General features: G+C 38.5%; 2 protein-coding genes and 1 long non-coding RNA gene across 6 annotated transcripts; 2 read left to right on the top strand and 1 right to left on the bottom strand.

Annotated features, from left to right (window-relative positions):
- Window positions 1-102,556: 102,556 nt before the first annotated feature.
- On the bottom strand, window positions 102,557-438,525 carry LOC133758344 (uncharacterized). 2 transcript variants are annotated; one of them, XR_009865790.1, is made up of 6 exons: window positions 438,408-438,525; window positions 437,530-437,581; window positions 436,257-436,393; window positions 398,007-398,067; window positions 136,061-136,124; window positions 102,557-102,691 (listed from the first exon to the last, which is right to left on the bottom strand). It is a non-coding gene; the product is annotated as an uncharacterized LOC133758344 (long non-coding RNA). The 2 variants fall into 2 exon arrangements; XR_009865791.1 differs by having other exon boundaries at window positions 436,257-436,390.
- Window positions 131,175-133,222, top strand: LOC133757651 (E3 ubiquitin-protein ligase Mdm2-like). Its single transcript, XM_062188288.1, has one exon. It carries the CDS (start codon window positions 131,442-131,444, stop codon window positions 132,912-132,914), a length of 1,473 nt encoding a protein of 490 aa, XP_062044272.1. The 5' UTR covers window positions 131,175-131,441; the 3' UTR covers window positions 132,915-133,222.
- A 41,693-nt stretch (window positions 438,526-480,218) lies between the features above and the next one.
- Window positions 480,219-509,915, top strand: RIPK2 (receptor interacting serine/threonine kinase 2). Of its 3 annotated transcripts, none has more exons than XM_062188286.1 (11): window positions 480,219-480,649; window positions 486,025-486,178; window positions 488,420-488,575; window positions 494,956-495,113; window positions 497,144-497,193; window positions 500,948-501,109; window positions 504,453-504,538; window positions 505,708-505,791; window positions 506,851-506,944; window positions 508,386-508,544; window positions 509,438-509,915. In XM_062188286.1, the coding sequence occupies exons 1-11, from the start codon at window positions 480,477-480,479 to the stop codon at window positions 509,773-509,775; spliced, it is 1,614 nt and encodes a 537-aa protein (XP_062044270.1). In that variant the 5' UTR covers window positions 480,219-480,476; the 3' UTR covers window positions 509,776-509,915. The 3 variants fall into 3 exon arrangements, with proteins under 3 accessions (XP_062044270.1, XP_062044269.1, XP_062044271.1); XM_062188285.1 differs by having other exon boundaries at window positions 480,221-480,649; window positions 505,702-505,791; XM_062188287.1 differs by lacking the exon at window positions 480,219-480,649 and adding an exon at window positions 486,943-487,019 and having other exon boundaries at window positions 486,087-486,178; window positions 505,702-505,791.
- Window positions 509,916-576,716: the final 66,801 nt, after the last annotated feature.

Raw genomic sequence — 576,716 nt, 5'->3', positions numbered from 1 at the left:
ATTCTCTTTATATACAGAAGATCAATTTAGTATATATTAAGTAAAGATTTCAACAGTTTGCACCCACACAGAAACACAAAGTGTAAAATACTGTTTGAGTACTAGTTACAGCATTAATTCGCATTGTAAAACAGATTAAGGACAGAGATCCCACATGAGGAGTAAGTACACAGTGACACCTGTTGTTGACTTAATAAATTGACATTCTTGTTTATGGCATCAATAATCACCCTAGGCTCTTGTCATGAGTTGTCAAGGCTATGGAAGCATTTTGAGTTTTACAACTTTGATCTTATTTAGACAAGGTCATAGTCAAAGTGGAAGTTCTCTCCTCCCCTCAGAGAAAAGTAGCTACTTCTTTGATGGCCCATTCTTTCCACTGGGATCTCACAAGCAGATATCTTTCATTTAGTTTTTTGTTGTTGTTGTTGTTGTTTTGTTTGTTTGTTTTGTTTTTGTTTTTTTGCCAGAGTGTCTTGGCTTTCCATGCCTAAAATGCTCTCATGGGCTCTTCAGCCAGATCCGAATGCCTTAAGGGCTGATTCTGAGGCCAGAGGGTTGTTTAGGACATGTGCCATTCTATGAGTCTGCTGTGTCTCCCACATCCCATGTTGGATCGTTCTCTCCCTTGTTTATTCTATCAGTTAGTATTAGCAGACACTAGTCTTGTTTGTGTGATCCCTTTGACTCTTAGACCTATCAGTGTGATCAATTGTGAACTGAAATTGATCACTTGGACTAGTGAGATGGCATTGGTACATACCACCTTGATAAGATTGAGTTGGAATCCCATGGCAGGTTTCTAACTCTACCATTTGGGGTAAGTCCGATTGAGCATGTCCGAAATTGTACCTCTCCTTGCTCTCTTATTCCCACTCTAATATTTAACAGAGCTCACTTTTCAGTTAAAATTTAAACACCTAAGAATAATTGTGTGTTAATTACAGAGTTCAACCAATAGTATTAAGTAGGACAAAAAAAATACTAAAAGGGATAAAGTATTAAGTTGTTCATCAGCAGTCAGGACAAGGGCTAATCAAGTCATTGTTTCTCATAGTGCCCATTTCACTTCATCAGGTTTCCTTTTTGGTGCTAGGTTAGTTGTCACAAATCAGGGAGAACCTATGATATTGTCCCTTTGGGACTGGCTTATATCACTCAGCATGATGGTTTCCAGATTCCTCCATTTTGTTGCAAATGACTGGATTTCATTTCGTTTACTGCTGTAATAGTATTCTATAGAGTACATATCCCATAATTTCTTTATCCAGTCTACTGTTGATGGGCATTTGGTTTGATTCCACGTCTTAGCTATTGTGAATTGAGCTGCAATAAGCATTACGGTGCAGACAGATTTTTGTTTGCCAATTTAATTTCCTTTGGGTAAATTCCAAGGAGTGGGATGGCTGGGTTGTATGGTAGGGTTATATTCAGGTTTCTGAGGAATCTCCAGACTGACTCCCATAGTGGCTTAACCAGTTTGGATTCCACCTACAGTTGGTTAGTGTCCCTTTTTCCCCACATCCTCCCCAGCATCTATTGTTGGTGAATTTCTGTATGTGAGCCATTCTAACCGGGGTGAAGTGAAACCTCATTGTGGTTTTGATTTGCATTTCCCTGATGGTGAGTGATCCTGAACATTTTTTCATGTGTCTGTTGGCCGTTTGGATTTCCTCTTTTGAAAAATATCTATTGAGGTCCTTGGTCCGTCTCTTAAGTGGGTTGTTTGTTTTGTTGTTGTGGATTTTCCTGATTTCTTTGTAGATTCTGGTTATTAATCCTTTATCGGTTGTACAATCTGCAAATATTTTTTCACATTCTGTTTGTTGCCTCTTCACTTTCCTGACTGTTTCTTTTGCAGTACAGAAACTTCTCAATTTGATGCAATCCTAATAGTTAATTTTGGCTTTGACTGACTCTGCTTCCAGGGTCTTTTCCAAGAAGTATTTGCCGGTGCATATATCTTGCAGGGTTTTTCCAATGTTCTCTAATAATTTAATGGTGTCGGGTTGTAGATTTAAGTCTTTAATCCATATTCAGTGGATTTTTGTGTAAGGTGTAAGGTAGGGGTCTTGCTTCATGCTTCTGCATGTGGAAATCCAGTTTTCCCAGCACCATTTATTGAATAGACTGTCCTTACTCCAGGGATTGATTTTAGATCCTTGATCAAATATAAGTTGACTGTAGATGTTTAGATTGATTTCTGTTGTTTCTTAAATGTTCCATTGATCTATCCATGTGTTTCTGTACCAGTAGCATGCTGTTTTGATTACAACTGCTCTGTAGTATGTCCTGAAATCTGGTATTGTGATGCCTCTGGCTTTGTTTTTGTTGTACAAGATTGCTTTAGCTATTCGAGGTCTCCTGTGTCTCCATATGAACTTCAGCATCATTTTTTTCCAGATCTGAGAAGAATGTCTTTTGTATTTTGATTGGTATCACATTGAATCTATAAATTGCTTTTGGGAGAATGGACTTTTTTTTTATTATTATTATTTTTATTTTTGACAGGCAGAGTGGACAGTGAGAGAGAGAGAGAGACAGAGAGAAAGGTCTTCCTTTGCCGTTGGTTCACCCTCTAATGGCCGCCGCGGTAGCGCGCTGCGGCCGGCACACTGCGCTGTTCCGATGGCAGGAGCCAGGTGCTTATCCTGGTCTCCCATGGGGTGCAGAGCCCAAACACTTGGGCCATCCTCCACTGCACTCCCTGGCCACAGCAGAGAGCTGGCCTGGAAGAGGGGCAACCGGGACAGGATTGGTGCCCCGACCGGGACTAGAACCCGGTGTGCCGGCGCCGCAAGGCGGAGGATTAGCCTGTTGAGCCACGGCGCCGGCCGGGAGAATGGACATTTTAATGATATTGATTCTTCCAATCCATGAGCATGGAAGATTTTTCCATTTTTTGGGATCCTCTTCTTGTAATTCTCACCGTAGAGATCTTTAACATCCTTGGTTAAGTTTATTCCAAGGTTTTTGATTGTTTCTGTAGCTATTGTGAATGGGATTGATCTTAGCAGTTTTTTCTCAGCCATGGCATTGCCTGTGTATACAAGGCTTGTTGTTTTTTGTGCATTGATTTTATATCCTGCTACTTTGCCAAACTCTTCTATGAGTTCCAATAGTCTCTTAGTAGAGTTCTTTGGACCCCCTAAATAATCATATCATCTGCAAAGAGGGATAATTTGACTTCTTCCTTCCCAGTTTGTATCTATTTAATTTCTCTTTCTTGCCTAATAGCTCTGGCTAAAACTTCCAGAACTATATTGAATAGCAGTGGTGTGAGTGGGCATCCCTGTCTGGTACCAGATCTCAGCGGAAATGCTTCCAACTTTTCCCCATTCATTAGGATGCTGGCCGTGGGTTTTTTATAAATTGCTTTGATTGTATTGAGGAATGTTCCTTCCATACGCAGTTTGCTTAGAGTTTTGATCATGAAAGTGTGTTGAATTTTATCAAATGCTTTCTCTTCATCATTGAGATAATCATATGGCTTTTCTTCTGCAGTTTGTTTATGTGGTGTATCACATTGATTGATTTGCGAACATTGAACCATCCCTGCATACTAGGGATAAATCCCACTTGGTCTAGGTGGATGATCTTTCTGATGTGTTGTTGCATTCTATGACCAGAATTTTATTGAGAATTATTTTTGCAGCTATGTTCATCAGGGATATTGGTCTGTAATTTTACTTGAATGCTGCATCTTTTTCCTGCTTAGGGATTAAGGTGATGCTGGCTTCATAGAAAGAATTTGGGAGGATTCCCTCTCTTTCAATTGTTCTGAATAGTTTGAGAAGAATTGGAGTTAGTTCTTCTTTAAATGTCTGGTAGAATTCAGCATTGAATCCATCTGGTCTTGGGCTTTTCTTTGTTGGGAGAGCCTTTATTACTGTTTCAATTTCTGTCTCAGTTATGGATGTGTTTCGGTTTTCTATGTCTTCCTGGTTCAATTTAGGTAGGTTTTATGGGTCCAGGAATCTATCCATTTCTGATAGATTTCCCTGTTTGCTGGCATAGAAGTCCTTGTAGTAATTTCTGATGATTCTTTTTATTTCTGTTGTATCTGTTGTTATGTTTCTTTTTTCATCTCTGATTTTATTGATTTGGGTCTTTTCTTTTTTATTTAGTTAGTTGGGTCAATGGCATGCCAATATTGTTTATTTAAAAAAAAAAGCTCTTCATTTGGCTGAATTTTTGTAATTTTTTTTTTATTCAATCCTGTTGCTTTTTTCTCTGATTTTAATCATTTCTCTTCTACTAGATTTGGGTCTGGTTTTCTGCAGTTTCTTAGATCCTTGAGATGCATTGAAAGCTCATTTTTTGGTGCCTTTCCAATTTCTTGATGTAGGCACCTATTGCTATAAACTTCCCTCTTAACACTGCTTTTGCTGTATCCCATAAGTTTTGATATGTTATGTTGTTATCCTCATTTGCTTGCAGAAAGTTTTTGATTTCTCTTTTGATTTCATCTATAACACACTGTTCATTCAGGAGCATCTTGTTCAGTCTCCATGTGTTTGCATATGCTCTAGGGATTCCTGAGTTGCTAATTTCCAGCTTCATTCCATTGTGGTCTGAGAAGCTGCGTGGTATGTTTCTAATTCTTTTGAATTTGTTGAGACTTGCTTTGTGGCCTAGTATGTGGTGAATCCTAGAGTAGGTTCCATGAACTGCTGAGAAGAATGTAAATTTTTTAAATACAGGATTGAAAGTTCTGTAGATATCTGTTAGAACCATTTGTGCTATAGTGTCGATTAAATCTGCCATTTCCTTGTTGATCTTCTTTCCAGTTGATCTATTTCTGTGAGTGGAGTATTGAAGTCCCCCAGTACTATTGTATTGGAGTCTAAGTCTCCCTTTAAGTCCCTTAACATATCTTTTAAATAAACTGGTGCCCTGTAATTAGGTGCATATACATTTATAATAGTTACATCTTCCTGTTGAATTGATCCCTTTTTCATTATATAGCACCCTTCTTTGTCTCTCTTAACAGTTTTTGTGTTAAAGTTTATTTTGTCTGATATTAATATTGCTATTCCAGCTTTTTTTTGGTTTCTGTTGGCATGGAATATCTTTTTCCAGCCTTTCACTTTCAGTCTGCATTTATCTTTGTTGGAAAGATGTGTTTCTTATAAGCAGCTAATAGATGGGTTTTGTTCCTTAATCCATTCAGACAGTCTGTATTTTTTAACTGGACAGTTGAGGCCATTAACATTCAATGTGACTATTGATAAGTAGTAACTTTGCCCTGCCATGTTCCCAAAGATATTTTCTAATATATACTTGAACTTCCTGTGATCTTTTACTGTGAGGTTTTCATCCTTTACCTTCTTTCATATTGATGACCATGTTTCTGTGTTTCTGTGTGTAACACATCTTTAAGCCTCTTTGGCAGGACTGGACGAGTGGCGACAAATTCTTTCAATTTCTGTTTGCTATGAAAGGTCTTTATTTCACCTTCATTCACAAATGAGAGCTTTGCAGGATATAATATTCTGGGCTGGCAGTTTTTCTCTCTTAGTACCTGGGCTATATCTTGCCATTCCCTCCTAGCCTGTAGGGTTTCTGAAGAGAAGTCTGCTGTGAGTCTAGTTGGAAATCCTCTGAGAGTAATCTGATGTTTATCTCTTGCACATTTTAGGATCTTTATGTTTCACTGTGGTGAGTTTAATTACAACGTGTTGTGGTGAGGATCTCTTTTGGTCATGTTTATTAGGGGTTTTATGAGCTTCCTGTACTAGGAGATTACATAAACTTTAAAAGACTCTACACTGACCATGAAACATATTGAAGCACAACCTACAGACTGGGAGACAATATCTTCAAACAATATATACAGTTGATAAGGGTTTAATAGCCAAACAATAATATGGAAATCAAACAACTCAACAACAAGTAAACAAAAGTCTGGATTTTAAAAACAGGCATATTACCTGCATATGCAGGTCATATGACTTGAGGACTCAACATGACCCTCACAAAGGCAGATTTCTTTTTCCATTTCTGTAAGTATAACATACCTTAAAGTCATAACCTTAAATAAAGTGTTCAAACTAAAGTGCTCATGTGGATATTAATGCATATAAAAGTCAGTATTTTATTGACATTTTTCAAATTCTCTCCATAGTTCAAGACAAAGAAAATGGAAGAGACAGCTTATTTTAATGTGAACTTCATTTTACCTTCATTGAGTCTTTAAATATATATCCAGAGAGTTTAATAAGGTATTTAATGCTGAGGAGAATGTTCTTAACCTTACATCTATTTCAACAAACCATCATACCCCCAAAGTCTTTCATTCTACATTAACTTTGTAGACAACTATAGTATCTTATTATAAACTTGCAGCAATTCCTTTTAGGAAATTTCAGGTAAGAGTGACTCCATTCCTAGTAAAAATAAAGTTTGTTTTGACAATTTCTAAACATGTCGTGTATTCTATAAGCTATTTATTTGATCATGTAAACTCTTGCTCTCTGTGAAAAAATTTTCCCAAAGGTGTGTTAGAGTTCTTTCACATACAAACCACAACCAAGCCCCAGTGTACCCAGAAACATCCTTGCAAGGGTCTGGAGATTTTGTCAGTCCTTTCTCTGTAAGAAATCTGACCCTGATGGAATCTCAGGGGGATAGCAAATTATTTCCTACAATGTACACCAATCATTTCCCATGGTAACAGAAATGGCCTTCTTTCAGTGTCAACTCCTTGGCAAACTATTTAGAAGTGCAGGTTATAGTGTCTCTTTCTCAGGGGGCACGAAATATCTTGGATAGCAAATCCTTGTAATTAGCAAGGATTTTTGTCCAAAGATTGAACATCAACACAATTTGTGTCTAACATCATAGCAAACAATGGCTTCAATTTCCTTGTCTGTTAAAGAAAAATAGCAACACTTCTCACAGTTCCCATGAGAATTTCCTTAGGTCATACTTGCATGCACAACAACAAAGCACAGCTGAAATTTCTAGGCAGCAGAAAGACATACCCCTGGGCAACTTGATAGGCATCTCTCCATCAGCCCCACCACACCTGCCTCTTCAACTTGTCCTTCAAACAAATGATAAGTTTTATTTGCTTTCAGTCAAAACTCAGATTGTTAAAGATGTGAATGAAAACATTATTTTCCATTTCTCTTTTTACAAATATCTTGTGATTTATAAAGAATGATTTATTGGGGCCGGCACCATGGCTCACTTGGTTAATCCTCTGCCTGCAGCGCCAGCATCCCATATGGGTGCCGGCAGTGGAGGACAGCCCAAGTGCTTGGGTGCCTGAACCTGCATGGGAGACCAGGAAAAAGTACCTGGATCCTGGCTTTGGATCGGCATAGCTCCAGCCATTGTAGCCATTTGAGGGGTGAACCAACCAACGGAAGGAAGACCTTTCTCTCTCTCTCCCTCACTGTCTAACTCTATCTGTCAAATAAATAAAAATAAAGGAATGATTTGTTATACATCTAAGCTTCTCTTAGAATACTTGCAAGTTCAAGATCCTTGATCAATCTGACATTATAGTATTCCTGTACTGTCATTGTTCAATATCCTGAATTATATGGTAAATTAACTTGTTCTCTTGCAAATACGAAACCTCCAAAAATCATAGATCCAAAAATGTTCTTGGTTATCTCCTTCCCCTTCACCACAACCACTACCAACAACAACAGCAACATAAAAAATCAAAAATATTATCTACATCAATGACTCAAAGCTATAACCTAAATATAATCTTGGATTCTCATTTTCCTCATATCCTAATCCCAACTAGCATTAGCTCTGCAGTTTTATTTCCAAACATGTTTTGAATCACTCTACTTCTCTCCATTTTCAGTGAGATCTGGGACATAGAGTTTTAACCCATCTCTACTGCCTTCTCTGGATAAATATGAAAGATTCTGTTGGTCTTGTGCTTACATCAGTGTTTCCATATATTGTTCATACACACATGAACAGGCATCATTCCCATAACTGATACAATAGATTTATTGATTTATCATGATACGGTCATAAAATATAAGTAAAATGTTTTATTCTTACGAATTTGGAGAGTACAATAAACAATGAAGTGTTTAAAGAAATGGACCTTTATTTAATTTACATAAAACCATTGAATGGGATGCTGGCATCTCTATTTTCTCCTTCATCGCATCTACAATCTATTCTCTACATAGCAACACAAAGTAATCTTATTTTTTAAAGATTATTTATTTGAAAGTCAGAGTTACACAGAGAGAGGAGAGGCAGAGAGAGAGAGGTCTTCCATCCGAAGGTTCACTCCCCAATTGGCCGCAACAGCCAGAGCTGTGCCAATCCAAAACCAGGAGCCAGGAGCTTCCTCTGGGTCGCCCACGTGGGTGCAGGGGCCCGAGGACTTGGGCTATCTTCTACTGATTTCCCAGGCCATAGCAGAGAACTGGATGGGTAGTGGAGCAGCCAGGTCTCAAACTGGCACCCATATTGGATGCCGGTGCTTCAGGGCAGGGCATTAACCTGCTGTGCCATAGTGCCGGCCCCCAAAGTAATCTTTTTAAAATAGATATGAGTTTTCATCAATGTTTTGTTCTGATTCTTCTATAATTTTGCTGTGTCCGCTATGAGACCCTCCCCAAAACAACTCACAAAAGGCAGGCTGGATGCAACAGCAAGAGGACTTTATTACCTGCTAGCTGGGGCTCTTACCAACACATAAAACATAGCGCAGTGCTGAGGCAAGAAGCCCCGTCCCTCCCCTCCTAGCATTTTTATGCACTCAAGTAAACAAGTACATTCATCACTACACACGTAGGCGAGTTCTTTATTCCTTATATGGTAATTACCTAAATTTATGCATTTTATTGGTGCATTTGAGCAACCTAGGGGCTAGGTGTCACATAGGAAGGTGCAAGAATCTAAATTCTAGGAACAGTTTCACTCCAGTACCCTTAGGCCTGTCTTCTGGCTTAAAATAAGGCTTGTCATGGAGGAACGGAGGTTCTCACGACAGGTCCTAGAAGCTCCTAAGACCAATTTAGCTTGACTTTAATATATTGCCCCATGTTTCAAATCATTTAATCTTAACATACTACATACTATTAAGTCTTAACTCCAAATGTACTTAATCTAAACTAATTTAGGGTTTGAATTAATTACTTATAACTGAACCCCACAGTTTCTTATTATGTTCTGAATAAATTCCTAATTCTCTACCATTGTTTCTCAGTCCTTACAGAACCAGATCTTGTACTATTTGTATAAGGTCAGTTCAAATACTCACTGTCTTCTACAAGTATTATTCACAGTACAACAAGACTGGCCTGTCTTCTTGTTCTAGTATATGAAACATTGCCTTTTCACAGTTTATGCACTTGCTATTGCATCTACTTAGACAATTATTTCTCTTAACGTGGCTCTCTTTCATTTTTTTTTTCCTTAGTGCAAATATTATCTCTTCAGAGACGATCTGAGGTATTAACTTATTTAGAAGACTGTTCCTTTCCTATCCAAACTAGTTTATTATAATTATCATCCTCCCTGTTGACTTCATATAAATTTTTAAAAAGATTTATTTATTTATTTGAAAGACAGAGTTACAGAGAGAGAGAGAGAGAGAGAGAGAGAGGTCTCCCATCCACTATTTCACTCCCCAGATGGCCACAATGGCTGGAGCTGTGCCATTCCGAAGCCAGGAGCCAGAAGCTTCCTCCTGGTCTCCCACACGGGTTCAGGGGCCCAAGTCCTTGGGCCATCTTCTACTGCTTTTCCAGGCCATAGCAGAGCTGGATCAGGAGTAGAGCAGCCAGGACTTGAACTGGTGCCCATATGAGATACTAGCACTGCAGGCAACAGCTTTAACCACTATGCCCCTGACTTCATATAACTTAAGTTATAAATATTTTGTGTATTCAGTTGTCCTCTCTTAATCCTTGGCCTAACTGCAACCTGTGTGATCAAAAAAGTGACTAACTCTGAGTGGAGATTTGTATGTCATTTGTGTATAAAAACAAGTAATTCATCAGGCATTCACAAGACATGGGAAAACAAAATGTGATTTATGATGTTGTATTTTGCCTTCGAAAATATTAAGTTCTTGAGAACTGTTATCAATAATAAAGTGATGTAAAATACATTTAATGAACTGCTGGACTGTAAGAGGTGGTAACATTTAAATAGCTCTTCCCCCCCATTCCCCGCAGTTTTAAACACATTACATTCTGAGTGTCCAACTTAAGTGCTTCCTTTCCCCTGCTATCTTTCCTAGCACAATTAATCACTTCTGTATTCTCATGTGGCATGGATTCAATTCTGCCTCACTGTTAAGGCTATTTGTTAACATCTGGATCTCTCCTGCTATATTGTAGAGTACTTCGGAGTCAGAAACATGCCATGCTTTCTGTCTCTCATGGTATCTAACATATGATTTGTACCGAAATGGTGCTCACACAATTTTTATGAAGTGAATGAATAAAGGCAAGGAAGACTGAATAATTAAGCAAATAAAAAATAGAAAAAAAATCAATACAAGGGGTAAAGCAATATTACTTGATTGTTATGGGTTATATTCCTGAAACATACTGTGATTGGCATATTCAAGATGGACAAATTTGCTAAGATAGAGAAATAATATAAGACATTATAATTAAAAACCTTAAAACTAGTCAACTATGCAAGAGCTTTGAATGATTCTTCTTTAACACATTTTTAAAGATTTATTTATTTAGTTGAATGTCAGAGTTACAGAGAGAGAGGAGAGGCAGAGAGAAAGAGAGAGAGGTCTTCCACCTGCTGGTTCACTCCTCAGTTGGCTGCAATGACCGGAGCCTGTGCCAATCTGAAGCCGGGAGCCAGGAGCTTTCCAAACCCGTCTTCCCACACGGGTGCAGGGGTCCAAGAACTTGGGCCATCTTCTACTGCTTTCCCAGGCCATAGCTGAGAGCTGGATAGGAAGTGGAGCAGCCAGGTCTCGAACCAGTGCCCATATGGGATGCCCAGTGCTTTAGGCTAGGGCGTTAACATGCTGCACCACAGTGCCAGCTCCTAACTCATTTTTAGATACAAATATATAACAATTTTTAACATTTTGCCATATTTATCTCATATGCAGACTTTAAAAACATGAATATTAATATCACAAAATGTGGGAATCACAACAATAATCAGAAAGTGGGGAAAAAAAGGTATATTGTAATGCAATGCATAAAGCAATATTAATGATTATATACCAAATAATATGACATCCACATAATCTTTTTCTATATTGTTAACTTTCACAAATAAGAGAAAAATGTGATATTTGTCTTTCTGAGTTCAGTTTACTTTATTTGGCATAATGGTGTCTAGTTGCACCATTTTGTTGCAGATGTCAGGATTTTTTTTTCAATTTTTATTAAAAGTTTACTTAAGGTATACAAATTCCATGTATCTCATATATACAAATTCAGGAACATAGTGATATTTTACAGCCTACCCTCCTGCCTGCCCACACTCCCACCCTTCTTGCTCCTCCCTCTTTATTGTAATTCTTACTTTTACAAAGAGCCATTTTCAGTTAACTTTATACACATAAGATTAACTCTATACTAGGTAAGAAGTTCAAGAAATAGCATGAAGAAAAAATAAATCATCGTTCCTCAACAGTAAAGACAAGGGCTTTTATTTTTTTATGGCTAATGTTTCATATATATACACAACAATTTCTTTATTCATGCATCAGGTCATGGGCATCAAAGTTGACTCCATATTTTTGCTAATGTGAATTGGGCTGCTATAAACATGGGAGTACAGGTATCTCTTTCATATGCTGATTTAATTTGTCTTTGGATATATTTCCAGAAGTGGGATAGTTGGTTCATACGGTAGGTCCATTCTTAATTTTTAAGGAATTTCCATATTGTTTTCCATAATGGTGGTGTTAATTTGTATTCCCATCAAGAGTAAATTTGGAAACTCTTTCTCCATAAACCTCACCAATATTTGCTGTTTTTGATTTTTGGATAATACTTATGCTAACTGGAGTGAGATGATACCTACTGTGTTTTTTACTTGCATTTGCCTAATGTCTAGTGATCTTGAGCAATTTTTCATGTGTTTGTTGGCCATTTGCATTTCTTCCTATGAAAAATGCTCAAATTCTTTGCTCATTTCTTAACTCAATTGTTTGTTTTTGCTGTTAAGGAGTTTCTTGAACTCCTTATTTATGCTGGATATTAACTCTTTATCATATACATAGTTTGCAATTTTTTCCCATTCTGACCTTTGTCTCTTCATCTTATTTGTTTCCCTTGCTGTGCAAAAACTCCTGAGCTTGATATAATCCCACTTACCTACTTTTGCTTTTTTTGCTTGTGCTTTTGTGATATTACTGAAAAAAGCCTTTGCATAGGCCATGTCTCACAGTACCCCACCATGCTTTCCAATATTAGTTTGACAATTTCAGGTCTTAAGTTTAGCTACTTGATCTATTTTGAGTTGATTTTTATATGGAGTGTAAAGTACGGGTTTTGTTTAAAACTTCTGCATTTGGAAATCCACTTTTCCCAATACCATTTGTTAATGAGACTGTCCTTTCTCCAGGGGATGGTTTTAGCATTGTTGTCAAGATTAGTTTTAGATGCATGGACTTATTTCTGAGGTTTCCATTATATTCCATTGGTCTGCATGTCTATTTTTATGCATATTTCAAGACAGAATATAAAGCAGCCAGAATAAAGACAAGGTGGTATTGCTGTAACAATGGGCAATTTGATCAGTGGTCCAGTATTGGCACAATTACACCCTCACACACACACACACACACACACATATGAATAGCTGATTGGTGACAAAGGCGAATTAGTAGAGAAAGTATAAGCTCTTTGAGTAGTTTTAGCAGCATTGGATTTCCATCCATAGCAACAAATATGTAATGAAATAAGTAAATAACTCATACTTCACACCTTCATGCAAAAATTCACTAGATGTGAATAATAATCTTCAATTTCAAATAATGAAACTTCTGGAAGAAAAGTTTTGTGACCTTGAATTAGTCAAAAATGTTATTAGATATGAGAACAAAAAGCACAATCTATAAAAAATTATAAATTGGATTTCATCAAGACTAAAAACTTTGCCAGTCATCCTGATATGATCTTTACAGTCTGTATTAATGTAGGGAAATATCACAATGTATCTTATAAATATGTATAATTGGTGTCACTTTACAAATAAGAAAAATCAAAGACTTTCGTTCTCTAAAAGAGAAAGGGAAGAAAAGCCACATGTCTGACAGAAAAACCATATCCAGAACCCTCAAAAAACAATAAAGAGACAACTCTATTTTTAAAATAGGAGGAAGATTTGAACAGTTACTTCATCAAAAAAGAGAAGTGAATAGCAATGAAGTCTATGATGTGATTCTAGGGGCAGGCATTATGGTGTAGCAGGTTAAGCCACCACTTGCACTGCCATCATCCAATATGAGAGTAACCAACCGTTCTGATTTCCAATGCAGATTTCCGTTAATGTGCCTAGGAAGGCAGCAAATGATGACCTATGTATTTGAGTCCCTGCCACCCACATGGAATCTCAGGCTTGTGCTTCAGCCTCGCCCAGACCTAACCATTGCATGCATTTGGGGAGTAAATCAGTGAATAGAAGATCTCTCTCTCTCTCTCTCTCTCTCTTTCTCTCTCTCTCCCCCTCTGTCTCCCTTTCTGGGTGTGTTTGCATCCCCTTCTTTCTGTCACTCTGCCTTTCAAATAAATAAATTTGAATAAAAGAGAAAGGAATGAAGATGATGTTTTATTAAAAATTTTCAATGTCACTATTAGAAATATGCAAATTAAATCATAATAAGATTCTACTAAAGGGCCATTAAAATGGTTAAAATTGAAATAATAATGATAGAATAAAACTGATGTTATCAAATACCAATTAGAACCTGTAGCAGTGGAAATCTTGTATGTGGCTAGCAGGGATGCAAAATAGAGAAGCAATCTCACTTCTGGGTACATATCCAAGATAAATGAATGTAGGTCATAGACAAACGTGTGCATTATTTTTTAAAGCAGCTTTATCATAATTACCAAAAATTGGAAGGAACTTGTGTTCTTTCACAAATACATGAATAAACAAACTGCAGTACATCCATTTGAGGGACTTCTCAGTAATAATGAGAAAAAATTAGTGAAGTGCATAACACAATATTAACTGCATTGAGCTAAATGAAAGAAGCAAATAATCAAAAAGCTTAGTACTATATGATTCCACGTAGATGACATTGAGGAAAGGCAAAACCTTAGACACAGAAAAAGGATCAGAGGCTGCTAGGGGTTGTGAAGCAGCAAGAGGGGCTGTCTATAAAGGGGAACAAGGGCAGCACTTGTGAGGAATGGAATTGGTCTCAATTCAACTGTGGAGGAAGACATAAGACACAAAGAGTTTTCTCAAAATCCATAGAAAATTCTGTATTTAAAGGCTTCTTTCCTTTCCTTTGAAGGACTCTTCCAAGTGCCCATCCCTGAACAAAATGATTTTTGACAGAAAAAGTTACACTGATGAGTGAATAATCCCTTAAGCAAAAGTGTACACCCACATACAGAAGCCCACAAATCCATCCTCATTATTCATAACTTCCATTTGTGAAACTGCCTACTATCTAAAATGTGTCTGAGACTGCAGAATCATCACTTGAGAGATTTTTATGGGGACTTGTGGACACACAGCTGTGTGAGGGACAGAGTGTGTGACAGACATTCACCTTTCCAGCTGAGGCAAAACAAAGCAACCTTGACTTTCTTGTTTCAGCTCTCATGCTAGAAACAATGTCCTCCTTGCTGAATATTTCATGTCATCTTCTTCACATGTCTAATTGGTGATTTCTGTGTTTAAAATAATAAAAGAGGAAGGAAGAGGTATGGTGGGAATGAGGGTAGGGTGGGCAGTATCGCCATACTCCTAAATCTGTATATATGAAATACATGAAATTTGTTCACCTTATATAAACAAAAAAATGAAAAAAACAAAAAAATTAAAATAACAACAAAAAGTCCCCCCACCACCATGCATGGCACTTACATGTCCCTAAAGACAAGAAGGTCATGGAGTGGCTTTTGAAGAAAATATGTCTGCTAAATGAGCTTTGTTAAACCTGGAGTTGTCATGCTGTTGGCCATAAGTTCAATGTTAATGAACCAACAATATATATTGAATAGCATGCATTTTCAAAGAGACATGCATGAAACAAAGTTATGGTAATGGTTTGGATGCAGTTTAAGTGTGTCCCCTAAAGGTTATGCATTGGGAGCTTGGGTCCCAATGTGGTGGTGTGACCTTTAAAAAGTAAGGCCTTATGGGAAGCTGCAAGGTTGGCTCCTCCTCCATTCCTGGCTTCCTCTCTCCCCATGTGAGACATTTCTGTTATTGTGGTGTCAATCACCATGAGGTGATGCAGTCAACAGGATCTTGTCTAAAGACAGCTCTATGCCATTTGGTCTTTTGCCTCTAAAACTGTTCACTAAATAAACCTCTTTTCTTAATGGATACTCAGCCTCAGTATTTCATTACAGTAACAAAAAATGGACTAACATAGTTACATATGGATCAATGAACAAAATAATGTTGTGACCAGAGACTCAAAGAATTGCTCCAAAGAGAACTCTTCATATTCACTAATTCTGCATTCATGATGACTTTGTAAAACAGTTATTGTGACAAGTGAGAATCAAGTGTATTAGATAGCTATAAAAAGATAAACATAAATATAAAAATATTACATACACAATTATATATTTAAAATTATATCCTATCTAATTTAAAATATTAAAATATATAAGAAATAACTTCAAAACTACCACTTAGATTTAGTATTTTTACAATTTTGGTTAAGTTAATTTTTCCACATGTCTTTTCTGTAGCTTATTAAGAGCACTGATAAGTGTGGCACCATAAGCTCCTTTTCTCGATCTGCCTCAATTTTCAAGTTATTCAGTGAGAAGTCACCCTTGAATGGGTTACCTTTAATCCCGTTAATGACACATGACTGCAAAGGACATTTTGTTCAGCATATTTTATCAGAGCCCTAAATCTAATCTCCCATTCTCTCAGGCAACAGAAACACTGAACTAAAACAGAAGACACATGGTTCCTTCTTTCCAGTTTCTGCTTTTAACTTTTAGTTCAAATAAATAAACTTTTCCAGTCATTTATTAAGCTCATGATTACTATCATTTACTTCATAATCATGAAAGAGTTATTTCTCTTTCTTAAATGTAGAGAACTTTTCCTTATAAATGAAAACTCCAGAACTTAACTATGCTGTGGAGGCATTACTTGAAATAGTCACACTGCTCTTACAAATTGATGTTGCACTTAGCAACAGTAAACACAGTCTCCTTTACTTAAAGGAACAAACACATTTGTGCTAAATTTTTTTTAAAAAATTTAAGTCTAATGAGCTTTTCAAAGAGATAATTAACATGTTCCCAAAAATTCAATTACAATTAAATTGGAACAACATTTGAGGAGGCGGCAAAGAAGAAATGCAAATGTCAAAGTGAGATGGTACATTTATAAACTATATTCGTTTTATCTTTCTTTCTATTCTGGAATATTTATTGCATTTTCATCCTTTGCAATCCTTGTGTATATACTAATATATTCCATTTAGTTCTGCTGTTCTAACTTTATTTTTTATAAGAATACTTGTTAGGATGGGCCCAAAGCCAAACTGGAAATTTTTTTTTTCCTTCCCCTTTATAATAAACCTAGAGGTATTACCTACACCACTCTTACAGAATCTCTTCTCACGGCTAAGAGAATACATAATGTTTATTTAGGCTTCAAGGAACAAAACCAAGCTATACACACCCTTATTTTCTCTGTATTTTAACGATACTATCTTTATGTACTTTACCCGAAAGGCATTTATTACACTTTTAAATTTAATTGTAATTTCCCTAAAGCTTAGTGATTGAGAACATTGAGACTCCCAGAAATATTGGGTAGAACTGAGAAAGAAAGCACTGAAAAGAGATAAGGGATTTCTGTGGAAACAGCATTACATTGCTGTATATTTCTTGCTTATAAATTGGAAAAGATTGATGAAATTCCATAGAGATAGAATTGTTTCTGGCTAAGGGCTTTATACAAGGGATTTGCACTTTTTTTTTTTTTTACTTTTTATTGCAAATAATGGAGTACATACCCAGTGAAGAATGAACATATGGGACTGAAACACTTTTATGTGTATGTTTGGGTGGTACTGGGAATCATTCAGAATATGAACATGAATGTGAACTGGTGAGGATTGTAAAATATTAAACCCACTGCAAAAAGCAACAAAAAAAGAGCTCTGGGTTATTTAACATGCATTAGAGGAAATGGCAGAGAAGATCTGGCCCAGGCCTTAGACTGTAAGGAAATGATCCTTTGTCCAATTTTAGATTTCCAGTTAGGAAGTGTTAAGGCATATCATTTCAAAGGAAGTTGAGTTACTCTATGGAAGTCTCCTCACAGCTACATTATTATTGATATTGATATAGAAATCAAACTGCTCCGAATAAAGATTTTTTATACAGTTGATTCAATAGATATCTGTTGAAGGACTATTGACAATGACCCTGCAAAAACACTAGCAAGAAGCAATGAGGAATCAATGTCCCCTGCCCACATCAAGTAGCTCACTGTTTACATAGGGAATGATATATCAAAAATAATTAGCATTTGGTAACCATTTGGCACAGTAGTTAAAATATGGCTTGGGACACCTGTATCCTTTTGGAAAATGCCTGGTTGGAGTCCAAGCTGAGCTTCCAATTCCAGTTTCCTGCCAATGCACATCATAGGAGGCATCAGTGGTGGGTTAATCTGCTTGAGTCCCTGCCACCCACATGGGAGATCTGCATTGAGTTCCAAACTACTGGCTTTGATCTGGCCAGCATTGGCTCTCGTGATCATCTGGGCAGTGAATCAGCAGGTAGGATATCTCTGTCTGTTTCTCCTTTTTCAAATAAAATAAAAATAGCCAATAGATAAATAATAGCAAAATTTATGACATTATTAAATGGCTTCAAATTAATACACATACGTATTGTGGCTCCAATTAAATTCCAGAACTCTAATAAATGTGGCCTATTTAAGTTCACCAATATGCTTTGTTCTTATCAGCAATAATCTTTCTATGAAAACTCTAAGGGTCTATGTCATTAGAATGTGCTTTTAACTCAAAATTACCTATTATGATGTTTTGCATTTTCCCAAAAACTGTCCAATGTATGATCCCAAACTATACTGTAAATTAGATTCAGTGGCAAGAGGCAGCATTTATCTTTTTTTTTAAAAGATTTATTTATTTATTTGAAAGTCAGATTTACACATAGAGAGGAGAGGCAGAGAGAGAGAGAGAGAAGCCTTCCATGCAATGGTTCGCTCCCCAATTGGCTGCAATGGCCGAAGCTGTGCCAATCTGAGGCCAGGAGCCAGGAGCTTCTTCCAGGTCTCCCACATGTGTACAGAGTCCCAAGGACTTAAGCCATCTTCTACTGCTTTCCCAAGCCATAGCAGGGAGCTGGATTGGAAGTGGAGCAGCCGGGTCTCAAACCAGCGCCCATATGGGATGTCGGCGCTTCAGGACAGGGTGTTAACCCACCGCGACACAGTGCTAGCCCCTAGCATTTATCTTAAAAGGAATTAAAGATTTACTTCTAAACTCATTCATTTATTCCTGTTTGGTGTTGATATAATCACCTAATTTGGGGAGTTTTGGTCTCCTGATCTGTACAATACAAAAATAACACTTCTTATGATAATTAAAAAAATTAAAAATTGGGGCAGGCATTTTAGTGTAGCAGGTTAAAGCCTCTGCTTGGAATGCCTGCATCCCACAGCACAGCACCTAGGATTGAGTTCTGCCTCAACTTCTGATCCAGCTTCCTACTAATATGTACCCTGGAAAAGGCAGCAGATGGCTCAAGTGTTTGGGTTCCTGCCATGTACATGGGAGACCCAGATGGAGTTCCTGGATTCTGGCTTCATCTTGGCCCAGTACTGGCTGTGACAGGCATTTGGGGAGTGAACCAGAGGAAGGAAGATCTCTCTCTCTCTCTCTGCCTTTTAAATAATTAAAAGATAAAACAAGATAGACATTATATTGTAATTTTATTCTTAAAATGTAAAAAAAATGATGAGACCTTTTATTTTATTTTATTCTTAAAATGAAAAAAGGTGACACAGCGGGTTAAGCTGCCACCTGTGACAAAGGCATCTCATAGGAGTGCTGGTTCAAATCCCAGCTATTCTATTTCTTATCCAGCTCTCTGCTAATGGACCTGGAAAAGCAGTGGCAAATGGCCCAAGTGCTTGGGCCTCTAAAACCCACAGGGAGTTTCAGGCTTTTGACTTCAACCTGGATCTACCCTAGGTGTTTGGACCATTTGGGGAATGAACCAGCAGATAGAAGGTAAATATTCTCTCTCTATGGCTCTCACTCTCGCTCTTGTTCTTGCTCTCACTCTCTCTCTGTGTATCTGTAACTTTCACTTTCATATAAACAAATATTATTTTAAAAAAGGTAAATAGCAAATATTTTTAATGAAAACATGTAAAAATCTCATTTCTATATTTTCTTAGCATGAAGGATTTACTTGTTTTAATATTTTAGCTAAAAAAACTAGATAAATTTGTATGAAAAAGATGCATTGAAATTTCACATTAAATATACTCAAATAAAATTTAAGACTATATTTAGAACAGAGAGACAAAGACAGTATGTAACAGAAATACCTTTTACATTATCATGCTCAATTGCTCATCTTTATCAGAGATACTTTAGTTACTATCATTGATGTAGGCAGGCATACAGGTTAAAACTGATTAGGTTTGTGAGCTGGAAGACCACGCCTTCGCCATGCCTCATGACCTCATGCCCAAACCTGGCTACAACTGAGCACTCATTGGCCAATCAGGTTAATTAACCACTCCCCTTTGAAAGTGGATTAAAAGCCTGGGACATGGTGTGCCCGCCCTTTCTTTTCCTTGGCCTTTTGCCAGTAATGGGCTGGCTGTGGCCCTGTGCCTCCAGGGCACAAGGCCTTCAGGCCACCTGCCCCATGCTTCCTGGCTTACATGCTCCTCCATGTGGCTGGTTCCTGGTACTCGGTATGAACCCAGGCTTAACCTTTCTCCTTTAGATAGGGCCTTCACACTCCTATGCATATTTTGCATTGAATAAAATCTTAAAATGTACCATGCTGCCTCGTTCATTTAGGCCCATATTCAGAATTCTTCTCTAAATATTAGGCAAGAATCCACACGGGCTTATTAATATTGGGAATTTATTAACAAGCATACAGTGATATGGTATGGCATCCCAAGTTCTGGTTTCATGTGGCACTCCAGATGGGACTTTTGAGGAACTTTAGGGGAGCCAAATTCCACTATCGTATTTTAGGGGGCAAATCACAATTTCATCATGAGACCACTATAATTTATCCTGTGCCTTCTCCATCTCAAATATCTTTCAAAATAAAATGGTAATTCAATTCTGTCTTTCAAGGAAATGTGGTTTTATTTTCATGCCAAACTGTCAAAGCTTATTAATAATCTACAAAGTGAATGCTGAGCCACAAAGCATTTCACAGAAAGCAGCAACTCAGATGCAGAGGAAATAAACTGCCACCTGCAAAAACCACAACTTTTAATGGCACTTCTTTAAAAATGAAAAGGCACTAAATTCCCTGCTCAATAATCCTATTAGGGGCACCACTTTGAAAATTTATAGCAAAATAATGACTTTAAATAACTGCTTTTTGTCATGAAGCACTTCTGACCTGAAACCGTATTTTTCCAGTTTTTATCTAGTATGATTTTTAAGGGCCAATCCCAACTCCTAGTAATAAAATCCTGACAAATTCTTAATCAAAACTCAGCTACTCACACTTACAACTGTGAGGAATTTTAATAAACTGCAACTTCTGATTCTCTTTCTCACAGCCTTTGCAAACACGTGTTAGAGCAGAAAAACAGTAAATAATACATACCAATTACCCTCTAAGATTAGTGCAGGAATTAAGGAAACTAAATCTGTCAATTGCCCCTTAAGAAATTTTCTGCAATAAATTGGACTGCATAATTTATACAAAGTAAATATCAATTCTTAATTCTTTATTCATTCTATTGACTACAGATCAAGTTGTGTTTTACCAGGGATGCTTTTCAGTGCCTGGCCAGAAAATGTGATAGGGCAGTAAATTCTAGAAAGATTTGTGTTTGTTCAAACAACTAAATACTGCGACAAGGAGAGACATCATGCACTCATGGGGCTGGTCTCTCCAGGTACAAGCTCAAAAGAGAAGATCAACAGCTGAAGGAAAATCAGAATGTGTGGGGCATGTGCACAACAGCAAACCTGATTGTACTGTTCTTTTGTCCTTCTTAACTCCACTAAAAGATACAGAAACTAAATTGACACAGGTCATGTCATGACTCAACTTGGCACAACTTTTAAATTGACTTTCCCATCCTGGATTTAGAAGAATGAAAAGCAACATGTAAAATCAGAAACACCTGACATGTTTTAATACAGCCTGCCTATTCTTCCACTGAGTTTTCTGTACTGCTGCCCTTATCCCTTTCTCTCGTGTGACTTTCATACTCAAAACCCAGCAGAGTCTGGTTAACAGATAAAGTCCAAATTCTTGATACTAAGGATCTGCACAAGTACTCTTCTACTCTCTGATCTAGTATTAACTCATGCTTCACATGAAGGTTCAGACACACTAAAGTGCTCACTTTCCCAAATTCATCTTTCCCCTACCTCTGAATATTTTTCACACATTGTGTATTCTGTCTAGGAAGTTTCCTCATCAATCTCCATCTACACTCAGAAAGGCTCTGTCCAGTTCCATTTCCTCCCCAGAAAACTCCCTAAATCCCTATCTCTGCCATGGTTGATTTATCCACTCCACTTCCATCCACAGGACACGTGATTCCTTCTATTCTGAAATGCATTCCATCTTAATCTTCATTATGGTTAATTATATTTCCTACTACCCAAATAATATAAATGACCTGAGAGCAAAAATTAAATGTGCATACTTCTATTCTCCACAGTATTAGAAAAGTGCTGTCTTCCCAATCCTCTGCACTCATTAAATTTTGTTCAAAGTTATCTCTCCTAAAAAATATAACTAACTGGCAATTAAATGGCAGAAAATAAAGACTGTACATGTATGATGAATTTTTGAACACAGACAAAAATATACCCTGTTACCGAAACCAACCACGATTTCCAGAAAATTATTAGCTCTTTCCTCCTTGGTTTCTTAGGAGACTGAACCAGACAGCTTTTCTATGTGATACATTTGTTAAACAGGGTGTCTGACGCAGTCTGTCTGACATTGATAAACTACTTGAAATTTTGCATTAAAAAAGAGGGAAAAATAGCAGCAAGCCTTACTATTGCTTTTAAAAATGTTGCTCAGTATCGATTGTGTGAGGATATTTTTTATAGTGGCTAAGGGGATAAATGTGTGTGCCTTATACGAAATGCATGGAGAGACAGATAGCAGCAGAGAGGAGAAAGAAGATAGATGGAGATTTTATAGAGTCACCTCTGACAGAATGACTTACTTTTACTTCCTTCAAGCATAAGCAATAACCTTTCATTTTTCATTGACTAGAAAATACGTCAACAGAGATTTTCCTTTACTGAGATTTTCTTTTACTTATCCTCTTTCTTTTGTGAATCTTTGCATCACTTATAAGGATTAAGATAATTCAGTTTCATCTTTCTCAATACAAACTATCAGTGTCAACATTCAAAATATAGGAATTCAAGGTAGATTTCTATAGATTTGCTCTTCTAAGTATTGTACTAATAAGAAATAATACAAAGCATAAAAATTAATTTGAAAAATGTATAGCAACATCATTGAGTGTTTTATCATTAAGTTACATAACAAAATAACATTGGACTTGACTCACTAAGTTTTTAAGAGCCATAGAAATTAAGTAATTAAAAAAATAACTGCCCCAAATCACTGTATTTGTTGTGTTTGATATTATAAAGAAATACTTAAAATAAGCTGGTTATGAAGGAAAGTGGTTTATTTAATTCATAGTTTTGCACTGAGAGTCCAAGATAGGGTAACGTTATTGGTTTGGCTTCTGATGAACACTGTTTGGCAATATTGGAGCACATGCAGAAGGATGGCACAGCACGCAAGGAAGCAGCCAGATCACCTGGGCTCTCCTCAGGCTTGGGTAACTAACCTTCTCACGGGAACCACTTTTCCACAATGCCCTCAGTGACCTTAGGACCTCCCACCAATGCCACCCTCTCAACAGCATAATTATATTAAGTCTCCACCTTCTTAGTATCATTTACTTATGACTTTGGGATTTCAGTATGCATGAGTTTGAAAGCTAAATAATAGTTGAACTATAGCAGCCAGATTTTATTTGTATTTTACTTGTAGCAGGGAGCATTGGCTCCTACATTTTCAAATGTTTCTTTTTCAAAATGACCAAATTTTAAAATTTACTTTGTTAAATATTATAAATCAGAAAACATGAAAATAGTCAATGGTTTTATCTTTGGTCACTCCAATAAGTTTTCCAAAAACTGTCATCTCATGGCATATCTGCATTAAGTTACTCTATAGATTAGTTTTACACTGCTAAAGACTACCTTTCATAATCTCTTATTAATTATGATATATGGATATTTATTTCATTTAATTATCACAACCATAATCAACTCCATGTATGTCTTCCCCCAAAATAAATACAAGGGATCTTCAAAAAGTTCACAAAAAATGTCTTGTGAAAAAAATATGCATAGATTTTTAAATTTTTGTAGCAGAAAAAGCATTGTAGCTCAGGGTGTTAAACTCCTGCTTGGCATACCTGCATAACATGTTAAAGGGACTGCTTGTGTCCCATCTCCATCTCCAATCCACCGATCTGCTAATGTAAGTGGGGAATAGTAGACAAGGGTCCAAGTACCAGGATTCCTGTCACCTGTGTGGGAGACCCAGATGGAGTTCCCAGCTCCCAGCTTCAGCCTGGCCCATCCCCAGCTATTGTGGGCACTAGGGGAATGAATCAGCAGATGGAAGATGCCTGTCTGTCTCTGTCTCCCTCTCTCTTTATCTCATGTCCTCTCTCTGTGTCACTTTGCCTTTCATTAAAGAAATAAACAAAATATTTTTTAAAGTATCAAAATAAAATTATCTTTTAAATCTACTTTTTGTGAATTATTTAAAGGCTCCTATAAAACTCTTGTATTTACTCACTAAAAAAATGCATTCTTTCTCTTTTATTAGCATGGGAGGCCAGCAGGGAGGATGGGGTAACTGTTTATGGTGATATAATTGTCTAATGCCTCCAACAGTCACTAGAACCAGATCCACCCTTCTCTATCTCAGACTTTGTCACCTTAATTTTCCAATTGCCAAAGCTAATAAAATTCATGTTATGTTTTATAATCAAAATAAATCTCGTATACTGCCTGTATGTTGATTATAGCTGAAAGTCAATAAACAGTGTTTAAGTTATTATGAATATGTGAAAATTGCTAATTACTAAGTAATTTAATGGTGGTACTTTTTTTAAAATGTAGGATGGCATCAAGGCCAAAAGGATTACCCTTCAAGTTCAAATCATGACTTGGATAAGATACATAACTTACTTATATAGGCTTCAGGATGTCTTTTTTGGGAGAATTAACATGCTTCCTACTTGTTCTGTTTTGTTCTTGAAATGTGTACTATTCTTTCACCAACCCACCCCCATCAAATGGTTAACTTTTAAGGATTTATTTGTTTATTTATTTGAAAGAGGGACAGGAGAGAGGGGGAGAGGGAGACAGTAAGATCTTCTATGTGCTGGTTCATTTCCCAAGTGAAAAGAACTGGAAGGACTGGGCCAGGTCAAAATCAAGAGCCAGGTACAGCCTCTGGGTCTCCCATACAGGTGGCAGGAACCTTGGTACTTGGGCCTTCATCTGCTGCCTCCTGGTACGTTAGTAGGAAGCTGGATTGGAAGCGGAGGGAGGACTCAATCACAGCCACTCTTACATGGGATGTGGTTGTCCCACGAGGCAGCTTAACCTACTGTGCCATCACATCTGCCCCACAAAATGTGTATCATTCTTGCAGATATTAGTCTTGTAGCCCACTGAACCATTCTAATCTGTACCAAATTTTATAGAGACTTTCTACATAGTTGTTACATTATTTTTCTTCTGATGTCTGAATTAATTCCACCATTTCTTATATTCTCTATCTTCTTTTTTTCACAACTGTATGCCCACTCCAGTTCAGAAACTCACTCTTCTGGGGCAGGTCCTACATCATATCTTCCAATAAAATGGCTTTGCTTTGGAACTTGTGCATGCCAACATCCCATTCTCTGGCTGTAGTTCCCTTCCTTCCAGTTTCCTATGTATCTTCTTACCCCTTGTCTTTTCTTTACTTTAATTACAACCCCCAGTGTTCCCAGGCTTGCTTCACTTTCTTGCTTATCCACTACTTCATGTGTCCTATCCCTAGGCTGTTAATCTGCTATCCTTTTATTTATTTTTTAAATTTTCACTCCAGCCTCCTCCACTGAGTCACATTTCTACGGTTACTGAGCACTGTTGCAGACCACGACACTGGTCACACTGTTGCTACCACAAAGGAATGTTCTCCAACTTGAGGGAACCCTCAGTGTTGGATAATTCAAGTATGCCTGGACACATACTTTCCCCCTTAGTGGTGACAACTGCCCATTTGCCATGATGTTTATCAATCGGTAAATTGGTAATGTTTACCAATTGCTGCCCACTTCACAGCGAGAAGAAAAGACATAGAGAATCTATGCCCTCAGCTGACATTTAAAATACCATGATCTACTTTCTTTCATCTTTGACAATGCCAAGCAGATGAAATGCTGGCTTTTACCTTCAGAGTAAGCACAATCTTTGATCAGGTTATGGATCTGCACTAATATAATTAAAATTAGTCTATAAATAAAGCCTAAAAAGCAGAAATTATGCTGGCCACATTTTCTTACAACAAAACAAATAAAATTAAGCTAACATGTGAATATGTGTTTACACTTTGTTGATTTCAGGCTCTACTATATGCAGATCTCACACACGCATGAGGATACTCTAAAATGTTTTTGAAAAAAGGAATTAAAATATGACCTCATTTTGGTGACAAAAGTTGAACACCACGTATAGTTTTTATATAATATGCATTTTCAATTAACTTTCTAAAGACTCTGTGTGTGTGTGTGTGTGTGTGAAGAGAGAGAGAAAGAAAAAGAAAATTATTTAACTTTTACAGAGATCTTTTGGGTTAAGAACTATAAAGCTCAGCAAGTTTAGGTTTGCAAAACTCACAAACTATAGGCTCAGGATACAATCCTGGACAGTATGGCTTGAATTTTCCTGTACCTATTGATCAGGAAGTAATTAATTTTACCCAAGGAAATCACATTTACTACCACATTAAAAAAAATTCTTATCTATGTCTATTGCTGATCAAAGGGAATATGAAGAAAAAATTTCAACAAGCACTGAAAATAGCACCAAGATTTAACAATGCTGCTCTTTTAGAAGCAAATGTATAGATTTTGGTAGTCTATTATTTTTAAAGGAAAAACTTGTTTTTTCAATGTTCTGGACAACTCAGAATCTAAACCATTCTGTTAGTATGATCACAGAAAGTGTTTTAGAAAGGTTTATATTCTCTAGATCCTCTTTTGAAGCTTAGAATTGTGCTTCAAGGAAAGCCCATAATACACCTTGCTATTTGGCTTAGAGAACTGCTGATATCTCTTATCAGCAAAGATATTTATTCCTAAAAATGTTATTTTGCCACTTGGAAAATGTAGACAACTGAGGAACTTTCTCAGTGAAAAAATTATCACCTTTTTAATTAAAAAGTATAACCACTTAAATGCATGGACATTCTAAGAATGCATTTTAGTTAGATTGTTTAGCTTAGAAACTAAAGAGTACAGTTAAATTTTAGTTTCAATAAAGAACAAAGAATTGCTACTATAGTATGTCCCATGTAGTATCTGGAACATAATTTCAGTTAATATTTCAATTGTAATTTATTCAACATGTACATGGATATCGCCTTTACTCTTTTACTAGTTTTTCCTCAAAAATATCCTGAAACTTAGTTATTACTGTGTAATTATGTTGAAATTCAATTATTGCTAGGAATCATTAGAAATGCTGCCATATAATTCAGTCAGTGAATACAGAACTAAATTATCAGTCCAAAGCTATTTTACATTTCTCTCTCCCTCTCTCAAAATAATGCACTAAAATTTAAATACTGCTCAGTTCCAAACTGGATAAAAAGATTTAATACTTTATCCCTTTAAGTATTTTTTGTCCTACTTAATACTATTGGTTGAACTCTGTAATTAACACACAATTATTCTTTTTTTTATTAAACTTTTATTTAATGAATATAAATTTCCAGTGTACAGCTTATGGATGACAATGGCTTCCCCCTCCCAAAACTTCCCTCCCACCCACAACCCTCCCCTTTCCCGCTCCCTCTACCCTTCCAATCACATCATGATTCATTTTCAATTCTCTTTATATACAAAAGATCAGTTTAGTATATATTAGGTAACGATTTCAACAGTTTGCCCCCATATAGCAACACAAAGTGAAAAAAAAAATACTGTTGGAGTACTAGTTATAGCATTAAATAAGAGTGTACAGCACATTAAAGGCAGAGATCCTACATAATATTTTTTTAAAAATTAATTAATTTTCTATGCCATTTCCAATTTAACACCAGGTTTTTTTTTTTTTTCATTTCCAATTTTCTTTATATACAGAAGATCGATTCAGTATATAATTAGTAAAGATCTCATCCATCCTTGGACCAGACGCGGCCCAAGGGCCTCCTGTCACCCGTGGCCTCTGCTTTGCATCCCCTGGAGGCACAGGGACTGGTCTGTGGTCCCCGCTTCCCCTCCCTCCCTGAACACCTTGACTCTGTTCCCAAGCAGCTGGAGTTCCAGAGACACGGTTCCGACCCTGGATTTGCAGGGAGTTAAGGCACCAAATCCCAATACACCGTGAGAGGAATGAGTGAAGGCAGACAGCTTCCGAAATGGGCCTGTGAAAACCTTTCTTCTAGAGTAGCTGCGAACTGCTGGCCGGGTGACGCGGGAGGGCACGGATGAAAAGCTTCAGGACTTTCCCAGCTTCCCCGGGGCTCTCTTAAGCAGCAAGCCTGGCAGAGGGTGGTCACCTCTCAGCTCAGCACCATCTGCTTGTTGGCCCAGCACTAGGCCTGGGTTAGTCAGACCACTGGGAGAGCCCAGGACCCGACTGGAGGTGTAGGTGACCTCTGGGGCAGACATGTTGGAACAGAGCTACAGCCCTTGGTCCTTCTGCCTCTGGTTTTCTGATGACATGGGTCCCTAGAGGGCCGTGGACAGTCACTTAGCTAATAAAGCCTGCACATATCAATTATTCTTAGGTGTTTAAATTTAACTGAAAAGTGATCCCTGTTAAGTATGAATGGGAATAAGAGAGGGAGGAGAGGTACAATTTGGGACATGTTCAATCAGACTTACCCCAAATGGTGGAGCTAGAAATGTGCCAGGGGATTCCAATACAATCCCAGCAAGGTGGCATGTACCAATGCCATCTCACTAGTCCAAGTGATCAATTTCAGTTCACAAATGATCATACTGATAGGTCTAAGAGTCAAAGGGATCACACAAACAAGACTAGTGTCTGCTAATACTAACAGATAGAATCAAAAAGGGAGAGAAAGATCCAACATGGGAAGCAGGGTACACAGCAGACTCATAGAATGGCAGATGTCCTAAACAGCACTCTGGTCTCAGAATCAGCCCTTAAGGCATTCGGATGAGGCCGAAGAGCCCATGAGAGCATTTTAGGCATGGAAAGCCAAGACATTCTGACAAAAAAAAAAAAAAAAAAAAAAAAAAAAAACAACAAACACCACCACCACCAACAACAACAAAAAAAAACCCACAAAACTAAATGAGTGGAAAGAACAGGGCCATCAAAGAAGGAGGTACCTTTCTCTGAAGGGAGGAGAGAACTTCCACTTTGACTATGACCTTGTCTAAATAAGATTGAAGTGGTAAACTCAAAATGCTTCCATAGCCTTGGCAACTCATGACTAGAGCCTAGGGTGATTAGTGACACCATAAACAAGAGTGTTAAATTATTAAGTCAACAACAGAAGTCACTGTGTACTTACTCCTCATGTACGATCTCTGTCCTTAACGTGTTGTTCAATGTGAATTAATGCTATAACTAGTACTCAAACAGTATTTTACACTTTTTGTTTCTGTGTGGGTGCAAACTGATTAAATCTTTACTTAATATAAACTAAATTGATCTTCTATATATAAAGAGAATTGAAAATGAATCTTGATGTGAATGGAATGGGAGAGGGAGCGGGAGATGGGAGGGGTGCGGGTGGGAGGGATGTTATGGTGGGGGGGAAGCTATTGTAATCCATAAACTGTACTTTGGAAATTTATATTTACTAAATAAAAGTTTTTAAAAAAAGATTTAAAATAAGGAAAAATTATCAAGGTTAGCATTGTACTGTAGCAAGATACGCCATTACCTAGAATGCAAGCATCCTATATCAGAGTACCAGGTTTGCGTCCTAGCTGCTTCACTTCCAATTCAGCTCACTACTAATGTGCCTGGGAAGGCAACAGAAGAAGGCACAAGTACCTGGACTATTGCCACTTATGTGGGAGACCTGGATGGAGTTTCTGGCTCCTGGCTTTGGTCTGCCCCAGAGCCTACCATCACAGTTATTTGGGGAGTAGATGGAAGATCTCTTGATTCTCCCTCACTTTAAAATAAATTAAATAAATCTTTAAAATAAGAAAAAGAAAATTATCTTAATTTTAAAGGATGTTTCTGTTTCAGTTTTGGAGCCATGTATATATCCACTGTGCAAAAGTATCAGGCACTTCATATAATTATAATTACATAAATGCTTATTACATATAATAGGGCCATACAGGAAACTTAAAATTTGCTTACCCGAACTTATAAACATTGAAAACTTATGAAAAATACTTTTTATAATAATTATTCATTTTATAGCTTCCCGTGAATTGATTAAAAACTTATAGGTTAGTGTTTTCTAATTACCTAATGCTGAAATTTTTTCTGTTACAGATTTTTTTTTTCTGTTATAGATTTAAATTGCCATAGCTTGGGTCTGTGCTTGACTTGTTTGTATAACTTCTATTTATGTTCTTGAACTGATGAAGCCTGCAACGTTCAACATACACATACACTGTTTTAATGTCAGCCAATATGACCACCAAACTCCATTTCAGAAAGTGGCACCCCCAATCATCCAGTTATTCCAACGCAGAATCATGGTTGCAACTTTGATTCCTCTCTGTTCCTCACCTCTCACATCATCCTAAGTCCTATCAACTCTAGTTTTTAAGTGTGTCAGAATCTGTTCCTTTTCTCCATCCCCATTAGCAAATTCCATATTGAGTCCCCATCCTCTGGAACATGGGTTGTTCTGAAAGCATATTTGTTTCTATTCATCGCCTCCTGCTTCCAATCAATCCTTTTTGTTCAGTGCTGTTGCTCAGTAATCTTTTAAAAATGCAATTCTAATTATGACTTTCCCTTACATAGAAAGCTTTTATAGTTTCTTATTCTCCTTATGATAAAAATCCAAATCTTTAACCTGGCTCTCTGTGATTTAAGCTGGGCCTTTCTTGTCAGTCTTGGGGAAGACTTACTGGCCACATAGACAAGGATAAATCCTATTATTTTTTTATTGTCTCAGTAATTTATTTCTCTCCCTTTTGACCACATCAAACTAATAACTAATAATTTTGTCATAATGTAGGCAATTATTTGCCTTTTTTTAAAAGTCTATATTCTCTACCAAATTGTAAGCTGTTCATACTTAGTCTTTATGAGTATTTCTTCACCTCCACTCTGTACAGCAATGCACATACATAGAAGTATTTACAATATAATAAAAGATAAAATGTACCAATATTTGTGAATCCCTCAAAATTAGCTATTAAAGTGAATATTTGTTCCCACCCAATGTATTTGCACTGCACTCTTCTAGCAAGGAAAGAACTGTATTAAATAGATTTTTTTAATGTTTAAGTAGATTTTATATCCTTTCTAGGAAAATTCATTTGAATATTCACACTTTCTTCTCCTGCCAACATGTTTCAAAGTCACACACCAAGAAAATGCTGAGAACAGCTGGCTAGCATATTTCTTGATTTTTTTTTACTTATATAGGAAATAAGAAAAGTCATAAAGATCAGGCCAGTTTATCATTTTCTCAAAGAAAAGAGCCTGAGTAACGCTTTGAGTTGAGTTTGTTTGAAAGAAACTAGCACACAACAAATTCTAGGACATCTCCTAAGGTTAATGCTAGATGCTTCTGGGAGGCCTCAGTTAATTTCCCAGTGTTCATGACCAAGTCAAAACAGAGGCTGTTGAAAAGGTTTTTCAGTTGGTGGACCCTGAGAATCACTTCAAAAAAATGGAATTTGTGGACAATGGAAGAAGAAGCACTATGCTATGTTCAAATGCCAACACTCCCAGTTTCCCTGGTGTTACTGCTAATCAGGGCAATTTAAAAGAGGAGCAGAAATAAGGCACCATTTAAGTAGATCACTCAAGCTTACAGCAGAGTCTAATCACTAGGTCTAATTAAAGAAAAGGAAACCACAAAAGAAATTATTTCAAGTACATTAAGATTGATACAATAAGATATTAACAGATAAACAAGTGATTGCCACCTTAATGCCACTATTTGGAGAGGTGTAAACAAATGAAACACCAAAAAATGCAGGACAGTGATTTCTGACATATTAGGTTGTCTGGCAAAAATATATATTAACTGAAATAACAATAAATCAGCTGAAACTACTAATAGTATGATAATATTTGTATTCATTTTCAAGGGTGCTACAGACAAGATGCATGAGACAAAAGGAATTTTTCCTGAAGGCTATAAATCCAAGATCAAGGTACTGGCACGGTTGGTTTACTATGAGGGTCTCTCCTCTTCTTTTCTTTTGTTCAACTTTTTCTTTTAAAGTTTTATTCCTTTGTTTGGAAGGCAGATCAACATAGGGGAGGGGTTTGGAGGCTGTAACAGAGAGAGAGAGAAAGAGAGAAAAAGAAAGAGCACTTCTATCCACTGGTTTACTCCCTCAAGTGGCCACAATGGCCAGTGCTGGGCCAGCATAAAACCCAGAACCAAGAATGGATCAGAAATGGAGAATCGAGGACTTGAACTGGGACTTGGATATGGGATGCCAGCACTGAAGCACAGTGGGTTAATCCTTGCATGCAAGAGAAGCCCGTGAGGGTCTCTCCTCAAGCTTCAAGATGGACTTTGTGCACACAGAGTCATCTTTCTGTGCCTCTGTTCTAATCTCTTCCTATAGAGCCACCAGTCATAATGGATTAGGGTTCACTTATATGACCCCATTTTACCTTAATTACAACAGCTCTCCTCCTTTCCTACAATTTCATGTTCTGAGTTTCAGTGATCTGTACTTAACCATTGAACAATTGTCCAAAAATATTAAATGGAAGATTCCAGAAATCAACAATTCATAAATTTTAGCTTGCACACTACTCTGAACTGTGTGATGAAGTCTAACACCCTTCCGCTCTGTTCCACTTTCCACTTGGTTCCATTCAGTGTGAATCATCCTTTAGTTCAGCATGGCCATGCTGTACTTGCTACCAACTCATTAGTCACTCAGCTATCCTTATCAGATTAGCTTAACAATATCACAGTACTTTAGTTCAAGTGATCCTTATGTATTACCCTGACACTATACAGCAAAGTGATTTACCTCACTTCATAGTATCATGTAGGGATTTTATCATCTCTCATCACAAGAAGGGTGTGTGCAGAACTATATTTTGAGAGAGAAAGATGAAATTCACATAGTTATAATCATTCTATTTTATTTTCAGCTATTATTGTTCATTTCTTACATTGCCTAACTAATAAATTAGACCTTATCATACGTTTGTAGTATTGGAATAAACATTATCCATAGCATTTGATAATATCTGCAGGTTCAGGAATCCACTGAGCTCTTGGAACATATCCTAAGCATAACAGGAGACAGGATCTATTTTCATTTATTTGAAAGGCAGAGAGACAAACAGACCAAGAATGCCTATCGATTTACTCTCCAAATGCCCACAACAACCAGGGCTGGGTCAGCCCAAAGGCAGGATCTAGGAATACAATCTAGGTCTCCCACACGGGTGGGAATGACCCAACTACTTGACATATTACTTGCTGACTCAGACAGCTCACATTAGCAGGAAGCTAGAGTCAGGAGCTGGAGGTAGGTATTGAACCCATCCCCTTTATGTGGGATGGAGGTACATCAACCATTTGCCAAGCACCCTCCCCTACCATACCTTTTGAAAGACCTTATATTCAAATACATTCACATTGTGAGCTATAGCTTGTGAATTTTGGAGACATAATTCAGCCTGTAACAGCTTGTCTCTTGCAAAAAGATCTTTTATTTTTTCTTCTGCTTATTGAGACATAAATCAGATACTATGAAATTCATTCTTTTAAAGTGTATAATTATATTTCTTTGGATTCTTGAAGAAAGAAGTCTACATATATTTACTTCCAGGAGGGAATTTGTATTTTCTACTTTTTTTTCATTTTTATTCAACCATTAAGAACTTTCTTTAATATTTCCCTGTAGATATCATTATTGATGCTTTAGTATGGTAGCAGGTTGGTAAAAAAACAGATGGCCTGACAATAATTTGTGCTCTGAAAGCCTCAAGAATTAGATGTTGCCCTCATATAGCTTCAAAGAGCTTCCATAGCTAGAAACTGGCCTTGCTTTTCAATGAACCCCAATATTCTCCCAGGCTAAGCCCCAGAGGTAGAAAGCTGGAGCCTAAGCACTAAATTTTAATGAGCCAGTCATGCAACAGCTGGGAAAATTAGCTCCTCCGAGGCCAAGACGATTTCTACTTCATAGCGCAAAGTCACTGAAGAGTACGTAAAACTTTGCCTTCAATTCTTTAAGAGAATATACAGAATTTAGCAGAGAAGGGAATAGGCGCTCAGACTCATAGGGTTTCTTCTTAAATATAGACTGATAGGGATACAACAGTCTTCAGAAAGTAATTTGAAGCATTCAACCCGGACTTGGAGACGTTGAGGTGTCATACAGTTTTAGTGGTTGAATAGAATTTTTACACTTCTAATCAGATTGTGAAATGATGAATTCTTCTGTTTTTACCTTTCTTTTCTTATCTGTTTAAGCCAATGATTGTGTAAATCTTCAAATTAAAATATATTTGAGCTGATTTTCCAACTCAACCATAATTGTTTAAATGACTGCAGGGCATGGCCAAGAAACAGTCCGTTCCACCATTCACCTCCAATAATAGGAAGATCACACACAGAAACATCTTCTCCAGATGTAATTACACTGAGGCATGCACTGCATTGGCTGAAAATGGAACGTGACACAAACGCCCCCAAGCAATATTCTCATAATGGCTGATCATAAGAGTTGGTCATTATATTGCCAGTTAGAACATCTCCTTTGTTAATACCAAGTTGTATTTGTGAAATACAACTTTCTCCCTGTGTAAGTAATGTGAAGGCTTCTTATTCACCTGAAAAACACACCTTGCTTTCTCTGTAATAGGAACAGTAATGTGGGGCCAGTATTGTGACGAGGTGAGTAAAGCTGCTGCCTATGATGCCAACATCCCATATGGGCACCAGTTCCATGTCCCGGCTGCTCCACTTCAGAGTCAGCTCTCTGCTGGTGGCCTGGGAGGGACAGTGGAGGATGACTTGAGTGCTTGGGCCTCTGCTACCCATGTGGGAAACTTCGAAGAATCTCTTGGATCCCGGATTGAACTGGCCTGGTCCTGGCCACTGTGGCCATCCAAGGATGAAAGATCTTTTTCTGTCTCCCCCTCTCTCTATAGCTCTGACTTTCAAACAAATTAATAAAAAAGAAGCAATGTTTACTTTCTACAACAGAAAATCAGATAAACTATGACAGACATGCAAACATACATACATATATAAATCACATACACATACTCATATGTATATAACATATACATGTGCACTATTAATGTTATAAAAGTTACCTAATTTATAAAATGAAAGATAAATTTTATGCTTACTTTTTATCTGATGAACCAAATTAGTTCTATACTTATTAAAAATCTGCAGAATAAATGTTCTACCAAGGGAGGTGCTATTACTAGAAAATTAGTAAGCTACTTCATAATATTAGTATCATAAAATATATACTTGCAATGAAATAAAATTGTCTTTTTCTTAGTCTTGGAAAAAGTCATTACATAGCAGCATGCCAATTAATATTTTTTTGGTGTTTTTCTGCAGGCTGTTGGTGCCCCTGTGAGAGCCAAGAAGTGCACTTAAATCAGTGCTGTTTTCCTTGATGGCTGCATTGATCCAAAAGCCCACTGAAGTCAATAAGATTTTGTCTTTTACAGAAATGTTGCACTTAGATTATCTCCACAGGAAAGGATAGAAAAGAAAAAAATTCTTGGTACAAATAGCTCTGTTACTTTCAAACCACCCAGCCTGATTTATTTTTATACATATTAGAAGGTTCACTAATCTTTAAAGTGGATTTTTGCGCATTTTGAGTAATACTTATAGTAGTGGTATAATTCATCAAAGAAGACATTGAAATTTGAGTTTCTTCTTTCTTGAAATACTAATTTTGGGGTTTTCATATCAAGCAGTCTCCTTTAAATTATCAGTACAATAGTTCTCCAGTGCCTCTGGCCAGGAAATCACAAAGATCCTGAAGGGAACCTTCCTTGATTGCTAAGGCAGAGTTGATTACTCTAGAGCCTTTCCTATATTTGCAGGGCAACAGCAAATGCTGCTAGGTGTGGGACATCAGTCAGAGCAGCAAGCTCATCACTACTGCAGGCTGACAGAGCCACAGAAAAGAGCAAATGTCTTTCCCCACTGTCCCCACTGTCTGGGGTTTTAGTCTTTGAAGTATCCTCCTGAAGGTCTATCATCTAACATGCATGCACACACAAATGCTAAGAACCCCACCCATTAAGATGTTGCTCAACCGGACATCTGCTCTGTGAGTTAGACACACCCCATTCTTTGCTGTCTTTAGAATTCTTTAGGCCTCTTCTTTAGGATTTGGAGTTGCCATGAGGATCAAATATAGTGAGACTTTGGAAGTGTCCTGCTCACAAGGGCTCTCAGAAACAACAGTTTCTTCACTTACATTGCTATTTTGTCTTTGCATAGTTTTCAGATGTGAACAAACAAAAACACAACAGCTCCAATAACTATTGTCACAGCAATATTTGTTTTCCAGAAAGTTATTAGAGTAGGGTAATTAGATATTTAGTAAAAATGACAGGTTTGTCTGGGGTCGACACTGTGGCATAGTGGGTAAAACTGCCACCTGCAGTGCCTGCAAACCAAATGGGTTGCTGCACTTCCAATCCAGCTCTCTGCTATGGCCTGGGAAGGCAGTAGAGGATGGCCCAAGTCCTTGGGCCCCTGCACCCATGTGGGAGCCCAGAAGAAGCTCTTGAACTCCGATCAGCTCAGCTCGGGCCGTTAAGGCCATTTGGAGAGTGAACCAGAAAATGGAAGACCTCTCTCTTTTTCTTGCTTTGCTTCTCAGTAACTCTGTCTTTCAAATAAATAAATAAATCTTTTTTAAAATATGGCAGGCATGTCTTAAGCTCATTTAGAGAAATGCAACAGAAGAGTCAAAAGAGAATAAAATGTAGAAGATATATAGAATAGGGTTTGGACCAATATTCTCAATGTGTGTGATGAACCACATCAAAAGAGAAAAAAAAATTTACATCACGTTTTTTTATCATTATTTAAAATTTTATTTATCTGTTTGAAAGAGTTACAGAGAGAGAGAGGGGAGAGACAGAGTGAGAGGGATTTTCCATCTACTGGTTCAATTCCCAGATGGCTAAAATAACCAAGTCTGGGCTACACTCAAGCCAGGAACTAGGAGCTTCTTCCAGGTCTCCCATCTGGGTGGCAGGGGCCCAAGCACATGGGCCATCTTCTGCTGTTTTTCCCAAACCATTAGCAGGGAGCTGGACTGGAAGTAGAGCCTCCAGGACACAACCGTACTGGATGCAGTGTTGCAGGCTGCAACTTTATATACTGTGCAAACAACTCTGGCCCCCATCATTATTTTAAAATCTAAAACAATATCACTATTATTGTTCACATGATTATTTGAATATGGAAACTACAAAGAATTTGTGGAAAACGGAATTAAATGACATGTTTATTTCAGTACAAATTTTTTTTTGAAATTGAGGTAAAAACAAGACTTCAAATAAAAGGCTCATAAAAATTGTATTTTATGGAAAAAAATGCATGGATGTTTTGCACCAAAGTAAGCTTTTGAAATTTCTTCATATATTTAATTTCCCTGAGCTTTGGGTAGAGAAGTGATCTTTTTTTTCTTTCTATATTTTTTACTATTTTTTCATTTTCTTTTTTTAGTGACCCATTATTGCTATACACAGTACAGGAGAACCACAAGTACATTATGAAGATTCCCAGAGGTGATGTGAATACAATAAAGCAGACAGATATCAAACCTAGTTTCTTAATGAGAACATACAACGCTGTGTCCTACATTGTGCCTTGGTTCTAATTTCTAATTATTTTCCTTTGTTTCTAAAGTCTGTTTTGAAAAATAAATTTGATTCAATTGTGTTTGAATGAGGGAAGGGACCCAAAGTGACTTGTTCAATTATCCAGGGATTACCATCCTAGTGCTCAAAGATGAAAATTGACTGAGGCTATCAGGACAAAGCTTAAAACTTCAAAAACAAAAACAAAAACAAAAAGCCCTGAAACTTCCTTTTCAGATGCTGTGGAACAACCATTAAGTTGTGAATGTGAATGACACCATCTCCATGCTGAGCAACCGTCCCACATCCTGAGCTCCTCCTAACAGCAGTGTGGGAGGACCCTTGTACCATTCTAACATGCCTTATTTTCATTAGAACAAATACTTATGGCCATTTAGTACATGGTAAAGAGGCTTTGAAAAAATTATAGAATTAAGCTTGTTTTGCAACTTGGTACATCCTGGTTTGTATGCACAGGAGTATTTGAAACTGGCTTTCTATATAGTTTTAAAGTAAAGTTATACAAGAGAAAGAAGAAAGTGTTTTTGGAATGCTTCACCAGGTTTAATATATCTAGTTTAAAAAAATCCTGAAGACCTAAGACGATAATGGGCCAACTTTTTCTGTAAATTTACGGCCAGAGAGAGAATATTTTAGGCTTTGCAGGCCAGCTGATCTCTGTTACAACAACGACACTTTTCCATCATAGTATGAAAGCTGCCATAGGCAATATATAAACAGATGACTAGGTTGTGTTTCATTAAAAACGTATTGAATTTTACATGATTTAAATGATTTCACACAATTCCTGTTTTGATCTTTTTTGACCACTTAAAAATGTGAAAACATTATTGGGCCCAGCACTATGGTATAGTAGGCTAAACCTCCACCTGTGGTGCCGGCATCCTGTATGGGTGCAAGTTTGTGTCCCGGCTGCTTCTCTTCCTATCCAGCTCCTTGCTAAATGGCCTAGGAAAGCAGTAGAAGATGGGCTGAGTGCTTGAGCCCCTGCACCCTCATGGAAGACCCTAAAGAAGATCCTAGCTCCTAGCTCCTGGCTTCAGATTGGCCCAGCTTTGGCCACTGTAGACATTGTGAAGGAGCGGATGGAAAACCTTTGGCTCTGTCTCTCCTTCTCTGTAACTTTTCCTCTCAAGTAAATAAATAAAATCTTTTTAAAAATGTGAAAATGATGCTTGGCTCACAGGTGAATGAAAACAGCAGGCAGGCTGGATTTGGCCCACTGTTTGCAACGTGATCTAAGAGATAAATCACTGGCCCAATCAGAGCCAGAACTAGCCGGTTATCTCTTCATTCCAATTCAACAGTCCTCCCTATTCTGTCCGATAGCTCCTTACCAACAATTTCTAATATGAGAGATGCAAACAGTGCTTTGAGAACGAAACCAAGAGAAAATAGAGAGAAAGGCTGTTAAGACACTTAATCAGTAAGAACAAATGGTGCGTATCCAAGCAGCAGCTTACTTCTGATTGGGTAGTCTCGTAATCACAATAGCTGAGTGAAACTGTGTGGTTTTAATCTTTTATTTTTTTTATCTGCACTTATGTGGGGAGTACACAGGGATAAGTCCTGCTCCAGTACCATGGATTTCAGCATTAACGGCAATATTGAGTGAGAAAGAGTAAAAGTGCAAACCACAGAAATTCAGTAACCAGGGACATTACTGATTATCTGAATTTTTGTTCCACTAAAAATTGACTTATCCTGCCATCCATCCCTGGAGTCTTCCCTATACTTCAAGCAGTTCAAACTCAGATTTCCTCCATTTTTTTAAAATAATGTTCACTGATTTAAAGTATTTATTTTCATTTATTTGAAAGGAAGAGTAACAGAGAGCTGGGGTAGTGGAGGCCACAGGGAGTCAGTGATCTTCTAACCACTGGTTTACTCCCTAGATGCAACCAACAGCCAGGCTGGGCCAGGCCAAAGCCAGGAGCCAGGAACTCCATTTGGGTCTCCCACATGGGTGACAGGGACCCAAGTTCCTGAGCCATCCCCAGCTGCCCCCTGTGTGCATTAGCAGGAGGTTGGATTGGAGGAGGAGGTGGAACTCAATCCCAGGCATTCTATTATGGGATGCAGGCATCCCAAGAGGTAGTTTAACTCATTGCGCCATAACATGCTTACTCCATACTGAACGTCATTTTCACCATGAGTCTCTCTCTGTCACCTACAAAATCAACAGAAATAGCAATAAATAAATAATATCCTTGAAAAATTATAACAAGCTTAGTATTAACTCAGATGTTTTATATGCATTAGGTCATTTAATCCTCAAAATATTCCTATGCAGTAAGTACTATTATTACCCCCAAATTTACATATGAGGGCATCAATATGTCTATAGCTTTTAGTATCTAAAAATTAAATAGTTTTGTTGTACTAGAAATGATCCCCACCTTGTGTTCCTATAAACTAGTGGAATCAACCAGATAAGAGAATACATGAGCAGTTAAAGAGAACAGAATATGTGGTTTATCTTTGATACAACAGTTTCAAAAATAGCTAAACTGAAATGTTTTAGAACAATACAAAAGCACATCAATTGTGGGATTTGCTTCAAATTCTGAATACGAATCTAAATTCTAAATTCTATTCGTAAGGAATCCTGAAGCAGATGATAGTCCATTGACAATGGCTTAGAAATTACTCCCAATGGGTCTCATATGTTTATCCATGGGAAAGGTGAGTATGTAAAATGTAAAGGCAAGGGGATGAGACAAGAGTTTATAGATGAGACAAGTGAGAGAGAGTTACATAGAATGGCTTCCAGATTTCTGATGTAGATAGATTGTAATAGAAAATTTAATAATTCTTTTTTTTTATTATTATTTTTTGACAGGTAGAGTGGACAGTGAGAGAGAGAGACAGAGAGAAAGGTCTTCCTTTTCAATTGGTTCACCCCACAATGGCCACTGCAACCGGCGTGCTGCGGCCGGTGCACTGCGCTGATCTGAAGCCAGGAGCCAGGTGCTTCTCCTGGTCTCCCATGGGGTGCAGGGCCCAAGCACTTGGGCCATCCTCCACTGCACTCCCAGGCCACAGCAGAGAGCTGGCCTGGAAGAGGGACAACCAGGACAGAATCCAGTGCCCCGACCGGGACTAGAACCCGGTGTGCCGGCGCCGCAAGGCGGAGGATTAGCCTAGTGAGCCACGGCGCCGTCCAGAAAATTTAATAATTCTAAATTTGCAAAAGTTGTCAAATAATTGCAGGACTAAAAATTCAATTAGACTTTTCCAATTAGAAAGTCACCAGTAACCTTGACGTACACTACTGTAATATATAGAACAGTTGAGCCACAATCTAAAAGTCATAGGACTGAATATTGAATGGGACTGAAAATAGTGAAAGACAATACTCCCAAAAAGGAATTTTAAGAATCACTTGGAATACCCTCTGCAACAGGACAGGGAATCTTTCCTCAAAGTGGACATTGCTTTGAAAAGCAAACAAGGTCCCTGAAGTATGTTTTTTTAAAAGATGTATTTATTTAATTATTTGAAAGGCAAAAAGAGAGCCAGAGGGACGGAAAGACAGAGAGAGACACATATTCTATTCACTGATTCACTCCTTAGATGCACACAATAGACAGGGACCAGACCAAACCAGCAGCCAGTAACTCCACCCAGGCCTCTCACAAGGGTGGAAGGAATCCCAGTACTTGAGCCATCACTTGCTGCCTTTCCAAACACACTAGCAAGAAGCTGGATCTAAAGCAGAACAGCTGGGACTGGAGCCAGTACTCTGATATGGGATATGGAAGTCCCAAGCTCTCAGCAGGTCAACCAAGTGCACAACAAGGCCCGCTTCATGACATATTTATAAAAATAAATGCTTTGAGGGCACATCAAGATAACTCCTCTTCAATCCTGATGCCTCAATTCAGATACTGGCTTCTCCAGGAAGACTTTGCTAAGGTCCACCCTTGCAAAACTGACTGGGAGTCTCTTCACCAGGCTGCCACTGCAATCTCTGACTTGGAACAGTGACATCACATACAGTGACATCAAAAACACTGAAATATCTTATTTTCTTTTTTGTATGCTTCCTGAAGATAATATTAATTGCTTTATAGGTTGTTATGAGAACACTCATAACATAGGGAACACCTCATAAATGTAAGATTCTGTTACCATTATTGTCATCATGATTACTGGATGAGTCTAAATTCCAAGAGTAGGAAAGAGGCTTTATCTACATTACTGAGAATAAGTATGAGCTTTCAATAAATATTTATTGAATTAATGCTTACTTAGATGGATAAGCATGATTTCTAAGTATCAGTTGATTAATAAATGTAAATAAATATTTATGTTGATTCTTTTTTATTCAAAAGGAAAGCTAGTAGCCACATTCAAAACAATATTTCTCACAAGAATCATAAAAATTCCTCAGAGCCCAAAAAATCTACTTAAAAACTAGGTAAAAGTAAAAATAATCATCAAAACAATTACATTTATCTAATGCTGAAAAAGCTTCATTCACAAAGTAGCATTTCCAGGACACATCAAATAAAAAGGGTAGATGATTTTATAAATGTTATAAAAATCCCTAAAACTGGCTGGAGTATTTGCTATAAAACCCCCAAAACTGGGTCTGCTACCCCATGCACTCGAAACCAATTACAGACACCAAGGTGGTGGTAACAAGGGGCCAGGCAGCTAAGGTTCAGTTCTCAGACTTCTGAGGGATTAAAGGCGATGAATCTTACAGTTCAAAGTTGGAGACGAGCAGTGTGTGACCAGCTCACGTGTGGGCCTCTGATTGGTCTACAGTGCTTCTGAACTTCCTTTGGTCAATGATAGGGGCCAGTGTGTGTCCCTCTGAGATGGCAAAGGTGGGCTCTGGTCTATCTGGATCTAAGGGAAGATTGGGTATTGCACCTCCTGGACTATAAGGTGCTGCAAAGCTCTCATCATGCAGGCTAGCACTGTGATGTTACCTAAAGGAGCAAATTGAGTCTTTGTGATTCAAGGTCTTGTCTCTTAGTTTATCTTTGCGGCACTCTCTTAATTTAAAGAAAGATTCTACAGAGGAACTGCAAGCTAAGGAAGAGATAATAGGGTGTGATAAATTATATCAAAGAGATTAGAGGTAGGGGAACGCAACTTCCTGCATATCCTTTGACATAAATTTCCAGAGAAAAATTTGGCAATATTTATCAAAAGTTTTAAATATTCAGGTTTTCCTTTCCAAGAAATATCCTGAAATAATATTCAAACTATAAACTAATGCTTGGATTTAAATGGGGCCAGCCCCATAGCGCAATAGGTTAATCCTTCGCCTGCAGTGCCAGCATCCCATATGGGTGCTGGTTCTAGTCCCGGCTGTTTCTCTTCCCATCCAGCTCTCTGCTGTGGCCTGGAAAAGCAATAGAAGATGGACCAAGTCCTTGGGCCCCTGCACCCGCATGGGAGACAGGAAGAAGCTCCTGGCTTCTGGCTCCTGGCTCCAGGCTCCTGGCTTTGGATCAGCACGGCTCCAGCTGCTGCGGCAATTTGGGGAGTGAACCAACAGGCGGAAGACCTTTCTCTCTGTATCTCCTTCTCATTGTAACTCTACCTCTCAAATAATTAATAAAATATTAAAACTATGAACTAATGTTTGGATTTAAAGATACTTATTAATAGCATGGTTTGTAATATTTGAAAACAGTAACAATCTAAATGCCTACAATAAGGTATAATCTAAATAAATTATTCTACATTTTTATATTAAAGCACTGGGCAGCTATTAAAATTGATATGAATTTTTTCCTTTATACCATGTTTATTAAAATGAATGATGTTCATGATATACTATAGACAGTATAATACCATTTTTGTTTTATGGAATAGAAAAAAGCTAAAAGAAGAAGAGAGGGTGAATTAGCAGAATGATAGTCTACAAGCACAAAAGCTAATATTCTTGAGTATTCATTCCCTCCTATCTATATGCTATAAATCATCTGATCCTGTCCCTTTTACTATTTAAATGCCATTTAAGCTTACAGTTATCTTTATCACTACTGTTATAACCTGCATTTGGAAACATCATTTTTCATGATTTTGTGGAAAAGCTACATAACTGATGTCCTTGCCCCAATATTACCCTTCTTGGCGTCCATACTCCACAAAGAATTTAGAGAGAGAAATGTCTTTTCATTTAAATGCCAGTCTGAAAATGGCATGGTTTTCAGGGCAAAGCCTAAAGTTCTTAGCATCACATGTTGGACCATTAAAAGTATGCCCCATTTGCCTCCCTGATCATGCATTCACAGGATGTTTGAATTGGAAGTGGAGCTGGGAATCAAATCCATGAATTCCGATATAGGATGCAGGCACACCAAGTAGCATCTTAACCTCTGTGCTATACATCTGCCATCTTTGCCCTTCCAAAAACAAACATCTCACCATATAGTTATAATTCATCTTTTATAAAGGCAACACCATTACTGTTCAAAATAAAAATCTAATTTTTTAATTTAATACCAAATCTAATATTAACATAGGCAATCACTTTAGTAATACATTATAGCACCTCATTCAGTAATGGAAAAGGGACAGTGGAAGGTTGAAATTTCAAGGTCTCCATCAGCTTTTCCTAAAGCTTAAAAGAGCCAGAGGAACCAAGCAAATAACTCCTTGATTAACTAAACATTTGTGAGGCTTTTGGCAAGCAAGGGAGGCCTTATGTGAGAAGATGATTGAAAGCTAAATAGTATGTCAAATTCTATTTGTGTTAAAACAATAAAGGGGCCGGCACCACGACTCACTAGGTTAACCCTCCGCCTGTGGCACCAGCACCCCAGGTTCTAGTCCTGGTCGGGGCACTGGATTCTGTCCTGGTTGTCCCTCTTCCAGGCCAGCTCTCTGCTGTGGCCCGGGAGTGCAGTGGAGGATGGCCCAAGTGCTTGGGCCCTGCACCCCATGGGAGACCAGGAGAAGCACCTGGCTCCTGGCTTCGGATCAGCACTGTGCGCCGGCTGCGGCGGCCATTGGAGGGTGAACCAACGGCAAAAGGAAGACCTTTCTCTCTGTCTCTCTCTCTCACTGTGCATTCTGCCTGTCAAAAAAAAAAAAAAAAAAAAAAAAAAAAAGGTGGACAGAAAGTAGAGAAGAAAGGGAAATCATGAGAAAAATTCAGATAAACACTTTTGTAGAAGGTCAGGACTGGAGGAACTTATCCAGTGGGAAATTAGCATGGTAGGGTGGCCAAGTAGATAAAGGACATTAGTATCCCTCCAGAGAATGCCTTAGGTGCACACATCACATTCCCATCTTCTGCAAACATTGCTTGCTATCAACTCACAGCTGCACCCTTGTGGAAATCACCTATGTAGAGAATCATTCTAGTCTAGATAAGCCGGAGAGGTTGCATCCTTTGCCCAAGAGAGCCTGCAGCCAATCACTAACTAGTACAATGTACAAAATGATTGCCCATTTCTCTTTATCAAAGATAATATTGCGTAGCTATTTTTGTTCCAGAGTTCACGGTAGGATCAGTTGGATTCACATTTTTGCCTACCTTTCCCTCTTGTCCCATCTTTCCTTCTCCATAGGTTCATTGGAGCCACTCAGTAAAGCATTGCCCAAGTCAGTGTCTCAGGCTCTATTCCTAAGGAACCTAACTCAGGATAGAAACCTAGAAATTCTCAAGACCAAGAATGTGTCACATTAAGCTTTAAGGCATTTTTATTGTGGAGATGATAACTCTAGTCTTGGCCTCATCTCTGAAGATTTAGCTGCACACACATTTCCATCAAAACAAGCTTCTTGAAAGTATTCAGAGAAAATCAAAGACAAATGACTGACCTTCACTGGGAGTTGACACAAAGCAGAAGAAGGAAAGTAGCTGAGATAGATAATTCACTGGAGTTCAGGATTCAGAACCAATGAAAAGCACTGGAGCATGAGTCTCCAGGGATTTGTGGAAATAATAGGAATGATAAGATTTCTCACAGAAAATGGGACCTGTAGCAGATGAGGTTGATGCTACTCCATACCCCTCAGTGTACCCGCAAGTGGTTTCCAGAATGCAGACAGAATCCCAGCACATTGACAGCTCTCACCTGAGAGCCTTATCCAATACTGCAAAAGAGAACTGCAATAGCACATATGAAGCCCAAAAGTGCAAGGAGATACAATTCTAGGAACAGAACTCAACCAGTTAGGGGTAAGGGTCATGGAAAAATTCAGTGGCATCGCTAGCATGATGGATTCTCAAAGGATCATCAGCAGAACTGAGTCTGATGTGCACACAGTCATTTATTCGTTCAGTGCCCTTAATGGCTTTTCTCCCAGTTGATTCTCATTTTCCCCATTCTCTCACTCTTGGTTCCTTGAATTCACTCCCAAGGAAATTACTTGCACCTAGATCTTATATTAGGGAATCAAATTGTATGTAGCAATTATGCAATTTTATTTAAATATGCATTTCTTCAAAGGTTTAATACAAATGTTACCTCTCTAGTAAGATTTCTTGGGCCCAGTGCCACCCCAACCTATGCTTTAAAATTCCATGCATTACTTTCTTATATTAGAAAAATATGTGTGTGTGTGTTTGTGTGTGTGTGTGGTTTCTCATGGAATATGAGTGTTTTGAAGTTAGAAATCAGTGTTTTCTACCTCTTAACATCCCCATTGCCAAGTAATGATGTTAGTTCTAATTTCTGCTATTAGTAACAGTATTAAGACAAAAAAGAGGGGAATAGTGAGTCTGAGGACTTCTGTATCGAATAACTAAACAATCAGGATGGCACCAAAAATCATTTTCTCCACCTCTATTTCTCTGGATCTGCTTCCTTGACATTGGCTCTGCTTGCCATGTGATTGCAAAATGACTGCAGCAGCAATGGTGCTAAACCTCCACAGTTCATACCCAATCGGAAAAACAAAGAGCTTTTCACCTTTCACTGAACACAGAAGAAGTATCGCTGCATCTCAATAACTCTCAGGAGAATCACATGACCACCCTGAAACAACCATTGCTGCCCAGGGAATGCAAGGTGGCCTGTGGGTTGAGTGCTGGGTCATTTGCCTCATTGTTGATCTAGAGAGAGAGTTCCATCAAAAACAAAAGGCTGGAAAAGGAATAATATTTCCTAAAGTAATATCAGAATTATTAACAGAAGTGAAGGAACTCTATGCTAGAAAGCAGCTAATAGATGTTTCATTGCAATGAATAATTGATGAGCGGTAATATATTTAATTCTATAGAATTTCACTGTAATTTTTGTAAATAAGTATCATGTTTGTATTTAGATTTGTATTACTTTAACCAAAATATGTATAAACAAGTCTAATAAAAGGATCATTTTCATCTGGAAATTTCTCTCATCTTGATTGATTGGGACTTCTTTGTTTCCTTGCTCAGGCTCAGCGCCTTTGTCTGCTTGAATGGATAAAGGCATTTGTTTTAATAAAAACTTGCTTAATACTTGGAACTATGGCAACATATTTACATTTATTTCTAGGACAAGACTAAGTACAACCTCCAGGGAATAGGTTTGCCCCATTAACTAGAGCACTCATTGACTACAAAATGGAGAGAGTTGATGTTCTGAGGATGAATGCTAATAGGTCTTGAAAGAACTGGGCAGAGTTCAATGTTTATACAAATACAAAACACAATAATATAAAAATGTGTCCAGGGAAATCCAAGACTTCCTCTGTGGTATGTATTTCACCAGGCTACAATTAGAGCATTAATGAAATTAGCATTGTATTTAAAGTGGAAAATAAAACTCTCACTTCATTTACAGTCTTACATAATTTTCCAAATTAAATGAAAAATTATCATTGAATTTATTAGTACAAAACTATCTTCCAACCTCATACAGAGAAAATGACAATAAAAAACTAGGGGGCTTACACAAAGATTCCCTCCAAAATAAAAAATAAAAATTCCTTTAAATAGAAAAATATTCAGTATCTGTTAAGCAATATATATTTTTCAGAAGTATACCCATTATATATACATATATTTATGTATATTAAAATATCCAAGAGAGGGGAATGAAGAAGACTTAGTTTGCTTCATGAGTTTTACTCATGTCTCCTTTTTCTTCACCCTATACGTGCTGGTGAGCCCTCCCACACATTCCTGGAGTGCAAAGCTGGGTCTGGCACTTTTTGATTCCATATGCTTCTGTGCATATGCAAGGTGGCATCCACAAGGATGGGGCTTTATCATCTCCAGCATAAATTAGGAGTGTGAATTGCCAATATGACTGGGCAATGAGCCAACTGTCTTGAGAAAATTAAGAAAAGGAAGAAAAGGAGGTATTATTTTTTTCTCTCTCTCAACCTAGAAAAGGAAGACACAAGTTCAAACTAAATGAAATAACAGCATTTCAAATTCAAAGTACTAAAGTATTGGTAGTTTTGTAGGGGGAGGAAAAGCAGAGCCCCTTGGATTAAATGATAGCAAATTCTGAGGGTCATAACAATGAAATTATCTATGCCTTGTCCTGGCATTGCCAATTTTTAAATCCAAGTATATTGATCATTAAGCAGAATAGAGTGCATGCAGTAAAAGGAAGAATCTTCAAAGTACAGTATTGCTATGTCCAGAGAGAGAGAAAGAGACAGAGACAGATAGAGAGAGACAGACAGAGAGAGAGAGAGAGAGAGAGAGAGAGAGAGAGTCCTGTCTGCTGGTTCATCCACCAAATCCCTGCAACAGCCAGAACCAAAAGAGGCTGAAGCCAGGAGCCCAGAACTCCATCTGGGTCTCCCATGTGTGTGGCAGGGGACTAAGCACTTCAGCTAGCATCTGCTGTCTCACAGGATGCATTTGCAGGAAGCTGGATCAGAAGCAGAGTAGCCAATATTCCAACAGGCATTCCAATAGGATATGCACGTGTCCCAAGGGAGTGCTTAACCTGCATACCCCTGCTGAGCAAGCCTTTTGACATAATCTGTCTCCATCTTGTCATATTCCTAGGCCTTTGATATTTTTTTAATTTTTTTATTTGACAGGTAGAGTTATAGACAGAGAGAGAGAGAGAGAGAGATCTTCCCTCTGTTGGTACATTCCCCAAATGGCTGCCACAGCTGGTCCTGCACCAATTCGAAGCCAGGAGCCAGGTGCTTCCTCCTGGTCTCCCATGTGAGTGCAGGCATCCAAGCATTTGGGCCATCCTCCACTGTCCTCCCGGGTCACAGCAGAGAGCTGGACTGGAAGAGGAACAACCGGGACTAGAACCCGGCGCTCATACGGGATACTGGTGCCATAGGCAAAGGATTAACTGAGTGATCCACGGTGCCAGCCCTGATATTGCCTTCTACAGTATGCCAAAATTTAGAACCATTTGGCAACCAATTAGAACACATTTAAGACAGAACCTTTGCTTAGTGTACCAATTTTGATAAATTTAATGTAATCCAACTTATAGTCTCCAACCCTGACCAACATCCTTTCAAGCCATTTCCATATTGTTAATATCAATATAAATTATGTAAATTTAATTATTTTGCTCTATGCTAAACCTCTATTCTGGTCATGACTGTTATCTGATCCCTGAAAGCATACCAGAACCTGGGTCTTAACTTGGAGATAAAAGTGGTAATAGAGTATATGTGGAGGTAGACCAACACTATTGTAAGTCAGGTTTTCATACCAGGAAAATCACATTTTAAAAATTTATTTATTTATTTATTTATTTGAAAGACAGGGTTACAAAGAGCCAGAGACAGAGAAAGAGAATCTTCTGTCTGCTGGTCACTGTCCAAATGGCCACAACAGCTGGGGCTGGGCTTATCTGAAACCAGGAGCCAGTAGCTTCCTCTGGGTCTCCCATGTGGGTGCAGAGGCCCAAGCACCTGGTCCATTTTCCACTGCTTTCCCAGACCATAGCAGAGAGCTGGATCACAAGTGGAGCAGCTGGTTCTTGAACCATATGGGGTGCCAGAACTGCAGGCAGCAGCTTTACTAGCTATGCCACAGTGCCAGCCCTGAAAATTACTTTCTAGGTAAGTGGAGACTAAATTCTACAAACCTGGGAATGGTCGCTTCTACTGGCAAATGAGTTCCAATAAAATGTAAAGGTTCTAAGTTCCTTTGCATCATCTGATTTAGCCCATATTTCTCCACCCCAATTTTCATGGCCTTACTCTTCCCAATCAATGTCTTAATTCTAATATAAGCAAACATTATGCTTAAATTGAATTTATTCACACTACAGATTAGATTTTAGATTTAGTTTAAAGAAATTTTGTATGAAACACAGTAGTCACAGAAGATTTTCAATCTATTATCCACACCTTCATCTGGAATTTAAAACCCTGAGGTTATTTTCTTTCTCCATATATTCCGATGCAACTGACCAATAATAACATTATATTCATATTCATTAAAGTGTTCTATAGCAGCAACTACTAGGTGACCCAAAGCCTTGCTTTCTATAGGCATTTGGTTATCAGTAAACCACAGATATAAATTTAAGAAGCTATTTTGCTACTATATTCCATGACTTACCAGTGTCTCCTCTATAACTGGCAGCAAGGATATCAATGCCTTTAAATTTAATCAAATCAGGCCGGTGCCACAGCTCACTTGGCTAATCCTCCACTTGTGGCGCCCGCACCCCGGGTTCTAGTCCAGGTTGGGGCGCCGGATTCTGTCCCAGTTGCTACTCTTCCAGTCCGGCTCTCTGCTGTGGCCCGGGAAGACAGTGGAGGATGGCCCAAGTGCTTGGGCCCTGCACCTGCTTGGGAGACCAGGAGGAAGCACCTGGCTCCTGGCTTCAGATTGGTGCAGCACACCGGCCGTAGTGTCCATTTGGGGGGTGAACCAATGGAAGGAAGACCTTTCTCTCTGTCTCTCTCTCTCTCACTGTCTAACTCTGCCTGTCAAAAAATTTTTTTAATCAAATCAAAGAACCAATTATAGATTAATATATAGTTTTCCATTCTTCTAGAATAAATTCTGGTATTAATAAATATATGCAATCAGGATTCAATCATCGAAACAGAACTTGTAGCGTAATAAGTGATTTATTATTGGATTAAGTCCTTAAACCATTCTTGCAGAGGTTGGAAAATAAAAAACAGAACTGGAGAACACAGGAAAAGTGCACTTTGAAGAACTGGAGAGAATGGAAAAACTGGAATTTTCCATGGAATTCAGAAAACCAGATATATATCCCACTTCCATAATAGGAGCAAAAAGAAAAAGTGGGTGAGTTAGAATACAGAAGACTCTTCATTCCACATTTATTCACTAGAGACAGCATCTGGGAAGATCTGGACATAAGAGAATGAGGACACTTCTGTGGTTGTCCATCACTATTAGTGACCATGGAGACTGTCATCTCATGAAGGCTCCTATTTAACTTCTACCTTCCAAATCTCACAACATTCTATCTTCTGACAAAATCTAGCTGAAACATATGGTAAAGGGGGTTGTGGGAAACACAGTTCAGCTTAGCCAAGTTGACATAAAAATACTACAGCCTATTTTCCACATTTGAATCCTATTATATTTAAATGTGCCATTGTTATTAAATCATAGGCCTGCTGGGTTTTAAATCATGTGCCAACTCTGAACAAGAATGGTATGGATTATAATTTTGTTTTGGTTGCTAGCCACTGATGTTTGCCAAGAAAGAAAAAAGCTTAATCAAATAATATTTGGGGTAAGCTCACAGATTAGATGAGAATGTTACAGAAGATGACTAGAAATAAAAGAGACACCCAAAAGTCAGTAGGTCACATTCCACTGCATCATCAGGGTTTCTGTTCTGGAATAAGTGAAATTTCATTGTTTTATTTTGTTTTGTTTCGATTGTCCAGCCTGAACATTTTGCTCGTCATTCTAATTGGAAATAAGGCTTTCCTCTAACCAAGCTTAGGTCACGTGCTTACTTGTTGGTCCTACTGAGACAGGTCTGGCAGAAGGAGCCCATTACACTCAGTAGGTCACCGTTCCTCCCTCATAGTGAGAGGATGACTTACCTTGTTTTCCAGTTCTATCCAGTTTGCTCCCAGTAATGGCAAGGTAATTCCATATAAGGAAATTAGAGTGGTATCAAGTAGAAGAAATGGATATAAATCAATCAAAACCTTGTAATGAATATTGTGTAAATAAGATTTTGAGGCTCTATACCAGGCCCAATTAAAAACTACCATTTCATCTATTAACATTGCCCATCATGCATGCAGAAAAGTATATGGTAGCAAGCTTACTGAACATTTTTGCCAAACTGTGATTTTGACCAGTCCCTTTAATTTTTTTTGATAGGCATAGTTAGAGAGAGAGAGAGAGAGAGAGAGAGAGAGAGAGAGAGAAAGGTCTTCCTTCCGTTGGTTTACCCCCCAAATGGCCACTACAGCCAGGGTGCTGTGCCAATATGAAGCTAGGAGCCAGGTGCTTCCTCCTGGTCTCCCACATGTGGGTGCAGGGCCCAAGCACTTGGGCCATCCTCCATTGCCTTCCCAAGCCACAACAGAGAGCCGGACTGGAAGAGTAGCAACCGGGACAGAATCCGGCACCCCGACCGGGACTAGAACCTGGGGTACTGGCGCCGCAGGCAGAGGATTAGCCTAGAGAGCTACGGTGCCAGCCTGAGTCCTTTTAATTCCACTGTGTAGATCAGTTGAGAGACAGTTATGGCTGATAGAAAAGACAAAATTTTTTCCTCTACCTGACTTAGAAAACCTGATTCCAGAATCAGGTTTACATTCATTGTTTTCATCTCAAATGTTCATTCTATGAGTGAGATAAGAGCCTACTGTGGAGAAACCAATCTTTAAGGATCAGACAGAACTAGATTTGAAGCCTGTAGTTAAATAGTAACATTGTGTAACCTTTTCTGACCATCAGTTTCCTCATTTGTCTAGCTCATGGAGTTAGTGAGAGAAAAAAAAAATTACAATATTCTAATCTCAGAGCCAACTTGATGCTTAATGCAGAGGGAACATTTTGTATGACTATGTTTTTTTTTTTTTTTTTTTTTAAGATACAGTTTTTATTCATTTGAAAGGCAGAGGTAGAGAGATATGTTCCACCCACTGTTCACTCTCCAAATGGACACAATGATCAGGACTAGGCTTGGCCAAAGCCAGGAGCCCAGAGCTTCTTCTGGTCTCCCACATGGGTGCAGGTGCCCAAGCACTCGGGCCATTCTCTACTACTTTCCCACGCACAATAGCGAGGAGTTGGATAGGATGCTGATGTCACAGGTGGAGGCTTAACCTGCCATACCCCAATGCCGGACCCAGTACTATTATTCTAACTTTGTTTCTATAGTTCCCTTTTCCTAATGGTTTTCCTCTGTTCCTTTTACCTAATCAAGCCTTGTACCTTAAAGAAATAGTTCCAACATTATCCTCTTCTTCAAATCACTCCAAAACATAAAATTTTCAAGGAAATATACAATTTCTTGTATTTATCAGTCACTTGAGTAATTATTTATTTTTAAATTTAATACTATTTATTTTATGGGTTATGTCATTTCTATGTTAGGATACTACTACCCTTATGAATATCAAAAACTTGCACAACATTCAACATTTGAGTGACAACAACTATTATTTTTCAGAAATTAGTGAAACAATATTTTATAAGATGTTATTAGTGTCTCCAAAATAGTCACAGCCTCCTGGGGAAAATAATCATAATATGCTGAATAATATTTTATTATAGAAATAGTATTCTCAGGAAGTTAAGAGAACAAACAGTATACTTGATACAGATTATGTCAACACTGTTGGGAGAAAAAGTTCTTTAAGAAATACTAAACTAGAACAGAACTGTGAACAAGGTATTAGATTTAGTAGGGAAAATAGTTGAAATCAAGAAATATTGAAAACTGTACAAAAAGAAAAATAAAAAGAATGAATGCTATTGAAAAAACTGTAAATACGGGACAGCTCTGTAGTGTAGCCATAGCCTAGCAGGAAAACCTTGCGATGCTAGAACCCTATATGGGATGTTGGTTCAAGTTTTGGCTGCTCCACTTTTGATCCAACTCCCTGCTAATGTGCCTGGGAAAGTAGCAGAAGATGGCCTAAGTGCTTGGGCCCCTGCAGTCATGTGGGAGACCTGGAAGAATCTCCTGGCTACTCACTTCAGCCTAGCGCATCCCAAGCCATTGTGGTTATTTGGGGAGTGAACCAGCAGATGGAAGATCTCTGTCTTTCTATAAATCCCTTTCTCTTTGTCTCTCTGCAACTCTGCCTTTCAAATAAATAAATAAATCTTAAAAAAAAAAGAAAGAAAAAGTCGTAAATAATTCACTATCACAGAAGGATAGCAATAAAGGAAAGTAGAAGGAAATGAGTTTGGAAAAACTAAACAAGTCATCATGACAAAAGGCCTTATAGAATTTATCCTAAACAAAATAGAGAAGCATTGAAGGAATTCAGACAGTAAGAGTTGTAACAAATACAAGAATAATAAGAAAAAAAACATAATAGCAGCAACCAAATATTAATACTTATATACAAGTCACTCTACCAAACAGATCATTCATTTAATCATCAAAACAAAGCTCTGATTATAATCCCAATTTACTGATGAGGAAATTGAAGCTTAGAAAGGCTAAACAAGAGGCTGGCACTACGGTATAGCAGGTAAAGCTGCCACATGCTATGCCAGCATCCCATATGAGCTCCTATTGGAGCCCCAGCTGCTCCACTGCCAATCCAGCTCCCTGCTAATGTGCCTGGGGAAGCAGCTGAGGATGGCCCAAGAACTTGGACCACAGTACCTACGTGGGAGACTCAGAAGAAGTTCCTAGCTCCTGGCTCCAGATAAGTCCAGCTCTGGCCACTGCAGCCATTTAGGAAGTGAACCAGCAGATGGAAGAGCTCTCTCTCTCTCTCTCTCTCTCTCTCTCTCTCTCTCTTTGTAACTCTGCCCTTAGAATAAAAAAGTAAATCTTAAAAAAAAAAAAAAAGAAAAAAGGCTAAAACAAGTACTGCAATTACTTCGAATATACATCTGCTTTATTTAAGAGCCTAGAACCATACTTCAATACTCAGATTTATATTTTCAAAACATCATGTGGGCAGCAATGTGGAGAACTGATTAAAGGGGACCGAGCCTAGAGGTAAAGTCTCCATTTAGAAGACAATTGCACATATGAATTTATTTCATTTTTTATTTATGTAAGATGAACAAATTATGTATTTCACTTATACAGATTTAAGAGCATAGTGATACTTCCCACCCTACTTCTCTTCTACCCACACCTTCAACCTCCCACCTCCTCCCTTTCATATTCTTTCTTGTATTTTTTACAATAACATACTTTCAATTTGTTTCATAATCATAACATTAACCCTCCACTAAGTAAAGAATTCAACAAATAGGAAAAAAAAAAAAAAAAAAAAAAAACACTGTTCCTCAACAGTAGAGACAAGGGCTGTAAAAACTAATTCTCAAAATGTCAATTTTGCTTATATACATTACATTATTTTGTATTCCATAAGTTACCACAGATCAAGGAAAACATATGGTATTAGTCTTCTTGGGAATGGCTTATTTCACTAAGTATAATGTTTTCCAGTTGTATCAATTTTGTTGCTAAGGACAGGATTTCATTCTTTTTTACAGTAGATGAAGTTTTAAAAGGTTGAGAACTCACACCCAGGAGTCGAGAAAGACTTGGATCTAAGAAGTATGAAGGAGATTCAATTGGTAAGAGTTGGTAACTGGCTGGATGTGGGTTAGGAAAGGACAAGTCAAAAGTAATACAAAGTAACTGGGTTGATACTGGTGGCATCAATATACAATTTTTGGAATGGGGTAAGTGGAGACGAGGAAATGATGATAGTGGAATTTTGAGATTGTGACACTGCAACAAATTTAATGGAACTCGGTATTTAGAAAGAGAAGTGGCAAGTCACATAATGCAGGTTGAAGATAAAATCTATCATGCTATGAAATAAATAACTTGGCCTGGGAAAATCTATAGAATAAATCCACCAGTAAGAAGAGAATGCAAAGTTGGGAAAATCAATGCTTGAATTTATTTTGGGTACTGGATGTGGGTTTAACAAAAATCTGAGAAGGAATTCCTATAGATTTATGAATATGGCCATAATCATTTTAAAGTGAAGGGGAAGCATTGTAACTAAAATCTAGAGTTGTAAATGATGACAAAAGCACAGAAAATAACTATTTAGTTCCATTTGGAAGAATTATGGATGATTTTTATATTATCATTTCTGTTACTATAATTTTTTTAAAGAATATATTTTTAGGGCCAGACATTTGTAATAATAGTTAGAGACATCACGTGAGATGCCCATATTTCATGTTGGAATACCTGGGTTGAAGTCCCAGGTCCATTTTTGATTCTAGCCTCCTGCTAATGCACACCCAGTGTGGAAGCAGATGATAACTCAAGATCCTGGCTCTCCTCCATTCACATGGGGTACCTGGATTGAGTTTCAGGGCCCTGGCTTTGACTTAACCCCGCACAGGTCGTTGCATTTGGGGAGTGAACCAGCAAATGGAAGATCTCTGTCTGTTTATCAATTTTCTCTGTGTGTCTCTCTCTCTTTCTCTCTCACTCCCACTTTCTGTGTTTTCTTGCCTTTCAAATAAATACAAATAAATAAAATAACTTATATTTAAATCACAGATCAGAGGTAAACATTTTCTATAACATTTAGCAACAAGGTAATCACTGATGTTTATACAAGAGCAGGTTCAATGCAGTGCATTAAAGAGACAGACTACAGGATTCGTGAAGAAAGTGAAAAGAGAAAAGGCATTTTCCTTTTCTTTTTCATATTGAATAACTAGAAAAGAGATGAGGATGTTTAGGAAGAGTGGGTTTTGTATTCAAGATGGAGAAATATGTGGCACTTCAAAAAAGTTTGTGGAAATGGAATTTTTAAAAGTGTATTTTGGTGCAAAAACTTTAGATGTCAATGCACAGGTTTTTTTTTTTTTTTTCTTGTAATATGTATTTCCCTATGAATTGCTTGAAGATCCCTTGTATGCATGGATTTCAAGTTTTTCTGCCCAAAAATAATTCTTTCTTTCTTTCTTTCTTCTCTCTCTCTCTCTTTTTTTTTTTTTTTTTTTTTTTTTTTTTTTTTGGACAGGCAGAGTGGATAGTGAGAGAGAGAGAGACAGAGAGAAAGGTCTTCCTTTTTGTCGTTGGTTTACCCTCCAATGGCCGCTGCGGCCGGCGCATCTCGCTGATCCGAAGCCAGGAGCCAGGTGCTTCTCCTGGTCTCCCATGGGGTGCAGGGCCCAAGCACTTGGGCCATCCTCCACTGCCTTCCCGGGCCATAGCAGAGAGCTGGCCTGGAAGAGGGGCAACAGGAATAGAATCTGGCTCCCCGACTGGGACTAGAACCCGGTGTGCCGGCACCGCAAGGTGGAGGATTAGCCTGTTAAGCCAAGGCGCCGGCCCATTTATACAAACTTTTTAAAGTACCCTCCTACTTGAATATATTATGATTTAAGGTATGATGTTCAAAGGCATAATGAGGGCAACTTCATCTCAGTTTCCAACAGACCTGTCTTCCCATGTATCAGTTCTATTCCCAACCGTATAAAAGCTACTTTTTATCTGTCCATTGAGTGTTTTAATATCAGTAACTATTTTTCACTTTTAAAAGTTCTATTTAGGGGTAGGTATTGTGGCACAGTGGGTTAAGCTTCTGCTTGACATGCCTACAAACCATATGGGAGAGCCTGGATTCAAATTTTACCTCTGTTTCCAATACAGCTTCCTGGCCAATGTGCATCCTGGGAAGCAGAAGATGACAGGTCAAGTACTAGGGTCTCTGCCATCCATGTGGGAGACCTAGCTGGAGTTCCTGGGTCCTGGCTTCAGCCTGACTCAACCCTAAAATTGTGGGTAACTGGAGTATGAATCAGTGGATGCAAGAATCTCTTCCTCTCTCTGTCCACCTTTCTTCTCTATCAATCTACCATTCAAATAAACAAGGAAAATTTTAAAAATAGCAAGTAAGTAAACATAGATAATCTCCCCTGCAAAAAAATTATAATACTAATAAAATCAAGGCCTCCATTTATAAAAAACCAAGTCAGTCCAACTTTTTGCCAGTCAAGGAAGAGCAACATCACTCAAGAAGTGTATTTCAATGAATCTTCTATGGCTAGAAGAAAGACAGGATGTAGGGGTAGAAGGGAAGCTTATTCCACATTAGGAGGACTTCAAAGAAGAAAGTAAACTTTGGATTTTGTCATGCTCTATCATATTTTACAAAAATGTGTGCTTGAGAAAAATTCCTAGCAAGCTTGATTCATGCAGGGACATATTCCTATGATTTAGATATGAAGGGGCAGAAGACAGAGTAGAAAGAGGAGATAACTAAGGAGCTACTTCCCAACCAGATACTTTTTTAATGGGTTGGAAAGTAACTTGAGAATTTTTCCACCTGATATCCCAAATGTTTTCTACAAAATAAGACATTAGAACTTACATTGGAAGTAAGGGAAGTACACTCCAAGAGAACATCCAATGACGTTAGGGTGACCAACACATCCCAGCTTCCCTGGAATTTGCTCAGCTTTTGTTCTGAAAATCCATGTCCTACAATCCCCCTCAGTCTTGAGCAAACTAGGTCATTGGTCAGCCTAGAAGACAGTGTGGTTAATTACAGTTCATGAGGAAAATGAAGAAATAAATAAGAAGAACAAATAAGGCTGCAGACTAGGGATATGTAAAGGACTCCAAATTATGTGGTCTTGTGGTTTAACAATTTTCTTTGTTCAGGTATGTTTTAATATATCCAAAATAGTTGGCTGGAAAGGAAAATACTTCTAAGCTAAGAATGGCAATCACTAAACATCTCTATTGTTTTTAATATTTGTCCTTCTTAGAAAAGGAGATAGAATAAGCTGGGGTAGTCAGAAGGAAAGAAAATAGATTTAGAACTTCTGGTGTTTAGTGGCCAACAGATGTAGGGAAAAATCCTCAGTATCATTAATCATTAGAAAAATGCAGATTAAAATCACACAATTAAAACCACAAAGTAAAACATCTTATCTGTTAGAAACACCTTTATCAAAAGGATTTTTTAAAAGTGTTATTAAGGATGAAGAGAAAAAAGTTTCTTTGCATATTTTTCATGGGAATGTAAATTAGCAGAGCCATTGTGAAAGCAGTATGGATGGTTCTCAAAATGCTAAAACAGAACTATATGATCTGGGTATATATCCAAAAGAACTGAAATCAAATCAAAGAGACATCTATACTCCCATGTTATTGTACAATAGGTAAGCCATGGAATCAACATGTGCCCAGAAACCGATAAAAATAAAAGACAATGCGGAAATATATGGAAATACTATTCAGTCTTTAAAAAAATAAGGAAATCCTGCCATATACAACTATATTGATGAATCTAGAGGATATTGTGCTAATCTACGCACAGAAGACAAAGGCCATATGATCTCATTTACATGTGGAATCTACAAAAGTTAAATTCATAGAAGCACACAGAATGGTGTCATGGGATTGAAGAATTGGAAGGGAAGGAATAGGAAATTGTTGATCAAATGCTACTAAGGAGGAATAACCAATAATGATGCATTGTTTATTTGAAAATAGCTAAAAGAGTACATTTCAAATGTCTCACCATAGAATTATAGGTAAACAAGGTAACAGATATGTTACCTAGATTTTTAAAATCACTTCGCATTGTATAAAGATATCAAAACATCACATTGGAACCCACAAATGTTTTAAATTATTGACAGTCAAAATAATATTACTAACAAAATGTCCTTGTAGTCAACCTTTTCTGAAGGGAAAAGCTCACATGGTGCTCTCTGATGCCATGCATTTCCTAGAACGTAAATTTAAAGGTAAATCATTTATTTTTTATGCAGTGAGAAGCTACAACACAAGGATAGTTTTGAAGACTCAAATACTATCATGTGACAAACAGCAGAGTAGATAGGGGAAGAAAAATGCTTTTTCCTTTGATTTTAATTCAGGAGCTGAGAGCAGAGAGACATATTAGCAGAGAGGTATATATTTCAAGATACAAATTTGTCTGAGTAGAAACTGCTTGAGGTCATTGGGCATAGTTTTGACATCAGATGTGTCAGATTATTTATGCTGCTCGTTAAAGTTATAGGTGCCCAGGTATACTCCTAACTTCCCACAGAATCTCTGGAGGTTAGTCCTAAAAATCAATACTTACAAGCTTCCCAGAGCAGTTCTGATGCACTATCAACTTCAGTATCCAGAAATCTAGGGCAAGGCCTGAAACCACATACAACATTTGGAGGCTGCAGTAGAGCTCTAAGAAAACTTCTGTCTCTAGAGTAAGCCTACTCCCAAATGAAAAATAAGTCAGAGTCATCCTGGATCCTAAATGGAAATAGCTTTCTTTCTTTCTAATTCTTCTTTCACAATAGGTTTTCATTTTCTCATATATAACTGATCAACACTATTTTTAGTTTTGCTCTTTTGGTGGCAAGAAACAGAGACACATTCAATCTGCTTCAAGATGGGAGTTTATTTTAGGAACCTATGTGGACCAGACCTGGAACTAGATAACACTAAAGAACTAAATCAAAAGCAGCTCTGGGAAGCAACCACACAAGATGGCTCTCTCGAGGCACCCCTGCTTCCCTCTATAGGAGAGACGGCTAGAAATGGAGGAGTGCATGCTAGGAAGCATGGCCCCTAGAAACAGGCTGGAAACAGCCAATTTTCATTTGCAAGGGAAATGAGTGGTGGAGTACAGAAGACATAGTACAAATATCTATGGTGTCTTATGTTGTTTTCTTTTTTTATGTAGAGAACTGAATATATTTTCTCTCCTATATCTTCATAAATATTTGAAGACTGAATCTATTTATTTTTTTCCCTGGACATTCTTCAGACTTACTTCACTCCGTATGCATCCTTCCTGCTAGTACAGTGAGAGATGTTTCTATAAGGACTTAATATTTTCCCATTCAACAGACTATAGTTAAGCAATTCAAATTTACCTGGCTATGTGAAGCATACACTCAGGAAGATTGTAAAGCACTGGAATGCAGTTTCCTCTACCATTTTCCCTAAACACATACCTACCAGGCTTGGGAGAGCTATGAACACACAAGACATGCTGAAAGAATATTAGAAAACACAAAGGAGGCCCGTGGAGATGAGTGACCCACTGGTTAACAGTGAAGGGTGAATATAAACCAGATCCTCTGTGTCTCTAACACCCTTCTATTCCAGGTTACTGATAGAACTGAAAACTGATTTTGGGTTAAACCCCAACCTTTGAGGGTTCTGATTAAATCATAAAATACCTGTAGATTAGAGGATAAACAGATTTTGATAAGTGTTATTTGATTCAAACATTCTGATATATATCTAAAAATAAATAATTTTGTGAGTTTTGACATACTGAATAACTTAAAAATTATAAACCCAACATTTAAAATTATTTGTTGACTAACATATAAATTTACTGACATATTCTTTAAACAGTTCCTTTTTTAAATATAGCTTGATTACATTTGTTGCACTTGTGTCTTTTCTTTTTAATATTCTCAGAAAATCAAATCAGACTAAAGTCACTCGTTCCACAAATGATCATTCTGGGGCCTGAGTGAGAGATGACAGTGATGAATTTGGTCTTGTGCACACAAAGTAGTCACTGCTGTGTCAGGGAAGCAAGCACACAGATAACCATCCTATAATGTGAAAGGCAAGGCTGGATACCCACTTGTATTATGCAAGCAGACAGAGGGGACAAATGCACCCACTTACAAAGGCCAGAAAAAACTTCAAGAAGTATTTGTTGTGATGTTGAATTACACGATTCCTTCATGCTCAGTCCACAAGCTACCTTAACAGGTACGGCCATTAGCAAATCCTGGTAAATATGTCTTGACTCCATAAGCTTCTATCACAAGTGCAGGCATTCTAGCAGAAGCCACCAGCATTTCTCATCTAGGCTATTCTAAGAGCCTCCTTCCAACTTTCCCCACTACTGTTCTTTACTTTTGTACATTTATGATATTCAGAGTAATAAATCCAATCATGTTGCATCCTTCTTTATTAATTTTTTCATGCCTTCCCATCACATTTGAAATAGTGGCCAAACATCTTGATGCAGCCAAAACATTCTGGCCGGTCGGGAGACCTGTCTGCCTCCAGCCCGACATCCTTCCTCTTGCCTCCCTCGCTAACCTCCAAATCCCATTAACTTTCTTTTTGTTTCTCAAACACAGTTCTGTACCCCTTCATGGTTTTCCCACTTGTTATCTTCTTTGACTGGAACATTCTTCTTCCTCTGCATCTTTTTTTCTTGGCTGGCTCCTCGCATGTCTGTGGTGAAATATCTCCAGAGATTTCTGATGATCTGAATTAGGTCTACTGTGTAGCTTATTTTCCATCTCCATTCCTTGTTTATATCCTTGCAGCACATGTTATAGGTCAAAATAGATTGTTGATAGCTTATTTATTGTTTACTGCCTGTTTCTTCCATTGGTTATAACTTGCTACACATAGGATCAGACTGTGCTTGTTTATTGTGTTCATAACCCCTAGTAGGCTACAGTCTCTCTCTCTTTTTTTTTTTTTTTTTTTTTTTTTTTTTTTTGATTTTTGACAGGCAGAGTGGACAGTGAGAGAGAGACAGAGGGAAAGGTCTTCCTTTTTGCCGTTGGTTCACCCTCCAATGGCCACCACGGTAGGTGCGCTGCGGCCGGCGCACCGCGCTGATCCGATGGCAGGAGCCAGGTGCTTCTCCTGGTCTCCCATGGGGTGCAGGGCCCAAGCACTTGGGCCATCCTCCACTGCACTCCCTGGCCACAGCAGAGAGCTGGCCTGGAAGCGGGGCAACCGGGACAGGATCGGTGCCCCGACCGGGACTAGAACCCGGTGTGCCAGCGCCGCAAGGCAGAGGATTAGCCTAGAGAGCCGCGGCGCCGGCCTAGTCTCTCTCTTTTTTAAAAGATTTATTTATTTAAAAGTCAGAGTTACACAGAGAGAGGAGAAGCAGAGTGAGAAAGAGAGAACCATCCGATGGCTCACTCCCCAATTGACCGCAACAGCCCAAGCTGCACTGATTCCAAGCCAGGAGCCAGGAACCTCCCCCGGGTCTCCCACACGGGTGCAGGGGCCCAAGGGCCTGGGCCATTCTCCACTGCTCTCCCAGGCCATTGCAGAGAGCTGGATCAGAAGTGGAGCAGCTGCTTCTCGAACGGGCGCCCATATGGGATGCCAGCACTTCAGGCCAGGGCGTTAACCCACTGCACAAGAGCGCCAACCCCTAGACTATAGTCTCAAAACTAAGTAGCCATTAAGTGTTTGTTTCATGAGTGAATTAATATGGGCACTTTGTGATTTTGCTAACCAAAACCACTCACTGTTTTTTAACGGATTTTAGTCATAGCCCTACATCTCAAAATGCCCCATACCCAGTCACTAACCCTGTGATGGCTGAGGCCATCACACAAGTCCTCCCATGTCATGAATGCTCCTCTAATTTCTCCAAGATTTATTGTTCCTTCCTACGAAGATGCACAAGGATTTTTGCTTCTCTGAAGCCTAACAAAGGAATTATGTTTTTGTTTATTTGTCTTATCTCCTTCACTAGAACATAAATTCCTTAAGCCAGGAGTCATGCCAAGCTACCATGTATCTACAAAAGGAACAGCTTATGTTCATTGAGAGTGACAATTATAAAGCTGATGAGTGAATCTGTTAATATTAATAATATATTTTTGAACTAGTTAAAAAGAGATGATTTTGGTTGTATAATTTAAGGATGGAAACTAGATAAGACTCTGGAAGCTTTTATTGCATGTTTTAAATGAATTCTGTCTCACTTCTTACTATTTTGTATTCATTCTTAATGTGGTTATCATTATCACATTATGTCCTTTCTCAGTAAAGCTGTCAAAGCCCAGCTGGGCTAGTCAGCAAGATGCTGGTGTTTCTGTGACACCTGTCAACAAGGACACTCAGTGTACCTGCCATAACAAAACCAAGTATAATATGGGGAAAATACTACATCAAGAATAATGTGAAACAGCTACTATTAAGAGAAGTCCCTATATTTGGGAACAGCCTATGATAGATAATATTTTTGAATTATCTGACCACTTCCACATGATTTTCTTATCATATAAACACTAAACTCAAATTTCAATAAATGGAGATCCTAAGAGATACTAGTTTAGCTTTAGCAGAAACCTCAAAAAAGGACTTTAATTAAAGGGACCTGTAGCCATATGCTGTGTACACGTGTTTTCAATAAAGGTCACCTACCACATACTTTACATCTTAAAATCCAATTTATATAACTGAGGTTTCATGAAACAAAATTTCTAGCCACAGTTATTTAGAGCACAATGAAAGCTGTTAAATGTCTTCAACATGACATGACCTTTACATTATCCTGTAGTACTACCCCAAAAAGGCAATTTATTTCATAGCCTATTGAATACAGGAGCCATTTTCAGTTACATCTAGTTTAAGTGGTAAAATTGCAGAAAATTACATACAGCATGCTAGCTTTCTTAAAAAAAACAACACCTAAGCACTTTCAAATTTTGTAAAATTACTGTTCTTTAGAAATAAGTGGTTTCCTAAATTATCATAAACTATCAAGTTTTACAACCATTTGTGATGAATTCATGATTGATACATATTAATGGGGGCCACTAAATTTAACATAAATGTTAAAGGGTATCATATTCAACCTAAAAAAAAAAAAAAAACTCATACAGTGACAACACTCTATGGAGTGTATGGGTGTATGGGGAAAGAGAATTACCTTTCATGAAACCATCATTAAATAAAGCCTGGAGGAAGGCCTCACCCATTGCCTGACCATTCTTAGTTTCTTATAAGTCTTTTATCTCTAGCCTCTAATGTTATTAGCTATAGTGTGCTACACAGTTTTCTTCATAATTCTTTAGAACTCTGCATTGTGAATTTGATAGATGCCCCATATTCTAATGCTGTTTAAAAATCCCATTAATCCCTTACAATTTTCTGCTGTAACATGAACTTTGATCTTGCTCATCCATCAGCACTTGACATTCTAGACTGTAGTTCAGTATTTCTAGTTCATCATCTTGCAGTGTTTAAGAATCACAACCTCCTTGATGATTTAAATTTCTTTTTCTATGGATTCTCTGGATCTTTTAGTGTGTTCATTACTGTTCTTTTTAACTGTCGAACCCAGTTGATCCCCACAATTTGGAATTAAGATTGTTAAAAAAATCCAAAAACTTTACAACAGTTGCAGAAATCAATGGAAAATTGCATTAGATCTTGGAAATTATAAATTAAAAGTAACCTCAGGTTCATTTTGGAAGTATGCATGCTGCCAATATCTACCTGGTAGTGTAGTCCCATCTGAGAGGGTCAAAACACGTGTCCACCTATAAACATCTCTGTTAATTGCCAAATATTGTATCTGAAATTTCCAAAGTTAAAACTACTCTGAAATGCAAACACTTTTCCTTTTTCAGAGAGAAATTTTAATACGTTTTGATATGATGATAATATATCTTTCAATCTGTAAAGATTGGTGTGCCAGACATGTTAAAATTTTTATGAGATATATGTGTCTAGAAATGTGTCTTAATGGGAATGCCTCCAATTTTTCCCCATTCAGTAGGATGCTGGCTGTGGGTTTCTTATAAATTGCTTTGATTATGGGACGACACCATGGCTCACTTGGATAATTCTCCTCCTGCAGTGCCACCATCCCATATGGGCACCAGGTTCTAGTCCTGGTTGCTCCTCTTCCAGTCCAGCTCTCTGTTGTGGCCTGGGAGGGCAATGAAAGATGGCCCAAGTGCTTGGGCCCCTGCACCTGCATGGGAGATCAGGAAGAAGCACCTGGCTCCTGGCTTTGGATTGGCACATCGATAGCTGTAGCAGCCATCGGGGGGGTGAACCAATGGAAGAAAGCTTTCTCTCTGTCTCTCTGTCTATAATTCTGTCAAATAAATTAAAAAATTGCTTTAATTATATTGAGGAATGCTCCTTTTATACCCAATGTCTTAAGGTTTTCATCATAAAAGGGTGTTGAATTTTGTCAAATTTTTTCTCTGCATCTATTGACATAATCATATTTTTTGATCTTCATTTGTTAATATTGTTTATCACATTTATTGATTTTTGGATGTTGAACCATATTTGCATAGCAGGTATAAATCACGCTTGGTCCAAGTGAACGATCTTTCTAATGTGTTGTTGGATTCAATTAGCTAGAACTTTGTCGAGGTATTTTACATCTATGTTCATTGGGAATATTGGTCTCTTTTTCTGTCATATCGTTTTTTGGCCTAGGAATTAAGAGGATGCAGGCTTCCTAGGAGGAGTTTAGGAGGATTCCCATTTGTTCAATTGTTTTGAATAGCTTGAGAGGAATTGGAATTAGTTCTTCTTTATATGTCTGGTAGAATTCAGCAATGAAACTATTGGGAACTGGGCTTTTCTTTGTTGGAACGGTCTTTTTTTTTTTTTTTTAGGGGAAAGGGTTTATTGGGCAAAACCCAACAGACCGCTGGGAAGGGGCGAAGAGGGAAAAGGAGAGTAAGAGAGAAAGAGGAGAGAGGAGTAGAGACAGGGGAGTGAGAGAGGAGAAGAAGAGGCAGGAGAGAAGAGAGAAGCCAAGAGAGACGAGAGGAGAGGAGAGGAGAGCAGACAAGAGGAGCCAAGAGAGCAAGAGAGAAAAGCCAATAGAGCCACATGTTCAGGAACAGGTCCTTTTAAAACTTTGCCGGAGGGCAGGCAGGGAAGCAGGAGCAGCGAATGCCATTAGGATGGGGGTGGAGCTTGACATGGGTGGTTGGGTCATGTGGCCACCTGGCTTTCAGCAATGGCAGCAGGAGCCAGTGTATAGGATGTAAATCAGGTGTAGATCACGCCATAGATAAAACTGCACCAGTTTCCTAACTTTCCCCCTTTTTGTTTTTTATAAAGCAGGATTTGTATGGGATTACATTAGTCCTAAAAGTCCAGGAGGGGTAGAGGGATGATGATTTGTCTTTAGAGATACTTCCTGCAGACATGGGCAATGAGGTACTCTTCGCTGGCATGGGGCAATGTCACAAGGTGCTGTCCCCTCTAGCACCATTTGATTGACAGTCGGGTTGCTGAAGGCCTTGGTTTGTTCCATTATCACCTGCTGTAAACACTTTAATAGAAAAGGTAGTATAAAAGAATAGCAACCAATGATCCTAAGAGTGGCATTAACCAAGTAATGAGAGGATTTCATAGAGGAGAGGAAATCGGGGGCGGGGGGGGGGGCTCTCTGGACCATTGTGAGTTCAGTTTGATGGATGTGGCTTAAAGCTGATCCCTGCCAAGACTGGGAGAAAAGGCCACTTAACTTTTGCAGGTAGCAGGGTTTGTCTGTAGAGAAAGTCTGAACAATCATACAACATTAAGTGGGGGAGAGGACCATCAGTACACACAGGTTGGGAGTAGAGCCATTGGTGGTAGAGTAGAGGCTATGATTACAAAGGAATGAGGCCAAAGTGGGCTAGATACAAAGACAGAATCATTGTTAGAGGACCTAAGAAAGGTGCTGTCTAAGCCACAGATAAGTTCTCAGATTAAGAGGCAAGTAGAAACTGACAAAAGGGGCTTGATAATAATCTGATGGGCTTTAGGGTCTTGTAAATTATGAGGCTCAGACTTATCTATCTCTTCATATAGCCTACATCCTAAGGGAGTTGTGAACCTCCTTGGGGGAGGCACCCTATTGACTTTCATCACCTTGCTGGCCTGGGAGGAGAGCTGGCCAGGTAAAGGCAGGTGGCATCTCTAACAAGAAATTTACGGTTCTGCCTGTAATGTTACTGACCCTATTTGGCCATCTCCTCTCAGCAGTGGTGGTCACCTTGGAAGCTGGGCCAAGTGAAGGGCTTTTCAGCTTAGAGCCAGCAAGGTCTGTGGCTCTGACCTGGGTGTCCTTCGACTGCAGGGCAGTTCCATTTCCAGTGATCCAACTCTTGGCAGAGCTGCCAGGGCTCTTCACAAGCTGACTTCTGCTGAAGCCCAGGCTTATCACATTGAAAGCCACTGCAGTGGACTGGCCTGTTGGGTCTCCTTGAGGGCAGATCACTGTACAGATCAGCCATTAATAGGCCTGCCACCCATTGCTTCTGATGCCTAGCTTTCTTTTCCTCCTGGTTTTTGTTAAAGCAGACCAGAGGATACAAGTCAAGGGGGTGCTCAAGTTCCAATTCTAATCTTTGGTGGTCTAAACTAAAAGTCTATAGTCACAGGCATGTTCTGGTAGTGGTTTTTCTGAGGTAGACATGCCCATGAGGAAAGCTCTGTCCTTACTTTAAAACTTTCTCTCCCTTTCATCTGAAAGGGAGGTTTCCCTGTTTACTGTGCTGATGGCAAAGTAGATCTAGCTGTGAAATTATAATTTAAGCTTTTATTTTGGCAATGCTATTACAGAAAATGTTAGCTATCCCTTTTATAAGATATAAAGATCAAATGTTGCATCTTGGAGATTCCTTCATAATAGAAGTAGTTTCCTACCTTGAAGAGAATAGAGAAATGAAAGAACAAGTCGGGCTTAGAATAGAGAAGTGAAAACTTAGCAAGATTCAACCATTAGATAACAACTTAAGAGAACATTTACCAGAAGGTCAAATGCCTTCTATAAACTTTAAGTATACATGTATTTGGAAACATCTCTTAAATATCTAACATGATGTAGCTTGTTTGACCAGCAAATTCAAACACAAGCATATAAAATGTTTTTAGTTTCTTTCTACCAGCAAATTTAAAACATCTGATACAGAGATTCAGGTCACATGAATCAAAATGTATCTTTGTTTTTTTTATATATACAGAAGATGAGTTTAGTATATATTAAGTAAAGATTTCAACAATTTGCCCCCATATAGCAACACAAAATGAAAAAAATACTGTTGGAGTACTAGTTATAGCATTAAATAACAGTGTACAGCCCATTAAAGACAGAGATCCTACATAATATTTTTTTAAAAATTAATTAATTTTCTATGCCATTTCCAATTTAACACCAGGTTTTTTTTTTCATTTCCAATTATCTATATATACAGAAGATCGATTCAGTATATAATTAGTAAAGATTTCATCAGTTTGCACCCACACAGAAACACAAAGTGTAAAAATACTGTTTCAGTACTAGTTATAGCATCACTGCACATTAGACAACACATTAAGGACAGATCCCACATGAGATGTAAGTACACAGTGACTCCTGTTGCTGACTTAACAATTTGACACTCTTGTTTATGGCGTCAGTAATCTCCCTAGGCTCTAGTCATGAGTTGCCAAGGCTATGGAAGCCTTTAGAGTTCGCTGACTTTGATCTTATTCCGATAGGGTCATAGTCAAAGTGGAAGTTCTCTCTTCCCTTCAGAGAAAGGTACCACCTTCTTTGAATAATTTTAGCAGTTTAAATTGATAAGCAATCTTTTATCTATAAGCCAATTAAAATAAAACTAAATAAATTTTCCCATGTAGACATACAATATGTATACATATATAACATGATAGAACAATATAGCAGTTTCAATAATAGCTTTTTAAAAATCTAACTCCTTTTTGTAAATTACCAATTGATTCGAATTACTTTCTGTTCTTAGTAACCTTAGTTAACCATACTTTCTGTCAGTTGGTACTTGTAATACATTATTGGATTCATCTGTTTACAGAGTCATCCCACAATATTGAATACAATAGATGTGGCTGGAAAAAGTCCATCAGAACCTATAGGAAGACAGCTAAACACAGAATCAACGATGTTTTAGTTTTACGAGAAGCAAATCTGATATATAAAATTGTGGATGACAAAAGACTTTAAGTTCCCATGTTTAAAATTACAAACTTATTATAAACTCAACAAGAGGCACTTTCTTCACATAGCATTTTTTAATGCATCTGTAGGATTTTACAAACATTTAACTCTTTTAGGCCTCTGGGGATTTCATTAAGATAACCATCATGTCTAGTAACAGAAGATCATTAGACTTTTTAATTCTCAGACATCTTTATCAATACCATTTTATATTATAGAAACTTAAAATTTAGCACCACTTCACATCTTGACAGTACTTCTAATATTGTCCAAATTGCCTCATTAGTTGGTGTCTCTACAAGATGAAAGACATATATGTCCTTCAATTTTTTTCAGTTGGGCCCAAACTGGAAAAACCAAAGTTCAAAATTTACTGGAAATTTCACAGTCTAAATTCTTTGAAACTTTGATTTTTGATTTTTTGAATGCCTGACAAGGATGCTAAGAAGGTTCAAAATCCAAAATATCTGGTTGAAATAAGGTTCCTTAACATCATGACATAATATAGACCAAATCTGATGATTGTTACAAGGTGATTATTCAAATGCTTAAAAATAGCACATATTTAAATGACTCATAGCTCTTAATAAAAACTCAGCTGTTTTCAAACAATTAGAATTTAACAGACACGTCAAGAGAACAGAAGAGATTACTTTAACACATTAGTTTAACAGAGGATTTGATTAGTTGGAATGGTCTTTATTACTGATTCAATCTCTGTCTTGGTATTTGTCTGTTTAGGTGTTCTGTGTCTTCATGACTAATTTTAGGTAGGTTGTCTGTGTCCAGGAAGCTATCCATTTCTTCTAGGTTCCCTGATCTTTTGCCATACAGTTCTTTGTAGCAATTCCTGATGATTCTTTTTATTTCTATGATATCTGTTTTCATATTTTCTTTTTTATATCTGATTTTGTTGAGTTGGATCTTCTCCCTCTTTTTGGGGGGAGGGGGGGCAAAGGTGGGTCAATTTTGCTTATTTTTTAAAGAAACTGCTCTTCATTTTGCTGATCTTTTGTATTTTTTATTTCAATTTTGTTTATTTCTTCCTTAATTTTAAATCCTCCTACTATTTTGGGGTTTAGTTTTTTGTTGTTTTTCTAGGTCTTTGAGATGCAATAAAAGCTAATTTATTTGGTGACTTTCAAGTTTCTGGATGTAGGCACTAATTGCTATAAAGTTCCCTCTTAACACTGCATTTGCTATATCCCCTAAGTTTTGATATAAGGTACTGCCATCTTCACTCACTTCCAGAGGTTTTTTTTTTTTTAATTTCTCTTTTGATTTATTTTATGACTCACGGTTCATTTAGTAGTATGTTTTCATGTTCTTAAGATTCTTGAGTTGTTGGTTTCAAGCTTCAATCCATTATGATCAGAGAAGATGCATGGTATGATTTTGATTTTTTTGAATTTGCTGAGACTTGCTTTATGGCCTAGTATATGGTTAATCCTAGAGAAAGTTCCGTGCAAGGCCACTGTGGGGTGAAAAGTTCTGCAGATATCATTTAGGTCCATTTTGGTCCATGGTGTCAGATAGCTATGCTGTTTCTTTGTTGATTTTCTATCTGGTTGATTAAAGTGGGGTGTCCCCTGTTGATATTGTTTTAGATTCTATGTCTCCCTTTAGAATCATTAACACTTCTTTTAAATAGCCAGGTACCCTGGAATTGGGTGCATATACATTTATTATATTCACATATTCTGTTGTATTGAGCCCTTAATCATTACATAGTGTCCTTCTGTGACTTATTTTAATAGTTTTTGTGTTAAAGTTTATTTTGTCTGATATTTGTATGGCTACACCTGCCCTTTTTTCCCATTACCATGGAATATCTTTTTCCATTCTTTCACTTTCAGTCTACATGTATCTTTGTTGATGAGGTATGTTTCTTGTAGGCAGCAAATAGATGGGTCTTGTTTTTTAACCCATTCAGACACTCTGTATCTTTTAACTGGAGAGTTGAGGCCAATTACATTCAAGGTAACTATTGATAAGTAAGTAGTTGGCCCTGCCATTTTTTTTTTTTTTTACAGGCAGAGTTAGACAGTGAGAGAGAGAGAGAGAGAGAGAAAGGTCTTCCTTTTTCTGTTGGTTCACCCCCCAAGTGGCCACTACGGCCAGTGCATTGCTGCCGGCGCTGCGCCAATCTGAAGCCAGGAGCCAGGTGCCTCCTCCTGGTCTCCCATGGGGGTGCAGGGCCCAAGGACCTGGGCCATCCTCCACTGCACTCCCAGGCCACAGCGGAGAGCTGGACTGGAAGAGGAGCAACCAGGACACAATCCAGCACCCCAACCGGGACTAGAACCCGGGGTGCCGGTGCCACAGGCGGAGGATTAGCTTAGTGAGCCACGGCGCTGGCCTACCATGCCATTTTTCTATGAATATTTCTATCAATTAATTTGGAGTTCTTTTGTACTTTTATTGGAGAACTTTCTGTCTCCTCATTATTTCAATATGATGGCTTTCTTTCTGTGTTTCTGTGTGTAGCCCATCATTTAGCACCTTTTATAAGACTGGACACACGAGTGACAAATTCATTCAATTTATATTTGTTACGGAATGTTTTTATTTAACTTTCATTCATAAATGAGAGCTTTGAAGGGTATAGTATTCTGGGTTAACAGTTGTTTTCCTCAATATTTGCACTATAACTTGCCATTGTCTTCTAGCTTGTAGGGTTTCTGATGAGAAGTCAACTGTAAATCTAATTAGAGATCCTCTGAAAGCAATCTGGCATTTCTCTTGTGCACATTTGGGAATCTTTTCTTTATGCTTTACTTTGAAAAATTTGACTACAATGTGTTGTGGTGAAGATCTATTCTGCCCATATCTGTTAAGAGTTCTATGTGCTTCCTAAACTTGGACATTCCTTTCTTTTTCCATATTAGGAAGGTTTTCTGTAATTATTTCACTAAGTAAGCCTTCTACTCCCTTCTCTCTTCCCACACCTTCAGGCACTCCTAATACCCATGTTGGGTTGTTTGCTAGTACCCCATATATCTCCAACACTGTTTTTAAGTTTTCTAATTCCTTCTTCTTGTTTTTGGTCTGACTGTAAGAATTCCAGAGATCTGTCTTCTAGCTCAGATATTCTTTCTTCTGCCTCACCAACTCTCTTGATAAGGCTTTCCACTGCATTTTTTAATTTGATCTATTGAATTATTCATTTCTAGTATTTCTTTTTGATTTTTTTAAAGTCTCAATTTCATGAGAATAATTTTCATTCATATTTTATATAGCTTTCTTTAGTTTGTGGATTTCCTTCTGATTACTTTGGAGTAATCCTATGCTAAATTTTTTGAATTCCATTTCCAGCATTTCCTGAATCTCCTCATCTGCAGATTCTAATATTGAAATGTTGCATTCCTTTGGATGTGGAGTTATAGTGTCTTCCTTATTCTTGTTTCTTAAATTTTTGCATTTATTTCTAGGCATTTTTAGATTTTTTTCCCTCTAATGGCTTTTATCTTTGAGCTATGCCTCTGCGGCTTAGTGAAGTGTCTACACTTTCAAATACCAAGAGGTGTGTGGTGAGTGTGGCCAGGGAGTTCTGGTCGGTGCTCCAGGATGGTGTGAGTATCCAGGGTAATACCCAGGTTTGGCGTGGTAACCGTGCTCTGGTTAACTGGATGGAGAGGAATGATCACCTCTGTTGGTGTAACCACTGTTTCTCCTCCAGGCTGAGGAGTGTCCAGGTGTTAGCCCCCAGTGTGTTCAACACTCATCTGCACTGCCATATGAACCGCACATATGATCTGGGCAGTCTTACCTATGAGTATGGTTCTCTGCTATGAGCTGCTCTAGGCAACCAAGGAACTCTGAGAGTGTGCAGCAGCCCTTGGTGGCTGCCCAGAACCCAGATATACCCTGCCTCCTCTCGTGCAGTCACAGTGTTTTCTTAGTCTCAGCTCTCAGGGCTTTCAGAGTCAAGGAGTGCCAGTTGGGCCAGTCTGCCCTGCTAGTCTATTCTGTCCACAAGGAGACTGATGTGTTCCCAGAGTCACTGTCTGTGTGTGTTCCAGCCCGCTGGAGCAAGTCTTGTCTTCCCAATCAGATTCTATGTCAGTGAGGAAAGCGGGTTTTTCTTTCTGGTACAATGTCTGGATTACACATCTGCAGCCACTAGCCATAGCCCCGCTCGCTTCACAATCGTGAGAGAATCCACAGGCAGCACTTCCCTTCCATAGGGATGGCTCCCATTCCCCTCACATTTCCGAGTGGGTGCAGCTGGTGCAGCGAAGACTGTCCCTGTCATTTGCTCTTGAACTGCTTCGGTTGACCCTGCCGACTGGGTTGAGGGTGACCCCAATAATTGCTGGATGTGCACACACAAGCTGGAGCAGCTGCTACCTGCCTGTGTCCAAAAATGGTGCCAGCACCCCACCACTGGCTGCAGGTCACTATTGTTGCAGGGAGAAGGGGAGAGAGACATACCATTTTTTTTCCCTACTCTGGGTGAGCAGTCGCCCTGCTGTCCTGAGGGATTTGGGCCAGAATCAAAAAGGTGCAGTTCACTAAGCTCTCTCTCACACTGTATCAACGTCAGTGTGGGCTCATGCAGTCCAATCTTCTGTGGTTTGCTAGGGCCGGCACTTTCTTCCTCAGATTCAAGCTGCTGAGTCTTTTGTTGTCTCGTTGCATCTTGCTGATTGTCTGTACCTTCCACATGGGTCTGGGCTGTTTCTACTGCTTGCATAGGTTCTCCCACTGCAGTTTTCCTGGCAGTTTTACCCTAAGAGTGCACTTTCTCTACCTTTTTAAATTAATTTCACCCAGCCTAAATCGGACTGCCCTGTAGCTATTCAGCCATCTTGGAACCTGGCAAATATTCTTAAAATGTTGTCCTAAATGCTACAGCAATCCTACTGGTAGAAATATAAATTGGCACAACCTTTTTGGGAAATACTTAGGTAATTTGTAGCAAAGTCCAAAGTAATAAACCCTTGGAGTAGAGTCTATTTTCAGAAGTCTCTCTTTGGGAAATAACCAAAGAAGAAAAAAAAATTGTTACCAGTGCTATCTGCAGCTAGAAAAAATTTTTAAAAATTGATATAGTTACACAGCAATGTCAGAATGATTAAATTATGGTTGGAGTTGAGGCCATCAGGTGTATGTGAGATGCACAATTAAGGAAACATATTAAAAGGAATTCTTGTAGATTTTCACTTTAAAGTGAGTGGAAAAAAACAAATAAATGAGATGTCATTCGTAAATAGTAAAAAGCTAGGAACTCACATCCTATTTTTAGTCTTTTGACTTAATCTGCAGGTGCATGATTTGAACCCGTATGTATGAAGTGACTGGATGGCAGTGACAAAGAACTGGGCATAGATTACCAATGAAGCTGAAGGCCTTCCCCAGATCGGAGTGAACCATTGGATGGAAGACCTCTCTCTCTCTTCCTCTTATTTTCTGTGAGTAACTCTGACTTTCAAATAAACACACAAAAAAGAAATCACTTATGCAGAAAATATAGAAGTAAATATTAAACCTTACATGAGATTTTTCTCAGTGTGATAGAATTATGCTTGACTTTTGAGTCTTCATCTATATATTTCTGCATTTTCCACAAAATTACATACTCCTTAAGTATCTGGAGATGCAATAACACATTTTTAAAACAAAACTGCAAAGCTGGACTTTTTAGGCCTTACTAATGATCAAAAGTGCTTCTAAGCTTCAGTGTACAAATTTTCTCCAAAGACTCTAAGTCATCAGAAGCACAATTATTCAAATTACTGAATTGTATAATATCTTATAGTTTTATATATTGGATATATGGATTATGAAAGACAGTTTCTCTCTTAGGTAATGAAATCTCAAGAGTGTTAACTGGCGTAGATTGACTATTAAGTGTTGTATCTGTAATAGTTCAGTTTTACGATCCTGTTTTGCAGATAAGGCAACTGAATGCAGATGAGAAAATTGAAAGAGGCTAAATAACACATGATTTCAACAAATATTAAATATCACATAGCTATCAAGCTATGTGATATCAGAACTCAGGTGGTTAGAATTCAGAGCATGTAATTATAACCATTAAACTATCCCCCATTTCTGACAGCATCAAGCCCCTTGACACTTCTAATTTATTAGTACTTAATTTTTAGTGCACCCATTAGTTGTACTGAGCAGTGATTTATTTTCAACCTACTTATTTCCTCATGATAAAATTCATCAGAACAACAGATTACCTGTTCCCTGAGACAGGCTTTTAGCCTACACCACTTTCATTAAAAGTTTACAATCAGATAGTGTGGATGCCACAGCTGGGGGTTGCAGGGAGTGAGACCAGAAAGGGAATGTTTCTATTATTATTAGCTAGTTTAGGAACTAATTTCAGATGATTGCAGAAGTTAGTTCTTTCTTTGAGTTTGCAGACAAATAATGGTGATTGGCTTCTGCATGACACGCTGCACTGAGGCAAGACAGAAGACTGCCTTCCCATTATCAGTCTGGGCAAGAGTCTAGAACTAAGGGAGTAGCTGAAAACACCATAGTTCTTGTGTTGCTTCAATGTCATGGTCTGTTTAAAAATTGTGAATTCAAAAACTGCTTAACTTTGTCTTCTAAACAGACCAAAATAGATAAATAGCTTTCCTATAACCAAGGATCTGCCATTTTATAGCTTTATAAAAATTCAGTTGTCAACAAATTCCCCATCAAAAGCTGTCCTCAACAATCCTATTGCACTTCTAAATAAATCAGAAGAGCATTCTACTTCAAATGAAAAGCAGATTGAATATGAAATGAATTCCTTCTTTTATGACAATTTTCCCTGGAGCTGTGTTTATCAATACCACCGAGATACTGCAAACTTTTGTTGTAAGATCAAAAAACACAAGAGTTGATTCAGTGACCATATAAAGCTTTGTACTCCTTTGTTTGAACTTAAAGGAGAGAAGGTTGTGATATTTAAAAAGTAAAATAAAGGAAATAGGACAACTGGCAAGTTAATTATTTAAAGCAAAAGATAATAAGGTCATTTTCACAGGCCTTTCAAAACAAAATCAAAAAGAAGAGGAAGAGGAAGAAAATGAGGGAGTGGCAAAGTGAGGAAGGGGAGGAGAACCAAATAAAATTCAAACTGTATTAGATATATTTTGAAGAAAATAAGACCATAAATAATGGAAAAAAAGTCACATTATCTTATAATTTTGAGGAAGTGAAGGCTGTTCTAAATAATAGTACCAACCCAGAAACTATAAAAAAATGGTAGTTTTTACTAAAAACAAAAAGCTTGTATCAACAGAGTCAAAATACAAAGCACAAACTAGGGAAAATATTTTCAACCAGTGTGAGGTACATGACGTGATGTGCAATTTTTTAAGACTACTTCACAGTAGAATTGGGAAAAGTGGGGTGCAGGAAGCAGGCTTTCACATTTAATAAATAGAACTTTACCACAAGCATGTATTTTTGTTTGAATTCAGAAGGAAGAAGAGATGTGAAAAGGTAAAAATGCATAGAAAAAGAAATTTAAAAAATACCATGTTTTCCATACTTATCAAGATTGTCATAGTCCAATATCCTCAGCCATCTACTCACTTAAAAGGCCACAATGATTTCCAGGTGAAATCACATCTGAATTCAATCGTCAGGCACCACATTTAGTACTATTGCTATTCAGAAGTTATGATACGAATGTTACATTTTAGAATTTTACATTCAGAACTAAACCTTTACACTTCTCCTACTAGTCAAAGCAAATCTTTGTCATAGGATACATTGGCATAAACTATTACTGTTAGGATTTATACAGAAATTCTTTCATTGTTTAAATTATAGTTTTCCCGTGACAATGTGTCCTTTCTATCACTTGGCAAGAAATTAGTCTTAGATCACACTTCTGCACTTCTGAGAAAAAAGAGTTGGATGATGTAGGGGACCAAACCCGAGGAACCGCAGCGCTAAGATGGCGCTGATTTCCTGCTTCCGGGTTCTTCTTCCCCGGCAAAGTTTCCCGCGCTACCCCTGAGCTGTCCTATCCTGACACAGCCTTGTAATCATATGATTCGTGACGTGTACTGCGTATATATGCCCCGACCACCGGATGTGCGAGTAGTTCCTGCCCGCCAGAGATCGAGGTCTGATCTCCCGCGCCCTGAGTAATAAAGAGCTCTTCTACGAGACGCCCGGTGTCGGTTTCTTGCTGGACGAGAGCGGCGCCGAGCAGCTGGTGGCCCGTACGGGGAAACGAAAGAGCTTGACTCTCGGCGTGGAAGGTAAGCGAGGTAAGTCTTACCGGCGTGGCCCCGTGAGCGAGGTAGGTCTCACGGGTAAGGGGTGGACGCACCCTATTTTCGAGGAAGTGTTTTCCCTCTTTGTTGAGGAAGTGTTTTCCCTCTTTTATTCATGATGGGCAATGCCCCGAGCCAGTCAAATTTGATTGCCCCGTTAAAGGCGCTACTGCGCAACAAGGGAATTAAAGTCTCTCGATCCACGATTGCTGAATTCCTCGGGAGCATTGACTTCTTTGCTCCGTGGTTCGCTCATACAGGCCAGATCACTCTTAGCTGTTGGGAGAAACTTGGACAGGACCTCCGGCGCACGGCCGAGGACCCTAAAGAACCTGATCTCAATCCCATGGTAATTCCCCTGTGGGACTTGGTTCGAGCATGCCTTCGGGAGGAGGGGTCGACTCGGACGAGCGACCCGGCGCTCGCAGCCGCTCGTGATACCTTTGAGGAAGTCCGTTCTCAGAAGTCCGAGAGCGCTCAGGACCTGATGGAGTTTAAGGAAATTGGGTGTCAGACTTCCCTGGCGGCCCCGGACTCTGAGTCCGGCGCCTCCTCCTCTGACGCGGAGGGGGAGGGCGACAGCCCGCATAAATCACCCCCCCCTTTATATTCGCGGTTGCGTCGAAGGTTGAGAGCCGCTGATGCCGCCCCCGCGGCTCCCCCTGGTGGCTACCCACTTGATTATCAGTCTGAAATCATAGCGCCCCCAGGCGGCAGCACTTTTGATGTTAGGCAGCCAACCCAAGCTCCACCCGCACCGCCGTGGCCGCCTGCCGCCCCGCTTGTCGCTACTGCCCCACCCGTAACAGGGAGGCAATTTCATCGGCAAGCCTGGAAACAACTAAAAGCTGACGCCCCCGGCTCAGCCCATGCTTACCCGGTCTTGGGCCTGGGCACCCGAGAGGTCAGATACGCACCGTTGGACATGGCGGTCCTAAAAAGCCTCAAGCAGGCAGTTTCTGACTACGGTGCCACCGCCCCATTTACTATCTCCCTGCTTGAGTCAGTCGGTCAAGAGGTCTTAACACCCAGTGACTGGACTCAGTTGGCTCGCGCCTGCTTAAGTCCCGGCACATTTCTTCTATGGCAGTCTATGAATGCCGAGTGTTGCCACGATCAGGCGGACGAAAACGCTGAGGACGGCAACCCCGCGTGGAACGCCGACATGCTATTAGGGCGAGGACCCCATCAGGCCGATCAAACACAATACCCAAGACAAGTGTACAGACAAATCTCCGAGTGCGCCCGACGGGCGTGGAGACAGGCGGCCACTTCGGGTGGATCCTCTAGCCACCTTACCAAGATTGTCCAAGGCCTGACCGAACCGTTTGCTGACTTTGTAGCTCGGATACTCGAGGCCGCGTCACGGATATTTCCGTCGGACGCAGACGTAAAACCATTGATCAAACAAATCATATATGAGCAGGCTAATAGTGAGTGTAAAGGCATCCTCCGGCAACATAGAAACAAATCTGTGGATTCTTGGCTGAAGTATTGTAGGGACGCCGGCGGCCCGCTTACTAACGCAGGCCTTGCCGCCATGTTGGCCACCTATAACTCCACACAAAAACAGGGAGGAGGTCAGAGCCAGGGGCGCCCGCGGCCCACGATCTCTTCTGGCCTTTGCTTCCAGTGCCACCAACCTGGTCACAGAAAGCGTGACTGCCCTGCGTTTGCATCTGGGCATTCCCCAGCGCACTCCACAAGTGCAGAGCTCTGCCGCAGGTGCCGCAAGGGCCCTCACAAAGCGGAAGACTGCCGTTCCGCCTTTGATGCCGATGGCAATCCCCTCACCGGTAACAGACAGGGGACAAAAAACGGCCAGAGGGGGCTCCCCGCTCCGGCGAGGGGCCCCCAGGTGAACGCCTACACCTCAGTGCCCCCCCCTCCGCTGTTGCCATACCCTCAACCCCCTCAGGCCGCGCCACCAGTGGCTCCGCAGGCCTGGACCTCTGTGCCGCCTCCCCACTCCTCCTAACACCGGAGATGGGAGTTCAGCTGGTAGAAAGTGATTACTCAGGCCCCTTGCCACCGAATTCGGTTGGGCTTTTGCTAGGCCGATCTTCTGTTGCCCTTCGGGGCCTGACGGTAATTCCCGGTGTGATAGACTCTGATTTTACCGGTAAGATAAAAATCATGGTACAAACATTTCAAGGAACCGTTTTAATTAATACTGGAGATTGCATAGCTCAACTTTTGTTGTTACCCAGTCTTCACTCCCTATTCCCTGCAAGAGGCCCCGCCCGCGGCACGAGTGGTTTCGGGTTCTCCGGAACCAATTTCACTGGCCTGCACATGCTTTTGAACGAACGCCCCATGCTTACCCTGTGGATTAATGGTAAAAGTGTTAAAGGTCTCTTAGATACGGGGGCCGATAAGTCAATTATAGCTGAAAAGGACTGGCCCAAAACATGGCCCACTGACGTCGCTGAACAGACCCTACAGGGGCTTGGCTTCGCCAGCTTTCCAAAGAAAAGCGCGGCCCTTCTACCCTGGCAGGACGACGAGGGTCACTCAGGACATTTTGCCCCTTTCGTTTTGCCCCTTCCGGTTTCACTTTGGGGACGGGACGTGTTAACGGAAATGGACGTTGCCCTAACCACCACTTCCCCCGCGGTGCGTTCCATGCTTCAAAAGATGGGGTATGTCCCGGGAAGAGGCCTCGGCATTCAGTTACAGGGCACGCCCTCTCCTGTCCAGCCCGAACATAAACACAATAGAAATGGTTTGGGTTTTTCTTAGGGGCCACTGCGCTGCCTCCTGCATCTATAAAGCCCCTATCAATATCCTGGTTGGTAGACACACCAGTTTGGATTCCGCAGTGGCCCCTGTCACAGGAAAAATTGGAGGCAGTCAAAAAGCTCGTTCACGAGCAGGCTCAGGCGGGACATCTGATCCCATCTACCTCCCCATGGAACACGCCTATTTTCGCAATTCGAAAAAGAACAGGAAAATGGAGACTTTTACACGATCTTAGAGCAGTCAATGCGCAAATGCAGCCCATGGGCCCGGTGCAGAGAGGCCTTCCGCTACTTTCTGCACTCCCAAAAAATTGGCCCGTGATTGTCATCGACCTCAAGGACTGCTTTTTTTCCATTCCTTTATGTAAAGAGGACACTCCCCGTTTTGCCTTTACTGTCCCTACTACTAACCAACAGGAACCAGATAAACGCTGGGAATGGGTGGTCCTACCTCAAGGAATGACAAACAGTCCTACCATGTGCCAAATCTATGTTGCTCGTGTGCTTGACCCAATTAGAGACCTGTTTCCTGACTGCAAGTGTCTCCATTACATGGACGACCTGTTATGCGCTGCTCCTACAAAGGACAGGCTTCGGGCCCTGTACGGCGGGTTGCAACGAGCGCTGCAAGACTCAGGATTGTCTATCTCCCCTGAAAAGGTGCAGGTGTCCTCCGTGGTCACATACCTTGGAACCACGGTCACACCCACCCACACCAAACCTGTAAAGTTGCATATTAAATATCCGAATGTTTCCACGCTCAACGATTTACAAAAACTTCTGGGGGATATCAATTGGATTAGGCCTTTCCTTCGCATCCCCAACGCCACCCTGCAGCCTCTTTTTGACGTCCTAAAGGGGGATCCTAGTCTCACTTCTCCACGAGAACTTACTTCTGAAGCAAAACAAGCATTGCTGGCCGTTAATGAAGCGCTCAGCGAGGCCGCACTTAAGCGGTGGGACCCGTCTGGAGACCTCACCCTGTGGGTCCTCTCCACGCCCAAACAGCCCACGGGCGTTCTCTGGCAAGACGGCCCCCTTCTTTGGATCCACCCCTCGGTGTCACCCACTAGATCCCTCACCCATTATCCCTCCATGGTGGCGGACGTTGCGCTTATGGCAAACCAGAAGGCTATCCAGCATTTTGGTCGCGAGCCATCTACTATTGTTGTGCCATATTCTGCAGAGCAGGTGCGTGTTCTCACTGCTTGCACTGATTCTTGGTCAATCCTGGCCTGCTCAGTTTCCGCTACAATTACCAACAGAACCCCTCGCGACCCTCTGTTAACCTTCATACAGTCTCACCCCGTAATTTTCCCCAAAATTACATCCTCCAAACCGCTCCCCGAAGCCGTAGTGGTGTACACCGACGGTTCCAATACCGGAGTCGGTGCTTATGTTGCTACCGGAAGCAAGCCGAAAGCCTTTCAGTTTGCGACTGACTCTCCCCAAATAACTGAGCTCCTCATAGTTAATCAGGTACTTTTAGATTTCCCGGAGCCTGTAAACATTGTTTCCGATTCCCACTATGTGGTGAATGCGGTTTCCATATTAGAAACCGTGGGCAGTGTTAGTACATCATCCCCTGTGAGTAATGTTTTCCTCACCCTCCAGCAAGCCATTTGGAATCGGCCCGCTGCCTTTCACATTACCCACATAAGGGCCCATTCTTCCCTGCCGGGGCCTATGGCATTGGGCAATTCCATGGCAGATCTGGCCACACGCCCGGTGTGGATATTCCACTTAGCCTCCCCTGAACAACAAGCCACCTACTTTCATTCGGAATTTCATGTCAATGCCAAAACACTTGCCGCCAAATTTAACCTCCCCCGTGCAATCGCTCGTGATATTGTTCGTCGTTGCGCAGCTTGTCCTACCTTAACCGCTGTCCCATCTTTAGGAGTTAACCCCCGAGGACTCCTGCCAGGACATGTGTGGCAAATGGACGTCACTCATATTCCAGAGTTTGGAAAGATAAAATATGTCCACGTGTCTGTCGACACGTGCTCCCAAATTATTTATGCCTCTCTGGAGACCGGCGAGCGTGTCTCCCATGTCATCGGCCATTGTCTTGCGGCTTGGGCGGCATGGGGCAAACCCAAAATTATAAAGACCGACAACGGACCTGCCTATACTTCCACTTCATTCCAACAATTTTGCTCACGCATGCAAGTCCAACATAAGACCGGAATCCCCTACAACCCCCAAGGTCAGGGTATTATCGAAAGAGCGCACAGAACGCTCAAGGCTTTCCTTTCTAAGCAGAAGGAGGGAATTGCAGCGGGCAAGACACCCCGCATGCGCCTCTCCCTCGCATTATTTACCTTAAATTTTTTAAATTTGACGGATCAGTCTATGCCCCCCGCTGAAAGACACATGATAAAGGAACCCCCTGCACGAGGATTTGTCCGCTGGAAAGATATCCTTACGGGATTATGGCACGGCCCGGACCCAGTACTATGCTGGAACCGAGGCGCAGTTTGTGTTTTCCCACAGGAGACGGGAAGAGAACCCCTTTGGGTCCCGGAGCGATTGGTGAGGAAAGCGGATCCACCGACAGAAGAACCAACACCCTCGCCACAAGACCGACCACCGGAGGAGCCACCCTCGTCATCAACGGGTGATACCTCCCCCGAGGCTAATAAACCTCAACCCACCTCCTGAGGATGTTGGGCCGTAAACCGGCCGTCGCCCTTCTCTTTCTGGGTCTTATCCTCCTCCCTAGCTCTCATGCAGGCTTAGATGCCCCTGCCCACCGACAACAGGCCTACTTGCAGTACCGCAATAATCCCTGTAGCTGCCCAGTCTCTGCAGACAGCCTACGAGGCATACACCCCTTGAGCTCGACTGACTGTGGGGACAAAACCGTTTATAAGGTATCCTGGGGTTGCGTGGCCATTCCCAAGCCTCGCCCCCATCCCTCGAGTGGTCCCCCACCGCCATGCCCATGCTCCTCCTCCTTTCTCGCGTCCGTACGTAGTTCTTGTTACAAGTCATTCTCTACATGCACCTATCAAAACCGCACTTATTTTACTGCGTCGCTGTTGCCTTCACCGGCATTGCGGCCTGTCTTTCTCGATTCGGGACCTTTTGTTCAGGCCCCTTGCCCCGCCCACTCCAGCCCTTCTGTCGTCTGTTGGGGAGTGGGGGCACCCATATATGTCTCTGATGGTGGAGGTCCTCAGGACCAAGCTCGCCAGAATGACCTATGACCGTGCCCCCACCGAAGACTAGCCCGCCCCTCCTGACGCATTGTACTCCCGCCTTCCTCGTATTGTTTGGTCCCCAGTCTTCTCCCCAATTGGGCATAACCCCGTCCTCCGACCGGGAGTAAAAGACCGAGGCATGCGAGATCAAGGATACCGCAGCGAGCGTTCACCCGGAGGTTCCGGGGGCCTCGGGAGAGTATATGCATGTGCATACGGGGGTGGTCCCAACCCGTCCCAGAAAAAGGGAAACTAAGGGCAAAAGTGAGGCCAAGGGTTGCGGCCGAACCTTTGGTGTATCACAATATGCCCACCGGCACACTGGGCATGCACCTCTGCTCTCTGTCCGGTCGCTGATATCCCGGCCGCCACGGCCGTCGGAGGCTGATTTGCGGAAAATAAAAAGGAGGGAGATGTAGGGGACCAAACCCGAGGAACCGCAGCGCTAAGATGGCGCTGATTTCCTGCTTCCGGGTTCTTCTTCCCCGGCAAAGTTTCCCGCGCTACCCCTGAGCTGTCCTATCCTGACACAGCCTTGTAATCATATGATTCGTGACGTGTACTGCGTATATATGCCCCGACCACCGGATGTGCGAGTAGTTCCTGCCCGCCAGAGATCGAGGTCTGATCTCCCGCGCCCTGAGTAATAAAGAGCTCTTCTACGAGACGCCCGGTGTCGGTTTCTTGCTGGACGAGAGCGGCGCCGAGCAGGATTCCAAACATCAGGATAAATATTGAATGAGCAACAGATACTTGAAAATATTAAATTTAATGAAGACTGGGGCTGGCACTGTGGTATGGCGGGTAAGGCTGCTGCCTGCAGTGCCGGCATCCCATATGGGTGCCAGTTCAAGTCCTGGCTGCTCCACTTCCAATCCAGCTCTCTGCTGTGGCCTGGTAAAGCACTAGAGGATGGCCCAAGTCCTTGGGCCCCTGCACCCACATGGGAGATCTGGAAGAAACTCCTGGCTCCTGGCTTTGGATTGACTCAGCTCTGGCTGTTGCGACCAGTTGGGGGAGTGAACCAGAGGATGGAAGTCCTCTCTCTCTCTTTCTGTCTCAGCCTTTCAAAATAAATAAATAAATCTATAAATCTTTAAAAATATTTAATAAAGACCTATGGTATTTGTAATCCAAGATCATAGCCTAAATTTTGTAAACAGATTATACCCATTACAAAGCCTATTTCATGAGGAAGTATAAAGAAACAAGCTATGGTAATTAAAGTCAATCTTCTTTTTTTAAGCTTTTCTCTTCTTGTCTAACTACTTTTCCTTATAATTACACAGAATTTCCCACTCTTATTTAAAATACACATTCATCATGTTTTACAAATAAGAGTAATACATGGCTTTATAAATGATTTTTCTAGTTTGTCAATCTACCTAAGCTCTTACAAAAAGAAATAAAACCAACTCACATTCTGATGCATATATAACATAGTTACTTAAAATATAACTATATATATTTTAGACAAATGATAATCTGTATTCTATGGAGTCATGTTTATTTCCTCTTGGTTTTCATATGTATGTATGAATAGTTTGATTAGTTTAATTTTCAGCTTTTCTGAGGGGCATATCTTGAACAAAGTAGAAGTAAGATTGCTTACAAAGACTGATTTAGCTATGCACATGAGCCAATCATAAAGGGTTGATTTTATAAAACTGCTGCTGCATCGTCAAACTAAAGTGGTTTTAAGATCTTAAAATGTATCCTAATGACAAATATATAGTTTCTATATTTCTTTTCTGGAAGGAAAGAAAAAATTATTTTTTGACAGCTTCTCCTAACATTTATTTAGAAACTTCTGAACTCAGTCTACCCCTCAAAACTAGGCTTCCTTATTCCATACATGACCATATTTTCTAAGTAAATTTTCATCCACTGAGAAACTTAGCTATATCATTCCCACTAATTTCCAAAACTCCACTAAAACTCATTCTTCCAAACAAAAAAAATTCAGATTAAAGCTGAAATAGACCATTCTTGATATAGCAACTGATAAATGTAAGATTGTGGTTGGAATGATTTTTTTCCCTTTGCTAGAAAGTGTCTAACATTGTAACAAGCATTTTCTTTGAACTCTTGCCCAGAATTGGGTTGCTTAAAAAAATGATGTTGAAGCACCACTGACTGAATATTTTTTGCCTGGAGACCATACAACAAGTTCAGATTCTTTTTTTTCCTACAATAACTTCTTTGCTTAGAACAGTATGTGTCAACCATGTTACTAACAAAAGTGTTGACGCGAGAGCAAAGCCATCACATGATAGTAACCATCTGACACTGGTGAAAGGCATCACTCCAATTGCATGTTGGAACTGACTGATTGAACATGTCAAAGTGTTGTGTCACTAAAAGAAACAAGGCTGGTATAAAATTGTGAAATTACCTAGAAAATTTTTAATGCCAATTGGGGCAATAAACTGCGAATGATATTACAAATTTTTCTCCATAGATATAACATTTGCATTCCTACCAGAAAAATTCATTTGCATTATTATTTGCTGGACAAAAATTAATTGCATTATTGTATTATTAGTAAGTTAACCACCCTTACAGAAGTGTAAAATACCACAGTGCCGCCGGCGCCACAGCTCAATAGGCTAATCCTCCCCCTTGCAGCACCGGCACACTGGGTTCTAGTCCTGGTGGGGGCGCCAGTTCTGTCCCGGTTGCCCCTCTTCCAGGCCAGCTCTCTGCTGTGGCCGGGGAGTGCAGTGGAGGATGACCCAAGTGCTTGGGCCCTGCACCCGCATGGGAGACCAGGAGAAGCACCTGGCTCCTTCCTTTGGATCAGAGAGATGCACTGGCCTCAGCGCGCTGGCCATGGCGGCCATTGGAGGGTGAACCAATGGCAAAAGGAAGACCTTTCTCTCTGTCTCTCTCTCTCTCTCACTGTCCACTCTGCCTGTCAAAAAATAAAATAAAATAAAATACCACAGTGCCTCAATGAACAGCTAATAGTAGGTATACAAATGTGCATAATTCTGAAGAATTAAATAATCCTCAGGTGGACCCATTAGATCACACTCCAATAAAATATGGAAAAGATATTGATTATCTTGTGCCTATTTTCAAATTTTGGATATGTTTTCCCTTAGCAATCCCACTAATGATTACAAGATGATCTTTGAACATAAGTGTTGATGTATAATAACCCCTCATTGGGTTTTGGCTTGTCTTATTGACATAGGTATTCCAAAACGTATTAGCATGCATAAGCCCCCCTGAAGAACACTCAGTAAATCTAGAGTTATAGTGATGAACTACATGGAGGATTTAAAAAGAATCTAGACTCCACCATTCCAGTTGTGCTATCTACCCTTCTACCTACCTACTTGTCTCTTCTCATACAAGTCTAAACAACAAAACTCAAGAAATTCTTATCCAACAACTTTGCCTGTGTATCATCTGTGAATGTGAGTACCTTTTCTTTTCAAGGTCCACCTCTCAGCTAGTTTCTGGCCTGCCAAGAAGTGACTTTCCTAACTACCTGTAAGAGGGAGGCTCTTCAAGGCACACAGTTTTATCAGACAAGTCTCTTGGAAGGGCTTTAAGAACACAGGTTCCAAGGTGAAGTACAACTTTTTCTACAGTAGATAGGCTTAGATGTCATTAAAGAGATTGCTCTCAAATGTGACACTTCAGATATGGTTTCAAGAGCAAAAAAAATTTGCTCATTTATGTCATCATAAAAGGAAAGAATGATTCTTACTGAATAAATGCAAGATAACTATATTGTCACTAAAAGTAAAGGATTCAGGAAAAGTATTTCTTTCAAAATTCTGAGGGATCAGTAAGAAAAAGAAACCATGTAGAGAACATTTCATAACAAAAAGATAGCCCACTGACTTGAAGATTAGAGTCAGATCCAGAAGAAAAGGTTGTATACACATGTCCATTTTGGAAATATAAAATTAAATGCACCAGCAAAACCTTTCCAAAACAAAAACAAATAATCACAATTAAATCACTATTTTTTTTTAGCCCTATGTAATTACGTTTTTTCTTACTGGATCTTGGGTATGAAATATGCTCTATGATTTTTCATTGTCCTGCATGATAAAAGGGTTCTAACAGTCGTTTTCATATAAATTTGGCAACATATCTATATCATAGAAATAGAATATATGTATATATATATATATATTTATATATAATTGTGTGTGTGTGTAGTTTATTTCTGTGGGTATCAGTAGTAAAGAGAAACTTTTCCATGAGTCCCTAAGACTAACTCTTTCTTGGAAACCAAATTTCTAGATTGGAGTTTAATTTAGAATCTTCAGAAGAAAGATACTACCTATTGATATAATGCTTAAAGGTTATGTTTTTATTGTAACTAACAATATCAGAATTGTTGTCAAATGCTCATCAGGGTATTATGTGTGTGAATTTTGTGTATGTGTATGTGTGTACATCATTTTCAGTGTTCATAAAATGTTCATGTAAATAGAACATATTTAGGGCCATAAAACAAGTACCAATAAAAAGATTGATAATATTTTTGGGTAACTGCAGTACTATTTAAAAAATGAAATAAAAAATAAAACCCAAAATATTTGAAAATTATACCCTATAACTGTAAGTAACTCATTGATAGATAAATGGTCATAAAGGAAATCAAAATATTTTTAGGGATGGCCATTTCATGTAGCAGCTAAGACATCACTTAGGACACCCATATCTCAGTTTGGGCAACCTGAGATCCTCTCCTCTCTGCTCCCAATTCTAGTTTCCTGCCAATACAGACCCTGGGATGGAGCAGGTAATGACTTATGTACTTGGATGTCTGCAATGTATATACACACACACACACATACATATATATATATACATATATATATGTATGTGTATATATATATACACATATATATATACATACACACTCATATATGTTATTGTGTTAAATATATATTGTATACCAAATATTTATATATTCAATATATATGGCTTAATACATATTTTAAATTGACTTTTTGACAAAAAATACCAAGAAAATTCAATGACAGAGTACAAGAATCTTTTAAAGCAAAGAAGTTATTAATTTTGCTAAAGTTTATTAAAGAATACTTGTATTAAGGTTTGTGCTTTTGTTTTTGTTTTCTACCTAAAAAAAAAAAAAGAAAAAGAAAAATCTTTGCTTACCTAAGGTAATAAAAACTTTCTGCTACATTTTCTTCTAAAAATTTGTAGTTTCACATAAAAATGTACAGTTTATGAGGAATTTTGAGTAAATTTTTATGTGTGGTATGAGATAGAGGTCAAAGTAAGATGTCTTTTTTTTTCTTGTTTTCCATATGAGTATTGGATTGTTGTAGTACTATATGTTTAAAATACTTGTGTGAATGACATAAGATGCTCAACAGCATTAGTCATCAGAAAATTGCAAATTAGAACTACAAGATACCAGCATGTATTTTAAAAGAGATTTGTTTATTTATTTTCAAAGTCAGAATTACAGAGAGATGGAGAGACAGAGAGATCTTCCACCCATTGGTTCACTTCCTATATGGCTGTGATGATCAGGGTTAGCCAAGAAAAAGTCAGGAGGCAGGAACTCCATCCAGGTCACCCACGTGGGTGGCAGGGCTCAAGAAAATGGGCCATCTTCTGTTGATTTTCCCAGATCATCGGCAGGGAGCTGGATTGGAAATGGAGCAGCCTGGATTTTCCTGGATCTTTCCTTTAAGTCATTTTTTTTTTTTTTTTTTTGCCACACTGTTTGGGCTTTCCATGCCTGAATTACTCTCATGGACTTTTTAGCCAGATCTGAATGCCTTAAGGGCTGATTCTGAGGCCAGAGTGCTGCCAAACATATAAATCTAAATATAAAGACATCCAGGGTAAATAATGTCAAAATAAAAGAATAACCAACCTGAAAAAAAATCTATGCAATAAATTCATTTACAGGACTTAGATAATAAAGAAGAAAAAAATTGAAAACAAGAGGTTCTTATGCTTAAAAGAAATGAAATTTAATTTGAGAGAGCTTGGGAAGGGGGAATAATGGGTGGGAGGGCAGGCATAGTAAGAATAATTACTACTACATACATAATGTTGTATTTATAAGACACAAATTAAAAATAAATAAATAAACATAAAAAAGAAAAAAAAGTAGTTTATCTCATATAAGTAGAGAGTAGAAGGGAAGTTACCAGAAATAAGCTGATAGAATAGAGGATGGAGAAAGGTTGATTAACAATATACCAAGTTATAACTAGACAAGACAAAGCTATGGTGTTATATTGCACAGTAATTTTAGACAATGAAAATATACTGCATGTTTTTCTTAAAAGCGCTCAGAGAAAATATTTTAAATGTTCTCATCAAAGAAGTGATAAAGCTTGAGGAAATAGATATGTTTACCTTAATTGGACATTACACAGTACATACATGTACCAAAATTTCATATGATACCTTGTCAACATGTACAAATGAGTGAAACTGACATCTCATGATTTGATTATTGTTTATAGCCCTGTCTATATTCCTGTGGAACAGTGGTCTTTCAACTTTTTACTTGTCGCACACTATATTTAGTGGACTATTAAGCCTGTAATTATAAAATAAATTGAAAGTATGTTATAAAAACTAAAAAGAGGAAGAAGGATGATAAGATGGAGAGGGAAGAATCATTATGTTGTTAGAATTGTATCTTGTAAATACATGAAATTTGTTCTCTTTATATTAATAAAACACATAAATTTTCTTAAAATAAATGTCATATTTGTAAAGCAGACCAATGTAACTTCTAGAAATAGAAAACAGTCATTTTAAACAAAACTTAGTAAGTAGATTAAATTGTAGATTAAACATCTCTGAAGAGTAAAAGAGTATGGAAATTATTTAGAATGCACTAGAGAAAGATAATGATCTAGAGAATATGATAGCATTATTAAAATGAGGCGAAATAGTCATCCAAAAGTTCCCAAAGGAACAAATACAGAGAATAGAATTATGGTACATTGATTACATTAATGGTCACATTTTTTTTTAAATTCCCTGGGCCTACATATGACTTTGCTGCTTCTCCCTTGAAGACAACGAATATATTTTCCTGCACCTTAATTTTGAGTTAAACTGTGTGGTCTGATTTCATCAATAGATTATTATCAGATATGATACAAGCAAAGACTTGAAACATGCTTATACTTTCTAGCTCAAGAGCTCTTTGGACGCCAGGAGAATACAAAGCTTGGTGTACTGTAAGAGGAGAAATGTAGGGCAAAGAGTCAAGTCACCAGTTAATGCCAACTGAGGTCATCTAGATCAGTTGAAACATTGCTGATCCCTACACATGTGAATAACCCTAACCAAGATAAGCCAAGACACCTACACAGCTGCTGCCCACAAATGCACATGTAGCCCAGCTGAAATCAATTCAATCAAACTCAGCCCAAAACAGATGAACCCAACAGCTCATGATCCAAATAAATGTTTATTGCTATATGCCAAGCAGGTTTTATCATTGTTCATCAGATTACGCTATTGTGGAAATTAAGAATTGACATAAAAAGATAAACAAATTTCTTTTTTTTAAGATTTATTTATTTATTTGAAAGGCAGAAATATGAGAGAGAAGGAAAGGGAGAGAGAGACAGAGAGAGAGAGAGGGAGAGAGAGAAAGAAAGAGAATGAATCTTCCATCCATTGGTTTACTCCCCAAATGGCCACAATGGCTGGAGCTGGGCCAGGCAGAAGCCAGGATCCAGGAGTTTCTTCTGGATTTCCCACATGGGTGCACGGGCCCAGGCACTTGGACCATCTTCCACTGCTTTCCCAGGCTGCAAGCAGAGAGCTGGATCCAAAGTGGAACAGCAGGACAAGAATCAGCGCCTATATGGGATGCCAGCACTGCGGGTGCAGGCTTAACCTATTTCACCGCAGCACTGGCTCCAGATAAAATTTTCAAAGAATGGTAAAAATTTTTCAGAATAACATGTGAAGAATGTGGTATAATGGTGAATTCAAGAACTGTGAGAAGTTCAGGAGTACATATTATATGTACCATGCCTAAAGATATTTCAAGATATCTTTGTTAAAAAATTGAAGAAAGATTATATTACTACTATTCAAGACAATACTAAAAGTTGCACAGTTTTCTGAATTAAGAGAATAACACTACAAAATCAAATTATTCTAGGGTTTAATATTTCAAAAGATCTTCTGCCTTTTAACCATGTACTGGTTTCCTAGTGCTGCTACACAAAATGTCATCCACTGGCTGCCTTCATGCAACAGCCAAGTACGTTTCATCATTCTAGAGGCTGGAAGTCAGAAATCAAGTTACGAGCAAAGCCATGAACCCTCTGAAATCTGTAGGAGAGAATCCTTCCTCGCCTCTTCTCTGATTCTAGAGGGTTAGCAGAAATATTTGGCTTGAAACCACAGCACATTAGTGTCTGCCTCCATCACCCATCTCCAGTCATGGGTCTTCTCTTCTTACAAGGACAACAGTTATATTGGATTAGGGCCCACTCTAATTGAATATGATGTCCTAACTTGACAAGCCTCAATTTTCAGACAAGGTCTCATTCACATATACCTGGGGTTAGACTTCAACATAACACTGTAGGGAACACAACTCAACCCCTATGAAACTACTTTTCTAAAACGTGAAACAAACCTTACTCATCATAGTCCTTACCTTAAATATGCTACTTATATGTGCACAATTTTTTTAATGTTCTAAGTGTAAAATTTATGTACTTGAGATTAAAATGAGTATTTTGTTACTACTTTCTGTTTCTAAAATAAAAATTAATTATCATTATTCCAATCAATCAACAAATATGAAACCATACTGTCCTTAACAAAATATGTAAACTATTGAAAATACATAGGGTTTAGTACTTCTAGTACTAAAAATTTTAACTGAAAATCAATTTTTGTTTTTACTACCATCTAACCAGTTTGTGTTCATATTATATCTGACTATCATGTAAACAATTTAATAGAATGTCTAACAGAACTACTGGCAAGTAGTCAGCCTATGTATTACCTTTCCTTTTGAGACATTTAAAAAATTTAAGAAACAAAGAAGTCTTTTTATTGTTACAGAGACAGAGTTTTAAGTTAAATTATGGTTGAGGTGATTCATCTCTTTTTGATCTTGATCTGTCATATAAACTTTTATGGATATGTATATTCTGAATACCTGGTATTTTAAGTTTAAGTGAGAGAGAAAGAAAAAAAAAGTTCAAAGTTCACATTGTCACTAAACAGTCAGATATGTATAGTTATTCTGGAATAAAACTGTTAAAATTTAGAAACATGAATGCATGTTAGAACGCAATAACTTCAGAGTTCCTACATTGTCAAGATAGATGCTTGCTATGACAATGCCAATAGATATTCATTTGACAGGCAACGATATCAACTACTCTAAAGATACTTCCTCAAATCTACCATAATGCCAAAGCTCTATTGCAATGTAATACTATTAAAATGTAAAGGCTTGAGGAAAATAAACCTAAGCATTTTTCCAAAGTCAATTTCCATTAGACAGCTATTCCAGAAACACATTATATAATCTCACTAAAAGCTCTCTGCTCTTGAGAGAAAAAAAAAATGTACATGAACAACACGGATTTTAAAAAGATTGGTAGACCTTGCTGCCACTCAAGAGATTTTTTCTAGCTAAAGATTATTAACTGAATTAAATATTTTAACTAGAAGACATTGGCACTTCTTTAAAATTAGTATACTATCATCAATACTTTATTCAACTAATTTTCTCTGAATGAATAACAAGCAACTAGCAGTTTTAAATGAGCTGATCTTTATGTACCATGTGATCAGATTACTCATTAAATTATTACAGCTTTTCAAATAGGAAACAATAAAATGAACAACAAGCTTAATGTTTGTGGGTCAAACCAGGCCAAAGAATGTTTATTGCTAATAATTTCCTGAAGCACCAAAGAGTATTGCTGAATTTACCACTCTTAAGAGCTACTCAGCACTCTGTTTTGAGAAGCATTGGTTTCCTATTAGGTAGCATCAGATAAGAGTTTACATTATGTTAAGTAGTTTTGTGGCTGCCAATTTTCTGAAAATTCTATGTAGTTCTCTTTCACTTGAATCCTTGTTCATATAAATCACAGAGGGAACAAACTAGGCTTGAGGATGATAAAGAAATGGAAGGTATCAGTTTGAAACACAGAAATGTTTCCATGCTGGATTCATGATTTATTTTAATGTGGTTTATCTAAAGTTGAGGACCCCGTCTTCTGGTTAATGAATATTTACTGAACCTTTTTGATGAGCTAGTTACTATGCTATTTGCTTAGATATACTATCCAGTAAAACTATTCACACTCACCACTGCTAGTAAACTTGTGGTCAAGTGGCAGCATCTACCAAATAGTTTCAGAAAAGGTAAGATGGGAACTCTGGAAACTGCTGAGAAAGAGAGGACCATCAGACTCAGAGCATGCGTAATAATAGGATCTGGCTTTATCAGAGAAGATAAGGAACATTTCCCTCAGGAAGTGACAGAGATTTAAAGAACATTAACCAGGCAGACACTGAAGGAAGAGTTTCTAGGTAGACAGAGTAGTTCACAAGGACAGGTGTTAACGGATGAGACAAAACTAGAAGCATCCTCCTGGGAATGCTTTAGAGATAGGTCAGATGCAGAGTGATTAGCCAGTCAACAAGAACAGAGGAGGCAAAGCCAGAGGCATCACAATACCAGATTTCAGGACATACTATAGGGCAGTTATAATCAACACAGATTGGTACTGGCACAAAAACAGATGGACAGACCACTGGAACAGAATAGAAGCTCCAGAAATCAATCCAGACATCTACAACCAACTTATGTTTGACAAAGGAGCTAAATTCAATCCCTGGAGCAAGGACAGTCTCTTTGATAAATGGTGCTGGGTAAACTGGATCTCTGCATGCAAGCTCCATATCTTACACCTTACACAAAAATCCACTCAACATGGATCAAAGACTTAAATCCATGACCCAATACCATCAAATTATAAAAGAACATTGGATAAACCCTAAAATACATTGGCATAGTCAGACATCTTAGAAATGATCCCAGAAGCAAAGGCAATCAAAGTCAAAGCTGACAAATGGGATTATATCAAACCAAGAAGCTCTCCCCTGAAAAAGAAACATTCAGCAAAGTGAAGAGGCAACTGACAGAATGGGAGAAATTATTTGCAAACTATGCAAGCTATAAAGGATTAATACCCAGAATCTATAAAGAGCTGAAGAAACTGAACAACAAACAATCCAGTTAAGAAATGGGCAAAGGACTTAAACAGGCATTTTTCAAGAGAGGAAACTCAAATGGTCAACAGACACTTGAAACAATCCTCAGGATCACTAGCCATCAAGGAAATGCAAATCAAAACTACAAGGAGGTTTTACCTTACCCCAGTTAGAATGGCTCTCATAGAGAATCAACGAACAACACATATTGATGAAAATGTAGGAGAAAAGATAGCCTAATCTGCTGTTGTTGGGATTGTAAACTGGTACAGCCACTGTGGAAGGCAGTATGGTGGTATCTCAGAAAGCTGAATATAGACCTACCACGTGACCCAGCCATCCCACTCCTGGGAATTTATCCAAGGGAAATGAAAACACCATATGAAAGAGTTACCTGTACACTCATGTTTATTGCAGCTCAATTCACAATAGCTAAGATATGGAATCAACCCAGATGTCCATCAACTGAAGACTTGATAAAGAAATTATGATATATACATACCATGGAATACTACACAGCAGTAAAAACAAATGAAATCCTGCCCTCACCAACAAAATCGATGAAATATATATAGCGAAATAAGCCAGTCCCCAAAAGACAAATAGCATACATTCTCCCTGATCCATGGTAACTAACAGAGTACCTAAAAGGTAATTAATAAAAGTAAAATTGAATGTCCTTGTCTCGACTGTTGAGGATCAGATTTTTTTTTCATACTATTTGTTTTACTCTTTACTTATTGCAAGGTCAATCTTATGTGTATAAAGTTAAATGCAAATAGATGTTAGTAAAAAAAGAGAACGGGAATAGGAGAGGAGTGAGGAAGAAGGATGAAAATGTGGGTGGGAGGGAGGGCAGGATGGGAAGAATCACTATGTTCCTAAATTTATATATATGAAATGCATGGAGTTTGTATACCTTAAATAAAAGTTTTCTAGGTAATAGATAAATAAATAAATCTTTATAAAAATGGGAAAAAAAGAAACGAAGAATCCAATTTCATAGGTGACTCACATACCAGGCCAGGATCTTCCTTCTACTTGTACTAATTTCTTTATCAATACACTAGAGGCATTCTAAAGCACTTGATAGAGAGGATATAAAAAATAACTATAGATTGCTCTAACAATGTAAAACATCGAGAAATATGTAAAGTCACAGGCCTATGCAAATAACACTAAAGCATATATTTAGAGTTACAAAATGATTTAAATAAATGGAAATACCAATCTGATTTTAGGCTGTGGAAATTTGTCAAGATACTTTCAAATGTAGAAAACCTTTGCATTACTGAACTCTGTACAGCCGTAATAGTGGCACAGGAAAAATCCACTAGTGACATGGGAACATGAATAAATTGAGCAGTGGAACACATAAAAAGTTCAGAAATAGACCCTAGTGTTTATATTAAAAAGTATACAAATTTACATATATGCTTTAAAATTCCAGGTATATTAAACATTTAAATTCATTTAATCAACTATTGAATCACTTACTATTTAATGAGAGACTACTGTGACTTTTCTAGAATCTGGGGATATAATAACAAAGAAGCTATATTGGGTCTCTTCTTCATGGAGCTTAAATCTATTGTGGGAGACAGACAACAATTGCAGAAAAAGAAGAAATATATGATACAATGTCACATATGGGGTTATTGCAACAGGGGAAGCCTTGGGAAGAGCATGTCAACCAGAGGAAAGTCAAGTACAAAGATCTGAGGAGGGAGAGCACTGCACATTTGCAGACCAACAGTAGGACAGTGACTGACGTGAACCTGGAGCAAGCCTTGGGCAGGAGTTGAAGAAGCAAGCAGGGGCTTCATCATGAAGGCCTCATAAGGGTTTGTATTTTATGCTAAATGAAAGAGGGGTATCTGAGAAGGATTTGAGATGTGATATGTATGACTAGTGCTTCCTGGAGATAGTTCTCATTGTTCTGTGAAGGACAGATTTTAGATATAAAAGTAGAAACAACTGGGGGGCTAGAGAAGCATTGTGGCAGTGGAGCCAAGAAATGTTTCCCAAATGAAAGAGTGATCAACTCTGTTGAAGCTTCTGATAGCTGATAGGGAAGAAAGTCTAGTGGAAGGGAATAAAAGAACAAAGATGAATGTAAAGTAATTAAACAGCAAATATTTTAGATAAAATATAAGAAAATATATTCAAAAGCTATAATGGTTAAGATTAACATATTTGAGAACACAAAACTAAAAGATAAAATCTTTTCAGAAACAAGTACTACATAAATAATCCAAACCAAAACAAATTATGAAAATATTTGCAATAAATACTAATAGTTATAATATAAAAAGAACTCTACAAAGTCAATAAAAGACATTTAAAAATAAGTAAATAATAAGTTGGAAATTTACGCATAAGAGAATTCAGACATTCACTAAACATACAAAAGCATTCTCAATCTTACTACTGGTAAAAGTGCAATGAAAAAAAAAAATGTGATTTGGATTCAAAATTGGAAATACCTTGAAGAATAAGCCAGTATTATCTAATAACATTTAAAATAGACTTATCTTTTGTGACAGCTATTCCGAACTAGGAACATAGCTCATAATAAAAACATACACAACACACATACACACACACACACATGCACACATGAACTCATACAACTCAATGAAGTTTGTTGTGACATTATATGATTTTTTAAAAGTTAAATATGAACACCAATTCAGTAGGAAATAATTGAATAAACTATAGCAAACCTTAAAAAATGTTTAAATCTATACCAATTGACTTGGAAGAATTTCTACAATATGTTAAGTGGGAAAAGCAAAGCACAAAGAAGTTTATACAATCTGTTCTATACATAGTACATAGACGGACAATATCATAATGCTTATCTCTGTATAATGAGACTTCTGGTGATTTTTATTTTTCTTAATATTTAGGAGTAAAAAGTATTGAGATACATATCAAGGATATGTTGTAAAATGTGAATGATATTAATGAGGGATTTTACTTTATTTATTCAGTCATATATATATATCTATATATATAGATAGATAGATCAAATGAGTACTGAGTGTCAAATAGAACCATTGCCAGCTACATGTATTTTTAATCCTCAATTTTTTAGAATTTATTTTAGAGACAGAGAGACAGAAAAGACACAGAGAGACAGAGATTTCCCACCTACTGGTTCACTCCCCAAATGTTGCCAGTGGCAGGAGTAGGCTGGAATGAAGTCAGGAATTCAATCTAGGTTTCCATTACGGGTTGTAGAAACCCAGAGAGCCATCACCTGCTGCTTCTGGAGATCTACAGTGGCAGGAACCTGGATTCAGCAGTGGGAACTGCATAGCACACTCAAATATTCCAATACAGGACACAAAGTTCTTCACCAGCATTTTTACCGCTAGGTGAAATGCCTGCTCCCTAATCTTTTATAAGTCACAATGTTATCTTACATCTGTTATTTAATTGCATTCTCAAAATAGATAGCTGACAAGTAGAAATGTATTTTTATTCTCATTTAATACATAAAGAAGAGAAGGATTGAATGATGCATGTGTGGATGCCCTAGATCATTTAATTTCGAGTACTTTCACATTAATTTTACAGGCCAGTTGAAATTATAAGCCTGGGCTATAAAATAAAGCAAAGGCGGGACCGGCACTGTGGCTAAGAGGTTAAAGCCACTGCTTACAGGGTCAGCATCTCATATGGGCAATGGTTTGAGAACCAGCTGCTCCACTTCTGATCCAGTTCTCTGCCATGGCCCGGGAAAGCAGTGGAAGATGGCCCAAGTCCTTGGGCCCTTGCACCCACGTGGGAGACCTCGAAGAAGCTCTTGGCTCCTGGCTTTGGATCTGTGCAGCTCTAGCCACTGCATCCATCTGGAGAGTGAACCAGCGGATAAAAGACTCTCTCTCTCTCTCTCTCTCTCTCTCTCCCTCCCTCCCTCTCTCTCTCTCTCCCTCTCTCTCTCTCTCTCTCTCTCTCCCTCTCCCTCTCTCTCTCTCTCTCTCTCTCTGTGTGTGTGTGTGTCTTTTTCTACCTCTGCCTCTCTGTAACTCTTGCCTTTCAAATAAATAAATATTTAAAAATAAATTAATGAATTAAATAAAGCAAAGACTAGTCATCTAGTCATTTCACATCTTACCCAATATCTTCAGTCTTTGATTGAGTAGATGACAACCTAAACAATTCTTCTAGTTGATGACTGATCACTGGAAAAAGAGTGCAGGTGCACTACTCACTTTATAAATTGTTTTGGTTAAAAATCATAGTCTGTATTAGGATGGACCTCCAGCCTTCATATCACTGCATGAAGGTACTTCTCCAGAATAGCATTTTGGACAAATCCTCACCCTTTAGCCAGTTGCCACTGGGGGAAGAAGAAAGGCTTACCTAGATGATCTTGCAGACCAGCCACTTCTGAGTCCTCCCTTGGCAGTAGTCACTTATGGAAAAGGTACTCTTAGATCTCTTTTCTTATTCTTGCAAAAGCTCCTGCTCCTATGATGTCTATCTAATTCAGTAGTGAAGTATTGATAAACCTCCCAAAATTAAATCAGGACACCTAACTTAACAGTCACATTTTCATACATCCTGCCCATCTTTTTTTTAAAAAAAAGGTACAACTGATTAGTCTCCTAAAAATTCTATATCTAATTATTTGAGTCAAGAACTTTGCTAATGATATAAAAGCACTTGCATGTGCAAAACAAAACAAAGCAACATCTGTGAAAACTGATCGATGTAACTAGGGTGCATGACTTTTATCTATGAGTTTTAGAAGGTACATTCATAAATTTTTTAGACTTAGTTGTTTTCAGCATAGCATATCACATTCCACAGCTGTTTTATACAAATTGCTTTTTTAATTTACTTATTTGACAGGTAGAGTTATAGACAGTGAGAGAGAGAGAGACAGAGAGAAAGGTCTCCCTTTTCCGTTGGTTCATCCCCAAATGGCCGCTATGGCCGGTGTGCTGTGACCCGCACTGCACCAATCTGAAGCCAGGAGCCAGGTGCTTCCTTTTGGTCTCCCATGCGGGTGCAGGGCCCAAGCACTTGGGCCATCCTCCACTGTCTTCCTGGGCCACAGCAGAGAGCTGGGCTGAAAGAGGAGCAACCGGGACAGAACCCAGTACGCCAACCAGGACTAGAACCCGGAATACCGGCACCGCAGGAGAAGGATTAGCCAAGTGAGCCATGGCACCGGCTCCACAAATTGCTTTTATCAACTTAAGCCTTTGATTTTGTGAGCATGAACAATGCAAGAATTTGATTTTGTTTGGTCATCTTTGCCCAAAGGTAAGTGCCTACTTTAAATGGGCAGAGCTTACTAAAATAAAGCCTTAAAAAATACAGAGTACAAATCTCAATATGAAGGCTCAGCTGAGGCAAAAAGTTTGCATATAGAGAAGGAATTGTTAGGGCTGTCATTTGGGAACAATGGATTAAGCCTCTGCTTGTGATACTGGCATCCCATAAAGGAGTGCCAGTTCAAGTCTCGGCTGCTCCGCTTTTAATCCAACTTCTTGACAATGTGCTTGGAAAACAGCAGAGGATGACTCAAATGCTTGGGTCCCTGAAATCTTCCTGAGACACATGGATGGAGTTCCTGGTTCCTGGTTTTGGTCTGGCCCAACCCCAGTAATTACAACCATTCGTGGAGTGAACCAGCAGATGAAAGTTTCTCTCTCTCTCTCTCTTTTACGTGTGTGTGTGTGTGTGTGTCACTCTGCATGTCAATTATATAAATAAATGTTTCAAAAAAAAAGGAAAAGGAATTTTTCCAGTAGACAAGACTGTTAGGCATTAAGGCACAAGAACATTTTGCTGTTTTCCTCTTTTCTGCTAAATCTGAAAATCAGAAGAAACTATTATATTAGTGAAATAAGCCAGTCCCCAAAAGACAGATATAATATATTTCCCTGACCACATATAACTAATAGAATACCTGAAATGTAATGTATTGGAATAAAATAGACATTCTGAGAGTAGATGATTCTTTATAGCCCTCTTCTGTAGTGCAGGCTCATGGAGGGCTTCTAAATACTTTGGGCAACTCCTAAAGGTCCAGCTATCATCTTTTCCCTACATTATCTTGTCAGCAACCTTCTAATCATCCTTTGCATGCCCTGACCAACAGCTAAGTCCTTCACTTCTGCCCAATTGTACATAGATATGCTCAGATAAATTCTCCTTGACACAAAGTTGATGATGACTGACTCCCTTGGAAGCTTTGCTCCACTGGAAAATTATCCATGTGAAATCTAGTCTTATGACAGAGGAGTCTTTATTACAACAGTAGCCTAATTTTTTAGCTCACATAAAAATATTGAGTAGCACATCCAAGGATAACAGTTGGGTTTTTTCTACTGTTGGCTGCTTATAGAACACATTCAAGGATAAGTAATTTTCAGCTGATAGGCAATAACAGAGTTAGGTGACATAAAGGACTAACCTACTTTTTTTCATGTGTCTTCCTCTTTTTCATGTATTGGAATCATGTGCTATGAGTTTATTAAGAGACAACTCCAAATACACTATGATAAAACACATGATGGGTTTCTATTGTGCCAACCAGCTTATGAGCATCTCTTAGATCCATGATATGCATAGAGGCATGGCAGTTTCACGACCAAGGATCCAGTTCCAAGTTGCTACTAGCTTCCAAGATCGTAACAGAAGTTGCTTTTTATGTAGAGAGGTATTTCTCTTCTGCATTAAGATATGGCTTTGTTCCATAATGTGTTAATGAGCCCTCTTAACATCTGACTCACCCTCAAAACTATCCACATTCAAAGTTAAAAAAAAAAGTTACTTGCTAATTGGGTTGGAGAAATAGTCCTCAAAAATATGAAGAATCCAACAAATAAATGCACAATTTTTTGGGAGTAGGAAGTATAAAGTGAAATAGTCTCCTTTTCCTTTGGGAACTCTCCTAACATTTCACCAGCTCTTGGCCCCTAAGATTTTCACTTGTTTGATTCAATTTGAAACATTTAGAAAATATAACCCACCCTATGGCACTATGCATCTTACAAGGTATCCAGGAGAGGAACATTAGGAGAGAAACAAGAATTTTTACAATTTGGCAGCTTATTTCAAGTTATAAATACTTTATGTACTAGTAAGTGTGCATTCTGAATACCACAGCCTACATGGAGTTCGCAGTTGACCAATCTGAGGAAGGCATTCTGTTTTTTACATTTTCTAGAATTTTTAGTAAAAGGCATACAACTTAATTAACTGCAAAATGAACATGATTATTACGTTTTCTAATATTCTAGATGTTGCCTAAGTAAGTGAGTCCCTTTCTACTTGAACATCAATGCAATACACCAAGAGAGGAAAGTCTCATTAAGCCACACCAAACACCAGCAAAAGGTTGCTTGTTGCCATCTAACAGGCACTTGATCCATTTCCAGAATTGCAATCTAAGGGTGTGCTCCTTGGGTTAACTTCTATCACAAACTTAATTTGAGTTTCCCCAAAAGTAAGCATTCAAGGGACTAGAGTACAGATGGTTTATTTGGAAAGGCTCTCAGGAAGCACAGTGAAGGTATGAGTAAAGAAAAGAGAGAAGGGAGAAAACCTGATCAAGATTCATTTTTGAGTGAATTGTTAACATGCACAACTGGGTTTTTATTATACTGGGGAATGTCTGAATATTTATTTAGAATTTACCTTGGAATCTTCCCTTTTTTTGATTGGAAGCTGGAGTATTTATCTGCTAGTTCCTTTCTCATATTGTTGAAATTTGCCTCTGTGCATTAAATTTCTCATTTCCAGGCTTCTCTGTGCATGTAATACTAAATTCTTGCAGCACTGAAAAAAAGCACAGAGACAAAGACCATTAAAGTCAGTACATGTGTGTGAAAATGCAATATGTATCAACAGCAATCTTTTGGACTGAAAACTTCCACATTATATAGTTTTATAATAAAGAAATCAAGCCTGACAACATATTCCTGTCCTGTAGTTATGCCCACAACTATACTGGCTTCAGTAGCAACCTGTATGGAACACTGCTGTCAATTTTTTCCTTAGGATTGACAGGTGTTTTCTTTTGGTCCTAAACTTCTGTATACCTCACTCAAGACACTCCCTCATCTGGATAGACACTATTTTTCCAGTATCCTTATAAATAATAGTTATCTATTCCTTGTTTATAACATCATGACCAACTATTTATAATTTTTCTAGTATACTCAGAATCAGGGGTCTTTCATCTCTGTGAGTGAGATCCCAGTGGAAAGAATGGGGCCATCAAAGAAGGAAGTAACTTTCTCTGAAGGGAGGAGAGAACTTCCACTTTGACTATGACCCTGTCTGAATAAGATCGAAGTCAGCGAACTCAAAAGGCTTCCATAGCCTTGGCAACTCATGACTAGAGCCTAGGGAGATTACTGACACCATAAACAAGAGTGTCAAATTGTTAAGTCAACAATAGGAGTCACTGTGTACTTACTCCTCATGTGGGATCTCTTTCCTTAATGTGTTGTCCAATGTGAATTAATGCTATAACTAGTACTCAAACAGTATTTTACACTTTATGTTCTGTGTGGGTGCAAACTGATGAAACCTTTACTTAATATATACTAAATCGATCTTCTGTATATAAAGATAATTGAAAATGAATCTTGATGTGAATGGAATGGGAGCAGGAGATGGGAGGGGTGCGAATGGGAGGGAAGTTATGGGGGGGAAAGCCATTGTAATCCATAAACTGTACTTTGGAAATTTCTATTTACCAAATAAAAGTTAAAAAAAAAAAAGAATCAGGGGTCTTTCATAGTTGTCCCTAAGTCTGGAATGTTATTAAAATTTGTATTTCATCATAGAGTCTTCCCTTTCTGTTCCTATCAGAATTAATCATTCAGTATATTCCTGTTATGACACAACTAAATTAGCATCCCTCTGTGAAGTACATGTGATAATATAGCCAGTTTTTTTAAAACAAAATAATCTTTTTGTTTTATAGTATATGTTATGTTTGCCTCCTCTTTCCCATTGAACTTTAAGTCCATTTTTCTATTAGTATATGTTGACTGTAAGAAGCCATCAATAGATCCTATGCATATTTGTATTGAATGAATGAAAGATAAATCATATTTTCAATGACAAAATGATTAAGAGCTGTTACCTGTTGTCAATTTACCCTGCTGTAGATCTTTCTGGGGTTTTGCTTGTATAATCATGTAGAGGGCAGTAGAGTGATAGTGACAGAAAAGAAAATGGCAGTAGACACAGGAGCTACGGTTAGTTCAGGAGTGCTACTTTAGACTCAATGTCAGGGGCAGCCAGTGAAAGGGCTTAAACCTTCCTATTTTCAACTCAGTAGCCATGTACTTTTCATTGTGCAGGAAAATCTTACTTCCAGTACTTATAGAGAATGGTTTTGATTACTGAAAACCATATGTAATAACCAAATAGGAAAAATATTTATTCATTAAAAATGTCAGAAAGAAACATGAGAGATAATGAAAACCAAGTTGGGAACCAGAAGAATATAGTGCAAGTTGAAACTACAAATAGAAAGTAAAAGGAGAGTTTTCAACTTTCTCTTAAATATTTGGAAAAACTTAACAGAGAATCAGAGATCTTTATATTATATTTGATGTCAGCATGGCATTGCAAAATACATTAACTGTTGATTAAAAATTTGAATTTCATCAAAATTCAGCCCATACTTTTTTTAGAGATTTTATCAGAAGCAATTATACATGAAAGTATCCAAAATGAAGGAAATGCTCAAAATAATACAAATATGCATACGATTCTTCTTTTAAAGATAGAAAAATATTTAATCTACTTAATAAAATCTTATTGGCAAAAGATAATCACTTAATAACAAAATATTACCTTTTCATTACTATATAGGTACAGCTAGTTTAGCAAATACCTAGTTTGTCCATTCCAAATTCACACATTTAATATGGGTAAGGTCATGACAGCCTGTATTCATATCACAATTACAGCTTGTTACATGTAGTATCTAGCTGCTTCAGGGAACTAAAAGAACCTACTTATATTATCCAAAATGCCAAATCCGAAAAGACTCAAAGAGAAAGTACTGTATTTCAAAATCCAAATCTGTCAAACTTATTGCAATAATATCATCAAGATCATAAGAAACGAGCTGTAAGATACACATTCTAACTTATGTATAAATATTGTCTTAATTCTTGAATGGTCTCTCACCTGTGAAATTCAACTGGAACCACAGAAACTAGTTCATGAACATCTTCCAAAAGCCCCTTAAAGAAGGTCATTTATTCATTTCTAAGAATCCTAGCAAATATTTTGACAAAAAGGAGAGGATACAAAGAGGTATTTCCAATTATAGAAAATTAAGGTTGGACTCTGACATGTTAGTATGCTATAACAAAGGATAAAATTTTATCTCAAATAACTTGTTTTAAATAATCATATATCCTCTTCCAGGCCAGCTCTCTGCTATGGCCTGCGAGTGCAGTGGAGGATGGCCCAAGTGCTTGGGCCCTGCACCCACATGGGAGACCAGGAGAAGCACCTGGCTCCTGGCTTCAGATCAGTGAGATACGCCGGCCGAAGCGGCCATTGGAGGGTGAACCAACGGCATAAGAAAGACCTTTCTCTCTGTGTCTCTCACTGTCCACTCTGCCTGTCAAAAAATTTTTTAAAAAATCATATATCAATTTTCTTCTCTCAAATGAAAAATATAAAACGTTTGGTCTTATTCAAATGATCATTCTTGTTCTTTAATACTAAACTATATACTGATAGCTAAATATAATCATTACAATTGGGTTCTATGCAGAAAATGAATTAGGTGTTATTCATTCAAATATGACAAAACTATTCTGTATGTAAATTCTGATGACTCCACATATCCACAGGTAAATCTGCCACATTTTACATTAAGAAGCAGGCATATACAGAATGATTTTTCTGTGGGTCCTGAGACATGGAGCCATTATTCAAAATCAGTTAGTTCTGTAATGAACTACCAGTCCCTGGCTCTTTCCACTGATTAAAGTGATTTCTGGGAAGAAATAAATAGGAAGCTATTTTCAACCAATCTCTTCAACAAATTTTGAGTTATCTCTAATCAAATAATTATTTATTCTAATTACCTATGAGAGTTGGACTACAATACTAAGATTGAAGTAGCAACATATTGCTCTGTTTGCTTCTCTTCTCCATTGTAAGGGCTCCCATACCTACATGCATTCTCTTGCCCTTCATCACCATAGATATCCTCTCATAGCTCTTTCCAATGGCTCTTACTCTCATTCAGGACATTTACTGTCCATAAGTTCCCATTTTTACCAGCTAAAAATGTTTCTGTGGTGTATTTCGTACAAAACTCTAAAACGAAGCTACTAAAACCCAGGTAAGGAAACTTGAAATGGTGCAATTTTTTATAGTCTGTGAGCATATCTTGGATGTAGTGTTATATCCTACACTTCTCGCTCATAAAAATAATTAGAATACAGTTTTTAAGAAAAGTTAATAAGTTTCCAAAATAAAATTGTTAAAATTTTGATTTGCCATATACTAATTCATAATGCTTCTGCATTAAATAAATTCATTCATATAAGATACTTAGAATTTGAAAATGGTGAATACTATGTAAATATTAGTTATTAACTATGACATTTGTAAACACGTAAAAAGCCCTTCAAGGTTCTGTGGTTTGTTTTAATTTTTATTCTTTTATCTGGGGTGATAATAGTGATTCATTCATTCATTAATTTTGTAAATACTCAAGGCAAAACAGAAGACTCTAATGTAAAATCTGAGTATCTCCCTTCATCTTTATTGTTTTTAAGAAAAAATTGAATTCACAGGTTAATTGGAAAGTATTGACATATTATAGAATGTAGAATCCTGTTTGCTGGGGATAAGAAATAATTTTCACTGGAACCAGCACTGGGAAGCAGCAGCTTAAGCTCCATTATCTATACAATTATCCCATATCATAGTGCTAGTTCAAGTCCTAGTTGATCTTCCATCCCAGCTTCCTGCTAATGCTGCCTGGGAAGGTAGAGGAAAATGCCAAAGTAATAGGTTATTATTAATGTTATTAATAAGTTAATAAATTAATAAATAGAGTTCAATATTGAAAGCCACAGAAATAACAGCCACTAAAATAATGAATATAGGCTGCAAATTAACTTATAGAGGGAAAATTCTCCCTAACACATCCCTGTAAAATTGAAGCCACTGAGTAAAAGCTAGAAAACAAAGAAGCCATTAAAGACAGGAAAAGTAACATGAAATGATATGAACAAATATAGATCAAACATATATATCATATCAATAAATAGAAAAACAGAAAGCTGACTGCTTATTAGACAAAGAGATCATAAGATTGAATTTAAATGAAACCAACTATGTGCTTTATGCAGAGCTACAACTGAATACAGTGCCTCCAAAGTCTTCAGCAATGTTGATTATAAGCATGAGGTGATAAATTCAGTGCAAAATGATAATACAATGGTGAAGAAAAAGGTATTGTACACAGCCATTGGATTTGTAGTTTAACTGAAATTTTTTTCTGTGGTTTGGAGGTGGTAAAGTAGAGCAGAGTAAACAATGGTGAGTTGAAAAAAAGTCAAGCAAAGTAACACACCAGTCAAACAAAGATAAACTAAGACAAGGTTGAATTCAGACAAAACATATTCAGGAAGGTAAACAGGGGTTACAAGTAAGCTCTATCATGAATCTTGTTTTGTAGCATAGGACAACATCCATAAAGCTAAAGAATTTTGAAAGAAATTCAAAAATATGACACATGAAGTAGACAAAAATACTTATGCAAAAATCATTCAATTAGGGAGGGGAATAAGGTAACTCTAATAAACATACTACAGTTTATGCTCTGAATCCAAAAAGTAAAGCATCATGGAAACAAAATTTGAAAAATGTGATCATGTATTAAACCTCAAGATAAAGTCAATAAATTCTAATAGTAAAACTAGTATAGACTACAATTGAATAGAAATATAAATAAGCATAAAAATAAGAACCTAAAATTCCAAACATCATGGAAAATAAGAAACACAAATAAATTAAAAATGTCTATGTTCAACAAATTTTGGATGAGCCAAGATTTAGAAATATCTAAAAAAAATGATAATGAAAACACTAGATAGCCCAGTTAAAGGTACAAAACAAAATCTTTGCTCAAAGTTAAAAATTTTTAACACACATACTACTAATAGAAAACAGAAATAATTCAATTACTAGTCACCTCAGAAAATTAGAAAAATAACACATATCAAAAGAAAAGTGAAAGGAAGGATTAAAATAGCTAAAGCAAAAAATAAATTAGAAAATAAAATAGTGAAAATATCTGCATTCTAAAAAGATAAATGAAGCAACAATAAACCAAGCAATCACAAACTATCCTATTCAGAAAAAATAAACCAATATACAGAACTACAATAAGAATTTCTTACTAACCTCTTAAAGCAATGAAACTAAAAGAATTATGAGAAAATAATTAGCCTAATCTTATATTAAGTTGATAAACTGAAGATAAATAATTTTATGGAAATTATAAAGTATGAAAAATATTTAAACTACCAAAAGTATCCTTATTTGCATATACAATTCTATATATTCATAAAAGAGTTCTGTAGCATTTATTTACAAACCCTAGGAAAACTCAAAAATAAAATGGGATACAAAAATCAAGAGTTTTCCTTTTTATATACAATCTCCTAGAAAATATAAATGAAGAATATATACTTTTTAACACTAAACATGGTTAAATAAATGAAAATTAATTTAATAAGAGCTGTATATGAGGCCAGTGTTGTATAGTAGGTAATCTGCCACCTGCTATGCCAGCATCCCATGGGCACTGGTTCATGTCCCAGTTGCTCTACTTCTGATCTAACTCCCTGCTAAGGATCTGTGAAAAGCAGCAGAAGATGGTCCAAGTGCTTGGCCCCCTGCTACCCATGTGGGAGACCTGGAAGAAGCTCCTGGCTCCTGCCTTTGGCCTGGCCCAGCCCTAGCTGTTGCTGTCATCTGAGGAGTGAACCAGCTGGAAGATGTGTCTTTCTGTCTCTCCTTCTCTCTAATTCTGATTCTCAAAAAAAAAAAAAAAAAAAAAAAAACCAAAGAAATGCACTGATCCTTTACCAAAAATATTATTTATAATTTCACTGAATGGCAAGACTGAATTTATACAAGGAAATTTTTATAATTTATTGACTTATATATATTGACAGAGAGAAAGGGAAATAGATCCAATCTCCCACATGGGCGGCATGGTCCAAGCACTTGGGTGCCATCCTCTGCTGCTTTCCTAGGTACATTAACAGGGAGCTGGATGCCAAGTAGATTAGTTAAGACTTGAACCTGGGCTCATATGGGATACTGGCTTTGCAGTTGGCAGCTTAACCTGTTATGCCACAATGCTGGTCCCACTTTTCTCACTTTTCTTATCTGAATGTTTTTTCACTTAATAATCTTGTATGTATCTGTTTAGGGATTTAGAAATTTTCTCAATTTTAGGTTATGGAGATGTTAACTAAAATACCCCCCCCCTTCTTTTAAGATTAACTCGTTTACTTGAAAGGCAGAGTTACAGAGAGTGAGAGAGATGAAGAGACAGAGAGAGAGAGTAGTTTTCCATCTGCTGGTTTTCTATTCAGTTGGCTACAACAGCCAGGGCTGAGTTAAGCCGAACTCAGGAGCCAGGGGCTTCATCCCACATAGGTGCAGGGGCCCAGGGACTTGGTATATCCTCTGCTGCTTTCCCAGGTGCATTAGCAGGGAGCTGGATTGGAAGTGGAGTAGCCAGGGCAGGAACCAGTGCTCATAAGGAATGCTGGTGCCACAGGTGTTGGTTTTAACTGCTAAGCCACAGCACTGGCACCTAAAATCCTTTTCTGAAGCTCAGAATCAACCAGAGTTTCAGAGGCCATTCAGAATAAAGAAATAGCAAAGGTTTAATGGGAAAGAGAGAAGACCAAGGTAACTAGATCAAGGCATCTTTAGAAGATAAATGGAAAATATATCAGAATGGATTGGAAGAAAAATTAAATTCAAAACAATTCAATTTTATCCTGTTAGCATGGAGATCCAATATAGAACTTTAAAAATTATATAGTAGAAATATAATTGAATAATTAACTTAGTGTTTAAAGAAAATCTTTCCAATTAGTATAAAGTAGCATGCAGTTTGGAAATAGGTATTTTCTTCTGTTTGAAACCATACCCTTACACAATGCCTTAAAGAGAGATGCTGGAAGCCACCAGATCCCAGAATCCCAGTGGGATGGGACTCATGTACAAAATGTCCCTAATGTAGAAACAAGATCCATTTTTTCATCTGCCTCCCTTAGCATAAGATGTCTTTGACCATTTTGTAGGATTATCCACTTAATAAAAGGAATTCACTGAATTGAGGGAGTGGTACAACTGGCCTAGAAGCTTGTAATGACCCAACTCAATAAATCATTTGCTTCTCCAATAGAAAAACATCTTAATGACCAGTATTATCCAGAGGGATTTTGTTTAATGGAATTCCAGATCTAGGTCAGGACATAATTACAAACTGCATGTAAACCCCCAGGCCAATTGAAGTCCACCTGGCCATCTTTAACATTCCCTGAAGAATGTGATATCACTGACTAATCAAAGGAAGGCAAACAGGCATCACTGACTGACCAAGTATTTGGATACCAGCTGAACATGCATCTCTCAGTACCAAGTTTAATCCATAAGAACCTCTATCCCTAATCCCTCGAGGAGCCCAGGTATTAAGCAATGGCTGTCCAGCTCCATACTCTGCACTTCGCCAATAAATATCTCCTTTCTTCTACCACCCCAATGTCCATGATTGACTTTCTGTTCATTGTGTGAGCAGACTCAGGTTTGGAGGCTATATAGCAATAACTCCAAGTAGTTTTTGGATTTTGATCTGCAACATCAGCATCCATAACTTTGCTTAAGTTGTCCTTGTTCTGTTCATTGCAAATAGCCTATTACTAAAAATTAAGTCACTAAATTGAGGGATTGGTGCAACTATCATAGAACTCATGAAGGCACTTGTTTCTCCAAATAATTGGCATCTTGATGGTCCTCATTGTCTCAAAGGGGTTCTTTTCCAGGGAAATTCCAGGCCCAGGGGAAAAATAACCACCTCTGGCAGGTAGTTCCTAGATTGATTGAAGTCCACTTTTCCATCATAAAAAAATATATTACCAATCAACCACAGAGGGCCACAAGAACCTCAGACCAACCAGGAAGTTCGGCATAAGCTGTATATGCACTGCCCTACCCCAACTTCAGTTCATGGAAACATTCATCCCTAACCCCTAGTGAAGCTCAAGAAACATCATCATTATGGCTCCTTGCTCTGAGCATTGTAATACAGGCCTCCTTTCTTCCACCATCCTAATGTCAGTGATTGCGTTTCTGTGTGTTAGGTGAGAAGACCCAGTTTGGGGGCTCTATAACATCTCCAATTTGGTGGTTGTTTTATACATGTCACCAAAATAAACGTTCTTGGGCCAGTAGCCTACAAATATGAGCACGCTTCACGGTTTATCCCATTGTGCTGCACAAATTTATTATCTACACAGATCATTAAGTAAAAATAATTGAGAAACATGGATTTGCATGTATGTTAGAGAAGGAAATGACTGAAGATAATAGATATAGTCAATATATAAATACTTATTGAATGATGATGCAGGGATAAACTAAGGCACAGACTTTGAATTAGAAGAAAAGAGATATAATTCAGGCGATTCATCAAAGTTAGAATCAATTTAATTTGGTAATCAATTTAATAAGAGAGAAAGTAGACAATTTCTTAGCTATGGTATTAATTACATGATAATGCCCAATAGCATTATCAGGAAAAAATCAGTATGCTAACCAGAATCACTAACTTTACACTGACAAATGCAAACAAATCATCCTGTAGACCTGGTGCCATTAAGACTTTGAATGGATAACAAACTCATAAAAATGGGTGCAAAGATTTGTCACAGTCTGTATTCCCTATGTTAAAAATGTCTTGATACATAGCTATTCCTAAAAGCAATGACCAGATAGCCTATTCAAATGCAAGTTGCCAATCTAAGACAAATGAAGTGGCAATGCAATTTGAAAGCAATTTATTAGCAATGCAAATGTCAAACTACCTCTGATTCTCCCAAAAGCAGGATAAACAAAATAAATGAGCCATTAGGAAGTACAGGTGAGACACTCAGGCTTCAAGAACCCTGCTTTGATTACTTTGAAAGGCTGAGAAAGGCAGCATAACAAGTTACCACTTGAACAGAGTGTGTTTATTCAGCTTGATGCAAGTCAGAGGAAATAGCCCTAATAGTTTTGAATTGCTGTAAAAGGTTGTAGGCACTTGTCAGATAAATGCATGTAGGCCATAACAGCAGTCTAAAGAACCATTTCCTTAATTAAGCAATTCAAGTATAAATTGAGTGATGGAGAAGAAATGTAACCTGCATATACACCACAGCATGTGCCCAAAATGACCTTTGCTCACTTTTCCACCCTAAGATTTCCTCCTCAGATTTTGTACTAGTTCAAAGATTTCTGCCTCAAGGAAAATGTCTCCCAAATCATTCCATCACAACTTCTGCCAGATAATGACTTTCAGCAACTTATACATAAATCTGTTGGGACACTGCATTGTCTTATAATTATTGATTTACTTCCAGTTTTCTGTGATGTCTTTGTAGGCAAAGATTATACACTATTTGTATCTCCAAACGTCACTGACATTCAAATAAAAGATTCTAACCATGAATATTCACAACCAAAATACAGAACAGAAAAGAGACAATCCCAAATTGTTTGAAATATGTTTAGTTCTTATCAGGTCTATGTTGATTCCTATAAATCTAAAGATATCATGCTAAGTATACTAAGGGGATTTTTGGCTTCCAAGATGGCTGAATAGGAAAAAGATGTTCTGATTCTGAACAGGGGGAGACAGAGGGGAAAAACAGAGGAAGTGCTTTTCCTCTCTTATTCCAAGGGGAGAATTTCCAGTTGCAGCAAAGTTTCAAGTTGAAATTCTACAGAAAGAAGAGGAACACCATAGAGCAGGGTGGAAATATCAGATCTGCAGTAGCAAACAGGGACACCAAACTCAAATCCCACAGCTAGGGACTGGAGGAGACACCAGGTTCTGAAAACAAGGTAAAGGTGACTTTCACAGCCTAAACCATGATGATTCTGCATGAGAACCCTGCAGACCACACTGACTTTGAGTCCAGCCTGGAGCCCTAGTGGAGGACAAGGTGACCAATTGGTCCAGTGAAAGAAAAGCACATTTCTTCCTCCCTATCCCCCAACAAGGGTGTCCAGCAACCAGTGGAGAGAAGGTGTCATCTTGACACCAGTAGAGGCTATAACAGCTCTTTTGCGTTTGACCAGGAAGTTTTACCAGAAGGAAAAATCCACATTTCTCACTGACTTTGAGTCTGGCAAAAAGGGTTGACAGGGGGCTGGGCATTCACTTAGGATTACAAGGCGCTCCATTCTCTCAACATATCACAGGGGTTAGCTGGGTTTCTAAGCTATTACTGTGTCTGGCATCAGAGTTCCCTAACTGACTAGGGTGGGTCATCACCAAGGGTTCTGTGCTCACACTGAAGACTGTACAGATCCTTTGTGTGGTTCATGAACCAACATGGATGAGTTGTATCCACTGTGGTCTAACCTGGCCATTGATTACATTCGAAGAAAGGAGGTGAGGTTGTGATTATGCCAATAGGCATGAACATACTTTATCCTTGCTGACAATATAGGAGATCTATCATATCTAAATTGAGTGTCACACACCCCTCACTTGAGCACTGAAAAGAGCTCCCTGGCCCCATCTAGCACGTGCTTCTAGATATTCCTGAAGGAGCAGACACAGATGCATAGTTTAAAGATAAAACACATCAGTATAGAAAACTAGCAAGTGTTTCCACCAGTGCCTAAAAATAAACAAGTAATTACAAGAAATAAGAACAAGAAAAACAATGTGACTCCCCTAAAGGAACACAACAACACTATTATAATGTAAAGATGAAGAAATTGATGAAATGCCTGAAAAGGAATTCAAAGTATGATCACAGGATTACTAACAAGCAATGAAAAGCAAATTCATGAGTTAAAGAAGTCTATACATGACATGAATGAAAAATTTCCCTGTGTTATAGAGAGCCTGAAGAAAAATTAAACTGAAATATTAGAAATGAAAAATTATATATGTAAAATAAAAATACAGTAGAAAGCTTTAACAGCAGACTTGGTGAGGCAGAAGAAAGAATATCAGATAGAAGATAAATCTTTGGAATATCTCAGTCAAATAAAACAAAAAGAAAAAGAGAAGGAAGAGGAAGAAAAAAAAAGAAATTTTAAAAAATTTAAAAAGTGTTCAAAATATATGGGATACTATAAAAAGATCCAACATACAATTCTTGGGAGTTCCTGAAGGTGTGGAGAGAGAATATGGATTAAGTGAAATAATAACAGAAAACTTCCATAATTTGGAGAAACAAAAGGACATGCAAATACAAGAAGCACATAGAACTCCCGATAGAGATGATCAGGAAGTATATTCACCATTAAATTGTACTCAAACTTTCAACAGTAAAGCATAATGAAAACGATCTAAAGTGGACACAAGAGAAATACCTCACAACCACTCCAGTTAGATTGACAACTGATTTCTCATCAGAAACACTATAGAGAATGAAAAACCATAGTCCAAGTCTTTTTTATTTATTTATTTATTTGACAGGTAGAGTTATAGACAGTGAGAGAGAGAGAGACAGAGAGAAAGGTCTTCCTTCCATTGGTTCACTCCCCATATGGCAGCTATGGCCGGTGCTGTGCTGATCCAAAGCCAGGAGCCAGGTGATTCTTCCTGGTCTCCCATGCGGATTCAGGGGCCCAAGCACTTGGGCCATCCTCCACTGCCTTCCCAGGTCACAGCAGAGAGCTGGAATGGAAGAAAAGCAACTGGGACTAGAACCAGTGCCCATATGAGATGCTGGCGCCAAAGGTGAAGGATTAACCAAGTGCCACAGCACCAGCCCCATATGGTACAAGTCTTAAAAGAAAAATTTACTTATAGTGTCCATTTCACTTCAACAGGTTTCCCCTTTGGTGCTCAGTTAGTTGTCACCAATCAGGGAAAACAAATGATATTTGTTTCTTTGGGACTGGCTTATTTCACTCAGCATGATGTTTTCCAGATTCCTCCATCTAGTTGCAAATGACCGGGTTTCATTGTTTTTGACTGCTGTATGGTATTCTATAGAGTACATGTCCCATAATTTCTTTATCCAGTCTACTGTTGATGGACATTTGGGTTGGTTCCAGGTCTTAGCTATTGTGAATTGAGCTACAATAAACATTAATGTGCAGATGGCTTTTTTGTTTGCCAAATTAATTTCCTTTGGGTAAATTCCAAGGAGTGGGATGGCTGGGTTGTATGGTAGGGTTATGTTCAGGTTTCTGAGGAATCTCCAGACTGACTTCCATAGTGGTTTAACCAGTTTGCATTCCCACCAACAGTGGGTTAGTGTCCCTTTTTCCCCACATCCTCTCCAGCATCTATAGTTGGTAGATTTCTGAATGTGAGCCATTCTAACTGGGGTGAGGTGAAACCTCATAGTTGTTTTGATTTGCATTTCCCTGATTGCTAGTGATCTTGAACATTTTTTCATGTGTCTGTTGGCCATTTGAATTTCCTCTTTTGAAAAATGTCTATTGAGGTCCTTGGCCCATCTCATAAGTGGGTTGTTTGTTTTGTTGTGGAGTTTCTTGATTTCTTTGTAGATTCTGGTTATCAACCCTTTATCTGTAGCATAGTTTGCAAATTGTCCTGACTGTTGATGTACAATGTAATACTTTATCCTTTTTAGTATTTTTTTGTTGTTGTTTTGGTACTAGTGGTTGAACTCTGTAATTAACACACAATTATTCTTAGGTGTTTAAATTTTAACTGAAAAGTGATCCCTGTTAAATATAACAGTGGGAAAAAGAGAGGGAGGAGATGTACAATTTGGGACATGCTCAATTGGACTTGCCCCAAATTGTGGAGTTAGAAACGTGCCAGGGGATTCCAAAACAATCCCATCAAGGTGGCATGTACCAATGCCATATCACTAGTCCTAGTGATCAATTTCAGTTCAAAGTTGATCACTCTGATAGGTCTAAGAGTCAAAGGGATCACACAAACAAGACTAGTGTCTGCTAATACTAACTGATAGAATCATAAAGGGAAAAAATGATCCAACATGGGAAGCGGGATACATAGCAGACTCATAGAATGGCAGATGTCCTAAATAGCACTCTGGCCTCAGAATCAGCCCTTAAGGCATTCGGATCTGGCTGAACAGCCCATGAGAGTATTGTAGGCATGGAAAGCCAAGACACTCTGGGGAAAAAAAAAAAAAAAAGACCTAAATGAAAGATCTCTGCGTGTGAGATCCCAGTGGAAAGAATGAGTCCATCAAAGAAGGAGGTACTTTTCTCCGAAGGGAGGAGAGAACTTCCACTTTGACTATGACCCTAGTGGAATAAGATCAAAGTCAGCGAACTCTAAAGGCTTCCATAGCCTTTGCAACTCATGACTAGAGCCTAGGGAGATTACTGACACCATAAACAAGAGTGTCAAATTGTTAAGTCAACAACCGGAGTCACTGTGTACTTATGTCTCATGTGGGATCTGTCCTTAATGTGTTGCCCAATGTGAAGTGATGCTATAACTAGTACTAAAACAGTATTTTACACTTTGTGTTTCTGTGTGGGTGCAAACTGATGAAATCTTTACTTAGAATATACTGAATTGATCTTCTGTATATAAAGATAATTGAAAATGAAAAAAAAAAACTTGGTGTTAAATTGGAAATTGCATACAAAAGTAATCAATTTTTTAAAAATATCATGTAGGATCTCTGTCTTTAAGGTGCTTTACACTGTTATTTAATGCTATAACTAGTACTCCAACAGTATTTTTTTCACTTTGTGTTGCTATATGGGGCAAACTGTTGAAATCTTTACCTAATATATACTAAACTAATCTTCTGTATATAAAGAGAATTGAAAATGAATCTTGATGTGAATGGAAGGGGAGAGGGAGCGGGAAAGGGGAGGGTTGCGGGTGGGAGGGAAGTTATGGGGGGGGAGCCATTGTAATCCATAAGCTGTATTTTGGAAATTTATATTCATTAAATAAAAGTTAAAAAAAACTTCAGCATCTTAAACTATCAAAATTTAATGACAAAAATAAATTTTATAAATTCTCCGCTTCAAAAAAAAAAAAAAGAAAAATTTTCAATCGAGAATACTGTACCTTGCAAAGGTCTCATCAATGAATTAACATGAAATATAGAACTTCCATATAAAAACAGAAATTGAATTTGTCACCACTCAATCAGCCTTACAAAGAATGCTTAAGAATGTGCTACACAGAGAAACACAGAAAGATAGTCATAACTATGAAAGAATGTGAAAGCAGAAAATATCCTCCTAAAACTATAAATGAAATACAAAGCAAACAATAAGAATATTTACAGAAAAATGGCTGGGTTAAGTCATTACTTATCAATAGCAACCATGATTGCAAATATCTACATTCTCCATTTAAAAGACACAGACTGCCTGAATGCAGTAAAAAAAAAAAAAAAAAAAAAAAAGTTAAGACCCATCTATTCACCACTTAAAAGAAACACACCTCAACAACAAAGATATATACAGACTGACAGTGAAAGGATGGAAAAAGATGTTCCATGCTAAAGGAAAGAAAAAAAAAAAAAGGAGTTGTTGTAGCCACCCTAATATGAGACAAAATAGATTTTAACACAAAAACTATCAAAAGAGATGAAAAATAGACATTATGTAATTAGGGGATCAATTCAACAGGGAGATTTGGTAATAATAAATATATGGAAACCCAAGGTCGTGGTGCCTGTCTATTTAACACAAACGTAAATTGATCTAAAGGGAGACATAAACTCTAATACAATATTAATGAGGGGACATCAACACCCCCATTTTCCTTAATGGACACATCAACTAGACAGAAAACTAACAAAAAAAAAAAAAAAAAAAAAAACAGAGCTAATCTACCCTATGAACGAAATGGATCTAAATGATATTTACAGAAAATTTCATCCCACAGTTTAGGAATACACATTCTGTTCATCAATGCATGGAACTTAATCGAGGACAGACCATATGACAGGCCATAAAGCAAGTCTCAGAAAATTCAAAAAATTTGAAATCATATGTGTTAGGTCTGGAATAGCTTGGGGTTCTGGTCTTTCATACCCTGAGAAAGGAGATGGAAAAAGGAGACAGTGACTGACCTCAACAGAGACAAGTTGTTTTATTGGAAGCAAAGAGGTTGGCAACACTCTTGTTCTTGTGAAGAGACTGTACTTGGCACATCTGGGACTAAGGTTTTTATCCAGGTTAGGAGGGGGGAATTTGCCACTAAGAGGGGGTGAGAAGGCAGCTGGCCAAAGAATACGGGGCTCTGAAGTTTCGGGAAATTTCCCTCTGATCTGTTTCATAGATGCCCTGTGCATCTTATCTGTTTTTCCACTTGCATTGCAAGGAGTTGAGAAGGGTCTGTTTAGGCACCAAGGATCTTGACAAAAGGGAGGATGTGGAATGAGAAGGGGGAAGGAAGAAGAAAGGGAGGAGGGGAAAGGTGCCACAAGTCCTTTAATATGCACATCTTTTCTTACCACATGGAATGAAGCTAGAAATTAACAACTTAAAAATTTCCAGAACATATGCAAACACATGGAGACTGAACAACCTTCTCCTGAGTAAACAGCGGGTCATAGAAGAAATCAAAAGGGAAATAAAAAAATTCCTAGAAATGAATGAAGATGACAATATAAAACATTAAGACTTATGGGACATGCAAAAGCAATGTTAAGAGGGAAGTTTATAGCAATTAGTGCCTACATTAAAAAATTGGAAAGGCATCAATAAATGAACAATCAATGCACCTCAAGAACCTACAAAAACAACAACAGACCAAAGCCAAAATGAGAGGTAGGGAGATAATTAATTAGAGAATATATAAACAAAACCGAAGCCAAAATATTACAAAATGTCAGTGAAATGAATAGCTGGATTTTTGAAAAATAAATAAAATTGATACAACATTGGCCAAACTAAATTAAAAAAAGGGAGAAGACCCAAATCAATAAAATCAGAAATGAAAAGGAGATGTAACAATGGATAACACAGAAATAAAAAAAGAATAACCAAGGAATTACTACAAACAGATATATACCACAAATTGGAAAACTGAGTAGAAATGGATAGGTTACTGGACAAATGCAATCTATTAAAAATTGCCATGAAGTCATTGACAACCTAAAAAGACCAATAACCAAGACAGAGATTGAATCAGTAATAAAGACCCTCCCAACAAAGAAAATCCCAGAACTGAAATGATTGACAGCTGTAATAAAATCCCTCCCAACAAAGAAAAGCCCAGAACTGGATTGATTGACAGCTGAACTCTACCAGACTTTTAAAGAACTAATTTCAATTCTTCTCAAACTACTCTGAACAAGTAGAAGGGAAGGAATCCTCCAAAATTCATTCTATTAGGCCAGCATCACCTTAATTACAAAACCAGAAAAAATGCAATAAAGAAAGAAAACCATAGATCAATATCACTGATGAATATAGATGCAAAAATCTCCAACAAAATATTACTGTCAATTCCAATAACACTACAGAAAGATCAGTCACCCAGCCCAAGTGGGATTTATCCCTGGTATACAGGGAATGGTTCAATATATGCAAATAAGTAAATGTGATATATCATCTTAACAAATTGCATAAAAATATGATTATCTCAGTATATATAGAGAAAGATTTTGATAAAATACAACATCCTTTCTTGATAAAAATCCTAAGCAATTGGGTGTAGAGGAACATTCCTCAACACAATCAAGACAATATAGATAAATCTACATCCAGTATCATGTTGAATGAAGGAAAACTTGGAAGCATTTCCACTAAGATCCAGAACCAAACAATAATGCCCGCTTTCACCAATGCTATTCAATATTGTCCTGGAAGTCTTAGCCAGAGTATTTGGCAAGAAAAAGAAATTAAAGGGATACAAATTGGAAAGGAAGAAGTCAAGCTATCCTTATTTGTAGATGACATGATTCTATACATAGGGGAACAAAAATACTACACTAAGAGCAATAAGAGACTGTTGGAAATAATAAGAGAGTTGGTAAAGTTGCAGGATATAAAATTAACAGATAAAAATTGATAGCTTTTGTATGCACAGACAATGCCATAGCTGAAAAAAGACTTCAAGGATTAGTCCCATTCACATAGCTACAAAATATTTAAATACCTCGGAATAAATTTAACTAAGAAGTTTAAAGATCTCTACAAAGAAAATTACAAAATATTAAAGAAATAAATAGGAGAAAACACAAAAAAAAATGGAAAACTTATTCCTTTTTCTGGATTGGAAGAATATCATCAAAATGTCCATACTACTGAAAGCAATTTACAGATTCAACATGATCCCAATCAATATCACTGATGAACACAAATGCAAAAATCTCCAACAAAATGACATTCTTCTCAGATCTAGAAAAAAAAATGATGCTAAAATTCATATGGAAACACAAGAGACCCTGATTAGCTAATGCAATTTAAACAACAAAAACAAAGCTAGAGACATCACAAAAACTAGATTTCCAGACATACTAAAGAGAAGCTATAATCAATACAGCTTAGTACTGCCACAGACATATATATATCTATCAGTGGAACAGAATAGAATCATCAGAAATCAATCCACACATCTACAACCAACTTATCTTGGACAAAGGCACTAAAATCAATTTTGAAGAAAGGATGGTCTCTTCAACAAATGGTGCTGGGAAATTGGATCTCTGTATGCAGAAATATGAGAAAAGACTCCTATATTACACCTTACACAAAAACCAAATGGATCAATGATATAAATCTATGACATGACACCATCAAATTACTAAAGGAGAACATTTGGAAACTCTGCAATACATTGGCAAAAAGACTTATAGGCAAATACTTATAGGAAAAGACCCCAGAAACACAGGCAATCCAAGCCAAAATTGTCAAATTGGTTTACACCAATCTAAGAAGCTTCTGCACTCCAAAGGAAACAATGAACAAAGTGAAGAGGTAACTGAAAGAATAAAAGAGAATGTTTGCAATTTATGAAACTGATAAAGGATTAATAGCCAGAATCTATAAGGAATTCATGAAATTCAACAACAAAACAAAGAATCCAGTTATTAAATGGACAAAGGACTTGAACATTTTTCTTTTTGTTGTTGTTAGAAAGCTTTTATTTAATAAATATAAATTTCATGGGTACAGCTTGTGGAATATAGCAGTTCTTCCCCCAATACCCGCCAGCCCACCCCAACTCCCATCCCACCTCCTACTCCCTCTCCCATCCTATTCTTCATGGTTTCATTTTTAATTATCTATATATACAGAAGACCAAAGATGAAATTCAAATGCCTGACAGAAGGAAAAACGCTCAAGATCATTGAGCAATCAGGGAAATGCAAATCAAAACCACAATGAGCTTTCATCTCAACCCAGTTAGAATTTCTCTCATACAGAAATCAACAAACAACAAATGTTGTCTAGAACATGGGGGAAAAGGTACCCTAATACACTGGTGGTGAAAATGTACACTAGTACAGCCATTGTGAAAGACAGTACAGAGATACTTCAGAAATCTGAAAATAGATCTACCATATGACCTAGCCATGTCTCTCTTTGGAATTTACCGAAACAAAATGAAATCAATATATGAGAGTGTTCTGTGCCCCTGTTTATTGCAACTCAATTCACAATAGCCAAAATATGAAATCAACCCAGAAGCCCATAAACCAATGACTGCGTAAAGAAAATGTGTAAATATATACTTTGGAATATTATTAAGCAATAAACAAGAATGAAATCCTGTCTATTGCAACAAAATGTATGCAGCTGGAAACCATTTTACTTAGTGAAATCAGCCAGTCCCAAGAGAACAAATACTATATATATCCCTGATCTTGCATAATTTATAGAGTACAAAACTGCAATGTATAATTCTTTGCATTGCAATAGGCATAAAATTATTCCTGTGCATAAACTCTTGAGAGGAAATGGCTTAAAGCCTAAGTGAATTTAATTATCTAAAAACCACACGGGAAATATTTAGTTATTACATTGTTTTTTGTTTTATTTCATTTGAAGAAATTATCAATGACTAATTGCCAAAAATACTGTTTAAAAATGTATAAAAGGGAAAATTTCCAAAAGGAATAGATTATGACTCTTGTAGAGATACAAAATGAGCACTATTAAATATTTTATTGAATTATTAGTCTGCGAATCAGACACATGTTATAGTTGATTTGAACGTGAAGGGAGACAAACCCAAATTTATAAAAAATAAACCATTTTAGTAAAGAAATGTTGAAATTAACTTACAAAAAAATTCAAAACTGAATTTTTTCCATGGAAGGAAAGAGAAAAAAATCAACTGAATCTCCACACACATAATACATTTGCATGTCTAAGAACAATGATTATTTTGCATTGCTCTCAGTTACCTACAATTTGCAGAGCTGTAAAACAGCTTAAAGCTTATGAAGGCTAGACTTAAACAATGTGGAAAGGTGTTGAAATTGAATGTTTGTATGCCTCCAAAATATGCGTGTTGAAGCCTTAATCACAATGTGATTGTATTTGGATGAAGTCATAAGGGTGGAGCCCTCAGGAATGGGATTAATGCCCTTATGAATGTGACCACAGAGAGCTATCTTTCCACCTCATGAGAACACAAGGAAAAGTAAGACATCTACAACTTGGAAAAGAGCCTCAATAGAACCCAACCCTGATCTTGATCTTCTAGGCTATAGAATTATAAAAAATAAATTCCTGTCATTCATTAGCAGATCAAGCTGGCAAAAACAATATACTCAAATTAATACAGTTTTCTACTGGAGGCAGATAATTTTTTATGTTTATTCCAAATTTTTATACAATTATATGTGCCCTATTAAGAGAGAAATATGAGCTCTCACATTCTTTGATGAAAGAATAAAACTATGATCAAAAATTGATTCCCTAATTTGTAAAAAAAAATAAATTTCTAACCTCCTCACAGCACATTTAGTTTTATCATTAGCCCTTCTTTAGTAATATGAAAATAACAAAAGCCAACATTTGTTGAAAGGTTTCTCTATGCCAAGTAGTATAATGATGGCTTTACCTACAAAGTTCTTTAATTATCATGCCAATCTGATAAAACAACATTTTACTATTCTCATTTTATATATTTAGAAACTGAACACTGGAAAAGCCTGTAAACCACAGCTGGCAAGTGGCAGCAGTTGTAAGCAGAAAGCTCTATATTTGTAAAATATAATACTGTAGCCAACAGTCACAGGTGTCTATTGAGAATGTAATGTGGCTAGTCTGAACTGAGATGTTCTGCGGATGTAATTACATGATGGACTTTTTTTCAAGACTTAGAAAAACAGGGGCCTGTGCTGTGGAGTAGCAAGTAAAGCCTCTGCCTGAAGTGCCAGCATACCAAATGTGTACCAGTTTATGTCTTGGCTGCTCCACTTCTGATCCAGCTCTCTGCTATGGCCTGGGTAGGCAGTGTAAGATGGTCCAAGAGCTTGGGCCTCTGTATTTGCATGGGAGACCTGGAAGAAGCTCCTGGCTCCTGGCTTCGGCAGTCATTTGGGAAGTGAGCCAGTGGATGAAGACACCTCTCTCTCTCTGCCTCTGTAATTCTGCCTTTCAAATAAATAAATCAATCTTTAAAAAAAGACTGAGCATAACAATAACAACAAAGAAACCCACTCATGAAATAACATTTTGGGTAATTTGGTTACATAAAATATGGATTCTCAAGATGGCTAAATAGAGGTTTCCAGTGTTTGTATCCCCTTCCAACGAGAATCAGAATAACAATAATTGTATCATGAGATGAGTACTTGAGAGGGAACACTGAAAATCAGCAAAGGAGATACAGAAACTTGATAAGACACAGAAACTGAGATAGTAGCATAAAGAGAGGAACAAAGTACACCAAAAACTGAAACTCTGTCCCCATGGCTAGGGGGACTCCCCTTAGAAAGTGGGGAAAGTGTAACCAGGAGAATCCCAGTAGATCCCACCTCCAGTGATTATAGTTACTGGAATCTTAGCTGCACAACAGATGTACAGCCATCACATGCTTGAAACCCAGCAAGGGGAGATAACTGAGGTATGCACAGTAGATTTGCTTTAGAGAAGTAACACACATTTTCTTCCCTAACATCCAGAACCCAAGATGAGCCAATACGATACCATCTTGAGAAAGGAGTCGTTGGCATCCGTATTGCCATGGGGAATGGAAGGCCCTGCACATCCCCAAACCTGGGTCCCCAGAGACTTCGTAGCAGTAGTAGTAAGGATTGTAACCTCACAAATCTTACTAGAAGCAACAGCAACAGTGACCCCATCATCCTGCACTATGCAGGAAAGGACGATCAGCACAATTGGGCACGTCCTGTCTTAGGAACCCTAGAAGCGAGAGTGCTTGTCTCACAGGTTGATGGCATCACTGTACACTCCTTACTTCCTCCCAGGATAGCATATACAGCCACAGAAAACCATGCACCCTCCCCTGACTTCAGGCCTGCACTGCCATCTGCTCTTTCTCTGATTTTGTGGGCACCAGCAACCACACACATTTGTCACAGAATAGAACCCAGCTCCACCGTGCCCTCTTCCCTAGCCTACCCTAGTTTTCGTGGATATGGGCAGTCATGCACACCTACGTGGGACTTGAGCTGCCTCTACCATGGTCACTTCCAAAACCTACCCTGGCTATGGTGGACACAGGAAACTATGCACACTCACTTGGATTTGGGCCCAGCCAACTCCACCAGGACTGAGGGGAGCCCCTGGATGTGCCTGCTACTGCTAACATCAATTATGGTGGAAGAAAATGTAGGGAAACCACCCTCTGGCAGTTCCAAATGAAGCTAACGATAAAGTAGTCTACCAAACTGACACCTAGAGGCATAATTTTAGGGAAAAAGATCTAATCTGCAGAAGCCACCCTTTAAGATAATAGAGACAGTGGATCTGCTAGATATATTAGAATACAAGAAAGATGAAAAATCAAGGCCATATTGTGCTCCAAAAGGAAGTAATACAATTTAGCATCAGATTCCAAAGAGAAGATGATTGATGAATGCTTGTTAATGACTTTAAAACAATGATTATAAGGACACTCAAAGAGATGTATGAGCATTCAGATAGATTTTTAAAAGGGACTAGGAAATCAATGCATTATGTCATTGAAAATTATAATAAACTGAGGTCTTGAAAAGGAACCGAACAGAAATCTTAGAAATAAAGGTGTCAATAAGTCAAATACAAAATAAAAGCAGGGGCCGGTGCCATGGCTCACTTGGTTAATCCTCCGCCTGCGGTGCCAGCATCCCCTATGGGCGCCGGGTTCTAGTCCCGGTTGCTCCTCTTCCAGTCCAGCTCTCTGCTGAGGCCTGGGAGGGAAGTGGAGGATGGCCCAAGTGTTTGGCCCCTGCACCCCATGGGAGACCAGGAAGAAGCACCTGGCTCCTGGCTTCGGAATAGCGCAGCGCCGGCCATAGCGGCCATTTGGGGGGTGAACCAACGGAAGGAAGACCTTTCTCTCTGTCTCTCCCTCTCACTGTCTGTAGCTCTACCTCTCAAATAAATAAATAAAATCTTTTTTTAAAAAAAGCAAAAGTCTCAACAACAGAATAAATTAAGCAAAGGAAAGATTTCTGAAATTGAGGACTGGTCTTTTGGAATACACCAGTCAGACTAACAGTCTCTGAGACCTTTTGGAAATCATGAAACAAACAAATATTAGAATTTTAGAAACATATGAGGGAAATGGGAAGAGTAAATTTTTTGAAAACAGCTGAGGCCAGTGCCGCGGCTCAACAGGCTAATCCTCCACCTGCGGCGCCAGCACCCTGGGTTCTAGTTCCAGTCAGGGTGCCGGATTCTGTCCCAGTTGCTCCTCTTCCAGGCCAGTTCCCTGCTGTGGCCCAGGAAGGCAATGGAGGATGGTCCAAGTGCCTGGGCCCTGTACCTGACCAAGAGAAACACCTGGCTCCTGGCTACGGATCAGCATGGTGCACCGGCCGCAGCACGCCAGCCGCAGTGGCCATTGGAGGGTGAACCAATGGAAAGGAAGACCTTTTTCTCTCTCTCTCTCTCACACTGTCCACTCTACCTGTTTAAAAAAAAAAAGAAAAGGAAAAGGAAACAGCTGAAACTTCCTAAATTGGGAAAAATATGTGGACATTCAACTACAGAAGGCTCAGAGGACCTCAAATATACATGACTAAAAAACAACCTCATCATTATATATTATATTCAAACTCACAAAAGCAAGAAACAGGAATTTAAAATTTACTAGAGGAAAATGTGAAGTCATTCTTTTTTTAAAGTTTATTTTGTTGGGGGCTGGTGCTGTGGTGTAGCAGGTTAAAGCTCTAGCCTGAAGTACTGGCATCCCATATGGGCACCAGTTCTAGTTCCAGCTGCTCTTTTTCTGATCCAACTCTCTGCTATGGCCTGGGAAAGCAGTAGAAGATGGCCAGTCCATGGGCCTCTGCACACACGTGGGAGACCCGGAAGAAGCTCCTGGCTCCTGATTTCAGATTGGCCCAGCTCCAGGACTTGCGGTCATCTGGGGAGTGAACCAGCGCATAGAAGACCTCTCTCTCTGTCTTTACCTCTCTCTGTAACTCTGTCTTTCAAATAAGTAAAATAAATCTTTTAAAAAAAGTATTTTGTTGTGAAAATTTTTAAATTTATACATAGTTTTTTTTTCTTTTTTCCCCTAAAAATTTTTAGATTTCATATTTTAAATTTAACATTGTAATTAAAGGCTTATTATCTGCAATAAGATCAAAAATTAAAAAGTGAAATGAGCATAAGACAACAGGAAAGTATGCAAGGGCTACACACATAATCAAAAGAAAATATGTTCAACTTCACTCATATCAAGTAAATTTCAAAATAGTCACAAAATCATTAAAACTATAGTAGTATATTTAAAACAAGATTTGAGAAAATACTGTATTTGCAGCAATATTGATATACTCAGGCATCTTTTTCTAGGTACCTATATTAGGCCAACAGCAGATTTTTCAAAAGAAACTTTACATACCAAGAGGGATTGGAACGAAGGAAAAAAAATGAAAGAAAAAATTTTGCCAACTAAGAATATTTTACATAAAGAAACTATTTTTATAAACAAAGGAGAAATAAAGACTTTCCAAGACAAACAAAAACTGAAGTAATTCACCACCAGATCAGCTTTCCGAAGGTGCTTGAGGGGGTGATACTTAGAATAAGAAAGAATGCCATCATAAAAACATGTGAAAGAAAAAATAAGTAGAACAGGAACAAAAGATAATGCAAATAAACAGAAGAAAAAAATTTAATGGTAAGACTAAGTTATTACTTCTTTATAATAACTTTGAATGTAAATAGACTAAATTCTGCAGGGTGTTTTCAAGATTTATTTATTTCAAAGTCAGAGAGAGAGAGAGAGAAGGAGAAACACACACACAGAGAATGAGATCTTCCATCTGCTGGTTCACTCCCCCAGATGACCACAATAGCTAGAGATGGTCCAGGTTGAAGCCAGGAGCTATTAGCTTCATCCTGGTCTCCCACGTGCATGGCAGAGGTCCAAGTACATGGGACATCTTCTGCTGCTTTCCAAGGCACATGAGCAGGGAGCTGGATGAGAAATGGAGGAGCCAGGACTTGAACAGGTACTCATATGGGATGCCAGTGCCCCAGGAAGTGGATTAACCTGCTGTGCCACAACCAGTGCCCATATGGGATGCCAGCATTGCAGGCAGAGGCTTCACCTGCTACATCACAATATCAGCCCTAAATTCTGCAGTTAAAAATACAGCCTGGGGGCTGGCACTGTGGCACAGTAGGTTAGTCCTCTGCTTGTGGCACCTGCATCCCATATGGGCGCCGGTTCTAGTTCTGATTACTCCTCTTCCAATCTAGCTCTCTGCTAAAGCCTGGAAAAGCAGTAGAAGATGGCCCAAGTATTTAGGTCCCTGCACCCATGCAGGAAACCCAGAAGAACCTCCTGACTCCTGGCTGCATATCCGCTCAGTTCTGACTGTTACAGCCATTTTGGGAGTGAACCATCAGATAGAAGACATTTCTCTCTGCCTCTCCCTCTCACTGTAACTCTACCCTTCATATAAATCCATCCATCCATCCATCCATCCATCCATCCATACATACATACAGCCTGGCCAAATGCAAACAAACAAAAAGACCCAATGACGCTGCCTGTAAGAAATTCACTTCATGAATAAAGAACATTTAGACTGAAAGTGAAAAGACTGAAAAAGGTAGTCCATGTAAACAAAAAATAGAAGTGAACAGGATTAGCTAAACCAGTATCAGACAAAATAGACTTTAAGGAGAAAAAAAAAAAAAAAGCAGAGGCAGTGGCTGTGGCACAGTGGGTTAAACCATTGCTTATAGTACCAACATCCTAAATGGGCACCACTTTGAGTCCCAGCTGCTCAACTTCCAATCCAGCTCCCTGTCAATGCACCTGGGATGGCAGTGGAGGATGGCCCAAGTCTTTAGGCTCCCATATCCTCATGGGAGAACCAAATAGAGTTACAGGCTCCAGCCTGGGCTGTTGCAACCACTTGGGAAGTGGACCAGAAGCTGGAAGACATTTTTGTCTCTCTCTCTCTCTCTCTCTCTCTCTCTCTCTCTCTCTCTCGTTCTCTCTGCCCCTGCCCTGTAACTCTGCCTTTAAAATAAATAAATAAATCTTAAAAATATCATTCACTGGGGCTGGTGCTGTGGCACAGTGGGTTAAAACCTGGCTGGCAGCGCTGGCATCCCATACGGGCACCAGTTCATTCCCAGCTGCTTCTATTCCAATCCAGATCCCTGCTTGTGGCCTGAGAAAGCAATGGAAGATGGCCAAGTGCTTGGGACCCTGAACCCACGTGGGAGAACCTGAGGAAGCTCCTGGCTCCTGGCTTCAGATTTCAGATCAGATCACCCTCAGCCGTTGTGGCCATTTGGGGAGTGAATAGTGGATGGAAAACCCTTCTCTGTGTGTCTCCCTCTCTTTATAACTCTGCCTCTTAAATAAATAATAAAATATTTAAGAAAACATTCATTATAATCAGTGGTACTTAAAGTATAAAGTAAGAATGGTTCAACATATACAAATTAGTAATATAATCAATCACATCAACAGAATGAAGAATAAAAATCATTTGATAATCTTAATAGAAAGAGAAAAATATTAAACTTAGCATCCATTCATAAAAAACAAATTAGGTATATAGGAAACATACTTTAACATAATAATGGCTACAAATGACAAGCTTACAGTCCATGTGATATTGAATGGAAAAAAGCTGAAAATATTTCTTCTAAGATTGGAACCTGACATAGATGTCCACCATTACTACTCTTATTCAAAATAGGACTGGAATTTTTAGATAGACCCATTAGGCAAGAGAAAGAAATTAAAGGTATACAAATAGGAAAGTAGTAAGTCAAATTATCTGTGTTTGTAGATTAAATGATTTTATGTATATATATATATATATATATATATAACTAAAGGATCCATCACAAGACTTAGAACTCATAATTCAGAAAAGTGTTAGTATACATAATAAACCTGCAAAATTCAGTAACATGTTTATACACCAATAATGAACTCCATGAGAAACAAATTATAATAGAAATTCCTTCTGCAATAGCTAAAAAAGAGAACACCTTATAATAAATCTAATTGAAAACATGAAAGACATCTATAATTAAAATCATAAATACTAATTAAAAAACTACAGAAATATCTTTCGTGTTTGTGGATTGAAAAATTAATAATAAAATGTTTATGGGGACCAGTGCTATGACATAGTGGGTAAAGCTGCTGTTCGCAGTGCAGGCATCCCATATGGGTGCCTGTTCAAGACCTGGCTGTTCCACTTCTGATCCAGCTCCAGCTCTCTGCTATGGCCTGGGAAAGCAGTAGAAGATGGCCCAAGTCTTTGGGCCTCTGCACCCATGCGGGAGACCCAGAAGAAAGCTCCTGGCTCCTAGCTTCTGATACGCGCAGTACTGGCCCTTGCGGCTAACTGGGGAGTGATGAAAGACCTCTCTCTCTGCCTCTTCTTCTCTCTCTGTGTAACTCCAACTTTCAAATAAATAAAGAAATCTTTAAAAAAAAGTTTATGCTATACCAATAAGTTTTACAGATTCAATAGATGCCTCATCATACTACCAACAACATTCTACACAAAACTAGAAAAATAATACGAAAATTCATATAGAAGCACAAAAGATGAAATAGCCATAGAAATACTGAAGAAAACAAGCAAAGCTGAAGGCATCACATACCAGATTTCAAGACATATTACAGAGCCGCCATAACCAAACAACACGGTCCTGTCAGAAAAGCAGACACAAAGACCAAAGGAACAGAGTAGAGATTTCCAGAAATGAATCCACACAGCTGCTTGTTAATAAAAGTGCCAAAATATTTCTGATCATGGACAGTCTATTCCATAGATTAACTGGGAAGACTGGATATCTACATATGGAAGACTTATATTAAACCCTTACACCTCACCTCTCACCCTATACAATTCACTCAAAATGAAACCGATGTTTAAATTTAACCCTGGAAACTAAATCAACTAGAAGAAAACACAAGGGAAACACTGAATGATGTTGGTGTAGGCAATAATTTTGGGGGGCTAGACTTCAATGGGTAATATGAACAAAACCACAGAAACAGGATTATATGTGAAGTTTCTGCATAGCTAAGGAAATAATCAACAGAGTGAAGATACAACTGTCAGAATGGGAGAAAATATTGGTAAACTATTCATCTGACAAAGGAGTAATATCCAGAACATATGAGACTGTCAAAAATTTCAGCAACAACAAAAAAAATGGGCACAGGATATGAATAGACATTTCTCAAGGAAGAAAGACAAGTTACAAATAAATTCATAAAAACACACTCAATACCATTAACCATGAGGGAAATGCAAACCAAAACAAAAATGAGGAATCATCTTACTCCAGTCAGAATGGATATTAATAAAATGACAAAAATAGGCTCCCCTCAGGCGGTAGGGGGCGCGCGCCGCGGCACCTCGGTGGGCCTGGCTCCTTTTGGGGCCTTCGCGGCCCTACCCCTGTGTGACTGCGAGGAAGATGAAGAAAGTAGCCGAGCCTGAGGGGCGGCTGTGACTCCCTGGCCGAGGTCCTTGCCGCTTTCGCCGCCGGGAGCGTCCCTCCTCTTGGGGTTCCGTGCGTCGGAGCGCCCCAGTGGCCTGGCCCCGCCGGTGGAATGGTCGCCGAGGCCCACGGCGGCGGGCGTCCGCGCGCCCCGTAAACGGACGGGGGGAGGCTCGAGGGACCTCCGCCCCCACGCCAGGCGAGAAAGCCCCCGGCACGGCAAATGTGCAATACCAACATGTCTGTGTCTACTGACGGTGCTGTAAGCACCTCACAGATTCCAGCTTCGGAACAAGAGACCCTGGTTAGACCAAAGCCATTGCTTTTGAAGTTGTTAAAGTCTGTTGGTGCACAAAAAGACACTTACACCATGAAAGAGGTTATATTTTATTTTGGCCAGTACATTATGACTAAACGATTGTATGATGAGAAGCAACAACATATTGTGTATTGTTCAAATGATCTTCTTGGAGATTTGTTTGGAGTGCCAAGCTTCTCTGTGAAAGAGCACAGGAAAATATATACAATGATCTACAGAAACTTGGTAGTAGTCAATCAGCAGGAACCATCAGATTCAAGTACATCTGTGAGTGAGAACAGGTGTCACCTTGAAGGTGGGAATGATCAAAAGGACCCTGATCAGGAGCTGCAGGAAGAGAAACCTTCGTCTTCAAGCTTGGTTTCTAGACCATCTACCTCATCCAGAAGGAGAGCAATTAGTGAGACAGAAGAAAATTCAGATGAATTATCTGAACGCCAAAGAAAGCGCCACAAATCAGATAGTATTTCCCTGTCCTTTGATGAAAGCCTGGCTCTGTGTGTAATAAGGGAGATATGTTGTGAAAGAAGCAGTGGCAGTGAATCGACAGAGACGCCATCAAACCTGGATCTTGATGATGGTGTAAGTGAACATTCAGGTGACTGGCTGGATCAGGATTCAGTTTCTGATCAGTTTAGTGTAGAATTTGAAGTTGAATCTCTAGATTCAGAAGATTATAGCCTTAGTGAAGAAGGACAAGAACTCTCAGATGAAGATGATGAGGTATATCGAGTTACTGTGTATCAGGCAGGAGAGAGTGATACAGATTCATTTGAAGAAGATCCTGAAATTTCCTTAGCTGACTATTGGAAGTGTACTTCATGCAATGAAATGAATCCTCCCCTTCCACCACATTGCAACAGATGTTGGGCCCTCCGTGAGAATTGGCTTCCTGAAGATAAGGGGAAAGACAAAGGGGGAATCCCTGAGAAAGCCAAACTAGAAAACTCGACACACTCGGAAGAAGGCTTTGATGTTCCTGATTGTAAAAAAACTGCAGCAGATGATTCCCAAGAAGCCTGTGTTGAGGAAAATGATGATAAAAGTACACAAGCCTCTCAATCACAAGAAAGTGAGGACTTCTCTCAGCCATCAACTTCTAATAGCATTATTTATAGCAGTCAAGAAGATGTCAAAGAGTTTGAGAGAGAAGAAACACAAGACAAAGAAGAAAGTACGGAATCTAATATTCCCCTTAATGCCATTGAACCTTGTGTGATCTGCCAGGGTCGACCTAAAAATGGTTGCATTGTTCATGGCAAAACAGGACACCTAATGTCATGTTTCACATGTGCCAAAAAACTAAAGAAAAGGAATAAGCCCTGCCCAGTATGTAGACAACCAATTCAAATGATTGTGCTAACTTATTTCAACTAATTTACCTGTCCATAGAAATGGAATTATATATTTCTAACTATAAAGTCCTAAAAATTTAGACAACATGGATCTATTTTTATTTACATATATCAAAGTGAGGCATTGTCCTAGTCCACCTAGATTGCCCTTTTACAGTGTAATTTAACTTTGGGAGGGGCAAAGTGAATATTTACTTTTCAAAGGAAAATTTCACTTGGGTTGTAATATGATTTGTGTTGGATAAATGACTATAGCTCATCCTTTACCCTTACTCTTGACTTTAAATAGTTGCCGCCCCACTTTCTTCTAAATGTAAATGATATGTATTGGATTTAAAAAAATACATATAAATAGGACATTGAAATGTAAATTTAGTATCTTGTGTAAGGGGAGAAAATATTTGTGAAAGAGTTAATATTTAAATTTTGGATACTGTTAAATTGTCTGAGCCTTAGTTTTTCTACTCTCAGAGCTTAAAATACTTTTTTCAGATAAAGAAGTTGGTAGCTATATTTGGTGCTCTGTAAATGAAAACTGTACTGATTCTTTAAGTCTTTTCAGTGTGAACATATGGTAAGGAGTAGTTGTGGTATGATGTTAGTTGAGAAAATAGCCATCATTTACCCACACGCAAAACCTTTCCAAGCCTCCCTAGTAAACTCGGATTGTTCTGGGTAGGCAGGTATACTAGGCCTTTTCCACACTCTCGGAATTTAGTGGACTCTCTTGTTTCCTCTAAGTTGGAAAGAATTCTGAGACACTTTGATCTTCTTGGGCTGGGTTACATGGTTCCTGGTAGTTACCTAGGTTTCAGACCAGTTTTAGAAACTAATGAATTCAGAAATTTGGTAAACAGAACTATTCATTTTAAAACTAGCTGGGAAGATTGCAACTTACAAGTTATGCAGAATTTATTCATTCTGTTCCTTCTAAGAATGACAGGGTCAGAACACGGGATTAGGAAATTCTCTCAAACTGTAGATTAATTTATTATGGTTAAGTATGAGTCTTCACCAAATACTGAAAATAACTATTGACTTAAGGTAGTTGACAGTTGTGCAGATTCAGATGAGGGCTATAAAACCAACTGAACTAACTAAATTTTAGAACTGAGGGATAATTTATGTAGCTGATTACTAACAGAACATTGTTGGTATAAGCTTTATAAGCAAAGGTCACATCAATCATGATTACATGTGCATATCTAGGTAGGAAGCGATTGACTGGCAGTACTTTATCTTTGGTCCTCAAATACCACAAAGCTTTATTAATTTGTGATTTGTAATTTTTCAGCTAGAGCTATATACATTCATTCTGAAAGTTGGTAGTACATATGAGATGATAGATGGTGTATGCAACAGTTGCTGTTCACATAACATTCAGCTCTGCACATGGAGTCGTTCTGCGTGCTTCTGGATTACCAATGTAGTCTTGATTGTCTAAATTTTTAAGTTTCATGCACATACATTATTTATTGATTTAAAAATAAATGGCTTATTAAATGTTAAAAAAAATAAATAAATAAAAATAAATAAATCCTGGTGAGCATGTAGAAAAAAGCAAATTCTTATCTACTGTTGATAGGAATGAAAATTAGAATTGTATGGGTGAAAACTGGAGGAAATGAAGGCAGTTTATAAAAGACATACCAGCACTCCCATGTTCATTGTTACACAGTTCACAAAACCCAAGGCATGGAACTGGGTGTCCATCAATGAATGCATGGGTAAAGAAAATATACACATAATGGAATATTATTCAGCCACAGAAAAGAAATTCCCAGCAAAATGAATGGTACACTGGTCATTAAAGGGAATAAGCCAGATACACAATGCCAAATACTGCAAAAATATTTCAACCTTTATAGATTGAAGTTAAAAACATAACACTTGCTCTAAACTTAGAATAGTAACTATGAGAGGCTAAGAAGACAGAGGGAAGAGTAAATGGAGTGAGGCTGGATAGTGAGCACCAAAACACAGACAGCAATAATAGGTTCCAGTGTCCCACAGCAGGTGAGGGTGACTTGTAGTTCACAATAATGTATTATATATAAAGAACTGGAAGAAAGGAGCTAGTCATCTCCAAACATGAGGAAAAGAGAAGGAAACAGGAAAGTACTTGCTTAGTTTTTACTGGTTTACACTGGTGTGTATGTGCTGTAACCCATAAAAAAATGGACAAGTATTACATGTTAATCAAAATTTTAAAAATATTTTAAGTACATAATATTAGCTCCAATTTGTGCCTAGCTCCACTTTTTTTTTCATTTATTAAACTTTTATTTAATGAATATAAATTTCCAAAGTACAGCTTATGGGTTACAATGGCTTCCCCCCTCCCATAACTTCCCTCCCGCCCGCAACCCTCCCCTCTCCCCTTCCATTCACATCAAGATTCATTTTCAATTCTCTTTATATACAGAAGATCAGTTTAGTATATATTAGGTAAAGATTTCAACAGTTTGCCCCATATAGCAACACAAAGTGAAAAAAACTACCATTGGAGTACTAGTTATAGCATTAAATAACAGTGTACAGCACATTAAAGACAGAGATCCTACATAATATTTTTTTAAATTAATTAATTTTCTATGCCATTTCCAATTTAACACCAGGTTTTTTTTTTCATTTCCAATTATCTTTATATACAGAAGATCGATTCAGTATATAATTAGTAAAGACCTCATCAGTTTGTACCCACACAGAAACACAAAGTGTAAAAATACTGTTTCAGTACTAGTTATAGCATCACTTCACATTAGACAACACATTAAGGACAGATCCCACATGGGGTGTAAGTACACAGTGACTCCTGTTGCTGACTTAACAATTTGACACTCCTGCTCATGGTGTCAGTAATCTCCCTAGGCCTAGCTCCACTTTTAAATGTGACTGCTAGAAAATTTAAAATCACCTATGTGGTTCACATTATATTTTTATTTGATTCTAACAAAAAATCATGGGTATCCTCTTTAAGAAAATTAATGACATTATTATAATATTTCCTGTCATTACCATTATGGTGAATGCATTTACTTAGCAGAGAAATTTTGTAGAAACTAAACAGTATTTTAACAGTGTCACCTTAACCAAAGGACAATTTCAGACTACGTCACCCTTAAATGGCAGTACTGTTTGTAATGCCCGAGACAGCAGTTTCTGTACCTGAGATAAGAAAGCCTGGCTTCCAGTCCAGTGCCACACTGCCTTTAGTGAGTACTTCTATGAGCTGTAAAAGAAAGACAATTAACTGTGATATTCCTTCCAGCTGAAAAAGTTTATTCAGTCTCCAATTATACATCTCCACTTGTTATTCTCTTCAATATGACTTGGAACAATTATCTTCAAAGTTGAAGGTGTTTCAGAATTACCTGCAGGGTCACTTAGCCACAAATTGCTGGACTCCACCTTCAGAGTTTTGGATTCAGTAGGTCTGGGCAAGGTGAGAATTTGCATTTCCAGTAGGTCATGATGGATGGTGATGCTGCTGCTCTGGGGCCCACACTGGGAGGACCCCTGAGTACAGCATTATCCCAGAGCCTCTCATCCAGTGAGGAAACACAGGGGATGTTAATTTCAGGGCAGAGTGGAATTAACCTCTCTTCAAGAAATGAATTGAAAATTGGGGATTTTTCAAACTATCTTCTAATAAGAACGATTTTAAGTTGTACATTCTCATCTCAAAATTAATAATAACATTAATTTTCCTTGCTGGCATTTAGCCTTTCTTTTAAACAATTATGTGCTCTCAAGGGAAATCTCAGATCATATTCTAGATTTTTTTTTATACTGACTTGGTTTCTCAGTGCAAAACTATATCATTCTTTAAAATATAAATGGTAGGCAAAGTCCTTACCTATAATCTTACATGCCACATCTTTTTCTATTGATGATCTGATGTCAATTTTTTTTTATTTTTAAAGGAAGTTCAATTATAAAAAGTGCATTTCTCTTTCATTTGCCATTTAAAACTTTTATGTATTTGTATGTTAAGAAGTCTGCTTTGTGTTTTAGAAGAGTAAAATTCACTTGTTCTAATTAAATTTATAAAATTTGACAGCTTCACCTGTTCTAATGTTTCAAAAAATTATATTGTTTTGTATTTAGATATTTTTAGGACCTAACATACAATTTCATGATCCTGTGAAAATGCCATCTGACTGTACAAATGGGTAATAGAACAGTGGGAATGTGGGTTACCTGTCCAGACAATGTTGACAGAAGTATCCTACAGAGGATGGGAAATATAATTTTTTAAAATAAATGATAAAGGTTTCTAGTGAGATGGGAGAAATATGGATTTTTCTGTTGTCTTTTAATACGCTCACCTAAATTAGTGAAAGTGCTATAGCCAAATAATCATGGACCCTGTTCCTGAATTTCTTTTTTTTTTTATTAGTTTTCTAAAAAAAACAAACAAAACAAAAAAACACTTCAAATTAGGTGTTAAAGAGCTTTGTACTATGGCCGGCGCCATGGCTCAACAGGCTAATCCTCCGCCTTGCGGCGCTGGCACACCGGGTTCCAGTCCCGGTTGGGGCTCCGGATTCTATCCAAGTTGCCCCCCTTCCAGGCTAGCTCTCTGCTATGACCCGGGAGTGCAGTGGAGGATGGCCCAAGTCCTTGGGCCTTGCACCTGCATGGGAGACCAGGAGAAGCACCTGGCTCCTGGCTTCGGATCAGTGTGATGAGCCGGCCGCAGCGGCCATTGGAGGGTGAACCAATGGCAAAAAGGAAGACGTTTCTCTCTGTCTCTCTCTCACTATCCACTCTGCCTGTCCCCCCCCCCCCAAAAAAAAAAAGCTTTGTACTTTGATATTTATTTACCCTTAAGGATTCCAATCAAGCCTAACTTTTGTGAAAAATAAAATTGGTACATAATCTTCTTTTTTGTTTTTACAGATTAGAAAAAATATAAAGTGATCATAAGCATTCTTAAAATCACTGATTTGGAAACGTCAGGAAAACAACAAAAATTCATCAGTTACCCACATGGTATGATGTGGCCAGAAAAACCAATAATGAGTGGTTGTGTTCATCTTCTTTATCTGATGTTTGTTTTATGGGGATGTAATCTATGTTTCTGGCATGATTAATACTAAAGTCATTTAAAAATTCCTATTTTTAAGCTTCAGGGCTTTCATGATTATTGTCCCTTATCCTCATCATTAATAATGGCCATCTGCAGTTTCTTCTTTTCATAAGTGAGTGATTTTACTTCATCATCAGTATGTTCTGGGAATAGCACTATTAATGTTATGTGCAGATAGAAAGCGCCTCAGGTAATTATGGAACCTATCTAAAATTTCAAAATTAAAATATTTCCCCAAGCTTTATAATATTCAAAAGCTCACTATCATTTTTTAAAAATTAATTTATTTTTATAATATTCATTTTTTCATGAATTTTTATTTGAGACATGGGGAGGAAATATATAGCCAGAGAAAGACAGAGATATAGACATAGACATGCTAGAGAAAGATTTTATATAGATGGGTAGAAAGAGAGAGAGACTTGCATTCACTGATTCACTCCCCCAAATGTCCACAACAAGCAGGGCCAAGCCAGAAGACAGAAGCACAAAATCCAAATCTCCCTAGTCGGTGGCCAATGTGCAATTTCGTATCCATAACAGCTGTCTCCCAAAGTCTGCATTAGCAGAAGCTGGAGTTGGGAATCCAAGCTGAGAGTCAAACCCAGGTCTACTCAGTGTGTGCCACAGCATCTTAGCTGTTAGGTCAAATGTGCAGTCGCTTATCACCATTTGTGAGTTAAAAATGCCCAATAAAGTATTTTTACCAGTAATGATTTTTTGAATCTGAAATACATAAAATCAGTTAAAAAAAAAAAAAGCCCTCCCTTTATCCTAACTCTGCTATTCTAATTAGCATCTCAGTGAAAGATAAACTTTATTACTTTTAAATGATGTATGGTTTTCCTGTTAAATTTAAAGAACACATAGAAGTAAGGAGAAAAATGAACCATCTTTTGCCGAACAAAAGTATCTAGTGTCACGACTGTTGTCTACACATTTTGCCTAAGTCCGCATAGTCCTCTAAATGCCAATCACCGTATCTTAATAGTCTGACTTCACTAAAGACTAAATTTGTGTTATATGGAAACAAATATTGATTTTAATTCTGTATCTCATTTTCTCAGGTCTCTTTATTTGTAAAATCAGACATAACAATTAGGGCATATGTTCATTAAAATTAATTATGTTAATTAATTAATGTTAATTAAAATTCCCAATTACTAATAGAAGTCACCCAAATCTTTCTGAACTGCGCTTTGAGAAATAACCTACCGAGAACTTTAAAGTCAAGTCTGATCTGTCCAGCTGTTCTCTCATCAATCAAAGAAGGTTATAATGTCACTCTCTATTGTCCCAAAGATAGCCACATTGAACTGGGCATCTGTGTTTACTATTTTTAAATTATTATTGCTATGAATGTCATCATTATTCTTCTTAAGAAAGACATGTACCTTTATCATAATGACAGGCTAGTTACCATTTGAAGTTAGGCCCTGCAGACTTAAGGGAGAATTCAAAAATAATTTAGAATGGTGCATCCACATCTATAGCAGGCTTTTAAAATTGGTACTGTGTATCTCTATGTTTTATAGATAAAACTATATCTCTGATTATGATTAGAATTTCAGCCCTTTCATTACTCATTTTTAGATGTTCCTCCCTATCATGATTATTTTCTATGATTGATTCTGATTTAATAGATCTGGGATAGGACCCAGGAATTTATAGCTTTTGAAAACACATCAGGTGATTCCACTGTGTAATCAATTTGTGAACCCTTTAATCACACAGGTGGGGAGATTAAAGACCAGAAGATGAAGTGACTTATCCTGTTAAGGTGCCTGAAATTTCACCATGGCAATTTACTTCCTCAAAACTTCAAGACTTCTCAATCTTCAACACTTAAATGGATATTTTCAAGAGAGACCATGTCAGCTAAAGGACAGTAAGATCAGAAGCTGCAACTCAGTTGATGTAACTAGCCAGAGTTGAGATCACGTAGTATGCCATAAATATATAGAATTTTTTGTGTTAAATGAAAAAAAAAAGATTCCCAGGGGAACAAAGAATAATAATGAGGTTAAACTTATTGTCACTTTTATTATTATTTTGAATGTGGCATTGTCCTAGGAGATAGGTAAAGCATGGATTTTTATCATATTGTAAGAGTATACAGTTAACAGTATAACTGACTTCCCTGCAATATGGTGTTCTATAATTGTCTAATTTCCAATTTTATCCCAGAATGATCCTGTAGTGAGAAATCAATATATAAATGAAGTAAAATTCAAAAAAACATCTTAAAGAATGAAACCAGTACTTTAGACATAAATGCTATTAAGGTCACTAGTGCCTATTTATTTTGGATGACTGTAAAAAAAAAAGTGAGTAATTCTGTTTTCCCATTATACATTATAAGTCAATATTTTGCAGGTCCTTTCTCACAGCCTTGCATTCTAGATTTACAAAAATGAAATATGAAACTGCTATATCTTATGAATTGCCATATTGCAATAATCATCCTTTGTTATATTTCAATCTTGTTTAAATATGATAAAAGTAGCAGAACCAATTTTATAAGTAATGAAAAATATTGCTGTTTAAAAACTTAATTTACAAATTAGTTTTATTATTGTTATGTTTATAGAGATATTTTAGTTTAAAAATCAGAATGACAGAGACAGACAGATCTTCCACAAATGTCTACAACAGCTGGGGTAAGGCAAGGCGGAAGCTGGGAGCCAGAAACTCCATCAGGATCTACCAGTTGGATAGCAGGTCTTCAACTACTTGAGTCATCATCTGCTGCTCCCCAAGTACATTAGCAGGGAGGCAGGTTCAGAAACAGAGTAGCCAGGACTCAAACAGATACTACAATATGGAATGTAGGGATCCAAAATGGCAGCGTAGCATGCTAGACCACAACACCTGCCCCACCCAATAATCTGATTCTATTATACTTAAAATATTTACTTACTTACTTACTTTCTTAAAGGCAGAGTGACAGAGAAAGAGGGGGCACAGGATTCAAGTAATTTTTAGACATCCCTTAATTCTGCTTTCTCCTGTTTGATTTATAATTGAAGGACAATTTTTTTTCAACTTGATTTAGGTATAATTAACAAACAAAAACTGCATATATTCAAAGCATACAGCTTGATGGTTTGTATATATGGTGAAACGATTACTAAGATCAAATTAATTAAGACATCCATTATCACACACAGAATCATGTGGTGAGGCCACTTAAGATCTACTCTCCTAGCAAATTTCAGCTAATAATAAAATATTATTTACTATAATCACCTTGCTGTACATTAGATCCATTAACTTACTCATAACTGAACGTTTGCAGTCTTTCACTAATATCTCACCATTTCTCCCACTCACAATTCCTGGGAACCACTGTTCTACTCTCAGATTATATAAACTCAACTTTTTTTTATTCCACATACAAGTGTGATTATTCAGTATTGGCCCATTTCTATATTTGGCTTATTTCACTTATCATAATGTCCTCCAAGTACATCCACATTGTCACAACTGGCAAGATTTCCTTTATTATGACTGAATAATACTCCATTGTCTACATATTCCCTTGAACACATATGCATCCATGGACAGAGGAATGTATAGCCATTCCTTCGTCAGTGGGACACTTAGGTTGTTTTTATATCCTGTGAATTATGCTTTAGTGAACATGGGTAGATATGTATATAACGTCAAGATATTGATTCATTTTCAGGAAACTGAGCTGCACAAAGTCTCTTAGGAATCTAAATATAACTTCTGTCTCAACACTCTATAATCCTTTATGACACAGATTATTATTTTATTCATTTTAGAAATTGGGGCTCAGACATCTGATGAAAGTTATTAACCCTCACCTCAGAAAAAAACACACACCCATATACTCCTCCACTACTCAGAATGTGTTCAGCAGTTTACAGATTGCTAAGTAGAGCAATACCTGTGTCTGGTGGCTAAAGCCAGTCCATCCACTAGATCACATAAGTCACACCAAGAGAAAGCTGTAAAGGAAGCTGGGAAATGTGGTCACTATACCTGGGATGCCAGGTGCTCAGTTAAAACTTGAGAGGAAAGCAGTGATCTCTGCTAAACGAGGAAAACCAAGGGCAGGAATTGTGGTGCAGTTGGTTGTCACTGCTTGAGACACTCTCATCCCATGTTGGAGTGCGTGGTTCAAGTCCCAGCTATCTTGCTACTTTACACTTCTGATCCAGCTACCTGCCAATGTCTCCTGGAGGCAGGGTGATTTGGTCCCAGCATTTGGGTTCCTCCTACCCATGTAGGAGACCAGGATGGAGTTCCTGGTTCCTGGCTTCTGCATGCCTATTCCTTCTGTTGTAGGCATTTAGAGAATGAACCAGCTGATAGAACTTCTCTCTCTCTCTCTCTCTTTCCTTCTCTCTCTCTCTCAGTCTTTCTCCCTCTCTCTCTCTGACATTATGTCTTTCAAATAAAAAAAATAAGCATTTTTAAAAATAAAAAAGGAAATTGGAAAAAGAAAAATGTATCTGGTAATATTTAGCAGTCTTTGCCACAAATATAAAAATACTTATAACTACCTATCAGATATGAATCATATTTGTAGTTAATGAAATAGTACATTATTTTTAAATGTTCTTTTCACTTATTTTATTTTTCCAAATTCACTTTATGATATTTAATATTGAGTATTTCTTTAGCAACTCATCTCAATGCCTAAGACATTTCTTGTGGCCCGGTATGTGATAAATTCTTGAAATGATTCCCATGTGCTGTTGAAGAGTATAAATTTTCTACTAATTTTATATGTTTCAAATCAAATGGGATTTTCAGATATTCAGCTTTGATTATAATTTCTGTTTGATAAGAGAAATACCTAAAAACCTTTGTACTATAATTGCATGTTCAAAAGATTTTCCTTGCAATACAATAAGTATTTGATTTCCATATTTTGATTCTTATGTTACCACTGTACATATGTGGATGACTGCTTTATACTTTTTTTTTTTTTTTGGACAGGCAGAGTGGATAGTGAGAGAGAGAGAGACAGAGAGAAAGGTCTTCCTTTTTGCCACTGGTTCACCCTCCAATGGCCGCTGCGGCTGGCGCATCTCGCTGATCCGAAGCCAGGAGCCAGGTGCTTCTCCTGGTCTCCCATGCAGGTGCAGGGCCCAAGGACTTGGGCCATCCTCCACTGCCCTCCCGGGCCACAGCAGAGAGCTGGCCTGGAAGAGGGGCAACCGGGATAGAATCTGGCGCCCCAACTGGGACTAGAACCCGGTGTGCCAGTGCCGCAAGGCGGAGGATGACTGCTTCATACTTTAAGTGAAAATTTCCTTTGGTCGTTAGATACTGACCTGTTTTCTCTTCATGATTTTGCATTAAAGTCTATTTTGTCTGATGTTATTATTGCCATAGTCATATTATTTGGCTTAATATTTGCCTGCTATTTTTTTTATTTTTATGTTTTCAATATTTCTGAGTCATAGTCCTTTATGTATGTCCCTTATATAGTATATAACTTAATTTTATTTCTTGTGCACTCTAACTTCTTAAAAATTTACTTTCTCTGACACTAAATTTGGTCTTCCATTTATCATTTTTAGCTTAAATTTTCTGTTTTTCTGCTATCTGTTGAATTGAATTTTCCAGTTTTCTTGTCCAGTCTTTTCAATCAGCCACTTATTTCAGAATGATATATACCCTGTTTCTATTATTTTTAGTAGCTAAGTTCAAATTTTTAACAGGGATACTTAATAAGATTTAAAGGTAATCAATATCCCTACTCTCCTACTGAATAACTAAAGAACCAAGAGTACTTTTATTGTGATCTCTCCATTGCCCTACTTCTATATTATTGTAGCCTAATGATCAACACGATCTATATGTTTGAAGGAGAAAGGGATTTTCTCACCCCAATCTGCCATATGGAAATAAAGTCTATAATAGAAATGTTCTCACTTGAACCTTTGTATTTCCATAATGCTGTAAAATAATTTACAGCATACTTCTAGAGACAATAGGCAATTAAGGCAAATGAATTTCTATAATTAAGATACATTTTCTGAAAACCAAAAGAATACAGGTAAATGAGTAAATATCAAAAACAGTGTGAAAATCCAAATTGTTTGTCCTAATTTTAGAAAACTGCTTAGGCAACTGATAAATGGTGCACAAGTTGAAGATAGGAAACTAATAAAAGGATAAGTATCTCCTTTTTGCCAATTTTTTTTGAGAAAGTGTCCAGGATTTGCTCCTAGCTATGATCCCCTGTAAGAAGTAAAACTTTTGAATATGACTTGTAGACATCAAGGTTTAAAGCTGCAAAACATGAAATATAGTGAGCTTGGAAAAAAGAAAGGCGCTAGAGACACTGAGCCCTCACTTCACCTCTGCCATATTTCCATCTAACATTGCTAATATTTGCATAATCAAGGAGGTTAAGGAACTACCAGTTTTAGGGAGGTGTCAAAACTGCCACCTACTCCCAAACTTCCTGTTCAGTTTTAAGTCTCCAAAATATCACCAAACGAATAACTTTTCAGGTTTCAATTATTTGGTAAAAAAAATTTTACATTTGTTCATACATTGTGTTCATCTCATGAATTATAATTATTTTCTACTTACTCTCATTTGTATTGAATGGATGAGCTCCTTTTGTTGTTTTTTAAAGTTCCTGATTATGGGGTTGGTGCTGTGGCACAGAGGGTAAAGCTGCTGCCTATGGCTTCAGAATCCCATATGGGCACTGGTTTGAGTTTCAGATATTCCACTTTTTCTTTTTCGTGAAAGTTTTATTATTATTATTATTATTATTATTATGTTGACAGCTAGAGTTATAGACAGTGAGAGACAGAGAGAAAGGTCTTCCTTCCGTTGGTTCACTCTCCAAATGGCCACTACGGCCGGCGCTGCGCCGATCTGAAGCCAGAGCCAGGTGCTTCTTCCTGGTCTCCCATGCTGGTGCAGGGGCCTAAGCACTTGGGCCATCTTCCACTGCCCTCCCGGGCCATAGCAGAGAGCTGGAATGGAAGAGGAGCAACCGGGACTAGAACCTGGCACCCATATAGGATGCTGGAGCTGCAGGAGGAGGACTAGCCAAGTGAGCCACAGCATTGGCCCCAAGCTATTCCACTTCTGATCCAGCTTCCTGTTAATCCACCTGGGAAAGCAATGGAAGATGTCCCAAGTGCTTGGGTCCCTGCACCCATGTGAGAGACCCAGAAGAAGCTCTTGATCCTGGCTCCTGGCTTTGAATCAGCCCAGCTCCAGTCATTGTGCCCATTTGGGAAGTGAATGAGTCAATGGAAGATTTCTCTCTGTCTCTCTATAACTCTGCCTTTCAAATAAATAAATCTTTAAAAACTAAAAATATCTGACTAGTTTGTGATAGTCAAAATCAAAAATCAATATATGAATGTATTTCAAAAAATGTAGAAAATGAAATTAAAAGATAGGTTTGTTTTGGTAAAATTTTTTTGAGATCATAAATATTTTTTGTAGTACACACTTCCCTAAATTTTAAAAAGCCACATCATCAAAATGGCTTTCAATTTTTTGCACAAAAATAATATTATTTTAATTTCATGTTCCATGAATTTTTGAAGTACCCTCATATATCTGTATATCACATACAATGAGGAACATAAAATAAAGTATTTTTCTGGTGCTTTATAAGATTTTTTTTAGAAACTTTGTTTTTTGGGGGGCAGGTGCGGTGGTGCAGTGGGTTAACGCACTGGCCTGAGGCGCTAGCATCCCGTATGGGTGCCAGGTTCTAGTCCTGTGCAGCTCTCTCCTGTGGCCTGGGAAGGCACTGGAGGATGGCCCAAGTCCTTGGACCCCTGCACCCACATGGGAGACCTGTAAGAAGCTCTAGGCTCCTGGCTTCGGATCGGTGCAGCTCCGACCATTGCGGCCAATTGGGGAGTGAACCAGCAGATAGAAGACCTCTCTCTCTCTCTCTCTCTCTCTCTCTCTCTCTTTTTGCCTCTCCTCTCTCTTTGTAACTGTGACTTTCAAATAAAAAAAAATCTTTTAAAAAAGATTTTATTTATTTGAAAGGCAGAGTTACAGTGAGGCAGAGGCAGAGAAGGGAAAGAAGTCTTCCATCCACTGGTTCACTGCACAAATGGCTGCAATGGCCAGAGCTGGGCTGATCCAAAGCCAGAAGCCAGGAGCTTCTTCTGGGTCTCCCATGTGGGTGTCAGATATTTTTTATTTTTATTTTATTGGGCCATCTTCCACTGCTTTCCCAGGTCACAGCAGAAAGATGGCTTGGAAGTGGAGCAGCCGGGACTCAAACCAGGGTCCATATTGGATGCCAGCATTGAAGGTGGCAGCTTTACCCCCATGCCACAGCCCCAGCTCCCGAGATGAGATTTTTTTTTTTTTTTTGACAGGTAGAGTTAGTGAGAGAGAGAGAGACAGAGAGAAAGGTCTTCCTTCTGTTGGTTCACCACCCAAATGGCCACTACGGCCGGTGCTGCACTGATCCAAAGCCAGGAGTCAGGTGCTTCTTCCTGGTCTCCCATGTGGGTGCAGGGGCCGAAGCACTTGGGCCATCCTCCACTGCCTTCCTGGGCCACAGCAGAGAGCTGGACCAGAAGAGGAGCAACCGGGACTAGAACCCGGCGCCCATATGGGATGCGGGCGCCGCAGGCGGAGAATTAACCAAGTGTGCCACAGCACTGGCCCCCCAAGATAAGATTTTAATAAATGGGATTTACCTCTCTCGAATCCTGGATTGAAAATGAATTTTCACTGATGATGATGACAACAACAAGGATAACAATGCTGACAGTCATTTCTCTGCGCCATGCGTTTTGTTTAACAATTCCATTTTATTCACTACATTTGTATGAAACTGGTATCTATTTAAGGTTGTTTCACATACAAGGAAACTGAAACTAAGAAAGAATAACTTTCACAAGTTTAAAAATTAGAATACAGTGGTACTGAGATTCAAGTTGCCTCATTTCAAAGCTATGCCTTTAAATATTAAAACAAATTGCCTCCCTTCGAAAATGTTCACATGGTATTTTGATTCCTCTCCCAAAAGACCCCCAAGAGTTCATACCATTCCTTTATTTTCCCTATACCAACTCTATATTGTGCAAAAAGACCATGCACCTTATGGGGTATAATTCTCACATGCAGTGAAACATAGCTTAAATGGAAGACCTGCTTTAATTATTTGCAGCAAGTCTCAGGGATATTGTTCAATGTGAAGGGTGATGTTGAAATCAAAATCGTTGCTAGGCCCGAAATAGCCATTTTTTGTCCCAAGTGTAATCACGAACAGTATGTGGCCATTCTTGGATCCTCTGCAGTGCTGCGTGCTCCCTGTGGAGTGGCAATTCCACATCCATTGCTTTCTTTAGAAAGCAGTCAATGAGAATGTGGACGGTGGAAGGGTTTAGTGTTTTCTTGGCATTTAATAACTAGAAAACTATGTCAGCACATTTCTTGACAATACCAATTTCATCATCTGTAAAGGTCTGAGATAGCCCTTACTGTCGAAATCCGATTTTACAACAATCTCCAGAATTAGCAGTTTTAAGACAAAATGTCTCTTTTTTGGTAACTTCTTACCTAAAAGCCTTCAAATGAGAGAGATGATTTTGTCATTTTTCCCCAGATTGTCTTTTGTCTCTACTCCAAAGGTGTCAGCAAGTATCAACAAACACTATTAAGAAGTTATAAATATTTTATCAAGAGAAAAACATTATCTGAGGAAGAGCTGGTTTATATCACAAAAAGGGGCAAGTTCAGGACTCACTGGTTCTTTCTGCTATCCCCACCGTCCTACTTACCTTGACTTCTTTTACATTAGGAGCCCAGCTTTTAAACAGCATATTGCTGAATTGAAACATCTATATTTACAATTAGTTGGATTTCTTCTACTTTCATAAACTTTATTACATAAATTCTTAAAGTACGTTCTTCCTTTTAAATTCACTTCATAAACTGTTTTTAAAGTTCAGAAATCAAAGTAATGAATCATTTATAATTTTATACTAGAGCCTAATGACACTATATTGTCTTTGTGGAATACAGGGCAGGATTTTTTTTTTTTTTCATTTTAGCATTAATCAGCAACTAAAATGTCAAATCGCAGTAGAATGTTAGAATTCTTTTCATACAGTATTTTACTCTCATAATGTATTTTTTAGATTGTTAAAGTTCAAAGACTTTTTTAAATAAGAGAGAAATACTTATCTTCAAGAGGTAGCATTATCACATAAAATGCTTCAGTGAGCTAGTGCCCTGTAGTTCAATGACTGCCATAAAATTGCCAGAACACTTGTTAACAATTAGAGACCAGCAGAAAGTGTTTGCTAGAGAAGAAGGTAACTGTTGAATTAAGTAGTTTCTTTCATAGGAACACACACTTACATCCATCAATCCATTTGTTTCAATAAATGTCATCCAGTCTTAACAAAAAGGATTTGTTTGGTCTTCCTATATTTGGGGAAATAAGAATGTGTTCTGAGATTAGGCTGTAACATATGACAAAGAGAATAAGTGTACAAGTCACTGGGTTTCTAGTGCTACTCCTGCCATTCTACTTCTCTTAATTTTTACATTAGTAGCCCAGTGATTTAGGAGCATATTGCTGAATAGAAATGTCTATGTATACAATTAGTTGGATGTCTTCTACTTTTATACATTTTATTACATAAAATTGACAGCAAGTTTTATCTTTTCAATACTCTCCAGAAAGTGTTTTAAAGTTCAGATATGAAAGTAACAAATCATTTATAATATTAAATTAGAGTCTGATGACAATATATTTATTACCTTTCCTCTTATGAAACAGAAGATAATCTATGACCTTCATCCAACAAATCATAGCTTTCTGCACACAAAAGCACACAGTCAACTGCCCCACAACCAACTGAGTCCAAACTTAACTAACAAATATGTGCAGGTTTCACAAAATGATCTTTGACAAATAAGCACACAAATGTAAAGCAAGTACAATGTTAAATGTTAGGTGCAATTCAGAAATATAAACAATGAAGAGCTACAATATGATGATTATAAAATCATTCTCAGTGACTAGGAAATATATAAATGACACATAATGCTGTATGTCTCTACTACACATAGAAACAAGGGTCTTGAAATGTGATAAGTTGCAAAATAATTAACTTATGTACTTTATGATATCTGTTCCTCTAAAAAAATTCTGAGAATTCAGAAAAATATATTGATGTCCATTTAGTTCAACAATGATGCATTCAGATGCTTACTAAGCAGTAAAATTATCTTCCCAAAGGAAAGTTGCACAGATTATTTTATTTGTTTCTGCAGTCTAGGTTATCTGTTCTCAAAAATACCCTAAGTATATTCTAGCAAGAGGAAAGTTTTCACCTTTTAAGATAAAATTTGGGGACCGGTGCCATGGCTCACTTGGCTAATCCTCCACCTGCGGCACCCGCATCCCATATGGGTGCCAGTTCTAGTCCTGGTTGCTCCTCTTCCAGTCCAGCTCTCTGCTGTGGCCCAGGAAGGCAGTGAAGGATGGCCCAAGTGCTTGGGCACCTGCACCCACATGGGAGACCAGGAGGAAGCACTTGATCCTGGCTTCGGATCGGCGCAGCACCAGCCGTGGCGGCCATTTGGGTGGTGAACCAACGGAAGGAAGACCTTTCTCTCTGTCTCTCTCTCTCACTGTCTATAACTCTACGTATCAAATAATAAAAAAAGATAAAATTTGATGGACTAGTTCATGGATAAAAGTAGGTGTTTTAAAGATACTCATTCACTTAACAAAAATAAGAAATTTCATGCTATCAAGAAATACAGTTAAAGGTGAAATTTTGGGGACCTTGGAATGCCATTGACTAGAACAAATGATACTACTGACCCTAAAGGGTGTGATTGTGCATAGGATGAATTAAAGTTTCTATTTTGACATTATCCATTAATTTGATCATGAGGACATACTGTGATACTTAGATCAAGCCTGGCACTAACATTTTTATTCTTGGCAGTGACTCAGACTGCCAGAATTGAGAACATTCTGACAAGGTTTTTGGATGATGCTAAGCTATATCTTTATATGATGACATAGATTTAAATGTTTTTATTTTAAATCACTCACAGACTTTTTAATATTTTCTTATGCTCAGAAAACATAAGAAACTCACATGCTAGTGGTTCAATTACAGAGATAAAGTAGATATCCAAAGCTCTGATGTGGCATAGGAAACCTGAGTGCAGTTTTTGGAATCAAACTTGAATTTTCATGGCTCTGTTACTTTCTATACATATGATATTAGGGAATCCTTTAACTTCACTGGACTTACTTTATTTTTGAAAAAAATACTTTATTTATTTAAAAGGCAGAGTGTTAGAGAGAGAGACAGACAGAGTCAGAGAGAAAGAGAGGGAATCTTTCATTTGCTGTGTTACTCCACACATGACCTCAGTGAATGGGGCTAATTGAGGCTAAAGCCAGGAGCCTGGAACTCCATCTAGGTCTCCTACATGGATGGTAGGGCCTGAGTTTCCCAGGTGCAGTACCAGAGAACTGGATCAGAAGAACAGTCAGGACTCAAACCAGTGCTCCAAAATGGGATGTAGGCATTACAGATGGTAGCTTACCCCATTGAGCCACAATGTTAATCCTTGGCTTATTTTCTTATAATAAAACATTGATAATCATACACGTTTTAAAAGATTATTGTGCTAAATCATAAGTAAAACACTTGGCATCCAACCTTCTTGGCTGCACTTATAATCTAAAAATAGAAATAACAACGATTTTCCATACATGCATGAGTTATACTATATAGCTGCATGTCAAATCCAACCGATATAAAGGAGTAAGTTCACTATTAGGATTATACTATGATAGTGTGCTTGATTACAGGTTATGCCTTTAACTTCACTGTTTTCATTGAACTGATTTTGACTGACTTCAAGGAATTAACCAAATCAGCTCCTGAGAGTCAGTTACAAAGCAAATCCTTGGTTCAAATTCTCTCTTTGCTAGGTTCACCCAATATATAAAGGTAAGTAGGACCAAAGCCTAGATGTGTAAGGAATGCTAAAGTTTTTATTAATTTTAATATTAATTCAATGTGTTGTTGTAGACAAAACATATTCCACAAATACAAAGAAGAGAATTAGCTTGCCTTTCCAAAGTGTAGCATTATACTTTAAAGCTTCATGCTAGCCCCATATTCATTGTTAAAAATCCCAACCGTGTAAAGAACAGGTTGCATAAAAGCATAGCTGCTATAATTCTATTCTGGGAATAATGCCTATTTAAAATTATACTATAGTTTAAAGTTAAAATTAAAATGCAACACAAAACATACCTATGATAAGGAAATTTTGTTAGTCTGGAAGAATTGCTTAAGATGGCCATATCAATTTAGATCAGACTGGACAATAGAAAATTCATCTTTGTTCTTTACAGAGGAGGCAGTCAGGCAAAAGGAAGTACATTTTAGTTAAATGTCATGTTTAGAGAATACATGGCAAAAAACTTTCTAAGTTTCAGAGGAATTGTATAAAAATTTTTAGTAAAATTGTGTTTAAAATCATAATCCTGTTGCCAAGTAAAATATCAGATTTCAAAATAAACAGCTTAAAAATAAAATGGTCCTCTCAAAATCATGAGAATGAAAACCTATTTCTATATAATCAAGACAGGAAACAATGCAAAAAAAATTGCTCTATAAATCAATCAGCTCTCTGTACTTGTTTCATTAAAGATAATATACTGGGATAACATCTTAGCAACATTGTCAAAGATCCTCAGATTTGAATTCAATCCAAAATTTGTAGCATGACTCAGCATTTAGAAATAGAAAGAAAGAAGCAAAATAAAAAGTTATATCCAGTGCAGATATACATTTCCAATAATAGTCATAATGGCAACTAGCCTACAAAAAATACTAAACAAACCTGAAGACAAGTTGCTTATTTCTCTTCAGTTCTTCCATAACACAGATTATACAGACTTTAATATTTATAAACACTGTACTAATTTCATGCATATTTATGGTGATAGAAACTTCCTTCAGGCCGGTGCTGCGGCTCACTAGGCTAATCCTCCACCTTGCGGCGCCGGCACACCGGGTTCTAGTCCCGGTCGGGGCACTGATCCTGTCCCGGTTGCCCCTCTTCCAGGCCAGCTCTCTGCTGTGGCCAGGGAGTGCAGTGGAGGATGGCCCAAGTGTTTGGGCTCTGCACCCCATGGGAGACCAGGAGAAGCACCTGGCTCCTGCCATTGGATCAGCGCGGTGCACCGGCCGCAGCGCGCCTACTGCGGCAGCCATTGGAGGGTGAACCAACGGCAAAAGGAAGACCTTTCTCTCTGTCTCTCTCTCACTGTCCACTCTGCCTGTCAAAAATAAAAAAAATAAAAATAAAAAAAAGAAACTTCCTTCAAATTCTTGTCAATTTGAGAGGAGATTGTGAAAAAAAAAGTAACTCATTAATTAACCATCAAATATTCAACACTATACCCAAAAAATACTACAATCTGAAACAAAAATGTTATAACAGTAGGATTAGTGTCCTGCTTCAGGGACTTAAAAAAATTACATCTTTTTTGTTGCTGCTTCTATTCAATTATCAAGATTCATTGATAAAAATTTGAACTTTTTTTTTCCTTTTTTAAAGTTTCAAAGAACTGCACAAATGTATTACATCTAACATGACCATGGAATAAAGACTTAGAAAACTAATGAATGTATCTGGAAAATAAAGCCTGAAAAACAGTTGAGTATCACTACAGCATAACAAACATTGTAGAATCAGAGAGTTTTTTTCTTAATATATTTATTTTAAAAGCAGAAAGAGAGAGAGAGAGAGAGACAGATGGTTACCAAAAGAGATGGTGCACCTATCTCCTAGTGTCTTTGAGAGGGTAGGAGGTTAATTTTGATAAGCACCAATTAGTCAACAAAGAATGCCTAATCACATCTACTAGTAGCCTTTCTAATATCCACCCAGTAACTATAACTAACCCCTGAAACAGCTTATTTGAAGGTTGAATCTTAGTGTGTTGGTCTGATTTTCATGACTTCAATAAAACACCTGGACAAGCTACTTACAATGGAAAGAGAGGCTTCTTTACCTCACAATGTTGGAGGTTGAAGATGGCGGATGGCAATGGTGGAGTGTGTACGGAGGATTACATGGTGAGACAGAATAGAGAGAGAACAGCTGGGCCCAACTTAGCTTTTAGAAGCAATCCTCTTCCTAGAGTTACTTTCCAAGAGTATACTCCCAATGACCTAAGGACCAAGACACTGCAGTTGATTTCCTCTTTTAGTACCATTACCTCATGAGTTTGGGATTTAAAGCCATGCATGACTTCAGGAGAGACATCATGTTCAAACCAAATCACCTTGTAGGTTGACTAAATATTCAGATTCAGTCTCTCTCTTCCTCTCTCTCTACATATATATATATATATATATATATGTGTGTGTGTGTGTGTGTGTGTGTGTGTATATATATATATAAACACTCTCAAATAAAAATGAAATCTTTTAAAAATTGAAAAAACATATTCAGATTATCAGTGTGGAACGAAGGAGTTAAAGTGTGATGATTAGGATGATGACAAACAACAAACACATCATTAAGATTAGCTTATGTAGTTACATGTGAGAGAGCATTCTAATGGTTTAACATGTATTGGTCTTTTAATCCTTTTTTTTTTTTTTTTTTGACAGGCAGAGTGGACAGCGAGAGAGAGAGAGAGAAAAGTTTTCTTTTTCCATTGGTTCCCCCCCAGTGACCACTGTGGCCGGCACACTGTGGCCGGCACGCTGTGGCCGGCGCACCGCGCTGATCCGAAGCCAGGAGCCAGGTGCTTCCTCCTGGTCTCCCATGCGGATGCAGGGCCCAAGGACTTGGACCATCCTCCACTGCACTCCTGGGCCACAGCAGAGAGCTGGCCTGGAAGAGGAGCAACCAGGACAGAATCCGGCGCCCCAACCGGGACTAGAACCTGGTGTGCCGGCGCCGCAGGCAGAGGATTAGCCTATTGAGCTGTGGCACCGGCAACGTCAGGTCTTTTAATCCTTTCAATATCCTATGAAATGAGTGTATTATTGTCCTCATGTTTTGAAAGTTAATTGAAGTTAACTAGAAGCACAAAGAAGTCACTTGACCAAGATTACAGATTTTGTGTATAGTAGAGCCAAAATTTGAGTCCAGGAAATATAGTGTTATATCTGATATTATTGAGCAAACATAAGGGAAGCTTGCACCATGATACATAGATGTTCGGGAATGGTGGCAGTCTTGTCGCAATTCACTCTTTGAGTTAATTCTTATTGGGCCTAATATCCCACTACTGTTCAATAATTTTCCAGGGTTGGGCAGAGAAATAACAGAGAGGTATATAAGGGAATCTTCATGCTGTACTGAGTTATTGGGAGAACTCAAATTAATTAATGGAAATTCTTCTATTCAAGCTGGACCACAAAATCATTTTTGTATGTTCCAAGCCTTAGAAAAGACAGATAGGAAAACACAAAATGGACCCTGCTGGTTTCACTAGGATTGCTTAATACAAGGTAAAGAATCCTTGTGGCAACAAGGAGGAAAGAAAATCAGTTAGAAGTTGCCTGGTACCATGGAGAAAGATATGTGGTTCTCAAATCTTAGCAGGCACAGAAATCCTTTAGAGAGTTTGTAAGCCATGGACTTTTGGATCAGGTTCTGACTCAATTGGCTTAGTAGAGACCAAGAATTGTCTAAGGACTTCCCAGTTTCCACTGATCCTGCTGTTTTGAGAACCACACTGAGAAACTATGTTCTAAAGCATTTTCTTTTTTTTATGATATTGGTATGTTAATATTTTTATTAACTCTCATTCTTAAGCAAGTGTACAATGAAGTTGTTCAGAAAGTACATGATGCTATACCATAGTAGAGTCAATGTAGAAACAGCACTATTCTCTACTGTTGAGGAAGTGTTTTTTTCTTCATACTATTGTTGAACTCTTTTTTTGCTCTTTTTTATTCTTTTTTATTTAATAAATGTAAATTTACAAAGTACAACTTTTGCATTGTTGTGGCTTTTTCCCCCATAACCTCCCTCCCACCTGCGGCCATCCCACCTCCCACTCCCTCTCCCATCCCACTCTTCATCAAGATTCATTTTAAATTATCTTTATATACAGAAGATCAACTTAGTAAATACTAAGCAAAGAGTTCAACAGACTGCACCCACACAAGATATAGAGTACTGTTCGACTAGTAGTTTTACCGTTAATTCTCACAGTACAACACATTAAGGACAGAGATCCTACATGGGGAGCAGGTGCACAGTGACTCCCGTTGTTGATTTAACAATTGACACTCTTATTTATGACATCAGTAATCACTCGAGGCTCTTGCCATGAGCTGTCAAGGCTATGGAAGCATCTTGAGTTCACCAACTCTGAACTTATTTAGTCAAGGCCATATCACAGTGGAGGTTCCTTCCGCCCTTCAGAGAAAGGTGCCTCCTCCTTTGATGGCTCGTTCTTTCTGCTGGGATCTCATTCACTGAGATCTTTCATTCAGGTCGTTTTTGCCATAGTGCCTTGGCTTTCCATGCCTGCGAAACTCTCGTGGGCCTTTTTGCCAGATCCGAATGCCCCCAGGGTTGATTCTGAGGCCAGAGTACTATTTCGGGCATTTGCCATTCTATGAGTCTTCTGTGTATCCTGCTTCCCTTGCAGGATAATTCTCTCCCCTAAAGCATTTTCATAATACCCTGGACTTACACAATGAATCCTGTTGTTTCTGATGAAAGGTATTTTCTAAATTGTTGCAATTAAAGGAAATAATGGGCTCTTCTCTGTTACTAATGAATGGCCAGGCAGACATTGGCAAATTTATGCTTGTATTTCCAAAAATATCCATGATGTTGGATTTATTTTGTATGATGACTTCTATTGGCTTCCTAGGGTTGCCGTAACGAATTACCACAAACTGTGTGACTTAAAACAAGAGAAATATATCATATCACAGTTATGGAGACCAGAATTCTAAAATCAAGGTCTCAGCAGACTTATTTCATTCTAAAGTCTCTGAGGGGCAATATGTCCCCAGCCTCTCTGATTCTATGCTTCTGGTGGTTAGCTGGCAATTCTTGATGCTCTTTGGCTTATCAGTGCATCACTCCAAACCACACCTCTACGATCACAAAACATTTTCCTTGGATGTATCTTTTTCCTGTATATAAAGGGAACTTAAAATTATTTGGTAAAATTATTATTAAGGAAAGCTTCTTAATGAAAAAGCCAACAGTCAATTATCAGTATTCATCTTGACTCAACAGCATTGTGGTATACAGATTACACCTCTTTGATTAAAAACTACAAGACACTGCTCTCTTGTAGTATTCTTTCTGGTTCATCGTCTTCCTTTTTAATTTTTTTTTTAATTAACACATAACATTTTGGTGGTGCAATATAATTTGATACATGTAGACTATACATAATGATCAGATAAGGTTGATTGTAGCCAGCATTGTGGCATAGCAGGTTAAGCCTCTACCTGCAATGCTGGCATCCCATATGAGAGCCAGTTCAAGACCTAGCGGCTCACTTCCAATTTAGCTGTCTGTTAATGTGCCAGGGGAAGCAATAGAGGATGGTCCAAGTACTCGGGTCCCTGCACCCACATGGGAGACCCAGAAGAAGCTCCTGGCTCCTGGCTTCAGCCTGGCCCAGCCCTGACCATCACAGACATTTGGAGAGTGAACCAGAAGATGGAAAATCTCTCTCTCTCTCTCTCTCTCTCTCTCTCTCTCTCTCTCTCTCCCCTCTCTTCTTCCTCATCCTTCTCCAGCACCACCCCCTCCTCTTCTCTGTAACTATATACTATAATTGTGGTAGATGACAACAACAAATTCTTCTAGTGTAACTCTTTTGGTACACATTACCTAACCTCTATCTCCCCCTGCTTTTCCTAGTCTCTAGTGATCACTATTACATTGTTTTCTATGAGACAGAATTTTTTTAAGCTTCCACAAATGGATGAGAATATGCAGTATTTGTCTTTTTGTGTCTGGCTTATTCCACTTAAAATATTTCTTTAGGGGCCAGTGCTGTGGTGTAGTAGGCTAAGCCTCTGCCTGTGGTGCTGGTAACCCAGATAGGTGCTGGTTCATGTCCTAGGTGCTCCTCTTATAATACAACTCCCTGCTATAGCCTGGGAAAGCAGTAGAAAATGGCTCAGGTGCTTGGGCAGCTGCACCCACATGAGAGACTCAGAAGAAACTCCTGGCTCTTGGCTTTGGATTGGCCCAGCTCTGGCTGTTGCAGCCATTTGGGGATTGAACCAGTGGATGGAATGCTTTTCTATCTCTCCCTTTCTCTGTAACTCAACTTCTCAAATAAATGAATAAAATCTTTTCAAAAAGTTATTTCTTTTAGTTACATCTACATTATTTCAAATGACAGGATTTCATCTTAATGGCTGAATAGCATTGAATTTGGCACATACAACAAATTTTACTTACGTATTTACCACTGATAGACTCTAGTTGATTTTGTATCTTGGCTATCATGAGTAATGTTGCAATGAACATATGAGTGATTTTATCTCTTCAACATAATGATTTCATTTTTTTTTACAAATACCCAAAAGTAGGATTACTAGCTCATATATGACTGATTGATTTGCTTCCTTCTTGCCTGACTGCTTTCCTTCCTTCCATCCAAAGGGGAAAAGAAAGAGAGGGAGAAGAGCAGACAGAGATCTCCCATCTAGTGTTTTATTCCCCAGGGCCTGAAAGATTCAAGGCTGGGTCAAGTGAAATACAGGAACCAGGAATTCAATCCAGGTTTCCCACATGATTAGCAATCACCTGCTACCTATGAGGATGTACACCAAGAGGAAGCTGGAATCGGAAAGTGGAACTGGGACCCTATCTCAGGCACTCTAATACGTTTTATTACTGATTCAATTTCTTCACTCATTATTTAGCTGTCTAGATCTCCTATTTATTCATTATTCAATCATATATTTTATATATCTGTATATTTATTTTCATGTTTTATGCAATTTTTGGCATACAATTATTCATAATAGTCTCTTTTGATACTTCGTGTTTCTATGGTACTGGTTGTAGTGTCATCTCTGAATATTCTTTTGAATCACTTTTTAAATAATCTATGAAAAGTTTATTTAATTGGTTATCTTTTTTAAAACCTAATCCTTAGTTTTATGTTGTTTGCTAGTCTCTATTTCATTTATTTCTCTTCTGATGTTTACTACCTTTCTTTTACTACTTTTGGGTTTAGTTTTTACACTTCTTGGAAGTGTGACATAAGTTTTATATTTACATTATTTCTTCTTTTTGATATAGGTGTTTATTTCTGTAAACATATATCTTAGAACTGCTTTGGCACGTTGTGTTGTCATTTTTATTTATTAAAAAGTTATTTTTAATTCCTTTTTGATTTCTTCAATGACCTATTGGCTGTTCAGAAACATGTGACTTAATTGCCATGTACTCATAAGGTTTCTAAAGTCACTGCATTCTGATTCCTAGTTTCATACTATCATGACCTGAGAAAATACTTGATATGATTTTGATATCATCAAAAATATTAAGACCTGTTTGGTGGCCTAACATATGATCTATCCTAAAGAATGTCCCGTGCACCCTTGAAAAGGTTTGTTCTACAATGTTGTATGGGAACTTCAAAACCACACTTACTGCAATTTTCTAGAAAGAAAACCAACAAAGAAATATCGGATTTAAGCCATACTCTAGACCAATGGACTCAATGAACACTTGCAGAACATCCTATCTTACAAGATTGGGGAATATCTGGCCTGTTAGTCCTATTACACACACAAAATCATTTGGCATGGCTCAGAAAGGCAACTGCAAATAGGACTCAAAATTTAATAAATCTATATTAGGCAAATTTTTAAGTTGATAATGTCGTGTGGCCCACAAATGATATTATATGTTATGTTCTACCAAATGGCTGTTGGCGAAAAAAGTTGACAGCTGTAGAATACATATTCTTTTCGCCTGCATGTGGAATACTCTGGCTTTCAACTTCTTTCTTGCCCACCCTACTTTCATGCAAAGAATAAAAAAATTGCTTCTTCAAAATACAGTTCTCTGGCCGGCGCCGTGGCTTAACAGGCAAATCCTCCGCCTTGCGGCGCGAGCACACCAGGTTCTAGTCCCAGTTGGGGCGCGAGACTCTATCCCAGTTGCCCCTCTTCCAGGCCAGCTCTCTGCTATGGCACGGGAAGGCAGTGGAGGATGGCCCAAGTCCTTGGGCCCTGCACCCGCATGGGAGACCAGGAGGAAGCACCTGGCTCCTGGCTTCGGATCAGCGAGATGCGCCGGCCGCAGCGGCCATTGGGGTGAACCAACGGCAAAAAGGAAGACCTTTCTCTCTGTCTCTCTCTCTCTCACTATCCATTCCGCCTGTCAAAAAAAATTAAAATAAAAATTCAGTTCTCTATGCAGAAACTCTTCTGCAAGTTTGAAGAATGCATCCCCAAACATCTTTGCCCTCGAAGTTTCCAGGGAGCATAGATTTGCACAAAACCCTTAATTTGTAGAAATACATGGGACTTTCAAAAATACTGTGAAGTAAGCAAGTGCCTCTTGTTGGCTGATGAGTTTATAATTTTAAACATGGTAACTTAAAGTCTTTTGTCATCCACAGTTATATATGATTTGCTGCTCATAAAACTAAAGCGTTGTTGGTTCTGGGTTTAGCTGTCCTCCTATAGGTTCCTATGGACTTTTTCCAGTCACTTCTATTGTATTCAGTACTTTGGCATGGCTCTGTAAACAGATGAAGCCAATAATGTATTAACAGTACCAACTGAGAGAAAGTATGGTTAACTGAGGTTACTAAAAACAAAAAGCAATTCAAATCAATTGGCAATCTACAAAAAGAGTTCAAGATTTTAAAAGCTATTATTAAAATTGCTATATTGGTCTATTATGTTATGTTATAGATGTGTACATATTGTATGTCCACATGGGAAAATTTTATTAAGAGTTTTATTTTAAATGGCTTATAGATAAGATTGTCCATAAATTTAAGCAGCTAAAATCAATCAAAGATACATTTTAATTCATGTGACCTGAATCTCTGTATCATATGTTTTATACTTGTTGGTAGAAAGAAACTAAAAACATTTTATATGGTTGTGCTTAAGTTTACTGGTTAAACAAACTACACCATGTTAGATATTTAAGAGGTATTTTCAAATACATGATTCTTAAAATTTATAGAAGGCATTGGACCTTCTGGTAAATGTTTGCTTAAGTTGTTATCTAATGGTTGAAACAGTTTGCTAAGTATTCATGTGATATTGCTATTGTCAGCAAGCGATCTAGGACTTGCTCCCTCATTTCTCTATTCTAAGCCCAACTTGTTCTTTCATTTCTCTATTCTCTTCAAGGTAGGTAACTAATTTTATTATGAAGGAATCTGTAGGATGCACAATTTAATCTTTAGACCTTATAAAAGAGATGGCTAACATTTTTCTGTAATAGCATAGCCAAAATAAGAGCTTAAATAATAATCTCATAGCTAGATTTACTTCGCCATCAGTGATGTAAACAGTAAGTAGAAAAAACCTCTCTTTCAGACCAAAGGGAAAGAAAGTTTTAAAGTGAGAATATAATTTTCCTCATGGGCCTTGTCTACCTTAGAAAAACTACTACAGAACATGCCTGTGACTATAGACTTGTAGTTCAGGCCACCGAAGATTAGAGATGGGACATGGGCACTCCCTTGACTTGCATCCTCTGGTCTGCTTTAACAAAACCAGGAGGAAAAGAAAGCTCGGCATCAGAAGCAATGGGTGGCAGGCCTATTAATGGCTGATCTGTACAGTGATCTGCCCTCAAGGAGACCCAACAGGCCAGTCCACTGCAGTGGCTTTCAATGTGGTAAGCCTGGGCTTCAGCAGAAGTCAGCTTGTGAAGAGCCCTGGCAGCTCTGCCAAGAGTTGGATCACTGGAAATGGACCTGCCCTGGAGTCGAAGGATGCCCAGGTCAGAGCCACAGATCTTATTGGCTCCAAGCTGAAAAGCCCTTCACTCAGCCCAACTTCCAAAGTGACCACTGCAGAAGAGGGGACAGCCAAGCAGGGTCAGCAACATTGCAGGCAGAACTGTAAATTTCTTGTTAGAGATGCCACCTGCCTTTACCTGGCCAGCTCTCCTCCCAGGCCAGCCAAGTAATGAAAGTCAACAGAGTGCCTTCCCTCAGGTGGTTCACACCTCCCTTAGGATGTACCCCATGCGAAGAGATAGATAGGTCTGGGCCTCTTAACTTACAAGGCCTAAAGCCCACCAGATTATTATCAAGCCCCTTCTGTCAAGTTCTATTTGCCTCTCAATCAGAAAACTTAATTGTAGCTTAGACAGCACCTTTCTTAGCTCCTCTAGTAATGACTCTGTCCTTTGTTCTAGACCCTGTCTAGCGCACTTGGGCCTCATTCCTTTGTAATCATAACCTCTACTCTACCACCAATGGCTCTATTCCCAACCTGTGTGTAGTGATGGTCCTCTTCCCCACTTAATGCTGTATAATTGTTCAGACCTGGTTAATGCCACGCCTAGGAACATTGGTTACTATCCTCACCCTGTCTTTTATGACCTTGTCTAAATATGATCAGAGTCGGTGAACTTGGAAGGCTTCCATAACCTTGGCAACTCATGATGAGAGCCTAGGGTGGTTACTGGCACCATAAACTAGAGTGTCAATTTTTTGGGTCAACAACAGGAGTCACTGTGCACTTGCTCCTGATGTGGGATCTCTGTCCTTAATGTGCTGTACATTTTGATTTAATGCTATAACTAGTACTCAAACAGTATGTTTCACTTTGTGTTTCTATGTGGGTGCAAACTGTTGAAATCTTTACTTAATGTATACTAAATTGATCTTCTGTATATAAAGAGAATTGAAAATGAATCTTGATGTGAATGGAAGGGAAGAGGGAGCGGGAAAGGGGAGGGTTGCGGGTGGGAGGGAAGTTATGGAAGGGGGAAGTCATTGTAATCCATAAGCTGTACATTGGAAATTTATATTCATTAAATAAAAGTTCAAAAAAAAAAAAAAGAAACACATGGGAGTTTGGTGTATTTATGTGTGGGTGTATGGGGGTGTCTGTCTTCCTAAAACAAACTGAGACTTGGAAATTACAAAAACAAGAAAATCTATGGAAGACTTATTCATTGCTGTTGGTAATGTTGCTGTTCATTATTTCTTGCAAATAAAACATGACTATTATTGCACAAAAATATTCACATTAAAACAGAAAAATACCCAAATCAACAGAAGTTCTTTTTCCTTCATGCCTGCAACAAAAATTGTCTTCCTCTCCACTGTATGGAGCTTTCTCCTCAGCCTTTTGTCCCTGTCTTCTATATATTTGAATACATGTATACATACTCATACATATGTATCCCTGGGGCTTTTCACAAATAAATCAGCTACATGTTGCTCTGGGACTTTTTGTTTCAATTAATGCCTTGAAATGCTTACTCTGTCAGTGCATACAATGTGACCTCATTCTTTTATAAGGACTACCTAATATTCCAAAGTATGAATAACTCATAATGTTGATTACTTACTGAAACTTTTCAGTGCCGCTGCACAGGTTTTACACTAAAATCTCATTGACTGCAGCGGATTTCATTTTAGTCCTCTGTCTCATAACTGTCCTTTGGATATAATAAATGTCAGTGGTTGACATTATAAAAGCAGCATAGGAGAGCAGAATGGACATTTCTATTTATTATTTTATTTTATTATGATGCCATGTGTTTCTAAATATATAGTCTGTGATATTTGTAAAATAAAGTCAATGGAAAATCCATGTGCTTTAATACCATTGATTCTTAATTGCCAATTAGAGTTTCACATAAGAAGAAAATCAATATAATGATCTGTTTACCTTGAACAAAGATTCATAATGAATTGATAAAAACAGCTGTATTCCTAAAAAATTTACAAAGTAGATTATTTTAACTCTTATAAACAGAGAGTTTAGTTTTCAAATGCTCACATTTATAAACCTCTTAAGTACTTCTTCAGAGCCAAAATGGCCTTACATTGGATTTCTTTGAAAAATTATTCAGGACCATTTCTGCTTTCAGGTGTTTGTCCTCAGAGGGAGCTGGCCCTCCAGCTCTAGAAAATTGTTATCCTTTGAAGTTAAAGTGTGAAACCCTATATATAGGCATACATTAATGATTCACACCAAGCCTCTTTCTTACTCTCTTTCCAGTCTACAATTTACTTTCTGATCTCATCCAAACCAAAGAATACTAATAGAATTCTGTGTTGATGGAAACTTCAAAAATATAACCAGAAAACCAAGTTGTTCATTGAAGGCGGGAAGGAAGGGTGATTGACAGTAAGCTGCTTACCTTCTAAATCTATACATGGGAATAAAATAAAGTGGAGGGTAGGGTGAGGGTCCAAGATCAGATGAACTAATCATTTTATTAGCCACTCCGTCATCGGACTGTAAGACATGCCCCCCAGAGTCATCATTCTGCAGGGAATAAAATATAGGCCCTAGAGACAGACCTTCTTCACTGCCCTAACTTTGCTAATTCCACTGAAATAAGTACCTAAAGTCCTGTTGTGTTTATATTAATATGAATGATAGCACTGCTTTGTTGTTAATTTTGCAAGAAAATTATGTCCAGGACTGCAAAAATGAATTTATACTAATTTTCTTCCTCCCTCCTTGCCTGCCTTACTTTTTTCTGCACATCTTTCCATCTCTTTCTTTTGTAACATATGTTTCCTCAGTCTCAACATTAGTGTTATTTGGGGCCAGCCAGATCATTCTCTTTTGGGTAAGCTATGCTACACACCACTGGAAGTCTAGCAGCATCCTTAGCCTCTACACACCAGATGCTTGTAACATTTGCTCATTTGTGACAAAAAAGCTCTCCAGATATTGTTCATTATTAGGCAAAATCACTCCCAGTGGAAAACCATTTTTAGCACATATTAAGTGTAACATCTGTTGTAGAAAAATCTTAATCCAATCCACCTTATCCATACACCTTGCCTGCTTGTGAACTGATAGTCCCTCCCACTACCTGGACCAGGTAATGTGTCCTCAGCCACTATCCTCAGCATTCTGTTCAACCCCAGTAGAGGGAATATAATAGAACAATTAACAACAAAAAATAGTTACTAACCCCTGTTCTAAGCACTTTATAACAATCTCTTTACAATTAAATTTCCTTATCTGAAAAGAGGAAACAATAATAATACCTAATGAGTATTTTGTGACAACTAAACAAATTAGTAAGTGCTATAAGTGTTAATGATTTTTCACTTTATTGTTATTACCATCCTCTTACATAAGCCCCACAACTAGCCTCGTAAACAGCGTAAGAGGGGTAAAACATGAATCTAATCCCAGAGTCCGGCTATATAATAATTTTAGAGTGAGAGACACTCTAAAACTGACATATTAAGAGTTATGTCTGGGGGCCACTTTTGTGGGACAGCAGGTTAAGCTGCTTCCTGGGACAATAGCGTCTCATTTTGGCACCAATTCAAGTACCAGCTGTTGGACTTCCTATCCAGCTCCCAAAACCTCTATAGTAAGATCACTTGGCAGTTAAGAGAACAGTGTCAGAACTATAGCAGATGCATTGCTCAAGTCTCTGCTGTCAATCTGATAAAATCCAGAAAGTTTTACATTAAAAATACAAGTTTCAATTTTTGATGTATTCACACCTCCATATAGCATTAAATGATTTTATAAGCTTCTTAAACTCTCCTGAGGACAGCATTTAGATAAAATAATTTTATAAAATTTCATGGAAATGACAGAAGAATGGGAAATTGAAATGAATGCTAAGGTCTAGATTGTGAGTAACACAAGCATTTAATCTTCAGTTAACATTAAGTTAATGGGTGACTAAATATTCTCAATTGTTTTAAGATATTCTGAACAGCATTGCTTATATACTCTGATTCTTCCTAATATATAAGTCTAACCACACACAATATTCTAGACAATCTAAAAAGTTCAAGATACAATGAAATTATTAACTCTTTACATGTTTTGAAGTTATAAATCTGTTACACTAAATTTTAAAGGCTCATATTGTCAATTCATTTATATAGGTCATTTGCATATAAGGATCATCAATCAATCATTGCCCAGCTTCAACATATACACATGTGTACACATACATACATATGTCCTTCAAAAATTTGTGGTAAATGGAATTAAATGATAAGTTTATTTTGAAGAAAATTCCTGAAAACCCATTTTTTCATAAATATACATTTTTCATGAGCTTTCTAGAGACTACTTGTATTTCTTCATTTTTTAGGTCAAAATCCAATTTGATTCCAAAATCTTCTAAATTAGTGCATAACATTCCTGACTTTATGACAACCACCAATCATGAGCACATCCATATCTTCATCCCAATGTTGATAGGAATATTAAACAAAGCATACTTTAGAAGAAAGTTCTATAGAGTTCCACTAAGTATGGTAACTCTCAAATTCCATGTGCATAAGAATAACCCTGAGGAGTTTTTTTTAAAAATTAAGACATCTGGGCCTCTCCTTCAGAAATTCTGATTCAGTAACTCTAGAGCAGGGCCTAGGAATATAAATTTTTGAAAAGCTCTTGTGGAAACAAAGGAAGAATACCTAAATGAGAATGAGAAAAGGGTATCTGTTCAGAGCTTGGGTAGCAAGGGAATCAACTCCCATCACTTGCACTGTGCAGAGACGTGAAGGCAGACAAAGGAGAAGAATATCCTTGTAGTGGGAAAAAAGAAAGGAAGGGTTTTCACATGCCCTGTTTGGAGGCTGTGGCCTAGAAGTGATGGGCAGGTTAATAAAAGAAGAGCATCACACGTGATTGGTTAAGGGTGCATATTTTGACTCTCTCAAGTTGATTCTAACTTGGAAGCAAGGAACAAATTATAGAAGCTGTCAGTTATTAATAAGATCCTGACCATCGGAGGCTAATTTTATAGGTGTTAGTTTTTGGCTTTCTAGACTGTTGGATACAGAAAGCAGTTTAACTTCCTGAATTAGTTACTATGGGTAATAGGTTATTTCCTGGGCTAGTTGCTGCTGATTGTAGGTCAAAAATGTATTTTTATTTATAATTTCACCATTGACCATTTATATGTTGTTTCTTATATTCTAAAGAAATTCTGACACAGGGCGTTCTCAAACATAGCATGCTAGACATTTAAAGCACTTATCCTTATCCTTCTGGTTGACTCTGATGAAACTTGACATTCTTCCATATGACCCCAATTCATAAAGATGTTAAGATAGAATCACTGGGGCTGGCACTGTGGTGTAGCAGATAAAGCCACCACCTGAAGTGCCAGCATCCCATATGGGTACCGGTTCAAGTCCCAGTTGCTCCACTTCAGTCCAGCTCTCTGCTATGGCCTGGGGAATCAGTAGAAGATGGCTTAAGTCCTTAGGCCCCTGCACCCACATGGGAGACCCAGAGGAAGCTCCTGGATCTTGCCTTCAGATCGGCCCAGCTCCAGCTGTTGGAGCCATTTGGGAAGTAAACTGGTGAATGGAAGACCCCTCCCTCTCTCTGCCTCTCTGTAATTCTGCCTTTCAAATGAATAAATAAATCTTTGAAAATAACAAAGAATCACTGTGTGGAACAATAGTAATTTCTTGTTCTTCTTAATTTAGTGTTTTTACATTGAATGCTCATGTTGTCATCATTTGTGAAGAACATGACTATACTCATGCTAGTGGATTCTGTTTACATATGATAACTGGACTATTATACCTTCAAGGTAGTTACACCTGTAAAACACAAAAGGGCAAATCAATCACAGGAAGTTTCCCTACGCACATTCCATCATTAGAAGAAAGAAACAAGTATTGGGGAGGAATTTATCCTGATAAGAACACAGAAGAAATATACAGATTTAATCATTAAATACTTGGCCATTGCATAACTATTATAATGGTAAAGAAAAAAAAATTGACAGTACTAAGTGCTGCTGATAATACACAGAATAATAGAAAATTTCAAATGCAGTGGGGATAAAAAGTGACAGTAACTTTGGAAAACTGTTTGGAAGTTTCTAATAAAGCTAAGTATTCACTGACAATATAATCCAGTAATACTACTATCAAGTATTTACCCTAGAGAAATTAAAACTTATATTCATAGAAAATCCTGTATGTGAATATTTATAGTCACCTTATTAATAAACACTCAAAACTAGAAACACCTGACATGTCCTTTAGTGAACCAATCAGATAAATAAACTTTGTTACATCTACACAACTAAGCATTATTCAGCATTATAAAGGAGACAGCCTAGCAGTTAAGACACCCATAACCCACAACCAAGTGCCAGAGTTTGAGTTCCAGATCCAGGTCCTGATTATAGTGTTCCACCAGTGCAGACCTGGCACCCAGTGATGGTTCTAGTCATTGGGACCCTGCAATATGGGAGACTTGGATTGAATTTCAAGATCCTGAATCTGGCCCCAGCGCAGCCCCAGTCATTGCACACATTTGAGTGAACAAGCCAATAGGAGCTGTCTCTATCTGCCTGTCAAATTTTTTAAAAAGGGAAAACAATCCATTGATTCTAGCTATAAAACAGATTATTATTAAGTGCATTTTCTGAGTGAAAGTTTAGATAATATATTGCATTTATTTATTAATTTATGCTTATTTCTATAAGGCAAAACAATAAAAATGGAAACATGTTTGCAAGAGTCTTGAGAAGTTAGAAGGAGAACTACAAAAGAATTGTGATGAAGAATACAGAATTGCATACATTTGCGAAAATTCATGGAACCCACTGTGTCTCAGTGGGTTAAAGCCCCGGTGTGCAGTGTCGGCACCTCATATGGGCACTGGTTCTAGCCCTGGAAGTTCCACTTCTGATCCAGATCTCTGCAGTAGAAGATGACACAAGTACTTGGGCCCCTGCATCTATGTGGGAGACTCAGAAGAAGCTCCTGGCTCCTGGCTTCGGATAGGTGCAGCTCCAGCTGTTGCAGCCATCTGAGTAGTGAACCAGCAGATGGAAGACCTTTCTCTCTGTCTCTCCCTGCTTGTGCCTCTCTGTAACTCTGACTTTCAAATAAAGAAATAAATCTTTTAGAAAATTCATGGAACTGTACACTACAAAGAAGAAATCTTTACCGTATGCAAACTTTTTAAATCAACTAAGATATACAGTCTATGACAAAAAAAAATTGTTTAATAAATGTGTAGCATAAGCACACAGGATGCGGTGGCCAAGAAAGGAGCTGATATAAGTAACTTCAGAAATTAGTGATTTGACTGGATAATACAAAACTCTGTAAAAAAAAAAAAGAAAAAGAACTGTATACACACACAGCTCTCTAACTGGTAAATTTATTTCTCACTGAGGTTTGGGTTAGCAATTCTGCAACTACTTTATATGTAAATTAGGGTGGAATAAATATGCAAATAATATGTAGGTAATGAAAAAAGTAGCTGGAGGCCTTACTCTGGAAAAAAGAAAAAAATTAATTTGCCAAGTAGGTACAATATAAAATTGTTTATGTCTAGAAAATGAGAAAAATTATACCATGAAATTTGGATCCTAGAGAACAACTTACTACAAGAGAACTGGGCATTTCTAAGGCTGTTACAGATAATGTAGCCCATAATTTTTTCTGCTTTTGACTGATAACTCACCAATAGCAAGAGTGGTCAATGATACGACAAAAAATAAAATAAGCTGTTATAATGATGTTAAAATAAGAGCCATAAGTAAAATCATCCATCAGAGATATCCAAGCTCTATAGCACCACACTAGAAGATCTTATTACTATCTGCTGTTGAAGTCCACATACTGATAATAGTGGCAGATTGTATGATATATGAGTGCCAGATGACTGATGATGAAGACTTATCCAGAATTCGTGTGTTGTAAAAAGGAGCCACTAATGTCCCCAGGATGAGTTTACTCTTGCTTTTCAAAAAGGTACTGACACAAATTGAAGAAAGCTACATTATGTACAACCTATCACAGATGAACCCCCACTCCCATCATATAACTCATTTAACTTACAGTGGGATCTTCTCTGTAAACTGCTTTAGCACTTTTCACATTTATTGATGCTCTACCATTTGATGAACTAAGAATTTGTACTAAAGGATTTTTTAAAATAATTTATTGATTTATTGGAAAAGCAAGGTGAGAGAGAAAGAGGGAGAAAGGGAGGGAGGGAGAGAGAGAGAGAGAGAATAGCATCACTCTCTAAATAGCAAGGGCTGAGCCAGGGGACAGGATCACTATCCAGGTCTCCCACATGGGTGGCAGGAGCTCAAGAACTTGAGCCAGCACTGCTGCCTTGCAAGCACATTAGGAGGAAGCTCGATGAGAAAAAGAGTAGCCTGGGACCCTAATAAGCTCTCCAGAATGGGACCTGGGCATCCTCAGCAAAAGCTTAATGGGCTGCAGCAGAACACCAACCCTCCACTACAGTTTTGGAGCCCTGTTTCCTCTTTGGAGTTACTATTCTTCTAACGTATTAGAGCATTAATGAATGTTTTGTAATCCATGACAAGTTTGCCATATAGAATCTCTGGATTTCATCAATAATGCACAGAATTCTATAAGTAACCCCTAATACCCTAAGAACCATTACTCCGAAACCAGAATTTTGAGTATTGTTCACGCCAGCATGTGAAAAAATAACTTGCTATTTCTGTGTCTTACAAATGCTAATGATTACTTCCATTCTCATTCCACAAGACTGTCATGAAAATCAAATGATATTGTTGTGGCAACAATGTTATGTAATCTCATTATGTAAATGAGAGTTGTGGAGGTTACTACTATTAACTATTATATTAATAGTTAAATAGTAATATATAACTATTATATATAATATATATAATATATTATATATAATATATAACATATATTATATTTAATATATATAATATATATTAAATATTATATAGTATGACATTATATACTGTGAAATATATAATAATATATAATATACAGTAATATATTATAAATTATATGTGTAATATAACTATTACATTAATAGTTATATTGCATATTAATAGTGAGAAAATGAGATTAATAGTTATATTAATTAATATAGTAGTTACATTACTATTAATAGTTATATTACTACTATTAATAGTTATATATATAACATATATTTTATATATATATTATATATTACTAGTAATATAACTATTAACTATTATAACTATAACAAGAAAATTTTTTATATGAATGAAAACCAAGGGAAACTTTATAATAAGAAGATCTCACACAATGACTAATTTTCTACATAGGTCAGATAGTGTGATTCTGAAAATCATTAATAGAATTATTAAAATGCCTCTTCCATGGTGGAGTGGGACACAGAAAGTTAAGTTGCTGCCTAAGATGCCCACACTTCATGTAAGAGTGCCAGGTATACTGTCACTTGTACTTCTCATCCTGCTTCCTGCTAAAGCACCTCGAGGCAACAGATGACTGACAGGTAATCTGGGTTCCTCCTCCAATGTGGGAGATCCTTTTGGAGTTTCTGGCTCCTGGCTTCAGCTTGGTGCAGCTCAGGGTGTTGTGAACATTTAGGAAGTGAACCAGTGTTTGGGAGAATCTCTCTGTCTCAGTCTTTTCTTCTCTCTGCCATTCTACCTTTCAAAACAATAAATAAAACTTTTTTAAAAAAAATACCTTCTTCCAATTACAAAATATGCACTTATAATTAAAAATACAAATTATAGTGTAGTGAGTCAAATAATTATAAGTATCAAAAATTAATTATGAGAGAAATCAGTAGTGATACCACTTCCTTTACTTTACTTTAAAATAAATCATGAAAATTCATTCACACAGATACTAAAAACTTTTGTTATCCTCCAAAGTATATCACTGCATCATTAGAAGCATTTTAAGACTGAGCTGTGGGGCCAGCTGTCCAGCGTAGCAGGTAAAGCCACTGCCTGCGGTGCCAACATCCCATATGGGTGCTGGTTCTAGTCCTGGCTACTCCACTTCCAATCCTGCCCCCTGCTATGGCCTGAGAAAGCAGTGGAAGATGGCCCAAATCCTTGGGCCCCTGCATGCAGGTGGGAGACCCAGAAGAAGCTCCTGGCTCCTGGCTTCAGATCAGCCCAGCTCTAGCTTAATTAAGGCCATTTGGAGAGTGATTCAGTTGATGGAAGATTCTCTCTCTCTCTCTGTCTCTCTTTCTCTCTCTCTTTCTGCCTCTGCCTCTCTAAAATGCTGCCTTTCAAATAAATAAATATTAAAAAAAGACTGAGTTGTTAGTGTTAGAATTCTGTCATCAAGGAAAGACTGATCTTTCAGTCACACCAGGTAGGCAATTACCTGGTCTCACATAAAGCTACATCCACTTCTGGCTTGTCAATGAAAGCAAAGAAAACTAGGAATCTTTTCTTAATTCTAAAGACCATATGATATAAAGAGAAAACACTGCGAAGAGGGCCAGGAGGTATTCTTCCTTTTCCCAGTGTGCCCTATTATTTCCTACTCTGGACCTCAAATGTCCACCCATAGCTTGGCCTACCACTCCATAGGATATGTGTGTGTGTGTGTGTGTGTAGAGAGAGAGAGTGAGAGTGAGTGAGAGAGAGAGAAAGAGAGAGAGAGAGACAGAGACAGAGAGAATCAGAGTAAAAGTGGGAGAAGAGAGAGGCAAAATGAAATAAATATGGAAGTGCTTAATAGCAGTTTACTGAGAGTATGACAATTTTACATTCTAGAATTCTTTGTATCATACATAACTCTGTTGATTAAAGACAATGATTAGGGTTATGTTCAGTTTCCTGAGGAATCTCCAGACTGACTTCCATAGTGGTTTAACCAGTTTGCATTCCCACCAACAGTGGGTTAGTGTCCCTTTTTCCCCACATCCTCTCCAGCATCTATTGTTGGTAGATTTCTAGATGTGAGCCATTCTCACCGGGGTGAGGTGAAACCTCATTGTGGTTTTGATTTGCATTTCTCTGATTGCTAGTGATCTTGAACATTTTTTCATGTGTCTGATGGCCATTTCGATTTCCTCTTTCAAAAAATGTCTATCGAGGTCCTTGGCCCATCTCTTAAGTGGGTTGTTTGTTCTGTTGTTGTGGATTTTCTTGATTTCTTTGTAGATTCTGGTTATCAATCCTTTATCTGTAGTATAGTTTGCAAATATTTTTCCCATTCTGTCGGTTGCCTCTTCACTTTCCTGACTGTTTCTTTTGAAGTACAGAAACTTCTCAACTTGATACAATCCCAAATGTTAATTTTGGTTTTGACTGCCTGTGCTCCTGGGGTCTTTTAAAGAAGTCTTTGCCTGTACCTATATCTTGCAGGGTTTCTCCAATGCTCTCTAATAATTTGATGGTTTCAGGTCGTAGATTTAAGTCTTTAATCCATGTTGAGTGAATTTTTGTGTAAGGTGAAAGGTAGGGGTCTTGCTTCATACTTCTGCATGTGGAAATCCAATTTTCCCAGCACCATTTATTGAATAGACTGTCCTTATTCCAGGGATTAGTTTTATACTTTTGGTCAAATATGAGTTGGCTGTAGATGTTTAGATTGATTTCTGGTGTTTCTTATATGTTCCATTGATCTATCCATGTGTTTCTGTACCAGTAGCATGCTGTTTTGATAACAACTGCCCTGTAGTATGTCCTGAAATCTGGTATTGTGATGCCTCCGGCTTTGTTTTTGTTGTACAAGATTGCTTTGGCTATTAGAGGTCTTCTGTGTCTCCATATGAATTTCAGCATCATTTTTTCCAGATGTGAGAAGAAGGTCTTCAGTATCTTGATTGGTATTGCATTGAATGTATAAATTGCTTTTGGGAGAATGGACATTTTGATGATGTTGATTCTTCCAATCCATGAGCATGGAAGATTTCCCCATTTTTTGGTATCCTCTTCTATTTCTTTCTCTAAGGTTTTGTAGTTTTCATCGTAGAGATCTTTAATGTCCTTGGTTAAGTTTATTCCAAGGTATTTGATTGTTTTTGTAGCTATTGAGAATGGGATTGATCTTAGAAGTTCTTCCTCAGCCGTGGCATTGTTTGCGTATACAAAGGCTGTTGATTTTTGTGCATTGATTTTATATCCTGCTACTTTGCCAAACTCTTCAATGAGTTCCAGTAGTCTCTTAGTAGAGTTCTTTGGGCCCCCTAAATAAAGAATCATATCATCTGCAAAGAGGGATAGTTTGAGTTCTTCCTTCCCAATTTGTATCCCTTTAATTTATTTTTCTTGCCTAATAGCTCTGGCCAAAACTTCCAGAACTATATTGAATAGCAGTGGTGAGAGTGGGCATCCCTGTCTGGTACCAGATCTCAGCGGAAATGCTTCCAACTTTTCCCCATTCAATAGGATGTTGGCCGTGGGTTTTTCATATATTGCTTTGATTGTATTGAGGAATGTTCCTTCCATACCCAGTTTGCTTAGAGTTTTCATCATGAAAGGGTGTTGTATTTTATCAAATGCTTTCTCTGGGTCTATTGAGAGAATCATATGGTTTTTCTTCTGCAGTCTGTTAATGTAGTGTATTACGTTGATTGTTTTGCAAACATTGAACCATCCCTGCATACCAGGGATAAATCCCACTTGGTCTGGGTGGATGATCTTTCTGATGTGTTGTTGCATTCTATTGGCCAGAATTTTATTGAGTATTTTTGCATCTATGTTCATCAGGGATATTGGTCTGTAATTCTCTTTCAATGCTGCATCTTTTTCCGGCTTAGGAATTAAGGTGATGCTGGCTTCATAGAAAGAATTTGGGAGGATTCCCTCTTTTTCGATTGTTTTGAATAGTTTGAGAAGAATTGGAGTTAGTTCTTCTCTAAATGTCTGGTAGAACTCAGCAGTGAATCCATCTGGTCCTGGGCTTTTCTTTGTTGGGAGGGCCTTTATTACTGTTTCAATTTCTCTCTCTGTTATGGGTCTGTTTAGATTTTCTATGTCTTCCAATAGCTAAGACCTGGAACCCACCCAAATGCCCATCAACAGTAGACTGGATAAAGAAATTATGGGACATGTACTCCATAGAATACTATACAGCAGTAAGAAACAATGAAACCCGGTCATTTGCAACAAGATGGAGGAATCTGGAAAACATCATGCTGAGTGAATTAAGCCAGTCCCAAAGAGACAAATATCATTTGTTTTCCCTGATTGGTGACAACTGAGCACCAAAGGGGAAACCTGTTGAAGTGAAATGGACACTATAAGAAACAATGACCTGATCAGCACTTGTCCTGACTCTTGATGTACAATGTAATACTTTGTCCTTTTTAGTATTTGTTGTTGTTGTTGTTGTTGTTGTTCTAGTACTAGTGGTTGAACTCCGTAATTAACACACAATTATTCTTAGGAGTTTAAATTTTAACTGAAAAGTGATCCCTGATAAATTTAAGAATGGAAAAAGAGAGGGAGGAGATGTACAATTTGGGACATGCTCAATCGGACTTGCCCCAAATGGTGGAGTTAGAAATGTGCCAGGGCATTCCAATACAATCCCATCAAGGTGGCATGTACCAATGCCATCTCACTAGTCCAAGTGATCAATTTCAGTTCATAATTGATCACTCTGATAGGTCTAAGAGTCAAAGGGATCACACAAACAAGACAAGTGTCTGTTAATACTAACTGATAGAATCAAAAAGGGAGAGAAAGATCCAACATGGGAAGCAGGATACACAGCAGACTCATAGAATGGCAGATGTCCTAAACAACACTCTGGCCTCAGAATCAGCCCTTAAGGCATTCGGATCTCGCTGAAGAGCCCATGAGAGTATTGTAGGCATAGAAAGCCAAGATACCTTGGAAAAGAAAAAAAAGAAGAAGACCTAAATGAAAGATCTCTGTGAGTGAGATCCCAGTGGAAAGAACGGGGCCATCAAAGAAGGAGTTACCTTTCTCTGAAGGGAGGAGAGAACTTCCACTTTGAGTATGACCCTAGTTGAATAAGATCAAAGTCAGTGAACTCTAAAGGCTTCCATAGCCTTGGCAACTCATGACTAGAGCCTAGGGAGATTACTGACGCCATAAACAAGTGTGTCAATTTGTTAAGTCAGCAACAGGAGTCACTGTGTACTTACATCCCATGTGGTTCGGTCCTTAATGTGTTGTCTAATGTGAAGTGATGCTATAACTAGTACTGAAACAGTATTTTTACACTTTGTGTTTCTGTGTGGGTACAAACTGATGAGATCTTTACTAATTTTATACTGAATTGATCTTCTGTATCTAAAGATAATTGGAAATGAAAAAAAAAACCTGGTGTTAAATTGGAAATGGCATAGAAAATTAATTAATTTTTTTTAAAAAATTATTATGTAGGATCTCTGTCTTTAATGGGCTGTACACTGTTATTTAATGCTATAACTAGTACTCCAACAGTATTTTTTTCACTTTGTGTTGCTATATGGGGGCAAACTGTTGAAATCTTTACCTAATATATACTAAACTAATCTTCTATATATAAAGAGAATTGAAAATGAATCTTGATGTGAATGGAAGGAGAGAGGGAGCGGGAAAGGGGAGGGATGCGGGTGGGAGGGAAGTTATGGGAGGGGGGAAGCCATTGTAACCCATAAGCTGTACGTTGGAAATTTATATTCATTAAATAAAAATTTAATTAAAAAATGCTAACACACCATCTCTGCCTCATGGACTCTAACATAGAAACTTGCTTACAGCAATTTTACTGGGGAGTGATCTCAGGAACATACATGTAATGAAACAAGGGAAGAAGAAATGGATAGAAGGGTAAGTCAACCTGCAGTACAGCTGGAACAGACAATTAATCAATTTCCCAAAATGCTCCCTAGCTGACATAATCCTTCAGTGTTGTATTTAACCAAGGCAACAGAGACTTTGATCCCCTTGGTGAACCATCCATGGATAGAGATTGTCCCTAGGGAAAAGTGCATAACCTTGAGGGAAGCAGCCCTATCAGGTCAAATGCAATTCCTAGAGAGATTCAGCTATTAATTCTCTGTAGTCAACACTCTCAGTAGCCAAGAGTATGAATATTATCATCATAAAGAAAAAATTTTGGCAGCACATTAAAGTGCACACTACAAACAACATAAAGAAATAAAAGGCAAATCCATAATAGCACTGGAAGCTCTGAGATATTCTCCATAGCTGATGGATCATTTGCAAAATAAGTGACATAGACAGCAGACAGTGAAAATCTAATCATCCTCCCCTGTTTGAGAATCTTTTCTGAATTGAGATCATGTAACTCTCAGAAGTCCATGTTAAAATGTCAATGTGTTCTTTCAAAGTTGTGAGGCACTGGTCTAAAGCTGCCGATGATCCCTTTTGCGAACAGAATAAAGACAGAGGGGTGAGCTTTGACATAGTGGTTAAGATGTCATTAAGTCATCATAGTAGTGTAGGCTCAAGTCCCTGCTCCACCTTCCCAGTAATGCTCACCCTGGGAGACAGCCGTGATGGCTCAATTAACTGGTCCCTGCCACCAACATGGAAGACGTGGATTGCATTCCCAGCCCCTGATGCAGCATTTGCGGAGTGAACTAGTAGAGGAGAGCGCTCTCTCTCTGTCTCTCTGTGTGTGTATGTGTGTATGCGTGTGTGAAAAAAACAAACTACAAAAGTCACCTGGGGGAGTGAGAGAATCTTTAAGTCAAATTTCATTTTGTTTCCTATTTTAGCAGGCCAGCTCTGATGCTCATGTCCTGTGTTGAATATTCTTTTACTGTTTAACCACATTCTGTAATTCTTTCCCAATAGCAGATGCTCCATGTTATATGGGCAATTGAAGGACTGGGTGATCTATGCTCTGAGGTTCTGTGACACTTGTTCTTACATTTCCATACAGGCAGCAGCAGAAGAAACGCGTAACAGAGAGAAAAAAAAAACTACCATTGTTGGCTTGATCTATGTTTTCCCTTAAATGCAATTAAATACTTTTTATAATAATGAATGCCAAATAAATGTAGTGGTCCAAGAGAAAATAGAGAAAACAAATGCTAACAACCCCACGCAACAATCCCAGTTGTATTTGGATATAATAATTAACTTTGCTTTTCAAGAATTTATGGGAAAATCATGTTATTCTCTAACATTACTCAGAAACTGCAAATTAAGTCATTGTCAAGTGAATTCAAGATTTGTACTTGAAAATTTTGGCTAAGAATTAGAGATTAAGGTTTTTTTTTTTTTTTTTTCCATATTTCAGGACAAATTTAGCCTTATCTTTCGAAGAAAACTATGGCTAACACAAGCTAGAAACTTCTTAGTCAACAATCTATGGCTTTATAAAGAGAAGTTTTCCTTGGAGACCATGACTGAACTATGTTATTTTTATTTTATATATGTTAGATGAATTTTTAAATCAATTTTTAATTTCCAGACATGGCAAACCACTATTTAGAGGAATAAAACTTGTTCTTTCTCCTTCCTACCATTGTACCTTTCAATTTTTACACTCAACTAAATCTACTATGGTCCTAAGATCAAATATATCTGTAATTGCTGACCAAAATAATCTTGAAAAAGTTCCATTTGACTTTATTGTTACTGTAAAATAAGGACTATGTTATATACTCCTTGTGTTCATTTTTAATCACTAATTTTAAAATATGTAAAGCAGTTTTTTATTATTTCTTTCAATTTACTTTTTTTTGAACAGCAAATTTACTTTTATAAATTTTATTACAAAAGTATGTACATACAGTATGAATGGACATGGGTGTCTCAATTTAACGAGAAATATTTTGGTCTGTGGTCATTAAGTAGCTTTTGAATATTTTAAGTACACAGGAAACTTAAGATGAGAAAAATCTCCACTTGCACTAGTACCTGGTTTCCTTTTACTGAGTACATTGTGTCTGGTTTAAACAAAACAAAAATATATACATCAAAAGACAAAAATCATGGTTTGAGACAACAGAGTAAACATCAGATACAGACTGAGCTACAAGGGAGATGTTAGAATTTGCAGTGCTGGCATTGCATATGGGTGCTGGTTTGAGTCCCACTAGCCTGGAAGAGCAGAATAAGATGGCCCAAGTCCTTGGACCCTGCACCCACATGTGAGAGCCAGGGCTCCTGATTCGGATCGGCCTAGCTCTAGCTATTGTGGCCACGTGGGGAGTAACCAGCAGACAGAAGACCTCTCTCTCTCTCACTCTGCTTCTGCTCCTCTGTAACTCTGCCTTTTAAATAAACAAATAAATCCTCAAAAATGATTCAATTAGAGAAAGCACAAAGGATGGATGCAAATAGAATTAAAATACATATATTTTAGTTTAACTATACTGCTCTGTGTTCTAGGTGTGGTTTAGTGTTTTTCCCTAGCTATATACAACAATCCAACCAAGTTTTCCTCTATGTTTTTTTATTCAGTACAGTTTTCTGTTCATCTGAGCTGAAGTACCTTTACTTTTGCCCCTTTTTGATCCATATTTTAAGCCAAATTTATCCCAACTGAAATGACTAACGGGCCAAGAGTTTCCAACTCCATAAAGACCATTTCATGAGCTTTCTCTCACACAGTCTGGAGAATTTTAATTACAGAGAACTACAAACTTTGCCATAGATATTCCCTACCCCACACTCTTGTTCAGAGTATTGTGCTTGAAAGCAATAAAACTGAGTTGTGACGTTCCTAATTTTGAAATTGTGAAATTCTGTGCATCAGAATTACATTAATTACAGAGCTAATTCTTTCTTCTTACCTTTTTTATCACTGAATAGAACTAGATGTCTGCTGCTGATAACTGGGGCAGTATTCAAACAGGATTCATTTGGCTTAAGACACCTACAACGCCTGTTTCCCATACTCCTGTGACAGTCCATGTTCCCACCTGCTCCAGCAGCAGTACATGTCCTGCTCTTGAGAACATGAAGTCAGACAGGCTCTCTCACCCATTCAACTGCAGGTGCAAACCACTGACCTCCTGTTGATACCTGGTGTTGTAAGACAAAATAATGTGTTGTTACCTGCTCCCATGGCCCTTGAGCCAGGGGAACATGCCACCCAGCAACATGGGAAATACAGAAAGCCAGCAAGGTCTGGTTTGCCTTGTTGTTGCTCTGGGGAGCACGAATAAAATGTGACCTGGAGGGGAAAACCAGGGATAATGGCCACTTGGACCCCTGTGGTGAGGATATATTACCCATTCAAGGAAGGGACCACAACCTTGCTCAAGGGCACATGTGTCTTAGCTTTATGGTTAATGCTAGCCTCTCCAGTATCTCTAAATGTAGAAGAGATTCCTGCAGAAAGCTATGCCCCATGGAGTCTAGCATTAGTGGCAGAGATGACCCCTTTTGCCAGCTGTAGTGCTGTCTCAAGATAAATCTCCTGCATGTACCCTGCCCAATTATCATGACTTAACATTGTTGATGCCACTTGATTCTTTGTGTTATCATCCTTAACTTGGTGGCTGTGAACACCCTGGTGGACTGGACTCATACCTTTGCAGCAGTAATCAACCAATTGGCTCTGCAACTGGACTGCCTTGGAAAATGACCACAACCACCAACAAAAAATAGACTTGGTTGGAAGTCTGGAATTTTTCTGGCTTGTTATGGAACAACAGCTGGACCCATATGAAGACCCTAGTCTTGGAACAGCACAATGAAAACCAGCCATGGTTGGGGTAGTCTGTGTGGGGTTGTCTAGATTGCCTTTCATTGCATGTGCCCTCATGGATGTTACTGTCACTTATATTGTTGTGAAATTTGGCTGCAATGTTCCACACTCCTCACACAGGGATCCTCCTAGAAGATGACTGTCACATAGATGGTGAGGCAAGAAATACTGAAGGGCGTGTCGGAGAAATGAAGTCAGTTAGGTTTTCTTTACTTTTGTCAGGCTGCTAAGCCCAGGGGTGGATGCATTTCTTCTATATGCTATTTGACTGCCTACTGTTATTGTCCATGAACATGTTTAAGATGTTGGGGGCAGAGCCAAGAGTGGATTACCTGTGTATGCTCATCTGCCACCTCAAGAATAAAGTGAGGACTTTCTGTGTATGCTTGTCCATTTCCACAAGAATAAAGAGGTATGAATCTACAGGCAGCTCTGTAGTTCTCTGGCCTGTCTCAATCTGGACCTGATTTTCCTAGAGCTGAGAGCCTGTATTACACCTGCTATGTTATCAGGATAAAATAGGCTGGGATATAGTAGCAAAATAATAATACTAAAATCTCAATGGATGAATAAAACAAAGATTTATTTCTCATTCATATGAAGTCTACTTGAAAGAATGATCTTTCTCCAGGATGTCTAGTCTCCACATGGTATCTCAAAAAACCAAATATGTTATCCCGTGTTTTACCATTTTAACTGTTGCAGTGGAAGATCTTATCTAGAGATTGCACAGCTATTTTCTGCACCGTAAACCAAAAGTGACAGAGGCACTAGTACTCTCAACCTCTTGGCCAGAACTAGTTGAATGGCTTGGGATCTGGAACCATGGAGATCGCCCGGGGTCTCTCTGTTGGTGAAATTTCTGTTTTATTCACCATTTTACCATTATTAAAGTAGTTGGGTAGCAATTACAAGAGTCTCTCTTGAAGTGATTCTTTGTTTAAATGAGACAAGTATAGAGTTAGGTAGTTAAATAGTTCATATAATTTTAACCTTCCTCATTAGGTATAAAATATTCTTCATAGGTATTTTTAAATGCTTTAAATTTTTAAAAGTTAAGCATCATTTTTTTTTGACAGGCAGAGTGGACAGTGAGAGAGACAGAGAGAAAGGTCTTCCTTTTTGCCATTGGTTCACCCTCCAATGGCTGCTGCGGCCGGCGCATCTCGCTGATCCGAAGCCAGGAGCCAGGTGCTTCTTCTGGTCTCCCATGGGGTGCAGGGCCCAAGCACTTGGGCCATTCTCCTCTGCACTCCTGGGCCACAGCAGAGAGCTGGCCTGGAAGAGGGGCAACCGGGATAGAATCCGGCGCCCTGACCGGGACTAGAACCCGGTGTGCCAGTGCCGCAAGGTGGAGGATTAGCCCATTGAGCCGCAGCGCCGGGCAAGCATCATTTTATGTTTGAATTTCATTGATAAATGTAAAGACGAATATTTACAGAAAGACACTAATTTTCAAGGCACATTTTTCTCTTCCCAGAACCCCAGCTCCCCATCTTTGTATTACTAATAGTAGGTGCTAAAATGACAGTTTAGTGATAATTAGTTCCTTAATCATGCATTAATTATGAATATATGTAATGTATATACCCTGTTATCTAGAAATCAAGGAACCACCCTGTTTCCTGTTGAAGTTGGAAAAGCATTGCAGTAGGCTTCCAGGCCTTTTGGAGGTAGAATGTAGTATGGGTGTCTTTCTCATGTGCATCTTTTGCCTAGCACAGTGCCTGGTGCATGGTATGCAGGCAAAAAAGAATTATGAGAGTTTTATCCATTTGCCTCTCATTGCTCAATACCAGCAAAAAGTCAGTCTTTGTAACTCAGCCAAAGTTCAGCCTCCATACATTTACTTTGCTGATGGAAAGTATGAAAACAACTTGAGATTTACACATCTATCATCCCACTGTCCTACCAAGTATTTCTAATTCACATATCATTACTTTTGAAGCTCTATTTGTGATCATTATATATACAAACTCTGACTTTTCTTTCTCAAATCATTTTGCATTTTAACATTTAGAGGTGACTGCTAAATATTTTTAAATTTTTCATGTAAAATGTCCTGCTAGAAGTGGGTGTTCAATCTAGCAGTTAAAACACTCATGTACCAGATCAAAATGCCTGGCTTCAATTCCCAGCTCTGACCCCTTTCCAGCTTGCTACCAGTGCAGATCCTAGGATGCAACAGGTGATGGCTCAAGAAGTGATCTCAGGGCCAGTGCAGTGGCACAGCGGGCTACATCCCCAGTCTGCAGCTCCAGCATCCCAAGTGGCTGCTGGTTCATGTCCCAGCTGCTCTACTTCCAATCTAGCTCTCTGCTATGGCCTGGGAAAGCAGTAGAAGATGGCCCAAGTCCTTAGGCCTCTGCAGCCCTGTGGGAGACCCGGAAGAAGCTCCTGGCTCTTGGCTTCAGATCAACTCAGCTCTGGCCATTGGGGTCATTTGGGGAGTGAACCAGCGGATGGAAGACTTCTCTCTCTCTCTGGACCTACCTCTCTCTGTAACTCTGTATTTCAAATAAATAAATAAATCTTTAAAAAAAAAAGAAAAAATAAAAAGAAGTGAGTCTTCCATTTGGGAGACTTGTGTAGAGTTCCTAGTTCCTAGTTGTGGCTTCAGCTGTTGCAGCCATTTGGGAAGTGAATCAGAACATGGAATTTCTCTCTTTCTCTCCTTTCCTCTCTCTCTCTATCTCCCGCCCTCCCTCTCTCCCCACTTACTCTCTCTCACAACCCCCCCCCCAGTCTTATCTATCTTCTGTCACTCTCTGCTTAAAGACAAATATCACACATTTTCCCTGGTCTGTGGTAACTAATGGAGTACAAAAAACTGGAATGCAGATGAATAAAATTGACAATTTGAGATTTGATTATTGTTTATAGCCCTTGTCTCTACTGTTGAGGAACAGTGTTTTTCTTTTCTTCTTACTATTTGTTGAATTCTTTAATTAGTGTAGGGTTAAGCTTATAATTATAAAATAAACTGAAACTATGTAATTGTAAAAATTAAAAGAAAGAAATAGCAAGGAAGAATGAGGGAGGGTAGGGGCATAGGCATGAGGGAGAATAGGATGGGAAGTTTCACTATGCTCCTAAATCTGTATATATGAAACACAGGAAATTTGTTCATCTTTATAAATAAAAATTTAAAAAGAAATTAATATTTCCTGCTAGAGTCTAATTATATAGTTTTTACCATTAGCCTGCCTACAACTATTCCAAATAGTTAATGAATATTAATCATTCATTTATTGGAATGGCATTTAGGAAACTACATTATGTGTCAAGCACAATGTTCAGTACTGAGGATACATTGGTAAAGAGATACAGCAATACCTGTACTTATAGAGCATATGATATCACTGGTGCAGATAAATCCATGTGGAGGAAGTGTGTATGTATAAAACAAAATGTGAAGTCTTAGGAAAGAAATACGTAATGCTATTATATAGGGATCATGTAAGTGGGGGTTTATTTAATGTCCACTCCCCACTCCTCCAGGAAAACAACACTTTATGCTGAAGCTAAAGGATGAGAATAATTCACCAATGAGATAGCTGGAAGAATACTCTATAACAGAGAGAACAATAAATACAAAGGACCCAGGATATAAACGTGGGTGTTTAGGGACTGAAAAGAAGCCTACAATGTCAGGAGTATCATGAGAAAGAGTATAGTTGACCCAAAATGCCACAGATATATGTCAGGCCAGGGTGAATCTTGCCAGTCATGGTAAAAATATCTGAATTTTCATCTACTTGCAATGGCAAGTCATAGCAAAGCTAAGCAGAGGAAACATGATTAGACATTGTTTCACTTTAGACATTGTCTAAAGTATAGAGAACCGGGCCTTCTAGATGGAAAACTGCAAAGACTCTCTCCATCAGGATGTACAGTTTGAATCCTCAGGTCTTATAAAAGGAATGACTAAAATTTTTACGTAATAATACTTGGCCACATATAGAAGACCAAATAAAATAGCCAAAAATCAGCTTAAAATTATAATATGATTCCACAGATTTATTTTGCCATGAGCACATAAACAGACAAAACTTCCTTTTCAAACCAAACTAAGGGAAAGATAAAAAGTTCTATTAACAGCTTCACAATTTAGATATGTTGGGTAAGGTGGTCATCATGTTTGATCTTACTTGGAAGGACATAGTTTTCCTCATGGGTACTTTCTTATCCAGGGGGAAAAAAAAAAAACACTATTAGAACATGCCTGGGACTATAGATTTCTAGCTCAGGTCACCAAAGATTAGATGGGACTGAGCATCCCCTTGGATGTTATCCTAAAGGCTATCTCTGTAGTCTACTTTACCAGACATCAAGAAGAAGAGGATCAAGCTAGGCAACTGGAGCAATGTAAAGATGGGTGGCAGGCCATTTAATAACACAGTGATCTTTCATCATGGAGACCCAATAAGGCCAGACCACCCCAAATGGCACCAGTCTTTGATGTGCTAATCCAGGGCTTTGGGCAAACAGCTGTCATGATAGAAGCTGGCTTCCAGCCACAAAGCTCTGTCAGCCAAGAGCTAGGTCACTGGAAATGGAGCTGCCCTGGGATTGAAGGTCTCCCAAATTGGAACCTCAGACCCTGTTGGCTCTAAGCTGAAAAAGCCCCTCCCTCCACCCAGCATTCATAGTAACCATTGTTATTGAGGGGCTGGTCACAGCTAAATAACATTATAGACAAGACTGTAAATTTCCATTTAAAATGTCACCTATTCTATACTAACCTCCTATTCAGGCCAGCCACTACTCAGCTTGACAAAGCCAGAGCAGTCTTTACCCTAACTCCTGTTAGCAGTCAGAATTTCCATAAGCAGAGAGGGTGATGAGGGAGCCTGGGACTAGAAGCATACCAGACCAACTCCATCCCATAGCTCCTTACCAGTACTTCACATCAAACAAAACAGGATGGAAGCCTCTGGTAACAAACACTTATCAACCATGACAAGATCTAGGTGTTCATAAAACAGGCTAGAAAAGGCTCCATGAAGACTTCCCTGGCCTTCACAATAGTTAATGTATAACCACTGAATTTGCTTTTTAAAGATAACTTGCTGAAGACATGCAAATATCCCTAGCTATGAAAACTCAGTGGCTTGATCTCTCCGCCAGCCCATCTCTTTTTATGGAGCCTTTCTTCTTCTTACTTAAATAAAGCTTCACTACTTCTATTCTCAAAAAAATTTAAAATATAAAAAATACAGAAAATGGTAAAGGAAGAAAGGACTGAAGAAAGAAATTAGATGTATATTTCATTGTTTAGATATGAAGGGGTGGACTCAGATGCTGGCAATGAAGAGTAGAGACATGAGCAGATTAAGGAACATTTTAAAGGTTAAATTAGAGCCTTGGAAATTTCAGCCAGAGCTATTAGGCAAGAAAAAGAAATCTAAGGGATATAAATTGGAAACAAGGAAGTCAAACTATCCTTATCTGCAGATTACATGATTCTATATATATATGTAGGGGAACCAAAAGACTCCACTAAGAGACTATCGGAACTCATAAAAGAGCTTGGTAAAGTGGCAGGATATAAAATTAACACATAAAAATCAACAGCCTTTGAATACACAGACAATGACATGGCTGAGGAAGAACATCTAAGATCAATACCACTAAAAATAGTTTAAAAAATATCTGGGAATATATTTAACTGAGGAAGTCAAAGATCTCTACAATGAAAAATTTAAAAAGCATTAAATAAATAGAAAAAGACAAAAAAAAACAGAAAAATTTTCCATGTTCATGGATTAGACAAATTAATATCATCAAAATGTCAATAATATACCATAAGTAAATTACAGATTCAATGCAATCCCAGACAAAATACTGACATTCTTCTCAAATCCAGAAAAAATAGATCCTAAAATTCATATGAAAACAAAAGAGATCCCCAAGAGCTAAAGCAATCTTATACAACAAAAACAAAGCCAGAAGTATCACAATACCAGATTTCAAGACATACTATAGGGCAGTTTTGATCAGAGCAGGTTGGTACTGGCAAAAAAAGAAATATATATAGACCATGGAACAGAAGAAAAACTACAGAAATCAATCCATATCTACAACCAACCTATCTTTGACAAAGGAACTAAAGTCAATCCCTGGAGCAAGGACAGTTTCTTCAACAAACAGTCCTGTGAAAACTGGATCTTCACATGCAGAAGTATGCAACAAGACCCCTACCTTACACTTCACACAAAAACCCACTCAAAAATTGAACAAAGACCTACATCTGCAATGTAATACCATCAAATTACTAAAAAACATTGGGGAAACCCTGTAAGACATTGGCATAGGCAAAGACTTCTTGGGAAAGACCCCAGAAGCAAATCAAAGCCAAAATTTACAAAAAGGATTGTATCAAGTTGAAAAGCTTCTGCACTGGAAAAGAACAAGTTGAGAAGCTTCTGCACTCAGCAATGTGAAGAGGCAAACAACAGAATGGGAGAAAATATTCAAAAGCTATTAATTGATAAAGCATAAATATCCAGAATCTATAAAAAGCTCAAGAAAGTCAACAACAACAAAACAAACAATCAAGAGAAGAAATGGGCAAAGGACTTGAATAGGCATTTTTCAAAAAAGGAAATTCAAATGGCCACTAGACCCATTAAAAAATGCTTAGGATCACTAGCCATCAGGGAAATGCAAATCAAAACCATAGTGAGGTTTCACCTCACCACAATTAGAATCAACAAACAACAAATGCTAGTGAAGATGTTGGGGTAAAGGTACTCTAATCCATTGTTGGTAGGAATGTAAACTGGTGCCCCCAGTGTGGAAGATGGTATGGAGATACCTTAGAAACCTGAAAGTAGATGTACATATGACTCAGTATCCCACTCCTGGGAATTTGCCCAAACAAAATGAAATCATCAGATGAAACATCCAGAATCTATAAAAAGCTCAAGAAATTCAACAACAACAAAATAAAAAATCCAGTTAAGAAATGGGCCAAGGGTTTTAACAGTCACTTTTAAGAGAAGAAATTCAAATGGCCAACAGACACTTGAAAAAATGCTTAGCATCACTAGCCATCGGGGAAATACAAATCAAAACCACAATGAGGTTTCACCTCACTCCAGTGAGAAAGGCCCTCATACAGAAATCAACAAACAACAAAGGCTGGCAAGTATGTGGGGAAAAAGGTACCCTAAATCACTGTTGGTGGGCATGCAAACTGGTGTTGCCACTGTGGAAGATAGTATGGAGATACTTTCAATAGTCCTCAAGTCTCATCTTCCCATTTGACAAACTGCTAATTAACTGCAAAATTGTGCTGACAACTGTTTTCCATGGCAGAGGATAAAGTAGAAAGTAATCTCAATAAGCATTTATTGAGCATAAACTTGATAGATAATAAAAAGACAATTTTTTATTAAGGGTATACTAGGTTATAGACTATGTTAAGTGCTTTTCTACAAACCTTTAGTTAACATAAAACATATAAGAGATAAGTACAATTATAATCCCATTTTACAAGTGAAAAACTGAGTTTTTAGGGAAACTAGAAAAATTTTTTCTTAAAGCACAGAGCTGAGGAATGATAGAGGGCACAAATCCTGCCTGCTAGAAATAAAATTTTCTGCTATTCACTATAAATTAGTCTTCCTAAAAAGTATGCAGGATAAAAAAGAACATAATACATTTAAAATATTTTATAAGTATGGATGTTTCTCCAAAAACTAGAAAAAAATTTGACATATGATCCAGCAATGCCACTACTGGGTATATACCCAAAAGGTAAGAACAGGTTGCATCAGAAAGATACCTGCACCACCATGTTTATAATAACACTGTTACAATAGGCAAAATATGGAATCAAACAAGGAGTCCATCATCAGATGAATGGACAGAGAAACTGTGATATAATTACACAATGCAACATAATTCAGCTATAAAAAAAGAAAGAAATTCTACCATTTGCAAAAAAAAAAAAAATGAATAAAACTGGAGGACATCAGGTCAAGTGAAATTAGCTGGATACTGAAAGAGAAATACCTCATATTTTCCCATATTGGTGGGAGCTAAAATTTAAAATGAAAAAAAAAATCAACAAAAGAAGAAATGTTTGTGCACTCAGTATTACTGAAAATAGTTTTGTCAAACTTTGCTTTAAAAATATTTTATAATTTAAAAACTTTGTTAATTAAAAACATAACAAACTGTTTATAATCCACCCAAAGACTGGGAAGAGGGAAGGGATTAAGATTTGTTGAGGCAATCACTTCTTGGCCTTTTGGCTAAGATTAAGTGAAGATTTGTTGAGAGGCTGGTGTTGTGGCAGAGCAGGTAAAGCCACTGCCTGCAACAGCAGTATCCCAGCTGGGCATGGGTTCTAGTCCAGCTGCTTCACTTCTGATCCAGCTCCCTAATGGCCTTGGAAAGCAGCAGAAGATGACCCACATGTTTAGGCCCTGCCACCAATGTGGGAGACCTGGATGAGTTTCCTGGCTCCTTATTTCAGCCTGGCCCAGAACTGGCCATTGAAACCATTTAGGGAGTGAACCATTGGATGGAAGATTCTCTCTCTCTCCCTCCTTCCCTCTCTCTCTCTCTCTCTCATTCTGACTTTTAATAAAATAAATATGTCTTTGAAAACAAAATAAAACAATCAAAAAAATGTGTTAGGCACCTGCTATTGCCCTTTGCCATATCTAAACCAAAAGCCTTTCTTCCTGCTTAAACCTTCCACCTTTGCTTCCTTGCTGCACATTGAAGAATATTAATGTGGAGCTGGCATGGGTAGCATCTAGGGTACTGTAGGGTACTATGAAGACGATATTTTGTACAGGTGATGCTGGGACTCCAAAAAAGTGATTGGTTTCCAATTCAGGAATAGGCCATGATGAAAGCAGTTGTTCTAGATTGGTTAGGAAATAAGGAATCAATGCCCATGTAACTTAAGGATATAGAGCTCTCTGTGTGCCCAAGCCTAACTCAGTAGAAGTCTTCAATGGAATTTAGGGTTAAGTCCTAGTTAATATGTGTTGTTTTGCCTGATCTCACTTCCTTTTTCTTGTATCTTCCTCAGGGATTTTAATGGAAGAAATAGCTGCATTCAGGAATCCCTTGGGCCATGGTCTAGTAGCATTAATACAATTTTTAAAGATTCATTCATTTATTTGAAAGGCAAAATTACATACAGAGAGACAGAGAAAGAGGGAATAGAGGAGAGATCTGCCAGGCTGAAGCCAGGAGCCAGGACTTTCTTCTCAGTCTCCCATATGGGTTTTCGGGTCCAAACCCTTGGGCTATCCTCCACTGCTTTCCAGGGCACATTAGCAGGGAGTTGGATCAGAAGTGTAGCAGCCTGTACCCAAATCAGCACCCATATGGGATGCCGCTACTATAGGCCATAGCTATAATCCACTGAGCCACAGTGCTGACCCACAGAAGACTGTTATATACCCAAAACTTAACCTCTCTTTGCTGACTACTTATGTGTGCTCAAGTGTTTGTAGGTGTAGTCTAGAGTTAAGAGAATATCACCTGTTATAAATCCTGGTATAACAATGTTCTGAGTAAATAACCTTGAGCAAGGCACTCAATTTTTCTATGCCACAATGATCATATGCATAAAATGGTAGTGATCACAAAATGGGATCATGGTAGGGACTGGAAGACATACATGATAGGAACTTGAAGGCTTACACACTGAAATGCTTATACTAGTGCCTGACATACATTTAACACTTGAGGTACAAGAGCATTTACCCATCACACTGCACAAAACTTTCACCTGTAATAACCAATTTGTTAGAAGTTCTAATTAATTCCCTACCTACATCAACTCATTGGTCCCTATGTTGCTGAAATAGTCAATATATTCTACAAAAGACTACCTCTATTTCATTGTATTACATATGAATTATTTGCATTTCTCATTTTGAAATCCTCTCTACCTTTGTTTTTTTTTTCTTTTTTTATACATGTAAAGATTATTCACCTATATTTCCCATGATTTACAGGTGATTCCCACACTCATGGTCAAAAAATTTTCAGCACTTACTTGTTTCATTTTATCTTCACAAACACTGTACAAGGAATGTGTAATTATCCTCATTTTGTGAGGAAGGAAAATATATGTCCAATTCCATCATCAAGACTCAGACCAAAACTATGCTACTTTCAAAGTTACTAATTAAAAGGCACTTACCTTGAATACAAACATGATCTCAAAGAGACAGGCTCAGTGAGGGGGCAAAGTTGTAAGGATGGCTTTAAAGGGACAGCAGGAAAGGAGAGAGGTTTGGTCAAGTGACAGATGATGATAATAATAACAGATGATAATGATAGCTTTGCCTAAGTACATGTAATTTGAAAATAGAAAGTAGCAGCAAATATTTACTACAAAATAGGGAGTACTTATGTAAGCAATGGTGGATTGTTGTAAAGCAATAGGAGATACAGTTAGACTACAAATGGGCCACTTTGTGGAAAACTATAAAAACTAAATGAGAAATCTTGTAATGAGCAAAAACACAACTTTTTCTTTTTTAGTGGTTCCTTAACATTATCTTTCTTCTACTGGTGTGTTTATTCCCCTTGGCATCATGGCAATTCTCATGTATCCCTCAAATTTAATTTGAAATGCTTTCTCCTGCATGAGTTCTTTTCCAGTGACTCCAGGAAGCTTGCTCCCATAGTGCTTAACTGGGACAGTGCAGTACTTCTTCAAGTAATCTAATGATTTATTACCTATTTGTATCCCATACTGATTTGTGAAAATACTGGAAGACAGGAAATGTGTTATATGTGTTTTTGGATCCCTAGCATTCATCTTGGTGTCTAACACACAGCAGGCACTTAATGGATGCTTGCTGCTTGAATGAATAAACGAATGGTTCTAAGGAGAGAAATGACAATAAAATGAGTGTCTGATAAAAACACGAAGACTAGACTGGAGCAGGAGACTCTTAGAGGCAGTCAAATTGTTTATCTCATAGGATGAGTCAGCAGTTTGAGTCAGACAATATATTAGAAGTAGCCTCTTCTATGCCGTAGCTGAATGAATCATTGTATTCATACAAGAAATGCTTAATCCTGTGACCCTGATTCTCTAGTATTATCCAACCAAAAATCAATGATGTGGAAATATTACTTCAGTTTGAATAGCTTTGTCAAATCAGGCAAATATGATTTAATCTGAGTCAAACATTATGAAGCAAAAATTCTTCAGCCTAGCTTTTGTAATGAGGCTTATGCACATATGAGTCAATAGGAGAACTCAAATAATGTTAGAGCTGTTCAAATATTCTGGAGAGTTTCTTGGTAGACATAGCTTAGATAAATAATTAGAATTTACCATGAAAAAATCCATTATATTTGAAATCAACAAATAAAACTCTCCTACCATGGTAAGATCATAGGTTCCCAAATCCAATTTTTTTCTGTCTTGCTTATCTGCTAATGTGCCATGACAGTATAGTATTCTTTGGTGGAACAAAAGGAAAATAATTACATTGGAATTATTCTTAACTGTCCTCAGGAAATGGAAAATTATAAATGTGCCAAACAATTAAGATTCTTCATGGCACCTATTAAGTTTTCCTGAATGAAACTGTATCTACCATACCTGGTAAAATCATGGCAGCTCCCTTCCTGAAGAATGAGTCAGTTATTAACAACAGATTGAATGTGGATTTAAGTTAAATTAAACATTAATGTTAAAGTATATTTTCTTTAAAATGTATACATTTATGAAATCGTCCAGTTTTATAGGGTAAAAAAGGATCATTTAACTGATTTCTTCTATTGCTCAATGAATACCATCAGCTGCAGGCAAAATCCATTAGCAGAATATCTCTACCAGAATGAAACACAAATCCAATGAACACTTATATGCAACATTTGGAAAGTCAGGCTCCAGGCTGATGGAAGCTACTCTGATGATTGCCTCTCATTAAATGTTGAGAGGAAAACAGAACTGACATGCAACTCCAAATGAGCAACTCTTCCAAGGGTTATACGGTGTAGGAGATGGTCTTAAACATTTCATTTTTATAAATAAATTAAGGTAATAATCAAAGGGATAACTCAATCATAACATAGGTCAATGAAGAAAAATTACCAGGAAGTGCATAAATAAATATATAGAGAATACATATTCTAGAATTTGTATACAAATAAAAAGAGAACTCACATTGCTAATAACAAAACTAATGAATTCCATAAGACTTTCTAATCTCTGTATTGCTCCCAAAGATTAAGTAATCCAAATCGATTTTTGTTGTATTCAAGTGGTATCATGTTTAATAAAAATACTGTCAAATCTGATTCTTAAATTATGTGTTTATTGGTGGAAGTTATCCAACATATTTCAAAGAATATCATTTTAATAAGTTTTCCATTTGGAAGATTTAACCAAAATCTTTTTTAGGTCATTTCAATAATTTAACCCAACTGGTATGAAAAACAAGAGTAAAAATTACTTAGCTCATATATAAAGAGTTGCCAAATCATGACTCAATGACAGAGGTAGTTTATGGCATGGGCTTTTAAAAATAACTTACTTTTTTCATAGTCAATAGAAAGAAATGGAGAACATAGTGACCTCTGAAAAAACCTAGGGAAGGAATGGGAAAGGAAAGTATAGACAACAGAAGAGAGTGGTAAGATAGGCAGTGAGAATCAAAAAAGAAAAAGATAACTCTGTAAGTAAATATTAATCACAAAAGGAGAAATACAACACCAGAGCAATCAGGATGTTCCCCCTTTACCTCCTAGAAATCTCCTGCATTTTATATATGACATTACCATGCCAGCTAAAATATCCAAAGATTTTACAGCTCTCTCCACCCTGTGTACTTTGCTCTTCCAGTTTTTCATTAATATCCACTATATTATTTCCCTGCCAGTGGGTCCATAATGTATTTCTCATGCCTACAAAAATATGCCAATAAAAAAAAGGTTCTCAGAGCACTTGGGTCATCATAATGGCAGCTGTGGATTCATCCTTGCGCCTTCCATTTCTACTGAGTGACGGTCAGCAGAAATGCCTCTGAGCAGATCAAGTAGACATCATGGGGAAGCATGCACTACTTAGGGGAAGAAAATCTGTAGGATAGTTGGTTTCTGTTGCACCATATTTCAACTACTAGATACATGACCTGTCCTCCACTGTGCTTTTTGCCATAGAATGTTGACTTTCACAGACCACATCACTCAGGCAGTTCTCTGTCTTTCATTTTGCCTTGGCTAATGAGGAAAATTGGAAGTATTGCTGCCTCCCCACCTACTTTATCACTCTACTGCTTATCCAATGATCATAGTCACTATCATAGAAGAACACCACCATGGCTGCAAGCTGTCTCCCAGCTCCTATAAAACATTCTCTCCTTTTGCCCCTTCAAGCCTATGGGCAATAATGGCTTCCCCTATAGCTAGTCCCTGATACTTCAATTGTCTTGGGCAATTTGTCTACTCTGACCATACCATAGTAATTGTCCTCTCATGAAATTCTCCTCAGGTAAATCCTTCAAGTGTGCCATCTCTTTGCTATTCAGCTAATATAGCCTAGAGAGAATCCAGCAACCCACAACACAGCCCTATCCACATTAGCTCTAGGGCAGCAAGATACAGAATGCAAGGAGAATCAGTCCGTCTGTAAGGGCAGAACTGGATGTGATCAATAAATAAGCAGCATCCCACCTTCTTTCAATAACCAGGATCCATCTACCCCAGAAATTTGTCATAAATAACTGCAAATACCCCCACCACATAGCCTACATGTCACAAAGAAAAGGAAACCACTAATAAAATCCAAAGTAATAGTGATAGACATTTTAAACTAACAAATACAAATATTACCCAAAACACAGCAATATTTCAATTATGATCTAATATACTTATTTCTTTTTTGAAATATTAAAGCTATTATGGCTCTAGATTTTTTTTGTTCATTTCTGCTTCCTTGATTATATCTATCTCTCTCATCAGGCAGAAGATGTGTGTGCACTTTGTTTGTCTGTTTAAAAAAAGATTTATTTATTTGAAAGAGCATCAGAAAGGGAGAGAGGGAGAGAAAGAGAGAGGTCTTCCAGCCACTGGTTCTCTCTCCATTGAAAACAGCCAGATCTGAACTAGTCTCCCATATGAGTGGTTTCCTACGAGCATTTAATGCTTTCCTACGAGCATTGTCAGAGAGTTGGATGGGAAGCAGAGAAGTGGAGATTCAAACCAGCACTCTGATTGGGACTGCCAACATTCAGTGACTTAATCTGCTATACCACAAGCCTGGCCCCCATGTTTGTATTTTTGATTGTGTATTCCCAATGCCCAAGTAGAGCCCCCAGCATAGAGCAGTCACTCAAACAACAACTGTGAATAATGTGGGTTTTCTTAAGAACCCATTGTGCACTAAGCACTCTAAGTAAAGCTCTTGTGGATTTCATAGTCAAGAGGAAAATCAATAAAGGTATTTAATTGCAAAATGATTTGATCAATTATATGCTTTTTGTAAAAAAAAAAAAAAAAGATTTTTGTGCCATAAGCCCACATCATTGTCCTCCCCATCCAATGAATCATGTAGTTTGCTAGTACCATTTACAGATGAGGAAATAGTTTTAGAGATAGTAAGCAATTCATGCAATTAAGTTAGCTTAATTACATGTGACAAAGTTATGAATTGAGTCCACATTTATCATACACCTTACAGTCTATGTTTCATGGAAGCTGAGTACTAATTAATTGAACTAATATTTATGTGAGTGCTCTTTGAAGACCAGATACATAGTTCCTATTCTAGGAACTTAGCATATTGCAGTGAACAAAGGAAGAGAAGTCTTTTCTTTCATTCAGTTGACATTCAAAGTTACAAAGATGAACAACAAAACAAATCAATATGATATATAATAAAATATCTGAGTCATTTTTAAGATAATTAAGGCAGAGTAAGGGGATAGGAAGAATGATGGGATTGCAATTCTAAACGTGGTGGTCAGGGAAAACCACTCAGAGCTGGACGGCTGATAGGCCATTTTACATCACTGGACACATCAGAGAAAGGTGCACCTTCCTGCAGGTACTCATATCCCTGCCCTGACTGTCAGTGCGGCACTCTTTTTACGTGGCAACCACTCCAGTCTGGGTTCTCATTTACTCACATATGGCTTACCACAGAGTTTTCTGATTTGTCTCTCTACCTTTAGTCTCCTCCTCTCATAATCTCCCCTCCCCTCTGCTATGAGATTCATTTTAATTAATCTGACCTAGTAAGCGAAGTAGAAGCTGGATTTCAGCCTTTTATCATTCAATTGTAGCTCTCTATAGGGTTCAACTGAATGTAGTGGCCTATTTGAGGAGAGGATATTTGATCAAAAGCCTAAATGAGATGAAGAAATGAAATGGGAAGGGCATTAAAAAAAATCTCTAAGACTGGTGCATGTTTAACATATTGCAGGTACAAGAAACCACACTGATAGAGTAAGACAGAGAAAAGTAGTAGGAAAAGGATTGGAGAGGCAGCTGTCATGGTTTGGATATGATTTGAGTGTCTCTGCAGGCTTCATGTATTGACACTTAATTCTCATTGTGAGGCATTAAGAGAGTGGACACTTAATTCAATTATGGATACAGAGGGGGAGTGGGTAGGATGGGATGAGGTCAGTAGGGTAGAACCCCATGATTGAATTCTGGTGGCTGTATAAGAAGAGGGGGAGAGATACATACACATACGTACTCCTTGTCTCCTGCCATGTGACATTCAGGGAGTCTGGCAGCAAGAAGGCATCATCAGATGTGACCCCTTGCACATCCAGAACCATGAGCCAAAATAAACTTTCTTTCTTTATAATGTAGCTCAGGTATTTCATTATCACAACAAAAAGCTGATTAATACAGTATCCACTATAAGCCTGGTAAGGCCTCCATATTTTTATCCTAAGTACATGGGAAAACTATTGGAGTAGGAAGTTATTCTCTCTCTTTTAACAAGAAGAAGGCTCCTTACATAAGGAGGTCAGAATGACCGGAAGGGTCATCCCATGAGTAGAATTTCCACATAGAAGGAATCTGCCAGGTTGGACGGTATGATCAGAAACAAAAATACCCTCGTCCTTGCCAAGCCAGCAGCATCAGCACCACCAAGGAGGTAGCAAAGCAGAGTCTCTGACATTTTTCCCACATCCCCTGAATCATAAACTGTATTTTAAACAAGATTAGCAAGTGAACTCTGAACATGAAGTAGTGGGTGAGAGGCAATGAATGGTCCAGCATTACAAGATTCCAGGGATCAGGCAAGAGTGGGTAAATTAGGCTGGACCCATTGGGCAAGGCCTTGAGGACTGTGATGAAGGAGTCTAGAGGATCCTGCCCAGAGAAAGCATTCCCAGATAGCCATCACACACTAACTACTTCACGATGGCTAAGTACCATTAGCTGTGAAATTCAACATTAAAATCAAAAGTAGTAGAATCTTGTGTTATTTCAAACAAAATAAAATGAGTTAAATATTGATAACAATGTGTTTTTTAAAGTGGCCATATTATTGTTATTTGAGATTAAAAAAAAACTATTATCTGATTTATAAGGATACTTACCCCATGTTAGTTTATATTCATTCTTCAGAAGCCCTGAAATATGCTGAACAAAATGAGAAGCAAAATAGTCCTTGTAGATGTGCATCAGTGAGTTGTTTATTCTTTTCATTCCTCATGTTCTACAAACCAGGCTAAATTGCAAATGTGTTCTTTCAAGGAATGTAAATGTGATCAATTACAGGACTTTTCCCCATCCTTGTTTTGGCACAGGAGCTGTTCTCCCGTCTGCTTTTTATTGAATATAATAAATAGAGATATTCAGAATTCATCACAAGAAGAAAGGGTCAGAATAACAGCAAAACTGACAATGCCAAAAAAATGACTTGAATATTGATTGTTAGTAAAATAATACTGCACAAGAGGACTTTAATTTTTTCCCCTTGTTTCATTCATCTTGTTTCTTTTCTTGCTGTCATTTCAGCCAGTTTAGGACTCAGATGAAAAGATGGGAACAGCAGGAGCACAGGGACCTGAGAGTGCACAGAAGAAGGGCACAGGAAAAGGACACCATATGCAAAAATGGTGGAAAATATATGAAAAAAAAAAAAAAACAAAAAACAGGAGGTTCAGGGAGATTCCATTGACTTCAGAGAGAATTGGTGTCAAGAACTGGGCTGATGTTCAGTATGCAGAGACTGAAGCTCACTAGGAGAACTGAGAGCTGAAAACAGAGGTACTCTGGAGACAGACCAGGATGCGAAGTCTGTGCTTCATCCTGACCTCCAGGAGGCAACCCTGCCCATTCCTGTTCTTCTCCCATCTCCACCCAGGCCATGAGCATTTCTATCTACAGGAGTTTCCAAAATAACTATATATGTTTCCTTTGTTCTTGCCCTATACTAGTCCCCAGCTGAAAGCCATTCCTCACAGAATACCTAGAGGGTAAATCTTGTCACTCCCTTGCTAAGGATTCTTCAAAGATCCCCTAGGGCAGTACAGATGAAATAAAAATTCCTTATTGTTTGGCCCCAAAATCTACCTACTAGTCCACAACTTTCCCTTTTGCTTATAAAGTACCTTGCTTTATTCCTCTAAAATTTCAAGTTGTTTCTTATCTCAGTAATTGCATCAGATATTCTCTCTCTGCAGAAATGTCCTTCTACCTTCTATTCCAATTCTTGATTTCCAGCTTCTTTTACTGTTTTGGATTTCTGTCCATCCTCCATCCCAAGAGGGCCCTTTCCTGACTGTCCCATCCAAAGTAGCTTCTGTTTCAATGTTCTTTCTATAACACTACCCTATTCACTTATTTCAATATATTTTAATCCTATCCAAGACTGTGTTCATCTATTCGCTGGCTTATTATCTACTTCTTTATACTAGATTTATATTGCTGTATAACAAACTCAGCAACTTAACACACATTCATTTTTAAATAGTGGTTGTGGGTCAGGATTCCAGAAAGGCTTAGCCCCAGTCTGGAAAGCTGCAATTAAGGTTGTCAGCCAGCACTGGGGTCACATCTCAAGGTTTCATGAAAGAAGAGTTCACTTTCAAGTTCACCTCAGTAGTTTGCAGAATTAATTTCCTTGAAACTTTCAGACTGAAGGCACCAGCCCTTGGCTGAATGTCACCTAGAGGCTGTCCTCAATTTCTTGCCACATGGGCACCCTAACATGGCCAGCAACAGAGAAAATCTCTGCACTACATCTGCTAGGAAGGTAGAGTTTTACATAAGAATTATAGGAATAGCATTACATAACCCTTTCCATATTCTGTTGGTCTGAATAAAAGTCACAGATCCTGCTCGCACTCAGGTGCAGCGGATTATACTTCTGTAAGAGTAGGAACACCAGGGGATGGTGCTGTAGCATAGCAGGTAAAGCCTCTGCCTGTGATGTGGACATCACATATGGGTGTCAGTTTGAGTCCTGGCTGCTCCACTTGCCATCCAGCTCCCTGCTAAAGTGCTTGGATAAAGCAATGGGAGATGACCCAAAAGCTTGGGCTCCTGTACCCTTGTGGAAGATCTGGAAGAAGCTCCTGACTCCTGGCTTCAGATTGGCCCAGTTCTGACCATTGCAGCCATTTGGGAATTGAACCATTGAATGGAAGACCTTCTCTTTGTAACTCTCCCTCTCTCTCTCTGTGTAACTCTGCCTTTCAAATAAATAAATAAATAAATAAGTACATCTTAAAAATAAAAGAGTATGAACATCAGAAGATGGAACAGTCAGAAGATGGGACTAGTGGGGGCTAAATGATGCTGTCCTACAAAGTCCACCCTCTGACTCCCATGCACATGACCCACATGCAAAAGACATTGTTCCTCCTGCCAATATTCCTGTTATTACATCTTACTATGGCATTCTAACATAACATCTGTTTAGAATCCAAAATCATATCGTCTAAGCTAGGTCCACAGAAGGACAAGGGCCCTGGGTGTACATCATGAATTACAATTCCTGGGACACAGTTCCTCTCCTTCTGTGAACAAAGCCTCCTTATTTCCTAGCAATTCTTATCTCTGTGAAAATAGAAAATAAGCCAATCTTGGAGCTGGCATTGTGGCAGATCATGTTAAGCTGCCACCAGCAGTGTTGGCATCCCATATGGGTCCTGGTCCAATTTCTGGCTTCCAATCAAGCTCCCCTATGTACTTGGGAAAGCAACAGAAGATGGCCAAAGTGCTTGGGCCCCTATGCCAATGTGGGAGACCTCGAAGAAGTTTCAGGCTCCTGGCTTTGGCCTGGCATATCCCCAGCTATTCTCACCATCTGGGGAGTGAATCAGTAGATGGAAGATCTCTTTCACTCCCTCTGTCTCTCCCTCTCTCTACCTCTGCTTTTAAATAAATAAAATAAATATTAAAAAAAGAAGAAAGTATGACAATTTTGGTTATGGCTTTATCTCCAGAATAGGCACTATATCTAATGCAAGTAGGTGCTTAATAAATACTGTGAGTAATGAATATGTAAGGGGGCTTCAAATCTGGTGAAAATGTACATTGTTTTATAATTGCATCTTTCTGTGGACTCGGTGAAGTTTCCCCCTATAATAGAAATCAGATAAACAGACACAGCCTGGTTCTGAGGCGTGATAAGAACCCAGAATCAGAAAATGAGGCCCAGCCAGTGCCACAGCTCATTAGGCTAATCCTCCGCCTGCGGCCCCAGCACCCCGGATTCTAGTCCCGGTTGGGGCGCCGGTTCTGTCCGGTTACTCCTCTTCCAGGCCAGCTGTGGCCTGGGAAGGCAGTGGAGGATGGCCCAAGTCCTTGGGCCCTGCACCCGCATGGGAGACCAGGAGGAAGCACCTGGCTCCTGGCTTCAGATCGGCGCAGGGCGCCGGCCGTAGAGGCCACTTGGGGGGTGAACCAACTGAAGGAAGACCTTTCTTTCTGTCTCTCTCTCTCTCTCTCACTGTCTAACTCTGCCTGTCAAAGAAAGGAAGGAAGGAAGGAAGGAAGGAAAGAAGGAAGGAAGGAAGGAAGGAATTGAGGCCCAACATTAGAAAGCAAATTAAAACTAAAGAAGAACAAAACAGTTATTTGAACATGGAAAAAAGGAAGGAAAGAAGAAAGATAAGAAGAAAGGAAGGGAAGGAGGGAGGGAGGAGAAAGCAGGGTAAGTATCAGTGGTCAGTATGTATGTCATTTCATAAATCTATTCAACAAACATCAGAAACTATTATAGTGCTAAAAATTGTGATGCTAGAGGTAAAACAGCAAACAAAAATATTGTCCCTGCCTTCACGGGATTTACAGGAAGCAGACATTTGGTTTAGCGTTTAAGGAACCTGCATCCCACATCAGAGTTGCCAGAGTTCCATACCCACCCCTGGCTCCCTGTCCCCAGCTCCTGCTATTGAGCACCCTGGGAGGCAGTGGTGATGGCTCAAGTCATTTGGTTCATGCTGCCCACACTAGACTGAGTTTCCTGCTCCTGGCTTGGGCATCAGCTTAGACTAAGCCATCTTAATATGTAGGGAATGTCAGGATTGAATCAACTAATGAAAGTGCTCTCTCTCTCACACACACACACACTTGTTCTCTCTCAGCTAAAATGATTAAATAAAGGTAGCCTTTAAAAAAAGGGCTTGCAGTGTAATAAAAGAGACTTAATACAATATAATAAACACCAAAATGAATAAACAGAATGTTAATGAGAACAATACCAAACCCCATATAAGTGGGTTTCAGTGAAATGATTCCAAGAATATGACCACTAAGTTTAGTCTTGAAGACTTAGCGGGCATTAACACAACACTGCCACCTGAGTTGTGTTGAAGATAAAGGAAAGATGGGTGATGTTCCAGGAAGAGAGGGAAACAATCAGAAGGGCTAGAGTGTAGATTTTGATTAGGAAAAGTGCTGGAAGTTTAGGTTGGACATTTGCTCATGATATGAGATTTGAACATTGTTCTGGGGAAACTGTAGAGCTATTATTAAAGAATTTCAAATAAGGGAATAAAAATTCAAGTTTATGTTTTAGAAAGATCTCTCTGAGTTTGTTGTGGAAAATCAACCACCAAGAGGGAAAGGCCAAAAAACTGATGGACAAGTCAGACGGAGCTGATGCTAAAAATTAAGAAATCAAAGCGGCTGAAAATGTAGCAGCAAAGAAGAACACGGGGAAATGAACCGAGCAAAACTGGGGCAGTAAAATGGATAGGAGGAGTTACAGATTGAATGTGGGTAGGGATGAGGCGAAGGGGGCAAAGGAAATGACAGGGGAGAGAGGGATGAAAACTGGGTGGAAAGTTATAGCATTTGCTGAGGTAGAAAACAAAGCAAGAGAAAAGAAGCAGGCTGGGGGCCAGATTGGATGGAGATAAACCAGACTGGAATATTTTAAGTTATCACTGGGACTTCCAAGTGGAAAAGCCTGGAAGGCAGTTGGATATTCAGGACTACAAAGCTCAAAAGAAAGATTTGAACCAGGTTCCTGATTTTATCTTGCTGAAGGAAAATACTGGCCAGAGTATCAGGACTGATGAAAGACTGGTGATGGAAAACAGAGAGATAAATGGTGCCTGCTAGAAAATTCAAAGGGATTCAGACACAAGAAAGCCCATAGTTTCCTACATATTTCTCCCAGCTATTCTCATTTACAATTCCACATTACAGTACACAGAACATAAGTTTAGACATTTAGTCACACATGGCAAATTGTGTTCATCCCTGCTTCCAATGGAAATGATAGTAAAATGTCAATGCTCTGTAAAAAAAAAAGTTAAAAATCCTACGGAAAAGGGAAAAAAATAAGTGTGGATGAGAATAAGTGAAAAATGTCAACAAATGTTAATCTGTTGAAAGAAAATAGTGGTGAGATCCCCTGACATCATAGCTAAAAGGAGTCTTAAATCCAAGAGCTTACAGTTGGGAACAGTGTTAAAAAGCACACTTTTGTTTTCTATGAGTCACTAGAAAGATTTGCAACCTGAGACACCACACATACTGGTTGGCCAAAATAAGGTAAAGAGCGGGGAACTGATTGAAAACTCCACCTGAGCAACCAGATCTCCTTCCCAACCCCTTTCTCATTCTGCATAGTCAGGTTAATACCCTTTCTAAGCACCCTGGGAAAACAGACGTTTCGTCTTGAGAAATGGATCTATAGACACTTGAGACTGGAGACACCAAGAACAATGGAACATGATGGTGCCAAAGTAAAAAGAGGAGGGACTAAGTGCAGACATACAAGTACATTTGTGTATGTCTTATTACAACCTTTCCAACAGTATTTTATACGTAATGTAGCGGTACTCATTTAATAAAGATGTAAATTTGCCAAATAAAAGACTACTAAATCATTCAGAAAATCATCTTCATTCTTTTTTTTCTTGTTTTAACAAGGGAAAATATGTAAAATTACCTAAATTTTGTGACACTAGTATCCTTTGGGGTGATATTTCTTGCTTTGATAGTGATGTAAAGGAAAGAAAACAAAAGAACTAATATTGGAACTAGCATCTCTACAACCAGGTTTCCTGCCAACTATTTTAGGACCATCAGTAGTAACAAAAAGATCAGCAGGGAGTGAAGTCCTAAGTTCCCCAGAAAATGTGAATCTCCTTTTTTGAATTCTTGCTTTACTTATGTCTCCAATGGAGAATGCACCCAGTGAAAGGATTTGGGAGTTCTTCAAACCCAGAGGTGTCGACTGGGAGGAGAAGTGCAGAAAAGGATCTCAATCCTGCTCTTCCACAGGGGCTTCAGCCTTCTCCCAGCTATGAGAATCTCTCTTGCATAACCCCACCGGAACTCTCCTCTGCAGGGGCTGGAGAGCACTCTTAGATGCCCAGATCATTCCCTACCCTGCCACACTCTCAGCATCACCTCAGAAACTCAGATTATAAAATAAGGCCTTTGGCCTGCACCCTACTGTACAGAACATGGATGGTCCACCCCACCTATCTAATTCCAGTTGCTGCACTTCTTTGCTTCACTTTTTCCTGAACTAAATCAGTAACCCTGAGACCAGGAGACTCTTCCCTGATATCATGGGTCAGAGCTGATACTCTCTCTTCTAATAACTCTGGGGGCTTGAGCAATTCATCCACGTTCCTGTCCCTTCTCACCCAACCATACAGACTTGAGAAGCCCAACTTTTTATGATGAAGGATTCTAACTTCTATCTCTAGATGAGATCTTCTTCATAAGTTTTCTTGTTCATCTTAAATAATGTCTTCATTTGTCCCCTAAGACTTTTTCCTTGGTTCTATTGTATTCTTTCCCTTCAATTGGTCTTTCAGGCAGCTCATTTCAGTTTCTTTCTTAATCTTCCATGCTTCTGAAATTTTATGTTTATGAAAACACACACTCTAACACACACAGAGAAGTGCTCATTCCTGGATGGTAGTTTTACTGTTACCATGGAGACATACCAGTTTCCTATTAAGTGAGAGAGAGAAATTATGGCTCATGAATATTTACTTCATTTTACATTTGAGTATTCTATTTTTAATATCTGTGGGGAAAATGGATGTTTTGTTTTCAAAATCTTTTCAATATAACTTTTCCTTTTAAATATAGCACTTCAGTTTTACTCAGAAAATGCTATGACACAGTTAATACCATTTGGATCATTATCCTAATGAGGTAGTCTCTAAATAAATGGATAAAGCCTTAACATATATAAATTTTTGGTGTACCATTAAGTATTGCTCTGTGTTGTGTATTTGTTAACCAATATGCTTATCTGCAGAATCATACATGGTTATTAAGAATTCTCCTAGTTAGTTACAAGGGGTGTGTGCGCGCGTGTGTGTGTGTGTGTTATCAACCTAACACAATACTTGTGATTTGTGCGGTTAAAGAAATCTAAAAAATGTCACCATATCAGAGTACTTCACTAAGACTCACTAAGTCTTAGGGCATGAATCAATGGTTCTTCCATTCCTTTACATTTCTGAATCACTTTCCAGTGTCTGAAGCACTTCACATATGAGACAGCAAATGAGCATTCAACCTTCTTTATTGCAGAAGCAACTGTATTGATCATTTTGCTTTTCTGTGCTGCATTAAAAAGTTAGAATACACTTAAATATATTTCCCCACACCTTCTAAGAGCTGAAAGCCTGAGTTTTTCTTGACTTCAAAGAAAGAAAGTCATTGCTGTTATTATTGTTTAATACTAAATCTAAGTTTAATGAATCAACAAAGCCTTTTATAAAAGTAAATTAAAACAGTTTAAGGGGTGAAATGAGTTCATGTGAAAATAAAAATGTCATCTAGTGAGAGAACAAGAAAGTATATTTGATGATCAGATGAGACCCTCAAGAGTGTAAGGAAGTAGAAGGGCCCTGGTCCAAGGAAAAGCCAAGGACCACTGTAAAGGTATTGTTCAGGTGAGGGAAGTGATTTGTTTATTGACTGCCCACTAGGAATGATGAATTTACATGGTTCCTGGAACATCCCCACACACAGTATTCAGAATATCCATAAACCCAAGGAGGGGTCTTCAGGACAGTTAGAAGACTGCTAATGAGGAAGCCCCTAATCAGAATGGAAGGTTCAGTTGAACAAACTCTAGACCCTTGTGCTGTGACACTGCTGACCATAAAAATAATATCACCAAGCCTCACAACAACAGCTAAGTATGTTGAACACACCTTTGTAATTTCCTTTTCTAGAGATAAAGATGAAGTCACAAGATACTGCTGTTGAGAGTATGGGCTCAGGGACCAAGACAATCTGAACTCAGTTTCTGTTGTTCAGAATTTGTGTTGCACAGCTATGTTTTTATTTCTCTGTGCCTCTTTTCTCCAGCTGGATCAAAATAGGGGGCAGGGGTGTGTGGAATATAACAGTATCTACTCTACAAGTTGTTGCCTTGGGCTCAGGCAAGTCAAGCAGTTAATCCAGGGGCCTGATCATAATAAGTAGTCAACAAGCACAAGCTATTCTTAGTAGGAGGTAAACTATAAAAGGAGATCAAGTGACTTTTCCAAGGTAATGTGGCAGCACTCCAGGATATTTCCACCAGCCCTCATTCTGAGATGTCTACAAAACTAACAACATATCTGGAGGCAACAATTGTTTTATTTATGCTTTTTTTCTCACACAACCTCAAGTAAGCAGCCAAGCAATGACTTTTTGCTCAGTCATTTCTCCTGCTCCAAATCTGTCCTTCATTTTGTAGACACACAAATGCCTGTGAGAAACAACTGCTTAACCTTGTGCTTCTCTTTGTAAGGGAATTAATCCAATCACGAGACCTCCACTATGATGACCCCATTACCCCCAAATCTGCATTTCCAAATCCCATCACATTAGGGATTATCATCATCAATTGATTATCATCATATTTATTATCTCATCAATATGAGAATGGGAGGTGGGGCACAAGCATTGCTTCTCGAGTAGTCTGATATACTATGCCCTGGCCTTTCTGCTCAGAGGCACTGAATTGCCAGAATTTTCACAGTTAATCAGCATTATTCAATATATTTGAGGGGATGACCAATTCAGACATTTCCCTAGCTTTATTGTTTCCTGTTTCCAAAAACATGGCAACCTTAGAAGCACTGCATCTATTGCTGACGCCTTACCCTGCAGTTTGACGTATTCCATCCTAAGCCAGTCGGTTGTACACAAAGACCACTGACCCTAATTATAACAACAATGTCAAGTATGTTTAATTTGCATCTATGAGAGATTGTTTCAGACAAAAATCATGGAATAACAACCAATATCCACTATATGATTCTTATAGTCCTTTCCCCTAATACTTGTTTGGAGCAAAACAACACTTGTAAAATATAATTTGTAATAGATAAGTAACTTTCCACTGTGACTTTTCAAAGCAACAACAAAAACAAGGAGGAAAAAAATATTTCTAGGACCACATGGTACCTGAGAGTAGGTGTCCATAACGTATCCACAATGTAATCAATCATATGTGGGGCACAGGAGTAAAGAGAAGAAACACTCAATAGCCACTTACATAGGAATTTCACTTGTAACATGCACAGTGTCAAGTCTATGTCAAGAGACTTTAAGATCTGACATTATTTTCCTCCTCTCTACTCCCACAGCACTTTACTGGTTACTATGCTGAAATAGTTATTACAGTCTATGTGTAAGTGTTGTGAATTAGTAGACCTGCCTCTACCACTAGATAATGAGTTGAGGAGTGAAGAGATCTTACCTTATTTGACTTTGTATCTCTGTCCAAGCATTATGCTTAATACAGAGAAGCCCCTCTGTGAATGTCAAGGACTTGAAATGAATTGAATACTTTTAAAACATAGATTATATGAAAGCAATCCAGGAAGAATTGTTCTCAGTGTTAATATATCACTTAATTGAAGAACAGTTTTCCAACTTTAGTCACCCAAGCCATCTAAAAGTACAAGCATAAAAATATTCAGTGATTATTATTTTCAGTGAATTTACTATTATTCATAAACTTGTGATCATTTATACACTTCAATTTCCCATATGCAGTAGTCATTGAGTATCCATTATTGTCATATTACCTTCTGATTACTAATGATAGCAACTATTAAACTAATACCTATTACTTCATGAGCACTATGACAGATTATTTGAACTGCTTCTGACAACTACCCATTGGTAGGCAAAACTTCACAGTGAAGGGAACAGTCTTGTACAAAGACCATCCTCACTTTTGACACAGTACAAGTTCAGAGTCTTTACACCCTCAATTCTGAGCAGATACATTCAAATTGAGTGATTCCCAACACTCCCTCAGTTTCAATTATTTTGTAGAACAACTCATAGAACTCAGGAAAGTACTGTACTTAAAATTAAATTTTATTGTGGGAAAGTATAGAAATAAGAATCAGGGGAAGGGAGAGATGGATAGGGTTAGGTCTGAGAAGGTCCTAAACACAAAATATCCAACATCCTTTTTAGATTCAGGACACACCACTTTCTACCACATGCTGTGTGACAAAAGTGCCAAAAACACTTTACAACGCAATACTAAGCAGAGAGAAACTCATCTGAGCTTCAGCATCTGAAGGTTTTGTTGGAGTTTCATTATGTAGGAACGATGCTGGAGTCACTGATCACAAGGTTTAATTTGAGTCTCTCCACTCTGGAGGCAGAGTTAATACTATGTATCTCAAAGCTCCACCACTAAACCACTTATTGCTCCTTCTGGTGTTACCAGTTCCCATCCTGAGTCATCTCTATGAGTTGTGGTGCAGCATATTTAGACACCACTTGGGATACCCACATGCTATGTAGGAGGACTGACTGAGTCCTGGCTGTTCTCCTTAAATGCCTGAGTGGCAGCAGATAATGGCTCAAGTGCCTGGACTCCTGCCATCCATGTGGGAGACATGGATTGTGTTAGTGGTTCCTGGCTTTGCAATGGCCCAACCCAGGATGTTGTAGCTATTTGGGGGAGTGAACCAACAGTTTGGTATATCTCTTTTGCTTTCCCTCTCCCTCTCTCCATTGCTCTGCCTTTCAAATAAATAAATGAGTCTTTAAAAAATGTCTAGTGATATACATAAGTCATTGTCTCAGTATAAACTACCAGAGACTACTAACCGTAGCAAAGATATTCCTATCACTTGGGAAATTGTAAGATTTAGAGGCTAACTCCAAAAACTAAGGAGAAAAGCCAACCAAATCCTTTATTATACAGGAATTAGTTTTCATATCTTATCTAACATAATTACTCTAATTTATAAATATAGTTGTTGAAGTGGTTGATATTGGTCTAGAACTGAGGAATTTGGAAGAGCCTAAGTAACTCTTTTTTAAATTTTTTATTGAAATAAAGCCTTGGCTATTGTGGCCATTTGGGGAGTGAACAAGCAGTTGAAAGATCTCTGTCTCTCATGCTCACTCTTTGTAACTTTACCTTTCAAACAAAATAAGTAAATGTTTAAAAAAAAATAAAGATTACTAGAACACCAAGAGTCCTCACTATTCCTCCCCTGTTCATTTCCTTTTTTTAATGTGAGAAAGAATATATCGTCATTTACATATCATGATTTAGTGAAACAATATTTACACTGTATACCAAATGATACGACAACCACAGAATTTTTATACTATCTCCATGTATTAACTATCACAAATAAGAGAATATGTGATATTTGTCTATTTTGGGTCTGGTTTGTTAGCATAATGATCTCTAGCAGCATCCACTTTGTTGCAAACATTAAGATTTTATTCCTTTTTATGGCTGAGTAATATTCCATCATGCATATTTACCGCATTTTTCTTATCCAATCATCAGTTGATGTACATCTAGGTTGATATACATCTAGGTTGCCTCCTAAGCTATTGAGCTAAGAATTGAGCTGCTATAAGCATGAAAGTGCAGGTAACTTTCATTCTCTGATTTCATTTCCTTTGGATATATTTGCAGGAGTGGGATAGTTGGGTCATATGGTAGGTGTATTTTCTAGTTTTCTGAGTACTCTCCATACTGTTTTTTCATAATGGTTGTGCTAAATTGCATTGATACCTACAGTGCATTAGGGTACCTTTGTTTCCATATCCTTGTCAGGTTTGTTTTTTTGGGTTTTTTTTAGGATAATAGCCATTCAAACTGAGAAGTGACACTTCCTTGTGTTTTTCATTTGCATTTCCCACACATCCTGAACATTTTTTCATGTGTCTGTTGGCCATTTGTATTTCTTCCTTTGAAAAATGCCTTTTGATATCCTTGACCCATTTCTTGTTTGCTTTCTTGTTGCCTTTCTTGAGCTTCTTATATGTTATGGATATTAACCCTTTATCGAAGGCATAGTTTGCAAATTATTTTCTCCCATTTGATCAGTTGCCTCTTCCCTTTTTAATTGTTTCCTTTGCTGAGCTGAAGTTTCTTAGCTTGATGTAATCCTGTTTGTCTCTTTTTGATTTTTTGTCTAGGCGTCTTGGGTCTTACCCAAGAAGTCTTTGCCCAGACCAATGTCTTGTAGTGTACCCCTTACATTTTCCTCTAGTAATTGATGGCTTCATTTCTTAAGTTTACATCCTTGACCCATTTGGAGTTGATTTTTCTATGGGATGTAAGGTAGGGTTTTGTTTTAAACTTCTGCATACAGAAATCCAATATTCCAACACCATGTGTAAGACACTGTCCTCTCTCAAGGCAATGATTTTAGCTTGTTTGTCAAAGATTACTTTGTTAATGCCATCTGCAAACAGATAATTTAACTTTCCCTTTCACAATTTGTACCGCTTTTATTTCTTTTTCTTTCCTAATTGCTCTAAAACTTTCAGAACTATATTGAATAATGGGGTTGGAGTGGGCATCATCCTTGTCTGGCTCTGGATTTTAATGGAAATGCTTCCAACTTTTCCTCAGTCTATATGATGCTCACTGTAGGTATATGAGTGTATATCCTTAATTATATCCTTAATTTATCTTCCTTCTATACCCAGGTTTTTTAAGTTTTTTATCAGAAAGAATGTTATTTTTTATCAAATGCTTTCTCTGCATCTATTGATATAATCACATAGTTTATATCCTTCATTTTGTTGATGTGACGCATCACATTTATTGCTTTGCATATGTTGAACCACTGTCCATCCCTGAGATAAATCCCACTTGATCAGGGAAGACAATCTTTTTATGTGTTGTTGGAATCAATTTTTTAGTATATTATTTAGGAGTTTCACATATATGTTAAACAAGGATATATTGATCTATACTTTTCTTTTTTTGTTGTTATTGTATCTTTCTCCTGTTTTGGAATTAAGGTAATTCTGACATCAGAGAATGAATTTTCAAGGGTTCCCTCCCCTTCAATTGTTTTGAATAGCTTAATAAAAATTAGTATTTTTTTTCCTTAAAAGTTTGGTAGAGGGGCCAGCGCTGTGGCGTAGCAGGTAAAGGCCGCCACCTTCAGTGTCAGCATCCCATATGGGCACCTGTTCTAGTCCCGGCTGCTCTACTTATGATCCAGCTCTCTGCTATGGCCTATGAAAGCAATAGAAGATGGCCCAGGCCCTTGGGCCCCTGCACCCACATGGGAGACCCAGAAGAAGCTCCTGGTTCCTGGCTTTGGAACAGCACAGCTCCAGCCATTGCAGCCAACTGGGGAGAGAAGCAGCGGATGGAAGACCTCCCTCTCTCTCTCTCTGCCTCTCCTTCTCTCTCTGTATAACTCTGACTTTCAAATAAATAAATAAATCTAGTAGAATCTGGCAGTTAAGCCATTGTTGTTGTTTTGGGGAAGACTCTTTATTACTGAATCAATCTCAGCCTTGGTTATTAGTTATTGAGATTCAGGTTTTCTATCTCTTTATGCCTCAATTTTAGTAAATTATGTATCCAGAAATCTATCTATTTCTTCCATATTTTCCAATGTGTTGCATATATCCATTTGTAATAATTCTTCATGATTCCTTATATCTCTATGGTATCAACTATAGCATCTTCTTTTTCATCTCTGACTTTATCAGTTTGGTTTGTTTTTTGGTTAGTCCCACCAGTGGTTAATCAATATTGCTTATTTTCTTTGAAAAAAAAGAAAAAAAAACTTTTACTTATTGATATTTTGTATAGCTTTTCATTTCTATTTTGTTTATTTCTCCTATAATTTTTATTATTTCTTTCCATCTACTAATTTGAGGTTTGGTTTGTTCTTATTTCTTGAGGTCCTTGAGCTGCTTTGTTAGATCATTTATTTTACATCTTTTCAATTTTTGATTTAGGTACTTACTGTTATCAGTTTGCTCTTACCACTGCTTCTGCTGTATCTCATACAGTAATATATCTCATATCTTTGTTTTGTATCTCATACCTTTTGATATGTTGGTTGTTATTTTTATTCACTTCAAGGATTTTTTTTAAAAATTTCACTTTTGATTTATTTTAATGACACACTGTTAATTTAGGAGCCTGTTTTTTGGTCTCCATTTGTTTGTATGCATTTTAGAGTTTCTATTGTGTTAATTTCCAGTTTCATTCCATTGTGATCAGAAAAGATAAATGGTATTATTTCAATTTTTTGAATTTGTTGAGACTTGTTTTATGGCCTAGTATATGAACTATCCTAGAGAATGTTCCATGCACTGACAAAAAGAATGTGAAATCTGGAACTGTGGGATGGAATGCTCTGTAGCTGTTAGGCCTATTTGTCTATAGTGTTGTTCAGCTCTGTTGTTTCTTCATTAATTTTTTTGTCTAGTTGATCTTCACAATGATGACAGTGGTGTTTTATAAAACTAGCATTGGGCATGTATATTTACTATACTCATATCTCACTGTTGAGTTATTTTTTTAACCACTAAACAATGATCTTCTTCTTTGTTAACATTTTTAAACATTTTTTTTGGTCTCAGGTACTATTTTGTCTGATATTAGTATAACCACTCTTACTCACTTTTGATTTAGATTTGCCTGTAATATCTTTTTCCATCTTTTCAGTTTCAGACTATGAGTATATTTATTGGTGAAGGGTATTTCTTGTAGGGGGAATACAGATTCTTTTTTTAATCCAGTCAGCCAGTCTGTATCTTTTAATTGGAGAATTTAGTCCATTTACATTAATGGTGATATATTGATAAGTAATGACTTAGTCATGCAATTTTCCATAAATATTCCTATTGTTTCCTTTGAATATCCTTTGCTCTTCTACAATGAGGTTTATTGTTTTCACATTTGCTCATGGTAATGATTGTCTTTCTCAGATTCTCAATACAATACATTCTTAAGTATCTTTCTTAAGGCTGGCTGGTGATAACAAATTATTTCAAGTTTTGCTTATCTTAAAAATTCTTTATTTCATATTCATTTATGAATGTAAGCTTGCTGGATAAAGTATTCTAAATTGGCAGGTTTTTTTTTATAAGAACTGGGACTATATATCTCTATTCTTCCCTGTCCTGTAGGGTTTCTGTTGAGAAATCTGCTATCAATCTGAAGGAAGTTATTTTAAATGTGATCTGGAATTTCTCTCTTGCAAATTTTAGGATATTGTATTTAAGTTTTATGTTTGAAAGTTTGACTGTAATGTGTTATTGTGAAGATCATTTCTGAGCATGCATATTTGAGATTCTATGTGCTTCTTGTATTTGGATGTTCATATCTGTTTCCAAACAGGGGAAATTTTTTACTACTGTTTCATGGAATAGGTTTTCTAAGCCATTCTTTTTTTCCATGTCTTTAGGAACTTCTAAGAAAATTATATGTTTGGTTGTTTGATGGTATCTCATAGATCCCAAACATTGTTTTCATTCTTTCTAATTTCTTCTTCTTTCATCTGAGATATTTCAAAAGGTCTGTCTTCTAGATCAGGTATTCTTTTTTCACGGCTTTCCACTTTATTTTTATTTGACTTATCAAAACTTCATTTCTAATATTTCTGTTTCATTTTTCTTCAGTTAATCTCTTTGCTAATTTTTTCATGTCAAGTATTGACATTCTAATTTCATTTAATTGTTTTTCTGTATTTTTGAGTAATCTTATAATCATTCTTTTGAAGTACTTTTCAGGCATTTCATCATCTCCCCTTCTTCAGAGTTCAACGTCAATGTGTTATTGTGTTCCTTTTGGGGAGTCATATTGCCCTCCTTATTACTGTTTCTTATATTTATACATTGAATTTTGCACATCTGGGGAATCTGTTGTTTCTTTCTTTCATGGAGGATTTATTTTTATTGAAGGTCTTATTCCTGGAAATGTGCCTCTGGAGTTCAATGGATCCCCTAAGTCTTACACTTGAGCTCCAGGGTTGTGTGCTTGGTGGGGAGGGGTCAGTGAACTCAGGCCACTGTTTGTGGGTAGAGCAAGAATCCAGAGTGATACCTAAGATGGGTGTGATGGAACACTACTGGCTATAGTCAGTGTGGGGAGGAAACCTTTGGAGCCAGCTGGTTTGTTTGCAATACCAACTTTTCTCCATGCTAGGGTGAACTAGCTGATCCACAGCCCAGAGTGAGCCTCATGGTGTCCACACACTTTATCCACCCAGACGTGCGCACTGTCTGGAGCACCAACTCACTCCACAGTGTGTTTCCTGATCCCATCACGAGATCCAGTCCTAGTGTGCAGGAATCTCTGAGTCTGCTGTCAGACAAGGTGGGTGCACAGGATGCCAGCCCCAGCATAGGATTTTCTTAGCTTAATTAGTTTCTCTATCATATCAAATTGAGTCTGGAACTTTAATGAAGGAGGCAATGCAGCTTCCCTTTTACAGCAAAATAGTTGCTTAGGCCCCTATCAGCTACCAAAGCTAGACCTGAAGTCAGTGGGAACTATGGAACTCAGCCTCAGTTAAAGCTGCAGGGTTGCACAGCATCTTCTTCCTACCACATATTGCCAAGATGGTATTTCAGCCTAGTTAACTTTTGAAGGTAAATAGCAATGAGTAGTAAAGCAACATTCGAAGCTATTCCTTTTCTTTCCAACCTTTTTTCCAAAACTGAACTAATCTTCCACCTGATTATGTCTCAAGTTTAATATTTATTAATAAAATAGTAATGTTCCATCTCCCATACTACAGTTAAGTGGCCATCGTTTCAGTGAAGTAAGAGCACTTTATATGAAAGGTATTTGGTGTGTTCAAAGTTTATCTTCAAAATAAGGGAGGCAATGAAATGTTAAGGACAGAAATAGACTTGAGTTCTAATTCTTGCCAGTTTCTAATTAGCCACTAAATCTGTGACTTGAGTCAAAGCATTTACAATCTCTGAACATCAGTTTCATCTATGAATATCACCCATATTCTGGGATGATTCTGAAATTCAAACAATATTTCTGAAAGCAGCAGTCATGTTTCTCAAAGACCCTATTGCCTCTAGTTTTCTATAACATGTTAACACCTTATGAGATTTCATGTGATTTACATATGCAAGTTCAATACCTAAACCAATAAGTAAAATCCACAATGTCAAAAAATAATTTTCCAATGTTACATCCCAAATCTCTAGCTCAGGTTCTGGTAAATAGTGGAAACTCAACTTTTTGAACACATGGTATACAGGAAAACTAGGAATAGACACAATTTTAACTTTCTTTTACCAATTATCCCTTGAGGAAAACTTGCAAAAAATGTGGAATTTTTTGTTAATTTGTGTACTGTCATAGCAGAGAGAAGAAAATGTTGAAAAATTACTGGTCCAAGGATCAAGGGAGAAGATAAGCCAAACAAAAAAACCCAATTGTCAGGTTCTTTTCCTGCAACAGCATGGCTGATTAAATGATAAAATACCAAACAGACTTTCTGTGCTGGTAGATCATTTATTGGAGTCCAAAGAGGATCCAGTGAGGTGAGAAAAAGTAGGCAGCTGGTGAATCCACCTAGCTTTGCACTGGATTCTCCAATGTTGTTATCCTTTAAAGCACAAGGAAACCGAAAATGCACAGGTTCTCATGTATCAATCTCATATGTATCAATACCAAATATTTCTTTAAAGATTTATTTGAAAGTCAGAGTTACAGCAAGTGAGGGAGAAACAGAGAGAGAGGAGAGAGAGCTTCCATCTGCTGGTTCACTCCCCAAATGCCCAGAACAGCTGGAGCTTCTTCCCAGCCTCCCGTGTGGATGCAAGGGCCAAAGCACTTCAGCCATCTTCCACTGTTTTCCCAGGTGCATTAGCTGGGAGCTAGACCACAAGTGGAGCAGCTGGGACTCGATGGGCACCCATATCAAATGAGGCAGTTTAGGCTGGTACATCACAATGCAGGCCCCAATTTCACAAATCCTTAATCTATGATTATTCATACATACAAGGCACTTAGTAGTTGTAAACAGAAATTTCTCTGAATTAAGATAATATTTGCAGTTTTAAAAGTACAATTTTTAGCGGCTGGTGCTATGGTGTAGTAGATTAAGCTTCTGCCTGTGGCACCAGCATCCCATACGCATGCTGGTTCATGACCTGGTTACTCCAGTTCTGATCCAGCTCCTTGCTAATGCCCTGGGGAAGATGACCCAAGTGCTTGGGCACCTGTACCCAAATGGGAGATCTGAAAGAAGCTCCTGGCTCCTGCCTTTGGATCGGCCCAGCTCCAGCCCTAAAAAATCATTTGTGGAGTGAACCAGCAGATGGAAGACCCCTTTTTTTGTCTCTCTCTCTCTCTGTAACTCTGCCTCTCAAATAAATAAATAAATCTTTTTTAAAAATATTAATTTTTATTATATAATAACAACAGATACTCAAGGGAATAAAATTGCATGCATGAAAAACAGTAGAAACAGGCAATTATATCAACAAAGACTAAAAATATTGGGGAAAACCAGACATAGATAGAAAAGAAAGAAAGAGACTAGAGCATAGAAGACAGAGAGAAAACATATAATAAATGTGTTATCAGAGCTCCAGAATTAAAGGAGACAAAACCATAGATGTAATATTTTGGATAAAACATTTCAAAATCAGGGGCTGGTACTGTAGCATAGTAGGCTCAATATATTATCAATTGCATTTCTATATAACAGTAACAACTAGAAAATCAGCATTTTTTAAAGAACCACTTTCAGTAATATAAAAAATATCAAAGACCTTGGAATGAATAAATCTAACCAAAGAGACAAAATGCCTCTATGTAGAACATTATAAAATGGCAATGGAATGTTTAGTGGCATATTTAAAAACAATCAAAATATAACAAATATACTATATTTTTATTTTTAAGAATGCATAAATTGGCTGGTACCGCGGCTCATTAGGCTAATCCTCCGCCTGTGGCACCATCACCCCAGGTTCTAGTCCTGGTTGCTCCTCTTCCAGTCCAGCTCTATGTTGTGGCCCAGGAAGGCAGTGGAGGATTGCCCAGGTCCTTGGGCCCTGTACCCGCATGGGAGACCAGGAGGAAGCACCTGGCTCCTGGTTTCTGATCGGTGCAGTGCACCGGCCATAGCCGCCATATGGGGGGTGAACCAACGGAAGGAAGACCTTTCTCTCTGTCTCTCTCTCACTGTCTAACTCTGCCTGTCAAAAAAAAGATGCATAAATTAAAAATGTTAAATATTCCCAAATGGGTCTTTAACTTTGAATCAATCCCAATCAAAAATTTGAGCAGGTCTCTCTGTGTGTGTGTGTGTGTGTAAGTCATGACAATCTTCAAAAAAAAGGAGAGAGGATCTGTTTTATCAAGAGATAATAATAATTGTTATTATAGAATTGTTCTTTGGATAATTTCCCAGTTTCCTGCTTTAACAATGCTTGTATAGAGCCCGGGGCTTCACAACCCTACCCAAGTCAGTCATGCAGAACAAGCCCCTTGCCACTTCTTCGTATTCTCTTGGGCACCTGAGTCCCTGACTGTGGCTTCACTGACATCATTTCTCCTCTGCTACGTGATGACTGTACATGTTAACCTAGAGGTGGAAGCCACCATCAGATTAACATAGCGCACTAGGCCTCATACATCTGTCTGTCCGTTTCTTACTACTTTAACCTAATGATGTGGCTTGCAAGAACTGGGAAACTATTTTATTCAGCAGTCACATGAGGAGAGAGAACATGCTGAGAAAATGATGAAGCTGCAGAACCAGTGAGGTGGCTGAATCTCCTATGGGGCATTAAGAAATCAGTCCATGACAGCTGCGAGACTCAGCTGAATGCAGTGGAGTGCACCTTACACTTGGAAATAAAAAGCATGGATCAGCCAGTACTGGAACTGCTCAAGCTGGCCACTGATGAAAAGGATCCACATTAGTGTTACTTCACTGAGACGCATTACCTGAATGAACAGGTGGAGTTCACCAAAGAATCAGGTGAAAATGTTACCAACTAGCTCTAGATGAGATACCTCAATTCTGGCCTGGTGGGGTATCTCTTTGACAAGCATACTTGGGGACAGTGAAAATGGTATCTAAGCATTAGGCTAACTTCCTGGTTACCAAGGCAGTATATGCATGCTGGGATACCTTTACAGTTTCTGTAAATTGTAGTAAAACATCCCCTTAAGTTATTTAATCTGTACTGTTCCTTCAAATAAAGAGATTTGGTTTCCTCAAAAAAGTTTTAAATTTCAATAAGATAAAATGGAATGGGCATAAGATAAGACAAAAGGGGCAATAGTAGTGAATAAAATTATAGAAACTGATACATATCAAGGTGATACTGTGAAGCAATTGTAGAAAGAAGTCTTTTCAATACATGATGTTGGTACATACAATTGTAGAAAAATAATAAACTTAACATGTATCTCACACAGTTCATACTTTTTTAAAAAACATCATTCAACTCCAGATGGATTGGAGTTCTATATGTGAAAAGCAGAAAAATAAACTTTTTTTTTGACAGGCAGAGTGGACAGTGAGAGAGAGAGAGACAGAGAGAAAGGTCTTCCTTTTGCCGTTGGTTCACCCTCCAATGGCCACCGCGGCCGGTGCGCTGCAGCTGGCACATTGTGCTGATCCGAAGGCAGGAGCCAGGTGCTTTTCCTGGTCTCCCATGGGGTGCAGGGCCCAAGCATTTGGGCCATCCTCCACTGCACTCCCAGGCCACAGCAGAGAGCTGGCCTGGAAGAGGGGCAACAGGGACAGAACCGGCGCCCCGACTGGGACTAGAACCCGCTGTGCCAGCGCCGCAAGGCGGAGGATTAGCCTATTGAGCCACGGCGCTGGCCTCAGAACAATAATCTTTATAGAAGGTAATAAATGTATGGAAAATCTTCATGATTTGGGGGAAGAAAACACTTCTTAAATAGAGCATGAAAGCACTAATCATGAATGAAAAGATTAATAATTTGGAAACATCAAGAAATATTACTAAAAGATAAAAAGGCAAGCTACTTAGAGAAAGAAAATAGTTTCAAGTCATATGTATCCTACAAAAGGTTCGCATCTAGAATATGTGAAGAATTTTTCACATCAATAAGAAAAGACAACCAAATTTTAAAGGTAAGCAAAAGACCCGGTCAGAATCTCCACAAAAGAACTAGTCAATGAATGTATGAAAAATGGATTTAACAACATTAGTCACAGGGAAATACAAATTAACTCTCAGAGAGATAATGCAATACACCCATCAGAATGGCTAAAATCAAAAGAACTGAAATGCCAATTATATAATAACATACATATTATATATATTATTATATATAATGATATATAATAATATATATAATAATATATATAATATATAATATAATAATATAAAATATATATAATATAATATAATATAATATATATTATATATTATATATAACAATATAAAATATATAATATAATATAGTAATATATAATATATAATATAATATAATATAATATATGATATATGAAATATATATAATAATATAATATATTATATAATATATAATAATATTTATATTATTTATATTTATATTATATATTATATATTATTTATATTTATAAATATTTATATTTATAATATATTATATTTATAATATATATTATTTATATTTATATTATATATTATATATTATTTATATTTATATTATATATGTAATACATGTATTATATAATATATAATAATATATATAATATATATATTTTCATATATTATAATAATGGTATTATATATTTGTACAACCATTTGTAAAACAGTTAAGAATTTTTACAAAATTCAAGATAAACACAAGTGTAACCCAAGAATTCTACTACTGAGCTTATTCCCAACAAAAATGAGGGAATATATGCAACCAAGGATTATTCACAAGAATATTAATAAAAAAATATCCTTGGTAATACTCAAAAAGATTTCTTGAAAAAATCAAAATTTCCATCAACTTTAAAATGGATAATGATGTTATATGAATTCAAATATCTATAGCAATAAGAATAAACTTCAATGACATGTAACAATGAGGATGAATCTCAGAAATATGCTTAACAAAAGAAGCTAGACACAAATTCTACAAATTATATTATTTGATTTATAGAAAACCATTAACCAGGCAAAGGTAAATCAGAGGTGAGGAAAGTATAAAAAGAAGCTAGAAGTAATTGTTATTACAATCAGGACAGCACACCCTGTTCAGTGAAAGGAGGGAACAGTTATCAGAGTCCAATAGTGCTGCTGTAAACGCTCTTTGCTTGGGTAGTGACTAAATTGTTTTTCAAGTAAATCATTGATTTGTTTTTATTTCTGACCTTCTGTGTGCATCTGCCTTTCCCTAAAAACAAATGTTTACAAAAATCTAAAGGGAAAGATGTATATCAACTTTATGATGGTAATTACCTCTTAAAAGAGAAGGGAAAGCACAAACAAGGGTATGCAAAAAAAGTTCAACTATCTCATCTCCCTAACATTTTATTTCTAAAGAGGAATACAAAGAAATAATGAAAAAAAAATGTGAACAGGTTAAATCTCAAAAGCCGCTTGTATGTTTGTCCTTTATTTTCCTGCAAGCTCTCCATGTTATACTTTAACAATGAGTCTAATCATTTGTTTCTTAAGTTTCTATTTTCTTATGATATGTACTCAAGACATAATAGACACTATGCTGGCCTGGCTCTTAGCTCCTCCAATGAGAACCTGTCTCACCAGTGTCTACATACTAAGCCCTGCCTATCTAATCAATAAATTTTTTCCAGACCCTTGATAAATGAGTCAGATTTGAGCATCATTCCTGTCAGCTACATTGTAATATACTTTCTCTCCACAAAAGGTCAAGGCCTCCTGATGCACACTGCCAGTCTCATCTTAGTTCAATATACTACAAGTTAACTAAAGGTAAAATTAGTATAACCAGTATTTCAGATACATTTTTAAGAAGAACTTTTTTCAAATGCTCTTTACAAAAAGAACCATTTCGTTCAGACTTGGTGCCTTCATCAACTATTCAATATTGGTGCTGATGTGGGCCATAAGAGCCTCTCTATGCTGTTGGGCTTTCTCTTCTAGGACCCGGCCCATAAAGCAGTGTTGAAGCTGTTCTTAAGCTTTGGCATGGAGTTGCCTGCTGGCCACATCTGACATCTGAGAGACTGGATGTCTTTTGACATAGTCATCTACTTGTTGCTTCAGTTCAACTCCACATGCATGATGTCACCTCTCAAAACCAGATTCCAAACATTACAGAGGAGGCAGACTCTTAAATGCCCCCCTCCAAAAAAAAAAAAAAAAAAAAGGATAAAAAACTGCATTTCCTGTTTGGATACGGTATTCAGAAAATACCAAAAAACAGCTGAGGGGGCAGGAATTCCGTTAAGACACTGCTTGGAATGCCCATGTCCCATAGCAGCATAGTGCCTGGCGTTAAGTCCTGGCCTCACTTCCAGTTCCAGCTTCTTGCTAATGCACACCATGGGAAGCAGCAGGTGATGGCCCAAGCAGTTGGGTCCCTGACAGAGCTAAACCCAGTTCTTGACTCCTGACTTTGGCCTGGTCCAGCCCCAGCTATTGTGAGTAATTAGGGACTTAACCAATAGATGAAAGTCATATTCTCTCTCTCTCTCCCTCTCTCTCTCTCTCTTTCTCATTTTCTCCCTTATTCCCCCTCTCCCTCCCTCCCACTTCCTCTCACTCTGCCTTCCAAACACACAAAAAGTCTTTAAAAATAGTTAAATTATCAATATATGTGGAAATTCTAAAAGAAAATAATATTTTAAGAAATATCCCAGTTAATTTTGAGCCCTATAGCTTTAATTCAAATTAGAAGGTTGGTTTCTTTGTTTGCAAAACGGATTAGCTGATCATTAATTGGATTTTGTTAGGAGTCATGGGTCATTTTATTTATTACTATTTATTGACTTCATTTAATGGGCTTCACTCAGAAATGTGCAATGAGAATAAAAATAAAATCAGACACCATTCCTTCTTTCAGGGAATCAAAAGCTGCTCGCAGGCCAGCGCCATGGCTCACTTGGCTAATCCTCCACCTGTGGCACTGGCATCCCGGGTTCTAGTCCCAGTCGGGGCTCCGGATTCTGTCCCAGTTTCTCCTCTTCCAGTCCAGCTCTCTGCTGTGGCCTGGGAAGGCAGTGGAGGATGGCCCAAGTGCTTGGGCGCCTGCACCCAAATGGGAGACCAGGAGGAAGCACCTGGCTCCTGGCTTCAGATTAGCACGCCATGCTGGCCATAGCGCGCCGGCCATAACAGCCATTTGGGGGTGAACCAATGGAAAAAGGAAGACCTTTCTCTCTGTCTCTCTCTCTCTTTCTTTCACTGTCTAATTCTGCCTGTCCAAAAAAGAAAAAAAAAAAAAAACAACTAGCTGCTCGCAGAGTTTAGCATGGAAGTAGATAATTATCAAAGAGAGCAGAAAGATAGACAGTAGAAGTAGCACTCAAACTCTTAGTTTAAAAACAAAAAAAATCTCCTAGGTTATCCTACCTATAAACACTTGAACAGCTTGTGTCACAGCCTCTTCAAAACAAAACAAAATGAAGTTTTTGTTTGTTTGTTTAAAAAAAAAAAAAGCTCCTTGGATCTCACATAACATTCCAACCATCATTTCTGAATGCTGTCTGGACTTGAGGCTACCATTTTCTCACTCCCCTCTTAGACCTGAACTCAAACTCCACCCACCCCACTTCACTCAAGTGACCCACGTGTTACACCTCCAATAACCATGACTTCAGCACTCATCTTGCTACAGTTCAGGAACATTTGATCCCTCAACGTACTTGCGATTCTGAAACAGTTTTCCTCTGCTTCTCCTGGTTTTGCTGTGTAGTGTATCTCTAATTTCTTGGTCTTCTCATTCTCTTTCTTCTGTGTTTGCCTTCTCCTCTACCAACCATCAAATGTTGGTATTGCTAGATTTGATTTCCTCTTAGGTGGTCTCATTCATCCTCAATGCATTAATTACACAAATGTCATAATCAACATTGATCAACTTCAAATTTTGATCAACAGTTAAGACTTCAGCTCTGTAAACTGGATCTATGGACACAACTAATTTTAAACATCTCTGCTTTCATGACTTAATATAACATATCTAACTGCAGTCACACAATATTTTCTCTATTCTCTTTTCTTAATATTGCACTACTCTCCCAGTAGTTGATGAGAATCCCAACAGCCTCCCTTTATAGCTCTCCTCACCCTTCCTACCAACCATATCAAGTCCATCACCAAGTTCTGTCTACTGGAACACCAGATTATCTGTGAAAGTAATTCACTTTCCTGCACCTTCACTTCTACCACCTTAGTTCAAGCACCCATAATCTCTTTCCATGATTTCACCAATAACTCTCAGCTAGTCTTCCTAATTCCAATTCCTGAAATTAATTCCTTTCATTCCATACATAATAATCATTCTTAAAGCAGTTCTATTCATACCACTTTTATGCTTAAAGTTATGTACTGACTTTCTGCTACTGACGGATATTAAGGGGAGCTGGATTTAGAGGTACTTCTGAAGTAAAATAACAAGGATTTGCTATTGGAGTAGGGAAGATAGAGGAATTTAAGATGCCTCCAAAATTATCCTGAGATATTGAGATAATAATATCCTTTAAAAAGATCAAGTTTACAGGGCAAAGAGGAAGGGAAGATGGGATCAATATCACACCTACAGAATTTAGAACATATATGAGATATTGTAGATCAACAGTCATAGGACAGGTTGAATCTAGCAAAAAATTCAGTTGTTAAAGCCATAAAAATGAATCAAAATCCCAGTGACTGTATGCAGAGCAAGAAATAAGGACCAAGAATGTACCCTTGAGTCACACTAACATTTAAGGAGGAAGAATGACAGGAGATTAAAACTAAGTAAAGGAGACAGGACAAGAGGGAAAAAGAAAAACCAGGGAAGATGTTTAAAAACGAATTAAGCAAAGCAGCATATTATTTTTTTTTCTATGTATTGAGTTCAATACTAAATTTCATTGCCTGGAAAAAGACTACAGCAGAAAAAACAACAAACTGATGATTATCTTTTAAATTGAGCCTTGTATTTTTAGTCTTTAAGTGAACAAGGCTGAGTTATTCTTGCATCCTATTTCAACATTACCACTTATTTGTGTAAATCCTTCTTTTATTTATTTCCTTCTTATTCTCCGTTCCCATTATTCTAACAGATGAAGATTCTATGGGGTTTAATACGTACTTTTTTACACAGATTTTAATAAAATGTGCTTTGATTGATAGGTGCATATTTTTAATTAAATAATTAAATATTCTGTGATACATTTCATTATATTCCATTTTTTCACAGGCATATTTTTAAGATTCATTTATTATTACATGTACTCCTAATTTCTACATAATAACTAATAATGTACAATTACCACACTTTACCCTCTATTTTAGTTAGTCTGGATTATTATAACAAAGTGGTTTAAACAAATATTTATTGCTCATAGTTCTGGAAGTTGGAAGATTGAGATCAGAATAGTGACAGCAGAATCAGGATCTGTTGAGGGGCCTCAGGTGGCAGGCCACTGATTTTCCATGTGCCACTCTCACATGAATGAAAGATCACAAAGTACAAAAAATATAATGCATATGAGTGAAATCGACATTTTGAGATTTGATTATTATTTACAGCACTTGTCTATACTCATGAGGAACAGTGGTTTTCTACGTACTATTTGAATTCTTTATTTGATGGAGGGTAAGGTTTATGATTATAAAATAAGCTAAAGTATGTCATTGTAAAAATGAAAAGAAAAAATAAGAAAGGAAGGAGGAAGGAAAGTGGGAGCATGGGCAGAAGGGATAGTAGTGTGGGAAGTATAATTATACTCTTAAATCTGTACATTTGAAATACATGAATTTTTTTTCACCTTATATAAAGTAAAATTTTAAAAAAGAAAATGCTGGCTAGTGTTGTGGCATAGTAGCATAAGCCACTGCCCACAGTGCCAGCATCCCATATGGGAGCCAGTTCAAGTCCTAGCTGCTCCACTTCCGACTTAGCTCCCTTCTAATGTGCCTGGGAAAACAGCAGAGGATGACCCAAGTGCATGAGTCCCTGCATCCACATGGCCATCTTGGAAGAAGTTCCTGGCTTCTGGCTTCAACCTGTCCCAGCCCTGGACGTTGTGCCATTTGGGGAGTGAACCAGTGGCTGGAAGAGCTCTCTGTCTCTTCCTCTCTTTATCTCTGTAACTCTGCTTTCCAAATAAATAAAATAAATGTGAGGAAAAAAAGAAAGAATGAGTGTTCTCTAAGGTCCCTTTGATGAGGACACTAATCCCATTCACAAGGTCTACATTCTCATGAACTAATTGCCTCCCAAAGGCCGATACCTCTTAATAATATTGAGGACTAGGAATTCAACAAATGAGTTTTGAGGGGACACAAACATTCAGTCCCTCATACCTGTCTATCATACCCATGATAGAAACCCAGATTGCTTCCAACTCTCATTAGCAATAGTAGTTCAATAACATTTCTATTCACATACGTTCACCTGTCAATCTATGAAAGAATTTCTTTGGGTTGTATATTCAGGAGCAGACTCTAGAGGTAAAATGTATATAAACATTGTTAATTTGAGTAACTATTGCCACAGTGCTTTCTGAGTGGCCACCTCAGTTAATACTCTCCAGTGAGACAAAAGGGTTCTTATCTCCTCATATATAAGGTATTTCAGAAGGTTTAGGGAAAATTAATTTTTTTTTAATTTAATGATATAACTTTACAAAGTACAACTTTTGCATTGTTGTGGCTTTTCCCCCCATAGCCTCCTTCCCACCCACAACCATCCCATCTCCCAGTCCCTCTCCCCTCTCCCATCCCACTCTCTCTCTCTCTCTTTTTTTTTTTTTTTTTTTTTTTTTTTTTTTTTTTTTTTTTTGGACAGGCAGAGTGGACAGTGAGAGAGAGAGAGACAGAGAGAAAGGTCTTCCTTTGCCATTGGTTCACCCTCCAATGGCTACCGCGGCCGGCGCGCTGTGGCCGGCGCACCACACTGATCCGGAGCCAGGAGCCAGGTGCTTATCCTGGTCTCCTATGGGGTACAGGGCCCAAGCACTTGGCCATCCTCCACTGCACTCCCTAGCCACAGCAGAGAGCTGGCCTGGAAGAGGGGCAACCGGGACAGAATCCGGCACCTCGACCGGGACTAGAACCCGGTGTGCCGGCGCCGCAAGGCAGAGGATTAGCCTATTGAGCCGTGGCCCCTTCCCACTCTTCATCAAGATTCATTTTCAATTTTCTTTATATACAGATGAACAACTTAGTATATACTAAGTAAAAAGGGAAAATTAAATTTAAAATTTTGGGGTACAACAAAGTTTTTAAATCCATACATAGTGATTTTATAATATGAATTACACATGAACTTTTTGAAAACTCCTATATGTATGGACTTCAAAATTTTCCATGAAAATAAACTTATCTCTTAATTCCATCTCTCCATGAATTTTTGATGTATCTTCATATTAATCAAAAGGTAGCATATCTATAGTATTGGCTAAGAAGTGAAAACTGATATTTTAATGTGAATATATAATTGTTAAGGTTTTGAGTATCTTCAGATATTAGATTTTTAAGCTTTCTCTTCCCATAAGTCACCTATTCATCTTTTGTCCATTTTTTTCTGTTGCTTATTTTATTGGTTTGTTAGGGGGGTCTTGGACATTCTAAATATTAGTACATTATCAGCTTCAAACTTCAGGTATATTCTCCACAATGCATTAGTTTCCTACAACCAGTCTAACAAAGTAGCTCAAATTGGGCAATTGAAAACAACAGAATATTATATTTTTTTGGAGTTTTGGAGGGTAGGCATCCACCATGAAGATACTGTCAGGTGCATGCTATCTTATGAGGTTCACCATGGATTAAGACATAATCCTTGGTCACTCTGATTCAGAAAATTTTTCAGAGCAACTGAAGACCAATTCACAATTATCAAAATTTACAATAGATTAATAAATTTGAATAAAAAACTTTTTTTTAAATTTATTTGACAGATAGAGTTAGAGAGAGAGAGAGAGAGAAAGGTCTTCCTTCTGTTGGTTCACCCCCCAAACAGCCGCTACGGCCAGAGCTACGCTGATCCAAAGCCAGGAGCCAGGTGCTTCCTCCCTGTCTCCCGTGTGGGTACAGGGGCCCAAGCACTTGGGCCATCCTCCACTGCCTCCCAGGCCACAGCAGAGAGCCGTCCTGGAAGAGGAGCAACCGGAACTAGAACCTGGTGCCCATGTGGGATGCTGGCGCCGCAGGCGGAGAATTAACCAAGTGAGCCACGACGCTGGCCCCTAAAAAACTTAAAAAAAAAAAAAAGGTTTGTTAATTTTATTTGAAATGCAGAGTTATAGAATAGAGAGAAGGAGAAACACACACACACACACACACAGATCTTCCATCTACTGGTTCACTCCCCAAATGGCCACAATGGCCAGAGCTGAGTGGATCCACAGCCAGGAGCCAGGAGCTCTTTCTGGGTCTCCCACACAGGTGCAGGGTCCCAAGCACTTGGGCTGTTCTTCAATTGCTTTCCCAGGTATGTTAGCAGGGAACTACACTGGAAGTAGAGCCGCCAGGACTTGAACCAGCAGCCATATGGGATGCCAGCACCACAGATGACAAATTTTCCCACTATGCCACAGAACCCATGAAGCTCCTTTTTATAATTTGTGAAAAATTGTGCCAAATGGGCCCAAACATCATACTTATCCAATCAGAGCCTTTATCTCCAATGACAAAATGTTTACTTGGTGAGTCCTAAGTCAGATGGAGCTATATGGGGATTTTCTAACGGACAGAGCTATTAAGCTTTATTAGCCCAATGAACAAATCTCTGCCATGAGATAAAACTGACAAGGAAGCCAACTGGACTCTCTTTGCTGTTTTCCTAGGATACTTTTCCCTACATATGGCAGGGACAAATGCAAAAATTCTTACAGTTTTGTCCCATTTTTCTACGTATGTAGAACAATGCTCTATATTTAACATGGTCTTCATGCAGTCAGAAAACACAAGTGGTTTCTGTTACTACTTCGCTCACTGTGTTCCAATCCTAAGAAAACATCCTGAACAGCATCAGCTTGTTCCAGTTTTCTAAGAGATGCATTTAAATATCATTCTTTTGTATAAAGATCATATCTTTGATTGTAGGAGAGCTTATTGTTTGCTTATCAGAGATTGATTTTTTTAATCTCCAAATGCAGGAATCCCTGTGATGCCCCTACAAACTACCTAATGTAGTCCAAGTCACTTTTCTGTTTTAGTAGCCATGATATTTGCAGATCCTGAAGTAAACACCAGCTTACAAAAATCACACAACAACGGAGCCAGTGTTATGGTTTATTGGGTTAAGCCACCTTCTGTGATGCTGGCATCCCATATGGGTGCCAGCTCAAGTCCTTAGCTGCTCCACTTTAGATCCAGCTCCCTGCTAATGGCCTAGGAAAACAGCAGAGGATAGTTCATGTGCTTGGGCCCCTGCCATCCATGTGGGAAACCCAGATGAAGCTCTTGGCTCCTGGCTTTGCCCTGGTACAGCCACAGCAATTGTGGCCATTGAGGGAGTGAACCTCTGGATGGAAGATAGCTCTCTGTGTATCTCCATCTCTCTGTGATTTTGCATTTCATATAAAATAAAATAAATCTTTTAAAAAATTCACATGACAATATGTCACTGACAATACAGAAGTCACCATGGATTGGGAGCTTTGCCAATGTTTCTGATGCCAAGACAAATTTTCACAATTACATTATAAGCTACAGTTCTATAAGACAGTATCTGCATCTACAGTTGCCCATTCACATCACCACAGACTTCTCATGGCAAAATGGCCAAAGGAAAATACTTGTGACCTTATCTCATCCTGGAGCCTTTTTTCCTCAACTATCTAAATCAGAAGCTCTCACATATTTCAGCATTGGCTTAGGAAGATCCTAAGCTACCTTAATTTTACATATCAGTGAAGATAGTTTCCTATGAATGAAATAAAGACAAAAGAAAATGAGTAGAAAGTACTGGTTCTCAAACTCAAGCTCCTAGGCTACTGTATTAAAGCTTACAGCATACTTGCTCATATTTTATATAATTACTTAGTAATCAAATAATTGTTATTTTGTGCAATGAACTAGGCCAAGTGCCTAGGACACTGCTTTGTAGATGGAAGTTTGGGAGCACAGCTGACCTACGACACCAGCTACTGCTAATGAGTCAGCTCTTCATGGACTAGGCATTTTTGACTAGATAATCAAGTAAATCACGACTTCCAAGTTTGGAAACCATTGCTATAAAGCAATTAGATTGAAAACCACAAGAAAAAGAAATGAGAGAAGAGCAATTATAGAAATTCTGGTTGTCCCAAGCCATTGTGCCTTGAGGAAATAATGAAAGAAACCTAGCAACAAAGGCGGCCTGGGGCATCATCAAAAAACTGCCCTTTTCATCTGAATTAATTCAGATTTGAGTCAAATAATAGTTCTCTTTAGGATTATGATTATTATTGAGCCTCTGTTGCACGAGCCCTCAGTAACCCTCAGTTATTAAAATTCTTTGCCATAAAACAAAGTTGTACACCTAAGAATGGAAACAAAAATAAATAATAATAGGCACGTATTTGTTCTGTCCAACTTTAGCAAATGAGGTGCATCCATGTAGCATTCTCAGATAGGTTGAGTATTTCCATGATTTTAAAAAAATAAAGACAATTGTTTAATTCGCATGTAATAAATTTTCCCATCCCGGCAGTGTAGAGGACAAATACATGAGAGGAAAAATGTTGAGGGCAAAAGCTGCTTGAAAAATCTTTATAGGGAAAAAAATGTAAGCTAGGAACAGAATTTTTTTTTTATTTCATGAGAAAATAGCATGAAATGAAACAAGGAAGCAAACAAAGAAAAAGAGGAAAATAAAGCACACTACACTCTAAGGAGCAAGAGACAGAAAATCTATGTAGCAATAAATAATCTCCTTGTCAGAGAATCTATACTAGTCCAAAGAGGGCAATTTGGGGAGTGGCAGCAAAGATAGGAAAGGCTCAATCATCCAAGTTATAGGAAAGAAAAGGAAAAAAAAAGCCTAGAGAAGAGACAGGAAGTATGCACTTGACTTCTCTGAAAATGACTACAGATTGGATCTACTGCTTTCCGTGTATACAGGGAGCTTTGGTTCAGGGTTTGAGGATGTGAAAGAAGGAAGGGTCTTTTCCTTTCCTCTAAGTTGCCTGCAGAGTGACTAGTAACCACCCCCACTACCTCTCCATGTCCCACCCAGCTACCTTCATCCTCTGTCTCATCACTAATGTTTCCTTTCCTGACCTATTCTTCCCTACCTTCCCCTTTTCTGTGCTGTTCAGACTGGAACGGAAGATGGAAGGGAAGAAATACAGAGATGAGGGACCGAGGGGACAGCGCCAGCTGCAGGGAGGCACAGGTGGGACCCGGGTTCCCTCACAAAGCCCACACACCCTCTCTGCCCTCCTTGAAGCACTAACCATGCTTTGTTCACTTGTCCATGTGATCCATCAGCTTGACTCAGCTGAGGCATGCTCAGAAAACTGAGGAATTATTATTTCTGGGCAGGTCTGTAAGGATGTTTTCAGAAGAGATTGAATGGGTAGATGGGTAGACGGAGTAAAGGTTCTCCCTCCCCAGTTGTGGATGGACATCCTGCCATCCACTGAGGACATGGATAGGAGAAAAAGATCAAGGAAGAGCAAATCTATTCTCTCTCTCTCTCTCTCTCTCTCTCTCTCTCTCTCTCTCTCTCTCCTTGAACTGGGATAGCCGCCAGGTTCTCCTGCCCTGAAATCTTTGGCTTCAGATTAAGATTTATATCATTGGCTCTGCTGGTTCTCAGGTCTTTGGATTTTTTTTTCTTAAGATTTATTTATGTATTTATTTGAAAGGTGGAGTTAAAGAGAGGAAAAGAGGCAGAGGCAGAGACAGAGAGAGAGAGAGAGAGAGAGAGAGAGAGAGGTCTTCCATCCACTGACTTACTCCCCAAATGGTAACAATAGCCAGGGCTGGGCCAGGCCAAAGCCAAGAGCCAGAAGCTTCATCTGGGTCTCCCATGTGGGTACAGGGAGCCAACCACTTGGGCCGCTCTCTTCTGCTTTCCCAGGGACATTACAAGGAAGCTGAATCAAAAGAGGAGTTGCTGGGACTCGAGCAGGTGCCCATGTAGGATGCTGCAGATGGACGCTTTACCAGCCACGCCATAGCACTGGCCCCAGGCCTTTGGATGTGGACTGAATTACAACACTAGTTCTCCTGGTTCTCCAACTTAGAAACCATTCTCTCTCTCTCTCTCTCTCTCTCTCTCTCTCTCCCCCCACTCTCCCCCCTCCCCTTTTGTCTTCCCCCTCTCCCCATCTGATGTTTAGCCACCTATCTCTATATTTATGTTGGTTCTGTTTATATGGAGAACCTTGACTAACATCATTTATATTTCCCATAAAGCCAAAGATCATTATGTGGAGTTTCCCACCTTAAGTCTTGAAAAAAAATATCCAATATTTTCAGTTAGGTTTTCCTAAAAGGCACTTTTGAAATCTTACCCAGTGGCTAAGCGCATCAAAGGGTTTATAATATTTGACATAGTGGTAGAGCTCAGACCCCATGAGAAGAGTATCAGTGAAAGGAAAAATTTTCCCTCACAATCTAATTATCTGGTACTTTGGGTGCAAGAGCTGGATAATCACTACATTGACAAGTCCTTTTCAAGGGCTTCTGCGTTACAAAAAAATACAAGTCACATATGATCAAGGCCCTGAGAACTCTACGATAAAAGGAAAAAAAGCAAACTATAACATGAAACAACAAACCAGGCAGTATCATATATTTAGACAGAAGATAAAATGAAAACAAAGGGCAGAAAATAAGGACTTATACTTTGCACAAGTTACAAAACTCAAGGAAGGGGGCCCTAGTGTCATGATATAGCAAGGAAAGCTGCCACCTGTGACGCCAGCATCCCACATGGGCACCAACCATTTTGCGTCCCAGCTGCTCCACTTCCAAGCCAGCTACCTGCTAATGTGCCTCGAAAAGTAGTGAAAGACAGTCCAAATGTTTGGTGGCCTGCCACCAATGTGGAAGACCCAGATGAAGTTCCTGTGGCATCACCCAGCCCCGGGCATTGTGGCCATCTGGGTAGTGAACCAGCAGATGGAAGATTCTCTCTCTCTCTCTCTCTCTTACTCTCACTCTGTCACTCACTCTCTCTCTCTCTCTCTCTCTCTCTGCTGTTTATCCCTCTCTCTGTAACTCTGACTTTCAAATATATAAACAAATATTTTCTAAAAAGAAATGCTGGCCAGCGCCGCGGCTCAATAGGCTAATCCTCCGCCTGCAGCGCCAACACACCAGATTCTAGTCCCGGTCGGGGCAACGGATTCTGTCCTGGTTGCTCCTCTTCCAGGACAGCTCTCTGCTATGGTCCGAGAGTGCAGTGGAGGATGGCCCAAGTCCTTGGGCCCTGCACCCTCACGGGAGATCAGGAAAAGCACCTGGCTCCTGGCTTCGGATCAGCGCGATGCACAGGCCACAGCGTGCCGGCTGCGGTGGCCATTGGAGGGTGAACCAACAGCAAAAGGAAGACCTTTCTCTCTGTCTCTCTCTCTCTCTCTCACTGTCAACTCTGCCTGTCAAAAAAAAAAAAAAAAAAAAAAAAGAAATGCTGAGAGGAACAGGATTGTGCCATATTAGGTAAAATTACCACCTATGATGCCAGCATCTCATATGGGTACTGGTTCAAGTCCCAGCTGCTCAACTCCCAATCTAGCTCTCTGCTAGAGCCCGTGGGAAAGCAACAGAAGATGGTCCAAGTGCTTGGGCCCCTGCACCCATGTGGGAGACCCAAAGGAAGCTCCTATATCCTGGCTTTGGCCTGGCCCAGCCACAGCCCTGGCCACTGTGGACTTCTGGGGAATAAAACAGCAGATGGAAGAATCTCTCTCTCTCTCTCTCTCTCTCTCACACACACACACACACACACACACACTCTGCAACTTTTTCAAATAAATAAAATAAATCTTTAAAAAAAATCCTGAGGAAGGATATTGTCTCAAGAGAAAACAAAATTCAGATTGGCTTGGTTAATGAGAATGTATACTATAGCAGCTCATCCTGCTCTATTAACAACAACAAAAAATCAGAATAAGATAATTGAGTGTCATTCTCATGATACAAATCTTGGACAAGATTTTAGGCATCCTAGAGTTCCGGTAAAATGAGAGGAAGCTTCATGACTCTGCTTCGTGTTTGCAGTCTGGCAATAGTCTGTATATAGGACATACTTTACCTTTATGACAAAGAAATAACATTCTACAAGCAAAGGACACATTTAAGTGAGTGCATTTGATTTTAATTAATTTAATGAGTTTTTCAACAGATGTTAGGCTCCATTAGAATAACTACAGGAAGCACTTTCACTAAAAGAATCTGGCTAAATTAACACATTAGAAAATACAACGTACAGGGGCCAGTGCTGTGGCACAACAGGTTGGTGCTGTGGCGCAGCAGATTGATGCCCTGGCCTGAAGCTCTGGCATCCCATGTGAGTGCCGGTTCAAACCCGGCTGTTCCACTTCTGATCCAGTGCTCTGCTGTGGCCTGGGAAGGCAGTGGAGGATGGCCCAAGTCCTTGGGCCCCTGTGCCCGCATGGTAGACTCAGAGGAGGCTCCTGGCTCCTGGCTTCAGATTAGCACAGCTCCGGCTGTTGTGGCCAATTGGGGAGTGAACCAGTGGATGGAAGATCCCCCCCCCCCCCCATCCTACAATTGGCAGAAGAATGTTTGTATGTAATCGCATTAGTGACTAGTCATGCAACTTGTGATTCACTCAACTTTAGCCATTAGTGAAAAACTAAACGAGACCGATGGAGAATTATAGCAGAGTGGAAGAGCCCAAAGTTTAAAATTGATAGGCAGAAAAATGAAGCATTTTAAAGATATTATCAAGAAAACAATTCTAAACTCCACATTAAACTATAAGAAGAAAACAAGTGGGGAATAAGATTTTGAAATATTGTTCCCCAAGGTAAAATATAAAACCAGAGACAGTAGGAAATACCTCAGTTTAAGAATGCTGCACGGAGTTGATAAACTATAATGAAACACATATTCCACATAAAATCTTCTTAGGGCACAATGAAACTTAATTTCTAATGAAATTAATATCAAAGTATGTTATTATTAAACAAAAACTTTAAATTCTACAAGTGTCTATTTCCAGTTTTAGTTATAACAGAAGAGCTATTGGATTTGTTTTTTGAGAGAAAAGACTGACCTCCGTGAGCCCTAAAGTGCAGTAGAGAAGTAGTCTGAATGAAAAGCAGTGGGCAGACTGGGTAGGGGAATGGAGACTAGAGAACAGGGCTATTGAGTCAGTAGAAATTTTCAGAGTAGATTAGAGAGAAGTCAGCTATACAGAGAAGAATCTCCAGACACGTAAAGATGTTCTTTTCAGCTTCAACTCAATATTTATTTGCATATATACAGAAAAGGACTCCAAGAGACCTAGGGAAAACAGTTACTGGGACTGTGTGTTGGATGGAGGCCTTAGTAATCTCACAGTACCAAGAGACACTGAACATCTGGTTGTCCAGAATGAGTGACTTCACTGAACTCCAGAGGCATTCAGCTGAAGCACCAGAAAGACCACATGTTAAAAAGTAATATTATTTTGGTTTTAGAACAATGACTACCCTAAATCTACCCAAACATCAGCCACAGAAAGATAAAACATAATTCGATACTCTTTAAAAAACCATGAAATATAGGTTGTAGACAACATAACATCACAAAATAATGCAAAGAAGCAGGAAAATGTGACCTATAATCAAGGGAGGAAACATATATAGAAACACAACCAAAGATGACATAAGTATTAGAATTAAAATAAAATATTAAATATGTATGGGGGTCTTCACCAAAATATCCAAGGAAAATGCATATTATGAAAAAAATTGCACATGGATTTCAAAATATTTTGAACTAAAATGAACTTATCTTTTCATCCCCGTTTTCCAGAAACTCTGAAATACAATCCTTGTATCCAAGGATTTAGAGGAAAATATGAACACAGTGAATAAATAGGAATTCTAAGTACAATAATGAAAATTTATAAAAAAACTAAATGTCTGCAATAAAAAAAAGATTAGATCTTCTTGATAGCAGATTGGGCACTACAATTGAAAGAGTACTAAAAGCTAACCACAAGGAGGCAATGAAGAAAATCAAATCACTGGGAAGTTAATCAGAGTTTCAAGAATATCTGGAACAACATCAAGAGGACTACCACACGTGTAGTTGCAGTAACAGAAATAAAGGAGTAAGAGTGGAACCAAAAGAAACTGAAGAATTAACTACCAGATTTGATTAAAACCATAATTGCACAGATCCAGGAAGCACAACGAACCTCTAAGATAAATGCAAAGAAAACAACACAATTCCTATTGAAATCAAATTGCTGAAAATGAATGACAAAAAGTAAATCTTAAATGTGTCCATGGGGCCAGCACTGTGGCACAGCGGGTTAACACCCTGGCGTGAAGCACCGGCATCGCATATGGGCGCCAGTTTTAGTCCCAGCTGCTCCTCTTCTGATCCAGCTCTCTGCTATGGCCTGGGAAGGCAGTAGAAGATGGCTCAGGTGGGACACCTGCACACACGTGGGAGATCTGGGAGAAGCTCCTGGCTCCTAGCTTTGGATTGGTACTGCTCCGGCTGTGGTCAACTGGGGAGTGAACCAGCAGATAGGAGACCTCTCTCTGTCTCTACCTCTCTCTGTAACTCTGTCTTTCAAATAAATAAAATAAATCTTTTTTTAAAAAGTGTCCAAAAATAGTAAAAAAAAAAAAAGAAGAAGAAGAAGAAGAAGAAGAAGAAGAAGAAGAAGAAGAAGAAGAAGAAGAAGAAGAGAGGGAAAGAGAGAGAGAGAGAGAGGAGAAAGTGTATTCTCTGGGGAGAGCTGGAGGGAAAATTGCAGTGGGGATTCTGCGGAAGGAGGAGAGACGCCATGGATTTGTGTGGAAGGTGCAGACACGTAGTAACAAGTACTAACACAACACATGACCCCAGCAGCACTGAGCCAGGGAAAGTACCAGCTTTGGAGAGCAAGGTGCGATCAGACTGCAGCCACCCTTGCCACCGGTGATATAGTCAGAGGGAGAGCCTAGTGGTCTACACTGTCTTTTAGCGCAGCCCAGAGCCCTGAGGGAACAGGGTGCCTGCTCCACAGAGAAAAAGAAACAGAGCCCATCCTTCTCTCCCCATTTCCCTACAACCCGTCCCACAACAGCACCTCCAAAACAGCTAAGAGAAGGCAGGTACCATTTAAGCATAAGTAGGCAGCAGCTACACACCCAGCATGCACTCCGCAGCTGGCAGGGACAGTCCCATCTTGTCAGCAGAGGCAACTACAGCAGCTTCAGTACACACAGCCAGCAACTGGCAGGGAGAAGGAGCCATTCTGACATTAGTACCAGGTGCTGAGACTCTTATATGGGTCCAGTTTGATAATGAAATGAGTAGGCTGCAGCCAGCATGTATTATGCATGTGTGTGACCCAGGGATTTTACCAGAGGGAAAAATCCACATTTCCCACAGACTCTGAGTCTGCCTGGGAAGATTAAAAGGGGGCTAGATACCCACATATGACTGTGAGGTGCCCCCAGACTCTCAACATACCACAAACTAAGAACTCCAGAGTTTAAACCACCTAAACAAAGCACCCACAAGCTGCTGGCTCTGGGAACAACCCAGCTTCTCTGTAGATAGGACAGGCTAACAGGTGGATCTTCTGTAGACCATGCCTGTGAGAGCCCGGAATGCTGAGACAGTAGAAACGCTATGGCATCACAAGAGGGCACAGGGTGTAGCTGGGTCTCTGGGCAATCACTGTGTGTGACTCCACGTGCTCCCTGATTGCCTGGGGTGGTCACTGCAGTGGGATCCGTGCTCACACTGAGGACTGCACAGATCCCTTGAGCAGTTAATGAAGAAGCACAAATGATTACTACACCCACTGAGAGTTAACTCCCAGGCACTGATCAACTTGAAACAGAGGAGGTGAGAGTGTGATTATGACAACAGAAGTGACAACACACCCACCTTCTATTATTTATTTATTTGACAGATAGTTAGACAGCAAGAGAGACAGCGAGAAATCAATGCTAAAATTCTTCTGGAAACAAAGAGACCCTAACAGCTAAAGAAATCTTATACCACAAAAACAAAGCCAGAGGCATCAAAATACCAGATTTCAAGACATAAGACGGGGCAGTTATTATCAAAACAGCTTAGGCCAGCGCCGTGGCTCAACAGGCTAATCCTCTGCCTTGCGGCGCCAGCACACCGGGTTCTAGTCCCGGTCGGGGTGCCGGATTCTGTCCCGGCTGCCCCTCTTCCAGGCCAGCTCTCTGCTGTGGCCAGGGAGTGCAGTGGAGGATGGCCCAAGTGCTTGGGCCCTGCACCCCATGGGAGACCAGGAGAAGCACCTGGTTCCTGCCATTGGATCAGCACGGTGCGCCGGCCACAGCGCACCGGCCGCGGCGGCCATTGGAGGGTGAACCAAGGGCAAAGGAAGACCTTTCTCTCTGTCTCTCTCTCTCACTATCCACTCTTCCACCCTGCCTGTCAAAAAAACAAAACAAAACAAAAAAACCAGCCTGGTACTAGCACATAAACAGACATGTAGGTCAATAGAAATGAATAGAAACTCCAGAAATCAATCCACCCATCTAGAACCAACTAATCTTGGATTAAGGAGATAAAAATCAATCCCTGGAGCAAGAACAGTTTGTTCAAAAAATGCTGCTGGGAAAACTGGATTTCCACATGTAAGTTTGAAACATGAACCCTACCTTACATCTTACATAAAAATCCACTCAAAATGGATAAAGATCTAAATCTACAACCTGATACCATTAAATTACTAGGAGACAATAGGGAAACTCTACAAGATATTCGCATAGGCATAGACTTCTTGGAAAAGATCCCAGAAGCACAGTCAATCAAAGCCAAAGTGACATGTTGAGAAGCTTCTGCCCTGAAAAAGAAACACTCAAAAAAGTGAAGAGACAACCAACAGAAAAAGAGCAAATATTTGAAAATTAGGCAACTGATAAAAGGTAAATATCCAGAATCTATAAAGAACTCATGAAACTCAACAACAACAAAGCAAACATTTCAGTAAAGAAATGGAGGAGGAAGGGATGGAGCATGGACAGGAGGGAGGGTAAGAAGAGAAGTATCAATATGTTCCTAAATCTTATATAAAAATTTAAAAATAAATAAAAGACAAGTCAAATTCCTCTCCCCCAATATAAAGAGGGTTATCCAACTGCATAGTAGGAAAAACAAGAATATATTGTTTTTTACTTATCCAATTCTTAGTTCAGTTGCTCCACTTCAGATAAAGCTCCCTGCTAATGACCTGAGAAAAGGAGTGAAAGATGGGTTATGTGTTTGGGCCCCTGTCACCCACTTGGGAGATGGGATGAAGCTCCTGATTCTTGACTGCAGCCTGGCCCATCCCTGTATGTTGCCTCCATGTGGGGAGTAAACCAACCAACAGCAGATCTCTCTCTTACTCTCTCACTCTCTCATTCTCTCTCTCTCTCTCTCTCTCTCTCTGTAACTCTGAATTTCAAAATAAATAAATTAAATCTTTAGAAAATGTTCTTCAATATTTCCTGCCCTAACCCCCAGGACAGGATTGTGAAAACCACGGAATACCACACCTTTGATTAGCTTATGGTACTTAGCCAAAAGTATGTTCTTAAGATTTATTTGTTTCAGAGATAGAGTTACAGATGGAGAGACAGAGAGGTCTTCCATCTGCTGCTTCACTCCCCAAATGGCTGCAATGGCTGGAGCTGGGCTGATAAAAAGTCAGTAACAGGAGCTTCTTCTGGGTCTCCTACATGGGTGCAGGGGCCCAAGCACTTGGGCCATTTTTCACTGCTTTCCCAGTTCATCAGTAGAGAGCTAGATCAGAAGAGGAGCAGTCAGGACATTAGCTTGGAGTAGGGCTAAGGGCATAACACATGCTAGGCACGCTAGGGCTGCAGGCAGAGGCATAACCTACCAGGTCATAGTTCAGGCCCTTGGCCAAAGGCATTTTATAAATGAAATAAAGATTAATAAATTGAAATTCAAATAGCAAGATTATCTCTATTGAGTATAATCACATGAGTTCTTTCAAAGCAGAGCATTTTCTCAGACGTCCTCAGAAAAAGTGAAAGACATTTGAAGCAGGGGAAGTATCAAGTGCACCATTATTGGCCACAGAAGGGCATGGTGGTGGTGGTGGGGGGTCATCCTATGAAGAATGTGAGACATCTCCAAAGTTGAGTGCAGCTCCTTGACTCCTGACAGTAAGGGAACATAAACCTCAGAGCCAACAATGTTAATGAGCTTAGAAGCAGATTCTTTGCTTTGAAATATAAGACTGGCTATCATGTTGATTTCAGTTACTCATATGAACATAGGACCCAGCTGAATCTACCTGGACTTGGACTTGGAACTGTAAGATGATAAGGAGTACTCATCTAAACCATTTTGTTAACAGTAATTAGTTAAGCAGAAATAGAAAACTAATACAGAAATATTCTTTGTACCTTTCTTTTATTATACATGAAATAATATAAGCTTACTTAACCTAAATAATATTTTTATGAGTTAAATGTGCATATCAGAAACTCTACAGCTATCACACATACAAAAAGAGTGATACAGATAGCAATCCAACAGTTGAGAGAGAAATGAGTGTTATATATCCTTGTTGAATCCAAAAAGAGTGCTTTGAGTCTCCTCAAAGCTGGGCAAGCACTTTGCATGACCTGTTTTAGGACAAAGAACAGTGCCTCACATATACAATACAAGTTCAAACAGTTGATGGAAAATGTATATTATGAAAAAATGATTCACAGATTTCTAAGACTTTTTTAACCCTAAAATAATTTTTATTGCATTCTAGAACTCCTTTCATTTATGCAGGCTCTAAGCATGTAAGGAATTAATGAATGGATGCACAAGTGAATGGTCAAATCGTGTGTTTAAAAATGCAAATCACTAAGAGGATCTACCACCAAAAATAACTAGATGAAAACACTTAGGCCTACAAGGAGGATAATTGGAAGGGAAACGATTATTTATGCAGAGAAACCAGCCAAGATTTTTTTTATTTAGATGCAATGAAGTTCTATAATGGATTTAAGGCACCTGAAAACAGTTAAAGGTCTGCTTTAATAATCCGCATTTGTAACAACTGTGGAAAGAAAGATAGACTATCAAGCATGTTATATATAAGTATAGAAGGATCCATCACAAATAAAAAGAAAGCATTTACAAACACAGCTTTTACAAGCAGAAAATATGAGATCTGAGCCTGGCACTATTTAAACTGTTTTTTTGTCACCATGCTACACACAGTGGGATAGATGTCTGCATATTTGCAAAAGCTGCAAATCTAATTATAATATGCAAGGTCAAATAGCAACCCAGAAATAGAAAGTGAGATTTGAAGAAAGTGCTTATATCCTCAACTAGTGCAGAGTCCACGAGATGAGGCAGCCTTTTCGGCAGAATCAGCAGAGTTTTATAAACTCCACATTGTTAATATTTGACCACATATAAGACAAAATTTCTACACATCCTAATCTCTAATAAGTGGCAGGATGAAAGGTAAGAGCAAAGGAATAAATATATATTCAGTACCTGCTTTGAATAGGCAAGGACATCACTAGCCACTTTTTTCATAAATTTTATTTAAAGTATATAAATTTCATATATATAGATTATGGAACATACTGATACTTCCCACTCTACCCTCCCTCCTGCCCATGCTCCATCCCTTAATCCTCTATCTTCTATTCCCACTCTTAATTTTTACAAAACTTATTTTCAGTTTACTTTATACTCATAATGTTAACCATACACTAAGTAAAGAGTTCAACAAATAGTATGAAGAAAAAAGGTACTGTTCTTCAACAGTAGAGACAAGGGCTCTAAACAATAATCAACTCTCAAAGTGTCCATTTCACTCTAATACATTGCATTTTAGGTACTCTATTAGTTACCACAGATGAGGGAAAACATAAGCTATTTGTCTTTTTGGGACAGGCCTGTTTCACTAAGTATAATGGTTTCCAGGTGTGTCTATTATATTGCAAAAGACAGGATTTTATTTTTTACATCTGAATAGTACTCTCTCTCTAATTATATATATATATATATATATACCATAATTAATTTATCCAGTCATCAGCTGATGAACATCTGGGTTGATCCATATGTTAGCTATTGCTATAAACATTAGGGTACACATAACTCTTTCATACGCTTATTTCTTTTGATTTGGGTAAATTCCCAAGAGTGAGATGGCTGGATCATATGGTAGGTCTATATTCAGATTTCTGAGGTATCTATATACTCTCTTCCACACTGGATGGATCAGTTTAAATTCCCATCAACAGATTAGGGTACCTTTTCCCCCACAACCTTGCCAGCATTTATTGTTTATTGATTTCTGTATAAGAACCATTCCAACTGGGATGAGGTGAAACCTCATTGTGGTTTTGATTTGCATTTCCCTGATGGCTAGTGATCCTAAGTATTTTTTCATGTGTCTGTTGGTCATTTAAATTTCCTCTCTTAAAAAATGCCTGTTCAAGTCTTTTGCCCATTTCTTAACTGGATTATTTGTTTTGTTGTTGTTCAGTTTCTTGTGGGTATTTGTTGATTCTGGGGAATTGTGGTAGGTATATTATTCCTCTAGGTGAATCTCAGGCAGGAGGGCATGGTTCAGGAGAACATAGACTAGCATGCATAAAGCCTTGGAAGTGGCTGGTGTCTCGGCTCAATAGGCTAATCCTCTGCCTGCAGTGCTGGCACACTGGGTTCTAGTCCCAGTCGGGGCACCAGATTCTGTCCTGGTTGCTCCTCTTCCAGTCCAGCTCTCTGCTTTGGCCTGGGAAGGCAGTGGAGGATGGCCCAAGTGCTTGGGCCCTGCACCCGCATGGGAGACCAGGAGGAAGCACCTGGCTCCTGGCTTCGGATCGGCACAGCGCGCCAGCTGCAGCACGCTTACCGCAGCGGCCAGTGAGGGGTGAACCAATGGTAAAGCAAGACCTTTCTCTCTGTCTCTCTCTCTCTCTCTGTCCACTCTGCCTGTCCAAAAAAAAAAAAGTCTTGGAAGTGCTCTCATTTATTCTGGAACCTGAAATGTTTTAATTATGCTGTAACTGAAATCCCAAACCTTAATGTAATTGTGAAAACTGTGACTGTTCATATGTCTGCATATTTCAGATCAGAATCTGAAGTGTCTCAAGTTACCATTATAAAAATGCGGTGTCTTTCCTCCCTACCACTTCAAAAAATCTGATCTTTACAAAGACCTGTGGGAGAATAGAAGGTGTTTATGAGTTTCTGGGTTTCTGTAGGCATGGTTTCCACCTGACCCAGAGAATCTGGATCACTAATTAACACCTAGATGCTGGGGGTTTTACTGAAAACCAAAGTGACTTGATTGAATGCAAGCTTTTAAGCTAAATACAATGGAAGTGCATCTTCTTTTACATTACTCATTCTAAAATATTCCTTTCTCTAGGGATATCCCATTGAGACAATCAGCACAATTCTTAACCAAATCATACATAATTCACACTAATTAAACATGGAGTTTATGGGTTTGAACCCATGGCATGAAGTTATAAATTATGTAGTTTAAAAGCTGCATTTACTTTCTCTGGTAACTAGCAACAAAGGAGAAGCTGCATAACAGTTGTGTAATCCTGGAAACAAACCAAAATTTGTGGTCACTTTAAATATTTAGGAAGTGGCTTGGAGTTTTAAGAGGCTTTTTTACCCAATAAAAAAGGAAAGTGTATTTACAGATTATACCACCAAGCTTCATTTGACTGGAAACAGAATAATCCTACACATCAAAAGTAATTTAATCTTCAACTATATGCCAGGTGTTATGTAGTGTATAGAGATACAAAGATGAAAGGCACATGAATCTTTCTGTCCATTATTTCCAGTCTAAAGAGTGAGAGAACACATTAAATTCAGGAATTATGCTAGGTGTGCTGATAGAAGACTCTGGGCAATGACTTTATAAAGAATATAACACATGATCTGGTGCCCAAAATATAATAACTATTTTAGGCAATGAAATTCATTGAGCAAAGGCAGAATTAGATGAAACGGGGGGGGGGGGGAGTATGGAGAACACAGAAGAATTGAGAAAATGAGGGGGAAAAGCTGAAAGGAGATTGCCCTTTGATGAGGTTGAATCAGTAGATATATGAGGATCAGAATGCAGAGGGTCTTGCTAAATATTTGGGACATTTTCCTATGAGAAATGGGAAGTCATTGAAGGTTTCTGTTTGTCTTTTCACTTTTTTTTTAGTAAAAAGTGACAGACAGATGGTACCCTGGTTCACTCCTCATATGCCCATAATAGCCAGGGGTGGGCCAGGCTGAAACCAGAAGCCAGGAACTCAATCTGGGTCTCCCGCATGGGTTATATGGACACAAGTACCTGAGTCATCATCTGCTGCCTCCTAGGGTACATAGTAGCAGGACGCTGGAGCTCAGGCTGAGGAGCAGTACTTGCACCCAACTACTATGGCATACGATGAGGGTGTTCCTAGCGACATCTTACCACTGTGCCAAATGTCTGCCCCACTGAAGAGTTTTAAAGAGCCAAGCTGAAATAATCAGAATTATGTCTTAAAGAGAATATTGTCACAGCAGCAGGGAGGGGGACTGGGGAATGAGAAACTACAGGAAAAGAATTATATTATGCCAAAAGGCCAGTTAGGAGACCTATTGTAATAGCCCACTTGACAGTTGACAAGGGCCTGGACAATGATAATAACTATGAGGATAAATGGAGGCAAGTTTTGATTTCTGTTCAGTAAATAACATTTCCAAGATTTTTAAAAATTGTAGTCTTACAAATGCCTAAAGGTGTAGTTTCTATTACATAATCAAAAACAGATTGTATTAACACATATTAGCTTAAATATTGTCATAATTATATTACATATAATGCTTCGGAGCAAAATTATTAAATATTTAAGATAAATTTGATAATCTCATAAAAATTTATCTAATCAGCTAATTCCATCTTTAATCTTCTATAAAAACCTTAATAAGACTCAAACTCACCCTGGCCATCTTTTAGTTAGTTCACTGATGCAAATTACTAGTATGTTAGATTACTAGTATGTTAGATGTTACATGAGATCTTCAAAACATTCATGGAAAATGCATATATTTTTAAATTCTTCTTCCTGAAACTTTTTTTAAAGATTTATTTATTTATTTGAAAGTTAGAGTTACACAGAGAAAAGAAGGAGAGGCAGAGAGAGAGAGAGAGAAGTCTTCCATCTGCTGGTTCACTCCCCAATTGGACGCAACGGCTGGAACTGTGCAGAACCGAAGCCAGGAGCCAGGAGCTTCTTCTAGCTCTCCCATGCAGGTGCAAAGGCCCAAGGACTTGGGCCATATTCTACTGCTTTCCCAGGCCATAGCAGAGAGCTGGATCAGAAGTGGAGGAGCCCAGACACAATTCGGCACCCATATGGGATGCCGGCACTGCAGATGGCGGCTTTACCTGCTATGCCACAGCATCGCCCCCTCTCAGAAACTCTACTCTCCTGCCTTTAGCAGTCATGGTACTGGCACATTGGACTTGTTTTACTCTTACTTCCCAATCATCACAACAATACTCAGATGTAAACAACATTACAATTAATAAAATGAGACACCCAGAAAAATTACATAACTTGCTCAAACTCTCATAAGCTAATAAACAAAAAGCAGTATGGAGACAGTCAAGTCAATTTACTATGATAAAAAGAGCTGATGTTCATTGAGCTCTTGCTACATTAAACGTTGCCCATATTATTTTATTTTCATTTTTATGTATTCATTTATTAATTTTGAGAGACAGAAACAGAGAAAGAGAAAGGGAGAGATCCCATCTGCTGATTTGTCCCACCAAATGTCCCCGGTAGCCAGGACTGGGTTAGGCAGAAGCTAGGAGCCTAGAATTCCAGTCAGGTCTCAAAAGAATGTGACGTAACTCAAGTACTTGTACCATTACCAGCTACTTCCAGGTTGCACATTTGCAGGAAATTGGAATCAGAGTAGAGCTAGCACTTGATCCCCCACACTCCAATAGGGGATATGGGCATCCCAAGCAGCAACTTGACTGTTATGCTAATGCCCACCCCATTATTTTAATCCTCACAAAACCCATATAGTGTATGCAGCAATATGAATGTCCCTACTTTATGTTAAAAAAAAGGAACAAAGAACTTGTTTAAATTTTTTTTCAGGTTCACACAACCAGTAATAGGCAACACCACCAGATTTCAAAAACAGGCTCCTACTGGCCTAATAAAAACTGCCTTTACTTGCTCCATCCTCTATCACAAGAAAGTTCACTACTCAGTAAACTAAATCCAAGCTAAATTTTTGAATTATCCTTCTAGATCTACAGCTAAACTATAGGTTTTTGCATTCCTTTATAAATGCCTTTGAAATAAAACACTCCAGTCATTATCCATACCTTTTCTGGTATAATACCATACTTGACTTTTAAAAAAAAAAAAGATTTAGTTATATTATTTGAAAGGCAGAGTTACAGGGAGGCAGAGGCAGAGAAAGAAAGACAGAGACAGAGGGACAGTGAGAGAGAGAGAGAGAATGGGAGGGAACAGGGTCTTCCATCTCCTGGTTCACTCCCCAAATGGCCAATCTGAAGCCAGGAGCCAGGAGTTTCCTCTGGGTCTCCCATGAGGGTGCAGGAGCCCAAGGATTTGGGCTGTCTTCCACTGCTTTCCCAGGCCATTAGCAGAGAGCTGGATTGGAAGTGGAGCAGCCGGGATTGAACTGGCACCCATATGGGACGTCAACAGTGCAGGCAGTGGTTTTACCCACCATGCCACAGCGCTGGCCCTGACTTTTTTTTTTTTTTTTAATAAAAGAGAAGTTGTCACACAGAAATTCTAATGAATTACTACAACCATCTCTTGCTTGTATCTAGCTAATACATAAAATAACTTTGATTAAATTCAGTGGTTTTCCACAATAACCATTTAACATAGTACTTTAATGCTATGATCTCAGACTATTTTCATCAAAAAAATTACACAGTCAGGGGATTGTGGCATAGAAGGTAAAGCCAATGCCTATGATGCTGGCATTGCATTTGGGTGCTAGTGTGCGCCCCAACTACTAGCATGAGAAAAGTGGCAGCAGATGACCAAGTATCTGGGTCCCTGCCACCCATATGGGAGTTCCAGAAAAATCTCCTAGCTACTGGTTTTATCCTAGCCAAGTCTTGGGCATTGCAGCCTTTTGAGGGTGAACAAGCAAATGGAAGCGCTCTCTCTCTCGCTCTCTCTTTAAGTCTGACATTCAAATAAATAAATAGGTTTTTAAAGACAAAGTTGAAATTAAAAAAGAAGTTTATCAGAACCAAACGCTTAAAAACACACTGAAGTGGCATAGTATATGACATGATTTTAAAATATAGATACTAATGGTTTTAACTACAGGAATTTTAAAATTACCAGAGCATCCTTGTGGCACATGGGTTAGGCTGCCATTTGGGATAGCCACATCCCACACTGGGGTACCTGGAAACAAGTCCCGCCTCCACTTTTTTTTTAAGATTTATTTTGTTTATTTGCAAAGCAGAGTGACACAGAGAGAGTGAGAGTGAGAATGAGAGTGAGAGTGAGAGTGAAAGAGAGAGAGAGATGGAAAGAGAGAGAGAAAGAAAGGGAGAGAGAGAATTGTCCAACCATTGGTTTACTCCCCCGAATGACTGCAATGGTCAGGGCTGGGCCAGGCAGAAAGCCCGAGCCTGGAATTCTCTCCAGGTCTCTCATGCAGGTGGCTGGGGCCTGTGTACTGTGAGCACCTCCCTCTGCTTTCTCAGGCTCATTAGCAGGGAACTGGGTTAGAAGCAGTGTAGCCAGGAGTCAAACTGGCACTCTGATATAGGAATCTGGCATTTCAGGCGGTAGCTTAATCTGCTGTGCAACACACCAGCCCCATCACATCTACTTCTGTTCCAGCTTGCTGCAAATGTATATGCTGAGAGACAGCAGAAAATGAAAGTATTTGGATCCCTACAACCCACTAGGAGACCCAAATAGAATTTCTGGCCCCTGGTTTCAGCCTGATCCAGACCTAGCTTTTGTGGGCATTTCAGGAGTATACCAGCAGATGGAAAATCTCTCTCTTTCTCCCCCTTCCCTCTCCTAACCCACCGTCACTCTCTGTCACTGCCTTTATAATAAAAATAAACTTAAAAAGAAACATAAAGAGTACTACCCTTGGTACCTAAGCATTCAATGAGCTTCCCCTCTTTTAATTATAATATTTTTTAATTGTTAGTGGATAAGAAGAATATAAAATGTCTCATTTCCATTTCCTAGCTCTACAGCATCCTTCATCCCTATGGCTAATGTGGTAAGTTGCTTCTTGTTTCATGTATTCTATCTACACACTTATTTTTTAAGAAAGCTTTACAAATTCCAGAATTCGCGGTTAGAGAAAGGGCTTGAACTGAATGGATTTATGGATGCAGGGGAAAATTATAAATAATTCTTCTGCTTGAGCCCCCCTCCCCTGCCCCAAGAATGGAGGAACGCCCTCCATGTGGAGCTCCTCCCAGATGGATGCTGACTCCAGCTGATATTTCCACTTTTGTGCACCCTCTGCCTTGCCTTCTCTTTTATCTTTTACCAAAAGCTCTATGAACAGAGGGAGCTGTGTTCACAGCAGTCAGCATAAACAGCAAGAAGTGAGGGAAAATGCAGCAAATAGGACCTAGTGAGAATCAAAATGCCTCAGGGCTGGTGCTGTGGTGTAGTGGGCTAAGCATCCACCTGCAATGCCTGCATCCCATATGGGCGCTGGTTCTAGTCCCGGCTACTCTTCTTCCAATCCAGCTCTCTGCTATAGCCTGGAAAAGCAGTGGAAGACTGCCCAAGTGTTTAGGCCCCTGTCTCCTTCTGGGAGACTCCAAAGAAGCTCCTGGCTCCTGGCTTTGGACTGGTGCAGCTCCGACCATTGCCGCCATTTGGGGAGTGAACCAGCAGATGGAAGACCTTTCTCTCTTTCTTTCCCTCTCTCTGTCTATAACTCTACCTCTCAAATAAATAAATAAAATCTTTTTAAAAATGCTTCTTCCCTAACTTATTTATTATATTAAAAAGAGGATATTATTATGTCTCAGAAGTAATAATTATGTCTAAGAGCTGACAAAAGATGTATCATCCTTGGATTCTTCTTCCAAGACAAGTAAGTTGCTAAAAGGAAAGAAGGGAGAGGAAGGGAGAAAAAATCAAAATCACCTTTGAGAAGAAATAACATAGATCAGCCCTTGAATAGACTGTTGAGGAACACTTAGTTTCCCTTACTCTGTTCATTCTTTTTTTCCCTTTTTCTTTCTTTTATTTTCTTTTTTGGATAAAACAGAAGGAGCAGGGGAGGGGGAGAATGGGTAGGAGGGGGAGAATGGGTGGGAGGTGGGTGCGGTGGGAAGAATTACTATGTACATAATGATGTATTTATGAGATACATATAAATTAAAAATAAATTAATTAGTTTAAAAAATGCCTCTTCCTAGCTGGATACAAAGCAGACTCCAACCCTTCTGATTTGTTTGTGCCTAATTATGACATGTAGATACTTTGAGGTCAAAAGTGTCAATTTGGCAAGATGACTAGAGGGAGGAAATGTAAAAATAATTTTCTTTTATAATTAATTTTATTGGAAATTGGTTTTAAACCTAGAATATGAACTTTGAAACAGAAAAAAAAACAAAACAAAACATGTTCCTCACAGATAAAAACACTGAGTGGTGGTACCACATTCTGTTGGAGCACGCCCTGCACCCCACCCCAAACCCCTTCCAGCTCTGTAATCTCCTGAACATTCCATCAAATTAGAATCTTCAGGTACCTCACAGCAAAATAGGAACCAGAGGAAGAACCTTATTGAGTATGAATGTGAGATAATGCTCATGAAGTCTGTGACATCCAGTAAAGTTCAATACTTGTTAAGGAGAGGAGGAAAAGAAGCTAGAATTATTATTATTGTTATACTTCCTTTTAGAGTCTAAGTAGGAAAAGCATAAAAGGATTTTAGATACCAAATTCTGTTAGAGAATGCTAGAAGGCAACAGGATTGAAATTTGATTACAGAGCAAATATTTACTTAGCCTAGGAATGAAGTTACCCATTTCCCACTTTGGAGTGCCTCAGTTTGATCCCAGGCTCCAGCTAATGACTCCGGCTTTCGACCAATGCACAACCTCAGAGGGAGCAGTGATGGCTGCCAGTGACTGGGTTCCTGCCGCAGTTCCCAGCTCCTGACTCTGGCCCTGGCCCCGCACTGACTGTTGTGGGCATTTGGGAAGTGAAGCAATAGGAGGGAGCTCTTTGTATCTTTCTTCATCTCTCTTTTCATCTCTCCCTCTCTCCCTCTCTCTCTCCCTCTCTCTCTCTCTCTCTCTTTCTCCCCCCTCCTTGCCTCAGGTGACTTTTTTAAAAAAAAATTTATTTTATTTATTTAAAAGAGTTACAGAGAGAGGTGGGCAGAGAAAGAGAGAGAGAGGTCTTCCATCCACTGGTTAACTCCCCAAAAGGCGACAATGGCTGGAGCTGAGCTGATCTGAAGCTAGAAGCCAGGAGCTTCTACAGGTCTCCCACGTGGATGCAACGGCCCAAGGACTTATATCATCCTCCACTGCTTTCCCACACCACAGCAGAGAGCTGGATGGGAAATGGAGCAGCCTGGACTCGAACCAGCACCCATATGGGATGCCAGCACTGCAGGCCAGGGCTTTAACCCACAGCACCACAACTCTGACTCATCAGGTGAATTTTTTTAAATAAAATAAAATTCGGTTACTATTTAAGATTTTAAAAAAATGGAAGTTCTATACATTTTACACAATTAAAATTTATTTTGAGTCAAATGTACTATTTTTCAAATAATAATTACTATATAATTAGAAAAAAATCAAGCAAAATGAGGCAAAGTACTTTAACATTTAAATACACTAGGAAAAAGCAGATGTTTAAAAAATGTCAAAATAGTATATAAATAGAAAAAATGTTCATTTAAACCTACATAGTGACAAAAGACAAATATATGAAAATGAAGACTTACCTATTACAGAATGGGGCAAAAGAGTGAAAAGTTTCATGGAAAATTTGATTGAGATATGGAAGCCAGTGTTCCAAAAGAGAAAACAGGCAGCTCTTGATGAGTTAGTAAAATGTCCTCAAAATCCAAGGTTACAGGGAGAAGGTAGACTAATCAAAAAGGATTATTATGAAAAACAATGACAACACGTTAAATGGCGAGTTTCCAAAAATGCTTCACCCTGGAAATTTACTGCCCTTTTGAAATCCCTCTTTCTGACTCACTGGTTGTAGTTTTTAATAAAGTCTGAGAGAAAGGGTAGGTGAGTAATAGTATGAGTCAGCAGTTATTAGCAGTTATTTTTAAGAAAGGTGATATTAAAAAGCTTGGTGACCTTTAACATTTTTTAATAGCTGTTACTCTAAATTATTCTGAGAAAGTTACCAAGGTTTACAGAAAAGATGATTGCTTCATTTCCAGGGTGCACTGTTAAAAAAACCAAGTTGAAAGAAAGTTTAGTTATCTTAAAAGCAGTGGCAAACATTAAAAAGGTACATGGCTACTCAGGTTTTATTTTGCTAAATTTCTGTCATAAAATTAATATTGTCAGTGAAAAAAAAAAGTTGCTTCTTAAAGTACCATGGACATCTGGCACATGCTATTAACTACATTCAACTGCAAACTCTAACCCTCTTCCTCTAAGATGTATGTCAGGAGTTTTAGACAAACTCAAAATCATGTCTCCTAGTAGCTTTTCACAATTGCAATAAATACGCCCAAGCAAATGAAGTACTAATCCATGTTTAACAGCAAATCCTTTAGTGTTAACAGTTGATATTGGATATACAGCTTGGGAGTTAATTCAGTTGTTAGGATTTGGTATCTTCAACATCTTTCTGGCAAAAGATCATAGTATGCAATGGATGTTTAAAAACTTGTCTCAGCAGCCTCATACAGCGCACTACACCTGGGACTCTCATATGGATTTTAGCAGGTTTAAATTGTTCATGTTGCCTTCTGGTAGAATTTGGTCAATAAAATTCCCTTTATCTGTGTTCAATTGATGTGCCTATTGTATATATAATGACAGGTACTAACAAAATTGAAATTATTTCCAATCTTCATCTTTCATTTTATATGATTCCTGGAAGAATAGAACTTAAGAAAAAAAAAAAAAAAAGGAGATTGGCAGTTTATATTCTTAAACACACTCATGCCTAGGGAGTCCACAAATATATCCAAACACAGAACACATCTATTTGCAAAGGAACATGATTTGAAAAATGACAGAGGGAGTCTACTTAGGATCAAAGAAAACCTGTGTCAGGGTTTCATATCAATTCTAGTCTTAAAAGTGAAGAAGTTGATTTCAAAATAAAATTTGGTCAATTGCAATAAAAGCTAATAAAGCCACCCCACTATATTTCTAATTCCCTGAAAGCTTTAAAAATGATTTTGTGTTTTAGAACACACCATCTGTTGACTCAATGAAAACAGTGTTTGAGAATTTTTTAAATTGCATTAGGATTCATTATTTTTAAACAAACAAGGAAAAAATTAATTATATTATAGTTTTCAGTCAGAATCTAGCTTCCATTTACGCCCCTGTGCAAATCCTATCAATTTATATATGGGACAAATAAAAATTAGCATATCAATTTCATATTTATGCATTTATGTATGTTTTATATATTAGGTATAAATTTTACCTGACTAATGCTTATACAGAATGTTTAAGCATCTGTTAAACGCTCATGTCATGACAAGAGGTGGAAAATAATCTTTTCCAGAATAAAACCCACCTGCACTATCCATCAGAAAGCATTAAACTTATAAATTACGAAAGCCTATTTGTCTTACAAATCTTATCAAGATTAGAATTGTGAATAAAGAAGTAGCAAGCACCGTGACATACCTGGAGGCAGCACAGGACTTTCCAAAAATACAGATGCCAGTAGTCTGCTATTTATTCATTTTAATGCTAATTCACTAAGACCAGAAATGGTGTTAGTTTGCTGAGAGAATCATTAAAATTAAAATACGTTTGGCAGGAAAAAGACTGATGGTTATTGTTGGTTTACTATAAGCAATAGTAATGAGCCTTAGTTATGCTAATTTCCTTACTATGCATTTAAATATTTGTCTTACTTATTAGCTAACTAACACATGAGGATTAATAGAAAAGCCTCTGATGAATAGTCCCCAAAGATTTTTCACTATGGGGCAAGAAAAAACTAAGAAGGACAAAAAGAACTCCTTGAACTCTAGCACTTACAATAACCTTGTACATGTCTCAAAGTTTCACCATGGACAGAGGAGAGGGATGGTATCATTATGATAAATCTGTCATTTATTAATCTATCAGCTCATTCCTTTACTTTATGGGAAAATATTTTGCTATGTGATGTGAGGGATACACGAATCAGAGTTTCAAAAAACATGTGAGCCAAGAAACAAAATACGGTAAAGCCTTTCCAAAACCTGCAAATTTTCATTTGGCAGGATTATTTCCATGAGGGATATTGTACAAACATGGGCTTAAAATAAGAACTTTAATAAATAACACAAATGTATTTCTCTAAGCTTTCAAATATATAGTATTCTTACCTAGCCTAAATGTTTCCTTATAAATGTTCTCCTTTAATGAACCTGAGAAATTGATGTTAACTGATATATGAAAGCACTCACTCAGATCATCTGGCAATTATTACAAATGTACACCTAAAAAGAATGTTACTCAAATTCTTAAAACGGTATTTTCTCCTCCATAAAGTAGTTTCCTGTAAAGGGTATTCATGTTGCTAATTGGTTTGGCACTGCTTTTTTAAACTGCTCAGATGAATTTTCATCCTGCAAAAAATATGAGGTCTCTGATTCAAAGCCAAATTAATATATAAAATACAAATCCTGATGTGAAACTTTATTCTACATGGTATATAATTTCATTTTAAATTTAAAAGATATTGTCCATTAAATCATTCAGAGTCCTGGATATAAAATCCTACGTGAGAAATTTATTTTAGAATTTTAAATTGGGAGGAAACCTCCACTAAAAGAATGGTATGATTCCTCTTTTTGAATAATAAGAGCTGTTTCTCTTTTTCCCTCTGATTGCCAGGGAGCTCAGAATCAATCCTGAAATATAATTAGAAAAACATTCTGTTAACATCCTGGTTACAGTATCTGTAGTTTTCATTTTTCTATCAACTTGGTTTTATGATGTCAGTCTCTATTTGAGGAGAGAGAAGGAAGCATAAATACATTTGGCAAATTAAAACACAAAGAATGCTATACTACAGGAACCACTAAAATCACAGTTTCAACATGTAATCTCATTTGTAAAGCTATGGCAAGTGGGTATAAACACTTTATTTTATTTATATGTAAGGGCCTCATATGGCCTTAATTTCACTGTTAATGTTTTCCAAATATTTTTGACTTGAGAAACTGTTGATTCTGCTCCATTGGTCATGTAGAAAGTCAGCAAAATCATTATAAACACTCTGCCAATTGATCATGTATTAAGGGAAAAAAAACTTAGAGAAAATAAAAATTCCATTAACAAACAGAAGACTGAATTTTTTGCACCAAAGTAAAAAAGCTGATCAATGCCCCTTTCTGAAATAATTGAAGAAAATAGTCACAAGCTCATATTTCACAAATAAAAAAGCCCAATAAAGAGGCTTAGTGGTCATTTTTAAAGGAAAAAGAATAAATGTGGAAGCAAAATGGAGTGTCTGTATTAATATAAAAGAATTTTATGTTTCCTTCATTCTTATGAATTACAATATAATAATAATAACACCAGTAATAATAAACTCAAACAGACTGAGTCAGCTATTCTAACATTATTACCCTTGCTTTTTTAGGGAAATATCACACAGGTTTGCAATTATTTGGTTACTGAAATAGTGAAGGGAAAATAAATCGGGAGAAAATAAACAAGCAGTGTACAATATGGTTTAGTTTCTTTCTCTCCCTACCCCCTCAACCCCTTTCAAACTATGCCTTCTGGGAAGAAGAGAAGTGAGAAGGAATGGAAGATGTAAAGTAAGGAGGAACAGTCTGTTGCAGTTGATTTCTCAACAATGTTGCAGTGGATTCGTTTCTGAGAGGAGGAGCGTGGTGGTGGAGGCAAGAGGCAGGGAGTCGCCACACAGACCCCGGGAGTTGGGTGAAAGCAGGCTTGCGGCAAGCAGCCCACAGACTCATTTATTTCAGTTGGTACAACAGCTTATATAGCCAAGACCAGCCAGTCTGGTCAAGGGGAGGTCTATGCCCCAACCAATCACAGCCTGTTGCCAGGCAGTCTCCAAAGTCATCCAATCACAGCCTGTTGCCAGGCAGGCTCTGTTTGCCATGTGGGATTCAAAGCCATCCAATCACAGCCTGTTACCAGGCAGGCTCCGTTTGCCATGTGGGATTCAAAGCCATCCAATCACAGCCTGTTGCCAGGTAGGCTCCATTGCCAGGTGGGATTCAAAGCCATTCCTGAGTAACTGATGCTCACTTGCCAGCGGCCACCTTGGCATGACCTTCTCATTCCACCACAACGGTCTTCTTGTCTTTCAGATCATTTTAAGAACATGACATTTTACTTCAGGACAACCTATTATCCCATTGAACAGAGCCACTCCCATAACCTCCACTATTTATCCACTGTCCCTTTAAGAATGTTGAAGGCAGAGCATTTAAGAAATTAGTGTCTTTGTCTAGTTTCATCTTCAAGTCCAGAATGCCACTGAGACCTTCCTGCCTGTCCTTCACTCCAGCCATTAGACTTTGGCCTTCTAAGAACAAGGAGTCTTACCTAGTCATGCTTCAGGGCTCCAGTGTGGTGGTCTGGTGAATGACAGCACCCTATCACCCCGAATCTTTCTCAATAACCATCAATAATAGCTAATATTTACAAGTATAAGTGCTTAACATGCACATTATTGTTTACTATGTACCAAGCTATAATATTTACTAAATACTTGGTGTGGGATGGGGAGGCAGGAGCTGCTGCCTCAATCCATACAAAAATCTCTGCTCCCATTGAGCCTACCAGGAGAGAGACATGAATCATATAAACAGAGCAAGAAATACAGCAATATAAACAGAGAAGCTCTGAAAGAGAGAGCAGTTTTTAAGGAGAGTATACCAAAGGATTTCTTTCATCGAGCTCAAGGAGTAAGAAAAAGGCCTCTTCAAGAAAGTGGTGCCCAAGCTGAGATATGAGACATAAAGAAAATTAATTAGGTGCTGTGGACATCATTCTAGACAGAGCAATTTGTCAAGGAGTGAGGGGAAGTGGCAGGGGCAAGGTGGCATGGACCACTTGAAAAACTGCAGAAGGTGGGCAGAGCAGGAGTGTGGGAAGCTAGAAAGAAAAGCAAAGCTCTGTAAGTCATGTTAAGGAATTAAGTTTTTATCCTTAAAGCAATTAAATCCATTGAAGGTTTTTAAGAAAAAGTGATGCAATGAGATTTGGACTTTGAAATGATAATTTTCTTGGGGTTACAACTGTGTTGGAAGTGGGGCAGAATGGAGGCAGTTAGAAGAATATTGTGATAGCTCAGGCAAGAAATGATGGCACCTTAATGTAATAGTAGCTCACTTAACAAAATTCATGTACCAGGGGCCGGCACTGTGGCACAGTGGGTCAATGCCCTGGCCTGAAGCACCGGCATCCCACATTGGCACCGGTTTGAGACCTGGCTGCTCCACTTCCAAATCCAGCTCTCTGCTGTGGCCTGGGAAAATAGTAGAAGATGGCCCAAGTCCTTGGGCCCCTGCACCCATGTGGGAGATCCAGAAGAAGCTCCTGGTTCCTGGCTCCTGGCTTCGGATCTGTGCAGTTCCAGCTGTTGCAGCCAATTGGGATGTGAACCATTGGATGGAAGGCCTCTCTCTCCCTCCCTTCCTCCCCCCCCCCTCCTCTTTCTCTGCCTATCATCTCTATGTAACTTTGACTTTCAAATAAAAATAAATAAATCTTTTAAAAAAAAAAAGAGAGAAAATCCTCCTGGATAGATTCTGTTTAAACAAAATATTCATGTGCCAGGCACATTATATCTTATATAATCCTCAAAATAATTATATGTATTAGAGGCCGTAGTCATCTTTACAAATGTGGGACAGGAGGTTAGAGCAGTTGAGTGACTTGCCAAAGTCATACAAATAATAAGCAATGGGACAGGGACTTAAGCCAGGGCTGTGTAAAGCTCACTCTTATGTCCTGTGTTCCATATTACTGCCCAGAAAGTGGTGGCACTGAAGTTGAGAAGATGTACAAGGGATATTTGGAAGTTGAAATCACAGGACGCAATGACAGTTAATGATGGAGAGTGAGGAAGTGATATCATTTGGAGTAAGAAGAGATCTCAATGGTGAAACTTCAAAAGTGGATGGACAATGGTGCCATTTACTGAAACAGGGGCCACTGAAAGTGATTATTTTGGAAAGAGAAAGAGGAGGTAGAGCATGCCAGGGGACTGTGAGTTCAACACTGAACACTGAAATTGAGGCAATTTGAAAATACTCGAATAGAGATGTTAGTCTGGAGCTCATCAGATCTTGTTTGGAGATATAAATCTGAAAACCATCAGCAGATGGATGGTAATTAAAGGCACAGGCTTAGCTGCACTAAGAAATGATATCTTTTCCATACCCTGCAAAACTCACATTGTGGGCCCATTCTTTCCTCACCCATGATAAAATCTCTGGGAGATCTCCTGACTTTTCTGTTGGTTATAAATGATAAAATGTCAATTATAAGCTTTTATTACTCAAATCCAGTATGATGATAAAAGTCCCAAACTCTCCAGCTCAGTCTGGCTAGGACAGAGGAGGATATGGCTGTTGTTTTTTTTTTTTTTTTCTTATCCCCACCCATCTACTTCTCTACCCAGTCACTGGCTGTTGTTTTTTATTTCTGCTGGTGAGAACAAAGGAAGCAACGAGAAAAGAGCACATGGTTTAAGAAGCTGAAAAAACTTTAACGTAGGATTGGTATCCTCTTGTAGAGATCTAAATGTCTTACGGATTTATCAACATCTTAACTAAAAATTCAGAAAACATTTCAAACTTAGTATGGATAAGAGCAAACTTGATACCTTATCACCACCAAACCTGCTCTTCTGACACAAGCAAATGGCAACTCCATTCTGTCAGTGTTTTGGACCAAATATCTTAAATTCCTCTTCTCTCGAGAGTCATAACTCATTTTTAAACTATTGACATAACTTGTCACTCCAAAACACAACCAATTCTCATTCACAGTAGTTATGTTCTGTAAAGTTATTTCAGTTGCTGAATTAGCTAATACTGAATCATTGCTCCTTGGGGAAATATAGGGTTATATTCCTGAGTGCATTTGGTCACAACATTTTCATCAACTGATCAATACATAACCTTGTTTGATGTATGTTTCTGTTCAAAAACACATTGAATATATTTTGTTGACTCATTAACATTGAACTTAAATCAACAGCACTACCATTCACACATGAATGAAGCATACCTAACACATTTTCTATACAAGGCACAGCAAAGCCTTCGTATCCTTAAGAACATGAAAAAATACTTCATGACTACACTGGGGGCCATGTTAAGCAATAAAATCACCAACAAAAGGTACAAACCTGATAAAAACATGGCACCAGATGTACTAGATATACCATGAAAAGAATGCTTGCTTACATGAGACCCACCAGGGCTCTGCTGTGGCAGGACATGCACGGGGACAAACTCAAATTATTCACTACTTTGTGCAGGTACATGTAGAAGAATGACATTGAGAGAAAGTGCTTTGAGTATAAATTTTGGATTTATAAACAGATTTTAGTGAGGAGGCCAATTTACTAATGCAGACTCTGCAAATAATAAGGGCTTGTATCAAGGGTCTGACTGCTTCTCACACCATCACCACTATAAACCACATCATCCCTTTGCCAGAACTAGACTCCTAAATTGCCTCTTAGTTTCTACTCTTTTCCCCAACAGCTGAAACCCACATGCCTTTTAAAAGTCAAAGGTGAATGTAATACTCTATCCTTTTTAGTATTTGTTGTTGTTGTTGTTGTTCTAGTACTATTGGTTGAACTCAGTAATTAACACACAATTATTCTCAGGTGTTTAAATTTTAACTGAAAAGTGATCCCTGTTAAATCTAAGAGTGGAAAAAGAGAGGGAGGAGATGAACAATTTGGAACATGCTCAATCGGACTGGCCGCAAATGGTGGAGTTAGAAATGTGCAGGGGATTCCAACACAATTCCATCAAGATGGCATGTACCAATGCCATCGCACTAGTCCAAGTGATCAATTTCAGCTCACAATTGATAGCTCTGATAGGTCTAAGAGTCAAAGAGATCACACAAACAAGACAAGTATCTGCTAATACTAACTGATAGAATCAAAAAGGGAGAGAAAGATCCAACATGGGAAGTGGGATACACAGCAGACTCATAGGATGGCAGATGTCCTAAACAACACTCCGGCCTCAGAATCAGCCCTCAAGGCATTCAGATCTGGCTGAAGAGCCCATGAGAGTATAGCAGGCATGGAAAGCCAAGATATCATGGAAAAAAAAAAAAAAAGACCTAAATGAATGATCTCTGTGAGTGAGATCCCAGTGGAAAGAACGGGGCCATCAAAGAAGGAGGTACCCTTCTCCGAAGGGAGGAGAGAACCTCCACTTTGACTATGACCCTATCGGAATAAGATCAAAGTCAGCGAACTCTAAAGGCTTCCATAGCTCTGGCAACTCATGACTAGAGCCTAGGGAGATTACTGACGCCATGAACAGGAGTGTCAAATTGTTAAGTCAGCAACAGGAGTCACTGTGTACTTACACCCCATGCAGGATCTGTCCCTAATGTGTCGTCTAAAGCCAAGTGATGCTATGACTGGTACTGAAACAGTATTTTTATACTTTGCGTTTCTGTGTGGGCGCAGACTGATGAGGTCTTTGCTAATTATATACTGAAGTGATCTTCTGTATATAAAGAGAATTGGAAATGAAAAAAAAAAAAAAACAACCTGGTGTTAAAATGGAAATGGCATAGAAAATTAATTATTTTGAAAAAAAATTATGTAGGATCTCTGTCTTTAATGTGCTGTACATTGCTATTTAATGCTATAATTAGTAATCCAATGGTAGTTTTTTCACTTTATGTTGCTATATGGGCAAAATGTTGAAATCTTTACCTAATATATACTAAACTGATCTTCTGTATACAAAGAGAATTGAAAATGAATCTTTACATGAATGGAAGGGGAAAGGGAGAGGGAGGGGGGAGGGTTGCGGGCGGGAGGGAAGTTATGGGAGGGGGGAAGCCATTGTAACCCATAAGCTATACTTTGGAAATTTATATTCATTAAATAAAAGTTTAATAAAAAAAAAGATAAAAAAAAAAGTCAAAGGTGGTATCACCGCTCTACTCAAAAACCCTCTAATGCCTTTTGGTCTTTTTTGAAATGAAATCCAGATCCTGATCATTGCTGCCCAAGACATTAAGTGATCTGTTCCCATGCAGATCTTTGGATCCTCACTCTTATCACTCTTTCCCCTCTCTTAATCCTTCTAGACAAACATGTTCCCACCTTGGGCCCTTTGTACTTTTTTTTTCATCTTGTAAATATCCTTGGATGACTCATCCTCTAGAGTGAAGTCATATTATTTTATGTTGCTTCAGCACTCATTCAGAATGTGTAGGTGTAAATTTTCATCTAGAAGCAGGGCTCAATCACATTTGACACAGTTTTCAGTTCTACACATCCTTCCTGTTCTTCAGTGTGGCCAATTCAGACATCTGCCTTATACCACTGCCTCTTGGAAACCTCCTTCCCTACATCCCTTTGGCACATCTAAACACAACTTTCTTGGGTGCCTCTACCCTCCAAACCATTCCTCTTAGATGGAGGGCAAGATTGGTTCCTTTACAAGTGAGTTCATATCTGGTACCCAGAAAAACACATACTTTAACCTTGCAGGTAGAAGTTGTCCTCATCAGGGACTGGTATCGTGCTCAGTAGGATAAGCTGTCTCTTTCAAGTCTCAGCTATTCCACTTCTGATCCAGCCCCCTGATAATAATGCACCAGAGAAAGCAATGGACTAAGGCCCAAATACTTGGAACCTGACCACCCATATGGGAGACCCAGGTGGAATCCTTTGCTCCTGGCTTCATTCTAGCCCAACCTTAGCCATTGAGGCCATTTGGGATGTGAAACAGATTGCAAGATTCCTTCTCTCTCCATCTCTCCCGCTCTCAGTGTCATTCTTCCTTTCAAATAAATAAAATAAATCTTTGAAAAATTGTATTTAGTCAACTTTTTGTTACTAAAACAAATTACTTCAGATAAACTGTTTATGAAGGAATGAGGTTTATTGTCACTCATAGTATTGGACATGCACTGTCCGAGATCAGATGATCCTATTGGTGAGGTGTTATTACTACTGGAGTTGGAACAGAGCATCACAAGCAAGAGGGAATACAAGTTTGTCTGTTTGTCCTTATACAACCATCATACTCAACTAAATCTTTAACAACCTAGTCCATTCTAATCACTTCCCCGATACTCCACTGTGATTGGATTATGTTTCCACTCAGCGTTAATATGCAACTTTGGGAACTAAGTCTTTAATACATAGGCCTTTGTGGGTTACCCAAACTAACATCAAAACACAGAAGAAATTTAGTACTTAAATATTTAAGCTCTTCTTCATGCCTACACATTGGTTTGTTTCTTTACAAAAATCTCCCAGCCTCTGCCCATTATCCCAGCTCATTCCTCACATCTCAGTTTAAATATCACCTTCTTCAAAAGGTCTTCTCTGACTCATTAGCCACAGTGCAGGACACCTAGATCATATTTCTCAAACTTTAGTGGCTCAGAATCCCAAGGAGTATTTGTTAGAAGCATTTCCTGAGCCCTGTCTCTAAGGATTCTTTTTCAGTAGACCCAACAGAGTCTATAGCTCTCACAAGCTCACACATGAGCATAATAATGCATGCCCAAGGATAGTGCATTGAGAATCACTGCTCTAGACTATCCCCTGACATCATATGCAACACACTGTATTGGAATCAAATATTTACTCACCTTCCATTGCAATAAGTGATTAAATCCCATAACGTATCTGTAAATATTCAGTAACAAATAAACTTTTTTCAAAGAAACAATCATTTTGGAGTTGAGGAATGTGGGGACCAAATATTTTAAATAATTATCCAACAGTAAAAACCATGAAGTGTGGGAGCAGGAAAGAAGAGAAATTATATGACAAGGGAGACTTCTATTTCTAAAACCCTGAAAGGTAGTGAAAATACAGCTAATCTAGGACTAAAATTATTGTTTTGCATGCTGCCTAACCTTAATCTATAATTGAAAAATATACAGACTAGTGGAATAGAATTGGTGCAACAGAGGATCAGTTCTATCTTCCACCTCTCTTCTTCCCATCTTCCCTTCTTTCACATATCCTGTATCCCTGTCATACACGTGCACTTGTTTCTATGTCAACACTTGACTAATGTCTTGAATACACTCAAATTGGAATTATTGATTGGGGAATTACTTAAATGTCAACTGGAAGCTTAAATTTCCCTGCAAGTTTGCAAGAACCTTGAGACATAACTTTTCTGTATCCCAAGGAAAAAAAAAACATAAAGTTAAAGCAACTAAATCACTCAGCAAACTAATACAATCCTATTTCCATTTTCCCGAAGTTCAGATTTAAACATTGGCACAGGGTATTCACGTCACATCCTCATTACCGAGACCGTACTACAGTTCTTTGTATTTCAATGGATTAAAGCTATGTAAGATATTTTTTAATGGAGGAAGAGAAAAATATTTAAATTTAAATAAGTTATAAAAATCAGTATTGTTCTGCTATGGTGGGGAAATGATTAATCTTAAACTCTCGAATGTTCATAGAGTACTGGAACTTTTCACTTTTAAGAGGGAAAAATATAGAAGTCCTAGCCTCTTTTTCTCTGTCTCCCAGCTTACTTCTCTCCAGAGTCTAATGAAGTGAAAGAGGGTATATGCAACCTTTTTCTCTCTTCTTTTTAAAGTGGTCTGCCCTCATTTTCTACATTCATGCAGTGAGCTTGCAAAAACATGTTCTGAACATGGAAGAGTAAGGCCCACCACTTTAGGGAAATCACTGCAACCAAAGCAATAGCAAAGTTGACACGTTGGTCTCTGAATGATCCCCGTTCCACTTCTCAACTGACTCTGAAATTCTGGAGAGAGCACACAAGGAATTATTTACTGCCTCCCCCCCAAGCCCCAATAGCCCTCACATTTCAAACTTTTATACCTCTCAATGTTCCCCTCCATTTTCTATTCTCAGCCTGACACTTCCAACTCACCCTTTATAGCTCATATTTATATAATTCTGTTCAAATATACCCCAACTGGGGTTGGCGCTGTGGCGTGGTGGGTAAAGCCACCATATGGGCGCCAGTTCGAGTCCTGGCTGCTCCATTTCCTATCCAGCTCTCTGTTATGGCCTGGGAAAGCAGTAGAAGATGGCCCAAGTCCTTGGGCCCCTGCACCCACATGGAGACCCAGAAGCAGCTCCTGGCTCCTGGCTTCAGATCGGCACAGCTTGGGCCATTGTGGCCAAGTGGAGAGTGAACCAGCAGATAGAATCTCTCTCCCTCCCTCCCTCTCTCTCTCTCACCCTCTCTCTCTCTCTTTCCTTCACTGTGTAACTCTGACTTTCAAGTAAATTAATAAATCTTAAAAAAAAAAAGTATTCCCCAATCACTCCCAGTCAAAATGGATCACTCCCCTGTGTGTACAGTCTGCCTTGCATGGTGGATAATTGTGCCTGGAATAGTCTCCCTTCTGTGATTATATACTTTTTGTAGTTAATACTATGTTTTACCAATGTTTTTATGTAGTGAATTTCATAGTTCCTTCCCATCAGTTTTTAATACAATGTTTTTTCTACATCCATTTGTCTTTTTTTTTTAAACTAATAGTTGGCTGTATGTCAGGCTGCTTGTTAGGTACTGGAACACTGAGACATGATAGATATAATCCCTGCATGACTTTATTGAATACATATCTTAACAAGAGTGAGCCCTCAATAAAGTTTAAGTGATTTGATGCAATAGATAAGAAAACTGCTTCCCCTCCGTCACTGTTCACTAAAATCCTGAATGTTGAACCAGGGAATGGTTGGGGGGGGTAGGATGAAAGATAAAATTCGAGATCAATACTGTCTTCTACCACATCTTTCAGGCGATAGAGTGCCACACTACTCGTGATAATTTCAATACTCTTGTATATCATTTTAAAGATACATTAAGTATTTTATATGAAGTATTATGTTTACTCTTCATAACCATTTTACACAGGCCAAAAAAGTAAACAAATACCCAAAAGCAGAGTTGCAGTTAATTCTAAAATGGATGGCAGATAGTGCTGAATCATGTCATCTTCCTTGTATATGTCTCACTTTTCTGCACATCTTTTGTGCAGAGCCATTGCTAGTATTATCTCTAGCACTGTCTTTTCAAGAATAGTTGTATAACAAATACTCTTTCTTTTAACGATTTATTTATTTATTTGAAAGTCAGAGTTACACAGAGAGAAGGAGAGGCAGAGAGAGAGAGAGAGAGAGAGGTCTTCCATCTGCTGGTTCATTTCCCAGTTGGCCGCAATGCCTGGAGATGCGCCAATCTGAAGCCAGGAGCGAGGAGCTTCTTCTGGGTCTTCCATGTGGGTGCAGGGGCCCAAGGATTTGGGCCATCTTCTACTGCTTTCCCAGGCCATAGTAGAGAGATGTATTGGAAGTGGAGCAGCCAGGACTCAAACCAGCACCCATATGGGATGCTGGCACTGCAGGTGGAGGCTTTACCCTCCATGCCACACCACCAGCCCCAGCAAATAGCCTTTTAAGAAAGATAGACTTGGGCCAGTGCCATGGTGTAGTCATAGTAGGTTAAACCTCTCCCTGTAGTGCCAGTATCCAATATGGATGCCAGTTGGAGTACTGGCTGCTCTACTTCCAATCTAGCTCTCTGCTTATGGCCTGGGAAAGCAGCAGAAGGTAGCCCAAGTACGTGGGCCCCTGTACCCACATGGGAGACTCAGAAGAAGCTCCTAGCTCCTGGTTTCAGATCAGCCCATCTCTGGCTGTTGTGACCATTTGGGGAATGAACCAGCAGATGGAAGACTCTCTATTCTTCTATCTGTAATTCTGCCTTTAAAAAAAGAAATAAATAAATCTTAAAAAAGTAAAAGAAATAGTGTGTCTTCCCAAAGAAAAATGTAGAAGTATTTATTGTCCTAAAATAAAAATAATGACTCCAACTAGGATAAATTTCATTGAGGCTTACTGCCCATTATATATTAAGGTTTGTTGAGTTCAACATTCTTCTCCAGCCAGGAACTCACTGTAGCTACCCTGGTCACCTGGCTATTTTGCATCACTGTGTGGGAATCATGCTTGAGGAACAATTCAAATGCTGACACTTTTGTTACTGCTATAGTGAATATCAAAATCTTTCCTGCCTGGTCCAAGGATCTGTATTTTGCCAACATCCATGAAACTGACAGGTTAACTTGAAAGCTAAAATCTTGGCTTCTTCAGATCTCTTGACATTCAAGATTCTACAACCAGTGACTCAAGCTTTTATTCTTGATGAACTACATGCGCTCCAACTTTTTGGGGAAGGTGGGAGGGGGCTTCCTGTCGTTTGTTTTCCAGTAACTTTTACCATAGGATGTAAAAGTATTAAGAGACAACCTAGAAAAAATTTTGGAATTGCCAACACACTTCTCTTTCCTTCATTAAGAAGTAACAATCTAGTTTCCTTTGATAAACAAGATCAATCACACTAACTACTTTATTAGCCCATTTATTTTTTTTCTTGGATCAATGAAATGAGGAATTCAAAGTGGCCAAGCATCAATTTCTAGTCCAATGCAATTGCTATTAAGATCCCCTGGTAAAAGCATTACTCCCAGGATAATTTAAGTCTAAACCATCAGAGCCCAGGGCAAGAAACAAAGCTTCACAAGGGGTCACTAATTGTTGGGGGAGGCAATCCTACTTCCATTGTTTCCTTCCAAGACCTGGCTTCAAGAAAAAAACAAACAAGCAAACAAACAAACAAACAAAAAACAGCATGCATCAGTTGCTGCTCAGAGCACACAAACATCAGTTAGGATATAACCCCATGTCTATAAGGTGCTATGACTTACCTAGCCTTCAATAGATCAATCTACCATTCTGGTCATAAGTAGATCATTTCACCATTCTATCAGACCAGCTGTTTCTGGATGATTCAGTGTGTGGAAAACTAGTAAAATTCCACAGGCATAACCCTATTAATCACTTATTTTCTTATTCTTTAGTCAGTAGCAATATCATTTGGAAAAGCAGGGTGGTAAATAGGTAAATAAAACATTAGGTGTAAAATTAGGTGTAAAAACATTAGGTGGTAAATAAAACATTAGGTTGCAGTGATGGAAAAGCATCCTGTACAGGAAAGACAAGTTTATATCCAAAATAAATATCTATTTTAGGGAAGACTATGTAACTCACTGGTTCTACTTGGAAATGGTATCATATTGGTATCTAAGTATTTCTCTTTACTGTGGGCAAGCTGATCAATCATTGGTGGTGATAGCAAGATCAGGTTTGATGAGGGAGATTACTATTGAGCTGTTGCATAGTCTACATCCCTGAAACAATGGTAAACTTTGCAATTATTGAATAAGCATTTGAGTTACTGGAGAGAAAAACTAGCTGAAATATGTAAACTGATTTATCCTGTCCATTTGATAATTGACAGTCTCCTATGTAGTAGATCCCTATGATCATGACATCCCCAGATGCTTAGTCTGTGGCCATTCTAACTGATCCATCTTTATATATCGCTTCATTACAGTCAACAATTCTTCAATTTTGTTCCTTTTAAGTATTGAGCATCTGATCAAAATTTTATCTACTATTAATGACACAATATAGATCTATACCTCTCAACATCTCTTTGTTGAGGCAAGATTAAAACCCAAATGCGTGTTTGAACTTTTGCCTCTTAGGAGCATTTTTCTTTATCCACTATTCTTCAAGGCCATCTATACGTGCAGCTAGAACTATATATCATAACAGGTACATTATTCACTCTCCATGATGTCATAATGTTCATAATGCTGCCAAAGCAGGTGTCAGTTTGGTCCAAGACATCTTTTCAAGCAACTTAGCTTGTGTCTTGGTCAATGTTACTGATGATACAATACAACCATTTAGGCCTGAATTTATAGTTTCACAGGTCAGGGATTAGATAGTTCCAATTTCTCCAAAACCCTAGTGTTCATCTATACAGTTCTCTGAGCTTCCCATTTGCTTATCCTTCTTTCTCTCTCTGATACTTTGCCTTTAAAATAAATAAATAAATCTTTAAAAACTTAAAATAATGCAATCATAGATGACTTAATAAATAAATCATTTTCAAATAATCATTCCTTGATTATATAAGTACCTAGGTTTTCATATGCATGCAAGTTTCATCAAAGATTCTAGTGAATACTTCAATGTCTGAAGTCTATTTTTCTGGATCTAATGTTATTATGGGACAACTGATTCAAGATAGCACATTAATGACCCAATGAAGTGACACCATAGTGAATTCACTGGAATTCTTCAAGGTAATATCCTTCTCTTAGAAAGCTGGAGTTGATACTGTTCTATAGCATGATTGGACTTATTCTTTAGCACAAGATTTTGATGCAAAAAAAGAGAAAAAGTCCTCTTCATTTATCACTAGGTAAAATCTCACAAAACAAATCATCCTATAATTATATCAGTGATGTGGAATGAGGCATTAGTAATGTCCAAGTGGCTTTCTTAAAGATGTCAACAATTAGAAGAAACTTTCTGAGAAGTAACACTGAAATATGACATCTCCCTTTGTATAAAAGAGAACTGAAGTGTTTTTTGCAGGACACCTGCTGGCAGGGGTTATTTTCATCCAACCTATTAACTTACTGATTACGTAGTAATGAATACTGATCAGCTTAGTAAGAGGAAAATTTCTTAAATTAAATACTATGACTAGCTGAATCATTTAGGGGGTGGGACATCAATCACAACTTGACCTTCTCCAATAGTGCTGTTTATAGACTATAGCTACCTTTGAATACGCATATAAAATAACTCATTCTTAAACTGTCTCATATCAATGAGGTATGAACAATGTGTTTCTACAGAGATGGTAAATTTTTAAAGAATTCATGATGGATTTTTGAGTTATACTATCCATGTTTACAAATGAGAAAGATAACTCACAAATGACTTAGCCATAAAAATAAATGCTCTAGTAGTTCATTTTATATAGATTAATTACCTAATATTCTATTGTATTCTTCATTGTTTAAAATTCATTTCCATTGAAAAATTTTTCATTTATGCACCAAGACATTAAAATCAACAAGAATCACTGTACATAAGAGGAAGTCACACTAAGGAAGTATATCTAAAATGAAAAGAAATAGACTCTGAAGCCACTCCTCATGCTTACTCATCCTAAGGATGAAAATATCATGAATTAGATTAACAAAAATTTTCATCACATACAGGCCCCTGTGAAATTGAAAGCAACTAGTTGTTTTTTTTTGTTTGTTTTTTTTTTTTTTTTTGACAGGCAGAGTTAGAGGGAGAGAGAGAGAGAGACAGAGAGAAAGGTCTTCCTTTTCTGTTGGTTCATCTCCCAAATGAAAGATATGGCCGGCGCACTGCAAATGTCACGCTGCAGCCAGTATGCTGCGCTGATCAGAAGCCAGGAGCCAGGTGCTTCCTCCTAGTCTCCCATGCTGGTGCAGGGCCCAAGGACTTGGGCCATCCTCCACTGCCTTCCCAGGCCAAAGCAGAGAGCTGGACTGGAAGAGGAGCTACTGGGACAGAATCCAGCACCCCAACAAGGACTAAAACATGGGGTGCTGGCGCTGCAGGCGGAGAATTAGCCTAGTGAGCCACGGCGCCGGCCAAGATTTGATCTTTTAAGGTCCATTTTGCTCACGATTTCCATAAGCTGACTTGAATTAGATTGATTATTCTAAACAGAAAGTTTTTTGCTCAACAACTGTACAATTATTAATACAAATATAAGAAGAAATCCTTGAGTAGCTTCCTCAAATAACATTGTTATTTGGTTAACATAGTTCAAGTCAAATCAGAATTCTCGACAATCTGTTTTCAAGTAGTTGTTACTAATGAATGTGAACTCAAACGAAATGATGTCCCAAACTGCACTTCAGTTCAAATTTCAACAAGGGTCTTACACTCACTATTATGCACTTTTTCTGTGTGAATCCAGTGTTTAAAGGAGATTACTTGTATCATTCTTAATATCTAAGCTTTTAATTTGAAACCATGTATCTTGGAACAACATTCTAAGACTATACACAACTATTTAGGACATGAGACTATCATATCTTAAGAAAATCTCAACAAAAGGTCTTTAAGAATATTTAATCTCTCAATCCTCTTGGAAAGTATCCAAGCAGAGCCTCCTGATACTTAAACAAATCTTCTATTCTGAAGCAAATAAGAGTCTAGCAAATTACCAATTATGGCAGCAATTGAGGTAGACCTCAAATTTACGTTTCACCAGAAATTATGTTATAGTAGGAAACCAACTTAAGCACTAACAAAGTGCCCCACTTGGCTGAATCTCTCCACTTGTAACTCCTACACCTTTAAAATCTTTCTAAAATGAAGCTTGCCTTAATAAGTAACTTCCTCACCTCAACAAATTCATTTTTATAGCATAAATGGAAAATTAAGGCCTTTATAGTTCCCAAAGAGAATGTATGTATGCACATATATGCATGTATGAGATATATATGCGTGTGTATTATGATATACAGGTATGCACATGTGTACATAACAGGTCTTGTTGGTAATAATCATAGGTGAGGATGTATACAATGAAAGGCTCAATCAAATTTATACTCCAAAACATAAATCCTAGATATCTTTTAAAAATAATTTCCTGGGTCTGGCGCTGTGGCATAGTGGGTAAAGCTGCCACCTGCAGTGTCGGCATCTCATATCGGCACCGGTTTGAGTTCCAGCTGCTCCACTTCTGATCCAGCTCTCTGTTATGACCTGGGAAAGCAGCAGAAGATGGCCCAAGTCCTTGGGCCCCTGCACCTGTATGAGAGACCAGAAAAAGCTCCTGGCTCTTAGCTTTGGATCAGCAAAGCTCCAGCCATTGTGGCCATTTGGGGAAGTGAACCAGTGGATGGAAGACCTCTTTCTCTTTCTCTCTATCTATCCCTTTCTCCCTGCCTCTGCTTCTCTGTAACTGTGCCTTTAAAATAAATTAATTAATTAATAGAATAATTTCCCTGTTCTGAATTTATTTTTATTCCACTTCCCTAATTCAAAAATATAGTAGCTTTCCCCCCAAAAAAAAAATTAGAATGGGGAGTTTATGAAGTGATCAGATAATTACTCTATGATGGTCTCTATACCTATGTGCTTCCTAACTTCATTTAATCTTCATGAGAAAACTTGGTGATAAGCATCATCATTCCAACTTTACAAAGATAGAAATGGAGATTAAGGAAGTTTAGTTAACTTGCCTAGTCTCACAGCCAATAAACAAAAGAATCAGTTCTGTTTCAAAATCCTGCAATTCCTAGTATGTCAGTTTGCTTCATAATCTATTTATCTGGATTCTAATTATCAGAACGTGCTCAATATTTTGAAAATGTTATTTGGAATCAAACCTTTATAGTTTACTCCAATAATTTAACTCATTTTTAACATTATATGCCAAGTGGCTCCTACTAACTCTGTATCAGATAGCACGTGAGGCATAGTATGGGAAAGACATAGTCTCAATTATCATGAAATTTATAGTTTAGATTGATAGAAAAAAAAGTAGACAGACAAAATAATCACAAATGGCAATAAAGATTGGGAACTAAACAAACAAAGTGATGATATAGAGAATAACTATGTGAGATCTGGTCATCAGGAATTAGCCAGGGCCAGGGTACTAATAACACTGCAACAGCAGCAGCAAAGGCTGATAATAAAATGAGGAATTTGTGACAGAGAAGCTGTTTCTTAAATCAAAAGAGTAAAGAAACTGCTAAGCAATCCACTTAATCCAAGTCTGTGAGAAGGGAAATCCATTCTGTCTGAATGGAAAATGAAAGGTATTAGGATCTAAAACCCAAGAAGGGATGTGCCAGAGACTAAGCAAGCCCATAGGTATATGATATTGTCAAAGAAGAACCCCAGCCCTTATGAGAAACTGAAATTAAGGTAAAGAAACAATGAAAAAACTACAGAGGCTCGATCCTAAGTAGAAAGCTAAAGAAAGACAGGATACAGTGCAAAAAGCCCAAGATTCTAGGGCAGGTGGTCAATCAATAGTCTTAGAAAACGGAGGGCATGTCAGAACGCTATAATTAATATCAAGTTCCTGAATACTTTACTGAGAATACATACTTTTCTAGAATGGAACAATCCCCTGAGAGTGTTGGCCAGGCATTCTCACTTTTTTAATTGAATTTTTAAAAATAGATTTATATGAGATTATAAGAAATAAGACTAAGTACATTTTACCCACTTTCCCTCAGTGAAATATTTTACAAAACTATACTACAAAATCACAACCAGGATATTGATAATTATATAGTTAAGATACAGAATACTTTCATCACTTTAAGAGACTCTGCTTTTCCATCATGCTGCACTTTTAAATAACCGCACCCACTTCCATTTCCACCCTACACCTTCCTTAATCCCAGGCAACTAATCTGTGCACAATTTTTAAATTTTTAGGGGGCAGAGCCAAGATGGCAGATAGTGAGGATGTGCACCGATAGTCTGGGAAAATATAATTTAATAAAAGTAGAATTACTGTAGCCTCAGGAAAAGACTCAAGAAAAAAACTGCAGAGGAAACGCTTCCGGATCTAGTGGATGTGACACAGAGGACCTACAGGGAGCCCACTGCATGGAAGCCCAGCCACAGGAGTTGAGCTGCAGAATCTCGCCGGTGCGGGAATGGGAGGTAAGACAAAAACCTCAGAAACCGGAGACATTGGCGGGGAAAGGCAGAGGCCTGAGGCCCCACTGGGCAAAGATCACCAGGCTGACTGGAGGAGAGAAAAAAAAAAATGAATAAATCAGGGGAACCAGCAGGGACACTATCCTCTCTCTCTACTCACCTTCAAGCTGAGCAAAACAAAGAGCAGGAGCCATTTTACATATGTAAAGCGACAACCTCGAGTAGCCAGGCAGAAAAACTTGACTCTGGTCGGGAGAAAGAACAGAAGGTTAGAATCTAGTGAAAACAGGTGAAGCTAGCGATCTGCGACTCTGAAAATCCGAGGGGGGGGGGGGGGGGCGAGCAAACTCACCTAGTACACAAACTCAGTAACCTTGGGACTGTGGCGAAACTTGAGAACACATTGAGGGCTGCATAAACTCTTTGTGTGGTCCCAGGGGTAGATCAAATGAATACTCACAGAGACCAGATTTCAACTACCCTCAATTCCACTCAGCTGTGTGGAATTACTTCCCAACTGAGTCAAAAAAAAAAAAAAAAAAGAGAGAGAGAGAGAGAGATCCAGCAAGGAGCAAGGGAGAGAACAATCTAGGTGATCTGGGTGAGTCGCTTTTTGCACAGCCTTAAACCTGAAGAATCAAGCAGAGCTCTCTGGCCACACCCATCACAGCCTCTAAGGATCCATCAAAGCAGACAGCCCACTTAGAGGCATAGTATAACGAGAAAAAAACAACACAGGAAAAAAAAAAAAAACATAAATTATCTCCAACATGCCAAACAACAAACGTACAAACCGAGGTAACAAGAGCAAGGAAGACACTATGACGCCCCCAAATGAACAAGACACCACAATGCAAGATTATGAAGATGAAGAGTTAGAAGAAATGCAAGAAGCGGATCTCAAAAAATTGATAAGAACATTAAGAAGTTCTCAAAAACAAATTCTTGAACTACAGAAATCCTTAATGGACAAGATAGAAAATCTCTCTCGTGAAAATGAAATATTAAGGAGGAATCAAAATGAAATGAAACAACTAGTAGAACATGAAACTGTGATAGTGACAAAAAACCACAATGAAATGAAGAACTCAATAGATCAAATGACAAACACATTAGAGAGCCTTAAAAACAGAATGGGTGAAGCAGAAGAGAGAATATCGGAATTAGAAGACAGAGAACAGGAAAGGAAACAGGCAAATCAAAGAAAAGAAGAAGAAATCAGAAATCTAAAAAATACTGTCAGGAATCTACAGGATACTATTAAAAAACCTAACATTCGGGTTCTAGGAGTTCCTGAAGGCATGGAGAGGGAGAAAGGATTAGAAGGCCTTTTTAGTGAGATACTAGCAGAAAATTTCCCAGGTTTGGAGAAGGACAGAGACATCCTAGTACAGGAAGCTCATAGAACCCCTAATAAACATGACCAAAAGAGATCCTCACCACGACACATCGTAATTAAACTCACCACAGTGAAACACAAAGAAAAGATCCTAAAATGTGCAAGAGAGAAACGCCAGATTACTCTCAGAGGATCTCCAATTAGACTCACAGCTGACTTCTCATCAGAAACCCTATAAGCTAGGAGAGAATGGCGAGATATAGCCCAGGTACTAAGAGAGGAAAAACTGCCAGCCCGAAATATTATATCCTGCAAAGCTCTCATTTGCGAATGAAGGTGAAATAAAGACCTTTCACAGCAAACAGAAATTGAAAGAATTTGTTGCCACTCATCCAGCCCTGCAAAAGATGCTTAAAAATGTGTTACATACAGAAACACAGAAACATGGTCACCAATATGAAAGAAGGTAAAGGAAGGAAACCTCACAGCAAAAGATCACAGAAATCTCAAACCATATATTAGAAAATATCTTTGGCAAATGGCAGGGCAAAGTTACTCCTTCTCAATAGTGACATTGAATGTTAATGGCCTGAACTGTCCAGTTAAACGACACCGATTGGCTGATTGGGTTAAGGAACAAAACCCATCTTTTTGCTGCTTACAAGAAACTCATCTTTCCAACAATGATGCATACAGACTGAAAGTGAAAGGCTGGAAAAATATATACCAATTTTTAAATTTTTAAACTTCAAAACATTATACAAAAAGAATTATCCAGTATGTTATTGCTGGTTTGGAGTTTGGCTTTATTTATTCAGAATAATTTTCTAGTGATTCTTTCAAATTGTTGTATACATCAATATTTGCTCATTTTTATTGATGAGTAGTATTCAATAAATATACCTTTGTTTATTTAACTAGTTATCCATTAAAACTTTTACAAACTTTGATACAGTATAATTTGTCACCTTTTTCCTTTTAGAACAATGCTTTTGCATCAGTCTGAGGGCTTTTGCCTACCTCACAATCCCAAAGATTTTTTTATCTATCTCTTTCTTTAAAAGTCTTACAGTTTTAGATTTTACCATTTAAGGTCATCATATATTTTGACATATTTTCTACATAATGAATGAGAGAGGTTAAGGTACATTTTTGTGCATACACATGTCCTATTGCTCTAACACTGTTTGGTGAGGAAGCTATGTTTTGTCTATTGTGTTTCTTTTGTATCTGCCAAAAATTGGGTGAGTGTATTTGTGTGAGTTTATTTCAGAGATTATGTTCTACTGTATTTATCTAAGTGTCTATCCTCTACCCATACCACATACAGACTTGACTATGTCTTGCAACAATTGGACAAACTGATTTGTCCTACTTCATTCTGCTTTTTAAACATTGTTTTAAAGTTCATTTGCCAATCTATATAAAATTTAGATTAACTTTGTCAATATATTTTATCTATATCTAAAGCAATCTTGCTGAAATCTATATAAATTTCACTAAACTTGTATGTCAATTTGGGGAGAACTAATACCTTATAATACATGAACACAATATACCTCTCCATTTATATACATTACCTATTATTTTTAAGTAAGTATGTATAGTTCTCAACAAACAAGTTCTGTATGTTTGTTAGACTTACAGGTAGTTTAATTGCATATATTATATCTTTAGTTTTGTGATACTGGTATTCACTGTACTTATATTAAAATATAATCGTATTTTTTATGTTTGTCTTATATTCTATAACTTTGCTGAACACACGCAGTAGTTTTAGGAGTTTTATATTCCTTAGGATTTTCAATGTATATAATCCCATCTTCTTAAATTGAGTATTCTATTTCTTCCTTTTATTGCCCTTATTAATGTACCTATATTTAGGATCATTTTAAAGGTAGTTATGCTTGCTTCAATCATCAAAAATAATTAGAAAATTCAAAAAGGAAATATTGTCTACTGTATTTATCCATATATCTGATTAGTGTTTTCTTTCGTTCTCATCATTGCTCTAAGGATCCTTCATTTATCATCTCCCTTCAGCTCAGAGAACTTCTTTTAGCAATTATTTTAAGATAGGCCTTTTGGCAACAAATTCTCCAGCTTTTCTTCATCTGAGAATGTACTAGCCAGTCTGTTCTCTTTCCTCCACTTTTCAGAGGCTCTTAATTATGTTTTATATATGCTGTCCAAGCTTGTAGACATACTTTGTGGAAGTAGCAAAAATATTTACCCCATCTTTGCAGAAAAAGAAGTCTGGTATTTTTTAAGGTTCTATCCAAGTGATTTTAATTACTTAGGGCAAGGATTAGACTTTTGTGCCCAGCCATAAAGAAAGAGAGCCTATGAGATGACTAGAACAGAAAGGGGGCACCTGGAAAGATAGTTTTGCCTCATGTATTCAGGAGCAGCGGGGAGCTACTGACCCAAAAGGAGGCTACAGAGAAACATTATCCCCTTCTGGAAAAGCCTGGAGAAAAGCCCAGACTGATGGTACAACAGGGAATCTGTGAGAGCAAACCAGTTCAAGGACACATATGAGAAAGAAATACACCAAGAAATATTTGGGGTGACAACAGTGATCTAGACATCTCATGCCAGGAAGTGTAGCTGATAGGCTAGTGCCAGCAAAATACACACAACTAACTTACATGCATTGCACAACCTCAGAGATAGTAACAGACTTGTAAGGCATGGGAAAATTGAGATTGCTTTTCCTACTTTCAGGAAATGTTTCTAAGGCAAAAGTAAATTATTTTCCAGGAACTCTGCAAAGGGAAAAATACTAGCACTTGTTTTATTTAACAAACTGTATTACAAAATGAACTTCCCCATATTATATTCACACTTGTGGTTTTGTAAAGGGTTGCTTCTTGGTCAGGCTTCATTCTCATAGTTACAACATCATTTGAATCCCAGGAAGCAATTCTTTTGTGATCTTGATGACAAAATATACCATGTCCCTTTTTTACTCAACCCTAGAATTATAGGGGCACTTGAAAGTTGAAGTTTACCAATATTCTTTTTTTTTGGCTACTTTGTTATAACTCTTCTCTCAACTTAGAAAGTAGAGAATTGTTGAAACTACACAGCTGATAATCAGTTTATAAAAGACCTAAATGTGAAAAAAAAAAGATCAGGGATGGTTTACTTCTACTATACACTTACTGTTTGGCCATGCTATGGTCTCAATGTTTGTAGCCTTTCAAAATTCACGTTGACGGTGGTGCTGTGGCATAGTATGTTAAGCCTTTGTCTGCAGAGTCCTGGCTGCTGCACTTCCAGTCCAGCTTCCTGCTGATAGCCTAGGAAAGCAGTGGAAGATGGCCAAGTGCTTGGGTCCCTGCATCCATGTGGGAGACCAGAAAGAAGCCCCTGGCTCCTGACTTTGATTCGGCCCAGCTCCAGCTATGGTGGCCAATTGGGGAATGAACTAGCAGATGGAAGACTTCTCTGCCTCTCTCTGTCTCTGACTGTAACTCTGCCTCTCAAATAAATCAATCTTTAAAAACATAAAATAAAAAAAGAATTCATGTGGAATGTATCACAGTGATGCTATCAGGAGATGGGGGCCCTTGGAAGATAGGTTATAGGACAGGGTTCTCGTACTGGGATTAGTGCCTTTATAAAGGAAGCACCAAGAAGCTCCTTAGCCTCCACCTTGCCATTGGCTCATGAAGTTACAAGACGTTTATGAACCAGGAGGGTCCCTCCAGATACCAAAGCTGCCACAGCTTTTTTTCTGGACTTCCGATGCCCAGAACTGTCAGAAGGAAGTTTCTGCTTAATGTAAGCCACCTATTTTATGGTATTTTGTTCTAGCAGTCTGAAGAGACTAAAACAGGTAACATAGATACATTTCAGGTGAGAGTTAATACTAAATATGTTGTTTCCATTATTTACTATCACTGAAATCTAGATATACCATCATGATAATTATACTGTTTTAAAATAATCTGATAAAACTAGAATAATGAATAAGCCAAATGTGGGTTTTAATTTGTTATCAGCAATCTGTCACTGTTTAATTATCCTGCCATTTTGTAGAAATGGATAATTAGGAAAAAAATTAAACCTATAATTTTATTCTACATTAGGAATTCTTATAGGGCCTAAAGCAACAGACAAATCTCTTAAGTGGGTATGATATATATCAATAACATATTTGAAATTTGGCACAAAATTTTGAAGAGGTCATGAATGTGGAAAGTAAAAGAAAACATTGTCCTGTAATGCTAAGAGGTAAAATATGCTTGTTTTCCTTTGAGGAAGAATATCATCTTCAGCCTGAGAAAATTACCTAACACTTTCCTAAGTCACTCAAAGAAAAAGCAAGTACCTGCCTATTTTTCCTGGAGGAAAGTTAAAACAACGAATAATATGAAAGCAGATATTTCAGACAGGAAAATTGTTCTATTTGTTAATAAAAACTGTATTGGGTCAAAGTTCTAAACTCTAAACCTAGATTTTATTGCTTCTAATGGGGAGAGCGGCGATGTTTCTGTAGTGACCTGGGTGAAGAGAATAAAGGTCTGGGGCCACACTGTGGCACAGTGGGTAAAGTCCCTGCCTGCAGTGCTGGCATCTCATATGGGCACCAGTTCAAGTCCCAGCTGCTCCACTTCCATTCCAGCTCTCTGCTATGGTCTGGGAAAGCAGTAGAAGATGGCCCAAGTCCTTGGGCCCCTGCACCCACGTGGGAGACCCAGAGGAAGCTCCCGGATCCTGGCTGTTACGGCCATTTGAGGAGTGAACCAGGGAATGGACAAGTTCTCTCTCTCTTTCTCTCTCTGCCTCTGCCTCTGCCTCTACCTCTGCCTCTGCCTCTGCCTCTGCCTCTGCCTCTGCCTCTGCCTCTCTGGGACTCTGCCTTTCAAATAAATAAATAAATCTTGAAAAACAAAGACTAATGATGAACGTGAATTCCCCTTAAGGCTAAGACTAAACAACAGAAAAAAAATAATAAAGTCCTCTGTCTCTGGATTTTGTTTTGAAACGACTTAATAGTCATAGTATAAGGGAGGAATTTAGAGAAAGGGTGGCATGGAGGTACTTCTCTATTGCTGCAGCCAATAGCAGACTGGGGATTTATTCAAGAAGTGTTTTACCTTGCAAGGAAAGCTAAGTCTATGAGAAAGGTTTCAAAAACTAGCTGATGGTGTCAGTTTCTTAAGGAGAATTAAGGAAAGGTTCTGTTTCAAGGTTTGTGCATGGAGGGTGGGCCTTTGGCCTAGCAGATGAGATGCAGTTCAGATGCCCACGTCTTACCTCAGAGTGCCTGGGTTCCAGTTCAAGTACTGGCTCCTGACCCCAACTTCATGCTAATGCAGAGCCCAAGACACTGCGGTGATGGCTCACAGGAATGGGTTCTGCCACCCACATAGGAGACCTGGATGGAGTTCTTAGCTCCTGGTTCTCGTCTCATTCTGGCCCTGACCATTGCAGGCATTTGAGGAGTGAAGCAGCAGATGAAATCTCTCTCTCTCTCTCTCTCTCTCTCTCTCTCTCTCTCTCTCACACACACACACACACACTCTTCCTCCCTCCTTCCCACCCTCTCAGATAAATAAGTAAATAAGTAAATAAATAAATTAATTAATAACAATTTCAAAGATATACTGTGCAACTGGTAAAGCATAAGGGAAACAGCCTCTGGCGGTCTTGTAGCAGTCATAAACAGAATCAACCATGATGGGAAATATCAGCTTCACGAAGAAGCCACATTACGGAGCAATCTGCTTCTCAGCTTACAGAATACACAGTACAGGGAAAACCTCTCAGAAATAACCAAAGGACACATTTAATGTGACCAAATTTCTATGACCTAGGACTTCTGGGTGTCCATCCTGGGGTCAAACCAGGTCACAGCATCCCCAACAAGTTTCCTGGTGCTTGCAATACAGTCAGCATTGGGGCCCCATTCTACTGGAAGGCAAAAGCAGTGGTTCTCATGTCCTAGGACACTGAATGCTTGTTGTAGAGGCAGGTCCCAAGTTTGCTGCACAGAGAGCCTGACTTATGTTGTTTTAGTAAGCACTCATATAATGATGATGCAAGCAGTCAAGACAACACTTTGAGAAATATCTACAAACGTTAAACACTTTTATCAGTGAGACCTGTTGGAAAGAGTTAAGCGATTTCTTGCATAAAATAACACATTTTAGCTCTTTGTGTTTTGACCAAGAGCTACTAGAGCAGTGATTACTCTGAGTCTCATTCTGTTAGCAATAATCACGCCTCGGATGCCACTGCACAAAGCTACTCTGAGTCTCATTCTGGAATAACTAGCTTGGACATAACCACTACACACAATTACAGTAACAAACTCTTCTAAATATCAATACAATATGTTCTTGTTTTATATTTTTAAAACCAATAACAATTTTATTTTGTTCATCCATCAAAAAAGCTGTGTAGAATGCCGACTGTTCACAAGAAATAAAGCTTTAGAGAGAACATAAAGGTAACTGGCATGAACAAACTTGTTTCAGGAACTTTAAAGTCAATGGGTTTTAAGAATTAGAACAATATACATATCTATGGGATATTCTTATATAGATAAAAATACCTGATCCCAGGGGATTTAGAAATAAACATTTTCTAAATAATAATTATACATATAATTCCTTCTTTTTGTCTGTTGCAATTTGGTTTTAAGTCCTTCACCTATGTTTCTGTAAACTTTCCCACTTACTGTTTGTTGATGTCTCTAATTATTTTCACATTTTATAATCTGCAGATTTCATATTTTTCTTTTTTTTTAAACTTTTATTTAATGAATATAAATTTCCAGTGTACAGCTTATGGATTACAATGGCTTCACCCCCCCCCATAACTTCCCTTCCACCCACAACCCTCCCCTCTCCCGCTCCCTCTCCCCTTCCATTTGCATCAAGATTCACTTTCAATTCTCTTTATATACAGAAGATCAATTTAGTATAAAGATTTCAACAGTTTGCACCCACATAGAAACACAAAGTGAAACATACTGTTTGAGTACTAGTTACAGCATTAAATCACAATGTACAGCACATTAAGGACAGAGATCCCACCTGAGGAGCAAGTGCACAGTGGCTCCTGTTGTTGACCCAACAAATTGACACTTTAGTTTATGGCGCCAGTAACCATCCTAGGCTGTCGTCATGAGTTGCCAAGGCTATGGAAGCCTTCCAAGTTCGCCGACTCTGATCATATTTAGACAAGGTCATAAAAGACAGGGTGAGGATAGTAACCAATGATCCTAAGAGTGGCATTTACCAGGTTTGAACAATTATACAGCATTAAGTGGGGAAGAGGACCATCAGGACACACATGTTGGGATTAGAGCCATTGGTGGTAGAGTAGAGGTTATGATTACAAAGGAATGAGGCCCAAGTGCACTAGACAGGGCCTAGAACAAAGGACAGAGTCATTATTAGAGGAGCTAAGAAAGGTGCTGTCTAAGCTACAATTAAGTTTTCTGATTGAGAGGCAAATAGAACCTGATAGAAGGGGCTTGATAATAATCTGTTGGGCTTTAGGCCTTGTAAATTCAGAGGCCCAGACCTATCTATCTCTTCACATGGGGTATATCCTAAGGGAGGTGTGAACCTCCTAGGGGAAGGCACTCTGTTGACTTTCATTACTTGGCTGGCCTGGGAGGAGAGCTGGCCAGGTAAAGGCAGGTGGCATCTCTAACAAGAAATTTACAGTTCTGCCTGCAATGTTGCTGACCCTACTTGACCATCCCCTCAGCTGCAGTGGTCACTTTGGAAGTTGGGCTGAGTGAAGGGCTTTTCAGCTTAGAGCCAATAAGATCTGTGGCTCTGACCTGGGCATCCTTCGACTCCAGGGCAGGTCCATTTCCAGTGATCCAACTCTTGGCAGAGCTGCCAGGGCTCTTCACAAGTTGACTTCTGCTGAAGCCCATGCTTACCACATTGAAAGCCACTGCAGTGGACTGGCCTGTTGGGTCTCCTTGAGGGCAGATCACTGTACTGATCAGCCATTAATAGGCCTGCCACCCATTGCTTCTGATGCCTAGCTTTCTTTTCCTCCTGGTTTTTGTTAAAGCAGACCAGAGGATGCAAGTCAAGGGAGTGCCCGTTTCCCATCTCTAATCTTCGGTGGCCTGAACTACAAGTCTATAGTCACAGGCATGTTCTGTAGTAGTTTTTCCAAGGTAGACAATGCCCATGAGGAAAATTATATTCTCACTTTAAAACTTTCTTTCCCTTTGGTCTGAAAGGGAGGTTTTTTCTACTTACTGTATACTTCGCTGATGGCGAAGTGAATCTAGCTATGAGATTATTATTTGAGTTCTTATTTTGGCTATGCTATTGCAGAAAAATGTTAGCCATCTCTTTTATAAGGTCTAAAGATTAAATTGTGCATCCTACAGATTCCTTCATAATAGAATTAGTTTCCTACCTTGAAGAGAATAGAGAAATGAAAGAACAAGTTGGGCTTAGAATAGAGAAATGAGGGAGCAAGTCCTAGATCGCTTGCTGACAATAGCAATATCACATGAATACTTAGCAAACCGTTTCAACCATTAGATAACAACTTAAGAAAACATTTACCAGAAGGTCCAATGCCTTCTATTAATTTTAAGAATCATGTATTTGAAAACACCTCTTAAATATCTAACATGGTGTAGTTTGTTTAACCAGTAAACTTAAGCACAGCCATATAAAATGTTTTTAGTTTCTCTCTACCAACAAGTTTAAAACATATGATACACAGATTCAGGTCACACAAATTAAAATGTATCTTTGATTGATTTTAGCAGCTTAAATTTATGGACAATCTTATCTATAAGCCATTTAAAATAAAACTCTTAATAAAATTTCCCCATGTGGACATACAATATGTACACACATATAACATAGCATAGTAGACCAATATAGCAATTTTAATAATAGCTTTTAAAATCTTGAACTCTTTTTGTAGATTGCCAATTGATTTGAATTGCTTTTTCTTTTTAGTAACCTCAGTTAACCATACTTTCTCTCAGTTGGTACTGTTAATACATTATTGGCTTCATCTGTTTACAGAGCCATCCCAAAGTACTGAATACAATAAAAGTGGCTGGAAAAAGTCCATAGGAACCTATAGGAGGACAGCTAAACCCAGAACCAACAATGCTTTAGTTTTATGAGCAGCAGATCATATATAACTGTGGATGACAAAAGACTTTAAGTCGCCATGTTTAAAATTATAAACTCATCAACCAACAAGAGGCACTTGCTTACTTCACAGTATTTTTGAAAGCACCTGTAGGATTTTACAAGTATTTAACCCTTTAAGCCTCTGGGGCTTTCTCATTAAGATAACTATCATGTCTAGTAACACAAGATCATTAGACTTTTTAATTCTCAAACATTTGTATTAATAGCATTTTCCATTATAGAAACTTAAAGTCTGGTACCACATCACATCTTGACAGTACTTCTAATATACTCCAAATAGACTGATTAGTTGGTGTCTCTATAAGATGAGAGACATAGGTCCTTCGATTTTTTCAGTTGGGCCCAAACTGGAAAAACCAAAGTCCAGGATTTACTGGAAATTTTAGAGACCAGATTGTTTGAAACTTTGATTTTTTGAATGCCTGTCACGAATGCCAAGAAGGCTCAAAATCCAAAATATCTGGTTGAAATAAGATTTCTTAAAATCATGACATAACATAGACCAAATTTGATCATTGTTACAAGTGATTATTCAAATTTTTGAAAAAAGCACATATTTAAATAACCCATATATTTTTCAATAGTATTATATAATGTTGAAATTAGAACTTATTTTGATTTTACCTATTTATCTATGCCAAATTATTTTTAAAGAAAAAAAATTGTCCTCATTAGATGGGATATTTAATTCTCTGCTGGAATACATGAGTGCTCAGGGTACTGAAGAGCTGGTTTTTTAAATTCACTTCCAATATGTCAACACAATTAGAGTATTTCAGATAGCTGTGGGTCCATTTCTTATTACACTAGTGTAAGTATTTCCAGAAACAATTATCTTTTCATCTTAGAGTTCACAATTACAACTGATATTACAAAAACATTTCTGAAATGGGCTTCACTGTTTTGACTTCAAGTAACATATCCATTTATGAGCTTTTATAGAATTTGGAGAGTTCTCAGATATGAATACTAGACCAAAATTTGCAAGGAACATTTAACTGAAGTTTTTTAAATGAGTGGCTTACAAAATTGCTTACTACGTGTTCTAAGGATTTATTTCTTTTTTTAATTAATTGCACAATAAATTGCCAAATTTAACCTCTAGCATGAAAGTGACTGCTGTTTAACTATGAGGGGAAAAGGATAAGATTGAAGCTAGAATCTGGTATCTGCATAGCCATGGAAGAGCTAAATAAAAAGATAACATGACAGGGTTGTGGCACAGCAGGCTAAGCCACCACTTGAGATGCACACACCCCATAGCAGAATGCCAGTTCAACACCTGGCTACTCCACTTCCAATCCAGCTCCCTTGTAATGTGCCTGGGAATCAGAGGTTGATGGCTCAAGTACTTGAGTTCCTCCTACCGACATGGGAGACCCAGAGGGAGTCCTGGCTCCTGGCTTCAGCCTCACTCAGTTCCAGCTGTTGCAACCATTTGGGAAATAAACTAGTAGATGCAAGTCTTCTTGTCTTCTTCCTCTCTCTCTTGCTCTCGCTCTCACTCTCACTCTCAATCTCCCTCTTCTTCTATCCCCCCCTTTCAAACAAATATCTTAGAAAAAAACTTAAGGTAGGTCATTCAATCAAATTGTTGTTGAAAGAAAAAAGTTTCTCTAGAAACTGAGGAAAAACAAAACTATATGAAATTAGAATAAACCCATTAGTAAAGCAGTAAGACAGAAAGAGTTGGCTTGATACCAACCTCCACAAGACTTTACTAAGAATTAGCTATCCTTTTAAATATCCTCAACGTCAATTATAATACTAAAAGCATGAGCGGAAATTACTCTTATGTTTATCTTAATTTATTTTATTTGAGAGGCAAAGACACAAGGAGAAAGAGACAGATAAGGAGCTTCTACCTGTTGTTTCACTCCCCTAAAAGACCTGCAATAGCTGGAACAGGGCCTGGCCCAGGAGATAGGAACACAGTCTGAGTCTCCCTCATGGGTGGCAGAGACCCAGCTACTTGAGCCATCATCTACTCCCTTCTAAGAGTGCACAGTAGTAGAAAACTAGAATTGGGAGAAAAGCCAGTGCTCAAACCCAGGCACTCTGATATGAAATGCAGACATTCCACGCTGAGTCTTTACTGCTAGGCCAAACACCACCTCCTCATCAGGAATTCTTAAGCTTTGAGTTTGAAGTTCTCTAAGTTTTATGCTTAACTTGGCTCAACAGTTTCAATACAAGATAAGGGAATATAAGAAAAATGGGTACATATTATTTAATAAATGTCAATTTTGTTATCATTTAACCTACCTTATTGAAGTATGGCAAAATTGCAGATTATAAAATCAGCACACAAAAATCAAAAGCATTTGTATTCACAGACAATACCATGTCTGAGAAAGAACTTGTGAGATGAAACCCATTCACAATAGTTACAAGGAAATCTAAATACCTTATAATAAATTTAACTGAGTATATGAAAGGCCTCTACAATGGAAATTATAAAACATTAAGGAAAGAAATAGAAAGCACAAAAATTAAAATTTTTCATTGTCTGTAGATTGGAAGAATTACCAAATGTCATAATTTATCAAATTATCAAATCATCATCAAAATGTCAGTACTATAGGAAGTAATTTACAGTTTCAATGTAATCCCAATCAAAATACCAAGGATATTTTCAGATCTAGTATAAAAGATGCTAAAAATCATATACAAATATAAAAGACCCCAAATAACTAAAGCAATCTTAAATAACCAAAACAAAACCAGTAGCATTGAAATACAAGATTTCAAGACATACTAAAGGTCAGTTATAACTAAAACAGCCTGATACTGGGGAAAAAATAGACATGTAGATGAATGGAACCAAATAGAAACTCCAAAAACTAAGCCACATATCTACAACCAACTAATCTTTGACAAATGAGCTAAAATCAATCCCTGGAAAAAGGACAGTCTCTTCAACAAATACTCTTGGAAAATTGGATCTATGCATGCAGAAGTATGAAACAAGATCCCCACCTTACAACTTATACCAAAATTGGTCCACTATAGATCAAGAATTTAAATCTATGACCTGATACCATCAAATTACTAGTGGAAAACATCGAGGGAAACTCTGCAAAACATTGGCATAGGCAGGTACTACTTGCATAAGACCCCAGAAGCACAGATAATAAAAGCCACAATTGAAAAATGAGATTATATCAAGCTAAGAAGTTTCTTGACAGCAAAAGAAACACTCAGCAAAGTGAAGAGGCAACCAACAGAATGGGAGAGAATATTTCCAAACTATGCATCTTATAAAGGATTAATATCCAAGATCTATAAAAACTCAAGAAACTGAACAACAACAAAACAAAAATCCAGCTAATAAATGGGCAGAGGAGATGAACAGGCATTTTTCAAAGGATGAAATATAAATGGCAAACAGATACACACAAGAATTCTCAGGATCAATAGCCATCAAGGAAATGCAAATGAAAACCATAATGAGATTTCATCTCAGGTTAGAATGCCTATCATCCAAATATCAAAAAACTAATAAATGCTGGTGAGGATGGGAAAAAATAAGTTACCCTAATACACTATTGATGGAAATTTAAACTAGTACAACCATTTTGGTTGACAGCATAGAGATTCTACAGAAATCTTAAAATAGATCTACCACATGACCCAGCAATCTCACACATGGGAATTTACCCAAATGAAATTAAATCAACATATGAACGAGTTATTTGTACCTCAATATTGATTGCAACTCAACTTACTATAGCTAAGATGCAGAATCAACACAAATGTCTATCAATTGATGACTAGATAAAGAAAATGTGGTATATGTGTACAATGGTATACTACTGAGGCATAAAAATGAATGGAATCATATTTTTGTATAATGGAGACCATTATGCTTATTGAGATGAGCCATTCACAAAAAAAAAAAAACCAAATATCATGTTTTCTCTGGTATATGGTAGTTAACATAGAATATAAAAATGTATAAGAATGAAACTGATATCATATGATTTGATTGTTGTTTTTATGTCTTTCTACTTATTACCTGCTGTACATTATAGTTAGTGGTGCATTAAGTCTGTGATGATAAAGTAAGTTAAAATTATGTTATTATAAAAATTAAAGGAAAAATTAAAAAAAAGAAGGGGGATTGAGGGAGGTAATGAGGGAAGTATGGTTATCTTCTTAGAATGTATCTATGAAATACATGAAATCTGTTCTTTTTATATGTTTTTAAAGGATGATAGAGATACTCTATGTTGAAAGCCTGAAGAATCGTGGTTTCTGAAAGTTGGATTAAAGACCCAATAGTTTTATAAAACTCTAAGTCAGATCATTAATTTTATGACAGTTCTGTGCTCATTGTTTTGTTGCATACCTCTTGCATATTCTTACAGCATTTGGCTTACATTCAATCACTAAAAACTATGATGAGTCAAAACATACTAATAAAACAACATGGTCTATTAATTACAAAACCCATACTTTACCATACCATATCACATTGTGTGAAAATACGGAATGCCCTAATGGGGAAATATTCTTGTTAACAAAATTATTTCAAATTTTTCAAGGTCAATAATGACTCAAATCAGGATGACAAAAATCATTGTATTTCTATAGTATTTTATTGAAAACACTGTATACTCATCCACAAAGGAGAAACTAGTGAGTGAATAAAAAAACAGAAACTCCCATGTAGTTAGTATGTTTTCAGGTTGTAGATGTATCATGTAGGTCCCATTTTTACTTCCACCTGTGAACAATGCCATTATCAGCTAATCTTACTCCAGGCTTTTCAATCATCCCTTTTTAAATCTTCCACACTTCCTTATTACATTTTCCTATTCATGTTCTAACTCATGTGGTCACCATATTCCATTGCCTTCACCATTTGACAGACTCATCATTCATTCTCCCCATTTTTCCTAACAATGAGTGTGTAGGATGGACATGTGCTAGAATAAAAAATACCCACTCACTATTCTCCATTATATCTAGTAATGAACATATGACTTAGTTCCAGTCCATGAATTATAAACTGAAGTTAAGTGGGTCTTACAAAAGCTTTTGTTTTTGTCAATGTGCTTCAAGCATCTTTTCACCTTTACTTTTCCTCCTTCTCATCTTGCCTGGAATTTGGATGCTGTGCCTAGGGGTAAAACAGCCATAGCTTGAACAAAATGAACAAAGCCACTTGCCAGGGGTGACAGAGGAAGAAGGAAATGGAGCATAGAAAGCTGATGACTTTATTAAATAGCTACAAGGTCTACCTGTGGACTGCTGGCCACATTAATGAGGGAAAACTATTATTTGCCTAAGCTACTGCAATCAGATTTCTTTTATGTACAATCAAATGGGACACTAATCAACACAAATAACAAATAAGTGTCTTCTCTCCTCCCAGGAATATGCACTTATTTACAATAAAATCCTTTGGGTTTTTTGACACATAAATAAAATTTTAATACGGGAAGAAACAAACATTAAACAAAAACTTTAGAATATACACAAATTGTTTGGGGATTCTGCTTTGCGGAGTTTATTGGAGTTTTTGTTACTTGTCTTTAGTTCAGAGAGTTTTTAATATTATATACTATACAAATTATAGCTCTTGTCTATACTCTTGAGAAACAGTGTGATTTTTTAATTTATTACTTGTTGAATTCTTTATTCAATGGAGGAGTAAGCTTGTGATTAAAAAAGAAAATTGAAGTATGTCATTGTAAAAATTAAAAGAAAAATAAGAAGAAGGGAGGATAAGAGTGTGGGAGGGAAGATAGGGTGGGTAGTATCACTATGCTCTGAAAACTGTATATATGAAATTTGTTCACTTTTTATAAATAAAAAAGCTAAATGAAAATGTATTTTATTAAAATCATTGTTAACTTTTTGATACTCCACATAGAGGTCTGTGTCCCTCCTCCCCATCTTGAATCTGATCAGGCTTATAAAGCGCCGGCAATCAACAGAATTCAGTGAGCAACTCCTTATGATATTAAAGGCTATGCCCAGGAATGGAAATGCAGCCTCAACTTCATTTGCCTGGAAACTCGTACTTGGAACTCTGAGGCACCTGGTAAGAAATCCAACTGCTCAACAGCCACCATTCTGCAAGGATGGCCACATTGAGAAGTTAGTTTGTCTTGGGCATCTTGGTATTCAAATTCTTCTACCCAAATTATCCTATCATGTGTCAAACATCACAGTGAACAAGACTTCATCTCCCAGCAATTTTTTTGTCTTTTCAGTACAGATCAGATATCATGAAGCAGAGACAAACTGTCCCTATTGTGATCTATCCAAGTTTCTGATCCACATAATTTGGTAGCCAAAGAAAATGGTTATTTTGAACTGCTTATTTTTCAGGTTATTTCCTTTGTAAAAATATCAGCCACAACATTGGGGAAAGTTATTTCCCCATACTTGGGAATCTGTGAACAGTGAAAAGTTTCTCAAAATGAAAATTATGATACATAGTAACCACAGAAATTATGCCCATTATAAACTTAACTAGGTGTGAATTAAAAAAAGATAACAAGTGCTAGTATTGGATAGAGGAAAAATCCTTGCACACTGGTGGTAGAGATATAAAGTAGTGTAGCCATTATAGAAAACATTAAAAAGATATCTCAAAATATTAAAAATTGAACTACTATATGATCTAGCAACACTATTTAGAATATATTCAAAATAAATAAAAACAGTATATCTAAGAGACATTTGCACACCCATATTTATTGTAGCACTATTGACAATAGCCAAGATACATAATGATCCTAAGTGTACATCCATGAATAAATTGATAAAGAAAAAATACAGACACACACACAGAAAATGGAATACTATTCAGTCAGTTATAAAAAGGATGAAATCCTATCATTTGCTAAACATGGATGGATGTGGAGGACATTAGGTTAAGTGAAGTAAAGCAAGCAAGAAATATAAATACTACATGATCTCACTCACATGGAGGATTTAAAACTGTTGATCTCATAGATGCTAAGAGTAGAACAAATGTTACCAGATACTGGGGAGAGTAGGAAGGGGGAAGGAATAGGGAAAGGCTGATAAATAAGTACTAAATTTCAGTCATAGTACAAAGCAGACTCATAGAATGGCAGATGTCCTAAATAGCACTCTGGCCTCAGAATCAGCCCTTAAGGCATTCAGATATGGCTGAAGAGCCTATGAGAGTATTTTAGGCATGGAAAACCAAGACACTCTGGGGAAAAAAAAAAAAAAAGAAGAAGAAGACCTAAATGAAGAATCTCAGCGAGTGTGATCCCAATGGAAAGAATGGGGCCATCAAGGTAGGAGGTACCTTTCTCTGAAGGGAGGAGAGAACTTCCACTTTGACTATGACCCTGTCAGAATTAGATCAAAGTCGGTGAACTCTAAAGGCTTCCATAGCCTCGGCAACTCATGACTAGAGCCTAGGGAGATTACTGACGCCATAAACAAGAGTGTTAAATTGTTAAATCAACATCAAGAGTCTCTGTGTACTTACGTCCCATGTGGGATCTGTCCTTAATGGGTTGTCCAATGTGAAGTAATGATATAGCTGGTACTGAAACAGTATTTTTACACTTTGTGGTTGTGTGTGGGCGCAAACTGATGAAATCTTTACTTAGTATATACTGAATCGATCTTCTGTATATAAAGATAATTGAAAATGAAAAAAAAACCTTGGTTTTAAATTGGACATTGCATAGAAAATTAATCATTTTTTTAAAAAATATCATGTACGATCTCTGTCATTAATGTGCTGTACACTGTGATTTAATGCTATAACTAGTACTCCAACAGTATTTTTTCACTTTGCGTTGCTATGTGAGGGCAAACTGTTGAAATCTTTATATATACTAAACTGATTTTCTATATATAAAGAGAATTGAAAATGAATCTTGATGTGAATGCAAGGGGAGAGCGAGCAGGAAAGGGTAGGGTTGTGGGTGGGAAATAAGTTTTGGGTGGGGGGAAGCCATTTAATCCATAAGCTGTACTTTGGAAATTTATATTCATTAAATAAAAGATAGAAAATAAATAAATAAATAAATTTCAGTAATAGTAGAAATAAATTCTGGTGTTCTACTGTATGATAGGATAACTATAGATAATGAAAAATAATGTGTTAAGTACTTTTTAAAAAGTTAGATGAAAAAATATTGAATGGTTCTCACCCCAAAGAAGTGATAAATATTTGAGGAAATAGACATGCATAACTTGATTTAACATTAAACAATGTATATATGTATGGAATATCATATAGTAATCTATAAATATGCATAATTTTGTGTCAAACAAATTTATTGAACATCCTAAGTGTAGAATATATAGAAACCCCATTGGATGTCTAACCATACTAAAATTCACAACAGTAAAGATATTTAGTTCAAATCATCAGAAATGAGAACCTAAAATCAGCAGTTAACATTCTACATTCAAAATATACAAAAACTACTTTTACTTTAGTAAACAGTATCTCTTTCCAGGGCAACTGATACTTACTTCCTCTTAGCTCCTCCCATTATAAAAACAACAGAAGCACTGTCATCATGACCATGTTTATTTCAAGTCTTTGACACAAATATTGAGGTACACATAATGAAATGCCATTATTTCTATATCTTGTTATGTATTTCTTTTATTTGATATTTTTTTTAACTTTTATTTAATGAATATAAATTTCCAGTATACAGCTTATGGATTACAATGGCTTCCCCTTCCCATAATTTCCCTCCTACCCGCAACCCTCCCCTCTCCCGCTCCCTTTTATTTGATATTTGAGACCACAAACTTGATGAAGTAGAGCCAACATCATGAAGCTAGAACTATGACCTAGGTCATTCCACTTAGCTAGAGACCATAATGAGCCACATTGAAAATATAAAGAGCAAATTCAAAAGAATTAGAATCATACCATGCAGCTTCTCAGACCATAAAGGAATGAAGTTGAAAATTAGCAAATCAGGAATCCCTAGAGCATATACAAACACATGGAGATTTAACAACATACTACTGAATGAACAATGGGTCATAGAAGAAATCAAAAACTTTCCAGAAGTAAATGAGGATAACAGCACAACATATCAAAAGTTATGGGATACAGCAAAAGCAGTGTTAAGAGGAAAGATTATAGCAATAGGTGCCTACATCAAGAAATTGGAAAGGCACCAAATAAATGAGCTCTCAATTCATCTCAAGGATATAGAAAAACTGAAGAAAACCAGAACCAAATCTAGTAGCAGAAGAGAAATAATTAAAATCAGAGAAGAAATCAATAGGATTGAATGCAAAAAAACATTACAAAAAATAAACCAAACGAGGAGCTGTTTTTAAAAAAAAATAAATAAACAAAATTGACACCCCATTGGCCCAATTAACTAAAAAAAGAAAAGACCCAAATAAACAAAATCAGAGATGAAAAAGGAAACATAACAACAGACACCAGAAATAAAAAGAATCATCAGAAATTACTACAAGGACTTGTATGCCAGCAAATAGGGAAATCTATCAGAAATGGATAGATTCCTGGACACATGCAACCTATCTAAATTAAACCAGGAAGACATAGAAAACCTAAACAGACCAATAACTGACACAGAAATTGAAACAGTAATAAAGGCCCTCCCAACAAAGAAAAGCCCAGGACCAGATGGATTCACTGCTGAGTTCTACCAGACATTTAGAGAACAACTAACTCCAATTCTTCTCAAACTATTCAGAACAATTGAAAGAGAGAAAATCCTCCCAAATTCTTTCTATGAAGCCAGCATCACCTTAATTCCTAAGCAGGAAAAAGATGCAGCATTGAAAGAGAATTACAGACCAATATCCCTGATGAATATAGATGTAAAAATCCTCAATAAAATTCTGGCCAATAGAATGCAACATCACATCGGAAAGATCATCCACCCAGACCAAGTGGGATTTATCCCTGGTATGCAGGGATGGTTCAATGTTCACAAAACAATCAATGTGATACACCACATTAACAGACTGCAGAAGAAAAACCATATGATTCTCTCAATAGACGCAGAGAAAGCATTTGATAAAATACAACACCCTTTCATGATCAAAACTCTAAGCAAACTGGGTATGGAAGGAACATTCCTCAATACAATCAAAGCAATTTATGAAAAACCCATGGCCAGCATCCTATTGAATGGGGAAAAATTGGAAGCATTTCCACTGAGATCTGGTACTAGACAGGGATGCCCACTCTCACCACTACTATTCAATATAGTTCTGGAAGTTTTAGCCAGAGCTATTAGGCAAGAAATAGAAATTAAAGGGATACAAATTGGGAAGGAAGAACTCAAACTATCCCTCTTTGCAGATGATATGATTCTTCATTTAGGGGACCCAAAGAACTCTACTAAGAGACTATTGGAACTCATCGAAGAGTTTGGCAAAGTAGCAGGATATAAAATCAATGCACAAAAATCAACAGCCTCTGTATACACAGGCAATGCCACGGCTGAGGAAGAACTTCTAAGTTCAATCCCATTCACAATAGCTACAAAAACAATCAAATACCTTGGAATAAACTTAACGAAGGACGTTAAAGATCTCTACGATGAAAATTACAAAACCTTAAAGAAAGAAATAGAAGAGGATACCAAAAAATGGAAAAATCTTCCATGCTCATGGATTGGAAGAATCAATATCATCAAAATGTCCATTCTCCCAAAAGCAATTTATAGATTCAATACAATACCAATCAAAATACTGAACACATTCTTCTCAGGTCTGGAGAAAATGATGCTGAAATTCATATGAAGACATAGGAGACCTCGAATAGGTAAAGCAATCTTGTTCAACAAAAACATAGCCAGAGGCATCACAATACCAGATTTCAGGACATACTACAGGGCAGTTGTTATCAAAAGAGCATGGTGCCGGCGCCACGGCTCAACTGGCTATTCCTCCGCCTTGCGGCGCCGGCACACCGGGTTCTAGTCCCAGTCGGGGAACCGGATTCTGTCCCGGTTTCCCCTCTTCCAGGCCAGCTCTCTGCTATAGCCCAGGAGTGCAGTGGAGGATGGCCCAAGTGCTTGGGCCCTGCACCCCATGGGAGACCAGGATAAGCACCTGGCACACAGCTTTGGATCAGCGCAATGAGCCGGCCACAGCGGCTATTGGAGGGTGAACCAATGGCAAAAAGGAAGACCTTTCTCTCTGTCTTGCACTCTCACTGTCCACACTGCCTGTCAAAAAAAAAAAAAAAAAAAAACCAGCATGGTACTGGTACAGAAAAAGATGGATAGACCAATGAAACAGAATAGAAACAGCAGAAATCAATCTAAACATTTACATCCAACTTATGTTTGATCGAGGATCCAAAAACAATCCCTGGAGTAAGTACAGTCTACTTAATAAATGGTGCTGGGAAAACTGGATTCCCACGTGCAGAATCATGAAGAAAGACCCCTACATTTCACCTTATACAAAAATCCACTCAACAACGATTAAAGACAAAAATCTATGACCCAACACCATCAAATTATTAGAGAGCATTGGAGAAACCCTGCAAGATATAGATACTGGCAAAGACTTCTTGGAAAAGACCCCAGAAGCACAGGCAGTCAAAGCCAAAATTAACATTTGGGATTGCATCAAATTGAGAAGTTTCTGTATTTCAAAAGAAACAGTCAGGAAAGTGAATAGGCAACTGACAGAATGGGAAAAATATTTGCAAACTACACAATAGATAAAGGGTTGATAACCAGAATCTACAAAGAAATCAAGAAACTCCACAACATCAAATCAAACAACCCACTTAAGAGATGGGCCAAGGACCTCAATAGACATTTTTCAAAAGAGGAAATCCAAGTGGCCAACAGACACATGAAAAAATGTTCAAGATCACTAGCAATCAGAGAAATGCAAATCAAAACCACAATGAGGTTTCACCTCACCCTGGTTAGAATGGCTCACATTCAGAAATCTACCAACAATAGATGCTGGAGAGGATGTGGGGAAAAAGGGACACTAACCCACTGTTGGTGGGAATGCAAACTGGTTAAGCCAATATGGAAGTCAGTCTGGAGATTCCTCAGAAACCTGAATATAACCCTACCATACAACCCAGCCATCCCACTCCTTGGAATTTACCCAAAGGAAATTAAATTGGCAAACAAAAATCTGTCTGCACCATAATGTTTATTGCAGCTCAATTCACAAGAGCTAAGACCTGGAACCAACCCAAATGCCCATCAACAGTAGACTGGATAAAGAAATTATGGGACATGTACTCTATAGAATGCTATACAGCAGTCAAAAACAATGAAACCTGGTCATTTGCAACAAGATGGAGGAATCTGGAAAACATTATGCTGAGTGAAATAAGCCAGTCCCAAAGGGACAAATATCATATGTTCTCCCTGATCAGCGACAACTAACAGCACCAAAGGGGAAACCTGTGGAAGTGAAATGGACACTATGAGAAACAGCGACTTGATCAACTCTTGTCCTGACTGTTGATGTACAATGTAAATCTTTATCCATTTTCGTATTTTTTTTTTGTTCTAGTACTATTGGTTGAACTCTGTAATTAACACACAATTATTCTTAGGTGTTTAAATTTAACTGAAAGGTGATCCCTGTTAAATACAAGATTGGGAATAAGAGAGGGAGGAGATGTACAATTTGGGACATGCTCAATCACACTTGCCCCAAATGGTGGAGTTAGAAACGTGCCAGGGGATTCGAAAACAATCCCATCAAGGTGGCATGTACCAATGCCATCTCACTAGTCCAAGTGATCAATTTCAGTTCATAATTGATCACACTGATAGGTCTAAGAGTCAAAGGGATCACACAAACAAGACTAGTGCCTGCTAATACTAACTGATAGAATCAAAAAGGGAGAGAACGATCCATCATGGGAAGTGGGATACACAGCAGACTCATAGAGTGGCAGATGTCCTAAACAACACTCTGGCCTCAGAATCAGCCCTTAAGTCATTCCGATATGGCTGAAGAGCCTATGAGAGTATTTTAGGCATGAAAAGCCAAGACACTCTGGGAAAAAAAAAAAAAAAAAACTAAATGAAAGATCTCTGCAAGTGAGATCCCAGTGGAAAGAACGGGCCATCAAAGAAGGAGGCACCTTTCTCTGAAGGGAGGAGAGAACTTCCACTTTGACTATGACCTTGTATAAATAAGATCAAAGTCAGCAAACTCAAAAGGCTTCCATAGCCTTGGCAACTCATGACTAGAGCCTAGGGAGATTACTGATGCCATAAACAAGAGTGTCAAATTGTTAAATCAACAACAGGAGTCACTGTGTACTTACTTCTCATGTGGGATCTGTCCTTAATGTGTTGTCCAATGTGAATTAATGCTATAACTAGTACTGAAATAGTATTTTACACTTTGTGTTTCTGTGTGGGTGCAAACTGATGAAATCTTTACTTAGTATATACTAAATTGATCCTCTGTATATAAAGATAATTGAAAATGTATCTTGATGTGAATGGAATGGGAGAGGGAGCGGGAGATGGGAGGGGTGCGAGTAGGAGGGAAGTTATGGGGGGGGGGGGTAAGCCATTGTCATCCAATAACTGTACTTTGGAAATTTATATTCATTAAATAAAAGTTTAAAGAAACATAATTTCATTTGTTAAAGATTTATTTTTATTTCCCAATGGTCACAATGGACAGGAATGGTCCAGGCCCAAGCCAGGAGCCAGGAGCTTCCTCCAGATCTCCCATGTGGGTGCAGGGACCCAAGCATTTGGATCATCTTCTACTGCTTTCCCAGGATCATTAGCAGGAAGCCGGATTGGAAGTGGAGCATCTGGGACTCAAACCAGTGCCTATATGTGAAGCCAGCATTGTAGGCAGCAATTCAATCCTTTATGCCTAAATGCCAGCCCCAAAAATAAAATTTCATTGTTTGAAGCAGTTTCATTTTTCCTGTTAAAAAGTTAAGGCATATGATCTGAATAGCTTCTTCTCTGAAAGAGCTCCTATGCTTTCTATTTTTGTAGCAACAGCAGCATTTCTACAAGATGCATGCAAATGATTTTGTGTATTTTGGTCTATAATTATCTTGTTCTGCATGGTCGGTCCAAGGAGCCATGCAGATATAGATGGGGTGTTGAAAACAGTGTCATGGAAGCCAGATTCACTGAAAGTCAGCCAAGTGCTTCTTTTTAAATCTTTCCTTTGAAACAAAGTTAACTATTATGAACTTTTCCTCAATTTCTCAAAAGAATCTGTTTATGTCCTTCTGATGGTTACATTTACTGTGATTCACAGACAGATCACATCCTCTTTGATGCCTGAATTGCTCAGATTAATGTCAAAATCCATTCACCCTGTACTTTGGTTGGATGTATCTGTCCTCAAGTTATGAAGCCACATCCACAAACTTTGTACCAAACAAAAAATAAAGTAGGGATTCTCTACTTTGTGCTAACCATAAAAACGCACAAATTTTAAAACTATGAGCATAGTTTAGATACTGGTAAAAATTATAAGATAACTTTGCTTATTTATGCTAACTATAAAATAATTATTTCAACAATTTCTTTTTCCATATTCAAAGGAGCATTTAAAAGGTTTGTGAAGGCATACAAATTTTGCCAAGCCCAACATGTTTGATCATTATTTGAGTATTTCAGATTCCACTTCAGTTCTGGAATTTTATATCACATACGTTTATTTCTTAATATATATGAATTGTTGGTTCATCAATACCTATTTTTGTTTTCCTTACACACTTTGAATCTTTATAACAATTTTTCTTGACCATGTATCAAGAAGAACTTCTAAATATCTCTTCAAAGAAATTAATTTTTACAAACATAATTTAGGTGGAATCAGTTCTCCTTGAATTTAATGACACTTGTATCTCAACTGATTTCCAAAATATCCAATGCCTCTGCTTTGTAATGTTGCTTTTGGCTATCCAGTGAGTTCAGCTGTTGCCATGATGCTTGAATTTAGAAAACATAACAAAATATATTATTATTATATCTCTTGGGTTGATATTTTCAGAAAGCAAAATACTAAGCAATTAGGGAGTGGGCAAGCATTTGGAAGACTATTCAGTTTTCTAACAGATTTGTTATAATAGTTATGGTGGTCAGTATTCTTGAAATCTGAGTGCTGTGTAATGAAAACATGTGTTAATATTAAGTTTGTTGAACACTTTCCAGTGCTTTATAAAGTGGAGTGTTCTGCTTTAGTTGAGACAGTGTCTAAAATAACACAGTAACATGTTCTTATCTTAAATGCCCTGATTGCCAAATACAATTGAATTTCCAGGTTATGACTCCCAAAAACCTAACACTAACGAATCCATGCATAATAAGAAAATTAAGCTGGTGGTCATCATCACAGATGCCTGGATTTGGGGACTTTCTTAGATATCTTTTTCAAGTTGATAAACCACCTTCCCCCACATTTTAATGTACGCAGTTTATTTCTGTTGAATGTTAAGACTAGTCATATTGAATTACAGTCCATTGTATATAGTCTGTCAGTCACAAAAAGGTTGAAGTTATCAAGGACAAGGACAATTTTTTTTATCCCTGTACTCATAGCAACTAACAAAGTGTCTGAAACAGAGAAGGCGCTAATGTATGGAAATGGGATGAAGTAGAGTGAAATGGAATAAGATTCGTACACTGAAAGATATGATGAAACAACCTGAAGGCAAGTATGACTGTGAGAACCACCATACTCCAAACATATGCCACAGAGAATTTCTTATTGCTTCAGTATCATCAAAAATGCTAAATTTGACAAATTGAAGGAAAATTAAAGCATAATTATTCCTACCAACATTTTGTATTGTTGGTACACTTTAAATTTCATGAATATAATTAGTAGTATGAAAAGGACAATGGCCTAACACTGTTTCCACACTGCTGTTCAGTGATTTCTTTAAAAGACATATGGGTCATTATATTAACTGCACTGAAAATTTAACCAATCTGTGTTTTTAAATACACTAGCATGGACATCTACATTGTCACAGTAAAAGTCTACTCGGGGAGATTATGTCACTGCATATCACAGTTTGAAAGGAAAGCTTCAAAAGTAAGTGCTGGCCATGACAGGAAGTCACTGGGATGTTGTCAGAGAGGCAGCAGAATTTAGAACAGAAAGGTTTCAGGTGAACTCAGACCTGCCTGTCCTTCTCAGACTGCAGGAAAGGAGACCAGCGTACTACTCACATGTTCAAAGATGTGGCTGAAACTTTATCAGTTATGGTATTCAATTCATTCCATTAAAATGAAGTCTAGCCAATATCACAATAGTTCTAACCTAATACTAACTTTTAGAAGAAAAAAGTTAATATATGAATGTTTCCAGGCTTTGTCTTTTATTCAGCCAGCTAAAAAGATTTCTGGAATGGCTCATTCAATCTCTTTTGTTCCCCACCCCTTTTCTCACAAAATCAACATTTTCTGACGTTGCAATACAAAATTAAGTAGAAACAAGAAGGGGCAGAAGGAACCTCAGCACAAAGTAGGTGGAATTTCCCAGGGAATTTGGGATGTGAGATATGGGAGCTTTCATACTTTTGAGAATGTTCTTATTTTTAAGTGTCACTATCATGTACTCATTTTTCTCCAGCCAGACCATTCACATTATTTTGAAAATCATATAAGAATTTTGATATTATGAAATCCAGCTTTTAAAGATCATAAGGCTAGGGCAGGCCCTCGGGTATAGCTGCTAAGCTGCTGGTTGGAATGCCTATGTCCCATAACAGAATGCTAGTGTTGCTAACATGTATTCTAGGAGGCATCAGGTGACGGCTCAAGTACTTGGATCCCTGCCACCCACGTGAAAACTCAGACTGGATTCTCAGCTCCCAACTGTGGTCTGGCCCAGTCCCAGCTGTTGCAGGCATTTGGGAAGTTCACCACTGGATAAAAAAACCAACCTCTCTCAAATAAACACAAATAAATGATTTTTTTTATAATACATGAAATTTGTTCACTTTATAGATAAAAAATTTTAAATAAAAAATAAAAATGTATAAAATAAAAAATAATACACAAATCATTTAAAAACAAAAAATAAGATTGCAAGTCAACAACAAAGACTGGATGGTTTACATACTTAAGATCCAGCGAGATTCCTTGGGATTCAGTAGATGTTATAAGACTCCTGAAGAGGCAGTAATGTATAACAAAATGCAGGTTATGTGGTCAAATAAACTTAAGTTTGACACCTAGTTTCTCTCACTTATTATTATTGACCCTCCACATGCACAAATTCTGCACCCTCAAATTCAACCACAGAAATTAGTGTATGTGAGTGTGTGTATGTTTGTGTGTGTATGTATAGAGGAGGGACCACATCTACACTGAACATGTACAAACTTCTTTTCTTGTCATTATTCCCTAAATAATGCATAATAACTATTGTTATGTCATTTACATTGTATTAGCTATTGTCAAGTAATCTAGAGATGACTTAAAGTACACTAGGAAGAGGCACATATGTTACATGCAAATAGTACATCATGTGGCTACCAAGGGATGATTGTACATAACATCGAGCAGTTATAATCAACCTCTGGTAATAATACTAAGAAAGCTGCATTGTACAGAAAGAGTTCTGCACAGGGCGTATTCTCAAATTGCCATTATGAAGTACATATTAACCTTAATTGTTAAGAATCAATTGCTGATAAAAGAAATGCCCTTGTACTATTTTCTCATAGAGCCTTTTGTCAATTACGGAGAATAAAGTATTCCTGAGGAATATAATTAATACTGGCACTGTTTAGCAGCATAAAGCACTTTGCATAATTTTTTATGTGAGGTTTATCACACCTCTGTTAAGCATGCTTCAGTATTAATCTCTCCAGCATACGGATAAGCTGAGACTCAAAGAAGGAAAAAGCATTTGTTCAAAAGAACCAGACAGTAAATGATAGCACTGAGGATTGAATCCAAATATTCTGACCCTAACTTCTATAATATTTCCAGTAAATCTCCACTCTTACAATGAGGCCTCAGCATGTGAAGTTCCATGAAGAAAGCACAAGTTCCTTGAGAAGCTGATCCACAGCATGGGAATCATATCAACAAAGGAAAAGCCCCAACACAAGAAATCATTGACACAGTGTCTGTGGCTTTCTCTAAGAAGAAAGGCAAGGAAATAAAAACTTCACAGGACAGCAGTTTTGGCTTTTAGGAAATAATTCTCAATGACCTTCTTGATGATTTTGATGATTCTGTACATAAGCCAGTCCCTCTAACCTCTTCTCTGTCATGCTACATCTACGTGTATTTTAAAATTCAAGTTGAGCATTATTTCACTCATTCATAACCTCAACCCAGGCTGACTTTCTAATCTAATCTGTCTTTCAACAACACATTTTACACATCAATTACAGCTCCTACATGTACCAAAACTGGGAGCACAATGAGTTACTTTGGTCTTGACAACTATTGTGTCCAGAGCATACAGAGAAGTACCAAAAGGTGCTTCATAATACTGTGTACATCAAACAAGTAGCATCTTTCACTGCATTTGAACAATTAATATCCAAGTCAACAGTACATATTCCTTAAGAAGCTATCTTGACCGGAGCCACAGCTCACTCTGGGTTCTAGTCCCAGTTGGGGCGCCGGATTCTGTTCCAGTTGCTCCTCTTCCAGTCCAGCTCTCTGCTGTGGCCCGGGAAGGCAGTGGAGGATGGCCTAGGTCTTTGGGCCCTGCACCTGCATGGGAGACCAGGAGGAAGCACCTGGCTCCTGGCTTCAGATCGGTGCAGTGTGCTGGCCGTAGTGGCCATTTGAGGGGTGAACCAACAGAAGGAAGACCTTTCTCTCTGTCTCTTTCCCTCACTGTCTAACTCTGCCTGTCAAAAAAAAAAAAAAAAAAGCTATCTTGAGGCCAGTGCTATGGTGCAACATGTAAAGCCACCACCAGCATCCCATATAGGCTATGGTTTGAGTCCTGGCTGCTCCATTTCCAATCCATCTTCCTGTTACTGCACCTGGGAAGCAGTGGAAGATGGTCCAAGTCCTTGGACCCCTGCGCACACCTGGGAGACCAAGAAGAAGCTCCTGGCACTTGGCTTAGGATTGGCCCAGCTCCAGCCATTGCAGACATTTAGGGAGTGAACCAGTGGATGGAAGATTCTATCTTTCTTCCTACCTCTGCCTCTGCCTCTGCCTCTGCCTCTACCTCTATCTCTACCTCTGCTTCTCTGTAACTTTGCCTTTCAAATAAATAAATATTTTTAAAAGGACATTATCTTGTTTTTTGTTTGTTCATTCTTTAGGTTTTTTCAAGATTTTATTTATTTGTTTGAAAGGCAGAGTTACAGAAAGAGAAAGGGAGACAGAGAGAGATCTTCCATCTGCAGCTCAATCCCCAAATGGCCACAATGGCAGGTCTAGGCCAGGCTGAGGAGCCTGGGGCTTTCTCAGGGACTCCCATGTGGGTGTACTGGACAAACACTTGAGGCATCTTCAGCTGCGTTCCCAGGGGCATTAGAAAAGAGCTAGATTGGAATTGGAGCAGCCAGGACATGAATTGATGTCCATATAAGATGCTAACCCTGGGGCCGGCACTGTGGCGCAGCAGATTAAAGTCCTGGCCTGAAGCACCAGCATCCCATATGGGTCCTGGTTGCTCCACTTCCTATGCAGCTCTCTGCTATGGCCTGGCAAGGCAGCACAAGATGGCCCAACTCCTTGGGTCCTTGCACCCATGTGGGATACCTGGAAGAAGTTCCTGGCTTCTGGCTTCGGATCAGCACAGCTACGGCCGTTGCGGCTACCTGGGGAGTGCACAAGCAGATGGAAGATCTCTCTCTCTGTCTCTACCTCTCTCTGTAACTCTGTCTTTCAAATAAATAAAATAAATCTTTAAAAAAAAAAGATGCCAACCCTGCAGGTGGCAGTTTAACACACTACACCAAAATGCTGGCCCCAAGAAGTCATCTTACATCTCTAGACACAGGTCTTAGTGAGGATTCCAGCATAGACAAATGTTCTGTGTGTGGTTGTTAGATCATGTTTACTCACAACCATCTCTAAGCCCTTCATGGATGTTAACTTACCATTCTTCATAGTACTCTAGAAGATAGGTACTATTTTCTACTTTAAGGATGAGGAAATTCAGCTATAAACACATCAAGTAGCTTGAACAAAGTTACACAGATGGAAAGTGACAGGGCTAGTATGAAACCTAGGCAGTCTGGCTCCAGAGCTTGTGTTCTTTTTTTTTAAAGATTTATTTATTTATTTATTTGACAGGTAGAGTTACAGACAGTGAGAAAGAGAGACAGAGAGAGAGGTCTTCCTTCCATTGGTTCACTCCCCAAATGGCCACTATGGCCGGCACGCTGCAGGGCGGTACTGTACTGATCCGAAGCCAGGAGCCAGGTGCTTCTCCTGGTCTCCCATGTGGGTGCAGGGCCCAAGCACTTGGGCCATCCTCCACTGCCTTCTTGGGCTACAGCAGCGAGCTGGACTGGAAGAGGAACAACCAGGACTAGAACCGGTGCCCATATGGGATGCTGGCACCACAGGCAGAGGATTATCCTAGTGCGCCATGGCGCCAGCCCCCAGAGCCTGTGTTCTTAACTAACCTGCTCTATGGAAGAAATGCATGAGTGATTAAGGCCACAATATACAAATACATATGTTCCTTGACTTATGATGGGGTATGAATCCCAATAAACTATTCATAAGTTAAAAATATTGTAAGTGGAAGATGTGTTTAATACACCCAACCTACTGAACATTATAGATTAGCTTAGCCTACTAAAATGTTCTTGGAACACTTATATCAGTCTATAATTGAGCAAACTTGTCTAACACAAAACTCATCTTAAAATAGTGTTAAATATCTCATGTAATTTATTGTATACTGTACTAAGAGTAGAAGATAGAATGGGTATATTTTGGGCTATGGTAAGTTGGAAACCATCTATACTACAAAGATGACTGCTTTAATAGAACACTGTAGTAATACTGTAAACACAGATGAGAGAATAATTAATTCTGCCTTTGTACAGTAGAAGCCTTCATATAACATGTAGCATCTGAGTTAAGTAATGAATGGTGAGATTCACCAGGCATCAAATCTAAGTATTTAGTTCTATTTTATATATATCATTTATTACAAAAAACGTTACTATCCACTTGAAATCTAAAGTTCTAAAACTGTTTTTATTTAACAATAATACTTCGTGTATCATTTTTTTAGTTCTAGTGATTTCTGCTATGAAGCATATCTCATTATTTTTTTCTGTTTTCTTTGATAAAGATAATATTTGGGGAAATGTGGCCTTTATCTTTGTGAAGTAGATTGTTCCTGCTGATGCTCACAAAATGAACTAAAACTGAGCTGGAAAATATGAAGTAATTTTTCTTCTCTGTTTCATAAGATTTGCTTTGGCTTTCAACTCAGAGGAGCTTGAAACTGCAAATTGATCCCTCCAGGGACCACCCATCCATCTTACAAGGTTCACATCTGGTTTTACCAAACTTCTATTTGGGACCATGCCTGGTCCTCAGAGGAGCTGTAAACGGGAATGACAGGAAAGGTATGAAAGGAAATGTGGCCTATTGTGTCCAGAGAGTATGATAGGAAAATGGGTGTCACAGGAGCCATATAGAAATGAGTGAATGCCACCATGGCAACATTAGGTGTCAAGTTCCCCCAAAACAATTCCTTCTGGAGAGTACAGCTGATTCTACTTCTCTACTCCTTTGGCAAATTCAAGAAACAAGGCTTAACTTACAAGTGCTCAGATGCTGAGCTTGCAAAGAAATGAAAAAAAAAAAGTGTGAAAAATATCTGCAAGCATGTTACTCCCAAAAGACCTGAGGGTAAATTAACTCTTAATATGTTAAGAAAAAAACTCAGTGGACAATCTGTGTAATTTTGCCCAGTTTCTGCATTCCATCGGGAGGAAATAACATACTCAACTTTATACGTCTGAAGTATTTTCGTTCCCTTTCTTTCCAGAAAGCACTGTGTTGAATACTTCAAATCTCCATGCAACACAGCAACTACATTTCAGCTTGATATCAGAAAAACCACATCCTGAAAGAGACCTTTTGTCCCTTATTATATGACACAGCATCAGTCTGTATTCTCTTGGAGTGGAGTAAAAATCACACATTTATCCCCTACCTACCTTCTGAGAAAAGTAAATACAACACACACACAGGTCAGGCTGACCTACAATTCTGCAAGCACAAGTGAAGAAGTATTATCAGCAAGGTTGCTGCTGACACTATGGGCTGTGCGTGATGTCATATTACAGTTCACTTTTAAAGACAGGAAATAACCCTGGAGGACTTAAGATATCCACCTAGATATTCACCTAGTGAATACACTTCAACATTCATTTTCCTCTGGCACATTACTCCATTTTGCCTTAAGAAACAAATATTAACTAGACAAGTGAAAACAATTGTTCTCCATCTACAAGCACTCTCAAAATAAGCCCTGATCATAGAAAGAAATTCTATGATTTCTTTGGGATTCACATGTACAATATATGACACACTGGCTATCATCCTTAAACTGTTCCAGGCCCAAATAGAATGCTTAAGAACTCACAATTAACTGTTTTTAAAATTATTTGAAAGGCAAAGCTATTGAGAGGCAGAGGCAGAGAGAGAGAGAGGTTTCCACCCGCTGGTTCACTCCCCAGATGGCCACAATAGCCAGAGATGAGCCTATCTCAAGCCAGGAGGCAGGAGCTTCTTCCAGGTCTCCCATGTAGGTGTCGGTCCCTAAGGACTTGGGCCATCTTCTGTTGCCCTCCCAGGTCACAGCAGAGAGCTGAATCAGAAATGGAGCAGCCGGAACTTGAATGGGCATCTGCATCAGATGCTAGCACCATAGGCAGTGGCTTTACCCACTACTCCACAGCACCGACCCCCACACCCAACTTTTTGAAGTATCATGGGGCAGGCATTCAGTCTAGTGGTTAAGACACCCACAAGGAATATCTCAGTTTGAATCCTGGCTGTGGCTCCTGATTCCAGTTGCCTGATACAGACTCTGGGAGGTAGTAGTGATGGCTCAAATAATTGGGCTTTTGTGTGGGTGGGAACCTGAATTGAATTTCCAGCTCACCTTGCTCTGGCTCACCTTGGGGGCTTGAGTTGCAGGGGTTGGGGGAGTGATCCAGCAGATGGGAGCCATCTGTTTGTCTCTCTGCCTCTCAAACAAACAACAAAAAGATCAAGCACATGGGCACTTTCATTTTTAATTCCATAAAAAAGACATATAACCTTAAATAAACCCAAACAAACCAGTTGCAAATGGTAATTATTGAAATCCCAAAACTTATCCAAAATTGTTGATTTATCCTTTTGTTTTGCAAATAGTAATGAAACACTAACTATGGCTCAGGTTCAGTTTGGCACAGGCAACACAATAGATCAGGACATTTTTCTCATGGAATTTACCTTCCAAGGGAGGGAATAGATGAGCAAAAGTGAATAAATATTGAAACAAAATAGGTTCACATAATGATAAGAACAACAAATAAAATAAAACCAGGTGATGTAAGAAATAAACAGAAGTATGGTTCTACTTACATAGGACAGGGGTGGTTTTCATGAAAGTCTTCTTAGAAGAGGTAATATTTTAGCTAAAACATGAGTGATGAATAGAACTACAGATGTATCTAGCGTAAGAGGATTCCAGGAAGAAGGAATGGTAAATTTGCATCATTCATCAACAAAAAACAGCAGTTGCACATTAAATTCTAAAATTTATACATTTATATTTCATGATACATGTTAAAAAGCTCTTCACTAATCCTTACTTAATATATACTAAACTGATCTTCTGTATATAAAGAGAATTGAAAATGAATCTTGATGTGAATGGAATGGGAGAGAGAGCGGGAGACAGGAGGGTTGCGGGTGGGAGGGAAGTTATGGGGGGGGGGGGGAGAACCATTGTAATCCATAAGCTGTACTTTGGAAATTTATATTCATTAAATAAAAGTTAAAAAAAAAAGCTCTTCACTAATTAGAACAGAATGGCTAGAAAACTAAATTCATTTGTATTTCTATATCATCAATTAAAAAAAAATCTTAAAAAGATTTTCTACTCTTCACACTCAACATTTTTAGAAGAAGAATTTTGCTTATTTACTACATGTAATCTTGACTAAGAATGAACCTGCTTGTTTTATTATTTTGTTCTCCTCCACATTTGATGTTCTTATCAGTCACTCTCACACCTCATTACCTGGAAAGATGCGCCTTGGAATACACAATAAAGCATCTCTCAGAGGTGCCTGACTTCAACAAGTAGCAAGTCACTGTTTTCTCTGTTTCAAATGGAAATCAGTGTTACAGTAAGAATGCTGGACAATACTGTCAGTTGTTATCAGTCTTTCATGGACAATGTTCAAGATCAAATTAGACTCTGTTCTTGCTTGGCTAGTCTTATTTTACAGAAATTGTTTAAGGAAGTCATGCTAAAGCTTAGAACTTGTCTTTCACTGAATTTTCCTATTTTGAAACATTGTGTAGTAGCAACCTATGTTTTATGGGAAGTGACTACTTAATAGACTAATTGTAATTGGCTTTAACAGCAGATATAACTTTTATTCCTCAAATCCTCGGAAATCTTTGATCCTAAGAATTATCTTGACAGACTATGAAATTCTTAAAGGCAAAAAGTCAATTTTATTCACAATAGCTAAGATATAGAATCAATGTCAGTGCTAATCAACAAATTAAGGAATAAATAAATATGGTGTGCACACATAATGGAATACAACTCAGGCATAAAAAGTAAAATCTTATCATTTGCCATAATATTGATGAAACTCAAGAACATTATGTTAAACAAAATAAACCAGCAACAAAAATGCAAATGCTACATAACTTCACTCAAGTATATATGAAATCTAAAGAACCTGATGACATAGGAATAGAGAGTAGAAGAGTGTACTGACTTATTGTACTGACTGATTCAAAATAGGTAAAATACAAGGTTTGGAATGTTTTTAGCCACAAAGAAAGGATCAATGTATATGAAGTGATAGAGATGCTATTACTCTGCTTTCATCATTACACATTGAGTACATGGAGCAGACCACCACACTGTGCCACATATTATGTATCATTACTTCGTGTCAATTAAAAACAGAAGAAAAGAAAATAGGATAGCCATTTAAATTGGAATTTCAGATGAACAACAAATTAGTCTTTAGTATATTGGACTAAAAGGTAATTTAGTTGTGTATTTGTGGCGTATTTGAAGATATTTGTACCCTTATGTTCATTGCAGCACAATACACAATAGCTAAGACATGGAGTCAACACAGATAGCCATCAACTAGTGACTAGTTAAAGCAATTATGATGTATGTATACACTATGGAGTTCTACTCAGCTTAAAAAAAGAAAACCTGTATTTTGCAACAAGACGGTCACAACTGGAAACGTTTATACTTAGTGAAATAAGCCAGTTCCCAAAAGACAAATATCACGTTTTCCCTGATCTAATGTAACTATTAAAATACCTGAAATATAATGTATTCAAGCGAAATAGTAATTTGGAGAATGGATGACTGCTTATAGTCCTTGTCTCTTCCATTGAGGGACAATATTTTGTTTCATTTTGTTTGATTTTGTTTTGTTTTCTTTCTCTTCATATTCTTGCTGAACTCCTCTGGTCAGAGTTGGGATAACTACAAGATCACTAAGTAAACTGATAATATATCACCATAAAAATTAAGAATGGGAAACTGAGAAGGAGGGGGGAAAGGTTGGAATGTGGTCAGAAGAGAAAGGAAGCCCCACTTCCTAAATCTCTACATATGAAATATATGAAACTTGTATAACTTAAATAAAAAAATAAATTAAATTAAAAGGGTTTCTTGAAAACAAAACAAAACAAAAAAAAGAATGTCTGAAGATGCATAATCAAGGGGAAAACATGAACATTGGCTGTTCCCTGGATTGCAAAAGACACAGAACTATTTAAAAAAAAACTTTTTGGGAACAATTGTGGCAATCTGAATACACATAATAGTTTAGATGACATTGTAAAACTTGTTGATAATTTTCTTACGTAAGATTTTTGCATTGTTTATGGATGTGAATGCTCTTATTCTTGAGAGACATATGCAAGGACAGTGCACATGGAGGCCCACATTATCCCAACATTCATTCACACTAACATGTTATAACTGTGCCGCTGCTGGCATTTAGTATCCTTCAGTCTAATGAAAAGTCTACTCTTCGTCATATGCACTTATCTGCAATGTAATTTTGTAATGTGATCAGTATCTTGTCTCTTCACTGATTAACATTTAAGTTCCCATAGAACTTTATTTTGACAATCTTATTGATGAAAGATTCATAAGAAAAATTAAAATAAAAACTGAAGCACACTTCAAATTTCTGAGTATAAAATATTGAGTCATCTTTCACTACCACAGAATTTCCAAGTTACTGTTTAGTCTTTCTCTAGTACTCTTCTGAAAGTTGAAGTTCCTTGAGTGCTTTTAGAACAGAGTAGTCATTTAAACAGTGGCATATTCTCCTTTTCTTTGGATTATGGCCTGCGTGAAAATGCTTTGAAAGCCAGGAAATATTTCTACACTAATTAAAGCATACAAACACTTCAGACTAAATGTAGGCATATGAAGTTGCTATTCAATTTTAGGAAATGAGTACCTTGGAGAAGAAATAAAATCTAGCCATATTATACAGTATAAGATTGATATGATTAAGGAGCAAAAGGTCAACACATAATAAAGTATATGTTAGGAATTCAGTAAAAGCCCACTAACTTGCAGAGATAAATGAGTATTGACATTGTTAGCTACAACATAACAAAGTGTATATCCAAAGATTCTTTGTAAGGTTCATTCTAGGTTTTGCTTTATATTAAAAAATGGAATTTCATATATGTTAATTATACTACACCCCTGCTGGTTTTAGTAATAATGCAAATTCATAAGGTTTGCTGTCCCTGCAAAAAAAAAAATTGGATTTTAACCTTCAATTCACCTACTCATGTCAGCATGTCTTTTGAAGGAGAACAAAATTAACCACAAAATCCAAGGCCCAAGTATTAATTTTATAGGCTGCTCAACACCTACATGAGAGTCTGATTATAAATTACAGTCAGAAACCTCCCTCTTGCATATTTTCAGATTAAATCCCTGTTGTAAACATGTCAAAGTTCATGGTTGGCAAAGCACTACATTTCAGTACAGTCAGTGGACCATAAAAATGTTGTTAGACATGAATTGCTTTGCAGATTGATAAAAAGAAAGAGCTGTTTCTAAAGCATAGGTCCTAGTTGGCCAGGAGTGTCCTCTGGACCTCAAAAGTAGCAAAGAGACAAAAATCAGGTAACTATTGCAAAGTAAGTTCACTTTCCACTTTGTGGCCCATCAAATTAGAAGATCCAAATGCTAACAGTTACATTTTTAACTAATATTAATATTACATTTTCTGGAATGGATGACTGAGTTTCCATTCTTCCTCTTTATAGCTGAGAAACTCAAAGGCTAAAATTTGTACTTCCAAACTCCTTTGTAACAAGGGTTCTTGTTGCAAATCAGATTCTACCATGTTAATGTGCTCTGGTAACATGTAGAAAATGATTGAAATAGAGGCCATTTTCCTCTGACTTTTTTTAGCTGTTGCTTCTGGCTAGCAGTCATGGAAACATGAGACCTCCTTATAGAAACTTATCCATTCACCACTTTCCTATGTACGCAGAAGCAATGACAGCATCAGTGGATCCTGATTTAATTTCCTTGAATGACAATTCTAATTGTCCATTCTCCAGATTCTTCAGGCAGTTGAGGAAGCAGTAGCTTTAACTCTTGTTCTGACATAGCTCTAACAGTGGTCCAAAGGTATTGCTTCTGCATGTTTCTGAGACTCATCTAGGAGGTTAATCCTAGAAATTGCTGCTTTGGGCCCTTCCAATAAATTTATACACTCTACAATATTCATAAATTAAATCCCTGCCTGCTTAAAATACTTTCTGTTTCATGTACTGGGTCCTTAACTGACACCTACACTTGTTGCTGTATACAATTTAAAAATAGGTTTATGATGAAGTGAGTGAGTGACTTTACAGTGCATTCAAATCCTGGTCTCAAAATTTATTTCCTGTAAGATCACTTTAATTTTACCCAATCTCAGTTTCCTTATTTCTAGAGTAAGGATAATAATAATGCTCAGGGCTATATATATATATATATTAATTCTTACAAATAAATTTCCTCTCCCAGTATTAACCATATAGTTGGTCCTCAAGAAGTTAGTTCCCTACTCCTTCACATACATCAAGTCATTTTTTAAAGATTTATTTATTTACTTGAAAGTCAGAGTTACACAGAAAGAGAAGGAGAAGCAGATTGAGAGAGAGAGAGAGAGAGAGAGAGAGAGAGGTCTTCCATTCACTGGTTCACCCCCCAATCGGTCACAATGGCCAGAGTTGCACCAATCCAAAGCCAGGAGCTTCTTCCAGGTCTCCCACAGGGGCACAGGAGCCCAAGGACTCAGGCCACCCTCCACCGCTTTCTCAGGCCACAGCAGAGAGCTGGATCGGAAGTGGAGCAGCCAGGACGCGAACCTGCACCCTTATGGGATGCCGGCACCACAGGTGGCGACCTCACCCACTATGTTACAGGCCGGCCCCACATCAAGTTATTTAAATCAAGTCACATTCAATGAATGTTAGATACTCAGTAAATACTTTTACTTTCCCTTTTCCTGTTTACACATGTAATCTTATAGTTTTACTATAAAACAAATACTAATTTTATTAATCTATGAATCTGAGTGCCTATCAGATACATAGGTTATCAATAAATCTGATTAAATAATGCAAAAACATATCACAACAAAATTATCAGTTTACAAACATTGACTCCTGGGTTCCTTTATGTACTATGCAGAGAACAGCATGGGACAACTCCTCCAAAGGGTGGGGTTTATAGAGCAGATGCCAATAAACACACAAAGTTAAGCTTCATAACTATCAGACTATCGTTTTCTGTGAAGAGCTAAAAATGAATGCTTGTTGCCGTTTTTTCCAACTATTTTTATATCTTAAACCTCATAACAACCTTGAGGCACCTACAATTAAGTAACCAGGAATATTGAAGGGGCCCAGCCTTTTCTAATTCTGTGACCCTAGACAAGTTTTCCAGCTTCTTTAACCGTCAATCCCAACACCTAAACGTAAGAATAATACAAATTCATATCTGTAGTGCTGTTGGAAAAATTAAGCCAGTTTGGTGCTATTTCTCTTGACATTCTACATTCTACAATCTCTGTACAACAACTACCTTTCCTAAACTATAGCTCTTGAACTTCACTGCAATCAAATCTCTGCTATGTGAGCCTGGAAAAATACAAATGCTTTCTTTAACTTTCTCCTCTCTCTCCTTTCTCATAAGATGCTGAATTCAGTCTTGTGATTCCTTCCATCCAAGATGTCCATCTGCCCTTATATCCACCCTACTGTTCACTAGACACAAAACAAAAAGGGCATCTGTCCTGGTTGATTTTTCTTGCTTTCTGCACTAGGGAATGCCTCTAGGGGGTATGCTCAGAAGCCTGATGTGGTGTCCTTTGGCAGCCAGCTGGGTCACGTTCTCCATTAGCAATTTCCAAGGGTTCAATCCATCAAGACAGATTCAGATGAGAATTTGTTTTAATAAGCTGACCTTGCTCATTCTCTCTTCCTGATAGACAAAGTCCATTATTATTCACTCATGCTTTCAATAAAAGTTTATGGGTGCTCTCTCTGGCAGGGATTGAGCTAAGCTCTAGGTATAAAAGGGTGAGTAACATACTCTCCCTGGTCCCAAGGAGGTCACAGTCTAATATGCCTCGCTTTCATCTAATGAAGCCCTACCAAGATGTCCATTCTCATTAGAAGCAATGTATCTTCACTTCCATTTTGTTGGCCTCATAAATGTCTAAACATGAATAACACATAAGCTCAGACCACATTCCATTTTACTCTGTTTATGATACCTGGTCCAGAATTTTCTGAGGCCGGCGCCGTGGCTTAACAGGCTAATCCTCCGCCTTGCGGCACAGGCACACCAGGTTCTAGTCCCGGTTGGGGCACCGGATTCTATCCTGGTTGCCCCTCTTCCAGGCCAGCTCTCTGCTATGGCCCGGGAAGGCAGTGGAGGATGGCCCAAGTACTTGGGCCCTGCACCCGTATGGGAGACCAGGAGAAGCACCTGGCTCCTGGCTTCAGATCAGCGAGATGTGCTGGCCGCAGCGGCCATTAGAGGGTGAACCAACGGCAATAAGGAAGACCTTTCTCTCTGTCTCTCTCTCTCTCACTATGCACTCTGCCTGTCAAAAAAAAAAAAAAAAAAAAAAAAAAAAGAATTTTCTGAAACCATTCTTTGCTTTAGCTGTTACTCTGGTAAAAATCTGAACACTTTTTCCTAATTTTTTTTTTCTTTTATTGTGTGCATTTATTTGAACAATGTATCCCAGAGCTATCAGGTACTTTACTTGATTATCCCAAATTAGTGCTTCCACATTTATTCTGGAACTCAAGCCTCCCACAGATTAGTATAGATTCTACTTGCTTTTGAATCTGATAGTTTTACTTAAAGAAAAGTATGTTGGGGTCAACATGCATTGATAGAGAGCTATCAGAAATATTCAAATTGCACAAAAATGTTTTTATACAGATGTTACAGTACCTGATATTTCACTACTAAATTATTCATTTGAATTGTGTTCCTTATCATCTGCATTAATTGATAGTAACAGCATATTAATTCACCCTGAGGAGTGAAAGGGTTATGCTAAAGCAAGAACTACACTACTATGGATACATTAGTAAAGATTTTTCTTCATTATTAACAACATCAACCATTTATTGATTTGCCTGGTGGTATTAAGGTAACACATATTTCAAGCTCTATTTCTTAACCTATACAAAAGCTCTCTATTATAATCAGGTGTTATTGTCAGCCATATCTTACTGATGAGAGGAAGTTTTAAAGAGTAGCTAAAGAGCACTGGTTCTGAAAAAAGAGACTGGCATAGTAAAAATTTTAAATTCATTACTTACTAGCAATATGTCCTTGAAAAACCTGTTTTCCTTCACCTAAAAAACAAGGACAATGTCATGCATTTCCCTGAGCTTGCTATAAAGAGTCAATTAGTATCTGACACAAAGTGAATCTGAAATGCAGACATGAGATAAGGATAGATGAGGGAATGATGATCAAAGATCAAGCAACATGTCCAAGTAATTAACTTACAAGTTAACCATAGTTTGGACTACATTCACTACAGTATATGCTTTTTGCAAAAATTATGCATGTCTCCATACCTCTAAGTCCTTCCAAAATAATTTGGATGTTAATATAAACCAGGAAGGTAATTATCACTAAAAAAAATAGCAACAACAAACACTGCATAATTAACTCATCCCCTTCAGAGCAGGCCACCTTCTATAACCTGTTTCATTAAGGTCAGCGATGGATTCAGAAACAGCAGCTTCCTCATTTCTCTTCCCTGGCTTCATGTGGGTGGGTCTGCCAGTCAATCTGTGACACTGGTGGGAGCTCCGTGAGTCAGTGGCAATGCCAAGACTGAGTCATGTTGGCTCAGCTATGACGCAGTCCAGAGACTCTAGAGATAGAAATTAAAAATGACCTTTGTTGGTGAACTAGGTATCTATTCCACTGGCTCCATACCTTCAAATTAGCATCAACATAGAAGGTAAGGCCTGCTTCATGAGGAGAAAATGTAAGTGTTGAGAAAGCATGATTATAGAACTGCAGAGAAGAGACAGGGAATAAGGCTCTTGCTTGGGCAGTGACCGGTACTGGATCTAAACCTTCCATTTTTACTTTCAAGCTTGTCCAACCTGTCACTGCAGAGAGTAGTTTATTCAGATCAAACTTTTTAAGTTCTCACAAAAGAGTCCCTTTCTCTCATGTGATATCTTTTTTTTTTTTTCTCATCTAGCAATTTACATTTCAAACACACACATACACACACACACAGAGACTCAATCCTTTATCTCTGGTATTTTTTACTAGAACTATCAAAACAGTCAAATATGGGGGCAGGGCTGTTGTGATACAGCAGGTTCAGTGGCAGTTTGGACACCCTCAACCCATATCAGGGTGCCTGGGATCATGCCCCACCTTGGCTTCTGACCCAATTTCCTACAAATGTGCCTGGGATGCAGCATATAATGGCCCAAGTACTTGAGCCTTTGCCATCTACATGGTAGACTCAGGATGGAATTCATGGCTCCAGGCTTCAGCCTGGCCCAGCCCTGGTGGTTGCAGGCATTTGGGGAGTGAACCAATGGGTGGAAGATTCTCTCTCTCTCTCTCTCTCTCAATATATATATATATATATATATATATATATTCTGAGAAATGAGTCACCAAGTGATTTCATCACTGTACAGACATCTATATCTATATCTATATCTATAGATATATATATATAGAGAGAGAGAGAGAGAGATTGATTGATTTAGATATAGATATAGATATAGCTTTCCTTCCCTCTTTGTCACTATACCTTTCAAATAAACTTTTTTTAAAAAGTCATCAAATATAAATTTTAAGACAAATTTCACTTTCTCCTATTATTTTCTGTTACCTACCACAGTGACACAAAAGAATATGTATTTGTTATCAATTATAGATATTTGCACATGGCCTCTTTACTTTCTAACACAAAGGCTGTGCCCTAATACTATCTAATGTTATTCTTCAGGCCTAAGAAATTCTGGTAATTCAGCTTTCAAAGCAAGAAAAGGAATTAGAAATCATCAACCAGCTTTTTTCTTCACTGAATGTTCTGGTTTTTTTTTTAAAGCAGAAAACCTTTCCTTTGGTATAAATGCCAGTTGGTTCTGACAAACACTTGTGAAACTTCTGTCTTCTTGAAAATAGCAAATATCTAAAAATTCACAAAAATGTTCACAGATTAGAAGAAATTAGTTGGAATAGGTGTGCTCTTAAAGGCCAAACTTCCTAAGCTCCAGCCCTGTGTTCCAGCTGTCCCGAGGCATCATCATGTGGAAGTCTTGCCAATACCTCACATTCAACTTGTTCAAAACTGAAATCTCTCCCCATCCTGCAATCTTCCTATCTAAGAAAAGGGCATCCTTCCCTTGCCTTGCAGATGTCTTCAGCTTCTCCCTTCTTCTCACCACTCATCACCAACTCATCGCCGGTGCTGTCAGCTCCTGTGTCCACAGCACTTGTCTCTTTTCCTTTCTATCCTTGCTGCTGGGCCCTCACCCAGCACACATGGCTTCCTCACGGAAACTGCAATGGTCTCCTCACCGCTTCTAATAGCCTTCACCAATCCACCAGCAATTCTTTCTAAAACAGAGCCTTTTCCAGTGCTACAGGGTGTTGTTCAGAGCCGGGGACCCCCCTTCCTCCCTGACTCCAACTCATTACTGCCTTCCCAGCATCAGATGCTCCAGCAGCAGTGCAAAACTCTGTTGCCCAAACACCCTTCACACTCCCTAAACTGTCTTGCTTTAACAATGGTGCCCCCTCTTCCTGGAATTCCTAACTCACCCATCTCACTAGAGCACTTCCCATTTATTGAAGCCTTTCCCTCTCCGAAGTAATATTACACTTTCTATCCGTAGGACCCCAGGTGAACACGACATTTCTTCATAGCAGTCAGAGTGATCTTTTTTACAAAACAAATAAAATAATAAAATTTCTCTGTTTAAATATTTAGGGGCCACCGCTGAACTCAGCATAATAGATTAGGCACCTCTAAGAGTGTATAGAAGGCTCTGCATTTTGTAGCTCCTGCCTATGTCTCCAAATTGCATGGGCACCACTGTTCTCCCTGTGCTCTATTTCTGCCATACAGTCTGGTTTTGATTCTTCACTTCACCCAGTTCATCCCCACCTCAGGATCCTTGCACTTGCTTCCTTTTTCTAGAATACTTTTCTCACACTGCTTAATGCTGCTGACTTCAGGTCCTCAGAGGAACACTCCATCAAAAGTAGCCAACCCCAACTCACTGTCACTGAACTCTGCATTTTTTGTTGATTCTATTATAATAAAGTGAAAATTAATTAATTAATTAATTTCATATATCTAAGAAGAAGATCTCTATCTAGGGAGAAAGATGAAGATGCACATACCTTACTGGATTAGTCATGTATTGATTAAGGAGGTTTACTGATTCTGAGAAATGAGGCACCAAGTGATTTCATCACTGTACAGACATCAAGAGTACTTACATAGATCTAGATGGTACAGGTCTCTTAAAATGGTACTTGATGCAATCCAAGGGACAAAGCAAAGGTGAATGAGCCTGCTGCCACGGTAACACAGCATACCATGTGAAATTGTCCTATACATGTTTTTGTTTTATATTTTGTGTGTCTCCTTCCAGCAACATGTGAGCACCTTGAGCACAGGTTGCTTGCTTTAATTTGTTTACCGGTGAATCGCAGCCCCTTACAACTTGTTGGGAAAGTATCTATCTATGGTGCGATCTGCACCTTGATTTACATCCTAGGCCCCAGCCCCCGCCACCATTGCTGGAAGCCAGGTGGCCACATGGCCCAACCACTTGTCAAGCTCCGCCCCCATCCTAAATGGGATTCGCTGCTCCTGCTTCCCCACCCACCCTCCGGCAAAGTTTTAAAAGGGGCTGTTCCTGGACATGTGGCTCTCCTGGCTCCTCTCTCCTGCTCTCTTGGCTCCTCTCCTCTACTCTCCTCTCCCCCTTTCATCTCTCCTCTCCTCACTAGCTCCTCACCTCTGTTTCTCCCTTATACTCTCTCTCTCTTATCCTTCTCATCCCTCCCCTCCAGTCTGCTGGGTTTTCCCAATAAACCCTTCCCCTTACTCCGGTGTTTGGTGTGTTTTGTGATGGCTAACACAACTGACACCTTCAATAACTATTTATTAAAAGAAAAAAATGAGAAATATAGTATTTATCATGTGTAATCTTATAGGCATGCATTGTATAATGACATTTCAGCCAACAAGAGACTGGATAAATTACAAAGTTAAAATTAGAAAAGAATAAGAAGTTCTGTAAGGCACAGTAGGGTCACTATAGATAATGGCCATGTACTGATTTACTGCTCAAAAAAAAAAAAAAAACAGAAGAAAGGATTTTGAATGTGTTCATAAATAAATGATAAATGAGAGGTAGATATGCATACTCTGGACATTGTACAGTGTAAACATGTATTGAAACATCATATTGCACCTCATAAATATGTATAATTTCATGTACAATTAAACTTCTTCAAGCTTTTAAAATATTATTAAAAACTGAAAAAAAAAAAAAACAATCCTATTGCCCACTGACATCATAACCAGCATAAAATAGTAGTGCAAAGCATTCCACATTTGTGGTGTTGCTGGTATTAAAAAAATCTACTATGCTGTCAGTCATATAAAGTACAGCAGATATAGAATTACATAAAGTACTTAACACTTGATAATGATAATAAATATTATTGGTTTATGTATTTATTGTAGTACACATTTATCAACATTTTAGAATGTACCTCTATTAAAAAAAAAAAAAAACAAAAGGAAAGAACAAACAGTATGCTGTGTTAGGCTGGCAGTGGTTTCATTCATGTCTACCTAGTCCCTTGGATTGCATCAAGAGACCATGTTAAGTAACCTAACCATCCAATTCTGTGTAAGTACAGTAAATGATGCTTGTGTAGAGATGCAATCATGTGATGAGTCACTTCTTAGAACTAGTCCCCGTTCTAAATCAACACATGATGCTGATTCATATTCACCTTTTTCCCTACATCATAACCTCCTTCTTTTTAAATACTTTAAATTAATTCATTTGTTTATTTTCGTTTTATTTGAAAGACAGATTCATTCTCCAAACACTTAAAACACTCAGGGTTGAGCCAGGCCAAAGCCAGGAGCCTGAAACTCAATCTGGGTCTTCCACAGGGTTGGTAGTCAAAAGCTTAAAACTCAATCTGACAGTCTACCACAAGGAAGGGGCCAAAGTACTTGAGCCATCACTTGTTGCCTCCTAAAGTGCACATCAGCAGGAAACCACATGGAAAACAGAGTGGCCAGAACTCAGACCGACACTGGTAGGGGATGTGGACATCCCAAGTGGCATCCTAACTGCTATAACATTTTTGAGATGAGAGACTATGTGTTAAATACATTTATATCCCCCACAGCAACTAGGATATCAGGTTGTCATAGTTAGTATTCAACATACTTTCCTAATTGGAATGAGTTCAGTAATGCTGTTCTTCACTGAGCTACACTTACCACTTCAGGTATAAAGAGCACTGAATCCCAAAACCCTTGGCCCCAGCTTTAGCTCTGTCACTTAAGAGCTGTGAGATCATTCTCAAGTTGCTTAACTTCTCTAAATCTCTGATTACTCATACAAAGAAATAAAGATAATAAAAATGTCTCTACCTAACTCCAAGGTAGTAATGAGGACTAAATTAAATTTTAAAAAATTGTTTTGGGGGCCAGTGCTGTAGCTTATGTAGTATAGCCACCGCCTGCCTGCAGTGCTAGCCTCCCACATGGGCACTAGCTCGAGTCCTGTCTGCTCCACCTCCAGTCCAGCTCTCTGCTATGGCCTCAGAAAGCAGTAGAAGATGGCCCAAATCCTTGGGCCCCTACACCCTCATAGGAGACATAGAGGAAATTTGAGATTCCTGTCTTCGGATCTGCCTAGTACCAGCTATTGTGGCTATTTGGGGAGTTAACTAGCGGATGGAGGACCTCTCTCTCTCTCTCTCTCTCTCTCTCTCTCTGTAACTCTGCCTTTCAGATAAATAAATAAATATTTTTTTTTTGACAGGCAGAATGGACAATGAGAGAGAGAGAGATAGAGAGAAAGGTCTTCCTTTTGCCGTTGGTTCACCCTCCAATGGCCACCGAGGCCGGTGCGCTGCGCTGCGGCTGGCGCACCACGCTGATCCGAAGGCAGGAGCCAGGTGCTTATCCTGGTCTCCCATGGGGTGCAGGGCCCAAGCACTTGGGCCATCCTCCACTGCACTCCCTGGCCACAGCAGAGAGCTGGCCTGGAAGAGGGACAACCGGGATAGAATCCGGCGCCCCGACCGGGACTAGAACCTGGGGTGCCGGCACCGCAAGGCGGAGGATTAGCCTAGTGAGCTGTGGCGCCAGCCAATAAATAAATATTTTTAAAAATTCTTTTGAAATAAGTGTTTGGCCTAGTGATTAAAGTGCCGCTTGAGATACCTACATCCCATACTGAAGTGTCTGGATTCAAGTGTAGCTCTGCCCCTGATTCCAGTTTCCTGTTAATATGACCCCAGGAGGCAACAGATGACTCAAGAATTTGAGTCCCTGCCACCAACATGGGAGATCCAGATTGTATTCCTGACTTGTGGCTTCAGCTTGGCCCATGCTGAATAGATACAAGCTTTCTCTTGTCAGTCTATCTGTCCCTCTGTCACTCCGTCTCCCTCTTTAAGTCAAATAAGTAACTTTATCATTACTTTTAATGCTTAAACTACAAAGTCCTCAAAACAGAGATAATAATTCTGCTTCTTAGCCTCATGTATATAGCACAGTCTCATTCTGTGAGCACATAGATCAGTAAATGAAGGCTATCGTTTATTGAGTACCTACTACTTCACAGATACTGTCATGGACATATTTCATATGATACCTTATTTAATTTAGTCCTTAAAACCACCACGTAGGAATTTATGTTAATATCTACATTTTATAAAGAAGAAAAACTGGTACCTACATAGGTTAAGAAACCTGCATAAGGCCATGTGTACAGTTAAACTGGGTCACTGCTGGAATTTTGTTTTAAAGATTTATTTATTTACTTGAAAGGCAGAGCTACAGAGGGAGGGAGAGACAGAGAAGTCTTCCATCCACTGGTTCAGTGTAAGTCTAAGTGCTGTCACTTACTTCTCACTTGTTTTAACTCCCTGAGAGCCATTCCTTTTTGAGAGTTACACAACTCCCCTTATAAGCCGTTGTGTTTACCATAAACCCCAGTTAATCTCTGGAGGCTTTTTCCTGGAATTCCTCCCTCTCAAAATTCTAGTAAATCTGAAGAGAAGGCCAGGGCCTGAAATTGGCCATGTTCCTCCAAATCACTGAATCTTGATTTGGAATGGACTTGGGTGAGAGTGGAAGAAGGAAAGAGTTCATACACCCAGCAATAGTCCCTGTGCAACACTGGCCTATGGTTCCCTGTCACTGAGAACTTCCTGGGATGCCTTTTCAGTTCCAAGCCTGGTTCTCCAGTCCTCTCTTCAATACACTGAATCTCTGAGAGTCTGCCAATGCTTTGTTTTTATCATTAAATTGGCTAGCTTCTGTTGCTAGCTTAAACAGACCCCCAGCTGATATAATATGCAAAAAGAAAAATGATATGAATCTATAATGAATTCTCAAAAATATTTAATGAATAAATAATCAATATGCTAATAAATGGTCCCTATTCATATGTAAGGATGTAAAATATTAAATAATAGACTAAGTAGTACATAAAAACACATCACACAGACGAAGTGCCACAAAATAGAATATGATTAATTGCCAAATTAATAGCCCAGGCTTTAAGTGCTGGAGGAAATCAGAGGAGAAAAACAACACAGTAAGCTCAAGCAATCTAGGGAGCAGGAGCTCAACAAATACCACTGGATGAAGCCTGGGTATCATTGCATAACTCAAACCTGAGGATAGTGATGAATGCAACTCTCCTCTCGGGGACACAAAGGGTGGGGTGTTGGAATGATTCTGCACACAGTCATTTCAACTACTCTCCCTCAGGACTATACAGTTTAACAAAGGCAGGTTACAGAGAGACAGATTTCTGCTACAATGGTCATCAATATTCTCAGTCTACAAACCTATATCCAATGACCATAGGGTCCTAGACATCAGGCGAGAGGTTAGTTACACTTAGAACAGAAAAATTCAGATATCAGAAGTGTACCATGGAAATAGAGAACAGAGATACATAGATATTATGAAAACAGTGCCTAATTACTGGTTAAGAATGGCCCAGAGACTGAGGCCCAGAAGGGATATCTTATCCAACTAGAGAGCAGGAAAATCTGACTCCTAAAAGACAGATAAAATTAACAAACAACAACAACAAAAAAAAAAGTAACAAGGGAAGACAACGCTTGGAAGAGAGACCAAAGCAAGAACCATAACATGCACAGATAACATAAGCAAAACCTCCACGGTGTACATGGGATGCAGGCAGTAGCAGCAGACCAGGTCCAGAGGGAAGCAGGAGATGAACCAAGTAGTGTTTGCTTTGTGGTAACACTGTAGGCACTGGGGTACAAGTCCCTAACTGATCATATTTGAATCTCATGCCCACATTTGGAGACTGGAGATGAATCAGCAGCACTCAAACCACATAACCTATAAGTGTAATGGTTGATACCCTGGAGGCTAATCCAGTCGTTATCATCAGAGTGCGCAGATGCTAGGTAGGAAACACACAGCAGATAATACCTGCTATTATTTCTCCTATAGAGGTGACTAAAATGGCTTCATAGCAATCTTAGGCCTGCGAACTCAATAGTAAACATTTGAGTCTCTTACTCTTGAATTGTACTTTAAGTTTCATGATGTATAGAAACCTATGTAAAGCTGTCAGATCATAAGCATCATAAGAGCGGGGATTTTTGTCTTGTCATCACTGTGTCTGGTATATGGTAGAGGCTCACCTAAATTTATTTAATAAATAAATAAATAATGTATAAAATATCTCAATTTATGTTCACTATCAATTTGGTAAGGTATATGTGTCTATTTCCATTTCATAAATAGATCATTTATAGAGTTAATCAAGTTTCTCGTAGGAAATAGTAGATACTTCAAAAATTCATGCAAAATAGAATTAAAGATAAGCTTATTTTGGTGTGAAATTTTTTAAAACTGATGCACAGTTTAATATACCCCATTCCATGAATTTTTTGAAGTTATTTCATATGCATGGATTTCAAATTTTTTACAACAAAATAAACTTAAAATTGTATTTTTTCATGAACTTTTTGAAGTTCTTCATATGTAATAAATTATTCTCTGAATGAGAATAAATGACTCCAATTCTATAAAGTGAATTTTAATTGTATTCTTAAAAGAAGTTCTAGACTTTAAGATTCATAAAAATTAGAATACTTTCCCAGAAAGGCCATAAATCTCCCACTGCAAAGAAGTTATAAGCTGAATAAAATGTTTCTTTAAATGAAGACTGCTTCCCTCAAAGCAGGGAGATGGACACATTGAGCTTCAAAAAATTAGTCTATAATTTCTCTTATAATGCCATAATGTTTCCTAGAAAATGAAAAAAAAGTCATTTTTAATGTCTGGTATCTTTTGCTATAGTGACATCTAGTGTTGTTGTCAATAATTTATTTTTAAGAATGAAAGTTTTGGAAAATAACAATATGATTAAGAACCTAATAAATGAATTTTTATATTAGTGTTTTAACTTATGAATTATAATGTGTAGTAAAGGTAAAACAAAATGTATTTAATTTATACACTTTTGAAATATGTGTTGATGAAGTAATATAAAGAGAATTTCCATTTAAAGAATTGGTTTAACTGTGGAAGACAGTACGGAGATACCTCAGAAATCTGAATATATGGCGCTGGTGCTGTGGCACAGTAGGTTAATGCTGCACCTGTGGCACTGCCATCCCATATAGTTCTAGTCTCAGCTTCTCCTGTTCAGCTCTAGCTCTCTGCTATAGCTTGGAAAGCAGTAGAAGATGATAACATGAACTTGGGCCCCCGTACCTTTGTGGGAGACCAGAAAGAAGCTCCTGGCTCCTGGCTTCTGATCAATACAGTTCCAGCTGTTGTGGCCATTTGGGGAGTGAACCAGTGTATAGAAGACGTTTCTCTCTGTCTCTCTCTCTCACTTTCTGTAACTCTACCTCTCCAATAAATAGATAAAATCTTTAAAAAAAAGAAATCTGAATATAGAGCTACCATATGACCTAGTCATCCCACTCCAGGGAATCTTCCCAAAGGAAATGAAATCAGTGTATGAAACAGTGATTTGTACCTCCATGTTTATTGAAGTTCAATTCACAATAGCTAAAATATGAAATCAACCCAGATGTCCATCAATTGAAGATTGGATAGAGAAATTATGAGATATATACACTATGTAATACTACACAGTAGTAAAAAAAAAGAAAAATGAAACCCTCTCATTTGCAACAAAATGGATGCAACTGGAAAACATTATGCTTAGTGAAATAAGCCAGTCCCAAAAGGACAAATACTATATGTTCTCACTGATCTGTGGTAACTAATAAAGTACCTAAAAGGTAATCTATAGAACTGAAATTGACACTTTGAGATGCAATGAATTTGAACAGCCCTTGTCTCGAATGTTGAAGAATGTTTTTTCTTTTTTCGTGCTATTTGTTGAACTCTTTACTTAGTTTAGGGTTAATCTTATGTGTATAAAGTTAATTGAAAATAGATCTTAGTAAAAAATAAGAATGGGAATAGGAGAGGGAGGAGGAAGAAGGGTGGGAGTGCAGGTGGAAGGGAGGGTAGGGTGGGAAAAATCATTATGTTCCTAGATTTGCATTTATGAAATTCAAGAAGTTTGTATACCTTAAATAAAAAAGTTTAAAAAAACAAAGAATTGGCTTAATAAATATTCTTTACTGGGTCTATACACGCAAGTACACAAATATAAGCAAAACATAAACATGTATGAAATATTAAAAATAATTTTTCGAAAGACTTTAATACTAAAATTAGACAACTTTAGACAATTTCTCAATATAGTAAGCTTTGTACACTCCAAGTGCAGTAGTAAGCTGGTGAAGTACTTAAGCTGTTCAAAATGATTTAAAAAATATCCATTTTGAATAGTAAAGATAGCATTTGTACTCATTTACTTTCATTGTAATAAATTTTAATTTTATTTTTTTTTCTATTTTTCAAGGACTACATAGGGTCCTGAGAGGACTCTGTGCTCATTTTATAAAGTATAGGAATGGAAAGTTGACATCTGTTACATACTGTAAATATCAGTATTTTTAAAATATTCTTCTCATTTTATTTTTATTTACTAATTTGAAAGGGAGAGACAGAGAAGTCTCCCATCTGCTGATTTATTCCCTGAATTTCTATAATAGCCAGGGTTGGGCCAGGCTGAAGCCAGAAACCTGGAACTCAATCCAAGTTTCCCACATGAGTGACAGGGACACAAGTAACTGAGCCATCACCTGCTGCCTTCTAGATAATGCTACAAACATTATTAGGATGCTAGAAACGGAAGCAGAGCCAATACTCAAACCTAGGCACTCGAATATGGGATATAGATACTCCAATTGGTATCTTAACAACTGTGCAAATGCTGGTCCTTGTGTTTTAATTTTTTTGGAATAAAAACAATCATCCATGTACTATTATAAAGGTTAACAGTGAGTCAATATATCAGTTAAAGTATGCTGAGTACTTAGGTATCATGTAACCAGGCCATGCTAAATGTTTTGAGAACATTACTTTACTTAATACTCAGAGAGGTAGAAAGCCTTGCATCTCCATATTGTATCAAGTTACTAACCCAAGGTGGGACAGCTAGTAAGTGGCAGATGGAGTTATTAAAGTCAGGGCAGCCAGATTCCAGAGGCAAGAGCTCAATCTAGGATCACCTAAATATATTTGGACACATAAAAATAGACTACAATTCAAAGGGGAAAAGAGAAATTTTGAGGAAGGGCAAAGTCATATGTAAGGGGAAAGATCTCAGCATATCTATACATTCCCTCAGCACACATACCCATGATTCTCCTGCTGTCCCTGCTGCAATCTCCTAGCAAGAGGTAATCAAGGGGAGAAAAACTCACCATAAAATGGGCAACCTCAGAGCACAATTTTTTACTTGAGTGGTTTAAAACTATATAGGTACAATAATTAAACAATATGGAAATAAAGCATCCTTTAGAAACTATATGAAGTATGATAATCATAGACGATACCACTCAATTAAAAATATCTTAACATGGTAGTTAAGACTTCTTGGAAAAGACCCCAGAAGCACAGGCAGTCAAAGCCAAAATTAACATTTGGGATTGCATCAAATTGAGAAGTTTCTGTTCTTCAAAAGAAACAGTCAGGAAAGTGAATAGGCAACTGACAGAATGGGAAAAAATATTTGCAAACTATGCAACAAATAAAGGGTTGATAACCAGAATCTACAAAGAAATCAAGAAACTCCACAACATCAAATCAAACAACCCACTTAAGAGATGGGCCAAGGACCTCAATAGACATTTTTCAAAAGAGGAAATCCAAGTGGCCAACAGACACATGAAAAAATGTTCAAGATCACTAGCAATCAGGGAAATGCAAATCAAAACCACAATGAGGTTTCACCTCACCCCGGTGAGAATGGCTCACATTCAGAAATCTACCAACAATAGATGCTGGAGAGGATGTGGGGAAAAAGGGACACTAACCCACTGTTGGTGGGAATGCAAACTGGTTAAACTACTATGGAAATCAGTCTGGAGATTCCTCAGAAACCTGAATATAACCCTACCATACAACCCAGCCATCCCACTCCTTGGAATTTACCCAAAGGAAATTAAATTGGCAAACAAAAATCTGTCTGCACCATAATGTTTATTGCAGCTCAATTCACAAGAGCTAAGACCTGGAACCAACCCAAATGCCCATCAACAGTAGACTGGATAAAGAAATTATGGGACATGTACTCTATAAAATGCTATACAGCAGTCAAAAACAATGAAACCCGGTCATTTGCAACAAGATGGAAACATTATGCTGAGTGAAATAAGCCAGTCCCAAAGAGACAAATATCATATGTTCTCCCTGATCAGCGACAACTAACTGAGCACCAAAGGGGAAACCTGTTGAAGTGAATTGGACACTATGTGAAACAGTGACTTGATCAGCTCTTGTCCTGACTGTTGATGTACAATGTAAATCTTTATCCATTTTAGTATTTTTTTTGTTCTAGTACTAGTGGTTGAACTTTGTAATTAACACACAATTATTCTTAGGTGTTTCAATTTTAACTGAGAAGTGATCCCTGTTAAATACAAGAGTGGGAAAAAGAGAGGGAGGAGATGTACAATTTGGGACATGCTCAATCGGACTTGCCCCAACTGATGGAGTTAGAAACGTGCCAGGGGATTCCAAAACAATCCCATCAAGGTGGCATGTACCAATGCCATCTCACTAGTCCAAATGATCAATTTCACACAATTGATCACACTGATAGGTCTAAGAGTCAAAGAGATCACACAAACAAGACTAGTGTCTGCTAATACTAACTGATAGAATCAAAAAGGGAGAGAATGATCCATCATGGGAAACGGGATACACAGCAGACTCATAGAATGGCAGATGTCCTAAATAGCACTCTGGCCTCAGAATCAGCCCTTAAGGCATTCAGATCTGACTGAAGAGCCCATGAGAGTATTTTAGGCATGGAAAGCCAAGACACTCTGGCCAAAAAAAAAAAAAAAAAAAAGACCGAAATGAAAGATCTCTGCGAGTGAGATCCCAATGGAAAGAATGGGGCCATCAGGGTAGGAGGTACCTTTTTCTGAAGGGAGGAGAGAACTTCCACTTTGACTATGACCCTGTTGGAATAAAATTGAAGTCGGCGAACCCTAAAGGCTTCCATAGCCTTGGCAACTCATGACTAGAGCCTAGGGAGATTACTGATGCCATAAACAAGAGTGTCAAATTGTTAAGTCAGCAACAGGAGTCACTGTGTACTTACTTCTCATGTGGGATCTGTCCTTAATGTGTTGTCCAATGTGAATTAATGCTATAACTAGTACTGAAACAGTATTTTTACACTTTGTGTTTCTGTGTGGGTGCAAATTGATGAAATCTTTACTTAGTATATACTGAATTGATCTTCTGTATATAAAGATAATTGAAAATGAAAAAAAAAACTTGGTTTTAAATTGGACATTGCATAGAAAATTAATCAATTTTTAAGAAATATCATGTAGGATCTCTGTTCTTAATGTGCTGTACATTGTGATTTAATGCTATAACTAGTACTCCAACACTGTTTTTCACTTTGTGTTGCTATGTGGGTGCAAACTTTTGAAATCTTTACTTAATATATACTAAACTGATCTTCTGTACATAAAGAGAATTGAAAATGAATCTTGATGTGAATGGAAGGGGAGAGGGAGCGGGAAAGGGGAGGGTTGTGGGTGGGAAATAAGTTATGGTGGGGGGAGCCATTGTAATCCATAAGCTGTACATTGGAAATTTATATTCATTAAATAAAAGTTTTAAAAAAAGTTAAAAAAAAGTGAACAAATAGGTCTACAAGAAACATATCTCAACAAAAAAAAGGCCACATGTGACAAGCCCACAGCCAACATTGTATTGAATGAGAAAAAGCTGGAAGCATTTTCACTAAGATCTGAAACCAGATAAAGATGTCTACTCTCACCGCTCTTACTCAGTGAATTTCTGGAAGTTTTAGCAAAAGCCATTAGACAAAAAAATAAATAAATAAAAAGCATGCAAATAGGAAAGGAGGAAGTCAAATTATCCTGGATAAGAGTTAGGATGCTTCTACACACAGGAGAAGGAAAGACTCCACCAAGAGACATTCAGAACAGATAAAGTACATTGAACAAAGCTGCAGGATACATGCATGCTAAATTGTGTACCATCTTTATACCGCAACAATGATCTTGTTGAGGAAGGATTTATAAGAGTATTCCCATTCACAATAGTTACAAAACAGTTAAATAGTTTGGGATAAATTTAACTAATTTTGTGCAAGACCTCTATAAACATGAGTGAAAGAAATTGAAGACATGAAAAATTGGAGAGACCTTTCATGTTCATGAATTAGAAGAAGTAATATTTTCAAAATTTTTATATTACCCAAAGTAATTTACAGGCTCAATGCAATCCTCATCAAAATGCCAGTGACATTCTTCATGAAATTAGAAAAAATTCTTAAAATTCATATGAAAACTTAAAATACCCGGAATACACAAAGCAACAATAAAAACAAAGCTAGAGTATCACAATTCCAGATTTAAAGATATACTCAGGGCAACTATAACCAAAAGAAGTTACAGACATAAAAATAGACATGGACCCATAAAACAGAATATGAACCCCCAAAATAAATATCTACATCTACACCCAACTTACCTTTGAGAAAGGTGCTAAAAAGAACACTCCCTGGAGAAAGATCTCTCTCCTCAATACAGGACATTGGAAAAATTGAATTTCCACATGAAATGTGGAAATTTTCAAAGTTTGAAATAAGATGCCAACCTTACACCCTACATAACAATAAACTCGAATCAAAGATATGTGTAAAACCTGAAATTATGAAATTACTAAAGGAAAGCACAGGAGAAACTCTACAAGACATTATCATAGTCATAGTCCACAACTTTTTAGATGAGACCCAAGGCACAGTGAAAGCAACAATAGACAAACAGAGTTACAACAAATTAAGAAGCTTTTGCATAGCGAAACAAACAGTCAATGGAATTAAGAGACAACCATCAGAATGAGAAAACATACTTGCATCTGATAAAGGATTAAGGATACTGTGCATCTGATAAAGGATTAAGGAACACAAGAAATTTCAAAACAAAACAAGAAATCTACTAAGAAATGGGCAAAGGATATGAACAGATATTTTTCAAAAAAAGAAATAAAAATGGCTAAAAAACTTAAGAAAAAATTTTTTGCCCAGATCACTAACCATCAGGGAAATGCAAATCAAAATCACAATCAGGTATTATCTCTCTCCAATTAGAATGGTGAATACAAAAAACTCAAAAATAAGAAATGCTAGCATGTATTTGGAGAAATAGAAATCCTAATACACCATTGGTGGGAATGCAAATTATTACAGCCACTATGGAAAATAGTATGGAGATTCCTCAAAAAAATTTAAAGTGGATCCATCATTTGATACAGCTATCTCACTTCTGAGAATATATCAAAAGAAAACAAAGTCAGCATATGAAAAAGTCACACAGCGCACCTCTATTCTCCTGCCTACCAACATTGTAGTCAGAGTCAGGGCAATGTGTGGAGCAAAGGACAGCTGCCCTGTGTACCGCAACTGTGGAAATGTTTGGGCATTATCTCCTGAGACATCTGCAATTCCATGTTTATTGCAGCCTTATTCATAGTAGTAAAGATGTGAGATCAACTTCAATACCCATCAATGGATGAGCAGATAAAGAAAACGTGCTACATATCAGCAATGGAATAATGCTCAGACACAAAAAAGAATAAAATACTGACGTTTGAAAGAAATGGATGGAATTGGAGACTATTATGGTACCAAGTTAAATAAATCAGACACAGAAAGACAATATCACATGTGAAAGTTAATATATATAGTAAAAAATGCCATATTATTTTATATAGAGATATTGAAAAACATTATCTTTACTGAATTATATTTTTACAATATATATTATTTATTTTATGATTTCTCATAAATCTGGCATTATATTACATTAATAGATCCACCCCTGCTTTCAAAAAATAGTGTGTAGGGGCTGGCAGGTTAAGCTTCCAACAATAAAGCTGGCCTCCTATGTGGATGCTGGTTCAAGTACTGACTTCTCTACTTTTTTTTAAATTTTATTGAAGTTATATATATTTCATGAATTTCATATATATAGATGTAGAAATAGTGATACTTCCCATTCTACCTTCCCTCCAGACCAATGCTCCAACCCTTCTTTCTCCTACCTCTCCTATTCCCACTCGTAATTTTTACAGATCTATTTTCACTTTACTGAATGATCATAAAGTTAACACTACACTAAGTGAAGAGTTCAACAAATAGCAAGAAAGAAAAACACTATTGCTCAACAGAAGAGACAAAGGCTGTAAAAAAACAGCACCCCGGGTTCTAGTCCCGGTCGGGGCGCCAGATTCTGTCCTTGTCACTACTCTTCCAGTCCAGCTCTCTGCTGTGGCCAGGGAGTGCAGTGGAGGATGGCCCAAGTGCTTGGGCCCTGCACCCGCATGGGAGACCAGGAGAAGCACCTGTCTCCTGGCTTCGGATCAGCGCGGTGCACCAGCCACAGCGGACATTGGAGGGTGAACCAATGGTAAAGCAATACCTTTCTCTCTGTCTCTCTCTCTCACTGTCCACTCTGCCTGTCAAAAAAAAAAAAAATTATTGAATCTCAAAATGTCTCCACTTCTGATCAATCTCCCTGCTAATGTGCTTGGGAAAGTCTTTGGACCCCAAAAACCCCGTTCCAGGCTCCTTGAATTCAGCTGGCTCGGCACAAACTTTTGCCATTTGGGGAGTGAACCAGCTCATTGAACTTATCTTTATACTTTTCTGGGATATTTGGAATCTTTTAAAATAAATAGACAGAGGAGATCCCAGATGACTGAGTAGGGTATAACCACACTAACTTAAGCTGCTCTGGGACATGAAAAGAACAAAGGAAGGACTACATTTCCAGGGGTCTGAATGACAGAAAGTACAGTGAAGTGGTGAGGGAAAAAAAATGAAGATTCCATGGGGCAAAGAGACAAGAGGAGAATAGTCAGAGACGCCACTGCAGCCAGTCACACAGTGCAATTAGCTGTAGCTTATCAGCTACCCTCTTACTACAATCAAGGTAGGAAGAAATTGCTACACACCCTGCCACTGATGGTTTTAGCTGAGGGAATTCCACAGTCACTCACTGACTTGTTACATCAGCATGGAGAGGTGACTGTGGTCTGAGCAACTGCAGGCTTGCAGCAGGGAAGCCACCTTGATTCCTTGCCCTCTCCTGCTACCGCAGAGCAAAAAGTCACACAATGCACCTCTATTCTCCTACCAGCATTGTAGTCAGAGTCAGGGCAATGTGTGGAGCAAAGGACAGCTGCCCTGTGTACTGCAACTGCAGAAGTGTTTGGGCATTATCTCCTGAGCTATGCTCATGCACTCTGTGTAAGCAAGGGGAATTCACCTTAGCTTCTGGGGGTTAACAACAGAAGCCCATAAAAAAAATCTGCTCCCACGCTTTGAGATCTGGGTAATAACCCACTATACCCTGCAACACCAGAGCTGTAACCATTCTAAATTTCACAGTGCCATTGGAATCTTCCCAGTGGACATAGGGAAAAACCTACCTGCATTCTACTACTCTGGACTCATAACCTTCAGAGTAAAATCTCCTGTATGCCTTATAGTCACTCTGTAGGGCTGGAATAGGGTTCAGTTCACATCCACCAGTCCAAGGACTAGGGCTATTGGTATTATAAGCCATAGCACCAGAAGGGCTCTACTAGCAGGACCTGAGCACATGGACCATTTTCTAGGATAGACCACGTATTAGGCCGCAAATCAAATCTCAGGATATTTAAAAAGACTGAAATCATACCATGTATCTTCTCAGACCAAAAAGGAATAAAACTAGAAATCAACAAAAACAACTGAACACTCATAAATACTTAGAAATTAAACAATATGTTACTGAATGATTGAGTCATTGAAGAAATAAAAGATTTTCTTTAAATAAATAAAAATGAAAATGCAACATATCAAAAACCGTGAGATAGAGGAAAAGCTGTATTAAGAGGCAAGTTTATAGCATTAAGTGCTTACATTAAAAAAGAGAGAAGTGTCTCAAAATAAATAACCAGTGATGCACCTTAAAGACTTAGAAAAATAAGAAAAAAACACAAAATCAGCAAGAGGAGAGAAATAATAAGGATCAGCGCAGAAAAAAAATTGAAACTTAAAAAAAATATATTAACAAAACAGAAAGTTGGTTTTTCAAGAAGCTAAACAAACTAGATAAATAGCTACACAACAAAAAAAAAAAGAGAGAGAGAGAAAAAAACTCAAATAAATAAAATTGGAAATCCAAAAGGAGACATTATAACTGACAGCACTGAGATACAAAGGATCATAAGAAACTACTATGAAGAATTAAATGCTAATAAATTGGAAAGCCTCAAAGAAATGGATAAACTCCTGGATTATTATATCCTAGAAAGATTAAATCAATAAGATATAGACAACCTAAACAGACCCATAATAAGCAATGAGATTGGAGCAATAATCAAAAGTCTTCCAACAAGGAAAATCTGGGACTTGATAGCTTTACTACTTAATTCTACAAAACATTCAAAAAGGAAGTAACTCCAATACTCTTCAAACTATTCCAAAATGTTGAACAGGATAGAACTCTGCCAAACTCTTTTTATGAGACGAGCATTACTTTGATACCAAAACCAAAGACAGGACATGAAAACAAAACTAAAATCCTATATCCTTAATGAACATAGCTGCAATGATTCTCAAAAAAATGTTACCAAATCAAATCCACACCACATAAAAAAAAACATACATCATGTCAATTGAGATTTATCCAAGAAATGTAAAGGTGGTTCAACATTAGCAAATCAATAAACATCATAAATCACATCAATAGAATTAAGAACAAAAAACATATGGTCATCTCAATAGATGAAGAGAAAGAATCTGATAAAATTTAACACCCCTTCATGATAAAAAAAAAAAAAACCTCCAGAAATTAGGAGTAGAAGGAACAATCCTCAAATTGTGAAGTCTATATATCACAAACCAACAACCAATATCATACTGAATGAGGAAAAACTGAAAGCATTTCCCTTCAGATCTATAACAAAACAAGGATGTCCACTTTTGCCATTCTTATTCAATATAGTACTGGAAGTTTTAGCAAGAGCGTTAGGGAGGAGAAAGTAATAAAGGGCAACAAAACAGACAAAGAGAAGCTCAAATTATCCATGTTGGCAGATGACATGATGTCAATCATGAAAAAACCTAAACACTCCAACCAAAAGCTGTTAGTAATGATAAAACAATTCAGTAAACCTGCAGGTTACAAAATAAACATATAAAAAACAGTAGGTTATTTACCTGCTAATGATGAACTCACAGAACAGAATTCAAGAAAGAAATCCCAACCACAATAGCCACAAAAAGCCCAAATATTTAGGAATAAATTTCAACAAAGAAGTGAAATATCACTACCATGAAAATTATCAAACATTGGACATTCAACAGAATGTGAAAAAAAATTTTGCAAACCATATATCTGAAAAAAGATTAATAGCCTGAATATATCTACAGCTTAACAAAAAACAACCAATCCAGTTGAGAAATAAGCAAAGGACATCAATAGACAGTTCTCAAAAGAATAAATACAAATGGCCAACAAATATATAAAAAAATGCACAATATCTCCAACCATCAGGGAAATGCAAATCAAAATCACAGTGATATAGCACCTTACCCCTGTCAAAATGGCTAAAATCTAAAATAAAGTAACAAAGACTGGCAAGGATGTAGACAAAGGGGAACACTTATATACTGTTGGTGGGAATGTAAATTAGTACAGTCATTGCAGAGAACAATGTGGAGATTTCCTAAAAAACTAGAAATATACTTGTCATATGATCCAGAAATCTCACTAGTGGGTATATACCCTAAAGACTTGAGCACAATGTACCAAAGAAATACATGCACCACAATGTTTATAGCAGCATTGTTCACAATAGCCAAAATTTGGAATCAACCAAGGTGTCCATCAATAGATGAAAGGATAAAGAAGATGCAGGATACCACAATGGAATATTATTCAGCTATTAAAAAGAATGAAATTCTACCATTTGCAGCAAAATGGGTACAGCTGGAGGACATCATAATGTGTGGAATAATCTGGACCCAGAAACACAAATACCACATATTCTCCCTGATATGAGGAGCTGAAATTTTAAAAACAGAAATGTCTATGTGTATCAGTATTGCTGTAAATAGAGTTTTGTAAAATTTTGTTTTATAACTCTGTGAAGCCAATGGTTTGAATGTTATACTACTATAGTTTTAATAATCCATGATTATTTTAAAATTTACTGTACATGGGTGAAATGATTATTTTCCACTAAATTATTGTTTACAGCCATTACCTATATTTCTACTAAACTAAGGTCTTTTCACTTTTATTTGGTAAACTTCTTACTTGGTGAAGTATTAAGCTTTTTAAATGTAATGTAAATTAAGATGTTATCTGAAAAACTAACAACAGAAAAGGAGAAGGAAGGAAGGTGAGAGGGAAAAAGGGGGAGGGACGGAGGGAGGAAGGGAATATCGTTATGTTCTTAAAATTTTTATCTACAAATCACAATGAAATAAATCTAATTTAAAATTAAAATACACACAGACACAAACACATGCGAGATGATATCTATATAGATATGAGTATCAGAACTTAGTTTTCCTACCTGGTTTTCCAAATTATCACAAAACCACATGACTAGTAAGAAAAAAACTCAATATTTATATTCTGAAGAGACCACTAAACAGCCACTGAGAAGGACAGAAAGAAATGCCAGGACTCAGAGAAATGCAATCAGTTTGGCAAAGATAGTCTAAACATATATAAAAGTAAATAACAATTTCAGTCAGAAAATAAGAGTTTTATATATTCAATTCTACAGTGACTTGGAAGAAGGAATGACAATTTATAAATTGTCTCATTACAGAAGACTCCAAAGTAGATAAGAAATACAAACTGGATCTTTTTCCATTGGTTGTATTTATAGAGACAAAGAAGAACATTCTGGGTAGATGGGATATGTGAAGTTTAGAAACGAAAGCATGAAATCATATAGAAATGATGCTTAGTTTTCCCAGAGAACAGATCTTAGAGATACTACTTGCTGACTTTTTTTGGGGGGGGAGGGAAATTAAAGGGTTTTATTTCTTTGTAAATAACCTATCAAGCACAATTTTAATAGCACTTGCCCTCTGATTATCATATAAATTAGAACAAAATAAGCATCTTGGAGCCAGCGCCATGGCTCACTTGGTTAATCCTCCACCTGAGGTACTGGCATCCCATATGGACACCGGGTTCTAGTCCCGGTTGCTCCTCTTCCAGTCCAGCTCTCTGCTGTGGCCCAGGAAGGCAGTGGAGGATGGCCCAAGTGCTTGGGCCCTTGCACCCGCAAGGGAGACCAGGAGGAGGCACCTGGCTCCTGGCTTCGGATCGGCACAGTCCTGGCCGTGCCAGCTACTTGGGGAGTGAACCAACGGAAGGAAGACCTTTCTCTCTGTCTCTCTCTCTCTCACTGTCTATGACTCTACCTGTCAAATAAAAAAAAAAAAGCATCTTATATATGCCTTCAAAAATAGTCATAATCCTTTCAAGGTTTGGATCAGCTTCCAATGTTTTATCCTCTACATTTTCAATGTTATAAAATATCTCTGCTAGTACTTTCTTTTTTTGAAAACTTTCATTAAATAAATACAAATTTTGAAAGTATAACTTTTGGATTATAGCGGTTTTTCCCCCCATAACCACCCTCCTACCCGCAAACCATCCCATCTCCTACACCCTCTCCTATCCCATTCTTCATTAAGGTTCATTTTTAATTATCTTTACATACAGAAGGTCAACTTAGTATATACTAAGTAAAGATTTCAACAGATTGCACCCACACAGACACACAAAGTATGAAGTACTGTTTGAATATTAGTTTTACTGTTAACTTGCATAGTACAACACATGAAGGACAGAGGTCCTACATGGGGAGTAAGTGCACAGTGACTCCTGCTGTTGATTTAATAATTGACACTCTTATTTATGACGTCAGTAATCTACCGAGGCTCTTGTCATGAGCTGCCAAAGCTATGGAAGCCTCCTGAATTCACAAACACTGACCTTATTTAGACAAGGCCATAATCAAAGCGAAGTTCTCTCCTCCCTTCAGAGAAAGGTACCTCCTTCTTTGATGGCCTGTTCTTTCCACTGGGATCTCACTCACAGAGATATTTCATTTAGGTCATTTTTTGCCACAGCGTCTTGGCTTTCCATGTATTGGCTGACATTTGAAAAAGGTAGACTCGGCCGGTGCCACGGCTCATTAGGTTAATCCTACGCCTGTGGTGCCGACACACCAGGTTCTAGTCTTGGTTGGGGCGCCAGTTCTGTCTCGGTTGCTCCTCTTCCAGTCCAGCTCTCTGCTGTGGCCCAGGAAGGCAGTGAAGGATGGCCCAAGTGCTTGTGCCCTGCACCCGCATGGGAGACCAGTAGCGGCCATTTGAGGGGTGAACCAACGGAAGGAAGATCTTTCTCTCTATATGACTCTGCCTGTCAAAAAAAAAAAAAGAAAAAAAGAAAGGAAGAAAGAAAGAAAGAAAGAAAGAAAGAGCAAATGGCAGACTCATAAATTACTGTGCATTTAGTAATAAGATTTTGAAAGATTTTGATCATGAAGCAATGCTCTGAAAGTTGCATTTTAGGAATAACATTGATAGAAGTAGGTTGATTGAGCTAAAAATAGTAAGAAAAAAAACATGAATATGATAGATTTTGGTAAGATTAAATTTAAGGGCTGGCATTGTGTTAAGTGGACTAAGGCACTGCCAGGGATGCCAGGATCCCATACAGGCACCAGTTAATATCCCAACTGCTTCAGCTCCCTGCTAATGCACCTGGAAGATGCATTACACAGCAGAGGATGGCCCAAGTACTTGGGACCCTGCCATCCAAATGTTTGACCCATATGAAGCTCCTGCCTCCTGGCTTCAGACTGGCCCAGCCCTAATCACTGTGGCTATTTGAGGAGTGAACCAGCAGATGAAGGGTTCTCTCTCTCTCTCCCTCTCTCCCTCCCTTCCTTCCTCTCCCTCTCTCTCTCTCTCTCTCTCTCTCTCTCTCCTTCCCTCTCTCCCTCCCTCTCTCTCTAACTCTGCCTTTCAAATAAATAAATATTTTTAAAAGATTAAAGGATTTGGTAAAATGCAACGATACAGGTGTTTGGCTTTAGTGCAGATGCAGGCTAAAAAGAGTAAGAAAATAAATGAAATAATGAGTCTGATAAGTCAGCTATCCTGCAACCTCAAGCCTTCAGAATGGCACCAAATCTTGGGGTGATGGGGGGGGATGGAATTAAGTATCACCAGAAGAGAATAAAGCAAAAACTGTTAAGTATAGAAGAGCTAAAAACTAAATACTCTGTTATGATTTGTCAATTTGTTATATAGAATAAAAGGATTCTCTCTAAACATTAATGACTGTAAAAGCCAAGCCAATGTGTACAAAATCGAAACCATCTGGTCCAAGAAATAGAAAAAGATATATAGGAAGAAGAGAAAAGAAATAAGCAAATGGCAAACAGCCAAGATGGCAAGCAACAGAAGTGGCAGGGAGAATAGAGCACTGGAAGAGACAAACAGCAGTCACCTTGACACAAAAGAAATGAGTTAGCCATGGAGACAGAGATGCCTAAACAGCTCTCAAGTCTTCTTTAGAGACAGAGGCAGAGATACAAAATGACAGCTTCCATCTGCTAATTCACCCTTCAAATGCATCCAACAGCCAGGGATGGCCCCAAGTCAGAAGCCCAGAATTCTATTCAAATCTCCAACATGGCTGGCAGGGACAAACCAATTGAACTATCAGTGTTGTCTCCCACAATCTGCATTAGCAGGAAGCTGGAGACAGGAGTTAGAGTTGGGGTATCAAATCCAGGCACTGCAATGTGGGATGCTGGCTTCAGAAACAGTATCTTAAGAGCAAGGCTAAAGGTCAGCCTCTAAATATGCATCATTTAATCACTAATACAGTGACAGTTTCCAGGGACAAAAATTAAGAACCTATTAGTTATAAATACAGATTTACTAAGAAAGCCAATAAATAGAATGTTAACATTTGACATTTATGAGTGGGGAGAGGAGAGAATTTACTGGAATGAGAGTCCAAGCCACTTAAGTCAACCTCCAAGGATCTTGCTATCAATCTTAAAAAATTTCCCCAATTTCACAATCTCAGTTCTTTCAGTCCCTGTACAAATGTCACCTGTATGACCTCACAAGCTAAATTAACCATACCACAGTCTGCTTCTTTTTTTAAGATTTATTTATTGTATTTGAAATGCAGAGTTATAAAGAGGCAGAGACGAGAGAGAGAAAGAGAGGTCTTCCATTACTAGTTCACCCCCCAAATGGCCACAATGGCTGGAGCTGGGCCAATCTGAAGCCTGGAGCCTAGAGCTTCTTCTTGGTCTCCCACGTGGGTACAGGGGCCCAAGGGCCTGGGCCATCTTCTGCTATTTCCCCAGGTCCATTAGCAGGGAGCTAGATCAGAAGTGGAGCAGTCAGGGCTCAAACAGGCATCCATATGGGATGCCAGCACTGCAGGCAGTGGCTTTACCCACTATGCCACAGTGCCGGCCCCTCCAGCATATTTTGGAAAATTTCCTATCCCTAGTCTCAGTTCAAGTGCCTCAGGAGTCTCAATACACCTCCCGGCTCCAAGAGTGACACCTAATACAGGATGAGTTTCACAGAGAACTTAGTCAACCTAAATGCAATTTTTGGTCCATAATGTAAGTGAGTAATAATAATCACCAGCAGGTTCTTCGGAAATGCCACTGTTGGGGTCAGTTCTGTGGTACAGTGGGTTAAGCCACTGTCTGCAATGCTAGCATCCCATACAGGTACCACATCAAGTCTAGCTGTTCCATTTCTGATCCAGCTCCCTGCTAATGTACCTGGGAAAGTAGTGGAAGATGACCCAAGTGCTAGGGTCCCTGTACCCAATAGAAGATCTGAAAGAAGCTCCTGGCTCCTGGCTTCCACCTGGCTCAGCACCAGCCATTTTGGCCACTTGGGGACTGAATCAACAGATGGAAGATCTCTCTCTCACCATCTCTCCCTCTCTTTGTAATTCTGACTTTCAAATAAGTAAATAAATCTTTTTTAAAAAGTGCCACTGTTACAAAAGACATATTAACAGAAGAAAAATGAGTTTATTAACATATATACACAGGGGGGACCCTCAAAAATGATGAATTCCTAAAGAGGTGGGTTAAATTCCGGCTATATACTGTCTTTAAAAAACAAAAATAAAATTTTCCTGAAGTGACAAGACAAACTAAAAGGACTTTCAGTCTCTATAGACAGCACGTTGGGGAAAGGCAAATAAATGGGAGAAAAAGGTAAGTTTGTAAAACTTGCTTTTATAAATATTTCTTGTTACCATCTCCAGGCTGCTGAGTATTTAAAGCTATCTGAAACTAACTTTTATTCCCTCTAATAGAGAAGAGAGCAGTGTACCTTTTTTCTTTGTGAATCCAGGACCTGCTTTTAGGCAAACAGAGGGAGAACAGAAAGCTCTCTTGTATCCATGTCTTAATTGCTTTCAGTTCAACATCTTCCATATTTTAGGGAAGCATATTCTGGTCCGCCACAATGGATTGGCGTGGAGTGCAAATTAAATCAATTCAATTCAGACTCATTCCCAGGTCTTTTCTGGACCCATCCAATCAGTACATTCTCTGGGAGCTCCATAAGTAGAATGTAGGCTTAGAGCGGCCAGCAACTATTTTTGCTACTGCATAGGAAGCAGCTGCCGGAAAATAAATCCAACAAGGAAGGAAAGTGAGAGATGTGAAAAAACAGACAAACTTCTGATGACATGATTTGAATCCCTGGATCCAAAAAGCTAAAAATTTAACCTTTGCAAATTTCCAGGAACATGAGAAAGTTCAAATTCATGTTTAAACTAGTTTGGATTAGATTTCTTTCACCACATAAAAAGTCCTGACTAGTGAAAATTATGAGATTGGGCAAGTCTTATTTCAGATACCTATAAACCAGTGGTACTGACACCTACTAGGTATAGAAAAAATTAGCAGCTGTTTAAGTTATAAAATTAAGTAGCAAAGATAATAAAGTACCTCACACATGGTACTCTCAATAAATGGTAAAAGTAGCCCACGACATTGCTTATAGAAAAATGTATTAGGAGCCAGCATTGTGGCATAGCAGGTAAAGCTGCCACCTGCGATGCCGGGTTCCCATATGGGCACAGGTTGGAGTCCTGGCTGTTCCACTTTTGATCTAGTTCCCTGATAATGTGCCTGGAAAAGCAATGGAAGATAACCCAAGTGCTTGGGCCCCTACACCCACATGAAAGACCCAGAAGAAGATCCTGGCTCCTGGCTTTGGTCTGGCTCAGCCCTGGCCCCTTTGCGGCATTTGGAGAATGAACCAGCAGATGGAAGATATTCTTTCTCGCTCTCGCTCTCGCTTTCTCACTCTCTCTCTCTCCCTTCCTCTCTCCCTCTCTTTCTGTAACTTTCAAATAAATAAAATAAATCTTTTTCCCCCCCACAGGATGGTTTCGTTTTTATTTTTAAATGGCTGAGTTATAAATCCAGCTAGTGTGCAGTAATTTCAGAATTTTTAATATGCATTATCTGCAGTAACATTGTGAAGCTCCATACTGTGGATTGACACACAATACTTAGAACAAATTTATCATATTTGGTTTTTATGTAAATAATAAATGTTTTAAAATTGCCTAAATATACCATTCTGAGCTGTTTCATTCCATCAGGAAAACACAGGTATTTTTTTTTCCTCTTTTAAAAAAAATTTAAATACCAAAATAACTACATTTCAATAAATAACGCTATGATGATGACATGTAAAAGCTCACACTAAGGCTTTATAAAGCCCTCCTGTTGGCTGCTCGGCCCTGACCTGGAGCCGCTGGAGAGGCGAGCTTCCTTCCTGATGGGGGCCGGGGACCCCCTCACCCCCTCGCCCTTGTCTCCGTGCCCCTTCTGCAGGAAACGCGGCGAAGTCCAGCTGACCCGAAGGCGACCTCTGCGTGTCCAGCACCCCTCCGAGGCTGTGTGCTCCTAAGACCCTCGTGTTAACCAGAGCTCCTGATCCCCAGCAACGGGACCGTGAGGAGAACACCTGGACCACAGAGCCCGGCCGAGGGAGTGCGGCCTTGGCTGGGGAGGGTGTGCGGGAAGAAGCAGCGAGGGCCCTGCTGTTCACCTTACACAATGCTTCAGAGACTGGTTTTACTCAGGTGGGAAATTATGCCAGGGACAAAGTCAACATAAAGAAACAAGTAACAGAAATCAGCCAGGAAGAGAATAGGAAGTGCAGCTCAGACACGTCCTGGCCGTCCTCGCCATCGCCGGCTCCTCCCTGGGTATCTGGTTACGTGCAGCCGTGGCGTCTGTCCATCTGTCCGTCCCACACGGGCTCTCAGGAGAGCTCTGCAAAGTCGCAGAGTAGCTCCGTCTGAACTCCAAGGGACAAAGGAAATCATCCCATAGGCAGAAAACAAAGAAACAAAACTACGTCATTTCTCTTCCCCAATGAAATCCACAAGGAAGGTGGCGTGTGGTTCCAGAACTTCAGAGTAGAAATGGAGTGGTGTGAAATGTCAGACCCTGTTATTCTGTAAGGAAAGTCCAACTCCAGAGAGTCGTCGTTCCACGTGTGGACAACAAAACACTGTTTTGTCGCCCAGCGCCAGCTGGTGGGTCCTGGGAGGGCAGGGGTAAACAAATCTTTTTTAAAAATAATGTATTGGGCCATTTTCCATTACCATAATGAAATCCCTGAGGCAGGGTAACATAAAGGAGTTTTCTTGAGCTCACAGTGCTGGATCTGAAAGTCCTATATCAACCCTAGTGAGAGCCTCTGGTGAGTACCCTTGGCTGAGTCACAGCACAGCAATGGCATCCCAGTGGCAGTAGCACACAAGACAGAAAGCATGTGTGTATGTATCCTGGTGTCTCTCCATCTTGTTTAGAAAATCACTAATATTCAGTCATGTGGGCTCTAGCCTGATGATGTTGTATAATCCTATTCAGGAGCTGGCACTGTGGCACAACAGACAACACCAACTGTGACACTGGCATCCCATGTGGGTACCGGTTCATCTCCTGGCTGCTCCACTTCCCATCCAGCTCCCTACTTAAGGCCTTGGAAAAGCAGCAGAAGATGTCCTGAATGTTTGGGCCCCTGATTCCCACATGGGAGACCGTGATGAAAATCCTGGCTCCTGGTTTTAGCTTGGCCCAGCTTTGGCAATTGTGACCATTAGGGGAGTGAACCAGCAAATGAAAGATATCTCTCTCTTTTTTTCTCTCTCTCTCTCTCTCTCTACCTCTCTCTCACTCTTTCAAAATCAATCAATAAATAATGAAAAATCTTATTCGCCTCTAAAGATTGTACTTCTAAATACCACTAATTAAGTCTCCACTCTCTTAACATCTCACAAAGCTGTGATTTAATGATAGTATGATTTAGGTAAGAGTAAGGCTCATGGGTTAACAGCATGATCCCTAACATCTTGTTAATGGATTAAAGATGGAGGCTTGATCCAATTATGGTATGTACAGGGTTGGCCTAGTGAGAGGTCCTTAGGTCATTGGGAACATGCCTTTGGAAAGGTAGTTCTTGTGAGAGGGTTGGTTATATAAGCAGATTAACCAAGCTTCTTTCTCTGTTTCCTGGCTCAACATATAGTGGAAACTGCACATTTTCCATGATTGCCAGCTCAACCGTAATCAGACACTAAACTAATGGGGTCATCCAATCTTGGACTGTGAACACCCAAAACTATGAGTATGAATAAACCTCCCTCTGTCATTGGTAGCTCGTCTCAGGTGTTTTAGTTATAGTAACAAAAATCTAATATAGAGACTAAATTTCAACATGTGTTTTGGGAGGGGACAGACACCTTTAAACCACAGCAAAGATACATTAACAAGAATAGAGGCAGCAATACAGCTCACAATTTTAAGGCATAATCACTTGCATTCAAAATAAGCGATGGAAAAACATTTTGATGTCAGGCCTGCCCACAAGATAGAGGGCTGCTATGAGCTAAATTTGGTGATCAGAGCATGAGAAATCTAAAACAAGCCTCACACCAGACGGGAGAAGACATGTCACAGAGAAATGGACTGAATGAAAGAAATGAGTCGTCAAAACTATACTTCAGTTCAGTAAACTAGAGACACTGAACTGATGGTAAATTATATAGAAGTCAGATTTGAAACAGTAGAGAAAGAAAAACAAATTGAGATATATGGCTGAGTGAGAGAAAAGTAAGGACATAATATTGTAACTTTGTCTTAGTCTATTCAAGATGCTATAACATAACAATATCAACTGGAAAGCTTATAAACAGCATAGATCTACTTCTCACAGTCTAAAGGCTGGGAATTCCAAGATCAAGGTTGATTTGGTGTCTGGTGAGGGCCGACTTCCCTCAGAAGACATTTCCCATCAGAAGTGGCACCATCTCTATGCATCCTCACACAGTAAAAGGAGCGAAGTAGTGTTCAGAGCACTACTAACAATCTCGGGGGCTCATCATCATATCCTAATCAATCTCAAAAATCTCTAGTATCTCCTAATACCAATTCCTGGGGGTTAGGATTTCAACATATGAATCTGGGGAAGGAGAACACAAAGATCAAAGCGAACTATACACACTGATCCTCATATGGAGATGCTAGCCTGATTCACAGGACCACTGCCATCTTTGAGACATCAGAAACTTTGTCTGATGTCTTTTATACTGAATTAATTTTCTCAGTTAACAAACACAATGAGGTATAGGCACCTTCTTAAAATATGAATTCCTACTTTCTCAAATTAAGAGCAAAATGTAACAGTTTAAAAAGTGGCATGGTAGGCTGGGCCTCAGTCTATGGTGCCAGCATCCCGTGTGGACACTGGTTCATGTCCTGGGTGCTTTTCTGATCCAGCTCTGTGCTGTGGCCTGGGAGAGCAGTGGAAGTTTGCCCCGGGTGCTTGGGTCCCAACACCCACATGGGAGACCTGGAGGAGGCTTCTTGTTCTTGGCTTCAGATCGGCCCAGATCTGGCCATTGCATCCATTTGGGGAGTGAACCAGCAAATGGAAGACCTTTCTTCCTGTCTCTCGCTCTCTCTGTCTCTAACTCTGCCTCTCATATAAATAAAATCTTTTTTAAAAAAAAGTTATACTCTGAAAGAGAAGACAATGATTTATTTGATTTGAGAAGTACCAGCCCTAGAAATGGCTAATGGATTATTACAGTGTTCACCCCATTTTTGACATCAAAAGGACAGCTGGTCATGTTATTTGTTATTCAATAATCAACTAAATATTGTTGAACATCACAGTAACAATTACATGGGCAGTTCTCAGTGAGAATATGAATGCATTTTCTCATTATGTATTCAAAATTAACAAATATATAAATGTACATATGAAAAAATACAATTAATTTATAAATAAATATTGTTCAATGAGTAATTTAAAGTTTTGAAATAAGACACATCAGAGAAGAAGATAAACAATAGCAGCTTGAAAGAGAGTCAGAGGGATGCACCGTGGCATAGTGGGTAAAGCTGCCACGAACCATACAGGTGCTGGTTCAAGTCCTAGCTGCTTCACTTCCTATCTAGCTCTCTGCTATGGCCTAGGAAAGCAGTAGAAGATGGCTCAAGTGCTTGGGCCCCAGTACCCTTTCAGCCATTTGAGGAGTGAACCTGTTGATGGAAGCCCTCTCTCTCTCTCTCTCTCTCTAACTCTCTCTCTCTTTCTCACTCTCACTCTCTCTCACTGCCTCTGCCTCTCTATAACTCTGTCTTTCAAATAAATAAAAATGAATCTTTAAAAATAAGAGAGTCAGAAAACTTTGAAACTATTTCCAGCAGACCCAGATTGAAGCCAAAACTACATTAATTCTCTACAATCTAGCCCAAATATCATTTCTTACAGGAGGTTTTTCAGCACGCTCCTCCAGAAGATTTGATCTTTCTCTCAATCATGTGTGGCCCTTAACTCTATTACAACATTCTCCACTATATAGTAATTATCTGTTTATTTCAGTTTCTTCATCTACCTCTATTACCTAAACTGTGACCTTCCTAAAAGCACATGCCTGTAACCTTAGAACCGAAGACAAAGCCTACAGCTGTGCAGGAAGCAATGACAGAATGATAACTGAATGAATGTCCATTTGAAGTGTTCTACATTGCTCCTCAAATGAATCTATTTTGGTTAATGTTACCATTTTCCTGACAGCTGCCAGTGAATCCAGTTTACCTACATTAAAAGAAGAAAAGTGAATCAAATATTCCAGCATTTCTTTATCTTGAAATTCTTATAACTTAGAAAATAATATCAACTTGGAGCTTCCAAAGACATTTTCTATTGGTTACTTACAAAAGGTAATTCATGGGTGAATGAAAACTATTTTTCTGTTCCTGTCTTCTTTTCATATGTTTAGTGAAAGTTAATTTCAGAACTATATGCTTAGCTGAAGACAGCAAAGATATTTTGCTACTGTAATAATTGAAGAACTCACCCTGAGGAAGCAGGGTTACTTTCTACAAATATTTTTAGCATGTTTCTCTCTCTGTTGTTACCTCATTGATTCAACTAATGGACCGGTCTGTTTTTCAAAATATGAAATGTTATTAAGCTGAGTTCTGTGGGAACTTGATTAATCAGAAGAAATGACAGAAGAGTTCTAAACTCATTATAATATTAAAGACGTAATTTCTGTGATACTGCTTATACCTTGAATTCTATTCAAACTCACAAGCCATGGAAAACTTGGAGGAGAATGTGACCTGAGACCACACTTGCAAAAGTGTTAATGCAGAATGATAAACAGATAAGAACACAGGAAGTGGAGTGCCCAAGCTTGAATATGCCCACCACTTGTAGGATATAACTTGATTTTCTCTTTCTAAAACAGTTGATTATCTGAAAAATGAGGATAACAGTAACACCTATCTCATAATTAAATTAAATAGTACATGCTAAGTGCAGCATATTTTCAGTCAATGCTATTTTAATGCTAAGACTGTTATTAATAGTAATTAGTGGATATTAAATTAATAGATAATTTATATCTATGATTATAAATCATTCTTAGAATGAGGTTTGAGTCTTCCCAAAGCATGCTGACATAGATACTGGAATAACAAAATTTAATCTCACTTCACCAAGAATCTTCAGGGTAGGATGGGCTTATAGCACAGCAGTTAAGTCAGTGCTTGTGATGCCCACCTCCCTCTTCAAAGTGTCTGATTCAAGTCCCAGCTTCCAATCTAGCTTCTTGCTGATGCACATTTGGGGAAGAAGCAGGTGAAAACTCAGGTATGTGAAGTGCTGTCACTCACATGGAAGACCAGGATTGAGTTCCAGGCTCCTGGCCTTGGCCTGGCCCAGCCCTGGCTGTGGCAGGCATTTGCAGAGTGAAGTAGAGAATGGGCTATCTCTTACTTTCTTTCTGTCTCTCTGCCTATCAAGTAAAATGAAAATAAACAAATAATGAACAAATAAATTCCAGATTAATGAAGTAGATATATAGTTCCCGTGTTTGAAAAAAAATTAGATAATATGCAGTTGCATAATGTTATCAGATAAAAGGACACTGGCATCAATACTGAAGAGGATAAGGAAGATTTTTCTGTAAAGTTCTTGGCAGAAGGCTCTTCAGCTTAAAAATTTAGAACATAACACCCACTTCAGACTTTGCCTGGAACCTGCTTTGCTAAAAGATTAACTAATAAAAATATGAGTATGTGTATGTGTACACGATTAATTATGTTTAATACTTTGTTATTTTTCATAAAATAAATGTGAATTGTACAAATATAGGACTTTCAGATAGGATTGTCAGATTTATCAAATAAATATACAAGACATACAAATAATTTTGAACTTCTGATAGTTTCAAATCTTTTTTTAGTATAAGTATGTCCCATGCATACACTGCAAGTTGGTATCCGCAAAGGTGGGGGTGTTTGGCATCAAACTTACATGGTTAGCCCTGCACTAGAAACAGTGGTAAAAGGGAAGATAAACTCAGGGGGAAAAAACAGCATTAAATGAGACTTCCCAAGAAAAGATTATAAAGAGTTAGGGGCATAGCGACCATAGCCTCTTCAGGTAAAAAAGGTGGCATAGAGATTCTCAAACATTATTTCTAGCTTTCTGAGACACAGTAAAGTGCTCAATAAATGCATTTTATACAATAATTAAAAACAAAACTATAATCAGGTTTTCAGATTAATTTGTTTCCCAAAATAAATGGCAATAGACTCTAGGTTCAAATGGCACTGAAAAGTTGACAGTTGTTACAGAAAAGTCCCTTAAAGTGTGTTGCCTGCTTTCATATCTTTGGATAAAGCTTTTAAAAATAATTCTCTTATCTATATCTAAGCTCCTTTGTGCCCCTGCTATTGTATGACTTGAATCTTTCACAATCATTTTCCCCAGCCCTTTAATATTCTTTGTGTCTGTGCAGAAGTTGAGCGTATGTATTTGGAATTGAGATTAAATTCTCTGAATGATTTTGGCATTGCTGAGTGCCGTCATTCTCATCACTGTTTAGCACTAATGCCATTGGATAAAGTGGTTTTTTTTTTTAGAAAAGTGAAAATATTGCAGCAACTGAATGATATGTGGGGCACAGAGCTGTAATAATGACAGAGCTTAAAGCACAGTCTTACTCGATATGACAGAGCATGTAATGCACCTGAAATTGGGCTCCGTGTAGTGACTAAGAGTTTCAATTTTCTGAGTTTTATAGAATTCTGTATTATGTTTGACAGCTCTGTTTCACACCAATGGTTGGTTCCGTAATGTTAACGAAGTACAAAGATGAGAAAATGTCACGTTAAAAAAATAAGAATGCGAAAGTGTATGCAAGCTTCAAGCCCATGAAACCTAATTTCCTATGGGAAATTATCATTTCTCAAACTGTTATGACATTTCCAGGATACTGCAGCTGCAAAATTTGGCTCTTCCCCACATGAATGCTGAAAAGCTTATTGCAGAGCATAGATTGGGAGTGGAGAGGAATGAGGCAGGGTTTTGCCAGCCCTGCCCCAGATCCCCAGTGCATTTTTCTACTTCTTGCTCTACTCCATACCTGGACTTCTGTTAAAACCCAAGATTGTTGCATTCACATTCACAGAAGAGATGATGAGATTATTCTATGCAGTCTATTAGGGTGAGGTTCTTGCAAGGCTGAGACAGACAACCAATCTCTTAGGTCATTCCCTCCATCTACTTCTTCGCAACATCCATCCATAACGAGGAATGTCACTGTAGTACTGTGTATCTAAAAAACGAGATTCCAGTTCATTTTCTAATGTTTTTCCTCTATCCAGTGCAGCTCTGGCTTATTCTCTCCACAGATCCCTCCTCTAGCTTAATTATTCCTAAGAGTGCCTGTAGAGCAGAGAGCTCTAGCCCCCTCTATCTTCCCCAGCCCACCCCCACTCTCCCAGCAAGAATGTTCCCAAAGACATGTAAAAAGGTAACAAAGACCAGAATCCCATAGCCCATCCCATGCTGCCTCTGCCATCACATTCTTTTCCAACTTTCTTCCCGCTCTGGCCAAATCTACACTGGCATCATAGGTCCCCTGCTTTTCTTTCTGGCTTCCCAATTCACAGCTGGTATTTTTCATGTGCAGCCATTTATCAAACTGATTAATTACTGGTAGCTACTCCTCTGACTTAGCCTCAAGGCCCTGTCTTGTGAGCTGTTCCGAGAGGCAGCCCTGGGAAGAGTTTCCTGTCATTTCCTGGGTCTCACCCTCCTGTTCCCAGAGGAATGGGGAACACCTGTTCTCAAATCCCTAACAATAATCGTTCATAATGAAAAGGAACTTAATGATGCACTGTACTATGAGGCTTTGAAGTCAATGAAGAGTTCAAAAAGCTGAGTCAGGTCCCAATTAGATACAAGAACTTGGCAAATTTACTTAACCTTCCTGATCCTCAGTTTCTGCATCTGAAAAATGAGGCCATGCCTCTAAGCAGAGTCATAAAACAAATACTGAGATAGTACTTATTGTTGCTATGTCCTCAAAGCTAGGTTTTCTTAAGTTTCATTTTATATCTTACTATCTTCTGCCTTCTTTCGTAGAAAAATGAGGGAATGGAAAATTCCTATTGAGCTTCTAAAATTATGAGGCTATTATTTACTCAGATGGACTTTTTGATAAGATTATTGAAGTACTCATTGCAAGTCCACGGAAAAATTTCCCATATTGTGTATCATTGACCCATGGAGATATTTGTGTTTAAAATTTTCTTAGTCTCCTATTTTTATATTACTATTACATGTAATTGTGGTCTATTCCCAAAAATATTATTCATTAAAAGAGAATCATATTTCATTTAAAAAGAAGTAAGAGCGGTTGCTGCCCATATTTTTGTTGATGTGATCTTATGAAGTCAATAAATTCAGATGCATGATAGCAATTTGCAGTCTCAGACCACTATTTGCATCCTCATCTGTGTATACAAAGGGATACAGAGGCACAGTTGTTTGGTAAGTCATACCTCCACAGAAATCCAGGCCAAAGAGTATATCAATCATAGCATGTTATAATGATATGGTTACATGGCTCAGCTGCCAAAATATAACCTTCCTTTAGTCCTTTCAAATGCTTAAGGGAATCCCATGTGTCTGGGTTCTAGGCAATTGTCACCAATAACAGACAATGCCTTCAGGATGGACTTCATAGCCAGAAATCACACACCATATTCTTTCCTGCGAAGTCATTCCCAGAAACACTTCTTAGTAAGTGGTTCTCTCAAAATGGAAGTAACCTGAAATATGTTGCTGTCGTTACTTATTGATGTTAATAAGTGTAATAACCACATATACTATGCTATAAATGTTTATTATTTCTTATGAAGTTACTTCCATTTGCTTTCAATTTCAACTATGGATATCTGAAAGCCTACTTGACAGCCTAAAGGAATTATAACAACAGTAATAATAACTTCCATTATTGAACATATAATATTATACAAGGGAACTCCTTTAATGTAATCCTTATAATAACTGCAGTGTTAGGGCTTACTGTTATTTCCATCCCACAAATAAGGAAACTGAGACTTACAGAAGGTAAGTAGTAAGTTTTCACATCCAGTAGGGAAGTCATATTAAATGTCAAGTTTTAATTCTAAAGTACAATAAGCAAAATATAAACATCATGCCATATAGACAGCCACTTCATCCTCAATATTCAAAGCAACGTTCAAATCTAAAATGCCTTCAGGGACAGGACAATATGTAAGTGCCTGATTTTCATTAAAATGACAGGAAATGGTAGAGTCTGTTACAGAACTAGAAAATATGGATCTTTTTAAAGACTTGCAGATTCAACATTTTTTGACACAGTAGCAATCAAACCAAACACATCTAGTGATCAGGTTCAAACCACAGACAACGTGGACGAAACTCTCATCTCTAGCCATTGGCCTTTGAGGATTTCTGGAACATTTGTTACTCTGTATAAATATTGGCCGGCGCCGTGGCTCAATAGGCTAATCCTCCGCCTGCGGTGCCGGCACACCAGGTTCTAGTCCCTGTCGGGGCGCCGGATTCTGTCCCGGTTGCTCCTCTTCCAGGCCAGCTCTCTGCTGTGGCCCAGGAGTGCAGTGGAGGATGGCCCAGGTCCTTGGGCCCTGCATCCGCATGGGAGACCAGGAGGAAGCACCTGGCTCCTGGCTTTGGATCAGCGCGGTACGCTGGCTGCCACACGCCGGCCACAGCGGCCATTGGGGGGTGAACCAATGGAAAAGGAAGACCTTTCTCTCTTTCTGTCTCTCTCTCTCTCACTGTCCGCTCTGCCTGTCAAAAAAAAAAAAGAAAAAAGAAAAAAAGAAAAAAGGAAAAAAAGAAAAAGAAATACTGACTATGCTCCCTTGATCATGATTTTCAGTACGAATACACACTGTGAAAGCAGGGTCTGGGCATCCTTCTGACCTTTGGGAATTTAAGCAGAGGTGTCAGAAAAGTTACCACAAGGATAGCTGGCTTATGCTGTTATGTTATTTTATGTTTTTAAATAAATAAATGAAATGAAATTTAGAAATACTAACTGATCAGTGGAAATAAAATAAGTATGAAAATCAAAGCGTGAAATCTTCTAAGGAAAAAGAAAATTAGAAAAGATTAAAAGTATGATTTAAAAGTACTGCAACAGTTTAATTAATATAAAATTCATTGGTAACCAACAACATTAAAAAATAAAATTACAGGGGCCCGCATTGTAGCGTTAACGGATAAAGCTGCCACCTGCAGTGTTAGCATCCCATATGGGAGCAGGTTCATTTCCTGGCTTCTCTACCTTCTATCCAGCTTCCTACTAATAGCATGAGAAAGCAACAAAAGATGGCCATTGTGCCTAGGCCCCAGCAGTCCATGTGGAAGATTCAGATGAAGCTCCTGACTCCAGTTCTAGCTGATTGTTGTGGCCCTCCGGGGGAGTGAACCAGCAGATGGAAGATACCACTCTCCCACTCGCTGTTTCTTCCTCTCTCTCTCTGTAACTGACTTTCAAAATAAAATTTTAAATCTTTAAAAATAAATAAATAAACTTACATAGAATGAAAGTTAACTAAAAAGCAATAACAAATCATTATTTGAAAACAAGTATAATGATATAAGCATTTCAGCATATTCCCAATTACTAGAAAAGAGCTTCTGCAAATGGGAGGAAACAGATCAGGTCACTGGAAAAGCAACTACTATTTATTAAGTACTTGCTGTGTGGCATGCTTTGTATTAAAAGTTTCATACATTCTAAGAATATCAATAAAAAGCTGAAATAATCCTAAGAAGAGATCACAGAATTTCAATGTCAAATAGATAAAATTAATATTAAAAATTAAGAACACATATAACCACAATGAAAATATTATTAATTATCATGTTCACTCTTATAATATCAGAGCACATAGCTAAGGGAAAAATCATTAAAATTTGCTACAGAATTTTTCATTTTGAATAGAAAATATTTTCACTAACATGTTGCTAGTGGAAGATATTTTACAAAAATATTCCATAAACTGGCAGTAATATGCAGCCTGTAAAATTTAGAAATAGCTGCCTTTTTAACAGCTGCCTTTTTAATGCCAAAATATTAAAACTTCAAATTTGATGAAGTATTAGCTTACTGTAGACTTGTTCAATATGTTCATTTTATATGATATCTTCATAAATGCTGCTGTTTTTCATAATAATAGAAGTCAACAGAGGTCCTGGCATGTCCTGATTAAAGGCTCCTGGCATCCTCATTGTGGAAAGGCACTTTGGCGGACTGGGTACCTTGAATTAAAGAATATTGGATGGCTTCTGAAACAAAGTCTGTCTCTCACAGTAACAATCTTTTGTACTCTTGTTCCCTGTTCTTGTGACAAGAAAATAAAACTATATCTGTCTCCCCTAAAGCAAGCAATAAGACTCACAAAGGTCACTCTCTCCCTTTTCCCTTGAACAACTTCATTCCACAGGCGTCCTTCCCATATCCTAGAGGAAGGAATGCCACAGGGAGTCCAAGAAGGATCTGAACAGATAGGCTTTGCTGAGTTTTTGTCCTTGGTCTATTATCATTATATCAAACAATTTAACAATTTTTTTTCCAATCACATTTCTACATGGCTGTTCACTCTCTTCTAACCTAAGCAAAATGGACAACCTAAGCAAAATTGGACAGCTTTCCCTAGGTGTTTGGGTCTTGACTTCTAAAATCTCCCATGTCACATAAAATTTTGAGTAAATATGATAGTTTTTTTCTCGTTAACCTGACTTTTGTTATAGGTGTGTCAGCCATGACCTTTACGATGGCTGTAGAAAGATACCACACCTTTCTGCTCCTATACTTTTCAATAAGAAAAACAGAAAAAAGTGATTTACAAGTACTTGAGCCATCATCTGCTGCCTCCCTGGGTAGGCATTAATAGGAAGTTGGAATTGGGAATACAGCTAGCACTTGAACCAAGGCATTGGGATATGGTATGCAGGCATTCCAAGGGGTATCTTAACTACTCCATCAAAGTTCCAAGAGGGAGGTTGGAAGGTTTTTTTGTTTTTTGTTTGTTTGTTTGTTTGCTTGCTTTTTTTTTTTTTTTGATGCATTTACTATTGAAAGTGATATAGAGGGGGAAAATGTGTGTGTGTGTGTGTGTGTTAGAGAGAAAGAGAGAGAGAGAGAGAGAGAGAGAGAGAGAGAGAGAGAGAGAGAGAGAGAAATCGCCCATCCACGGGTTTACTCTCCAGGTGGCTAAAACAGCTAGGGCTTGGCTGGCTGAAGCCAGGAACCAGTAGCTTCTTCCAGGTCTTCCACATGGATGCAGGAGCCCAAACATTTGGGCTATCTTCCTCTGCTTTTCCCAGGCCTGTAACCAGGGAGCTGGATCAGAAGTGGAGCAGCCTGGACAAAAACCAGTGTCCATATGGGTTGCCAGTGTCCCATGCAGTAACTTTACCTGCTACACCACATTGCCAACCCCATGAGACAAGTTTAAAAAGCAAATGTGGGTGTGCAGAATACAATGCTCTCATATAATATAATATATGGAAGATGCTGAACTGAAGAAAATTAAGAAGAGGCAGATGAAGGATAGCTCTGATTACTCTATTTGCCTAAAGGGAATACATAGATTTACAAAGACAAAGGTATCACCCTCCCCCCTTTCAGGGAGAACAAAGATCACCACTGAAAATAATTTTGGATACTTATCATCTGAAGATAATCCAGAGGAATCTGTGTTAACAAACTTTACTAATGAGCCTTTTTACTATTATTTATTTGCCTTTATTTAAGCTGTTAGCGCTAAAAAGTCATTTTCCTTTGTCTTGCCACTTCTTTAAAAATTTACTGTTCTTTGCTGAAGATATTATATAAACCAGAATTCAAATCCATCTCTTTGAGACCTGCTCATTCTCTGGATGTCTCCATGTATATAAGAGTACTTCAAAAGTTTGTGGAGAGGCAGGTTAAGTTACCACCTGGGAAGCAGGCATCCCATATGGGCACCAGTTCATGTCCCAGCTGCTGCACTTCTGATCTTTCTGATCCAGCCCCCTGCTAATATGCCTAGAATGCAGTGGAAGATGATCCAAGTGCTTCAGCCTCTGCATCCACATGGGAGAAATAAGATTAATGAACATCTATTTGTTTTTTACTTGGCAATCAGTCTTTTGTTATAGGGCCCATTGAAACTAAGAGCCTAAGATTGTTGAAAAAATTTTTATTCTTCCCCTGCAAAAATATCCTTACAGAAAATAAAGCCCTCTTTTGTCATCCTGAACAGAAATAACATATAAGTGAATATATTTTATTAAAAAATCAAAGTAAATCAAACAAATCTAGACTAGAATCCCAGCTCTCCCACTTGCAAGCTATGGGACTCTAGACTTTAACCCTCTCCTGGCCTCAGGTTCCTCTTTAATAAAATGAAAATGGTGAGTTACCTTAGTCATACTAGGGTCCAGACTAATAGAGGAAATAAAACTGCCTACTACAGTGTCTGACTTACATTATTCAGTGTAGAAATTCATGTGCGCATGCATTCATGCAGTCTGTGTTCCCTGAGGTCGACGATAAGCCTTAGTGAAAATATAGTGAACAATTTGGAAGAAAGGTTCCTATTCATGGACTTTACATTCTAGTTGGTAGACAGACAATAAATAAGCAAATGCATAATATAATTTCTAATCATGACAAGTGATTTGAAAAAAAGCAAAGTAAGTGTATAGAGAAAGAAATGGGGGAGAGGAGGAATCATGTGTATGGGGTGGTAGAAGAAGGCTTCTCTGAGGAGGTGATATTTGAGCTAGATCTTAGATTATGAAAAGGAGAAAATCCTGTTAGATCTGAGGAGACAGCATTCCAGGCAGAGGGAAAAGCAAACATTAAGACCATTGAAATGAATGAATTTGGCAAAAATGAGAATGCTATGTGGCAGGGGCACAGAGAATGAGGGGAACAAAAGGAGATGCGGTGATCACAGTAGTTTCTGCCAGGTTGTTCAACTCCATATGAAGGGATTTGGATACTGACCTAAGAATGGTATGAAGAGGTTGGAAGCAGAGACATGACAAAGTTTGGGTGGCAGTGTTCCCTAATATAAGTTATTAACCGTAACTATCTAGTGCATGCTCCTGTAATCTGGGAGGGGTGACCAAAGTTTAGAAGTGGCCACCAATCACTGATATTGTTGTTCATTGAATCAGTGTGTAATATTTAAATAAACTATCTGTGCTAGATGAATCATTAAATCAGGCATCCATAAATCATATAAAACTTATACATACTAACTGAAAGTACACAATATTTATCCTAAAGTGGAATTAGTAGAAACAAAAATCCTAAAGAAAACAAATTTTTGAAATTCGTAAACAACTAACCATGGTCTTTCATCCTTGCTTTCCACAAGCTATGAATCCATTTAATGACTGATGTAAAAGAATTCAAAGAAAATTTGCAACAAAGCTAAAAAACACATGTATAACACACTTCTTTAGTTTTTTTTAAATGTGTGTTGATCCCTTCAAAAATATATTTTTACCACCTGAGGAGAAGCATAATGAAAGGCAAAGAAAAGTGTCATGTTGCATAATTTTAAATGATTAAATATTTAGAACAGATTTATAAATCTTGGTAGACTTTATTCATTTAACTAAAAAAGAAAACCATAAGACCTTAATAACATGCATCAGTGAATAAGAAACCAACTGCAAATTACCTAATTTGTTGGATTTGAAAGTATGAAAATAAGAGCAGTTTTAAAATGAAAGCTATTACATTAGCACATCATTGTACAATAAAAATGTTAAAAGGCCGTTCCCATTCCCACTTCAGAATGTACTATAAACAGCTGTCCAAAGCCATACACAGTCTGGAGTATTGCTGGAATGTGCCTCTATTATCAACCATAAGCAGGAAGTTCTTGGCTATCTGATCAAAAATCATAACCCGTGTTGGAAGCCAACCTCTACAACAGCTGGCTAACAGGCAAAAGGGATAAAGGTTAAGAAGTTGAATGGGTTAGATCTGTGACTGTGCACACATACAAGAACTAAGCTCTTGAAACCCTTAGACAGGGCTCCTTTTCAGCAACATTACATACAGGCCACAGTGGAATACTCTTACCCGTACAGATCTGGCTAAATCTTGTGACACTACTCTCCACCCTATAAATCAGACTCTGAATTAATTTAACTAGGAATTTTTCTAGCCAAATATGTAACTTTTGGGAAACTGCATCTTTAAAACTGTTGAAAAATGTAAATAACTGTATTCCAATCATTTTGAAAAATTAAGGATAAACATCCTTTCAGATAAGGAGCTGAAGATCTTATGTAGCATTCTCAGATTTGTAGATTTGTTGGAGATTAACTCTCTTAATGCATAAGAGGTAGCTATATTAAAGTTACTGGTTATGAAATATAAGAACATAATAATTATAATGGCTAATGTGAATTGAATAATCCATTTCATGAACTACTGTAAAACCTTTCTTTATTCTCTTATTTAATAATCAAAATGCATCTCTAGAATAGTATTGCACAAAAGCACATGGCAAGCTAGATTTGTATTAATGAAATTGCATCATCTAGACATTGTTTGTAATTCCTAGGAAAATCTCAAAAGTCTTTTAGCACACATCCCAACATCCCTTGGTATTAGCTGCAACACTGACTTAGTACTACTTACAAAATATATAGTTCTTATGGATATTTGTTATTTATCCATCCCTAGTTGGAATTTAGCACATAAAGAATCACACATATGTCATATAGAATTAGACTTCATGAATGGCCCATTAATACACAGTTAGACACATGGGCATTAGTCTATTAATCTCAATGAGTTCAGAGCAGAAAAGAGCAAAGAGACTGTTCCAAATCATGTTCTTTCGTTCATTCATTCTCTTTGTTATTCTCTAATGTTACCGGACTGTACTATTAAAAACAAGAGGAGCATGTCTCACTTTGTCATTATTACAAGCTTATGGGGAAACATAATTAACCATTGATCAAGCATAATCTTTTGAATTACCTTGAAATGCATGGAGAAAAAAGTAATTCGTCTACTAGAAAATTAAGTAGTATCATATGTTGCAAAACATAACCATTATTGACTACTTTGTGTTTGTCAAAATAGTTCTTTCCTTAGCCAGCTATGTGTATCACACACAGGACAAATTAATGAGGCTGTGACGCATTTGTTCTTAAATGTGTGAATATACACTGAAACATTAAAAATAATTTTTCAAAGATACCTTTTAACAAATTTAAAGATAGCAATTCTATGAGATATAACTAAAAATGTTCATTCAGTACCCCATTCTGGTACTAACAATAGGAACAAGAGATGTTTTATGGTGAATGTGGCAGTTGCCCTACATATTAGTCTCAAAGGGACCATTTATGGTTTCAGCCTGAAGCATTCTTGCAACTATTGTGAAGAGTAGCACTTGCTGTTATTTGTCCCAGAGTGACCTCCTACAAGCATTAAGATTTGCATCAGCATTCTAAAATTTTGTATGCTCATTTGTATGCAAATTACAGATACTTGGTATGTCAGTTTGCATCCAATTTGGAATGTATTCAGTGAGCATATAGACTGCCATCATATTTCGTGAGTTATCACTTTTTTCTCAGTCCACTTGTAGAAATCACTCAAACCTTGATTGATTTGGTTCTTCTCTGACCATTTCTTATACCAGTATGTCTTTTTAAAGTAGCAGCTACCATAGCCAAGATTTTCCAAATGCACATGGTTCTGGTTTTTGTTTAAGCTAAAGTAATGTTCAAAGAACTAGAGAAAAGCTATACAGTCAGAGTCCTAAATAAATAATTGAGATCACTTACCACCACAACAGTAAGTGTTCATATCCCTCTTATTCTCAAATATTCAAAATAGAATATTTTGTAGAAAGCCAATTCCCTACTAAGTTATAAACCCCAAAAAAGCCATGCATTTTTTTACCTCCAGTGCATAGCAGAGTCTCAGCATATTTTATCAAGTCAAATTTGAATTCATTATATTATTTTGATTTTTTTCTTTTTTAAAAGATTTATTTATTTGAAAGTCAGAGTTACACACAGAGAGAAGGAGAGTCAGAGAAAGATGTCTTCCATCTGCTGGTTCACTCCCCAGATGGCCGCAACAGCTGGAGCTGTGCAAATCCAGAGCCAGGAACCAGGAGAATCTTCCGGGTCTCCCACAAGGGTGCAGAAGAACCGAATCAATCAAGAGCCATCTTCTACTGCTTTCCCAGGCCACAGGAGAGAGCTGGATCAAGAAGAGGAGTAGCCAGGACTCGAACCAGGGGCCATATGGGAAGCCAGCACTGCAGGTGGCAGCTTTACCTGCTATGCCACAGCACTGGCCCCTATTATATTATTTTGAAGCTAGCATAGCAAGTATATCCAAAGGATTCATTATTAACAAAAATGTCAACTCAATCAATAGAAAAGTTCATTACAATCATGTATCATGACTGGATAAAGAAATTATAGCATATATACACTATGGATTACCATTCATCTGTTAAAAAAAAATGAAATGCTTACTTTTGCAACAAAATAAATGCAACTGGAAACCATTACACATAAGGCAGTCTCAAAAAGACAGATATCATATGTTTTTCCTGATCTGAGGTAACTAATAAAGTACCTGAAATGTAATGTATTGGAGTGAAATGAACAGTTTGAGATTCGATGATTGTTTACAGCTCTTTTCTCTACTGTAGAGGAACAGTGGTTTTTTTTTTTGTTTGTTTGTTTGTTTGTTTGTTGACAGGCAGAGTTAGACACTGAGAGAGAGAAAGAGAGAAGAAAGGTCTTCCTGCCATTGGTTCACCCCCAAAATGGCTGCCACGGCCAGTGCGCTGTGCCCATCCGAAGCCAGGAGCCAGGTGCTTCCTCCTGGTCTCCCAAGCACGTGCAGGGCCCAAGCACTTGGGCCATCCTCCACTGCACTCCTGGGCCACAGCAAAGAGCTGGACTGGAAGAGGAGCAACCGGGACAGAATCCGGAGCCCCGACCAGGACTAGAACCTGGTGTGCCAGCGCCGCAGGCGGAGGATTAGCCTAGTGAGCTGCAGCCCCAGCCAGTGTTTTTTTCTTCATACTATTTGTTGAACTCTTTACTTAGTGTAGGGTTGACCTTATAAGTATAAAATATGCTGAAAATAGATCTTTGTAAAAATCAAGAGTGAGAATAGGAAAGGGAGAAAGAAGAAGGATTGGAGCATGGGTAGGAGGGAGATTAGGGTGGGAAGAGGCACTATATTCCTGAATGAATCACATTGCACATAAAATGAAATACGTGAAACTTGTATGCCTTAAATAAACTTTAAAAAATTAAAAAGTATCACTTAATGATAAGGAGATTTTCTGAGAAATTCATTATTGGGGCTGGTGCTGTGGCACAACTGGTTAAATCCCTGGCCTGAAGCGCCAGCATCCCATATGGGCACCAGTTCTAGTCCCAGCTGCTCCTCTTTCCATCCAGCTCTCTGCTATGGCCTGGGAAAGAGTAGAAGATGGCCCAATCCCCTGGGCCCCTGTACCCGCGTGGGAGACCTGGAAGAAGTTTCTGGCTCCTGGCTTCAGATAGGCACAGCTGCAGCAGTTGAGGCCATCTGGGGAGTGGACCAGCGGATGGAAGACCTCTCTTTCTGTCTCTACCACTCTCTGTAACTCTGTCTTTCAAATAAATAAAATAAATTTTAAAAAAAAGAAATTCATTATTAAGTGATATTATTATTGTATGAACATATAGAGCATACTTACACAAACCAAATGGTTATAACATCACCAGGCAATATCTTCTTATAGGAACACAATCATATATGTGGTCTGCATTGACAGAAATACCGTTATATGTTGCATGTCTGATATGAAATTATGCTCATTCTCCAAGATCTCATCAGATTTCAAAAAGAAAAGCAGGAGTCATAAAATGTGCAGAAGTTAAGGAATAAGAAAGAAGTCAATGGACTGGATGCTTCGCAGGCTTCACAGTCAAGCCTCTCCCCTCCCAATAGCCTCCTCCACACACCCTCCATAGTTGACAATGAAATTGTCTAATTAGGACCCACAAAAAGAGCAATGTAACTGAAAATATGTCAATGAGACTGACCTTTTATAAAGGAAAGACTCCTTGTAAAATGGAAAACAGACTCATTTGATGAAATAATTAAGGAAAACCTAGTGGAATTTTGGATGTAAATGAAAGCCAGGAGATTCTAAAAGTAACACTGGATTAATGAAAACTTCTGTGACCTTCTCTCAAAACAAGTCTTCACTTCAGAGCAGCAACTAAAAATGTTCACAAAGTGTGGACTACACTACTGGTGTCACAGAAGGCAAGTCTGAGAAATTTATAGGGAAATAATAAAAATCTCTAACAAGTTGCTGTGTTCGAAAAGGCAAAAAGATGATCAATGAGGTTAATCACTAGATTGGAAAGTATAAAATATTTGCTAAGACAAAAACTAATTAAAACCCATGAAACTGTGGTAAGGCCAGTCCTGATAAGGATGAACAAATTTCAGGACCTCACATAAAATAAATACTGTTGGACCCTCTTCTCCCTTGGAAAGAAGCAACCCCATCACACAGAAACACTTGCAACTCTGCTGTCAGTGACCTTCCTAAGTGAGTCTAAAACACACGTAGCCCTGTTTTTGCTCATTAGCATGATGCAGGCAGCAAAAATCTTCATAAGTTGTTTTACTCACTGGGTATTGAGAAGCAATTCTTCCTGAAAACAAACTACACACACTCACACACACACGTTTTATTGACATGAGTCACAAAATTGCATCTTTTTTTTGTTTTGTTTTTTGCTACTAAGCAATCCATTCCTTATGCAAAACAAAGATTTTGGCATGGGAGCTCAATTTTAGTCCTGACTGTGGTGCCAGATTAGTCTGCAGAAAAGAGCTTTCTCTTGACTGTCCCTGTGTGTAAGAAAGGAGGTTTGCCCTCTGTTACAGACTTAAGTGAATTTCCTCACCTTCGAGGGCTGTAGGCTAACTGGAAAGAAGCTAGGGCCAAAAGTGCTGAACTTGGAGACTCCAACTCCTATTAGAAGTCCTCCTTAGAGTATAGCAAAAGCCAGTGCATAATTCCCAATACTCTGGTACGGATGGGGAGAAGTAGAGAAACCTGCTAGAGTTGATGTCCAAAAGATACACAGAAAGATATATTTATAGAAAACTACTACTTATCTTCAGCAATTTGAAATTCTCAAGGTTGAACAGAATCTGGATGAAAGATAATAATTTAAGTAGAACCTAAAAATGATACAGAAACAAAGATATCACTGCTAAACAAAGCATTCTTTTGAAGTATTTAATATTTTATTGATAGGTAATATGAATTCACTGTTGAAATGTGGCTTAGTAAAAGAAAAAAATACAAAAAATGACTCATATACTCATCATAAAGAACCAAGCACTAGTAGCATGTTAATATATAATATTTGCTTAGGCCAATGTCTTTCAGCATTTCCTTTGCTTTCCTGTAGTAACTGTATAGTTTCAGGTCTTGAGTTTAGATTTTTGATCCACTATGAGTTGATTTGTATGTAGGGTGTAAGATAGGGGTCTTGTTTTAATGTTAAGCATGTAGAAATCCAATTTTCCCACCACCATTTGTTGGAGAGACTGTCCTTTCTCCAGGGAATGATTTAGCATATTTATCAAAGATCACTTAATTGTAGATACATGCATTAATTTCTGGGGTTTCCATTCTGTTCCATTGATCTACATATCTATTTTTATGTGAGTACCAGGCCATTTTGATTATATCAAGCCTGTAGTATGTCCTGAAAGATGGAACTATGATGCCTCTGGTGTTATTGTTTAAGATTTCTTTGGTTATGCAGGGCTGCCTGTGTTTTCATATGAATTTTAGGATTTTTGTTTTTGTGAAGAATGTCCTTAGAGTTTTGACTGAGATTTCATTGACACCATAAATTGCTTTGAGTGGTGTGGATATTCTGATATTGATTCTTCTAATACATGAACATGGCAGGTTTTTCCATTGCTTCTTCTATTTCTCTCATTAATGTTTTGTAACTTTCATTGTAGTGATCTTTCACATCCTTGGTTAAATTTATCCCAAGGTATTTAAATTTTTTTGTAGCTATTGTGAATGGAACTAATCATATAAATTTATTCTGAGCCATAGCATTGATGGTGTATAAGAATGTCATTAATTGAGTTTTATATGTTTATTTGAAAGGCAGAGTTACAGAGCAGCAGAGGCAGAGCCCACTCTCACTACTATAGCGTTACAGAGAGAGAGAGAGAGAGAGACAGGTCTTCAATCCCCTGGTTCATTCCTCAGATGGCCACAATGGCTGGAGATGCAACAATCTGAAACCAAGAGCCAGGAGCTTCTTCCAGGTATCCCACACGGGTACAGGGGCCCAAAGACTTGGGTCATCTTCCACTGCTTTCCCAGGCCATAGCAGAGAGCTGGATTGAGAGTGGAGCAGCCAAGACTCAAACCGGTACCCATCTGGGATGCTGGCACTGCAGGCAGTGGCTTTACCCACTATACCACAGCACTGGCCCCATGCTATTTATTTTTGTGTTGATTTTATATCCTACAAATCTGCCAAATTTTCTTGAGTTCTAGTAGTCTCCTAGTGGTGTCTCTCGATTCCTCTATATAAAGGATCATGTCAGATGTGAACTTGGATAATTTGACATCTTCCATTCCAATTTGTACTCCTTTGATGTCTTTTTGTTGCCTAATCACTCTGTCTAAAACTGCCAGAGCTATCTAGAATAACAGTAGTGAGAGTGGGCTTTCTTTTCTGGTTCCCAATCTTAGTGGAAAATGCTGCCAGCTTCTTCCCATTCAACACAATGTTGGCTGTGGGTTTGTCATACACTGCCTTAATTGTGTTGAGGTGTGTTCTTTCTATATCAAATTGTTAAGGTTTTTATCCTGAAAAGATGTTGTATTTTATCAAATGCTTTCTCCCAGTCTATGAAGATAAACATTTGCTTGTATCCTTCATGGTGTTGATGTACTGTATCATGTTTGTTGACTTGCATATGTTGAAACATCCCTGCATCCCTGAGATACATTGGACTAGGCAAAGATTTCTTGGATAACACCCCAGAAGCACAGGCACTAATGCACAAATAGTCAAATAGGATTATATCAAGCTTAGAACTTTCTGCAAAGCAAAGGAAACCATTAACAAAGTGAAGAGGCAATCAACAAGATGGAAGAAAATATTTGCAGACTATGCATCCAATAAATTATTAATATCCCAAATATAAAAGAAGCTCAGGAAACTCAACAAAAACAAAACAAAAATTCCAGTTAAGAAATGGGTAAATGATATGAACAGGCATTTTTTCAAAGGAAGAAATACAAAAGACCAACAGGCACATGAAAAAAATGCTCAGGATCACTAGCCATCAGGGAAATGAAAATAAAAACCACAATGAGGTATTATCTCACTGATAAAATGGCTATATCCAAAAATCAAAACCTAACAAATGTTCAAGTTGTGGTGAAAAAGGTGCCCAAATCACTGTTGATGAGAATGCAAATTGGTACAAGCATTATGGAAAACAGTATGGAGATCCCTCAGAAAACTGAAAATAGATCAGATCTGCCATATCACCTACCTATTTCACAGCTGGAAATTTATCCAAGGAAATGAAATAAGCACATGAAAGAGATACCTGCACTCCTACGTTTATAGCAGCTTAATTCACAGTAGCTAAGATTTGAAATCAACCTAGTTATCCTTCAACTGAGGATTAGATTTAAAAAAATATGATTTTATTAGTCAGTCATTAAAAAAGAATGAAATCCTAATGTTTGCACTTGATGCTAAGTGAAATAAGAATCAGAAAATCAAATATCACATGTTTTCTATGATTTGTGGAAGTTAATATATAAAGAGGGTATATACATTGTGTAGGTATAATATCATTTGGTATTTAGTTATAAATATTGCTTCACTAAATAATACCATGTAAATAACTATATACTCTTTTTTCTCATGTTAGAAAAAATAAGGAGGGGGGAAATAGTGAGTACTCTTGGAGTACTAGTTATGTTTTGTTCTTAATTTGAGTGCTGGTTATGGGTGTGTGCTCAGAGGGCAAAATACTCATTTGTCTGTAAAATTATGTGCATTTTTGGTATATATACTGTTTTTCAATTATATATATATATATATATAATATTTCAGTCCTTTTAAGTAAATCTTGAAACTCATTTTAAAAGAAAATTTTAACAAAATATGATCAAATAATACATACTGTTTTATGATGTCTCTGTCTTCACAGTGAACACTTGATCATATCAATAAATTTCAGGCAGCTCCTTTTTCACAAGGTTGTATAGTATGCCAATGTTTGCTTTTATAATTTGCTTTAAAATATCTTATATATGAAATATTAATTGTATAAGATATAGTTTAAGTGAAATAAGAGGACTATATCATGCTAAACATGCCATAATGAAATTCTTGGTTTATTTTAGGGATTTCTCAGAATTAATGTTCCTCAGAACACACTTTGGTAAATGTCCTCTGGGGTGAATTCAAGCACTGATTTGAGTCAAGCTATAAATATTGATATGTTATTAGAAAAGGGAGTTGTCTATAGCAGAAATAATTAAGTAAATGTTCTTGCATCAAGGAGGAGTTACAGAGGCCATGATCTACCTCTAATCTAGCAAAAGGGCCATCTGCACATCATGTTTATTCAGGGGAGATGAGGGCTAGGGATGTGAGGATAAAGTTTTTACAAGTAAGAAAAAGTAACTTTACCTAAACTTCTGTTTACTTAAGTAATTCTCAGAAACACAATGGGGATGTCTTCAGCCATACTGCCAAGCCAGGAGAGTACAGTCCTGACTAACACAGTTTTCAGGTCCAAGTGATGAAGAAGGTGGCAGGATAGGATTTGATACGCAGAGACTCAGAGACTCTGCCTCTCTTGGGGGACAACTAACATCTGGTATAGATCAACAGAACAAAGTGAGAGTGTGCATTAAGAAGTGGCAGATACAAGATTGGTTCCTCAGACAGAAACTGCCTTTCTTGTGAGCAGGACTCCAAGGAGAGGCCAATGCTCCTGAACTGGTGAGGACTTTGTTGTCTGCCCGCAACAGTCCTCTAGAATTATAAGGAAAGTCATTCTGAAAGCATAGGTTCACTCAGGACTCTAAAGCTAGGAGGGAAGTTCCAGATTTTATAGGAAACATCTTGCATGGAGGAGACCCAAATTGGTCCTAGTAATACTTCACTTCTGTGGCCAGAGCAGGCTAGCCTGGGAGTAGTAGGAGTGTGTGTGTGTGTGAAGGGTTTTAGCTTAGTTCATTGCACGTTTGTTTTGTGTTTTGTTTTTCCAGATGTAGAGGCTTCTTCCCTTAGCCCTCGTTTTTGTCTTTCTTATTTGTTCTGCTGCAATCAAAGCTGAGAGACCAGCACACGAAATTTAAACAAAATGGAATCTCAGACAAAGGTACTGGGGAAAGATTCTGACATCAAAGTATCATAGATTACCCAAGACCCATGGAAAGCAGACACTTTGAAAAGGCAAGATTTCAGAGGACAGTCCCTGACAGAAAGGATTTCTGTGAACCCCTGTCAGCATCCACAGCAAAGCAGAAAGCTCTGAGATCATAAAAGAGCTTTTAAAATACAGACAAAATTCAAGGTCAGTTAAAACCATGCAACGCTGTGCTCATCCAAACAAAACTATAAGCAGTAATATGTCCTCGTATAGTTCAGAATCAAAGAACCAGAAATACAAGACCAAAATATGAATGGAAAACCAAATCAAATGACTCTACTATACGATTTAGGCAGAAAAAAGATAACAAACACTAATAATGTACATATGTTAAGTACCTACTATGTGCAAGGCACTATTCTAATCACATTACTGGTAGGAGCTATTCCTATTGTCATTTGCAGATGAGGAAAACAATGCACGGATAGGTTAAGGAAATTGTCCTCTGGTTTGAGTCTTGGTTTTTCCATTTCGGGTTCAGCTTCCTGCTAATGAGCAACCCGGGAAACAGCAAGTACTTGGTCCCTGCCACCAACGTAGGAGATAGTGATTGAGTTCTTGGTTCCTGGCGTTAGCCTGACTCAGCTCTCCCAATTGCAGGCATTTGGGAAGCAAAGCAGTGGTTCAAATCTTCCTCTGTGTCTCTCTCTCCCCCTTCCTTGCCTTTCAAATAAAATGTAAATAAATAAATAAATAAATGTAGCAGAACAGAGATTCCAGTACAGGTTATCAGACTCCATAATCTGCAGAAGTCTTAGAAAGAAACCTGGGAACTTGTTCCTGCATCTACACATTTCTACTTTGCAAAATGAAAGTGATTTGACAGCCTCTGTAAGACAGAAGATAGTCTGCATAAGTAGTGCGCAGTTTCCCCTATTCCCAGATGAAGTGAGTTCTGGTAAAGGGCCCCTGGTGAGCCAGGGCTCTAGAAGATGGCCATCTCGAGCAGATAGCAAAAAACAAAAGCTCTGTTTTTGCACCGAATGCTGGCTGAGGGGCAGGAGGTGTTGGGTGGGAATCTGACCCTCTTACTGAATCATTTCCTTATGGTGACTACCCTTGGTATAACAATTCAGTTTTAGCACTGAAAGTCCTGGACAAACCAAGATAGTCAGCCACTTTAAATTTTATAAAATCATTGTGGCAAAAGACACATTTGCCTCCCTCCTGGAAATCAGGATGAGGCTTAAGGAAAAGTAAGCAAATCTTAGAAAAGGATTTCTTTTGTGATTCATGTCAACTCACAGGATAAGATATCAGACCCAATTCACCCAAATGAAATCACGCAGAAAATATCCACTAGCAGTAAGACTGGGGAAATGATTTTCACATAGTCCATGGATTCAAGTCTCTAAGAACCAGGAAGTTTGGTAGAGAACATTCCAGGGCCTAGGAAGGTCATATTAGTGGAATGTTTTCCAAATAATGAGGCAGGGCTGGTGATGTGCTCATAATCCTGACTTTCCAGTGTTTATCTGGGAAAGGAATGTGTCCAGTATACACATAGGAACAGGACTTAAGGACAAATTAATTATCCTACCTACTGAAAACACTGTATGTAAATAAATGCCTCCACATTTCAATAATCAGAGACTATGAGAAAAAAGTTTGGTAAAAATGCTGCAAAACTAAGAATTAAGAAAACTTAGGGCCAGTGCCATGGCTCAATAGGCTAATCCTCCGCCTGTGGCACCGGCACCTCAGGTTCTAGTCCCGGTTGGGGCGCCGGATTCTGTCCCGGTTGCCCCCTTCCAGGCCAGCTCTCTGCTGTGGCCCAGGAGTGCAGTGGAGGATGGCCCAAGTCCTTGGGCCCTGCACCCCAAGGGAGACCAGGAGAAGCACCTGGCTCCTGGCTTTGGATCAGCGTGGTGCGCTGACCGCAGCGCGCCAGCCGCGGCGGCCATTGGAGGGTGAAACAACGGCAAAGGAAGACCTTCCTCTCTGTCTCTCTCTCTCATTGTCCACTCTGCCTGTCAAAAAAAAAAAAGAAAAGAAAAAAAAAAGAAAACTTAGGAAGTAACAACTCTGAATATTAAAAAAAAAAAAAAAGTGAATTACACATTCCAAATGAGTAAAGTATAGAATACATAGATTATATATCAACAAAACTATTGTTTTAATATTTATCTGAGGCCAGCGCCGCAGCTCACTAGGCTAATTCTCCACCTGTGGCACCAGCACACCGGGTTCTAGTCCTGGTCGGAGCACCAGATTCTGTCCTAGTTGCCTCTCTTCCAGGCCAGCTCTCTGCTGTGGCCCGGGAGTGCAGTGGAGCATGCTTGGGCCCTGCACCCGCATGGGAGACCAGGAGAAGTATCTGGCTCCTGGCTTCAGATCAGCGTGGTGCGCTGGCTGCAGCACGCCGGCCACAGTGGCCATTGGAGGGTGAAACAACGGCAAAAAAAAGGAAGACCTTTCTCTCTGTCTCTCTCTCTCACTGTCCACTCTGCCTGTCAAAAAAAATTTTTTTTTATCTGAAAGGTGGAGTTACAGAGGGAGGGAGAGATGCAAAGAGAGAGATTTCCATCCACTGCTTCACTCCCCCAAATGGCCTCAATGGCAGGGGTGAGCCAGGCTGAAGCCAGGAACCTGGAACTTGATCCTAAAATCTCACATGGGTGGCAGGAACCCAAGTATGTGGGCCATCTTCCATTGCCCTCCATGGCATATCTGCAGGAAGCTGGATCAGAAGCAGAGCAGCTGGGACTTGAAACTGCACTCCGATATCAGATACTGGTATTACAGGTGGCAGCCCAACATGCTTCACCACAGCACTATTTTTTAATAATAATAAAGGAATCTGAAGATGCAAAGAGACTTGTCTTAAAAACCAAAAGCATTTTAAAGAGTAAAAATGATGTGGCAGGAGTTCGCCTCAGCATTTAAGACAATGCTTCGGTCACTTGCGTTCCATATCACAGTGCCTGGTTCAAGCCCAAATTCTTCAGCTTCTGATCCACCTTGCTGATCATATGTGCCCTGGAAGGCAGCAGGTGATGGCTCAAGTACTCGTGTTACTGCCACCCTCACAGGAGATGCATTAAGTTCTATACCTCTGACTTCAATCTGGCCTAGCCCTGGCTGTTGTAGGAATTTGTGGGGGGGGGGGGGGTGTGAACCAGCAGATGGGAATGGTCTTTCTCTCTCCCTCACTTTCAAATAAATAATTTTAAGAAAGGGTAAAGAAAACTAAAATTCAATGACAAATAGAAAGATAAGAAAATGATACCAAAGAATATAAGAAGAGAAAGAAAAATTGATAAATTGTTCATCTCATAAAGTTAAAAATTAATAAAGAATCTTAAGAAACACAAAGTGTGGAAATAAAAAGATAAAAGGTACAATCAAGTCATTAGAAAGTAGATACAGGAGAGATTCCAAGGTTGCAGATTAGGGAACAAAATATTACACTAGGGTAGGGATAAACAGTAAATAAATAAAGAAAGAAAGAAAGTGTAGGAAATACATTCTCAGCGGAGAATTGAGAGAAAACTGCATTGGAAATCCTTCAAGAGGAAAAGGAACTTCGTGGACCTGTGTGGAGAGTATGGAAACGCAGCATGAACACAAACACAAGCACAACTGGAACAGCCAAGAGACGGATCAGGCAGCAGCTTGAAGATGGAAATGAGACCAGACTGTGGCAACCCATGGTCATCCAGGTTGCTGGCTTCAGCCTGGCTCACCCCTTCCATTGAGGCCATTTGGAGAGTGAGCCAGGGAAAGCATGGCGTGAGTCTAGACTGGAGCCCTGGTAGCTAGCAGTTGCTAAAGGACCCAGTGGAAGTGCAGGAGGTGTGTTTATCTCACCCCAACTTCATCACAACAGTGCCCGCTGCTCAGCTGAGAAAGAGTAGGAGCCATTATGGGTTTGGAAGGAGCTGCTGAAGACTTTATGTTCATTCACAGCAACTGGCTGAGACAGGATGCCATCTTCTTGGCAGTACTGGCAGCAGTGGCAGGGAGAGAGCAACACTCAGCCAGTGGTTCTTGTGTATGTGTGTGATTCAAGGATTCTAGTGGAGGGGACAACCCACACTCCCCACTGACTGGGAGGTGGCTGGGCAATCACATAAGACAGTGAGGCACTCAAAGCCTCCCAGAATCAAGATGTCTGGGCAGAGCTGTCTCAGGAAACACCTGCCTCTCTAATGACTGGACAGGCTGGTAGGGCAGAGAAACATCTGCACCCAGCGACTGTGGTAGCCTCGTGTGCTGAGACTAGGGGGATTTGGTAGTTACATTAGAAGGGGCAGGATGTAGGTGGGTCTCTGGGCAATTACTGGATGGGGATCCACATAGATCCTTGGTTGCCCAGAGTAGGTCATTGCAGTTGGAACTGTGATTACTGTGCAGATCATCTGTGCAGTTCATATGGTACAGCAGAACACACTGGGGGTTAACATAAGGGCATTGAGATCTACCATGCCCAATTTGAATCTAAAAGGAGACATAGACACCAATACAATGGTAACAGGGGATATTAATACGCAACTTTCATCAATGGACAGATCAACTACATAGATAATCAACAAAGAAACAACAGAGCTAACTGACACTATGGACCAAATGGATATAACTGATTTCTACAGATTCCCCCCACCCAAAGGCAGGATACATATTTGTTTTCATTATTGCATGGAACGTTCTCTAGGATAGACCGTATGCTAGGCCATAAAGCAAATCACAGTAAATTCAAAAAAAAAAAAAAAATGAAATCATACCATGCATCTTTACTGACCACAAAAGAATGAAGCTGGAAATCAACAACTCAAGAATTTCTATATCATATACAAACACACGAAAAGTGGACAACATGTTCCTTAATGAACAGTGGGTCATAGAAGAAATCAAAAGAGATATCAAAAAATTACTGGAAACAAACAAAAATGACAATACATTATACTAAAATTTGAAGGGTATGGCAAAAACAGTGTTAAGAGGGAAGTTTATAGCAATTGGTGCCTACATCCAGAAATTGGAAAGGGACCAAATAAATAAGCTATCAATGCATCTCAAGGACATAGAAAAATAACTACTAGCCAAACCCAAAATTAGTAGGGGAAAAGAAATTATTAAAATTTGAGAATAAAAAAATTTGAAACCAAAAAAAGCAATACAAAAGATCAATGAAATGGAGAGCTGCAAAAATCCTCAAAAAAATCCTAGCCAATTGAATCCAACAACACATCAGAAAGATCACTACCCAGACCAAGTGGGATTTATCCTTGGTATGCAGGGATGGTTCAACATTCACAAATCAATCAATGTGATACATCACATTAACAAACTGAAGAACAAAAACCATAATATTGTCTCAAAGATAGAGAAAGCATTTGGTAAAACGCAACATCCATTCAGGATGAAAACTCTAAGCAAATTGAGTACAGAAGGAATATTCCCAAACACAATCAAGACAATTTATGACAAACCCACATCCAGCCTCATATTCAATGGGGGAAAACTTGGAAGCATTCCCACTGAGATCCAGTACTAGACAGGGATGCCCACTCTCATTACTGTTATTCAATATAGTTCTGGATGTTTTAACCAGAGCCATTAGGCGAGAAAAAGAAATTAAAAGGATAGAAATTAGGAAAGAAGAAGTCAAACTATCCCTATTTGCAGAGGACATGATTCTTTTTATAGGAGATCCAAAGAACTCCACGAAGAGACTATTGGAACTATACCAATAGTAGCAGGATATAAAACCAATGCACAAAAATCAATAGCCTTTGTACACACAGACAATGCCATGGCTGAGAAAGAATTTCTAAGATCAATCCCATTCACAATAGCTACAAAAAAAATCAAATACCTTGGAATAAACTTAACCAAGGATGTCAAAGATCTCTATGATAAGAATTACAAGACATTAAAGGAAGAAATAGAAGAAGATACAAAAAAAATGGAAAAAGCTTCAATACTCATGGATTGGAAGAATCAATATCATCAAAATATCCATACTGCTAAAAGCAATTTACAGATTCAATGGAATCCCAAAGTACCAATAACATTCTTCACAGATCTAGAAAAAAATGATGCTAAAATTCATATGGAAATACAAGAGACCCCAAACATCTAATGAAATCTTATACAATAAAAAACAAAGCCAGAGGAATCACATTACCTGATTTCAAGACATACTAGAGGGCTACAGGGCAGTTATAATCAAAACAGGGTGGTACTGGCAGAAAAACAGACTTCTAGATGAATGGAACAGAATAGAAACTCCAGAAATCAATCCATGCATCTACAACCCACATATCTTTGACAAAGGAACTAAAATCAATTTCTGGAGTGAGGACAGTCATTTTAACAAATGGTGCTGGGGAAACTGGATTTCCACAAGCAGAAGTATGAAACTAGACCCATATCTTATACCTTACACAAAAATCCACTCAAAATGTATCAAACACCTAAATCTATAACCTGATACCTTCAAATTACTAGAGAACATTGGGAAATTGGCATATGCAAAGACTTTTAGGAAAAGTCCCCAGAAGCACAGGTAATCAAAGACAAAATTGACAAATGGGATTACATCAAGCTGAGAAGCTTTTGCATTGCAAAGAAACACTCAACACACTGATGAGGCAACTGACAGAAGGAGAGAAAATATTTACAAACTACACAACTGATAAAGGGTTAACATCCAGAATTTATAAAGAGCTCATAAATTCAACAACAACAAAGCAAACAATCCAATTAAGAAATGGGCAAAAGACTTGAACAGTCATTTTTCAAGAGAGGAAAATCAAATGGGCAGCAGACACTTGAGAAAATGCTCAGGATCTCTAGCTAACATGGAAATGCAAATCAAAACCATGGGGAGGCTTCACCTCACCCCAGATAGAATGGCTCTCATACAGAAATCAACAAATGACAAGTGCTAGCAAGAATTTGTGGATAAAGGTACTCTGGTCCACTATTTGTGGGAAAGTGAACTGATGTAGGCATTGTGGAAAATAATATGGGGATACCTCAGAAATCTGAATATAGATCTACCATATGATCCAGCCCTCCCACTCCTGGGAATGTATCTGAACCAAAAGAAATCAGCATATGAAGGTGTTATCTGTACCCCCATTTTCATTGTAGCACAATTCACAATAGCTAAGATACAGAGTCCACCTTGATGCCCATTAAGTATTGACTGGATTAAAAATATATAGTATATATATATAACCTGTGGAGTAACACTCATCTGAAAAACAAAAAATGAAATCTTGTCTTTTGCAATAAGATTGACATAACTGGAAACCATTATACTTAGTGAAATAAGCCAGTTCCAAAAAGACAGATATCATATGTTTTCCCTGACCTGATCTGAAGTAACTAATGGAGTACCTGAAATGCAATGCATTAGAGTGAAATGAACATTTTGAGATTCAATGATTGTTTACAGCCCCTGCTTTATCTGTTAAGGAACAATTTTTTTTTCCTCTTCATACTTTTCATTGAATTCTTTTACTTAGCTTAGGGTTAACTATATGATCATTAAGTAAAATGAAGATTTATTTTTGTAAAATTAAGAGTGGGAATGTGAGAGGGAGGACAAGAAAGGGTTGGAGCATGGGTGGGAGAGAGGGTTGAGGGACAGTGTAAGTATGTTCCTAAATCTGTATATATGAAATACATGAAATTTGTATACCTTAAATAAAATTTAAAAAAGAAATCGAATACAAAAGTCTGTTAATAAAGTTGTTAATCTTCTGATATTTTATCATTTTCTCTCTTACCATATCACAGAAAAAAAGGTTAATTCCACGTTCACAAAATTTGATAAGGTGTTTTGGAGTGGTCTGACTTAAAATAAAGAATATGGGGGCCAGCATTGTACCACAGTGGGTGAAGCCGCCACCTGTAGCATTGGCATCCACAGGGCACTGGTTCAAGTCCCAGCTGTTCCACTTCCAATACAGCCCCCTGCCAATGTACCTGGGAAAGCAGAAGAAGATGGTCCAAATCCTTTGATGGGAGACCCAGATGAAGCTCCTGGCTCCTGGCTACGGTCTGGCACAGCCATGGTTATTGCAGCCATATGAAGAGTGAACCAGTGGATGAAAGATCTCTCTCTCTCTCTCTCTCTCTCTCTCTCTCTTTCTCTCTCTCTCTGCAACACTGCCTTTTAAATAAATAAATAAATAAATGTTAAAAAAAAGAAACAGAATATTATCACCTAACATATATTCTCTTGGTGATGAGTGGAGCAGAGACCACAAAAACACATGTAGGCATTTTTTTTTAATTTATTTTTTGACAGGCAGAGTGGACAGTGAAAGAGAGAGACAGAGAGAAAGGTCTTCCTTTTTGTCGTTGGTTCACCCTCCAATGGCCACCACGGCTGGCGCGCTGCGGCCAGCACATCACGCTGATCTGAAGCCAGGAGCCAGGTGCTTCTCCTGGTCTCCCATGGGGTGCAGGGCCCAAGGACTTGGCCCATCCTCCACTGCACTCCCGGGCCATAGCAGAGAGCTGGCCTGGAAGAGGGGCAACCAGGACAGAATCCGGTGCCCCAACCGGGACTAGAACCCGGTGTGCCGGCGCCGCAAGGCGGAGGATTAGCCTAGTGAGCCGCGGCACCAGCCACATGTAGGCATTCTTAACAGTAGCAGAAATGAGAAATTATGACAAGCTTGTTGAACATTATTTAAGATATAGCACACAATGAAAGGAAAGAAAAAAGAATGGTTCCAAAAATATAAACCCAAATGTAAAATAGTGACAGTAGACTTTCCAATAGTAGGTAGCAATTTGCAATTCCTCATATGAGCAATTCTAGTAGTACACTTCAGAGCATTAGGATGTATTTACCCAGTTCAGGCATTAGAACTAATAGTGCACAAAAGCTTGTTTTAAAGTCAGATATTTTCTAGATTTGAATTATTATAATTATAGAAAATTCTGTCTTTAATGTGCTGTACACTCCTATTTAATGCTATAACTAATACTCCAACAGTATTTTTTTTCACTTTGTATTGCTATATGGGGGCAAACTGTTGAAATCGTTACCTAATATATACTAAACTGATCTTCTGTATATAAAGAGAATTGAAAATGAATCATGATGTGATTGGAAGGGGAGAGGGAGTGGGAAAGGGGAGGGTTGTGGGTGGGAGGGAAGTTTTGGGAGGGAGAAGCCATTGTAACCCATAAGCTGTACGTTGGAAATTTATATTCATTAAATAAAAGTTTAATTTTAAAAAAAAGAAAATTATTGCAACATCCATGGTATTCTTTAACTGAACTTTATTTAATATCAACACTAATTATTGTCACATGTAGATTTGGATAATAAGACCAAGTGGTAAGTCCAAGAGCTGACTATTTGAAAACCCAAGAAAAAAATAAATCAAACTCACACATGTAATCATTAAAAAGATAAAAAAATAAGGATTAGAAAGAGGATATAGCTAAAATTGTGAAAAAGATTTACATCATCTTAAAGCATAATGAAGATGTAAAATTTAATCTAATAAACTTGAACAATTAGACATTCTCATGTATCCAGTCACCTACAGTGTTTCTTAAAACAAGATTATCTGTCTCAGTGGGTCTGAGGTATACATATACACAGAACAGTCTTTCTAACAAGTTCTCAGGAGCTGCTATAAAAACTATACTTTGAGAACCACTGAGTTAGGTAAAGTGGAAATATTCCTGGGAAATCTGACTAAATTACTCAAGAGGTGAACCCTAACCCTAAATTAAAAGTTGTTGTATAATTACTGTCTTAAATGCTTCTTATGCCAGGGATAATTGCCTGTTGAATTTTTAAAAAGTATTTAGAAACAGATAATTCCCATGTCATGGCACTTTTGAACATTAGAAAATATTAAAAAGGGCTTATTTCATTTGAAAGCTAGTATAACCCTGAATGCAAAGCCTTAAACAATAAAAACAAAAAATAAAATTGTAATAGTGCAGTTATTCAACCATTTACATGCGGACATGTAACTTCATTCTCCTTACTTACCTAATCAGTGGTGGGACACCAATACAAACAGCAAGTATACTTTAATTATATAAAAGCTATAAACATAAGTAAATTGGGAACAGGTATTTGGCACAGTAGTTAAAATGCCATTTGGACTGCCCACATCTCATTATCAGGATACAGGCTCTGCTCCTGATTCCAGCTTCCTGCTAACGTATACCCTGGAAGGCAGCAGGTAAAGGCTCAAGTGGTTTGGTTTCTGAAACCTACATGGGAGACCTGGATTGAGTTCTGGGCTCTTGGTTTAGACCTGGACCAGCCCCAGCTGTTGTGGCCTTTTAGGAAGTGAAGCAGTAGAGAGATCTCTTTTTGTCTGTCAGTCTCTGAAAATATCAGTATCTCTGCCTTTCAAATAAATAAAAACAAATAAATAAATTTTTAAAACTTTTACAAATCCAATCAATCAGTTCAACAGAAAAAAACTTTGGTAAAACAACCACTTCCATTCAAGATATCTTGGCAATCTATAAATAGAAGGAAACACATTAATCACAATTAGGATTATCAATATCAAATGAATGCCAACATATATTACAGAGAATTTGGGAGTTTTCAGTAGTTTCTCAAGACTTTAGCACTCAGTTTGCTTCAGAAGTTCTACAGGCTAGATCTACTGAGGGTGCTAAAAAAAATAACATAGAATGGAGTAGCACAGGATTTCTCAAAAATGTTTCCAAACTGAGGACACTAGTTTTGTGGGTGGGAGACTTTCACTGGGGCTTTTGAGGTCTGGAAGACTTCACATTTTGTCAAATCAAAGTTTTTCTCAGTGTCTTTAACTTGCATTGTGATATGACAGACAGCACAACACAAACCTGAATGATGACATATAATATTGTTTTTTGAGAAATAGTTTAGAGAACACTTTGGGGGAAATTCTATGATAGAAAAACTGATTACTTTTTCTAAAGTAAACAGGTGGCAGATGCAATTTCTTCCATTTTATCTGAAAGACCTATTGCCTTTTTCAAGAGCTCACTATGGCAGCATTGTAATCAGAGGTCTCTGTTGACAAGGATGAGTAAAATGCCCGGAAGCATTTGCTTTCATAGAACTTTCTAGGGATGCTGTAGATGCTGTCATATTTGAAATCTTTCAGCATTTTCTTGACATTCAAGCTGCTGACTAAAAGTGTTGCAGACTTCTAAGAGGTTCTGTCTCAATCTTCTTTAAAAGCTTTCCAGGTGACTCACTGGGATTTGTTTTATGACTCATGTGGCTACTGACATTATTTTTAAATAAATATGATATACATATCATGTCCTCTTGGCAGGCTGATGGAACTGCCTTGCTGAGACGCTGTGATGTATGTTATGAAAACAGGGAGAATATTGCATATCTACTAAGAACTATTTCCCAAGAAACAATGAAGTTCAAATTTTAGTACATGTTGGTCCATATTTGCTTCTCAGTTGTGTTAGAGAAATAATATTCCTAATGCTCCGCCAATGCATAGAAATAGATAAAAATGACTTCTCATATGCTCTGTACCTCTTCACAACACTAGGGAAAAAATGCTGATGGTTCAGTGTGTGCACCAAGGGTGCTCAGTATACTTTGTGTATTCTTTTATAATTTATGCAAATCGCCTTCTCCAATCATCCCTCCATATCATGTAATGCCTCTCCTAATTACTCTCATAGAAAAAAAAAAAAAAGAAATGCCTTAATATTAATTTTAAATTTCTTTAGCAAAATAAGAACACAGTAAATAATTTATAATTCCCTTTTGGAATATAAACACTTTTCCAGCAATATTTTGGACTCCTTCATATACATTAATGGTGTAGTCAAGATTTTATTGAATAACATTACATAATGAGCAAGCCAGCCCTTGAAGTAGAATGTTCAAGGAAGAAGCATTCATTCTTAGTGGTTAATATTATATTTAGTAATAGAATAAATGGCACCCAATTAGTCTAGAATGTTTAGTTCACCTTTGAAACATGGCTTTAGGCCGGCACCGTGGCTTAACAGGCTAATCCTCTGCCTTGCGGCGCTGGCACACCGGGTTCTAGTCCTGGTCGGGGCACCAATCCTGTCCCGGTTGCCCCTCTTCCAGGCCAGCTCTCTGCTGTGGCCAGGGAGTGCAGTGGAGGATGGCCCAAGTGCTTGGGCCCTGCACCCCATGGGAGACCAGGAGAAGCACCTGGCTCCTGCCATCGGATCAGCGCGGTGTGCCGGCCGCAGCGCACCCACCACAGCGGCCATTGGAGGGTGAACCAACGGCAAAGGAAGACCTTTCTCTCTGTCTCCCTCTACTGTCCACTCTGCCTGTCAAAAAAAAAAGAAACATGGCTTTCTCCTAATTAGTTTATTACAGTGTACAGAAATCTAGTTTATTTAGTGTTAAGTCTTTGTATGACTAAAATGGCTTAATATATAAAGGTTTTTCAAGGGACTCTTTTTGCTTCAAAATTTTGTTCAGGAAACATCAATTATATTAATCATCCAAAAATCCTATAACTAAGAAATAATACTATTTCTTAATATCTTAGGATGAGCAGTTAATAAATTCAAAAGAAACTTTCTAATAAGGCAAATATTTTGCTCAGCAACATGGAACATACAAACAACATAGAAAAGATCACTTGCCCCCAAAAAGTTTATTACCTACTTGAAAAGGGAATACTTAGAAGCTTTAGAAAAGAATTAGAGACAATGCAAGGAAAAATGTTCTGAGGTGAGACCATAATTCCAGGTGGTTTGTCAGAGAACAGTATCACTATATCACATTTTGATATAAATAAAACTTAAGTGGACACTTTAATCTTTCTTTTCAGTTTTCAAGGCATATAATAAAGAATTAGTATATTCCATTATAAAACCATTTTGGGAGGGCAAATTTAGCCCTAGGCTGGACACTGCATAAACACCTCCTCCCCGTCTTGTTCTGGCAGCACACAGTCATACAGGACAACTCTGGGGGACATATTTACATAGAGCATACACAAGTGATGCTATAGGGGATCACACAACAGGGTGCTGACTCTAACATCATATCAGAATTCATGCTCCCACATCTACTGCTCCTCATTTCTTGCTATTATCAAGAGCAAAATTACCAAGTTGTTTTAAAAATCTTGCTTTCAGTAGGTGCCGCAGCTCACTTGGCTAATCCTCCACCTGCAGCGCCAGCACACTGGGTTCTAGTCCCGGTTGGGGTGCCAGATTCTGTCCCAGTTGCTCCTCTTCCAGTCCAGCTCTCTGTTGTGGCCCAGGAAGGCAGTGGAGGATGGCCCAAGTGCTTGGGCCCTGCACCCGCATGGGAGACCAGGAGGAAGCACCTGGCTCCTGGCTTTGGATTGGCGCAGCACCAGCCATAGCAGCCATCTGGGGGGTGAACCAACAGAAGGAAGAGTTCTCTCTCTCTCTCTCTCTCTCTCCCTCTCTCTCTCTCTCCAACTCTGCCTGTCAAAAAAAAAAATCTTGCTTTCAATTTTCTTCTTTCCCTTCATTTTCTGTTGCCCTGTTGACTATGCCTGTTCTCTGCCTCCACTACATGCACACTCATACACAAATTTTATTTTATATTATATGAGGGAGCAACTTCCTCTTACCTGCCCTTGGAATTTTTACAATCTGCATTTTAGTTTACTCGATCACTCATTTAACTAAAACATTTATTGTGTATCTTCTACTATATATGTATTTCCATAAATATGTGTATCTACACATACTTCCATGGAAGCAGTTTGTTGTTTCATGAAAGGCATCTCCTTCCTTCTCTCCTTCCTTCCTTTCTTACTCACCACCAAAATCAGTATTTTATCCAGAATCAAGGTATCCCTTCATCTCAGGAAGGTGCATTTGTACATACTCTAAAGGAGAGATGACTAATGAGATATAAGAGAAAGGCTTGAGTAATATTTTTCCTCTCATTTGAGACAAGTATGGAGGACTTCTTTGCCTTCACCGTCATTTCTGGACGGTTGCTGTAGCTATCTTGCATCATGAAGAGAAGACCAAATAAATCACAGAGACATTGATTCAGGATGTGGACATCATTAAGGCAGCAAATCAGTGCCACAAATGGCCCTACTTCTTAATATGTAAGGAAAAGAGAATCCTGTCATTTAACTCAGGATTAGTAAAGCAGTTCCAAAAGCCTTAAGCAGTTCTAACTTCTATGCTCTTTGCAATATGAAAAAAAAATCTTAATATTTATTAAATAATTTCAAGTTTTAAGGAGCATGAAATAGAGTACTTTGAAGGGCTGGAGACTTTCAACAACAAAAATGTGAAAAAGACAGTAAGAAATAAAGCAAAGTTCTGCAAACAATAAGTTTGACCACAGATCTAAGAGCACCAGAGCTGTGCACACAATGTTGGGGAGACCATCACTTGTATTTAACCATGTTCAACCTCATTAAAACAAATGTAGTGAATCACCTCCAATAGCCATATTTCCAAGCACAAAATACCCACCTGTGCTAGATTTTGGAAATGGTTTGAGTGTATCCCCCAAATGTTTATGTGCTAGGAGCTTGTTACCCTTGGAGGTACTGTTGAGGTAGTGGATCCTTTAAAAGGTAGGGCCTAGGAACAGGTGATTATATTTCAGGAGTACCACTTTCTGAAGAAACTGGATTTGTTCCCATGAGAATAGGTCATTCTGAAGTAGACAGGCATACAGGTTAGAATTGATTAGGTTTGTGAACTGGAAGACCACATCCTCACCACGCCATTGTGTGACCTCATGCCCATACCTGGCCACACCTGAGTGCCCCAGCCAATCAGGTTAATTAACCACTCCCCTTTGGAAGTGGATTAAAAGCCTGGGACTGGGTATGTCTGGCCCTTTCCTTTTTTTCCTTCCTTTCCCTGGCCTCTTGCCAGTAGAGGGGCTGGCTGCCCTGCGCCTCCAGGGCCATGGCCTTCTGACCACCCGCCCTATGCTTCCTGGCCTAGATGCTCCTCTACTCGGCTGGTTCCTGGTATGAACCCAGATTTACCTCTCTCCTTTAGACAGGGCCCTCACTCTCCTATGCATTTTTCACTCTGAATAAAAGCTTAAAATGTACCACGCTGCCTCATTCATTTATGCTGATATTCAGAATTCTTCTCTGAATATTAGGCAAGAACCCACTCAGGCCTATTAATATTGGGGATTTATTAATAAGAATATGGTGATATTGTATGGCACCCCAAATACCGATAACATATGTGGCACCCCATATGGGACTTTGGGGGAACTTTAAGGGGCCACATTTCCATACATATTTTAGGGGGCCCAATTATAATATCAATTCTAAGGAAACTTGCAATACCCTGAATCATTATTCTGCAGGCACTCCTGCCATTGTGATGCAATCTAGCAGGAGGCCCCTTCCACAGCCAAGCAGAAACTGAAACTATGCTTTTGAATCTCTAGCCTGCCAGTGCCACAGCTCACTTGGCTAATCCTCCGCCTGCGGCGCCAGCACCCAGGGGTTCTAGTCTCGGTTGGGGCACCGGTTTTGTCCCGGTTGCTCCTCTTCCAGTCCAGCTCTCTGCTGTGGCCCGGGAAGGTAGTGGAAGATGGCCCAGGTGCTTGGGCCCTGCACCCGCATGGGAGACCAGGAGAAAAAACCTGGCTCCTGGCTTCGGATCAGCACAGCACGCCAGCTGTAGCAGCCATTTGAGGGGTGAACCAATGGAAAAGGAAGACCTTTCTCTCTCTCTCTCTCTCACTGTCTAACTCTGCCTGTCCAAAAAAAAAAAAAAAAAAAAAAGAATCTCTAGCCTGTGAGTTAAATGAACTGCTTTTTTAAAATTTTTTGCTTCCATTTAAATTATACAAACTTCATGGATTTCATAAATACAACTTCAGGAAACCAGTGATTCTTCCCTCCCTACCCATGCTCCCACCCACACTCCTACCCTTCTTCTCCTCCCTCTCCTATTCCCTTTTTTTTTTTTTTACTAAGATCTATTTTCAATTAACTTTATATACATAATATTAATTCTATTCTAAGTAAACAGTTCAACAAATAGTATTTAAAAAATGTTCCTCAACAGTTGAGGCAAGGGTTGAACTTCTGCTTTATATCTAATCTCAGGTATTTTGCTATAGCAAAATAAACACACTAAGTCATGCTCATCCTAAAATCTGTTTAAAAAACCAGGTGAATGCCTATTGAGAACTTCCACAAAACTGGCTTCTTAGCCAAATGATCTGTAGCTCCTACCAGAGTTGCATTCCAGCTTGTTTTGATTTTAAACTAAATTTTAAATGTGGATAAAATGTCACAGCAAAAGCTGTAAGGCTGCAATAAATCACTCTGAAAGCACAATTCATAAGAATTTGCTTACAGGAGCATTATGTCAGTAATTTAGCTGTTGATCTTCTCCTTGACAGGTACATTCTACTGAGAGCATGACTGTAAGAGGAAAAATAAAGACTTACTTTGATACTAACCAAGTCCGCTCAGCATAAAACAGAATGGTGAGATGCACAAGCAGCACAGGTATCACAAAGGAACCAACTACACTGATGCCTATTAATATAAATTGTCTAAATCATGAGCCATGAGAATAATGGTTCCCACTGAACAGACTTATTATGTCTTAGGAAAAATCAAGCCAAAAAATGCTATGTATGCACTATATCTTCGGTATGCAAATACTTAACATCATGAAATAAAAGCTTAACAAAGGTAAATGCAAGACCTGGTTCTTCCTCTTCCTGTTGTATGACATTGTAAGAGTCATTGCCCCACTCTGAGCTTCGGTTTCTCTTCCATTATCCTACTTCATTTAGTCATACCTTTCAGCTATTTAATTCATGGTGTTCTGTGCGTCTCCATTAGTAGAATATAAGCCACACAATGGTGTGTACCATGCCTGCATCAGTTTCTGTAATCTCCCCATCACCTTGCAGAAGGAAGGCCTGGCACAGTGTAAAGCCTGAATAAAAGTATTTTTTAAAATGATTTAAGCCTAAAAAATAAAGCCTAATTCATAGGATTGTTTTAAGAACTAAAAGAGAAGTTTGGTGTTGGCTCTTCAGCAAATTGTAAAGGATTATAAAAAGTGATATCATTTTTAACCAGTAAAATGCTTCAATCAAGCCCCTCTTAAAGGTAAAATGGAGTCTCACTCACTCTATACTGTAACTAATAACAGTGCAGCACTAGTAACACTGCCAGTGAGGTGCTTTACATCTTTATGCCATGGTTTGACATCCCAGAATGATACAGCCCACCTCACCCTGATATGAGAATAAAATAAAGTCCTGAGAATCTAATGTATTATTATTAAATTCCTTTAAAAAGAAAATAAATAAAAATTAGAAATGCTCAAAAATAAAAATAAATATGTATGTGGTAGGTTGAATAATGAACCCCAATGTCCTAATATTTAGAACCTGTGAATTATATTGTATATGGCAAAAGGAATTTTGCCAATGAGATTGAATTAAAGATTTGGAATACAGAAATGATGTTGGATTATGCAAGTGAGCTCAATGTAAAAACAAAGTCCCTCTACAAGGAGGAATCTAGGTTCGAGAAGGCAGTGTCTCAGTGGAAGCAGACATCATCAGCATGAAGTTGGAAGCTTTGAAAATGTGGGAAGGAGTCACAAACCAAGGAAAAGAAGCAGTCACTAGAAGCTGAAAAAGTCAAGGAAATGGCTTTTATCTTCAGAGCCTCTAGGAGGAAACAACCTCATTTTTAAAATTTTTTAATTTATTTATCCTCTTTATTTGAAAGGCAGAGAGACAGAAGGAGGGACAGAGACAGACATATTCTATTCATTGGTTCACTTTCCAAATACCAACAATAACCAGAGTTGTATCAGGCAAATCCAGAAGAACTCAATTCAGGTCTCCCATGTGGGTGGCAGAGGCCCAAATACTTGAGCCATCAATTGCTGCCTCCCAGAGACTGCATTAGAAGGAAGTTGAAGGGATAGTGGAGCCAGAACTCAATCCCAGGCGCTCCAATATGGAATGCAGGCATCCCAAGTGGTGGCTTAGCCAAGTGCTCACCCCAGAAAACACCCTTTACTTGGACATTAACCCAGTGAAACTGACTCTAGCTTTCTGACCTCCACTATTGTAAGAGACTAGATTTATGGTAATTTCAGCAATGTACTGTATCAAGTTGGTTTAGCTATGAAGCAGTATTGAAAAATAATAGTAGGGTTTTAAGGCTGTGGAAACAGAATGATGGGATCCCTATATTCAAAGGATTAGGGTGACAGCTACTTAACTATACAATTTTTAAAGGATTGAGTTCATAGACCTTTAATATTTTAGAAGATTACAGCAAGGACAAGTATTAACCCCACCTCTCTGACAAAGAATTTTGGTATTAAAATAAGGCTTCCATATGGTGTAGTACATGCTGAGTTTCTGTTTGTTTGTTTGTTTGTATTTTTACATTGGCTCATTTAATTCTTGCAACATCCCTATGAGGTTAGTATCACTATGCTCAGTTTTTACATGACTGAACTGTAGTTCAGAGGAATTAAGTAAATTGCCCAAGGTGAAACACATGTCTAAGTTGGAGAAGCAAGGGCTGGAGATCAGTTTTGTTGGTAATAATTTGACTATGGGATCGTGAGGGTTCCTGCAATTCAAGCTGAGAGCAATAAGGAAAAATTGCTTTGTCCTGCTTCCTACAATATCATTGGTTGCCTGGGGACTGACTTCACATGTGCTCTGTTTCTGTAGTACCTACATAGAACAAAATGAAATTGGACTTCTGCCTAGAGTTTCAGTTCACTCCAAAGTGTCATAGATTACAGACTTCTCTATCCACATTCACTTGCCAGACATTTAATTAGAAGGGAGCTCCTTATTCTGATTTATAGTTAAACTTCAAAAGAGGAATAAAAACTTACTAGCAAACAGATTCATTCATTGATGGGACTGGCTGGATTAGACAAATTTTAATATATTTTATTTTTCTTTTGGATTTCTCTTTTTCATAACTTACAACTGGTGTATGACAGCTTTATGTCTACCTTCAAGGCCTTCTGGAAGCATGGATTTGACTCCTGGTCAAGATAGGAGTGAAATATACTAGATGGTGACTTATAATGTGCATTTTAAAGTATGAAAATCCTATGTAAGCTCTTTATATCAGTTTGTTTACATTGCTTACTGAAAATTCTTAGACTTACACATACTTGGTTGATCTAGTTACAAAGCCTATTTTGGCTGTCACCCAACAAGATATGAAAGAACCTTCAATAAACCTCCACCTTCGCTTCGAATATCTCCCTGATGTCTATGAATGCTTTCTTTCTCTTTCTGCTATTTTGTATGCTCTCTCTTTATTAAAATCTGACAGAAGTACACTTGGTGCAGTCTCGTGAGTCCTTTCAATTACATCACCCTATATCAAAATTATATCACCCTACACCCTACAATTATATACCCTCAGTATGTTTTAATCAACTATAGCAAGGACCATAAAAACAATGGATTTTGTCACTTTTAAGAAAGTGAGGGGGATAAGTGTGTAATCTAGCTGTTAAAATCCCAGTTGGGATGCCCATGTTCTACATGGGAGCACCTGGGCTCAATTTCTGGCACTAATTCCTCACTCGAGTTTCCTGCTAATAAGACCTTAGGAAGCAGCAATGATGGTGCGAGTACTGGGTTCTTTCTACCCTGAGTTGATTCTGTGCTCCTGGGTTGGTCCAGGCCTACCTAGTCCCAGCATTTGTAGGCATTTGAGGAGTGAACCAGTGTATAGAAGCACTTGATGCTCTTGCTCTCTCGCTCATTCCCTCACCCTTTCACCCTCTATTGTGTCTCTGATTCTAATATGTTTTTAATAATGTAATAGTATTTTTTAAACAAAATAAGGGTGAAGAGTGCTTGAAGTATGCCACGAGTTTAACATTTGTTCCCTGTCATAGGACTTCCCAATCACTTTTCTTCAATTTGAAGGTTCTTTCTCCAACATTTAGTGGGTACTCTGTGAAAACATGTATCTACAATACAAAGAAATAGTTCCCTTCTCTTTCTCTCTACAAATTTTTCTTTTATTTTAAAGAAAATAAAAACAGTATTTGAGCTTCACTGTCCTCTGATTAATCTCAGTCACATTTGAATCATTCTCAGGTAACAAATGGTAGACTACTTAACCTAGCAAATTTTGGTCTACTCAAAGGAGTAAGTCTGAATTTGGGAATGCCAAGTCCTCTGCCTTGGTTTTGTGTGTCTTAAATAAAAGATGTATTCATGTATGACTGAGAAATAAGACCTAAATTTCCTTTACCTTCTAAGAATTATATTTCCTGAAATTTACATTCTTTCAGCTGGTTCTAGCAATATTAGGCTATTTAATAGCATCCTAAAATAAGGGCTAATTCTTGCTCAAATATACACAGTAACTGTATGCCATGTTGTTCTTTATAATACCACCAATACATGGGGCACTAAGGAATAGCAGAGCCTTTCACCAAAGGATGATTTCACATGACTTGAAGATTTCACAGACTGATGAGGTAAAACACTGGGGTAGCAGGTTCTCTAGCTCACTGGACATAAGTTATTCTGTTTATCATGGGCTCATTATATATTAGTTCTCTTCTCTCCATCTGGTCACATGGCTTTACCTCACATTCATGTTATGACTTCAGGCTAGTGATAAGAAATTCAATCTTTTGTTCTTAAATCATGCTCTCTCCTTTGTTTGCAGCTCCTTGCACACACTTTCCCCTCAGTCTATCATGCCCAACTTTCCCTATCATTTCCCTGTCCTTCTTTCAAATTAATTAGTCAACACCAATTTACCCTTCAGGTTTCAGTGTAACCACACTTCCTCCAGAAGGCCTTCCTGCCTCAATAAGAAAATGAAAGGCCTCTGCTATACATATTCTAGTCATTACTTCTATTACTCCTTTCCAAATATCATCAACCTTTCTTGTAACTGGTTGTCTCATCCTCTGACTTTATCCTTTAAATTGTAAATCCTATCAGATCCACTGCTGATATTTAACACCTACAACAGCACTGGACATATGGCCTTAAGTGTTTTACCTCATAATCTCTAAGCATTTTTACTGATTTGTTCACTAGAGACAATACACACCACTTCATATAAGACCTTTGTAGTAAAAAGCTTAATACAATAGCACACACATATATTTATATGCATAGGTGCCACTAGAAAGTTAACCTGAACAGTTATTTTCTTTGGTAAGTTATATAGGCGACCCCTTTGGAAACTGCAAGGTGTAAACAATCCAACCCTATCATCTAATATCTCCTTTCATGTATTATGCCCAAACCAGTGATGAGTCATACCTTCATCTAAACTCAACTAAGCATCCAATGTCCATTCACCCCAAAACAGAAATCTCCACTACCTGCATTTATGTGCCTTAAAAAGTGTTTATATTATTTAGTTGCAAATTGGTAGGTCATCTGTGCATTTATATTTGAACCAATCTTTATAGATTTAAAAAAAATAACTTCTCAAAGGAGTTTACTTTCTATTATATAAAACTATATAAGATAAAGATCTGGCCCACAAGCTAATGTTTTGTGGTAACAATGAGTTCAGGCTATATTAGTAAGAGTAAGTTTGCGTGAATACTCATCACAAGCATCACAAGCCATGCTCACTGTTAAACAATATCATAGATTACCTAATTTCATTCCCCATAACAACTCTGAGACAGGTAGTATTACTCTTATTTTAAATATTTAAAAAATTCAGCTCAAGAATGAGTAAAGAACCTGACTAAAATGACTCCATTAGTAGAATGCAGATCTGCACTCAGACCAAAGCTGCCTGACCCCCCCAGTCCATCTGATTACTGTCAGTGCTTACCAGTGATAAGAAAGTCAAAATTTACAACTTCCACCAGATAAATAAGTTTTACTTCTGGTGGCTTGATATCAAAAAGACATCAATTTGTGACTTTCACTGCATGTTTTTCAAGATTTTCATTGCAGATTTTATAAACACAAATATTTCACAACATGAATTTTTCTGGAACTACAACTTTCTTTTTTTTTTTTTTTTCAACAGGCAGAGTAGACAGTGAGAGAGAGAGACAGAGAGAAAGGTCTTCCTTTACTGTTGGTTCACCCTCCAACGGCTGCCGTGGCCAGCGCGCTGCAGCCAGTGCACCGCGCTGATCTGAAGGCAGGAGCCAGGTGCTTATCATGGTCTCCTATGGGGTGCAGGGCCCAAGGACTTGGGCCATCCTCCACTGCACTCCCGGGCCACAGCAAAGAACTGGCCTGGAAGAGGGGCAACCGGGACAGAATCCAGCACTCTGACCAGGACCAGAACCCGATGTGCCGGCGCCCCAGGCGGAGGATTAGCCTATTGAGCCGCAGCGCCAGCCCCAACTTTCTTTCCTCTAACAATTTATGAATATAAGCATCAGGCTGCAAGTACTGAAACTGGGTCTTCATTAGGTTTCTTTTTTATATTTTTCAAAAGTTTTATAAATAGTTTTTACTTAAGAGAGTATACATTTATGCTGCAGCCACATATGCTAGAATGTCTGAATGTTTTGTGAGTAATTTTAACCAACCAACATTTTCTACCTTTTAAACAGATGTTATGAATACTATGTTTAACTTGTGCACTGTGCCAAATATTTGTTGCATTATGGAGCAGAATTAATAGCTTTGCATAATAACAGTGCAACATAAGCCACATGAACAATTCATTTTATTTTTTAAAGATTTATTTATTTTACTTGAATGGCAGAGTTACAGACAGAGAGGGAAAGATGAACAAAGAGGTCTTCCATCCGCTGATTCACTCACCAAATGGCTACAACACCCAGAGCTGAACCAATCCAAAAGTAGGAGCCAGTAGCTTCTTCCAGGTCTCCCATGTAGGTGCAGGGGCCGAAGCACTTGGCCATCTTCTACTGCTTTCCCAGGCCATCAGCAGGGAGCTGGATTATAAGAGGAACTGCCAGGACTCAAACAAGTGCCCGTATGGGATGCCAGCACCACAGGTAGATGCTTAACCCACCACCACAATGTCAGCCCCTTGAACAATGCTTGAATCTTGATTGTTCAGGCACAATTCACGTCTGATGACCATTTTGCTTGCCTGATACATTGCCATGAACGCCTCAGCTTTCAGGTGAGAGACCCCACCAGGGAGAGAGGGTTCTAAATAATGAAGAAGTCCAATAGAACTGTTCAAAAACCCCAAACTGAAAACATCAAGCTGATTTTGACCATGGGAAGATACCAGAAGAAAAGGGGAGTAACAGTATTCTCAGGGGACAGTTGGGGAGAAGATTGTAGTGAAAATTCTACAGAAAGAAAAGAGACATAATGGGGCAGTGGGGCTGATATAATTACAAAGCAGCAAGTGGGACACCATGAGTGACTCCAGCAGCCAGCGGTTGGAGATGACACTATCCTCTTGGAGTGAGGTGACAGGAATCTGCAGTAGTCCATGTGTCTATTGATATTGCCTGAGAGAGAACTTCACAGATTCCACTAACTTTGAGTCAAGCCAGGAGTGCTAGGGGGACAGGGTGTTGATCTCTTTGTGAAGGGAGAGCACATTGTTTCCCTCCCATGCCCCGACACGAGTGCCCAGTGACTAACAGAAAGGAACTGCCTTCTTGATAAAGTGACTAGAGATTGCTGTGGCCCATGTACAACTGATGGGTTTTATCAGAGGAAAACATCTGTGGTCCCCATTGACTTTGAGTCTGGCCTGGAGGGTGGGCCACAGGCAGGGCACCCACGTGAGCCTGTGAAGCACTCCTCTCCCCTCATTCTATCAAGGGGTGTGGACTTGATTTGTCAAGATGGAATACTGACCAATTTTTATTGGACAGGCAGCTGACTCTGGGAATGCTGAGCTCTCTCCCTGAACAGGGGAAGCCCATAGCACTGAGAGTAGATCTCCTGCTTCTGTGACTGTGGGAACACTGCAAGCTATGACTGTGGGAATTCTGTCACTATACAACAAGGCATGGCATATGGCTGGGTCTTTGGGCAATCACTGTGTCTGACTTCAGAAGCTTGGAGTTCCCTAAACACCTGTGGTGGGTCATTGTAGAGGGTTCCATGCTCACACTGAGAAGCACAAAGATCCTTTGTGCAGTGCATGGGCCTGTATGAGTGGGGTGCATAACCACTGAGGGCTCACCATGGGCAACTGGTTCACCTTGGCAGAGACGACAGAGGCTGTGATTAGGCTAGCCAATGTGTTCAACCCTACTGATGATGGAGGAGATCTACCATTCCCAATTTGGTGTCTGGTCTCTTGGCACATGCTTGAGCACTGACTGGAGATCTCTGGCCCAATCCAGCACACACTTCTGGATACCTGCTGAAGGAGGAGACACTCCACTAAGCCATAGAGGCATATTACAAAGATAAAAGCCCTCAGAGGAGAAAACCAAAGCAAAGAAATACAAATTGGAAAGGAAGAAGTCAAGTTATCCCTGTTTGCAGATGACATTATTCTATAGATAGGGGATCCAAAACACTCCACTAAGAATTCATAAGAGAGTTTGGTAAAGTTGCAGGATATAAAATCAACACACAAAAATGAATAGCATTTGTATACACAGAAAATGCTGTGGCTAATAAAGAATTTGTAAAATCAGTATCAGTTATAATAGCTACAAAAAACAGTTAAGTACTTTAGAATAAAGTTAATCAAGAATTTGAAAGATGTCTACAATGAAAATTATAAAAATTAAAGAAATAGAAGACACAAAAATGGAAAATCACCCATGTTCATGGATTAGAAGAATTAATAACATGAAAATGTCAATAGTACCAAAAGCAATTTACAGATAAAATGTGATTCCCATCAAAATAATAACAACACTCTTCATGATTTAGATAAAATGATGCTAAAATTCACATGGAAACACAAGAGGCCCCGAATAAGTACAGTAATCTTAAACAACAAAAACAAAGCTGATTTCACAATACCAGATTTCAGAACAAATTACAGGGAAGCTATGTTCAAAACAACCTGGGACTGGACAAAATTAGACATGTAAATGAAAGAAACAGAACAGAAACCACAGAAACTAATCCACACATCTACAGCCAACTAATCTTTGACAACCTAGCTAAAATCAATCCCTAGAGAAATGGTAGTCTGTTCAGCAAATTGTACTGGGAAAATTGGATCTACACATGCAAGAAATATGAAACAAGACCTTTACCTTAAGCCTTATACAAAAATAAACTCTTAATGGATCAAGGATCTAAATCTACAACCTGATACCATCAAATTACTAGAGGAAACATCAGGGAAACTCTGCAAAACATTGGCATAAGCAGATACTACTTGGATATGACCCCAGAAGCACAGGCAATAAAAGCAAAAACCCACAAATGTGATTACATCAAGCTAAGAAGCTTTTGCACTGCCAATGAAATGCTCAACAAAGAGGCAACTGACAGAAGGGGAAACACTATTTGCAAACTAGGCAACTGATAAAGGATTAATATCCAGAATCCATAAAGAGCTCAAGAAGCTCAACAACAACAAAACAAGCTATCTAGCTAAGATGTGGGCAAAGGACATGAACAGGCATTTTTCAAAGGATAAAGTGCAAATACAAATGGGCAACATACACATGAAAAAATGTTCAGGATCACTACTCATCAGAGAAATGTAAATAAAAACCACAATGAGGTTTCAACTCACCCCAGTTAGAATGGCTATCATCCAAAATCCAAAAAACAATAAATGATGGCAAAAATGTGAGGGAATGTAAACTAGTAAAATCATCATGGAAGACAGTATGGAGATTCCTCAGAAATCTGAAAATAGATCTACCATATGAACCAGTCATTCTACTCCTGGGAATTTTCCTCAATGCAAGAAATCAGTATATGAAAGAATATTTATTTATTGCAGCTCAATTCACAATAGCTGAGATACAGAATCAACCCAGATGTCCATCAACTGATGACTGAATAAAGAAAATGTGGTATATATACATTGTGTAACACTAATGAGCCATAAAAAAAGATGAAATCCTCTCTTTTGCAATAAAATGGGGAAAACTGCAAACCACTATGCTTAGTGAAATAAGCCAATCCCAGAAAGACAAAAATCATATATTTTCCCTGATTTGTGGTAATAGAGTACAAAAATATGTAATGTATATGAATGAAATTGACATTTTGAAATTTGATTATTGTTTATAGCCCTTCTCTATACTCTTAAGGAACAGTGGTTTTTCTCTTTACTACTTGTTGAATTCTTTATTTAATGGAGGGTTAAACTTGTGATTATAAAATATACTGAAAGTATGTCATTGTAAACAATTAAAAGAAAAAATAAGAAGGGAAGTAGGAGAGAGAGTGGTAGTGCAAGTGCAGAAGGGAGGGTAGGGTGGGAAGTATTATTATGCTTTTAAATTTGTATATTTAAACACATGAAATTCATTCATATTATATAAATAAAAAATTTAAATAACAAATGCTGACGAGGATGTGGGGGAAAAGGTAATCTAATACACTGCTGGTGGGAATGTAAATTAGTACAACCATTATGGAAGACAGTTTGGGGATTCCTCAGAAATCTAAAAATAAATCAACATTATGAACCAGGCATTTCATTCCAGGGAATTTGTCCCAATGCAATGAAATCAGTTTATGAAAGTTATCTGTATCTCCATGTTTATAGCTACTCAACTCATAAAAGCTGAAATATGGAATCAACCCAGATGTCCATCAACTGATGACTGGGTAAATAAATTGTAGTATATATACAATGGAATAGTACTCAGCTGTAAATAAGAATGAAAACCTATCATTCACAACTAAATGGATACAAAAGGAGATCATTAGGTTTTGTCAACTAAGCCATTCACTTTGGTGCTCAGTTAGTTGTCGCCGATCAGGGAGAATATATGATATTTGTCCCTTTGGGACTGGCTTAATTCACTCAGCATGATGTTTTCCAGATTCCTCCATCTTGTTGCAAATGACCGGATTTCATTGTTTTTGACTGCTGTATAGTATTCTATAGAGTACATGTCCCATAATTTCTTTATCCATTCTACTGTTGATGGGCATTTGGGTTGGTTCCAGGTCTTAGCTATTGTAAACTGAGCTGCAATAAACATTAAGGTGCAGATGGCTTTTTTGTTTGCCAATTTAATTTCCTTTAGGTAAATTCCAAGGAGGGGGATGGCTGGGTTGTATGGTAGGGTTATATTCAGGTTTCTGAGGACTCTCCAAACTGACCTCCATAGTGGCTTAACCAGTTTGCATTCCCACCAACAGTGGGTTAGTGTCCCTTTTTCCCCGCATCCTCTCCAGCATCTATTGTTGGTAGATTTCTGAATGTGCGCCATTCTCACCAGGGTGAGGTGGAACCTCATTGTGGTTTTGATTTTCATTTCCCTGATTGCTAGTGATCTTGAACATTTTTTCACGTGTCTGTTGGATTTCCTCTATTGAAAAATGTCCATTGAGCTCCTAAGATCTCTGCGAGTGAGATCCCAGTGGAAAGAACGGGACCATCAAAGAAGGAGGTACCTTTCTCTGAAGGGAGGAGAGAACTTCCACTTTGACTATGACCCTATCGGAGTAAGATCAAAGTTGGCAAACCCTAAAGGCCTCCATAGCCTTGGAAACTCATGACTAGAGCCTAGGGAGATTACTGACGCCATAAACAAGGGTGTCAAATTGTTAAGTCTACAACAGGAGTCACTGTGTACTTACTCCTCATGTGGGATCTCTGTCCTTAAATTATGGTCCAATGTGAAGTAATGCTATAAACAGTATTTTACACTTTGTGTTTCTGTGTGGGTGCAAACTGATGAAATCTTTACTTAATATATACTAAATCAATCTTCTGTATATAAAGATAATTGAAAATGGATCTTGATGTGAATGGAACGGGAGAGGGAGTGAGAGATGGGAGGGGTGTGAGCGGGAGGGAAATTATGAGGGGGGAATCCTTTGTAATCCATTAACTGTACGTTGGAAATTTATTTTTACTAAATATAAAATTAAAAAAAAAAATAAGCCATTCCCAAAAAGACAAATATCATATGTTTTCCCTGGTTTGTGATAGCTAATATACAAAGTAGCAAAAAATATAATGTTTATGAGCAAAACTGACATTTTGAGATTTGATTATTGTTTATAGGTTTTGTCTATACACCTAAGGAACAGTGGTTTTTCAACCTACTACTTGTTGCATTTTTTATTTCGTGTAGGGTTAAGCTTGCGATTATAAGGAAAATTGAAATATCATGGGGCCGGCGCTGTGGCGTAGCGGGTAAAGCCACTGCCTGCAGTGCTGGCATCCCATATGGGCGCTGGTTTGAGTCCTGACTGCTTTACTTCCAATCCAGCTCTCTGCTCTGGCCTGGGAAAGCAGGAGAATATGGTCCAAGCCCTTGGGCCCCTGCATCCATGTGAGAGACTCAGAAGAAGCTCCTGGCTCTTGGCTTTCAATCAGCACAGCTTTGGCCATTGCAGCCAATTGGGGAGTGAACCAGCAGATCGAAGACCTCTCTCTCTCTCCCTCTCTGCCTCTTTCTCTCTGTGTGTAACTTTGAATTTCAAACAAAATAAATCTTTTAAAAAAAGCATATCATACCAAAAATTAAAAAAAAAATAAGAAAAGTGAGAGTGAGAGAAAGAGAGAGAGAGGGAGGGAAGGTAGGGTGGGAAGTATCACTATGCTATTAAAACTATGTATATGGGGAACGGTGCTGTGGCACAGCAGGTTTAAGTCCCAGCCTACAGCACTGGCATCCCATATGGGCGCTGGTTCAAGTCCCAGCTACTCCTCTTCCAATCCTATTCTCTGCTATGGCCTGGGAAAGCAGCAGAAGATGGCTCAAGTCCTTGGGCCCCTGCACCCATTTGGGAGACCCAGAAGAAGCTCCTGGCTCCTGGCTTCAGATCAGCTCAGCTCTGGTCATTGTGGTTATTTTAGGGGAGAGAACCAGCAGAATGGAAGACCTCTCTCTCTCTCTCTCTCTCTCTCTCTCTCTGGCCCTACCTCTCTCTGTAACTCTTTCAAATGAAAAAAAAAAAAAAAAATCTTTGGGGGCCAGCACTGTGGCGCAGCAGGTTAACGCCCTGGCCTGAAGCACCGGCATCCCATAGGGCGGGCGCCAGTTCCAGTCCCGGCTGCTCCATTTCCCATCCAGCTCTCTGCTATGGCCTAGGAAAGCGGTAGGGGATGGACCAAGTCCTTGGGTCCCTGAACCTGTGTGGGAGACAGACTGGGTCTTCTCTTCACTGATTTATAAGGTGAGTATGGGAAAGAAGACTAGCAGAGGCAGAGGCCACTTGTGAAGCTGGACAGACTTGTCTATCTCAGGAATGGTTGTACATCTAAATATTTCTAGGTCAAATGTTCTAACTCGCAGGAGCATATCAGTTTGTTTGTTTTGAGTTTCCCCTCTTTGACTCTCAAACGTCATGCTCTGTTCTCCTAACAGCTGCTCTGTTTTGCCACTCTGCTGGTTTCTAAGCTGCTCTGCCTGTGACTGGCTGTGATCTGAGAAGAGGGAGAATAGATAAAAAGATGAAGAAGGCACTGGAGCAGAGAAAACAGCTGCCAGAGGAAGATGTGGAGTTGCAAAGTACGTGAAAGCAGACACCAGAGACAGAAAACTTTTCAAAGGGACTTCTGCTGAAATGAAGATTGCAAACTCGTAGAAGCAGGACACTGGGGATTGGGCACAAATCTGAACGCCTGTTGTCACGAATTCTGTGTTTGGAGGTAATTCCATTCTGTTTTAATCAGAAGGGAAATGATTGCTTGAAAACATTAAAAGTTACAACCATGCTTTTTAAAGGAAGCTTTCTGTCTTTTAATATTTAATATCTTCAATAAATTAAATTAAATTGAAAACAAAAAGAGCTTACAAATAATATGCTTTACAATTGGCTAAAAGGGTTTTTTTAAAATTGATTCCATCTGCTTTCAAATGGTCTATATGCAAGCAAAATTCTTATCTTTACATGGAATAATAATACAGAATAAAGTGAAAACACTGATTGAGGACATGATGAAGATTCTTATACAAAATATTGTCAGAGCATCCAAGCATACCAGCAAAAATTTTTTGACACTATAACCAAAATTGGAAAAGAGAAGGGTAGGTACTTTTTGAAAGCAAATCATAGTAGCACAGATTTGCTATAAGAATTCCATGTGTTTTTGAGATACACAATATTGAATTTTTAAAAATCTTCAGATATCACCTTCCCCCAAATGAATGTCAGCTTCCTATAACATATTTGTGAGAATGTTTCAAGTAGCAAAGGATAATATGCATATTTCCAATCATTTGTTCCTATGTCATTTTCCTGTTATTTCCTAGTTTCACTCGGTTAGAAAAATTCATTTTCTAAGAATCCTTAGTATGCAATATGTCAGTGTACGCCAGCATGTCCTTAGGACTCCTGAGGGAGTCTTGCTTTCCCCTTTTTCCTTCAGTCTGTAGCCTAATATTTAACTCGGTCCCTGGAAACTTTCATTCTGCTACATTTCTGCTACACTCAAGTACTCAGCTAAAGACTGAAAGCTGACCTGGAGTTCTATCCCACTTGTCTACTTTTCTGAGGGCTGGATCCCAAGTCCATGGTGCTACCATGAAAGAATCCTTAATAGTCCCGTCAGACTTCACTCCATCACCATCTCTGGAATGTCATCCTACAAATCCCACCACACAAAACCCCCCATCCAATGAAATCCTTGGCTACACTGGCAATTTGAGTCTTGATTGCCTTGGCCTTACTGGTTTATACTTTCACAGTAAGTCCTTTTCTGAAGCATTTCCAATGTTAGTTCAGTCTCTCCCCCAGACACTACCTGACCCTTGGTCCATGAACTATTTCTCCTAACCAAGAATAGCTGCAATATGAGACATAAGCACGCTAATTAAAAATTAAATTTATACTCTCAAGGACCAATCTGTTACTTACCTTTCTATTGGTTCCATTATTCCAACTCTCTCCACTGAAGAAGAAGTCACCTCATAAAAGTTTACACAGACATTCCCACCAATATATAAGCATTCCCCTTTGTCCACATCATCACGGGCATTTGTTACCCTCTGTGTTTCGAATTTTAGCCATTCTTTTTTTTTTTATTTGACAGAGTTATAGACGTGAGAGAGAAAGAGACAAGAGAAAGGTCTTCCTTTCGTTGGTACACTCTCCAGATGGCCGCTGTGGCTGGCACTGCGCCGATTCGAACCCAGGAGCCAGGTGCTTCTTCCTGGTCTCCCATGCAGGGACAGGGACTAGAACTGGCACCCATATGGGATGCTGGTGCCGCAGACAGAGGATTAACCAAGTGAGCCACGGCGCCAGCCCAGAGTTTAGCCATTCTGACAGGGGTGAGGTGATATCTCATTGTAGTTTTGATTTTCATTTCCTTGATGGCTATTGTGGATTTTTCATATATTTTTTGGCCATTTGTATTTCTTCTTTTAAGAACTGTCTACTGGGGCCGGCAGTTTGGCGTAGCAGGTAAAGCTGCCATCTGCAGTGCCGGCATCCCATATGGGCACCAGCTCAACTCCCAGCTGCTCCACTTCTGATCCAGCTCTATGCTACGGCCTGGGAAAACAGTAGAAGATGGCCCAAGTGCTTGGGCCCCTTCCCTTCACCCACGTGGGCGACCTGGAAGAAGCTCCTGGCTCCTGGCTTCAGATCAGCGCAGCTCCAGCCATTGCGGCCAGTAGAGAGTGAGCCAGGGGATGGAAGACCTCTCTCTCTCTCTCTGTAACTCTTTCAAATAAATAAATAAATCTTTAAGAAAAAAAGAACTGTCGGGGCTGGCGCTGTGGCGCAGTGGGTTAACACCCTGACCTGAAGCACCAGCATCCCATATGGGCACCAGTTTGAGACCCGGCTGCTCCACTTCCTGTCCAGCTCTCTGCTATGGCCTGGGATAGCAGTAAAAGATGGCCCAAGTCCTTGGGCCCCTGCACCTGTGTGGGAGACCGGGAAGAAGCTCCTGGCTCCTGGCTTCGGATCGGCACAGCTCCGGCAATTGCGGCTGTCTGGGGAGTAAACCATCGGATGGAAGACCTCTCTGCCTCTCCTCTCTCTGTGTAACATTGACTTTCAAATAAATAAATAAATCTTTAAAAAAAAAGAACTGTCAATTGAAGTCCTTTGCCCAATTTTCAAATGGACTGCTTTTTTTTGTTGTTAAGTTGCTGATACATTTGGAATATTAAGCCCTTGTCAGATAGGTGGTTTGCGAATATTTTTCTCTGCACTCTACTGATTATTTCCTTTACTGTGCAAAACCTTCTGAGTTTAGCATAATCCCATTTGTTTAGTTTTGCTTTTGTTGCCTGTGCTTTGAGGGTCTTGTCCAAGAAGTCATCCCCTACAATAATGACTTGGAGTGTTTGTCTTACGTTTTCTTCCAGCAGCTTCATAGTCTCAGGTCCTAAATTTAGGGCTCTGATCCATCTTGAGTTGATTTTTGTATATTCTTCTACATATATACATCTAGTTTTGTCAGCACCATTTGTTGAAGAAACTATCCTTACTCTACCGTATGATCTAAGCACTTTTGTCAAAAATTGGTTGGCTGCATATATTTAACTTCTGGGCTCTCTATTCTGTTCCAATGATCTGTGTATCAGTTTTTATGCCAGTATTATGCTGTTTTAATTACTATAGCTTTGTAGCATGCTTTAAAGTCAGGTATTGTGATGCCTCCAGCTTGATTTTTCTTGTTCAGGATTGCTTTGGCTGTTCTAGATCTTCTGTCATTCCATATGAATTTTAGATTGATTTTCTCAATTCTGTAAAGAACGTCCTTGATATTTTGCTGGAGATTACATTGAATCTGTAGATTGATTTAGATAGTAAATACTTTTAATGATATTGATTCTTCTGATTCGTGAGCAATGAATATCTTTCCAATGTTTTGTGTCCTTGATGATTTCTTTCATCAATGTTTGAAAATTTCCATTGTAGAGATCTTTCACTTATTTGATTAAATTTATTTCAAAGTATTTGATTTTTGGTGGCTATTATGATTGGGATTTCTTTCTTGATTTCTATTTCTGTGAGTTCATGATTAGTACACAAAAAGCTACTGTTTTTTGTATATTTATTTTGTAACCTGCAACTTTACTGAATTGTTTATCATTTCTAACAGTAGCACTGTCAGCATAGCCAAAATTTGTAATCGCCCAAGATGTCCATCATCAGATAAATAAAGAAAATGTGATATACATACACAATGAAATATTATTCAGTTGTAAGAAAGAATGAAATTCTACTATTTCAGCAAAATGAAGACAACTGTAGGACACAATGTTGAGTGAAATTAGCAAGACTCAGAAAGAAAAATACCACATGTTCTCCCTTATATGTGGGAGTTCTAATTTAAAAAGTAAAAAAGAAAGAAATATCTGTGAGTATCAGTACTGCTGTAAATATAGTTTTGTAAAACTTTGTTTTATAACTTTGTCAAACTAATTATTAAGAATTTTACACTAGTATAGGTTTAATAATCAATGATTACTTTAAAATTTACTGTATCTGGGTGAAATGGTCATTTTTCCATTAAGTTATTGTTTATAGCCATTGTCTATATTCCCTCTACACTAGGCTTTTTATTTTTTTACTTGCTAAACTTCTTTAAAAAAAAAGATTTATTTATTTATTTGAAAGGCAGAGTTACAGCGAGGCAGAGGCAGAGAGAGAGAGATCGGTCTTCCATCCTCTGGTTCACTGCTCATATGGCCACAACAGCCAATTGCCGATCCAAAGCCAGGAGGCAGGAGCTTCTTCCAGGTCTTCCATGTGGGTACAGGGGACCAAGCACTTGGGCCATCTTCCACTGCTCTCCCAGGCCACAGCAGAGAGCTGGATCAGAAGAGGAGCAGCTGAGACTCCAACCGGCGCCCACATGGGATGCCAGCACTGCAGTCAGCCACTTTACCCACCATGCCCCACTAAACTTCTTATTCAATGATGTATAAACCTTTTTACTGTAATTTAAATTTAAAATATATTTCAAAAACTAAAAAAAAAAGGAAAAGAAACAAAAAAGAAGGAAAGAGGGTGAAAAGGAGAGAGGGTGGGAGGAAGGGAATGTCATATTCTTAGAATTGTATCTACAAATCACTTTGAATCTGTTAAAAACTAATTAAAATTTAAACATTTTTTTTTTAAATTGCATAGGGGCTGGCGCCATGGTTCACTTGGTTAATCCTCCACCTGCTGCGCTGGCATCCCATATGGGCACCGGGTTCTAGTCCCAGTTACTCCTCTTCCAGTCCAGCTCTCTGCTGTGGCACAGAAGGGCAGTGGAGGATGGCCCAAGTCCTTGGGCCCCTGCACCCACATGGGTGACCAGGAGGAAGCACCTGGCTCCTGGTTTTGGATCGGCGCAGCACTGGCTGTGGCAGCCATTTGGGGGGTGAACCAATGGAAGGAAGACCTTTCTCTCTTTCTCTCTCTCTCACTGTCTATAACTCTACCTGTCAAATAAAAAAAAAAATTGCATAGACCCCCTCATAAGTGATGGTTGTACAAAAGGGATGTATTCTGAATCCTGATACTAATTTTCTTGAGATGATCAGGGCAGTGAGTTAAATAAAACAATTTCAAGGCCACTTGAGGAGCCACTCCAGTCTCTCCAAAAACTAACCTGTAGGTATCATAGCTGAACCAGTCCAGTGCACTAGGCAATCAACTCAAGCATCTGGCCCCAGACTACACAATCAGCTTCTCTCTTAAAACTACTGGTTGTTTCCAACCACTTCCTGGTGTGAGCTGAAGTTCCAAATCCAAGCATAAGCCTATGTGACCCATAGACACTGGCTTTTCCCACAATGCTAAAGTTCAAATGAAGCACTCACCATGGAGCATGGGATCTGACTTCTCCAGCAGCTGCTCACAAAGGGTTGGTCTGATTAATGCCTTGGAGGAAAAACATTAACCAGTGAGAAACAGGAGAAAACAGAAAGGTGTCAATTCCTTCCCCTGTCTCTCCTTCAATCCCATGGATTTTTCTAAGATAAACTAATTCCAAATGACCTTTCCATGTCCTATGTGGCCAAGGTTTACTACAAGGACATAACTGGTGGGCAACAAACTACTTTGTATTTGCTCTCATTCTCCCACCCCATGGCAATTTTCTTTCGCTCTTGCTGCCCTCGGATTGCAGGCCCCCAAACAACATTAGGCTACAAATTTTGCTTTAGATTGTTTTTTGTTTTTCAGGTGCTTAGGTAAAATTTCTCATCTTAATATTAGAAATTTCTCTGGTAGGGATAATGGTAGTTCAATACCATCAATGGCCACTCTTCTGCCCTCCCCCTATATGTTTCTCTCTCTCTCTCCCTCTCTCTCACCCACCCCCTTGTACACATATATAACACACCTTTCTCATTTTCTCCCTACCTCTCTCCTATCTATACCTCTTTTCTTGACCTTCCCTTTTTCACCAGCCCCCAAAATAAAAAGATCTCAGTCAACTCAAGAAAAGATAGAATCAGATAAGAGATGAGGAGTAGAAACTTTAAAATTTACTCAATGCACGTAAATGTTAGAGTGAAGAGTCAAATAGATAAAATGCAACAAAATCATTTTATAGCTATCTAGTGAAGAGTATTAAAATCTTTAAATTTCAGATGCTTTCCAATGCAATTAATGTCAATATGTCCATTAGTCTCAAAAGTGTGAAGAGCACAAGTTTGAGGAAAAAATTCCCAAATACATGATATCGCCATTAAACTTAAAACTTAATTTTAGCACATGATGTGGTTTTTGTGAAGAGAATAAAGAGATATAATGTGACCTTGTTTTAATGTTCTATATGCTTTTTAAAATTCAAGGTTATTCTTTTCCAACAGATTCAAATTCTGCTTAATCTCCCAATTCCATCCTCATCAGGGGCTTAGAAATCCCACCAATTATTGCAAACAGTGAACTAGGCTTCATTTTCACAAGTTTGCTGCTTAGCAAATTTATCCCTTGTGGTTTAAAATATCTTCCACACAGAAAATTGTAGCAGCACCATCAATGAAACAGAAGTAGGCTTATAAATTAGAAAATGGAAGAGGAGAAGAATTAATTGGTATTGGACATGAAAGGGGAATTTTAGTTCCTCAACATTTCTTCTGTAATCTCTTCTAAACTTTAATTAAACTTTTTCAAGGTTTATAATCTTAAACTTTATTTTAAATTTACCCACTTGCCAGAAAAATTTACTCTAGCTGTCAGTTTTCTACTCTCGGGCATTTAATTTTGAAGTGACTGATTCCAATCATCATCCGTCTGATGAGTTAAAGTCTTTTTAAGCTGACTCTTGGGAAACTTCTATAAAAAGAAAAAAGACTCTTCCACTACAGGTGTGAGAGTAAATCGGTGTAACTATTTATATATCAGCCAGGCATTATTGAGAAAGTTGAACATGCACATAGCCTATAATCCAGTAATTCCACTCCTAAATGGCAGAGAGAAACTCCTGAGCATGTACTACTGAAAACATCTACTAGAAAGCTCACTGCTCTTGGTAACAAAAAATGGGAAGACTCAAAAATTTATCAACAGTAGAATAGATACAAAAATCACAATTTATTCCAATAGTGGATATTATATAGTATACAGAAAAAAATAGCCAGAGCTTTCCATAAATATGTAAGAATATTAAATTCAAATCATGGAGTAAAATAAGATGATCACACTACATATAAAATCAAATTAGATGCAAAGCAAACAATATATTTTTAAAGATGTATCTATTAATTTGTTTGAAAGATAGAGGGGGTGGAAGCTGGCACTGTGGCTCAGCAGGTTAAGCCACTGTTTGCGATGTCAGCATTCCATATTTGAGCACTAGTTCAAGGTCCAGCTGCTCTGCTTTAAATCCAGCTCCCTGCTAATGTGCCTGCAAAATCAATGGAATATGGCCCAAGTGCTTGGGCCCTAGTCACCAATGTGGGACACTCCAATGGAGTTCTGGGCTCTTGGCTTCAGTATGGCCCACCCCTGCCTTTGATGCCATTCTCATTCTCTCTCTCTCTCTCATTCTCTCTCTCTCTCTTCTCTCTCTCTCTCTTCTCTCTCTCTCTCTCTCTCTCTCTCTCTCTCTCTCTCTCTCTCTCTCTCTCCTGCTCTCACTCTTGCTCTTTTACATAAAAAATCATTTATAAAGACAGAGTGACCAAGAAAGGGAGAGAGAGAAAGATCCTCCATCCCTGGTTTACCTCCCAAATGCCCACAACAGCTAAAGCTGGGCCAGGCTAAAACCAGGAACCAAGAACTCCATCTATATCTCCTTCTTAAATGGTAGGAACCCGAGTACTCAAGCCATCATCTGCTGCCTCCCAGGTATATTAACAGGAACCCGGATCAGAAGTGCAGAGTATCAAAAACTTGAACCGGAATTAAAATATAGGATGTTGGCATCTCAAAACACAGCTTAATCTGCAGCCCAACAAACCACCTCAAAAATGATATTTAAGTTAGGAATAGAAATGTCCCCTGAAAACAATAAAGAACCAGAAAGAGATGATTAACAGAAATTTCAGGAGAAAGATCAGCTTTTAAACTGGAAAGAAAATAGTAATACATGGATGCACACAGGACTTCACAGGCACTAGCCAGGTGATTTTTCCTTCCTTGATGGTGGATGTATGGATATTTGTTTTATTATCATTATTAAACTGTGTGTGCATTCACATATATTTGCATGCATGTTATGGAATTTTTTAATTTTAAAAAACATATTGACTTACCCATAAAAGGAACAATATTTAAAAAAAAACAATTTGGAAGTATTGTGATTGATTTAAGATACTTATAACTACATAGTCTATAACTTCAGAAGATTATTATTTTAGTTTGACCATAATGTACTGACCAGTGTCATTCTACATTAATAGTAATGAGAATGACAAAGACAGGTGAACAACTGGTCAACGATGGGCACATAGAGTAGCATCCTGGTACTCATTGCCTCGTGTAAAACCCACCTTTTGAATGTGGATAGAACCTGTGACTTTCTCCTGGTCAACAAAGTAGGCAAAGGTAATAGGATATATGTGATTAGTTTACTTAGGATCATAATATATATCTTTGAAAGAGACTTTTTCCTGCAAGACAGAGACTCGACATAGTATGAGCTGTATATGGAGATGACCACATGGCAAAGGGTTAAGGACATCATTCAATAGACAATTGGCAAGAAACTGAGGCCCTTAGTCCAATATCCTACACAGAACCAAGCTCTTCCAACAACCACCTGAGTAAGGAATTGGGTCCTTTCCCAGCCAATTCTCAGATAAGACCACACCCTCAAATGATAGCTTTATTACAGCCTTGTAGAGGCCCCAGATAAGACCCCTTCCTTCCTGACCCACATGAGTTTGAAGATGGCTGGACTTACATTACTAAAGAGAGTGAACTTGAAAGATAGAGCTGGAATTAAGAAAGAGATGTTTACATGGAAACAGTGCTATGGTTAAAAACAAAAATGTTGCTGACAAAGCCTGGGATATGACTAAGCAATGAGTGGATAATGCAGATTGAAAGCAATTATTGGAGTATACCTGAGAATATGAATGGTAATCTCTGAGCATACTGAAATAACCAAGAATTAGGACAGTGAAAGTACAGGGAGAATAACAATGGGCAAGGTGCCAACCAACATCCTTGAGGGATGAGGAACTACAACCCGGAAGTCGGTAGACAGCTGCAACAGAGGGAAATAATTAGCATAAAATTCTGGTGAATGAAATTCAAAGCTGGGGGGGGGGGGGGGTAGGGAAGAAAGGAAGGGATGGAAAAAGCAGAAATGATAACCAAGAAAATCACTCTCACTCCTACCTACAGGCCCAGTGATATGAGATGTGATGGGAGAGAAGATAGCCTGCAGTTCAGACATGAGACCCTGGGGGAAAAGCCACATTTGTGTTGTACAATGCTCCATTAGAAGTAGACTCCAGAGCATGAGGATTTATTTTTGGTAATGGAAAGGCAGGAAACCATTAGTATTTTGCCTACTGTTGCAAAACTTGAATTTTTTGATTAAAGCAAGAAAGCAAATAACCAATTGGGAAAAAAATTGGTGATTTCTACACATTCATGAGGTCTAGTGACCTATGGCTCTGATTTAACCTTCACTTCTGGTTTGAATCTGTGTCAGTAGTCACTTCCAAGAACCAAATTGCCTAGAACCCAAGCTGGAATTATAATAAATGTTTCCTTAAGTGTTTCCTTTATTCCAAGGCCCCATTTTAGGGAAACTTTAACCATTAATTATGAGAATAGCTGTGGAAAAGTTAAACAATCCTCAAAGATACTAGGCAATGCATGCATCTTATAATCAGATTTTTTTAAAGATTTATTTATTTATTTGAAAGTCAGAATTACACAGAGAGAGGAGAGGCTGAGAGAGAGAGGTCTTGCATCCGCTGGTCCACTCCCCAACTGGCTGCAATGGCCAGAGCTGAACCAATCCGAAGCCAAGAGCCAGGAGCCTCTTCCAGGTCTCCTATGTGGGTGCTGGGGCCCAATTGCTTGGGCCATCCTCCACTATCTTCCCAGGCCACAGCAGAGAGCTGGATCTGAAGAGCAGCAGCCAGGACTAGAACTGGCACCCACATGAGATGCCAGCGCTGCAGGCAGATTAACCCACTGCACCACAGCACCAGCCCCACATTATCAGATTTTTAAATACCAGTATATGCAATTCTAATGTCATGTGGCTCCAAATCCACATCATGACGATCATATATTAATTTGTGCTAAATAGTAACCAACTGATCTGTTCAATCTTGTTTCAACTGCAAGAAAAACAACTATGCATCCTGACATGAAAATCTTTATGTATAAACAAACTGTTCACTTGATACTACTACAGAAGTGAATATTCACTGCTGTCTTTTTTTTTTTTTTTTTTTGGACAGGCAGAGTGGATAGTGAGAGACAGAGAGAAGAGAGAAAGGTCTTCCTTTTTTTTGCCGTTGGTTCACCCTCCAATAGCCGCCGCAGCCAGCGCATCTTGCTGATCCGAAGCCAGGAGCCAGGTGCTTCTCCTGGTCTCTCATGGGGTGCACGGCCCAGGGACTTAGGCCATCCTCCACTGCACTCCCAGGCCACAGCAGAGAGCTGGGCAGGAGGAGCAACCGGGACAGAATCCAGGGCCTGACTGGGACTAGAACCCGGTGTGCCGGTGCTGCAAGGCGGAGGATTAGCCTGTTAAGCCATGGCGCCGGCCTCACTGCTGTCTTGATTTGTAAGAATGAAAACTTAATCATTCATCAATAAATCAAAAATGATTAAAAATTAAATATTGAATATACAGTAATGAACAGAATTAGATACATTTTTGTTAGTATCTCTCGAATTGTGCTACAATGATCACCTGCATCAGAATCACTAGGATTTTTGTTATGGAGATCCCTGAGCCTCAATCCAGGCATATTGAATTATTGGGCATACATTTCTAATTAAAACCACAGTTCATTCTTACCCATAACAGTTTGAAAATCACAATTCTGTGTTCTAACAGAGAAAATGATCCTATATAAAATTGTCAGAAGAGAAAGCAAGATTCCAAATATGTTTAACACAAGCCTATGTTTATGAAAAACAAAACTATAAATGTATGTATATGTGTGTGTTTTAAGTATATGTATTAATATCAACAAATAATATGAAGAAGTCTAGAAACCAAAATATCAAATGTTAGTAGTGGTTATTGCTTAAGTTAATAGGTAACTTCAGTGGGGTTGAAAGGGAGACAAACGCCACTCGTCCAGCCCTGCAAAAGATGCTTAAAGATGTGTTACATACAGAAACACAGAAACATGGTCACCAATATGAAAGAAGGTAAAGGAAGGAAACCTCACAGCAAAAGATCACAGGAATCTCAAACCAGATATTAGAAAATATCTTTGGCAAATGGCAGGGCAAAGTTACTCCTTCTCAATAGTCACATTGAATGTTAATGGCTTGAACTGTCCAGTTAAAAGACACCGATTAGCTGATTGGGTTAAGGAACAAAACCCATCTTTTTGCTGCTTACAAGAAACTCATCTTTCCAACAATGATCCATACAGGGTGAAAGTGAAAGGCTGAAAAAAGATATACCACGCCAACAGAAATGAAAAAAGAGCGGGCGTAGCCATCTTAATATCGGACAACATAAACTTTACCACAAAAACTGTTAGGAGAGACAAAGTGGGGCACTATATAATGATTAAGGGATCCATTCAACAGGAAGATATAACGATTATCAATGTATATGCACCTAATTACAGGGCACCAGCTTATTTAAAAGACTTGTTAAGGGACTTAAAGGGAGAATTAGACCCCAACACAATAGTACTGGGGGACTTCAATACTCCACTCTCAGAGATAGACAGATCAACAGGACAGAAGATCAACAAGGAGACAGTAGATTTAAATGACACTATAGCCCAAATGGATCTAACAGATATCTACAGAACATTTCATCCTACATCTAAGGACTTTACATTCTTCTCAGCAGTACATGGAACCTTCTCTAGGATTGACCACATACTAGGCCATAAAGCAAGTCTCAGCAAATTCAAAAGAATTAGAATCATACCATGCAGCTTCTCAGACCACAAAGGAATGAAATTGGAAATTAGCAACTTGGGAATCCCTAGAGCACGTGCAAACACATGGAGATTGAACAACATGCTCCTGAATGAACAATGGGTCATAGAAGAAATTAAAAGAGAAATCAAAAATTTTCTGGAAGTAAATGAGGATAACAGCACAACATACCAAAACCTATGGGATACAACAAAAGCAGTGTTAAAAGGAAAGTTTATATCAATAGGTGCCTACATCAAGAAATTGGAAAGGCACCAAATAGATGAGCTTTCAAGTCATCTCAAGGATCTAGAAAATCTGCAGCAAACCAAACCCAAACCCAGTAGGAGAAGAGAAATAATTAAAATCAAAGAAGAAATCAACAGGATTGAATCCAAAAAAACATTACAAAAAATCAGCCAAACGAGGAGCTGGTTTTTGAAAAAATAAACAAAATCGACACCCCATTGGCCCAACTAACTAAAAAAAGAAGAGAAAAGACCCAAATCAATAGGATCAGAGATGAAAAGGGAAACATAACAACAGACGCCACAGAAATAAAAAGAATCATCAGAAATTACTACAAGGACTTGTATGCCAGCAAACAGGGAAATCTATCAGAAATGGACAGATTCTTGGACACATACAACCTACCTAAATTGAGCCAGGAAGACATAGAAAACCTAAACAGACCCATAACTGAGACAGAAATTGAAACAGTAATAAAGGCCCTCCCAACAAAGAAAAGCCCAGGACCGGATGGATTCACTGCTGAGTTCTACCAGATATTTAGAGAAGAACTAACTCCAATTCTTCTCAAACTATTCAGAACAATCGAAAAGGGAATCCTCCCAAATTCTTTCTATGAAGCCACCATCACCTTAATTCCTAAGCCAGAAAAAGATGCAACATTGAAAGAGAATTACAGACCAATATCCCTGATGAACATAGATGCAAAAATACTCAATAAAATTCTGGCCAATAGAATGCAACAACACATCAGAAAGATCATCCAGCCAGACCAAGTGGGATTTATCCCTGGTATGCAGGGATGGTTCAACATTCGCAAAACAATCAACGTAACACACTACATTAACAGGCTGCAGAAGAAAAACCATATGATTCTCTCAATAGACGCAGAGAAAGCAGTTGATAAAATACAACAACCTTTCATGATGAAAACTCTAAGCAAACTGGGTATGGAAGGAACATTCCTCAATACAATCAAAGCAATATATGAAAAACCCACGGCCAACATCCTATTAAATGGAGAAAAGTTGGAAGCATTTCCGCTGAGATCTGGTACCAGACAGGGATGCCCACTCTCACCACTGCTATTCAATATAGTTCTGGAAGTTTTGGCCAGAGCGATTAGGCAAGAAAAAGAAATTAAAGGGATACAAATCGGGAAGGACGAACTTGAACTATCCCTCTTTGCAGATGATATGATTCTTTATTTAGGGGACCCAAAGAACTCTACTAAGAGGCTGCTAGAACTCATCGAAGAGTTTGGCAAAGTACCAGGATATAAAATCAATGCACAAAAATCAACAGCCTTTGTATACACAGGCAATGCCACAGCTGAGGAAGAACTTCTAAGATCAATCCCATTCACAATAGCTACAAAAACAATCAAATACCTTGGAATAAACTTAACCAAAGATGTTAAAGATCTCTACGATGAAAACTACAAAACCTTACAGAAAGAAAGAGAAGAGGATACCAAAAAATGGAGAAATCTTCCATGCTCATGGATTGGAAGAATCAATATCATCAAAATGTCTATTCTCCCAAAAGCAATTTATACATTCAATGCAATACCAATCAAGATACCAAAGACCTTCTTCTCAGATCTGGAAAAAACGATGCTGAAATTCATATAGAGACACAGAAGACCTCGAATAGCCAAAGCAATCCTGTACAACAAAAACAAAGCCGGAGGCATCACAATACCTGATTTCAGGACATACTACAGGGCAGTTGTTATCAAAACAGCATGGTACTGGTACAGAAACAGATGGATAGACCAATGGAACAGAATAGAAACACCAGAAATCAATCCAAACATCTACAGCCAACTTATATTTGACCAAAGATCCAAACCTAATCCCTGGAATAAGGACAGTCTATTCAATAAATGGTGCTGGGAAAATTGGATTTCCATGTGCAGAAGCTTGAAGCAAGACCCATACCTATCACCTTACACAAAAATTCACTCAACATGGATTAAAGACTTAAATCTACGACCTGAAACCATCAAATTATTAGAGAGCATTGGAGAAACCCTGCAAGATATAGGCACAGGCAAAGACTTCTTGGAAAATACTCCAGTAGCACAGGCAGTCAAAACCAAAATTAACATTTGGGATTGCATCAAATTGAGAAGTTTCTGTACTTCAAAAGAAACAGTCAGGAAAGTGAAGAGGCAACCAACAGAATGGGAAAAAATATTTGCAAACTATACTACAGATAAAGGGTTGATAACCAGAATCTACAAAGAAATCAAGAAACTCCACAACAACAAAACAAACAACCCACTTAAGAGATGGGCTAAGGACCTCAATAGACATTTTTCAAAAGAGGAAATCCAAATGGCCAACAGACACATGACAAAATGTTCAAGATCACTAGCAATCAGAGAAATGCAAATCAAAACCACAATGAGGTTCCATCTCACCCCGGTGAGAATGGTGCACATTCAGAAATCTACCAACAACAGATGCTGGAGAGGATGTGGGGAAAAAGGGACACTAACCCACTGTTGGTGGGAATGCAAACTGGTTAAGCCACTATGGAAGTCTGTCTGGAGATTCCTCAGAAACCTAAATATAACCCTACCATACAACCCAGCCATCCCACTCCTTGGAATTTACCCAAAGGAAATTAATTTGGCTAATAAAAAATCCATCTGCACATTAATGTTTATTGCAGCTCAATTCACAATAGCTAAGACCTGGAACCAACCCAAATGCCCATCAACAGTAGACTGGATAAAGAAATTATGGGACATGTACTCCATAGAATACTGTACAGCAGTAAGGAACAACGAAACCCGGTCATTCGCAACAAGATGGAGCAATCTGGAAAACATCATGCTGAGTGAATTAAGCCAGTCCCAAAGAGAAAAATATCATTTGTTTTCCCTGATCGGTGACAACTGAGCACCAAAGGGGAAACCTGTGAAGTGAAATGGACACTATAAGAAACAGTGACCTGATCAGCTCTTGTCCTGACTTTAGATGTACAATGTAATACTTTATCCTTTTTAGTATTTGTTGTTGTTGTTGTTGTTCTAGTACTATTGGTTGAACTCAGTAATTAACACACAATTATTCTTAGGTGTTTAAATTTTAACTGAAAAGTGATCCCTGTTAAATATAAGAGTGGGAATAAGAGAGGGAGGAGATGTACAATTGGGGACATGCTCAATCGGACTTGCCACAAATGGTGGAGTTAGAAATGTGCCAGGGGATTCCAACACAATCCCATCAAGGTGGCATGTACCAATGCCATCGCACTAGTCCAAGTGATCAATTTCACCTCACAATTGATGGCTCTGATAGGTCTAAGAATCAAAGGGATCACACAAACAAGACAAGTGTCTGCTAATACTAACTGATAGAATCAAAAAGGGAGAGAAAGATCCAACATGGGAAGCGGGATACACAGCAGACTCATAGAATGGCAGATGTCCTAAACAACACTCTGGCCTCAGAATCAGCTCTCAAGGCATTCGGATCTGGCTGAAGAGCCCATGAGAGTATAGTAGGCATGGAAAGCCAAGATATCATGGAAAAAAAAAAAAGACCTAAATGAATGATCTTTGTGAGTGAGATCCCAGTGGAAAGAACGGGGCCATCAAAGAAGGAAGTACCTTTCTCCGAAGGGAGGAGAGAACTTCCACTTTGACTATGACCCTATCGGAATAAGATCAAAGTCAGCGAACTCTAAAGGCTTCCATAGCCCTGGCAGCTCATGACTAGAGCCTGGGGAGACTGCTGACGCCATGAACAGGAGTGTCAAATTGTTAAATCAGCAACAGGAGTCACTGTGTACTTACACCCCATGTGGGATCTGTCCTTAATGTGTTGTCTAATGTGAAGTGATGCTATAACTAGTACTGAAACAGTATTTTTACACTTTGTGTTTCTGTGTGGGTACAAACTGATGAGGTCTTTACTAATTACATACTGAATTGATCTTCTGTATATAAAGAGAATTGGAAATGAAAAAAAACAACCTGGTGTTAAATTGGAAATGGCATAGAAAATTAATTAATTTTTAAAAATATTATGTAGGATCTCTGTCTTTAATGTGCTGTACATTGTTATTTAATGCTATAATTAGTACTCCAATGGTAGTTTTTTCACTTTATGTTGCTAGATGGGCAAACTGTTGAAATCTTTACCTAATATATACTAAACTGATCTTCTGTGTATAAAGAGAATTGAAAATGAATCTTTATGTGAATGAAAGGGGAAAGGGAGGGGGAAAGGGGAGGGTTGCGGGCGGGAGGGAAGTTATGGGAGGGGGGAAGCCATTGTAGCCCATAAGCTGTACTTTGGAAATTTATATTCATTAAATAAAAGTTTAATAAAAAAAAAAAAGAAAGGGAGACAAAAACTTTATTTTTTAATCACTGTAATTCTTTCTTATTTAACTGATTTATAATGAGCATGTATTCCTGTATTAACTTAATAATTTTCTTAGAAGGAAGAAAGAAATTCACATGACAATGAAACCTGTAATACAATTATAGGCTACTGTGAACATAGAGGATTAGTATCATGTCATAGTAAATAACAGGACAAACTCCAAATCAAGGACTACTGCTAATAACAAATGCACATGAAGCTCTTTTTATGTTCCAAATACATCTGTCAGATCTCCTGTTTTCAGAATGTATTTACTGATAGCACCAACACCTGTGCTCTGTATCCACCACCATGTCTACACTGAGGCCACACCTCCCAGGAATTGTTCCTAACCAATGACTCAGTTCAGCTGAGACACTGAAGGGGGCCCATTTCTGCAGAATGTGACATTGCATGGGCCATATGATCTCAAGGAGTGGCTAAAAACCTTGCCAAAACACTGTTAGAACTGCATTACCACTGGCACCGAGATTCACTTGGCTAATCCTCCGCCTGCAGCACAGGCACCCCGGTTCTAGCCCCGGTTGGGGCACCGGGTTCTGTCTCGGTTGCTCCTCTTCCAGTCCAGCTCTATGAGGTGGCCCAGGAAGAGAGTGGAGGATGGCCCAAGTGCTTGGGCCCTGCACCCGCATGGGAGACCAGGAGGAAGCACCTGACTCCTGGCTTTGGATCAGCGCAGCACCGGCCATGGCGGCCATTTGGGCGGGAGGGGGGGTGAACCAACGGAAGGAAGACCTTTCTCTCTGTCTTTCACTGTCTAATTCTGCCTGTCAAAAAAAAAAAAAAAAAAAAGAACTGCATTACCATCTAGGACTCTTCTTACCCAAACTTCCTCAATCTTTTCAGCACAAGAGTCAGACTTGAATTATGGTCTAAGAGCTCCCCATCTCCACAGGCTCTTTACCTAATTTTGCTCACAGGTGTTTCCCTCCTTGCAGGTCTAATCTTCTAAGCATCTGCTTTTCTAAAGGATCCAAATTAACATAATAGCTGAGTCAAAAGCCTATGCCTGAATTCTTAGCAAATGTATTGTACTACTGCAGATTAAAATCTGTAATCATTTTTTAAAACTTTTATTTAATAAATATAAATTTCGAAAGTACAACTTTTGGATTATAGCGGTGTTTCCCCCCATAACCACCCTCCCACCCACAAACCATCCCATCTCCCACTTCCTCTCCCATCCCATTTTTCATCAAGATTCATTTTCAATTAAGATGATCAACTTAGTATATACTAAGTAAAGATTTCAACAGTTTGCACCCACATAGACACACAAAGTATAAAGTATTGTTTGAGTACTAGTTATACCATTAATTTGCATAGTACAACCCATTAAGTAAAGAGATCCAATACTCTATTGTTAAGCACAGATATAAGCCTCCCGAGAGAAAGGTCTTCCAATGATTGCTGACCCTAAACCAGCCCATGAACTCCTCTTTGAAAACATGTTTGAACACTGACACCTGACCTGAATGAAGATTGTTCAGAATCTCAAGATACCCTCCCTTCATTCCTCCATTTATTCATTCAATCAATCAAAATGTAATGTGAAAATTACTGTTATAAGCCATGGGTAAGCAGAGCAGGCAAGTTGCTGCTTTAATAAAACCTTTAACCTGGAGATGAAAGCAGGCATTAAACAAAAAGCCACCAAGGCCTGCATTATGGCATATCAGGTAAAACCACCACCTGCAATGCTGGCATCCCATATCAGTGCCAGTTCAAGTCCCCGCTGCTCCACCTCCAATCCAGCTCCCTGCTAATGAAGCTCCTAGTTCTTAGGTTTATCCTGGCTCAACCCTGTTTTAGCCATCTGGGGAGCAAACCAGTGGACAAAAATCTCTCTCTCTCTCTCTCTCTCTCCCTCCCTCCCTCTGTAATTCTGCCTTTCAAATAAATATTTTAAAAAAACACAACTAAACACAAATATATAATTTAAAATAGAAAAGAAAATAGATGCAATATGGCTGAAAAGAGAGGCCCACAGTTGCCTCCACCACAAGGAAGAACTGGGACAACATAGGAAGGACCATGTTTCCAGGAGACTGGCTGACAGAAGACCTCAACAGAGAAAAGATGGGAAGCCGGTCAGGAGAGTTTAACAAAAAACACAGCAGCTCATACCTCCGCTCCATGGATGGGAGGACTCCATCTTGCCACGCAAAGATAACAGAAAGCTCCACAATCCCCACTAACATGGGAGATCAGCAGCCCTAATTATGAGAGAATTCAGTCTTTGCTGGCTTTAAATCCAGCCTAGAAAGTTTACTGAGGTTCAAATGACTGCTTTGCTCCAAAGCAGGGACTCACAGCCCCAGACCAGAGCTGCTGAAACACAGCCACTACTGAACTCCATTCTGTACTAGAGGCTCCCTTTCCCCTCACAAGCCAGAGCACTACACAGGGCAGAGAGAAAGGCCCTGGGAGTCCCCCAGCTTCAGGATTGCTAGGCAGGTGCAACCCACAGAGCCACAGTTACTTGCTCTGAGTAATCTAGTGGAGTTCTGCTCTGCTTCTTAAGGCTATAGGCCAGCAGCAGACAGCACACAAGCTCAGAAAACCAGACCTGAAGAAGTCCCCTTCTGCATCTTTCAGTACAGGCTTCTGGGTGGCCAGGGTATAAGCCCCAGCATCACACCTGCATGCCCTGTAAGAACTGGAGGCAGTCCCTTCTGTGTCCTGCAGTTCTGTGACTGTGCTATTGCGGCTACAATCCCTGGAGTAATTTGTACTCACCAGCAGGACCTGGAGGGCCCTATCTGCATCCCTTTGCTTCAGGCTAGTGGCTGCCGGCTGCCAGTCCACAGTCTCCTGCACTTGTCCTGTGAGAGTTAGTAAGAACCCCACTGCATCATGCAGCTCTGACACAGTGGCTATTGGTCCTATTGCATTCTTCTGCTCCAGGCCTGCACCTGCAAGTGTACAATCCCCAGATGTGTGATCACTGTGTGGGACCTGTATAAGGTTCTCTCTGAATCCTGTAGCTCTGGGAATATGACTGCTAGAGCTATATTTTACAGAATCATCTGAGTTCACTGCCTCCAAAGGACCTGCATCCTGCAGCTCTGGGTGTGCGACTGCTTATTCAATAAATCCCAGGGACACCTAGGCTTGTCCATTGGGCCCAGAGAAGACACATGTTGGCAGATGACATGATCTTGTACACGAAAAAACCTAAGCACTCCACCCAAAAGCTGTCATAATGGATAAACAAACCCAGTAAACTTACAGTATAAAATAAACATATAAAAATAATAGTTTTGCTATGTGCAAATAACAAATTCATAAAAGGTAAATCAAAAAAAGAAATCTCATTCACAATAGCCAGAAAAAAATCAAATATTTAGGAATAAATTTAACCAAAGAAGTGAAAGATTTCTACAATGGAAATTATAATACACTGATGAAAGAAATTATCAAGGATGCAAAAAATGGATATATATTCCTTGCTCATAGACTGGAAAAATTAATATCATTAACATGGCTATACTACCTAAAGCAACCTACAGATTCAATGCAATCCTTATAAAAAACCATTGACACTCTTTACAGAATTAGAAAGAAAAAAAAAGCTATTCTAAATTTCATATGGAATTACAAAAGACCCAGAAGAGCCAAGCATTCCTGAGCAAACAAAATCAAGCTGGAGGCATCACAATAACTGACTTCAAGGCATACTACAAAATAATTAAAACAGCATGGTACTGGCATAAAAACTGACACATAGACCAATGGGACAGAATATAGAATCAAGAACTTAATTCACATACATGCAGCCAACTGATTTTTGACAAAATGCCCACACCATGCATTGTAGGAAAAATAATCTCTTAAATGGTGTTGGTGAACCTGCATGTATGTATGTAGAAATATGAAATTAGATCCCTTCTTCTCACCATATACAAATTCAACTCAAGATGTATCAAAGACCTAAATGTAAGATTTGAGATTATGAAATTGCTGGAAGAAAATGTAGGGGAAACACTTCAAGACATTGATGTAGGTAATGACTCCTTGGATAAGACTCCCCAGAGCACAAGCAACAAAAGCAAAACTAGATATATGGGACTATATCAAACTCAGAAGCTTCTGCACATCAAAGGAAGCATACATAGAGTGAAGAAATAGCTAACAATGGGAAAAAATATTTGCAGGCTACTTATCCAACAAAGGATTAATATCCAGAATACGTAAGGAATTAAAAATAACTCAACAACAACAAAAACAATTTGATTAAGAAATGGGCAAAGAATCCCAAAAGACAGTTCTCAAAAGAAGAAATACAAGAGCCGGCATTGTGTCATAGAGGGTAAAGCCACCACCTGCAGTGCCAACATCCCATATGAGTGCAGGTTCTAGTCCTGGCTGCTCCACTTCTGATCCAGATCTCTGCTACAGCTTGGGAAAGCAGTAGAAGATGGCCCAAGTTCTTGGATCCCTGCACCCACATGAGAGACCTGGAAGAAGCTCTTGGCTCCTGGCTTCGGATTGGCACAGCTCTGGCTGTTGTGGCCATCTGGGGAGTGAACCAGCATATGGAAGACTTCTCTCTTTCTCTCTACCTCTCTGTAACTCTGTCTTTCAAATAAATAAATAATTTTTTAAAAAAGAGGAAATCAAAGAAGGGGTACCTTTCTCTGAAGGGAGGAGAGAACTTCCACTTTGACTACAACCCTGTCAGAATAAGATCGAAGTCAGCAAACTCAAAAGGCTTCCATAGCCTAGGCAACTCATGACTAGAGCCTAGGGAGATTACTGACGCCATAAACAAGAGTGTCAAATTGTTAAGTCAACAACAGGAGTCACTGTGTACTTTCATCTCATGTGGGATCTGTCCTTAATGTGTTGTCCAATGTGAAGTAATGCTATAACTAGTACTGAAACAGTATTTTACACTTTGTGTTTCTGTGTGGGTGCAAACTGATGAAATCTTTACTTAATATATACTAAATCGATCTTCTGTATATAAAGATAATTGAAAATGAATCTTGATGTGAATGGAATGGGAGAGAGAGCGGGAGATGGGGGGGGGGGTGCTGGTGGGAGGGAAATTATGGGGGGAGGAAAGCCATTGTAATCCATAAACTGTACTTTGGAAATTTATATTTACTAAATAAAAAAAGAGAGGAAATACAAATGGCCAACAAATATATGGAAGAACACTCAACATCACTAGCCATCAAGGAAATGCAAATAAAAACCACAACAGGATATCACTTCACCCCTGTCAGAATGACTATTACTCAATAGAGAATAACAAATGCTGGTGAGGATGAGGAGAAAGAGGAAATGTTATACACTGTTGGTGGAAATGCAAATTAGAGCAACCACTGTGGAAAACAGTATAGATATTTTTAAAAAACTAGAAATAGACTTGCCCTATGATCCAGCAATCCCACAATTGGGTATATATCCAAAAGACATGAACATGTTGTATCAAAGAGATACCTGCACCACCATGTTTATAGAAGCACTGTTCACAATAGTCAAAACATATATAGAATCAAACAAGGTGTCCATCATCAGATAAATGGGGTATTTATGTATATATATACATGTATATGTATCTATATAAAACACATACACATATATACCCATACAATGAAATAATATTCAGCTCTCCAAAAGAATGAAATTTTATCATTTAGATCAAAATGTTTGCAATTCAAGGACATAATATTGAGTGAAATAACCAGGACACAGAAAGACAAATAACACGTGTATTCCTTTATATATGGGAGCTAATTTTTGTTTAACATTTTACTTTCATTTGAAAGAGTTACAGAGAGAGAGAGATCTTCCAATCACAGGTTCCCTCCCTAGATGGCTGCCAACGGCAAGGGCTGGGCCAGGCCAAAGCCAGAAACTGGGAGCTTCATCTGGTTCTCTCACATGGATGGCAGAGGCCCAAACACTTGAGTGATCTTCTGCTGCTTATCCTAGACCATTAGCAGGGAACTGGATTGGAAGCAGAGCAGCTGGGACATGAACCAGTGCCCATATGGGATGCCAGCATCACAGGCAGTGTCTTAACCCACTATGCCAAAATGCTGGCAAGGAAATTAAAATGTGTTTAAAAATCATACAACAAAAGCAAAAAAAAGAAATAAATGCCTGTGCTTATCAGTATTGCTGCAAATATAGTTTTATCAAACTTTAAATCTTTGTCAAACAAATTATTAAGAATGATATACTATTATAGTTTTAATAATTTGTGATTATTTTCAAATTTACTGTAAATGAGTGAAATTGATGTTTTTTTGGTTTAATTATAATTTAGAATCCTTGCCTATGAGCTATAGTCTTTTTACTTTTTACTTGTTGAATTATGCTTGGTGGAAGATTAAGTCTTTGTCTATAATGTAAATTAAAATGTTACCTAAAAAATTATAAAAACAGGAGAGGGAGGAAGTATGAGAGGAAGGGAAATATCATTATATTCTTAGAATTGTATCTGTGAACTAAATTAAATCTGTTCTGCTTATACTAATACTGTGATAAAAAATTTCAATGAATCAAAATCGTTGAGCTGATTTAATCAATGAAATTAAAATACAGTTGAAGGCCTCAACAACAGAAAAGACCAAATAGAAGATAAAACATCTGATTGTTAAGAACAAGATTTTCTATAATCCAAAATTTGTACTTTGGAAATTTATATTTATTAAATAAAAGTTAAAAAAAGAACAAGATTTTTAAATAACCCAGTCACACAAAAATAACAAGAAAATAATTTAAAATAATGAAGAAAGCCTATAAAATATATGAGACAACAATAAGCAAACAAATATTAGTATAATAGAGATATGTGAAGGCAAAGAGAAGGAAAACAGCATTAAAGAACCCATTGAGGGAAAAAAAGAACCACGAACGATATAAATTGTTAAAAACTTCTCAAGTTTTAAAAGATAAATTTATATACAGATACAGGAAGTTCAAAGAATCCCAACCAGAATCAACCAAAAATGACTTTCTCCAAGGCATATTATAGTCAAATTGTCATAAATTAAGGACAAAGAAGGCCAGCGCCGCCACTCACTAGGCTAATCCTCCGACTGTGGCGCCGGCACCCCGATTCTAGACCCGGTTGGGGCACTGGATTCTGTCCCGGTTGCTCCTCTTCCAGTCCAGCTCTCTGTTGTGGCCCGGGAGTGCAGTGGAAGATGGCCCAGGTCCTTGGGAGCCTGCACCCAAATGGGAGACCAGGAGGAAGCACCTGGCTCCTGGCTTCAGATCGGCACAGCGTGCTGGCTGCCAACACACCAGCCATAGCGGACACTTGGGGTTTGAACCAACAGAAAAAGGAAGACCTTTCTCTCTGTCTCTCTTTCTCACTGTCTAACTCTGCCTGTCAAAAAAAAAAGTACAAAGAAAAGAATTCTAAAGACAGCGAGAGAAAAACATCAAGTTACATATAAGGGAAAACCCATTAGACTAATAGCAGTCTTCTCAGTATAAACCCTACAGGCCAGAAGAAAATGAGATGATATATTCAAGGCCTTGAAATTAAAAAAAAAAAAAAAGTCCAGCTAAAAATACCAAATATGAGGTCAGCATTCTAGTGCATTGGGCTAAGCTGCCACCTGCAACACCACCATCCCATATCACAGCATCAGTTCAAGTTCTGCCTGTTCAGCTTCCAGTCCAATTCCCTGTTAATGTTCCTCTGAAAGAAGCGGAAGATGGCCCAAATTCATGAACCCTGCCACCCATGTGAAAGACCCAGATGGAGTTCCTGTTTCCTGACTCCAATCTGGCTCAGCCCTGGCTGTTATGTCCACCTGGAGAGCAAACCAGAAGATGAAAGATTCATTCTCAATCTCTCTCTCTCTCTCTCTCTCTCTCTCTCTCTCTCTCTCTCTCCCCCTCCCTCCCTCCCCCTCTCTCTACCTCTCTGTCTTTCTGTCACTCTCTCCCTCCTTCCATCTCTCTGTCTTTCAAATAAAAAAAATCTTTAAACACAAAAATACTAAATACATTCAATGAAGCTAATCCCTTAAAGTGAAGGAGAAATAAAGTATTTTGAAGACAAGCAAAAACCAAGATAATTCAAAAAATCCTGAAAGGAGTCTTGCATTAGAATTGAAACGATCATAATAAACATCAGGAAAGCAAATGACAGCAGAAAATGCACTAGTAGAGCAGATACAGAAGATAGAGACAATCCAATGTTTTTATGACAGAAAGCTACCAAGATATAAAGATACAATAAGGCAGGAAAACGTAGAATATATAAAACTATCAATAAGCAAACAACAAAATGACAGGAGTTAGCTCTTCTTTATCAATATTAACCTTGAATGTAAGTGGATTAAATTTCCCAAAAACCATGGGTTCTCCAAATGGATTAAAAAAAATAAACTCAATTAGATGCTGCCTACAACAAGCTCATTTCACAGGTTAAGATACTCATAGATTGAAAGTGAAGGGTTGGGGAGGCGCTGTTGCATAGAGGGTTAAAGCCCCAGCCTGCGGGGCCAGCATCCCATATGGGAGCCCATTCGAATCACAGCTGCTCCACTTCCAAACCAGCTCTCTGCTATGGCCTGGGAAAGCAGTAGAGGATGTCTCAAGTTCTTGGGCCCCTGCACCCACGTGGGAGACCCAGAAGAACCTCCTGGCTCTGGCTGCTGCAGTCATTGAACCAGCAGAAGGGAGATCTTTCTCTCTTTCTGGCTCTACCTCTCTCTGTAACTCTGTCTTTCAAATAAATAAAATAAATCTTTAAAAAAAAGTGAAGTGTCAGAAAAAGATACACTGTGCAAATAGAAACCAAAAATGAGCAGGAATAGCTACACTCATATTAAACAGACTTTATTTTTTTATTGTTCATTTTATTCATGTTTATTGTTCATTTTAAAGCAAACCAATTACACACTAACATGACAATTCCAACTTGTTCACAAAAAGTGATAATTGAGTTCTCTTCTTAAGCTCTGCTACATTACACCACTTATCACCTGATTAAATAAGATAGATAATGAACATTTACAAAGGCACCGCTGTATACCTTGACAGAATCAATACATTTAAGATTTCAATTCAGAACTTTCTTCCCAACATTTTGGAAAATGTATTTAGATGCAAAATGATTAGCCATCCTTTTCCGATTGATACTTTAAAGATTTTGGCTGAGTTTGTTTGGCAAGAATAGCATCAAACTTACTAGCCTCTCTTTCTATCACCTATTTTTTTTAAACGAAGTAGAATACAAAAATCTAAAAATCTCTCATTTGATAAATAATTTATGAAAATTAATAAATTTCATAGTACAATCTTCAGTCTTGTCTTTTTCAAGCACAGTGATCAGTGCATCTCAAAATTGAGGGAAAACATAATATGCATATTAAATTTAAATTTGCAAAGAAATCAAAGCTTTCAAGTTGTCCAATGAAGAATGAGGTTTATATATTCAAATGGTAGTGTAAAATTATAATAAAACATTAAAAAAAAAAAACCTGAGGAACTACATTCTACTACACTGGGACAGAAACTGGACTTTTTGGCCAGCGCCGCGGCTCACTAGGCTAATCCTCCGCCTTGCGGTGCCGGCACACCGGGTTCCAGTCCTGGTCGGGGCACCGATCCTGTCCCGGTTGCCCCTCTTCCAGGCCAGCTCTCTGCTGTGGCCAAGGAGTGCAGTGGAGGATGGCCCAAGTCCCTGGGCCCTGCACCCCATGGGAGACCAGGAGAAGCACCTGGCTCCTGCCATCGGATAAACAGACTTTAAATCAAACACTATTTTAAAAAAGGACAAAGAAAGATATTATATATAGATGAAAAAATCATTTCAGCAAGAAATATATATATAAACATATATATATATGATGCATGACTATCTGAATATATAAAACAAATTTGATTGGACCTAAAGGGAGAGATAGACTCCAATACAATAAACATAGGGGCCTTCAGAACACTACAAGCATCAGTGGACAGAATATCCAGACCAAAATCAATAAAGATACATGAGAACTGAACATACAATAAAGCAAATGTACTTAACATTTACAAAAAATTTGATCCAACAGCTATAGAATACACATTCTTTCTCTTTTTTCAATTTTTATTTAATAAATATAAATTTTGAAAGTACAACTTTTGGATTATAGTGGCTTTTCCCCCAATAACCTCCCTCCCATCCACAAACATCCCATCTCCCACTCCGTCTCTCATCCCGTTCTTCATCAAGATTCATTTTCAATTATCTTTATGTACAGATCAACTTAGTATATACTAAGTAAAGATTTCAACATTTGCACCCACACAGAAACACAAAGTATAGAGTACTGTTTGAGTAGTAGTTTTATCGTTAATTCGCATAGTACAACACATGAAGGACAGAGATTCTACATGGGGAGTAGGTGCACAGTGACTCCTGTTGTTGATTTAACAATTGACAGTATTAATTTCTGACATCAGTAATCACCCGAGGCTCTTGTCATGAGCTGCCAAGGCTATGGAAGCCTCTTGAGTTCACAAACTCCAATCTAATTATTTAGACAGGGCCATAGTCAAAGTGGAAGTTCTCTCCTCCCTTCAGAGAAAGATACCTCCTTCTTTAATGGCCCCTTAATCCAGCTGGGATATCACTCACAGAGATCTTCCATTTAGGCCATTTTTTTGCCACAGTGTCTTGGCTTTCCATGCCTAAAATAATACTCTCATGGGCTTCTTAGCTAGACCCAAATGACATAAGGGCTGATTTGAGGCCAGAGCGCTGATTATGACATCTGCCATTCTATGAGTCTGCTGTATATCCCACTTCCCATATTGGATCATTCTCTTCTTTTTAATTCTATCAGTTAGTATTAGCAGACACTAGTCTTGTTTGTGTGATCCCTTTGACACTTAATCCTTTCATTAATATCAATTATGAATTTAAAATGATCACTTTGACTAGTGAGATGTCATTGGTACATGCCACCTTGATGGGATTGAATTGGAATCCCCTGGTACGTTTCTAATTCTCCCATTAACTGTAAGCCCAAATGAGCATGTGCCAAACTGTACATCTCCTCCCTCTCTTATTCCCACTCTTATATTTAACAGGGGTCACTTTTCAGTTAATTTTAAATACCTAAGAATAATTGTGTGTTAATTAAAGAATTCAACCAATGGTATTGAGTAGAACAAAAAAATACTAAAAGGAATAAAGTAGTAAGTTGTTACTCAACAGTGAGGACAAGGGCTGATCAAGTCATTGTTTCTCATAGTGTCCATTTCACTTCAAAAGGTTTCCTTTTGGTGCTCAGTTAGATGTCACTGATCAGTAAAAACATATGGCATTTATCCCTTTGGGACTGGCTTATTTCACTCAGCATGATGTTTACCAGATTTCATCTTTTTTACTGTTGTGTAGTATTCTATAGAGTACATATCCCATAATTTCTTTATCCAGTCTACTGTTGATGGGCATTTGGGTTGGTTCCAGGTCTTAGCTATTGTGAATTGAGCTGCAATATACATTGAGGTTACAGACAGCTCTTTTATTTGCCAATTTAATTTCCTTTGGGTAAACTCCAAGGAGTGGGATGGCTGGGTTGTATGGTAGGGTTATCTTCAGGCTTCTGAGGACTCTCCAAACTGATTTCCATAGTGGCTTTACCAGTTTACATTCCCACCAACAGTGAGTTAGTGTCCTTTTTTCCCCACATCCTTGCCAGCATCTGTTGTTGGTAGATTTCTGTATGCAAGCCATTCTGCCCAGTGTGAGGTGAAACCTCATTATGGTTTGATTTGCATTTCCCTGATTGCTAGTGATCCTGAACATTTTTTCATGTGTCTGTTGGCCATTTGGATTTCCTCTTTAGAAAAATGTCTATTGGGGTCCTTGGCCCATCTCTCAAGTGGGTTGCTTGTTTTGATGTTGTGCAGTTTCTTGATCTCTTTGTAGATTCTGGTTATTACACCTTTATGGGTTTCATAGTTTGCAAATATTTTTTTCCCATTCTATCGGTTGCCTCTTTATTTTCCTGACTGTTTATTTTGCAGTACAGAAACTTCTCAATTTGATGAAATCCCAATTTTTAATTCTGGCTTTGACTGACTGTGCTTCTGGGGTCTTTTCCAAGAAGTCTTTGCCTGTGCCTATATCTTGTAGGGTTCTCCGATGTTCTCTAATAATTTGATGGTGTTGGGTCATAAATTTAGATCATTAATCCATGTTGAGTGGAATTTTGTGTAAGGTGTAAGGTAGGGGTCTTGCTTCATGCTTCTGCACGTGGAAATCCAATTTTCCCAGCACCATTTATTGAATAGACTGTCCTTACTCCAGGGATAGGTTTTAGATCCTTGATCAAATATAAGTTGGCTGTAGATGTTTGGATTGATTTCTGGTGTTTCTATTCTGTTCCATTGGTCTATCCATCTGTTTCTGTACCAGTACCATGCAGTTTTGAAAACAACTGCCCTTTAGTATGTCCTGAAATCCGGTATTGTGATGCCTCTGGCTTTGTTTTTGTTGTACAAGATTGCTTTAGCTATTCGAGGTCTCCTGTGTCTCCATATGAATTTCAGCATCATTTTTTCCAGGTCTCAGAAGTATGTCTTTGGTGTTTTGATTGGTATCGTATTGAGTCTCAAAATTGTTTTTGGGAGAATGGACATTTTAATGATATTGATTCTTCCAATCCATGAGTATGGAAGATTTTTCCATTTTTTTGGTATCCTCTTCTATTTCTTTCTGTAAGGTTTTGATATTCTCATCGTAGAGATCTTTGACATCCTTGGTTAAGTTTATTCTAAGGTATTTGATTGTTTATGTAGCTATTGTGAATGAGATTGATCTTAGAAGTTCTTTCTCAGCCATGGCATTGCCTGTGTATACAAAGGCTGTTGATTTTTGTGCATTGATTTTATATCCTGCTACTTTGCCAAACTCTTCAATGAGTTCCAGTAGTCTCTTAGTAGAGTTCTTTGGGCCCCCTAAATAAAGAATCATATCATCTGCAAAGAGGGATAGTTTGAGTTCTTCCTTCCCAATTTGTATCCCTTTAATTTCTTTTTCTTGCCTAATAGCTCTGGCTAAAATTTCCAGTACAATATTGAATAGCAGTGTTGAGAGTGGGCATCCCTGTCTGGTACCAGATTTCAGTGGAAATGCTTCTAACTTTTCCCCATTCAATAGGATACTGGCCATGGGTTTTTCATAAATTGCTTTGATTGTATTGAGGAATGTTCCTTCTATGCCCACTTTAGAGTTTTCATCATGAAAGGGTTTTGTATTTTATCAAATGCTTTCTCTGCATCTATTGAGATAATCATATGATTTTTCTTCTGCAGTTTGTTAATGTGGTGTATCACATTGATTGATTTGCGAACATTGAACCATCCCTGCATACCAGGGATAAATCCCACTTGGTCTGGGTGGATGATCTTTCTGATGTGTTGTTGCATTCTATTAGCCAGAATTTTATTGAGGATTTTTTCATCCATGTTCATCAAGGAAATCGGTCTGTAATTTCCTTTCAATGCTGCATCTTATTCAGGTTTAGGAATTAAGGTGATGCTAGCTTCATAGAATTTGGGAGGATTCCCTCTCTTTCAATTGTTCTGAATAGTTTGAGAAGAATTGGAGTTCATTCTTCTTTAAATGTCTGTTAGAATTCAGCAGTGAATCCATCCAGTGCTGGGCTTTTCTTTGTTGGGAGGGCCTTTTTTACTGATGCAATTTCTGTCTCAGTTATGGGTCTGTTTAAGTTTTCTATGTCTTCCTTGTTCAATTTAGGTAGGTTATATGTGTCCAGGAATCTATCCATTTCTGATTGATTTCTCTGTTTGCTGGCATACAACTCTTTGTAGTAATTTCTGGTGACTTTTTATTTCTGTGGCATCTGTTGTTAAATTCCCTTTTTCATCTCTGATTTTATTGATTTGGGTCTTTTCTTTTTTTAGTTAGTTGGGCCAATGGGGTATCAATTTTGTTTATTCTTTCAAAAAACCAACTCTTCATTTGGCTGCTCTTTTGTAATGTTTTTTTTTGATTCAATTCTGTTGATTTCTTCTCTAATTTTAATTATTTCTCTTCTCCTACTAGTTTTGGGTCTGGTTTGTTGCAGTTTCTCTAGATCTTTGAGATGTACTGATAGCTCATTTGTATGGTACCTTTCCAATTTCTTGATGTAGGCACCTATTGATATAAACTTTCCTCTTAACATTGCTTTTGCTGTCTCCCACAAGATTTTATATGTTGTGTTGTTATTCTCATTTGCTTCCAGAAAGTTTTTGATTTCTCTTTTGATTTCTTCTATGACCCACTGTTCCTTCAGGAGCATGTTGTTCAGTCTCCATGTGTTTGCATATGCTCTAGGAATTCCTGAGTTGCTAATTTCCAGCTTCATTCCATTGTGGTCTGAGAAGATGTATGTTACGATTTCAATTATTTTGAATTGGCTGAGACTTGCTTTATGCCCTATTTTGTGATCAATGCTAGAGTAAGTTCCATGCACTGTTAAGAAGAATGTGTATTCTTCAAGTGTAGGATTAAAAGTTCTGTAGTTATCTGTTAGATCCATTTGGGCTATAGTGTCAATTAAGTCTGCTGTTTCCTTGCTGATCTTCTGTCTGGTTGATTTGTCTATTTCTGAGAGTGGAGTATTGAAGTCCCCCAGTACTACTGTATTGGAGTCTAAGTCTCCCTTTAAGTTCCTTAATATATCTTTTAAGTAAACTGGTGCCTTGTATTTAGGTGCATATACATTTATAATAGTTACTTCTTCCTGTTGAATTGATTCCTTAATCATTATATAGTGCTCCTCTTTGTCTCTCCTAACAGTTTTTGTGTTAAAGTTTATTTTGTCTGATATTAAGATGGCTAAACCAGCTCTTTTTTGGTTTCTATTGGTGTGGAATATCTTCTTCCAACCTTCCACTTTCAGTCTGAATGCACCTTTGTTGGAAAGATGTGTTTCTTGTAAGCAGCAAATAGATGGGTTTTGTTTTTTAACCCATTCAGCCAGTCTGTGTCTTTTAACTAGAGTGTTGAGGCTTTTTACATTCAATGTGACTATTGATAAGTAATGACTTTGCCCTGCCATTTTTCCAAAGATATTTCTAAAATATGCTTTGAACTTCCTGTGATCTTTTACTTAGAGATTTTCTTCCTTTACCTTCTTTCGTATTGATGGTCGTGTTTCTGTGTTTCTCTGTGCAACATCTTTAAGCATCTTTTGCAGGGCTGGACTATTGGTGACAAATTCTTTCAATTTCTGTTTGCTATGAAAGGTCTTTCTTTCACCTGCATTCACAAATGAGAGCTTTGCAGGATATAATATTCTGGGATGGCAGGTTTTTTTTTCTCTTAGTACTTGGGCTATATCTTGCCATTCCCTCCTAACCTGTAGGGTTTCTGATAAGTTTGCTTGTGAGTCTGATTGGAGATCCTCTGAGAGTAATCTGACATTTCTGTCTTGCACATTTTAGAATCTTTTCTTTATGTTTCACTGTGGTGAGTTTGATTACAATATGTCATATTGAGGATCTCTTTTGGTCTTGTTTATTCGGGGTTCTATGTGCTTCCTGTACTAGGATGTTTCTGTCCTTCTCTAAACCCAGGAAGTTCTCTGCTAGTATCTCACTAAAAAGGCCTTCTAATCCTTTCTCTCTCTCCATGCCTTCAGGAAGGCCTAGAACCCGAATGTCGGTTTTTTTAATAGTATCCTGTAGATTCCCAACAATATTTTTTAGATTTCTAATTTCCTCTTTTTTTTTTTTTTTTTTGGTTTGACTGTATACTTTCCTGTGTTCTGTCTTCTAAGTTCAATATTCTCTCTTCTGCCTCACTGATTCTGCTTTTAAGGCTCTCAAATGTGTTTTTCATTTGTTCTATTGAATTCTTCATTTCATTTTGATTTTTCTTCAATATCTCAATTTCATGTTCTACTAAATTCCTCATTTCATTTTGATTCCTCCTTAGGATTTCATTTTCATGAGAGAGATTTTCTGTCATGCCCTGCATGGATTTCAGTAGTTCATGCATTTGTTTTTGATTACTTCTAAACATTCTTTTTTTTTTTTTTTTTTGACAGGCAGAGTTAGACAGCGAGAGAGACAGAGAGAAAGGTCTTCCTTTCATTGGTTCACCCCCCAAATGGCTGCTTTGGCTGGCGCACTGCACCTTTCCGAAGCCAGGAACCAGGTACTTCCTCCTGGCCTCCCATGCGGGTGCAGGGCCCAAGCACTTGGGCCATCCTCCACTGCTTTCTCAGGCCACAGCAGAGAGCTGGACTGAAAGAGGAGCAACCAGGACAGAACCTGGTGCCCCAACTGGGACTAGAACCCAGGGTGCCGGTGCTGCAGGTGGAGGATTAGCCTAATTAGCCACAGCGCTGGCCACTTCTAAACATTCTTATAAATTTTCTGAGTTCCATTTCTTGCATTTCTTCTATGTAATCATCTTCATAATCTTGTATTGGAGTGTCATGTTCTTTCGGGAGCATCATGTTGTCTTCCTTGTTCTTGTTTCCTAGGTGTTTGCATTTGTTGTTTGGCATTGTGGAGATATTCTTTGATTTCTTTTTCTGCTGTGGTAGCTTTTCTCATTATACTATGACTCTAGATTAAATGGACTTTCTACTTTTGGTGAATCTCTAGAGGCTCGTGGTAGTTGTGGCCAGAGAGCTCTGTTCAGTTCTTCAGGGTTAAGGGTGTGCCAGGTTTAGTATGGTAAATGTTCCCTCTCTCTTTTTTTTTATTCAGAAGGGAAGTAATTCCACTCAGCTGAGCTCTTCTCCTTGATGGCAATCAGTGCCTGAGCGCTAGCCCCAGTAGGTATAATATTCGTTTGCTCTGTCCCAAGGACCACACAAAGGAACTGTGCAGTCCTCAGTATAAGCTCAGATTCCCCTGCAATGTCTCTCACCAGGTAGCCAAGGCCACCCAAGCTTATGGCATCTCCCACCGAGACTACTCACATCTCAGCCACACTGTGAGTTCTCCCACACACCCTCAATTTTTTTTTTCACAGTCCTGGTTTTTAAGCTCCACACATTCACTAGGTCTCAGTCTCCTGTTAGTACTTTCCACCAGAGTTAGGTTTTTCTGTTTGGCTGAGGGTGGGCACAGCCCCGAGCTGGCACAGCTGTTACGTACGTCCAAAATGGTGCCTGCTCTATTGTCTAGCATGCCTTTGTGAGGTGAGTGGAGAGAGAGAATCGTGTCTGTACTGTCCCTTTTATTTTTCTGTCTCTTCTAGTTAGGCTGATGTGCTTTCCCCCATGGGGCTTCAAGCCTCGTTCCCTCTGGACTCTTCCTGCCACTTTTCTGCCAGTGTCTCGGGTTACTGTGGTTTTTCTCACCTCTCTTTCCAGTGCTGGTGCGGAAACTCTCTGCAGCTGGGGTGCCGAGCCATGGGCACCTGTGCCCTCCACGTAGATCCAACATGTACCTCTAATTCTGGAAGAGTTTCCTTTGCCATTTTTTCCCTAACTCTTCCCTGAGGCTACACTATCTCCACTTTTATTTAACTATCTTTTCCTGGACTGTCAGTGAGCTCTCTCCCTATTCTGCCATCTTGCAGTATAATTACATTCTTCTCATTAGTACAAGCAGCATTTTCCAGAATAGCCATATATTAGGCCATAAATTAAGTCTGAGTAAATTTTTTAAAAAATTAAAATCATACTATGTATTTTTTCAGACAAAAATGAGTGAAACTAAAAACCATCAATAAAAACAGAAAATTTATAAATACATGTAAATTAAACAATATGCTCCTGAATGACCAGTAAATTATTGAAGAAATTAAAGAGAAAATTTTAAAATGTCTTTAAGCATATAAAAATAAAGCACAACATATCAAACTTTGTGGAACACAGCAAAAGCAGTAATGAAGAGGTAATTTTATAGGAATAAGTGCATACATTTAAAAAATAGAAATATTTCATATAAACAATCTAAGATTGCATCTCAAGAACTTAGAAAATCAAGAAAAAAACCAAACCCAAAATTAGCAGAAGGCAAGAAATTAAAAGGATAAGAGTAGAAATAAGTTGTAATTAAAAACAAAACAAAAAAATACAAAATAAAAAGCTAGTTTTTTAAAAAGATAAGCAAAATAGACTAACCTTTAGCTAGATCAACAAAGGAATAAAAAGAAATCATTAAAATACATGAAATTAGAAATGAAAGTAGAGATATTACAACTGATACCACAGGAATACAAAGGCTTAGGGCCAGCAGTGTGGTGCTGCAGTTTAAGTCACCAGTTACAACACCAGCATTTTGTATTGCAGTGCCAGTTTCAGTCCTGGCTACTCTGCTTCTGGTCCAGCTTCCAGTTCATGCTTCTGGGAATGCAGCAAAACATGGCCCAAATATTTGGGGCCCTGCTACCCACATGGGAAAACAAGATGGAATTTTTGCCTCCTGGATCAGCCTGGTCTAGATCTGGCTGTTGCAGTCATTTGGGAGGTGAGCCAGTGAATGGAAGATCTCTCGCTATCTCTCTCTCTCTCTCTCTCCCATTCTTCCTTTCAAATATATAAATCTTTAAAAAGAATCCAAAGAAACCACTATGAACCACTAGATGCTAACAAATTGTAAAACCGCACACAAATGGAGAAATTCTAAGATACATACAAAGTACCAAAATTAAACCAAGAAAATATTAAAAATGCAAACATAGTAATAACAAGTAATGCCATTGAAACAGTACATGATTGCTTTACACCTGAATCCTACAAAACGCTTAAGGAGGAGCTACCTCTCTGGAGCTGGCATTGCAGCACAGTGGGTTAAATAACTACTTGTGAGGCCAGCTTCCCACAACAGAGCGCTAGTTCAAGTCCTGGCTGCTCTGCTTCCAAATCCAACATTTCTGTCAATATACCTCAGAAGGCAACAGATGATGGCCCAATTTCCTGGACCCCTGCCATACATGCAGAAGACCTTGATGGAGTTCCTGACTGCTGGCTTCAACTTGATCTGGCCCTGGCTGTTCTGGCCACTTGGAGGGTAAACCAGCAAATGGAAGATGTCTCTCTCTCTCCAGCTCCTCCCTCCCCCTCCTTCCTTCTCCCTCTTTCTCTCTCTCTCTCTCAAAAAAAAATTTTTTTTTAATTCTGGCAGGCTGTGGAGATGGGCTTAGACGAGTGCACAACCAATGTTGGAAGCAAAGAGGAAGTGGAAAGGCATGAAGCCAGAGCAAAACCTGACAAATCAGGAAATTGTGCCGTTATGGGGGGGGGGCCACACTCCTCAGGGCCCCTCAAAGAACCCCCATGTGGGACATCCCAAGAGAACTGGCATTTGGAAACATGAAGATGAGAGGACACCATCAGCCAGTACTGGTCCTGGAGAGCAGCAATCATCTGAGGAAGGACCACAGGCACAGGCAGCTGAATCAAGAGAAATTCACCCTGGCCCCATCCTTCCTCCCCACTCTTATCAGACTGAGTGTTAGAGCACCAGAGCCTAGAAAAGAGAGAGGAGCTCTGCAGCAGGGATTCTTAAGTGCAGTTCCCTGAGAGCAGGAACAGTATCTCCCAGAAACTCAGACGAAACCTGTACTCCCATGCCCTTTCATAGACCTGAATCAGAAACTCTGGGGCTAGGACACAATCATTTCTATTTTTAATAAGCACCCTCCCTCCAGGTGATTTTCCTGCTTGCTAAAGTTTAAGATCCAGCAATGTAGAAATTTGGAAATGTTAAACTGTACCGAAATGGGTTTTAATAACCATTAATGACCCAAAATTTATGGGATTTGCCTGAGATATCATTAAATGATAGGAAATGGAGATTGGACAAAATATAGTTGAAAGCAGTAGCCTGAGAATAATAAAACCTTCTATGTGTTACCTCAATGATTAATAAATGGGTATTGAAAAGAATTGCATTTGGCCAGCGCTGCAGCTCACTTGGCTAATCCTCTGCCTGTGGCGCCGGCACCCTGGGTTCTAGTCCTGGTCAGGGCGCCGGGTTCTGTCCCGGTTGCTCCTCTTCCAGTCCAGCTCTCTGCTGTGGCCCAAGAAGGCAGTGGAGGATGGCCCAAGTGTTTGTGCCCTGCACCTGCATGGGAGACCAGGAGGAAGAGCCTGGCTCCTGGCTTCGGATCAGCGCAGCGCGCCAGCAGTAGCAGCAATTTGGGGGATGAACCAACGGAAAAGGAAGACCTTTCTCTCTGTCTCTCTGTCTCTCACTGTCTAACTCTGCCGGTCCAAAAAAAAAAAAAAAAAGATTCTATATGTGTAAAAATCTATCATTTTTACAAGAGTGGGATAACAACTTAGTTTTTATATTCAATATTAAATCTGATCAACGCCAACATTTTATTGATAAGCTGTTAACTTCCCTTTGAAATCTTGAACTCAAATTAGCACGGATTTCTAGTATGAGAAAATAGAAGTTACCTATACTAGTCAGTAATTCCACTTCACAATAGGTTCCATGTGAAATAACATAAGTAGTTTACCCTGAAGAGATGAAGATTAATATAGTATCTTCTCAGGCCGGCACCGTGGCTCACTAGGCTAATCCTCCGCCTTGCGGCGCCGGCACACCAGGTTCTAGTCCTGGTCGGGGCACCGATCCTGTCCCGGTTGCCCCTCTTCCAGGCCAGCTCTCTGCTGTGGCCAGAGAGTGCAGTGGAGGATGGCCCAAGTTCTTGGGCCCTGCACCCCATGGGAGACCAGGAGAAGCACCTGGCTCCTGCCATCGGATCAGCGCAGTGCGCTGGCCGCAGCGCACCTACCGCGGTGGCCATTGGAGGGTGAACCAACGGCAAAAGGAAGACCTTTCTCTCTGTCTCTCTCTCACTGTCCACTCTGCCTGTCAAAAAATATATATATATAGTATCTTCTCTTTCTCTCTCTCTCTCTCTCTCTCTCTCTCTCCCCCTCTCAGTCTCTCTATATATGTGTACATATATGTATTTAGACTTATATAAAACATATTCCATATATTTACTTCAACATTTATTGTTTTAATTACATCTACAAAATTTATTAAGTGTCCTGTATATGCTAGATGCTGCTAGGTGATACAAAAATTTATGCAAATTGCTACCAGTGCTGTCAACTGACTATAAGTTCTTCATGTTTGTCAAAATGCTTCATGTACAATAAACCATAAAAGCCCATGAGTCATGAGTTGCATATATTTACCTTTTAAATGCCAAATCCAGAATAGATGGTAAAAAACAGGCTTCCTGACAGTAATTATTAGAAATTTTAAAATATTTACCAAAAAAAAGTATAATTATTCCTGTTGCACCTGCTTTGCATTTGCACAGAGAAGGGAAAGATGCCTATTGAAAGAAACTGCCATCTCTACATGTGTCAGGGAATATCTATCAATATATTTTGATATTAAGAATCTAAATATACTGTGCTGAGCACTTTTTACATCTTACCTCATTTACTCTTCACAAGAAACCTGACAGATGGAAATGATTACACCTATTTTAAAAATGGGAAAAGCAAAGGTCAGGGGGATTTAGCAAATGACTAAAGGTTACGCCAAGTGGCACATCCTGTGCAGTACTCTGGATTCTTATTCCAGAGTTCAGCTCTTAAAGTCTGTGGAGTACTTCCTGAGACACTCTTTTGAATGTGCAATTTAAAGGAATGAGGAGCCGAGGCTGCATGATACCCTCGGGAAAGCGCACAGCCATGAGGGGAAATCAATGTGACTAAAAGAGCAACTGAGGGTGAGGTGCTCAGAGACAATGAAATGCCGCATTCTTCTTTCTACATCAGGCTGCAAAGAAATCTTCCTCTAATGGTACATGGCTGCCAAGACTCTAGCCTGGAGATGGCAGAAAAAGATAAATGATATCATGCTCCCAGGGTACCCTACATTGCTTTGGTTAGACTAACTTATTGTGAAGGTAATTTTTTGAAAAATATGAGACTCTCAAAATATAACAACAGGGGCAAAGTCAGGGAATCAATTTCTGGGTGATCTTTAACAGATTCAACAAAGCCACAGAGGCACAGAGACAGGAGAGTTTGAAAAAATATACCTTTCCTAGGTCTGAAATATAAATAGAGGGGTGGATGTATAGCCTGGTGGTTGAGAGGTTGGCATCCCATATAGGAATACTTGGGTTCAATTCCTGGGTCTGGCTCCAGCTCCTGATTCCAGCTTCCTACTAACGTGGACTCTAGGAAGTAGTAGCAATGGCTCAAGTAATTAGTTCCTGCTACACACATGCATCACATTCCAGATTTCAGATCCAGCCATGTAAACATTTCAAGAGTCAGCTAGTAGATAGGAATACTCTGCCTTTTAAATAAATAAATAAATAAATAAAATACATGTACCCAAATAAATAAAATAAAAAACAAATACCCAAAAAGATAGCATTTAGATTTTCTAATTAAAATTCTTAGGAAGATAGATTCATAACAATATACTAAAAATAACCAAACTAAAGCCCCCAAAACATAATTGCATGACTCTAAGTAACTGAATTGCATTACTTTTCAAACAAATGTATTGCTACAAACATAAAGCCTTCATGTTCAAGCTTCACATAGCGCCTCTGAAGGCTGACTTGTTTCCATCTGTGTGATGCAATAGTGACACCGAGTGGTTAGTTTGTGGAAGAGCACTTTTATGGAAAAATAATACCTTTTTTTTTTTTTTAAGATTTATTGTATTTATTTGAAAGACAGAGTTAGAGAGGTAGAGACAGAGAGGTCTTCATCTGCTAGTTCACTCCCCAAATGACTACAACAGCCGGAGCTGAGCCAGGAGCTTCTTCTGGGCCCTCCACGTGGATGCAGGGGCCCAAGGACTTGGGCCATCCTTTGCTGCATTCACAGGTGTATTAACAGAGAGCTGGATGGGAAGTGGAGCAGCCAGGACTCGAACCAGCAACCATATGGGATACTGGCGCTTCAGGCCAGGGCTTTAACCCGCTGCGCCATAGCTCCAGTCCCAACAGTACAAAACAAAGGTTTCTGCTGTCACTATCTCCAAAATCATCTCTATTATGACCTGTCACAACAGCACGAAAAAGGTGGAGCAAAGAAAACAGCTGTACTGTTAGAAAAATTCAAATTGCATTTTTTTATGATAAATAGTTGTATGAAGCTAGAGAAATTTAATCTGGAGGCAGGCATCTGGAGCAGCAGTTAAGATGCTACTCATGATGCTCATACCCCATTTCAAAGAGCCTGGGTTTGAGCCTCAGCTGTGTTCCTGATTCCAGCTTTGCACTGATGCAAACCCTGAGAAGCAACAGATGATAACTCAAGTTCTGTGTTCTATCTGAGAGACCTGGATTGAGTTCCAGGCACCTAGTTTCAGCCTAGCCCAGCCCAAGCTGTTGCAAGCATTTGAAGAGTGAACTGATAGATGGAAGATCTCTGTTTGCCTTTATTTCTGTCTCTGTGTCTGTCTCCCCATCTCTCTGTTTCTCTACCTTTCAAATAAATAAATGCTTTAAGAAAAGTAAATTTAACCTGGAAGTGAAGCTATCTTTGGTAGGCAGTTACTAAAGTTACTATTTAAGTTGAAACATTTAGTCTTGCCAATAACTCACTTTTTAAAAAAGATTTATTTTATTTATTTGAAAGGCAAAGTTACACAGAGTAAGAAAGAGAGGCAGAGAGAGAGGTCTTCCAGCCACTGGTTCACTCACCTTATGGCCACAATGACCGGAGCTGTGCCGATTCAAAGCCAGGAGCCAGAAGCTTCCTCCGGGTCTTCCCATATGGGTACAGGGGCCCAAGGACTTGGGCCATCTTCTACTGTTTTCCCAGGCCATAGCAGAGAGCTGGATCAGAAGTGGAGCAGCTGGAACTTGAACTGGAGCCCACATGGGATGCCAGCACTGCAGGCGGCGGCTTTACCAGCTACGCCAGAGCACCGGCCACCAGTAACTCATTTTTATATTGTTCAACATTTGAAGCAAAGTAAAGTGCTTGACCAATCATTTAATTTCCTATTTCAACCTAGACTTTCTACTAAGTGTCTGAGGGTCTTCAAAAAGTTAATGGAATATGAGTATTATGAAAAACCTATACATGGATTTCAATTATTTGATACCAAAATAAACATCATTCAATTACATTTTCCATGAACTTTTAAAAAAAGGTTTATTTATTTGAAAGTCAAAGTTACAGAGAGAGAGGAACAGAGAGAGAGAGAGAGAGCCAGAGAGACAAAGAGACAGAGACAGACAGAGAGTCTTCCATCCACTAGTTCTCTCCCCAAAAGACCACAACAGCCACGGCTGGAGCAGGCTAAAGCCAAGAGCCAGGAGCTTCAACCAGGTCTCCCACCTGGGTAGCAGTGTTTGCAGCTGGGTCATCTTCCACAGCTTTCCCCAGGCCATTAGCAGGGAGTTAGATCAGAGGTAGAGCGGCCAGGACACAAACTGGCACCCACATGGGATGCCAGCACCGCAGGCGGCAGCTTTACCCTATAGGCCACAACGCTGGCCCCTCCATGAATTATCCTCATATATGTGGTTCTAAACTTTAGATTCCACACATTCGCATTCTGTTTTTCTTTAAGAACAAGAAACAAAAACGTTTAGTGTAGACCTTTAGTAGTTTGCTAGGAATTAGCTACAAACGGTCACAACATACGGCACTCAAAGAACCTATCCCATTGTTTCTTGAATGGTGTAGATTTTAAGTAAGCTAGTGTAAACATTCACTTCAGGAAGAAATCTTACTACACAATGTTTCATAAATGTGAAGAGCTGAAGTTCAAACCTGTACGGAACACCTTTATGTGTTGGCTCAACTGCAAAATGTAGATGTGTGTGTGATACTGTGGAAGCCTGTGTCAGCGTTGTATCCCATTGCTAAAGCATTAGGATAAAAGTTACACTAAATCAGTTAAGCACGGACCCAGGCAAGAGTGTCTTATTTCAGCCATATCCACATGTAACATAATCATCCCTTGTGGCATCTTTCCAACATTAATTAAACCAAGATCTTACTCAGCCATCTTGTGGGTAAAGAGCAAGACTACAGAAAAAAAAAAAAAAAATGGCTGTTTTGGATTATTATGCATGATCCCTGATCAACTGTCTTCATGCTCTCTGGTCTTCTGAAATGAACATTATTTTGCTTACAAATTCATTTCACGTGACATTGGTAAAGAAATACACTGCTGCCTGTATTCCTAGCTCCAGATGATCCTTGTATGGCTTAAATTTATCTCATTCATCTTTGGCTATCATACACTGCACCTGCAGCTCTTCTTCACTATCATTCCAGCTAATCTTAAACTAAGCTACGTAAGAGCAGGAGCCCCTTGGCACAGTCCCTTTCCCTCAGTCCATGCCCAGCGCCTCGAACAGTATTTGAACAGTATTTAAGTCAAAACAGACACACTAACAAAGGTGTATATACACATGTATGCATACATAAATACATGTATAAGTCATAATGTATTTATTACTTTTTACAATATTATTTTTACTTGTAGCTTGTTAAAGAATGGACAACAAAGAATTTTCAAGGACAATAAACATTTTATATCATTCTCTTTGATGATTTAATATTGTATTATACAGTTAGACCAAGATGAATATGACGGCATTATAGATGGTATTTCAGGCTTAAAACTTATTTGTGGGGCCAGCTCTGTGGCATAGCAGATAAAGCCTCCACCTGCAGTGCTGGCATCCCATATGGGCGCCAGTTCAAGTTCCGGCTGCTCTACTTCCGATCCAGCTCTCTGCTATGGCCTGGGTAAGCAGTAAAAGATGACCCAAGTCCTTGGGCCTCTATACCCGTGTGGGAGACCTGGAAGAAGCTCCCGACTCCTGGCCCCGGATCGGTTTTGTTCTGGCCATTATGGCCATCTGGGGAGTGAATCAGTGGATGGAAGACCTCTCTCTCTCTCTCTCTCTCTGCCTCTGCATAATTTTGCCTTTCAAATAAATAAATAAGTCTTTAAAAAAAAAGTGTAAAAAAAAAAGCTTATTCACAGCACTGCAGTAAATTTGTTAATAAATTTTCTCCGAGCTTACTTTAAATAAAATGTATATCTGTCTTTCTTGTGGTTCCTTTATATTTTGTATGAGAAGAGAATAAGCCCACTAATTATATGTTATTCATTCAGAAGCAAAAATCATAGGTTTAGTTTCCAATTTGATAAAACTGGTGCAAAGAGCTACCCAGAAACACTGCTCAAGTCCTTTCTTTAAATGTAAAGGATATTCACATATATAAAAAATCTGTATTTGTTTTTAAAAAATTAAACAAGTATATGTTAGGAAACTGGCGTGGTTTTAGCCAGGTGGCCGCATGGCCCAGCTACCTGAGCCAGGCTCCACCCCCATCCTAATGGGATTCGCTGCTCCTGCTTCCCTGCCCGCCCTCAGGCAAAGTTTTAAAAGGGCCTGTTCCTGAACAGGTGCTCTCTTGGTTCTTCTCTCCTGCTCGCTCTCCTCTCTTGGCTTCTTTCTTCACTTTTGGTTCCTCTCTCTTGGCTCCTCTCATCTCTCTTTTCTCCTTGCTAGCTCCTCTCCTCTCTATTCTCTCTTATATTCTTTCTCTCTCTTTTTCCTTCGCTGCCCCTTCACTCTGGTCTGTTGGGTGTTCCCAATAAACCCTTTCCCTTACTCCGGTGTTCGGTTTGTTTTGCGATGGCTAACATTAATATATAACAGAAATAGTCATTTGACTGATTCAAACAACCTGGCTTCTCTCTGACTTCCCCAAAGCAGAGGCAAGAACTTATTTGAAAGGTGATTACAGGAAGTAACAGTGAGGGAGAATGAGATTAAGATACATGCTGCTGTATCATTTACCAGACTACACAACAGTGACTCATTCCCTTTAAGGATCCTCTCAGGAATCCTGCTGACCTGAATCACCCTCCCAAAGAAAAGGTGGCTCAGGCATTTACCCAGAACATCTCTTCCCGGCTGGTTTAAACTTTTTAGCAGAAATGTAAGGTCCTCCTTACTTGAATGTCACCTGGCCTGGGCTGAGGGAGCTCTTCAGGCTTCAGAGGAAGCCCTGAGGCAGGAAAGCAGGGACAGGGCAGCTTCTCACCGTGGGAGGGCTTTCAGCACGCACAGGAAGTGTTCCCCACAGCTGCTGCTGAAAGCAGAGGTGAATCAAGGGATGTGTGTTTTCTGCATATGAGGAAGACTTATCAAGAAGCATTTATGGTACAGGAAAAAAGAAAAATATGTATTTGCAAGAGATATGGAAATTGCCAGCTGCAACCTCATGTCTTCCAGGAACCTTGGTCTCCACCCACCTCAGGATTCATACTCAGTGAAACCTCAGTCTTGTCATTACCCTTTCCCAGCTCACAATTTTAAGAAATCCCTTTACCAATCACCACCTTGCAGCTTTCAAACATACTCTACTTTTTAAAATTTTGCACCCCATCGATCCTACCTTTCATTATTCTCACCACTTTCATATTAACCATCATTCTCATCATGGCTTCCATTCAGTTCACAGCTGAAACTGATAATCATCCTCTTGCACATATTCTCAACTCCCTTGCCCCTCTCTCACCTTCTCATCAGCTCCTAGAAAAACCCTAATATGGGGGAAGTTTGTCTCTCCATCCACCCTGTATCTGTGTTCTTGTGGAAAAATAAAAACACACTGCCCAGCTGACTGGTCTCACTATAAATTGGTGGTCCATCTGCACAAATGAGCTCTTAATGCTACCCAAAAATCAAACCAGTTCATTCACACTCCCACTCTACGTGTCTGCTCCCTATCTTCTGTTCTTACCACAAACTTCCAAGAACTTCTGCTTAATCCCGAGTTTCAGCTGGCAAGCTTGCTTGCTATATCTCTGAGAAAGTAGAATTCCCGTAAGCTGCCACCACAGTATCTACTCAGCTCATTATATCTGTGTCCAGAAACTCTAACATCTTTTTCCTGTTAATATGGATGAACTCTCCATACTCCATGTAAGGTCAATGCATCAACTTGTTTGCTAGACCCCATCAACTTCTTCCTGCTTAAGCAAAAATATTCCCTCATTTTTTTCTTATATGATAAATATTTCTTCCTCTGTTGTATCTTTCCCATTAGTGTAAAAATGTAAAAACATACCAACATTGCTACCAGCTTAAAATAACCACGACAATAATAAACGCTCTTATTACATTACTGCCCTCTGGTCTACACTCCACTACACTTTTTCACCTTACAAGAAAACTCCTAGGATACAGTTGCCTATAGTCAGTTAGTCAGTGACTCTAATTTACCTGCTCTCATTCTCTTTTGATGTAACTCCAAGCATCCTCAGCCAGGCTGTATCTGTCAAGAGAAAATAAAAATCTTCTTCTTACTAGATTGCCAAGTTCAACAGAAAGTATTCAGTTATCATAACTTTGAGGCAGCAAAGCATTAAACATTTTCATTCCTTATGGAAATATTTTTTTCACTTAGCTTCCGGGACAGTATATAAAGTTGGTTTTCCTCAATGCCTACCTGTACTAAATCATATTTGCTACTTCTTTCTCATTCCCTGCTCTCAAAGCTTTGGAGTGTCTAGAGACTCAACCTTTTTTTTTTTTTTTTTTTAAGATTTATTGGAGCCCGTGCTGTAGCACAGTGGGTTAACGCCCTGGCCTGAGAGCCAGCATCCCATGTAAGTGCCGGTTTGAGACCCAGCTGCTCCACTTCCAAAATCTGGCTCTCTGCTATGACCTGGGAAAGCAGTAGGGGACGGCCCAAGTCCTTGGGCCCCTGTGCCCACATGGGAGACCTGGAGGAAGCTCCTGACTCCTGGCTTCGGATCAGCTCAGCTCCGGCCATTGCGACCAACTGGGGAGTGAAACAGCAGATGGAAGACCTCTGTGTGTGTGTGTGTGTGTGTGTAACTCTGACTTTCAAAGAGGCAGAGGCAGCCATGTAATCATTATCAAAATCAAGATTTAGAATATTTCCATCATATAAAAGGTTCTCTCCTGTCCTTTTGCAGTCAATCCCTCTTCCCCCTCCCTGAGTCCCTGCTAATCACCAACCTTCTTCTTTTCGTTACAATTTTGTCTTATCTAGAAGCTCTGATAAATGCAGTCATATACTATGTGATATTTTGAGAATGGTTTCTTTCTCGAAGCATAGTTCTTTTGAGACTTACCCACATTATTGCATCTACCAGTAGTTCTTGCCTTCTTATTAGTGAGTAGAATTCTATATATAGTTGTGCAATTTGCTTATTCACTCCCAGTTGATGAACATTTGGATTCTTTTTGGTTTTGCCTATTAAAGATAAAGTCATTATAAATACTCACATATCACTCTTGTTTCTCTTTACCTTCTATTTTCTAAAAAAAAAAAAAGATTTATTTATTTATTCGAGAGGCAGAGCTACAGATAGAGAGAGGGAGAGACAGAGAGACAGACAGAAAGATCTTCCATCCACTGGTTTACTCCCCAAATGACACAACATCCTGAACTTGACCAATCTGAAACCAAGAGCTTCTTTCAGATCTCCCACATAGGTGCCGGGTCCCAAGCACTTGCACCATCTTCTATTACTTTCCCAGGCCATCAGCAGGGAGCTGGATCAGAAGTGGAGCAGCCAGGACTCTAACCAGCAATCATATGGGATGCTGGCTCCTTAGGCAGAGGTTTAACCTACTATGCCACAGCACCAGCTCCTCTCTCTACCTTCTTGATAACAGTCAACTTTTTATCTTTATTTTTATCTTATTTGAAAGAGAGAGAGAGATACAGAGAGAGTGCTTCCATCAACTGCCCACTGCCCACAAAAGCCAGGACTGGGCAAGTCCAAATTCAGGAGGGTGGGGCTCAATCCAGATCTTCCATGTGGGTATCAGAGACCCAGGTATCCAAGCCATCACCTACAACCTCCCAGGATGCATCTGGCACCCAGATCCAGGCACTCTGATATGGGATGTGGGCATTCTATGAGGCATCACAATCTCTGAGCTAAATTCCTGGCCCTATAATAGCCAACTTTAGTCATTCCATCACCTCTCTCATTCTTAGTTTTGATTCTATTAATTGACATTTTTCTTCTCATGGTGGTACATGTTTCTTATTCTTTCTAATGATTTCTCATTATTTACTGCATATTAGACATTGACACCTTACCTAATTGGGTGGTAGATCCTGTTGTTTTCCTTTTAATAATTTTGGACTTTGTTCTTTCTGGGACACAGTTAATTTGCTTATAACCAGTCTAATTCTAATCATTTTGAGGTTTTCTTTTAAACTTTTTTAGGGAAATACAGAGACTCTTTCAGTCCAAGGCTAATTTAGCCTCACTACTAATTTTACTACTGAGCGCTCTTCTGAGTATCCTTATCAACATCTCAAAAAACACAAGTTCTTTCCCCTCTAACTGATCTTAACACAAACTCTGTCAGTCTCAAGTAAACTTCAGGAATTGTTTAGCTTGCTGTTTTCTAGAAGTTCTTTTCTCTGCCTCAAGTAGTTTCATCTCTCATATGCACATGTCAATACCAGACTAAAGCCTAAGGGATCCCTTTTAGATTTCTATATTTTCAGTCTCTTCCTCCACACCTTGAGAAAAATTTCAGGCCATCTTAGCCTGTCTGTACTTCAATTTATTTCCCTCCATTCAGCTAGACAACCAGCCTCTGAGTTTGTTCTGCGCCCTTAAAACCTGAAAACTGCCTCTAGATGGCAAGCCAAGCTAAGAAAATAATAAAGTCTAACTTGTTTGTTTTCCTTCTCCCAGGATTCCCACTGCCTTTGATCCAGTGCTGAAAAGGCACTGTCCAGTTTTATAGTTGTCTGAAGTGGAGGAGTAAATCCAGTCCTTAGCAACTCATCATGACCAAAGCTGAAGTGTTTTTCTAAATATCTTTATTTAAAGATCAAGCTGCTTGCTGGACACCTCTTCATGAAGCATAAAAAGATATCTCCACTTGCAAATACAATAAGCACATCAAACATAAGATGTATTGTGGCCAGCATTGTGGTGTAGTGGGTAAAGTCGCCAGCTGCAATGCCAGCAATCCTTTATGAGCACCGGTTTGAGACCCGACAGTTCCACTTCTGATCCAGCTCTCTGCCCCTGCACCCAAGTGGGAGGCCTGGAAGAAGCTCCTGACTCCTGGCTTTGGCCTGACCCATCTCCAGCCACTGTGGCCATTTGGGGAGTGAATCAGTAGATGGTAGATTCTCTCTCCCATTCTCTCTCTCCCTCTCTCTCTCTCTCTCTCTGTATCTGTTTCAAATAAATAAATCTTAAAAAATATAAGATGGGTCAAGTTGAATTCTGATCTCCCCTGCATTCCTCAAAAGAAGTACATCTGCCCCTCTTTCAGTCTTTTCTATGTCAAATCAATGTCAACAGCAACTCAATCCTTCTGCTTACTTGGACCAAAATTCTCAAATTTCTCTTTCAAAAGAAATATCTAAATCATCAGCAAATTCTTCCAACTCTTAGCTTTTAAAACAATGCCCTGAATCTAATGTTATCACAACTATCTTATTTTGCTGCATTTCAGTATCACTCTTTCCCTGAGTCATTGCAATAACACCTGTGTTAATCACATTTATTGCAATAATGCTGCATTAAGAAATACTCCCTCCCCCCAAACTTCAGTGGCTTTAGACACAATCTACTTTTATTCGTAGGCTATAAGTCAACTGTGGCTTTCCTGCTATGTTTCCTTGAATTTTACTGTGTCATCTTGGCTTGGCTCAAGGCTACAGATCAGGTTCAGGTCTGTTCCATGTCACTCATCCTGGGGCCCAAGCTAAGAGCATGGGCTACTTGGAGTAAAAGGCAGGAATAAACTTGCTATGTTTTGGAAAGGCTCACCTCTGGACTTTCCATTCACATTCTGTTGGTTCAAGCAAGTCATTTGGCCAAATTTGTTGTTAGTAAGCTAGGGAAGTTTACTCCATTCAATGAAATGGATGACAGTAAGGTGAATATTTGTTTAACAATGATCTATCACAGCTTCCTACTTGGTCTTTCTTTTCTTTCCCTTATTCTTTTCCAGCATTCTTAACATAGCATCCAGAATGACATTTTTTAAAGATTTATTTATTTATTTAAAAGGCAGAGTTACAGAGAGAGGGAGAGAGAGAGGGAGAAAGGGAGAGAAAAAGGGAGAGAGGAGGGAGGGGAAGAGAGAGACAGAGAGAGAGAGAGAGATCTTCCATCTGCTGGTTCACTCTCCAAATGGCTGCAATGGTCAGAGCTGAGCCAATCCAAAGCCAGGCGCATTAGTAGGGAGCTGGATCGGAAGTGGAACAGTTGAGACTGGCATATGGGATGCCAGCATTACAGGAAGTGGCTTTACCTGCTGTGCCAAAAGGGTGGCCCCAAGAATGATCCTTTTTTAGGAAGGAAAGGGCCTTCCCTGGCTAAAAAACCATCAATGGTCACCCATTTCACTTAGAGGATATACAGTGACCTACAAAGTCTTAAGTGATCCAGTATCCAGTTGCTTCTCTGGATTCATTTTCTACTATTGTCCCTTCATTCTCTCAGTTCCAGAAACTCAAGCCTCCTTGCTAACCTGAAGCAGGACATGCAAATTCCTGTCTCAGGTCTTTGCATACATAATGGCCTCTGTATGAAAATTTTTATTCCCCTAGATTTCTGCTGCTTTTTTTGGATCTTTGCTTAAATATACCTTTCTTAAAGAGGACTTTCAAGAATACCCTATTTATAATTTCAAACCCATTTATACTCACTAGCCATCATTTCTATAAGATTTTTCTCCACAGTATTTAATATATTTTAATGTGTCTTAATAGAATCCTCTAAAATGTGACTTCCAGGAGAGTAGGTAGTTTTTGTATTCTTTATTCATTACTGTATACTCTGAAATAGCATGGGTTGGCAGTCAATAAATATTTACTGAATGTATTAACAATAAAGTAACACAAACCAGGCTGCTCCATTGTTTTAATTGCTTCACCAGGGACAGCCAAGCATCCCACCAGGACAAGCCTGGTATTCTGTTTGCATCTATCCTTTGAATCCAAAGTTCACATCTAGATTGATGAAGAAGTTCAGGAATCCCAAGGGAACACTGGGGAAACCTTTTTATTTTTCTTATAACTGGTAAGGAAGAATCTACTGCAAATATAAAAACACAGTCCAACATAATTATAAAACCTAGAAACTCTAGAGTTAGAAACTGTGTTTATTAGGGCATGTAAATATATGGAACATATGGGAGATAGATATAGAGTATATGATATATATGAGTATATATACATATATATGTATATATATATATATATATATATATATAACACATTATCAAAATTGAAGGAAATTGTGTCCCCTGGTCTCTGAGGAAAGTCTGTAGAAGATAAAATGTGAGGACCAATGAAATAAGGTATGTGAAAATGGTTTGTGACGTTTAAAGGAAATTAATTCAAAAAATAAATGTAAAATACAAACATGATCACAAAAGAGGCACTGCTGAAAGTTTGTCAGTACAGCTGGTCAGGGAACTAAGCTCCCATAGCACCTGTGTTTTCAGGACAACAAAAGCTTGGTGTCACTCAGCGAGCACACAGACTCCTCTGAAATCGAGGGTAGTGGTAGAGAGGAAAACATGGTATACATGATGAATAAGAGAGCTAAGTAACCCAATTAATCAGACAAGAAAGTTCTGACCTTCAAGTTCACACAACATCTCTACGACAAAACACCTCCAACTTTAGTAGGCAAAGGAATTACTTAATTTTTTTTTTTTTTTTTTTTTTGACAGGCAGAGTGGATAGTGAGAGAGAGAGAAACAGAGAGAAAGCTCTTCCTTTTTGCCATTGGTTCACCCTCCAATGGCCGCTGCGGCCAGCACATCGCGCTGATCCGAAGCCAGGAGCCAGGTACTTATCCTAGTCTCCCATGCGGGTGCAGGGCCCAAGCACTTGGGCCATCCTCCACTGCCCTCCCGGGTCACAGCAGAGAGCTGGCCTGAAAGAGGGGCAACCGGGATAGAATCCGGCACCACAACCGGGACTAGAACTCGGTGTGCCGGTGCCGCAAGGCAGATGATTAGCCTGTTGAGCCAAGGCGCGGGCCTACTTAATTATTGTTACAAACTCAGATTCCCTCCCCACCTCCAGAGACTCCAGTTGTGTAAATGTGGGCTAGGGTCCAGGAATCTGCATTTAATAAGCACCACAGGTAGTCCTAAGTGTATGGTTGTTAAAATTAGGTTTCAAATAGAGCTCAAATTACTCTCACTTCTCTAAGGGGCATTTTAGATGCCTTCTCAGCAATGGCCAGAGGGTGGCAGGCATATCATCTAACTCTAAAACAACCAGGGCCTGCATTGTGGCACAGTGAGTTAAAGCCCCAGACTGCAGCTCTGGCATCCTATATGGGCGCCACCATATGAGTCCCAGCTGCTCCACTTCCGATCCAGCTCCCCGCTAATGAGCCTGAGAAAGCAGTGGAGCATGGCCCAAGTGCTTGGGCCTCTGAACCCACATGGGAGACCTGGAAGATGTTCCTGTCTTCAGATTGGCTCAGCTCGAGCAGTTTTGGCCATTTAGGGAGTGAACCAGCAGATGGAAGACCTCTCTCTGTGTTTCTCTCTCTCTATGTCTGTCTCTACCACTCTCTGTAACTCTGTCTTCCAAATAAATAAAAGTAATCTTTAAAAACAAACAAACACATAACCAAACACAGTGGGCCTCTGTAATAGTGTGTCCCAAGTCTGCAGATTCCAGCAACTTTGGATAGAAAATGGTAGAAACAAAATTGCAGCTGTAATGAACACACACAGACTTTTTTTTGCATTATTGCCAAAACATTACAGTATTAACAATGACAAACCATTTACATTGTATTATATATCATAGGTAATTTAGAAATCATTTAAAGTATTCAGGAGGGTATACATGGGTAATATGAAAATACATCATTTTATATAAGAGACTTGAGAATTCATGAATTTTATACCCATGGATACTGCAGGAGACAGTATACTCACATGAATCATGGTTCTATTACCCAGCATATACATCTTTAGTTTGCAATGGAGAACGGCATAGTTTTTCCCAAATAAAAGTTTTCTAAATAAGCACCACAAACGTTATCACCACTCTGACTACTAATACCACACGAGATAACAGGATTGAGAAATTGTTTCATCATGAAATGCTCGTCTGTGAAAGCATTAATTGAGGATTATTCTGGAGCTGTTTTCAGATGCTTGCTGTTTAGTAGTTGTCTCTTGCCGTTTAAATCTCTCCAGCCTACTGAGCTTCCCCTCTGAGACTGACAGGAATAGGAACTTCTCTAAAGTCTCAAGGCGTTTTATTTCCAGGCCATGATGTCACCTTTACTATGCTTCTCCCCTCCTATCAGATAAGCCTCTGAGTTCAGGATGTGATGAGAGGAGTTGCCAATCATCCACAAACACTTCCTCCTTGGGGAGAGGAGGCAACAAGCAAAAGACAGAAGACTCAGCGGCTTGGGAAGAGTGGCTTGAAGACACCTCCCCAAATCACCCTCTAGTTCCTCCTGTGCTCCTCCTCTCCAGATACTCCTGTGAGTTGACGATGGGTTCTGTATTCGCTGTGAAAAACAGGCCTCATTGAGGGAGCGGTTATGGTTGCTCATGACATTGTAATTTTCTGTTGTCATCTCTGAACTGCTGGTAAACACTTGCTAGTGGATACCACAGTGTGACCTCACCAGTGCTGTGGGAAATTTAGGAAGGGATGTTTGCTCTGGCCAGGCATGAGTGCTAAAGATATAGATTCTGGTATCTTTCCTGAGGTCAGCTGGGGGAGGAAACAGTGATTAGTGAGAAGCCACAGGGCATAGGACAGAGATCCCAGCTGTCCTCTCCTCTACAGATCCTCACCCTTCTGTCATCTACAGAAGACCAAAGTATTCACGAATAAGGAGGCTTGCAGATTTCCTTGAAAGGGGCATCAGAGTTAAAGGTTGGTGCTTTCTCTGCATATTCAGCCTCCTTTGTGGTTTTCACAACAGCATATCTTTCAACTATTTCCCTTTGAAAAAAAGCACATTTCCACAACTATTCACAATCATAAGTTCCTTCAAAATAAAGCCTGAATTTCATGAATCATGACCTAAATTCTATCCCTACTCACTAGTAAGGACATGACTGGAGAAAAATAACTGGCATTGACCTTGTGCTTCCTAATTACAAAGCAGCTTATCTGAAGAAGTACATTTGATTTCTCATGAATAGAGGGCTCAGAATCTAAGCCAAAAATAAAATATAAACAGTGATGACAACATGTTGTGCCAGGAAAGCAAATTCTCATAAAAGATGACAACCTACAATTTAATGGGCTGAGAATTATTCTAATCTTTTCATCTCCAAATATTGCTCAGCGTTAAAAGCCTATGATGGTACATATACAAATGAGGTGAATGAGTCATACAGGTACCCAGAGAATTTTGGCCTCCTACCAGTTTCCTTAAGTCTGTAGCATTATACAAATCACAGGAGGCCATGTGGAGGAAAGAAACTAGGCGGAAGTCCACGTTTTGTTTTCTAAACTTGATTGGTAAGCTTAAACTGGTTACACATGTCTAGCTTCTCCAACTGGTCAGACATTCAAATAAAGACTGTAAATACACTATGTGTTTATGCAGAGCTATAAAAATTATAGCCTGTACAGGGACATAACAATTACCCATAAATATAGCAAGTATTTATTGAGAACAATATAGAAATATTCATGACACCCCCCCTCGAAAACAAGTTATAGTCTGTGTCTAATTAACCTATTAGACGATAGTTAATACCATATGACATTTACTCTTTGAAGTCACTAAAGTGGCTTTCAGTTCTATGCTGTCATATGCTAGTGTAAGTTAGTTATGAAATTCTGTACATTGACAATCCTCTGGTAGAAATGAAATGCTACAGGTTATTGTATGTCTTCTAATACTCTACCTCTCAAATTTTATGGTGTATATGATTCTGATTCAATTAGAACAGATGGGGCTTGAGATTCTACAAGTCTAACAAGCTCTCCTAGGTCCTGTCTATGCTGCTACCCATGCACCACATTTTCAGGTGCATAAAATAGAAGAGCTGAGATGCCTCATAGATATTGTGGTCTAAATAAAATTGGTCCCTTTGATTATCTCGTGAATAACTATTACATTAGCACTTGACATATCTAATCAAAAGAGAACTAATTAAGCATCTTGTTCTTGGTAAACAATATATAAACACTTCAAAAAGTTCATGGAACTTCAGTTCTTTATAGTAATTTCTTAATTTGAGAGGGAAATTGGGTTTTCCTTTCAAAACAAAACCCATATTTGATAACATAAGGAAAAGGGCAAGATCTGGGTGTGTCATATTCCAGTCATCTATTATGCAGGAAGTCACTACAACCAGCCTTTACAAAATAACCTTTTACCTACTTTTTTAAGTTCAATTGTAGGAGGTAGGCTATCACCATAATTGCACTCTGTAAGTCTTTCCAAATTTAGAGAAAGAAAGGAAGTGGTGACTTTTCAACATGCTTCTGTCTGGGTGCAGAGTATGAGGTGCAGGCAGCAGAGCACAAGGTCTTAAACAGATAACTAGTGGGACTGACCAACAGGGATGTGAGGACACCACACCAGGAAGACTCTCAACCAGTGTCCACTGTGGGGGAAACAAAGGGCTCTGAAGGATTCCCAGAGGCCAGCTGAGAGGAGCTCTCCTGGAAACAAAGACAATACCAACATGAAGCATAAAAGTATTTATTTTTCTAGTAATTATTATTCTTTCCATTTTTGGTCTTTGTGAACAGTGGGTGCAAAATCAATAAAATAGCCATAGACTTGGAGTGGTCACTTGACACAGCAGTTAAGATGCCTGCATGCCATATTAGAGTGCCTGTGTTCACAGTTCCAAGCTCTGCTCCTGATTCCAGATTTCTGCTAATGTGTACCCTAGTAGGCAGCAGGTACTCAAGTACTTGGGTCACTGTTACCCACATGGGAGACATGGAGTAAGATCTTGGCTCCTGGCTTCAGCCTTGGCTCAGCCCTGGCTGTTGGCTGTTATGGGAATTCAGGTAGTGTGAACCAGTGGATGGAAAATACCTCTCTCTCTCTTTCTCTCTCTCTCTCTGTTTCTCTTTCACTTTCTCATTCTCTCTCTCTCTCTCCTCTCTCTTTTCCCTCCTCTCTCTGCCTTTGAAATTAATAAAAATAAATAAAAATTTTAATTAGGTAAAGACAAGATTTTTCAAGGCCTAGGATCACAGGAGATGAGAAACACTTAAAATATTGGGGTTTTTAACTTCCTGAGACTTGGGAGAAAGAAATGAAAGTTAAGGAAAATATTATTTCCTAGTAGCTGTCTTTAATAAGAATACCTAGAGGGTCTGTGCATTAATGTATTTTTTTCTTTCCTACTTTATATCCACATGTTTATACTAGCAAATATTTTAAATGGCAAAGTATTATCAAAATGTGTGGAAATTGCTATCGTTTATTTAGAACAACTCCTGGCACACACTGAATGCTCAGTAGATAAATACTTTCTGAATGAGTCAATAAATGTCTTTTGTTCTCTACAATGTGGTGAGGGGCCTTCCCCCTTGAATGAGGCTGGCAGTTGTCCTGTGTGCCCATGACTAAGTTGAGGGATCTAATTCAAAGGAATTATTTATGTATTTGAAAGGCAGAGTTACAGAGAGAAAGAGAGAGAGAGAGAGAATCTTCCAACTGCTGTTTCACTTCCCAAATGGCCAAAACAGCTGAGTTTGTGCCAGGCTGAAGCCAGAAGCCTGGAACTCCATCCGGTCTCCCACATGGGTAGCAGGAGCCCAAGTTCTTGACCCAACTTCTGCGGCTTTCCCAGGCACTTTATCAGGACGATGGATCAGAGGTGCCCATATGGGTTGATGGCTTAACCCTCTGTGCTGCACTGCTAGCCCCAAGCCTATATTCTTAACCACCTAACTGGTGGTTCTAAAAACTTTTAAATATGACCTACTCTCAGAAATATTTTTTTTAATTTTATTTATTTATTTGAAAGGTAGAGTTACAGACAGAGAGGGACAGAGAGAAAGGTCTTCCATCCACTGGTTTATTCCCCAAATGGCAGCAATGACCAGAGGTGAGCCGATCAGAAGCCAGGAGCTAGGAGCTTCTTCTGGGTCTCACACGTGGGTGCAAGGGCCAAAGCACTTGAGCATCTTCCACTAGCTTTCCCAGACCATCAGCAGGGAGCTGGATTGGAAGTGGAGTAGTCAGGACTAGAACAGGTGTCCATAAGGGATGCCAGCACCACAAGCAGAGGCTTAACCCACTACACCACAGCACCAGTCCCTTGAAGAAATATTTTTTTACTACAACACATTGTAAGAGATTTTTCTGTAACATAAGCCAGTGCGCACATATATGTATTATATACATTGTATTATATATATCCTATATAATATGTACAAGAGATGTTCAAAAAATTCAAGGAAATGTGTTATGAAAACACTACACACCGATTTCAAAAATTGTTGCACCAAAAGAATTTTATCTTTTATATTTCCCATGAACCCCTTAAAAACTATATCATATAGATAATCAAAAGCAAAATTTGATAAAACTGTTCCTAGTCTTACTTCATGCAATACATTGCTATTTTCTATTCTATTATTTAAAAACTTATACTTAGTCCCCATAAAAATGATTTTGCAATCCACTGAGATTCATGACCTTAAGTTTAAAAAAGAAAAGACTACATTTCTTCTTACTATGAGAATTAGCAGAATGCCTGCTACAAACTGTATACCTAATTCATAGTAGTTATTGTTATTGACCTTGAAAACTGTCTTTAATTATAGAAGGCAAGGACACTGAGGGGGAAAACCCTAATTTGGTTATGGATGACTGCATCGCCAGTGAGGATCTGTCCTTGGCAGTGAAATGGGGAATTTCCCCACTATTTTTAACATGTATAGCAATGGGAATCCACCTTCAGAAAGAGGGCAGGCTTATATTAACTCTAATTTCCTCTTCTCCACTGAAAATGGGCAAATTACAATTGAGTATGTCTTTCAACTGAAACCCTCAGTAGTTTCAATTTATTGATCTATTATTATAGCTGACACTTCGGCTGCCTATGATAACCTACACTGAATTGGCCCTCAAAAAGAGTCCTGCTGGGGAGAAGGATTTATTTTATGCTGATGGTTTATCAAATTGCCACAATAGTCATTTAAAACAATACAAATTGGCATCAGCAATGTGTTGCAATGGGTTAAACCTCCACCTGCCGTGCTGGCATCCCATTTGGGCCCAGGTTTGAGTCCTATCTGTTCCACTTTCAATCCAGCTCCTTGCTAATGTGCTTGAGAAAGCAGTAGAAGATGGCCCAAGTCCCTGGGCCCCCGAACCCACTTGGGAGACCCTGATAAAACTCCTGGTTCCTGGCTTTGGTCTGGTCAGGCCCTGACCCTTGTGGCCATTTGGTGAGTGAACAAGCAGATATGATTGATCTCTCTCTCTCTCTTTCTCTCTCTCTCTCTCTCTCCTTCCCTCTCTCTGTAACTCTGCCTTTCAAATAAATAAATAAATAAATATTTTAAAACAAAAACAAAAACCAACACAAATTTATTAACTTAGAGTTCTAGAGGCCAGGAATACAAAATTAGATTCACTGGGTTAACATCAAAGTGCCAGCAGGTGTGCCTTCCTTTCTAGAAGTTGTACAGGAAAATCCATTGTCATATGTTTTCCAGCTTCTTTCTAGAGACCACCTTTTGCCATGAGAGATTCTGGGAATTGAATATGAGCATTAGACAGGGATGGGGGCAAGGTGGGAGGTTGGCAACTATTCTGCCTAACAGAGGAAAAAAATTACAGAAAATAGCAAATGAGATATAACAACAATCATAAAACAGCGGTGGACATTTGGCCTACTGGTTAAGATGTCTTCATCCTACATCAGAGTGCCTGGGCTCAAGTCTCAGATCAGGCTTCCAATTCCAACTAGCGTACACCCTGGAAGGCAGCAGGTGGTGATTCAAGGAGTATGTCCCCACCATCCATGTGGGAAACATGGATTAAGTTCCCAGCTCACAGCCTTGGCCTGGCCCAGTCTTGGCCACTGTGGATATTTGGGAAGTCATTCAGTGGATGAAAGATTCCTCTCTCTCTCTCTCTCTCTCTCAGAATAATTTTTAAAATAGTAAAAAATAAATTTAAATTTAAATACTTTTAAAAATGTTTAAAATTTTAAATATTAAAAATAATAATGCCCATTTAATATGATGCAGGCATTGTGTATACTTGGCTTGACTCACCTTCCTAGTGAGAAACCAAAACTCCAAATGATAATGCAAATTGCCTAAAATCAGGCAGACTGAAAGTGGCAATCCCAGGCCTGCCTGACTTCAAAGATCATGCTCTCAGCCACCTGATTACATAAAAACTAAGGAACCAAATATATGCTTATTTAATGGTTTAAAACTTTTCCCCACCACAGACTACTTTTACTATTTTCTCCTAATGACCCTATTTTCAAAGATTTTTAGATTAAATTTTTTCATGAACTAATGACAAACTTATAACACCTGATAGCTTTTTGCTAACCTTAGATAGTCTCAGCCCACTCAAAAAAAAAAAAAAAACCACAAAATTTCAATTTAATACATTCTAGCCTCATGTTGGAATATGAAAATAGGAACTTGAATAATCATCTTTGTATATGCCTGATAGATTATCCCATAATGAAACAATTACCTTGCAGATCAGAGAAGGAAATCAAATGGAGTAGTCAGAAGAGATGGGATCCAACCTCAGTCTCAAAGAAGAAGAAATTTCAGATAGACCATAGGAGAACAAAGAACACGAATGGTGTCCAAGAAGTGGGAAAAGGTATATGTAAAGATAAGACATAGGAAACTTGTTAGAGAGAACTGGAGACAGAGATTAATGAAATAAGAAGTAAAGCATTGAGACTTTGAAGGAGAGTACATAAAATTCAACTTAATCAAGCAGGAAAATATAGGATCTGGAAAGTTTCTGGGCAGGGGTGCTTGGGGCTGAGGTGATTAATTAGCACCAGAACAAAAAAAAAAAAAAAAAAACAAGAAGAAAGCAGAAATTGAGAAACCTACAACTGCAGTCACCTGCCTACAACTACAACGGGGACCTCAGATATACGAGAAGGGAGGAGACCAAATTCCAAATGTCATACAATACACATGTATGAACTAGTAATATATAATACATGGAAGCACATTAGACTGACCCATGGTGCCATATTGTGAAACTAGACATCTAGTTTTATCATGCCTCAGAGCTCAGAATAAACTATTGCTCGTTTTGTGCTCTCCAATCCCTTCCTGGAAAACATCAATCCAGTTTGGAAAAAAAAAAAATGCAGTCACTGTGATCAAGAGCACAAAAAATGGTATTGGGGAGCCATTCTATAAAAAAAAAAAAAAGAATATTTATGGGGCCGGCGCCGTGGCATAGTAGGTTAATCCTCTGCCTGTGGCGCCAGCATCCCATGAGCGCTGATTCTATTCCCAGCTACTCCTCTTCCAACACAGCTCTCTGCCGTGGCCTGTGAAAGCAGTAGAAGATGGTCCAAGTCCTTGGGCCCCTACACCTGCATGGGAGACCCAGAAGAAGCTCCTGGCTCCTGGCTCCTGGCTTCGGATTGGCACAGCTCTGGCCATTGTGGCCAACTGGGGAGTGAACCAGCAGATGGAAGACTTCTCTCTCTCTCTCTCTCTCTCTCTCTCTCTCTCTCTCTCTCTCTCTGCCTCTCCTTCTCCCTCTGTGTAACTCTACATTTTATAGAGAAGAAAAACTGGTACCTACATAGGTTAAGAAACGTTCATAAGGCCATATATACAGTTAAACTGGGTCAGTGCTGGAATTTTGTTTTAAAGATTTATTTATTTACTTGAGAGGCAGAGTTGCAGAGGGAGGGAGAGACAGAGAGAGAAGTCTTACATCCACTGGTTCACTCCTCAAATGGTCACATTGACTACAAGCTGGGCCAATGCGAAACCAGGATCCAGAAGCTACTTCTGGGTCTCCCAAGTGAGTGCAGAGGCCCAAGCACTTGGGCCATCTTCCACTGCTTTTCCAGGCTATCAGCAGGGAGCTGGATCAGAAGTAGAGCAGCAGGCCGGCCCAGTGGTGCAGTATATTAATCTTCCACCTGTGGCCTTGGCATCCCATATGAATGCCAGTTCTAGTCCCAGCTGCCCCTCTTCCAATCCAGCTCTCTGCTATGGCCTGGGAAAGCAGTAGAAGATGGCCCAAGTGCTTGGGCCCCTGCACCTGCATGGGAGACCAGGATAAGCACCTGGCTCCTGGCTTCGGATCAACGCAGCTCCAGCTGTTTCGGCCATCTGGGGAGTTAACCAACAGAAGGAAGACCTTTCTCTATCTCTACCTCTCACTGTCTGTAACTCTACCTTTCAAATAAATAAAATCTTTTTAAAAAAAGAACATTCACTTATTTGAAAATCAGAATTACAGAGAGATAGAGAGAGAGAGAGAGAGGGATCTCCCATCCCCCAGTTCAATCCCAAAATGGCCACAATGGTCAGGGCTAGGCCAGGTTGAAGCCAGGAGCTAGGAGCTTGTTCCTGTCTCCCACATGGGTACAGGGGCCCAAGCACTTGGGCCATCTTCCAGCTTTCCCAGGTGCATTAGCAGGGAGTTGGATTGGAAGTGGAGCAGCCAGAACTTAAACTGGTGCCCATATGGGATGCGGGCACTGTAGATGGTGGCTTTCCCACTGTTCCACAGAATCAGACCCTGGGGAACCATTCTAAGAGGGAATTGTGACACCATCTATACCCAGAATAAAGCATGAACTTTTAAACTGGGCTAACCTTGCAAAAGCCATAAACAAAATAACAGCTACAAGTGCCACATAGAAACTTTCCACCTAGAGATAACTGTGGTGACCAATCATGTATAAGCCTAGTGTTTGGTAGCTTGATGGCATCAATCACCTTCCTTGGCAAACAAAGCGCACAAGCAGCCTGGAATTTCCTTCGCCTTCATTTCTCCTCCCCTGTCAAAGCCTTGTACAACCTAAATTTTTGTGGCACACATTCAGACTTTTCTGGCTATATTTGGGTTTTCAATTTGTAATTCTTTTAAAAAACTTAATAAACTCCTTCTTGCTACTGCCCACTTGATTTTATTTCAGACAGATCAACAAAAGCTATTTCAACTGTTTTCTCATTGGTTTAAAAAAAAAAAAAACTGTTCCTCAATTTCTACCTTCCTGTTTCATCCAGAGCATCAGCTCCAGGTTGGGCTGGTGTCCAGATTTTATATTATTTTTTTCATATTTGTCCAGTCTGGATGGGTAACTACTTTAGAGATGACTCATTAACTTCATAGGATTTTGACATTTACCCTAGGGACCATGGTCAAACACAGTCACAAGGCAAGAACAACACAACCCAGCCCAGGGCCCTGACTCAGAAAATGCCTGCCCATTGGTCTCATCTCCACACCCATGCTCTCACTTCATCACCAGCTGACTGGCATCAATATTTATCTTTTAGAGTGAGTATACAATTCAAAGGAATTTTTTTTGCCACATAGATCAAGAGGCATACCATGTTATCCAGTGGTTTTTGTTGTCATGATGAGCTAACTAATGAAATAATTCAATCATTGTTTTATAGGAATATGTTGAACCTTTACACTTTCTGAATAATCAGTGCTTCATTGTCATTTCCCTTTGTAATACTAGAAAATTCAGCAGTCAAAGCAAGCACTCCTAATGCCGCTGAAGTTCATGTTTTAAACAGTAACTGGGGCAAATGGAAGGCTTAAGAATTCTTTAAGTGTTTTGAGGTTTACAGAAAGAAATGCCTTAGAAAACTATTCCTTAATCAGGTTGTGAATTAACCGCATTCAGAGGCAGAGTGTTAAACTCTTGCTAAGAGATTAAATGTTATAGATTAGATTGTATAAACAAGTACAAGCTATAGCAGGCATAGGAGAGATAAAAAAAACAAAACGAAACTGGCACAGCTGGATTCTGACAACCAGTTTGGTTACTATTTGCACATTTTGCCAATTTCCATGTGTAAGATCACATACTACCTCATATGAATGAAAGTACTACATTCAATAAACTAATCTATCATATTTTAATCAGTAGAGAAATACTTATCGAGCAGATGAATAACCTTAGAAACTATGTTAACAGGAAAACATCTCTGGTAAACTCTCTGCCCAGTCTCTAAAAACTGTTCATTCTCTGCTTAGGAATCCTGAAAGGCAGGATTTTTCAATGTATGTCCAATACAGCATTCCTTCTCAAAACAACACTAAACTAGAATAAAGAAAACCTTAGAGCACAGCTGGGATTCAAAAGCAAAATTAATCAATATGTCAAGTTCATAAAGAATTTTGATGTGCAATCTCTCATTCATTCCTCCACTAACTCTTGTTTTCAAGAGGAGAGCAGTTTTCAGCAAGGATGGGCAATGTGATAGAGACTGGGCTTGAAACTAAGCATAAGCCATTAACATGTCTTTATGGAGGTGATCAAGAATAAGCACATATTATGCACATTTGATGGCCCTGGTCCATCCACCCAAAATTCTAGATAAAAAAATACTCATATTTAGTAATCAAATCAAAACATTTCACTTCTCCAAAGTGTAGTACAGACTTGATTGACCGTGACTGTTGCTGCCTTGCAACATGCACACCCATGTATGGTCCTGAATGGCATGGCTCTCATTCTTGCACTTGGTAGTCTCTTTTGAAATGCACCATGCAGACAATACTGCAACTTTCTTTTTGTCTGTGTAGCCATAGTTCAGACGACTCCATTAACAAAAGCTGTTAACTTTGCAACACATTCAATTTTACATTAACAGATTAATAATGCTTTCTTGAGAATTCCCAAAACTCGCCTTGAGAAAACCATCTGCTGGTGTAGCCATCCTTATATAAGAAACAATAGACTTTGACATAATAACTGTTAAAAGAGACAAAGAAGGGCACTACATAATGATTAAGAGATCAATTCTTGGCCGGCGCCGTGGCTCACTAGGCTAATCCTCCGCCTTGCAGCGCCGGCACACCGGGTTCTAGTCCCGGTCAGGGCACCGGATTCTGTCCCGGTTGCCCCTCTTCCAGGCCAGCTCTCTGCTGTGGCTAGGGAGTGCAGTGGAGGATGGCCCAAGTGCTTGGGCCCTGCACCCCATGGGAGACCAGGAGAAGCACCTGGCTCTTGCCATCGGATCAGCGCGGTGCGCCGGCCGCAGCGCGCCTACCGCGGCGACCATTGGAGGGTGAACCAACGGCAAAAGGAAGACCTTTCTCTCTGTCCCTCTCTCTCACTGTCCACTCTGCCTGTCAAAAATACAAAAAAAAAGAGATCAATTCAACAGGAAGATGTGACTAATACAAACATATATGCACCTAATTACAGGGCACCTGGATATTTAAAAGAATTGTTAATATATCTAAAAGGAGACACAGACTCAAATACAATAGTAATGGGGGACATCAATATCAACCAAACAGAAAATCAGCAAAGAAACAGCAGAGGTCATCAACACTATAGACCAACGGACCTAACAGATATCTACAGAACTTTTCATCCTACAGTCGCAGAATACACATTCTTCCCACCAGTGCATGGAACTTTCTCTAGAATTGACCACATGCTAGATCATAAAGCAAGTCTGAGCAAATTCAAAAAAATCAAAATCAACTCATGCATTTTATCTGACCACAGGGGAAAGAATCTGGAATCAACAACTCAGCAATCTCTAGAACATATGCAAACACATGGAGACTGAACAGCATGCCCCTAATGAACAGTGGGTCATTAAAGAAATCAAAAAAGTTATGGAAACAAATGAAGATGACAATACAGCATATCAAATTTTTATGGGATACAGCCAAAGTAGTGTTAAGAGGGAAGTTTATAGCAATCAGTGCCTATATTAAGAAATTGGAAAGCCACCAAATAAATGAGCTATCAATGCATTTCAAGAACCTAGATAAACAATAGTAAACCAAACCCAAATCTAGTAGGCAAAAAAAAAAATAATTAAATTAGAGAAGAAATAAATAAAATTGAAAACAAAGGGGCCAGCACTGTTACACAGTGGGTTAAAGCCCTGGCCTGAAGTGCCGGCATCCCTTATGGGTGCTGGTTCTAGTCCCAACTGCTCCACTTCTGATCCGGCTCTCTGCTATGGCCTGGGAAAGCAGTGGAAGTTGGCCCAATTCCTTGGACCCCTGCACCCACGTGGGAGACCCAAAAGAAGTTCCTGACTCCTGGCTTTGAATCAGAGCAACTCTGACCATTGCAGCCATCTGGTTAGTGAACCAGCAGATAGAAGACCTGTGTCTCTTTCTGTACCTCTCTCTGTAACTCTGTCTTTCAAATAAATAAATAAATACTTTAAAAAAAGAAAACAAAAAACTATACAAAAGATCAGCAAAGCAAATAGCTGGCTTTTCAAAAAATAAATAATACTGGCACACCAAAAAAAGAAGACCCATATCAATAAAATTAGAGATGGAAAAGGAAATATAACAATAGACAACAGAGAAATAAAAAGAATCATCAGAAATTACTACAAAGAGCTCTATGTCCACAAACTGGGAAACCTAGAAGAAATGGACACATACAACCTTACTAAATTGATCTATGAAGACACAGAAAACCTAAACAGATCAATAACCAAGACAGAAATTGAATCAGTAATAAAGACACTCCCAACAAAGGAAAGCCCAGGATTTCACTGACTAATTCTACCAGACAGTTAAAGAAGAACTAACTCCAATTCTTCCCAAGCTATTCAAAACAATTGAAAGGGAGAGAACCCTCCCTTTCAATGTTTCTATGAAGCCAGCATCACCTTAATTCCTAGATCTGAAAATACAGCAGAGAAAGAGAACTATAGACCAATTTCTCTGATGAACTCAGATGCAAAAATCCTCAACAAAATCCTAGCCAATCGAATCCAACAATACATCAGAAAGACTATTCACTCAGACCAAATGGGATTTATCCCTGGTATGCAGGGATAATTCAACATTTGTAAATCAATCAATGTGATACGTCACATTAACCAACTAAAGAAAAAAACCATATGATGTTCTCAATACATGCAGAGAAAGCATTTGATAAAATACAACACCATTTCATGATGAAAACTCTAAACAAACTGGGTATAGAAGGAACATTGCTGAACACAATCAAGGCAATCTATGACAAACCCATGGCCAGCATCCTATTGAATGGGGAAAAGTTGGAATCATTCCTACTGAGATACAGAAGCAGACAAGGATGCACACTCTCACCATTGCTATTCAATATAGTCCTGGAAGTTTTAGCTTGGGTCATTGAGAAAAAAAAAGAAAAAGAAAAAGAAAAAGAAAAAGAAAAAGAAAAAGAAAAAGAAAAAGAAAAAGAAAAAGAAAAGAAAGAAAGAAAGAAAGAAAGAAAGAAAGAAAGAAAGAAAGAAAGAAAGAAAGAAAGGAAGGAAAAGAAATCAAAGGGATACAAATTGGGAAGGAGGAAGTCAAACTATCCCTGTTTGCAGATGACATTATTCTATATATAAGGAATCCAAAAGACTCCACTAAAAGACTATTGGAACTCACAGAAGAGTTTGGTAAAGTGATAAGATATACAAATCAACACACAAAAATCAACAGCCTTTGTATACACAGACAATGCCACAGCTGAGAAAGAACTTTAGGATCAATACCATTCACAATAGCTACAAAAAAAAATCAAATACCTAGGGATAAATTTGACCAAAGATGATAAAGATCTCTATGATGAGAATTAAAATCATTAGATACAAATAGAAGATACAAAAAAAATGGAAAAATCTTCTATGTTCATGGATTGAAAGAAGCAATATCATCAGAACGTCCATACTAATGAAAGCAGTTTACAGATTCAGTGCAACACCAAGCAAAAGGAAATTCTTTTCAGATAAAGAAAAATGACGCTGAAATTCAAATGTAAACACAGGATACCCCAAATAGCTGAAGCAATTTTATACCACAAAAACAAAGTTGGAGGCATCAGAATACCATATTTTAAGACATACTACAGGGCAGTTATAATCAAAACAGCCAGGTACTGATACAAAAACAGATTGATAGACCAATGGAACAGAACAGAAATGCCAGAAATCAATCCACGCATCTACAACCAACTTATTCATGACAAAGGATCCAAAAGCAATCCCTGGAACAAATATAATCTCTTCAAAAAATGATGCTGGGAAAACTGGATCTCCACATGCAGAAGTATGAAGCAAGACCCTTACCATACACCTTACACAAGAATCCACTCAAAATGGATTAAAGACCTAAATCTACAATCTAATACTATCAAATTATAAGAGAACATTGGTGAAACCCTGAAAGACATTGGCATAGGCAAAGAGTTCTTGGAAAAGACCCCAGAGGCACAATTAAAGCCAAAATTGACAAATGGAATTACATCAAATTGAGAAATTTCTGTTTGCAAATGAAAACTCAGCAAACTGAAGAGGCAACCAACAGAATGGGAGAAATTATTTGCAAACTATGCAACTGATAAAGAATTAATAACCAGAATCTATAAAGTGATTAAGAAACTCAACAACAACAAAACAAACAAACCAGTAAAGAAATGGGCAAAGGACTTAAACAGACATTTTTCAAAAGAGGAAATCCAATGGCCAACAGACACATGAAAAAATTCTCAATATCACTAGCCTTCAAGAAAATGCTAATCAAAACCACAAAACGAGGTTTCACCTCACCCCAGTTAGAATGGCTTTCATACAGAAGTCAACAAATAAATGTTGGTGAGGATATGGGGGAAAAGGTACCCTAACCCACTGTTGGTGGGAATGTAAAGCCACTATGGAAGGCAGTTGGGAGATACCTCAGAAATCGGAATATAGACCTACGGTATGATCCAGCCATCCTACTCCTGGGAATTTACTCAAGGGAAATGAAATCAGCATATGAAAGTGTTATTTGTATCCACATGTTTATTGCAGCTCAATTCACCTTGTTTCAGTAACATGTCTGATAACAGCTTTGGATCACTTCCTCAAACTTTTACACCTTATAAATGCTATCCATCCAATTCATTATTCATTACTTCCACAGGAACCCCCTCACTTCAGCGTGAATATCACTAAATCTCTTTACAGTTTCTGTTACACATTTATGTGCATACAAATAAGGGTAGTATACACTGTCTCAAATGCAAGCTGCCCAATGACTGAGATATCTCCAACATTTAATTCAGCTATGTGTGTCATTTGAGTATGAAGTAGAAATATACACAATACGTCTATTCTAATGAATTCACCACCACATTACAAAGCACATATTAAAAAGCAAATTTATATTTATTTGGCTTTGATGCTATCACGTCTAGTTCCTAGTCTTATTGTATCTAGAAAATTATATCATGAGCTAAATTAACAAGAACTCTATGTTCAACGAATCTGAACTAAACTACCTGGTTTACTTCCAGTTCTACACTGTAAACCATATTGTAGGATTTGGGTAAAAAGAGTGCAGTGGAACAGAGGAAGAGGATATGAAACAATTTATGCTCTCTCAAGCTTGTTTTTCAGAAAACGTACCATGAAAGCTTGTCTTGCAACATTATACTTAGAAACAGCCAGGCCAAACCACTACAAACTAGGAGGAGTTAAAGCTTCAGGAAACCAACTTGAGTCAGATCTTTGCAACCTAACTGAAATTTCCTCATTATAATACTAAATTTTTCACCCAGGAGAGGACACTGCCACCATTTTTTGTGCAAAATATGAGGAAGTGTGCTGCTTACGTTGCTTACATTATACTAGTAGATGGGACTCTTCCATTCCCGATTTGCTACAACTTGGACACTCCCCTGAACTTTGTTATAAAAGCCCTAGCATGTGCTTCTTGGGAGGCAGTTTCTTTTAAGGAACTGTTGGAACTGTTATCTCACCTACTGTCTTCTTTATTTGTGACAAGTAAATAAAATATTTCCTCTGACAACTCACCTTTGAGGTAAATTATTTGGTGACACCCCAAAAGACAGACCAATTGTGTCCACTAACCACCTACTAACATATAGGACTTGAGAGCAGTCACTCTAATTTTTGACTGCTTTTTTTTTTCTTTCAGTTGGGAATTGTTGGAGAGAACACTCACCACCATCCTTCCTTTCTGGACATTTCCTCCCATGAAGAGAGTTCTTTTATCGCAGTAACATTCCTGGTCCCTGCACCATACATTCTTCTCCTTTCCATAGCACCAGGACCCTTTCTCAGGGAAGCAGTATCTTGCCCGACTTGTGATTGGAGGAACATAGTAGCTCATCCTCGTTCTCTTTGGAAGCTTCTTATCATCAGGGAGAATACATTCTGCTGTTCTCCTCCATGTAACACACTAGATGGGGCTGGCCTCCACAGGACAGGCCTGGGTTTATTATTGCTGTGATTAGATGAGTACAGGATTATCAAATCCAATATATCTAAATCATGTTCTCTGAATTTCACTAACAAATTTGACATTTTATCTATATCCTATTTGGGTTTTTTTTATGTTTTATTATTTTTTGAAAGGCAGAGAGAGAAACAGAAACAGAGACAAAGACAGATAGTGCTCCTGTCTGCTAGTTCAATCCCCAAAACCAAAATCTAGAAATTCAAACCAGGTCTCCCATGTAGGTGGCAGGAACCCAATTACTTGAACCATCACTACTACTATCTCTGATAATATGTAATGGTAGGAATCTGAAGTCAGGAGCTAGAGCTGGGAATCAAACCCAGGAACTCTGATGCGGGACATAGGCATCTTAACTGCTAGGCTAAATATCCACTCCCTGCACTACACTTTTGCTTATTTCTCTGTTGATTCTGTACTTTGGATAAAGAATTTCATTTATTAGCTCCATCATTTCTTGTTAGTAATAGTTACAGTAATAGTTATAACACTGAAGGTACATGATTATCTTTAAAATACTGTATTTGATAAAGTATTAAATATCTTTTTTTTTTATTTGACAGAGAGTGAGAGAGACAGAAAGGTCTTTCTTCCATTGGTTCACCCCCAAATGTCCGGTACGGCTGGTGCGGCACCAATCCGAAGCCAGGAACCAGGTGCATCCTCCCAGTCTCCCATGTGGGTGCAGGGGCCCAAGCACTTGAGCCATCCTCCACTGCCTTCCCCGGCCACAGCAGAGAGCCGGACTGGATGAGGAGCAACCGGGACTAGAACCCGGTGCCCATATGGTATGCCGGCACCACAGGTGGAGGATTAACCAAGTGAGCCACAGCGCCGGCTCCAGTATAAAATATCTTTAATGTATAAGTTTGCATTTTAATTTCATTATTTCTATCATGTATATTTATTTAATAGTAAATTTTAAAGCAGATTCATTTAGTCATTCATTCAGACAACTAACATTGACTAAATCTACTGGGAAAAATACATGTGTAATATCTATTTTTGAAAAAAATCTTCCATCCAAAGTTTTCATTTGTTCATTTTTTTAATATTTGGTGAATTTTAATTTTCTAGATAGATAGTAGGAAAAAGCATTATATTGGAAGTTGTCTCAGCTTTAGAGAATTATACAAATATTGGCTGTAATTTTTTTAGTCTGGTACTTTATTCATGGCTTTACCTCTGTGAACTGTGATTTTTAAGATGAACTTAGTAACATTAGGAAAACAAGAACTTGAAATAAACTTTTAATTCAAGAAGTTTTATTTTCAGATATTCACAACATCCTTCAATTGCCTAAAGCAAATTATTAGCATATTAATTTTGTCCTAGGAACTGATGAACAAAACAGATATGGCCCTTGCCTTCATGAAGCTCACATTCAAAACAAGAGGATAGTTTGAAAATATTGTTTTCAAATCTCACAAGTCAGCTTTGATAATCACCTTAAAACTGATTTATTTGGGGAAGGGAAGCTCATATTTATTCAATATAATATTATGTACATAATCCTGTTTAATTTTTATAACTCTCTTAAGATAAATTTTATTATCACTATAATGGAAACACTGGGGTTGTTGAGATTACATAAAATCAACAGTTATAAATATTGGATCGAGAAGGAGACTTCAACTCACTTCCATCTAGTTCCAATGCCCATATCTTTTATGTAAAAATGAATCAATTAATGTCAGTGATATCCAAATTCTAAGTCAATATTGTAATGATAAAAATTTTTTAATAATAATGACATATATAAAGATTTTGTTTAGTACTTTTGTATATAGCAATATAGAGAGCTTATTTATGTGTTGGTGTCCTGCATCATACACCAAAGGGCCTTTTGCATTTTGGATATTCAGTAATGTTAACTTAAATTGTCAATATGTTAAAGAGAGCAAATTGCAGTCATGGAATTAGCTCCATAAAGTTTAAGTCACTTCTGACAGTAAATTATGATTAAAGAGATGCATTGACACATTAAAATTGCTAGTCTTCACTTTCCTAAAACATAAAATATTCTTGCTCATATACAAACTACTTTTTTTTTAACTTTTATTTAATGAATATAAATTTTCAAAGTACAGCTTATGGATTACAATGGCTCCCCCCCCCAAACTTCCCTCCCACCCACAACCCTCCCTTTTCCCGCTCCCTCTCCCCTTCCATTCATACCAAAATTCATTTTCAATTCTCTTTATATACAGAAGGTCAGTATACTATATATTCAGCAAAGATTCCAACAGTTTGCCCCCACCTAGTAACACAAAGTGAAAAATACTGTTTGAGTACTAGTTATAGCATTAAATCACAATATACAGCACATTAAGGACAGAGATCCTACATGATATTTTTTAAAAAATTGATTAATTTTCTATGCAATTTCCAATTTAAAACCAAGTTTTTTTTTTCATTGTCAATTATCTTTATATACGGAAGATCGATTCAGTATATACTAAGTAAGGATTTCATCAGTTTGCACTCACACAGAAACACAAGGTGTAAAAATACTGTATCAGTACTAGTTATAGCATTACTTCACATTGGACAACACATTAAGGACAGAGATCCCACATGAGGAGTAAGTACACAGTGACTCCTGTTGTTGATTTAACAATTTGACACTCTTGTTTATGGCGTCAGTAATCTCCCTAGGCTCTGGTCATGAGTTGCCAAGGCTATGGAAGCCTTTAGGGTTCGCCAACTTCAATCTTATTCAGACAGGATCATAGTCAGAGTGGAAGTTCTCTCCTCCCTTCAGAAAAAGGTACCTCCTTCTTTGATGGCCTGTTCTTTCCACTGGGATCTCACTCACAGAGATCTTTCATTTAGGTTTTTTTGGGTTTTTTTGTTTGTTTGTTTGTTTGTTTGTTTGTTTTTTGCCAGAGTGTCTTGGCTTTCCATGCATAAAATACTCTCATGGGCTCTTCAGCCAGATGCGAATGACTTAAAGGCTGATTCTGAGGCCAGAGTGCCATTTAGAACATCTGCCATTCTATGAGTCTGCTGTGTCTTCCACTTCCCATGTTGGATCGTTCTCTCCCTTTTTTATTCTATCAGTTAGTATTAGTAGACACTAGTCTTGTTTGTGTGATCCCTTTGACTCTTAGACCTATCAGTGTGATCAACTGTGAACTGAAGTTGATCACTTGGACTAGTGAGATGGCATTGGTCCATGCCACCTTGATGGGATTGTATTGGAATCCCCTGGCACAACAAACTACTTCTTAAAATAATGCGTTTATCTGTATCGAATCATCCACACTCAGTCTCTCAACAGTCTGAAATCATTTTATGAGAATGGTTGAACAAATTTAGGATGCAGCAGCAATATGATTTCCTTAGTTCTAATCTTGCTTCATAGTTATGGGAACTTGCACAAGTAATTAACATCTCATTGCCTCAGTTTCTTCATCTGTAAAATTAGAATGATAATAACTTCATGTATCAAATGAGTTATTAGATGTAACATGCTAAGAATACTAGCTGACACACAATATTATGTGTTAGCTGTTATTACTATTGTTGTCATGTCACTCCAGTCAAAGTGACTATTTTTTCAAATGTCAGAAAATAGCAAATGCTGGTGAAGTTTTAGAGTAAAGGGGACCCTAATACACTATTAGTGGGAATGTAAATTAGTGCAACCATTTTGGAAAACAGTATGGAGATTCTTCAAAAAACTAAAAATGAATAAACCATATGAACTACAATCACCCTTCTGGGAATATGAAGTCAGCTTATGAAAGAGACACCTGCATTCATGTTAACTGCAAGCCCATTCACAATAACAAAGAAATGGAATCAACCTAATGTCCATAAATCAATGATTAGATAAAGAAAATCTGATATACATATATATACATATATGTATATATGATGGAATATTATTCAGTCATGAAAAAAATTATGACATTTAAAAAAAAATAAAATGGATGAAACTGGAGATCATAATGCTAAGTAAAATAACCCAGACACAGAAAGCCAACTTTCATGTATTTTCTCTCATATATAGAGTATCATATGAGAGTGTATAGCTGATGTCATGGCACAACAGGCTGAGGCACTGCTTCTGACACCAGCATCCCATATCAGAATACAATTCAAGTTCAAGCTGACCCACTTCTGATCCAGCAGGAAAAATCCTGCAAATGCATCTTGAAAACTGTAGAAGATCTCAATACCTGAGCCCTAGTCATCTATGTGGGAGATCCAGATGGAGATCTTGGCTTCTGGCTTGGGCCTGGCCCAGACCTTGCTGTTGTGGCCATTTGGGGAGTGAACCAATAGATGAACGATCTCTTGTCTGTCTCTCCTGATCTATCACTCAGTCTTTCAAATAAATAAATCTTTTTTGAAGAAGTTTGGATATCATATTTTTGGTATATAAATTATAAATATTGTCTTCATTGAATTATACCTTCTATATCATATATCCTTCTTTCCTCATCTTATGATCCTTGTCATGAATTCCATATTATCTGATATTAAATAATCCCACTTTCAAGAAAAATACTATGTATGTGTATGTATATAATATTTAAATATGAAGTGAATTTGATAGTATGTTCCAAATTGCTAAATCTAAAAAGATAATTTTTTAAAATGGAAGTTTTGCTCAAAGGGCAGAGCTAGCCAGGAAAATAACAACTGGTACGTGTATTTTCACAATTTCAGTTTATATAGTTCTTTTATATTCGCTGGGTAACTTGAGCCCCTCAGAGCAATCCTGGAAGACAAGTAGGGCACAGGGTAGCCACCTGGCACAAGTCCACAGGCCACATTCATGATGCATCCCAAGGATATCAAACCTTCTCAAGGTCAGTAATGCCCCCAGAGTTGTATAGTCAGGCCGCCCTAGCAGGGTAATTGCTGTTCCTTTTGACAATTGTGAAAATTGAGTCATAGCAGCTTACAAGTACTCCTTATTGCCCAATGAATCCTGGAGTTCTCCCTGGCAATCTGTTCAGCTGCTGACGTTGGATTCCAGATTCAGTCATAGTTTCCCCTTCCAGACAATTGCACTAGCCTGTCCTGTTATGACCTAAGCTACGTGGGTTACTACAATCAGAAAAGCTCCACCTTCTTCCACAACTATATTTGCACATACCCAAGACAGGATGCTAAAAATTGTACTGCTTATAATCTTTTTCACATAGCAACTTCCTAAGGCAAAACAAATGAACAAAATTCAAAAAAGCATGTGCGTTTGTAGCCTAAAATCTAATATAACAGAGTATTTTGCTTACTACCTAGGAGAGACTGGTAGATAAAATGATTGTGATTTCTGAAAAGAAATTTAAAAAGCAAAATATCCTGCTAAATTCAGGGACTGAAATTTTAAAATGCAGACTGAGCTACTAGTCATGTCTTTCCACACTCTTGGAAACTTGCCAAGTTAAATATAAAAGGAAAATGGAATTTCCCATGAAATGCCTACTGCTAATAAATCTTTGTCTTACTTTGGCTTTTTTTTTCTGGTAGTTGGGAAATTCCCTTATTACTAAACTTCTCACACTTTATATAAAGTGAAACTGAAACTGGAACAACCCCACTCATTATTATTGGATTGAAGCAGTTTCTGGAAAGACTATGGAGTTAGATTCCAACAGATTTGTCCAGGGCTCCTATCTCTGTAATTTACAAACTGTGACTTCTGGAATTTACCTACCCTCTTTAAAATTCACTTTCATTAAATTCTATTGCATTCCTCTCTCTCCCTTTATCTAAGGGGCCAGAGACTTTGCCATTAGTCCTAGACTTTCCTACCAGTACATTTATCACACTATAATTATATATTCTGGAGTCTATTTCCTTTAGAAAACTCAAAGCATGTTGAGAGCATGGGGTTTGTGTATTTTGTTATCCTTGTTTTCTCAGAACTCAGCATAATAACACATAAAATACCTGTTTAATTGATTTGTTGCCTTGGAAGAAGTGAACTGGAGATCTGGAGTCTCAGGAAGGCTGAGTTTTCATTTACACAACTTTCCTAATGTTTGAATGTTTTACCATGCCCATCTGGCCCATGTACTTCTTTCTCATTAAAAATCACATTTACATGAAAAGAAGAAAAGGAGAAAATGTTGCTTTATCATAAACAAACAAATAAATATGTTGTAATAGAATAATAAGTGCTCAATACAATTCTACTCCCTTTCTCCTTCAAGCATGGGATCAAAGTAAGACATTTTAGAGCAAATTATTTTCTTCATCTTCTTCTATATTAATAAACCATATTTATAATTTGAGCAATAAAGTGTCATTTCTATTGAATGTAATTTTTCTCTTATTCTAAAAAAAGTGATTAAGGAGAGCTAGTCCAGTGGACTCGATCCCAAATCCAAGACATTCCAGTTTGAGGGTAGATGAAGAAGGGAAACAAGGGGAAGGTTCCTTGAGTCTTGCCTAGGGCTCTAATCAGTCAACCAAAGCTTTAGAAATAATGGTATTATTCTTCTTTTGCAATTATTCTTTGTATGTAGAGTTCTTTAGGGGCACCTCATGGTGCAAGGTGGCTAGGTCTTCAGGCAAAACATTGCCACACTTGAATCTCTTGGCCTAAAAACAAATCATGCCAAAATTCGCCCACCACCGTCCCCAACAATATGCTCTTTTAGCAAGCATGAGTCCCTGCATGGAACACTTTCAAGGAGTTTTGTTGCTGATTATCTCATTCTGAATGACCATAGCAAATTGTTTAGTCTTTCCAAAGAGTTTCAATTTTTTTAGCCATATAATCCAGATCATTCTGACATAGAAAGGTTTGAATAAGAATTTATATATCAATTGCATGGTTTCAATCAAATTACTTTCTATATATACAATATACAATATTAAAGACTATATATCCAATTTTAAGATCTATTTCAATGAGCAAGAAGAATGATCATTTTGCCCAAGCTATAATGTGAAAAATAGAGGAAAAATTTCCTGAAGTTTTACAGTATAAATTAAAACTATTTTACAAATATTAATTGACTTGGTTAATTAAGGAGGAGAGGTCTCTAGTAGTTATCTCTAGATTCTGAACTTGTTTTGTCCTGGTCCATATTTTTTATTGAGTTGAAAACATAGAAGGGAAAGAAGGCACTGACCTGGAGTATAACATACATTCAACACTCTAGACAGAGTAGTCCCTAAAAATAATATTAGAGTAGTAATTTCACAGAGGGAGAAACTGAGTCTCAAACTGAGTAAGCAGGTTGTTCAGAGTCATATATTTCATAAACAACTAATCTAAAAATGAATTCAGGTATGTACAATTACACATGTCTTTCTTTCTGGAGAAGACAGCTGTATTAGTCAAATTTTCATTACTACAATGAAATACCTAAAACAAGCTAATTATGAAGGAAGGAGGTTTATTTAGACTCATGGTTTTGAAAGTTCACAGTTCACTTTCAGGCAGGCCCCACTGGTTCGGTGGTTTGGTGAGGCAATAGGCAGAGTTTGTGCAGTGGACTGATCACGTGGTGAACCAGGAAGCAAAAAGAGCATCTAAACATCACTCATTTATGACAAACCTTTCATGAGAACTACCTTCCAATGACATGCCCCCAATGACATCCCATTGGGCACACCTCCTAGACAGCATAATTGAATGAAGCCGCCATCCAATTAATACCATCAATCTATAACTTTGGGACTTAACTGTCCACAAAAGTTCAGAAGCCATATGTTATTCAAACTATAAACAGTCAATACAACAAAACACCTATTTAAGAGATTCATAAAAGACTAATAAGATGACATATATATGTGTGTATATGTGTATACATATATGTATATATAAAACACTTAATATGATTAAATGCAAAGATTGAATGTGGGTCTACAAATGATATATTAATGCACATTTATCAGACAACTAAACTACAAATATATGCAGATAAATGGAATTTCTCAAACATTGCTGGTGGGACCTTAAAGTGGTATAGCCACTCTGGAAAATAATATGCCAGTTTTTTTTAACTTTTATTTAGTAAATATAAATTTCCAAAGTACAGTTTATGGATTACAATGGCTTTCCCCCGCCCATAACTTCCCTCCCACTCACACCACTCCCATCTTGCACTCCCTCTCCCATTCCATTCACATCAAGATTCATTTTTGATTATCTTTATATACAGAAGATCGATTCAGTATATACTAAGTAAAGATTTCAACAGTTTGCACTCACACAGAACATAAAGTGTAAAATACTGTTTCAGTACTAGTTACAGCATTAATTCACATTGGACAACACATTAAGGACAGAGATCCCACATGAGGAGTAAGTACACAGTGACTCCTGTTGTAGACTTAACAATTTGACACTCTTGTTTATGGCGTCAGAAACCTCCCTAGGCTCTAGTCCTGAGTTGCCAAGGCTATGGAAGCCTTTAGGGTTCACCAACTTCAATCTTATTCAGATGAGGTCATAGTCAAAGTGGAAGTTCTCTCCTCCCTTCAGAAAAAGGTACCTCCTTCTTTGATGGCCTATTCTTTCCACTGGGATCTCACTCACAGAGATCTTTCATTTAGTTTTTGTTTTTGTTTTTTGTTTGTTTGTTTTTTGTTTTTTGTTTTTTTGCCAGAGTGTCTTGGCTTTCCATGCATAAAATACTCTCATGGGCTCTTCAGCCAGATCCGAATGACTTAAGGGCTGATTCTGAGGCCAGAGTGCCATTTAGAACATCTGCCATTCTATGAGTCTGCTGTGTCTTCCACTTCCCATGTTGGATCGTGCTCTCCCTTTTTGATTCTATCAGTTAGTATTAGCAGACACTAGTCTTGTTTGTGTGATCCCTTTGACTCTTAGACCTATCAGTGTGATCAAATGTGAACTGAAGTTGATCACTTGGACTATTGAGATGGCATTGGTACATGCCACGTTGATGGGATTGTATTGGAATCCCCTGGCACATTTCTAACTCCACCATTTGGGGCAAGTTCGATTGAGCATGTCCCCAATTGTACATCTCCTCCCTCTCTTATTCCCACTCTTATATTTAACAGGGATCACTTTTCAGTTAAATTTAAACACCTAAGAATAACTGTGTGTTAATTACAGAGTTCAACCAACAGTATTAAGTAAAACAAAAAAAATACTAAAAGGGATAAAGTATTAAACTGTACATCAACAGTCAGGACAAGGGCTGATCAGGTCACTGTTTCTCACAGTGTCCATTTCACTTCAACAGGTTTCCTTTTTGGCAGTTTTTTTAAAACTAAATGTGCCCTTACCATATGATGCATCAATTACACACATGTGTACTTAAAGAAAAAAAATTTATGTCCACAAAAACACTCATACACAATCATTCATAGCAGCTTTATTTGTAATAGCCAAAAGTTAGAAATAACCGAAGTATCCTTCAATGAGTAATAGATTAAGTAACTATAATACATCCATACCCATACCACCAGTAAAAAAGAACCAACTATTGATACAATAAGAACTTGAATGGATTTCAAGGACAGTCTCAAAATACTACAAACTTTATGATTCCATTAACAATAATAATCTTCATAAAGGACAAAATGGAAAACAGATTAGTGGTTTCCAGAGGTTAGGAATAGTGGAAGGTAAGAGTTGAGTGTAACTATAGAGGGATAATGTAAAGGATATCTTTGTGATGATGAATGTGTCAGTATTTTAAAATATACAGTATAGGGAGGAACTGGAGAGAAACATGTATGCAACATTTCTGTACCATCTTTGCAATTTCCTATGAATTTCTAACTATCTCAACATAAAAATGTTTTATAAATTATAGCTGAACATATTAATTTCCTGGGGCAGTTATAACAAAGAACCACAATCCAGACAGCTTAAACAAATCAACCTCTTGCCTCACAGTTCTGGAGACTCAAAGTCCAAAATTTAAAAGTCACGGGGGGGGGGGGGGGTGCGCTGTGGCGCAGCGGGTTAAAGCCCTGGCCTGAAGTGCAGGCATCCCATATGGGTGCCAGTTCTGTCCCCAGATGCTCTTCTTCCAATCCAGCTCTCTGCTATAGCCTGGGATAGTAGTGGAAAATGGCCCAAGTCCTTGGGCCCCTGCACCCATGTGGGAGACCAGGAAGAAGCTCCTGGATCCTGGTTTTGGATCGGCGCAGCTCCATTCATTGCGGCCATCTGGGGAGTGAACCAGCAGATGGAAGACCTCTCTGTCTCTACCTCTCTCTGTAACTCTTTCAATTAAATAAAATAAATCTTAAAAAAAAAAAAAAGTCACAGGATTGGTTCCCTCTGAGGGCTCTGAAAAAAATCTACTCCATTCTTCACTCCTACTCTTTGGTAGCCTCAAGCCTCCCTTGACTTGTAGATAGCATTTTCTCTGCTTCTTCACGATATGTCACTCTGTGCATGCCTGTTGTTGTGTTCAAATTTCCCATTCTCAAAAGAACACAATCCTAACTGCAAAAATGCTGTTTCAAAATATGCTCACATTTTAGGTACTTGGGGTTAGAACTTCAACATTTTTTACAGGTACACAATTTAACCTGTAACGCTGTATCTAAAAGAATCAATTTCACTAGTACAGGTGAGAAAACTTGGCTTAAAGGCAATTCATACAAGAAAAAAAAAAGTGGGGGGGAGAACTAGCTGACAAAACAAAAGCCCCAATTTTGTCACAGTCTTAACATAAATTAATAATTTAAGAAGACTGCTTTGGGGAAAAAATGAATGCTGTCTTCCATTGCCTTAATAGAGTCAGGTCAAAAAAGGGCATAGCCACAATGTCTCTCACCTGTCAGATGTCATGTGGCACTTCCTAATCTGTTTAGATGTAAGAGGTACTGATGAAGTAAAATGAATTCATAGTAGCACTATGGTGAGTCTGAAAACCAAGCTAAAGTAAATGGAGATACCAAAACTAATGATGACAGAACTGTCTTCAAAGTGTTTCTCTTTTAAATCCTTCATACTACTCTTAAAATGGGCATGTGTGTGTTTTTGAATGAATTACAAAGCTTAAATTGTCTAGGTACAAGAATTAGACTAAAAACACGGTAAAAGCAGGTAACGTTAAGACCAGAAGAACTTTGTAAAATGTAGAATTTAGAGAATTTTAACAATAGAAATTTCTGACCATCGGAAACAGCCTACCCAAATGCAATGAATTCTGTTCTGCCAGTAAATATGCAGAAGCTGGGAAAGCCTTCATTAAGCATGCTAACATTAGGTGGGAGATTGCACTAACTCAGTGTTCCCAGCTTTATTTTTACTTTGCAGCATTTTCATAAAAAAAAAATGCTAATTGAACCTTTTAAGAAATTTTCTAAAAATAATTTAACTTTTTTCCCAAAGCCTAAATGATAAATATGATTTTAGATAGAAAAATGTTGAGAATGTTATTAGTAAATACTACATGAAGAGGCTGATTTCAATATAATCTTTGCTAATAATTCTAATATGAGAAATGTTTAGTGTTTTCCAACTGACATATGAAGAATTTCGTCTAACTGAGCTGTTTAAATTCTTTAAATGATCTTAGAAGAAATATCATTTTTTTCAATTTAAAAATGACATCATGTTCCATTTTAAGATAAAATATAGAGGGCCTAAATGAGAAACATGAGTGTACTCATTAAATCCAAAAAGATGTATGTTCCTAACCTCTCATAATTTTATAACAGACTCTATATTGTCAGATATATCCAGGTAATTTTGAGATTAATTTTTTAGGGGAGGTAGCAAATATATTGCAAATATTAAGTTTTCCCATACAGAATATTATTATGCAATTATAGAGACTTCCATAGCATTCAAGCTTTCATAACTTACTAGGTGCTTTTAGATTGTACAAACAGGAAAAAGAAGGAATGAGGGCCAGCGCCGTGGCTCAATAGGCTAATCCTCCACCTTGCGGCGCCGGCACACCGGGTTCTAGTCCCAGTCGGGGCGCTGGATTCTGTCCCAGTTGCCCCTCTTCCAGGCCAGCTCTCCGCTGTAGCCCGGGAGTGCAGTGGAGGATGGCCCAGGTACTTGGGCCCTGCACCCGCATGGGAGACCAGGAGAAGCATCTGGCTCCTGGCTTAGGATCAGCACGGTGCACCGGCCGCGGCGGCCATTGGAGGGTGAACCAACGGCAAAGGAAGACCTTTCTCTCTGTCTCTCTCTCTCTCTCACTGTCCACTCTGACTGTCAAAAAAATAAAAAAATAAAAAAAAAGAAGGTATGAGATGTTTGAAATTCTTAAATTCACATTTTAGTGGTTTACTTAAATCATTGTCTTGTTTCTAACTGAAAACATATGAGATATTTCAAGCTGCTGCTTTTTCATAAATTAACATGTAAAGATATTTACAAATAACTTTTATTCTCGGTAAATGAAAAACAAACCATAATATAACTTTACAGAATTTCAAACAGATGAATTCAACATACAGTTTGTTTTTTAAGCTTAATTTGCACATTATTCTAATTTTTTATTTCTCATTTTGTAGATGTACTTCAGCACTGGTGCTACCTTATTAAAATTAATTTAAATAAATATTGTGTATGTATAAAAGCATATGTGTATATATACATATACATATAAATATACATATGAGGGTACCTCAAGAATTTGTAAAAATATGCATTATCTTTGAATTCTATTTTCCATGAATGTTTTGAAGTACTATTGAATAGTTTAATTCCCATATATATGACTAAGATTAAACTGTATACTGGTGAAAGCTATCATGAAATCTAAAATTTTGAGGTTGTTTTAAATAAATTGATGCCAGACATTTAGAAAGATTGTGATGAAACAAATCTTAAAATTTAAATGAATTTAGAAGCACCAAACTATTCAGAAATCAGCAGGTAAAATTATGCTATTTCAAAAAGAAAGGAAAGTAAACCTGTGGAGAAATAGCTACTCCAAACACCTGAAGGAAAAACTGGTACTGCCACCTCAGTGAAGAACAATTCAATGACACAAACTAAAAATACAAACATACTCTTTAAAAAAGTATTTATTTATTTATTTATTTATTTGAAACGTAGAGTGACAGACAGACAGTCAGAGAAAGAGATCCTCTATCCATTGGTACATTCCCCATAAAGCTACAATGGCCAGGGCTACACCAGTATGAAGCCAGGAGCCTGGAACTCCATCTGGGTCTAGCATGTGGATGGCAAGTGCCCAAGCACTTGGGCAATCTGCTGCTGCTTCCCCAGGCACATTAGCAGTGACATGGATCAGAAGTAGAGCAGCAAGACTCAAAATGGCATTCATATGGGAAAAAGGCATTATAAGCTGCTGTTTAACCTACTGCACCACAAACCCAGTTCCTAACATAGTTTTTTAATACTTAGAAATTCGCACTGTGTGTAGCAGGCAAAGCCTCTGCTGGCATCCCATATGGGCTCTGGATTGAGTCCCTGCTCCTCTCCCAACCCAGCTCCTTGCCAATGACGTAGAAAAGCATCAGAGGGATCAGAGCTGTGGCACAGCGGGTAAAGCCACTGCCTGCAGTTCCAGCATCCCATATGGACACCGGTTCGAGTCCCTGCTGCTCCACTTCCGATCCAGTTCTCTGCAACATCCTGGGAAAGCAGTAGAAGATGGCCCAAGGCCTTGGACCCCTGCACTCACATGAGAGACCTGAAAGAATCTCCTGGCTCCAGGCTTCAGATTGGCCCAGCTCCAGCCATTGTGGCCATTTGGTGAGTGAGCCAGCAGATGGAAGACCTCTCTCTCTCTCTCTCTCTCTCTCTCTCTCTCTCTCTGCCTCTCTTTCTCTCTCTGTATGACTCTGACTTTCAAATAAATAAATCTAAGAAAAGAAGAGAGGAGAGGAGAGGAGAGGAGAGGAGAAAAGAAAAGAAAAGAAAAGAAAAAAAGAAAAGAAAAGAAAAGAAAAGAAAAGAAAAGAAAAGGAAAGGAAAGGAAAGGAAAGGAAAGGAAAGAAAAGGAAAGAAAAGAAAAGAAAAGAAGAGAAAAGCATCAGAACATGGCCTAAATGCTTGGGCTACTGTGACCCACACGAAAGCCCCAGATGAGGCTCCGATGAGGCTCCTGGCTCCTGTCTCCCGTCTGGCCCAGCCCTGAACAATGCGGCTACCTGGGGAGTGACCTAGCAGATGCAGGATCTTTCTCAGTGACTCCTTCAAACAAACAAATAAATCTTTTTAAAAAAATGTAGAAAATCACCTTTAGAAATATGTAAACATAGTTTCACATGCATGAAATAACATAAGATTATTTATTGCAGCATTATTTGTAATAGCAAGTGTGTGAAAACAATTCCAATATTCATCAATTTGGGATAAATTGTGATGTCTCTATCATCCTTTAGAAAAACCTTTTATTAAAAAAACGATTTATTGTATTTATTTGAAAGAGTTATAGAGAGGTAGAGACAGAGAGAGGTTTTCCATCTGCTGGTTCACTCTCCAAATGGCCACAACAGCCGGAGCTGAGCCCATCTGAAGCCAGGAACTTCTTCCAGGTCCCCCACATCGGTGCAGGGACCCAAGAACTTGGGCCATCCTCTTCCCAGGCACATTAGCAGGGTGCTGGATGGGAAATGCAGTAGTTGGGACTTGAACCAGCGCCTATATCAGATGTCAGCGATGCAGGCCGGGGTTTTAACCTGCTGTGCCACAGCGCCGGCCCCATCTATCATACTTTAAAAAATGAAAAAGGGGGGACAGCATTTTGGCATAGCGGGTACAACCTCCACTTGGAGCACTGGCGTCCCATATAGGCACTGTTTCGAGACCTGGCTGCTCCATATCTGATCCAGCTCCCTGCTAATGCACTTGGGAAAGCAGCAGAATTTGGCCCAAGATACTGCCACACAGTTTTCTCCTGCAACCACGTGGGGCACCGGGAGGAAGCTCCTAGTTCCTGGCTTCAGTCAGAGCCCAGCCCTGGCCCTTGCAGGCATCTAACCAGTAGATGGAAGCCTCTCTCTCTCTCTTTCTCTCTCTCTCTCTCTCTCTCTCTCTGCCTCTACCTCACCCTCTCTGTAACTCTGACTTTTAAATAAATAAATATTTTTTTAAATGAAAAAGGATGAGGAGGTTTTTAAATGCATTCACATGGAAAGATATTTGAAATATATTGTTAAGCAAAAAAAAAGACAAAATGAATAGTGTTACACCAATTATAACTAATTATATAAAAGTGAGAGATATTTTATACAAACATGTTTATTTTATACTTAAACATATTAACATTTTACTGAGGTATAAAATATACTTATATTTTTATTGAATATAATAAATGTACAGCAAAGTACACCTTGGTGTGTAACTTCCAAGAATTTTCATGAACCCAACACAATCATGCAACTAGCAGCTGGAGTTTAGAACCTAGATTGAGAAGCAGAACATTATTTCAACCCAGAAACCTCTCCAAATTCCTCCTAGTCACCACTTCCTCCCTACAAAAGCCACAATCCTAATTTCCGAAAGTCTATTTTTGTACTTTATGTAAATGAACTCAAACAGTACACAATCTTCTGTATTTGGCCTTCTGCATCCAACATTGTATTTGTGTACTTCATCAATCTTGTACATGGTTCAGTTGCACTGCTATTTAGTGTTCTGCTGCATAAATGTGCCACAACTGAATCTATTATTTATAGGCACTTGAATAATTTCTACTTTAAGACTATTAAAACTAGCACTGCTATAAACATTCTAGTATGTGCACAACATGTCCACATACCTAATTGAGGAACTGCTGGGTCACACAGTCTGTGTGTGTGCAATTTTAACAGATACTGCCACACAGTTTGCAAAATTAGTCGGACCCATTGGCATTGCCCATTAGTAATATAGGAGAGTTTTCTACCTGCTCCAAATCCTCACCCGCACTGGGAATGTTTTGTCATTAGTATCTGGACAATGGTGTTGCCTGGTGGATTTAATGTGTAGATCCTTGAGAATTAATGTCACCTTTGCTCCTTTGCCTTTTAGATCCTCTCCTTTGTGAAGTATTTAAGTCCTCTGCCCAGTATTGTATTGGATTATATGAATTTATAGTTTTAAATTTCAAACTTGGTGTATATATTTTTTAAAGTAAACTTAAAAGCAATCTAACTGAAAAGACAAATAAACAATACAGTTCTATGCCTTTCCCTAGAGATTTGTATTAGTATTTTAGATGCCCTGAAAAATTCTACACATTTTAACACCATACATGATTAGAGGAATTCTATTTTCTTTCTTGCATATAGGAAATATTTTTTCAAGAAATTAATAACAATTATCATAACAGATTTTTAAAATAACTCTAACTTTTCATGCATTTCATTAGATCTATCAAATATCTATAAATATAATTTCTTAAATATTCAAGTTATATATCTTTTAGGGTTATTAAAATTATATAATATTATTATTATTTTTTAAAGATTTATCCATTTATTTGAAAGTCAAAGTTACACAGAGAAGGAGAGGCAGAGAGAGGTCTTCCATCCACTGGTTCACTCCCCTGATAGCTGCGCCGATCTGAAGCCAGGAGCCAGGAGCTTCTTCCAGGTCTCCCACGCAGAGGCCCAAGGTCCTGAGCCATCTTCCACTGCCCTCCCAAGCCACAGCAGAGAGCTGGATCAGAAGTGCAGCAACCGAGACTTGAACCAGCGTCCATATGCAATTATTTTAATTAAAGTTTTTTCTCTTGAAGCCTGCCATCTCTCTGCTCCAATGAAAACATCTGCTACATGTCTCTTGTCCTGGGTTTCCCTTCACATTTTTCTGGTCCTTATTCCCTACCCTTCTCTTTCTTGGCTTACTCATGTGTTCTGTTGAAGCACTAGTAGTTTTCTTAAAAATAAAAATAAAATGTGGAGGTTACTATTTAGGCTAGTGGTTGATACCTGTGTCCCACATGGGAATACCTGGGTTAGATTTCCAGCTCTGGCTCCTGACTCCAGCTTTCTGCTAATTCAGTCCCTGGGAGGCAATGGTGATGGCTCAAATGACTGGGTCCTTGCCACCCATGTGGAAGACCTGACTTGAATTCTGGGCTCCTGAATCAGTCGCTAGCCTGGCCGGGGCAAGATGTGGGTATTTGGGAAGTGAACTAGCAGATAGCATGTGCTTTCTCAATCTTTTTATTTCTTGCCTCTCAAATAAAAAATTCAAATAAAGTGAATGAAAAGTAAGTGTTTGCTTCTTTGTACCCATATTTGTAAAAATGCTTTTAGTCTGCTCTTAGAGTTGATGGATAATTTGATGGACTAGAGAATTCTAGTTTGGAAGTTACCATCTTTCAGAACTGTGAAGAAACTTGACTTCATTGTTTTAGAAGATGAGTTTTATTGTTAATAAATCCAATGCTACACCACTGCTTTTCCTTTCCCACAGTCCTTTGTGCTCTTCCTTTCCAGCTGAGTCCTGTAGGATGGTTCCGCAGTGCATAGCTCAAGATGGGCTCTTCTGCCACTCAGCAAGTGTTGACCTGATAATACACTATCAAAACTCAAAAATGCATCCATGGTACAGGCTTCAAGAGGCTGCTCAAGGGCAAAGAAATTTGGGAACTTGCCATGAAGGAAATACAAACTGCAGATGTGAGCCTTGAAACCAGGCTTACCAAAGATATTAGGGCCAAAGAAATAAAGATTGTCCCATACTGTGTCCATGTGAGATTGTCCAGAAAACAAAATGAGGATGATGACTGACTAAACAAGCTCTATACTTTGATTATCTATGTACCTGTCACTGCTTTCAAAAATCTAGCTAATGCAAATGAGCACAGGTAATCAAAGAAAGTTATAAGCGGCCAGTGATGTGGCATGGCAAATAAAGTTGCCACCAGCGATGAAGGCATCATATCCCGCTGTACCACTTCTGATCCAGTTCCCTGCTAATGCTAATGAAAAGCAGAAGATGGCCCAGGCATTCGGGCCCTGCACCCACGTGGGAGACATGGAGCCGTGGATGAAGCGCTGACTTCAGCCTAGATCAGCACTGGCCATTGCAGCCATCTGGGGAATGAACCAGTAGAAGGAAAATCTCTCTTTCTCTGTCTCCCTCTCTTTCTGTAGCTCTGGTTTTCCAGAGAGAGAAAAGAAAAAAGTTCTAAGACCAAACAGTGTCATTCTAATTCCCGTCCTTTATTCTTATTTAACCCCTCTGCAGACTTTTAGCGTGTTAGTGCTCTCACCTCTTTTCAGGATGTGCTTGAACACAGGTCTTTTTTAGTTTGTGATGCTTTAAATGTGGATACGCCTGTCCTTCACTCCTAGAAAAGTTTTTTGAAGTACTACTTCGATCATTTCCTCCCCTTTTTGTTTGTTTTGTTATGTTTGTCTTTCTGGAATTCTTAGTTTCTTGACTGACTGGATGAATAAATGGAAAAATTTCCTAAGCATTTTTTGTAGCATAATGCTTATTAAGCAATCAAGTACAGACTGTCAAAACACATCTTTAAAAACTATTATAAATTATCAAAAATTTAAACACATTATTTGTTGAGAACTTCCCCCTATTGTAAAATGTAATGCTACTACTCTCATTTCAGGCAATTCAAAAATACAAGCATCATTAGTTCTCTGTAAGCAGAAATCCTTTACTCAAGTTAGGCATTCCTTATTACTGCTGCCCTAGAATTCGCTAAAAAACTAGTCTGGATTACCAGTATATATGACACCCTACAATACAGTCATTTAGGGGGAAAGGTGTTTGTTGAGGGTAGAAAGGCTGGAAGATGTTTGCAGTCTTTTCTGTTTAGCATTAACACTGAGGGCATTCTGCTAAGATCTATAAGGAAGAAATCTTTGCAACAGTCCCTGGAGTCAGAGAGATGGACTCTCGGGATTATTTTCAATCTCTGTATGTACTTAGGAAACTAAAAGAGAGGAGAAACCAGATCTCTAGTATTCGAACAAGTGGCAGCTAAGCACCTGCAGTTGTTCCACTATAAAAGGGTGTATCATCCACTCCACACTCCTAATGTGGCTGTAAACCAGAGAGGACTGAAGTCCCGGTAGGCAGACGAACTCACAGCCCCATTAAGCCAGGAGCACTGGAAGACCACACGTCCCCTCCACCCTCCACCAGGGCCCTTCCCGCGCAGGCGCAGAGTCTGGAGCGCCCCTCCCCCGACCCAAATTAAGCCCACCCTCCCAGCCCCCAACCCCGCACAGTGCTTCTGGTGTTTGAGGACTCGCAGAGCCCTCGGTGCACGGGCCCGCTGCCCAAGCCTACCCTGGTCAGCAGGCCGCTGAGTGGGGCTTTCCCAAGAGGAAAACTTTCCCAGAAGGAAAACTTTCCCGAACCCGGACGGGGGATGGGGAGGAGGACTGAAGATAAAAGGGGCGCCCTGGCTGCCTGTCCAGTCCCTTGACCTGCAGCCTCGGCCCCTGGGTGTCGCAGCGATCGTCGGGGACCGCGCGACGCGGGTGCAGGACCCCGGCCGCAGGAGGCAGGGTCGCCAGCGAGCCGCCCCGGTCTCTCTCCTCAGCGCGGCCACTGACGTCGTCTGAGAAGCTGCTGAGGGAGGAGCCCCGACGGCCGGGCTGGGGCGGCGGCGGCGGCGCGCGCGGGCCAGGGCCAGGTCCGCCAGAGGAAGCTCCTCCTCGGCGCGACGCGGCGCCGCTGACTCGACCCACTCCGCTCGGGAGACGAGGCCGCTCCGGCTCGAGAAGAGCCAGCGTCTGGCCTTGGCCGCCCTGGGAATGGCCGGCCTCGATACCTAGCGCCCGCGGCAGGGAGGGCCTCGCCGGCTTCCCGCCTTCGCGCTTGCATCTGGACGACTGAGGCTCCCCGAGAGCCGCTGGCACACCCGAAACCGGCCGGCGGCCTGAGCGCCCGCGCCGCCCGTGACCATGAACGAGGACGCCATCTGCAGCGCCCTGCCCACCATCCCCTACCACAAACTCGCCGACCTGCGCTACCTGAGCCGCGGCGCCTCCGGCACGGTGTCGTCGGCCCGCCACGCCGACTGGCGCGTTCAGGTGGCCGTGAAGCATCTGCACATCCACACCCCGCTGCTCGACAGGTAGGGCGCCGGCGCCTCCACGCAAAGCCCGCAGCTCTGCTGCGTGCCCGCCCCCGACGCGGCGCAAGAGGGTTCTAGATCCAGAAGGGCAGTGAGCGCCTGGGGTCCGTCCCTGCCCTCGCACCGCTAGGCAGTCTCCCGGGGGAGAACCGGCTTCTCCGGAGGTGCTGTTGCGTTCCTCCTGGTTTCTTCTCTCTCCTCTCCTCTTACTCTCCCCGGGGTTTCCTCTCCCCAGACTCCCAAAGTCAGCATTTTCAGCCCAACGGTAAAAGCCCTGTTTCCTGTAGTGGATGTGGCTTTTGTTTCCTTTGTTTTTCTCCCCGAAATTGGGCTACGGGGCTGTCTAATAAGTAATTCTCATCTATCCACAGGTGGCTGTTGAACACTTTAAGTGTGACTCCCCTGTGAATTGAAGTGTGCTGTAAGATACACACTGGAATTCGAACACTTAGAAAATCAAGAACAAAAACCTTATGATTTATGTACCATTCATATTTCCATATTGGTTGAATGTTGATAATATTTTGACACATTGGGCTAAATATAATCTATTGTTAAAATTCATTTCACATGTTCCTTTTTACTTGTTTTGTAATGTGGCTACTAGAAAATTTTTAATTGTATGTGTGGTTCACATTATGTTTTCATTTGACAGTGCTGCTCTAGAGTCTGTGATGCTTGAGTTTTGGTTTTGCTGGTTTTGTTTTGTTTGTGGTTTATTAAGTGTAGTAATGAAAGTTTGAATATCAAACTCAACAGTCAATTCAGTTTCTTCCTCTCTCATAGGAAAGACTGCCCCCAGAGGAAATGTGTATTATTTTTGCTAACAATAAATTGAACTAGAAGACTTGTAAGTGGCCAAAAATTATGAATCTCTCACATCATGGAACATTTTTAGTGCAGTGTTCGAGTTTTAAAGGAAGGCAGCATTAATTTCTGTTTCGTTTCCAGAAAAACATTACAATATACTGTAGACTTGTAACTGATGTATTCGTTAGTGAGTCCAGTTACTATTCTGTGCATTTTCCTTTCAGCAAGGATATAACTAGGCCTCCTGTTTACTTAGTTAACACCCAGGAGTGCAACTTTCTCTGTCCCCCCATCTCTAATGTGAAAATACATCATCTGATACATTTTGCAGTGTCCCTGTCAGATAATTTCTCAGCTTCAACCCTGTCAAATTATTGGACTTTGGTCTGCCTGTGGCTTTTCTTTGCTGTCTCTCACAATCAAGCTGAAGTTAGCTAGATCCCAGAGGAGATTCTGGATTTCTCTAGAGATGCCTGCCACTTTTGCATTCCAGGTTCAGTAAAATACAGGATGTGGTGTCTTTACCCTGCACCTTTTATTCTATGGAGCAAGTGCTGAACTAGTGTGTGTGAAGTTTAAAGGATGGTGGTTAAAGTGGATGAATATATTTTAGAACTAACTGTGTAACTATTATCTGGGAATCTAGCACTGATAGACTCACTGCACACCTTAAAGCTAGATGATCCTCCGATTTTGGAAGCTACTTTCTCAAGATTTTAATTTATTTCAGCCTTATGACATTTAGGAGCCAATGAGTGAAGAAGGAGTTCCCTTCCCATACTCCTTTACACTTTTCCATACTCCTTTACACTTTTCATTGTCTAAGTTGGGTAGGAAATGAGCCTCAAGGAACCATCCTACCAGTGGAACATTATGGCATTACCATCTCATTCTTTTTACCCACCTGTAAACTAAAAGTGTTATGTAGATTTATGTAGTCTGGGTATACGGCTAGGCCGTGCACTTGACTCACAGTGTGTCTGTGCATGTCCTTCTTGGGCTCTAGTATAGACAATGTTTGCATTGTTCTTTGGGATCACCTGAAAGAAAAATAAATTCATGTGATGATGTTACATGCCCTTATTTTAGTGAATGGTGAGTCACCATCCATAACGTGACTTCTTTTCGTGTACCTCCCCCTTCCTCTTACAAGATTGTTCAAATACCCTATCGATGTCATAACTTTTTTGATTGAAATTTTGTGTTGAGTGAATTTGTTGATATATTCATAGAAGATGTATTTCATACTTTAGGTTTTTTTTTTTAATGTAAAAGCCTATCTTTACAATCTTTTGGCTCTGTTTTCCCACTTAATCATGTCAAAATCTAAGAACTTTCCTACTTCTCTGATTAGAAAGAACTTAGGCCTTTATTGTCCCACGGTTGCAATTCAAATCTGACTGAAATTCTGCCACTTTCTGGTGTGGTCATTAGAGGTTGTTTTTCTGGGGGCTAGCAGTGTGGTGTAGTGGATAAAGCTGCCCCTTGAGAGGTTGGCTTCCTATATGGGTGCCAGTTTGTGTCCTGGCTGCTCTACTTCTGATCCAGCTCTGTGCTAATGGCCTGGGAAAATCGGCAGAAAATGGCCCAAGTGTTTGGGCCCCTGAAACCCATGTGGGAAACCCAGATAAAGCTCCTGGCTCCTGACTTGGGCTTGATCTAGTGCTGGCTGTTGATGCCATTTGGGGAGTGAACCAGTGGATGGAATACCGCCCCCCCCCCCAACTCTGTCACTCCCTCTCTCTCTTTCAAAATAAATAAATATTTTTTCTTTAAAATTATTTTTCTGAGCCTCAGTGCTCTCACAGCAAAGATAATGATACCCCTTAGAGGGTTGATCATAGAATGATAGTGCATGTAAAGTGTCTGACACATGACAGGGTCATTATAGAAGGAAGAATGTCTCATGCCCTTAATGGGATGAGGAAGGTGCACACTAAGTTTCACTGAGACTTCCTTAGCATGTCCTCTTTATACTTCTTTCCAATATCTGGGAATTTTCAGGTTCATATTCTGCATCTCCCTATAAAACTGTAATTCCTGCCCACCCCCACTGAGGCAAATACAGAATTGTTCCAATTTAATGAATATAAGTTTAATTAATGAATGCATTTGATAGTGGCCTCCAGCTTATGATTTCTTATACCCGCTATTGCACACATTGGGAGGCAGTAGTGATGGCTCAAGTGATTACATTTCTGCCCTCCATGTGGGAGACCCGGGTTGAGTTACTGATCCTGGCAGTTGTCATTTGGGGAGTGAACTTGCAGATGGGAAGAACGCTAGAGCTCTCTCTGTCTCTGATCTGTCTCTCTGCCTCTCAAATAAATAGATCTCACAAACTGGTATATTTGATTTCCTCACAGTTGGAGGACAGGTAGAAGGAGAGAAGCTTTTCACTTTGTGCCTTATAACTCTTGAATTTTGAAACATGTAATATCTATTCAAACATACTTGACCAAGATATATTGTTTTTTGCTTGGTTTCACTTTTCGCATTTTTTAAGGCAGGCCTCAAAGTCTGATTTATCTGGTGCTGTTTGTATTTCAACAGCCATTCATCTAGACCGTGGGTTGTTTAAGAGTCAACTTTCAGTTGCCTAATAGGCATGTCCTGGAAACCCTTCTATTTCTGTTACTGCTACCAACACCCAGTCATCCAGGGTAAAACCTGATGACATCTTCAATTCCACTTTTGTTTATTCCCCATGATAAATCACTCATCATGACCTGCATGTTCTACTCAAGTGCTTTTCTTTCCATTTCCACTGTTGTTGTTCTAGTTTTAGGCTCCCATTGCTTAACATCTTAACTATATTGAAATCTGCTAACGTCTAACTTTCAGACTCTACATCTTTTTGCTGATCTGGCATCCTGCTGCCAGGTGAATCATGCTAAAATTTTCTTTTACATACGTTATTCTCCTGCTCAGAAATCTCTATTCACAACTCAGTGACTACCAAACAAATTGATACTCCCCTAATCTGGCTTTAATTCTCAGAAATGTGGCCCAGCCTATCCTGTTTGCCTTCACTCCTTTTGTGTACACTGTTACATATCCTGCTCCATATTAAATAATTCACAATTTCACAAATTAGTGTTTATTTTAATGTCCTTAAATGCATTTTAGACATGTCTTTTGGACATCTACTTTGTTAACATGTGTTATGCACTGTTCCAAAGTCCTCTGTAGACACAGCTGAAAAAAGAAAAGGTCTCTCCTGTTAAGGAGACTTTACCCATCTTAAATGTCCTCTTCCCCAATATTGAAATCTTATCCATCCTTAAGATACAGCAGAAATCCTATTTCTGTGAAGACTGTAGTGACTCCCCTGGCCCAGAATACTCTTTTCTCTTAACTCCCCATAGTTTCTTTCTTTCCCTCTCTCTTTTTCTTTTTTAATGACACTTAGCACATTCTCCCTTAGAAGCAAGGTTGTCATCTCGGAACTGCACCTATGGAATGCATGAAATCTGTTCTTTTTATAGTAATCCAAATAAATAAATTTAAAAAGATTTGTGAGAGGTCAGCACTGTGGCTTAGCGGGTAAAGCCACCCCCTGCAGTGCCGGCATCCCTTATGGGTACCAGTTCAAATCCCCGCTGCTCCACTTCCGATCCAGCTCTCTGCTATGGCCTGCGAAAGCATAGAAGATGAAACAAGTCCTTGGGTCCCAACACTTACATGGAAAACCCAGCAGAAGCTCCTGGCTCCTGGCTCCTGGCTTCGGATCAGCACAGCTCCAGCCATTGCGGCCAATTGAGGAGTGAACCAGCGGATGGAAGACCTCTCTCTCTCTCTCTGCCTCTCCTACTCTTTCTATGTATCAGTGTATCACTGACTTTCAAATAAATAAATAAATCTTTAAAACAAAAAAAAAAGATTTTATGAGCAATTTAAAAACAAGTCTGTATCTTTTAAAAGTATCCATAATTCTGAGCACAATTCTTGATTCTAAATAAAATATTTGTTTTATGTGTGAATAAGCAAATAAACCTTGGATCAAAAGTTAAGTGTCTGTGATAAGCATTTACCTGTTCCTAGTTTTCTTTTCCTGAGTTCCATTGTGTAATGTTTAGGCATTATTGACCTTGATGCAACTATTATCATCTAATCATTGAAAATTCTGTAACATTTACATGTAGTAATTGTATATTTGGGAAAATTTTATGTGCTATGTAATCATAAAATTTAATATGATCCAAGGGAATCTGTTCATTTAGTTTAGATCCAACACTAATTATTCTAACATGGACAGCGTTACTCTAACACTGTGTTATTTCCCTTTCCTAGGAAAAGTACAATTATAATAACCTGTGTATAGCACTTTTACCTGTCAGTGGTTTATAGAAGTTATTTTGGTCTCTAAACAGACCTGTGGAATATATAGGGTAGGTACTATCTCTGTTTTAAATTTGTTGAGACTAAAGAACAAAGGAGTTACATAATTTACATGGAGTCATACAATTAATTAAGTTTTTAGATGTAGGCTTAATCTATCTTATGGCATGAAAATTGTATATTTTTCATTACTTGGAATAATTATATGCATTTTCTTCCCATAGTGAAAGAAATGATGTCTTAAGAGAAGCTGAAATTTTACACAAAGCTAGATTTAGTTACATTCTTCCAATTTTGGGAATTTGCAATGAGCCCGAATTTTTGGGAATAGTTACTGAATACATGCCAAATGGATCATTAAATGAGCTCCTACATAGGGTAAGTACTCTATTATTGCTGTTATGACCATTTTCATTATGCAAACTATATAGTACTTTGGTCTTATATTCAATCAGATTATTTGGGGGTATATAAATGAATCAAAGAAAATAAAAAACAGCTGCAATAGTAAAATTCCACCTTTTGTGGCTTCTTTTGTTTCTTTAAAACTGTGGAGTCAAGCCTTATTCTAAAGGACTTAGATTTCTTAGGTTATTGTTCCTGACATTTATACTGAATTCCAGTGTCCCTATGCATATATATACAGGTAGGAATGGGAACTAGGAAAGATAAACTCTGTATACTATATAATCTGTTGGTTATGCCATATTATATTTTGTGTTAATGGAAATTTAGGATTCAGATGTTACTAATACAAGTTCATAAAGTTCTGAATTAACAAGGCAAATCAGTAATCTGGGTTCCAGATACATTAGCTTTTCTTCTAAAGGGCAGCAGTATCAGCGATTTTTGCTGTTTTTCTCAAGGTACCAGTTACTCATTCTCAAAATATATGTATTTTTTACTGTTTGCTTGACATTATATAATTAATATCTGCAATCAATTGTTTCTGTTGAGAAATCTTTTTAAAATGCTTGGCCAATATTCTGAGGGTTAGTTTAGGTAAAATTGAATAATAAAATCTGTAGAACTCCAAGTACTGGACACTCCCCAATTATAATAATCACAGTGCTCTGTAAGTGACCAAGGGAAAGTGGTGCCACTGTCAGCCACTCATGGAGTCAACTTCCTCTTTGTTTCAGAATACATCGCATTCTATTCATGACTTGTGACCATCTGAAACAAAGATGGAGTGAAGTAACTGGTGTCGATCTGTAAGGTTTGTGTAACCACAGTAGTCAAGATGCAAATATTAATAAAGCAAGCTTTTTAAAAAAATCTTTGAGAACTGGATATAATTAGAAATTCTAATGTTTTATTCCCACACCCCAGTATATACTCTGGGATTCAAAATTGGATCCCACTGGAAATTCTATGCCCTTCTCCAAGGGGATATAAACTCCTAGAAGGAATCATAATATATAGAGTGAGCATTCCTCCAACCTTGTCTCTATGATCAGAAGCCTCCATGTAATACTATGCTGTAGAGAAGCCTGGGTCTTCCTTTAAACAGCTTTTAATTTTCAGAAAACCTTTTCTGCAGATTAGAAGATTCAGTTATTCTAGGGGACTGGGTTTTGTGTACACCAAAGGAAGTAATGTTTCACATTAGTGTTTTGACATTCTGTTGGCTTGTTGCATTATACTATTTAGGGTGGGATTATCTTGAAGCTCCCTCTTCAACATCACAAAAAATCACTGAAAAAAAGGCAAAGAACAATGTAAATAATTTTGAGTCACTCCCCTTGCCAGGTTGGTCACTGAACTATCAGCAGACCAATTTGAAGAAAAGTTTTCAATAGCAGCATGCTTTTTCATAGCATTTAGAAAAATGTGCCCAGGAGCATGGTGCTTTATGACTCATTGTTGCTTTTCAGAAATTGTCCGACTTTTGGGGATATTGTCATTCTCCTGGGAAGCTATGTTAATTTTAATGTTAAAGAACATTTATTTTCAGAAAGCTCAGCTAAAAATCAGTTATAAGTAGGAGGAAATATAAGACATTATGTTTTAAATGTGTCTGTATTATATTGTCTTACAAACAAAAATTATTTTTGTCTCCATAAAAATAAAACTTAAAAGCTAACTTTTCAAGCTAGAATTCAGGTAAATTAACTGTATGATTAAAAGATGAAATGTCATTATGTCAGTAATATATAGTAATTATAATAACAAAGTGTTTATACTTAATTTTTAGAAAAATTAAAGTATAAGTTTTGAATGAATGCTATGGTATATACTAGAACTATTTTGTGTAAATTGTGTGAGTGGGGGGTGCACACCCTTATTTGATTAAGCCTTAGAATGGGGAGATGGCTGTGAATCTAGGCACATTTCTGGCTATAAGTCAGAGTTATTTCAGCTGAAGAAAAAAGACCCTCTACCACACACTTGCATGACAAAATACAAAGAAATATTGACAGAACAGTTATTCTTATTTTCTCTAAAATGTGAGGAGAGTAAGATGCAAGAATTTTAATATCAAATTGATGCTATGTTATAAAAATTAGTGTCTGTTTTGACCTCATTTTATACTATTTTGTTTCATGGAATGTTTAATTTTCTAAATATATAATCCTGTGACACTAATTTTTATTTTTTTCTTTTCATTATATAAAGAAAACTGAATATCCTGATGTTGCTTGGCCATTGAGGTTTCGCATCCTGCATGAAATTGCGCTTGGTGTCAATTACCTGCACAATATGAATCCTCCTCTACTTCATCACGACTTGAAGACTCAAAATATCTTGTTGGATAATGAATTTCATGTTAAGGTAATTGTTTTTTGTAAAAAAAAAAAAAAGTTTATCTGTATCCTTGTACTTAATAGTTTTAAAAAGAATTTTTTAGTTATTTCTTCCACTTAGCCAATTTAATATCATTCCTTTTCTATATCCCCTTATTCCTAACTTCAGTCCCCCTTCTTCCTAGCCTTTAGTTATTCCTAAAATACAGAGATAGATAGAATTATGATATAAAATACAAAGACATTTTGTTTCTTTTTAAAATTTTTTGTTCTTTTGACTGTATTATGGATTTACAAGAAATTTCAGGTAATACAGAGATCCCATGTTCCCTTCACTCAGTTTCTCCTGATTATATCATGTATCATTTTAATATAATTTCAAGACCAGGCCGGCGCTGTGGCTTAACAGGCTAATCCTCTGCCTTGTGGCGCCGGCACACCAGGTTCTAGTCCCGGTTGGGGTGCCGGATTCTATCCCGGTTGCCCCTCTTCCAGGCCAGCTCTCTGCTATGGCCCGGGAAGCAGTGGAGGATGGCCCAAGTCCTTGGGCCCTGCACCCGCCACCCGCATGGCCAGGAGAAGCACCTGGCTCCTGGCTTCGGATCAGCACGATGAGCCAGCCGCAGCGGCCATTGGAGGGTGAACCAACGGCAAAAAGGAAGACCTTTCTCTCTGTCTCTTTCTCTCACTATCCACTCTGCCTGTCAAAAAATAATAATAATAATAATTTCAAGACCAAGAAATTTATATTAGTGCAGTACATTTATATAGTTTTCTGTCACTTTATCCCGTGAACATTTTGTGTATCCACTCCAGCAGTCAGGATAGCACTATCACTGCAAAGATACTGCTCGTGCTATACCCATCTCTTCCATTCCACTATCCCTGATAAACACTGTTTTCTGTCTCTCTGGTTTAGTAATTGTGAGTATGCCATTTATGTGGAATCATGTGATTTTTTTTTTTTTTAGATTCTGTTTCCACAGCATAATACGCTTAATATCCATCCAAGTTTTTATATCTGTCAATAATTGTTGTTTGTTGTTGTTGCTAACTGGTTCTATGGTATTGATAACCTGCAGTTATTTAACCATTTACCTATTGAGGGACATTTTGGTTCTTTCCAGTTTTCAGCAATTCAGTAAAACTTCTGTGAACAGTCCTGTACAGATTGATGAGTGAATATAAATATTTCTCAGGGATAAATTCCCCAAGAATGTAACTACTGAGTCATATGGAGATGGTAGGTTTAGGTTTTTAAAAGAAACTATCAAGTACTTTCCAGAATGTCTGTACCATTTTATGCTCCACCAGCAATGTATGTGAGATCCAGCTTTTTCATAGCTTCACCAGCATTTGGTATTTACCACTGATCTTAATTAGCTTTTCTAATATGTATACAGTAATATCTCACAATGATCTTAATTTCAGTTTCCATAATGGCTAATAATATTAAACACCTTTTCATGTGCTTATTTGCCATCTTTATATCCTTCTCAGTGAAAAATCTGTTCATGTCTGAAGACTTTCTAATTGGATTCTTTGGGTTTTTTTTTTTTTTCACTTTCCACTTAGAATCTAAACATCAGTTGTACTTGAGATAAGTGGTTTACAAATGTTTCCTCCCAATCTATAGTTCATCTTTTATTTCTTTTACCAGGACCTTTAACAGAACAAAAGTTTTAATTTTGATAAAATCAAATTTATTTATATTTTTCTTTTATGCTTTCGTTATCATGTCTAAGCAGTCTTCACCAAGCTGTAGGTATTTGCGATTTTCTTCTGTGTTACCTTCTAAAGCAGGGATGGGGAGCCTTTTTTATGCCAAAGGCCATTTGGGTATTTATAACATCATTTGTAGGCCTTCCTTAAAAAATTATCAGCTTTGGGGCCAGTGCTGTGGCGCAGCAGTTTAGAGCCCTGGCCTGAAGCACCAGCATTCCATATGGGCGCTGGTTCTAGTCCCGGATGCTCCTCTTCCAATCCAGCTCCCTGCTATGGCCTGAGAAAGCAGTAGAAGATGGCCCAGTCCTTGGGGCCCTGCACTCATGTGGGAGACCCAGAAGAAGCTCCTGGCTCCTGGTTTCGGATCAGCACAGCCCCGGCCATTGTGGCCATCTGGGGAGTGAACCAACAGATGGAAGACCTCTCTCTGTAACTCTTTCAAATAAATAAAATAAATCTTTAAAAAAAAATTACCAGCTTGGCCAGCACCGTGGCTCACTGGGCTGATCCTCCACCTGCAGCGCTGGCACACTGGGTTCTAGTCCGGTCGGGGCGCCGGATTCTGTCCCGGTTGCTCCTCTTCCAGGCCAGCTCTCTGCTGTAGCCCGGGAGTGCAGTGGAGCATGGCCCAGGTCCTTGAGCCCTGCACCCGCATGGGAGACCAGGAGGAGGCACCTGGCTCCTGGCTTCGGATTGGCGCAGTGTGCTGGTCCCAATGCGCTGGCCGTAACGGCCACTTAGGGGGTGAACCAATGGAAAAAGGAAGACCTTTCTCTCTGTCTCTCTCTCTCTCTCTCTCTCACTCTCACTGTCTAACTGCCTGTCAAAAAAAAATTATCAGCTTAAAAAATATCCTGCTATAAATTTATTGAATTTTGTGTACTACCTATGGTTGCCTTAGGAAGGCCAGACCAAATGATTTCACAGAGTGACAGAGAGAGTGCAAGACAGAGAACTCCCAACTGCTGGATCACTCCCCAAATGGCTGTAACAAACAGCTCTAAGATAGGCTGAAACCAGAATTGAAGAACTCCTTCCTGGTATCTTACATACATGGCAGGGTGACAGAGGCCCAAGTAATTTGGGCCATGCTGCACTGCTTTCCCAGGTGCATTAGCAGGGAACTGTATTGGAAGTGGAGCAACCAAGTCTCCATCCAGCACTCTGATATGGAATGCCAGCATCTTAAGTGACAGCTTCACCCACTGTGTCACAATGTCAGCCCCTAATTATTTTCAGACAGGATTTAAGGATAGTCTCCTACCAGTTTGTAGATTTGCAAAACCAATGTTGTTTTTCCCTTTTTAAAGATTAGACTGGTGGCTGTTGTGGTGCAGTGAATTAAGCGACCACCTGCAATGCCAGCATCCCATTTGAGCACTGCTTCAAGTCCTGGCTACTCCACTGTCTGACCCACCTCCCTGTTAATGTGCCTGGGAAAAGCAGTGAGATGGCCCAAGTATTTGGACCCCTGTTGCCCACATGGGAAACCCTGATGGAGTTCCTGGCTCTTGGCTTCAGTCTGGACCAGCTCTGGCCGTGGAGGCCATTTGAGGAGTGATCTCTTTCTTTTTCTCCCTCTCTCTCTCTGTAATTCTGCTTTTCAAATAAATAAAATTAATCATTCTTCAAAAAAAACAGAAATTTCAGATACTTAAAAAACAATTAGACTGACATTAACTTTTCTGATATCCAGTAGTACCTCTCCATTCTGTCCCATAAGAGAAAACTACTAACATGGTGTAGGTATTTGCACGTTCTCTCAATAATTTCAGATGTAAGGTACTTGTACTCTACGTACCTTTCAGACTCCCTGAACTTTATTTCCTTCATCTCAACAGAGAAACTATTCTTGGTAGAGTAAACAGAAGTATAATAATAATAGTCCATGACCCTCTACTTTCTTCTTCATTGATCAGTAGGGGACCCTTGGTCTTTCTTTGCTATGAGTAAGATATCAAATGGTCTTGATTTTGTGTATTTTTTGTAATTTTCATTTAGCACATACAGAACTGTGACTTTTCTGATGCTGTTCTTTTAAATTAGTATCATCCTTTTGTAGGCATGCTTCATGACACTGCTGTATACTTTCTAGTGTCCTTTGAAAATCAAAGTTCATCAGCAACTCATGAAAAAGTAATACTTAATCTATGTATCAGCTTGGTGTAGGACCTTTTACTTCTGAAGTTCACACAAATCTATAAAAATAAAATAGAATTAACTTGAAATTCACATCATACTGCAGTTTTTTGAAGTAAGTTTTCTTACTGGAAAGGTAACCAGAAGCTTAGTATCTATAAGAAAAATATGTACTGCCTATTAAGATCAATTGAGACTTTTCTAAACCTTTTAAAAATACACTTAGGTGGCCATTTAAGTTTAATATTAAAAGACTGCTTAATGATAACAATGAATCATAAAATCTTCATAAAGAAGGAGAATGTTTTGTGGACCATTTTTTTTTTTTTTAAGATTTATTTACTTGAAAGGCAGAGTTGGAGAGAGGCAGAGAAAGAGAGGTCTTCCATCAGCTGGATCATTCCCCCAAATGGCTGCATCTTCTCCAGCTGGGCCCATCCGAAGCCAGGAGCCAGGAGATTCTTCCAGGTCTCCCATGCAGGTGCAGGGTTCCAAGCACTTGGGCCATCTTCTACTGCTTTCCCAGGCCATAAGCAGAGAGCTGGATTGAAAGAGGAGCAGCCGGGACTTGAGGCAGTGCCCCATAATGGATGCCAGTACCTCAGGCAGTGGCTTTACCCACTACACCACAATGTCAGCCGCATGGACCATTTGTGTGTGCATGATGGTTTTAAGTTGTTTTTAAAATCAGTATTTTTTTAAAGGAAACTTGACCAAAAATAGGTTACAAAATTTTGACCCATGAAAACAAAGTTTAGTGAGAAAAAATAAATGAACTTAGAGCTGGAATTGTGGCGCAGGGTGTTAAGCCACAGCTTACAATGCTGGCATCCTATATCAGAGCACCTGCTAGAGCCTCAGCTGCTCTGCTTCCAGTCCAACTCCCTGCTAACATTCCTAGGAAAGCAGTGGAAGACAGCACAAATGCTTGGGCCCCTGCCACCTGTATGAGAGACTAGATGGAGTTCTTGACTCCTGGCTTTGGCAACCATTTAGGGAGTGAACCAGCACATGGAATATTCTCTCTCATTCTCTCCCTCCCCCTTTCTCAGAACCCTCTCCCTTTATCCCTCCATCCCTCTGTAACTCTGCCTTTCAAATAAATCTTTTTTAAAAATGCAGTTAACTTCTTTATTTTTTGTCAATCAAACGTCTGTTGTCCACCTTAGATACAGATGAACCAGCGATAGGCTTCTTGAGAAGGAAATATTTATGTGTACCCTATCTGCTTTCTCTGCTCTTCTGTAGGTCTTATGTGAAAACAGAATACAGATGGTCCGACTTAACCATGGTTCAGCATAAGGCTTTTTTGACTATATGACAGTAAAAATATAGGATGTAAATAACAGAAATACAGTGTGCTGGATGGAGCTCTTTACACTATGTTGATTTCTAAAGTATGCATTTCAAAAGTCTAAGCAACTTAAGTAGCTTTCAAGATTTCCCATATTCCTATATCCATTAAATATCATTTCTATTCTTTCATCTTTTCAGTTTTAAAAATAAGGAAGCTTTTAAATATTTAGGGATTGTATAAAGCAGAGCAAGGTTTACAAGTAAAGTAAAACTAAAAGACATCAGAAGTTTATTATGACAATTCTTCAGCTGTCTGTTGTTTTGGACATAATATGCTTTATATGCTGACTATAATATACCATTCTTTTAGTGGTAAGCATAAATCGTATAATAATGACATTTATTATTGCTGAAATTTTGCTTATTTCAAAACTTAAAAATGCTCCTTCCAAGGCATTATAAATAAAACATATATAAACCTGAGTTGTAAGGAATATTCAGTGACAATTAGTAGATTTAGCAGTTCTGTGCAGTGAGTGAATTTCAAAAGCACATGCTATCAAGCTATTTACCATAAAAATAAAGTGTTCAATGTATACACTTGCACCAAACTTAAGGGAAAAATCACTAGACTTTTGACACTTGTAATATTCTGTTAAACCTCAGGTCAGTATGTATTCCTTCTAGAGTTCTTGAGTTCACTGCTGTGGAACTTAATTTTATTTTTAAAACAACAGGTTAGAGGCCAGTGCCGTGGCTGAACAGGCTAATCCTCCGCCTAACGGCGCCGGCACACCAGGTTCTAGTCCCGGTCGGGGTGCCAGATTCTGTCCCGGTTGCCCCTCTTCCAGGCCAGCTCTCTGCTATGGCCCGGGAGTGCCGTGGAGGATGGCCCAGGTGCTTGGGCCCTGCACCCGCATGGGAGACCAGGAAAAGCACCTGGCTCCTGACTTCGGATCAGCGCGGTGCGCGGCCGCAGCAGCCATTGGAGGGTGAACCAAAGGCAAAGGAAGACCTTTCTCTCTGTCTCTCTCTCTCTCTCTCTCACTATCCACTCTGCCTGTCAAAAAAAATAAATAAATAAATAAAATAAAAAAATAGGTTAGAAAATATAGAAATAAAATATTTATATAACGTTTCCTTTGATCTAACACCTGAATGAAGTGGATATACTCAAAGACATTCAATTCATTGACTTTTTAAAGAGAAAAATTTTTAAATCAATTATTTACTATTTTTCCCATACAGATTGCAGATTTTGGTTTATCCAAATGGCGAATGATGTCCCTTTCACAGTCACGAAATAGTAAATCTGCACCAGAAGGAGGCACAATTATCTATATGCCACCTGAAAACTATGAACCTGGACAGAAATCAAGGGCCAGTGTCAAGCACGACATATATAGGTACAGTGTATTCCTTTGTTCAGAGTTAATTTAAAATACAAGATTAGTCAACTAGGATTTTGCAGCTCTCATAACTCTGCTGAAATAATAATAGAGGCCACAGTGTTTAGTATTACTCAATTTAAAAATGCCTTGCTTAATCAACTTTTATATTCTTTAAAAGATTTTAAAGTACATCTTTTTGTCCTATTTGTTGTATATAACTTGGGAGAAATAGTTCTTAACATTTTACCTTTAAGTTTCCCATCCTGTTCTACCATTTATTGTCTGATAGCTAGACTTGTTTTTATAAAAATAAACAAATCCTTAAACCAACTGGGATTTTTGTTTTAAAAATACCTAGTGTTTGCATATGTCAATCCTTTTATATGACAAATCAATGTGTTTATTAAGATCATGTTTTCATGTTTAACATACAGATTACTTACAACCTTATCATAAGTATAAAACAGTAATGAATATAATACATTATTCTTGATATTGGATATTTGACCAGAGGAAAGGAAGGTGATAATTTATAATTCACAGAATTAGGGAGTGGCACCATTCATTCATTTCATGTTCTTTTAACATGCATAATTAATGTAAACCAGAATAAATAGCATATACTATGAACACATTTTATAACCTTTTAAAATATTTTTGCTATATTTAATAAATAATTGGTAAAAATTAAAGTGCGTTTAACAATAAATGCTATTTCTCTACCAGAGAATTACATATTTAAATTGTGTATCCCTTTCTCCAAAATGACTTAATTTTTGTTACTTCTCATTAAATCCAGTACCAACTAACTAGTTTTAGTAGCTACACTAAGGCACTTAGAGCAAGTGTCTTTTACATTCACATTACTGTATGAATAAAAGTTCTTTTGTATTTTCTATTCCCTGATATCTTTAGTTCATTTTGAATGATGTACTGTGGCGGTATAGGAGGGTAATTTATATGTTCTAAGGTAAAAATTATACTGTAGCCAACAATTTTTGAAAGTGGGCTTGATTCTATAAACAAAGATCAATTTAAATCTGCTTATCATTGATTTTGTGAAGTATGCCTTTATACTCTATTCCTGTATTCCGCAGCAGGGAAACTGAGGAAATATTACTCCTTGATCTGGTTGAGAATTCCCTGTGTAACCCTTACTCTCCCTCTAGGATGATGTGTTGGTTGGTAACTAGTCAATTCCAAGTGTCCCTATTGAGTGCATTGTTAATTTGGGGATGTAGGAAAATTTCTATATCCTATTTAATCATTTATCCCAAATACAAACTATGTGTGACTAAACCAGGTGATTTAAAACTGATGTTAATTATAGGCAGAATGTTTTTACCTTGAAGGCAGAGAGTACTGAAACCAGGAAAAAAAGTCATTAGAATGGGACCACATGAGACAGTGTTTTTATTGCTCTTTATTTTGTGTGAAAAATAGGATCACATAATTAAAGAGCATAGCTTATCTGAGTATTCAAGAATGAGTTACCCTTCTAAGGATATCCTTGCATGTAACTTCACAGTTTTATTACCGTGATTTTCTAAAAAAAAAAAATGTTTTTGAAAGACAGTGCTCCCATTCACTAGCTCCATCTCCAGACACCTGCATTAGCCAGGACATGACCAGGCCAAGGCCAGGAGCTGGGAAATCAATCCAGGTTTCACACATGGGTGAGAGGAACTCTATCTATCTGACCCATTGCCACTGTGCCCAGGGTCTGCATTGGCAGGAGGCTGAAGACAGAAACCAGACCTAGGTACCAGTACCTCAACCATGATCTTAACTCTGAGGCCAGATGCCGTCCCCTAATTTTTCAAATTAATATTAATTTCCTTTCCAAACAAAACTGTTTTGACCATTCATCATCTTGGTTTTATGTGGTAATTCTTTAAGCAGCATTTCACTACCTTATCATTTTCATAAATGGTATCTCAACAGTTAGCTTTTAAAATTAGTTACTATTTTAGGTTATTATGCAGAGTTCATATATAATGTATAAAATTCATAATGTATGAAATGTTTGTTTTTATCTTAAACAGCTATGCAGTTATCACATGGGAGGTGCTATCCAGAAAACAGCCTTTTGAAGGTAAGAATACTTTGACTTCCTTATTTTTAATAACAACATTTTGGCAGGCTACACTCAGAACTATCCAACATTCATCTTATTTTAAATGTATCTGTCATTCATTTGTGCAAACTAACAACAGGAAAACAAACATTTATCAATTATGAATCTATCATTTACAGCAAAGTGTACCAGATTAAGGGTCAGAAAGAATCTAGAATCTTTTTTTATTTTTTTAAAGATTCGTTTATTTACTTGAAAGTTGGGAATAACAGAGTGGGAGAGGCAGACAGAGAAAGGTCTTCTATTTGCTGGTTTAATAACCTGGCTGGGCCAGGCCAGGGCCAGGATCTTCATTTAGGTCTCCCACATTAATGGCAGGGCCCCAAACACGTGAGCCATCTTTCACTACTTCTCCCAGGCCATTAGCAGGGAACTGGATCTGAAGTAGAGCAGCTGAGACTCAAACCAGCACCCACATTGGATGCAAGCATTGCAGGTAGCAGCTTTATCTACTATATCACCATGCAAGTCCCAAAAATATAGTTTCCTTATTCTTGTTCTGACAGTAATTAAATCTATGATCAAGTCACTGAATTTCTAGAATCCTCATTTTCCTCATCGACAAAACAAGTATTGAATTACTATTTGCAAGATCCATTCCAGCTTTAAAACTATATGAATACTAAATACTTAACTTTTTTTTAAAGATTTTATTTATTTATTTGACAGGTAGAGTTACAGACAGTGAGAGAGAGAAACAGAGAGAAAAGCCTTCTTTCCGTTGGTTCACTCCCCAAATGGCCGCAACAGCCAGAGCTGTGCCAATCCGAAGCCAGGAGCCAGGTGCTTCTTCCTGGTCTGTCATACAGGTGCAGGGGCCCAAGGACCCAGGCCATCCTCTTCTGCTTTCCCAGGCCACAGCAGAGAGCTGGATTGGAAGAGGAGCAGCCGGGACTAGAACCGGCACCCATATTGGATGCCGGCGACACAGGCAGAGGATTAACCTAGTGCGCCCCAGCACCAGCTCCAGTACTTAACTATTTTATACAGAACAGTAAACAATGAAGAATAATCTGTCTTTTTCATTCCCTAATAATATTGTTTATTTCTTTATTTTGAGATTCGTATAAGGTCATCTTGCCCAAATGTAACAACCTCAAAATCTCAGTGGCTTACAAAGTAAATTTTTTCTTTAACTTTTATTTAATAAATATAAATTTTCAAAGTACAACTTTTGGATTATAGCGGCTTATTGCCCCCATAAACTCCCTCCGACCATAACCATCCCATCTCCCACTCCCTCTCCCATCCCATTCACTTCAAGATTCATTTTCAATTATCTTTATATAGAGAAGATCAATTTAGTAAAAATTTCTTTCTTTTTTGACAGGCAGAGTTAGACAATGAGAGAGAGAGAGAGAGAAAGGTCTTCCTTCCATTGGTTCACCACCCAAATGGCCGCTATGGCCGGCGCGCTGCACAGATCCGAAGCCAGGAGCCAGGTGCTTCCTCCTGGTCTCCCATGCGGGTGCAGGGCCCAAGCACTTGGGCCATCCTCCACTGCCTGCCCGGGCCAGAGCAGAGAGCTGGGCTGGAAGAGGGACAACTGGGATGAGTACCCAGCGCCCCAACCAGGACTAGAACCCAGTGTGCCAGCACCGCAGGCGGAGGATTAGCCTAGTGAGCCGCGGCGCTGGCCATAAAAGTAAAGATTTCAACAGTTTGAACCCACACCGAAACACAAAGTATAAAGTACTATTTGAGTACCAGTTATACCGTTAATCCACATAGTACAACACATTAAGGACAGAGATCCTACATGGGGAGTAAATGCACAGTGACTCCTTTTATTGATTTAACAATTGACACTCTTATTTATGACGTCAGTAATCACTTGATGCTCTAGTCATGAGCTGCCAAGGCCATGGAAGCCTCTTGAGTTCGCCAACTCTGATCTTATTTAGTCAAAGTGGAAGTTCTCTCCTCCCTTCAGAGAAAGGTACCTCCTTCTTTGATGGCCCCGTTCTTTCCACTGGGATCTCACTCACAGAGATCTTTCATTTAGGTTTTTTTTTTTTTTTCCCCACAGTGTCTTGGCTTTCTGTGCCTGAAATACTCTCATGGGCTTTTTAGCCGGATCCGAATGCCTTAAGGGCTGATTCTAAGGCCAGAGTGCTGTTTAGGACATCTGCCATTCTATGAGGCTGCTGTGTATCTCACTTCCCATGTTGGATCGTTCTCTCCTTTTTAATTCTATCAGTTAGTGTTAGCAGATACTAGTCTTATTTGTGTGATTCCTTTGACTCTTAATCCTATCTTTACGTTCAATTGTGAACTGAAACTGATCACTTGGACTCTTGAGATGGCATTGGTACATGCCACCTTGATAAGATTGAGTTGGAATCCCCTGGCACATTCTAACTCTACCATTAGGGATAAGTCCGATTGAGCATGTGCCAAACTGTACACCTCCTCCCTCTCTTATTCCCACTCTTATATTTAACAGGGATCACATTTCAGTTAAATTTAAACACCTAAGAATAATTGTGTGTTAATGAAAGAGTTCAACCAATGGTATTAAGTAGAACAAAAAAATACTAAAGGGAATAAAGTATTAAGTTGTTCCTCGACAGGACAAGGGCTGATCAAGCCATTGTTTCCTATAGTGCCCATTTCACTTCAAGAGGTTTCCTTTTAGGTGCTCAGTTAGTTGTCACAGATCAGGGAGAACATGTGATATTTGTCCCTTTGGGACTGGCTTATTTCACTCAGCATGATGGTTTCCAGATTCTTCCATTTTGTTGCAAATGACCAGATTTCATTTATTTTTCCTGCTGTACATATTCTATAGAGTACATATCCCATAATTTCTTTATCCAGTCATCTGTTGATTGGCATTTAGGTTGATTCCATGTCTTAGCTATTGTGAATTGAGCTGCAATAAACATTACGGTGCAGACAGCTCTTTTATTTGCCAATTTAATTTCTTTTGGGTAAATTCCAAGGAGTGGGATGGCTGGGTTGTATGGTAGGGTTATATTCAGGCTTCTGAGGAATCTCCAAACTGACTTCCATAGTGGCTTTACCAGTTTGCATTCCCACCAACAGTGGGTTAGTGTCCCTTTTTCCCCACATCCTCGCTAGCATCTGTTGTTGGTAGATTTCTGTATATGAGCCATTCTAACCAGGGTGAGGTGAAACCTCATTGTGGTTTGATTTGCATTTCCCTGATGGCTAGTGATCCTGAATATTTTTTCATGTGTCTGTTTGCCGTTTGGATTTCCTCTTGAAAAATGTCTATTGAGGTCCTTGGCCCATCTCTTAAGTGGGTTGTTTGTTTTGATGTTGTGGAGTTTCTTTATCCCTTTGTAGATTCTGGCTATTAAACCTTTATTGGTTGCATAGTTTGCAAATATTTTTATTTCTCCTTCAGATTAGTTAGATATTGGTTGCTATAGCCTTTCATGGCTCTGTCACATTTTACTCAGCTATACAGAGCTCTGCCTGACTCTGTTCTACTCATATACCATTAACCAAGTGAAATAGCATTATCAAGTCCAGAATTAATGATGATGTAAACTCCTTTCATGGAAGGCTGACAAGTCTGGTAATGACGTGGTTTCATATATATGTATTCCTTTAACCAAAGAGGGGTAATATATTTTATTACTCCTAAAATTTTAAGATTACTCATTTTCATTCTCCTAGTTTTCGTATTTAATGTGCTAGATTTTAATGTATTTCTAATAAATTAAATACGTTCTTTGGACAGAAGTCACCAATCCATTGCAGATTATGTATAGTGTGTCACAGGGACATCGACCTGACACTAACGAAGAAAGTTTACCTGTTGATATACCTCATCGAACACTTATGATATCTCTAATAGAAAGTGGATGGGCACAAAATCCGGATGAACGACCATCTTTCTTAAGTGAGTATACAGCTTTGATCTGGACCATTTGAATTATGTAAATTACCTAATGCACTGTGAATAAAATGTTCCTGGAAAAATTATACAAATTGGATAACTAGTTGCAAGTGGTGTTTAAATTCTTCTAATTCTTGATATTCATAACATTTACCTTTGAATAACTGTTTTGAGAGCAGAATTGAGAATTCCTAACAGGAGAGAGAAATCAGATAGGAGTGTTCATTGCTTTCATATATTCAACAACTATTTATTGAACACCTACCATGTGCTACAGCACATGAATACAGAGTGAGCATTGAGAAAGACTAGTGAACAAGATAGTATAAGGCAGTAACTTTCAGGAGCCCATATCCTCATAGAGAAGGCTCAGGCAAAACATAAATGTAGAAGAAAGAGATCACTGAGGTCCATAAGAAAGCAGGGTAATAGGGGAGAGAGAGGAAAGGCTTGTTTTAAGGAGCAAACAGTTGAGCTGAGATTTGAAGCCTGAAAAGGAACTAAACATTCAAAAGCTGAAGAACAAGTTTTTCAGGCAGAGAAAAGAGCAAGGGTAAAGGGCCTTCACTAGAACAGCAGGAAATGTTATTTGTGGAGAACAAAGAAGCCTTTATAGCCAGGGGAAACCTTGCAAGGAAGAACATAATGTCAGGAGATTGGGGAGGTACAGAAGAGATGTTGGACATCATAAAAAGTCAGTCCAAGTGCAATGGAAGGCCATTACAGTTTGCTTTGAAGGGAACTGACATGATCTAATTCTAGATTAAATCATTCACTGCTGTGTGGAAATTGGGTAAGAGATGCAGGAATTTTCTAATTAAGGTAATAATTCTGGAGGTAGAACAATTCCACAGAATTAAGTTGTGTTTCAGAAGTAAAATGATCAGACATCTAAATGTAAACATAAGAGAAAATCTTCATATTCTTGTTTAAACAGAGCTCTTGGATACATGAAAAAATAATAAAATCAGGACCCATAACAAAATAACTGGTTAATTGGAAACTTTTGCACTTCAAAATATGCTACTGAGAAAAGATAAAAAAGCAATCCACAGTCTGGGAAAACATTTGTATATCATATATCTGCTAAAAGATTTGTATCTAGAAATGTAAGAACTCTGACAACTCAGGACAAATAACCCAATGAAAAATAGTAAAAGGTCTGAATTTCACCGCAGGAAATATACAAATGACTAAAAAAGACATTAAATGTGTCTTAATACCATTAGGAAATGCAATTTAAAACTGCAGTGAGATACCTATATATAACCACTAAAATTGCTATTGAGACAAAGGCAAGTATTAAAATAACAAGTTTTGACAATAATGTGGAATAATGAAACATAGTTAATGTGATTGTAAAATGATGCACTTATTTTAAAAAGTTTGTCAATGTCTTAAAAATGAAAGGTAAATTTACCATATAAATCAAAATTGTACGTACAGGTAGTTACTTAAATGAAAACATACACTTGCACAGTGACTTGTATGTAAATCATCACTGGAGCATTATTCAGATAATCAGCAAGTGGAAACAGTGCTAATCACTGCTACTACTATGATAATAGATGGATTTGTTACTTAAAGGAGATACCAGATTGCCTGATACAAAATTGAGCATTATTAACAGAGATGGTATAGACTGGATCACCCAAAGAGAGAACATAGATAGCAAAGAATAGAGCACCCATATTAGAGTTCGGAGGCATTCCAGCACTTAGAAATTGAGTAGAGGAGCTGGCACTGTGGTACAGTAGGCTAAGCCTAGCCTATGTACACCAGCGTCCCATATAGCTGCCAGTTTGTGTCCCAGCTGTCCTTCTCAGCCAGCTTTCTGCTAATCACCTGGGAAAGCAGTGGAAGATGACCCAAGTGCTTGGGCCCCTGCACCTTCGTGGGAGACCCAGAAGAAGCTCCTGGCTCTTGGTTTCAGCCTGGCATAGCCCTAGCTGTTGCAGCCATTTGGGGAGTGAACCAGTAGATGGAAGACCTTTCTCTGTGTATTTCCCTCTCTCTGTCTGTAACCCTACCTTTCAAATAAATAAAAATCTTTTTAAAAAATTAAGTAGAGAAAGGAGAGACAATTATTATATTACAAATTGTATTTCTAATATATACACTGAATCTGTTAAAAACTAAAAATTATAAAAAATAAAAATCTTGAAAAAAATTGAGTAGAGAAAGAGGAAAAAATATTGTGAAACAGATGACAATAAAGAGTGCAGTTTCTTGGGTCTTGGAAGCCACCAAAGGGAAATTTTCAGAGAAGGAGCAGTCAGCTATATCTAATCTGCCAAGAAGCTGAGTAAAATAAGCAAGATTTTTCAGTATTGTCATCATTGGAAACCAAAAAAAAAATTAATTTTAGTAGAGATATAAAAACAGAAGATTGATACATATTAAAATATTAATTAGAGGAAATGAAATAAGTATGAGTAATTACTGTGAATCCTTTATTCACTTTGTAGTTACATTATTTATCCTGTTGAATTTTCAGAGTAATTTACATGTACTAGATACAAGTGCGTTAGCAGAGATATGCAGATATTCTCCAAGTCTGGCTTATCTTATTTTCAGTTAATAGTGTCTTGATATGCAAAAGTTTTCAATTTATTTCAAGTCCGGTTACAATTTTTTTTTTTTTGAAGAAAACTTTTTATTTATTTGAGAGGCAGAGAGAGAGAGAGTGCACTTCCATCCACTAGTTCACGCCCCAGTGCCCACAGTGGTCCCCAGCCAAGGCCAAAGCCTTGGCCAAGAACTCAATCCAGGTTTCCCACAAGAGTGGCAGAAACCCAATTACTTGAGCCATTACTGCTGCCTTCCAGAGTCGGCATTAGGAGGAGCCTGGGGCCATGAGCAAAGCTGGGCATTAAACCTAGGCATTCCAGTATAGTATATAGGTATCCCAACCACCATCTTAACCACCAGACAAAACACCCCAATTTTTTTATGGACCCTATTTTTTTATTGTCATATCTAAGAACTCAATCTAACGCAAGACAAGAAAATTTTCTCCTATGCTTACATCTAAATATGTGATCCATTCCAAATAAGTTTGTATATATGGTATAAGAGTCTGAATTTATCTTCTATGGATATCCAACAGTATTAGCACCATCTGTTGAAAATCATCTGACCATAATTTTAAGAATTAATTTTATACTCTCAATTCTTTTCCACTGATCCTATGTCTGTCTTTATGCCAGAAATAAGAAGTCTGAAGATAGTTGAATATCATTACTTTGGGGAAAAACTGACTAATTTTTGTCAGTTAATACTTAGCATTTAAGTTTTAATGATTAGAAGCAATCTGAACCCAAAATGTAATTTTTTTCTGATCTAGAATGTTTAATAGAACTTGAACCAGTTCTGAGAACATTTGAAGAGATAACTTTTCTTGAAGCTGTTATGCAGCTGAAAAAAACAAAGGTAAATTGCACAATTTACAGTTTACTTATCACTAACTGACTTTGCTTGCCCCTTGCTGTTTACTGGAACTATTGACTTAACCTTCAGTTTAAAGGAAAGTACATAAAAGAAATCACTAACCATAACCGAACTAAAAATTTATGTTAGCAATTTTAGTGCCTGAGTTTTGTAATGAACTCAGGAACTTTATTTTAGTTCTTTTGATAACTTTTTACTAACTACCCCCCCCCTTCTAAATAGGTGCAGTCTTTTCTAGAGCATACTAATTTGTTTCTCCAATTCCTGTTAGATAGAAATGCCTGATAACATTTCCTTTTGACTTAACCTCTTCAGTTGCATGTTTTCTTCTCCCATTTTTGCTTTTTATTCTACCAAATAAAAGTGGATGGAAGATCCTGTTTTCATGGTTATGAAAGGAATCTCCAAACAATTTAAATACTAGGTCCTATATTTAAGACTGTTAAATTTTTGAAGGTTTATTTATTTATTTGAAAGGCAAAGTTACAGAGATAGAGGAGAGAGAGAGAGAGAGAGAGAGAGAGAGAGAGAGAGAGATCTTCCATCCACTGGTTCACTCCAAATGGCTGCAATGACCAGAGTTGGGCTGATCCGAAGCCAGGAGCTTCTTTGCGAACTCCCTTGTGCAGGGTCACAAGTACTTGGACCATCTTCCACTGCTTTTCCAGGCAGGAAGCTGAATGGGAAATGGAGCAGCTGGATTCAAACTGGCATACATATGAGATGCTGGTATTGCAGGCAGCAGTTTTACCCACTATACCACAGTGTCAGTCCCAAAACTGTTAATTGTTATACCTGTATTTCTAATAATGGAAATAGGCAGATGCACACCAGTTTATTAAGTACCCAATTTGTATGAGATGCTTTAAATTCTCATTCTTTAGGACAATCTTATATTTAGGTATTAATTACATTTTAAAAGATGAAGCTCTGAGAGGTAGTAATTTGCTCCAGGTAACCAATTACTATTACACAGAATCCAGTCTTTTTCTGCTGCTCTACACTGTCTCTGCTTCTTGGTTTCTTATCCTCCACCAATTGATTAATTGATTTTTGCATAAATATATAAAATCAAGTAGATTGTATTTTTACCTCTGTATTTCTAATCCCCTCCTATTAAAGTACATACAATGTATTCTTTCAAGTTACAGAGTGCTTCAAGTACTGTTCGCCTATGTGATGAGAAGAAAATGGAATTATCCCTGAACATATCTGTAAATCATGGTCCACAAGAGGTAAATAAATAAATACACACACATACACATACACATACACATACACATACACATACACACACACACACCAAACTCAAAATTTGGGAAGAATATGACAAAAAATTCAGTCTAACGCCTTCTTTTATAGGTGGAAAACTAAAGCCTGGGTAGTATGTAGTATTTGTTAGGTAGCCCATGTAATCTACAACTTTAAACCCAGCTCTCATAATTTTCAGTTCATTGTTCATCACATCAAATAACAATACTGGATTCTTAGTTTGCATTAAGTGCTGCGGCTGAATGATGTTCCTGAAATACCATTGATTACAGTTCTAGTAATATATTATGCCATGTGGTTCTTACCTAATGAGGAAAAAGCCATTTCTGTTGCTTTCCAAAAAATTTCTTAAGTATCATTCATTCAGACTTGTTTCATATTAGTCATTTCTTTTAAGAATATGTATGTTCACTTTACAGATTCAGAAAAGTAATAATTCCTTCAGAAGAACCAAAAAGCATAATACATAGTGTTTGAATCACTTTTATATACACTATCTCATTTGATCCTGTGGTCCACACATGTGGATTTAAAGTAGATAGTACAAATATTACAAATAATAAGTTAGTAATTCTGTGACAAAACTGGAAGATAATTCAAGTTCTCCATTGCTTTTTCCATGGCTTCCCATCCCTAGGGTAATGAGAACAGGCATTTGCTCTAAATCTGTGGTTTTAAATTTCTCATTTACTATTCAAGCCACTGGACAGAGCTTTTAAGATCATGTAGAAAAAAAAACTGAAAAATGATATTTCTGTCTATAGCCATACCACCCTGAACATGCCCAATCTTATCTGAAAAATGATATTTCTAACATAGTTATGGTCTTATCTCCCTATTTGAGTTGATGAGTTTTTGTTGGTTGTCATGTTTGTGTAGGTAGTCCTTTAATTTGTGAGAGTTTTGAGTCATTTGTAATAAGTCAAAAGCAAGTACTTAAAAACTAAAGCTGTGTTGCTTCTGAAATGATTTTTTTAACTGTATGTTTCCTAAGTCTATTTATTTTATCTGTATTTACTCAGGAGTCATGTGGATCCTCTCAGCTCTATAGAAGTGGTGCTTCTCCTGGAACCTCAAGGTCCCTGTCAGCTCCCCAGGACAGTGACTTTGTATCTAGTAAGTTAGTTTTCCAATCATTATTGATCTCTAAGGTTTCTGTCTTCTTTCAAGATCATATTCTTGGCAACCATTGATGGTTTGTGTTGAACGTGTCTTTCATTAGCATTTGTGACTCTTTTTGAAAGATGTGAAAATAGGAGTGGGACATTCAACAAACACATTTAAGTATTAGACGCTATGGAAAGACAAAGGTAAAATGCCATGAGAAAGGAAAAATATTTCTAAATAAGTGTAGTATGAGATATAAAAGTATTTTAAGAGAGATGTGGATTTGGAGCTTTGGTCATACAGTGCAGGAGAATTATTCTTCACAAAGTACTGGCACAACAGCTTGTTTTACAGATTCAGAACCCTCAGGGTAACAGAGCTAGTCGCTGGCAAATCCAAGACCTGAAGCCAGGTGTTTTGCTAAATACTCTCATGTCACTCCACTATACCATGTTGGCATCAAGCCTTCTGGCTAAAGGCTGGACCTGTAGTTATAAAGGGTAAGAATTCTAGGCAAATAAAACAGTACATGGGAAAGAAAAAAAGCAAGAAGCCATAGAGAACAATGAAGGGGGTGAATGAATGAAAGAAGATAAAAGATAAGTAGGGTAGAATTGTCGTGAATTCTAATACTCAGCCAAGTATTTCAGCTTTTTTTTCACTTCATCAGGAAATGACTCTTGAAACATTTTGTGATATGATAAAATTGTTAGGAAGATGCATTCTGGCTGGAATATGTAGGGTGTTTTGAAAGGAAAGCAGACTCTACGTGAGGAGACCAGGTAGTAAGAGTAAGAAATTATAAGAACTGATGCAGAGTAAAAGCAGGGAGGGGTGGTATGAGAGAGATTATAAGGGACTCACTGATAAGACTTTGTAACTTTTCGATGAAGGAGTTAAAAGAGTGGAAACAGGTTTTACCATTAAGATGAATAATTACTTAAGTTTTTTATTATTTTTTTAAATTTGAGCTGCTACTAGTGCAATAGGAGTGATACCCAGTGGGCTGTTGAAAATGCAGGGCAGAATTTTCATGAAGGCAGAAAACTTACACGGATTTGAAAATAGAAATGACAATTGAGACTCTGAAATTGGAAACAATGCCAATGAAGGAAATAGAAGACACACATCATAAACAGATTAAGAGGACACATTTAAAGTGCAGGAGGAGGAAGACACAGAAAAATACAGGACTTTGTTAAGAAGTAAACTTCCATGATTTATACACATAGGACAGACAAGCACAGACAAAAGTACAGTGAAAATATTCAACATAAATCTTTCCTTGCTCTAAAAAAAATATTTACTTGGAGAATTAGGTTCTGAAGCAGCTTTGATAGTGAAAAGATAAAGGCATTACAGCCTTCTATATGACCCACATGTTGATATTTTAGCTAATAGAGATACCTAAGGAATATTCTGCTCTGAATGAAGACGTTATGTTTTACAGGAAAAACACAAGATTATTCTGTGAAGCTGCATCACTGCCCAGTAAATCACAGTTGGGATAGTACTGTTTCTGCATCTCAAAAGGCAACCTTCTGTGATCACAAAACCTCCCCATGTTCTTTAGTAATAATAAATTCACTCTTGACTGAGGGAAATTCAGGTAAGTATTTGCCGTAAGAAACATTGTAAATGGTGCCATTTACTTCATAAATACGTATGGAGTAGATTTGCCATACAACAAGATTTGTCTTTATTTCTTCAGTAAGATAGTATACCTTCTTAAGTAGGAAACCAGTCCAATCCCAGAAGATAGGGATATTAATATGCAAAATATAATAGACTAAAGTGGCATTCCAAGAACATTTAACTTAGGAGAGATTTAATGTATCACTAAAGGTCTTTTTACTGACAACAATATACAAGTATGCATTATATTTGAAACAACGCAAAACCTGAAAAGTAAAATAGTTTTTGCTCCGTTGCTTACAATATATAAAAAGGCAGTACTTGGGGCTGGTGTTGTGGCATATTGGGTAAAACTGCCACCTGGTATGCTTGCACCCTTTATGTGTGCCAGCTTACATTCCAGATGTTCCCCTTCTGATCCAGCTCCCCACTAAATGGCCTGGGGAAAGCAGCAGAAGATGGCTCAAGTGCTTGAGCCCCTGCTACTCATGTGAAAGACCTGGAAAAAGCCCCTGACTCCAGGCTTTGGTCTAGCCTAGCCCCAACCATATGGGGAGTGAATCAATGGGTGGAAGATCTCTGCCTGTCTGTCGCTGTCTCTCTGTAGCTCTCAAATAAATAAATCTTTAATAATAATAATAATAATAATAATAATAAAAGGCAATGCTTTTTCTGGAAGATGAAGGTGATATCCTGAATCTCTGAATGTTTCCTGAAAAATAATAGCAGCACCCAAACCACTAATGTTCCATGCTGGCACAATCATGGGAAAATTTGGTTTATGCCTTATTTATTTTTCATGTGATTTTACTCATTGCTGTAATCTGTCATCACCATGTTAACTGTTCATCCATTCCTTGTCTACAGAACGTGTGCAGCCTGGTATAGCCCAACAGTGGATCCAGAGCAAAAGGGAAGAAATTGTAAACCAAATGACTGAAGCGTGCCTTAACCAGTCACTAGATGCCCTTCTATCCAGGGACTTGATCATGAAGGAGGACTATGAACTTATTAGTACCAAACCCACAAGGACCTCAAAAGTCAGACAATTACTGGACACTTCTGACATCCAAGGAGAAGAATTTGCCAAAGTTATAGTTCAAAAGTTGAAAGACAACAAACAAATGGGTCTTCAGCCATACCCAGAAATACCTGTGGTTTCTAAATCACCATCTTTAAATTTACTTCCAAATAAAAGCTTATAAATGAATCTTTTTCAAGAAGAAAAGTCAGTTTATAAAAGGATATTTATCTCTGTTGCCTTGATACTGTTTTTTATTAAATCCAGTAGAGTATTAGTGCTTTACTGAAGATTCTTCCTTAAGTAAATATTAGTCTCCTTCCATGACGTTGCAGTATTTTTTAAATTAATATAAGTAACAAGTTTGCATTTTGCTACACAGTTCACTTTTTATGTCTTTCGTTAATTGAAATTTTTTAAGTGGAATAATTGTATTCTAGTACATAACCATGCCTTAAGATATCACGTGCTTCTACTAGAAGCCATTTTCACATTCACTTTCTTTGCAGATTATTTATTACTTGTCTAAGATGCAGTTTGACTTTATGAATTATGTGCCCTTTCCAGAGATAATACAGTGTTCATATTTTATAACCCCAGGATTAAGTCCTCTAAAAGCTCATTTATTTTAAATTCCTATATTCAGTTGTTTCAGAGACTACAAAGTACATAAAGAAAAAATTAGCCTTTTAACACCAGTTATCTGTCCCCATTTTTAATTTCAGTCTTCCCACTGTCATCAACAAAGCTCATCAAAATCACTATCCTATGTGTACGAATGTATCCTCTGGCACCCTTCTTCCTGCTGATATTTAAAATATATACTCATCTGGGAGAAGACCTTTCCTTAACATTATCACTATTGTTTATCATAATGCAACCTGCTTTTTGCAGTTAATCGCATAGCTTGTACAGCCCTCCAGATCAGATAGCGATCTGAGGCATTCTTTTTCGTTGTTGCATAATTTCTAAGCTGCGTTTTTTATTTTATTTTCTTGTTCATGCCAAGGTTACCTCAAACAATAAAGGTACAATGGGAGCTCTTCTTTTTTTTCTTTTTTGTTTATAGGTTCTATTACTAAATAAAAATCTACAAGGAATAGCCTTTTTCAGAGAAATGTTTAGCAATCAGCAAATAGAGATATACAATAATTTGAAAGTATAAAACTTTCAAGAATAACATGTTGAGGAGATTAGATGGAACTGAAGCAATTAGACATTTTATAAAAATTATAAATATTTGAATCTTCATTTTGGAGTTTGACATTAGTCCCGGAACCTCTTTTTGCTTGGGAAATGCAGACGTTTATAAGGAAAAATGAAAACTACATGCAGGAGTTTCCTAATAAGCTTTAGGATATTTTGAGATAAAGATTTAACTTGGGATATAAGTAGAAAAAATATTTTCTAGGCTTTCCATTTTCACTACACATATTCTTTAAAAATTATTTTGAATACTAATGGCTTCAAATTTAATTTTATGCTGACAATGTATATTTGGCTTAATAAAATCAAGAACTTCACCCAGCTTTTTCTATTTTCTACAAAGAAAAAACTCATAGTCTGTATGCTTCTGGCCACATGCTTACCAGCCATTTTCATAATTTAAGACAGATGCGTGGTTACCCATCACCATAACTCTGCAAACTTTTTTTTTTTATTATTTTTACTTAAAAGAGTTACACAGAGAGAGAAGGAAAGGCAGAAAGAAGTCTCCCATTCACTGGTTCACTCCCCAATTGGCCACAACGGCCGGAGCTGCACAGATCAGGAGCCAGGAGCTAGGAGCTTCTTCCAGATCTCCCACACGGGTGCAGGGGCCCAAGGGCTTGGGCCATCTTCTACTGCTTATCCAGGCCATAGCAAAGAACTGGATTGGATATGGAGCAGCCAGGACTCGAACCGGTGCCTATTTGAGATGCCAGCACTGCAGGCAGCGGTTCTACCCGCTATGCCACAGCACCGGCCCCTGCAAACTTTTCTATAAGAATGACAATGTATTGATGAGTAAGAAGAGAGTGTAAAGGACCAAGATGAATATACAATGAGTCTTCATCCCTTCACAGAGATTTCATTATGACATACAGGTAACAACAATGATGTTTAGAAGAAGCTGAGACAAAATGTGCTACATAGGACCAGCTGGTATTGAACAGAGTCTTGCTCTTTCTTAATATTTCTTTAATGAATAGTTCAGTAGGAGGAAAGCATGAGAAGGGAAGAAATTTCCTTTAAATTACATTTCCCTAAGTGTACTGCAGGGACAGCTACTGTTTTTTTTTTCTTTTTTTTTTTAACTTTTATTTAATGAATATAAATTTCCAGTGTACAATTACAATGGCATCCCCCTCCCATAACTTCCCTCCCACCCGCAACCCTCCCCTCTCCCCCTCTCTCTCCCCTTCCATTCACATCAAGATTCATTTTCAATTCTCTTTATATACAGAAGATCAATTTAGTATAAAGATTTCAACAGTTTGCACCCACATAGAAACACAAAGTGAAACATACTGTTGGAGTACTAGTTATAGCATTAAATCACAATGTACAGTACATTAAGGACAGAGATCCCACATGAGGAGCAAGTGCGCAGTGGCTCCTGTTGTTGACCCAACAAATTGACTCTCTAGTTTATGGTACCAGTAACCACCCTAGGCTGTCATCATGAGTTGCCAAGGCTATGGAAGCCTTCCAAGTTTGCCGACTCTGATCATATTTAGACAAGGTCATAAAAGACAGAGTGAGGATAGTAACCAATGATCCTAAGAGTGGCATTTACCAGGTTTGAACAATTATACAGCATTAAGTGGGGAAGAGGACCATCAGTACACACAGGTTGGGAGTAGAGCCATTGGTGGTAGAGTAGAGGTTATGATTACAAAGGAATGAGGCCCAAGTGTGCTAGACAGGGTCTAGAACAAAGGACAGAGTCATTATTAGAGGAGCTAAGAAAGGTGCTGTCTAAGCTACAATTAAGTTTTCTGATTGAGAGGCAAATAGAACCTGATAGAAGGGGCTTGATAATAATCTGGTGGGCTTTAGGCCTTGTAAGTTAAGAGGCACAGACCTACCTATATCTTCACATGGGGTATATCCTAAGGGAGGTGTGAACCTCCTAGGGGAAGGCACTCTGTTGACTTTCATTACTTGGCTGGCCTGGGAGGAGAGCTGGCCAGGTAAAGGCAGGTGGCATCTCTAACAAGAAATTTACAGTTCTGCCTGCAATGTTGCTGACCCTAGTTGACCACACCCTCAGCTGCAGTGGTCACTTTGGAAGTTGGGCTGAGTGAAGGGCTTTTCAGCTTAGAGCCAATAAGATCTGTGGCTCTGACCTGGGCATCCTTCGACTCCAGGGCAGGTCCATTTCCAGTGATCCAACTCTTGGCAGAGCTGCCAGGGCTCTTCACAAGCTGACTTCTGCTGAAGCCCAGGCTTACCACATTGAAAGCCACTGCAGTGGACTGGCCTGTTGGGTCTCCTTGAGGGCAGATCACTGTACAGATCAGCCATTAATAGGCCTGCCACCCATTGCTTCTGATGCCTAGCTTTCTTTTCCTCCTGGTTTGTGTTCAAGCAGACCAGAGGATGCAAGTCAAGGGAGTGCCCAAGTCCCATCTCTAATCTTCAGTGGCCTGAACTACAAGTCTATAGTCACAGGCATGTTCTGTAGTAGTTTTTCTAAGGTAGACAATGCCCATGAGGAAAATTATGTTCTCACTTAAAAACTTTCTTTCCCTTTGGTCTGAAAGGGAGGTTTTTTTCTACTTACTGTATACTTCGCTGATGGCGAAGTGAATCTAGCTATGAGATTATAATTTAAGCTCTTATTTTGGCTATGCTATTACAGAAAAATGTTAGCCATCTCTTTTATAAGGTCTAAAGATTAAATTGTGCGTCCTACAGATTCCTTCATAATAGAATTAGTTTCCTACCTTGAAGAGAATAGAGAAATGAAAGAACAAGTTGGGCTTAGAATAGAGAAATGAGGGAGCAAGTCCTAGATCGCTTGCTGACAATAGCAATATCACATGAATACTTAGCAAACCGTTTCAACCATTAGATAACAACTTAAGAAAACATTTACCAGAAGGTCCAATGCCTTCTAGAAATTTTAAGAATCATGTATTTGAAAACACCTCTTAAATATCTAACATGGTGTAGTTTGTTTAGCCAGTAAACTTAAGCACAACCATATAAAATGTTTTTAGTTTCTTTCTACCAACAAGTTTAAAACATATGATACACAGATTCAGATCACACAAATTAAAATGTATCTTTGATTGATTTTAGCAGCTTAAATTTATGGACAATCTTATCTATAAGCCATTTAAAATAAAACTCTTAATAAAATTTCCCCATGTGGACATACAATATGTACACACATATAACATAGCATAATAGACCAATATAGCAATTTTAATAATAGCTTTTAAAATCTTTAACTCTTTTTGTAGATTGCCAATTGATTTGAATTGCTTTTTCTTCTTAGTAACCTCAGTTAACCATACTTTCTCTCAGTTGGTACTGTTAATACATTATTGGCTTCATCTGTTTACAGAGCCATCCCAAAGTACTGAATACAATAGAAGTGGCTGGAAAAAGTCCATAGGAACCTATAGGAGGACAGCTAAACACAGAACCAACAATGCTTTAGTTTTATGAGCAGCAAATCATATATAACTGTGGATGGCAAAAGACTTTAAGTCGCCATGTTTAAAATTATAAACTCATCAACCAACAAGAGGCACTTGCTTACTTCACAGTATTTTTGAAAGCTCCTGTAGGATTTTACAAGTATTTAACCCTTTAGGCCTCTGGGGCTTTCTCATTAAGATAACTATCATGTCTAGTAACACAAAATCATTAGACTTTTTAATTCTCAAACATTTGTATTAATAGCATTTTCCATTATAGAAACTTAAAGTTTGGTACCACACCACATCTTGACAGTCCTTCTAATATAATCCAAATCCAGATTGTTTGAAACTTTGATTTTTTGAATGCCTGTCAAGAATGCTAAGAAGGCTCAAAATCCAAAATATCTGGTTGAAATAAGATTCCTTAAAATCATGACATAACATAGACCAAATTTGATCATTGTTACAAGGTGATTATTCAAATCTTTGAAAATAAGCACATATTTATATAACCCATAGCTCTTAATAAAAATTCAGCTGTTTTTGAACAATTAGAATTTAACAGACATCAAGAGAACATAATAGATTACTTTACCACATTGCTTTAACAGAGCATCAGAGTTTAATTCTATGTCACAGAGAAATTGAGCTTCCTGTGATCTTTTGCTGTGAGGTTTCCTTCCTTTACCTTCTTTCATATTGGTGACCATGTTTCTGTGTTTCTGTGTGTAACACATCTTTAAGCATCTTTTGCAGGGCAGGATGAGTGGCAACATATTCCTTCAGTTTCTGTTTGCTATGAAAAGTCTTTATTTCACCTTCATTCACAAATGAGAGCTTTGCAGGATATAATATTCTGGGCTGGCAGTTTTTCTCTCTTAGTACCTGGGCTATGTCTCGCCATTCCCTTCTAGCTTGTAGGGTTTCTGATGAGAAGTCTGCTGTGAGTCTAATTGGAGATCCTCTAAGAGTAATCTGACGTTTCTCTCTTGCACATTTTAGGATCTTTTCTTTATGTTTCACTGTGGTGAGTTTGATTACATCATGTCGTGGTGAGGATCTCTTTTGGTCATGTTTATTAGGGGTTCTGTAAGCTTCCTGTACTAAGATGCCTCTGTCCTTCTCCAAACCTGGGAAATTTTCTGCTAGTATCTCACTGAAAATGCCTTCTAATCCTTTCTTCCTCTCCATGCCTTCAGGAACTCCTAGAACCCGAATATTAGGTTTTTTAATAGTATCCTGTAGATTCCCGACAATATTTTTTAGATTTCTAATTTCTTCTTCTTTTCTTTGGTTTGGCTATTTCCTTTCTTGTTCTCTGTCTTCTAAGTCTGATATTCTCTCTTCTGCTTCGCCCATTCTGTTTTTAAGGCTCTCTATTGTGTTTGTCATTTGATCTATTGAATTCTTCATTTCATTATGATTTCTCGTCACTATCACAGTTTCTTGTTCTACTAGTTGTTTCATTTCATTTTGATTCCTCCTTAATATTTCATTTTCACGAGAGAGATTTTCTATCTTGTCCATTAAGGATTTCTGTAGTTCAAGAATTTGTTTTTGAGAACTTCTTAATGTTCTTATCAATTTTTTGAGATCCGCTTCTTGCATTGCTTCTATCTCATCATCTTCATAATCTGAATTAGGGTGTCTTTTTCATTTGGGGGCATCATAGTGTCTTCCTTGTTCTTGTTACCTCGGTTTTTGTGTTTGTTGTATGGCATGTTGGAGATATTTGGTTTCTTCACTGTGGTGTTTTTTCTTGTTATACTATGGCTGTATATTAAGTGGACTGTCTGCTTTCAGTGGAGCCTTAGAGGCTTGAGATGAGTGTGTCCTGAGAGCTGTGTTTGGTTCCTCAGGTTTGAGGGTGTGTCAAATGTCAGGGACAGCTACTGTTAATGTGATCATGAGTGTACCTCAGAAAGTGTGTAAAGTGGAATTAAAAAATAAGATCGTGAAATCCATGCATATGAAAGGTCTTCATTTATTTAAAATGCTTGTTATGAAGAAACTGCATGGATTTCAAAAACAAATTTTGCAGCAAATTTAATTTCATTTATCTATGAACTTTTTGAAGTACTTGTATTTTAGGGAATGTGCAGACAGCACTGAGTAGATATTTGAATCACATAGGAAGGACATTCTTGTCAGCTGTTTTTTCAAGACTTCTAATTGAGTAAAGGTGCTTTTTAAATTCTTGTTAGCAAAAACTAGGCTCAGACTCAGACCTTCACAAACAATAGCAGAATTTAAAATTAAAATCTAAAATTTATTTTGAAAAATGCCTTTATATGATAAATGGTACTGTTTTTCTATTTATAACACATAGGTTTTATAACATTCAAGTTGGAGAATCTGAAGTACTGTTTAGTAAATAAGTAGTTCATGAATATGTCAATATTCATGGGAGAAATACAGACTAAGATTAAATCATTCTAGGAAAGGATCTAATAATTTTTTAACTATATAGCACTAGAAAATGCTAGATATGGCCTTTTTAATTTTATTTAAGTTATACAGGTTTCATATATTTTGTATATACAGATTTAGGAACATAGTGACACTTCACCCCATACCGTCCCTCCTGCCCATGCTCCAACCCTTCCTCCTCTTCCCTCTCACATTCCCACTCTTAATTTTTACTAAAATCTATTTTCAGTTTACTTAATTATTGTATAGTTAACCCTACACGAAGTAAAAGAGTTCAACAAGTAGTATGAAGAAAGAAAAAACACTTCCTCAATTGAAGAGACAAGGGCTATAAACAATCATTGAATCTCAAAATGTCTATTTCACTCAATATGGCCTTCTTTATAGTGTATTTTAAGACAGTGCTACCCGGAAATGTAGTCCACAGATCAGCTGCATTAGCATCACCTACAACTAATGGAAAGGCACTTTTATGGGCCCTATCTCAACCTACTGGATCGATCATGGAGAATGAGGTCCAGGAATCTCTTTTAATTTTTCAAGCAATTTTTAACCATGTAAAGTTCAAGAGCCTTTGTTTTTAAAAATACTATAGAATTCTGCATAAAATAATTTTTTCTTAAGGTTCATAATCTATTTTCCTTCTGTTTGGGTACCATACTTGTCTTTAGAATGTACAGTCTCAATTATGGTTTGATTTAGAAAATTTTACTTTTGTTTAAAATTGCCCCAAACAATTTTAGTTATGTTTTGCATTTTGGAAAGGTTGCAATAATCAAACTAATAGAATCTGTAGCTAAGTTGTTTAAGGGGGAACTTCAGAAGAGACAAACACTTGAATTATGACAGCAAGAGAGTTGAGCTGATGTAGGAGGAATAATGTAAGAAGAATAAAAAAGACCCAATTGTGCTGAAAGTTACATGAAAGAATTGGCAAAGCTATGAACCCAAGGGTGCAGGCATCAGCAATTTCATGCAGTGGGGCTGGTTTTTGTTTCCCTCTATTCCTAAGCCCACCTAATTTGCCCACCCTAATTTGTGAAGAAAAAGTATGGCCAGTTGGGATAGAAGGGAAGTCAGTGAACTTGCACAAAGAGCCATATTCACAAACATCTTGGTTTCAGAAATTTGTTTCTTCTCTCTAAAATCACACCTCTCATCTCCCCAAAGCCTCCTGCTTCATCTCTACTATGTCACTTATCTTCCACATCACACATCCAGGTTTTCATTAAAGAGCAAAATTGCCTTGCTTGACCTGTTTATCCTATCCAGTATCTTTCTTGAAAATTATTCTAAATTGCTTCTATTTGTTACTAGCACTTTCTTTCTATGTCATAGAATTAATAAATAAGTCAAAAGAAACAATTTATATGTATGATGCTTCAATTTCCTCTATGATAAAGATGTTAATAGACACCTATCTCCTGGTTGAACACTGAAGGGAAAACTTGTTACCTCTTCAGGCAACTTATTTCATTTTCAGACAGTAGCATTTTTACTTTCTTTTTTTTTAACTTTTATTTAATAAATATAAATTTCCAAAGTATAATTCTTGGATTATAGTGGCTTGTTCCCCCCATGACCTCCCTCCTACCCGCAACCATCCCATCTCCCACTCCTCCCATCCCATTCACATCAAGATTCATTTTCTGGACCTGCCCTGGAGTCGAAGGATGCCCAGGTCAGAGCCACAGATCTTATTGGCTCTAAGCTGAAAAGCCCTTCACTCAGCCCAACTTCCAAAGTGACCACTGCAGCTGAGGGGATGGTCAAGTAGGGTCAGCAACATTGCAGGCAGAACTGTAAATTTCTTGTTAGAGATGCCACCTGCCTTTACCTGGCCAGCTCTCCTCCCAGCCCAGCCAAGTAATGAAAGTCAACAGAGTGCCTTCCCCTAGGAGGTTCACACCTCCCTTAGGATATACCCCATAGGTAGGTCTGGGCCTCTGAATTTACAAGGCCTAAAGCCCACCAGATTATTATCAAGCCCCTTCTATCAGGTTCTATTTGCCTCTCAATCAGAAAACTTAATTGTAGCTTAGACAGCACCTTTCTTAGCTCCTCTAATAATGACTCTGTCCTTTGTTCTAGGCCCTGTCTAGTGCACTTGGGCCTCATTCCTTTGTAATCATAACCTCTACTCTACCACCAATGGCTCTACTCCCAACCTGTGTGTACTGATGGTCCTCTTCCCCACTTAATGCTGTATAATTGTTCAAACCTGGTAAATGCCACTCTTAGGATCATTGGTTACTATCCTCACTCTGTCTTTTATGACCTTGTCTAAATATGATCAGAGTCGGCAAACTTGGAAGGCTTCCATAGCCTTGGCAACTCATGACGACAGCCTAGGATGGTTACTGGCGCCATAAACTAGAGTGTCAATTTGTTGGGTCAACAACAGGAGCCACTGTGCACTTGCTCCTCATGTGGGATCTCTGTCCTTAATGTGCTGTACATTGTGATTTAATGCTATAACTAGTACTCAAACAGTATGTTTCACTTTCTGTTTCTATGTGGGTGCAAACTGTTGAAATCTTTATACTAAATTGATCTTCTGTATATAAAGAGAATTGAAAATGAATCTTGATGCAAATGGAAGGGGAGAGGGAGTGGGAGAGGGGAGGGTTGCGGGTGGGAGGGAAGTTATGGGAGGGGGAGGCCATTGTAATCCATAAGCTGTACACTGGAAATTTATATTCATTAAATAAAAGTTTAAAAAAAAGATTCATTTTCAATTACCTTTATACAGAAGATCAATTTAGTATATACTAAGTAAAGATTTCAACATTTGAACCCACACAGAAACACAAAATATAAAGTGCTGTTTGAGTACTAGTTATACCGTTAATTCACATAGTACAACACATTAAGGAAAGAGATCCTACATGGGGAGTAAGTGCACAGTGACTCCTGATTGATTTAACAATTGAAACTCTTGTTTATGGCGTCAGTAATCACTCGAGGCTCTTGTCATGAGCTGCCAAGGCCATGGAAGCCTCTTGAGTTCACCAACTCAGATCCTATTTAGACAAGGCCATAGTCAAAGTGGAAGTTCTCTCCTCCCTTAAGAGAAAGGTACCTACTTCTTTGAGGCCCATTCATTCTACTGGGAGAAATCCGGTCATTTGCAACAATTGGAAGAATCTGGAAAACATCATGCTGAGTGAAATAAGACAGTCCCAAAGGGACAAATATCCTATGTTCTCCCTGATCTGTGACAACTAACTGAGCACCTAAAAGGAAACCTCTTGAAGTGAAATGGGCACTGTGAGAAACAATGACTTGATCAGCCCTTGTCCTGACTGTCAAGGAACAACTTAATACTTTATTCCCTTTAGTATTTTTTTTGTTCTACTCAATACCATTGGTTGAACTCTTTAATTAACACACAATTATTCTTAGGTGTTTAAATTTAACTGAAATGTGATCCCTGTTAAATATAAGAGTGGGAATAAGAGAGGGAGGAGGTGTACAGTTTGGCACATGCTCAATCGGACTTATCCCTAATGGTAGAGTTAGAACGTGCCAGGGGATTCCAACTCAATCTTATCAAGGTGGCATGTACCAATGCCATCTCATGAGTCAAAGTGATCAGTTTCAGTTCACAACTGAACATAAAGATAGGATTAAGAGTCAAAGGTATCACACAAACAAGACTAGTATCTGCTAATACTAACTGATAGAATTAAAAAGGAGAGAACGCAGGGAGTGCAGTGGAGGATGGCCCAAGTGCTTGGGCCCTGCACCCCATGGGAGACCAGGAGAAGCACCTGGCTCCTGCCATCGGATCTGCGCGGTGTGCCGGCTGCAGCACGCCTACCGCGGCAGCCATTGGAGGGTGAACCAATGGCAAAGGAAGACCTTTCTCTCTGTCTCTCTCTCTCACTGTCCACTCTGCCTGTCAAAAAAATAAAAAAATAAAAATTAAATTAAAAAAAGGAGAGAACGATCCAACATGGGAAGTGGGATACACAGCAGTCTCATAGAATGGCAGATGTCCTAAATAGCACTCTGGCCTCAGAATCAGCCCTTAAGGCATTCGGATCTGGCTAAAAAGCCCAATGAGAGTATTTCAGGCATTGAAAGCCAAGACACTGTGGCATTTTTACTTTCTTACACTGATTTAAAAATCTATTTCTCTGTAATATATATTTGGTCTTGGTTCCAAATATTGAGAGAGTACATAGGGCAAATCTAATCCCTCAAGTATAACATAGCTCTTTATGTATTTACAGGCAACTCTTGTGCTAATGGTTCCAGGAAAGTCTCTACCCTCTTAAGGTTAATAGACAGGGTCCAAATTCCTCTTAATACACTGTATCTGTAACTCAACATGATGCTCCTAATTAGGTCTGACAAGAACAGCTGAGGAGTCCTTTACACTTAAATAATATACTGAACGTGCATTTTTCAGTGATTAGGTTGAATTAATATTTAACAGCTTAAAATCCTTTGTCTTTTACATCTGTTATTTCTCCTTATTTTTCCTTTTTGCACTTGAGGATTTCCATTGGGTTTTTAGGTGAATATACAATCATTTGCCTTTATTTTTCTTAAATTAATTTTTTCTAGATGAATCCTTAGTTCTAATAATTCAATGTTTTTTCTTCCTAAATCTGGAATCCTGCAGTTTGTCATCCACAAATAAAATCAGCTTGCCTATCATTTTCATCCGAGTTTTCTAAATAAAATGTTAAATCTAAAGAGAAAGTCTACAAAATGTCATAAGGCTTCCTTGCAACTTGACAAAGTTCAATTAATTATCACTATTTAGTGTTTAAGTGTAATCATTCACCTAATCACTAATTAATATAACTGAAATATTTATAGGCTGCTTAAATTTTGTAATGCCAAAGAATATAGGACCCATAAGTTTAACCTGAATAAGCTTTTGTTTCATCAGTTTTAAAACACTGACTTGTTTTTTCATCTAATATGTATATTTCAATGTCTGCCTCCTTTTTCTGCTGAGTACATTAAAATATTAAAACAGGAATTGCTGCCTCCTCTCCTTATATAAAAACAACATGATGTTGCTGAGGCTCTGCTTATGAAATCCAGTGCAAGGCATTTACATGTCAAAATCCCATGACTCAGGAACACCAAATTCATGAAGAATCCCAGATTTGGGGCTGGCACTGTGGCATAACTGGTAAAGCTGCCTCCTGCAGTGCCGGCATCCCATATGGGCACCAGTTCAAGTCCTTCATGCTCCACCTCCAATCCAGCTCTCTGCTATGGCCTGGGAAAGCAGTAGAAGATGACCCAAGTCCTCAGGCCCCTGCACCTATGTGAGAGGCCCAGAAGAAGCTCCTGGCTCCTGGCTTCAGATAGGCTGAGGTCTGACCATTGCAGTCATTTGAGGAGTGAAACAGTGGATGGAAGATTCTCTTTCTCTCTCTCTCCTCTCTCCTCTCACTTTCTCTCTCTCTCTGCCTCTCTGTAATTCTGCCTTTCAGATAAATAATTAAATCTTTAAATAAATTTATAAGTAAATCTTTAAAAAAAGAAACAACCAGAAAGCTAGAAAAACATAAGTATGGTCTCCCCAGAACCTTTATGATCTTGAAAAAATTTCAACAGTCCCACTAACCAGGATGTTTGTTATGGTAGATAACCAGTTTAAACTTCTAGCTTATGTATTCTGTATTTGATTCCTTTTTGTGCATATTTAGAGACTCAGAGAAAAGAGGGAAACTACCAACAACAGAGCCTCCCAAACTGCCCACTGCTAGCTTGGAGCAGCTTCCCTTCACTCAGGTCTTACACTGCTGAGCCTTTCCCATCTCACTCCTTCCTTCTCACTTGTATCTGATATACTCTGCCAGTGGTTTTCAACCCTCAGTGAAAGACATGAAAAAGAAGGATGTTCTCAGTTCTCAGGATCAAGCCTCTTAGGAGGAGCTCTCTCGGAGAACATCTGCCTCTCTATTGACTAGACAGGCTGGCAGGGCAAAGAGAAATTTCTGCACACTGCAACTGTGGGAGTCTTGTGTGCTGAGACCATGGGGACTCAGTGGCTACTTGAGGAGGTGCAGGATGTAGCTAGGTCTCTGGGCAATGACTGGGTGCAGCTCCACATGCTCGGAGTTCCTTGGTTGCCTAGAGCAGGGTGTTGAGGTCAGGAACTGTGCTCATAATGAGGACTGCAAAGATCATTTGTGTGGTTCACACAGATGCACAGAACACACTGAGGGTTAACAGTCAGGCATTAACAAAACACCAGACCCAACTCGGGTATTACCCTGGATACTCACACCACCCTGGAACACTGACTAGAGCCACCTTACCACACTCATCACACAGCTCTTGGAATTAACTGGAAGTACAGACATTCCACTAAGCCTCAGAGACTTAGCTCAAAGATAAACTCAACCAGAGGAAAAAAACAAAAATCAACTCCACAAATGCCTAAAAACAAATACAGAAATTCAAGAAACAAGAATAAGGAAAAGGGTTACTCAAGATGGTAGAGTAGGGCTGGAGCTTGCTGCTCTAGTCTAGGAAAAGATGGTTTTTAAAAAGTGGAAAGAGTGCAGTCTCAGGGAAGAGTTAGGAAGAAAACAGCTTAGGAAACTCTATGCAAATTGGAGGGACACAGTGGGCCTACCTATGTGGAGGGCATGCACAACTCAGGACCCTAGCAGCTGAGAACCTCTGCACCAGTGTTGGAGAGTAAGGTGAGACCAGACTGCAGCAGCCCAAGCCACTGGTGGAAAAGCTGCAAGAAGAGCCTAGAGGGAATCCAGCTTGGAGCCCTGTGGGGGATAGTGTACCTGCCAAACTAGAGGAGTAAAAAACGGGGGGGGGGGGCATGTTTTCTCTCACCCCGATAACCCTGCAACAGTGTCCATTAACAAGCTGATAGTAGCCAACATTTTTGGACATACATAATAGCTAAGCAAGCTCGTATCCCCACCCAGCAACCAGCCAAGTGGAGACTCCTGAATCTGAAGAACACACAGGGCTGAGTGTTAGTGACTGTAGGAGATTTGTGTGCCGGGACTGTGAAAACACTGAGGCCATAGAAAAGGACTCGGGCTGTGGCTGGGAATTCAGGCAATCACTGTGGGAAGCTCCACATGATCAGAGCTCTCTGGTTACCTGGTGAAGGACATTGCTAGGGAATCTGAGCATACACTGAGGACTGCACAGATCCTTTGTGTGGTCCTTGTGGCAGAGCAGATGAATAATAGACCCACTGGGGCTAGCGCACAAGCACTAGTCTCCTTTGAGGAGAGGAGCTCAGATGAGTCTATGCCAACAGACAAGAACAAACGTCACCCCAATTTAAAAAAAGATAGACAGAGATTTGTCACACCAAACCTAGGAGTATCACCTCAGACACACACTTAACACTGGAGCATGGAATAGAGACCTGGGCCACAAATACCACATGCCTCTAGGTACTCCCTGAAAGCAGACACTCCAGTAATCCACACAGTCACAGTCCAAAGATAAAAGCCACCAGAACAAATAAAACAAACAAGAAACCAACAAGTATCTACACAAATGCCAAATAACAAATGTACCAATTTAAGAAAAAAGAACAAGGAAGATGACATGACATTCCAAAAGAAGACACACTTCAATACTAGATTGTAAGATGATGAGATTGAAGAAATGCTAGAAATGGAATAAAAAAATTGATCATAAGATTACTTAGAAGGAATCAGAAGCAAATGTATGAACAAATGAAATCTGTACATTACATGAAAGAAAATTTCTCCCACAAAATTGAGATCATAAAGAGAAATAAAAATGAAATCTGGGAAAAGAATTCAAGAGAACAAATAAAAATGCAGCAGAAAACAGAATTGGTGAAGCAGAAGAAAAATATCTGACTTAGAAGAAAAGGCACAGGAAATTATTCAGTGAGACAAAAAAACAAGAAGAAGAAATAAAAAAAAATTAGTAACTCTGCTGGTAATCTTCAGGATACTATCAAACAATTGAACTGTGGGTTCTAGGAGTTCCTGAAGACAGGGAAAGAGAGAAAGAATTAGAAGGCCTTTTTTAGTGAAATAATGACAGAAAATGTCCCTAACTTGGAGAAAGAAAGAGACATCTAATTACAGGAAGCACATAGAACTCAAATAGACATGAACAAAAAAGATATTCACCACAACACATTGTGATCAAACATTCCACAGTAAAACATAAAGAAAATATTCCAAAATATGCATAAGAGAAATGCCAGATTATATTCAGAGGATCTCCAATTAGACTCACAACTGACTTCTCATCAGAAACCCTAAAAAAATAGGAGAGAATGGCGAGAAATATTCCAAATCTTAAGAGAAAAAAAAGGCTAATTCAGATGTTAACACAAAAACTGTTAAAAAATACAAAGAAGGGCACTATTTAATGATTAAGGGATCAACTCAACAGGAAGATATAACTATTATAAACATATATGCACCTAATTACAGGGCACCTGGATATTTAAAATAAATGGTAAGGGATCTAAAGGGAGACACAGACTCAAATACAATATTAATGGGGGACATCAATATCCCACTTTCAGCAATGGACAGATCAACCAGACAGAAAATCAGCAAGGAAACAGCAGAGTTAATCAACACCATAGACCAAATGAACCTCACAGATATCTACAGAACTTTTCATCCTACAAATGCAGAATACACATTCTTCTCAGCAGTTCATGGAACTTTCTCTAGGATTAACCACATATAAGGCCATAAAGCAAGTCTGAGTAAATAAAAAAAAATCAAAATCATATTATGCATTTTCTCAGATCACAATGGAATGAAGCTGGAAATCAGCAACTCAGGAATCTCCAGAACATACACAAACACATGGAGACTGAACAATATGCTCCTGATGAATAGTGTGTCATAGAAGAAGTCAAAAGAGAAATCAAGAAATTGCTGAAAACAAATGAAGATGACAACACAACATATCAAAACTTACGGGATACAGCAAAAGTAGTGTTAAGAGGGAAGTATATAGCAATCAGTGAGTAAATCAAGAAACTGTAAAGGCATCAAATAAATGAGCTATCAATGCATTTTGTGACCTAGAAAAATAACAGCAAACCAAACCCAACTCTATTAGGCAAAAGAAATAATAAAAATCAAAGAATAAATAAATAAAATTGAAAATAAAAAAATACAAAAGATCAGCAAACAGCTGGTTTTTTGGAAAAATAAACAAAATTGACACACCATTGGCCCAACTAACCAAAAAAAGAAGAAAGAAGATCCAAATCAATAAAATTAGAGATGAAAAAAGAAATGTAACAAAAGACACCACAGAAATAAAAAGAATCATCAGAAACTACTACAAAGAGCTGTATGCCCAGTAACCAGGAAACCTGTAGGAAATGGACTGATTCCTGGACACATACAAACTACCTAAACTGAGCCATGAAGACAAAGAAAATCTAAACAGACCTATTTCCAACATAGAAATTAAATCAGTAATGAATACCATTATCCCAACAATGAAAAGCCCAGTACTGGATAGCTGCACTGCTGAATTCTAACAAACAGGTAAAGAAGTACTAACTCAATTCTTCTCAAGTTACTAAAAACAATCGAAAGAGAGGTAATCTTCCCAAATTCCTTCTATGAAGCTAGCATCATCTTAATTCCTAAACCTAAAAAAGATGCAACAATGAAAGAGAACTACAGATCAATTTCCCTGATGAACATAGACAAAAAAATCCTCAACAAAATTCTAGCCAATTGTATCAAACAACACATCAGAAATATTATTCACCTGGACCAAGTGGGTTTTATCCCTGGTATGCAGGGATAGTTCAATATTTGCAAATCAATCAATGTGATACATCACATTAACAAACTGAAGAATCAAAACCAAATGATTTTCTCAATAGATGCAAGAAGTACTTGATAAAATCCAACACCCATTCATGATAAAAACTCCAAGTAAATTGGGTATAGTAGGAACAATCCTCAAAACAATCAAGGCAGTTTATAGCAAACCCACAGCCAGCATCCTATTGAATGGGGAAAAGCAGAAAACATTCCCATTGAGATTCGGTATCAGACAATGATGCTCACTCTCACCATTGCTAATCAGTATAGTCTTGGAAGTTTTTGCCAGAGCCACTAGGCAAGAAAAGAAATAAAAGGGATATAAATTGGGAATGAGGGAGTTAAGCCATCTGTATTTCCAGATGACATGATTCTATATAGAGAGGAACCAAAAGACTCCACCAAGAGACTATGGTAACTCATAGAAGAGTTTGGTAAAGTGGCAGGATATAAAATCAATACACAAAAAATCAATAGCCTTTGTATACACAGACAATGCCAAGGCTATTAATGAACTTCTAAACTCAATCCCATTCACAATAGCTATAAAAAGATCAAATACCTAGGAATAAATTGAACCAAGTATGTCAAAGATCTCTACAATGAGAATTACAAAACATTAAAGAAAGAATTAGAGGAAGATACCAAAAAAATGGAAAAATCTTCCCAGTTCATGGATTGGAAGACTCAATATCATCAAAATGTCCATTTTTCAAAAACAATTTACGGATTCAATGCAATATCAATCAAAATACCAAAGATATTCTTCTCAGATCTCGAAAAAATTATGCTGAAATTCATATGGATACACAGGAGAACTTGACTAGCTAAAGCAATTTTATACAATAAAATCAAAGTCGGAAGCATCAGTATACCAGATTTCAAGACATACTACATAGAAGTTATAATTAAAACAGCCTTGTACTTATAGAAAAACAGATTGATAGACCAATGGAACAGAATAGAAATGTCAGAAATCAATCCAAGCATCTACAACCAACTTATATTTCACAAAGGAACTAAAACCAATCCCTGGTGCAATAGCAGTCTCTTCAACAAATGGTGCTGGAAAAATTGGATTTCCACATGACGAAGTATGAAGGAAGATCCTTACCTTACTCCTTACACAAAAATTCACTCAATATGGATTAAAGACCTAAATCTATGATAAAACACCATCAAATTATTAGAGAACATTGGGGAAATCCTACAAGACATTGGCACTGGAAAAGAGTTCTTGGAGAAGACCCTAGAGGCACAGGCAATCAAAGCCAAAATTAACAAATGGGATTATGACATTATGAGATATGTACACCATGGAATATTACACAGTGGTGAAAAACAAAACATTAAATCTGGTCATTTGCAACAAAATAGATGAAATCTAGAAAAACATTATACTTTGTGAAATAAGCCAGTCCCAAGGGACAAACACCATATGTTCCCCTGATCTGTGAAAACTGATAGAGCACCTAAAAGGAAATCTGTAAAGTAAAATTAATACTTCAACAAACAATAACTTGAACAGCACTTGCCTTGACTGTTGAGAAACAGTTTTTTTTTCTTCATACTATTTGTTGAACTCTCTTTATATCATAGAGTTAATCATATGTGTATAAAGTCAATTGAAAATAGATCTCAGTAAAAAATAAAGAGTGTGAATAAGAAAGGGAGGAGGCAGCCTGTAACAATAAAGCTGTTTAGTTCTGCATACATTCCCTATAGACCTACTTCTGAGGTTTAAGTTTAAAAACGTGCCATGGGACCCCAAATCCCATTAAGTAGAGTGGTAAAAAATGTCATCTTAAGTGTTAAAGTGAACATATAGATAGCATTAAGTGTTAAAGTGATCATATAAATAGGATCAAGTGTCTGGTAATAATAACAGATGATAGAATTATAAAGGAAGTAGTACACACAGCAGATTCATAGAATGACAATTGCTTTAAGTAGCACTCTGACCTCATAATCAGCCCTTAAGGCACCTTGGTCTAGCTGAAAGGCCTTTGAGAGCATCTCAGGCATGGAAAGCCAAGACTCTGTGGGAAAAAATGTTCTACATGAAGGATCCCTGTGAGTGAAATCCCAGCAGAAAGAAGTGGCCATCAAAGAAGGTTGTACTTTTTTCTAAAGGCAGACGAACTTCCACTTTGCTTATGGCCTTGTCTAAATACTTACGGAGTTTGTAGATTCAAAAGGCTTCCATAGCCTAGGCAGCTCATGTCAAGAGCCTCAGGTGGTCACTGATGTCATACATAAGAGTGTTAATTGTTACATTAACAACAGGAGTCACTGTGCACTAACTTCCCATGCAGGATCTCTGTCTTCAATGCATTGTACTATGAGAGTTAACTGTAAAACTTCTTCCCGGTTGTGTGTGTTTGTGTATGTAAGTTGTTGAAATCTTTACTTTTTTATTTAAGAGTTGGTCTTCTGTGTATAAAGTTAATTAAATGAATCTTAATGGAGAATGGGACTGGGAATGGCAGAGGGAGAGGAGGAGGAGTGGAAGTGTGCATGGAGAGTCGGATATGGTGGGAAGAATCACTATATTCTTAAAATTTTACTTATAAAATTTGTATTCCTTAAATTAAATGCTTGTTTAAGAAAAAATCATAGAAAAAATAAATAAAAATAATAAAAAAAAAGAAATTCTGTCTTTTGCAATGAGGTAGACACAACTAGAAATCATTATACTTAGTGAAATACGCCAGTCCCAAAAAGACAGATATCATGTGTTCTCTCTGATCTGAAGTAACTAATATAGTACCTGAAATGTAATATATCGGAGAGGAGTAAACAATTTGGGATCCGATGATTGTTTATAGCCCTTGTCTCGTCCATTGAGGAACGGTGTTATTTTTTTCTCTCTTCATACTATTTGTTGAACTATTTTACTTAGTGTAGGATTAATTATCTAATCATTAAGTAAAGTGAAACTAGATCTTTATAAAATTAAGAGTGGGAATGTGAGAGGGAGAAGGAATAAGGGTTGGAGCATGGGCAGGAGGGAGGGTTGTGGAGGAAGTGTCATTATGTTCCTAAATCTGTATATATGAACTACATGAAACTTGTTTAACTCAAATAAATTTTTTAAAGGCACTACAACAGATAGCAGGAGAGACACCGAAGAGAGAGAGAAAGAAGAGAAAGAGAGAGAGAAAATCTGGGGCCAGCGCTGTGTCACAGCGGGTTAAAGCCCTGGCCTGAAGTGCCAGCATCCCATATGGGTGCTGGTTCTAGTCCCAGATGCTCCACTTCTGATCCAGCTCTCTGCTGTGGCCTGGGAAAGCAGTGCAAGATGGCCCAAGTCCTTGGGCCCCTGCACCCACGTGGGAGACCCAGAAGAAGCTCCTGGCTCCTGGCTTTAGATTGGTGCAGTTCCAGCTGTTGCAGTCATCTGGGGAGTAAACAAACAGATGGAAGACCTCTCTCTGTCTCTACCTCTTTCTGTACCTCTATCTTTAAAAAGCGAGAGAGAGAGAGAGAGACAAAATCTTTCATCCTCTCATCCACTTTCTATATGCCTGCCACTGCCTGGGCTGGGCCAGGCCAAAGCTAGAAGCCAGGAAATTCATCTAAGTTTCCTATATGAGTGGCAGGGATTCAAGCACTTGAGCCATCATCTGCTACCTCCCAGGGTGAAATTAGCAGGAAGCAGGATAAAAAGTGGAGTAGCCAGGACTTAAACCAAGCACTCTGATAAAGGATGCAGGTGTCCCAAGTAATGGCAGCTTACAAAGCTGTGCCACAATACAGGCTCTCCCAATGAAAATATTTTAACTTTAATTTCTTTTAAAATTGGAACAAAAACAATTAATATAATAACAATGAATTCAGCTTTGATTATATTTGTCTTTATTAGAATAGAGTTGTGAAACATAATATTTTATGTTTTTTTTTTTTTTTCAGTGGAGGAAGGAGCCCATGAAGGCTAAGTGGATAGGGCCTACAAACATCCTAATGCAGCTTCTCTGATGTTGGTTTGGAAAATCTGCTTGGACCATACAGCATTCCAGGATGTCTGGAAAGAGTCTGGGCAGGTGGGCATTTGAATGGCAGCAAAGTGGGGTTGTCTACATCAGAAAGGACTAGTGCCCAACAGCACCAGCAAGTTGAGGAAAGAGCTATTGAAATGACACCAAGGGGTACAGGTCCAAAGTGGGTCTTTAGAGCAGGAGCAGAATCCTTATTCCGCCTGCCAGCTTACATACAAACCCCATGACCCTGGAAAAAGAGATTCACACTTCCCATCCAACACTATCTAGTAAGAGCCTAATACTGATTTAACTTTAGACACAAAAATGAATGCATCTTTTTATCAGTAAGAGACAGTTTAATGGAGGGGTAGCATTGTGGCACAGTGGGTAAAGCTACTGCTGCAATTCAGCATCCTTTATTGGCGCTGGTTCATGTCCTGGCCACTCCATTTCTGACCTAACTCCCTACTAATAACCTGGGAAGAGCAGCAGAAGATGGCCCAAGTATTTGGGTCCCTGCCACCCAGTTGGGAGACCCAGTGAAGGTCCTGGTTCCTGGATTTGCACTGGCCCAGCCCTGGCCTGTGCTGTTTTCCAGCAAGGTTTGGAACCGTGAGTCAAAGGATGGGCAAGGATTATTGTCAAAGCAATAGTCAAATTTTATTAGTTTTACAAGGGCTTTTATACTTGCACAATTGCAGCATGCTTCTTTTCTCAGAGGTTTAGTACTAGCAGAACAATATTAGTATAAGGAAATATATTTTCTATCAAATGAGATAATATCAGTGTTTCATATAATCTGAAGGAGCAATCTGTATTAAAAAGGTGGCCAAAATATTTGCCTCCAAGGACAGATATATCCTGCAACTGCATGAGAAAGGGAGGTTGTGGTATCCGACCAAGGAACATTCTCAGACTAGTACATAATGCACAGTGACTTTTGTCCCCATCTCCTGAAGTGTGAAGGACTTCTCATGTACATCTCAGATTCGACCCAGCTGAGTCTCCACACTACTACTGTGGCCATCTGGGGAGTGAACCAGCAGATGGAACATATCTCTCTCTCTCTCTCTCTCTCTCTCTTCCTCTATCTCTATCTCACCCTCTTCTTTGTAACTCTTTCAAATTAATAAATAAATCTTGGCCAGCGCCGTGGCTTAACAGGCTAATCCTCCACCTTGCGGCGCCAGCACACCGGGTTCTAGTCCTGGTTGGGGCGCCGGATTCTATCCTGGTTGCCCCTCTTCCAGGCCAGCTCTTTGCTATGTCCTGGGAAGGCAGTGGAGGATGGCCCAAGTCCTTGGGCCCTGCACCTCATGGGAGACCAGGAGAAGCACCTGGCTCCTGCCTTCGGATGGGCACGATGTGCCGGCCGCAGCGGCCATTAGAGGGTGAACCAACGGCGAAAAGGAAGACCTTTCTGTCTCTCTCTCTCTCACTATCCACTCTGCCTGTCAAAAAAAATAAATAAATAAATCTTTAAAAATAAAGAAGGAGACAGTTTTAGAAGTAAATTGAATTGCAGAGAATAAATATCTCCCATTAGATACCATAATCCCAAGTGGCTTGCTCTAGAGTAGTATTGTACTTGGCATGGAGGAAAAAAGTAGTTTTCTAATTCTGAACATGGAGGAAAACTGAAAACATCTAAGCTCTCTGATTTTAGGCATTGATTTCAAGATTTTATAGAATAATCTAGTTGTTTTATTAATGAATTAATGTCTATCTTTAATATGCTGTATTATTTTTCTTAAACTTTTATTTAATGAATATAAATTTCCAAAGTAATCCAGCTTATGGATTACAATGGCTTCCCCCCCATAACTTCCCTCCCACCCACAACCCTCCCCTTTCCCGCTCCCTCTCCCCTTCCATTCACATCAAGATTCATTTTCAATTCTCTTTACATACAGAAGATCAGTTTAGTATATATTAAGTAAAGATTTCAACAGTTTGCCCACACATAGTAACACAAAGTGAAAAATATGGTTTGAGTACTAGTTATAGCATTAAATCACAATGTACAGCACATTAAGGACAGAGATCCTACATGATATTTTTAAAAAATTGATTAATTTTGTATGCAATTTCCAATTTAAAACCAAGGGTTTTGTTTTGTTTTTCATTTTCAATTATCTTTATATACGGAAGATCGATTCAGTATATAATAAGTAAGGATTTCATCAGTTTGCACTCACACAGAAACACAAGGTGTAAAAATACTGTTTCAGTACTAGTTATAGCATTACCTCACATTGGACAACACATTAAGGACAGATCCCACATGAGACAAAAGTACACAGTGACTCCTGTTGTTGATTTAACAATTTGACACTCTTGTTTATGGTGTCAGTAATCTCCCTAGGCTCTAGTCATGAGTTGCCAAGGCTATGGAAGCCTTTAGAGTTTGCTGACTTCGATCTTATTCCAACAGGGTCATAGTCAAAGTGGAAGTTCTCTCCTCCCTACAGAGAAAGGTACCTCCTTCTTTGATGACCCCGTTCTTTCCACTGGGATCTCACTCGCAGAGATCTTTCATTTAGGTTTTGTTTTTTTTTTTTTTTTTTTTTGACAGAGTGTCTTGGCTTTGCATGCCTAAAATACTTTTACGGGCTCTTGAGCCAGATCCGAATGCCTTAAGGGCTGATTCTGAGGCCAGAGTAAATATGCTGTATTCTTAAGAATTGATCAACATAAAAGTTTTTAGATTATTTTGCTCTTTCTTCATTAAATGTTATATTGTCACTCTTGCCACATTGTCTATTATGCTCAACAAAAATAAATACATTTCTATAAATTAAAAAAGTAGAGAATGCCAGATACTTCTTTACTAATTTGTTTACTAGTAAATTCACTGTTTAAAGCAAGCTGCTTTAAAAGTTTATTCTATAGATAACTCAAAAACATTTGTGAATGATATCATGAAGATTTTTTTTTTTTGGTTATTTGAATGATTACCATTTTAAATCAAGGAGCTAGACTGGCATTAGTGTTTCCCATCAGAAAATGTGAAAGGAAAAAAAAAAGTGACCACTAAAGGCAATTAGAATTTTCAAAAAATCAATCAACTAGATAATGTATTTGATAACAGTGGCATTACCACACTAAGCACTTAACAATTAAATTTTTTAAATAAAGTATATTTACTATTGATGTTGGGGAAATATGAATGAAGACGAAATTTTGCCCCAACTCAGAAATTCTCTCCATAAAATTAGTAGAGAAAGGAAACAGTTTACTTGCTAAAGAAGCATTATTAGAACATTGATGCCCATCACAGGCAATCTGCTAGAACACTGCAAAGCTAGAAGAAAATTTCTATCGTTATATTAACCAAGCAGATACAATCCATTTTGCAAATGTTTTAAAGATAAACAATAGGGGCTGGGATTGTGGTGCAGCAGGTTAAGCCACCACCTCTGATGCTGGCATCCCTTATCGGTGCCTATTGTCCCAGCTACTCCACTTCCGATCCAGCTGTTTCTGGGAAAGCAGCAGATGGCCCAAGGGTTTGGGCCCCAGTCACCCATGTGAGAGTGTAGGAAGAAGTTTTTGGCTCCTGGCTTTGGGCCTAACAAAGTGCTAGCCACTTGGGAAGTGAACCAACAGATGGAAGATCTCCCTGTCTGTCTGTCTGTCTGTCTCTCTCTCTCTAATTCTGCCTTTCAAAATAATTTTTAAAAAAATTTTAAAAAGACAAACAGTAAATAGTCCTCCAGTAAAAGGTGTTGACTTTAAGTCTCATTGTCACACATAGTTCATCTTCACCTGGTATTTGGATGATCCATTTTTTTAAAACTTTTATTTAATAAATATAAATTTCCAAAGTACAACTTTTGGATTATAGTGGCTTTTCCCCCCATAACCTTCCTCCCACCCACAACCATCCCATCTCCCACTCCTTCTCCCATCAATTCTTCATCAAGATTCATTTGCAATAATCTTTATATACAGAAGATCAACTCTATACTGAGGATTTCAACAGTTTGCACCCACACAGACACACAAAGTATAAAATACTGTTTGAAGACTAGCTTTACCATTAATTCTCATAGTGCAACACACTAAGGAAAGAGACCCTACATGGGGAGTAAGCGCACAGTGACTCCCATTGTTGATTTAACAATTGACACTCTTATTTATGACGTCAGTAATCACCTCAGGCTCTTGTCATGAGCTGCCAAGGCCATGGAAGCCTCTTGAGTTCACAAACTCCGACCTTATTTAGACAAGCTCATACTCAAAGTGGAAGTTCTCTCCTCTCTTCAGAGAAAGGTACCTCCTTCTTTGATGGCCCCTTCTTTTCACTGGGATTTCACTCACAGAGATCTTTCATGTAGGTCATGTTTGGTTTTTTTTGTTTGTTTTTGTTTTTTTGGTTTTTTTGGTTTTGGTTTTTTTTTGGTTTTGGTTTTTTTTGGTTTTTTTTCCCCAGAGTGTCTTGGCTTTCCATGCCTGAAATACTCTCATGGGCTTTTTAGCCAGATCCAAATGCCTTAAGGGCTGATTCTAAGGCCAGAGTGCTGTTTAGTGCATTTGTCATTCTATGAGTCTGCTGTATATCCCACTTCCCCTGTTGGATTGTTCTCTCCTTTTTAATTCTATCAGTTAGCAGACACTAGTCTTGTTTATGTGATCCCTTTGGCATTAATCCTATCATTATGATCAATTCTGAACTGAAACTGATGACTTTGACTAAGATGGCATTGGTACATGCCACCTTGATGAGACTGAATTGGAATCCCCTGGCACGGTTCTAACTCTACCATTAGGGGTAAGTCTGAGTGAGCATGTGCTGAACTTTACATCTCCTCCCTCTCTTATTCTCACTCTTATATTTAACAGGGGTCATTTTTCACTTAAATTTAAACACCTAAGAATAATTGTGTGTTAATTAAAGAGTTCAACCAATAGTATTAAGTAGAACAAAAAAATACTAAAAGGAATAAAATAGTAAGTTGTTCCTCAACAGTAAGGACAAGGGCTGATCAAGACATTGTTTCTCATAGTGCCCATTTCACTTCAAGAGGTTTCCTTTTAGGTGCTCAGTTAGTTATCACAGATCCAGCAAAACATGATATTTGTCTCTTTGGGACTGGCTTATTTCACAGGATGATCCATTATTTGTGTTAGTTAATTGATCTTGCGCAACAGAAAAATAAATATTTCATATCTTTATGATAGGAAGTAAGATCGCAACTTGGAGCCAGGCAGTCCCCTGAAGTAAGGCTCCTACTCTACTCAGAAACAAGGAAAGAGGGACCAATCTTCTTGATAAATGCATTTCAAAGAGGTGGTCCCCAGGTTATAGGAAAGACATTTCTGGGCAGGAATGTCTAATCTCCTAAAGGATTCATATAGAGATGAGAAAATACTTGCAATACAAAGTTTTCTAAAATAAATGTTCTGTGTCAAAAATAAAATAGAAAAATAAGGAAGGGAAATATTTTCAACAAGGAGAATTAAGCCTCATTTTTCATTTGTATTTGTTCTTACCTGGATTACACAAAGTTAGGCATTTCTGAAAGCATAGAAACTGGGATGCTTGCTTCATAATATATATACAACTTTTTTCATAGACTGTCAATTACCTACTTGTGACTGCACAAAACAATGCTGTTGTAAACAAAGAAGATAATTACAGATTATGGAAAAAGTGCCAATTAAGTGGATTTGCTTGTAAGAATTGATTTGCACAGGGTGGTAGGAAACACTCGCTCAGAACAGACTGCTTACAGTTCAATTTCAGGGAAGAGAATGAGCCACCAGCTAAGAGGTGAGGGGGAAACTTTCCAGGCAAAAGAAAAAGTGATGAGGGGAGGTGCGTCTGGAAGTCAATGGAGGTGTGAGATGGTTGCAGACAGAATACATCCTGGAACACGTGGTGCATGCAGGTCCTAGTGAAGACTTTGTTTAAAACACGACAAAAAATATTTGACAGATCTATAAAAGGGATTGTCTGGAAGTAGAGTGGTGACAGTAGACTCTGAGACCCCATTTAGAAGGTTTGGACTGGAGTGGGGCAGTTTAGACAGAGAGAGGAACAGATTCATATATGTATTTTAGAGTAATAACCAGCATAATTTGCAAACAGATTAGATATGAGAGAGTGGAAGGACTAGGGAATTACTACTACCAGTTGGTAACTTAGTATCTGGGAAAAAGACTAGGAAAGAGTTTAGTTTTTATTGCATTTGGTGAGGAAACAGAAAGAAGAGATCTGTTTTGGGTTTAATAAATTTGAGTAGCTTTTTGGGCATCAGATAGTAAGTGTTGTCTGGAGATCCCAGAGATTAAATATAAGGGTCACTGGCAGAAAGATTTTTCTTAAAAAGAAAAAAAAAAAAAAAACGGAGTTGTTTAATAATATAGAAGCTAACATTTTGGGAATGCTTACTCTGTGCAGTTAACCTTGTCAAGTACTTTTGTATATATCATCTAATCCTGAAAATGACACTATGAGGGTGGTACTATTATTAACTGGAGGAAACTGGGGGTAGGAGTGGTTATTGAGGTTTGAGATCGCTCTAGGTGACAGCTAGCAGTTTTCCACATCTAGGAAGAACTTTGCTGAGTATACCTTTGGTACTGTTAACCACCATGACCTCCTTTATCAGCTCTTACAGCCTTCCTCTTACCAAATAGAGCCATCTTCTTTCCTTTGCTGAATCTCAAACAGTGCATTTTAAACAGCTGTTATAATGAAATCCAATATTTTGTTCTTTTACACTAAGACTGTCACCCCCACCAAAGGGGAGGAATCTATGAACAAGACCTAAAGGTAAAGCAAGCATGAGTCATATGAGAATTTGGTTTATTAAGGCCTCCTTATGTAAAAGTTTCTGTGATTGAGGCTATACTGCCTAGAAAGAATCACCAAATGGGCTTCTGTCCTCAAGCGGCTTATATTCTATTCATAGGGGAAAATACATACATACAAAATAGCTGGAATGATAGACATATAGATATACAATTACTGCAACATCCATGACAAGAAAAAAGAGTGGCAGAGACAAACCATTCATTCACAACACAGTATTTACTGAACATCCTCTGGCATAGTTCGAGGTCTTGGTATATAGGTACATCAGGAAAGAAGAAAGTTACAGGAAGAAGCCTCTTCGCTATTGTTTGCCCTTTCACTCCCTGATAGCCAGCTCACCTTCCCAGATCATTTACAAGCAGATCACACATAATCTCTAACACTCACCAAAATAAGCACAATTCACAGTCTAGTGATTGGGCTTCCAGATTTTACTTTTGTATAAACTAAGTACACATACTGTTCTGAAACCTGTTTACTAACCATTTACATGTCAGGAAATAAAATTTGTATCATTATTTTAAACAAAGATATGGTATTCCACTATACAGATTTACCAATATTTAATCTATTTCCTGTTGAAGGACATTTTAATTTTTCCAACATTCTTCCATCAGAAACAAAACGAATAATTATGTAGTAGTTTCTGTGACTGAGCATTTGATGTTTGTTGATTTTCGTATATAAGCCATTCAAATGGGAGGAGTGGGAGGTGAAACCTCATTATGGCTTTGAATTGCATTTCACTGTCTGCTAGTGATCTTGAGCATTCAACATTTTAAAATATTGGCAAATTTCCTCCTAAGATTTTGCATCAATTTACTCTCCCACCAATGCCTTACGTGAATTATAGCCAGATTGTTTGAAAGATTTGTCTGCAGCAATTCTCACTTTGATACTTTAGTCACTCTATTCACTTCTCAGTTACTTAGTCTGGCTTCTGTATGAACCACTCCCCTAAAATTGCTCTAAACAAAAATGACTTACACATCTTCTTACTCTCTAAATCCCTGGGAGGCTTTTCAGTCCTTCTGTCTGACGTTACTGACACCCTATCTAATGGGTCTCTTCCCTAGGGATCACATATCCCTATTTTTTTATCCTACTTCTTTGTTCTCTCCTAATCAAGCCTTCTCATTCTAACTCTTTCCCTAATCTATCTATCTCATCCCCTTCCACAGTCTTAACTGTCATCTAGTCATCAGTGACTCTCAAAGTCAGCCTTTCTCCTGAACTCAAAATTCACTTCCCAAAAGACCTTCCCACTTGAACACTTTTCAGAAAATCTCACATTTCGAAGCTAACCTCTTCAATCCTCACCACACCATACTCCCAAAATTTGCCTTCCTTCTTATGTATCACAAGCTCAGAAATAATATCACCATCTATCTACAAACTTAATTCTTTGGTCCCTCTTGTCCTCCTCCCTCTACCCTCAGATTCCCCACCATTCACATCCAGTTAATCAGAAATCTTGTCATTCCTAATTCTAAAATGCATTTTTAACCAGACAAAATGTTTCCATTCCCACTGCATTGCCATACTTCAGATCAAAAACTATTATCTTAAACCTTCCTCTGATATTTAAAAAGCAAAACTACCCATATCACCCTCTGGCTTAAAAGATTTCATCTGCTTCTCCATTATACTTTAGGAAAACAACCTGCAAGATCAGGGTCTGCTGATCTTGATCTCCTGCCACTTATGTCACACCTGTCACATCTACTCCTGGTTGGCTCCCTTGGGCTTACTGGCTCCCTTCCTATTCCTTTCACAGGAATATCTTTCTTGACAGGAATCTTCTCCTGGCTTCTTCCTACCCTTCAAGTCTAAGCCCAAATTTGCTTTCCTCAAAAGGGCCTTCCTGAGCCCCATATCTAAACTAGGGTTACTAGGTACTCGCTTTTCCAACAACCCACGTACCAAAAAAGCTTTTGTGCCCATTACTCAAAGTATAAATACTGGGTTTGATTATTTCTTGTCTATTTGTTTTACCACCACTAAAATAAATGTCATCAGGTAAGACAACACCATATCTGACTAAGTACCTTGAGAAGCTTGCATTTCCTTGCAGTTTGCAAAAGTATTTGTTGAATTTGAATGAAGGATCATTGTTCCCTTCTCCAATCTGTTTTCCACATAGAAATCATAGATAGTTTTCCAGAGGCCAAGCTGGACCCATCTCTCCCTCTTTAAGACTCCTTTGCTGGTTTTCTATTGCCCCAGGACACAAAGGCCTTCAAATTCTAGGTTTTGCTTTCCTTTTCTTCCTTTCTTTTCCCCAAATTCTTCTTTTTGAATATGATTCACTGAAGCTATCAGTAGTTTCCATAAACCCCAGCTATCCTCTGGGCCTCAGCCTTTGCTGGTGTCTAGTACTTTAATAAGATTATTCTTCCCTTTCCCTTTCATGCTAGCCTAGACTTACCTGAGAAGTTGCAACATTGACATCTACCACTGAACCCAATGTCCCCTGGCCCTGGATAATGGGTCTCTTCCTACAGTTTGTTGCCTTAGCTTTCCTTAGCCACTGCTAAATAATTGCCACCAAAGTTATCCAGATCCCAAATTACTAAAATCTGAGAATGTATCTTATTTGACAAAAGGGATTTTGAAGCTGTGACTATATTGAGGATTTTGGGATAGAGAGATTACCTTAGACTTTGGGAATGGGACCTAAATGTAATCACAATTTTCCCTAAAGAAGGAGGGAGAAGGAGATTTTATAACAAATGATAGCAAGCCTGTGACCAAAAAGAGATTTGATGATGTTATGCAGGAGCCAGAGAATGCAAGGAATGTAGCACTAGAACTAGACCAGGCAAAGAAACTGATTTTCCCCTCAGAACCTCTGGAAGGAATCAACCCTGACAGCACCTTGACTGTAGATAGCTCAGTGAAACCAATCATAGACTTCTGGCTTCCAGAAGCAGAAAAGAATACACTTGTGCTGCTTCAAAAGAAAACTAATATACCAGGCCGGCGCCGTGGCTCAGTAGGCTAATCCTCCACCTTGCGGCGCCGGCACACCGGGTTCTAGTCCTGGTCAGGGCACCGATCCTGTCCCGGTTGCCTCTCTTCCAGGCCAGCTCTCTGCTGTGGCCAGGGAGTGCAGTGGAGGATGGCCCAAAGTGCTTGGGCCCTGCACCCCATGGGAGACCAGGAGAAGCACCTGGCTCCTGCCATCGGAACAGCGTGGCGCGCCGGCCGCAGCGCGCCTACCGCGGCAGCCATTAGAGGGTGAACCAACGGCAAAAAGGAAGACCTTTCTCTCTGTCTCCCTCTACTGTCCACTCTGCCTGTCAAAAATTAAAAAAAAAAAAAAAGAAAACTAATATATCCATCACTATCACACTTGTAATGCTGTCTTGCAATTGCTATATCTTCCACTAGAATACAAATTTTTTGAGGACAAATAATCTGTCTCATATAGAGTGACTTTCAATAAGCCTAGCCAAGGGCCTGTCACAGCTATGTTCAACTGATATTTCTTGAATACTGTTAAATAAATTATGACATATCTCCATAATGGAATATGTATAATCATTCACATGGAATTATAGAAAAATATTTAATGACAAGAAATAATTAATAAAATATATTTAGTGAAAACTGTGAATTTCAAAACAAAATATGTGATTCAAAATGTATGGGTCAGGAGTTTGGCCTAGTAAATACATCACTGGTTGAGATGCCCGCAATACAGATTGGAGTGACTGGGTTTGAATCCCAGCTTCACTCTGATTCTACTTTCTTGCTAATGTGCACTCCGAAAGGCAGCGTGATGGCTCAAATAGTTGCATTCTGTTCCTCACATACGGGATCAGAATTGACTTACAGATTCCCAGCTTCAGCCTGGCCCAACCTCAGATGTTGAAGACATTTGGAGAGTGAACCCATGGATGGAAGCACTATCTGTCTTTCTGTCTCTCAGCCTCTCAAATTAAAAAAAAAAAAAAAGTTATAAATTTGTATCTACTATGTGGAGACCATACAGAAAACTAAAAAACAGTGAGCCCTAGGTATTAGGATTATAATCATTTTATTTTAACCTTTTAAATGATATGCATTTAAGTTTGCTTCTACTATGAACTGATATTTGTTTCATAATAGAAAAAGGATGCTATTTTAAAAATGCTCTCTAAAATAATTTAAGCTGGCCATGAGTAACAGTACTGATCTTAAAAAAATAAATTCTTATACAGGATAAGAAACTGGAAGCATACAATATGTTCAAAACCAAAATAATATTACTCATCAGATAATAATGCTAATTAAAATGTCTATGTTTTCAATCATCATCAAATTGTTTTTAGCAATTTTACAAATCCCTCAGTTTCATAGCTACAAGATAGATATGAATTGCCTATATAAACACAGCATGGTGAAAATATGCAGATGTTGTTATATTCACACCAAAATTACTAAAATGAAAAAAATCAAGCCAAGTGGTATAAGATTGTGGCATGAGTTGAGGGTACTATTATTATTTATTAATGAATATTTATTACTCAGTTCTGGTTTCAGTGGTAATAAGGAAATAAATAAACTATGCCTTCAGGGAGCTTACATTAAAATAGAACAAACAGAAAATAAATGCATTCAACATAAGAAGTAATTACAAATGGTTATTAGCGCTTTGGCAATCAAGAGGAAGTAGTAGCAGTGACTAATAGGGAAGACTTAACATTAAGTAGCATAATTCAGGAAAGCTTCTCTAAAGAGGTGTCATCGGAATTAAATCCTAAAAAACAGGCAGAAGCCAGCACCCCTGGGACATGACCACTCAGTATAAGAGACCAAGAAATGCAAAATCTCTGAAATGGAAAAAGCATGGCTTTTTCTGAGAAATGGAAAGGAGGCCAGTGGAACAATAAATAGGAGGAGGTAGGAAAGAGAAAGATCATACAGGGCTGCCAGACTGTGGGAGGAATTTGTGTATAATACCAAATGCAAGGGAAATTTTGGAGGGTTTTTAGAAGAGAAATGATGTGATGATTTGAATTTTTAAAATGTCACTCAGGCTGCTATGTGTATATATGAAGTGGAGGAAAGAGGACCAGTTAGAAGTCCATTTCAATGGTCCAGGTAAGATTCGATGATAATTTGAATGAGGGAGTTGGCAATGGGAGCAGAGAGACATGGCAGAGTCCAAATAGACTTTGGAGATAGAACAATAAGATTTGCACACATAGTGACTATGAACAGATAACAGGAGAGAAGGAAAGAGGGGTCAACATAACTTTCATGGTTATAGCTTCAAAATATGGTTGAATATTATTATTACTGGAGATAAAAAAAAACAATGGGAACAATCAGGTTTGAGATGAAAAATATCTAGCATTCACCTTGGGATACATTAAGTTTGAAATTGCACTGAGAAGTCCAAATACCAAGCACAAGTCTGAACCAGATAAAAAATATCAATACATAGACAACAGACAGTATTTAATATTATGTAAACAGACAAAATTATCAGGAATAGAAAAGACTCAATAAATAAGTTCACTGAAATAGACTGACTTGTGACTATCCACAGGAAAATAAATGGAAGAAGCAGAAGAGTACCCCTTGTCCACTATCAATACATACTTTTGATACACTGTTAAACTATTCAAAAAATTTTAAGTTACTCATGATTCTAGAACCATATAACAGAATTTGAAAAGTGGAATGATGTTATTTGCAACATATTTTCACTATGGAAAAAGAATCTATATAAGGAGTAGACATTGATGTCCAGTGGAAAAGAGATGAACTTGGAAGAACTTTGCTTTCCTGTGTTTTTTTTTCCAGTTCTCTTTTGAATATTTGCATGATCATGGGTGATAAGTGACGACTGAACATACAAGTCTGCAAACAGAAGGTCGAATAAACACAGTACCTCCATCACAATGAGAAATGCTTGGGACTGGCATGGTAGAATAGTGGATTGGGCACCAGTGTGAATCCTAGCTGCTTTACTTCTGATTCAGCTCCCTAATAATGCGCCTGGGAAAGCAGCAGAGGATGGCCCAAGCATTTGTGCCCTTGTCACCCATGTAGGAGGCCTGGATATTCCTTCGGCCTGGTCCAGTCATCACCATTGTGGTCATTTAGGGAGTGAGCCAGGGATGGAAGATCTCTTTGTCACTCTGCCTTTCAAAGAAATAAAATAAATAAATAAATAAAAAGCTCCACGTTGCTGTTAACTCTTTTGTCTTGTGCACATGTAACACAGTTATTATAGGACAGAACAAATGCACTTCAACCCAGTAGAATGACCTTTGTCAATAACAGCCATACTCAGCAGCCTCTAATAGAGTTTGGTTTTTATAAGTCAATGGAGGGGGGGTTCCAAGATGGTGGAATAGGGAGGGAGCACACTAATAGTCCAGGAAAAGATAGTTTAATAAAAGTGGACATTCTGTAGTTTCAGGAAAAAGTTAGGGAAAAAACTGCAGAGGAAACTCTTCCAGAACTAGTGGGACATGGTGGACCTACAAGGAGGTCACAGGCACCCACGGCTCAGGACCCCAGTCGCTGAGTCTACACACCATCGCTGGAAAGAGAGGTGAGACAAGACAGCCACCACCACTGCACTACCAAAAAAGAAGAGCCCAGGACCGGATGGCTTTACCACTGAATTCTACCAGACATTTAAAGAACAACTAACTCCAGTTCTTCTCAAATTATTCAAAACAATTGAAAGAGAGGGAATCCTCCCAAATTCTTTCTATGAAGCCAATATCACATTAATTCCTAAGCCCAGAAAAGACACAACAGAGAAAGAAAACTACAGACCTATCTCCCTGATGAACATGGATGCAAAAATACTCGACAAAATTCTGGCAAACTGAATACAACTGCACATCAGAAAGATCATTCACCCGGACCAAGTGGGATTTATCCCTGGTATGCAGGGATGGTTCAATATTTGAAAGTCAGTCAATGTGATACATCACATTAACAAATTGAGAAACAAAAATCATATGATTATCTCAATAGATGCAGAGAAAGCATTTGACAAAATACAACACCCTTTCATGATGAAAACCCTAAGCAAATTGGGGTTAGAAGGAACATTCCTCAACACAATTAAGGCAATTTATGATAAACCAATGGCCATAATATTGAATGGGGAAAAGTTGGAGGCATTTCCATTGAAAACTGGCACCAGACAGGGATGCCCACTCTCACCATTGCTATTCAATATAGTTCTAGAAGTTTTAGCCAGAGCCCTTAGGCAAGAAAAAGAAATAAAAAGGATACAAATGGGAAAGAAGGAAGTTAAACTATCCCTATTTGCAGATGACATGATCCTATATATAGGGGATTCAATAAATTCCTATAAGAGACTATTGGAACTCATAAAAGAGTTTGGTAAAGTAGCAGTATACAAAGTCAACGCTCAGAAATCAACAGCCTTTGTATACACAGACAATGCCATGGCTGATGAAGAATTTCTAAGATCAATCCCATTCACAATAGCCACAAAAACAATCAAGTACCTTGGATAAATTTAACCAAGGATGCCAAAGATCTCTATGATGAAAATTACAAAACATTAAAGAAAGAAATAGAAGAAGACACAAAAAATGGAAAAATCTGCCATGCTCATGGATTGGAAGAATCAATATAACCAAAATGTCCATTCTCCCAAAAGCAATTTACAAGTTCAATGCAATACCAATCAATATACCAAAGTCAATCTTCAAAAACCTAGAAAAAATGATGCTAAAATTCATATGGAGCAACGGAAGACCTCGAATAGCTAAAGCAATCCTTTACAATAAAAAACAAAGCCAGAGGCATCACAATTCCACACTTCAAGACATACTACAGGGCAGTTATAATCAAACAGCCTGGTACCGCTACAAAAACAGATGGATAGACTAATAGAACAGAACAGAAACACCAGAAATCAATCCAAACATCTATAACCAACTCATATTCGACAAAGGACCTAAAACCAACCCCTGGAACAAGGACAGCCTCTTCAACAAATGGTGCTGGGAAAACTGGATGTCCACATGTTGAAATATGAAGACAGACCCCTACCTTACACCTTATACAAAAATCCACTCAACATGGATCAAGGAACTAGAGATATGCCGCGACACCATGAAATTAATTGAGAGCATAGGGGAAACCCTTCAAAACATTGGAATAGGCAAAGAATTCCTGGAGAAGACCCCAGAGGCACAGGTAATCAAAGATAAAATAAACAAACGGGTTTACCTCAAATTGAAAAGCTTCTTTACAGCAAAAGAAACAGGAAAGTGAAGAGGCAACCAACAGAATGGGAGACATTATTCGCAAACTACACAACTGATAAAGGATTAACAACTAGAATCTATAAAATGATCAAGAAACTCAACAGCAACAAAACAAACAACCCAATAAAAAGATGGGCCAAGGACGTTAACAGATATTTTTCAAAAGAGGAAATCCAAGTGGCCAAAAGGGACACTAATCCACTGTTGGTGGGAATGCAAACTGGTAAAGCCACTATGGAAGACAGTTTGGAGAGTGCTCAGAAACCTGAATATAGCTCTACCACATGACCCAGCCATCCCACTCCTTGGAATTTACCCAAATGGAATTAAATGGGAAAAAAAAAAAAGAGCTGTTTGCACCTCAATGTTTATTGCAGCTTAATTCACAATAGCTAATACATGGAATCAATGTAAATGCCCATCAACAGATAACTGGATAAAGAAATTATGGGATATGTACTCTATAGAATACTATACAGCAGTAAAAAAAAAAAAAAAAGAAGAAAGAAATCCGGTCATTTGCAACAAAATGGAGGAATCTGGAAAACATCATGCTGAGTGAAATAAGCCAGTCCCAAAGGGACACATATCATATGTTCTCCCTGATCGGTGACAACTAACCAAGCACCAAAAAGGAAACCTGTTGAAGTGAAATGGACACTATTAAAAGCAATGACTTGATCAGCCCTTGTCTTAACTGTTGAGGAACAACTTACTATTTTATTCCTTTTAGTATTTTTTGTCATTGTTGTTTTTTGTTCTACTTAATACCACTGGTTGAACTCTGTAATTAATACACAATTATTCTTAGGCATTTAAAATTAACAGAAAAGTGATCTCTGTTAAATATAAGAGTGAGAATAAGAGAGGGAGGAGATATACAGGTCAGCACATGCTCACTCAGACTTACCTCCAATGGTAGATCTAGAAATGTGCCAGAGGATTCCAACTCAATCTTATCAAGGAGGCATGTGCCAATGCCATCTCTCTTGTTAAAGTGATAAGTTTAAGTACATAATTGATCAAAAAGATAGGGTAAGTGTCAAGAGACTTCACAAATAAGACCAGTATCTGCAAAAAAAGAAGGATAGAATTAAAAGGGAGAGAATGATCCTGCGGGGGAAGCAGGACACACAGCAGACTCATAGAATAACAAATGCCCTAAACAGCACTCCGGCCTCAGAATCAACCCTTGGGGCATTCGGATCTGGCTAAAAGGCACGTGACAGTCTCACATGCATGGAAAGCCAAGACACTGTGGCAAAAACGACCTGAATGAAAGATCTTGGTGAACAAGATCCCAGCAGAAGGAACAGCCATCAAAGAAGGAGGCACCTTTTGCTGAAGGGAGGAAGGAACCTCAACTGTGATATGGCCTTGACTAATAAGTTCAGAGTTGGTGAACTCAAGGGGCTTCTTTTGCCTCGACAGCTCACAGCAAGAGCCTCGGGTGTTTACTGATGTCATAAATAAGAGTGTCAATTGTTAAATCAACAATGGGAGTCACTGTGCACATGCTCCCCATGCAGGATCTCTGTCCTTAATGTGTTTTACTATGAGAGTTAACAATAAAACTACTAGTCGAACAGTACTCTATATCTTGTGTGATTGTGTGGGTGCAGTCTGTTGAACTCTTTGCTTAGTATATACTAAGTTGATCTTCTGTATATAAAGATAATTGAAAATGATACGTGATGAAGAGTGGAATGGGAGAGGGAGTGGGAGACGGGATGGCTGCGGGTAAAGTTAAAAACTTGCCATGGGACTCCAAATCCCATTAAGCTAGCAGGTACCAATGCCATCTTACTAGTTGAAGTGATCTTAAGTTCATAACTGATCATGAAAATAGGATTAAGTGTTAAAGGGATCATATAAATAAGACCAAGTGTCTGCTAATAATAATTGATAGAATTTAAAAGGAGAGAATGATCCAACATGGGAAGCAGGACACTTAAGATAACATTCTATGAACTTCCTCTATCAGAATACAGTTTATCAAAATTAAGAACTCTTTTTTTTTTTTTTTTTTTGACAGGCAGAGTGGATAGTGAGAGAGAAAGACAGAGAGAAAGGTCTTCCTTTTTGCCGTTGGTTCACCCTCCAATGGCCGCTGTGGCCGGCGCATCTCGCTGATCCGAAGCCAGGAGCCAGGTGCTTCTTCTGGTCTCCCATGGGGTGCAGGGCCCAAGCACTTGGGCCATCCTCCACTGCATTCCCAGGCCATAGCAGAGAGCTGGCCTGGAAGAGGGGCAACTGGGACAGAATCCGGCGCCCCGACTGGGACTAGAACCCGGTGTACCGGCGCCGCTAGGCGGAGGATTAGCCTGTTGAGCCATGGCACCGGCTGCATTGGTTTTTTGATGTGGAAAGCAAGGGCTTCAGCAGATGAAGAGCCCTGGCAGCTCTGCCAGCCAAGAGCTGGGTCACTGGAAATGGAACTGCCCTGGAGTCAAAGGACTCCCAGTTCAGAGATGCAGACCTTGTTGGCTCTGAACTGAAAATTCCTTCACTCAATCCATCTTCAAAAGTAACCACTGCTGCTGAGGAGACAGCCAAGTAGGATCAGTAACTGTGCAGTAAACTTCCTGTTAGAGATGCGACCTGCCTTCACCTGGCCAGCTCTCCTCCCAGGCAAGGAAGGTATTGGAAGTCAACAGGAGGCCCTCCCTAGCGAGGCTCATACCTCCTTTATGATGTACCCCATGTGAAGATATAGATAGGTCTGGGCCTCATAACTGGCAAGGCCTTAAAGTCCACCTGATTATTGTCAAGCTTCTTCTGTCAGTTTCTATTTGCCTCTCAATGGAAAAACTGGCTCGTGGTTTAGAAAGCACCTCTCTTTGGTCCTCTAATGACTCTGTCTTCTGTTTTAGATCCTATGAATTTTTTTTGACAGGCAGAGTTAGACAATGAGAGAGAGAGAGACAGAGAGAAAGGTCTTCCTTCCATTAGTTCACCCCCCAAATGGCCACTACGGCCAGCGCGCTGCGCCAATCTGAAGCCAGGAGCCAGGTGCTTCCTCCTGGTCTCCCATGTGGGTGCAGGGGTCCAAGGACTTGGGACATCCTCCACTGCCTTCCTAGGCCACAGCAGAGAGCTTACTGGAAGAGGAGCAACCGGGACAGCATCTGGCGCCCCAACCAGGACTAGAACCCAGGGTGCCGGTGCCACAAGTGGAGGATTAGCCACATGAGCCGTGGTACCGGCCAGATCCTATGAATTTAAACTGCTTATTTTCTCCAGATTACACAGTGAAATTTTAGGTGGCCATGCACATGAAATCCCATATGGAAGCAGTTTCTATAAGCTGGCACTGCATCTCCCTGGAGAAGCCACCTCCTGCTGGAACACTGTCTTGACTGCCCTTCCTAAAGATGCCCCTTTTCAGCATGAAGCAGCCAGAGCGAACATCATCACCCAGTCCCCCTAACAGATGTTAGGGTCCATTATTCTTGAGGTGGGAAAGTGAGGAGTCAGATGGATTAATAGGCAGTCAGGGTGGTCCTGAAGTAGGCAGGCATACAGGTTGGAGTTGATCGGATTTGTGAACTGGAAGACCACGCCCCTGTGTGACCTCATGCTCCTACCTGATGCCTTTGCCACGCCCTTGTGTGGCCTCATTCCCCTACCTGGCTGTACCGGGGTGCCCACCAGCCAATCAGGTTAATTGACCACTCCCCTTTGGAGTGGGTTAAAAGCCTGGGGCACAGTGTGCCCAGCGCTGTTCTTTTTTCCTGGCTTCTTGCTAGGAAGGGGCTTGCTGTAGCCCAGCGCCTCCAGGGTGCATGGCCTTCGATCCATGTGCTCTAGGCTTCCTGGCCTAGATGCTCTTCCACGTGGCTGGTTCCTGGTGCTCGGTATGAACCCCTAATTACTCCTCTCTCTTAAATAAAGCTCTCACTCTTCTATGCATCTTTCTTACTGAGTAAAAGCTTAAAACGTACCATGCTGCCTCGTTTATATGTGCCAGTATTTAGAATTCTTCTCTAAATATTAGGCAATAACACTCTTGGGCTTATTAATATCAGGGATTTAGTAATAAGCCCGTGGTGAAATCGTAAGGCACCCCAAATTCTGGTAGTACATGTGGCACCCCGGCTAGCATAACTTTAAGGGCCACATTTTAGTGTGAATTTTAGGGGGTCTTGTCCGATTTCAGTCCTAGTGGGATTTGGGGTGAAGAGTGCTTGCTGCCCCCCAAAAAGGTTATCTTTAGCAAGATCAAAACGTCTGCTCTCCTTCCTTAGGAATCTCCAAATTTACCATGAGAATAGCAAGGGAGTGGTGATTCCAACCTCCTAGACTCACAGTTTGTGGAAAAAGAAGTTACCTATCCCACCCTTCTGGATAGCTTTTTGTTTTTTCACGAGCAAGCCAGACAGGATAAAGGATTGTAAATCAGGTATTGTTTGTTTGTCCCCACGTTATATTGAGTGAGTTTCTTCCCGAAGATTGTGCTTAAAAACCCTCATTACCACCAGCCCTTCAGGTTTTGCCTTTCTCATAGCCTCCCTGTATGCCACTCTGGCTGGAGATCTCTGACTCTAATAAATCTTGCTTTTAAACCTAACTTTAGGGGCCGGTGCTGTGGTGCAGTGGGTTAAAGCCCTGGCCTGAAGCACTGGCATCCCATATAGGCGCCGGTTCTAGTCCTGGCTGCTCCTCTTCTGATCCGGCTCTCAAAAGCCTAGGAAAGCAGTAGTAGATGGCCCAAGTCCTTGGGCCCTTGCACCCAAGTGGGAGATCCAGAAGAAGCTCCTGGCTCCTGGTTTCAGACTAGCACATCTCCAGCCGTTGCGGCCATCTGGGGAGTGAACCAGTGGATGGAAGACCTCTCTCTCTGTCTCTACCTCTGTCTGTGACTCTGTTTTTCAAATAAATAAAACAAATATTTAAAAAAAAAAAAAAAACCTACCTTTGGGGAAAAAAAAGTCAATGGAGAGGGACTGGGATTGAGCTGGAGCTACAGAAAAAAAAAAAAAAAGAGAGAGAGAGAGAAGTCCAAATTCTAATCTCCCAATTAAAATAAGTTTTTATATTCTCAAGGAAATAACTTGACAATTGCTTTTCCTCACACTGATAAAACCATAACCATTTCCCATATGGAAAAATCACATCTCCTTCTTGCTCTCTTATTTCCCATTCCAAACCACAACCTCATCTGTTTTCCCTAAGTAGGGTGCAAGATGCTCTCTGTCTTCTGTAACTGAAATAATATGGACCAACTAGATGCCATGCCCTGGGCTTTCCAGTCACATCATGGGCAGAACCAGTGCTTTTCTCAGGCCAAGACTGAGAAGGCAACTTCACTTCCACTAACCAAAGAACTCCCCTGTTGGCCCCAAAATGCTGTCTGACTCAGCTTATGGCATACTCAAAGTAGAGGGGGCATGCCTGGATTTTCCCCAAGAGAAGGAAGTTGGTACTTTTCTATCAGATACCAGACCCAGTAACATAATTCTTCAATTGTTTGAAGAGAAAGAAAAGTATCAGTATAATTTTCCTTCTGGAATAGTGTTTCTTAAAACACACACACACAAACAAGCAAAAAATAAAAAAAGTAGCAAATCTTACGTATTTGTTCTGTAAAGCCTTTGGTTAGCTTTCAAATGTATAGTTCTTTACTAATTTACCATGTGTTTAGAGAGCAAGGGTGAAGTTTAAAAAATCAGGTGTTTCGATTATTCAGAAAGGATATAAATATATTGGATGCAATACAGATATATTTCTGTGCACTTTACCAATCAGAAATAACATTGCATCCTGTGGAACTGTACTTCCATGTAATTCTTTAGGATGAAACTGTGTAACCTCATGCTCTATATTTTCACAGAAAGAACCTATGCTCTGCAGAGGCTGTCAATCCTTAATGTCTGTCTTAATAAAATGAAATGAGAACTATATCACTATCTTCACTATTTCTTTACCACTTCTATCACTATTTTAAAAGTTCTTTTTATTGCAGCAATTTGTTTCCCAATACCTTCCCATTCAATGAGTCTTCATATATGGCATGTCAAAGCATCTTTGAGTCTAATAAATACAGGATGTTTTCAGGGACTTAAGGAAAAATTTTTGTATGTCTGAAACCAGGCAAAGTTACACTTTGGCATAATTATGCTTCAATTAAATGACATGTATAGAAAAAAAATTTCTTTAAATATTCTGAGCTTTAAATATAATAAATGTGCTAACATGGAAGAAATGCAATTCCGTGGATGAATTGCAGTAATTGAATATCTTTCATGGGAAAATTGCCATTCAGTAGCCATGGGATGTCCTATAACCCTACCAAAACCTAACTTATCATTTGAGCTTGCAAGTTTTCTACTAAAAAAAAACTGCAGAAATCTCCAGGGTGGAGGTGGTACTAGAGGAAGAAATATATAAAGTAGTGGCTTCACTGACATACTGGCACATTTCACTAAGAAAAATCGCACACATCCACACAAACACACACAAGTACCTCTGTCAGCATTATCCACATTGTTAGATTTCTTGACTTCTTGCACCCCCCTCCCCAACAAAGAATGCAATGTGGGGTAAGCGTTTGGCACAGAGGTTAAAACACCAGTTGGGACACCCATATCCCATACTGGAGTACTTGGGTTCTAGTATTAGCTCCATTTCCAATTCCAGCCTCCTGATAATGTGCATGCTGGGTGGAAACAGGTGATGACTCAAGTACTTGGGAGAACTGGATTGAGTTCTGTGTTCCTGTCTTCCACTTGGCCCAGCCCTGGCTGTTGAGAGCATTTAAGGAGTAGGCCAATGGCTGCAGGACTTCTTTCTCTTTGCCTCTCTCTCTGCCTTTCAAATAAATAAAAGTTAATCAATTGATTCTTTAGAGGAATGTTAATGGTAAAATTTATCATTCATTCCTTTTAAAAGTTGCTAGTAAACAAGGGAGTAGGAATTCAGTGAAAACGATAAAGTTCCTCTCTTAAAGGGATGTATACCCTAGTGGGAGAAGAAGACATCCAGACAAGGAAGGAATGCAGGAATGTATTTAAGTGAACAAGATCCTATCAGTGAAAAGTAGTATGAAGAAACCAAGGCAGAATAAAGGGCTTCAGAGGGATTAGGAGGATCAAGACAACATTCGTATTATTTTTTAATGGCTAGGGGTAGTGAAAGTTTTAAAAGCAGATCGAATGCCTGGATTGGATTTGTGGCTCCAACTCCTAATAGCACCTGACTCCAACTTCCCACTATACAAATCCTGGGAAGCAGCAGATGATGGCTCAAATAATTGCATTTCTGCCACCCACATGGAAGACCTGGATTGAGTTCTCAGCATCTAACTCTCTGGTTCCGGCCCAGCCCCAGCCAATGCAGGCATTTGGTGAATATACCAGTGGATGGGAGTGCTTGCTCTCTCCCTCTGCCTCTAAAAAAAAAAAAAAAAATTGAACTTAAAAAAAAAATGGTTAGGGTGCTTTTCTTTTCTTTTTTTTTAACTTTTATTTAATGAATATAAATTTCCAAAGTACAGCTTATGGATTACAATGGCTCCCCCCCCCCATAACTTCCCTCCCACCCACAACCCTCCCCTTTCCCACTCCCTCTCCCCTTCCATTCACATCAAGATTCATTTTCAATTCTCTTTATATACAGAAGATCAGTTTAGTATATATTAAGTAAAGATTTCAACAGTTTGCCCACACATAGCAACACCAAGTAAAAAAATACTGTTGGAGTACTAGTTATAGCATTAAATAACAGTGTACAGCACATTAAAGACAGAGATCCTACACGATATTTTTTAAAAATTGATTAATTTTGTATGCAATTTCCAATTTAACACCAGGGTTTTTTTTTTTTTTCATTTTCAATTATCTTTATATACAGAAGATCGATTCACTATATGCTAAGTAAAGATTTCATCAGTTTGCACCCACACAGAAACACAAAGTGTAAAAATACTGTTTTAGTACTATTTATAGCATCACTGCACATTGGACAACACATTAAGGACAGATCCCACATGAGACGAAAGTATACAGTGACTCCTGTTGTTGATTTAACAATTTGACACTCTTGTTTATGGTGTCAGTAATCTCCCTAGGCTCTAGTCTTGAGTTGCCAAGGGTACGGAAGCCTTTAGGGCTCGCCAACTTCGATCTTATTCCATCAGGGTCATAGTCAAAGTGGAAGTTCTCTCCTCCCTTCAGAGTAAAGTACCTCCTTCTTTGATGGCCGCATTCTTTCCACTGGGATCTCACACGCAGAGATCTTTCATTTAGGTCTTCTTTTTTTTTTTTTTTTTTTTTTTTTTTTTGACAGAGTGTCTTGGCTTTGCATGCCTAAAATACTCTCATGGGCTCTTCAGTCAGATCCGAATGCCTTAAGGGCTGATTCTGAGGCCAGAGTGCTATTTAGGACATCTGCCATTCTATGAGTCTGCTGTGTATCCCACTTCCCATGTTGGATCGTTTAGGAAAAAGCATTTTCAAGATGCTATTTATCCTCAACTTGAACTTTAGATTCAACCTAATTCCAATCAAAATTACAATTTCTATTTTTTATAGATCTTCACCAGCTGATTCTGAAAGATGTGTGGAAACTCAAAGAACCAAAAATAGCAAGGACAGGGCCAGGGATTTCGTACAGAAGGTTAAGCTATGGCTTGGGACATCTGCAGCATATTTCAGAGTACCAGTTCAACTCCTGGCTGTTCTGCTTCTACTCTAGCTTTCTACTACTGTGTCTCAGAGACAGATGTTGATAGTTTAAGTACTTGGATACCTGCTGCTCGTGTGGGAAACCTTGATGGTGTTCCAGACTCCTGGCATTGGCCTGGTTGTTTTTGTAGGCATTTAGGTAGTGAACAAGCAGGTTAAGTTGCTGCCTGTAATGCTGGCAATGAATATGAGCACCAGTTCAAATCCCAGCTACTCCACTTTTGATCCAGCTCCCTGTTAACATGGCCGGAACAGTAACAGAAGATGGGCCAAGTGCTTGGGCCTTGGCCATCTGCATGAGAGACCTGGAAGAAACTCCTGGCTCCTGGCTCCTGGCTTCAGCATGGCCCAGCCCTGGTCATTGTGGCCATCTGGGGAGTAAATCAGCTCGTGGAAGATCTTTGTCTCTCTCCCTATCTCTGTAACTCTACATTTCAAATAAATAAAAAAAAATTGGTTAGGGTGCTTTTCTAAAAAGTAAGTTCAGAGCAGACCAAGTGAAGATTTGGAGGAAGAGCTCTTAAAGTACAGCAAGGACCAATACTCTAAGATGAAATGAGCATCTCATGTTTTAGGGCCAAAGTGAGGCCCATGTTATTGGAGGGTAGTGAATGAGGACAAAGGAGCAATAGCTATGTACAGAGGCTGGAATCAAAAGAAGAGTATCTCTGAATTTCTTGTTATATGTAATGGATGCCACAGGATAAATTTAAGCACAGAAATGATGACATATCAGGTGATCTATGTGCTTGAAGACTACTGAGGCTGCTGTATAGTGGATGACTGATGAGTTGCAAGAGCTGGGAGAGTTGTTTACTACAGTAGTGGATGAGGAATGATCAGATTTCAAAAGCAAAGCTGGTAACACTCAGTAAATTTCTTAAACTGCTATAAAGAAATGTTCAGTTATTAAATGTCAGGCTTCCCTCATCTTTCTAAAATAGAGCTTATTATGCCATATCTGTTTAATCTTCAGCGGTCCATAATAGTCTAGAGGCTAATCTTTTTATTGCATGAAACCCTTTATAGTTAGCAGTTCCACTCCTGGAGCCACCTTTTCTGTGCTTAAACCTTGCCTGCACCAGACTACCAAGTCTTTATTGCATCATTGCCTTACATGTGCTGTGAACTTTACCTGCTCTGTCATTTTCTCTTCCTTCACGTACTGAGGAACTCCAGTTATTTTTCCCAACCTAAAAGACACTCTCATAATCCCAGAGACAACTTAATTGCTGTTCTCTCCATGAGTTCATTGCGGCCCAAATGATCTTTGCATTGGAATCTAATTTTCTGAGTTGGCTGAGATCCCTGAGAGCTAGTATTCTGCTCTGGTATTTGTATTACTAGAACCCATTTCTTCTGAGTTCACTAACTGTTTGTGGGAATGAATAAATGAATGTGTGAATCATGGTAAAAACAAAGTCTTTTGCTGAATTCGTTTAGGGGCAGCAATCAGAAACTTCTGAGTATTCTTTAACCACTCTTCACATGTATTGTTGGTTTGAGAATTGCCGAGAATTGTTTTTGTATCCTCTTGTGACATTTTAGTGACAGCATTTCCCTTTCCTCTCATCAACCCCACGGTTGTGATTCCACCATGAGATGGCTGGCCCTTTTTCTATATGCTGTGATAAACATGCTACACCAGGAATGGAGACCCAGAAGATGAAAGCAAGACAACGATCAAGAAGGAAATAAAAAGTCTGAATATAGCTGAACATCACTTTACCAAATGGCCTGTGTTTTATAGTGAGGTGTATGATTGACTCAAGTGGACTTGTTTCTCCCAAGTGGGGGTCTGAATGCATAGCATCATCTGGAAGCTCTCTCTGGTTATTTGGGCCATTGATGGAGTTTTTTCACTGGTTGAGGTGTTATGTTATGCAGAGCTAGGAACTCCCATACAGAAGTCAGGAACAAGCTATGCATGCATCCTAAAAGCTTTTAGTGGATTTTCTGCCTTCATCCAACTTTGATAATCTTGACTCCTCATTAAGGCAACAGGATCCACAATTTACAAAACATGGTATAACACCCAAACTGTGAGCCCCCACATGAGGCAACAAAGTTGATCGCTGCTGCCTGCATATATGAGTACTTTGTCCTTCAGATTCTAATCAAGGGGACTTTGTGGGCTATTTTTAAAGCCCTATCAATCCAGTAGTTCAAATTTAGCTGTAGGTCAATCTATTTTTGAGACAGAGTCATTTCTATTTCTGGTAATACCCATTTTTTTAAAGTTGGGGCCTTTTATCATCCTAAAGTGATGTTCATTTATTTCAGGTTGATTTTACTCATGAATCTTGTGGAAAATGATTGGAAACTTTAAGTCCATCATGCATTAACAGTTTATAGTTAATAGGTGATGAATCTCCAATAAAAATCTAAAGTTTGACAGTCTTATTCTGTAAAACTCCATTCTATGACAAGCTTTCTATATGCTATAAACTGTGAAGACATAAAATCTTGATCAACTCACATATATTCTATTGAGAGTCTAAGATATAAATTAATGCATTAAGTAAAAATTATATTCCATCGGAAATTTAGAAACAAGTAATATTTCAAAGGTAAGACCTGCAAATTAATGCCATTCAAAGATCAAACACCCCCCAAGTAAGAACTTTCACAATATTAGTTTTTAAACAAATGTGTGGATTCTCAGAGGGAAAAATGAAAAAGAAACATTCTTGCCCTCAAAGAGATCAGATTCAGAATTTTAAAAATGACAACTAAAACCAAAACCATCAACCAAAATGTAATGTTTACCAAAGAACAATCAAGCAAAGGTGAGCTGTAAAAGCTTCATCAAATACAATATGGAATTTAGAAGGAAAATGGAAGAGGTTGGAATTCAAATATTGCCAAGAAAAGGCCAGTTAATTGTTTCCCAAGAGTCCTGAGATGGCATTCTCACATTACCTAATGGAATTTAGGGTTCTAGCTCTCTATTTTGTGTGTTCAAACAAAGATTTTGATAGTAAACTGAGAGTAGATCCACAATTCCAAAACTGGCAAATAAAATTAGAATGCAATGACTTTTTAAAAAAGATTTATTTATTTATTTATTTATTTATTTATTTGAAAAAACAGAGTAACAGAGAGGCAAAGGCAGAGAGAGAGAGAGAGTGAGGTCTTCCATCCGCTGGTTCACTCCCTAAAGGGCTGCAAAGGCCAGAGCTGGGCAAATTCAAAGCCAGGAGCCGGAAGCATCTTCCATGTCTCTCATGTGGGTGCAGGGCCCAAGGACTTGGGCCATCTTCTGCTTTCCTAGGCCATGGCAGAGAGCTGGATTGGAAATGGAGCAGCTGAGACTTGAACCAGTGCCCATTAAGTAACCAGCACTACAGGCAGTGGCTTTAACCGCTACACCATAGCACGAGCCCCTGCAATATTTTTAAGGACAAGAAATAGATCCATTACCAAGTCTCCATGATTTCTTGAGGAAATTCTCTTGGAGTAATCACATCTCTGCTCAAACCTTAACTGTAAACAAAAGAACACTGAATAGGAGATGTCTGGTCATCTCTCCAACAGAGAGAGGCTTTACCTTGGACACTCTCTTTCCCAAGAAATGTCTGAGTGGATACTTCAAGGGTCACTACTCTGACCTTTTTTTAAGTAGCTCCTTCTTTAGGCATGTTAATACCTCATAGAAAATAAGCTCTTTAGCAACTTAAAAAATATTTCAAACCAGGGCCAGCGCTGTGGCACAGCGGGTTAACTCCCTAGCCTGAAGCGCTGGCATCCCATATGGGCGCCAGTTTGAGACCTGGCTGCTCCACTTCCTATCCAGCTCTCAGCTGTGGTCTTAGAAAGAAGCAGAAGATGGCCCAAGTCTTTGGGCCCCTGCACCCATGTGGGAGACCCGGAAGAAGCTCCTGGTTCCTGGCTTCGGAGCAGCATAGCTCCAGCTGTTGAGGCCAATTGGGGAGTGAACCAGCAGATAAAAGACCTCTCTCTCTTTCTCCCTCTCTCTTTCTCTTTCTCTCCCTCTCTCTCTTTGCTTCTCCTCTCTCTGTGTAACTCTGAATTTCAAATAAATAAATAAATCTTAAAAAAAATATTTCAAACCTATAGAATATAATAAGGATTCTATCACACATAGTTGTTAGTATTTTGTCGTATTTCTTTTAGACTTTTTTAAGAAAAAAATCACAGTAAATAAAACTAAAGCTCTGTCCTTCTATCTTTCTCCCTTCACTACCACCTGCTTCTCCCCAGAATAAATAACTATCCTGAGGTACTTATGAGTTGCTCCTAAGTATTTCTAAAAGTCTTACTATATGTGAAAACGGTCACAAATAATGTTGTAATTAATAGTTCTATACAACTTTTTAATTCTTTTCTGTTCTATACAACTTTTTAATTCTGGGGGCCAATGCAGTGGTGTAGTAGGTTAAGCCTCTGCCTGCAGCACCGGCAACCCACATGGGTGCCGGTTCAAGACCTGGCTTCTCCACTTCCAATCTAGCACCCAGCTAATAGCCTGGGAAAGCAGAAGATGGTCCAAACTTGGGCCTCTGTGCTACATGGGAGACCCATAATAAGCTCCTAGCTCCTGGCTTCAGATCAGCCTGGGTCTGGCCATTGCAGACATTTGGGGAGTGAACCAACAGATAGAAAACCTCTCTCTTTGTCTCTACCTCTATCTATAACTTTGCCTCTAAAATAAATGAATAAATCTTTAAAATATATACTATATATATATATATATATGTATTTTCTGTTTATTTTTTTTCTGATCAGGTTATTTCAAGTCTTCAAGATCAGATATTCTCTCTCTGCCATTTGTCTATTCTGTTGTTGAAGTTCCTATTTAGCTGTAATTGACATCAGCATTATCTGCAAGTGCTATAGTTGTCTAGTTCCTGGAGCTAATGGTATGACTTTGAAGCGGATATGGGCTTCCAAAGATCTGTGCCTTCAGTCCCCAAAAACAGGTATCAGTCATACTAGGGTCTGCAATGATTGTAGCCAGGACATGCAAGGTTGTAACCTGGTGCCATGGGACATGGAAGGGGTCATCCCCTGCCCTGCCAGGCAACCTGAGTGATACCAGGGATTGCAACACAAATAGCTATGGCCCTGGAACTATGTGATGTGAATAAGACCTTCTCCCTGGTCCTTCTGGGTGGATGTGAGTGCTTATCACATGAAAAGCCCTCATCCCAACACTGAGGGATGTGAAGGGGACTTTTCACCTTATGGGGTGAATACAGGTTATGGCATTGTACAATGGCAGATGTGAGCCTGGAGCAGTGGGATTCAGGGAGGATCTTATCTGGGTCCTAAAGGGTAGGTTCCAGAATTTGATAAATATAGTACCAACAGTCATGGTCCAGGAACAGCAGGGCAAGAAGGGTACCTTGTCCATGGGAAAAGTGTGGGTTATGCTGGAGACTATGTAATGACAGCTCTGGACATGAAGCAGTGGAATGGAAACAGAACCTTCCCCTGGTCCCTTGGGGCAAGTGCAGGTGTTCCAGAGACTTTAGGGAGCCAACGGCTCAGTCCTAGAGCTGGAGGATGCAGGTGAAACCTGACCCATGTTCCATGTTTCATGTGCAGGTTACAAATGGGGATTGTGTACTGGCAGGCATGGGTCTAAAGCAATGCAGATTGGGCTCTCCCAGGTTCCACAGGGAGAACTCAGGTGATTCTGTGGAATACAGCTCCAACAGTAACAATCTCAGAGATATAGGAGTTGGAGGATACCTTTCCAATGTCCCATAGGTTGATCACAGATTATGCTGGAAATTGTGCACTAGTCTGCAAGCTTGGATTAGTGGGATGCATATAAGGCTTCTTCCAGGTCCCACAACAACAAGTACAGGAGTCCCTGGGGCTTACAGAACAATCAGCCACAGACCCAGAATGGCAGGATACAGTGGGGACCTTACCAGCTCCCTCTGGGTAAACCCAAGTGACTCTGTGGAATATACCTCCAACTGTCATCGTCCCAGAGCTGCAGGACTTGGTCCCACATAGTGACTGCACACTGTACTGGGACTGTTTGCTAGCAGGTACAGGTCTATAGCAGAAAAACACAGATATGATTGTCCCCAGACTCTACATGAGAGCACAGATGATTGTCCCAGTCCCAGAGCTGCAGAATGCTGTAGGGTTTTACCCAAGTCTCACAGGAAAGTGTGAAGAATGATGGGAATTGTGGACTGGCAGTTGCCACACTGAAGCAGAAGACTGCATATAGTGTCCTCCAGTTCCCACAGGTGTGAGTTATTCCAGGGATTGCAGTAGGACACAGAAGGGACTGCCTCCCATTCCCACAGGATGTGCAAGGCTGATGCTGGGGCTTTTGCCCTGGTCACCCAGGACCCTGTGCTAAAATATGAAGATGGAACTTCCTCAGGGCAGCTCCTCTGGACTTGTGCATTGGCTGCTGCTGGCACCAAGCCCCAAGAAGCAGAAAAGACCTTTTTTTTTTTTTTTTTTTTGACAGGCAGAGTGGACAGTGAGAGAGAGAGAGAGAGAGAGAGACAGAGAGAAAGGTCTTCTTTTTCTGTTGGTTCACCCTCCAAGGGCCACTGCAGCTGGCGCGCTGCAGCCGGCACACTGCGCTGACCCGAAGCCAGGAGCCAGGTGCTTCCCCTGGTCTCCCATGCGGGTGCAGGGCCCAAGGATTTGGGCCATCCTCCACTGCCTTCCCGGGCCACAGCAGAGAGCTGGCCTGGAAGAAGGGCAACCAGGACAGAATCCGGCACCCCGACCCGGACTAGAACCCGGGTGCCGGCAGCGCAGGTGGAGGATTAGCCTATTGAGCCACAGCACCAGCCGGAAAAGACCTTCTTTAGATTATGTGGAACAAGCCAGCCTGGCTCTGGGGCTTTTTCCCAGGAATCCTGCAATTGTAGGATCCAGAGGGGCCTGCTTTCTGCCATAGCACTGGCTCTGGTAGCAAAAGGTCTGCTTGCTTTCCCCTAAGACAGGATTGAATTTAGCAGCAACAGTACAACAGCAGCTTGAGTCACTTTGCAAGTGGACAAAAACAACGGAGTAAAGTAGTTGCTCAGACCCCAGTTTTCTGAGCTGTATTTCAACCTGTGAAGGCAGTGGAATTCTCTCAGTTTCTGTCTGTGGCAGTGGTATCTGCAGATCTTTCCACTTAACTTTTCCTGTTAAGACGGTGTCTGCCCAGTGGGGGAGCTGGGTAGGAGCTGTGGCATGCTTTGTTCCTCTCTCTGCTGGCTTTCAGAGTTTCTGCGCTGTTTGCAGTTCCTGTCACTTCTTCACTGAAGTTTCCTTCAGTCAGCCCCCTGGAAATGTGGTCCTTCCTTTGTTGTTCTGGTTCCTCTCTGTGGCAGAGACGAGTACAGGGCCTCTCTGTTCAGCCTTCTTGATCTCCCTTGTCATCATTCTTGTTGTACTAATGCCAGATGGGTAAGAAATATTGGCATCACAATTATCAACTGAAGACCATAGTATGCATTCCAGGAAATGCCAGGAGGGATGGTTCAGGATCTCTATGGCAAACTAAGATGAACTCACAAAACATGCAGGTTTCCTGGCCTAATCTATTCTCGGCCAAGGTGGTCAACAAGGTCAACAGAGGTAATTTCCCAACCTTGCTCTATTTGTGACTTGGGTGATTTTCAGGGGCCCTGAGTTAACTTCTCCAAAATGCTGCCCAAAAAGCTAAGGCTATGCCTGTAACAAATTCATTAAGAGGCTCTCTGATAAGAGCTATGTCAGGGATTGTGTCTACAATATACTAGTATTAGAGACTGACTTCACTCCTTTTCTTTTATAATCTTGAATTTCTATCTTTGAAAGCATTCCAGATTATTTATTACTAGGGCTGATTCCAAGCCTACCATTTTGATAGCCAGATATTCTAATTCCTTAAAAAAATAAAGGAAAAATAAAGGAAGCCAAATATTTTGATGCCTAACATGACAGCACAGTGTAGCCCAATCTGCCTTTAAAAGTATAGCATTAGGCACTTGAGAGGAACTGAACCTAGAAAAATGTTTGTAAGCACATACGATGTATGCATCAATTACTTTTCTTTTGGATTTTAACTGGATAAGTTAGAGTTCATTGATGGTTCCCTACATAAACCATAGAGAGCATCATCACAAATTTTTATATTTATCTGTACAGTTTATCAATTTCTTAGGTAGCACTGAGTCTTCCATTGCATTCCAAATCTCTGTACTCTGAGAGGAGAGCAATGCTGAAAATAAACTATAGATTCTCAAAAGTTAGTTTTCTTTATGCTAACAAGTTTTTCTTATTATTTCACTCCTACTCCCTCAGGGTTTTGGTTAAGAAGGTCCTTGGCCTTGTTCAATGACTAATTGTTATTACAATAACCATGTCTTATTTCAGCAGAGTGAACTCAATTATTATAGCACCCAGGTAAGAAGAATCAAATGTGCTGTGAGCTGGTGATGTTTTCAAAGTTCAGCCAGGGGGAATCAATAGCCATAGTTCAGTGATGCTAATGGTGTTTATTATTTTTTATCTCATTTTAACCATAAATCTCTTTCAGAGATTTCAAATGCTAAAATAGGAACTTTTTTCAGCCATGTTTGTCCTTCACTGGCTCTGCATTAATATGGTTCATTTTAAATGAAGTAACATTTTCTAGGATGTGGGAAAGTATGCAGTAGCTCAGTCAAATCACATACTGCACATAGTTCTTGTTCAGGACACAACAAAGCACTAATGTGGAAAAATGCTGAATGGATAAATACTAAGGGCAAGGAACCAATTGATGAGCACAGAAAAACAGACTGTGAAAAATCAACCCTCACACATACATTCTCTCCAATATAGTTAAGAACTCACTCCTGTCTGCCCACACAAGTTCCTTGGTTGGCCAACTCAGCTGCCTTGCAGCTGGCTAGGTAATGGTGGGCAATCAGAAAGCTAATTGCAAAGAGAAAAAAGTAGATTCGGATATGAGCAGGCTTGCAAGAAGATTTGGGGGAAGTCTTTCAGTTTGAAGTGGTAAACAGTAAAGACTGAGAAGTTACCCAATCATCTTAGTCTAGTCCAGTTTTACAGGAATGTTAATAAAAGATTAGCTAATCTCACTTGCTATTAAAAACTCTGCTACTTACTGGTATCATTATCCTGATCTTTGACTTGGATAAACCAGCTTATGCAGAATGATGTAACAGGGATTTATCCAAGACCTTGTGCCAGGAAGTGGTGGAGCTCAAGGACTCATCCTCATGTCTTCTGACTCCAGCGTCCCTGACTTTCCCACCACGTCATTCCTCGCTTACAGTGGTAAGTGAGATCCGCTTCTTTCCAGTGAAATAAATTATTTGGCTCCAGTTTTTCATTTCCTCTTGCTTGTCTTGTACAAAGGTTGCATTAAAACTCATCTGGCAGCATTAGGTCTTGTCTGCCTTCTGCCCACCCTTCCCCTTACTCCTAATAAGTGACTAAACGAAATGGCAAGTACAAGGGGATTTCCAGTCCTACTCTTGTTCCTATGTGGTCATTGATATTTTTGAAGTAAGAGGGGAAAAAAATGCCTGATTCTGTATGCCATCTGAATTTTTCCCCATTTCTTTCCATGAATATTTACACAGAAATACCAGTTGCTATAAACATGGTGGAGCAGGCATCTCTTTGATACAATGCGTTCATGTCTTTTGGGTGTATACATAGCCATGGGATTGCTGGGTCACATGACAGATCTACTTCAAGTTTTTTCAAGAAGTCTCCATACTGCTTTCACAGTGGCTGCACTAATTCACATTCCCACCAACAGTGTGAAAGAGTCCCCCTTTATTTATTGCTCTCTTGTCTTTTGGATAACGGTCACTCTGACAGGATTCAGGTGCTATCTCATGTGCTTTTGATTTGCATTTCCCTGATGGGTAGCGATACTGAGCATTTTTTTTCTTATATTTGTTAGCCATTTATATTTCTTCTTTTGACACCTGTCTGTTCAGGTCCTTCAAACATTTCTTAACTGGATTGGTTATTTTCCATTCTTCAGGTTTTTTTGAGTTGCTAATATATTCTGGATATTAAACCTCTGTCAGACAAGTAACTTGCAAATATTTCTTCCATTCTATCAGATTTCTCCGCACTCTATTGCTTCCTTTGTTGTGCAGAAGCTTCTGAGTTTATTATAATCCCATTTGCTTAGTTTTGGTTTTGTTGTGCTTCAAGGGTCTTATTCAAGAAGTCATCACCTACACCAATGTCTTGAAGTTTCATTTCCCCTACATTTTCTTCTAGCAATTTCGTAGTTTCAGGTCTTATATTTACATCTTTGATTCATCATGTATGGTGAGAGACAGGGATATAATTTCATTCCTTTACATATATACAATGCATTTTTAACTACTTATTGAAAAGGCTATCCTTTTGAAAGTGTAAGTTCTGGGGCCAACACTGTGGCATAGCAGGTTAATGCCCTAGCCTGCAGCACTAGCATCTCATATGGGCACTGATTCAAGTCCCAGCTGCTCTACTTCCTATCCAGCTCTCAGCTGTGGCCTGAGAAAGCAGCAGAACATGGCCCAAGTCCTTGGGCCCCTGCACCCACATGGGAGACCCAGAAGAAACTCCTGGCCCCTGGCTTCGGATTGGCTCAGCTCCAGCCATTGCAGCCATTTGAGGAGTGAACTAGCAAATGGAAGACCTCTCTCTCTCTCTCTTTTTCTCTATTTCTACCTCTCTTTGTAACTCTGTCTTCAAATAATTAAAAAAATAAATCTTAAAAAAAAAGAAAGTGTATATTCTGGCACTTTCTACAAAAATCAGTTGGCTGCATGTTTATATTAGCATTGTTCACAATAGCCAAAATATGCAATCAACCAAGGTGTACATCATCACATGAATGAATAAAGAAAATATGATATATTTAAATATAATTTATAAATTATAAATATATATTTATATATAAAGTAATATATAAATATACTATATAATTTATACATATAGTATATATACAAATACAATAGAGATATTATGTACAAATATAATATACAAATACAATGGAGTATACATATTATGTATATGTGTACACAATGGAATATTAATTCAGCTATAAAAAAAGAATGAAATTCTATCATTTGCATCAAAATGGTTGGAACTGATGTTATAATGTTGAGTAAAATAAACTAGACACAGAAAGAGAAATATTACATGTTCTCCCTTATATATGGGAAAAGAAAAGAAAAAAAGTGCATGTGTATCAGTTATTCTGCAAATATAGTGTTTTGTAAAACTTTATTTTCAATATTTATGAAAAATATAGGAATTATATACTACCATAATGTTAATGATTTTGTGACAATTTAAAAATTCAGTTTATACACGTGAAGTTGAACATCATCTTTTTTTATTTGATTATTGTTTATAGCTCTTGCCTATTTTCCTGCTGCACTATGGAATTTTTACTTTTATTAAGCTATTTATTTAGTATAGCCATTAAGCCTTTGACTATAGTGCATATTAAAATATGCTATCTTCAAAAAATAAAAATACTTGTACCACTTAAAAAAGTAATACTAGTTGCTGTGTTTAAATAGCATCCAGATGATGAGTGCTAAAGACTCTTTCTTCATGTTCATTTTCCACTTTTCCATGTGGGCTCAAGAGATAGGCATCTCCTCTATAGTCCAAGCATGACCCATGTGGAATGATTCACACCCACCCTGCTCTTCTCTTCAGCATAAGAATATCTTACAGAAACTGTTACTGTCAAGAATTCCTCTATCGTACTCATTTTCTGTATTCATATATCTGAGAATATTCACAGATCTCCACTCAGCTTTAAATTAAGGGAGGTTACTTATACAAGCTTCTTAAGTTTATAAGGAATTTAAGGGCCTGGGCTAGAAACTGACCAGAGACAAACAGGGCATGGAGTTTGAAACACCTGCCTCCCTCCTTCCTCTTTGGTCGGACAACCAAAAAACTAGGTCACCTATGTTCCTTCTGAGTTTTCTTTGGGGTTTCAAGTGTTTTTGTTGGTACGTATAATTACAGTACAGCCATGTCAGCATTAGCGTTTCTCCAAAAATAACTGTGATTGAAACACCTCTTCTTTCTTTGCCTATACTCTGATTATAGTAGCACTATCCTGTCTGATTATATTTTTTTTTATTGCTTTAAGAATTTGAGAATGTGGGGAGAGGGAAGTGAGTGTAGGGAACTGATCTCTCCTGTATGCTCATAGGGCCACTCAGCTGGCTGTCTCATAACCACAAAAGTAGACAGTACAGACATTCATTTGGCTGAATTTCCTATTATACCTGTCCATGTGTTTGAAAACAAGAGTTAAAAAAAAAAAAAAAGACTTATTGCAAACTTCATTTAAGTCTATCTGACCTTTCTTGTACTTCCAAGTCTGAGAGGTGGGATACCCACCATAGTTAGGAAAACTCACCTTTGTGCACTTATATTTAAACATCATCACTAACTATGTAAAGGATAAACAGATTGCTCTTAAGAACTATTGAAAAGAGATAATTGATTTTTCCTTATGTAAAGGACCAAATTTTCTACTCTATCTAGTTTTTCACATACAATCATTTCTTTGAATCATTGCAAAGATGAAAATAGATTATCTGTTTGAAAAATATTTTTGGAAATCTGAGAAATGGAGAATTATGATACCTTTTCTATGGCTTTAGCTTGTCTATCAAAATATCAGCAGATCATTGCTTTGAGAATCTCAAACTCATAATAATTACCACTTACTGAGCATTTGCTATGAGCCAGACATGTCAGCGGAGACTAGGATTTAAGAGATAGTAAGATGCAATTCTGTCCTCCAAAGAATTCATGTCTAACAATAAAAATAGGTTTATGTCCAATTTGAAGGTATCTAGAAGCCGACTTTTAGTATAAAACAAAAGTACCTGGGGTGAAGCTATGATTGCATGTAGGGGGTATGGAGTTGGCTTAGGATGATCCAGTGGCTTTCTAGGAGTAACTTTCTCTAGAATCAGCTTCAAAGTTGGGTAAAAAGAGATGAAATGCACTGGCAGTTAAGGGTAGTTTAAGGAAACAGAAGATGTGCAGATCATTGAACAAAATCACCAAAGACGAAGTAAGAATAAGAAAAAGGCCTTGCTATGTACTACATAGAGTAAGAAACAACCTAACCAACAATTACAATAAGTTTTTTAACAGAAGTGGGCATGAAGTACAAAAACTGCATTTCAGTCAGCTCTGCAGATGATGAAGGCATCCCAGACAGAAATGCTCTGGCTGAGTTTTTTTCTATGGTAAGGAAAGAAGCAGGATGAAGGCGCAAAGAGAGATTATGTGGCAGAAGATAATGTAGGGAAAACGGCTAACTTGTATTTAGTTGTCCAGCATATACTAGGTGCTAGACACTAGATGTGATCATGTGATCAGGTCGAGACTGACAAGATATACAGCCATCAGATAATCTTTTTTAAAAATAAATGAAAGTACATTGTGATTTAATGCTATAACTAGTACTCCAACAGTATTTTTCACTTTGTGTTGCTATGTGAGGGCAAACTGTTGAAATCTTTACTTAATATATACTAAACTGATCTTCTGTATATAAAGAGAATTGAAAATGAATCTTGATGTGAATGGAAGGGGAGAGGGAGCAGGAAAGGGGAGGGTTGCAGGTGGGAAGGAAGTTATGGGGGTAAGCTGTACTTTGGAAATTTATATTCATTAAATAAAAGTTTAAAAAAAAAATAAATGAAAGTAGCTGGCACCGCGGCTCACTAGGCTAATCCTCCGCCTGCAGTGCCAGCACCCCGAGTTCTAGTCCCGATTGGGGTGCCAGATTCTGTCCCGGTTGCCCCTCTTCCAGTCCAGCTCTCTGCTGTGGCCCCGGGGAGGCAATGGAGGATGGCCTGAGTGCTTGGGACCTGCACCAGCATGGGAGACCAGGAGGAAGCACCTGGCTCCTGGCTTCGGATCGGCACGGTGTGCGGGCTGCAGCGCGCGGACCATAGCGGCCATTTGGGGGGCGAACCAACGGAAGGAAGACCCTTCTCTCTGTTTCTCTCTCTCACTAACTTTTCTGTCAAAAAAGAAAAAGGAAAAGGAAAAGGCCGGCGCCGTGGCTTAATAGGCTAATCCTCCGCCTTGCAGTGCCGGCACACCGGGTTCTAGTCCCGGTCGGGGTGCCAGATTCTATCCCGGTTGCCCCTTTTCCAGGCCAGCTCTCTGCTATGGCCCGGGAAGGCAGTGGAGGATGGCCCAAGTCCTTGGGCCCTGCACCCGCATGGGAGACCAGGAGAAGCACCTGGCTCCTGGCTTCGGATCAGCGAGATGCACCGGCCGCGGCGGCCATTGGAGGGTGAACCAACGGCAAAAGGAAGACCTTTCTCTCTGTCTCTCTCTCTCACTGTCCACTCTGCCTGTCTAAATAAATAAATAAAATTAAAAAAAAAAAGAAAGAAAAAAATAAAGTAAAGTAAATAAATAAAATAAAAGCAAATTATATTGTTTTACTGTTCTACGTATTGACTTCCAATTATGGGGTCCTCTTGCAAATATAATAACTATTACAGGTCCTTTGCATGACCTGCAATGCCCAACATGACCTTGACAATTTCTACAATCTCAATCCCTACCACTCCACTTACTCCAATCTCTTTGACCTTCTTTATATTTTGTAGGGTAAACATTTTGCTTCCTCAAGACATTTGCCTTTATTGTTCCCTCTGGCTGGAGCACTCATTCCTTACCATTCAGGCCTTGGCTCAAATACTTTAAGAAGCCTTTCATTATCACACCATAATAGTAGCTTTCTTCTTCTATTCCATTGTCCAAGACTATTTCTTTCCTGTCATCTTGTTTTACTGTCTCATAATATGTATTACAGCTTCAAAATGTCTATTTAGTTTCTTTGTGTTATCTGCCTCCTCCAACAACACTCTATTAAAAGAGATCTTACCTATCTCTGTTTAGCCTTGGCATTGAGAAGATTTGGCTATTATCTGTTGGATAAATGAATGAATAATGATCTCAAGAATGGGTAAGCTGAGTGTTGATGATCACAAGAAATTAGATTAAAGGGTTTTCCTGAGTGAAGGTAAATTCAAATTAGGAAACAGAAAAGCTAAATTGATAAGAAATAATAATCTATGAGGAACTACATTACAAAAATTGCTTAAGAAAGGATCTTGGGGCTGGCAATACAGCGTAGCAAGTAAAGCCACTGCCTGTGACCGACATGGGAGAATAGGAAGAGGCTCCTGACTCCTGGCTCCTGGCTTTGGCCTGGCCCAGCCCCAGCCATTTTGGCCCTCTGGGGAGTGAACCAGCAGAAGGGAGATATCTCCCTCTCTATAATTCTTTCAATCAATAAATAAATCTTAAAAAAAGAAAGGATGTTAATGTAGGAAGCATGACTGTATACACTGTGTATGTTCATATAATCTTGGAATTTTTTAGCAATGAATTTAAATCTTCATCTATATAACACTACAAGTACACTCTATTTTGGTAGGGCATGTATGATGTATCTTCTGGTAGAAGACATCATTTAACTCATTTACTCTCAAGCCTTCAGCTTCTGGTTCTATGTTGGGCTCTCAATCATAGGGCCATTAAAGGGGCCTGTGCTGTGACACAGCAGGCTAAGCCTCTGCCTGCAGCACTGGCATCCCCTGTGGATACCAGTTCATGTCCCAGCTGCTTCTTTTCTGATCCAGGTCTCTGTTATGGCCTGGAAAAGCAGTAGAAGATGACTCAAGTGTTTGGGCTCCTGCACCCATGTGGGAGAACCAGAGGAGGTTCCTGGCTCCTGGCTTCAGATAGGCCCAGCTCCAGCCATTGTGGCCATTTGGGGAGTGAACCAATGGATGGAAGACCTTTCTTTCTCTCTCTCCCTCTCTCTGTCTATGGCTCTACCTCTCAAATAAATAAATAAAATCTTAAAAAAAAAGAAAACCTACAAATAAATGGACTATTGTACTTAAGGGAAACCAAGGTCAATCAGTGCAAGTAAAATATATTCTATATCTGAAAATACCACACTATATTGACATTTAAGTATTTGTCAACTAGCATATATTTATGCATTATTTATATGGTTTCTTCTTTAAAAACTTTTAAATAAAAGAAATACTTATGAAAAGCAAAGACAACTTTGAAAAAATGCATTCTTTACCCAACATTTGTAAAGAATTTATCCCATATGTAAAGAATTTAAATTTATTTAAATTTTATCCCAAGGATAAAATTTTAAAGTTATGAAATACATTGACAAATGTTAAATATACCTTTATTTGTAAGAGCAAAAATAGTAACAAAGAGAAAATATGCATCAACTTGATGAGATATTCTGTAGCTTATAAAAATTATATTTGGAGGCAAGTGTTTGGCACAGTAGTTAAGATGCTGCCTGGGACATTTACATCCCATATCTGAGTACCTGAATTCAAGTCCCACTTCTGCTTCTGATTCCAGCTTCATGTTAATGCACATACTGAAAGGCAGCAGATAATGGTTCAACTATTTGGGTATCTGCCACTCATGTGGGAAATGTAGATTTAGTTCCAGACTCCTAGATTTGGACTGCCCAACCCTGGCTCTTGCAGGCATTTGGGGAGTGAATAAGAGTATGGACAATTTCTGTCTCTCTTTCCTGTTACACCTTTCAAATAAAAAGTGAAAGTAAATAAAAATTCAGAAAGTAAAAATTTTATCATACAAAACAAAAAATACTTATGATAAAGATTTAAATGAAAATAATACAAAACAGCATTAGTAGTATAGTAACCTCCCCTTATATCTGTGGGATATGTTACAAGATCCTAGTGGATACCTAAGAACACAGATAGTATCGAATCCTATATACTCCATATTTTGTCCTGTAGGTAAACAAACACCTATCATAAAGTTTAATTTATAAATTATCCACAGTAATTGATTAACAATAACTAGTAGTAAAATAGAACAACTATATTAATTATTTTCCTTCTTCAAAATTTTACAGATAGAAAGTTCAATCTTATTATAAATCATAGCAACTTCAACATACAGCTATTTTTCTTTCCTTACAAAACTGAAAAATTTTACTTTATAGTTTCTCTTTGGCATATATGAATTACAAGCATCACTATTCTTGCACTTTGGAGCCAGTATTAAGTAAAATAAGGGTTACCTGAACACAGAATGGCAATAGTGCAACAATTGATCTGATACTCTACACAGCTACTAGGTGACTGATAGCAGGGTAGCTGATATAGTGTGGATATGCTGCACAAAGGGATGCTTCACATCTTGGATTAGATGGAGTGGGACAGTGTGAGATCTCATCACACTACTCAGAATAACACACAATTTAAAAAGTAGATGGTTTATTTCTGGAATTTTCCATCTAATATTTTTGAACTGTGATTGATAATGGGTAACTGAAAATAAAGCCACAGGTAAGGGAGACTACTGTGTAGGATGTCAGGTCAAAAACAGGTTTTGGAATATAACAAACCTTATTCACATCACATTTAGTTACTTAACAAACTCTATGACCTTGAGCATACCCCTTAACCTTACTAAGCCTGTTTTCTCATTTGTAAACTAGAAATTCTGGTAGCATTAATTCCATTTAAAGGAAACAATTCTTTTTTTGTCAAATGGTACTTGCATAATATAAGAACTTCATTGGGATACCCATTAAAAATAGCCACATGAATTTCATTTACACAAAAAATTGTCAACATCTTTGCAACACACTTCATATTTTTACTTAACTTTTACATTTCAACAATGAAATCTGACAGAATTCACTGCTGTGTAGTCAAGTGTTTTTGCAGGACTTAATGACTATACATTCTTCCCAGTGAATGATACTTAAGAATTAAGACAAAACAATTGAAAATAAAATGTCCATCAACTAGGGAAGTTATGGCTATCATTTTTTTCATTACATTCATAGTTTAGCACCATAAGCCATTTCTCTTACGAAGCAACTATACTGAGATTCCATTAGGAAACTTAATTAAGAGATGTTGAACTATTTACTAGGATATGAAGGAAGGAGATAATAATAAATAATGAAAAACAAATAAATTAAATAAATAAAAGAGAGTTTGTAAAGAAAACAGCTGAAGTAGGCTAATGAAATGAAATAATAAATCTGCATAATTTTCACATGATTCCAGATATAATATCTATGAGTAACATTGAACATAGTAGTTTCACTTCATTTCAGCAATTCTAAATCAATAAAATTTAGAAATTTTATATGCTGGCGTATTTGACTTGCTGTTTCTGGCTTGTGGATTTGTCATTGAATCTTGTGATACAAAATACAAGCTGGCTATACATCTTAATAATAAAAGGAAGTAGATGATAATCATGTTTGGTTACAAATAATAACTAGTTTATGTGTCCATCATTGGTAGCATTCAATGAATATCCTAAATATCAATACTCCTTCTCACTGCCTCCTTTGTAAGTTTATTGGAATATTATTCATTTACCTAGAATTTTTTATAATTGGTTCTATAAATTGGAAAAATTGCAGTAGTATATCTCAATCTACTTCAATCCAGATAATCAAGGATGCAAACTTGAAGGTCACTTGGGTGGAAGTGTGGGTGGGAGAGTTGACAAGGTTCCTAGATATAAGACAAAGATAAAACAATATTTTTTTTTTCATTTACTTGACAGGTAGAGTTATGGACAGTGAGAGACACAGACAAAGAGCAAGATCTTCCCTCTATTGGTTCACTCCCCCAAATGGCTGCAACGGACAGAGCTGCGCTGATCTGAAGCCAGGAGCTAGGTGATTCTTCCTGGTCTCCCATGCGGGTACAGGGGCCCAAGTACTTGGCTACCCTCCACTGCCCTCCTAGTCCACAGCAGAGAGCTGAACTTGAAGAGGAGCAACTAGGACTAGAACCCGGCGCCCATATGGGATGGCGGTGCCGCAAGCGGAGGATTAGCCAAGTGAGCCACGGCACCGGCCCCAAAGATAAAACACTATTATTAGGGCTGGTGCTGTGGTGCAGCAGGTTAAAGCTTTGGCCTACAGCACTGGCATCCCATTTGGATGTTGGTTTGAGTCCCAGCTGCTCCACTTCTGATCCAGCTCTCTGCTACAGCAGGAAAGCTGTAGAGGATGTCCCAAGTCCTTGGGCTGTTGCACCTACTTCAGATTGGCTCAGCTCTGGCCACTGCAGCCATCTGGGAAAGTGAACCAGAAGATGGAAGACTTCTCTCTCTCTCTCTCTCTCTGCCTCTCTCTCTAATTCTGTCTTTCAAATAAATAAAAATCAATCTCTAAAATAAACAATATTAGCTTCCCAACTGATGAAGTGATAATTGGGTTAAGATTTCAGTGTTAGGGGTTTCCCAGTCATGATTCACGTCTTTTCATAGCCCAGTTTCCCTGGGTTTAGGATCATCTTCAGTATCACTGTTAGCTCTGAAATCTGGCACTACATTAAAACTAAATCTGTAAATCTTGACCAATTTCTTTTTTATTATAACAAGGCATGGCCATGCAGTAGGGCAGAACAAGGCAACAGAACCTTGGGAGAAGTTGTAAACACCTTATTCTCAGAAAATAGAGCTAGCAGAATAAATAACAAGGTTAGAAAAAATTGGCCATCTGGTAGCACCTATATTAATGTAATCATTTGTTTCCTTCTATTCCTAACTAAGCCTCTTTTTCTCCTTGGTTTATTGCTTGTGTACTCAATTTCTGAGGATAGTCCCTCTCTACACTAATTCAATCAACTCCTTAATTGGAATTGAAATTACCCATCTGGAATTCTTGCATATATCTTGGGAGTATAGTTAGCAATAAGAAAGTGATCTTTGGGGCCGGTGTTGTGGCACAGTAGGTTAAGCCACTGCCTGCAACATCGGCAACCCATATGGGCACCAGTTCAAATGCTGGCTGCTAACCACTTCAATTCAATTCCCTGTTAATTTGGCCGGGAAAGTAGCTGAAGACATGAGAGGCCCAGCTGAAGTTCCTGGCTGCTTGTTTTGGCCTGGCCAAGTCCCAGCTGTTGCGTCCATTTGGGAAGTGAACCTACAGATAGAAGATATCTGACTTTCTCTCTCTCTCTCTCTCTCTCTCTCTCTCTTTTTCTCTGTAATTCTGTCTTTTAAATATAAATAATTTTTCCCAAAGAAACCTTCTATTTAAGAAATACAAACTTCATGGATTTCCTAGGTACAACTTTAGGAATATAGTGATTCTTCCCACCAAACCTGCCCTCCCACCCACACTTCCACCCAAGTGACCTTCAAGTTTGCAAAAACTCTATGGAAGGAGATCTATGATCAAATTTTTCCCACTGAAATATTTGACACAATGGTAACCATGCAAATGGAGTAAAAGCTTGTACATGTAAAAGGACTTCCCTCTTTCACTTCCCTTTCAAAGCACATACACATACACCCACCCGAAAGCATTTAGCAATGTGTTCAGCACAAAACAACACTTAATGAATGTTATTTTCCTTTTCCTTGGTGTAGGACAGTGTGTCACCAAACATTGCCATGGGGAATTAATGGGCAAATCAAATGTTAGTGAGAGAAGAGTTCAATTACAAGAATAAGAGCGTTGGTGTCAGACTTAGTTTTGAATACTAGCTTTACTATTTAGCAGCTCTTTGTCTTTACAAAAATTACTCCAACTCTGACTCTCAGTTTCTCCAGGTGCAAAGTAAGGCACATAATTCTTGGGCCATAGGACAGTTGTTAAAACTAATGGGCTCCTGCATGCAAAACACTTAGCACAGTGCCTAGAACATAATATGTTCTCAGTCGTGAAAACAAAATACTTTTTAAGATTTTAAAAGGGAATATCCACAAGTCATCAGAAAAAAATAGGCAAATCAAAATCACAATGAGATTTTGCCTCACTCACATTAGGAGAGCCACTATCCAAAAAACAAGTTGATGAAGTTGTAAAAAAACTAACTTCTGTGTACTGTTGGACAAAATGTAAAATATACTGTTGGAAAACAGTATGGAGATATTTAAGTCTAAAAACAGAATTATCACATGGTCCAGCACCCCACTTCTAGAAATATATCCAAAAGAATATATGGCAGCATTTCAAAGAGGTATTTGTAAAACTATGTTTACTACAGCATTAATCATGATAGCCAAGATGTGAAAGCAGCCCAAATATCCAGTGATTGATTAAAGAACAAAGAAAATGTGGTAGATAATACAATTATTATTTAGCCCTTTAAAAAAAAAGGAAATTTTGTCATATGTTACACAAATGGACCTTGAAGACATTGTACTAAGTAACCCAGTCACAAAAAGACATACATTATATTATTCCATTTATAGGCTATATCTAAGTAATGAAAATCACAGAAACTGAAACTAAAATGGCAGTTTCCAAGGGTGAGGGGGAGAATGAAATGGGAAGTTGTTTAATAGGTGTAGAGTTTCAGTTTTGCAAGATAAAAAAATAATGTGATCTGTCCCAGAACCATGTGAATATTGTTTACACTACTAAACTGTACTCTTAAAAGTGACTAGAAGGGTAAAGTCTATATTATTTTTTCACAATTTTTTTTTAAATAAGCCAACCTTTAGATGAGTGATCTGTCAGGATGTTCTAGCTTTAAAATTCCAGAATTGGGGCCGGCGCCGTGGCGCACTAGGTTAATCCTCCACCTGCGGTGCAGGCATCCCCTGTGGGCGCCAGGTTCTAGTCCCGGTTGCTCCTCTTCCAGTCCAGCTCTCTGCTTTGGTCTGGGAGTGCAGTGGAGGATGGCCCAAGTGCTTGGGCCCCTACACCCACATGGGAGACCAGGAAGAATCACCTGGCTCCTGGCTTCAGATCGGCGCAGCCCTGTCCGTTGCGGCCATTTGGAGAGTGAATCAGCGGATGGAAGACCTTTCTCTCTGTCTCTCTCTCTCACTGTCTATAACTCTACCTGTCAAATAAATAAATAAAATTTTTAAAAAAGATCCTATCAATTGAAGTTTAAAAAATATATATAAAATTCCAGAATCAAGATTGCAGAAGAGAAATGAAGATGAAGAAAGTCAAGAATGGCTTTTAGTTCTTCAACCTTGATTATGGGATCCTTCAGGTGATAAGAAGAAACTGTAGAACAGAACGAAACTGCAGATCATAAGTGTCCTTTCTCCCTCATCCTGAGGGATACTCACAAAGGAAACTATTATGGGTAATACCCAAGTGTCTGTGAATGTTATTAGTATAAAGGTTTTGGCTAAGAATTGGATATGAGAAGAATTGAGAGGAGGAAATAAAACTGTGAAAAGAAGGAAAGGAAGAAGGCACTAGAGAAAAAGCTCATGGTATGGACAAGATGATAAATTTAGGGGCCTATGCAGTGGTACAGCTGCCATCAGCAGCACCAGCAACCCATATGGGCATTGGTCCAAGTCCTGGCTTCTCCACCTCCAATCTAGCTCCCTGCTAATCCACTTGGGAAAGCAGCGGAAGATGGTCCAAGTGCATGGGCCCTACACCCATGTGGAAGACCCATATGAAGCTCCTGGCTCCTGGCTCCTGGCTTTGGCCTGGCCTCTGGCTGTTGTGGCCATTTGGGGAGTG

This window comes from Lepus europaeus, chromosome 4 (assembly GCF_033115175.1).
Source record: "Lepus europaeus isolate LE1 chromosome 4, mLepTim1.pri, whole genome shotgun sequence".
In the NCBI taxonomy this organism is placed as follows: Eukaryota; Metazoa; Chordata; class Mammalia; order Lagomorpha; family Leporidae; genus Lepus; species Lepus europaeus.
This window is presented reverse-complemented; position numbering and strand designations above follow the sequence as displayed.

Coding starts and splice junctions, on each gene's coding strand:
- RIPK2 (XM_062188285.1), top strand. CDS start 480,477: ATGAACGAGGACGCCATCTGCAGCGCCCTGCCCACCATCCCCTACCAC. Junction 486,179..488,419: donor TAAATGAGCTCCTACATAGG/GTAAGTACTCTA, acceptor CATTATATAAAG/AAAACTGAATATCCTGATGT. Junction 506,945..508,385: donor GGACAGTGACTTTGTATCTA/GTAAGTTAGTTT, acceptor TATGTTTTACAG/GAAAAACACAAGATTATTCT.
- LOC133757651 (XM_062188288.1), top strand. CDS start 131,442: ATGTGCAATACCAACATGTCTGTGTCTACTGACGGTGCTGTAAGCACC.